The following is a 576,716-nucleotide window of genomic DNA, read 5'->3' as shown; positions in this document are numbered from 1 at the left end:
AGGAGTAAAGCTCACAGTCCCCTTTCCTCTGTGACTCCTTCACCTCTCTTTCTACCTGCTGAACACCTGCAGTGCTCTGTGCCATCGCTCGGTGTTGGCTTATTCAGTTTAGTTCAGTTCAGTTGCTCATTCATGTCTGACTCTTTGTGACACCATGGACTTCAGAATACCAAGCTTCCCTGTCCATCACCAACTCCCTGAGTTCACTCAAACTCATGTCCATTGAGTCAGTGATACCATCAACCATCTTATCCTCTGTAATCCCCTTCTCCTCCTGCCTTCCATCTTTTGCAGCATCAGGGTCTTTTCCAATGAGTCAGGTCTTCACATCAGGTGGCCAAAGTACTAGAGTTTCAGCTTAACCATCAGTTAGGCCAATGAATATTCAGGACTGATTTCCTTTAGGATGAACTGGTTGGATCTCCTTGCAGGCCAAGGGATTCTCAAGAGTCTTCTCCAACACCACAGTTCACAAGCATAACAGTTCACAGTTCATCAGTTCTTTGGTGCTCAGCTTCCTTTACAGTCCAACTCTCACATCCATACATGACTACTGGAAATACCAAGGCTTTGACTAGACAGACCTTTGTTGGCAAAGTAATGTCTCTGATTGTTAATATACTGTCTAGGTTGGTCATAACTTTTATTCCAAAAAGCAAGCCTCTTTCAATTTCATGGCTGCAGTCACCCTCTGCAGTGACTTTGGAGCACAAGAAAATAAAGTCTCTCACTGTTTCCACTGCTTCCCCATCTATTTGTCATGAAGTTGGGGACTGGATGCCATGATCTTAGTTCTCTGAATGTTGAATTTTGAGCCAACTTTTTCACTCTCCTCTTTCACTTTCATCAAGAGGCTCTTTAGTTCTTCTTCGCTTTCTGCCATAAGGGTGGTATCATCTGCATATCTGAGGTTATTGATATATCTCCCGGCAATCTTGTTTCCAGCTTGTGCTTCATCCAGTCCAGCGTTTCTCATGATGTAGTCTGCATATAAGTTAAATGATAACAATATACAGCCTTGACATGCTCCTTTCCCGATTTGGAACCAGTCTGTAAGTTGACTTATAGTCACAGCCTTTTCAATAGATTTTGTGCTGTTTGCAATTACTTTACTGTTGCATGTATATCTATTTAAGAAACACATAGTGCCTACTTACCAGGCAATGTTCTAAGAACTTTATAACATTAATTCACTTAATGACCATAACAGGCCTACTACTTTCCCCATTGTACAGAGAAGAAAACTGAAGCAGAGCCCAAGTTCCCATGGCCAGTAACTGGAGGTCATGTGTTTCAAGCCCAAGCAGGTTGACTCCAAAGCACATGCTCCTAACTACCGCTCTCTCTCAATAGCTGGAATATTTCATGAGCTTAGTGACTGTATCAGCTCCTTTAATAAAAGCCCCTATGTGAACTAGTAGAGGGAGGATGTAATAAATGATTGATCAGTAAGTATTATACTGAAGGCTTCCTCATGTTTCTTTATCAGGGGTTAGTTCTTCCTTGGGACCAGGCAGCTTTGGGAGGGGCTGAGCTTAGAGGGACGAGGCAGGGAGGTGACTGTGATGGAATGAGACAAGACAGCTGACTGAGCCACGGACGGGCATCAGAGGCCCCCGCTGAACCACCTTTCATACCTTGTGGACCAGAGCTACCCACCAAGTCCAGTGTGAAAGGGAATGGAAGGAACTAAGAGGAAATATGTGTGCGTGGCCAGTCACTAAGTCCTGTCCAACTCTTTTGAGACCCATGCACTATAGCCCATCAGGCTCCTCTGTCCATGGGATTTCCCGGGCAAGAACACTGGAGTGGGTTGCCATGCCCTCCTCCAGGAGATCTTCCCGACCCAGGGATCGAACTTGTTTCTCTTGCACTGGCAGGCAGATTCTTTACCACTGAGCCATCAGGAAGCCCAGTAGGAAATATACACATATATTTAAGAACAATACTTCAATCATTCTGTGAGCAAAGGAAATAAAACTTGAAGTTGGAAAGTCAAATAGAGTCCTCAAAGAGGACCAGTCTCTAGATGATGTCACACGGCCAGGATCTCAGCACGCTGTTGGAGCTTCGCCCTCTGCCTGGAACCCCAGCCCACCCCCACGCACGTCTGCCTCTTCACACAAGCTCAGCACCATCAGTCATGACCTCCACGCCCAAGCCCATGCAAGTGACTCAGCTACTCCTATCTCCCTCCCATCCATCTTCCCCCATCAGACATAACTGATCTTGTATTCTCTCCTCTCTGGGCAATTTCCCTAACAGCAGTGTCACTGATGAGTTAACTGATCGCAAAACTATTCTCCTTGACCTCTGCCAAATGGGAGGTCTAGATTTTCCTAGGGCTTCCCCAGGTGGTGCCAGAGGTAAAGAACCATCCTGCCGACGCAGGAGACACAAGAGACTTGGGTTCAGTCCCTGGGTCAGAAAGATGCCCTGGAGAGGGACATGGCAACCCACTCAAATATTCTTGCTTGGAGAATCCTATGGACAGAGGAACCTGAGTGAAAGTGAATGTGTTAGCCATTCAATCATGTCCGACTCTTTGTGATCCCATAGACTGAGGTCCACCAGGCTCCTCTGTCCATGGGATTCTCCAGGCAAGAATACTGAAGTAGTTGCCATTTCCTTCTCCAGAGGATCTTCCCAACCCAGGGATTGAACCTGGGTCTCCCACATTGCAGGTAGATTTTTCATCATCTGAGTCACCAGGGAAGTAGATATTTCTAACAAGAGTTCAAAACCCAGCTAACATGCCTACCCCGTTAAGAATAAAGACACCCTGAAAGTGAAAGTCACTCAGTCATGTGTGACTCTTTGAGACCCCATGGACTATACAGTCCATGGAATTCTCTAGGCCAGAATACTGGAGTGGGTAACTTTTCCCTTCTCCAGGGGATCTTCCCAACCCAGCAATTGAACTGGGGTCTCCTGCATTGCAGGCGGATTCTTTACCAGCTGAGCTACCAGGGAGTCCTGCCTTCCACGATTTGGGTCAGAACTGCAGGGAAGAGATTCTTCTGTTGTCAAGTGACGAATTCTCTGAGCCACTGATGTTTACGGAGAATGCTCAGTGCTGAAGAAGCTGTGCTCTGGAGTGTACAGCAACGAGAAGGATTCATCCCCTGCTTGTTTTATCTGTTTCTGCATGTAACGTTGACCCCGACGGTGTTTAGTCCTTTGTCTTAACAGGCAACTGGAGATAAAAATCATGTGCAATTTTTTAAAATGCTCAGTCTCCTTTCAGAATCACAGATGCCCAGAGTCCATTTTCATCATGCAAGCCTTTCATCTTCCTGGTGCCAAGGATGACCTGCTGAAATAGCCCAATGAGTCTCAATATTTGGCCTGTCAGCTGGCCTTTAGCACCAGACTTATTGGACGCAGCAGAGGAGCCAGCAGGACGAGTGCCCAGCTAGCCTGCTAGGTCAGCTAGGAATTCCAGATCTGTGTCCACTTCCTGTTAGTCAGGGGCTGGCTTATTGTTTACACAGCTATGGTCACTTCCACAGCTATGGTATCACTTTATACAGTTATGATCAAACGTGGGTTTGGCTCTTTTCTGAGGGTGTTTTGTTTTTTCAGTTATAGCAAAATAACACCAAGCTGAGGGATATGCATGTATAAGCAGTTTCCTGCAAACTCTGGATTTTGATTTCTACTGTTTTGTACCCCTACATAATAAGGAAATATAAATTTTTAAATCATATTAAGTGAATCAGAATTTAATGACTATGGAAATCATGAAAGAAATGGTTGTAGAATAATTTTATTGCTGTTCAGTCACTAAGTCGTGTCTGACTCTTTGTGACCCCATGAACTACAGCATGCCAGGCTTCTTTGTCCTTCACTATCTCCCAGAGTTTGCTCAGACCCACATCAACTGAGTCAGTGATGCTATCCAACCATCTCATCCTCTGCCACCCCCTTCTAGAATAATTTTTCAAAGATAAATAGGACTCCCAGTACTTCCCCGGTGGTCCGGTAGCTCAGACTGAGCTCCCAGTGCAGGGGGCCTGGGTTCCGTATCTGGTCAGGGAACAAGATCCCGCATGCTGCAACTAAGACCCAGCCACTCCTTGTCGGCTTTTTCTCCCTTTCAAACAGAAAAATATTAAACGAAGAAAATATCTCAGAAAGATTAACCTAGGAATAGTTCTAAGGTGGTGCTAGCAAAGGCACCAGGGCAGAAAGCCTGCCTGTGAGGAGGAGCCGAGCTGAGAGCGGAGGCATTTCAGAGGAAAGAAACCTTGGGCTGACGCTCGTGGGGCAGAAGCAGCCAGAAAGAGGAGGGCCACACCGCAGGCTGTACGTCTGCCAAACAGGCGTCTGAGGAAGGGAAAGAGTTTCGTTTTAAAGATGTTGACTTTGAGAGAATGGTGGTCAAAGTCAACAGGACTCCAGGAGAATCCTGGAGGTAGGACGCCGATGTTCAGGGCCGTGGGCCACAATGGATGCTGTAGCTTAGGAATCAACCAGGAAACGGTGGTTGGTCCATGAGAATTCACCATTCCCAGGAAGTGATTCTGAAGTCAATAAAAGGGCAGACACGTGACTGGGGCATGTGTAGCAATGAAGACCACCAGGGGCAGACACCTGCCAGGGAAGGAGGAAGCCTCATTACCGGGTCCCCTGGTAAAAAGAGAGGCAGTGCTCATAAATATGCAATGTGGGGCTTCCTTGGTAGCTCAGCTGGTAAAGAATCCGCCTGCAGTGCAGGAGACCTGGGTTCGATCCCTGAGTTGGGAAGATCCCCTGGAGAAGGAAATGGCAACCCACACCAGTGTTCTTGCCTGGAGAATCCCCTGGACAGAGGAGCCTGGTGGGCTACAGTCCATAGGGTCACAGAGAGTTGGACGCGCCTGAGCACATGAACTCTAACTCGTCACACCTCAAAGTACTTAATCGGATCTGAATAAACTTCAGGCATGTTTCCTGTACAAAGCTGAGAGAAGGAACGTCTGGACAACCAGATGCTGGTTCCAGAGCAAGCCTGTGCTCTCTGCGGGTCTGTCAGAATTTCATGTTTTCGAAACAGATGGGTCAGGAGGGAGTAATCGTAGTTCAGCTCTCCTGAACCACCAGCACGTGTGGGTGTGGAAATCCTCGGGGCATGGGGTGCTGGCTGTGTCCCTGGTCCAGAGCGGGGCCCCCAGAATCAGGAGGAAGGCCCGCCTGCCAGCCTCTTCCAGACCCAGCCCGCTGACCCCATCACGTTGCACAGAGAGTGAATGTATCATCTAGGGGGAAAAAATCACGTCTGATTTTTTTGTAGTTGTTGTCGGGGAGGGCGGGTATCTTTGTGCTTTTGGCTGACTGGGGGTTCATTCCACAGGTCGCTTCAGTAGTTCTCTCTGGGGAGCCCCTGGTCCCCGCCCGCACCCCGTTAGAGGTGATCCTGGTGTGTGCTGGGCTTCGCCTGCTGGCAGAGCCCTGTAGGAACCAAGCAGCTCAGCCTTGTTTCCTACAAACATTAAAAAGTGGACCCTAGGCAGCACTTTTTAAAAAGACTGATTTCTTTACCGACTGTGGTGGGTTTCATTGCCCTGCAGGCTTTTCTCTAGTTGCAGCAATCGGGGGCTCATCTCAGCCGTGTCGGCGTCTCACTGCGGTGGCGTCTCTTGTTGCAGAGCACAGGCTCTAGAGTTGTGGTGCATGGACTTAGCTGCTCCAAGGCACGCGGGATCTTCCCCACCCAGGAATTGAACCCATGTCTCCTGCATCGGCAGGCGAATTCTCTACCAGTGGGCCACCAGGGATGACCGAGGCATCGTTTTTTGTTAGGTCTGCCCATTAAGCACCCAATAAGCTCCCTGGCAGCCAGATGTGGTGCTGGGTCTGCACAGGTCCATCAGCAAACCCAAGTGCCCTTGGTCTGTGGAGACACTGAGCCCCTCCTGCTGTGGGAGTGTGAGGGACCTTTGGGTTGCAGAGAAGTGGGTGGAGGAGGGGGAGTTGGCATGGAGAGGCTCCTGCTGGGGGCACAGCAGCAGCTGGAGCTCAGGGGCCTGGGCGAGGATCCTGCTGGGGGCACAGCAGCAGCTGGAGCTCAGGGGCCTGGGCCGTGAGTAGGAGGAGAGGGTCAAAAGCCAGCAAAGATGGAACCTTGCATCTTAAAGAAGGCAGCTGAACTTGAACCTGAAAGCTACAGGGATTTGTGAAAGGACTAAGCGAGGGGGCAGCAAGTTGGGTGGTTGGATGGGGCGAGGCTGGAGCACAGCAGAGACCTCTAGGACTGGCTCATGAGCCCAGGGCTGCCGCTGACAAGGAGCCCCCGACATTCCAGCTCGCCTCTTCCGGGAAGTGCAAAGCTTCATTTTCCCAATGGAAAGGCCGATTTCAGAGCTGCCGGGTTCAGAGCACGTGGTTCTCTGCAGCACGATCTGTGTATATTTAGGTTTTAGTCCCACGGCAAACAATGTTGCTGTTTAGTCGCTCAGTCGTGTCCGACTCTTTGTGACCCCATGGACTGTAGGCCACCAGGCTCCTCTGTCCATGGATTTTCCAGGGAAGAATCCTGGAGTGGATAGCCGTTCCCTTCTCCAGGCCATCATCCCAACTCCAGGATTGAATCTGTGTCTCCTGCATTGGCAAGTGGGCTCTTTACCACTGAGCCACCTGGGTAAGTAAGCAAGTGTTAATTGCTCAGGTGCGCCTGACTCTTTGTGACCCCATGGACTGCAGCTCACCAGTCTCCTCTGTCCATAGGATTTTCCAGGCAAGGATACTGGAGTGGGTACCCATTTCCTTCTCCAGGGGATCTTCCCAACCCAGGGATCAAACCCGGGTCTCCTGAACTGCAGGCAGATCCTTGACAGACTGAGTCACCTGGGAAGCTCCAGCAAATAATACTCAGGGCGAAGTAATTTGTTTCAAAAGTCTGAAGTGTGCTAAAAAGGAGGATGATTTGCTGCCAGGAGTGATTTACCTTCCTAACTGTGCCCAGTGTTGGCAAAAGGTCTGATGTAGCACACTCTAATTATATTTAATGTCCACATTGCCAGTATTATGTCAAAGAATATTAGCAAGCAAGGATGCTTTTTACTTCACATGAAAGAAAATTGCAGCCTGTCATTTTAATACACAACCTCTATCATTTTAAATAGACAAGAGTGCTTTCAACACAACTGGATTTAAAGGACACTTTGCACGTTGACCCGTGCAAAGGCCACAATATAAGTCAATTGGCATAAGTGATGGTTGCAGGTTTTGATTGTTCTCGGCGAGTAAGTATGAACGGGAACTCTGCTTGGCCAGGAAACGTGAACACCTGTATTCCTCTAGTGTTTTAGTCGCTCAGCCTTATCTGACTCTTTGCAACCCCATAGCCTGTAGCCCACCAGGCTCCTCTGTCCATGGAGTTCTCCAGGCAAGAATACTGGAGTGGGTTGCCATTCCCTTCTCCAGGGGATCTTCCCCATTCAGGGGTAAAACCCAGGTCTCCCTCATTGCAGGCAGATTCTTTACAGTCTGAGCCACCTGGGAAGCCCCTAGTATTTCCCTCTAGACTTGCACATAACGGCAAGAACAGCAAAGGAGGTGAGCTGGGAGCAGTAACAGAGGTGATCACCTCCAGGCAGTGAGCTGGGAAGGGAACCTGGAACCACTGGGCCACACAACTGGAAAGCAGGCGGCAAGAAAGAAACAAAGGCAGTGAAGATGAGGCGGCGGAAGCTCGGCTGTGCACAGAGCAGCTCCTCTGTCTTCCTTGAAAGGCTTTCGAAATACGCATCCATTTCTTTATGTCGTGACCTTCCCCTCTCCACCCTGCAGAATTTCTCAGTTCTTCACATACTGGCGCATTGGCGTCAGCAGCAGGAAAGGCTGTGACAGTGGCTTCACAGACACGTGTGTAACCAGCACTAGGCACACCTAGGTCCAGAAACAATGAACCCAGGCCAGACGAAAACGTGAGCGCCGCTAACTCCCACGGCCCAGAGGGACACCACCCGTGCCGTGGACCATCCGCCACGCACGCAATCGCTTCTGTGTCTTCAGCTTGAATCTGAATTTCTCAGAGGTTTTGGGGGAGTTAAGGCATGATCTTTTCAAATATTTTAAAGCCCTGAATAACTAGCAGTTGGCATTGAGTTTGCCCTTTGCTTCCTTCCAATGGATGGTAGACGTTTCCGTGACCACAGCACTCACCTGACCTCATGCCATCCCAGCCTTCAGGCCTGGCCCGGCAGCTGTGCTCCAGACGTCCCTTTCCGCTGCACACCCGATCCGCTTTGTCACAGCTCTTCTGTTCTTCTGGTTGGAATCCAGGCCTGCTGTGGGCGGGGCAGAAGGGAACAAAATACAGAGACCACGTGGAAACCACGATGGAGACCACCTTGTGCAGACGGCGGAAGCTCAGACAGAGACAGAAGGGATTTCCTGGTGACTCAGTGAAGATCCCAAGGATGATTCAACTTCCTGCCCTGTCGTCACACATCCTGTGCGTGCCTGCTAACTCGCTTCAGTCCTGTCCAACTCTTTGTGACCCATGGACTGCAGCCCGCCAAGCTCCTCTGTCCGTGGGAGTGGGTTTACCCTGCCCTCCTCCAGGGGATCTTCCTGACCCAGGGATCCAACCCCTATCCCTTACATCTCCTGCACTGGCAACAGGTTCTTCACCTCTAGCACTACCTGAGAAGGCCATACGCATCCTGCCGGTCGTCAGAAGAGGCGTTACGATGGCTCAGCTGTGAAGAACCCTGTGCAGGAGACGTAAGAGAGGCGGGTTCAGTCCCTGGGTCAGGAAGATGCCCTGGAGAAGGCATCTTCAGTATTCTTACTTGGAGAATCCCATGGACAGAAGAGCCTGGTGGGTTACAGTCCACAGGTTGGCAAGAGTGGGACATGACTAAAACGACTTAGAACGCATATATACACACATCTGTATATTTACTTTATGGGTGCCAGGGAATCTTCTTTCTTAGAGAGATTGAAATGGACATGCTTAAAAAATTAATAGCCGACTGAAGAGCTGTCATTTCCATTCCTCATCTCAAGTTTTCTCTTACCTTTGGTCAGGGATTCAATTTAAACTGCAAGAGAGGCTGGTCCGAAAGAACTCACTGTGACTGAAGGACTAGAATTTAGCAAAATATATTGGAAAATGGTAGTATATGGTAGACCATGTGGGTATACTTATTAAGTGCAAAGAAATACGATTATAAGGGGACATTTTAAGGACTTTAATTATAAGGATTCCTATTGTTTAATAACAAATATGCCTTTTAAATTTACTAAATAAAACCCAGTATGTAAAGCAATTCACTCTGGTTTTGAAGGAGCATTTGACATCAGTGTAAGAGGTCCTCACAGGCAGGGGTTTGCGGTGTCTAAGGGGAAGGCCCTGTGGACTGGGAAGAATCCCCATGGAGGGATTCTTCCCCACCGAGAAGAATCCCCATGGAGTTCTGGGAAGGTCCTGGGAACTCAGTGAGCCACACGCCACACACAAGGGGACGAAGAAATGTTAGCAGCAGAGTCTGGGCCGAGTCAGGGAGCACCCAGAAGAGTAATTTCAGGGCGGAGGCACTCAGGGCGGAGTCAAGTCTGTAAACAGGAATCGAGCCACTGGGTGAGCGAAGACCCCCCCTGAGCTGCAGGAAGACCTGGGGCAGGCTGGATGGCAGGGTGTGGGCGCTGCAACCTGCACTCAGCCACAGGAAGGGCGGGCCCTCCACCAGTATAAAGGGACCCCTGGATCCCCATCCACGCAGGCATCCCTCATCCTCTGTGGTTTTGCCATAGTTACGCACCCAAGACTAGAAACTCACCTCACACAGAAGAACACATGTACTGCTCCCCACTCCAGTAGACAGCGGGGGTATCTATGAGGGGCTTCTCCAGTGGCTCGGTGGTAAAGACTTCACCTGCAATGCAGGACCCTCAGGAGACACGGGTTCAATCCTCGGGTTGGAAAGATCCTCTGGAGGAGGAAAGGGCAACCCACTCCAGTTTTCTAGCCTGGGAAATCCTGTGGACAGAGGAGCCTGGCGGGCTATAGTCCATGGGGTCACAAAGAGTCAGACATGAATGAGGCAATTTAGCAGACACACCCATCTATGAGGTCGTTTAAAGAATTGCCAATTGAAACTCTGGCGCCGGAATATATAGATAGAAGGCGAGCCCAGAAAAAGATGTTCTTATTCATTTGATCCTTTTCAGAAGGCCAAGCAGTTACACCATCGTTTTGACAAGCAATTAATTCTTTAACAGGGGATCAAGAAAATGCTCAAAACATTACATTTCAATACAACAGTGGCTGAATCAAATGCAGTCTGTTTAGTATCCAATTTGGGAGGAAAGTCAGCCTCAATCAGAGCATCTCAGCTGCATTTCAGGAGAAAGATTACTTCCTGGGGTCAGTTTTAATCACTGAAAAATCTGTTTTATTCTGAAAATGCGATTTGCTTTTCATGAAAATATCCTTGATGCTATTTTTATTATCTTTATCTGACCTGTTGTTTTCTGACTCTCTGTGCTCAGTGCCTGGGTTTTGCCAATCTTGGAACATTTTGAGAAGTAACCCCTGGGGCAGCCATCTGCAGATGAAGCATAAAATCCGTAATCTGGCAGAAAACACCTAATTAATTAGGCCTACACTGACGTTTATGTTCCAAAACCCAAAGTGGTTATTTTAGCAACGTTTGCTGATCACTTAAGAGATTTGAAGACCTAAAAAAAAAAAAATCTTAAAATTTATTTTCAGATTTAGAGAATGAGGACAAATAGGCTGCCCAAATTTCCAAGTTAAACGAGCACGGTTCCCAGATCCAGAGGTGCTAGATGAGGAGGATCATCAGGCCGCTGGATCGACGGAGGCCGCGACATCAGTGCGTGCTGATTTCCCAGCTTGCGAACACAGTGAAAGGCGACACCCTCGACCAAGTGTGGGCGCAGAGCAACAGAAGAGCCTCCGTGTGGGCGTCGGCAAGAGCAGGTGTCTGGGGAGATGGCCCACAACTCTGCTAATACATTGCTGTCCACTTTCTGTCCCTGTGACCCTAGGAAGGGATCAGACCACCCCAGGAGGCGAGGACAGACCAGCTTGTCCTCTCATAGACCTTGGGACAGGTTAATGCAGTGGCCCCATCAGACAAACAAAACCAAAAATGAGCAGAGACGACTCAGGGCTTCCCCGCCGGACAGACCAAAGCGGTCAGGGCTTCGCTCCGGAGAGGGGACCAGCAGATGGGGGAACTGCAACATTGCAAAGCAACTGAGGCTCCCAGAGGGGACTGCGGGTTTTCTTTTCCCCTCACATCCCTGCATTCTCGAAGTGGGCTGACACCTGTTAAGTCAGAAACAATTTCCTTCATTTTTCGGAGGGTACATGTCTGGGGCCAGGTGCTGGATGGATTCTAGGAGGATTCAAGGAATGCCAATGTTTGAGATTTCTTGCTGTTTAAGGGGCTCTTGAAAGCTGCGATCCATCTTTGTCTCTCTGTCAACCAGGGCCCCACAGAAGGTTGCGGTTAGAGGGAAGAGCTAACTCTACTGATGAAACGTATTAGATTCTGTAGTGACCACTGGAAACATGCCTTTCCATTGGAAGCCTCGGCTGTACAAGACCTCTTTTTGGATAATGGATTAGGCTAAGGGAGGTTAAGTCACTCGAGCAGTCTCTGCAGACCTCCGGAACTGGGTTCTGACCCACTGGGGTGACTGTGAGCCCAACCTCTGCTCTGACTGGTCCCTACAGAAAACCAGGTCCCAGTGCCTCACTTTCATGAGTTGCTTCAGAGACCCTCCCAAGTTTCATTCAATTCTGTAAACGTTGAAGTAGGATAAAGATGGCCTGCTCCAAAAAGGAAAACAGTACCTTCGCCGGATAACACCTAACTCAGTAGGATGAATAGGAAGACACGGTTCACCGGCCGGGAGAATTCACTTGGGTAAACCAGGAATTAGAAGTCAGGGCACAGCCAGCAGGAGAGGCCCTGATGCAGTCTGTTTCGGGTCTTTTGGGACCCCTTCTCTTCCCTCCTGTCACCATAAAAAGTATTTACATATACTTGCAAATAGAGTTAAAAAGAAATTGAGAGCTGGGGAGAGAAAGACTGGGGAGGAAGGGGGCGGGGTTTGGAAATTTCCCGGGAGGGGTGGCGCCGGGCGGGGACCCAAGGATGGTGGCTCCGCCTCCAGCCGTCCGTGGAGGGGCGCCTGCCTCCTTCACCTCTCACTGGGGGTTTTTCTACTTTCAAACATTCGTTGACTTTCATCTGTCTTTTAGTCCCTGCACTTTGAGCCTCTCCACCTCCTGGCGCCCGCGGGGGAGCACAGGCGAGCCTGCTAAAGCTTCCGAGGGGCCAAGGAGGTGACCGCGGGGCGGGTGGCTCGGGCTGGCCCCCTGGATCCCTGGGGACCCTGGCGCCCCCGCACCAGGCCCTCTTAGTCGCTGTGCCACACGCTTCCCCTTGCAACTTTGTGCTCCGGGACAGATGGGTCGTCTTCGCCCTGGGTGCACTGGAGATGCTCTGCGGCTCAAAGCTCTCTCCTGGCTTTAAAGGCAGGAAGGGTCCCCCCCTGGCGCTCAACACTTGGCTTTCTTCAAAGGTTTCTCTCGAAAGCGCTCCTCGGTGCATCGGCCCCCCTCCCTCCCCTCCTGCCCCTCCCAAGGCGCCCCACCTGCCAGTACCCCGTCCCATGCCGCCATCTGTGCACCCCGGAGTTCTCAATAGCTTCTTGGCCGCATGGCCAAGAGCGCCATCTTCCCGGGCAAGCTTCCGGTATCCCGCTACCTCATTTGATTCCCTTTCTGGAGGGCGCATCCATCACCCACCACTCACCCCCACCACCCAGCCTTTGATAAAACAACGTGAACATCCCTTTCATCTTTGTCAGCCTAGGGACCAAAAACCAAAACAAAATAACTGAAAGCAAAGGAGTGATTGAGAGTGAGAAAATTATAATATCAGGATGGAACTTGAAGCACATTCCTGGAGCAGCTGTCAACGTGTTAGCCTGGATTTAGAAGAAAATGTTAGTGTGAGGACCTCTGAGTATAGGATGAGTCATTGTTTTGATAAAATATTTCCCACTGAATCTTCCCTATAGATCTGCCCCATCCACCCACCCTCCAAAACATCTATTTGCTGGTTTTTTAGCATTTAGCTTTGTAAACCCATGTTTTGACTCATTAAGTAAAATTCAGTTGAAGAATACTTCAATTGGTTAAACACAGGCTTGCTTCCATACTTCAGTTGTTGTATTTTTATTGAAGTATAGTGGATGTACTGGAGTTCTGTTCAGTTCAGTCACTCAGTTATGTCCATCTCTTTGTGACCTCATGTGACTTTCACAAAGAGTACTGGAGTAGGAAATAGCAAAACACTCCAGTATTCTTACCTGGAAAATTCCATGGGACAGAAGAGCCCAGTGGGCTATAGTCCGTGGGCTCGCAAGGAGTCAGACACAACTGAGCAACTGAGCACACACACAGGCTGATGAACAATGTTGTGTTAATTTCAGGTGTACAGCAAAGCTGTGTGTGTGTGTGCATATACATATATAGAAACGTAGTGATCACGTATGGATGTGAGAGTTGGACTATAAAGAAAGCTGAGCACCGAAGAATTGATGCTTTTCAACTGTGGTGTTGGAGGAGACTCTTGAGAGTCCCTTGGACTGCATGGCCAGTCCTGGGTGTCCATTGGTAGGACTGATGTTGAAGCTGAAACTCCAGTACTTTGGCCACCTGATGTGAGGAGCTGACTCATTGGAAAAGACCCTGATGCTGGGAAAGATTGAAGGCAGGAGGAGAAGGGGACGACAGAGGATGAGATGGTTGGATGGCATCACCGACTCAATGGACATGGGTTTAGGTGGACTCTGGGAGTTGCTGATGGACAGGGAGGCCTGGTGTGCTGTGGTTCATGGGGTCGCAAAGAGTCAGACACGACTGAGCGACTGAACTGAACTGAGTTATTCTTTCTCAGATTCTTTTTCTTTATGGGTTATCACAAAATATTGCATGTGGTTCCCTGTGCTATAAGTAGGTCCTTATTGGTTACCTGCTTTATGTAGAGCAGTGTGTATATGTTGACCCCAAACCCTAATTTATCCCTTCCCGACAACCTTTCCCCATTTATAACAGTAAGTTTGTTCCCTGTTTCATTTCCTAAGTTCCTTTTTTGAAAGTATCTACTTTTCCATTCTTGTTGTCAAAACTAATAGTTCTTTCATTTAGAAGAGTAGAGTTGGGGCCATAAGGGGTCACGTGTGAGGCAGGTGGGGTGCGCTGAGGCCCCCAGTCATTACTGGGCCAGCGTAGGGGGATGGGGGAGACAAGTTCAGCTGTGCGTCTCCCTGCCTAGGAAGGTGAATCTGCTCAGCCTACGTACGGAACAGTAGTGTAGGGGCAGGGATATGATAAACGTCCCGTCCAAAGGCGCCTTGTGGATGGAGCGTGTAGGGCATAGAACCCAGGAAGATATTTCATGAACATTTTATATAAAATGTCCACTTTTAGCAATTCACTGCAAGACATATATCATTTGTTTGTGGCTTATTTGTTAAATTCCTACTTGATTTCAGCTTAGATTAGGTGCTGAGGATTTAAAGGTGAATTTGATTCATTTCTACCTTCACGGAGCTTCCTGTCTAGTGTAGGAACACAGGCAAACAAATGGCTTTAAATGTACTTTAAGTTCTTTTCTTTTCCACAGCTGCCCTCCTATATATAGTTGTAGATGCAATTAGTACAGGTTCTGTAAGGGCACAGGTCTTCCTGGTGGCTCAGTGGTAAAGAACCTGCCTGCCAATGCAGGAGACATGAGTTTGATCCCTGGGTTGGGAAGATCCCGTGGAGAAGGGCACAGCAACCCACTCCAGTATTTCTGCCTGGGAAATCCCATGGACAGAGGTTCTTGATTGGCTACAGTCCATGCTGTTTCAAAGAGTTGGACACAACTGAGCTGAACAACTTAGCAAGCAAAAGCAAGCTGTAGGCACACAGGAATATAATGGTGAAGTTAGATATATGACATTGGAGCTGGGTCAGAAAGATATGTTTGAAGGTCCCTACACATAAGAAAAAGTTGAAATTATGGGAGGAATCAAGATGATGCAGGAAGAATATGTATCATGACAGGAGAACAGAGCAAGTATGTAAGTTCAGAGATTTTAAATGTCTGAAAGAAATTTTGGACTGAAGCCAGTTAGCAGCGGCAGCAGCAATGGTTTATATTTAGAGGTGATTCATCTGATAAAAGGGCCACACTATAAAAAAAATATACCCCTTGGTGCCACTAAACGTTGGTTTCAAAACGTGGAATAATTAAGTTCAATCATTTCTTCCATCTATGACTCAACCAGGTTGTAAGCATACATCACATCTTCAATATTATGTCAGACATCATGGTTATCTGTACCATAAAACAAAGCCCTGCCTTCTTGAGACTTAGAATTTATTTGCCAAAATAAATCTAACCTGAGACAACTGAAAAACGCTATGAAATGTCCTAATAAGGATCAGCATAAGCAGTAGGATAATAAATACACTGAACAGAGTTAAGTTGAAAGCATGCAATCTGGAATGTCTTTATGGAGAAACTGGGACGAATGCGGTCAGGTCATGTAGGTAGAATGTGGATACATAGAGGGGATTCCAGGTAGAACATACTGGATCAAACCCTTTTTAAAATGTTTTGAGCTGACATTGATTTGTAGTGTTAAAGGAGTGTCATGTGTATGACACTCGATTTCCACTTCTGTATACAACACAGCCTGGTCACACCAGAAGTTTCCCCTATCACTGCACAGTTAATCTCCTTTACCTATTTCACCCTGCCCTCCACTTTGCCTCTCTGGTAACCACTACTCTCTTATTTCTATCTACATGTCTGTCTGGTTTGTTCATTTATTTTGTTTCTATTTGTTGGTTGGTTTTTATATTCCAAATTCAAGTGAACTCTTAGGGTATTTGTCTTTCTCCATCTGACTCAAATAACTCAGCGCAATATTCTCAAGGTCCGTCCATGTTGTCACAAGTGGCAAGATTTTATCCTCGTTGTGTTCGTATGTACCACACCTTTATCCGTCCGTATGCTGATGGGCACTTAGGCTGCTTCCACACCTTGGTTGTTGGAAATAATGCCTCAGTGAGCATGGGGGTGCAGATATCTTCTCGGATTAGCAATTTTGTATTCTAAAGAGCCAGACACGACTTATTGACTGAACAACAACAAATTCTTTCCGTAAATACCGAAAAGTAAGATACTTGGATCATGCGGTAGTTCTATTCTTTATTTTTTGAGCAATCTCCATATGTGGATTGAACTCTTTTGAGCCAAAGCAGGACCTTCCTGAGTCCACCTGCCATGGCAGGGATTCCAATCTGCCAGGCACCATTTCCCAGTCCCACCTTTCCAGCAGACGGGCTGCAGGCTCCTGAGACAATATAGTCCATTTTCAGAAGACAGAGCCTGTTTATACCATCAGCCCCTGATGGCAGAAAAGACAAGCTAAGCTTTCTGTCTTCTACTCTTGTTCAACGGCTCCCAGGACAATACCATCCTGCTTTGGGAATCATGTGAGTAACTTGCTTTTAAAAACGTTCCTTAGCCTAGTTTTACCGAACTATTAATCCTGAATTCTGAGCATATCTGCTCAGAAAGGATGCCCCGGGGATCTCGCTGTCAAACCTGCATCTTTGTCTTTCGGCTGAGCTCACAAGACCTCACAGGAGGGTTCCCACAGACAGCCAACCAGTGACCTGGTTAAGGATGTGAGGAGTGGGCGGTAGGCCAGGAGCCAACATGCATGCTTTGACGGGTTCAGTGCCAACACCACCCCCCTACCAATCACAGCCCACTTAGGATCTGTTTAGTCAGGACAGTGTTACCTGCGAAAGAGGGGAAGAGGCGTCCAGGTTAGGCCAGTGCTAATCTCATCGGGTGCAAGTCAGTCTAAAGATGACTTAGAGTGTGGGAAGGTGGTTACCGATGAAGTGGGAAGTCTCCCAGTTAAGAGGACCGCAGGGGAAAATTGCAATCTGGTGTGAACTGCACACACAGATGCTCAGTGCACACTCACCGAATGGAGGGACTCATTAACGGGTGAAATGCTGCTCAGTGGCTGAGATCCAAACCAGAAAACGCTTTCCCAAGCCTCTTCTAGGAAGGTTCCTCAGCAGTGAGAGAACGTAACTGCTGTCTGCCTTCCTGGAGAGAAGGGGAAAGTGAGGTGAAGTAGGCTGTCACCAAGAAGCAGGACAGAATTTCCCCGTGAGGATACTCTTTTAAAAGCCTTAAAGTAAAGGGGAGGGGGCGGATAAACCAGGAGTTCAGGATTAACGTGTTCCTTAAAGTAAAGGGGAGGGGGCAGATAAATCAGGAGTTCAGGGTTAACGTGTTCACACCATGCTGCTCTGCGCTTAGTCGCTCCGTCGTGTGCGCCCCCGTGGACTGCAGCCCACCAGGCTCCTCCGTCCATGGGATTCTCCAGGCGAGGATACTGGAGTGGGTTGCCATGCCCTCCTCTAGGGGGTCTTCCTGACTGAGGGACTGAACCAGGTCTCCCACATCGCAGGCAGATTCTCTACTGTCTGAGCCACCAGGGAAGCCCGACGTGCACACACTGCTGTACATAAAACAGATAACCAACGAGGACCTACTGCACAGCACGGGGGACTGCGGTCAATATCTTGTAATAACCTGTAATAAAGATTCGTATACAACTCGTATAAAACCGAATCAGGGCCTCCCCGGTCCAGAGGCTGGGGCCCTGCTTCCACTGCAGGAAAGGAGGGCGGTCGGGGAACTAATATTCCACGTGCCGGGTGGCGAGGCCCAAAAAATCTGATTCACTTTGCTTTACATCAGAAACGAAAATAACATTGTAGATTAACAATGTTAAAAAATGGTTAAAAAGCTTTAAAAAGGAACAGTTACCTCTAGAAATTCTACCCAGGTAGTCCTTAGTTTTGTAAGATTTTAAACCAGCCACCGAAACAAACTCAAAGACCTGGCAGCTGGCAGAAGGCAGGGCAGCTTAGGCGGGAGCAGGGATTTGCCCTCTTTCTCTGGTTTCCTGTTCACGGCAGCTTTTCTCTCACAGATTTTCATTCACTGCCGAAGCTAGAGAGTGATAGTCACTGGGTCGTGTCCAACTCTTTGTGACCCCATGGACTGTAGCCCACCAGCCTGTCCATGGGATCCTGTCCATGGGATCCTGTCCATGGGATTCTCCGAGCAAGATACTGGAGTGGGTAGCCATTCCCTCCTCCAGGGGATCTTCACCACCTGGGTGTCGAACCCGTGTCTCCTGCATTGTAGGCAGACTCTTCACCATCTTGAGCCTCCAGGGCAGCCCGTACAGAAACTAGGAATGAGCTCTAAATCAGAGACAGGCTTTGCAGGCTGCCAAGGGAATTCCAGCTTTAGAGTCTTTGTTTTTGTGGCCAAAATTTAAATTGGAGCCATTAATGTTCCCATGGAGTCTGTTGTCACTAATTTTTATCATTAATAATCATGTCCTCACTGAATTTAATTAAGCACCTCTTAAATGCTACTGGTTTAAATTTAACTGATGATTAATATCATTAAAATATTTTATTTCCATGTGAAGAGTTTCAGCTTTTTGCATGAATGATGAAGCAGCTTCACATTTGGTGTGGATCCCAGGCTCTTCTTTCTCTCCCAACTGCAGGTCCCCTCTGAGCCACCACTTAAAGAAATGACCGCTGTTTCAAACTTGGACAGTGGTGTGGGCTTTGCAGCGCACGAGTGGAGCCTGTCTTTTTGTGAGGCCTGAAAGTAACCAAAACGGCCAAGTTCTGACACATGCGGGACAGAATGACAACTCTGGGACCCGCGGGGTCAAACGTCAAACATCCAAAGGCTCTCCTCACCTTGCACCTTGTCTCCCCATAATTCCTCTGTTATCATTTTTATCCTGATTTTTCTGTTACAAGGACCTGATTTCACAAAATCCACCATATTCACTTTTCATTAACAGATAGGCAGAACACAACCAGGAACTTTACTGAGTGTGTGTAATTGGTCACGAAGGTGATATTTTTGAGAAATACAATGTTAACAAAATCTTAAACTTCAAAGTTACCTGGTTTTCCAGCTAAGCATGGACATTTTAAAATTACGTGCATTCTAGGATGTACGAAGGAGCAGCGTGATGCCTCCCCCACCGCTTCAAGAACTATTTCTTCAACAGGATGGAAGCAAAAGCCAAAATTACTAAATCCAAAACACTTTAACTTCAGGCTTTGCTCAATAATAGAACGTGACCTGAATTTACTGACACTTTCACCTGCCTCGTTGCTGTATTTTCGGCTAACACACTATCGCACAAGTTAGAGAAGGCAAAGCGCAGGAAAACGGTAATGAACGAGCACATGGCTCTGCCCTGCTTGAAACAAGAAGTGTTTGGTGTGTAAATGTTGCGCTTGTCTTTCATTGTTTCAAGATCAAAGATTTAAAATATCTTCCAAATATACATATTTTCATTTTTAAAATGACTACTATGCTTTGGTCACTTGCTAAATCTTCAGACTGTAGTTCTCCTAAACTTATGGTCATGTTAATAATGTGCTTACCATAAAAAAGAATAATTACTGTAAATGATTGTAAAATATTGAATAAATAAAGTATCTTCAAGCAATGGTAATGCTTAAAGGAAGGGAGAAAAGACACTACTCCTTCTGTGGCAGTGACTCCCCTAGGTCCTCATTCTGAACGTTGTAAAGTAAAGGGAAGGAATTTATCCTGTCTTTCTAGGAGGGACTGTAGTTTACCCTGGATAATGAGGAAAAGCTCTCCATTATGAAAAATGCAAGCTCTGATAAGTGTAGGACAAATGATAGGTTTAGGAAACAATCATTTTTCAACTCCCAAAGAAATAACAGATTTGACAAGAATCACCCATGGGTTCAAAACAGTTCAATGAAAGCTGCTGATGAATAGTGACTTAGTAATTGCAAATCGTAAAACCAAACCCATACAGTGGGGATCCCATGATCACACTTAACCGAGTCATGAGACCGAGCATGGTGACAATGTGAAATAGACAGAGCACCCAGGAGGTGTCCTCGCCTGAATCATTCACCCAAACTCCATCAAGCCTGCAGACCAAGGTGATCACTCACCTGTTTGCACCTGTATCCTAGTTCCTGCCTGGTATGCAGGTGTAGTTATGAACAAGGGCCCTTTTTACTCTCATAAATATTCCAATTTGGACAAAAAATTATATGGTTACCTCATCTAAATCTAACTTCTAATAATCAGGAAATAGAAGTTATAGAAGAAGCGGGAAGAGGCAGACACTTTAACCTCTGAGCCACCAGGGAAGCCCTTGGAAACAATAAGGAAACAGTAAATACAGAAAGTGGAATATTCTACCAAAGAATTGGCTTGGTTTCTTCACAGCTTCATTGATGTGAAAATGTTGGGAAGACAGGGAACCAGGGCATGAAGATTTTGATGAAAGCAACTCAAGGCACATAACAACCAAAAGGCAATGCCTGAACCTCGATTGGAGGTTGGTTTGGAATAACAAAAATGAAAGTTGTTATAGAAGACACTGAGGAATAATTGGGAAGATCTGATTCTAGATATTAGAGAATAAATTCTATTATTTGTGAAATTTATGTGAAAGGGAGAGACTACTGACTACAGATTTGGAAACTTGGGCTTTCCTGATAGCTCAGTTGGTAAAGAATCTGCCTGCAGTGCAGGAGACCCCGGTTTAATTCCTGGATTGGGAAGATCTGCTGGAGAAGGGATAGGCTACCCACTCCAGTATTCTTGGGCTTCCCTTGTGGCTCAGCTGGTAAGAATCTGCCTGCAATGGGGGAGACCTGGGCTTGATCCCTGGGTTGGGAAGATCCCCTGGAGAAGGGAAAGGCTGCCCACTCCAGTATTCTTGCCTGGAGAATTCCACGGACTGTATAGTCCACGGAGTCACAAAGAGTCAGACACAACTGAGCAAGTTTCATTTCACTTTTGCAAACTCACTCACTTTTCATGCATAATCATTGTTGTTATTTAGTGGCTCAGTCATGGCTGACTCTTTGCTACCCCATGGACTGCAGCACGCCAGGCCTCCCAGTCTTTCACCATCTCCTGGAGTTTGCTTGAACTCATGTTCATTGAGTTGGTGATGCCATCCAACCATCTCATCCTCTGTCGTCCCCTTCTCCTCCTGCCCTCAAACTTTCCCAGCATCAGGGTCTTTTCCAGGGAGTCAGTTCTTCCAATCAGGTGGCCAAACTATTAGAGCTTCCACTTCAGCATCAGTCCTTTCAATGAATATTCATGACTGATTTCCTTTAGGATGGACTGGTTTGATCTCCTTGCAGTCCAAGGGACTCTCAAGAGTCTTCTCCAGCACTATAGTTCACAAGCGTCAATTCTTTGGCACGCAGCTTTCTTTATGGTCCAACTCTCACATCTGTACATGACTCCTCCATGTAATCATACGGATCTATATCTATCACTCGGGCATTACACAGCCTGAGCAGGACTACGGGACACCCTACGACTTGGTCCTACCATTGTGGGGAGGTGCCCCTTTGGCCCAGATGGGTAAGCAGATGGCTAATGAGACTGAAGAAATCTCTTCTCCAATTTTTGGATGAGTTGAGAGGTGTTGAAATGCAATCTAGTTGTAGAATCCTCCTGGGCAAGGGTTTTCTTTTGACTGTGTTGAATTCAGCAACTTTTTTAAAAACTGAGGTTTCAGATGAATATTGAGAAAATAAAGGCTAAGGAACATCAATCCCTCCAAGCTCCAATGCATAATGTAGCTGTCGGGTTCATCCAAAGGACAATCTGAGTGAGTGTGGAGGTGGAGGACCACAAGTCAATATTCCTTTTGACCTCACTTGTGTACCCAGGTCTCCGTCAGTAAGGACGTTTTCAGGGCAGGAGAGGGGTGAAGGTCAGAGACACAGCCGCTCAGCTCAGCCAAGGGCATTGGTCCATTCTTACCCCTGATGTCCCATGAAGACCCCACTGGCCAGCGCAGCCCACACCGGACACCACAGTATGGCGGCCAGTGAGGGTCATGAGCAGTGAAATCACTGCCGGAGATGCATTTATTCAGACAACTTGATGGCTGGGTACTGTGCAAAGGACAGGAGAGGCGTTAGAGCATTTCCAGAAGAAAGAGCAAGAGGGAAGTAAAGAGGAGCGATCAGAGAGACGAAGGCGTCGGCAGCCACCCTCCAGAGGGGGTGCCTTGCATCAGGCTGTTCAGAACCACCCCCAGGAAAGTCAGTTCAGGTGCCGCTGGATGACAGGAACAATAGCTGGGAGAGTGGGGGTACAGAGATGCAGAAAAATTAACTCCTTTTCTGACATTGAAATGACAGTTCTGTTTTGACAGAGCTCTAAAATAAGCCCGTGTCGCATAAGGTTTTCTTTTATGATAGAGTATCTATATAATTTTAATCTTTTCTATTATAGGATTGTGTGCTGCTCAAAAACAACAGGCACATTCATGTTTATTCATTAATAATTTTGGAGATTGCTTTCATCAGCACTTTAAGTTCCTCATTCCAGAAAGTTTCACTTACTCTGGACGATTTGTGCAATTCCATGATCAAATCTTTACTTCACTTTATGCCCTTTAAAGACCCATGATATCTGGCAGAGATCAGTTCTCAGAGGATCTAATTGTTCCAGTGTTAAGGTGCCTTTCTGTTATATGAGGAATTCATTCCTGTGAGTTTCAAGTGTGTGAGTGTGCACGAATGTGTGTGTATGTGCATGCGAGTGTGTGAAAGTGAGAGTGAGTTGAGGGTGTGAGTGTGTGCAAGTGTAAATGCATGGGTGTGTGAGTGTGCAGAGTGGAATTGCATTAGAGACGTGACACCAGGATGTGGAGGCAGCTTTTGGATCCTAGCTCTCTGCCCCTTACTAGCTGTGAGTTGTTGGGAGGTTTAGATTTTTGTGACTCTATAAAACAAAAATTCTACCTATTTTACACTACTTTTTGAAAGCAAAATGAGATGATGTAAGATGTCAGTTCCGATACCTGACCCATAATAAACACAATAAATTCAAATTACTGTTATTTTGTGAATGTTTCTTTTTCATTAGATGTATTTCAGTGTGGAAATCTGTCAAACAGCTATTTATTCCCTTTTAACATTGGAGAGCTATCTACAGAAGTTAAAACACAAAATGCTAGCCTTTGAGCTGCGTATCAAAACACCTATCCTTAACCCTCTTTGCAAGCTGGTGGAGCCACTGGCTAGTTCAGAAGTAGCTGCCCACTTTCTTACAATCATGGGTAACAGGGTGTGTGCCCCTGATGTGGCAGAATGGGCAGGGACCACCCAGGAGGAGCTCCCCCAGCCGGCCTGCTGAGAGCAGCTTCCGCTGGGTACCAGTGATCTGCAGCTGCTTGGGCAGCGGTGGGGCTCAGACTCCTCACTGGTAAACCGTCAGGAGGAGGCTGTGGGAGCCACGCAGCCAGAGCAGAGCACTGCCAGGTGGCATGATCTGCTGAAGCCAGAGGGAAAGCTGGCCTCTTGTCAAAAGACCTTGAGTCACGTCTTTATTTCTGATGACGGGATTTTTGAAACTGTGAAATGGAGGTTTTTCTTCTTCGTAGTGAATCATTCCTTTTCTTTTTATAAGGCCTGTGCCTTCTTACAATTAAGACAGAGAAACAAAGACTGGGAACGGGTGGAGTGGAGTGGCATGATGGTTCTCGGTCACTAAACCACTGTAGAAAAACGGCAGTGATATTTTGAACTATCAGCCATAAGTGTCCAAGCCTAAAATTGATTATTCTTGTCAGTGCCCCTGACAAGATTTTGTGTTTTAGAGTAATTATAGGCTTACAGAAAAGTTGAGCAGAAAGAACAATGTTCCTTATATTCCTTTTTCATCTTCCCTTCACATCCCTTCCTGCAATAGTTCCCTTATTACTGACATGTTATGTGAGTGCAGCACATGTGTTACGATTGATGAACCGACATTGATACATTATTACTAACTGAAGTCTGTAGTTTATCCTAGGGATCGCTCTTGGTACATTCTGTGGGTTTTGCCAAATTCGAGTGGCAGGTAATGTCATGTATCTACCATTATAATATCACAGGGAACAGGTTAAGAGCCCTAAAAATCTTCTGTGGCCCGTGTACTCACCCCTTCCTCATCCCAACCCTTGGCGACCATGATCTTTGCATCATCTCCAGTTTTCCCTTTTCCAGAATGTCTTATAGTTGGAATGATACAGCATGAAGCTCTTTCAGCTTCTCTCACTTAGTAACATGCATTTGAAGTTCCTCCATGTTGTTTTATGGTTGATAGCTCATTTCTTTTTAGGACCGAATGTACTAGTTTACATCTTGGTTGGTTCCAAGTTTTAGCAATTAGTAATAAAGCTGCGGTAATATCTATATGTAGGTATTTGTGTGAACATAAGTTTTCAACTCATTTCAACTCAATTTTTTTTTGAAAATAACTACCTGAAGTTTCATCAGACCTCAGTTTCGTTTTGTTTTTCCTTCCCTGAAGAGCTTTAAAACTTTCTTTCTTTTTCTAGAGGTGGTAAATAAGAGGTATTTATTGGAAATGAAAAAAAATCTGGACTACTGCATTTAATCGTGTATTGTAATTGTGTTACTCCACCTTTTACACCAGAGACAGATATACAAAGAACATTCAGTTATAACAGATGGCACACTAAGGTGGTAATTCTTCAGGCCTTTTACATAATGACCCAAAACCAGAGACTGGATTCCACATAATCCAGTCTTGGCCAGAATCTTTAATTTACTTCTGTTGCTGTACATGTACTCGGCCATGACTAGGGCTTGCAAGTCAACAACAGGACAAAGAAATGTGCAGTATGCTGACGCGGAAAGTCAGCTGTGTTAACGGCCTGCAACACGTGACCAAACTTGCTGAAATTAAAAAGCTTTCTGAAAACAGTGTTAACGGCCTAAATATTTTATACTCAGTTCATTTACCAAAACAAAATGCATTTAAATAATACAAAGCAACAATAAGTTTCTACCAACTTTATACGTAAGAGAGTACAAAATAACTTAGAGTATTTTGCTATTAATATAATCCAGACAGATGGCTGCTATGGGCAGTTATTTGCCTCTTTAAAAGCATGACATCACAGTGCCCCAAATGTTAGAAGACGTAGATGGATGCATGGATGGATGGCTGGACGGATGCATGAACTACCACAAAGGTCAGGCAGAAGCCCTGGGAGGGGCCCTCCGCTCGTGAACGATAAAGAGCTGGGTTGCTGGACCATCTGGTGGGATTATGCTTTTGTTTCGTTTTCAACATTTATTCATTTGCTGCGCCAGGTCTTAGCTGCAGCCTGAGGGATCCTTCACTGCCTCTCGTGAACACTTTGTCGCGGTGTGTGGGGTCTAGTTCCCTAACCAGGGCTTGAACCTGGGCCCCCTCATTGGGAAGGCAGAGCCTCAGTCCCTGGACCACCAGGGAGGTCCCCCAAGATTGTGTCTGACTTTGTAAGAAACTGTCAAACTGTCTATAAAATAGCTCTACCATGTTGGATTCCCATCAGCAATGAATGAGAGTTCCTGTGGCTCCACATTCTTTTTTGAGGTTCACGAGCAACATCTTCTCCAGGTCTTCCCACAGGTACCAATCCACCAGGATTGAACCTTCCCTGGCACTGAAAAGTCCCAGCCCCAACTCTTCCTGACCTTGTTTGATCTTCTTCAAATGGAACTCAAGCAGTTCTATCCCCATGGTCACCTTTCCTTGTCTTGACCCCACCTCAGCCGTACAGTTCCCACCTGAATCCTGTTTGCAGCTATCGCCTCACGGACTCAGTCTACCTTGTCCAGTCCAGTGTCCATCACTTTCCCACCCTCTGAGCAGCTAACTTGGTCTGCATGGAAAACAAATAAAAGCAAAATCATTGGGGACATTTGAACCTATTATGAGGTTGCGAAGTGGATGGTGATTTTCAAGTGCACATTAAGGTTTTTTCCAAGCTTTAAACTTTTTTTTTGTATTGGGGGTATAGCTGATTAATGGGCTTTCCTAGTAGCTCAGCAGTAAAGAATCCGTCTGCAACTCAGGAGCCTCAGGAGATGCAGGTTCAATCCCTAGGTGGGGAAGCTCCCCTGGAGGAAGGCGAGGCAACCCACTCCTGTATTCTCATCTAGAGAATCCCCATGGACAGAGGAGCCTGGGCGGCTACAGTCCATAGGGTTGCAAAGAATTGGACATGACTAAAGCAACTTGGCAGGCACACACACATAGCTGATTAACAATGTTGTGATAGTTTCAGGAGAACAGCAAAGGGACTCAGTCATACATACACATGTATCCATAATCCCCCAAACTCCCCTCCCATCCAGGCTGGCACATAACATTGAGCAGAGTTCCGTGTTCTATACAGTAGGCAATTGTTGATTATCCATTTTAAATATGGCAATGAGTATATGACCTTCCCAAACTCCCTAACTATCCCTTCCCCCCAGCAAACATAATGTCATTTTCTAAGTCTGAATCTCTTTGTTTTGTCAGTAAGTTCATTTGTATCACTTTCAAGAGCACATTTAAGTAAGTGATTTGGCATCACTTGCTGCTTTTCAAGAGCACATTTAAGTAAGTGATTTGGCATCACTTGCTGCTTTTTGGATTTAGCTCCTATTAAAGGTAGTGACAATACCTCTTGTGTATTATTCAGTATTCTACCATACTGGAAGCTTGAAGTTTGAATTATTTAATTTTATTCAACTGTATTAATTTCCTTACCTTTGTTAAAAAAAAAAGGGGGCCTAAAAAGTAAAAAGATGAGAAAGGATTTGCTTGTCGATGGAACTAGTGGAGTGAGCACACAGCAGGACGTTAATGTGGAAAAGTGGAAAGGAGAAGATAAAGGGTGAGAAGGTGGACATGGGGTGGGTTATTTGATCAACAGCCCCAGGGCCAGGGAAGTGAGTCTTCAGTTCAGTTCAGTTCAGTTCAGTTGCTCAGTCGTGTCCGACTTTTTGTGACCCCATGAATCGCAGCATGCCAGGCCTCCCTGTCCATCACCAACTCCTGGAGTTCACTCAAACTCATGTCCATCGAGTCAGTGATGCCATCCAGCTATCTCATCCTCTGACTTCTCCTTCTCCTCCTGCCCCCAATCCCTCCCAGCATCAGGGTCTTTTCCAGTGAGTCAACTCTCCACATCAGGTGGCCAAAGTATTGGAGTTTCAGCTTCAGCATCAGTCCTTCCAATGAATACCCAGGACTGATCTCCTTTAGGATGGAGTGGTTGGATCTCCTTGCAGTCCAAGGGACTCTCAAGAGTCTTCTCCAACGCCACAGTTCAAAAGCATCAATTCTTCAGTGCTCAGCTTTCTTTATGGTCCAACTCTCACATCCATACATGACTACTGCAAAAACCATAGCCTTGACTAGACAGAAGTGAGTCCTACACAACTCTGAAGTGTGCTGTTACCAGTCACATGAATTAAAGACACATTTCCCCTCCTCCGTTGCCTTCTCTCAATTTCTCCAGACACCAGTTAATTCATTTCTCACCATCAACCTGGGTTGTTCCCAGCTTTTAAGTTAACTAGTAGTTGGAACTTACTCTTCTGTTCTGATTTCCTCTTCTCTAAAATGAAGGTGGTTGAATTAGATGGACTCTTTCATCACTCCTGGTTCTTAAAGAGTGTTATTTTTCAGAGTTTTTAAACTGGCCCATCAACACTCAGCTCAAGATTTGTAGAGCACTGAGCCTATGATACTCCAGTTCTGAGCGTGAGATTTCTCTAAACCAACAGTCTCACTGTGCCCCAGGGCTCTCCTTGTGCTTCTGGGAAAGAAATCTTCCTTCCTGAGAAGAATCTTCTCTTCTATGATCAATGCCCACCACTGCTTTAGAAATCAGGCTTTAAACAGAATTATCACACTCCTAAAAACCCTTGGTAGGAGAGATGACCCCTTTTTTAGTGCACACAGCTGTTTCTTGATGTTATTCATTCCTTCTGTAGGAATGGTATGAATGAGTAAAACTGTGCCACATTACATGCTCGGGTAGAGGATAAAAATCTAAACCATCTGTTCCTGACCTTCAAAGAGAATATATCCTGTAGGACTGATAGAACGCACTTTAAAAACCATGAGTAAAGTTACAACTGTAATAGTAACTCACGACATGTTCTGTAATAGTCCCTGGGGTCTGTGTAGCTGGACGGTCATGATAAGATGCTCTCCTCTAGGGTTTTTTTTTTTAATCTCTAGGAAAGCAGCTACTCACCAAGCCCTTGCCTACGGAATACACTATTTCGGATTGCCAGGTAGCCATAAAGTGGTCACTGCCTTCAAGGATTGCATGATTTTATAGAGTAGGCAAGTTATTTACTCGTTAATTTATGAGCAAGAAAGTGGATGTGAAACATCAGAGTGTGACAAAGTAAGTGTTAAAAACCTGCAGCAGCATGAAAGCTGCACACTAAAATCTGTGTTTGGGTCGTTTTGTTCTCTTTGTATTCAGCGGCATTTTAAAACTGTGCATAATTCACCTAAAAAATTGAACTTGGCTTTTGAAATCTGGCTGTACTATTTCCTACTCCACATGATGGATATTAGCTAGGTCGAGAGGCACCGTAGAGCCGATGCACTGAAGCAGAATGTGCGTCACTGGGCATGCAGTAAGATGTGGTTCTTGTCCTGAGTAACGTCGCGGCTTCAGAGTTAGTTTATGACGCATGCTGCGTTGTGTGTGGACGAGGGGGAAACACGGTGAACTGAGTTAGCAGAGTTCCAAGTCCCACAGGAAATGTTAGGGGAGGGTTGGGTAATTGAGTCCAGTGTTCATCTCTGAAGGTCAAGTGAAAACCAATGAAACCGTATTGATCTTTAACTCTGCCTGTGACGCTTGTACACGTCTGAACTGCCTTAGGGATCAATAGGGCTCAATCTATTTTTAGGCAGTTTGTAACAGGCTTGATCGGACTTCCCACACCTTGGCCCCGCTCCGGACCCTCTGACTAGGTTACAGAGTGATTTTCAATTAAGATGATCAAATACATTTCTGTGCATTGAAGTAAGGGGGTGTGTCTGTGGCAAGGCCTGTAAGGCAGGCTTAAATTAGCAATATAATTTTTCTGAAGCAATAAATCAAATTCATGAAGAGGCTGACAGGAAAATCCCAGAAGACAATTAACTTGTCAGTGATTCACATGACTTAGTCCTTTTACAGAGCTATATGCTAACTTCGTGATTAAATTTTGAATTATTAAGAAACTTTTGATTTAAGAGTTCAAGGTGAACATACTTTAATTACAACTTTCGGATTATACTTAGCTTAGACAGCAAATTAACTACCAATTACGGAAGCTAAGTTTCCATATTTTTGAGTATTTCTCCCTTCTATGGCCTTTTTTTTTCCCCCCTTGATTTGGGGCATTGTGTTATTTTCTATGGCTAGTGTAACAAATAACCAAAGACGTAGTGGACTAAGATGACATAAAAGCATTATCTTGCAGCTTTATGAATTACACGTTCAGCACAGGTCCTGCTGTGTTGGGTAAATCAAGGTGTTAGTAGAAGGCATTTCTTTTGGAGCCTTTTCCTTCTTGAATTTTCCAGTTTCTACAAATTGTCCACATTCATTGGCTTGTGGCCTCTTCCTCCATCTTCAAAGCCAGCAGCATCTGTCCAAGTCTTTCTCATGTAATATCACCTCCTCTTCTACAGTCAAATCTTTCTCTGCTTCTCCTTCTATTTTTGCCTCCCACTTTTAAGGTCCCCTGTGATTACATTAGAGCTTCCCTGGTGGCTCAGTGGCAAAGAATCTGCCTGCCAATGCAGGAGATGTGGGATGGATTCCTGGGCTGGGATGATCCCCTGCAGAAGGAAATGGTAACCGACCCTAGTAGTCTTCACTGGAAATCCCATGGATAGAAGAGCCCTGCAGGGCTACAGTCCATGGGGTCACAGAGAGTCAGACACAACTCAGTAACTAAATAGCAACAGCGATTTATCAACAGCGATTTATCAAGTGGGCTCACTTGATAAATCCAGGATGATAGCCCCATCTTAAGATCTGCAAGTTAATTACATCTTCACAGACCCTTTTGCACATAAGATAACATTCTCAGTTTCCAGAAATTAGGACTTGAGCATCTTTTAGGAGGGGGACCTTATTCTGCTGACTACAGGCTCTCACCAAAATAGGATGGTTAGTGTTCGTGTATATCATGTTCTCCAACACACAAAGTCCTGAAAGGATAATGCTATTATTGTCTTTGCATCTCTCTTAATTCTTTTTTGCTCCTTTTGCACAGATACCCAGTCTTAGGGCTGAATGCACCAGATAAGAAACAGCAAGACATCAACCAGAGTTGAACCTGCCTATGGTCAGACACTGGAGAAGGCAACGGCACCCCACTCCAGTACTCTTGCCTGGAAAATTCCATGGATGGAGGAGCCTGGTGGGCTGCAGTCCATGGGGTTGCTAAGATCGGACACGACTGAGCAACTTCACTTTCACTTTTCAGTTTCATGCTTTGGAGAAGGAAATGGCAACACACTCCAGTGTTCTTGCCTGGAGAATCCCAGGGACCAGAGCCTGGTGGGCTGCCGTCTATGGGGTCGCACAGGGTCGAACATGACTGAAGTGATTTAGCAGCAGTAGCAGCAGCAGCATGGTCAGACACCAGATACAGGAAGTTAAAACACCAAGCAGATGCTGAGTAGAGAGACAGTCAGTGTCAGGCATTATATTAAATATGCAGGAGGGTTGATCATCAGATACCTCTGTCAAGGTCCAATCAGCCCCTGACGCCGGCGCAGGCAGGTGAAGCTCGGTGCTGTGCCTCCTGTGCACAAAATCTCAGCGGTTATTTATCACGAGGATTTGGTGACTACAGAGAGCACAGATATGGTCTCATAAATTCTCAGAGATGATGCTTTCCTCTTGCGTGGACTTCGTTAAACACCAGGGACCTGGCTTTCCAAGCTTGTCACTTTGCTCTCCATCTTCCTGAGAACCCAGTGTCGGATGGCATTTGTTGGGCACCTGCAGAACTGTGCTATTTTACTTCACCATTTTCCATTTATAACTTTCATAGGGATTCTTTTTTCCCCCACTGTAACACAGGCTCTAATGTATTATCTGGAAAACACAGCAGTTCAAATTAATCACATGAGGGGGTTATTAACTCTTCTCTTATGATATATTCATTTTTTTGGTGTAAAGATAATTGTTACAAACACATTTTTGTCACTTTACTAGATTCAACATCTCTATTAATTACTTTCCATACTGGGATTCATTAAGCATGAAAATTTCAATTACATTTTGAAAGAAAATGACTGGCCTTTCTGAATATTAAAGACTATTCTATTTTATTGCACTTTCACGCTGAATGCTTAGGCAAAAAAATTACTAGGAATTATTATTTTTAATATTTGTTAAATTTCATTGTCCTTAGACAAACTCAAGGCACTTTACAATTGGATTCAAACCTGTACCACTTAAAGATATAAATGTGAATAATCTGAGAAGGGAAAAAATTGAATATATGGAGAGGGCATGGCAACGCACTCCAATATTCTTGCCTGGAATCCTGTGGACTGAGGAGTCTAGAGGGCTACAGTCCATAGAATCACAAGGAGTTGGTCATGACAGAAGTGACTTAGCATGCAGCAGAGGATGTAAAAGGCAATAAGACATTCAGACTTGAGGCAAAAACAGGCCTCTGTCCTCAGAAAGAGAACTTATTCCAAGTAGCACAGAGTCTCGCATACCAGGTAAACGCAAAACTCCAAATCCTTTCTGTGTAATAGCTGTTTTGATGTATCTGAATAGCAACACCTGTGTCATCTTTGCTTTGGCCTTGGTTGATCGTCTTTCCCATGCAAGTGGAGATTTTCCCGGTTTTTGAGTGCTGAGCAGTTTTGGATTGGGTCCCGCTACCGTGTCTTGCTCCAAGCAATGGGAGGACAGGAAGAGAAGAGGCAGCAGGGCAGTCTGCCTCACTCTTGGATCCCAGTTCTGTGGTGGGTAGGCTGGCGAGCACCTGTCGAGGACCTGCCCCTGAGCTGACGGCAGGGCTGAGGGAGGGTCATCAGAATAAGGGAGACTTGGACAAGTCTTGTAGATGGAAAAGAATGAGCCAGAGGAAGACAGGCACAGACATGGGAGGGAGAGGATTATGGAAGGAGCCGTGTCAGAGGAGGTGGTAGAGAAGTTCTGGAATAATTTGAAGTTCCCTACATTCACCACGATACGCTTCCCTGATTTCCTTTGCTCGTGTTTTACCTTCTCGATGGAATAGATGCTTCCTCTTGGCTCTGCAATGGCAACCCACTCCAGTGTTCTTGCCTGGAGAATCCCAGGGACGGCAGAGCCTGGTGGGCTGCCGTCTATTGGGTTGCACAGAGTCGGACATGACTGAAGTGACTTAGCAGCAGCAGCAGCAGCAGCTTTGCTCTGCCAGATCCCACTCACCTCCAGGAAATTGTCACTGAACACCTCCTCCTCCAGCCCTGAAGAAGCTAGATGTCCCCACCAGGCATGCCCTTTAAAAGAGTGTTTCTCTACCTTCAAACTCACCAGGGCTGCTTACAGTTGTCTGTCTGTGTTCTTACCTGTGAGCTCCCTGTGGGCAAGAACCCTGTCCTATTCAGTTCTCCGTCAACATCACTATATATTAATGTATATGCATGTGTGCTCAGTAGTTCAGTCGTGTCCAACCCTATGCCCCACGGAGTATAGCCCACCAGGCTTCTAAGTCCATGGGACTTTTCAGGCAAGAATACTGGAATACTTTTCCTTCTCTAGTGGCTTGAACCTGCATCTCCTGCATTGGCAGGCAGATTCTTTACCAATGAGTCATGTATATATATACATGTTTGTTGACTGAATACAAGAGCAACTTTGGTAGGGCTGAGATTGTATCAAGTAGCAGGTGAGATGGTTGTGGTGAACTGAGAATGTGCTGAGTTCTGGAGGCTGGGGCTGAAGTTTCCTCATGTGCTTATAAGGTCTTCCAATGCAGTAGACTTGGCAGGTCAAGATGAAGGTCATATGAGTTCTTAAAAATCATTTATTCAAAGTTAGAACATTTGATGACTCATTACTGGGTAAGTGAAATGATGCTGAGGGCCAGAAAGAAGTCAGCAAGGGTGGAGTGGAACACTGGGAAGAAGGCTCTGACCTCATCCTGGAGGGAGGCGGGAGCAGGGCAGGACATCGTGGGGAACGTCACAGGTGATGATGAGGACAGAAGCAGTGGGTGAGAATCAAGGATCGGAATTCTACATGGCAGGTTACCTGGAGTGAGGGTGGTGGGAAATGGCCTGGTTAGGTTCTGCATACCTCAGGAGACCAGCAGGGCATGACACATGCTCTGTGACTGTGCCTGGGCCTTTCGGGGCATGGGCACCCGTGAGTTCAGCTCAGTCGCTCAGTCATGTCCGACTCTCTGCGACCCCATGGACTGCAGCACGCCAGGCCTCCCTGTCCATCACCAACTCCCAGAGCCACTCAAAGTCATGTCCATCGAGTCGGTGATGCCATCCAACCATCTCATCCTCTGTCGTCCCCTTCTCCTCCCACCTTCAATCTTTCCCAGCATCAGGGTCTTTTCCAATGAGTCAGTTCTTCACATCAGGTGGCCAAAGTATTGGAGCTTCAGCTTCAGCAGTGCATTGGAGGGTAGGGTCCTTTCTAGGCCAGTCAGAACTGTGTCCATGTGGGAAGGTGGGAGGTGAAAGAAACCCGCAGGATGGAACCCACCCTGCGTCGTGACAGTGGAAGGTGGGTTCAGATCTACTAGGGGTACAGGGAGGTGCACAGTGGCTTTGGAGACAACCCAGAAATCCGTCAACAGGAGGAATAAAAGTTGTTTATTCACAAAATGGAACATTAGGCACAAGTGAAAATGGCTATGTCATCTACATGCTACCAAGTGGGTGAATTTAGAAACAAAATGCTAAATGAAAGCTGGCATATTGTAAACATGGTGACACGGTTTGCTGAAATCCCAAACCAAGCAAAGCTAAAAAATAGACACGAGAAATACGGGCCCTCTAGGGAGAAGGTGGAAATGGGGAGGGGAGAGAGCAGGCCAGAGCTGAAGTGCCGGTGGAGGCCTGTTCCCATTCTGTGTTTGATGACTGACTCACAGTGGTCAGTTTATTCTCAAGCTTCATAACTTAGCACTGTGCTTTATACAGATAGTCTTTTGGAAGCATTAAACATTGAACAACAATACAGGAAAATGCCCTGGGGGAATGAACCTTCTCTGTCTTAATCCATCTTTCAAGTCCTTTTGCACAGCCGGCCATTTCCCTAGGCTAGAACTTGATCATAACAGGAGAGCACCCACCTGCTTTTCACAGAAAGTTCACCAGATTTATCTTCTTGCTTAAGATAATTCAGAATAATCCGTTATCCTTCCTAGAGGCGGAGTGCTGTTGGTGGCAAAGATGAGGCTCTGGCTCTCTTCTCATGGGTTAAATGACCAGTGTCCTGTCTTAACCATTCCTTAGAAAAGGGTCATTCGTGAAAACTGCAACAATACACAGAGAAAGCAATCAACTCATTCCTCGGGAGGAAAGGCAGTCCCCTGCCTCCCTGGAAACCGCACAGTCTTTGTCTGTTCTCGCTCTCTGCCCCCACGGATACACGCACACGGCAGGAGACACGCACATGGCAGGAGACACGCACATGGCAGGAGACACGCACACGGCAGGAGACACGCACATGGCAGGAGACACGCACACGGCAGGAGACACGCACATGGCAGGAGACACGCACATGGCAGGAGACACGCACATGGCAGGAGAGCAGCTCTCCTGCCACTCGAACGCGCCATCCTCCACCCACCGCCACGCGTCAGGCCCATGGAGGGAAGCGGGCTCTGGGCCCAACACTGGTCTTCAGGAAACTGCAGGACACCAGCCACTAATGTGTGCTTTAAAGATGCCAGGGGCAGGACCCAGATTCTCCTTCCCCTGCCTCCCTGCTTCACACCTGCTGCTCCTTATTTTTAAAATGGAGAGAATGGGAGGATCAAACCCACACGTACGTATGGTTCATCTTGCTACATACATCTGAATATGGAGAGAAAAATCTTAGTTGGAAAAAACATCCAGGAGACTTAGGACCTGGTGCTGATTTGATTAAACCTTGGGTAGCTTTTCACCCTCCATGAACCTCAGTTCCCGAGTCTTAAAACAAAAGGACCCCTGCCCTGCTCTCCACCTCTCCACTTTGATGACTCGCCTGTGACTTTCTCAGGGATCAGTCACGTGGCCTCCTCGATGCTTTCAGAGCAGAATACAAGGTCCTTGTGCATGGAAAGGAGGGAGGGAGGAAGGGATGAAGAGGGAGTGGTGAAGACGGAGGCTGGAGGAGGGAAGAGGGTAGTTAACCGCAGACCGTGGAGAAAAGGCAGTTCGTGGAAAGGCTTTGGGAAGTCCAGAGAGCTCATGAAGTTAAAGTGAGTAATGCCATTGCAAAGGGCAACGACTGGTAATAATGACTGCTGCTGCTGCTGCTAAGTTGCTTCAGTCGTGTCCGACTCTGTGTGACCCCACAGACGGCAGCCCACCAGGCTCCCCCGTCCCTGGGATTCTCCAGGCAGGAACACTGGAGTGGGTTGCCATTTCCTTCTCCAACGCATGAAAGTGAAAGTGAATACGCTCAGTTGTGTCCAACTCTTAGCGACCCCATGGACCACAGCCTACCAGGCTCCTCCGTCCATGGGATTTTCCAGGCAAGAGTACTGGACTGGGTTGCCATTGCCTTCTCCCAACAATTACTATATGTACATAAAGAATAACCTGCTGTTTGTAAGGAGTTAGAGTGAAAGCAAGTATTTTATTTCTGAACCAATCATTCACCTTGTGTATTTACTGCAGTTGTTTCAATTCACAGAAATGAGCAAAAACAGCCAACAACTGTACCAGCTTTTGAACTTGTTGGACACATTTGGACATCACTGTGATTCACCAGGAGAAAACGGAAGCAGAAACCTCCTCAAATTTTCTTACATTTTAGCCTTTTTATACTTTAGATTTAAATATGTGCTACACATATGCATAATCAGTAAAAAAAAACACAACTACTTGGTTTATAAAATTAACAAGAATCATTCTAAAAATAAGTTTATTCTAATTAGTGTGAATCTCACAGCTACTTCTATTCAATACTATATTAGAGGTTCTAGCCGGAGCAAGTAAAACGAGCCATAAAGCTTTGAGAAACAGTTTGAGTATTTTATTCTCATCAAGTAGGGTATTTTGAAAATAGTTAATAAATGAAAGCACCTCAATAGTATTGGAAAATTCTCTGATTTCTTCTCAGACATACCCAGCTGGTAAAATTATTTGAAGACATTCCCAATGTAGAAGCTGATTAAATGCATTATTCAAATGAATTTTATAACAATATGAAACTATGCTTTTCTGGAAGTAGTATAAACATTGGCCACTTTTTCTTTCCTGTTGAAAATTAAGTTCAAGTCTTAATAATATTGGTTAAAATTTGAAAGTCAACTAATTTTGCATTTTTGCTAACTGTATGAACTTTACAGGCTTATTTACTTTATTTTTTTACACTATGACCAAGTAGAATTTATTCCTGGAATTTGAGAATCGGGTCAACAAAAATTAATCAATGTGATAAGTTACCTTAATAGAATGAGGGAAAAAAATCATTTCGGTTGATGCAATATAAGAATTTGACAAACTTCCACATCCTTTCATAATAAAAACACTTAATGAAGTAGAAATAGAAGGAAACTTACTATGATAAAAGTCCATATACGAAAAACTCATGGCTAGCAACATATTCAGCAGCAAAAGACTAAAGCTTTCCCCCTGGAATCAGGAACAGAGCCCACTTTTGCCACTTCTAGTCAATATCATATTAGATATTCTGCAAGAAAAAGGCATTCAAATTAGAAAGGAAGAAATGAAATTATCTGTATTCACAAACAACATGATCTTTCATCTAGAAAATGCTAGAGATTATACACGTGAAGTTAGAGCTAATAAATGAATTCAGCAAAGTTCCAAAATACAAATTCAACACACAAAAATCAGTTGCATTTCTATACTAGCAATGAACAACCCAAAAAGATAATTAACAAAATAATTCCATTTACAGTCTTACTTTGTTGTTCAGTTTCTAAGTCACATCCAACTCTTTGTGACCCCAAGGACTGCAGCATGCCAGGCTTCCCTGTCCTCCACTACCTCCTGGAGTTTGCTCAAACTCACGTCAATTGAATTGGTAATGCCATCCTACCGTCTCATCCTGTCACCCCCTTCTCCTCCTGCCCTCAATCTTTCCCAGCATCAGCGTCTTTTCCAATGAGTTGGCTTTTCATGTCAGGTGGCCAAATTATTGGAGCTTCAGCTTCAGCACTGGTTCTTCCAGTGAACATTCAGGGGTGATTTCCTGTAGGACTGACTTGTTTGGTCTCCTGGCTTACAAGGGACTCTCAAAAGTCTTTTCCAACACCACAGTTCAAAATCATCAATTCTTTAGTGCTCAACCTTCTTTATGGTCCAACTCTCACATCCCTACTTGACAACAGGAAAAACCATAGCTTTGACTAGATGGGACCTTTGTCAGCAAAGTGATGTCTCTGCTGTTTAGTTTTGTCAGAGCTTTCCTTCCAAGGAGCAAGTGTCTTTTAATTTCATGGCTGCAGTCACTGTCTGCAGTGATTTTGGAGCCCAAGAAAAGAGTCTCTCACTGTTTCCAATCTTTCCCCTTCTATTTGCCATGAAGTGATGGGACCAGATGCTGTGATCTTAGTTCTCTGAATGTTGAGTTTTAAATCAGCTTCTTCACTTTCCTCTTTCACCCTCGTTAAGAGGCTCTTTAGTTCCTCTTCACTTTCTGCCTTTAGAGTGGTATCATCTGCACATTTGAGGCTGTTAATAGTTCTCCTGGCAATTTTTAATAGGCTTTAATAAGCCTATTAAAGTCTTACTCTAATAACTGACTTTAAAGGATAAACCAAAATGCTTAAAACTGCTTCCACAAAATGATTCATTTTTGATAATTTTTATTCTTTCTATTAATCAGTAGCAGTTAATAAAATGCGGGCATTGACATTAGGATTTTTTTTTCTAATGTACCCAAAATAAGATTTTATTTTCCCATTAAAGGTGCAAAAAGTATTTTTTCCTCAACAAATTAGGTTTTACATCTGCAGAGTGGTTTGTACATTTCATGAATGGGGAGGGGCTGAATCACAGGAAGCGGTTTTGTTTTCAGCTGATGACCTTTGAAAGTTCATGAACAGCAAATATTCTTCCTGTCGCCAAAATAATGGATGATTTCAAAGTCAGGGTGTTAAATGGTTGCTAAGGAAGTGTTACGGTGGAAGGCATTGTGCTGCCCACGTGGTTGTTATGGCCACTCCACGCGTTAGGAAGACGTCAGCTCTTCTGCAGGGGTGGGAATTCTACCTGGTATCCGCTCCGCGCCAGTGATTACCATTCTTATTGTAGCAACGAGCCAGTCCTGAAAATGGCTTTCAATGCTTCTCTTTTGTTTCCCACTAACTATATTCTCGATAATACTGTTGAGATAAACCAGAAAAAAGTCTCCACTTGGCCGGCTGGAAGCATTCACATTTGTGTTTAGTGGAATGTGGATTGTTTCCAGAGACGGGCAGGTCACTCAGCCTGACTCTGTTTCACAGGCTGCTGGTGGTCTTCTTGATTTTTCTCTTCTAAATAATGAGATGGAGAGAAGCCAGAAGTCAAGTTCCTAGCCTCTCACTGTCCTCAGAATCATGGCCACAATGGGTCATGACCAAAGTGAGAAGTATTAAAGAAACAAAAAAATTAAAAACAGAAAATTAAAGCAAGTAATAAAGCATAGAGCTGTATTCCAGCCATCCAGAATTGTGAGTTGTCATTTTGTCACATTAGCTTTTAAGTAACAATCTTTTCCTTTCAAGTGAAGGAAAAAGTAGCTTTTTCTTTCAAGTAAAGGAAGGATTATCAGTAAGACAGGAAGTTCTTTCTGCCAGCTCTTTCCCATACTCTCCAGAGCAATGACTATAGGGAGTTTGGTGTATGATTTTCCAGGCCATTCTACTAAACGGTTGCATATTCACAGGATATAATACGTAGTCAATCTATGTGTGTTTTTAAAATATACCAAAAAACCACATATTTATTTCTGTATGTCCCTACAATTCGCTTTCTCCCCTCAACATTCTCTTAAAGATAGATAATTCTAATTTCTATGGTTGCAAATCTCTTCCTAAGAATCTTGCTATTTAATAGTTATTTTTAGAGTGAAATTAAGATGAAAAGAAAGCACAAAATTTAAAGATAATCTCACCCATGTCACATCCATCTACCTTCACCTTGTAGAAGTTCTTTCACTTTACATTGACTTTTTACTTCACTTTTTCTTTCTATCCCACTTTCAGAAAGAGAGAATGTTAAATTTAAAAGGTCTCCGTTTATTGGAGGTTTTTGAAGAGATTGGTTACAAGTGACTTTCCCAGTCAATTGAAATGCCAGATCTTCTTTGGATGGTAGTCTTTCTGAAATAATGTCTTAAACACATCTTAGCCTTAAAAATACAAACAGAAAACAAACAAGCCCTGTATGATGTTGAATATGCTTGCTGAATCATATGATTTAAGATTCTCCAAGGTTGAGGGCTGTTTCCCCTGTTGCACTGATGGCCCCACGTGATTTTTTTTTCTCTTATATCTAGATTTTATGGTATTTCTGTCCATTGACTTAGTGTCACATTGACAGACACTTTTGCTCTCATCCTTGGTTAAGACTCTGGAAACCCTCTCCTTCCTGATTCTTAATAAACCATTCTTAACAACTTGGAAAGTTTAACCATAAATTAATAAACCCAAACTAGCCTTCTATCTGTGGGGAACTCATTAAGAGCATAAATTTGTGTCACGGGCCTCTTTCTTATTTTTGGTTCTTGGGTGTGTCCTGGTCAAAATAACTAAAGTTGAAGATCTGAATTTTTCTTTGTGGGAAGAAAAAAGAAATATTTTAAAATGAGAAATGCTTTCTGTTTTTTTTAGTTAATGCTTTTGAGTATATGAAAAAAGTGATGAAGCAATAGGGAACAAGTTGTCATCACAAATGATAAGGCCAGCTTTTCAAAGGCTGCCTCTCATAGCAACATGGGGCAGACTTTCTGCTGAACATTCCTTCAGATGTGGAAACTTCTGAGAGGACCCAGAGCATCAACATTCATTTCTCAAATTAAAAAAAAAGAAATATTTTCAAGAAGAAAAAATGATTATTTCTTCTGCCAATGATGGAAGAGACCAGTTACGCATGTGCATATTTTAATATAATGATTTGTGCTGTTTTAGATATAAGTAAAAGCTCATTAATTTGAATCTGAAGTAATAAAACATGAAAATTCAGAGAGATACGTGCTTTCACAGATCATTTTGCCTGTTAAAAAAATGATTTGGCCCAGGGAAAAATGATAGAGATGACTTTTGCTGAAAGATCTGTTTTCTAAGGATGAAGAACTCACTTAACTTATTTCCATGAAAATGATGGTTGGTGCACAGGCTAGTCCAGGAATGTGTGTGCTTTGCTGGGCTGGGGGCCACGGCCCAGGTCACAGGGCGAGCTGTTGCTTTTTTATATATATATATAATTTTAATATTTTTTAAAATTTTTAATTGAAAGATAATTGCTTTACAAAATGTTGTGTTTCTTTGAATAGTCTTTCAGACTTTTCACTCTGTCCAAGTCTTTGTTCCCCATCAAAATCAACCAGCACCATCTTTCTTCAATTATTAAATGAAAAAGTAGTCAGAGCCCTTGCGTCCTCCCCTCCCCCACCCCCGTTTGTTTTCCCAGCTTGATTCATTTGGAAAGTAAAGTGCTAATTAAAATACACAACAAAAAAATGGTCATAATTGTTAGATCATAAAGTTAGAAAGGGACCCTAGAGGTCACCCAGCCGACCATATTTAGATGAGGTGAGGAGCCCCCTGATGAAGGAGAACCGCCCCGGGAGGTCCTACTGCTCCTCGGAAAAGCGGGCCCCCCACCACGGGAAGGACCAGGGCTTAAGAAGGAGCGAGTGGAAACCAGCAGAGGAGGGGCTCCAAGGCCGGACGTGATGCGATGTTAAAACAGACACCAGGGAAGCAGCAGGGTTTTGAAAGAGGAGTTAAAGGTTAAAGGGTTGGGTTTCTTCCTCCTCTTTGTTAGGGCTTTACTGTAGGCAGAAGATGGATATGAAAATGTTGAAGAACATTAAAAGTGTATTTAGCCTAATTACGTTGCACAATAACTAAAGTGCATCCTATTTAAACACGAAAAAAAATCCCTATAAGATAGCAGTTTCCTCTTCAGACTTTTTTCAAAATGCTCAGTGCTTTATTCTTTATTCTTGCCAATGGGACTAAAAGCAGTTTGTATTATTTTAAAAGATATTATCAGAGTTAAACATCATTCCAGTTTCACAGAAATATGAATATTTAAGGTAGATGTTTTAAAGAGGTATTTTCAAACACAGCTAAATACATACACCGGTGTGAAGGTTCAGCTTTAGGAGAAGGATCAAGGGAACTTCTGAAGGCAAACCCAGCAGCGCTACAAGACTTCGGCTCGGATCCCACCAGTTAGGAGCCCAGGCCCACCGCCGGTTACGTGGACACAGCCCTGCGGGCACTGGAATCGACCACCTGTGGCCGTGGTTAGAGCCTTCGTGCTGTTCTAGTGCAGGCAGAGGTTGCACAGTCCACAAACTTCCCAGAATGGCCACCAGCTCACAAGCTAGAGCCTAATGAGGTAGGAGAGATAAGCAGGGCTTCCAAGTTCTTTTGTTCCTGTCTTCAAAAAAAAAAAAAAAACTGGAAATTTGATAGCAGTGAAATCAGGATCTTAAAGTTACATGACTTGTCATCGTCACAAGTGCATTATTTGTTTTATATGGAGCATTGTTGAGGAACATAAGCTTTGAGGGAGGAAGTTTTATTCCTTTATTTCATTGGAGTAAATGGAAGTCTCCTGCAGGTCGCTTCACATGTATGAGAACCTACTTGTCGGACCTGTGGAATCAGGGCTGTGCGGATAAACCTAGAGGCATTCGCTGACGAGTCTGTGGGGCTAACAGGGAAATGGGGCTGGGGGCTGGGAGAGGCTTCACGCGAGGTTTAGCGGTCCTGTCCTGTGATGCGATGCAACCCAGCCATACCTGGTTCCCGGGGCTCTGCAGCCACAACAGAATGAAGTCAGTTCAGCTTCCGTGGGTGTTGATACTCACACTCCACAGTGACCACTATGGACTCTCTGGGTCTCCTTATTGTTTAATCAATACAGATATTTGGTGCTTCCCTGGTGACTCAGATGCTAAAGAATCTGCCTGCAACATGGGAGACCCACGTTTGGTCACTGGCGTTGAGAAGATTCCCTGGAGAAGGGCACGGCAACCCACTCCTGTATTCTTGCCTGGAGCATCCCATGGACACAGGAACCTGGCAGACTACAGTCCATAGGGTTGCAAAGAGTCGGACACAGCTCAGCAACTAACACATTCAGCCACAGACTGTACTGGGCAGGACAGATAAAGATACTAGCAAAACAGGAGCCCTGCCCTGGGAACCTCAATCAAAGTCCACTGACTGTGGTGAGTCTCCCCAGGAGCGTGGTCTTTGGGCAGAGAGTGTGGGTGTCCTAGCACGGAATGGTGACCATCAGCAGGATGTCTGGGTAGGAAATTCTAGAGAGAAGCAAGGACTGGCAGGTTGGCAGCAGCAATGGGTGCCGGGGGAAGGGGCAGCAATGGGCGCGGGGGAAGGGGCAGCAGGGTCCCAGTGCTCTGCTCCTGGACTTTGCATTTTCTCCTGTAGGTGATGCCATGACGTCACATGGTCAGAGGAGCCTGGGCCAGTACTGTGTGAACAGGAGGGGAAGTGCGAGTCCAGAGGGATTCCATTGTTTCTAGGGTGGAAATCCAGAGCTCGTCTTCAGGCTCATGAAACTTACATGATTTCTTGAAATAAAAGACTGCCTGTTATGTGTGAATATCTGCACAGACAACATTTTGGGAGGATGCAGGGGAAATGTTTCTTCAGCCCGGCGGTGGAGGTGCAGACTGGGGATTGGTGGGGAGACTTGCACTTGCCACGGGACATCTTTCTGCACGTTTGTTTTCTACGCTGCGGAGCACACCGTTGGACAATTCCTAAGTCCCTGAGCACTGCCAGTGGGCCCTCACAGGACCCTGTTCTAGCCCCAGGAGAAAGGATCTACCTTTTTTTTAAATCATACCTCTGCTAACAGATGGATTTTGTTTGTTTTCATTTGGTAATATTTCTATTGCAATGTTTGCTCCTCTGTGTGTTATTCAGGAATAGATATGGAGAGTAGGATCTTGTCAAGACTCCCCTTAAAAAAATTAACATAATTGACATATAATAGCTTTATATGTACAACATAATAGTTCAATAGCCAGGACTCCTTTTTTATTTTATTTTTAAACTTTACAATATTGTATTGGTTTTGCCAAATATCGAAATGAATCCACCACAGGTATACATGTGTTCCCCATCCTGAACCCTCCTCCCTTCTCCCTCCCCATACCATCCCTCTAGGTCGTCCCAGTTCACCAGCCCCAAGCATCCAGTATCGTGCATCGAACCTGGACTGGCGACTCGTTTCATATATGATATTATACGTATTTCAATGCCATTCTCCAAATCATCCCACCCTCTCCCTCTCCCACAGAGTCCAAAAGACTGTTCTATACATCAGTGTCTCTTTTGCAGGACTCCTTTTTGAGTAAAAAAGGGAGTTTCTTTAGAAAATATCAGTATCTGTTGATATTTTCTGGAATTACATTAAAAGAAAAAATAAAAATCATATAGTAGACTAAGGATGATCTTTTTATCTGCAAGGAATTTGTGTGTATAGAGTTCCTTCCAATTCCCAAGATAGCGTGTTGCATAAATAATTTATTACATTTGTGTTATACATACAAACTCTTGAAGACGAAAGCATTAAGTGAGCAAGATAGTTTTTAACGCAGCGCTGAGGCTGGCTTCTCTTCTCTGGTCCGTGTCATAAAGTGCTGTGTGTTCTCTGTTGAGATACGAGGCTCTACACTGTGCCTCTGCTCACAGACAAGCTTGCTCATGTTTTACGTTTCCATATGAATGTGATTGCTCTGATTATGTGCTTTCCAGGATTTTCACAGCATGTAAAAAAAGAAAAACTATTAGCAATTAACTTTTGCTTAATTTTAGTTACATACTTGGCAGAGTCCAAGATACATTCAGCCAGAAGTCTGCATATGTTCTTTTCTTTGGCAGAGAGAGAGGAAGTGAGTCTCAACATATACATCACTGTTTAAATTAACCAATACAGATTGCCACAGGAGCTACATCTCAACTTTCCCCCAGTGCCCCCACCCCCGCCACCTTTTTTCAAATAGGTCAGTTTCAGCAGGCAGTCTCACCGATTCTAAAATTCATATATTTTAATTGTTGTTCGGTTGCTAAGTCATGTCTGACTCTTTGCAACCCCGTGGACTGTAGCATGCCAGCCTCCTCTGTCCTCCACTGCCTCCTGAAGTTTGCTTAAATTCATGTCCACTGAGTCAGTGATGCCATCCAACCATCTCATCCTCTGTCGACCCCTTCTCCTCTTGCCTTCGATTTTTCTCAGCATCAGTGTCTTTTCCAATGAGTAGGTTCTTCATGTCAGGTGGCCAAAGTGTTGGAGCTTCAGCATCAGTCCTTCCAATGAATATTCAGGGATGATTTCCTATAAGATTGACTCATTTGATCTCCTTGCAGTCCAAGGGACTCTCAAACGTCTTCTCCAGTACTGCAGTTCGAAAGCATCTATTCTTCAGCACTCAGCTTTCTTTATAGTCCACCTCTCACATCCCTACGTGACTGCTGGAAAAGCCATAGCTTTGACTAGATGGACTTTTATCAGCAAAGTGATGTGTCTTTTTTTTTTTTTAACATGCTGTCTAGTTTTGTCATAGCTTTTCTTCCAAGGGGCAAGCGTCTTTTAATTTCCTTGCCGCAGTCACCTTCTGCAGTGATTTTGGAGCCAAGAAAATAAAATCTGTCACTGCTTCCCCTAGATGATAAAGGTGTGGCATCAGCACGGTAGCCACCTGTGGTTATTTTGACTCACTTACAAGAGACAATGTTAAGCACTGAACTCCTTAGCCAGCCTGGCCAAACTTCAAGCACCGAATAGCCACAGGTTGTTATGGCCCTGTATGGGATAGCACAGGTACAGAATATGCCGTCACCTCAGAAAGTTCCATTGGATTGCACTAGTCTAGAATGAACATAGGTCATAAACAGAGTCCAGGAGGAAAACTTTCTGTAGTGCTTTGTGAAGTGTAGTGAAGGCGGAGATGCAGCTCCCTGTATATTTCTCACAGACCAGAACACCAAGCACTCGTCGGGGCTGCAGTTGCCTCTGTCCTGTCCTCACGTGGCATGTAACACGTTTGAGTTTGTGGAGCTCCGTGCTTGCTGTGCTTTGTTTGCTGTTTTAGACAAAGGGAGGAAAGTGTGGGAACAGTCACGTGGATGATGGTCACTGTGTTTCTCTGGTTTAACGCGGCAGGAGCTGGCTCGAGTTCGCACACAGTGTGCTGCTTTGGGTGGAGTTGCAAAGAATCCCATGGACAGAGGAGCCTGGCAGCCTGCAGTCCACGGGGTCCCAAAGGATCGGACACGACTGAAAGGACGTAGCACAGACCACTGACATTTACTGCCCTTCACTGACATCTGAGGAAAAATGATTTAAAGGCCAATCTTGATTTCCTATCTTTTCTTCCTAGTATTCCTAGATTATCATACTTTATATACATACATATATATTATATACATATATGAATGGAATATATGTATAAAATATACACATATATACATATTAAATATACATATATTTGACCCCTTTGAATAACACGTTTGAACTGGGTGGTTCTGCTTATGTGTGAATTTTTTGCAGTATCCACAAATTTTTTGCATCACTGTGTGATATGAAGTTGGTTGAATCCATGGATGCAGAACCGTGCATCCAGAGGAACCACATATTGGGAGGGGCAACTACAGAGGATGAGATGGTTGGATGGCATCACTGATTCAATGGACATGAGTGTGAGCAAGCTCTGCAAGTCGGTGATGGACAGGGAAGCCTGGCGTGCTGCAGTGCATGGGGTTGCAGAGAACTGGACACGACTGAGCAACTGACTGACTGAACTGAACTGACTATAAGTTACGCTCAAATTGTCAACTACGTAGTAGGTCAGTACCCCTAAGGCCAGCATTGTTCTGGCGTTAACTTTCTCTCTATATGTATATGATACATTGAGCTTCAAAAGTGCTTAGGCATTCTTTATATAGGTGATCTAATATGATCAGTGATGTTGGGTAATTTTCTGTTTCCCTATAGAAGGACTTCGTATAATCTTTTTTAGGACTTGCCTGGTGGCTCAGATGGTAAAGTGTCTGCCTATGATGTGGGAGACCTGAGTTCGATCCCTGAGTTGTTGGCAAGATCCCCTGGAGAAGGAAATGGCACCCACTCCAGTACTCTTGCCTGGAAAATCCCATGGATGGAAGAGCCTGGTAGACTTCAGTCCACGGGGTTGCAAAGAGTCAGACACGACTGAGCGACTTCACTTTCACTTTCTATAGACATGGAAAAGTTTGAGAGCTAAGTGAAGGACATTTAAAAGAAATCACTACCTTACACCATGTGGGCTTCCTTGATAGCTCAGTTAGTAAAGAATCCACCTGCAATTCAGGAGATGCCAGTTCAGTTCCTGGGTCAGAAAGATCAGCTGGAGAAGGGATAAGCTACCTATACTAGTATTCTTGGACTTCCCTTGTGGCTCAGCTGGTAAAGAGTAGAATGCGTCCATTGCAGTCTAAAGTTCTGCAATACGGAAGACCTGGGTTTAATCCCTGGATTGGGAAGTTCCCCTGGAGGGAAGGGAAAGGCTACCTACTCCAGTATTCTGGCCTGGAAAAATTCATGGACTACAGTCCATGGGGTCACAAAGAGTCGGGCATGACTGAGCAACTTTCACCTTACACCATATAGAAAAATTAACTCAAAATAGATCAAAAACCTAAATGTAAAAGTTAAAATTATGAAACTCTTAGAAGAAAGTGAAAGTGTTAGTCGCTCATTTGTGTCCAACTCTTTGCAATCCCATGGACTGTAGCCTGCCAGGCTCCTTTGTCCACTGGATTCTCCAGACAAGAATACTGGAGTGATTAGTCATTCCCTTTTCCAGGGGATCTTCCCAACCCAGGAATTTAATTTGTGTCTCCCACATTGCAGGCAGATTCTTTACCATCTGAGCCTCCAGGGAAGCCCTAAAAGGCAGTTGTTGCTTATATGTGATAACTTAAAGCACACTCAACAAAAGAAAAAAAATGTACTTCATCAAAAAGAAAAACTTGTTTCTCAAAGAACACTATTGATAAAGTGAAAAGACCAACCCACAGGACGGGAGAATGTATTTGCAGAGTGTATCTGATAAGGATCTAGTTGATAAAGAACTTTTGCAACTCAACAATAAAAACACAATCCAATTTTAAAAGAAGGAAAGGATTTAAATAGCTGTGTCTCTAAAGAAGATATGCATTGCACTGTGCAGTTGCTAAGTCTTGTCAGACTCCCCGGGACCCCATGGACTGCAGCATGCCAGCCTCCTCTGTCCTCTGTCTCCTAGAGTTTGTTCAGATTCATGTCCATTGAGTCGGTCCAAAGAAGATATACAAATGGTCAACTAGCCATGCAAACACACTCGACATCATTAGTGAGCAGGGAAATGCAAATCAGAGTAACAGTGAGATACCTTCACACCCACTTTGTCCTCGTTCAGTCGCTCAGTCGTGTCCCGCTCTTTGCGACACCAAGGACTGCAGGCTTCCCTGTCCTGCACCACCTCCTGGAGCTTGCTCAAGCTCATGTGATGGAATTGCACCGACTAGGATGGCTAAAATTAAAAAAAAAAAAAAAAAAGTGTTGACAAAAACATGTGAAATTAAAACCCTGTACCTTTCGGTGGGAATGTTAAAATGGTGCAGCCATGGTGGAAAGGAAATTGCCAGCTCCTCAAAAAGTGAAACATAGAGATATCATAAGACTCAGCAATTCCACTACTAAATATATACCCAAGATAATTGGAAGTATATAGTCACATGAAAACTTGAATTTGAATGTTCACAGGAGTAAACTCTGGGAGTTGGTGATGGACAGGGAGGTCTGGCGTGCTGCAGTTCATGGGGTCGCAAAGACTTGGACACGACTGAGCGACTGAACTGAACTGAACTGAACTGAGGAATAACATAGTTATAACCCCAGCGCGGAAACAACTCAAATGTCCATCAGCTGATGGACAGAAAATCAGAATAAGGCATATCTCTACCACAGAATAGCATTCAGCCATAAAAAGCATGAAGTACTAATAGATGCTAAAACATCTAAGCATCATTCATCTATGGATGAATTTTGGAAACATGCTAAGTGAAGGAAGCCGGTCACAGAGGATCTCATGTTGTAAGATTCTGTGTATACGAAACAGAGTAAGCAAATGCACAGAGACGGAAATGAAGCTAGTGGTTGCCAGGAGCTGGGGGATGGAAGGAATGGGGGTGACCTCTAACGGGGATGGGGTTTCCCTTGGGGATTAGGAAATGTTCAGCTGGGGGTTGTGCAGCTTTGTGACTATTCTACAGTCAAACTATGTGCTTTTATTAAAGGATGAATTTTATGGTATATTATTATATTGCAATAAAATATTTTAAAATAAATATATAATTCTTGGTTTTTCTTTTTAACACTTTATCTATCGTATGTAAGTTTCTTGAGTGTTGTCTGATCCAATGTTTTAGGGAACCTGAGGGGGGAAAAGTTCAAGTGTCAGAGTGAAATGATAACCGCGAAATCGAGTCCCTGTTGTCATGTAGAAATGTAAGAAAGCGGCTCTTTTCACTTTAGCTAAAAGTATAAATTATAAGCGGAGTGTGTTATTTGTGAGCCAGAAAATTCAATTATAAAACAATGAAAAGTTTGAAAGACTCAAGTAGTAAGCATCTTTTTTTAAAGTCAAGACTGCATGTTCTATAATCTTTTAACGGCTGTATAAATAGAGCTCTGCACCACACAGGATGTTCATATGTCTCTAAAGTTTGCAGTAAATGGAATGATTCTGAGTGCACTGGCAAACTACTAAGCACATTTATTTCCACTTGTTTGTCGCTCTCTGCATTTGTATTTAAATCTCTGAAGTCCCTTGGCAGGATCACCGCAGAGCTGCGGGTCTGGGGGCTTCATCTGCTGGGCTGTGAAAAAAATCCAGCCTGGACAAGTTGCCGGCAGGAAGTGTTTGCCACATGACCAATAAACAATAAAAGTATGGGTGTAATATTTTTTTAAATTCAGCTAGCTTGCAGAACAAAACAATTGCATGGTGATTTGATCTTAATTTGCAAAAGCCTTCAGACTGTCTGCTAGGGTTTCCAGTTCATTGTCTAAACTTTATACAGAGCTTTTCAGCCAGGCACTCAATCATGGTCTCCATGCCAAATTGAATGGGGACAAGATAAATCAAACTTTAAAATAAAATTCTTGCTAAGGCCTTATAATTGTTGTGCTAGAGAAGACTTCTGAGAGTCTCTTGGACAGCAAGGAGAGCAGACTAGGAAATCAACCTTGAATATTCATTGGAAGGACGGATGCTGTAGCTGAAGCTCCAGTACTTTGGCCACCTGATGTGAAGAGCCAACTGATTTGACCCTTGATGCTGGAAAAGATTGAGCTCAGAAGGAGAAGGGGGTGACAGAGAATGAGATGGTTGGATGGTATTACCGACTCCATGGACATGAATTTGAGCAAGCTCTGGGAGATGGTGAAGGACAGGGAAGCCTGGAGCTGCAGTCCACGGGGTGGCAAAGAGTTGGACAGGACTTAGCAACTGAGCGACAACAGCAAGACCTTATAAGCCATGTGTAACTAAATAATATAATCATATGCAAGAATGAATCTTTCTGAGTCAATATAAGCTAGCTCTTTCTAGGCTAAAAGTTTTATTTCAAGTAAGTACTGGCATATGTCCTACCATACACTGGATGTGCAAAAGCAGTCAGAAATAAACACCTTTCTCCTGAGTCCAGTTGTCATAATCTTCAAGGACTACTACTCAGTGCTTCTATGCACACATGGCCCTATATTTCACCTGCTATTCTTGTGGAGACAATAGCCCAAGGACAATGGAGTAAGTTTGTTGAGGCAAAGGTGGCAGCCTCTGTGTGACATAGGAAAACACTGTAGCTAAATTTCTATAAGAACCATGGCTATTTGATTTGTAATCATTATGTTTTTGTGTTCTAATTCACTTAATTTGTAATGATCCCTTGTATAACTGTAAGATATAATTACAGAATAGGTCTACAAAATTAGTAATTTCCCCCTTTTTGTCTTCCTTACTCTTAAACCATCATTTTTTTTAATGTTTCTGAAATCTAAAGATCTGGTGACCATTCACAGGATAAGTTGCAATGAACCTTTTAAAAAGCATTATGTTTAAAGACCATTCAGTGGATTTCCATTAAAAATAACAAGAGAGAGGATCATTTACTAGGCATCCAGTTACTTCTTACTGTAGAAGGTTGTTCCAACCACCTGACCGGGTGTGCTTTAAAAGATTTATCTTATAATTTACAATTCAGTTTCCTTTGAAAGGGATATTTCTGTGTCTTCTATATATTCATTGTATTGACAGCAGATATAATATTCATTTAAAACATTGTAATATATTTTAGACAGCATATTAAAGAACAGAGACATTACTTTGCCAACAAAGGGTCCATATAGCCAAAGCTATGGTTTTTTCAGTAGCCATGTATGGATGTGAGAGTTGGACCATAAAGAAGGCTGAGGGCAGAAGAATTGATACTTTTGAACTGTGGTGTTGGAGAAGACTCTTGAGAGTCCCTTGGACTTTAAGGTGATCAAACCAGTCAATCTTAAAGGAAACTAACCCTGATTATTCATTGACACTGAAACTTAAGCTCCAACAATTTGGCCACCTGATTCAAAGAGCTGACTCATTAGAAAAGACCCTGATGCTGGGAAAGACTGAGGGCAGGAGGAGAAGGGGATGACAGAGGATGAGATGGTTGGATGGCATCACTGACTCAATGGACATGAGTTTGAGCAAGCTCTGGGAGATGGTGGAGGACGGGTAAGCCTGGAGTGCTTCGGTCCATGGGGTCCCAAAGAGTTGGGCATGACTGAGCAAATGAACAACAACAATATGTTTTAATTATTTGCATCAAAACACTAAGTGTTTTGTATTTATAATAACTGAGATTGCTCTTTTAATCTGCTGTTTTAAGTATCTACTGTGACCTGGTGTCTTAACTTTATGTAGAACATTTTATTTTTTATTTTTTTTTAATTTTATTTTATTTAACTTTACAATATTGTATTGGTTTGCCATATATCAAAATGAATCTGCCACAGGTATACATGTGTTCCCCATCCTGAACCCTCCTCCCGCCTCCCTCCCCAACATTTTAAATTTAAAGTCATGCTTGTATATTAAGCAAAACTGAAGGGAATGGGGTGGGTGGTGCCAGGGAGGTTCAAGGGGGAGGGAACATGCATATACCCAGAATGATTCATGTTGATGTATGGCAGAAACCAACACAATACTGTAAAGCAATTTTTCTTCAATTAAAAATAAATGAGTTTTAAAAAACTGAGGGGAAATGTAAAGGGTCTTGGCAAAGTTGTGATGGACCCAGCAGAGATACTACAGATGACCAGCTGATAGAACTTTCAAATGACACTGAGATGTAAATTATAAAATAAATGTTTTGAAGTACATCATCTTACGTGGCTAAAACTACCTTCTACAGTAAGAAGTAACTGAAAACCAGTAACTGATCCTTTCTCTGGTTATTTTTAATAGAAATCCACTGAATGGTCTTTTTAGCTAATGCCTTTTTAAAGGTTGTCTACAACTCATTCTGTCAGTGGTCACCAGGTCTTCAGATTTTAGAAACATTTAAAAGATACAGAAAGTTAAGTGAGAGGTGATCCTTAACTAAACATCAGCACAGTCATCTGCATTTCCCAAGGTCCGCACCTGATTTATTTCATGCATGTGAACCTCTGTAGCGTTTACGTTTCCTATCAATCGTAGGAAAGGTGCTGTCATTTCATACTGCCTTCTTGCATGTCCATCCTCTCCATCAGCGTGAGTGTAAACTCTTCAGGGGGCAGACCAGGAGGAGGCCCCGGAGCCAGCTCGAGCTGTGTTAACCGAAACCCATGCCTCAAACTGGGGCTTCCCGGCCACTTACCAGCCGTGGGGCCTGGGACTAGTTGGTAAATTGGTATGAACTCAGTGGTCTCACCTTTGAAACGAGAGTGATCATGCTTCCGTTAGAAGACTAAGATGACACCTGTGAAACATCAAGTGGGGCGTGGGAGAGTAAGTTTCAGCCAGCAGCCACCCTCGCTCTAGGAGGCAGGGTCTCACTCCTTTATTCTTATGGGTGCGCCCGTGAAATGCTTAGCACACATACTTCATGCGCTGTCAACAAATATTTATTAAAACCTAGTAGCTGACATGATGGAAAAAGCAGAGGGGGAGGAAATCAGCAAATCTGGTCCAAGCCACTGAACAGCCATGTGACCTGGGAAATCCCAAGAACTTGCTCAGACTTCAGTTTTCTCATCTGTAAAGTGGGTTATTAGAAATGAATAATGTTCGTTTGAAGAGGATGGGGAGGGATTCGTTTGGGGAGGGATGCAGAAAGGGAATAAGATAGAGGAGGATGGAAGGAAACAGTGACAAGGTTGAAATAACTGCTTTAGGTAAACTCTGAGTCCAGGAAAGATGAAAACCACATGGTCTTCTTATCCACTATGTGACCAAGCAGTAAAAGAGATCATCCATACAAAACCGCATGTCCAAGTTAAGTTTTGCCTTTGGAAATAAAGGACAGAAAAATGAGAGTTCATCTTTTCTGAAGGGAGTGGCACACAACAGAGCCAACAAGCGCCCTTGGGTATTCCAGGGTCAGCATCCAGGACAAGAGAGAAGGATGGGCGCAGCTGACCACGCTCGTCTCAGGCCTTGGCTTGGAGAAGCACCTGGCAGAGAGCAAGTGCTCACACGTGCCAATTGCGACGGAAGCAGCAGTAATTAGATATCAGTTACTATTAGTACCATTAGTGTTCCTGCATACTGGCTGGCGTACACAAACACTATTATTCTGCTGTTAAGTAAATACACACAAAGAAGCGGAAAATACATTGTACTGTACGTTTTCCCTTTATATAGGCAATAAGACTCCTCCTGGAAATGAAGTTTGAAGTAGAAGAAGCTTAGAACTTGACAGCAAAGAATTGGATGAAAGATGGTTATCAAAAAAACAAAGAAATAAGTTACAATTTTGTAAAGTGAGTAGCAGATCTAGTGAAGTAATCAGAAGAATGGTGATAAACATCTGGGGCGTAAATGTAATAATCAAGGTTTTTTTTTTTTTCTAATGCTGCAATTAGCTGAGCAGCCAATTTCATGTTTAGGAAAAAATAGCTGGAAATGAGTTGTCAGTAATCCCCAACGTGTGGAGATGCATTGTTGTTCAGTCGCTCAGTCGTATCCAACTCTGCAAGCCCCTGGGCTATAGTCTACCAGGTTCCTCTGCCCATGGGATTTCCCAGGCAGGAATTCTGCGCTGGGGTGCCATGGAGACACACGTGTGTAGTGTTTTAGCGGCTACTGTGAGTGGCCCAGGGACCCGGTGGGCGATTGGCCAGCCTTCAGATTAATCTCAACTCTAGGCTTTGAGACAGTGTAGGAAGATGAAATTAAATCCCAGTTTCACTCCCTTTATACGAACGATGAAAAACCTCTGCAACAGGGCTCTCTTGCTGTACTAACTGTACATGGGAAGAGAAGACCGTGAGATAACTTACATGTCTTCACCTTTTTGAAAAAGATTCATTTCTGAAAAGTATCATGGGATTAAACTCGGTACATTTTATTCTAGGATCAAATTATTCTAGGATGTGCACTTTATGTGCAAAATTATAGCAGTAATGTTCAGTACATTGCTTTTAACCAATATATGCAATTAAGTACAAAATAATTCTACAAGGATGAAGTAGACGTGAAACAAAAATAATACCACTTATGAGACAGTTTTAGAACTCACTTTTCAGCCCACTGCAAGTATAGTTTAATCTGACTCTTTGCGACTCTGTGGGCTGTAGTTCACCAGGTTCCTCTGGCAGTGGCATTCTCCAGGCGAGAACACTGGAGCAGGTAGTCATTCCCTTCTCCAGGAGATCTTCCCAACCCAGGGGTCGAACCTGGGTCTCCTGCATTGCAGGTGGATTCTTTACTGTCTGAGCCACTAGGGAAGCCCATAGTTAATCAAAGTGAGCAGCTACAGAGGAGGGATAAGGAAGGCACAACAGAGAGGCCGGGAGAGCTGGATGATCTGCCGGCTCTGTAATCCACTTTGAATTGGATTTTCCACGTGTTTTCAATGAGAAGACAGAACTTGCTGATCTTTAGGAAAAGGCCTGTCGGGTGATGTATTTCATGATCTATCCTATAGATAAATATATATATAAATATATATATATCATTAGTTGAAACTGTGCTCAGAAACCTATAAACAAGGTTATTCGTGTGGCCTGCTCTCCGTATTCTTTCCTTCACATTGTTTACATCTTTGGAGCAAATTTCTTCAGTGGAAGGAGACAAACTAGGGGAGAGAGGGCCCATCCTTTCCCGGAGCATTTCAATCCCAAAGAAAGGCAATGCCAAAGAATGCTCAAACTACCGCAAATTGCACTCATCTCACATGCTTGTAAAGTAATGCTCAAAATTCTCCAAGCCAGGCTTCAGCAATACGTGAACTGTGAACTTCCTGATGTTCAAGCTGGTTTTAGAAAAGGCAGAGGAACCAGAGATCAAATTGCCAACATCCTGCTGGATCATGGAAAAAGCAAAAGAGTTCCAGAAAAACATCTATTTCTGCTTTATTGACTATGCCAAAGCCTTTGACTGTGTGGATCACAATCAACTGTGGAAAATTCTTCAAGAGATGGAAATACCAGACCACCTGATCTGCCTCTTGAGAAATTTGTATGCAGGTCAGGAAGCAACAGTTAGAACTGGACATGGAACAACAGACTGGTTCCAAATAGGAAAAGGAGTTCATCAAGGCTGTATATTGTCACCCTGTTTATTTAACTTATATGCAGAGTACCTCATGAGAAACGCTGGACTGGAAGAAACACAAGCTGGAATCAAGATTGCCAGGAGAAATATCAATAACCTCAGATATGCAGATGACACCACCCTTATGGCAGAAAGTGAAGAGGAACTCAAAAGCCTTTTGATGAAAGTGAAAGTGGAGAGTGAAAAAGTTGGCTTTAAGCTCAACATTCAGAAAACAAAGATCATGGCATCCGGTCCCATCACTTCATGGGAAATAGATGGGGAAACAGTAGAAACAGTGTCAGACTTTATTTTGGGGGGCTCCAAAATCACTACAGACAGTGACTGCAGCCATGAAATTAAAAGACGCTTTCTCCTTGGAAGGAAAGTTATGACCAACCTGGATAGCATATCAAAAGCAGAGACATTACTTTGCCAACAAAGGTTCATCTAGTCAAGGCTATGGTTTTTCCTGTGGTCATGTATGGATGTGAGAGTTGGACTGTGAAGAAGGCTGAGCGCCAAAGAATTGATGCTTTTGAACTGTGGTGTTGGAGAAGACTCTTGAGAGTCCCTTGGACTGCAAGGAGATCCAACCAGTCCATTCTGAAGGAGATCAGCCCTGGGATTTCTTTGGAAGGAATGATGCTAAAGCTGAAACTCCAGTACTTTGGCCACCTCATGCGAAGAGTTGACTTATTGGAAAAGACTCTGATGCTGGGAGGAATTGGGGGCAAGAGGAGAAGGGGACGACAGAGGATGAGATGGCTGGATGGCATCACTGACTCGATGGACGTGAGTCTCAGTGAACTCCGGGAGTTGGTGATGGACAGGGAGGCCTGGCCTGCTCCGATTCATGGGGTCGCAAAGAGTCGGACACGACTGAGTGACTGATTTGATCTCATCTGATCTGAGAGAAAAGCAGAGCTCCAAGTCCTGGGGGTCACAGAGTAGGGATTTGGCTCCCAGAATGGGCAGGTCCCGGCTTCCCCATCGGTCCCATGGCGGGGGTTCCTCTGGACCTGCGCTTGGACGCTGGGAAAATCAGCCTCCTGTGTCCATGTGGAGAGAGGAAGCTGCAGAAGGACCGCTGTTGGAAACATACCCCAGGCACGTCGGCGCCCGCCCTGGTTTCTGCTGCTTCCCCAGGCGTGGCCAGACCCGCTGAACCCGCGGCCCTGAGTCCTGTGCTGAGGCGGATGATGGCTGGACTGCCCGTGATCCCCGGAGCCGGTCGCGCCCCTGGGCGGGGCTGAGGGCGGCCCTCCAGCCTCTTCAACGCTCTGTGTTTCCCTCTCTCCCGTCTCTTCTTCCACAAACCCCCTCCACCCGGGTTCTTTCCCTTTACTGCCTTTCGAAACATGAAACCCTATCGTTCCCTGGTTTAAATCACTGTTTATCAGCCATTCTTCCAAATTACTAGGTGAAGAACAGCTTTGAAGCTTATTTGATAATGAAGACTAGACACCCTGCTTTTTGTGCTGTATTTTAAGGAAAAGAGTGATTCTAATAGCAGCGTTTCTGAGTGACGGTAGAATGATATTTAGAGAGAGAAGTCTGCTGACAAAGACTTGTTTAAACACAGGGAGCTTTTTCTTCAGATGCCCAGCTATGGGATCATTTCAAAGACCTTATTTCCCCAGGGTGACTGTTTATTTTATTGTCTTATAATTAAGTGTCGTAAGTACTTTAAAGTTGATAACTTGTAGTTATCATTCTGTAACATGGTCAGAGTCAGGACCCTATTAGCACGAAATAATAATTGCTACTCAGCGATCTCATTAAGAGTGCTGTTTCTCATGAGGATGCCGGCCGCTTGTAGCAAAGCACAGAAAGACGCAGACTTGACTCTCCTGCTATCCCCAGGTCCGGGTCAGGCCAATGCCTCCTGATTTCCTCTGAACGGAGGACACGAGCACCTCTTCAGAGAAGTTCAATAGCAAAAGAAAAATGTTTTTAGGAATTCATTTCTGCTTTGCCCTATCCTCAACGGAGTCACCTCCAGAGGGGAGGGTGGAGGAGGTAGGGGGTGGCTGTCTCTCTTTGCTTGTTGTTTAATATCTAAGATAGATGCAGAACAGTGCCGAGACATGGATTTGGACTTTTTCCCTAACACTCCTAACTTACGGGTAAACAGTAAAAACCAAAACCACACAAGTGTTTGCAATGAGATTTCCCCCCCCCCCGCCCCCACGGAGGGATATTTATTTTTTAATTTTAGCTTTGAAAAAAGTGAAAGTGTTGGTTTCTCAGTAGTGTCTGACTCTCTGTGACCCCATGGACTGTAGCCCGCCAGGCTCCTCTGTCCATGGGATTTCCCGAGCAGCAATGCTGCATTGGGTTGCCACTTTTTCCTCCAGGGGCTCTTCCCAACCCAGGGATCAAACCCCAGTCTCTCCCACTGTAGGCAGGTTCTTTACTGTCTGAGCCACCAGGGAAGCCCCAGTTTAAACTTTATTGTAATATAATTAACGAGTAAATTTGTAAAATATTCATAGTATACATTGTGATGATTTCATATTAAAATTATCTGTAAGAAAATAAAGAGAATTTTTTTAAAGCTTACTGACCACAGATACATACTGTTTTATTGAAAACAAAGCACAGCTCCAGCATCCTTTACTGACTTAGAAACAGAAATACCAACACTGATTATCATATGCTCACTGTTCTCAGAGACCAAAGACACTCACAGCCATGGCTTTCTGCCACAGTGCAGCTGTGTGTATAATTGACAGCGCTTTCAAACTTTATTTCCCCCACTTGAAGCTGATTCTCAATAATGGCTTTAAGGAAACAAGCCTTCTAAGATGGCTGTGAATGGCCATTGCCTATTATACTCATCACAAACTGCCCAATACTTTTGTTTGAACACCGTTAGCCTTTATAGGACTTCAGATATTATTCAAATATTCAAAGAACTAAGCATGTCTGTCTATATAAACTCTATTTTACTGCTTGGGGGTTTTGTTCAATTTTAAACACAAACATTATTGAAATAAAAATCTACTTTTTGTAATATTTCTAGATAATATTCAAGATAGAAGCTCTTTGTGAGAAGCTTATTTATTGTGTCCCAGAAATTCTAATTCTAGATTGATTAAATGATTTGCGGTAAGATAGGTGTTCAGATGGGAGTGACATATTTCTATTCTTGACTCCAAAAGGGTGACCAGCTAAGTGTTTTACATGTTTTATCTAATTAATTCCTAAAACAACACAATGAATAGGATATCCTTGTTACTGCCATTCTGAAGGTGAGGAAACTGAAGCTTTAAAAGGTTAAATGACCTGTCCAAGTCCACATTGTAAGTGAAGTGGAGTTGCAGCTCTCTGAATTCAAAATCCATGTGCTTAGCCACCAAAAATAATAATAAAAAGATACACACACGTATGTATATAAAGTATGTTTTGATTGTCCATACCTATAAGAACTGTTATGTTAAAATTTAAACATATATTTTCAAAAAACTACCTTTAAAGCAGTTTTCTCCAACAGCACACTGGTTAGTATTAACATCAGCAGTAGTAGGTCTTCATTGCTCTGTAGGAAGCAAATGATTGTTCTAGTTCATTCTCTGGGGAGATGTTTCCAATCTGTGCTTCAGAAACATTGGAGGTTCAGTTCTACTGTCACTTATGCCATCTTCCTGGCACCAGGTTACAACCTGACTAGACTCTAGTGCCCTTGGCAACCTTGGTATGTACATCACATTACGTATCTCACTAGCTGCATGTGTTTGGGGTATGCTAAATCATGAAAGTGAAGCAAATGATTGTTGAGGAATTATTGTCTGTGTTTTCTTATTTCTAGTCAATTATAACCACGCTTATATCAATATGGAAAGCATGTATAGACATTAGTATTTCTGCACTTCTAAGTACAGCAGCATTGTAAACTCTCAGGAATACTTTACTATGATGAATTATATGAGATTCTGTCACTGAAAGGAAGTTACCCAAAACTTTAAGCCCATAATTAGTTATTGAAATTCATTTAGCTTAAATTTAAGCAAATTAGCATCATATGTGTATGATCACTTATGTCTGACTCTCTGAGACGCTATGGACTGTAACCCACCAGGCTCCTCTGCCTATGGGAGTGGCTTGCCATTTCCTTCTCAAATTAGCATCTATGGTGGGGAAAAAAGAAAACTAAACACTAAATCAAAATTGTGATTATCCTTTAAGAAATAAAACCTGTGAGTTCTCACATTTTTATTTAAAACAAAAACAAAGTGTATTCTTAGCTTAGGTAAAGGAAAGCTGTTCATGGGGGCCTTCCGTGTGTGAAATAAAGTTCCTCCTTTAGAATTTGTCTGATGAGACACCATCAGGTGCCCTTCCTATCGAGAGTTTGGTTCCCCCCCCGCCCCTTAGAGGTTAAGCTATCTGAATAGAGTCCAAAGGTGGACCCTGCCAGTCTATCTACCCAAGACTGTGTGAAATGCATTCCTTCAACCTAACCTACAAACTCCCTGGGAATGAAGGTCTAAAGTACATTATTTGATTTGTTAAAGATGCAATAGGCTTCCCTGGTGATTCAGTGGTAAAGAATCCACCTGCAATGCAGAAGACGTGGGTTTGATCCCTGGGTCAGGAAGATCCCCTTGAGTAGGAAATGGAAACCTACTCTAGTATTCTAGCCTGGATAATCCCATAGACAGAAGAGCCTGTTGGGTTACAGTCCACAGGGTCACAAAAAGAGTCAGACATGGCTTAGGGACTAAACAATAAAGATGCAAGACAACATAACATTGATACTAGATATATTTCTAACAACTCTGACTTGTCTTGGTTATCTAAAATTCAAGTAATATAGTTTCACATATTGTTCACAGAAACATTTAATTGATAATCAACTTAAAGACTATTCATATTTCTCTCAAATTATAACAATAGGTCTTTTTCTTTAGTAAAATGATTTGCATATTAAAAGTAGTTGTTATTCATGGATACATACATTTAATACATATATAAGAAATGAATGGACATTTCCTAATGTGATTTAATTTTGGTAACTTTCCCACAAGAATAAAAGAAAATCATCAGAGGATACATAACTCTGTGTAGTATAGTTCATATGTCAAATAGCATCTCTTCAAAGGTTGTTTCCTTACAGATGCTGGCAGTAGAAATGAAATGCTCAGAGTCCCTTACTGTTCTAACCTGAAGGAAAGAGCATTTGAGAATTTTTAGTACTCCTGCCAAGTTGATGTATTAATTAAGACTCTTTGGGGCACAGATGACAGAACCAGTTCTACTGATTACCCATGGCTGTGTAACAAAAGACTCCACATCCTGGCACTTTGAAGGGGCACACACTTCCTGTCTCTGGGTTCCTGTGGGTGAGGAGTTGGGGTGCAGCTCTTCAGGGTCCTCTGGCTCTGGGCCTCTCACAACCTCTCCTGACCTTCCTTCACTCCCTGGGCACACTGCCAGGCTGGCCTCTCATCCCTTCTGCAGCATTCCATCCATCAGAGCAAATCACCCTCGAGGGGAGGGGGCAACACAGGTGTGACCCTCCCCACCCCCCAGAAGGCGGGAGCCACTGGAGTCACCATAGAAGCACTTGCCACACTGACTCTGGAAAGCATAAAAGCAGGAAAGGTGAATGTGTTAAGAAGACTTAGGGCCCCTCATGAAACGTGGGCTTGAAGACAGCACTGCCATCCCCGGGTGAACTGTCGAGGGAGAGTGGTCTCCTGTGAGCGAGCACCCAGGGCTCTGTGCACAGAAATGGTACCCACCAATTATGGCTGTGGATCTGCCCGTTTTCCCCAGGGGGGCACTCCCGGCTGTGTGACACTTGCAGGAGGTCAGCCCACAGCCTCAGAGACAACTGTGAACTAAAGCTCAAATTTGCGCCTCAGACAGGAGGCGAAAGATGGCGTCTGAAAAGGAACCAAAGGCAGTCGTAAGCTGTAACCCAAGGCCCTCCAGGGCCAACCGGAAGCCGAAGGCTAAGTGCTTCCGGTCCATCCGCTCTGTTCGCCACGGCCCAGGGGTGGACGTGGATGTGGGGCCTCACAAGGCCACCAGCAACTCCTCGGAGGTCCCTGCACCGTCTCTGCCGTCCTTGTTTCCCTCAACTGCAGTCTTCCGAATCCTTGAAAAGTTCTCAGGACTCCAGTCCTTTCTTGCTTTTCAGTTGGCCATTTTGACCACTTCAATTTCAGAACTTAAATTCGGATAATTCCTCCTAATCGTTCCAATGCGCTCGAGGTCTCTACACGAACTGCAGCTCTCATCCTCCACCGACTCAGGCAGCGTCTTTCCCTTCACTGAACAAAAGCCTGTTTCCGCGGCTTCCAACTCTGCACAGTGCCCACACGCCTGCCACCCACCCGTGCCTTCTTTCTGTCAAGTCGACTCCCTCTTCAGATGGCTCCCGCAGAAGCCTGTCAGTCAAGGAGGACCAGGAAGCCAGATCCCAGCAACCCCACGTCTCACACACTCCCGCTAAACACCACACAGAAAACTTCAGGAAATGTGAGTAGCTGATGAATGCTAAGGAAAGAGTAAGTCTCAGGGTTTGAGCTGGAAACGCGAGGCATTTCTGAATCAACAGGTGGTGTTTCTCTTTGCCCATTTAGTGTCAGGGTAAATACTAAAAAGCAGAAATTTGAAAGAGAAATATTTCTCATACACCAATAAAAGTGTAAAGAAATTACATTTGAGAGGAGGTCAGAATCAGTTTCTAAGTGTGCCAGTAGGAAAGTGAGTAAAAAGGTGCCTTCAACTGGGAATATTTGAAGTCCTTTTAATATTTTAGGAGTTTTTAGTTGCCTGTTTTGGATTTGTTTTTCTTGCTTCCCTTGTGACTCAGACGTTAAAGCATCTGCCTACAGTGTGGGAGACCAGGGTTCGATCCCTGGGTGGGGAAGATCCCCTGGAGAAGGAAATGGCAATCCACTCTAGTACTCTTGCCTGGAAAATCCCATGGATGGAGGAGCCTGGTAGGCTACAGTCTATGGGGTTGCAGAGAGTCGGACACGACTGAGTGACTTCACTTCACTTCAATGACTTTATAATTTAATAATTTCTTCACTGGAAGAATAGTCCATGAATGATGATGGTGATATGGTTGATACAGATTATGGTGATGAGAATCGTGGTACGTGGTGGTGAGGTGATAATGATGAGATGGTGGTGGTGGTGGTGGTGGTGGTGATGAGGGTGGTGGTGTTTGGTGACGGTGACAATGATAGCTGTGTCTTAACTGAGAACTTTGTGCCAAATTCAGTTCTCATGTGTATTACCTCTAATGTGCATTAACTCACTTGATTCTCATAGCAGCTTTACCAGATTGGTACTATTATTATCCTCACTTTACCTATGAGGACACTGGGGTAGAGGGGGCTAGGAACTTCTCAAAGCACTCAGTGGCAATGGCATACATTAGAAGTCCTAACCTGCATTGAGCTACACTCTTTTGCCGGCTCTATGCTAAAGAACCTGCCCACCAATGTGGGAGATGTGTGAGAGAGATGCTGGTTTGATCCCTGGGTGGGGAAGATCCCCTGGAATAGGAAATAGAAACCCACTCCAGTATACTTGGCTGGAGAATCCCATGGACAGAAGAGACTGGTGGGCTACAGCCCACGGGGTCTCAAAGAGTCGGACACGACTGAGCGACTGAGCACTCACACACTTCTGCCTCTCCAGCTGGTCCCTCAGGGTAATGTAATTCTATTTCCCAATTATGGTGGCTCTTCACAGGTGGGTCAAACCACACACACACACACCCTTCCCAAAAGTGAAGTGGGCACTCAGATTTCGACACTGGATTTCTCGAGCCTCTGTGTAGTGTCCCTCCTCTGCATCCGTTTTCTCCTGTGGGATTTGCTCCTTCCCGGGTAACTGCCCCTCGTCCCTGCCTTGGGAGAGCTGTTGGTAGTAGTTACTGTGAACAGTTTGCTTCCACAACCCACATATTTCCTTTGGCACAGACGAGAAAACATAAGTATTTCTATTATGTCCTTGACTTTGAAACAACAGTGGTGGTGGTAGCAGAACCAGAGACTCTGAAGTTCATTGGAAGAAAAATATTTGAAAGGGGAAAAAGAATACAACCCTTGCAGTTCCAGCAAGGACGAAGTACACGTTCATGCTACGATGTTAGAAACCGCATGACAAAGTAGGAGTACAGAACCCAAACCACTTTCCTCAAGGCTTAGGTAGCTTAGCACTTAATCTTTTCCAATGGTTTGTGTATCCATTTTCAGGGCAAGAAACTTCTATGTTCTAAGTACCTAACCAGTATAAATAATAAAAGGAGAACTGGCAATTAAATGCTAGTGGGCCTTTTTGGAGCAAAAGATTCACATTTAAGTAGGAGGAGCTAGGGTATTTTCTGTGGCTGTCTGGCATTTCTTTTACTCATTTTCTATTGGGTTTTTGATGTCTTCCATAGCAGATTTGGGAGAAGGCAGTGGCACCCCACTCCAGTACTCTTGCCTGGAAAATCCCGTGGATGGAGGAGCCTCGTAGGCTGTAGTCCATGGGGTCACCAGGAGTCGAACACAACTGAGTGACTTTACTTTCACTTTTCACTTTCATGCATTGGAGAAGGCAGTGGCACCGCACTTCAGTGTTCTTGCCTGGAGAATCCCAGGGACAGCGGTGCCTGATAGACTGCTGTCTATGGGGTCGCACAGAGTCGGACACGACTGAAGTGAGTTAGCAGCAGCAGCAGCATAGCAGATTTGTGGTTTTTTAATATTCTAGATACTTGTTATTTCCTATTTATATTTATATTCATAAGTATCTTCTTGCTACTCTGAGTTGTTTCATTTTAATTATTTATTATTCCTGTTGATGAACAGAATTTTTTAATTTTAAAGGTCTCACTTCTGTAACCATTATTTTTATGATTTGTTTTTACAGATCTTAAAGGTATACTCTCCCAAATTTTCTGCTAAGCATTTTAAAGCTGTCTTTTTGTGTTAAAGGCTTTCCCTATCTGAACTGATTTTTGTATGTGGCATAAGTCAGGGGGGCTAATTCTATTCGTTGTGAAAAGTCGGTTGTACATGCACTTACAAGGCCCTTAGTGTGGTATTTCTGATATTAAAGGAAATGCCAGGAAATGACATCGGGAAAAATCGTAAGCCAGTCCCACCTATAAATACATAAACAATAATTATTTAAAGAATAGCTTATTGGACTGACTGAATTTTTAAAAAATTAAGACCAAGTTGCGTGGACATTTGAACATTATTCAGCTGACAAATGTTGATGTAATTTACAATATCCTCTAGCGAAGGAGAAAGGCCCAGTGATCATCATAATGGATGTGAGAAAGTATTCAGTAAATTTTGTTTACTGTTTATTTTTTTAAAAACTTTGAAAAGTCTAATTTTTAACAACCACTTCAAGCAGTCATGATCATATCTTAGTTCTTATGCATATTTTCAACATATTAACTATTTTAATACTATCCTGAAATCAAGTTAAATGATCCGAAACTTGGCTTTCTGGCCCCCATGTGGCTTTGTTTCCTTTATGAATTGCACTCTTGAGAAGTATGATTGTTTTGCTTTGAGAGGATGCTTGTTATCCTATGTGCTTTAGGGATGTTATTGAGGGTAAGTTTGAGTTTTGAACACAGCTGTCCAGGCCTATCCATTTTCTTCTAGCGAATGGTCTTTTTTCAGTCATGTGCACACTTACGTGCACAAATCACGTGCACAAATCATGTGAGCTTAGTGTACATTTTCCTCATGACTTCACTTGCCTGGGAGCTCAAACATAGGTTGATCCCATAGCCACTTTCTTTCAAAGTAAAGCAGAGCAGATAATTTGATGTTGTGGGCCCCAGCTTTAATTTAATGTTCCCGAATTTACTTCCTAAGGTCCCAGTTTCTTCTCTATTAATTTATGATGGGCTGTTTTACTGGGTCTGCCTAAAAACTCATGTTTATAAAACAGCATTTAGAGAATAAATCTGAGGCGAGTCACCTAACTAATATACTCACCCTGTTCTTGTTTCTCTCAACCAGATATTTAATGTCTAGATTATTTCTTTTTTTGCTTCCCTGGTGGCTCAGTCAGTAAAGAATCTGCCCGAAATGGGGGAGACCTGGGTTTGATCCCTGGACTGGGAAGATCCCCTGGAGATTCCTTTTGTGCTTACGATTTTCTGCCTTGATTTTCGATGTTTCCTGGCCTTCTAAACAAACTGCAAAAAGTTGAGTGCAAGAATCAGTTCTGATGTGTCTTTCTTACCCCTTGGAGCTGAGAGGCATGTACCAAGTCACTAAGTTAGAAGCACTGAATGAGTGCATGCCCCTAGTCTTATGCTGGACTGTGTTGAAACAGTTGCAAAGAGATTTTCATGTAATAAACAATAACCTCAAAGTTGTAAAAATGTTTATAAACAGCTAGAAAGAGGTAAAGATCAATGTTGTTTTAACCAATAAGCCAAGCATGAGTTTTAACGTTATTTGACTGAATTCTATATTGTGAATTAAATACATTTATGGGGAAGTAGGGAGAAGAAATGGAGAAGGCAATGGCACCCCACTCCAGTACTCTTGCCTGGAAAATCCCGTGGATGGAGGAGCCTGGTAGGCTGTAGTCCATGGGGTCGTTGGGAGTCGGACATGACTGAGCGACTTCCCTTTCACTTTTCACTTTCCTGCATTGGAGAAGGAAATGGCAATCCACTCCAGTGTTCTTGCCTGGAGAATCCCAGGGATGGGGGAGCCTGGTGGGCTGCCGTCTATGGGGTCACACAGAGTCGGACACGACTGAAGCGACTTAGCAGCAGCAGCATCAGCAGCAGCAGCAGGGAGAAGGAAATGGCAACCCACTCCAGAATTCTTGCTTGGAGAATCCTGTGGACAGAGGAGTCCAGAGGGCTGCTGCCCATAGGGTTGCACAGAGTCGGGCACGACTGAATCGACTTAGCATGCATGCATGCATTGGGGAAGGAAATGGCAACCTACTCCAGTATTCTTGCCTGGAGAGTCCCAGGGACAGAGGAGCCTGGTGGGTTGCCGTCTACGGGGTTTCACAGAGTCAGACACAACTAAAGCGACTTAGCAGCAGCAGCAGCATGGGGAAGTAGTGGTTTACTGGGAATGAAGTAAGTTTTCTAATCATATCTATAGCAGGCATTTATTAAGTCAATAAAAGTATAAAAATACTATTAGCTTTGAAAGGATATGAGTTAGCTATTCAGAACTGACAGTTTTCTACTAAAGGAAGCATTTTAAGGAATTACAAATTAAAAGTGTAAAGACCTGAATTTTGTGCAGTGAAAATCAATACAACTAAAGTACAGCTAAAAGTGGAAAAAAAGCATGGAAAAACAGCTGTGATAAATGTGATAGTCAAGGGTTAATATATGCAACACATTATACAAGTAATTAAAAATAAAGAATGTGTGTAAAGAAAATTCAAAGACACTTTACGTAAAGAAGCCATGACGTGAACTTTCCCACAACTTTAAGTGCCTCATCAAGAGATTATTCTTATTGAGCTCATCATTTGGGAAAAATTATTAAATTGGCTCGTGTATAAATAAAAGATAATTAAAATACCAATGAACTACTATTTGCATCCTGTAAAACTAAAAAAAGCTATTCTAAAATGAAATTGAATACAGAAGAGGTTGAAGGGAATAGTTATCCTGAAAAATTCCAATAATATTGTAAATCAGAATAATATTTTTAAATAAAAACATTTGTACCCTTTAGATCAGGAGTCTCACTTCTAGAAACTTACCAAAAATAAGTGACTCAAAGTATGATAAAGGGAAAACTGGTCCACAATCCCTTGTCCAAACTCTGGGCAGAATGTGCTTCAGAATTCAGACTTTATTTTTTTTTAAGATGTTATATGCATCTGCTGTATGTCCTGTAACACCCAAAGGATATGAAGTGACATCTTACATTGAAATACATTGATATCTTTATGTGGAACATGTTAGCAAGATAATGACTCACAATGAATTTTGAGTGTAAACTTAAGGGGAAAAAAATAGATTTTGCTTTCAAGCATGAAAAAAAAAATCTTAGGTTTGTGCTTTTTTATTTCATAAATATGTGTAAGACCTCATATCAAAACAATATTATTAATATCAGTATTCTTTCTGACACAAATAATGTAAACTATGAAACCATTTAAAGTGAGATATCATGGGAAAATTGATAGAGTAACTTGGTGAAGCACTAAGAAGACTAAAATTAAAATTAAGGAAACTATGTACCAGTATGCAAAACTGTTTTTAAAATGTTTAAAAACCGGCTCAGTCTTTACTATGAGATCTTTAATTATAGTTGATGTGAAAATGCAAGCTTGCCTGCCTCATCTGTTCCAGTGAGTTTGCTCTATAAGAATTGGATGAATTTGGGATGCTTTTTTCTGTAGACATTACTATTTATAAACATGGATTATGTCAGAAATTTGTAATGAATGTAGAGTCTTATATTATTTCTGCCATTTTCCTGAGAGACTGTAAAACAATTTTTTGAAAATACTCGTTTCAAATAGATTACCCTTAACTCTCTGTTTTACCCTATAGACAATAATGCATGCAAGCATGCTAAATCACTTCAGTCGTGTCCAACTGTTTGTCACCTTATGGACTGTAACCCGCCAGGCTCCTCTGTCCATGGATTCTCCAGGCAAGAGTGCTGGAGTGGGTTGCCATATCTTCCTCCAGGGATCTTCCCAACCCAGTGATGGAACCTGCTTCTCTTAAGTCTCCTGCAGATTCTTTACCACTAGCGCCACCTGCCAGTATTCAGTTCAGTTCAGTCCCTCAGTCGTGTCCAACTCTTGGCCACCCCATGGACTGCAGCACGCCAGGCCTCCCTGTCCATCACCAACTCCTGGAGCTTGCTCAAACTCATGTCCATTGAGTCAGTGATACCATCCAACCATCTCATCCTCTGTCGTCCCCTTTGCCTTCAGTCTTTCTCAGCATCAGGGTCTTTTCCAATGAGTCAGTTCTTCACGTCAGGTGGCCGAAGTATTGGAGTTTCAACTTCAGCATCAGTCCTTCCAATGACTATTCAGGACCGATCTCCTTTAGGATGGACCAGTTGGATATCCTTGCTGTTCAGGGGATTCTCAAGAGTCTTCTCTAACACCGCAGTTCAAAAGCATCAATTCTTCAGTGCTCAGCTTTCCTTACGGTCCAGCTCTCACATCCATGCATGACTACTGGAAAAACCATAGCTTTGACTAGACGGACCTTTGTTGGCAAAGTAATGTCTCTGCTTTTTTAATATGCTGTCTAGCTTGGTCATAGCTTTTCTTTCAAGGAGCAGTGTCTTTTAATTTCATCACTGCAGTCACCATCTATAGCGATTTTGGAGCCCAAGAAAATAAATTCTGTCACTGTTTCCATTATTTCCCCATGTATTTGCCATGGATTGATGGGACCAGATGCCATGATCTTAGTTTTTTGAATGTTGAGTTTTAAGCCACCTTTTTCACTCTCTCTTTCACCTTCATCAAGAGGCTCTTCAGTTCCTCTTTGCTTTCTACCATAAGAGTGGTGTCATCTTCATATCTGAGGTTATTGATATTTCTCCCGGCAATCTTGATTCCAGCTTGTGCTTCATCCAGCCCAGCATTTCATATGATGTACTCTGCGTATAAGTTAAATAAACAGAGTGACAATATACGGCCTTTATGTACTCCTTTTGCAGTTTGAAACCAATCCATTGTTCCATGTCTGGTTCTATTGCTTCTTGACCTACATACAGATTTCTCAGGAAATTCTTCCCATCTCTTGAAGAAATTTCCACAGTTTGTTGTGATCCACACAGTCAATGGCTTTCGCATAGTCAATAAAGCAGAAGTAGATGTTTTTCTGGAACTCTCTTGCTTTTTCTGTGATCCAACGGATGTTGACAGTTTGATCTCTGGTTCCTCTGCCTTTTCTGAATACAGCTTGAACCTCTGAAATTTCTCAGTTCACATACTGTTGAACCCTAGCTTGGAGAACTTTGAGCATTACTTTGCTAGTGTGTGAGATAAGTGCAATTGTGTGGTAGTTTGAACATTCTTTGGTATTGCCTATCTCTGGGATTGGGATGAAAACTGACCTTTTCCAGTTCTGTGGAAACTGCTGAATTAAGGAACCTGGAGGTATAGGGAAGTGATAAGTCACCATCCAAAAGTCATTAGAATAAAAATAACTTGATCTAATCACATGGAACCTCTATTTTCTCATCTATAAATAAAGATAATGAGTAATGTTCTTGTTGAAGATAAACTAGGGAGTCAGAGCATCTCCATTTGAATCGCAGCTTTTCACTTCCTTGGCTCTGCGATTGATGCTGATTTAGTAAGTGGCCTCTGCTGTGTTGTTTGCTGTGTTAAAACCATATAATAACCTGGAGAGCCTGCCATGTGGCAGTGTCTACACTACTTGCAAGAGCACATTGCTCCCACTTATGAGATCAGAAGCTGAGGCTCCTGCACACAGACTGGCCTGATAAGTTGGATCTCTTATAGCTCTCCCCACTTGACACTGCAGGCAGAGGGTTGACGTGGGGACAGCCTCGGGTGGAAACCAAAGACGAGCAGGAGAGGTGCTTTCTGAACAGTCCTCAGGGTAGAAGGTGAGGAACGGGATCTGGTTAGTATGGTACCAAGGCAACTTCTTTAAGAAGCTGTGAAGTGTTAGCAGTGGAGCAAACAGGTGGCGGTGTGTGGGAGCCCCGGCGCCTCATTTCTGTAGTTCTGTACAACTAGAAAGACTGCAAAATAGAAACGTTTTTAAAAGTGCCATATCCAGGAGCGTTTATAAAACAGGTGAACTAGAGTATCATGGACTTTATTCCTAGTGCCCAGGGTAGAAATCAGCGCTTTGTCGGTACACAGTTACTAGTGAATGAATGAATGATTCACTCACCTCAGTAATAATGAATGACAGCTAAGACACAGGCTCATCACTGGTACCAAAATAGCTCACTAGGAAGTGTTTTCCTCTATAAAAGGTAAGGTGACGTCAGAGCAGGCATTAATTGAACACCTCTTGGCAAGTGTTGGACACTTCAGGGCGCTGTATCTGATTTGTTCTCAGTTAGTCAAGCAGGCAGTACTGAGTTTCAGCTTTCTGTTGGTGAACTGGGATGGTGAGCCTGCACTTCTGCTGTGCTGCGCGGTGTGTGTGCTGGGATCTGGGCTGGCACAGAGGGGAGAGACAAGCGGTGCTGGAAGCAGGGTGTGTAGGAGCCAGTTGTCCACGCAGGGGGCCTGTTCAAGGAACCGTCTTGCTGAACTGAAGGCAGGCCAGTGGCCAGAGATCTAAGTCTAATCTGCCTTGGTCATCATTGTGAGACACGCTGATCCATTTGCTCGTAAGCTTGTCTTAAAATACACAGAAGCTAGAGGCCAGGCGCAGCGGTCTTGTGCCCGTGTGAGGACTGCTTGACTTACCCGATGGACATAGTTAGTTCTGGAGTCAGACGGGTTGGGTTTGAGTCAAGGTGCATCTCACAGGCAGGTTGCTTCACTTTGCGCTTCGTTCTTTTCTAGTGAAAGGGGGTTACTACCAGTGCCCCCTTTGAGTGATTGCCATCATAATGATTAGGAGAATTTGGAGATGGAAAGAACTGGAATGAAGTCCTTAGGCATCAGTAGGTGCCCCTTACTATGATGATTATCCTGATCTGCACCAAACACATGTGGCTTTGTTTAAATCCCACTGCTCTTTCATACCTTGCTGCCAGCATTTCATCACAGTACGGATTTTACAGTCTCAATATGTCATCTTTGCAAATGAAGTATCAGAAAAATGGAAATAAAATCTCTAGAGAAAACCTTTTTGCCTATAATTTGTGGTCTTGTAAATTTAGAAGTCATATTCTGCAGAATTTTTTTTAAAAAGTTAATCATAAAAGATATAAATAGGTCTTCCTGTGTCCCCATCATCAATCCCACTTCCTTCCTGCCCACACCATAAGAATCCACTCACCTAAATTTAGCAGCTTTTGTTCACATTCACATTTTAAAATTTCTACTGTATGTATATATATTTTTCTGTATAATACATAGCATTGTTGTGTTTACTTTTAAATGTTATAAGATGATATCCTTTTTTAAAAAAAAGTTATTGTTCATGAAGTAAAGTTGCTGGGTAGTAGTAAGGTACACCTGTACTCTACTACCGTCAAATCCCTCTGGAACTGTGTCAGCATCAAACTGCCATTAACGGTTTTGGATGATGTAGATCTTTGTCAACAACATTTTAGTTACCCATCTAGTAAATTCCTGGAAAAGGGCATGGCAGCCCACTCCAGTATTCTTGCCTGGAGAATCCCATGGACAGAAGAGCCTGGCGGACTCTCCAGTTCATAGGGTCGCAAAAAGTCGGACACGACTGACTGAGTAACACTACATCTAGTAAATGTGTGTGTTTTAACCACCACCAATAATAATACCAGTGACAGCAATGAAGCTGGAGGAATAACCACGTTCGGGATTCTTCCTCAGAAGTACCTGTGTGTGTGCCGCCTTCGGTTTGCTCGTGTTTTGCTACTGTTACTCTGGTGACCACTTCTCTCTGAGTGCAGTTTCCGTCTCCTGAGAAACATTCTGAGTTAGGCGTCGAAAACTCTCTTAGTCCTTGAGTTCCTATAATAGTCTTTATTTTTCCCATACTCTTGAATAATAGATTGAGTAAAAAAAAAATTCTGTTAACATTTATTTTTCCTCAACACTTTGAAGATACTATAAATATTTTCTGATCAGTGAAGAAGTTCCCGCAGGCCCATTTTGTTCCTTCTCAGATCAAATATCTTCCTTCTCTGGTTATTTAACTTTTTTCTTTTTGTCTTTTGGCATTCTGTAATTTCACTTAAAGTCTGCGATGGTTCATTTCATTATTATGTGTTGACCGGACTGGACCGTTTGGTCAAAGATTATTCTGGGTGTTTCTGTGAGGGTATTTTTGGATGGGATTCCTCTGTAAATTGGCAGACTGAGTAAATCATATTGCCCTTCATGGGTTTCCCTGATAGCTCAGTTGGTAAAGAATCCACCTGCAATGCGGGAGACCCTGGTTCCATTCCTGGGTCAGGAAGATCTGCTGGAGAAGGGATAGAGTACCCACTCCAGTATTCTGGCCTGGGGAATTCCATGGACTGTATAGTCCATGGGTTCGCAAAGAGTCGGACACGACTGAGCAACATTCACTTTCAGGGTGTGGCTGGGGCTCATCATCCGATTGGCTGAAGGCCTGATGGGAACGAAGGACTGACCCTCCCTAAGTGAATCCTGCCTGTGGCCTCGGCTAGAGCGTCAGCTCCACCTGTGTCTACAGCAGCCTCCAACCCTCACACCCAAACTGGGACAGATGATGATTTCATGAGGCACTTCCTTATAAGAATCCTCTTTGTATATATATTATTAATTCTGTTTCTCTGGAGCCCCCTGATGAATGCAGAGTTAATATCAGGTGTGTGGATATTTATCCTGCCGGGAACTGGTGCGCTCCTCTGATGTGAGAGGTCTTGACGTTCCACAGTCCTGAGCAGTCTGCCCTTGCGTCCGTCTCGGCCATGCTCTCTGTCTCCTCCTCTGGTGCTCAGACTGGGCACGTGCTGGTGGCCCGTCTGCGCGCCTTGTCTCCTAACAGTTCCTTTCCATGTCCTGACTCTTTGGTCCAGGTGTGTTCTAGGTAATCTTCCATTCCACCTTCTGGTCTACCAGTTCTCTCTCGTCTCCGTCATCCAATATGCTGCTTATTTCTTTTTCTATTTTCAGTGACTATATGTCCATTTCCAGAAGCTATTATTTGGTTCTTTTTCAAATCTGCCTGCCTCTTTCTTCATAACATTTTTGCTTTGTGGTTCTCAGTCCTTTCCTATCTAAGAATTCCAAGTAGACCTGCCATTTTTCTCTCTTGTCCTAGTTTTTGAAGTGGGGGGTGGTGCTAGTCTTGGTTTGCTGTATGTCCATAGCCTCTGTGTATGCTTGCCTCCCATTTGGTCATTTTTCATGTTGATACCTTTACGCTGGGAAGCATATGTGGCTTAGGTGGTGGCCACGTTGCTCCAGATGGGTGTTATTTTGCTTTTGGCAGGTGGTCCAGGAGCAGCACCTCCCTGTGAACCATCCTTAGGCTTTTTTTTTGCCCCAGGGGGTGGGTTCCCACACCGCACAGACAGTGTAAGTTAGACCCCAAATCCACGCAGTCATCGTGTTTTACTCCTCAGAGATCTTTTCCCCTAGAGACCAGGGAAGCATGTGCTGCCTGCAGTCTCTCTTTCCAGTGAATAGATCCTTCTAGCTTCCTTTTCCGTGGGGATGCAGCCCGTGTAGAGTCCCAGGTCTAAGCTGATGTCTCAGCTTCGTTTCCCCAACTTGCATGGACCCAAAGCCTCATGCCATATCCACGAACAAGAGGTGAATGTTGCCTGGGGACCTGGGTGTTGCATTTGGGTCCTACAGGTAACCCATCACTAGAGGTGCTATTTTTGGCAAAAGAGCATTGTTCCTTTCCCCCCTCATGATCAGATTGTCATTTTATGCTGCATCTGTACAGCAGTTTTTCACATATTGCGCTTTCTTGGCTTCTCTGAAAGCTCGGTGCAGGAAGAAGAGACTGAGGTACAGTAAGTAATGAGAAAGTGGCATTATATCTTTTGAGACAGGAGAACAGTTTAATTTTCTCCTGTCAAACAACTGGGTGTTTTAATAATCTTAGCCTTTTAAAGTCTCAGACTTTCAAGTTTCCTTACATCTTTGACATGATTTCTCTTTGCACATTCCACCCACACTTTATGAGCATAATAACGTGCTAACACTCTTTCTTCTACTGCGCTTTTTGTTCAGAGAATTCTAAGTGCTTTGTAGACCTTGCCATTTATCCTGACAACACCTTTGCACACTGTGGAAGCTAGTTGGTTAGTGGGAGAGTTGGTTTAATTGAACATGAGGACCAGGGAGCCCAACACTGAAAACAGATTATCCCGTGAATAAGTTCACACACGTGCAGCCAGAAACATAGGAAGAGTCTTTCCCCCTTGCCCAGCTCAAGGAAGGGGTTTTAACCTAAAACAATATAGAAGAAAGTAAATCACCATCCTGCATGGTCTTCAGAGAAGAGACTTAATAGGCTAGCTTCTTGCTCGCTTTTGCTTTGTATCTCTGACTTTATGGGGCATGGCTGGTGAAGTTTTCAGCAAGACGAGAACAGGGCTTACTAGGATAATTGCAGCGGGAAAGAAAGCATGTCTGTAGCCCTGATCAACAACGTAGGAAGTGGAGGGCCTGCCGTTTCTGGAACAGCGCAGCTTTCCTTGGCACAGAGAACCTGTGGGCTTGAGAGCAGGTGGTGGTCAGTCATCCAGACAGATGACTGGCATCCCAGAGAACTGTCACGGGGAACCAGGGACCTGAGGGCGAAAATGCCAACAGGCTCCTGTAAGAGAGCTGTCAAAAGGTGAAGGGCTGCCGGGACATCGTGTGGAGTTGGCTTAACCCCAGGAAAACCCTGGGTGGTAAAGCAGGAAGGGAGAGCATGAACTAACAGAAGGGCTAAGGCTACGACAGAGGATGAGATGGCTGGATGGCATCACTGACTTGATGGACGTGAGTCTGGGTGAACTCTGGGAGTTGGTGATGGACAGGGAGGCCTGGCGTGCTGCGATTCATGAGGTCGCAAAGAGTCGGACACGACTGAGTGACTGAACTGAACTGAACTGAACTGAACTGAAGGCTACGTTACCGTCAGAAAGCTGGTCGAGTTTCTTCAGGTGAGGACACGCTTACCTTCATGTTTCCTGAAAGCCATAGCAAAACAGACAACAGGGTGAGCTAACTCAGAATGAGAGGCTTCTCACTGTGTGGTCCATGCCGTGCCAGGAGTAACTTTCTCATAAAAGAACATTTATTTCCCTGTCATAACTATATCCAGAAAAGTTCATTTTGTGAGTTTCACATAAAGGATCTGAAAACCATGGGCATGTCTTTAGTTTTACCAAAAACGTAGAGGCATTTGCCTAAATGAGAGGATGAGATGGCTGGATGGCATCACTGACTAGATGGACGTGAGTCTGAGTGAACTCCAGGAGTTGGTGATGGACAGGGAGGCCTGGTGTGCTGCGATTCATGAGGTTGCAAAGAGTCGGACACGACTGAGCGACTGGAGCGACTGAACTGAAATGAACTGAAAGGCGTTTACCAAAAACGCCTTTATTGTCTCCTTCTTACCTTGGCCCTTGATACCAGGTGAAAAGAAAATACTGAGTCTCCTGCAGGTCTAGCTCATCATACAGATAATAACTCTTTCTGATCCCTACTGCCTCCTAGGCATAGTGCTAAGTGCCCTAATGCCTGAATGCACACAGCCCTCGGAGTAACACGATGCAGTGTGTCCATCCTGTGGGTAAGGAAACTGAGGCCCGGGAAGGTTAAATGACTCGCTGTTGCTACAGTATTCAGAGTGGCAGTGTTAGGGTTTAAACCGAAGTCTGGGCTTTAGAGGGGAGGCATTTTACTGCTCTGCAGTATTTCCTGGATCAGTAGCACTTGGACAGGGCTTGGAGAATTATCCTTGAGACGCACTCAGACTTTGATCTCACATGACATTTTTATTGGTTTGCTCTTACTGTGTTAAAGTAACTATTAGGTTTTCTCTTTAGAAAATTAGTACGTATTGATGGCAGCAGTTCATTTTTCCGCTCTTCCAGTTACTAATGCAAAACCCTGGAGTCATCCTTTGCTGACTCTCCTCCAGCCACGCTGGTCTTTGCCGTTCCTCCAGCCCCGCAGGCGCACTCTGCACGCTGTACTTGATGTTGCTGTCCAGTCGCTCAGGTGTGTCTGGCTCTTTGCGACCACATGGACGGCAGACTTGGTGCTTCTGCCCTGACGCCCCTTCCCCAGATAGTCTCAGGGCTCCCTCCTTCAATCCCTTCCTGTCTCTGCTCAAATGCCTGCTTGGCACAGGAGAGTCCAGACCCCTCTCCTGACACCACAAGCCCCTTCCCTGCGTGACTCCTCCACAGCACTCACCACCTGCCTGCCTGCTTGACAGCGGTATTTCTCTCCTGTCTGTCTCTCCCAGGGGCTAGGTTTGCCTGTCACATTCTCTGCTACGTCTCCGGGACCCACAGGATGATGGTTCCCTCTGGAGGTGTGGGGTGTAAGGAGGGGAAACCCCAGAGCTTCTGGATTGGGGTAGTATTCTATCACTGGCCTGGATACCTGAATCCTGAACTACTTGCTCACATTTTTGTATGCATGCTGTAGAGAGGATAGTGCAGAAAGCCTTCCGGGATCAGAGGGAGTGATGCCTTTGACAAGGGGACCTCAAATAGAGAAAGACTTCCGAGCAAATGTGGCTTTTGGCTTTCAGTTCAGTTCAGTTGCTCAGTCGTGTCTGATTCTTTGTGACCCTATGAACCACAGCACGCCAGGCCTCCCTGTCCATCACTAACTCTCAGAGTTCAGCCAAACCCATGTCCATCGAGTTGGTGATGCCATCCAGCCATCTCATCCTCTGTCATCCCCTTCTCCTCCTGCCCTCAATCTTTCCCAGCATCAGGGTCTTTTCAAATGAGTCAGCTCTTCGCATGAGGTGGCCAAAGTATTGGAGTTTCAGCTTCAGCATCTGTCCTTCCAGTGAACACTCGGGACTGATCTCCTTTAGGATGGACTGGTTGGATTTCCTTGCAGTCCAAGGGACTCTCAAGAGTCTTCTCCAACACTACAGTTCAAGAGCATCAATTCTTCGGCGCTCAGTTTTCTTCACAGTCCCAACTCTCACATCCATACACGACCACTGGAAAAACCATAGCCTTGACTAGACGGACCTTTGTTGGCAAAGTAATGTCTCCGCTTTTTAATATACTGTCTAGGTTGGTCATAACTTTCCTTCCAAGGAGTAAGCGTCTTTTAATTTCATGGCTGCAGTCACCATCTGCAGTGATTTTGGAGTCCAGAAAAATAAAGTCATGGAACACATCGGTAGAAATAGAGGAGGGGTGTGGAAATGCTGGGAAGGAGTGATTTTCCTTCAGCTTTACCTTTGCTTGTTCTCAGGGTCCCCTACTGTTTTTTTTTTTAACCCATTCTTGAGTTTTGCGTGGTCTTGGGTTTTTTTTTCCCTTGTCTTTTAATTGGAGTGCAACTTCTAGTAATTTTTTCAGAAAACATGTACAGGTGGCATATTATATATAGGTGTGTGTGTGTGTGTGTATATATATATATATATATATATATATATATGAAAGTCTATCAGCTGCCTTCAAAACACAGCTTGACTGCTCAGGTCATTCGATCACAAACAACAGAAATTTGCTGCACTGTCTCCAGCTTCTGGTGGTACCTAGAAGCCTGCACCTCATCTGGTTTACCCTTAAAATAACCTGAGACTTTTTTCTGCCTAATAATCCATGGCAGGCATGGTTATCTGAGAACAGATATGAACACTTTCAATATTTGCTCTCCCCTTTGCAGTTTTTTTTTTAAATGCTCACCTTTGAAGTTATCACCCCTGTAGACCTAATCAAGCTAATGGTTTTAACATACTTAAGTCAGAGATTTACCAAGACTGATCCCATTAGTACAGTGACCCCCACAAACTTTGGATCCATGTGGCTGGGCCCCAAGGTTACCCACTGAGCGCCCCAGTTAGGTGAGTATTGGGTTACTGCCTCCTAGTGGTAGTAGCAGGTGGTGGTTATTTATTCTTGGGCTTCCCTGGTGGCTCAGCTGGTAAAGAATCGGCCTTTAATGCAGGAGACGTGGGTTCGATCCCTGGGTCGAGAAGATCCCCTGGAGAAGGGAATGGCAATCTACTCCACTATTCTTGCCTGTGGAATCCCATGGACAGAGGAGCCTGGCGGGCTATAGTCCAGGGGTCGCAAAGAGTCAGACATGACTGAGCGACTAACTTTTCCACTTTTCACTTGTGTCTCTTCACGCAATCTTTTTTTTAAAAAAGGTTTCTAACTCTCCATGTTTGAAACAATTGCTTTAAATAATTTATCCAAATATTCTTTTGTTTTACTTTATCTCTTTATGTCTTTAAGTTCGAAAATGAAATCAGGATAAAAAAAAATCTATTGTATTTTGAGTGTTTTGCTTCTGAAGAAGGCTGATATTCAATTTCACTGAAATTGAATTTTCACTGGAAAGCTTTAAATACATGCATTTTCCCTGACCTCTGTTTAATTCACGTCATTCAAAGACAGTTCTTCTTTTATGAAAAATGTTTATAATTATTCCATCATATAAATTAGTCAACACAGAAAGCAGAGTCCCAAAAACTAAGGACTTTGAGATCAACTTGGGCCCTAAAAATCAGAGCTGTTTGGCCCAGGAGGTGGTTTAAGTTTCACTGGGGATGTGAGTGTCTTTGGATGTGGCACAGTCTCTCCCAGGCTGTTCTCTGTTCTTATTCCAGGGTATTTTACATTTTCATGTATCTTCAGTTCAGTTCAGTCTCTCAGTCATGTCCGACTCTTTGTGATCCCATGGACTGCAGCACGCCAGGCTTCCCTGTCCATCACCAACTCCCGAAGCTTGCTCATGTATCTTACCTACACTTCAAATGGCTTAAAAATGCATTTTGCCTAAATATGTTATCGTTGCAATATCCTTGTTCTTTTTTCTTTTTTAACTGTTGCAACCCTTCTAGTATTGTCATAGTCATTATCATATCAGCATCGTGGGGGGGTCAATTTTTTGCATGGTGAAAACTGGCGTGTTGGAATTGTAAATGGATTCTTTGTCTTCAGACGTTTCTCAGAACGTGTATTGTTTTGGAGAAACTCTGCGTGGAAGCAGGAGAGCTAATCTTTGTGCTGGGTCAGTGCCAGCACCCATGTCACTCCTGAAGGAGGGGTGAAGCCAGCTCTGAGCTGGCTGACGTTTGTGCCCTCCTCTCCTGGCGTGTGGTGAAACCCATGAGTTTCTTCTTGTGCCCCAGAAGCTGCTCCGTAGGTGCTTAGAAGAGTAGCTGGGCAAAATGAGAGCAACGGTGTTGACTCTGAGACTCCATGAAAGGGTCAGCTGCTCTAATGAGCTTTCAGAGATTCTGCCAGTAGATAACTTCTACTTCAGGGTGCAGGGCCTCAGAAGAAATCCCGCACAAGCAGAGTTCCTGCAAACTGCCGTAGATCTCACTGTCTTATCTTCTCGAAAGTGTGTGTGCTGGGGGTGCATGGGATTCCTTGAATGGTTGGATTTTTGCCTAGTTTTCTGCTAAAGACTAAGGCCCAGTTGTCTGAGAAGAAAACAATTTAAATCCCTTTTGCTTCTTTCTCCCTGCCCCCCATCTCATTTTTGCAAATGTACAAAGCAGCTTTGAATTTTGGTCTTTTCAGCAGCATAAGATGAAAAGCAGCTGGACAAAATAAAATGTCTTCATTTTTCTTTGGAAACATGGGTTATTGAACTTATGTTTCATTAAATAAACAAACAGGCTAAGATTTTTCCTTGCAGTGAATCAAGTGATTGGACAAGAAAGCAAATGATTTATTCATTTCTTTTATAGTTTTTGGTCTCCTGGCCCTCTTCCTCCTATCTGTTCCCTCCAAATTTCCATAAACATTTTGAATTCTTGAGTAGACCACTGTGGCTTCAGCCTTAGGAAAATAACCAATGAGCTGGCTCAGGAGACACTTGCAGGCCATCTGTCAATTTGGGGCCGGCTTTTTTGCAGTAATTCCTTCCCGGACCCTGAACTCTCTTCAGGGAAAGGAAGGAAGAGGAAGAGACATGTAGAATTAACTTTTTAAAAATCCCTGGACTCCTGGGAAGGCTCCTTGGCTTCAGTAGGCATGAGTCCCTCCCGATTCACTGGAGGGTGGCTTTTCTCTGACAGGCTCTACATGCTGACCTCTGACGTAAGCTCCTGAGCAAGAATCATGACAAAAAGTTAAGTAAAATTTGGCTGCAACATTAGGATGTGATTCTGAAGAGGAAACGGGTGTCAGTTCTCAAGAACTCTCCTCCGTGTTAGTCACGGCGCTCCTGCGGTCAGCGCTTCTGCGTGAAGTCAGCCTTCAGCTCATCCGGGGGGCCCGGTGCGCGGTCATCGCAGCTGGGAAACCGTGTCCTGTCCGGTGCTGGGCCCACAGCACGGACTCCGGCCCGGAGGCAGGGCGGCTGGAAGGGCAGAGACGCCTCAGCGCGCGCTCCCCTCCGGGGCCACGGAAGGATCCTTTCCCCTGGACTGTCTGTTGACACGATGGCACATTCACCTTTTCTTCTCCCTATGCCCATCTGCCCTTGGGGTTGCTTTCTGTTTTGCTGGTTTGGAGCACATTTGGGCTTCTCTGTAATCTCTAGTTGGGTCACAAATGAAGTGGAGAACTTTTCCCAGAGCGGAGTTTCGGCTTGTTTTCCTTGAGTAGGCATCTGTTCTTATAAAATACGGTGCTGTGTGTTCAACTCAGCAGGGGAAGTCCTGTGTTATTCTGTGCCCTGATGTCGGGAGGGATGGGTCTGCCCAGAGAAGCTGCTTCTCAGGCCGGGTGGGATCCACCGGACACCCCCACCCTGCCTTTTACAGACAAGCCAGCAAGGACGACTGGTCCAGCAGCATTCTGACTTGCAGCCACTGAGCTTTTGCAGGCCTCCTCCCACCAGCTTTCTCCTCATTTTTTTTAGCCCCGTGGTCATCTCTTCAGGTTTTTGCTGACATTATTTGAATTATGTCATCTGGGTTTATTTTGCTTATTTATAAGACTAGCTGTGTTTGTCACTAAATGTAGAATTTTGAAGATTTTCATCTAACTGTTGAGGATAATTCTTTTCCCCAGGGGAAAACATTTTTTCTGATGTTTCCTCATTCTGTTTTTCCCAACATGATAATGCTTTCCAGTTCTGTAGAGTGTTTCTCAGTTTATGTGTCTGATCGCTTGCGAGGGTAGTGAACCCCTGGCGTTCGGTATGCTTCCTCCCTTGCTTCTTCCAAGAGCCGGAGCACCGCAGGACGTGAGCCTTCTCCTGGCATGCGTTGTCTTCGCTCTGTGAGACCCTGGAAGTGTATCCTGTGAACCGTGTGGCTCCTTGGTTCTTCCTCCCCCTGCCTTGCACGTGCACAGTAGTACAATATATTATATACTTGTCTGTGTTAAATCAAGTAGAAATAGACCTGTTATTTCCAAGACCATATTCTCAACAGTGGGAGTGAGCCTCTGAAGAAGACAGTTCAGTTCAATTCAGTTCAGTCGCTCAGTCGTGTCCGACTCTTTGCGACCCCACGAATCACAGCACACCAGGCCTCCCTGTCCATCACCAACTCACGGAGTTCACTCAGACTCACGTCCATCAAGTTGGTGATGCCACCCAGCCATCTCATCCTCTGTCGTCCCCTTCTCCTCCTGCCCCCAATCCCTCCTAGCATCAGAGTCTTTTCCAGTTAGTCAACTCTTCGAAGGAGGTGGCCAAACTACTGGAGTTTCAGCTTCAGCATCATTGCTTCCAAAGAAGTCCCAGGGCTGATCTCCTTCAGAATGGACTGGTTGGATCTCCTTGCAGTCCAAGCGACTCTCAAGAGTCTTCTCCAACACCACAGTTCAAAAGCATCAATTCTTCGGCACTCAGTTTTCTTCACAGTCCAACTCTCACATCCATACATGACCACTGGAAAAACCATACCCTTGACTAGACGAACCTTTGTTGGCAAAGTAATGTCTCTGCTTTTGATATGCTGTCTAGGTTGGTCATAACTTTCCTTCCAAGGAGCAAGCGTCTTTTAATTTCATTGCTGCAGTCACCATCTGCAATCATTTTGGAGCCCCCCAAAATAAAGTCTGACACTGTTTCCACTGTTTCCCCATCTATTTCCCATGAAGTGATGGGACCAGATGCCATGATCTTAGTTTCCTGAATGTTGAGCTTTAAGCCAACCTTTTCACTCTCCACTTTCACTTTCATCAAGAGGCTTTTGAGTTCCTCTTTACTTTCTGCCATAAGGGTGGTGTCATCTGCATATCTGAGGTTATTGATATTTCTCCTGGCAATCTTGATTCCAGCTTGTGTTTCTTCCAGTCCAGCATTTCTCATGATGTACTCTGCACATAAGTTAAATAAACAGGGTGACAATATACAGCCTTGACATACTCCTTTTCCTATTTGGAACCAGTCTGTTGTTCCATGTCCAGTTCTAACTGTTGCTTCCTGACCTGCATACAAATTTCTCAAGAGTCAGGTCAGGTGGCCTGGTATTCCCATCTCTTTCAGAATTTTCCACAGTTTATTGTGATCCACACAGTCAAAGGCTTTGGCATAGTCAATAAAGCAGAAATAGAGAAATGGAACTCTCTTGCTTTTTCCATGATCCATCAGATGACAGCGCTGATTTCACTCGACTTCTGTATCTTGAACCAGATGGACAGGGCCCTTCAAAACCCCTGCACTCACAGCTGTCTCATTCACCGGAGAGGTGGATGAGCTGCCACGTCAGATTTTGTAGATAATGGCATGGAGCTGGAGGTCCAGCTGGACAATGGTGAAGGTCAGTAGTGGCAGAGAGAGTACATCTTTATGGGAAGCAACAGAAGAAGAACCGGGAGGCAAAAAGGTGGTGGCAGGGGAGGCCTTCAGTCAGACTCTAAGGAGAGATCAGTACAAATGGCTGGCCTTCCCCATAAGTGTCACAGAGCAGAGAAGGGCATCTTTAGGAAGAGGGAGTGAAGAAGCAACCCCGAGCCTTAGCGGTCACCATAACCCGGTCCTCGCGCCTGACTGCACAAGTCTCGTGGATTCTCGTGGATTTGGAGCAGGAAAGGACCTGAAATGAACAAGCTGCAGTGTCTCGGTCTTCTGCGTCCCCGGAGAGGGAGCCTGCCTCTGTGGCAGTGAGAAAAACGACCCTGGAATCCCATGTCGTCTCCACGGATGATCAACAGTCTCCAGCTTTCGAGTGTTTGACCTGCTTGACTGCACCCTGCAGTTTTCACTCTGCATTTCCTTCTACCCAGTTATTGGTAATAGAAGTAAACCTCAATTGATGAGAGCCATTTTTCAGTCAATGTGGAAATTTGGACAAACTTCTGTTAATGACACCTGTAAGTATAGCTTAGAGAAATTACAAGGACCTGGTAGGCATGATAAAAGAAACTTTGAAATTATCCTTAAGTGTCTAGATGGATCTCATGAAGACATATTTATATATAAATTACTATTAATATTTCAGGTTAGTAAAGACAAGTTACAAGCCTCAATTCTAGGTAGTCTTTTTCCAACAGTCTTAACAGCCTACCTGTTGCTCAGTCAGAATGATAGTTATGGGAATAATAATTTTTCTGATGTTCTTACCACATTTTCACACCTGTAACACTCTTGGTCTCAAAATGGCCCTGAGGAGAACAGTAAAGAATTTAACCTCATTTGATAGATGAAAAACCTATAGAGAAGGAGATTAGACTTCTAGTGTCTTTTCCAAATCCAACATCACCATGCTATGAATCTAAATAAAATCTCCAGTTTTGTATAATGTGTACATGGCAGAGTCTCCCAGCATTAAATCTTCCTCTCGTGACCCTGTATATGCACACAGATTAAGGCCATTTTAAATGGAGTGTTTTGCTAACTAATCTTCAGACTTTTAATTTTGATGAACTATATGCTACAAACATTAAACCTGTAGCATACACCAAAAGCCTGACTAGTCTTGATAGCTTATATAATTCATGGCATGCATTTCTCCGTGAAATAAAATTCTTTTTTTTTCAGTTTCTCTCAGAGGAATTTTATTATTTGAATGAAATTCACAGACTTACCTCCAAGGGAAAATTAAAAAATCAAACTGTTACTTTCTTCCTTGTTTGTTCGTACACCTTCAGCATTGGCTTGAAAGTGAAAGTGTTACTGTCAGTCGTCCGACTCTTTGTGACCCCATGCACTGTAGCCCGCCAGGCTCCTCTGTCCATGGGATTCTCCAGGCAAGAATACTGGAATGGGTTGCCATTTCCTTCTCCAGGGCATCTTCCCAACCCAGGGATGGAACCCAGGTCTCCTGCATTGGCAGGCAGACGCTTTACCATCTGAGCCATCAAGGAAGGCCTATGTGTTTTGATCACTGGGAGATTCAGGATGCACACGGCCCTCTGGGGACTTCTGAGCGTGACAGACGTGGCTTGGATCTCCAGCTCTGCTGCTCCCTGCCTGTGCCCCGGTGAGCACATCCCTCCGCTGAGTGTGAGCAAGTGAAATTTCGTGTGAAAGAGGACAATGAAGGCTCATTGTTTTCACTGGATATGTCATGTTGTAAGCAGAAGGACTCAGAGATCATTGTATACGAGATAGAAAGCGCTCACCCCTACCTCCTGAGAAAGTGAAGAAGAGAGAACGCATGTGGAGAAGTGGATGAAGGAGAAACTGAGATGTGTCTGGAGTGAATTTGAAGACTTGTCACTGCCGTCCAGGTGAGAGGTCCACAGCCTCCCCCCGTGGGCACTCTGAACTGCCACGGCTGGTGTGACTGTGGCTCTGGTCAGGTCCGCTTTACAGTCATAGCTGTGTGTTTATCTCCTCGGCTGGACTGTACGTATCCAGAGAGAGGGGGATGAGGGCCTGATCATTCACTCTATTGTCTAAAGCAGAGGGTGATGTGCCTGGGTTCATGTTTTGTTTATATCAAATCAAGAGGAGTTATTATATATTAATTCAAGTAAAAAGACTGTCCAAACTAAGCTTCTGGGTGCAAAATATAGATTTATTTATTTTGGAACAAATTTTATGAAAGGGTTCATAAGATCAATGGGCTTTGTTGTTTTACCTGCAAAGGTGTGACATAATGTTAACTGATTATCAGCGTGCTCAGCAAGAGGAAAGGCCCTGAACTATATACCTGACTTCGCAAGTGTCTTGCCTCACCTGGTGGTGTTCTGGCATGAATATGAATAAAAACAAACACTTTAACACTTGTGTCATAGTTATAAACCAGTTTTGCAGAATTAGGTCAAAGGAATCGACCTTCCGTTTTTCACAGATAATGGTAAAGGTAGTAGGAAATTCATCGTATTTGCTTTGTATCACACAGCATTGGGCATGTTTGGAAATAGATTTCCATAAAGTTCATCCAACCTCAACATGAGGTTAATCTGGTACAATTATCTGACATAACCCTGTAATTAATTCTTTACCATTCAAAAAATTGGAGGGCAGTATATTTGATTAAATTTATAAATTTGTTCTCTAACACCCACATAAGAAATCAACTTGGAATCCTTAGGTTTAGAAAAGAGTGTAATGCCCTGAGAACTGTAATTTCAGCACCAAAAATTGGTTGCTAAATGTGACAAGATTGTAATCAACAGTCCTCAGAGGAAATTTTTAACAGCTTTAAGAGTTTCATTAGAGCCTCAGCTTCTCTTAATTTATATATCAGCATCTTTTTGTCTAGACCATACTCACTTTATGTCATTTAACATTACAATCAATGAATTAAAAGAAGTGCAGAAATGTGTACGGTGGGTGATATTTATGGGCCAGTGAGTTTACAGATGGGCTGGCGTGCCTACTGGGTACAGAGATCCCGCTCCTGTGTGACTGAGTGTGGTAGGGAGGGCAGTGAATGTCCTTCCTCTTCTGTTTACTACAAAGAAACTGTTTACCAGAAAAAGCATCTGGATTCTATTGCTTTTTAATTCGCTGTAGATCATGGATGAAGTCTGGAACCACTTACGATGTAAGTGGCATTACAATATGGACAGGAAATAAGGGTGACAAAAAAGCCTCCCCAGAGTTGAGAGGTTCACATTCAACATCCTTCCTAGAAAATTCTCTTGGGTCTTAATTCACATCCCAAAGTATCAGTAACCTTGAAGCAAATAAAAAGCAATACAGTGTTTTCAAGTTCAGAAGTCACGAATCGGGATTGGGGATGACATCATTTCTTACCAAACACTTACATATTTTTGAAGCTTAGTTTCCTAGCTCAAGGTTCAGAGGAAGTGATAGAACACATGAAATCATCAACCCTTCATACTAGAAGTCGGTCTCAGCCAGGGCAAGAAAGCCCTTGTATCTTTGTCCTCCTGTCCTGCCCAACAGGGGCCCAGTTCTCGTCCCTACAGTGCAAGGCAACACATTTTATTTTTGAGTAGCTCAATAGAAAGTTCTTTATAATGAGTCAGTCTCTCTCTCCATATAATTCTTTCAATCTTCTACATTTAAAGATGTCTAATTGCTGGTTTGTATGGCATTCTTAATTTCTAAGACTACAGATGTTGTGCTTAGTTGCTCAGTCGTGTCCAACTCTTTTGTGACACCATGGACTGTAGCCCGCCAGGCTCCTCTGTCCATGAGATTCTCCAGGCAAGAATACTGGAGTGGGTTGCCACGCCCCCTCCAGGGGATCTTCCCAACCTAGGGATTGGACCCAGGTCTCCCGCATTGCAAGTGGATTCTTTATCGTCTGAGCCACCAGGGAAGCCCACGACTACAGATGGTCCCCAGTTTATCATGGTTTGGCTTTCAGTTTTCAGCTTTACAGTCGTGTGGAAGTGATGTGTGTCCAGTAGAAACGGTACTCCCAATTTTGAATCTTGATCTTTTCTAGGCAAGGGACGCGTGGTTTGCTCCTCTTCCCTGCTGCCGGGCAGTGAGCTACAGCTCCCAGTCAGCCACGAGATCACGAGGCTGAAAGGCCAATACACTTCCAACTATTCTGTTTTTCACTTTCAATACTGTATTCAATAAACTTCATGAGCTATTCAACACTTATTATAAAACAGGCTTTGTGTTAGATGATTGTGCCCAACTGTAGGCTAATGCACGTGTTCTGAGTATGTTTAAAGCCAGCTAGGCTAAGCCGTGGTGTTCAGTAGGCTAGGTGTACTAAATATATTTTAGACTTAATAGTATTGTCCACTGATGATGGGTTTATGGGGAAAGCCCCATTGTAAGTTGAGGAAGATCTGTAGTTCCAGGAGACGGTACATGCTCTCCCTGTGATTTCTCTTTGCCAATTTCAAGACTGCATGAACACAGCCAGTGGCCTCCTTAATCCCTGGGACTGAGAACAGTAGTGCTTAAGTGGCCAGGCCAGAGCAGGGGATTGGTTGGTGTGGTCTTCCATTTCTTGAGAATGGACTTGCTTTTATTCATCCTAGAATTGTGTCACAACTCCCTAGCTCTTACCAGTCACATCAGGTCATCTGCTGAAATTCCGTGATGGAGCCAAGGACTGCCTCTCCTGAGGACACTCACTTTCACCATACACTCTCGTGAGGTCAGTGTGTTGAGATCTCAGTTGTTAGTTAAGGCGATGGCATTTGTGTTATTTGGTCCATGTAAATATTCCTCATAGCTGAGCTAAATAGGGTACCTGAATTCCATTTTTTTTTTATCTTGTATAACTTATTTTCCCTTTGCTTAGAATTAACCTTGTTTTTTGTGTGCTTTATTTTTTAGCTATATCTTAGTTTGATTTTTTTCCCCAAATGCTCTAACAGATTTGTCACAGCTAACAAGCCAGTTTCCAAATTTATTTCAAACATGTTTAGAGCTCTCCACCAGCCCCGTGGTCTGTTGGCTTGGAGCACTCTCCCGGCACCTTCGGCTCTGGCTCACTGGAAGGGCCACACCTGTTGCACACTGTGGCCCTGGGAGCTGCTTTCATCAGCAACCTGGGACGCGCCCGGGAACCCCCTCTACCTCGTGTTTCTCTTTTTGTTGGTCCGTGCCCTCACTTTGTCAGAACCCATTATGTAGTACCTTTCTGACAAAGGGTACCTGGAGTAAACATTTTGAGACTGTGTATGTGTGAAGATTCTTTTTTCCTCCCTCCATTATATTTCCAATGGAAACAGAATTCGAGGTTGAAAACCTGTTTTTGTCTGAGTTCTGGACACTTTGCTTCACTATCTTCTGGTGTCCAGTGAGGTTCTTGAGAAAGAGAACACCATTCTTCCTCCCTTCCCTTTGTCTGCGGCCTCTTCTTCTCTGGGAGCTCTTGGACGCTGTTCTGGATCTCCGCTGATGATAGACTTTAAAATGTTACCCTTGTTTCCTGTCCATACTGTAACGCCACTTACACACTGACATCGTAAGTGGTTCCAGACTCCATCCGTAAAAGCAATAGGGTTGCTTTTTAATTCACTGTGGACCATGGATGGTGTCTGGAACTCTGGGGAGGCATTTTTGGACTCTTTCTCTTGTCCCAGGCATGTGATATGTCAGACAGTTCAGAGACTTACTGGAGAAGGAAATGGAAACCCACTCCAGTCTTCTTGCCAGGAGAATCCCAGGGACAGAGGAGTCTGGTGGGCTACAGTCCACAGGGTCGCACAGAGTCGGTGTCTTTGTGACTGAACAACAATAGCAGAGACTTATATGCTTCAGTCCTGGGTTATTTTCCTTATTATTTCTTCTGTTTTTTTTTTTTTCCTGTGTTGAATTAATATTTATATTTTTTATCTTTTCTCTTCTTTAGTTATTTTTGTTCTACTTTTGAGAGTTTTTCAATTTTTTCCCTGAAATTCTCCACTCATTTTTACAGTTTTTAATGTTCTATTTTTCCAAGAATTCTTTACTGTTCTCCAGTTGTTCATTTTATAGCATTCATTTTACCATGAATGTAATATATTTTCTTCTCTCTCTGAGAATATTATAGTGTTAAGAGCTTTTTTTCCTCCTTGTGGTCTCTTTCCAAGGTTCTTTTAACTGCTCGTGATTTTAGCCTCAGTCTTCCATGTTGGAAACTTTCCTTGACTATTGCATTATCCTTCATAATCCTTTCCTACTTAAGAATGACACCTGAAAAGCAAATTGGCAGCTCCAGTGAAGTGAGAGGGATGTCAGAGATTGTGGTCTGGTGAGCTCTCTGTAGAATGACTGTATGGGGCGATCTCGGGTGTCAGTACCGGCAGGTCTTGTTTCTGGCACGGTCTGTTCTGGGGAAGAGGCCTCCTGTCTCCTGTCAGGGCAGAGTGGGTGCAGGAGTAGACACTGGAAGCGCACATTCCAGCAGCTGCGTGGGAAGAGGCAGCTGGGGCAGTGTCGGGGCGCCCTGCATTCAGAAATGCTGCTTCTTAACTGTGTTCCTGTCGGTCTAGAGCCTCAGCTCTGCCCTCCTCTGTGTGCAGTGTTCTCCATTCTCTCCCCAGTGTGTCTGATTTCAGAGTCTCTCTGCTTTAGTTTGTCCCAAGAATAAATCCTTTGCTTCTTCTAGGGATGGGGGAAAGTGTCTGCAGGTCTGGACTCTTGATGTAAGGCTTTCAAACCAACCCCCTTGTATGAATCAATATCTAATTTCTTTGAAATGTCTTCATCATGGCTTCCATCTGTAAATTATGGAAAATTGATAAGAGGACCTAAAAATCTTGCTATGTTCCTATTGGTTTGTCACTGAGAGTGGGAAAGACATTGGCATAAGCCTGGAGAATAATTATAGAACATGTGCGAGTCAGGGTCAGAACCTTAAGGAAACGCTTCACTGCGAGTGGAGGAGGCAAAGTTGGGCTTCAACAGTGACAGTTAAAGCATCTGGTGGAGCCAGGATAAATACGTTGAATCCTCAAGTTAGTGAGAGCGTTTATTACTATAAGTGTATCATAAACAGTCTTATTTTCGTATACTTATGTTAATACACTTCTTCCAAGGATTTTGTTTCAGTGCTTGGTTTGGCAGGACGTGTACTAAAATTGGAACCTAGAGAAGAATAGCATGGCTTATGTGCAAGGATGACAAGTAAATTTCTACTATATTTCACATTTCCAAAAAATTAACTCAACATTTACCAAGGGCCTAACCATATAGGTTAAAACTATAGAACTCTTAAGAGAAAATAAAAAGAAAACTTTATGACCCTGGATTTACAATGATTTCCTGGGTCTGATTCCAAAAGTGTAGGTGACAGTGAAAAGGGGATAATTGGCCTTCGTCAAAATTTGAAAGTTTTAATTTTAGTTTTGGGCACAATAGACAGAGTGAAAAGGCAGCCCACAGAATGGGACAGAATGTTTGCAAATCATGTATCTGATGGTGGATTGCCATCCAGACTGTATAAAGCACACCTGCAACTCAACAACAACAAAGATCAATCCGATTAAAAAATGGACAAAAGACTTGAATAAACATTTCTCTGAGGAAGGCATACTAATGTTCAGTAAGCACATGAAAAGATGCTTAACATTAGGAAGCATTAGAGGAATACAGATCAAGACCAAAATGAGATACCACTTCACATCCCTCAGAATGATTGGTTGTTTTTTTTTAATATATAAAAAGGAAAATAAGAAAAGAACAAGAGCTGCTGAGGATATAGAAATGTTGGACCCTCGTGAAATGTGGATGGGAATGTGAAAATTATCCAGCAGCAGTGGAAAATAGTGTGATGACTCTTCAAAAATATATGATCCAACAATTTCACTTCTGGAAGTACACCCAAGAGACATGAAGGCAGAGTTCAAAGAGATAGTTGTACGTGCCTATCTATGTTCACAGTGGCCAAAAGGTAGAGGCAGCCCAGGTGTCCATCAGGGATGAATGGATGAAAGAATGTGGCTGTATCCACTCAGTGGGATATTCTTCACCTTCAAGAGGCCGGGAATTCTGACACATACAACAACACAGATGAAGCTTGGGCAATATGTTAAATGAGATAAACTTAAGTTGCAAAAGGACAAATACTGCATGATTCCACTCAAAGTTCCTAGAGTAGTCAGGTTGACAGAGATGGAAAGCAGATTGGTGGTTCCCAGGGCTCGAAGTGGAAAGCCTGGGGGGTAGCTTTCAGTGGGCCCAGAGCTTCAGTTTGGGAAGATGAAAAGACTTTTGGAGACAGCCTGTGATCACGTCTGTATAGCAAGGTGAGTGCGCTTAACACTTTGAAGAGATCTGCCTTAGGCTCATGGAGTCTGGAGCTCGGCTTCAATAACAGAAGAAGCAGCTGGTGACGACAGGGACTTTTACACTTTGGACAGTGAACCAAACACTTTTAAAAGGTAAAAATGGTAAAGTTTTATGGTAAAAGTTTGTGTGCGTATGCACCGAGATTTAAAAAAATTTCAAGTCAGGAATAGCCATTAAAAAGAAAACATTTGCATTCCCAGGTATTTCATCTTGCTCAGATGTTCAAAACCGTCTTGAGTGCCTCCTCTCTCTTAGTTTTCTTCATGACAGAGTTCTTTCTGTCTTCACCCATCGCTTCCTTTTTCCTAAATGCACAAAGATCTGTCTTCCCTCCTTCCCTGAGGCATAATAACATCTTCCTCCTCATTCAGTTGCTCACACAGCAGCTAGGCTCTGCACCCTGACTGCTCGTCCATAAACGTGAATCCCTGTCGTCACCAGCTTCTCCTTCCCTTATTAAAGCCGAGCTCCAGGCTCCATCAGCCGAAGGCAGATCTCTTCCAGCACATTCTCCACACAGGCCTCATCCTGTCCGCTCTGCTTCGCATCTCCAAGCATCCGCTCTTCTCAGAATGCCTCCCACCTCACCTCCACGCCCTGCCCCGAGCGCTCCTGAAACTGCTTCCTGAGGCCTGGCCCTCTGAAAGCCGCTGATGGCCAGGGACAGCGCTGCTTCCACTGTCCTCACGGGGCACCGGGTCCTGCACAGCGGGACTCGCCTCTCAGCGTGCCTGCGGCTCGTGTTCCATCCTGAAACACCCCGTCTTGTGCCTTGCCCTGCTGGGTGCCTGAGCTCATTCAGAAAATAAAGGAAAACGGAGGAGCTGCTTTTGTAAAGCAGCCATGCTGTGAATTTCACAAACTGAATCGACTGTAAATAAATTGTGCATTTTACAGTTGTGGAAATTTACCACCCCGGCCTCGGTGCCCTGTTGTCGGAAAGACTCCCTGACTGTTGGTGGGTGCAGAGTGCAGGCCTGGCACCTGGGCACCTGGTTTCTGCAGTCTGGATGAGAGCATGCTCCATGGTCTTCCTGTTAGAACTCGGCTCTTCCGAGCTTTGTCCTCCGCGGGTGAAGTTACTTACTCTGTGGCTTCGTCCCTAAGCAGACGGCCTGCCATAGTCAAGGAGCCTGCGTTTCCTCAACTCCCAGGAATGGTGTAGAGAAGGGAGGGAAACCTGAGTGCTCTGGTGGAAGAGGCTAAGGCTTTTGTGCTAGTCACTCAGTCGTGTCTGACTCTTTGTGACCCCATGGACTGTAGCCCACCAGGCTCCTCTGTCCCTGGGATTCTCCAGGCACGAGTACTGGAGTGGGTTGCCATTTCCTTCTCCAGGATAAGGCTGGGTAGAAAGCAATTTGTAAGAGTAACCTGAGTTAGTACAGAGTGAAGGATACAGGTGCTGGGAAATCAGGCTGGACTCCCACAATTTCAGAATGCAGAGAGCGGCTGCCCCCAGAAGCAGCCCCCACTGTTCTAGAGCCATTGGATCATCCCTGCTTTCTGTTAGGCAGCTTTGTCTTGTCTTCTTTCTGGGCCCTGATCCATCTGGCTGGCCTTCCATGCGGCCAGGCTCTCACTCTCTGAAAGAGGCTTGGCGTGTTTACGTGTGTGTGCATGTGTGTGCACGTGTGTGTATGTGTGAATGTGTGTGTCCTCGCTTGTCATGTCTCCCCCTTCTCCTCTTGGAATCCGATACTCCTCTGCATGTCTTTTCTCCTTTAGGAAAACGTGGTCTTTTCAGTGGCTCCAAAACACAGCCTTCCTGGAATCCACTGAATGGTTTATTTGGAGGGAAATGCCTAAATTCGAGATTGGCTTAAATTTAGACGATCTTTATCAATGCATGTGCAGCTTCTGCTGGCTGATTGTCAAGTCTGTGTGCGGCATGTTGTTTAGGACTAATGTTTTTCATCTTATATTAAAAAACTTTAAACGCTGGTTTTCATCCATATAAAAATGGGGCTGCTTATCTCAGAAATGTTTGTCATCTGCGTCCCTCAGCCTCTCCAGGTTTGAGCACTCGGGTGCCGTTTTACGCCCTCTCAGTCTCTCTCCACTGCCCCCTGTCCTCAGGACTACCAGCCTCTGCCGCTTCAAGCCCATCCCCACCTCCGCCCTGTGCCCACAGCCCATGTGTGGGCCTGGGCCCCTGCCAAGGGCGGATCACCCTGCTGGTCTGGCCCCAGAGCTCCCAGTCTCTGCTCATCCGAGCTTTGCAGGGAAGAGCAGTTGCCCCTAGGTGCTCTGCTGACCTACCTGCTGGGCTTGGCATCACTGGAGCCCAGCGCAGCACCCTCTGTGTTCACACACACACCTTCTTATGTGCCCATCGCTTGTGTGCAGAACAGTGACTCTCTGCAGCCCCCAGCCCTGGACTGAATCCAGATGGTCACAGCAGACTCCTGAACATGTCAATCAGTGGATTGCTCTCAAGGGCCCCAGAGGCCCCCTCTGTGATCCAGTTCCTGTTTCCCCTAGTCTGACAACCAGCTTGTCTGTGCCTATAGCGCAGTCCTGGAAACTGTCCTAGCTGCAGGCAGGGAGAGTCCTGGTCAGGACAGGGAGGTGTCGCCTGCCCCCCCTGTCTCAGCTTTTCAGGAGAAGGGCACCTCCTGCTGACCCGTGATGTCCTGGGTCTTAGCCACTGTCTATTCCTCTTATTTTAGAAAGAAACTTTGGCTCTGCTCTTTTAGACACATATATCATTAGAATATCCTGAAATTTTAAAGGAACATATGTGATCTATTATGGGCTTCCCAGGTGCTGCCTACCAACGCAGGAGGCATAAGAGACGTGGGTTCAATCCCTGGGTCAGGAAGATCCCCCCAAAGAAGGGCACGGCAACCCACTCCAGGATTCTTGCTTGGAGGATCTCATGGACAGAGGAGCCTGGCAGGCTGCAGTCCATGGGGTTGCAAAGAGTCGGACATGACTGACGTGACTTAGCACACACGCAAGTACGCGTGATCTATTACACCACGCAAGCCTGGAGACTGGAGGGGTCAGGAAGGCAAAGCTGGGGATGCCCCACGCCTGGCCCTGCCCTGCCTGCCGGTTCACATCGCTGCCGCCTGGTGGGCTCTCCGCATGAAAGAGGCAGTGCTCATGACCCTGCGTCGAGCCCGTAGCGTGACTCTGGTGTGAGGCATGTGATGTTACCTGTCTGTGCTGCGTGGGGATACTGAAGCTCAGACTAGGATGCTAGTCGTCCGACTCCAGCATTTGCTCCATTCTGTGTTTTCGTTTCCACACTACTCTAATTACTCAAAATGTTATGCTGGTGGTTTCACGGGTGCATACATGTATCCCGATTTATTCAAGTGCTGTGTTTAAATATGGGCAGTTTAGGTGTCAGCTATGCCTTCGTGAAGCTGTCTTAAAATAATTCACATGTATAAATGTCTATTACATATCAGAAGTCCTCCTTTCACCAATAAAACATTCTAGAATCTGTACGTAGGACTTAAAAATTCCTTACAGTCGAGTGTTGATGATTTTTCACTTCAGACATCTGTGACCTTGGCTTTCCTGTTAGTTATTTATATGTGAAAGGTGAGAATAGCAAGCCAGAGACCCACGGACGCCGCACACACGTCTTAATGCCTGAAGTCCTGGCTCTCCCCTGGCTCCCCTCCCTGCTGCGAACGGCACGGAGAGGGCCGGGCTGATGGCTGAAGAGGACGCCTTTGCCGTGCTCCTGGGCTTGTTTGCTCCCGTGTCTCTTCGTCTTCGGCCCCCTTTGCTCCTCTCCTCAGTCCTTGCCTTTTCCCAGCGCGCAGTGCCCAGGTCTTCTGCTCGTGCTGCTCAGTGGTCCCCGCTCCTTCGTGGTCCTACGGAAGCGCTGGGCCCTGAGGTCTGGCTCCAGAAAAGTGCTCTCCAGCCTTGTTGACTACGACGGCGGTCACTGGCTCAGCTCTGGCCTGTGGAAATGCCAGGGCCGTGGGCAGCTCCCACTGGATAACTGGACCTCTGTCCCATCCCTACCACTCTGGAAAGCCATTCCGATTGCAAATGAGAGATGAACCTGCCTCTTCTAATTGATTTTCAAGAAAAGGCCAAACTGTTATTGCTAAAAATCATATTTACTGTAACAAGTTTCTTTCAACAGAAGAAGAGCTGAAGTTGCAAACTCCCCCAAGCCACTTGGTATTTTTCAAAGCCAGCAGGTTCTTAATAGAGGATGCCATTGGGACCCAGTGGTTAAAGCTGGGTGAAGGGTGAAGGGAAAGTGAAACTGTTAAGTCTCTCAGCCTCATCCAACTCTTTGTGACCCCGTGGACTGCAGCCCTCCAGGCTCCTCTGTCCATAGAATTCTCTGGGCAAGAATGCTGGAGTGGATAGCCATGCCCTTCTCCAGGGGATCTTCCCAACCTAGGGACTGAACCCACATCTCCTGCACTGCAGGCAGATTCTTTACTGTCTGAGCCACCAGGGAGTGAAAGGTACAGGGCACCTTTCCTGTCTCCCTCTCCCCAGGTACCTTATAGATGAAGTAATTCTCAGGCCAAATCCTGCAGCTGAGACAGACCTTTGTCAGGGAGTGGGCACAAAGGCACACAGAGAGTCATCTGCCTGCGGTTAGAGACTTTCAGGGAGGCCCATTCCTGGTTGTAGTGGCATGTTTCACTGGGGGGGAGGGTGTGTGTGCGTGTGCTCAGTCTCTCAGTTGTGGTTGACTCTTTGCGACCCCCTGGACCATAGCCACAGGCCCCTCTGTCCTTGAAATTTTCCGGGCAAGAATACTGGAGCAGGTCGCCACGCCCTCCTCCAGGGGCTCTTCCCCACCCAGGGACAGAACCCACCTCTCTCGGGTCTCCTGTACCGGCAGGCAGACTGTATACCACTGCACACCTGGGAAGTCCCACGCCTCGCTGTTCATCGACATTAACACCGTCTCCTCTTGTTCTCTCCAGCCAGCTGCCTCCCTTTCACACTGAAGAGCGGGAGCAGAGGACCCGCTTTGCTGACCCTGAGAAGCAGGACAGACCCCCAGGAGCAGATGAGCCATGAGCCAGCGGAAGGCGGCCTGGACGCCTGCGATGCCTCAGGTACGAAGGAAGGCCTGCTGTGACGCGCCCCCTCCCCTCAGCCTGTCTCCCCCTTCTCTGAGAACCCCTCTTCATCCGAGCGGGGGCTTCGTGGACAGTGGCCAAAAAAGCTGTGCACAATTGGAAGAGAGATGGGCACGGTTGATGTTAGTGTGGTTCCCAGGAATGCAGGCAGCCTGACATGAATTTTCTAGAAAACCTGCGTGGCTTTTGGCTCTTTCACTTCCTTTTCCCGTGTTTGAAGGTCTGTTTGACCAGTATGCTTGCTCTTTATCTCTTTGATTTTAAGGTTAGGTCAGGCATGCTCTTCACTGAGTAGATAGCGTGGGTGCTGGTGCCGCAGGGACTGACAGGCGCTGAGAAGCCGTGTGGTGGGCGAGCTCGTGGCTGGGGTCTCCTAGGGAAGTGCCGGGTCCCACTGAGGAGTGAGCCCTGCGGCCTCTGGAACCCGGTGCGCCTGCGGGGGCTACGGGGGCGGGAGGCCAGGCGAGGGGGACTAGAGGCCGAGAAAGGGGAGCCTTTCCAGGAGAAAGCGAGCAGGTGACAAAGGGCCTGGAGAGTGGAGGGCAGGGCTGGGCAGCGTGGGCCCCGCGCGGACCTGTGGGAGAGCTGTTCCCAGCGGGGCCGGGCCGGGGGCTGTTGGGGCGGGCCCAGGCAGAACGTGGGTCTGTCGGGGGGCCCAGGCAGAACGTAGGGCTGATGGGGGGCCCAGGCAGAACGTGGGGCTGTTGGGGGCGGGCCCAGGCAGAACGTGGGTCTGTCGGGGGGGCCCAGGCAGAACGTGGGGCTGACGGGGGGGCCCAGGCAGAACGTGGGGCTGACGGGGGGGCCCAGGCAGAACGTGGGGCTGACGGGGGGGCCCAGGCAGAACGTGGGGCTGACGGGGGAGCCCAGGCAGAACGTGGGGCTGATGGGGTGGGCCAAGGGCTGACAGAGTTGGGGGGGTGCCCAGGCAGAACGGTGGGCACGGAAGGCAGCAGGCGTGGAGCACTCTTGCCGTGGGGTTTGGTTCATAGAACAAGGAGGTAGGATGATAAGCTGTCAGGGAGGTGGGGTCAGAAGGGTTTGTTTACTCTTAATTTATTTTAATATGGGGCCAGGCAGAGTGACTGAACCTCTCCGTCTCCGTAGCAAACTCTGTCATCCTCTAGCCGGGTGGAGATCGCCTCCGATCTATAGAAGTCTCCAGAGCAAGATCTATAGTTTCCCTTCAGCCTTAATCATAGGAAAAAAGCTGCTTATCCCACCAGTCAAGATGCCTCGAAGAAAAAGCAGTGCCAGCCAGCTGCAGACAGTTAGACACACACACACACACACACACACACGTGCAAAGTCAAGTCTAACGTCAAATACAAGTCCAGTGTGGAAACCAGTCACAGCGTCTTTACATTATTGGGTAGCCACTTGCCCTCTGTGGCTACTGTAATTTAAATTCATCAAAGGTCAATGGAATTAAAAATTCAGTTTCTCAATCATACCACCGCATTAGCAGTGCTCAGTGGCTGCACGTGGTGAGTGGCTACTCAGAGAAGAGTGCAGAAGCAGTCTGTTTACACAGCACATTCTGGGGGCCAGGCTGCTGAGAGTTCTCCCACAAAGGCCTGTGTGAAACAGTGAAAGTGTTAGTCGCTCAGTCAAATCCAACTCTTTGTGACCCCATGGACTGTAGCCTGCCAGGCTCCTCTATCCATGGAATTCTCTAGGCAAGAATACTGGAGTGAGTGGGTTGCCATTTCCTTTTCCAGGGGTTCTTCCCGACGCAGAGACTGAACCCAGGTCTCCTGAATTGCAGGCAGATTCTTTATCGTCTGAGCCACCAGGGAAGCCTAAGGAAAAATTAGCCTGGAAGAAGAGGAAATATTCACTGGAAAAGGGAGCAAAGCAAGCTGAAAAGGGATTTGTCAATCCTGAATGAGAAACATAGCGAAAGCCATACCATACACTGGAAGATTTGGGAGACAGGAAATCTTAGGTTGCCTGTGTGGATTGCAGAGGCGAACCCCAAATCAACAGCTACTAATACTAACCAGTTTATTGTAAGAGAAGAAAATTGAACACAAAAAGTCAGTAAAAATATAATAAAGGCAACTCCAACAATAATACTTCAACTTTTTGCTTGTAATTCAATTATTTGAAACTCAGTACAGGATGCCCTAGAAGCTGAGACTGTGTGGTGATCCACAGAGAAGCTTCCTGTCCTCCACCCTGGGGCGTCCTGAAGCACAAGGCTCATTAACACATTCCATGTGACCCGGAGGCTCAGGGAGGCTAGCTTCCTCAAAGGACGAGTGGAACGGGGGCCTCTGAGTCCGGGCTCCACGCTGTCTCTGGGACGTTGGTGGGCAGGGCCCTGGCCAGGGTCTGGGCGCCCTGAAACTTGGTTCTGAGCAGAGAGGAATGGTCTGTACAACCCTTTTTGGAGAGAATCAGCAGGGCTGGGGAGCCACTGTGCAGCCTGGGGCAACCTGGCTCAGGGGCCAGCGATCCAGCCATGGTATTTGCTCATGACATCTATAAGCACCATTTCAGCTACATTTGGGGTCAAATAGGATTTTCTGGGCTTCTGCCCCAGCAATTCCCATAATTTTAAGGCTGCTATTTCCATGGAGATATATTTCGTGTTTTAAACAATTGACTTGAAATAAACTTTAGAATTTCAGCTTTTATATGTTAGCATTCCTAGTTAGGATTACAGTGTTAGCATTTGTCAAAGGCTTAAGCAAATTCTGAACTACTTACCGTAATAGGGATAGCCCTGGGGTTAAGTCTAAGAATAGTCTCTCAACATTTTAAAACTCTTGAAAAATTTGCTTTTCTGGAATGAAATCATGTAAATTGTCATACATGAGTCTTTATTTCTCTAATGTCTTCATGGTGAATGAAAATCAGATTTTAATATTGTTTCCAAAGAATCCTTTCATCAGGTAATGAGAACTAATTCTCTACCACAGTTTCTCTCCTTTTTTTGTCATGGCTACCATGAAGCTTCTAGAAGGATGGATTGATTTAATCATAGTCTTTGAAGTTTTAACAGGAGGAAAGTTTAACACTGAGGCTAAAGAGAGTTATTGGGATCAAGTGAGAGAACAGGATGGAGGTTGGGGGGGACAGGGCCTCTGGATCTGACTCTGGTTCAAGCCCTGTTCTCAGCCAAGAAGGATGAGACACTGATCTTTGTCAGTTACCCTACATAAATAAGTATTCAGTTCAATTGTTCAACTGTGTCTGACTCTGTGTGACCCCATGGACTGCAGCACGCCAGGCTTCCCTGCCCATCACCAACTCCCAGAGCCAATTCAAACTCATGTCCATTGCGTCAGTGATGCCATCCAACAATCTCATCCTCTTTTGTCCCCTTTTCCTCCTGCCTTCAATCTTTCCCAGCATCAGGGTCTTTTCCAGTGAGTCGGTTCTTCACATCAGATGGCCAAAGTATTGGAATTTCAGCTTCAACATCAGTCCTTCCAATGAATATTCAGGACTGATTTCCTTTAGGATTGACAGGTTGGATCTCCTTGCAGTCCAAGGGACCCTCAAGAGTCTTCTCCAACACCACAGTTCAAAAGCATCAAATAAGTATTCATGTTGGGTAATTGACTGCCATCTCAAGTAGTTATCAGAGGACCAGTTGACTTGTAACAATGACAGTCTCTTTCTAGTAACCAGAATCTTCCTGTCTGTAATCCATGGAAACCTCTTTCCTGATACTGAGATGTCTAGGAAGCCAGAATAGCAGTGAGGATTTGCTTAGGGATGCAGAGTGAAGGTACAGGGCGATCGCATCCTGAAGGACGCTTCCCTAGACCATGGTAACATCACCCGGTGCACCTGCTGCCCCACTGAGAACATTGTCTGGTGACGGGGATGCTCTTGTTCTCAGACTTTTATTTTTCCCCTCCCTACTAAGCTGAGCACCACTCAAGTGGGCTTTTCTGAAACTACTGCACCATGTCAGCTGTCCATCCATCCACATCTTTCTGGATGTGTCTCTGTCACCAGTGTTAGAATGCTGTATGAGGAGGAGGATGGCCATCCCCCTGGGAGGACAGGCATCCCATTACCTCCGCGTTCCAGGGGGACCACAGCTTGCCTGACTCTTTCTTGGGTCACCTGTGTTACTGTTCTAGTCAATCTTAACTCTTTTTGGAGGTGGGGAACTCACATGGTAAATTGAAACTCCTGAGCTTGTCAATGTTTAAATGAAGGGTTCCTCTTAGCAAATGATTAAAAAAATTTTTTTTTATTTTACAGTATTGGTTTTGCTGTACATCAACATGAATCTGCCACGGCTGTACACGTGTTCCCCATCCTGAATCCCACTCCCACCTCCCTCCCCATGCCATCTCCCAGAGGAATGGTACGGGGAGGGAGGGGGGACCCCATACAAGCCCCTTGTATGTATGACCCCATACAAGCCCCAAGCATCTTGCATCCTGCATCAAACCTGGACTGGCGATTCATTTCTTATATGATATTATACATGTTTCAATGCCATTCTCCCAAAACATCCCACCCTCTCCCTCTCCCACAGACTCCAAAGACTGTTCTGTACATCTGTGTCTCTTTTGCTGTCTCACATACAGGGTTATCATTACCATCTTTCTAAATTCCATATATATGCATTAGTATACTGTATTGGTGTTTTTATTTCTGGCTTACTTCACTCTGTATAATAGGCTCCAGTTTCATCCACCTCATTAGAACTGATTCAAATGTATTCTTTTTAATGGCTGAGTAATACTCCATTGTGTATATGTACCACAGCTTTGTTATCCATTCGTCTGCTGATGGACATCTAGGTTGCTTCCATGTCCTGGCTATTATAAACAGTGCTGCGATGAAAATTGGGGTACATGTATCTCTTTCAATTCTGGTTTCCTCAGTGTGTATGCCCAGCAGTGGGATTGCTGGGTCGTATGGCAGTTCTGTTTCCAGTTTTTAAAGGAATCTCCACACTGTTCTCCATAGTGGCTGTACTAGTTTGCATTCCCACCAGCAGTGATTTTTAGTTATCATCTTAGTAATCCACAGGCAGTTGTGATATTTTTAAAGTCATGAGGCATCTTTTCTAAAAACACACCCCATATTTTACCTTTTATCAAAATTGTCTAGTATGTAAATTTTAATAGCCATCTTTTATATCAAAAGATCAAAAACCAAAAACTGTGTATGAATATTTTCCAGCTGAAGGTCTACTTACTGTCAATTGTATTTGATATCACTCAATTCTATAAAACAGATTATTTGAATAAGTTCTTGAGTTCATGGACTCTGCCTCAGCACCCCAAAAAGCATTTTTTAGAAGACTACTCTGCTTTTGGCATCATGCGAGGTGCTCCGGGAACATGGTGAAGCCTAAAGCCATCTCTGTGCTTTGAAAAGTTTTCTGTTTGAAATGTTGCAAGAATTCCTGAGAAGCCACCTGCTGCAGCGTCACGATTGCACTTGCCCATGAGGACAGTAGGGTCCACAGGGAAAAGAGGACGATTGCTGAAAGGAGGTGATCTGAAAGGCAGAGTCAGAAATGAGGAGGAGAGGAAGTCCCAGACGTACGCTGTAATTGTACACTTGGTTGTGGACTGCTATCAACTGATGATGCAGTTAATTTGTTCTATTTTTCTACAGTATGACTTTTTTCCCCTTGACCAAAAATGTATGAGGGCTTCCCTAGTAGCTCAGCTGGTAAAGAATCTGCCTTCAATGCAGGAGACTCCAATTTAATTCCTGGGTTGGGAAGATCTGCTGGAGAAGGGATAGGCTGCCCACTCCAGTATTCTTAGGCTTCCCTGGTGGCTCAGCTGGTAAAGAATCTGCCTGCAATGTGGGAGACCTGGGTTCGATCCCTAGGTTGGGAAGATTCTCTGAAGAGGGAAAGGCTACCTACTCCAGTATTCTGGCCAGGAGAAGTCCGTGAACAACCCAGTCGTGTTTGACTCTTTTCCACCCCATGAATAGAGTCAAACACGACTGGGTGACTTTCACTCAATCAGTCAAAACCATAAGATGATCAGGTGTATTATGTTCTTTTGTTCAGCCACAGTCAGATCTGACTTTTTGCGACCCCAGGGCCTACAGCACGCCAGGCCTCCCTGTCCATCACCATCTCCTGGAGTTTGCTCAAACTCATGTCCATTGAGCCAGTGATGCTATCTAACTATCTCATCCTCTGTTGCCCTCATCTCCTGTTGCCCTTAATCTTTCCCAGCATCAGTCTTTTTGAATGAGTCAGCTCTTCGCATCAGATGGCCAAAGTATTAGAGCTTCAGCTTCAGCATCAGTCCTTCCAGTGAATATTCAGGGTTGCACTTCATGGCAAATAGATGGGGAAAAAGTGGAAACAGTGACAAATTTTACTTTCTTGGGCTCCAAAAATCATTGAAGACCATGACTGCAGCACAAAATTAAAATGCTGCTCCTTGCCTGAACATCTGTGACAAAACTAGACAGCATATTAAAAAGCAGAGACATTACTTTGCCAACAAAGGTCCATCTAGTCAAAGCTATGGTTTTTCCAGTGGTCATGTATGGATGTGAGAGTTGGACCATAAAGATGATGAGGTATATGACAGGAATGGTATTTTGTCTGTCTGTGTGGGTTTGTAGCTTTTTTTGTGTTTATGTCATTAATCTCTCACACTTCTCCAGATCTACGAAAAGGTACATTTCCTGTTCAGTGAAACCTGTCCTCAAAACCTAATTGTCAGGAATTTTTGCTGTTGATCAAATCTCATTGATTTCTGTCCCCTCTTAATGTCGGCACACTGGTGAATTCGGAGGTGTGATGGTAAGGACAGAAGCGCCTCTGAGGGGTCTGAGTGGTGACAGGATAACGTATGTCACCTCTGTGTGAACTCGTCTGGGAGGGAGCACTGGACAGGGAAGCCTTCCTGCCGCCAGCTCTCCCTGGAGCGCTCTCAGCCAGGCCCCCAGCAGACAGGCTGTGGGGATGGTGGCTGACTCATAGTTTACGCGGGTTCTCCTGGGTCTTTGCTCGCTCTCTTTCCTGACCCCACGCTACTCTCCCTTTCTTTAAAGGAGCACATGCGGGTTCCTCCAGAGCTGTTGGCATTGTGTGCCCCTGTTCAGCTGGCAGTGGGTATCGCTCAAGGACCACAGCCAACAACGCCCACAGTGTTTGCTGGCCCAGAGCCTGAGAACTTGAGCCCGTTCCCAAACGTATACAGAATTTCTCTGTTAGGGACAACTCACCGTCGTGTGTGATGCTGCCGCAGCTGGGTTTACCCCCTCCTTGGTGAACACGTGTGAATACGTTTGGGGGTGTGTGCAGCTGCCTGGGAAGATGTGTGGAGAAAGGAAATGCTTAGAGGCTGTGTTCCCCATGGTTTGACAACTCCAGTGGCTGACTGTTGCTTCCATTCTTCCTGGCAAGCTGACTCTCTGACTTGCGAAGTCACATCCTTACTGCTGAGGGACTGGCCACCTCCACTTCTTCTCAGGGAATCTCAGGGGGTGTGAAAAGAAGCAGAGACAGGCTGGCTGTCCCTGGTCAGCTTCTCAGCCCCACGCTGTCCACGGGCCTATGGTGAGGGTTGCTGTTGGGAAGGACTGGTGATTAGGAGGTGCTGAAGAGGCAGGATGGAGGTGGAAGATGGGAAGCCCCGGAGAAGGTCAGGTCACGTTTTCTTGCCTCTGGCCTAAGACCAAGATTTACAGAATGAACAGCAAGGTACAGCATGGTCTTTGGAGTAATTTAGCAAATTGGACAGAGTTTCTGAGCTCTCAGATGAGTAATATTTTTTATCGTTATTCTTGGAAGATAGCCTCAGCTGCATTTCCACGTTCCTTAACTTCAGATCTATGACTTTTGAACTTACTGTTGAAGGCCCTGAGCTGGCAGACAGTCTCTGCCATGTGTTGCTTCCTTGAAACTCACGGCGGGGGCAGAGAGCTCACAGGGAGTGAGCACAGAAGGAGCCCAGCTGCGTCTTTATCTTTGTATGGTGTTGCCCCCAAAACCTCTTACAGCTCTAAACCTGGCAAAGCGAGGCCATGTTTTTGCTCCCCCTCGCCATCCCTGGAGGAGGCTAACGTGACAGTTGCATCAACCTCCCCTCCTGACGGCAGAGCCCTTCTTAGGAAAGGCTGGACCACTCGCCGGTGTGACACGGTGTGAGACTGTGACATGGTGTGAGATGGTGTGACACAGTGTGAGACTGTGACATGGTGTAAGATGGTGTGACACTGTGTGTGTGAGATGGTGTGACAAAGTGTGTGTGAGATGGTGTGACACTGTGTACTGTGTGTGTAATATGGTGTGACACGGTGTGAGATGGTGTGACACGGTGTGAGACTGTGACATGGTGTGAGATGGTGTGACACTTTGTGAGATAGTGTGACACTGCGTACTGTGTGTGTAATATGGTGTGAGACAGTGTGAGATGGTGTGACACAGTGTGTGTGAGACAGTGTGACATGGTGTAAGATGGTGTGACACTATGAGATGGTGTGACACAGTGTGAGTGTGAGATGGTGTGACACTGTGTATGTGAGATGGTGTGAGACAGTGTGACATTGTGTGTGAGATGTTGTGAGATGGTGTAACATTGTGTGTGAGACAGTGTGACACTGTGTGTGTGAGACGGTGTGACACTGTGTGTGTGAGATGGTGTGACATGGTGTGAGACTGTGACATGGTGTAAGATGGTGTGGCACTGTGTGTGTGAGATGGTGTGGCACTGTACTGTGTAATATGGTGTGAGACAGTGTGAGATGGTGTGACATGGTGTGAGACAGTGTGACATTGTGTGAGATCGTATGACACTGTGTGTGAGATGGTGTGACACAATGTGCAATGGTGTGACACTGTGTACTGTGTGTGTAGTATGGTGTGACAGTGCGAGATGGTGTGACACAGTGATCCCAGAGTCTGCACTACTGGAACCGGCGTGGGGAGTGGCTGCAGTCCTGCCTTACTGAAATAATTATTCACAGGTTTATACAGCCCCGGGACCCGAGGTGTGCAACACGACACGCCCTTCCCTTCCCCACCCGTGCTGTCCTGCGTGAGCGGCGTGCGTGCCTTTGCCTCTGAGAGGCGCTGTCCAACTCTTTTGCTCAGGCGGTCTCGGGGTGGCGGGCTGGGTGGCGAGCGCCGGGCCTCCGCGCGCCTTCTGGAGGCCATGGGTTCTCCCTGGCCTGCTCCTCGTCAGCAGTGGCCTTTCCCAGGGCAAATCCTGCTTCTGCGCGCCGTCGTCTTGTGTAATACGAGTATCAGAGCCCCTGTGTTCCTCTGGTTCTAGCAGATTAGATAGAGAGCGTGAGTGACTGTAACGAGCCGTGCTTGCTGCTCGGATGACGTGGGAGGCCCGAGCCGGCTGCCAGCCCGGCTTCCTGCGCCCACAGCGGGCCGCCTTTGTCCAGCCCCGCTCCCCGCCCCCTTGAGTCGTGCACTGCTTCTTTGCTTAGCACACGCCTGAGTGTGCCACGTGCTGCCACTCCCGCCTCGAGCTTGTTGATCCTGACGGTCTGCTTCTTGGCGCTCAGGTGTCTGCCGTGCTGCGGAGCATCCCTGTGCGGGCCTGTATCTGCACGTGTCCCAACGGCAGTGCCGCCCCAGCTGTCGCTGTGGAAGGATGCTGCCGGCCTGTCCCGAGATTAGACTCAAGCCCTTCGGGGCGGCTCTGAGGTCCTTCCTCAGGCAGAAAGCTCATTGACGTCAGCTCCCGGGGAGCATGGTCTGGCCTTTTTGTCAGTTAAAAGTGCTTGCTTTCAGAAGGAGACAAAGGGCTGGGTGTTTTTAGAAAATTCGGTCTAACAAGTGCACCTGTTCTCTGCCTTGCGGGGTTTTCCCTTTGCCCTTTATCTCTCACGGAGTTTACCCTTAAGCCGACTCTGTGTCTCAGGGTCTGTCCTGACCCTCACCCTGAGGAAGCTCCATCCTTCGGGGGCTCAGACAGTGTTCGCCTCCTGAAGGAAGGATCGATGCCCTCCAGCAGGTGGTTCCACCTTCTGCAGGCCCTCCTGTCTTGCCCCTGAGGCTGCAGCACCCAGAGCCACAGCGCCCAGGGTCCCCCGGCAGCCCCTTTGTAGCACGTGAGGGTCCCTCCACTGCCGTAACTCTCTTCCCTTAGTTCATCAAGCAAGTCATTCTTTGAAGACACATCTCAAGCCTGTATAGTCTTCCCCATGCTGCTGCTAAGTCGCTTCAGTCGTGTCCGACTCTGTGCGACCCCATAGACGGCAGCCCACCAGGCTCCCCCGTCCCTGGGATTCTCCAGGCAAGAACACTGGAGTGGGTTGCCATTTCCTTCTCCAGTGCATGAAAGTGAAAAGTGAAAGTGAAGTCGCTTAGTCATGTCCGATTCTTCACGACCCCTTGGACTGTAGCCCACCAGGCTCCTCCATCCATGGGATGGGATTTTCCAGGCAAGAGTACTGGAGTGGGGTGCCATTGCCTTCTCCAGTCTTCCCCATACCTCACTCCAAACACGCACATTCTCCAGGAAGAGTTGATGGTCCTCCCTTCCAGGTACCAGCGTATCTTGTCCTCTCACCTCGTGGTATTCTGAGACTATTTACGTCTGCCTCCTCTCCAGACCGACTCTCCTGAGGGCAGAAGCCACCTTATGTACTCGCACACTCCAGCGTTCTCGCCTGGAGAATCCCACTGACAGAGGAGCCCGGCGGGCTACAGTCCATGGGGTCGCAAGAGTCAGACACTGCTAAGCAACTGCACCGCCACCACCGTATGGGAACATGTTAGGAAGTCAACAGAACGGTTTTTGTGGAATCGCGGAAGATGGCACGCTCTCAGCTGGGACTGGAGTGGAGCTGCCAGGGTCAGCATTCACGGAGCCCTCCTCTCACAGTTGAGAGCCCAGCGAGAATGGCCTGCTGTGTGGCTGGGGTTCTGGTTCTGCACACAAGCCGAGGACAGAGGGCGCTCACCTGTGGACAGCACGGAGACCCCCGAGACCGAGCGGGTGGTGGGCCTCAGCAGAGCTGAGGGCGGCCCTTCTGCAGGCGCTCTGGTTTTCTCAGGAATTCGCACCCAGGCATCTGAAGCCAGGGCCTTTTGTGCCAACAAAATATCATCCTTCGGTCTATCTATAGAGCTGGAGCATGCTTCATAACTGATGTTTATTCTGTATGTGCAAGGCATTTAACTGAGGTACCGTTATCTGTGAGACGCAAGAGAATCTGATATTACAAGTAGGACCTCTGACTTTGTTCTCCCAATTGTAATACTGACAGAATGCAGATATCAGACACTGAATATCTTAGTTTCCCAGCCAGGGCTGCTGACGACCCTGCATAGATAAACCCTTCAGATGTCTCACTTTCTCTCATTGGTACTACCTGTAAAATCATCTGCATGATAACTTTATCTTCTGTTTAAGAAAAAAAAAAGTCATGTAAACGTTAAATTGTACCTTTTTCCTTAGAGTTTGTCCTAAGGGGACAAGAAACCTAGTAAGTTGCGGAATGTATGTGTTGCTCTGACACCAGAGATAAGCTGCTGCTGAAATACTTCCAGCGGTGGTACACTCAGCAAAAACTCTTATGGCTGGCACTTGGAAGATGAAATTTCATTCCAATCACAATGATCCTGCAGCATTATCTTTAGAAAAGTAGGTATAAAGCTGCATAGGATGACCCATGTAACCTGCAGCAAAAGTTACTTTAAATTCAAATCTGATCTTCCAAATTCTCTTCTGTCCCCATTTGACACAATATAATGAATAGCATTTTAATCCCCGCCCAGTTCTCTAATATTCTGTGTGATGTTACCTGCAAAAGGTAAAGAAGGACACGCTGTGTCTGTGCTCATGCTGGGAGACACTAAGAGAAGTGATATTTAAACAACAGCAGCAGCAGCAGCTTTCCTGAGGTATCATTTGCTCATTTGAAGCCTGCAATTAGATGGTTTGGGGTATATTCATAGATCCGTGCAGCCGTCACCGCAGTCAGTTTTGGAACATCTTTGTTACTTCAGGATGGAACTGCACGCCCTTTAGCTCCCAGCCCCTGCCCGTGGCTCCGCCGCCCTCGCGTGTCCCTAAGCAGCCCAGCTCTCTGTCCCTACTGCTCTGACTTCTGTAGGAGGGGCTCGCGTGGTGCACGGTCTTTTGTGGCTGGCTTCTTTCACGCAGCGTAATGTCCTCAAGCTTTGTCCATGTTGTACCGTGTGTAGAAAGTGCCTCGCTCATTTCTGTGGACAAATACTATTCCATTTGATGGACATACCACATTTTGTCTCTCCACTCTCTGGTCGGTGGACATTCGGATTATTTTCACCTTTTGGCTATTGCTGGTAATGCTGTTTTAAACATGTGTGCTTTGTTGATCTTCTCTGTTGTTTTTGTGTCCTTATCATTAATTTCTGCTCTTATAATCTGTATAATTTCCTTCCTTCTGCTTGCTTTGTTTAGTTTGCAGTGTCTTTTTCAGTGTCGTAAAGTGGAAGGATAGGTTATTGATTTGTGATCTTTCTGCTTTATTAACAAAGGCGTTTGCAGCTCTGTGTTCCCACCCAAGCACTGCTTTAGCTGCATTCTGTAAATTCTGTTATGCTGTCTTCATTTTCATTCATCTAAAAGTATTTTCTGGTGCCCTTTTTAGTTCTTCTTTGACCCACTGGTTGTTGAGTGTTGCTTAATTTTCATTTATTTTTGACTTTTCCAGATCTCCATGTTGTTGATTCTTAATTTTATTGCACTGTGACCAGAGAACATACTTCCTATTACTTTTATCTTTGTTAACTCGTTAAGGTCGTTTTATGCTCTAGCATCTGGTCTGTCCTGGAGAATCTGCTGTGTGCTCTCGAGAAGAACGTGTCCCGCTGCTGGTACGTGGAGTGTCCCATGTTGCACGTGTCTTCTCGTTCCTTCTTGATCGTCTGCCTCATTGTAAATCGGGGTATTGAAACCTCTCTTACTGTTGAATTGTCCTTTTCCCTCTTAAATTATGTCAGTTTTTGCTTCATATATTTCAGTGCTATGATGTTAAGTGCATGTATCTTTGTTATATCTTCCAGATGGATTCACCTTTTTATCATTATGCAATAGCCCTATTTATCTCTAGTAACATATATTTTGTTTTAAATTCTGTTTTGCCTGATACTAGTTACTCCAGCTTTCCTGTGGGTACTATTTTCCTGATAATATCTTTTTCATCTTTTTACTTTAAACCTATTTATATCTTTCAATTTAAAGTACATCTTCAGTAGATAATGAAGAGTTTTTAATCGTCTGACAATTTCTGCCTTTTAGTTGGATTGTTCAACCTATTTACATTTAATGTTATTATTAATATAGTTGAATTTTTAAATTTTTTATTTTATATTGGAGTATAGTTGATGAACAATGTTGTGTTAGTTGTAGTTGGATTTAAGTCTGCTGTTTTACTTTTGTCCCTGTGTATCTCGTTTAGAGATATATCTCATTTTTGTTTCTGTGTTTTTCCTTCACTGATTTCTTTGGCCTTGCATAATATTTTCTAAGGTAACATTTTAATCTCACGGTAACATTTTAATCTCATTAATGACTTTTTCATTCTATTTTTTCTTTCTGATTGCAAACCGCTCTCACCTTCTATTGTATCAGGCCGCTTCTTACATTTGTGATTATAGATAGTTTTCTCTCCATAGGGCCCCAGTTCAGGTTCCTTGCTTTTTCCTTAGGTAGTAGCCCTTATTAGGGTTATTTATCCCAATTTTAATGTTTTTATAACACTGGGGAAGGGACTAGAATTTAGGGCTTAACCTAAGTGTTTCACTAGAGACAGAAGAGATTGCTAGCTGAGCCAAGGAGTCCCTGCTTTACCTGCCTGTTCAAATAGCGGTTCCTTGAACAACTAGTATTATTGCTGAATAATCTCCCTGGTGTTCATTCATAGCTCTTAAAATTCAGTTGGGAAGAATTCCCTGGCAGTCTTGTGGTTAGGATTCCATGCTTCCACTGCAGGGGACATAGGTTTCATCTTTGATGGCAAACAGATCCCACAAGCCAAAAAAATAAAGTTGTAGTTAAGCACTAAGGAAATATGTTTCTGTTTGTTTGTTTTATTTAATAATAGGAAGTCGGTATGTTGAAGGAAAAGGAAGGATTCGCTTCATGAGGTTAATTCTACAAAGCCAAGCCTGAGGCATAAAATAATTCTCTGAGGTGCTATTATTAGGACGATGGATAGGAACCAGTACTCACTACTCCTAGGAATGGTGATTGAGTTCAGTTCAGTTCAGTTTAGTCGCTTAATCATGTCTGACTCTTTGTGACCCCATGAATCTCAGCACGCCAGGCCTCCCAGTCCATCACCAACTCCCGGAGTTCACTTTAACTCATGTCCATTGAGTCGGTGATGCCATCCAGCCATCTCATCCTCTGTCGTCCCCTTCTCCTCCTGCCCCCAATCCCTCCCAGCATCAGAGTCTTTTCCAGTGAGTCAACTCTGCACATGAGGTGGACAAAGTACTGGAGTTTCAGCTTTAGCATCATTCCTTCCAATGAACACCCAGGACTGGTCTCCTTTAGGATGGACTGGTTGGATCTCCTTGCAGTCCAAGGGACTCTCAAGAGTCTTCTCCAACACCACAGTTCAAAAGCATCAATTCTTCGGTGCTCAGCTTTCTTGACAGTCCAACTCTCACATCCATACATGACCACTGGAAAAACCATAGCCTTGACTAGACGGACCTTTGTTGGCAAAGTAATGTCTCTGCTCTTTAATAGACTGTCTAGGTTGGTCATAACTTGCCTTCCAAGGAGTAAGTGTCTTTTAATTTCATGGCTGCAGTCACTATCTGCAGTGATTTTGGAGCCCAGAAAAAAGTCTGCCACTATTTCCACTGTTTCTCCATCTATTTGCCATGAAGTGATGGGACCAGATGCCATGATCTTCGTTTTCTGAATGTTGAGCTTTAAGCCAACTTTTTTACTCTCCTCTTTCACTTTCATCAAGAGGGTCTTTAGTTCCTCTTCACTTTCTGCCATAAGGGTGGTGTCATCTGCATATCTGAGGTTATTGATATTTCTCCCAACAATCTTGATTCCAGCTTGTGCTTCTTCCAGCCCAGCGTTTCTCATGATGTACTCTGCATATAAGTTAAATAAGCAGGGTGACAATATACAGCCTTGACATACTCCTTTTCCTATTTGGAACCAGTCTGTTGTTCCATGTCCAGTTCTAACTGTTGCTTCCTGACCTGCATATAGGTTTCTCAAGAGGCAGCTCAGGTGGCCTGGTATTCCCATCTCTTTCAGAATTTTCCACAGTTTATTGTGATCCACACAGTCAAAGGCTTTGGCATAGTCAACAAAACAGAAATAGATGTTTTTCTGGAACTCTCTTGCTTTTTCCGTGATCCAGCAGATGTTGGCAATTTGATCTCTGTTTCCTCTGCCTTTTCTAGAACCAGCATGAACATCTGGAAGTTCACGGTTCCCATATTGCTGAAGTCTGGCTTGGAGAATTTTGAGCATTACTTTACTAATGTGTGAGATGAGTGCAATTGTGTGGTAGTTTGAGCATTGTTTGGCATTGCCTTTCTTTGGGATTGGAATGAAAACTGACCTTTTCCAGTCCTGTGGCCACTGCTGAGTTTTCCAAATTTGCTGGCATAATGAGTGCAGCACTTTCACAGCATCATCTTTCAGGATTTGAAATAGCTCCACTGGAATTCCATCACCTCCACTAGCTTTGTTCCTAGTAATGCTTTCTAAGGCCCACTTGACTTCACATTCCAGAATGTTTGGCTCTGGGTGAGTGATCACACCATCGTGATTATCTCCGTCGTGAAGATCTCTTTTGTACAGTTCTTCTGTGTATTCTTGCCACATTCTTAATATCTTCTGCTTCTGTTAGGTCCATACCATTTCTGTCCTTTCTCGAGCCCATCTTTGCATGAAATGTTCCCCTGGTATCTCTAATTTTCTTGAAGAGATCTCTAGTCTTTCCCATTCTGTTGTTTTCCTCTATTTCTTTACATTGATTGCTGAGGAAGGCTTTCTTATCTCTCCTTGCTATTCTTTGGAACTCTGCATTCAGATGCTTATATCTTTCCTTTTCTCCTTTGCTTTGCGCTTTGCTTCTTTTCACAGCTATTTGTAAGGCCTCCCCAGACAGCCATTTTGCTTTTTTGCATTTCTTTTCCATGGGGATGGTCATGATCCCTGTCTCCTGTACAATGTCATGAACCTCCATCCATAGTTCATCAGGCACTCTATCAGATCTAGTCCCTTAAATCTATTTCTCACTTCCACTGTATAATCATAAGGGATTGATTTAGGTCATACCTGAATGGTCTAGTGGTTTTCCGTACTTTCTTCAATTTAAGTCTGAATTTGGCAATAAGGAGCTCATGATCTGAGCCACAGTCAGCTGCCGGTCTTGTTTTTGCTGATTGTATAGAGCTTCTCCATCTTTGGCTGCAAAGAATATAATCAGTCTGATTTCAGTGTTGACCGTCTAGTGATGTCCATGTGTAGAGTCTTCTCTTGTGTTGTTGGAAGAGGGTGTTTGCTATGACCAGTGTGTTCTCTTGGCAAAACTGTGTTAGCTTTTGCCCTGCTTCATTCCGTATTCCAAGGCCAAAGTTGCCTGTTACCCCAGGTGTTTCTTGACTTCCTACTTTTGCATTCCAGTCCCCCATAATGAAAAGGACATCTTTTTTGGGTGTTAGTTCTAAAAGGTCTTGTAGGTCTTCATAGAACCATTCAACTTCAGCTTCTTCAGCATTACTGGTTGGGGCATAGACTTGGATTATGGTGATATTGAATGGTTTGCCTTGGAAACGGATAGAGATCATTCTGTCGTAAGACTGGAAAAATTTCATCTTTACCCTGTAGTTACAATTAATTTTTTTTATTATGGGTAAAATACCCATAGCATAAAAGTTACCATCTAAATCATTTAAACTAATATTCTGTTTTATGTATGTACCATAATTTGTTGATCCATTCATCCACCGGCAAACACTTGGGTCGTTTCCACCTTTTGTCCATTGTGAATAAAGTTGCTGAGAATATCAGAGCATAAGTATGTTTCAGTCCCTGCTTTCACTTCTTTTGGGTATAAACACAGAGGTAGAACTGCTTAAAGTTTGAGAAGTTGCCATTGCGCTTTTTCATAATGGCTGCATCATTTTACATTTCCATCAGCCACCAACTAACAAAGGTTCCAGTTTCTCCACATCCTTGTTATTTTCGTTTGTTGTGTTTTATTTTGGTTTTTTGATAAGAGTCATCCAATTTGTGAATTGGCCACTGTATTTTTGAGTTATTTTTTAGTGGTTGCTCTAAGGCCTGCCATATATATCTTGACATATTAGAAGCAGCTTCAGATTTATACTAGCTCAAGTCCAGTGATGGGGTCTTTGTTGTTCAGCCCCTCAGTCATGTCTGACTCTTTCACGACCCCATGGACCGTAGCCCACCAGGTTTCTCTGTCCATGGAATCCTCCAGGCCGGAATACTGGAGTGGGTTACCATTCCCTTCTCCAGAGGATCTTCACAACTCAGAGACTGAACTCTCATCTCCTGCTTGGCAGGCAAATTCTTTATCACTGAGCTGTGTAGACGAAGGTCCATATAGTCAAAGCTATGATTTTTCCAGTAGTCACATGTGATGTGAGAGTTGGTTTGTAATGAAGGCTGAGCACTGAAGAACTGATGCTTGCAAACTGTGGTGCTAGAGAAGACTCTTGAGAGTCCCTTGGACTGCAAGGAGATCAAATTAGGCAATCCTAAAAGGAATCAACCCTGAATATTCACTAGAAGGACTGATGCTGAAACTCTAATACTTTGGCCACCTGATCCAAAGAGCCAACTCATTGGAAAAGACCTTGATGCTGGGAAAGATTGAAGGTGGGAGGAGAAAGGGGTGACAGAGGATGAGATGCTTGGATGGCATCACCGACTCAATGGACATGAATTAGAGCAAACTTGGGGAGAAAGTGGAGGACAGAGAGCCTGGTGAGCTACAGTCTATGGAATCTCAAAGAGTCAGACACGACTGAGCAGCTGAACCAGTCCAGTGAGATATAGAAGTGCTGCTAGTATTACTATACAGCCCTATTGCTTTCCCCCTTCTGATGGTATTACTGTTTTACACATTAAGTTTATTATAATACAAATCCAACAGTATATTTTCTTACAATATATTTTCGTAATTATTCCTTTACCATCTGCCACCATTTCCGTAGCAATTACAGCCTTGTCCCCACCCACTTCCCTTGTGCTGTTATTGGCAGATACACTATAGTTCTATCACATTTCTTATGTTATAGGACCAAAAAATATAATACAGCCATTACTTTATATAGTTATTTTTATATAGTAGCTTTTTTAGTGAGTTATGAATCAGAAAAAAACATGCAGTTAGAGTGTTTTTTGTAACTATTTCTGCTAGTGGTCTTTACTCATGTGTATTAGAATTATAATCTTGAGGCTAAAAAACTCCGTTAATATTTTTTAGTAAAACAAGTTTTCTAGCAGCAAGTTATTTCAGTTTTTGCTTTGGGAAGTTCTTTATTTCCCCTTCATTTTTGAGGTGTATCTTTGCTGTGTACAGACTTCTTTGCTGACAGGGTTTTTTTCCTTTGAGCACTTCAGATGTGTTTTTGGCTGCCTTCTGACTTGTTGTTTCTCCTGAGAAGTGAGCTTTTAACTTTGTTGTGGTTGCTTTTAATGCACATTCATTTTCTCTTGCTTTTTCAAGGTTTTCTCCTGTCTTCACCATTCAGTATTTTTACAATGATGTGTCTATTTGTGGGTCTTTCTTTCGAGTTGATCACGTTTGAAGTTCATTCAGCTTCCTAGGTGTGTAGGCTATCGGTCATAGTTTTTCAGTGAATTGGAGAAGTTTGAGGCATTATTTATTTGAAGACTTCTTTTTTCTCTGTCCTTTTGGTACTTATATTATGTGTAGGTTAGTACATTTAATGGTACTCCACTTTTCTGTAAAGTTCTGTTCCTTTTTTTTTCTCTCTCTCTTTTCAAACTCTGTCAAACTTTCTTCAAGTCTGCTAATTCTTTCTTCTGCCAGTCTGCATCTACTGTTGAGCTCCCCTAGTTTTTTTTGGCTGGGCCACACAGCATGCCTTAGTTCCCCGACCAGGGATGGAACCCACATCCCCTACGTTGGAAGCACAGTGTCTTAATGACTGGACTGCCAGGGAAGTACCTAGTCAATTTTTCATTGCACTTTTGAACTTGACAATTTCCATCTGGTTCTTTTTTTATACATTTCTCTTTATTTCCTGATATTGTCTATTTGATGTGACATTGTCATTACGCCTTCTTTTACTTCTTTAATCATGGTTTCTTTTAGTTCTGTGAACATATTTATAATGACTACTTTGGTATCTCCTATTAACTCTGACATCTGGTTGCTCTCATAGTCAGTTTCTATTTTTTACTTTCCCTCCCTCCCCCAGCCGTTTCCCCAGTGTTCGGGTCATACTTCCCAGTTTATTTACATGTATCATAACTTTTTTTAGGAAACTGGACATTTCAGATAATATATTGTAGCCACTCTGGTTCTGGTCCTCCTTCTGACCAGGGCTTGTTGTATTTGCTTGCTTATTTGTTTAGTTATTGCCGGATTGTTTTAGTGTGTGCACGGGTGAGCACACACACACACACAATACACACAGCATAAGCTTCTGACTGCAAGGAGGTCAAACCAGTCACCCCTAAAGGAAGTCAGTGCTGAATATTCATTGGAAGGACTGATGCTGAAGCTGAAGCTCCAATACTTTGGCCACCTGATGGGAAGATTATTTGATTACTTTCAACAATGCCCTGGGGATAGATTGATTGACAAACGAATCCAATCAAATTCTGGCTCCTTTGAAGGAAAGGTTTCTTAGGTCATGTTTGATATTTTAACCCTAAGAGGGCACCCACTGAGGGTGATCTGATTCCTTAGTTCTCTCCAGCAAGCTAGCTGAGACTGTCATTTCCTTAAAATCATCAATCTCTTCCCAGTTGCCTTTCATCTCAACCTCTGCTGTTCTTGAAGTTGCCCTCAGACTTAAACTTCTCTGGAAGTGAAGTCAGTTCCTTCCGCTTCCTAAGAGATAGACCATAAAGAAAGCTGAGCACCGAACAATTGATATTTTTGAACTGTGATATTGGAGAAGACTCTTGAGAGTCCCTTGGACTACAAGGAGATCCAACCAGTCCACCCTAAAGGAAATCAATCCTGAATATTCACTGAAGGAACTGATGCTGAAACTGAAGCTCCAGTACTGTGGCCACGTGATGCAAAGAACTGACTCATTAGAAAAGACCCTGATGCTGGGAAGGGTTGAAGGCGGGAGGAGAAGGGGATGACAGAGGATGAGATGGTTGGATGGCATCACCGACTCGATGGGCATGAGTTTGAGCAAGCTCTGGGAGATGGTGATGGACAGGGAGGCCTGGCGTGCTGTGGTCCATGGGGTTGCAAAGAGTCAGACACGACTGAGTGACTGAACAACTGCAAAGACATAGGAGCTACCTGTTTTACAGTATGCTTCCCTCCCTAGACAAAAGTGCTGAGCCGAGGCTCTGCGGCTGGGAGTGGGGACAGTGGCCAACTTCTTTCTGAGTGACACTTCTGCTCTGGAGGCTGAGTGCTTGTGGGAGCAGAGAGGTAGACAGCAGTCTGGGGTCCCCTTAGCTCTCCTCTCCTGGCATGGAACTACCGCCTTGCAGCTGGAGGAGTGGTGCCTGGGGCATAGACTTCTGAACATGCCACAGCCACGGTAGAGCCTCCTCTCCATGAATTGAGCCTGAGCTGAGAAGGAAGCTCTGCACCGCGCTCACCTGGGACTCGGGTCAGCCGCGGGGAGCTGGGCCGGGTGAGAAACGCTGCAGCCACTGCTTCTCCTGCCCGGGGCCTGGCGCCAGGGAGAGGAGCCCCGCCGTCTTGGCTGCAGCTGTCTGAGGTGCAGCTGGCTGGAGGAAGGGAAGATGCCATCTCGGTGCAATTATCACAGACTGTCTCGTTAACAAATGACTGTAGATGCTCTTGCATGGAGGTGTCTCCATTTGTTGTGTGCTTTTGCAGTCACTTCGGAGACTTCAGGTATATGGGTTTCCCCCCACAGTTTTCACCAGTTTCATTGGTAAGGAGCCCACAGAGCTCTTCACATTGTGGTGGAACATTGATCTCTAAATGATAGTATTCTGATTATTACCCATTAGAGAAAAAATACCTTCATTTATATCTCTTATGGAAACATTGTTCACTTCAGGGGATAAAGTGTTACGGGAATGAGGCTGAGAAACAAACATGGCTTTCCATTGCCTTCAATTTCAAGTAAGAGAGATTTATTCCTGGGAGGAAAAGTCCCGTAACCGATTGCATGGAAAGCCATGGCAAATACAGGGGAAACTGCTGACTGGTTAAAACTGTGTTTTCAGGGAGTCAACACTCTCCATGAGGAGCCTTTTGTTTCATTTAGGAGCCAGATTTTGTTCTGATTTTGTGTCTTGTCTTAAATACACACTGTCAGTGTTCCCTTCTCATCCACCCTGTGTCCCAGATAGTTAAAAACAAACAGAACAAAGCCTTACTGGGTGATGCATTTATCCAGAGAAGCTTCTAGCTGAGCAGGCATTTAGAGACCTTGGACTGAACTCTTCTCATTTTTTGTAAGCGAGGGAATACAGTCCTGGGGGTATGAGGCTTCTTGCCATCATCAGCCCCATGTGGCAAAGCCCTGATCTCCTGCCCCATGGTGGCTCCATGCTCTAGCTGCTGCTGTTACAGGACACTTTCGGAGTGGAGTTGAAGAGCAGTGAACCCCAGCCTCTAGCACTAGGAGATTCAACAGTTTAGCTTATAGACCAGACTTCCACTCATGCAGTGGCGGGTCATGCATGACTTCCTGCTGCCGCCCCAACCACTTGGTTCCCAGCATGCTGATGGAGGGGGCTCCGTATCTTTGCCTGTAGCTTCTACAGTGAAACATGGTGCACAGCGTCCTTAAAATGGATTGATTACAAGGCTGAGGGTAATGACAAAAACCAGATAGCCACAATGGTGTGATCACCCATCTAGAGCCAGACATTCTGGGATGCGAAGTCAAGTGTGCATTAGGAAGCTTCACTATGAGCAAAGCTAGTGGAGGTGATGGAATTCCAGCTGAACTCTTTCAAATCCTAAAAGATGATGCTGTGAAAGTGCTGGACTCAGTATGCCAGCAAAGTTGGAAAACTCAGCAGTGGCCACAGGACTGGAAAAGGTCAGTTTTCATTTCAATCTCAAAGAAGGAAGTGCCAAAGAATGTTCAAACTACCGCACAATTGCACTCATCTCACATGCTAGTAAAGTAATGCTCAAAATTCTCCAAGCCAGGCTTCAGCAATACGTGAACCATGAACTTCCAGATGTTGAAGCTGGTTTTAGAAAAGGCAGAGGAACAAGGGATCAAATTGCCAACATCAATTGGATCATAGAAAAAGCAAGGGAATTCCAGAAAAACATCTGCTTCATTGACTCTGCTAAAGCCTTTGACTCTGGATCACAACAAACTGGAAGATTCTTAACGAGATGGGAATATTGGACCACCTGACCTGCTTCCTGAGAAAGCTGTATGCAGGTCAAGAAGCAACAGTTAGAACCGGACATGGAACAACAGATTAGTTCCAAATAGGAAAAGGAGTACGTCAAGGCTGTATATTGTCACCCTGCTTATTTAACTTATATGCAGAGTACATCATGAGAAACGCTGGGTTGGATGAAGCACAAGCTGGAATCAAGATTACAGGGGAAATATCAATAACCTCAGATATGCAGATGACACCACCCTTATGGCAGAAAGTGAAGAGGGACTAAAAAGCCTCTTGATGAAAGTGAAAGAGGAGAGTGAACAAGCTGGCTTAAAACTCAACATTCAGGAAACTAAGATCATGGCATTTGGTCCCATCACTTCATGGCAAATAGATGGGGAAACAATGGAAACAGTGAAAGATTATTATTATTATTATTTTTGGCTCCAAAACCACTACAGATGGTGACTGCAGCCATGAAATTAAAAGATACCTGCTCGTTGGAAGAAAAGCTGTGATAAACCTAGAAAGTGTATTAAAAAGTATATTAAAAAGCAGAGACATTACTTTAAACTCCAAAGTACTGGAGTTTCAGTTTCAACATCAGTTCCTTCCAGTGAATTTTCAGGAGTGATTTCCTGATGCTGAAACTGAAACTCCAGTACTTTAGGCACCTGATGTGAAGAGCTGACTCATTGGAAAAGACCCTGATGCTGGGAAAGATTGAAGGCAGGAGGAGAAGCGGACGACAGAGGATGAAATGGTTGGATGGCATCACCAACTCAGTGGACATGAGTCTGAGCAAGCTCTGGGAGTTGGTGATGGACAAGGAAGCCTGGCGTGCTGCAGTTCATGGGGTCACAAAGAGTCGGATACGGCTGAGCAACTGAACAACAATGTCAAAAAATTATAGAATTCCCTGCTTATCTGATTTTGTAAGTCTGTCTCTGATAGTTGTAGTGAGATATACTTATGCCTTTCCCCCAACAGCATGAAGCCTGTTATATAGTGAGCCACCTTTCCTTTTGGTTTATGTTACATTCAGAGGGCCTTGAGTTATATACACAGTATCTAACGGTGGAGAAGGAAATGGCATCCCGCTCCAGTATCCTTGCCTGGAAAATCCCATGGACAGAGCAGCCTGGTGGGCTACAGTCCATGGGGTCACAAATAGTTGGACACGACTGACCACAATGTTCCATTTCCTTTATCTAACACCACTGTGCACCCATGTTGTGTGGGTTTGTGCAGTGTTTTGACCTGTATCCATTAAAATATTTCTTTCAAACCGAATTCATGAAATTCAGAATATATTTTGGAAAAACAATAAGATGATTCATATAACTATATTGCGTAGTGGAAAAACAAACTTTTTAAAACTTTTATGAGTATATGGGAAGAGCCGTCACTATCTGAAATCTGAAAATTGCTTAACAACGCTCTGTGAATGAATTATTTTGTCTTCTTGCCTGAAGTCAATTGGCCCCGCCAAAGAATTAATTCCTGAGATGAATTTGGTTGGTGCCAAGATTGGGAAATACAAGGTTGTCCTTTTAGGTTGGTGAAAATTATTCAGACAAGTCAGGTCCTTAAAACCAACATTGTGAGACTTGGAGTACTTACAGGTTTTAAAATAATAGTAAAAAGAGAAGCCATGATGGTGAGGTAGAATATTGTACTTGACTGATATTCATTTTCTAAAACAGTCACGCAGTGTTAAATGTTTCACTTCACTCATGATTTCACCCAGTATTCTCCCAAATGAGAATCTGAACTGACCATTGTATAGATACCCAGTGTGAAACGCAAATCACTCAAGCCAGTGTTTCTAAATCCCTCCCTCAGAGATTCAACACTCAGCACAAACTAGAAGACATAATGATTTTTTGTTATTAAAATGTGACACCTAGAACAGATGCATCTGTCAGGCTGCTGCTGGTTACCCAGGCCTGTTCTGTCTTCTCTGTGGCATGAACAAAATAAGAGAGGACCCCATTTCCTGCACCCCAGAAATGCACTGCAGACACGTCTCTGCAGCACAGCCACTGTGGGTTTAGTTGGAACTTAGAAATAAAATGCAGCACTCCACTTCTCTGGTTGTATGAGGCAGTACTTTTTATTTTGCTAGAAAGGTTGCAAATATGTAATCAAAAATGCTCTGGTAATTTCTAAATATGAATTTTCCCCTAAACACAAAATCTGTTTAGAATTTACAAGGCTGGTGTGTGCTGTTTGTGTTACTGCCAAGAAAATGCTTTCCAGACTAAGGTTTTAAAGAGAAGCACTCCTCCACATCAGCGTAGCTGTGGGACGTTTCAGCCGAAAGGCACTTGGAAGGACGAGCAGAAGGCTGTGGGGTCCTGTTGATGGTGGTCAGGAAGTGGGCCCGGTGCGGACAGACAGGACTCCTGGGCCGGTGAAAGAGAAGCCCTAGCTCGTCACTGCCTGTGAGAGCAGAAGTCTTTGTAGTGCCCACTCACCACCAAAGGTTCAGTTCAGTCACTCAGTTGTATCTGACTCTTTTCGAGCCCATGGACTGCAGCATACCAGGCCTCCCTGTCCATCGCCAATTCCTGGAGTGTACTCAAACTCACATCCATTGAGTCAGTGATGCCATCCAACCATCTCATCCTCTGTCGTCCCCTTCTCTTCCTGTTTTCAGTCTTTCCAAGCATCAGGGTCTTTTCCAGTGAGTCAGTTCTTTGCATCAGCTGGCCAAAGTGTTGGAGCTTCAGCTTCAACATCATTCCTTCCAATGAATATTCAGGACTGATCTCCTTTAGGATGGACTGATTGGATCTCCTTGCAGTCCAAGGGACTCTCAAAAGTCTTCTCCAACACCACAGTTCAAAAGCATCAATTCTTTAGTGGTCAGCTTTCTTTATAGTCCAACTCTCAAATCCATACATGAGTACTGGAAAAACCATAGCCTTGACTAGACGGACCTTTGTTGGCAAAGTAATGTCTCTGCCTTTTAATATGTCTGCCATCAAAGAGGGCACGCCAAAGGCTTAAGCACAGTACTGTCCTCATTCACAGGTGCCCTGAAGAAGAGGGAATGCCTTCACCTCTTCAGAGCACAGCAGTCTGCTATGAAGTTATACCCTGAAATACAAGCTAAACCCTTTGCCACACCCCTTTCACCAGAACTGTGGATCTGAATATAAGGAGAGCTTGGCAAGTGCCCTCCCATCCTCAGGCACCTTTACAGTCTCACAGAACTCTGTGAGGCCTGGCCTTATGACCGTCACTCTGGAGGGGCTGGCAGATATAGGCCTGGAGCTGGATACGAGCCTCCATCTTCCTGCGTCAAAGCCCTCTGTCGCAGCTCATCCCCTTCCTTCCCCCTTGCATTAGTGGAGTCTAGTGAGCAGAGCAGTATGCTGGTCTAGACTATGCTGGTCTGTGTTTGAGAGTTAGTCCTGTCACTAATTAGATACATTTTAGAATCGTGTCTTTTAATGTAAAGTTACTGATGGAAGGGGACCCTGTTCCAGGGGTGACTCACTGTATGGACTAAAAGGGATGACTGCTTATCAGTTTCATCCGATGTATGTTCAATAAGTGTAAAAGATATAATGAAAATTCACTAATTCAGGAAGTGCTTAGCAAGTGCTTGTTTTAAAAGTGTCAGATGAATGGTAAACAGGACCAGCTCAGAGTTTATAGCCCATGGGAGGCAGGATGAATAGCTGGGAGCTCTGGGGCTCCTTGGGAAGTTCAGGCAGGAAAGACATCCCTGCTGGAGCTCTGGTTGGACACTTGGAGGCTTGGGAGAGGCTCCTGAGGGCACCTCAGGAGTTGCTCAGGTAGGAATGGGGTGAAGGAGAGGAGGAGACGAGTAGGAGCTTGTGCTCAGCCCAGGAGGTGAAGCAGGTGGGCACCCAGGGAGCCCGAGGCTGTGCTGTGGCTTCAGGCGTCTGTAGGTGGTGGGAGATGTAACCCCATGAAGACCCTACGAGGCTCGCCAGCAGCTCGGACTTGTCCCTGAGAACCAAGAGGGTGGCTGGATCAGATTCCAGGTTTCTGGAGCTCACTCTGGCTTCGTAAGGAAACGGATGGAGGTGGGCACAGCCAGGAAGACCAGAAAGTGGGCGGGCTGGAACAGTTGCGGTTGTACCAATGTTGGATGTGAGGACTTGTGGAGAAAGGTGCCAGAAGAACAGCGCCCAAGCAGCCAGAGACTGTTTGTTTCTGTTGGGAGGAGACCACGTACCAGATCGGAAACTGTCAACCGCAGAAAACGCGCAGCCCGAAAGCTGAGAACTACGTGCTGTTTGGCAAACAAAACTGAGGGCCTAAGCCTGGAAGACAGCCTCTCAGATAGGTCTGAGGGACTGCTCCGAATAGGCAAGGGAGGGGCCAGCACACACAGGGATTCTGCAACAAAAACCAGGTGGGTGGAATATTAAAAGTACTGTTAAAGAAAACTGGACATCTCAAGTTAATGACTTTGGACTTCCCAGGTGGCTCAGTGATAAAGAATCTGCCTGCCAAGCAGGAGAAAAGGTTCGATGCCTGGGTCAGGAAGATCCCCTGGAGAAGGAAATGGCAACCCACTCCAGTGTTCTTGCCTGGAGGATCCCATGGACAGAGGAGCCTGGTGGGCGACAGTCCATGGAGTTGCAGAGTCAGACACGACTGAAGTGACTTAGCACGCATGTGTGTTTTCAGTCTTGGGTGAGCCACACCAACTGGCTACATTTGTGGGGCCCACCCGCTGGCCTGGGGTGGTGCCTGAGGGCAGGGGCTTTGGAGTCCGGCCAGTCTCAGCTCAGATCTCAGCTCTGCCACTTAAAGCTGTGACCACGGCGAGCTCCTTGCTTCTGTCCCGCTCAGCCTCCTAGTTCTCACACCCTGAGGCTGCTGGGTTATTAAAGGAGTGAATATTTGGGAAACAATGTCTGGCAAAGAGTGAACACCGCATAGTATTTGTTTAAAAATAATCAGGTTCCTCGCTGGGAACCTCAGCCTCTGTGTCTAAGACTGCCTGTCTGGAATGTGGAGCCAGTAACAATATTTCATGGAAGCGCTGTGAGATAAAGTATAAAGAAGTGACTTAGACAGGCAAAGCCTGATACATGATACAAATGTTGGTGGGTCTCTGCAGTTTATACTTGAAGAAAGGATCATTTTAAAGTTGACCCCTCACCACTACCAAACCAATGCACATCTCTGAAAACCCGCATCCTGCTAGTGGAACTAGTGGGAAAGAAGCTGGTCGATGATGGTTCAGGGTGTCCCACTCGGTGACGTCTTTTACTTACGAACTTCTTGATTTTACAGTTCTTCTGTTCTTGTTGTTGTTGGTCAGTGGCTAAGTCGTGCCTGACTCTGTGGCCCCATACTCTGCAGCACGCCAGGCTTCCCTGTCCTTTACCACCCCTGGAGTTTGCTCAAACTCAGGTCCGTTGAGAGTTAAATACAAGGTAGTGACGCTCAAGTTTATGCTAAAGAACCACCTCAGATTCCCTCTGCTTGGCGATTCTGTAGTTAAGACATCTTCATGAGTGATTGATGTGGAAATACAGTCTCCCTGCAAAAAGCGTGCTTGACTCGGGCAGCGGCCTGCCCATGGGCATCGTGGGAGCTGGCAGGGCGGGCGGGTGCCTTAAAGCCACTGGAGGACGGGTGTGGGTGCATGGGGGCAGACTGAAAGGAGAGTGGGTGGTGGGGAACAGCCACGCTCTGCGTTGCTTTTTGCTAAAACTTTGAATAGACAGAAATTTAGAAGTCATTTAAGCAGCTATTGTTTCTGTTCGAGTGTTGTTCCTGTATTGTGCGGTTTCCAAAGCGTTCCCACGGTGCAGCTAATAGCATCTAATGGAGAGGGTGGTCTCCAGAGCATCTAGGCAGGAGCTCGTGTCCTGCCCTGCGAGCAGGCTCAGGCCCGCGAGAGCCAACAAACGCTGTGACGACGCTTCTGCTCGTATTTGTGCCCACGTCTGAATGACCAGCGTCCACAGCGTCTCTCAGGGCTTTCTAAAAAGCACTTACTTACCAGGACATGACAAAACGAAAGAACCGGTACAAACACAACTTATGATTTGATTGGAAAAAGGCTGTTTTTCTTCCTACTACGAACATATATTAGAGACCTTTGTCTTAGACGTTGTACTCTGTCTTCTTTATGTGTTGTTTTATTTATTTTTTACAAAAACCAGTATTTATTTATTTGGCTGCACCTGGTTTTAGTTGCAGCATATGGGATCTGGGTCCCCGACCAGGATGGAACCTGGGCCCCTGCGCTGGGAGCGCAGAGTCCTAGCCACTGGGCCACCAGGGAAGGCCCTATGTGTTATTTTAAATGCTGACACTGCAGGAATTCCAGTCTCACTCTGGTGTTTAAAACAGAACCAGTAAGCCTGACGCTGGGAGGGTGGCTGTGGCTCCTCCCCGAGCAACAGCACACGTGGTCGCCCAAAGATAAGAGGTCTCCTGAAGCCAGCATGGCGGCAAAGACAGGAGGCGGCAGACTTTCAAGAAGAGTCAGACTCCTGGAGGCGTTTCCTGTCCTCAGTCATGAGGCACCGAGCCCGACAGGAAAGACCCAAGAGTCTTGCAAGCAGAGGCTCCAAACGCATCCCATCTCAGGACCGGCAGGGCTCCTCCTGGGATGGTAGGAGTGTGCCCCATCAGACAAGTGCGGCTGCAGAGCCGCTTCAGAAGGGTCTTAGTAGGTGCTGTGTGCGCGTGTGTTTACTTACACACTTTTTGTTGTTTTTCGGTGCTTGTCTGACTTTTCCTTCGGGATGCCTGTTGGCTGTGCCGTTTCCTGAAGGTCTGTGTTGGTGGTGCCCCCAGGGAGGTCTTCAGTGCGTCCTAAACCACATTCTTTCTGCTCACGCTGCATCCGTCCCCCGGTCCCCCAAGGTCTGCGTCGGTAGTCTGATTCTTGTTCAGTCCCTCAGTCGCGTCCTGCTCTGTGACCCCGTGGACGGCAGCACGCCAGGCACCCCTGTCCTTCACCATCTCCTGGCGTCTGCTCTGCGCTGTCCTCCCGGAGCACAGATAATCAGTCTCCTTGAGAAAACTCCCCACGCTGAGTTATCATCTGCATCTCCGGTCTTCCTTGCTTCCTGTCAGCCATCCGTTCAGCAGCTGTTTTAGTGAATATGTACTAAGTGCCAGGAGCTGGGCTAAGTGTCAGAGACAGTGATGCACACAGAGCTGGTCTCTGCCCAAGTTGTTCGTTGTTGGTGGAGGGAGATGGGGAGTGGGGAGCTGAGGAGTGAGGAGGGACCAGAGGGGCGAGCAGCTGACTTTACCACGAGTGCTGACATGGGGAAAACATAGGGAAAACGTAGGTGTCCACAGGGTGGATCGGAGGACACCAGCCCAGACCTGCAGGGTGGCGTGCGGCCCTCCAGAAGCGGTGACGTGGCAGCTGCCACCACCAGGTTCCGGACTGTAGCTGTTGACCATGTTCCCACGGGATGGTAAATGCCATGTTGAGATCAGTTTGTCTGGTTTCATAAATTGGTGGAAAATCAGCACGTCAAAAACTAGATCAAGGACAGCTTAGAGCCAGTTCATCGTGGCCGTGGGAAATAGATTTTCCAGAACGATACCCACTGTTCTCTGAGTGATTGTACACTCTTTCAATGACAATAAATGCTTTCAGAAAAGTGAGACTCCTTATCATTAGCACAAATGGAGGTATCACCAAGTTAGTTTAAGATGTCGATGCACTTCTCTAAGCGTCTCACTTTCTCTACGGGCTCTGTTAGGGCAAAGCAAGTGGCGGTGGCCAGTGCCCTTGTGAAACCAGACCGTTCGGCTTAGTCACCGAGACCCTGCAAAGACCACGCCATGTTATAAGGTGATTCAGCTCAGAGCCGATTCTGAGTAAACAACACGTGAATTTCAAAACACTGATATGGTGACTGTTTCCTGTTTACAGTTTCTTCTTTTTAGATGAAAGAGAGAAGGATCTGAAATAACCATAGGCTCCTTTATCATTTTAAGGAAATAGTAGTCTTGTGTTGGCCCAGCTGGGGACTTGCTAGAAACACGCGTGCTCAGCCCAGGCTTGGTCTGAACCAGGAGCTCTGGGGCGAGCAGACTACTCCTTAGAGATCCTCCAGACAGTCAACCACCACTTTATGGGAAACCATACACACACACGCACACACACATGCACACACATATACATGCATTATCACACATACACACATGCATGAGCACAAACATGTGCCCACATACACAGTACACACAGACATACACACATATGCACACACACACATGCATACACACTTGGGCTACATCCAGCCCGGCATTTCGCATAATGTACTCTGCATATGAGTTAAATAAACAGGGTGATAACATACAGCCTTGACCTACTCCTTTCCCAGTTTGGAAAAAATCTCTTGTTCCATGTCTGGTTCTAACTGTTGCTTCTTGACCTGCATACAGGTTTCTCAGGAGGCAGATAAGGTGATCTGGTATTCCCATCTCTTGAGGAATTTTCCACAGTTTGTTGTGATCCACATAGTCAAAGGCTTTAGCAGAGTCAATGAAGCAGAAGTAGATGTTTTTCTGGAATTCTCTTGCTTTTTCTCTGATCCAACAGAGGTTGGCAATTTGATCTCTGGTTCCTGTACTTTTTCTAAATCCAACTTGTCCATTTGGAAGTTCTCAGTTCATGCCCTGTTGAAGCCTAGCATGGAGAATTTTCAGCATTACTTCTCTAGCATGTGAAATAAGTGCAATTGTGTGGTAGTTTGAGCATTCTTTGGCATTGCCTTTCTTTGGGATTGTAATGAAAACTGACCTTTTCCAGTCCTGTGGCCACTGCTGAGTTTTCCAACTTTGCTGGCATACTGAGTGCAGCACTTTCACAGCATCATCTTTTAGGATTTGAAATAGCGCAACTGGAATTCCATCACCTCCACTAGCTTTGTTCATAGTGATGCTTCCTAAGGCCCACTTGACTTCACAGTCCAAAATGTCTGACTCTAGATGAGTGATCACACCATCCTGGTTATCTGGGTATTAAGATCTTTTTTGTGTAGTTCTTCTATGTATTCTTGCCACCTCTTCTTAATATTTTCTGCTTCTGTTAGGTCCATACCATTTCTGTCCTTTATGGTGCCCATCTTTGCATGAAATATTCCCTTGGTATCTCTGATTTTCTTGAAGAGATCTCTAGTCTTGCCCATTCTATCGTTTTCCTCAATTTCTTTGCATTGTTCGCTTAGAAAGGCTTTGTTATCTCTCTTTGCTATTCTTTGGCATTCTTCATTCAGATGGGTGTGTATTTCCTTTTCTCCTTTGCCTTTTGCTTCTCTTCTTTTCTCAGCTATTTGTGAGGCTTCCTCAGGCAGCCGTTTTGCTTCTTTGCATTTCTTTTTCTTCGGGATGGTCTTAATTACTGCCTCTTGTAACAATGTCACGAACCTTCGTCCATAGTTCTTCAGGCATTCTGTTTTTCAGATCTAATCCCTTGAATCTGTTTATCGTGTCCACTGTATGATTGTAAGAAATTTGATTTAGGTCATACCCAAACAATCTAGTAGTTTTTCTCTACTTTCATCAATTTAAGTCTGAATTTGGCAATAAGGAGTTCATGATCTGAGCCGTAGTCAGCTCCTAATCTTGTTTTTGCTGACTGTATAGAGCTTCTCCATCTTTGGCTACAAAGAATATAATCCATCTGATTTTGGTTTGGGCCATCTGGTGATGTCCCTTTGTAGAATCCTCTTGTGTTGTTGGAAGAGGGTGTTTGCTATGATCAGTGCACTCTTTTGGCAAAACTCTATTAGCCTTTGCCCTGCTTCATTTTGTACTCAAGGCCAAACTTGCCTGTTACTCCAGGTATCTCTTGACTTCCTGCTTTTGTATTGCAGTCCCTGATGATGAAAAGGACATCTTTTCCAGTGTTAGTTCTAGAAGTTCTAGTAGGTCTTCATAGAACTAGTCAACTTCAGCTTTTTTGGTGTTAGTCATTGGGGCATAGACTTGGATTACTGTGATATTGAATGGTTTGCCTTGGAAGTGAACAGAGATCATTCTGCTGTTTTTGAGATTGCACCCAAGTATTGCATTTCAGACTTTTTTGTTGACTATGAGGGCAGCTGCATTTCTTCTAAGGGATTCTTGCCCACAGTAGTAGATATAATGGTCATCTGAATTAACGTATTACTCCCTATACCTTAAAGAAGAAATTTCATGGTAGAGTTTTTTCATTTCTCCCAGTTAGGTGTTATACTCCTTAGGAGAAAAACCAAAGAACAAGATCCAAAATTATTTGTTTCCATCCCACTACCCAATGGAGAAGGCACTGGCAACCCACTCCAGTACTCTTGCCTGGAAACTCCCATGGACGGAGGAGCCTGGTGGGCTGCAGTCCATGGGATCGCTAAGAGTCGGACACGACTGAGCGACTTCACTTTCACTTTTCACTTTCATGCATTGGAGAAGAAATGGCAACCCACTCCAGTGTTCTTGCCTGGAGAATCCCGGGGACGGGGGAGCCTGGTGGGCTGCTGTCTATGGGTCGCACAGAGTCGGACATGACTGATGTGACTTAGCACCCAATGGGGTAGCTAACACTTAACACTACCCACAGTAGGTACCCAGCCATATCTAACATATCCATGGTGACTGTGGATGAAGACCATTTCAGAAGTGCCACTTCCCAAACTTTTCTTTTTGTATCTTGAAACTAGACTCAAGAAATCCTGTTACCCTGTGTCTTTAAAGTGAAAGAGGGTTGAACTCAACCATGTGAAATACCATTTCTACAGGGCAAAACCGGTTGAGTACCAGCAATTTCATAGGTCCAACTGTATTACATATATTTTTCCAAAGTGAAGCAGAATAGCCTGTACCTAAGGAGACTGTGAAGTATTTCCTTGGCATTCCTGTACTGAGACAGCTTCCAGAGGCCAGCTTCACGTGGACAGCATCTCTGGAGGGTTTTTGTCAGAAGGAGGAGGAGGCAGCCCCTCCAGCCTGGGAGAGGTAAGGGCTGCATCAAAATCCAGACTGCCCCTGCCAGGCAGCCTTCCTGACCCTGTACCTGCCTCCAGGTTTGTTAGGACTCAAGGAGGCTCTGCACCTCTTTTCCTTATCAACTTTGAAGCTTCCTCCTTCCCTCCCCCTTTTGTTAAAGATCAGGTTATTTGGGCTGAGATTTATCTGCCTAAATTAGTTTTTAAGTAGAGCTACATTATCTCACCCAGCTCTCTTTTCTTATCCCTTCACATTTTGTTCTCCCTTCCGGATGAGGTTGTTCAAAGTACAGCTGCGCTGACGGATACAGGCTGTTGTGTCTGAACGCCCAGACCACAGCTACCTGAAGAGACCACATGCTCCACACTTCAAATGTTTTTCATACAGAATGTTATCAAAATACGCTTGGAAAAAGTCAGAAGTTCAAACAGATCATTTCAGTGGGATTTGTTTCCCTGCTTTTATCTCCTAATGAACTCCTTAACATAAAAGAATCTGGAAAAGTCTGGCTAATGGTTTTAAATCTCCTTCTAGAAGAAAACAGACCCAATCCTTGTGGATGACAATTAATTTGGTGACTGTTGCTAGGATAGAATTACCACCACGTGTGAATAGGAATGTGCCTGCTAATTTATCATTCAAAGAGAATTTTATTTTTTGGTAAGAGCTTATGTGCAAAACCTGTTAGCACAAAGGGAGGAAGAAAGAAGGAGAAGCTGGTGTGGGTGGATGAGGGCCGTGATCCAATACAGCGGAGAGAGGGTTTGAGACTCATTTGGCAAAGGACATGGCTGGGGCTGGGGCCTGGCGAGGAGTGAGTAGCATAAGACAAACTGTCTCTGCAAGGCAAGCAGAATAGGGGATGGAGGCCATTTTTACCAACTGTATTTTGGAATACAAGTAAAATTGCTATGAGGATTTGTGCTTTCACCCTTGCAGTTTAAATTAAAAAAAAAAAAAGAAATCCCAAAAGGTTGTTGCTTAGTAAGAGATAATACAGAAACATTTTCTGGAAATACTGAAGAGCAAGGTCTAAATACAAGGTTTAACAACAAGGAAGGGATCCTGGGGAAGTGTTCTACATAGAAGCAGAACCAAAAGCATTGGGGTTACTTGAGGGGGAGAAAGAGACAGACAGGAAGAGGAGCACCAGCGTCTGTGAGCGTCAGTGTTCATCTCGTCCAAAGGACACCTTCCCTGCACCGTGCGGACCACACATGTGGGCACCATGGGGAGGCAAACGGATGTACAAAGTGAACCACTGCAGGAAGGAAGAATGCGGATAACTTAAGAAAGATCTTGTAATTTTGTTTTGAAAGTCGTTATCAGAACAGTTTCATTTCTTGGGAATAAGATAGTACCTCTCCTGCAGGAGGAGATGGCTCTTGAGGCCCCTCCCCCATTCACCTTCAGGGCTCTTTGAAGGTCAGCTTCCGTCCACTCAGCTGGTAAAGAATCCACCTGCAATGCAGGAGACCCCAATTTGATCCCTGGGTTGGGAAGATCCGCTGGAGAGGGGATGGGCTACCCACTCCAGTATTCTTGGGCTTCCCTGGTGGCTCAGCTGGTAAAGAATCTGCTTGCAATGTCGGAGACCTGGGTTTGATCCCTGGGTTGGGAAGATCCCCTGGAGAAGGGAAAGGCTACCCACTCTACCCACCCCAGTATTCTGGCCTGGAGAATTCCATGGACTGAAGTCCCTGGGGTCACAGAGAGTCGGACACGACTGAGTGATTTTCACTTTCACTTTTCCACCCACTCCTGAGCTTACAGACCTGTCCTTACACAGGAAAGGGGGCACAGCTGTGGATTGCCACTTTGCCAGCCTCCTGGTACCTCCATCCTTCCAGAGCAATTCAGGAGAAAAAAATATACATGAAATGTAGATAATATTTTTTAAAAACAAAAGTCAGATCATATAAGTCCACCAAAGTTTCCCCATTTCATGAAGAAGGGAGACCAAGGCTGCTGGGGTCCAGCCCCGGCTGATCCAGGGAGTTCAAAGCGGGGACAGCATCGGCGAGGATCAGGATACAATAGCTTCAATTAGATATTAATTAGAGATGTAAAGAGTAATAGAATGAGGATATCTCAGTAGGAAAATTCAGTGGAGAAAAGAGGCTGAGTAGCTTGGTTGACACGGGAGACCAATAAAACTTCAAGACAAGAAGTTTGCACCACTTATGTAGGCCGCAGGCGTCCTTCCGTTCTCCTGAAGGAGAGGAGACACTGAGGCCTCCCCGGTCGGATCTTAGAAGCCCAGGCATAATTAGTAAGCGTGGTGGGTTCCGTGCTCCAGATGGAGAGTCAGCTAGAGTTTGAGAGAGAGAACAACATGGGGAGACCAGGATTTCGAGGAACTGATCCCAATTCTTTATTTTCCATGGTCTACTTTTATACACTGAGATGTTATGCAAAAGTCCCGCGGGGTCAGCAGTCCTGACTTTTATCAAAGTCAGGTGCTTCATACAAATGTATACAGAGGTCTTAGGGGTGTTACATCATCTTCTGGCCAGGGGGCCTGCTGACAATTTATGACCCTCTCCTTGTGACAGCGGTCAGTCAACCAGGACACTTATTTCTCCAGGGGTGATTATTCTTAAAACAGACGCCACCCAAGTAAAGTTACATTTCTATAGGGTGAGGGTGTAGTGGGTTTTAGTTAAGGAAAGAATTTACTTAGCCTAAGGTCTAATGTGATTAATATCAAAGGTTAATACTTATTTCTTCTATATATTCATTAATGTGTGTAAGGGTAGGGGATGTGGAGACTTAGCAACAAACATTGGCTCAACAAATGAAAAACCCTTCACCAATACAATTTCTAATCAGCCCACTATACTTATACTAATGGTTTTCTGACTTTTCTAAGGAACCTGTTTTTAGAAGGTTTAAAGCATCTCGTGCCTCTCACGGTTAGGAGGCTGTGAGCAATCACATGTGGCCGGAGGAGCCTGTCAGGCAGGCTAGAGAACCTTCAGAGGAGTTTGTAGGTTGAAACACTCCTATCACGCCCAGGAATTTTTATTAACTGGAGCTCTAAGTTAGCTCCTTCTCCGAAAGAGGTGGTGGGGGACAGCCCCCCGTAAAGTCAGAGGTGTAGGTGAGAGCACAAAGTAGTAAAGTAGGCAGGCTCTGGTTATGGGGGTAGATGCTCGAGGATTTCCAGGGGGACTCCTGAGGCTCTATCCCGCCTTTGTGTATGTCGAGCCTCCTTCCTCATGACCTTTGCCACGGGCGGAGCGCCTCACGCCGACCCCCAACACAAGGCCAATGGCCTAAACAGCTTGTAGGAACTGGTGGCCATGCCCTTGCTACCTCCTGGCCACTCCCGCCCCCGCCCACCTCAAGTCTTCTCCTGGCACACTGACCGCCTGGCTCCTTTGGAGAAGCCACACACGCTGTCTTCGTGGGGCCCGTGAAGTATTTCCCCCTGGAGTAGTATTCTCCCCACGCCCACGGGCTCACCCTCGCCTCTGCCAAGTCTTGACTCACATCTCAGCTTCTCAGTGAGCCCCGCCCACCTGCTGCTGAAAGGCTGCCAGTGCCCAACCCCCTAGTACCCACCACGGCTGCCACTGTCCAGCCTACTTACTCATGACATTTATGGCTTTCTATTCTCCATCCTGGAGTATGGGCTTTGTAAGGGCAGGGGTTTCTGTCTGCTTGGTTCACTCATGTATCCCAAGCGTCTAGAATAATGCCTGGTGCGGCGGACACCCAGCTAGTGTCTGTTGACGGAGCACATGAGTGATTTCCTAGTGTGGTGCAAGAGCTGGTGGTCAGCCGCCCCCAGGCCCCTCGGCCAGCGTTGCCAGGTTTCCTCCTTGGCCCGAGGCCACCTGGGGAGAGATGGCAGTGCTTTTCCATTTGCGTGTCTCCTCTGGGGCATCCACACACATGAGCGCCCTGAGTGCATTCGTTCATTTGATTTTAAAAATGATCTTATTTTAACTAAATATAGAATGTAAATCATTCAAGAAAAAATTTGAACTAAAAAATATTGAAAGACTTCTTTTCCCTTCTCAATATGCAGAAAATACTTACAGAATAATATACTTTAGCCTTATCAAATAAAAATAAACCCCGACTTTAGATCCAGGCATGGATGGCACTGCTAATGACTAGCCAGCATGTAGTCTAATTTTATTTACACTTTGCAGTGATGAGATGCAAAGTTCTGGGGTTTGCACCTTTTGCTTAATACATATCTTTCCAAACAAAAACAAGCAAACAAAGCAGATATTTAAATCGTAGGGTTTCAAAAGCATATAAAAAGAGTTGCTTATTTTCAGAATAGCAAATTCATATTAAAAATATAGCCATAGTTTTAGGGCAGACAGAAGTACAGAAAACCGTTGATTTTTCTAATATCAAATTATCTTGATATCTTCACCTCTCTTTTTATCACCGAGATGACTTACTCTAAAAACTCAAGCTTGACAATTTTGCTCAGTTTTCGCAGAAGAAAAGGCCCTGGCTGCGGTGGGCGGGTGTGGACTGTGGGCACCTGGATGGAGAATATGCCAAGGCTCAGGGAGGAGGCTGAGAGGTGAGGGAATAAGGAAGAGACAGAATGGAACCACATGTCCCCGAGCTTTGAGAACTGAGCTGGGGAGAAGCCCACAAAACACACGAAAAATCCCGATTGGTGTTGGAAGTTGGTGTGACAGTGCTCACAGAGCAGCTGCACTTTTCTGCGGCAAACGCTTTGAGGCCTGGTGGCTTCTGTCCTTTCGCAACAAGATCACTGGTTTTCTTTGGCCTGGGAAGGCCTTCAAGAATCATCAGTTAGGCTAAAAGCTTGTTCGCTAAAAGCACGGTTCAGCCTGAGTTGTCTCATTTTATGACCCTAAGAAAAATAGTAGGTCCCAGTCGTGGGGCACTGGCCCTGTGCCAGGCATGCATTTTCTCTCTGAATCCTCACAGTTAATCCTCACAGTTACGTCTAAAATGACTTGGAAGAGCTGCCAGGGTGTGGCAGATCCAGGCTTCAAAATCAGGCTCTTCTGACTCCAGAGAGCAGTTTCTTTCTTTTCCTTTTTTCTTAATAGTATTCCTGTCTATTGCCTGCATACGACATGCCAGGCACCACGTGAGACATTCTACACACGTTGTCCTCCATAATTCTCACCGTAACATTAGGACATGAATACTATTATTGTTCCCACTTTGACGATGAAAAATGAAGCTCAAAGCAGTTCTGTATTTTGTTCAGAGACACACGCTTGGAAGGAGGTATAAGCAGTTTAAACTTGGCCAGTTTGTCTCTCCAACAAAGACACAAGTCTGCCCAGCTCAGATTCTTCTTCCCCACCAGATCTTTATAAAAGTTGAACTTACACTTGGATGCAAAGAACACTTTAAATGTAAAACCAGAGATTTTACAGGGCATATTCTTTTACTATAGTCAAAAAATTTTAAAAAACAATAATAATGTGGCTGAAAACATTCTTTGCTACTTGGAAATTGACAAGCACACTTCTGTATAACCCGTCTATCAGAGAGGATGTTAAAACTGAAATTAGAAATTTAGAAACATGTGGAAGGGGGAATATTTTATTTCGAAGACCATGGGATCCCTGAAAGCACAACTCGGGGAAAATGCATGGAAGGAAATGACTTCAGCATGAGAGAAGAAAGCCTGAAAATAAAGGAGCTGAGTACACATCACAAAAAGCTGAGAGAAGACGGTCTGGTAAGTGCAAGTGCAAAGAGAGAATTCAGAGCAGCTGAAACCAAGAGCGTATAAGATAAGAGAAACTACGATATTGAAACTGACTCTCTGAAACAGGAAGTGGCGGAAGAGGCTTGAGTTGTGGGTGGGATCTCGGGATCTCTGGGGGGCCTCTCGCTGCCACAGTATAGTAACTCCTACTCTCTGAGGACCTGAGTATTAGCTGTTGTCTTTTAAACTTGAGAAAGAAGCCATTCAATACGTTGGTCTAAAGAAGCCAAACCTGCTGTGGTCTGGAAAGAAAACAATGAAAAACGTTTACCTGCTCTGAGTTTCTCATTTTGGAATAGCGTGCTTCAAAGTAGGGTTATAGGTTCGGCTTTTGTAAACTGAATTCCATGGAAATGCACTCTGGGGAGTCTGCCCACAGTATGGAATCTTGAGTTATGTTCACTTGTATGGGTGCATGTCCTAGTCCCTTCCTTCATCTCCTTCATCTACTGATAAAGTTATATTTTCGTCAGAGCTGAGCTGTGCCTGGTGACTACTTATTCAACAGATAGACCGTGATTTTTAGACCCTCTTTAAATTCTTTGCCACTCAGAGCTCGTGTATTGCCACTGATTTGGGCTTTTTAGAGGCAGGGTTTTGGGTTTTTCTGTTACTACAGAACTTTCCATCTGTATTTTGTGATTGTGAATCTGCACGTTTCCTTTCCAATTAAGACTTGCCCTACCAAGTAGACTTCACAAACCGTGCCCGTCCGGCCTGTACTAGCACAGCAACACCGTCATGGCGCCAAGAAATTGTGATGGTGAGTCTTCTACCTTTTAATGTTTTAAAGTGAAATGTGATTTTATAAGCCAAATGAAAGATTTGAAAAATTAGATTTTTTCCCCCACTAATTATAGTTTCTTCAGAGTTATACTGTGCTCAGTAACTGTATCCTAGATAAATCCACCCAGAAATGACAGTTCTGGGACATGCTAAATGTGTTTAGTTCCAAGTTTCACTGTCTTGATCAGTGTCAGCCCACCGCTCTCACCTTATTTTAATCCTCTGTAAAGGGAACGGGAAAGGAGGCTCTGACATCCAGTACAGACTGGAGACTCCAGTGGCTGCAGTGAATTGCTGGAGTTTTGTTAAAAGGCTTTGGTCAAGTTAAAAGCCCTTGCTTTGGACAGTGACCCAGGAGATATAGATGGGTAATGGATACCTTTATGCAATTAATGATTTTCTGATAAACTTTGTAGAAATCTTCTTTTTTATAATTTGAATCAGGTTCTAAATGCAGGATTCAAATGGATATTCTAGGGAATTCTCTGGCAGTCAAGTAGTTAGGACAGTTTCACTGCCCAGGGCCAGAGCTGATGCCGAGTCAGGGAACTCTGATTCCAAAAGCTGAGATCTGGCCAAAAAGAGACAAGCAAACAGATGAATAAAGGGATATTTTAAGTTAGATTGTAGATCCAACCCTAGCCCTAACCCTAACCCTAACCTCCTTGCATTGATCTCCTGAATATTTACAGTGAACTTCTTTAAATCAGAGTCCAAAACATTAAATCAGACTTCACCTGTATTTTATGGTTACTTAAGAAATAAGATTTGACTGAAAACAAATGGATAGATTTTCATAGCATGTATACTTAAAAACCCAGCTATAGAAAACTGGGCTATTTCATGCTTAAGCTTGCTTTTATATCAGAGGAGCATATTAACTGAGCCCTTTTTAAAGTGATCTAACTATAATAAACACAAAAATTTGGAAATACCAAATGCAGACATGCTGCTTTGGAGAGTAAAGCACACATTATATATTTAAAGGGAAATCAAAGGCCCTAATTTGCCTTCTGTAGCTGCCTTTCATCAGGTTTATAATCCACATGCAAAATCTACAAAATGGGCCTAATTCCTAGCCCATAAAAGTCACCTCGAGAGCTGTTATGAGCAGTTACGGGAGTAAATTAACTTGAGTGTTTGAGAGCAGCCGTAATAACACATTCATGGAGAGACACAGGAAATGGTCGGCATGAAGGGGGCAGAACCAGCAATTTGTTCTCTCCTCCTGGCCTGACGTGGCTCTCAGGGGCTGTGTGAATGGTGCATGCTCAGTCCTCGAGTTCAGGGGGCACCAGTAGCTATTGCCAATCTATGCTTTTCAGGGGTTACCTGTCCTCTGTGGTCACCCCGGGGTGTCAGGCTCATTGGATCCTGAAACCATAACTACCAAATCTACCAGTCTTGGGAAAAGAGAGTTAGGAAAATTTAATCAAAATAGTTTAAAAAGATCAAAACAGTGTTTCACTGCAGCCTCTCATGGGCTGATATTCAGAAAAACAGAGACCCTGGGAATTTATAAGCAGAGAGCATTTACTTTTTCTTTTTATCTTTGGTTGCCGTGGGTCTGCGTTGCTGTGCACGGGCTTTCTCTAGTTGCAGGAGGCTCCTCACCTTGGTGGCTCTCTTGTTGCGGAGCCTGGCTCTAGGCGAGTGGGCTCTGGAAGCTGCAGCCCACGGGCTCTGGAGCACCGGTTCAGTAGTTGTGGCGCACAGGCTTTCTTGCTTCAGGGCGTGTGGGATCTTCCCCGACAGGGAATGGAACCCATGTCCCCTGCATTGGCAAGTTGGATTCTTATCCACTGTGCCACCAGGGGAGTCCTCATTTACTTTTTGTTCTTCAAAAACCGTGATCTTCTTCTTCAGGGTGATTTAACAGTGATACATTGAACACTTGTGAAATCCATCTGTTTACCAGAGTAGGGTAATGTGAAAGTGACACATTGTCTTTTGTTGGGCTCCAAAATCACCGACGATGCTGGCTGCAGCCATGAAATTAAGACGCTTGTTCCTTGAAAGAAAAGCTGTGACAAGCCTAAACAGCATATTAAAAAGCAGAGACATCACTTTGCCAACAAAGGTCCATATAGTCAGAGCTATGGTTTTTCTGATATTCATGCATGTTGGACCATAAAGAAGGCTGAGCACAGAAGGATTGATGCTTTTGAACTGTGGTGTTGGGGAAGACTCTTGGAGGGTCCCTTGGACAGCAAGGAGATCAAACTAGTTAAGCCTAAAGGAAATCAACTCTGAATATTCGTTGGAAGGACTGATGCTGAAGCTGAAGCTCCAATACTCTGGCCACCTGATGTGAAGAGCTGACTCACTGGAAAAGACCCTGATGCTGAGAAAGGTTGAGGGCAGGAGGGGAGGAGGGTGACAGAGGATGAGGTGGTTGGATGGCATCACTGACTCTATGGACATGAGTTGGAGCAAGCTCTGGGAGATGGTGAAGGACAGGGAAGCCTGGCGTGCTGCAGTCCATGGAGTTGAAAAGAGTTGGACATGAGTTAGTGACTTAACAACAACAGTGTGAAAGGCAAGCCATGGGCGTACAGTGTCCACCTGTTAAGACTCCAGCAGTTAGCAAGAAGGTGGAGGAACACGGTCAACAGAGACACCGGGAAGGTCTCCTTCATCCAGTGTGACCCCAATTCAACTAGTGGGGCCCCTCCCACTGTAACTTCTCAGTTTGTTTTACATTTATCCCCATATTTGTTCCTCACCTAAAGTGTGTAATGTGCTGGAGATTGGGGTATTTTAGGAGCCCAGGGATTGTAAGTCCTCTCTACCAGGTCTGACCTCGACAGCTTCCCTAGAAATATCACCACTGCTTCTAGTTAAACTCCAGAGCCGAGGTATAAGGCTCCCACGGGGAACACACAGGTTTACATCAAGGTGACTGTATCTCAACTTATTTGCAATTATGTAAGATTATCAGATAAAAGTCACAGTCATTTTAAACTTGGTTTTAATGTTCAATTCCACCCCACTCCAGTACTCTTGCCTGGAGGATCCCATGGGCGGAGTAGCCTGGTGGGCTGCAGTCCATGGAGTCTCGAAGTGTCGGACATGACTGAGCGACTTCACTTTCACTTTTCACTTTCATGCATTGGAGAAGGAAATGGCAACCCACTCCAGTGTTCTTGCCTGGAGAATCCCAGGGACGGGGGAGCCTCATGGGCTGCTGTCTATGGGGTCGCACAGAGTCGGACACGACTGAAGCGACTTAGCAGCAGCAGCAACAGGAGAATTTTTCAGGATGCACATTAACATTTCTAAACTTTTGTTGTCAATGAGTTGAATCTGAGTTAATGATGTTCTGTTATTTTTCTCGGTGGCCCTGTGGTAAGGGAAAGTGCCCCTTTATGGTAAGTGGTAAGTGCCCCTTTATGCTGTGGATGGGAAATCAGCCCCTGAGTGGTAACTGTGGTGTGACTGCCTTGAAGCCACCCTTTGTTTTCTGTATTTCACTCAAATGCATTTCCTAGTGACTCAGGTTAAGGGGTGTACTAGGTCTGGGCACCATATATGCCCACCTCTACTCCGTCTTCAGATTAAGAGGCCCATGTTGGGGCCAGAGGCCCACCCTCACTCCCTTTGGAAGGAGAAGACGGGCAGAGTTGACACAGAGAGTGCCCAGGGCTTGCCCATCCGAAGCTGTCCGTGGCTGAGGCCCCATGAGCCATGCAGTGTGGCAGAGCAGCATCCTGGCCCCCTGCCGGGTGGCACGGTTTTAACGGACGTTCCCTTTCTCCCCGTCAATGACAGGTGCACTGTCTTGGACTTTCTTGGGGCCAGCTGGGCCTCTAGAAAGGACCAGTGTGACGTGGAAAGCAAAGCCAACAGATTACTTAAGGCCACTTAGCCTTGGTGTGGTCTTCTGCAAAGATGGCGTCTGCCTGGTTGGCCACAGTCATGTCCCTCAGCCAGAAGCTCTCAGGGCACAGCAAGCTGAAGAAAAGAAAACTGTATATTTATTATGGGGAATTCCAGTTAGGAACATATGTGGCTTTTTGTTCTATTTTTTCAGCTAGGCTTGATATGCTGCATAGTTGGGTTTGGTTAGTGATAGAAGTGATGATGGGTTATTTGCAGCACGTGTTCTTACGTAGGATTACTTTGAACACCAGTAGGCAGAGTGTGGGGCTTCCCTGGTAGCTTAGCTGGTAAAGAATCCTCCTGCAATGCAGGAGCTCCTGGTTGGATTCTTGGGTTGGGGAGATCCCCTGGAGAAGGGAATGGCAACCCACTCCAGTGTTCTTGCCTGGAGATTCCCATGGACAGACGAGCCTGGCGGGCTACAGTCCGTGGGGTCTCAAAGCATCGGACACGACTAAGCAACTAGCACCGCATAGCACACAGGCAGAGTGTGGAATACTGCACCAGGGGCTCAACACTCCTGGTGGAGATTTCTGGAAACATCCTGTGAAAATCTCTGCCAGAGTGGAGTCCTAGAGGGAGGAGGAGAAGGGAATTTTCACATACACCATACGTGTGTGCTGTCGTTTCAGTCATGTCCAGCTCTTTGCAACCCCATGGGCTGTAGCCTGCCAGGCTCCTCTGTCCATGGGATTCTCCAGACTAGAATACTGGAGTGGGCTGCCATTTCCTTCTCCAGGGATCTTTCCCACCCAGGAACTGAACCTGCGTCTCTTGCAGCTCCTGCACAGCACATGGATTCTTTACCCCTGAGCCACTGGAGAAGCCCTTCACACACACCAGCAGATGGCAAAAATCTAACCAGACACCAAGGATCCTCAAAGGGGCGGATTTGAACTTGGGGCCTCCAGGCTCTGGCTCGTAGTATTTTCCTCTCCTCTGTCTGAAACAAAGGACGTCCTGCCAAAGAGCTCCTTGGGGAGGGAAGGAGACTGTACCATTGCTCTTGTTGATGACCACAGTGTGAATTAGTACAGACGATAAAGCAAAGTTATTAAACCCCTGCATCTCAACCACACAAAGTGGAAGTGTCCAGAGGTTTCGGAGGACACACTGTCTCAGCTTTCTCTTCCTTCAAGCACAGCTCTCTGGCTCCTGTGGTCACACAGACAACTGTGGCTGAAAAAACAAGGCTGCTTACTTTCTGGCTTCTGTGAGTCCTTTTTGTGTGTGTGTGTGTGTGTGTGTGTGATAAGGGTCCTTTCAAAAGATTTAATACGCAAAGTCGGTGGCTCAGATGGTAAAGCATCTGCCTACCATGCGGGAGACCTGGGTTCAGTCCCTGGGTCGGAAAGATCCTGTGGAGAAGGAAATGGAAACCCACTCCAGTATTTGGAAAATCCCATGGACAGAGGAGCCTGGTGGGGTACAGTCCATGGGGTTGCAAAGAGTCGGACACGACTGAGCGACTTCACTTCACTTCAGTAATAGTTCACAACGTGTAGCTCTTCCAGACCCGAGATGGCGTGTGTGTGAGGAGGGCTGCCGTCGTCTGGAAAATGGAAAACGGCCGTCTGTATCATGAAACCCAGACCCGGAAAAAACTGTGTCTGATGTGCGCAGAGCCCTCGGCGGCTGCACCAGCCTTTCTCTCCGTCTCCTTTTCCCTTTGGGTGCTCTTCTGAGAGGAGCTCAGGAGAACGCAGTCTTGGTCAGTCACGGCCCGAGCCGCCCGCCCGTGGGAACGGCCACGGCCTCCGCTGGCCGCCCGTAGAGGCCCGCCAGCCCTGCTCCAGATCCGCGCACGAGTCTGGAGCCACCGGTTTTTGTGTTCTGCTGGGGTTTTGTTTTGAGATGAACAGAAAGGAATACATTCTCTGGATTAAATGAGCCATTTTGTTTCTTATTTTTGAGACAAATCTTGGAATCAACAATTTTACTTTTTCTCACAACGGCACCATGTCCCCTCGTATAAAGGTCAAGTCTCATTGCGAAATGTGGCTATTAAAATAATGTTTGCAAGGAAAGGATTCCCAGGCCACAGATGAAGACCTGCTTATTTCAAATGACCTTAACAACACAGTCATTTGTGTGGACACAAGGCGAGCCTCCCTGGGGAACACACTCATTAGGAACTTTAACAGCTGTTTATGAAACGTTCTGCTTGTCTATATGTAAGGTGGTCTCAGGGGTCAGGAAATTTAGGCCATTCCCAACTTGTCTTATTTCGGAGAAGGCGATGGCACCCCACTCCAGTACTCTTGCCTGGAGAATCCCATGGACGGAGGAGCCTGATGGGCTGCTTTCACTTCTCACTTTCATGCATTAGAGAAGGAAATGGCAACCCACTCCAGTGTTCTTGCCTGGAGAATCCCAGGGACGGGGGAGCCTCATGGGCTGCTGTCTATGGGGTCGCACAGAGTCGGACACGACTGAAGCGACTTAGCAGCAGCAGCTTGTCTTATTTATCCCCAGTGCCTCCATGGTCACTTTCTACTTAAATGCTTTGAATTGACTTTGGCTCTCTTTGAGGAGTATTTCTTTTGTTTAAGTCTTTTATTTATATAATTATATAAAAATGTATATAATTCTCTTATTCAGTTTTCTGTTTGACTCTTAAGATAGCCTCAAAGGAAACTGATACATGTGACCTCTGAAAGCTGATTGAAAGTGTTGATCATTTAACACTTTAATAGTGTTGATCGTTTAACAGGGTTGTATTCTAATTTGGGTGCTTTTGAGAAGCGAAGACTGCCTCAGCATCCTGTGAATCTCAGTGGGTTTCTGAAGTGACTCGATATTTTCAAAATGGCAGTATCTTCAAAATGTAATTATGCTCATAGGGATTATCACAGAAACTTAGTATTGATTGTTTAATCTCAGCAGGCCTCTTAGCACCAGTCTCCTGGGGGCTAGATGAAAGCAGCGAAGGTGTTAGTCTCAGTCATGTCCAGCTCTTTGTGACCCCGTGGACGGTAGCCCACCAGGCTCCTCTGTCCATGGAATTCTCCAGGCGAGAATACTGGAGTGGGTTGGCATTCCCTGACCCAGGGATTGAACCCAGGTCTCTCCAACTGCAGGCAGATTCTTTCCTGTCTGAGCCACCAGGGAAGCCCCAGGGGCTGGATACTCACAGCCATTAAGCAGAGCTTATTTGCATGAGGAATTAATGTTTTGCTTTTGATTAATGAAAATTTCTACTTGGATCTTATTATTCAGCAAGGAATATGCTGAATCCCCCTTTCATACTTAAGGAGATTTATTTGGAATATTAATGTTTTAACAACTGGCCAGTTCTCAAAAACATTCCCTAATTGAAAATTAAGCACCATTTTGGCATTGTTCTGGTGAAGAATAACAACTGGTTTTTAGTTGTTTTATAACACAAAGCAATACTAAAATTTAATTTGTTTTATAGTTAATTTATTTGAGTTCATAAAATAATTTAATCAAAACTGCAGTTTTAGGAATATTAGGGCTGAAGGAGTTGGTTTTCTCAACTCCAGTCTATTTTCAAGGCTGTCCCATTCAGTGTATTGACTGTATAACAACATTGTTCTTGTTGGAATTGTAATGCCCTTTTAAGAAACAGGCCTGACTATAATAACACTGTAAGAATGCCTGCTTCTCTTCAGTCAGGATTTGCTAACATCAGTGCTGACAGCAGTTTGTACTCAGGTGGCGTGAGGTGGCAGGTAGGGAGCAAACGCTGAGTGCCTCTTGTGTGCTGGCCTCTGCTGAAGACTACGGAGGAAGAGACGCATAACTTCACATATCACCTGTTTAAAGTAAAATTGTCAATGCAAATTTTATGTGCATTAAAACTTGGAAGAGGTTTAGTGTAACAGGTTCATATATGCAGATAAAATACCTTAGTTCCAGGAGACAACAAAGCTGTGATGGATTGGAGAAAAATGAAGGCAGGCTTTGAGAAAGAAGTGCTTAAAACTCCAATGAGAACTTGGTGGGCTTGGGAGGCATGAATTAGTGCCTGGCGGCTGGACTCCAGGTTAACATGCCAGACAAGGAATAAATTATCTTCTTAGAGTGCAGAGATCTTGTGTGATATGATACATGTTGATAACTTAGCAGCAATTAAATGGAAAAGTCTGACATATAAACCCACATGTTTTTACTGTGTTTGGGAGCAATAGACACTTGCTTATAAATTATTTTGCTCAAATAACTTATAAGTGTCAGAGAAATTAAAATCAAGATAGAATGTCCTTTTATAAACTGTATAAATAGACAAGTTTAATATTTAATCAACCTGTGTCTTATATCTTTATAAAGAAAGGTTACTAGCATTTAAAAAGAAAAAACAGGTTATTCAAGAATTAGCACTGTGAATTTTTATAGCTGTAAGCACTAATATTAAAAGTTGTAAAATAAAATCAATGAGACACAGGCCCACATGTTGATCAAAGCATTCATAAAATATTAATTGTATTTATTGTACCTAACTCTTAAGCTCTTTTGTAAAAGGGGTGCATGGTTAACTTATAAAGAAATTTTATGAGAAAAACCAACATTTTACCATTTCTTAGTCTCTTCCTTGAGCCATGCTTTAAAATATTTTTATGAACATATCTTTCAAATTAGATAATAATCAGGCAGATATTCTTTCCTCTATGTATGGATTATTATGCATAAAATACTAAAATTAATATAAAATTAATATGCAATTAAGCTAATTTTAAAATAACATATAGAAGAATTCTTAGAGAATTTAAGTATGCTTGTGGTTGCACAGGTCCACTAATATAAGGCTTCATTACCAATATAAATTTCTTTCTTGATCGTTTTCCTTCATAGAGGGCAGAGGCGAATGTTTTATATTCTAAAACGTTGAACTGCTAGTGATGAGCATCATGATCTTGGCACCCTTCCTGGTGTTAGCTGCCCTGCTGATATTCTCTTAGTTTCCAAATCTTTGCAGTGTGGACGGGCATGTCTTCACCTGAGAACGAAGGAAATTGTTCATTTCATAGAGAGTACCTAGTAGTGGGGTGAATTTTGGCAGTGGTTCTTCCTCTGCTTTTGGAATTACAGCTCCTAATTTCGGTTTGCTTAAATTGTATTGTGATCTGATAACATTTTGACATGTAACTAAGTTTCAAGTTTTATGAGGGCTATCAGAATGCAGAGCTCACTTAATTATGAGCCAACCTGTTTATTCCTGAAAGGTTTGGAGTAACAAGTGTTCAGTCCCAGTCTTCTCCTCCTTCTGAGACATCACTAAGGAAACTCAAAGCGAAGGAAAAGAATCGGCAAGAAACAGCATTCGACAGGTGTTGCAGCACCTGCACACGGGGGTGAGTGACAGCGCCCGCTGAGGCTGTGTGTCTGTGATTTAAATCTTTGACTAAATATTTCATGAAGAAGAAACAGTGGCTGGGCGCCTATTGGATTCACATGAACAGAAGTGCCCTCTAGTATTAAGTAAGGAGGACACTTAACAGATATGATCAATAATCAGTAGGCTCCTCCTCAACCTGTTCCTTTTCCGTTGTCAGGCTCTGGCATTTTTCATTGGCACGGGAAGTGTGTGCTGTCCAGCCATCGGCTGGAGAAAAGAAGGAAGTAAACTAGAAAGAAGTTGATTTCAGAAGAGGGCTAGTGACCATCCTGAAGCTTGTGTCCTGATTTAACGAAGACCCAAAAGAACAAATATCTGATGCTTTCCTCCCTGCGCCCTGTGCCCGGCGCTCCGATGGCTTCTCTTCAAACTAAAGACACATTTTCTTGTAACAGGAAAGTCACTTTAATGACTCCAAAAGGCAACCGAAGAAACCTAAAGGACATTGAGAAGCATTCTGCCTGTAGAAGAATAAACAGTGAACACTTCCAGAAGAAACGCATCCTCCCCAAACCGCCGGGCAGCCAGGCAGACCCTTCCCGCGGGGCCGAGGGCGCCGCGCGCGCGGATCCCCGACTTCCGGGAGAGTAACAGGTGTTAGCGAAGCCAGCCGCGTCGGCCTGGAGGCTTCGGAAGACCGGGCTATGCGGCTCGGCCGTTTCGGTTCTTTCTTCGCCAAAAAAAAAAAAACAAAACCCAGCAGGCAAATTCCACCCCCTTCCACCCCCCGTAAGGTAAGAGCCACCGCAATCTTTTGCTGGTTCTGCAAAGTGAAGAATTCCGATCCAGCGAGTGCCAGGGCTGGCGCGCGCTAGGAGCGACGCTCAGAGTTCACCGGGCAGTCGCGGAAACGCCCGGGGACCTGGCTGGGGAACCGGGGCCGCGCCGCCGTCCCGGCGCCCCGTCTGCTCAGTCTGGTGCAAATACATGCATGCCCTTTTCCACTGTGGCCGTTTGGATGAGAGTGGGGAAAAGCAGACTAGGGAAGAAATTATATTTCAAGATAAAAAACCCCTCCGAACTGGACGGAGAGAAGAAAAAAAAAGTGGAAGGCTAGAAGAGACCCCGGGACCAAGCGCACACTGGGGTCCCCGGCCCTGCGTCCGCCGAGCGACTGCACCGCCGCACATGCCTCTCGCTCAGGTGACCGTCTTGACCTTCGCGGAAGCAGGGCTTCGGCGCGCCGGCCCCAGTCCTGGGAAGGTGACCTAGGCCAGGGAGTCTGGGTAGCCCGTCCCGCCGTGGGGCAGCCGGCCCACCGCCCCAACCCCCGCTCCGCAGCGCTGCGATGGCCCGGCTGCCTGCGATGGGCGGGTACCGACACCTGCGCGCCCGGCGCTGGGCTCTCCAACTTGGCAAACTTCTGGCGGCCGCTCCGTGCTCAGAGCGCCCGTTGGGCGACATAGTTCCCTTTTGTAGTAATTGTCTGGATTGGGGCTGGGGGCCGAGGGAGGGGGGCATGGTCCGAGAAAGCCGAGACTGAGGACTCAGTCTCAGAACTTGTTTGCCTTTTCTATTCTCTGGCCTCACCTGGGCGAACTGGGTTGTGCACACAAAGTTCGTTGTAAAGTGAGTATCAGAGAGGGAGTCCTGGGGAAGAGCTGGCTTGCTAAACCCTAGTTTACTGGGAACAGTAAGCCTTGATAGAAATTCCAACCCAGCGTCTGAGTTGGCACTCTCCTGGGAGTTGTGAGCACATTTCGGTTGGAGCTGCGGGCCGGCTGGCGGGAGGGTGCCCGGGCCCGGGCAGGGGACAAGGCTCGCCCGGCGGTGCACAGCTGGAGCAGCTGCAGGGCGGCAGGTATCAAGAATCTAACACCAGGCCCAGATGTGAGGACGCCTCGCAAGACCCAGGCGTCGCTCGGTCCTCCGGCCCGGGCCCGGGGCGCACCCTGGACGCCGGGAGCCGCTGGGGTGTGGGGCCTGGCGCCGGGGGGCCAAGTAGCTGCGGGGCGCGCTGCGTGGGCGCGGGCGGCTGCGGCGTGGGGCGCCTTGGCTCCGCCAGTGGGCGTCTTCTGCAGCCGCCGCCGCCGCCTCCACGGGCAGCGGCACTGCGGCGCTTTTCTCCGCTGCTTTCGAGCAGTCGCTGAGGCTTAGCCACCACCGGAGCGCGCACAGACCACGCCACGCTTGCAGGCAGCGTCTCCGCCGCCCCTCGCCCGCCGGGAGCACGCCGATTGTGCGCGCCGGCCGGGAGCCAGGCGCCGCCGCGGGGGACTCGCCCGCCCGGCCCCGGGTCCTCCCGGCCCCCCATGCGGAATACGATGTGAAGACTGGGCCGAGCGGGCGCGGAAGACCGGAGAGGAGGACTAGACTGACGAACGGGCTGATCGGCCCGGGAGGGCTGGCCCTGCGGGGGCGGAGCCCGCGGAGTCCCGGCCTGTCGCGCGCCCCTCCCGCCCGCGGCCGGCCCCCACCGGCGGCCCGAGGAGGAGGAGGGGGGCTATGGCCAGCCCCGAAGAGCCACTTGCTCCCCGCCCCCAGGCCCCCCTGCCCGCGGCGGGGGACGAGCCCGGCTCCGGCAAACTCCGCCCGGAGCCCGGGCGCAGCGCCGCCGGCGGGAGGAGCGCAGCGGGCCCGGGCCCGGCCCCCGAGCCGCCTGGTCGCGGCCGGGCCGAGCGCGCCTGGTCCCCGCGCCCGCCCCCCTCTTCCGCTGGCCGCGCCAGCCCCCCGGGGGGCCCCGGCGCCCTGTCTGCGTGCGGCGGCGGGGGCGGCTGGGTCGCAGCGCGCGCTCCCTTCGCGCTCGCCTTCTCCTCCCCGGTCCGCGCCTCCGCTCCATCTTCCTTTTACTTCTGGCCGCCGCCCCCCCAACCCCCGCCTTCTCTTCTCCCCTCCTCATCTGCTTTTCACCTCCCCGCGCGTCTCCCAGGAAGGGAGGGCGCAGCGGCGGCGGCGGCGGCGGCCCGAGGAGGCGGCGGCGATGCTGGCGGCGGCGGCGGACAAGAGGCGGCTCCCCTGAGCGTCCCCCCCAGCAGGAGTCACCGCGGCGGCGGCGGCGGGCGGCGGCGGCTCTTCCTCTCCCCCGCGCTCCGAGGCTTGCTGCTCTCGGCCCGCGCCGGGCCCCGGCCGCCGCCGCCGCCCCGGCTCCCGCTCGGCCCGGCCGCCCCCCGCGCGGGTTCCCGCGGCTTCCCGGGCGCCGGCGGGGGCTGCCCCGCTCCGGGTCCCGGTCCCGGTCCCAGCCCGGGCGGCGGCGGCCGAACGGCGCGGCGGCCTCGAGGCGCCGGCGCCGCGCTCGCCGCCGCGTTCCCGCTGCTCTTCGCCTCCGACATGGAAGATGGACCTTCTAATAACGCGAGCTGCTTCCGAAGGCTGACGGAGTGTTTCCTGAGCCCCAGTAAGTGCCAGGTTCCGCGTTCCCCTCGGCGGGCGGCGGGCCGGGTGTGTGGGGCCGGCCGGGGGGCGTTGGGCGGCCGGCGACGGGCTTCTCTGGAGGGTCGGGGGCTCGGCCAGCCCGGGACCCCGGGCTTCCCAGGCTCCTCGTGTCGCGGGGAAGGGTAAGCCGGGAGGGCGGCGGGAGCCGCGCGCTTGGGACGGGACCTGCTGCTGCCCGCCTCGGCCCCCGGGGCTGTTTCTGGCCACGCTCGCCCTGCACGTCTTTTGCTATGATCTCCCACACCACGGACGCCGCCTTCTCTCTATTTAGCCTGGGGCCACTTGGCTGGAGCAGAGGCGCTTCCTTCCTCCGGGGGGGTCCCGCCTGCTGTCTGCCTCGGCTGGAGGAGGGCAGGCCAGGGCCCCGGGACCCCGCGCTCCCCAAGGTGGAGGCACGGGCTGTTCCCCGGGCTCGGTGTCGCGGCCCGGCCTGGCTACCCCGGGCCCCACCGGGACCCGTTTCCAGAGCGTGGACTGACCGCGTGGAGATGGGTGCGCCTCCGCCCAGAGTCCACTTTCTCTCGGATCTCGAGTCTAGATCCTGGGGCTTAGCCGGTGCTCGGGTTGGTAAGGGGCAAGACAATGGGCTGTTAGGGCGAAGGAGAACGGCGCCGCCGGTCCGGACCCCTGGGGCCGCGCCCCACCCGGGACCCCGGGCACTCCCCGCGAGCGGGGCTCGGAGCGCGCCGGAGCAGGGGTGGCGAAAGGCGTGTCACGGGGGAGGGGGGCAAAACCGAGCAGAAGCATCGAGGCAGATATTTGCTAGGAGGCAGGAGGCAGGAGATGTTCAGGGAAGAGGCGCCGGGTGCGCGGAGGAGGGGGCCGCCGTTGTCTTGGATGGAGGGCGAGCGAGGTGAGGACCGGAGACCGGGGCGGGGCGGGAGGTCGCGCCCGCGGGAACCCCGGGCGATTCCGGCGCCAGCCGGGTCGGGCGCGGCTCCTCACGGCCCTCGGCGCGGGCTCCGGCGCCACCGTCCACCGCGTGCGCACCCGAGCCTTTGTCTGCTTCTCGCCCGGGACCCGCGTTTCCGCGGCGCCTTCTCCCGGCCGGCGGTTCCAGGGTGGCCGTTTTCGGCTTCCCGCTCCCATCTGCCGCTCACTCCGCAGCCCTGGCCGGCCTGCACCTCCCGGGCACCTGGGGTCCGACCCCTCCTCGCGGCCGGAACCCGTCCGGGCTCACCGCCCGCCCGGGAGCCTCTGGGGTGCCGTTCCCGGGCGTGTGAGCGTGTCTGGTGGGGCCTGGCCGCCGCCCCCCATCCTGCCGCGAGCTCCCGCCTCCCTGGCCAGGTTCAGCCCGCTCGGGCCGCGGGACCCAGCGGCCTCGCGGACGCTTGTTGGCGGTCTGGAGCCGCTGGCGGCAGTCTCTGCTCGTGTTTGCCATTGACCTGGAAGGACAGCGGGGTGTGGGCCCTGGACGCCCAGCGGACACTCCTATCCTGTAGCCTCCCCCTAGTCCGACCCGCAGGGCAGCTCTCAGGTGTCTGCCTCCTTCGGGCCCCCACCTTGCGGGTGTTGCTTGACTCCTAGTTGCTGCGGTTCAGGAAGGACACGGTCTGCGGGGAGCGGCCTCGCCTGCTGCCCTTAGACGTGTTAGGTATGGACATCTGTACTTGTTGAAACGGACCCCGCTTGGCAGTGAACTGAATGAAGGCTGGTGGAGAGTGTGGAGCTCCTCACTCACTCTGACTTGAGTTGGGTTAGTCCGGTGCCTAGGACTGGGGTTCCAGTCTGCCCCTTTCCTCTTGAACTAGGGATTTCTTTCACTAAAAAATAAAACAGCAGTTTTTCACAATTTGCAGATGGTGGAAGGGAGGGAGATGGGGGTGGAGGCTCCCATACATTGCATATGAAAGTTTTGGGTGGATGACTGTGCTAGGGAGACTGGGTGTGTAGGGATTTCCCTAAAATGATGAAGTTTCTGTTCCTGTTGTTACTGCTGTTTGGGGTGGGGCAGGTTGGGAGGGATGTTGGGGAGAAGAATAAAGATGAACATCTCAGGTAAGATGGAGGTGTCCTGGGAGAGTCCTTAGCAAACTGTCTTTTTGGAAAGACAGAGGACCCCGGGGGAGAGGGCCATCTGCCCCCCTTCCCACCCGCTGCCCTGCAGGGAGTTTCCACAGGGAGAGGCCCAGTGATAATAGACTCAGGAGTTGTTGAAGGTTTTTGTTTGTTTCATGGTTTTTTTTTTTTTTTTTCCTCCCCCTTAATCAAGTCAGTGAGAAGTAGCTTGGGATTTGAATAGAAACCAATGTTTATAAAAATCTTTGGAACATTACTAAGGTAGTAAATGCTAAAGGTCCCTGGGTTGGGAAGATCCCGTGGAAAAGGGAATGGCTACCCACTCCAGTATTCTGGCCTGGAGAATTCCATGGACTGTGTAGTCCATGGGGTTCAAAGAGTCGGACACAACTGAGCGACTTTCACACACACACGCACACACACTTTTGAGAAAAATCTATTATTGGACCCAGCTCACTGCAAAAATGGCAAGAGGCTAGATGGTGGCTTTAAGAACCGCATCAGTTTCTGCTCGGACACTGTGTCCTTCACGTTAGGGACTCTCTTTCTGTCTGTTGCTGCGTGACAAGCCACATTTGTGGGAATTGCTGAAGTACCTGAACCTTGGCAGACTTTTTTGATATTTGTCAATGAAAATGAGTCTTTTTGAGAAAAATCTGGGTTTCTGTAAGAATGCAAAAGTGCCCACATGTGTAAGGATGTGTCATAGCTGGTGGCCGTTTATTCCCTTTTTTCCTTTCTGTCTGATCTCTTCTGGGTCTAACAAGCAAGTTGTCACATAAAGGCTGCTATGTCTGATTGTTGTTTGTAGAAATGCCTGTTTTACCATTATCGGAAAGCAAATCGTGTTTTGAGAGTATAATATCCTGTTTTCACTCCTGTCCATTTTGGCTCTGCATTTTGGTTCACACAGATTCACTGATTCGCTCCGTAATGCATGGAACAAACACTTATTAAGAGCTCCTGCCACTTGCCAGGCGCTGCCCTACCAGGCTGTAGTCCAAGAGTTCACCAACTTGAGAAGAGAGCCTCCGAGAAGCAAGTGCGGCAATGACGCCCAGTGCCAGGGGGCTCGGCGGTCGTTCTCTGACCCTGGCAGGCTGGTGCCGACTGAGCTTCATCAGCCATCTGCCTTTAAGTGCTGACCTCTGAGCTTGTCCTCCGGCACTGGGCTTCGGGACTTCACTGCTCGCAGAGGTGTTGCTGTGAAGTCCGCTCTGCAGTGCCGTGTGTGTGTGTGTGTGTGTGTGTGTGTGCACGTGTGTGCGTGTGTGTATGTGTGCGTGTGTGCGTGTGTGTGTGCGCGCACACAGACAGGAAAGGAACACCAAGAGGCCATGCTTTGACAGGCCAGTAGGAGCTGCATTGTCTTTTGGAGGAAACAGCTCACTTTGTCTACACGTGGAGCGTGGCAGGGCGTGCAGGAGGTATGTACACCGGTGGGGCAAGGACTTGGAGTTGAGTTGGGAATCCTGCCCTAAGAACACACGAAAGTTAAAGGAAGGTCCTTGTCTCTCTCTTCCTCTCACAAATGCTCCTGCCTCTCTCCTCATGGGTGTTTCCCCGGTAGGCTGCTGTGAATAATGCATAGAGCTGTAGAAAAGAAAAATACTGCTCAGAGACAGCAGAGATAGCGAGGAAAATGAGATAGGAGAGAGAGATGAGATAGGATGAGAAAGTGTTGGTGCAGGCGGCAAACACGTCTTCACGCTACAATTTGTTGTATATTTCTTAAATATTCTGAACAGAAAATGTGTATGTGTTTAGGAAAGGTGGATTTTTAATATACTCTCCATCCATGACTAACCACTCCTTGCTCTGTTTCTTGAGACTTAAGATACTGTGTGGCCAACACTTGAGCAAACTGAGATAAATATGGTCCCTTTTAAGAGCAAGTGCGTATAACACACAGACTCTACTCTAGACTTCACATTTAACTTGTTCCTGTGGACCTGATGATTCTGGGATTGCAGTGGGATGCAAGGCTGACCACGCAGCAGCGAAACTGGGTGGAAATCAGTTAACAGCAACTGACAGGGAGATGCAAACAGCGGAAACCAGTCCTTCGGAGGAGCTGCAGTGCCGATGGGATACCCACCAAGATAACCAGCAGAGGAACACTGTGAGGACTTGCCGCCAGGCCCGGGTGAGATCAGGAAAGAGCCCAGCGAAGTGGAGGTGCCAGTGTCTGTCCTGACTGGTGGAATCAGGGTTTAATCAAAGGAGAAGCTGTTTGAACTGGGAGGAGTTATTCATATTCGTCAATTTTTAGTTTCACAAAATTCTTCTTTTAATTTCAAGCAACTTCCACGAACAAAGATAATCCCTAAACATTTAAATGAGAAACAGTGGAAACCATAGAAGATGGTGTCTTCTGCAATGTCAGCCTGACCCATTAGCTTGAGGTAATTTTGCATCTAAAACTTTTTCTGTCCCATTAACAAAATTAAGTGAGGTCAATAAATAAATAAGTGATGGGGATACAGCATGGTGACTGTAATTATTAATACTGTATTACATATTTGAAAGTTACCAAGGGAGTAGATCTTAAAAGTACTTATCACACACACACAAATACAGTATATGAGGTAGTAGATTCTGTTTATTGTACAGAAGGTTAAGCTTGATGTGATGAACATTTTACCAGTTAATACACTGTTAGCTATTGTTTGTTAAAATCAGCTCACAAATTCTGAGAAGGAAAGAAAAAATAATTTTAATGAAAAAGGAATATTTCCCTCTTAAAAGAAGAACTTAGTTTTAATTAAAAAACATTTTAATTTCCTTTTAAAATGTAGATTGAGCTCCTCCAGCTGATATAAATCTGACTAAGGGGAAACTCCACTAATTTGTTACACCATCGCTCAGTCTTGTCCCACTCTTTGTGACCCGTGGACTGCAGCAAGCCAGGCTTCCCTGTCCTTCACTGTCTTCCAGAGTTTGCTCAAACTCACATGCATTGAGTCACTGATGCTATCCAACCTTCTCAGCCTCTGTCTTCCCCTTCTCTTTTTGCTTTCAGTCTTTCCCAGCATCAGGGTCTCTTCCAGTAAGTTGACTCTTCATATCAGGTGGCCAAAGTATTGGAGCTTCAGTTTAAGCATCAGTCCTTCCAATGAATATTCAAGACTGATTTCTTTTAGGGTGGACTGGTTTGACCTCCTTATAGTCCAAGAGACTCTCAAGAGTCTTCTCCAGCACCATAGTTCAAAAGCATCAGTTTTCCAGCACTCAACCTTATGGTCCAAACTCTCACATCCATACATGTCTACTGGAAAAACCATAGCTTTGACTATACAGACCTTTGTTGGCAAAGTGATGGGTCTGCTTTAATATGCTGTCCAGGTTTGTCAGAGCTTTTCTTCCAAGGAGCAAGTGTCTTTCAATTGTATGGCTTCAGTCACCATCCCCAGTGATTTTGGAGCCCAAGAAAAGAAAATCTGTTACTATTTTCACCTTTTCCCCATCTATTTGCCATGAAGTCATGGGACTGGATGCCATGATCCTAGTTTTTTATGTTGGGTTTAAACCAGCTTTTTCACTCTCTTTCACCTTCATCAAGAGGCTCTTTAGTTCTTCTTTGCTTTCTGCCATTAGAGGGCTGCATATCTGAGGTTACTGATATTTCTCCTGGAAATCTTGATTCCAGCTTGTGCTTCATCCAGCCCAGCATTTCAAATGATGTATTCTGCATACAAGTTAAATAAGCAGGATGGCGGTATGCAGCCTTGATGTAGTCCTTTCCCAATTGGACAGCCCATTGTTCTGTGTCCAATTCCAACTGTTGCTTCTCGATCTGAATACAGGTTTCTCAGGTGACAGGTCAGGTGGTCTGGTTTTCCCATGTCTTTAAGAATTTTCCATAGTTTGTTGTGATCCCCACAGTCAGATCTGAAGTCATGTATGATGTGAAAGTTGGACCATAAAGAAGGCTGAGCACCAAAGAAATGACGCTTTCAAACTGTGGTGCTGGAGAGACTCTTGAGAGTCCCTTGGACTGCAAGGAGATCCAGCCAGTTCATCCTAAAAGAAATCAACCCTGAATATTCATTGGAAGGACTGATGTGGAAGCTGAGGCTCCAGTACTTTGGCCACCTGATGGGAAGAGCTGACTCACTGGAAAAGACGCTGATGCTGGGAAAGACTGAGGGCAAGAGGAGAAGGGGATGACAGAGGATGAGATGGTTGGATGGCATCACCGGCTCAATGGACATGAGTTTGAACAAACTCCCGGAGATAGTGAAGGACAGGGAAGCCTGACGTATTACAGTCCACAGGGTTGCAAAGGATTGCACATGACTTAGTGACTGAACAACAACAGCTCAGTCAAAGGCTTTAGCTAGTCAGTCAAAGCAGAAGTAGATGTTTATTTTTCTGAAATTCCCTTGCTTTCTCTATAATCCAACAAATGCTGGTGATTTGATCTCTGGTTCCTGTGCCTTTTCTAAATCCAGCTTGAACATCTGAAAGATTTTGGCTCACATACTGCTGAAGCCTACCTTGAAGGCTTTTGAGCATTCTTTGTTAGCCTGTGAACTGAGCACAACTGTGTGATAGTTTGAAAGTTCTTTGGTGTTGCCCTTCTTTGAGATTGGAATGAAAACTGACCTTTTGCAGTCCTGGGGCCATTGCTGAGTTTTCCAAATTTGCTGACATATTGAGTGCAACACTTTCACAGCATCATCTTTTAGGATTTGAAATAGCTCAGCTGGAATTCCATCACCTCTATTAGCTTCGTTAGTAGTAATAGTTCCTAAGGCCCACTTGACCTCACAGTCTAGGATGTCTGGCTTTATGTGAGTGACCACACCATCCTGGTTATCCAGGTCATTAAGACCTTCTTTGTACAGTTCTTCTATGTATTCTTGACACCTCTTCTTCTTGTCTTCTGCTTCTGTTAGGTCCACACCATTTCTGTCCTTCACTGAGCCCATCTTTGGATGAAATGTTTCCTTGGTATCTCCAATTCTCTGGACTCGATCTCTAGTCTTTCCCATTCTATTGTTTTCCTCAATTTCCTTACATTGTTCACTTATGAAGGTTTTCTTATCTCTCCTAGCTATTCTCTGGAACTCTGCATTCAGTTGGGTTTATCTTTTCCTTTCTCCTAGCCTTTCACTTCTCTTCTTTCCTCCGCTATGTGTAAGGCCCTGTGAGAGAATCGCTTTGCCTTCTTGCAGTTCTTTTCTTTGGGATCGTTCTGGTCACCGCCTGCCGTACAGCGCTACAAAGCACTGTGCATAGTCTCCAGGCACTCTGTCCACCGGATCTAATCCCTTGAGTCTATTCTTCACGTCCACTGTATAATCACAAGGGATTTGATTTAGGTCATACCTGAGTGAAAGAACGTGAAAGTGAAGTCGCTCAGTCGTGTTCGACTCTTTGCGACCCCATGGACTGTAGCCCGATAGGATTCCCCAGGCAAGAATACTGGAGTGGGTTGCCATTTCCTTCTCCAAAGTGTGGTTTTCCCTCCTTTCTTCAATTTGAGTCTGAATTTTGCAACAAGAAGCTGATGATTGGAGCCATACTCAGCTTGGTGGTGGAGCTGCTCAGATCTTACAAAGGAAGTAGAGGGTGCCTGCACTGGGATTTTACTTGCTGCATTCTGCACCTCTGCAGTTCTCTCACTCAGGGACTGGCCTGCTTGCTCCTGCCTGTCTCCCTGTGCAGAAGGAGAGCCTGGTGGGAACCTGAGGGCAGGGGCTCGTCTTCCTGGGTTACAGTCCTGAGCCTGGAGAGACGGTGACACATCCGTGGAAGGAGCCAGATCCTTGTGTTGAAAATTCAGAGGCGAAAGGAAGCCAAACAGCAACATGATGTCTGCCTTCTAGGAGCTTAGACGCTGAAGGCCACTCATCAGAAGTGCCCTTGGCCTTGGCCCTGTCCTGAGGAGCCAGGAGTCGGCCCACCGTGTGTTAGGGATCACAGAGACGGGCCAGCGGACAGGAGGTTAGGGCTGTTAGGGCCAGCAGACAGCAGGTTCCTTGGCGAAGCCAGTGCAGCAGCTCTGGGGCCCAAGCTGAGGCCCCTCTCCTCGGAGGGCCCAGAAAACATTCCACAGCAGCTGGGCCAGGTCTTGCAGTGGAGGGTTCTTCCAGGCAGGGCCGGGGGAAGAGGGCTGGGGAAGGGCACATCGGAGCTTACTCTCTGTGTTCCTGAGTCCAGGGGTGGTCTGCTCACTGCAGGACGAGCCAGTAATCAGAAGACGAGGTGTGGATGCAAGGAGCAGCAAGTTTGTTCCAAAGTCCGGCATCCAGGACGATTGTGGACTCGCCCTGGAGTACCCTCTCTGGGAGTCTGGAGGCTGGTCTCTTACAGAACGGGGAGGGCGAGGACCTAAAGGAGCCAAGTGAGAGGCCGGCCTGGGGAGGGGATGTGTTAGTTTCTTGGTTCCTGCAGCCATTAACCCGGGGGCAGGGTCAGGGTGTTCCCCGGAGCTGAACAAAGGCTCTTTAGTTTCACATTCTGGCCGTGGGGCAGGTTCTCCGAGGCAGACCATTAAGGAAGTGAAGTTGCTCAGTCCTGTGCAGCTCTTGGCGATCCCATGGACTGTAGCCTACCAGGCTCCTCCATCCGTGGAATTTTCCAGGCAAGAGTACTGGAGCGGGTGGGTTGCCATTTCCTTCTCCAGGGGATCTTCCCGACCCGGCGATCGAACCCAGGTCTCCCGCATGGCAGGCAGACGCTATACCTCTGAGCCACCAGGGAAGCCTAGAGATGGCATCCTTTTAGTGATTGTTGTGACAGAGGCAGTGGAAGCAGAGGTTGACGGGCAAGACAGAGACCTGCAGGCAGTCAGAGCTGGTGCTTCCCTGTTCCTTCAGGAGGTGGCTGAGGGGCGTCCTGGGGAGGGGGCTGTAAGACTGACGGAGCTCCTCCAGGCCGCTGCCGCGGGTCTCATGGTTGTCCTTTGAGGGGCTGTACAGAGACGTAAGGGGGAAGGTGAGAAGACCGCCTTCTGAGGTAGAGCTGGGCAGAGGCGGAGGCGAGGGCGGGGGGCTCCTCTGTGGCAGGCACTCTACCAGGTGAGGGGAGGCCGGGCCAGGCCGAGATGGGCTGGGTGACCGTGTGAGGTCGGGACGGTGGAGGTGTATTTTGGGGGCGGGGCATGGTCCTGTGACCCGGAGAGAAGAAAGATCAGCATGGAAAGACGCTGCGCCTGCCCTGTGGCGAGCCCTGCTGGTGGTGCCTATCCACTGTGCTGTAGGCCCCGAGCCGTCAGACGCAGGGACCCCAGATAGCAGAAGTGTCAAGCATCTTCAGAGTTTGCAGTGAGTTAAACTGGAGAGTTGGCCGCTCTAGTCTGGGTGATCCATGAGAGTCTCTCTAGGAAGAGGAAGTTACATTGGAATGTCAGCGACCGAGGGCTGCCAGCTCGGTGGGCATGAGAAAGAGGTCACCCCAGACAGAGGTCACCCCGAGGAGCAGAGTGAGGCCTGACCCCTGGGAGCACCTCGCTGAGGTGCCCACGGGTGGTTAGGGTCCTGTCCAGTTTGCCTTTTGCTCCCTCGTGGGGGACGGTCTCCGAAGGTTCTAGGCAGGTGTGTGATGGGTGATCCGTGAGGTCAGTCCATTCTGCCTGCCGTCAGGCCAGTGAGTCTGAGGGGCTGCGGTGGATATGGTGGCCCAAAGGCCACCTCGCTGTAGTTGGGACCAGAGACAGTGGTCGTTTGGATCAGGGTGGTGATGATGGCAAAGGAAGCTGTCGAATTCCGTGGCTTCGGGGCCGTGTTTGGGGGCAGAATGTATAAGACGTGCAAGTGGATCAGCTACGTGGAGGGGCGGGGGGGGTGGGGCAAGGCGTCCAGAACAAGGCCCAGGCTTTGGCTGGAGCGCCGGGCACCAAGCGAAACTGCTGTGACGGGAGGGACTCAGGCGTCCTGCGTGGCCGTGTCAAGTCTAAGATGCCCGCGGCGCAGTTCAGTGGAGCTGATGAGAAGGCAGTTGGAAAAGTTAAGTCTGGAAATTGGAGGGGTCGATGGACCAAGACCGGAGGATTTAGATTATAATCATGGTGTTTAAAGCCGTGGGATTGTATGTTCCCTGCTGTGAGTCTGTGGGTACTTCAGGTGAAGTCAAGGGTCTTGGTGGCGGTCACTCAAGAATCAGCCCTGTGCTGTGGGGTGAGGCTCCCCCCGGCTCTGATGAGTGACGGGGGGCTCTGGACAGGGAACTGAGGAGATCTGTGACTCCGCAGGGAGCAGGTGGAGCCCTGTTCTGAATGGGAACCCGAAATAACCGTGGGAGTGAAGGGCCAGAGGCAAAGCCAGCGGGAGAGAAAGGGCCGTGGAGGCCCTGAGGAGGGGCCGTCTGAGAGCCAGGAGGCGAAGCAGAGCAGAGCAAGCCGCAGAGTCTGGAAGAAGGACCTGGAGGCGGAGGCGGCCAGTGCCCCGGTTTCCCGAGAGTCAGTGGAGCCAGGAGCTGCAGGCGGCCTCCGCGGGGCTTCCGGGGAGCAGTGGAGGCGGAGCTGTCTTCAGGGGCTGGGGGGCAGTGGAGATGAGACGCGGGGTGTTCAGTCCTCACAGAAGGAAGGGGAGACGTCGCCCCGAGACCCAGGGGTCGCCCCATGACCCAGGGGATACCCCGTGACCTGGGGGTCACCCCATGGCCCGGGGAGGGACGTGCTGGCTTTTCCCATCTAGGACTGGCCGGAGAGTTATTCGTTGAGGAAAAGGAGTTTGAAGACTAAGCAAAAAGAGAGCGGGACAGAACCTCGGAGCCTCTGGGGACCTTGTCCTCAGAGAGGGGGCAGGGTGAGCGGCCTAGGGGCTGAGGGCCTGACAGCCCCTCGCGGGCCCTCCTGCCCGGCTCCCTGACTGGGCAGCGCCCTGGGCTCTGAGAGGGATGGGAGTGGGAGGCTAGGAGGGCGAGTGCCCCGAGCCGAGCTGCCCGGGGCCACACCAGAGTCAGGGGCGCGATCGGAAGGTCCTGCCCTGGTCAGAGGGGGTGGACGGGAGACTGGACAGTTAGCGGAGTGACGGGAACAGCGGAGAGCCTTGCAGGAGGGAAGGTATATGGTGAAAGGAGCATGGAGGGCTGACCCTTCACAGTGCGTCGGGGGGCGTGGGTGAGGGTGAGCTGGCACAGAGCATGGGCACGCGCGTCTGTGTTGAACCAGGAAGCGTGGACACTTGTGAGCTCTGAGGACACATCTTGGTGACAATGGTCCGGCGGGATGAGACTTGAGAAGTGTCTCGAGGGGGCAGAGCGTTAGGCGTGTGGAGCTGAGCCTGGAGGGGAGTCTGCCGTCAGAATCCCAGACGCAGAAGTGGGGTGATCTGGTGGGGGCTTCCTGCAGCGGAGGGAAGATAAAGCTGGTGGGAGGGAGCCAGGAGAGACTACCAGGTCCGGCCCCGCCCCACACCCCCCCCCACACCCCAGGTCATTCCAGTGTTTGGTTGGGGAAGGGGCGTCATCAGATGATCTAACGTGCGCGTGTCCACTGAGCACCAGCTGCCTTTGTCCCCACTGCTCATGCGTCGGTCCAGACCCATCCTTGCCTTCGACAAGCTGCTGCGTGATGAGGGATGTGGACAAGATCAAAGGCAATCACTGGTGACTGGTGGAGGGTTTCACAGTGGGAAGCATGTGCTTTAATGGCATCTACCGCCCCCAGGAAGACCTCTGTGTCTCCCTCCATCTGCCTTTAAAGCTCTCCGTGCGGTGACCCCCCGGCGCCTCCCGCCTCACCTCCCCTCCAGTGCCCACGGTGCCAACCGCTTGGGACCCTGAGCTTCTGGCTGGGTCAGGAGGTCTCCTCCTACACCCAGCCCTTCCCCCCAACCAGGGCAGCTTCGGGTCCTCTGGAGTCCAGCCCTGCTCCTAGCCTGCTCACGGGCCCATCTGTGTCTCCCAGTGCCTGGAGCTTGTACTGGGCCACACGCGTGTGCTCCCCGAGGGCAGGAAGCACCTTCTATTCCTTGTCTTAACCTCAGTGCCTCGTGCAAATGTCGGTGACAGAAGTCTAAGGAATAAGCAGGAGAAGGTGTGAGAGTGGGAGAGACCGAGCAAGATGGTCCTGTAAAAACATGAGTTTCCACAGAGGAACAATGAGATAGGTAATGTGGCCAATAAATTCTGCCCGTGTAAGCCAGAACTTCTTTGATTCTTTTTTCTTTTCCACGGGATCTGAGTACGCTCTGGCCCCGGTGACAGGGCCTCGGAGTCGCTGAGAGCGTGGCATCTTCCTGTGTCTGAGCCATGGGCTCGGGGAGCTCCAGGGCTGAGGGCGGAGGGGCGATCAGCGTTAAGAGCGTTCTGGCCGCCTCAGCTTTAGTTCCCGAGGCAGTGATAAAAAGCTTTTTACTTTGACGAAAACATTTTCTAGACTAGGAAAGAGAAAGCGTTGCTTATGAAGTGCTGAAACAGTGCCATGTGTTTGGACGTGCTGAATTATTTATAAGCATGCAAGCGTATCTGGACTTTTAGAAGTCGGTGAGTGCTGTGTAAGAAGCAGTTTTGCAGGAAGAGCGTGTCCCTGCCTGGGCGGAGCACCCCGAGCGGGGGGCAGTCAGGCTGCGCCGCTCTGCCCACGACCTGGGTGTGCCGCCCTGCCCCGGGGTTCTAGCAGCTTCTCAAATAAACCTCTGCAGTGATACCCACAGGAGCTTGATCACTGTGCTGCCTCCATTTGGGTCAGTGTACACTTTATCTTTGCTATTAAGACTGCATGCTTTTTTTCCAATTTTCTTTTGTCCCAGGACCAGAAGTTTACTGTGGAAACATTCTCGGGTCCTCAGTCCTTGTGCCTTTTTAGGATAATGTTCTTTGCATCTCATGGTTAATTATCTTAAGGCAGGTTAAATACCTACTCACAGAACTGCAGAGATTCAAACAGTGTGGTGCTGGCATGTGAACAGATAAACCAGTACAACAGAATGGAAAGGCCTTAAAAGCAGCGCCAGACACGTAGAGGAATTTAGTATACTTCGAAAGTGTCATCTCATGTAGGAGAAGTAGAGATGGACTATTGAATAAATGATTTGGGGACGACTGAGTACTCATCTGGAAACAAAATAAAATTAGAGCTTATCTTTTACTCCAGGATAAATTCCATATGGATCATATGTTTAAAGATACCATAGAAACAAGGAAGTTCCTTTCTAGCCTTGGAGTTCAGTTCAGTTCAGTTGTCCGACTTTGCCTTGGAGGAGGGAGAGCCATTACATGTGACTCAAAATCTGGAATTAATCAAAGGAGAGATTGAGGAGTTAGTCTACATTTGCAAAAACACCTTTTGATGGTCCTAAATAACATCAAATCACAGTTTATTCTGACACCCTCTGCCTGTCTGCACTCTCTCTCTCCTGCTTCTAACAGGGCAGTCAAGGCTCTTCTTTACCATCAGCCTTGTAAGAAAACTCTAATAGTCCGTATCACAGCAGAGCTCTGCCTGACATACAGGGAGCTCCCAGAATGATGAAGAAAAAGAACAACCCAATAAAAATAGTCAAAGGATATGAACAAAGAGATGCTCAGCCTCTTTCAGGATAAGATAGTGAAGTCGCTTAGTCATGTCTGACTCTTTGCAACCCCATGGACTGTAACCTATCAGGCTCCTCCGACCATGGGATTTTCCAGGCAAGAATGCTGGAGTGGGTTGCCATTTCCTTCTCCAGGGGATCTTCCTGACCCAGGGATTGAACCCAGGTCTCCTGCATTTCAGGCAGACGCTTTACCATTTAAGCCACCAGGGAAGCCCCTTTCATGATTAGATAAACGCCATTTAAAAGCACACCAAGGTACCATTTTCTCCTGTTGGATTTGCAAAAATTAGTAGATTGTTTAACACACCATTGGTAATTTTATGAGGAGGCAGGTATTGGTGTGCATTCCTGGTAGGAGCACCCATTGGTAGAGCCCGGGAAGAGAGCAATTTGGCAGTGCCGATCAGAATTAACAGTGCATGTACTCTTTGAATCAGTTGGGCTCCCCTGGTGGTTCAGACGGTAAAGAATCTGCCTGCAGTGCGGAAGACCTAGGTTCAGTCCCTGGGTTGGGAATATTCCTTGTAGAAGGAAATGGCAACCCACTCCAGTGCTCTGGTCTGGAGAGTTCCATGGACAGAGGAACCTGGTGGGCTACAGTCCACGGGGTTGCAGAGTCAGACACAACTGAGCGACTTTCACTTCACGTTGAATCAGTTGTTTTACTTCTGGGAGTTTATCATTCAGATGTACTCACACACAGGCAAGATGACTTCACCGGGTATTAGCATGCATGCTAAGCTGCTTCAGTCATAGCTAACTCTTTGCGACCCTGTGGAATGTAGCCCACTGGGCTCCTCTGTCCATGGGGATTCTCCAGGCAGGAATCCTGGAGTGGGTTGTCCTGCTCTCCTCCAGTGGATCTATCTTCCTGACCCAGGGATTGAACCCGCATCTCCTGCGTCTCTGGCATTGGCAGGCGGGTTCTTTACCACTAGTGCCACCTGAGAAGCCCAGTGTTAACTGATTGCAGCGCTGGTTGAAGAGAACAGTCGAAGAAACCACCGGAAGTTGGCCTGTAGGGACCAGGCTAAAGAAAATCTGTAGCAGTGAAATGAATGCACTAAAGCTCTTCATATACATCGTCATGTGGAGAAAGCAAAGTGTAAAGCCGTGCACACACCCACACTTTTGTGTTGGAAAAGACAGTGAAAGCGTATGCCTGTGTGCATCTGTGTTGCATGAAGAAACATGGCGGAAACTCAGAAAGCGCGCCCAGTGCTTTGTTGGCAGTTCCGTGGGAGCAGTGGATACCCGGGGGCAGGGGCAGCAGGAGATGTAGGGAGACTTCACTCCATAGCTTTTTATGTTTTTTTTTTTGATTTTTGAATAATTTATTACCTATTCAAAATTAAATTGAAAAGGAAGTAAGATTTTACCGAAATGCCATTTAACTAACTGTTGTCGTTCAGTCGCTCAGTCGCATCCGACTCTTTGCGACCCCATGGACTGCAGCACGCCAGGCTTCCCTGTCCATCAGCATCTCCCAGAGCTTGCTCAAACTCACATCCGTTGAGTCAGCGATGCCATTCAACCATCTCATCCTCTGTAGTCCCCTTCTCCTCCTGCCCTCAGTCTTTCCCAGCATCAGGGTCTTTTCCAATGAGTCGGCTCTTCGCTTCAGATGGCCAAAGTGTAGTTGCCCTAGTTTGTGGTTGATGTAATCTTTTCTTTTTCATTGTCCTCCTGTTGAGATCATAGTTGATTTTTCAGCCCCTGAAGTTTGTTCACTTGATTCTGCCTTCCTCTAGCCTCCCACTTACTTCTCCTACACAAGATCTCGAAATGTCAAACTATGCATATTAAAAAAAAAAATCTCATGCATCAATTACCTCTCATACTTATCAGCTCCTTTCTACGTCATGCGCAGATTTGAAAATGGAAACAAAGCCACTTCTATTTTAATGTACTTTCTGACTCCGATAGAGTCTATGGTTTCACATTTGAGAGATGAACTATTGTTTACACTGTTGGAGAGCTGCCCAGCCAGCTTCATCTGGTGGAAATCACTACATTTTGGCAAGAAACTGAGTGTCTTCCCTGTGAAAATGTGGGCTTTGCATTTTAGAGCTTCTTAAGGGAGTGCAAATGTAACCTTGAGTGGTCTTGCGACTGAATAATGCCCCTCGGCAGGAGACGGTGGTGGCTTGTAATTTATTCCCTCGTGGCAGTGATCGGGGTTTTTCCTTTCAAGCCGGGAAGGTGTGAGCTCATGCATCCATTCATCCTTCTCGGCCGCTGTGGGCACCGTCTGGGCAGACCCGGTGGAAACCTGCCCTGACCTCAGAGACCTCACTGTCCACTAAGGACAGTGCCCGCCTTCTGGCTGTGCTTTTGTGGTGGAACCGAATTCTTTAGATCCTCACATTTCTGGTCTCTTCTCTGACTTTATTTTAGGTTTACAGTTGCTCTTCCCTGTTGCTCTGAGTGTCTGAGTGGGTTTCTTTCCTATCCCCTTAGTTTGAACTTCACCCCTGCTGATTTTTCCTGTGTTCTGCTTATACCATTGACGTTTTTCTTTGTCTTATCACTTAATATTATTTCCTCCTAGTCCACCCATTGGTTTTATTTTAGCTGCTGCTTCCTTCCTAGTTACTGGATTTTGTGCAGACCCTTTCCTAACCTTAGGCATCAGCCTGTCACTACCTTCACCGATTTCTTTGACCCGTGTGTCCTTGCTTCTGGGATCTTCAGTTAATCCTTGTTACACACCCTAGCCTTGGGGACGAGACGTTGTCAGCTTGCACATACTTGGGCCTCTTGCTTGAAGGCACGACTTCCCCATAGTAGCCAGGGTTTCAGGGACACCCCTGATGCTCCCTCTTCTCTTTCCCTGGATGGGACGTGTGGATCCGGGGGAGGGGGTTGGAATCCCTCCTTTCACTGTGTTGAGCACCGCAGATGCTGTCAAGGCTTTCCGAGTCACTGGGAATGCCTTCGTGTTAAAGGTTATTCTTTATTAATGTTACTGCTCTCGTTGAATTGCATTTCTCCTGAGAGCCTGTCATAGCTGGGGGTTCTGGCGCCTTCTGTGCATTGTAACCGTTCTATTTTTTTTTTTTTCTTTTGTCAAATGGGCCATCATTAGGAAATCTGTCACTTTTTTTTCCTAAGTTATTTTCAATTCTTTTTGTTTCGTATTGGTACACTTTTTGAAATTATCCTGGCCAGATTCTTGAAATTCAAAATTATTATGACTTCTTGTGGGTTGCAGTCTGGTGAAAAGTACCCCAGACTATTAAGACAGCAAGTTTTTGGGTACCAGGTTTCAGGTGGGATGACCTGATCTTTTTGCAAATGTGATGATGAGACGTGAACAGAGACCCCTGGGGAGGGGTGGGGGTGTGTGTGTGGAGAGAGATACAAACAGTTCATACTCTTGTTCGTCTTTTCTTTCTCTGTTGATACACTGCCGACCCTGGCCAGTGTTCCGTAGTGCTTTGGGGCTGGTGACTTCTCAGGAAGGAAAAGCAGGTAGTCCGAGTCCCTGGAAGTGAGTCTGTGTCCCTCATCTGTTAAGCAGATGCCCAGGAATCGGCCTAAGGTGGTGCTTGTGGGGTTAGACAAGACCACGTTGGAGCGAAGGTGAGATGAAATGATGTGTGTCCAGTGTTGGCAGCGATGCCTTGAACAGAGGAAGTGCCGGAGCATGTTGCGTCCACGAATCCCTGGGCCCTGAGGAGCCCTGAGGGACCGTCTTTCCCGGGAGGGAGGCAGGGCAGCCCCACGAGGGCACTGGGAGGCAGGAGATGATGGCGGGCAGGAGGCGGTCAGGGGCAGAGGGACGCAAGGGAAAGGCTGCCCGGCGCATCCACTGGGCACAGAAGGTGTTTTCTTTGTAGTTACAGGAAGCGTAGCTTCTAGAAACACTGATAGCAGGAAATGGCTGGAGCCTTAGAGTAATTCCACTTTCTTGGCAAGGAATTAAAGGAAAACGTGTTGAAAATAAAAGGGAAGGATTTTTGCAAAGAGAAAAGAACTGAAGAAAAAAAAAGTGACGATCACCAGCATTCTTCCATTTAGGGGATCTATTGTTTGAATGGCTGTCATGTCCCCCATTTGGGGGCCTCCGCGCTTCCAAGGCCTTCGACCTCTATTTTCTTGTGTCTCTGAACTGTTCGCCTGCACTTGGCCTGACTCAGGAGGGACGTTTCTGGTTTCCTCGGGGCCTTCCCGCTCTCGGGTCCAGTGGGGAAGCTCTGCAGCTGGCTGTGCTGGGTGCCGGGTGTCCTCAGGGGGGCCGGGCGCAGACCCGGGGCATCACTTCCCTCTGGGCTCCATCCAGAGGGCAGCATGGGTTAGATTTGGTTCCTAGGTATGATATTTTCTTTGCAGCTGGCTCTTTAGTCACGTCAAAATTTTGTAGATTGTTGGTCTACATTTTGAATTAGCTCTGTGAATGGTCTGAGTCCTATATATGTGTGTTACACTTCTCTTTTGTGATTTAATGAACTCTCACTTGGAGAGAGGTGAGAATGTACCCATGAACAGTTAACCTCCTTAAGGGTGAATTTCGAGGCTACACTTTAAACCATTAAAAAAAAAATAACACTCTGTATCTGGTTTGCATTTATCTGAAACAAAACTATCAATGACATATTATTTTCATTAAAAACTTGACAAATAATTTGAAGAATTGCGCTTTTATCTGTTATGATCTTTTGGAATTCTCTCATACTGTATAGTGGACATGTGTATTTTTTAAAAAAATACTGAATTGCTTCCTTTTTTCAGTAGTGTGGGGCTTTCTTGTGGCTCAGACAGTAAAGAATTCGCCTGCAATGCCGGAGACATGGGTTCGATCCTTGGGTTGGGAAGATCCCCTGGAGAAGGGAATAGCACCCCACTCTGGGATTCTTGCCTGGGGAATCCCATGGACAGAGGATCCTGGTGGGCTGCAGTCCATAGGCTCACAAAGAGTCGGACAAGACTGAGCAACTGTCACTCACTTCCAGTGGAGAATAGTTCACAAAAATCAAAAGCAGCTCCAGGGCTTTCATTCATCCCTTCAGCCTTAGCAAGCACTTCCTGCCCGCCCCTCTGCTCTTTGTACGGAGACCTGAGCTGGGTGGTTAGTCTGTCCTGATGCCAAACTGCTCACTGTTCATCTGTCTTTCCTTAACTGTGGGGTCGAGATGGGCTCTCTCTGGACCTCAGATCACCCGCAGAGTCTTCAGCAGGAATCACTCATGAAGTGTGCAGCGAATGAAGGCTTCCCAAGAGCAACTGGTGCCCTGGAAAGGTGTTTTGGCACAAGATGTGGGTTCATGCCTCAGCTCTGCCTGATTTCTGAGCTAAGCTCTGCTCACCTGTGAAACAGGTGCTCAGTATATGCTCGCTTCCCCAAAGAAGAAATAACAGATCTGAGTCAGAGCACTTTGGACTTTGTTGAACTGTAACAACTTTAGATCTGTGAAGTTTTCATTCTGATTTTATGTTACGCATGAGAGGCTCAGCTGATTTTTTTTTTTTAATATTAAAGTTCAGTTCAGTTCAGTTGCTCAGTTGTGTCTGACTCTTTGCGACCCCAGGGACTGCAGCTCGCCAGGCCTCCCTGTCCATCACCAACTCCCGGAGTTTACTCAAACTCATGTCTATTGAGTCGGTGATGCCATCCAACCATCTCATCCTCTGTTGTCCCCTTCTGCTCCTGCCCCCAATCTTTCCCAGCATCAGGGTCTTTTCAAATGAGTCAGTTCTTCGCATCAGGTGGCCAGAGTATTCGAGCTTCAGCTTCAGCATTAGTCCTTCCAATGAATATTCAGGACTGATCTCCTTTAGGATGGACTGGTTGGACCTCCTTGCAGTCCAAGGGACTCTCAAGAGTCTTCTCCAACACCACAGTTCAACAGCATCAATTCTTCGGCACTCAGCTTTCTTTATGGTCCAGCTCTCACATCCATACACGACTACTGGAAAAACCATACTCAAAGAAAATACACAAGTCTTCAGAAATCCTTAAAATACTGCCTCTGATTTTTAGAAGGATCTCTGGCTTCCCGGAGGGTTCTATAATGGAGCGTGGCTGGGGAAGTCGCGGGCCCTCCCGCTGCAGAGCTGGTGCTGGCGGCGCGGGTGGCCCGTCTTCCTGGCTCCGGTGTCGGGGGCTGACCTGCTGTGTGCGTCGCCTGCTGGGTGTCGTTGCCTTGTTTGTCCTGCTCTCTTCTTTTGTGTGAGGAGCCCGTCCTCAAGCCCAGGAGTCTGTGAACCATCTGCGGGTGGCCTAGTAGCTGCTCCCGGTGGCGTCAAGTGCCCGGCTGAAGCTTGTGAGAGGTTGGGGGGACGTCTCATCTGAGCGCTCCTGCAGGTCCCCTGGAGCTGAGTGTGGATGCGTGTCTGTGAAGTCACCCGGGGCTCACACCTCTGGCTCCAGTGGTTCTCTTAATACTCAGTTTCCCTTGAGGAAAGATTTCAAGGAACTCTAGTTTTTTAGTTCGACCTTCCCTGAAAACAGAGGTAGTTGATTTGGGAGGTGATTCCAGGCCTCATAGCTCAGTTGGTAAAGAGTCCACCTGCAATGCAGGAGACCCTGGTTTGATTCCTGGGTCGAGAAGATCTGCTGGAGAAGGGATAGGCTACCCACTCCAGTATTCTTGGGCTTCCCTAGTGGCTCAGCTGGTAAAGAATCCACGTGCAATGTGGGATACCTGGGTTCAATCCCTGGTTTGGAAAGATCCCCTGGAGAAGGGAAAGGCTACCCACTCCAGTATTCTGGCCTGGAGAATTCCATGAACTGTACAGTCCATGGGGTCACAAAGAGTCAGACACGACTGAGCAACTTTCACTTTCATGCTCTGCTGGCCCCCACCCCCCTGGAGCAGAGGGACCTCTCTCCACAAGGGTTGCCCCCTCCCCCTCAAGGCTCGGGGTGGGAGCCAGCCAGCAGTGGTCACCCACCTCCCCACTGGGGATGATCCTCCTTGGTGCTCACCCTGCACTTCCAGACACTCCTGCACTTCCCGGAGGGCCTTGTCTCTCCTTCCGGGCTCAGGGTGTGCACCCACATAGGATGCAGACCACCCTGGGTCTGGAGGGGGGGGTCTCACCTTGCTAGGAACAGGCCCCCATTGCTGGGCCAGAAACCAGAAGTTTCATGTTGCTGTTCCTCGTCCTCAGCTTTCACAAGTGATTCTTCTGGATAATATATTAAAACTGCAGAGGGAATGTAGCTTTATTTATACATTTGGCACAGATGGAATTTAGGTTAGCAAGTCAATTCCAGAGGAAATCAACCTTGAATATTCATTGGAAGGGCTGATGCTGAAGCTGAAGCTCCTATACTTTGGCTACCTGATGGGAAGAGCCAACTCACTGGAAAAGACCCTGATGCTGGGAAAGATTGAAGGCGAAAGGAGAAGTGGGCGACAGAGGATGAGATGGTTCGACAGCATCACTGACTCAGTGGATAGGAATCTGAGCAAACTCTGGGAAGAGCCTGGTACACTGCAGTCCATGGGGTCCCATAAAGTGAGACACGACTTAGTGACAGAACAACAACAGAAGATAGTTTTCCTGTCGGATGTTTGCAAATCAGAAGATCGTGTAAATAATCGATTCAATCAATACAGTGGTTACCTAAGACTACTGAGAAACAGACTATTTCAAAGTAAATGCTAAAACTATATGAAAGCATCGATATGAATTTGTTGTCTGAGAACAGGGTGGACTGTTTCTGTGAAGGGCTTGATAGTTCCTGTTTTAGACTTGGTGGGACACAGGTTCTGTCATCCCGTCTCAGCTCTGCTGCCGTAGCGGGAAGACATGGGCAGAGCAGGGATGAATGACCTTATTTACAAAACCTGGCATGGGCTGGAGTTTGCTGACCCCTCATGTTAGAAGAATATATTATTTTGATGAACACAAATGCCTTGCTTCAGGCGTTTGGAAAGCACTAAGCCCTCTTTCAATGGAAAGAGTATCTGAGGTCATGTTCCTTGTTTGGGCATGCGGACGCCCACCCCGCAGTGTGGCTGGCTGGCTCCCTGCTCCAGTGGCCCAGTTTGTTTAAGGCAGGGCGCCTGCTCCAGTAATTCAGCTTCTGTGGGGAGTCGAAAGGGCAGCGGTTTCATAAAACAAGAGCTGTTTTGGTGCTCCATGTAGAATTGGTATCGATGATTTTTTTTTTTTTCCTTTAAACGTCTTGTAGTCCTAAATCACTTCGCAGAGAAGAAGACAGAAATCAGCAGACACATGTATAAATACGCACTTATCTCTGGGAACCATATGATGCATGTGTTATTTCTCTTGGCAGAGTGCTTTGCATTTTTTTTGTACAGTTGAATTTGCCTGGAAAGACGTTATTGCCATACCCTTTTCTGTGGGTAACCAGGTTGATGCACACAGAGGTCAGTGACTTAGTGCCCAGAATGGCCAGTTTGTCAAGGAATCCCTGTTATCATATACATATGTGCATATCTTTCTTTCTTAATACATTGATCACTGATCCTGGGGAAGATTTGAGTAATGCAGCCTGGACTTATTATTTAGATATATTAGGAACATTTTAGCACGGTTTGCATACTGAATGTATGCTGAGTACGTAATGCATAGTGACATATACATTAGATATGATCATGTGTCATTATTACAATGCATGTGTAATAGTAATGCATGAATAATGGAATGGCTACATTAAAGAAGCCCGAGTGAAATTGCTGGGCCTGTCTTCCTCCATGTGGTGCCCAGGGTGAAGGGAGGGAGATGCCCCCACTCAGCGGAGATGACGGGTGGACCCCAGGGCTCTCTTGAAATGGTGAAAGTGAAAGCCGCTCAGTCCTGTCTGACTCTCTGCGACCCCATGGACTATACATTCTCCAGGCCAGAATACTGGAGTGGGCAGCCTTTCCCTTCTCCAGGGGATCTTCCCAACCCAGGGATGGAACCCAGGTCTCCTTCATTGCAGGCTGATTCTTTACCAGCTGACTCACAAAGGAAGCCCAAGAATACTGAAGTGGGTAACCTATTCCTTCTCCAGAGGATCTTCCGGACCCAGGAATCTAACTGGGGTCTCTTGCCTTGCAGGCAGATTCTTTACCAACTGAGCTATCAGCGAAGCCCTAAAAGCCTTGAAATGGCGGAAATTCCTTATCCAGTGTCTTCAAACTGGTGTTCCCACTTTCAAGAGGCGTACATACTTGCCTGCTCAGTCGGTTCGGTCCTGTCCAACCCTTTGCAGCCCTGTGGGCTATAGCCCACCAGGCTGCTCTGTCCATGGGATTTTCCAAGAACACTGGAGTGGGTAGCCATGCCTTCCTCCAGGAGATCTTCCTGACCCAGGGATCGAGTCCACGCTCTTAGGTCTCTTGCGGTGGCAGGCGGGTTCTTTACCACCAGTGCCTCCTGGTAAGCCCCTTTTCAAGAAGGGGGCTTGGCAAAGATGTTAAGAAATGGATTTAAAGAAATCAACTTCTGTGTTCTCACTGTTCACACAGACTCTGGAAGAAATGAGTCTGCATCCCTTTCAGGACTGTGCTACTCCCCATAGCAGCAGAAGGGCTCACCCCGGCTCCTGCGCAGTCTCAGCGCCTTGCTGGCCCGGAGTGTAGACACGGTGCCGACTCGGACCCCCTGAGGAGACCCTGCTCCCATGGAGGGTCCGGTGGGGAGGGGCGAGGCCCGCGGAGGGTAGACTCAGACCCCCTGAGGAGACCCTGCTCCCACGGAGGGTCCGGGGTGAGGGAGGGCCGACTCCGACCCCGCTGAGGAGACCCTGCTCCCACGGAGGGTCCGGGGCGAGGCCCGCGGAGGGTAGACTCAGACCCCCTGAGGAGACCCTGCTCCCACGGAGGGTCCGGGGTGAGGGAGGGCCGACTCCGACCCCCTGAGGAGACCCTGCTCCGACGATGGAGGGTCCGGTGGGGAGGGGCGAGGCCCGCGGAGGCGCAGACTGAGACCCCACTGAGGAGACCCTGCTCCCACGGAGGGTCTGGGGCGAGGGAGGGCCGACTCCGACCCCGCTGAGGAGACCCTGCTCTGACGGAGGGTCGGGGGCGAGGCCCGCGGAGCTGCTGCGGACGCCGAGCCTCTGCTTCTCAAGCTCGCGGCTGCCCCTGCCCCTGTCCTTCCTCCGTCTTCAGATTCTCTCCCGGAAGTGAGGCGCAGCTTTGGATATGTCTGCCTTTTAAAGTAACCTTTTCAAACAGGAACCGGGCCTGACTTAGTCGTCCAAGGCTGTGGAAGACTGGCTTTCCAGTCAGGCACCTCACAGGACAGACTCCATAGTCTGAATGAACGATGCCTCGGTGCTAAGGTTTTGACGGAAATACGCGTAAGACGTATTTGCTGTAAAAAACATGTGGAAACGTACATCTATTTAAACTTGTGACAGAAATTCTTCTATGCCAACCTAAGAACGTGAGAGAGGGTTCCCTTTCTTCCGGAAGTGAAAGTATGCCGCGGAAGAGGGAGCGGGTGTGAAAGGCGGTCACTACCCACCCGGGCCGCGGGGTCCCCCACCCAAGAACTGAAAGCCCTGCGAGTGGGGGACAGCCAAGGAGGTCGAGGTTACCGACGGGGACTGCGCCCGCGGTTTGGCTGGCCGGCGTCTTCCACGAGGCCAGAGAGGACCCGCGATTGCCTTCCTGCTGTGCACCAGGTCTCTCCCCTCCTGACATCAGACCGCGGGCACTGGGACTGCACACGCCTCCTTGTGTCGGCTTCCACAATGGCTCAGATGGTAAAGAAGCCGCCTGCAATGCAGGAGACCCGAGTTCGACCCCTGGGTCAGGAAGATCCCCTGGAGGAGGGCATGGCCACCCACTCCGGTATTCTTGCCTGGAGACTCCCATGGACAGAGGAGCCTGGCGTGCTCCGGTCACAGAGTTGAACACGACCGTAGGGACTTAGCATGCACACAGCTCTTTGTGTAGCAGAGCACGCCCCCTGGGTATCTCTGTGGTGGATTATGTTTATTTAATTTTTAAAAATTGATCAGTTATTTTTTTTTGGCTGTGCTGGGTCTCTCCCTTGCTGCACGTGGGCTTCTCTCTGCGGTGGCTTCTCCTGCTGCAGAGTTCGGGCTCTCGGGCTCAGGAGCTCCGCACTTGTGGTGCCAGGGCTTAGTAGCTCTCAGGTTTGTGGGATCTTCCTAAACCAGCGATTGAACCCACGCATTGGCGGGTGGGTTTTTAACCACTGGATCATCAGGGAAGTCCCTGTTTGATTATTTCAAATTTCATGCGTATGCACTTTGATCCAGTGAGTGTTTTTTTGAGGGCTTCGTGGCGTTGGTACAGAGGTGAACAAAGCTGGGAGTGTCCACAGCTCTGAGGCCTGTGTCCAGCAGTCCAGGCAGACCTCAGCCAGCCAGCTGGACCCGTGTGCCCAGGGGTGGAGCTAGGCTGGGCACTCGTCCCCTTGAGGAAGAGACAGGGAGGAGGAGGAGGCTGGCTGATCGGTGGGTGTGGATGCTCTAAAGAGGAGCGAGGGGAGGGCTGGGTGGACGGGAGGTGTTCTGTTGGAGGAGCAGAGGCCTGGGAAGGGGTGCTTCTCTCCCAGGCGTGCGTGTGGGATCTGGTGCCTCGTCAGGGTCCAAGAGATACGCTGCCCTCCCCGCAAGGCGGACCGATTGATCACAGGCAAGCACCTCCCTGATGGATGATGGAAGAAACCAGATTCCGGCGCGGGTACGCCCTTCACATGGGCTTGACGTCCCCGAGGCACACGCCGCTGGTGCTGCCGTGGGGGCCGGCGGAGACACCCAGTGACCGGGACAGTAACCTGAATGGCAGCACCTTGCAGACCTGGAAAGGTTTTCAGTCTGTAAATTTATTTATATTCATGATTTCCCATGGTTCCTTTTTATTGAAGGATAATTGACTTACAGTGTTACTTGAGTTTCAGGTGTATAACAGTGATTCAGTATTTTTATGCATTATGAAATGATCAGCTCAGTAAGTCCAGTTACCACCTGTCACACAAAGTTACTACAGTGTTAGTGACTGTATTTCCTATGCTGTACCTTTCATCCCAGTGACTGACTTTGTAACTGGAAGTTTGCTCCTGTGGTTCTTAAAAACCGTGCGGAGAGGACAGACTGTAAGCAACGAGAGCCCCGGGGTGCAGGCCTGGGCCCAGGGCTGTGGACGCCTCGAGCCTCAGTCCAGGCCGCTGCGGTCCAGAGGCGCCTGCGAGGTGGCCTCCTGCCGCGTCGCCCTGGGCTGGACCGCCTTTGCCCCTGTGGTCCAGACTGTCTGGAGGGAAACCTTTCCCAGATTACTGAAGTGTAATTTTTAAAGCATCTACTTTTTAAAATATATGTTGTTTTTTAAAAATTATTTATTTTTAGTTGGGGGATAATTCCTTTACAATATGGTGTTGGTTTCTGCCATACATCAACACGGATCAGCCATAGGTGAACATATGTTCCCGCCCTCTTGAACCTCCCTCCCACCTCTTCCCCCCGCCTTGCCCCACTGCGCCCCTCTAGGTTGTCCTAGAGCACCAGGTTTTAGCTTCCTGCCTCATACAGTGGGCTTCCCTAGTGGCTCAGAGTCTGCCTGCAATGCAGGAGACCCAGGTTCGACTCCTGGGTCAGGAGGCTACCCTAGAGAAGGGAAGGGCAGCCCACTCCAGTATTCTTGCCTGGAAAAGTGCACGTACGGAGAAACCAGTTCATGGGATCGAAGAGTCGGACACGACTGAGTGACTAACACTTAGACTTGATCATACAGCCAATTCCCGCGGGCTATCTGTTTTACTCATGGTAATGTATGTGTTTCCATGCTCTTCTCTCAATTCGTCCCATCCTCCCCTTCCCCAGCTGTGTCCACAAGTCTGTGTAAAGCATCTGCTTTTATTAAGTTATTTTACATAGAAATCTTCCAAAAATGTGTGATGCCATTCGTATCCTATTAGATGTGTATTGTGAATCTAATTATTCTCCCTTTTATCCTTACAAGCATCAATTATTATTCTTTTGTAAAATAGAAATGCCTTAAAGAATTTTTAAGGTTTATGGTTCAATAGACTGCTCTAATGAATAACCTCAGACAGCTGTGCATTCTTATTTCTCTTTCTTGAAGCCGTTTTCTATAGAGAAGTGCAAACATTCTGTTGGTAGATATATTTTTTAGAAAATACTTCTCTGTTTGGCTGTGCTGGGTCTTAGTTGCAGCACGTGGAGTCTTCTGTCTTCGTTGCATCCTGCAGGGCCTTCTAGCTGCGGCATTTGGGATTTAGTGCCTGGACCAGGGACCGGACCGGGGCCCGCTGCATTGGGATCACGGAGTCTTACCTACTGGACCCCTAGGGAGTCCTTGTTGCAACTTTTAAGGTTGTTCCCTCCGCCCCCCTTTTTCCCTCTGCAGATCCGTGGGCATCAGCCTCAAAGGCTTGCCTGTCCTCCCTTCCCGCCCTAGGCAGCTTGCTGCTTCTGTCGCCTCTCAGGAGAGGCGGACACACATCTGTGGGAGGTCACTAGCCTTGATTATGGGAACTGTGGGCCTGCATGTGGGTGGAGCACACCCCCTGCGGTGGTGACTTCACTCCTGACCACAGGGAGAGTGGTTCCTGGGGTGGTGACCAGGGTGAGTGATAGTGACTCCGTGTGTGCATTTTCTGTCTTTCCCGATAAGGTGCTGGGCAAAGCAAGGATCAATAAAGTTGTATTTACCAGGTGAATTATATTACTCTCTGCCAAACTTATAAACTATTTCTAGTAAGTACGTTTTGTTCAAAATGTGTAGACTATTATTTACACAATCCAGGTTTGATCTAAATTTGTTACATCAACAACATCGCATGGTTTACCAAAACTTTATTTTATACATCTGATCTGCAGATGAGCGTCTGGCATGTTTTCAGTGCTTGTAACAGGAAGGTTGGGGGGAGAGGAAGCGGACAAGCACCCCAGCAGTGACTGATAGTTCCTAGTGACTTGTAGGTTCTTACATGGAAATGCTCCTTAGGTTTTCATGTTCTTTAGCTTTTCTTTGTGCTAAAGTAACTTAACTGCTTCTCTTGCTGTTTTGGAGTCACATGAGTAGGCTTGTGTAAATTTCACAATACAATCTGTTGATAGAACAATGTGAAATTTTTACTTTGAAACCTTTACAGATCAAGAATAGTATAGTTGTACTTGTTTAATATGTGGTTACTGAGTAAATGATGTATTGTGGTCAGAGACTGGAAAGTGGTGTAAAATCTTAATATTACATCTAAAATAATACAGAAACAGAAAGGCATGCGACTTTTGAAAGATTTAAAAGATAATTGTTAAAAGCCATCAGAACTGTTACAATTTGAAAACCTTTTAGCAGTTTAAAAGCATTTTCGACATCTAAAAATTCCACATTGTCTGCATTTCTTACATCCTAATGGAAAAGAGTGACATGCGTGCAATTTAAAGGCCTTTGCTGCATTTGATGTTACATAGGTTATTTTTTTATGTCTGCCTTCAATTTTTATCCTTTATCAATTGCAGTTGAGAATTATCATAGATATGACTTCCTATCAAAATCAGATTAGCTTCTGAATTTTCAGCTGTACAAATTAAAGTAATGAAGGAAAAGTCATAATAGCAGCAAGGTGATAAAATATAGGTATCAGAGGGTAATGGAGAGAATGTTACGCCTTGGATCTGACGAGCAGGGTTTGGATGCGGGGCAGTGTGAATGCTGGCGCCTCCGACCTGTTGGTCACGGCGCCTGGACACGCCACTGCGTCACTGAGCGCTTTGTAACACGGTGGCCGTCTCACTCTCTGCCCGTCCCCCCCTCTCTCCCTTTATGGTCAGGATAAGGATGAGACAGTGAATGTGAACGCTCTCTGTAACCTGTAAAATTCAGTGCAAGTGTGATGTGTCCCCAGGGCATTTTATAAAATGCGGGGGACAGGGAGCATAAACCTTAATGGCTCTCATTGTTGCGCGGTGTCTGAGTGGCAGCTCTGTGCTACAGGCTCTCAGGGCCTGGCTCCCCCTCAGGCGCTCATCTGCCGGTGTTGTTCACAGGCTCTCTTTTAGAGTGCTAGGTGGGCAGCCAAGTACATAGCTTCTTATCCAGTGTGGGGGTCTTAACCTTGGGATGATGAACTTAACTTTCACCACGTTGACTAGTGTACATTTAAATGATCGAGCTTTCAGATTTCATAGTATACGCTTTGTAAACATTTCATTTTCCTTGCCTGGATCTGTGTAGTTCCGTCGACAGCACAGCCTCTGCGGTGTGAGTGTTCTTTTCCAAACAACAGTGCAGGTGAGCTGGCCTGAGCGGAGGGAGAGGATTACAACCGTCCTTTCAGAATGAGCACAATGCTGCAGGCATACGAAAATTACGTTGTTTTGCTTTTAATGATGGATTTTCTTTGATATAAAAATATCTGAGCCCTCCCTCTCTCTGCTTCCTTCCTTATTAAAATTTCTTTGCATTTACTTTTGACTACTACTGTGTTTAAAGTAATCTGAATTGTAAAGTGGAAATATAAGGAAAGGGTAGATGTGCTGCATATTAGAATCACTTCCAAATGGAAGAGGTTAAAATTGTTGCCTTCCTTCCTTCTTTCTTGCTTTTTTTTTGGCAGAAAGCAGGAGGCTTTACTCTGAGGCACTTCACAAAAGGCATAATCTTAGAATCTGATTAGATACCCATTTTGAGTCGGACCTTTTCTCAAAGCATAAGAAGAGATCCTGACTCATTTTCAGAAGAGATGTTATTGACAGCATGTACTCACAGCAAGTAGTGAATGGAGATGAGGGGAGATGGGATCTGGAATAAAAACTGATGGGAAAATCGGAATACGGAGAATAATTGCTAAAAAGCATTTTCTTACTTCCAAGAGGTAGACGAGGCACATTTTTAGAAAATATTTTTTGGCTGGAGGGAAACTCAAGCCAGATTTTGCCTTCTGCTTTGGCATCCCGCCTTTATTGGAAATACCGTCCAGGGAATTCAGTGGGAACTCTGGAAGGGCTTTACTGCAAACCTGGGAGGCTCTCCCGCCTGCCCCCACCCCCACCCCAGGAACCACACACTCAGGTCTGGGTGGGGGAGGTGGCCTGGTCCTTGCTGTTCTTTTCCTCCTGTTTGGATGGCACTGGGACAGAGCCTTGTACACACCATTAAAAACGAGGCCCTTATCTTTGTGATCCTGTGATGTTGCCTGACACACAGCCAGTGCTCCCAAGAGAATTACTGAGTGGGTTGCCGTGCCCTCTTCCCAGGGATCCTCCCAACCCAGGGGTCCAGCCCAGGTTTCCCTCATTTTAGGCAGAGTCTTTACTGTCTGAGCCACCAGGGAAGCCCATTGGCTGGATGTAGTATCTGCTTTCTCAGGGCAGATGTGAGTAATTTTCCAAAACCTGTGTGTGTGTGTGTGTGTGTGTGTGACCACCATCCACCATACAGCTCAGTTCTGGGGACGAAACAGATTGCACCCAGCCTTTTGTGGTTAGGTACAGTCAGTGCCTGTCACAGGTAGGTTGATCCGGTCGTAAATGCACCTCTCGGCCCAGGCCAGCCAGGCTGGGTGGGAGATGTGGGCAGGGACTAGAGGGACGGCAGCCTGGGGAGGCCGGTGATGGGTCTGTGTAGGCTGTGTTCCTGTGTCTGGTTCAGGTGGGGAAGTGCCTCAGCTTACTGTCTGTGAGCAGTTAGTGGTGTGACTGCTTTTTGCCTCAGTTATCTCATCTATGCCAACAAAGGTCCATCTAGTCAAGGCAGTGGTTTTTCCAGTGGTCATGTATAGATGTGAGAGTTGGACTATAAAGAAAACTGAGCACTGAAGAATTGATGCTTTTGAACTGTGATGTTGGAGAAGACTCTTGAGAGTCCCTTGGACTGCAAGGAGATCCAACCAGTCAATCCTAAAGGAGATCAGTCCTGAATATTCATTGGAAGGACTGATGGTGAAGCTGAAGCTCCAATATTTTGGCCACCTGATGTGAAGAACTGACTCATTTGAAAAGACCCTGATGCTGGGAAAGACTGAAAGCAGGAACAGAAGGGGACTACAGAGGATGAGATGGTTGGATGGCATCACCGACTTAATGGACATAAGTTTGAGCAAGCTCTGGGAGTTGATGATGGACAGGGAGGCCTGGCATGCTGCAGTCCATGGGGTTGCAAAGAGTCAGACACGACTGAGCGATTGGACTGTATTGATCGCATCTATAAAACAGAATGAAAAGAATGGTACCTTGTCATAGATTGACCTAGTTAAATAATAGGCGTGAGGGCAATGCACTGAACACATCTCAGCTCTTGTTTCCTTTACTGAGGATTTTTAGGTTAATCATCTCAGGTGTGGTCACAGCCCTCTTACTAGAGAGGCAGGCTGTTGTTTTGCAGATTATAAATTGGTTTTGAGGCATCCAGTGACTTAGGGCTCCCCTGATGTCTCAGATGGTAAAGAGTCTGCCTGCTATGTGGGTGACCCAGTTCAGATCCTTGGGTCAGGAAGATCCCCTGAAGAAGGGAATGGCAACTCACTCCAGAATTCTTGCCTGGAGAATCCCATGGACAGAGGAGCCTGGCGGGCTACAGTCTATGGAGTCACAGAGTCGGACACGATGGAGCTACTGACGAATTCACTTCACTTTTCAGTGACCCGGTGACAGTCCCTCGGCCAAGAGCAAAGGCTCTGACTTGTCCCTGTGCCCAGAGCCTGCCCTGGTCGGGGTGGAGGGTGTCTGGTTTGGGAATTGGGCGTTTGTACCATGCACAGAGTCACGCTGGCTTGAAGCAGCGGGTGCATGGCGTGGAGGCTCACTGCTGCAGCTCTAGCTAATTGTTCACGCCTGTGTCCATGTGAGTGTGTAAACAGCCTGCCTAGTTTCTGCAGAATGACTGCTTGTGTAGCGATTCCTCTGCTGGAATGGTGAGCGCGGTTGCGTTCTCTGTGGGAATGACTGGACAGATGGCCGCTGTTCCTGGATTCTCTTGAGCCTTCACCCCGGAACGTCTGGAATGTGAGGTTTCCTGTCGGGGCTGCCTTTGCCTGCGCTCTTCCTGTGAAGATTCTCCAAAAAGCTGTAAATTGCAATTAGATCACAGTGCTCCTTCTTGACAATTGATTTTAGTCCTCACAATCCTATATCAGTGGAAAGACGATATCAAGTTATGTTTCCATATTTTCACCCTCAATTTTACTCCTCAGAAGAATTGTTAGAACTTTGTTTCGAGGGATGTGTGTGCGGGGTTTGTGTGTGTGTGTGTGTGTTTCTGTGTCAGAATCAAACCAGTGAACTGATTTGTTCATTTGCTGATATGATAAAGTGCATGGGGTAAGCGTATGAGATTCATTTCCCACGATTCACCGTAACCCGAGGGTAGAATATGAGGTTCTTTTGGTAACGTGCACCACGTGTTATCCCAGGTGAATGAGAGATTTTGAATTTACCACATGAACGTAAGTGTCTACCTATAGATAGAATATAGAGAGAATTATGCATCTGAAATTTGTAGAAAAAGTAAAGAATAAACACTGAGGGACTTCTAGAGGTCATGGGAATGGCTCGAATTATGCTGAGATGCTTACAATAATGATAACCCTTAGCTTGAGATATTTGCAGTTATTTTGAATGTTACTGTTTGAAACACTGCCTCCAGGCAGATTACTGTATTTATGTGGCATTTAATATTTTTCTGTTAAGAAAGTAGAATCTTTGGTTTTTATTAAATTAAAAAATAATATTCCTTTCTCTTGGTTTTTTGTTCATGATTACTCCTCAGGTGGTTATTAAAGCCATCTTCTTTATTGAATTCCTCAAATTATGTATTTCAGCAAAGACAATGGTCTTTAACATTTTTTATTTAAATAGACCTATTCATTTATTTGAATATAATTTAAACTGTTCTAAGAAGCAGTTCCAAATTTCTGAAAAAGTTTTACTAAATGCATAGCTAGGAAAATGTTTAGACTTGTCACAAATCCCTTTTAAAGTAAAGTAAAATGGATATAACTACACTCTAACTAGCGTATCCACTTGTTCTATTGTACAGCACGATTCCAAGTCTGGTTTGTTGCTTGTCATGCACAGAGGCTTCCTAAGTTAATTGTCTACAAATGCAGACCTAAGAGGTTTTGCAAGTTTCCTTCCTCACTCACTGATTTAATGGGCCGACTGCAACTGTACACTCAGAAAGAAGTTGTATGTGGTTGAACTCCCCCTGCCTCCCAGCGACACCGAACACATATGCACATGCACACATGTATGTACACACACACAGAGACCCTCTTTGACTGTGCCCCGAAGCCAAATCCCATCTGTGATGGGGTGCTTATGCCAAGACTAAATTGGCACCTCCATTCAGCCTGGTAACGGGATAAGCAATAACCATGGAGCCTTACAAGTGATCACAAGTGAGATCTCTCTGCAGAGACCACCTGTGCTGCTGCTTTTTAAAAACCCATTCCCTGTGCTGGGCACGCGCCCACAGCGCTCATTCCCTTTGGGGTCTGACTTGCCCGTTTGTCTCTGCCAGAGTGAAATCCAAAGCTTTCTCTGAGGACAGCTCCAGCCCGCAACCAGGGGAGTCCACAGCCCAGCAGCTGTGAGGGCGTGGTCTCTGCCTGGAGGGGGATGTGGCTGCTCCATTGTAGTGAAAATACCCGGTCACCCTCTGTCTCAAATGAGTCCTTGTCTAACTGACAACCTGGAGGAACTGCTTTTCAGGAAGTCCAGCGGCTCTTTAGGAAGTCTCATAGGTCAGTGATTGCCACCTGGAAGGTAGAGGCTAGAGTTAGGACGGGCCGGAGACCTGGACTGCACCCGTCCGTGTGAATGGGGCTCCGTACGGGGGACGTTAGAGTGAGGCTGCGTCTACAGAAAGTCTGCTCTGAAAGCCCAGCAGTATCTGTCACTTTCTGTCGTACATGTTTTGTCTTATCCATGTTTCTGCTATTTTATTTCCTTATTCTTTTTTGTTTTCTTTTTAATTTTGTTTGATTTTACATTGTTTTTTTCATCGTGCTTGATGTATGCTTGCAGTACATACTCTCTGGAACAAGGCAGAATGAATGATCTTCATATATTCATTATTTAGTATGATCTTGAGACAGTCGAATGTATTATCTTTGTTTTAACTGAAAGGAACCAGTGATTTTTATGGCCATGGGGCTACCAACTTGAGCGGCAGGATTCAGTTCAGCCGTAAGTCATGTTCCTGGAAAACCCAAGCTCATTCCACCAACTGTGCCACCTCCTCCTTCAGGAAGACCAACCACAAGGAGATAACAGCTCTGACACTCCACCAACACAGATGAGCTTCGCCGGGGGAGCTGCCAACGCAACCATTGTTGTTGTTTAGTTGCTAAATCGTGTCCTACTTTTTTGTGACCCTGTGGACTGTAGCCCCCCAGGCTCCTCTGTCCATGGGATTTTCCAGGCAAGAATACACGAGTGGGTTGCCGTTTGCTTTTCCAGGGGATTGTCCCTACTCAGGGATTGAACCATGCCTCCTACATCGCAGACAGATTCTTTACCGCTGAGCCCCCTGGGAAGGCCCTGAACACAACCATGCCGCAAGCCAAGCACACGCATCCAGAGTGTCAGAGCTGACCCAGCAGGATTCTCAGGGTGCCTCAGCCCCTCCCCTCACCTCCTGCAACCGGAACTCAGGGCATCAGCTGATGTACTCTTCACTTTGAGAACCCCTCAGAGACTTTTTGTTTCTTTTCTTTTTTTCTAGGAAGAAAATAATTGTTTCACAGATAGGATTTCCTTAAATAACAGAAGCTTCATGTCTGCACATTTCAATTCAATTTTTAAGGATTCAGTTTTTAGACATCACTTCTATAAAATACCTATCATGGGAAAAAAGGAATTTTTAGAAATAAAAATGAATCTGTACTGTCCCTACTGTCCAGCTCCTCCAAACTGCCCATCCCTGTTTCCTTTGGAGAAATTAAGGCAGGGTTTTAAAAATGTTTGCTTTTTGGTTTCTTTTCTTAGTTATTCCACCCTTTCTTTCTTCCAAGGGGAGTTCGAATCCTGTCTTCGTTTTTTCCCTTTTTTAATATACAGAATGCAGTCTGTGACTCTGTAACTATGAAGATAAAAGTTAGGCTGTCAGTGAAGATTGTATAGTATCTTCATTAAGAAAATCCCACTGGAGTGGGTAGCCTTTCCCTTCTCCAGGGGATCTTCCCAACCCAGGTGTCAAACCCAGGTCTTCCACATTGCAGGCGGATTCTTTACAAGCTGAGCCACAAGGGAAGCCCAAGAATACCGGAATGGGTAGCCGGTAGCCTATCCCTTCTCCAGCGGACCTTCCCAGCCCAGGAATTGAACCAGGGTCTCTTGCATTTCAGGCGGATTCTTTACCAACTGAGCTATCAGAGAAGCCCGAAGATTGTATAATATCTTCATTAAGGAAATCCCACCTCCTGAAGATGTTGAGGTGAACCGTTTGCACTTAGCCCTTCAGTTGCCGGGCTGACTGGCCTCAGTCCCTGATCTTGTGGGCTCTCTCCTGCCCTGCCCCGGGGGACCCCACAGCTTTAATCTTACACTGAACTCTGATACACTTCTGCACAGAGGAGACCTGGTCCCATGTTGCTGAAGCGTCTGCTCCTCTGTGAGCTCCCGGGCCCTCCGTGTGCAGAGGCCCTTCAGAGCTGGATTTCAGGGCCGTGAAGTTAATGGAGGGTGCCTTCCTAATCGTTATTATTTATGCTCCTTAGTATTCATTTCTCCCTGTGCTTTGTTTGGAGGTAGAAGAGTAAGGCTGTGTGCTTAGTCACTCAGTCATGTCTGACTCTTTTCCAACCCTATAAACTGTAGCCCACCAGGCTCCTCTGTCCATGGGATTCTCCAGGCAAGAATGCTGGAGTGGGTTTCCATGCCCGGGGGATCTTCCCGACCCAGGGATCAAACGTGGGTCTCCTGCATTGCAGGCAGATTCTTTACTGTCTCAGCCACCAAGGAAACCCTAGAAGAGCAAGCCTACATCTCACAAATGCATAAAGCACAGACATGGACTTCCCTGTGCAGTGTTCACATCAGAGCAAGATAAAAAGCTGGGTTTTTCTACAGAGTGACTTTGTTCTCAGACATCAGTATGGTACGCTCTTCACAGAAATTGTGAAATAGTCTCTTCCGACGGATGGAAAAATACCCAAGGTGATGGCAATGTTTTATCATGACACCTTGGATCTCAGGTGGGAGGAAGCCCTGTGTCTTCAGGCAGAGCTAGGATCCTGCCGATTCCTGGGCGTGTGGCGCTAAAGAACGAGGTGATGTTACCGAAGCTCGTTAGTCGGGGTGTCCTGGAGCTAGAGTCCTGTGAACCTCCAGTACTTTCTCCAGTTGGAGTTTAGGTGCTTGAAGGAGCCCTCGTTCCCACATCTGTGACTACAGTTGCTGCACACCAGCAGCCTGTTTGGCTCGAGTGTGTCTGACACGTGCAAGGACAGCCTTCCCATGGCCACGTCATCCCCCAGGGCTGTAGCATCAGGACAGAGGTTCTCCTACCGAGACGTACCGAGGTCCTGGGACCCACGGCATTGGAAGTCCATCTTTTTTTGTCCTTAATTTGAAATCCCAAGTTATGGTGGTTGTGATGAACCCTTATCTCACAGCTTCTTGGAAGCTGCTGAGATTGAGCACGGAGTTCAATTTTCTTCAAAACAGTACATTTCCTGATGGTTCTCTAAAGTGATAGAAGTTTGTTAAAATTGCAGTGTGAAGGAATTTCTCAGGAGAGAGAGCCAGCCCACTGTTCTCTGTCCTCAAGAGCTTTCTGTGTAGCTGTTATTTGACATTTGCCGTCATGGTCTCCTATCTGAGCTTATGTGCTTTAAACTCAAACTAGAATTCCATTTCCTTTGATTCTAAAGCAGCATAGCTTCTGTGGCTTCCTGCTTCGAGAGGAATGGCATTCACCTCCCGCAGCCTCTGTGATCTCAGCGTCTTGATACCCCCATTTTTTCTTTAATCTTCTTTTATATCACTGCCCCCTGTGTATCTGCCTACAATGTGGGAGACCCAGGTTTGATCCCTGGGTTGGAAAGAGCCCCTGGAGAAAGAAATGACAACCCATTCCAGTATTCTTGCCTGGAGAATCCCATGGACAGAGGAGCCTGGTGGTCTACAGTCCAGGGGGTCGCAAAGAGTGGGACAGGACTGAGCTACCAACACTTTCACTTCACTTTCCTCTTGAGTATTAGGCACCATCTTTTGGTGATGTCTGCTTATAGTCTAAGTGTATAAGGACATTTTTGTTAAATTTAGGTTTTATATGAGACATAATATCCGATAGACATTTGTAAGACAGTTGTAACCCCTGTAGGCTGTACACACAGCTTTGGGAGCTAGTGCTTCTTTATCCCCTCTGCACTCACAGGAATTATTAACAGTTCTTCCTTATAGGTGTAATGTTCTGTTTATTAATGGTTTTATAGCAGTAAATTTAAATTTTGTAATAAAAATGTAGAAAGGTATTTAATTCAGACACATAACTAATGGTGTCCTATAATTAATAAATGTGATATAGGTAATACAGCCTGCATTTTTGGAAGGGACTTGTTGATGGTAGTTTACTTTTGTCCAAATTGTCTCAAGCAGCCCTGAAAGAATTGATATTTTCCCCCATCCTTACTCCCAGGTGAATGCTAGGGCCAGTGTGTACATGGACGACACGTCAGATGGCTGAGTTGACACTGACCCTCCCTGTAATCAGTCAAAAGACAGTGGTTAGGCGACCTCATGCACAGTGCAGAGGAAGAGTAACTTCAGTTCTTTCGATACTTACATTTTATTTTATCATTAAACTTTGTTGCTCTGGGCCATTTGCGGGAGAGCTAGACAGAGCTTTGCACTTGGAGCAGCGAGAGGTCCACCCAGCAGGCTGTGGAGGAGCTGACCCTTGGGTTCTGTCTCTCCAAGATCTCCTTTATTCTTCACATTTTCTACTCAGAAGACTTAACGCATGTAGAGTCTCCAGTCGTTGTTTAGACTATCAGCATCATGCCTTTTGTGAGATTGCGTCATCCTTTCTCTATCTGTATCTAAAACATCAGTATTGTCAAGTGTACATTTCTCTGATAATTTATAGTAGAAATATTTTTTCATTTCCAAACATGCTCTGTAAATGTGTCCTACCAGTGTTAGCTATGGTGGGCAGAATACATATGTTCTAAATGTGAAATGCACAATAAGAAATAGAACAAAGAATGAAAAAGGTAAAGCTTCCTTCAGAAAGAGTCTGTATGGGAAACAGATTCTGGATATAATCTGTTGATTATAAAAGCACAACATAATAAAAAAGCACAACATAATAAAAAAATAGATAAATTGGACTTCATAAGAATTAAAAACTTTGGGGTGTCAAGGGACACTATCAAGAAAGTGAAAAAAAAAGTGTATGGAGTGAGAGAGAATATTTGGAAATCATATTTGATAGGGGTTTAATAACCAGAATATGTAAAGAACTCCTACAACTCATGGGAAAAAAGACAATTAAACATGGTCAAAGGATTCGAATGACATTTCTCCAGAGAACACATGCAGGTGGCCAATAAGCATATGAAAGGACGCTCTGCCTCATTAACCATTAGGGAAATGAAATCAAAACCAGAATGAGATACCATCTCATGCCCAATACAATAGCAATAATTTAAAAAATGTAAAGTTATTGTTGGTGAGAGTGCTGAGAAATTTGGAACCTCCTGCGCTGCTGAAGGGAATGTAAACTGGTGCGGCCCTAAGGGGAAACAACCCGTGGTTCCTTAAGAACCTAGACATAGAATCACCAGGGACCCAGCAGGTCCACTCTTAGGCATATATGTCCAGAGGAGCTGTAATCAGGGACACAAATTAATACTTGTACGATAAAGTTGATTGCGGCGTTATTCACAACAGCCAAAGGGTGGGAACATTCCAGATGTCCACTGACAGATGAATGGATGCACAAAATGTGGTCCGTCCGTAGTATGCAATATCATTCAGTCTTAAGAAGAAAGGAAAGTCTGACATATGCTGCAGCATGGTTAAATCTTGAAGACATGTCAGATGAAAAAGGATTAAAGACTGTGTAGTTCCACTTACACGAACTGTCTAGCAGAGGCCAACTTTTAGAGACAGAAAGGAAAATGGAGGTTACCCAGGGCTCCAGGAGCAGAGAATGGGGGTACGCTGCTTAATGGTTACAGAGTTTCTGTCCGGGGTGATTAAGAAGCTTTGGAACTAGAGAATGGTGCTGGTTGTATAACATTGTGAATGAGATTCCTGCCATTGAATTGTACACTTAAAAACAGTTACGATATAAGGTCGTAATTCCTTCACATCACTATACATGAAATTGTATGGGATAATTACGATCCATTTTCCACATAATCACAGTCTTTACGTACATTTAAATCAGTGTTGTAAGAGCTATGCTTGGATTCTCTGATTTTGTATTGAAGTTATGAAGCTTTCAAGAAGCTTGAAGTATTGTTTCAGATGATAAGTGCTTTGCATTTGATTTTTACTAACTGTGGATAAGTTCTTTATATTGACAGTGGTGTTTAGTTGGAGCCAAAATGAAACCAGTACAGTAAAAATGGTTTAATGCGATCGTAACAATTTGTTCTTGTTTACTTTTACATTGAAAGCAATTGCTAATCCCGAGCTGGTTAAAATTCTCTAGTGCACTTTTAATGAAAAAAAAATTCTCATAACTCAAACTAGGCCAATTGAAAGTAATTTTTGCTATTAAAATGTATACACTACTATATATAAAATAGATAATTAACAAGGACCTATTGTATAGCACAGGGAACCAATACTCAGCATTTTGTAATAATCTATGAGAGAATAGAACTTGAAAGAATATATATATGTATAACTGAGTCACTTTCCCGTACACCTGGAACTAACACAACAGTGTAAACCAACTTGACATCAATAAAAAAAATTATTAAGTTTACTTGGAAAGTTTGTAACTAATTTATATCTTCTTGTTGTTGTTGTTTAGTCTTGTGTCCAACTCTTTGTGACTCCGTGAACTGCAGTGCTCCAGACTTCCCTGTCCTTCTCTGCCTCCCAGAGTTTGCTAAGATTCATGTCCATTGAGTTGGTGATGCTAGCTAACCCTCTCAATCTCTGCCACCTCTTTCTCCTTTTTGTATCTACTTAAGGTGATAAAAAGTTTGGATTTTATTTTATTTTTTTTTTATTTTATTTTTTTAAAAGTTTGGATTTTAAAATGTCATTCAAATGACCCGTTGTTTGACTTCGTGAATCTGGCATTGTGATATTTTAAAGCTCCAGGTCAGGGGAGACTGTTTTCCATGGCACCTTAGCTGTGTGCTGTTAGAATCATGCCTCCTTCTCGAGCCTGGCCTGCTGGAATCCTCCTTTCTGTGCTGTGTCCTCAGGCGCGTGAGGAGTGCGTAGAGCACACACTGTCATTGCTTTCTCCGGAGTTTGGTAGGCGAGGCTCTCTACCTTCGAGTTTGCTGCTGCCTGTGACGTTGGAGAAGACTCTTGAGAGTCCCTTGGGCTGCAAGGAGATCCAGCCAGTTCATTCTAAAGGAGATCAGTCCTGGGTGTTCACTGGAAGGACTGATACTGAAGCTGAAACTCCAATACTTTGGCCACTTCATGTGAAGAGTTGACTCTTTGGAAAAGACTCTGATGCTGGAAGGGATTGGGGGCAGGAGGAGAAGGGGACGACAGAGGGTGAGATGGCTGGATGGCATCACCGACTTGATGGACATGAGTTTGGGTGAACTCCGGGAGTTGGTGATGGACAGGGAGGCCTGGCGTGCTGCGGTTCATGGGGTTGCAAACAGTCGGACACGACTGAGCAACTGAAATGAACTGAACTGACTCCATCTTATCTGCTCACAGGCTCACTGCAGAGCTTAACTTCTGCGACTCCCAGGAACCCTTCAAAAGTTGTTCACCACTTAGTCATCACATCCTCCCACACCATCTACCCACTTGCACATCAGAAATACTGAAATTGTGTCAAGTCATTTATCTCTGTGTTAAAAAAAAAAAAAAACCAAAAAACTGACACCATGAACATCCTGAAATCAGGGATGCTGATTTCAACTCTGACAAAAGTCTGGGCCTTTGAAACACACAGGTCAGCTGCCCTCAGTGAAGTCAGGGCTCATTTCATGATCTGGATATTTTTTTCAATCCTGCACATGGATTATTCGGACCATTACAGTGCTTTTCACTGTGACAAAAGATGCGGTAGTGAATCCAGTTATTTATCATTCTTGAGGTTTAGACCAGCTTAGTGAATTAACCAGTTTCACCACCCCTTGAAGCAGTCACACTTGAAAAAGTTACCATTTTGGGTGGAAATCTTCTAAATTTTGCTTGAAAGTTATGCGTGCTCTTCTGACTTCCGAATCAGAGCAAACTAATATCACTTGGTCTTTTCTTGATAGAAATAACGAAAATCCGTGCCTCCGCAGCCTGTGTCAGGCACTGTGCTTAGCGTCTCGCCTGGCTTGTTTTATGTGAGCCTTGGTCTGACCTGTGAGGTAGTGGACATTTTCTTCGTTGAATATATATAAGGAAAAGAAACGTCAGAGAGATTAGATAACTTGGCCTGTGAGCACAGAGAGTTCCAAAACCCAGGCAAGCTGATCTCAGAGTGGTGCTATTTTATTTTCTGATGCTTGAAGATTGTCACACCACACTAGTCTCTTAAATTCTGACGGTTTTAAGATTTTTATCGTTTACAGCTATTTTTGTTTGTTCTGCTGTTGCACTGTGGCATTGGTTTATAATCCAGATAAACAAGGTATAAAATCATGTATAAAGCAAGAATAAACCACTTTCAAATAAAATATTGAGAGGAAACCTCATTGAAATCTGGAGAGCTTGTCTTCTGTGACATATTCCCAAATTACCATTCCTTTTTCATTTAAGTAAGTGTAAGGTTTATAAATAATTTTGTACCCTGAGAAAGTTGCTGTTTCAAAGGTGCTTCCCTTGATGACCTTTCTGGCAGTGCTCTTTGAGAGTGTTTCGGTTTCTCTGATTTCTTTTCTCTCCCTCTCCCCCATTCCCTGCTTCCTTCCCTCCCTCTGGGTCTCTCTGCAATTCTTGTGTCACAGGTTAAAGGGTGTACGATGTGATCATGTGATCGAGTCCCTTGGCATCTAGGTTGATTGTTGAGTGTGCTCTGAGGTGGGTGAGAACCCCTTGGGTCTGGTTCTCAGGATGATACCCTGGGTCATTACACTGCACGTCCTTCCCACGCTGACCAGGGCATGGGCCCACTGCCAGGCCACATGCTTAGGGCTCTTTGGTTACCTACCAACACTGCTTTTTTTTTTTTTAATGCTTACCCGACACTGTTCCTCTTTCACATCTCATCGGAGGGTTTGAGCCTTTCACTGTGAACTGTGAGGTGAACAAGTTTATTACAGGAGGAGGGGGAGCTGGTACAGTTCATCAGGGTCTGGCCCAGGAGGGTTGGGGTAGGGGCCGAGGGGTGGAGCTGGCACTGTTGTATTTCTGCACAAATTTCCCTGGCTGGAGACGTGGAAAATACTGGAGGGGGGCCTGAACCCCCTCTTCGTGAGTCTCCATGGGCAGAAGGACCATGCCATTCTTGGAGTCTCTGGCTCAGACGACTGTTATTCCCTCCGTGTCTTTGGTCCTTTCTTCACATAGCCCACTTTCTCCTCCAGGAGATGGGCTCCATGCATGTGAATCACAGCCGGTTCTGTGCTGGACGCTGAGATGTGCCCGTGGTGGTGTGAGGAGACATGGGCTGACATAGACGGCCAGCGCAGGCCGCCTCTGGATAGTCCTCACATTGCCTTTTCTGTGTTTGCAAAGTGGGTGGACTTCACACCCATCTAAAGCAGCATCCAGGCTTTAGACCCAGGAATTACTCGCAAAGCAAATTCTGCTCCCCATGTCTCTTTCACCTGGCTAACCTGCAAGTTGAAGTTTTGCTACACTAACATAATGTAAAAATCCAAATTACTAGACAATTATGTTAGTCCAAGTGATTTTCTTATGCACCAGTTGTGCCAATGTAGCAAACACATATTTAACCAATACATATTATATATGTATATTTATACACCTGTGTCTATATACAAGCTATTTTTGCTATCAAAATATTAGGGTCACTGTATTCTTCTCTGAATATTTCACTGATCAGTTTTCAGAAAAGTAGTCACAGCCTAAAAGTTGAGTTATTTTTTATTTGGTGGGAATTTTCAGGACTTTAAGCCTGAGAGACAGCATCTCAAGTGAACTTGGCGAGAACTGCTCTGAGGAAGCGAGGGGAGAAGCCAGGTTATATAGAGGTTTTACAACAAAGGGCAGGGAATCAGAACATCAGAAGATTACTTTTAATGAAAATAAACCTGATATGCAATACAAAGAGCTAACTCATTGGAAAAGAGCCTGATGCTGGGAAAGATCGAAGGCAAGAGGAGATGGGGGAAAGACAGAGGAGGAGATGGTTGGATGGCATCACTGACTCATTGGACATGAGTTTAAGCAAACTCCAGGAGAGAGTGAAAGACAGGGAATCCTGGTGTGCTGCAGTCCAAGGGGTCACCAAGAGTCGAACATGACTGAGCGATGGAACAACAACAAGGATATCCCAAGTTAAGGAATTCAGAGCTTTTCTATACATGGGAAGATGCAAGCGTCTAGGCTCGCTGGAAGAATCATCCCTTTCACATGCATCTCAGCCCTCCTGGCCCAGCATCCTGTGTTTTCACATCCCGAGCTGCCTTGGGGCTCACCGTCAGGAGTGGGTGCAGCCTGATGGCTGGTATTCTTTTCCTTCCCGAGTGCCCTCAGGGCTCACGTTGGAGGGCTGGGCTCCCTGATGATTGTGACATCCTTGTTTACTGATAAGGCAGGAAACGCTCCATTTCTCAACATGTAATTTTTTTAGAGAAAAAGCAGCCTTTGTTGCTGTGGGTTTCTTCCACTGTTGATGCTGTGCTCCACTCCTGAGAGTTTTGTGAATAAGCGTGGATCCTTGAGGCTGAAGGCCAGAGGGATTTAATCTGCTCATAAGGTTGATTCTGTGTTTAGTTGACCTCTATTTTGGCTAAATCTCATGCGGCAGTCACATCTATAGGGTAGGCTGACCTCCTGACTGGTCCTGCGTGGCTGGGACTTTCCTGACTTTAGGACAGAATGTCTCACGTCCTGGGAAGCCCCTCAGTCCCTCTCAGGCAAGCCAAGAGAGCCGCTTATCCTGGAGCCAGACTTTCCGAGGGGCTCACCTCCGCAAGGTCCTAGCCACCACCTCCCCTACTGCGGTACTGGCAGTTGGCAGCTGATGAGATGAAACAGCTCGTTTGAAGTTGTCCATGCAGAGTTGAAAGGTGTGGTCCTGCAGGAGGTACCAAAGTCCTAAAACTGACCCCGTCCTGATTCTGGGCACTGCTTCCTCGGGTAGTTGGTTGTGGCAGGAGGTCAGCTTGCCTGACGGAGTCAGAGGACAGGACTGACCTCTGCTCTCTGGAGAAATGGGCTTCACCCTTTTGGGATTGCTCAGCTTGTCATCCCAGAGTTTCTCCTGGCTTTTCAGGACCTAAGGATGTAAGCGTTACCACACTCAAGAAAGCATCTTGCGCTTGAGAAAACATCAGTCTCTTTTCATTGCAAATATCTCTTCTACGAACATGTATTTTCTTGAAGTTGTGCCCTTGGTTTTGACTCTAGGCATCTAGTACAGAAATAGCATTGCCTAATTCTGCAGAGATTCAGGAGATGCCTGCCAGTGTAACTGAAGATATTTATCTAAAATAAATTGTATCGAAAAAGCGATCTGTTCCTTATCTGTATCGCTTTCAGTGTTTCGCGGTGAAGATGCTGGTGGTGTACAGTATATGTGCCTTTCCCTCGGTTGTTGAGAAATCCACTCTTTGATTTGCATAGGAAACTGCAGTGCACTTTAACTGGCTGGGTTCAGGAGAAACTGAGAAGTTGTCTATTAACAAAATCCTTCACTGGGCTAGGAGGTAGCTCGCCTTTGAAGTTCAGTGGCTGTGTAATAATCTGGTCGAATATTGACTGGACACCCAAGCCGAGTGCCTGTAGTAGCAGTGCTCTTGGCGTCACCTGTGCAAGGTGTGTGTGCGCAAAGTCGCTTGAGTCATGTCTGACTCCTGCTGACCCCATGAGCTGCAGCCTGCCCGGCTCCTCTGTCCATGGGATTCTCCGGGCAAGAATACTGGAGTGGGTTGCCATGCCCTCCTCCAGGGGATCTTCCTGACTCAGGGATGGAACCCTCATCTCTTACGTCTTCTGCATTTACAGGCGAGTTCTTTCTTTACCACTAGTGCCACCTGGGAAGCCCTTTGTACATGGTCACATCTTATTATAATATCTTGTTGTGGATTTTGTGTTTTTATATATATATATATATATATATATATATTCACATTATGATAATATGTCAAAGAAACTTTAGAAAAGGCCACAAAAGATCTATCCCCTTTAGGCTGTCTGCCTAAAGAAAATGTTTCTCAAGGGGCATGAAAGCTACCTGAGGAAAAACTGGAATGATATTTTTTTAAGAGTTTACTGTGGCTACCAAGGAGCCGTTATTTCATGAACTCAACTCCCGGCACCTTGTGCTATCTCCTTGCTAAATACAGTTTAGGCTGTTTAAAGCTAGGCTCTGTGCTAGAGCGAGCGCTGACTTTCAGAGTAACTTTGGAGATTGGTTCCTGCGAGTTTCCTGCCTAAGGAAAGTAGAGGAGATGGCAGTCGCTGCCCGCTGAGCTCTGCTCTCTGGCATCCCTGTCTTGTGGGCAGCGCCGCGTGGCACTGAACCACGGCCCGCCTGGAGGATGCCTTCTGTTCCTTGGGAAGAGCAGCAGGGGAACTGAAGTTCAGGCAACTTCCTGGAAAGCCAGTGTTTTCCAACTGCAAATCTGGCGTAAAACTAAAGGAGGAAAACTGCGGCTTGTGGGCAGAAGTCAGGGTTCTAGGTTATCACGTGTGAATCAATGAAAATAGATGTTGCTGTGCTTCCTCCTTTCGGGGGTTTCGGGTGCTCTTCCTGCAGCGCTGCAAACACAGGGACGCAGCCTTGGGTCACAGGAGCCAGCAAATGAGAGTGACCGTAAGTGGTCCTGATGGAGGTGCCGAGAGGGAGCAATGCAAGTGTGAGAAGACATTGAGCTTTAGTAAGAGAAGTGAGTAGTAGCCCCATAAAATGAATCTAAGCTGAGCGAGTACACCTTATTATGCATAAAGTATTCTTTGCAGAAAAGTGTTTTAAGATAAAATTTTCTTGAAACATTTTGGTACCCATCACACTTGAAAGAACCTCGGGCTCACACATCTAATATTTTAACAATTGTTAAAAAAAAGGATGCCCACAAAGCGATCGTGTCTCATTGCCTTCATCCTCACCTCATGAGCGTCTTGCCTCTTGCTTCTGTTTGTCACTCATGGGAGCAGTCCAGACTTAATCTTCATCACTTTGGTATCCGTAACATTCCAAAGTTTTGTTGAGAGTATCTGAATAAACAGCTTCTTTGGAAGACTGACATTTAAAATGATGGTTTTACATAGTTATAATGACTTAATTAGCTACCTTACAGATTTGTTTTATCTTAATATAATGAGTGGGGTTTAATTATTTTGTATGTATTTGTGTAAACTGGGTCTGGTGAGTCTACCACTGTGCTCATTAGACTCTTATTTTATCACGCTCCTTAACAGCGAGCAGGCCCCTGGCCCAGCCCTTACTTCCGTGCGACCAGGAGACGCTCTGGAGCTGCACAGGGAGTATTTTCTCAACTTTCATGCACTTCATCAGTTATTCAGATGTTTCTTGGATGCCTCCAGTGTGCCAGGAACTCTGCTAACTGCCGAAATATAACAGTGAACAAGATAAAAATAGTCCCTGTTCTGAAAAAGGCTCCGGGGGAGCAGCTAGGGCAGGCTCCGTGCACTGGGGGAGCTGTATTGGGGTCAGGCAGATTCCAGGGACGCTTGGGAGACACCTGGGCCTTGGGGGCGGTGTGAGTGGGGGCTGGGGGGTATGGGGTAGGCGCCAGGGAGGGGAAGAGGTGGGGTGGGAGGCAGGGACGCTGGGCACCCGGAAGGCGGATTCGGAAGCCTACGTGTGTGTGGCCAGGCCTGAGGCAGGCGTGTGTGGTCTGTCCCAGCGTCCAGGGGCTGGTCACTGTCCTTGCACTTAGAGTCGGGAGGTGTTGAGCTGGGGAAGGGAGGCAGAGGGGTGGCTTGGGATGGGATGTTGGGAGGCTTTCTGAGTAGCATCCACAGTTTTGATGTTACCTTTGAGGGATGAGATGGCTGGATGGCAGCACTGACTCGATAGATGTGAGTCTGAGTGAACTCCGGGAGTTGGTGATGGACAGGGAGGCCTGGCGTGCTGCGATTCATGGGGTTGCAAAGAGTTGGACACGACTGAGTGCCTGATCTGATCTGATCTGATTGAGGGATGAGGACCAGCTGCAAACTCTTAAGGAATAAGGGATAAGGTTAAATGAACACTGACGAAGAAGACTTTAGCATTTTTGGAGGCTGGTTTGGGAGGGCTTGAATAAAAGCAGAAAGGAGCTAGTGGAGTGTTTAGGACCCAGTCCCTGACAAAAGGGGTGAAAAGGGAATCTCTGAGAGATGTCTGCAGGACATCATCAGCACAGCTGGGGGCTGTGGGTCCTGGAGAGGGGGGCAGGGAGGACAGGTGGACGGGACGACCCAACGGGGAAGGGTGTGGGCCCAGGAGGAGGGCCCGCTCAGAGCAGAGGAAGAACTTGGTTTGGGCCAGCCGGGTCTGATGAGTCCAGACCACGGGCGTATAGTCGCAGGTCCTGTGGGGACCTGAGTCTGGAGAGAGACTGTCAGGGCTGGCGTCTCGTTGTTGATTAAAGTATCGCTGCGTCTTCAATGTTTCTGCTGCCATTGGAAGAGGAGCTCTGCAGTGCGTTGACTCGGGTGATTTCACACTTCATTGTGACTAGTAATGTTTGATTGCCTCTACTTTAGAGTTCTGTGGGCTTCCTCAGTGTCCACAAATTTGCGATTTCTCAACTGAAATCAAATATTTGGTTCATTGTCTGCTGGGTTACGGGGTGAAGTATGTTCAAGGAAATACATCCAAACACGTGCAAAGAATGTGTTTTATTACTCTTCCAAAGACAGCACCTATTGGGGAAGTCACATTACCTTCTATGACACCATGCGATGCAAGGAACAGGAACAAAACGAGACGTTTGTTTTTCAATTTAAAGTGTGAATATGTGAAAGGAAACCAGGGAATGTAAAAGAGGAACTATTGCCTAATTAAAAATACTCTTTTCTGTTGGAGTTTTAGGACATTTTATGTGTCAGATTGGAATGAATTTTCATCTTTGAACACTGCTTCTGATTACAGATTACAAAGGATTTTGCTGGTAGTTCTCATGTCATTCTGTTTGAATTTATGCCCTATTGATTAAAATGGTAATGTTTTGGGTTTTGCTGTGTGGAAGCTGAGATATTTTTATAGTTATTCGTGAAAGAAGTGCAGCGAAGGGAGAGTCTTTCTCTAGAGAAGATGTTTCAGTGCCGTTTCTTATGGTGTGCTTCAGTCCGTGTTCTTGGCATGAAGTGAACCAAAGAGGTTTATTTCTCACCTCATTTTCTGATGCGAAGACTTCTTCAAAAGTGTGTGCGGATGCAGAGAGTGTTCCTGATGTTTGCGTGCAGCTGTTGGGTTTCAGACAGGAGTGAGAAGACCCTCCCATAGGGTTGCCGTAGTTGGGAGGAATACGAGAAGGAAAAATGCTCCCGTCAGAAAACTGCTTTCTGTTCTCTGAGCAGTAGACATCTCATTTGGGCTACCTTTAGATTTGTAATGGGTAATTTAACCTGGATATTTCTGTGCAGATCGTTTCTCCCAGTTATATTGTTCAGTATGTGGCGATGTTTGAAACCCTGTGCGAGATGAGTTGTCTTCTGCACGTGGATGGTGTGTTTTTTCAGTCCCTGGGAGAAGCCGGCACGGGGGTGTGTAAGGCACAGGGGAAGGGGCGTCCCGTCTCTGTTGCCAGCTGAAGCTGTCTGCAGTAGTTACTCATGACCGTGTGACTTTCAGCTGGAACTTGGCAGGTCCTCAGAGGCTGGGAAAGAGAGCTGATTTTTGAATGAAGGAGCTAAAATAACATAAACAGTACATGATCTTTGTTTCACTTATGGTTTTATTAAACAAACACAGCTCGTTTAACCCAAACACTGTGGCAGGTTTTCTTAGAGGAAATTGTATTAATATTTATGGAGAATGTTCTGCATGTTGCTTTCAAGAGAATGAAAACATGTATGGCCACTACCCCACTAATGTGACAGGCTAGCAGGTAATTGTGCAGAGATTAGGTTAGTTTTGGGCTTCCCTGGTGGCTCAGCTGGTAGAGAATCCACCTGCAATGTGGGAGACCTGGATTCGATCCCTGGGTTGGGAATATCCCCTGGAGAAGGGAAAGGCTACCCACTCCAGTATTCTGGCCTGGAGAATTCCATGGACTGTATAGTCCATGGGGTCACAAAGAGTCAGACACGACGGAGGGACTTTCACTAGGTTAGTTTTAGAGAGAGAGAATTCCGTGGCCAGTGGTACTTGTCCCTCATCTGGTCATCCCTCAGCTCCTGGTCACAGGCCCTGCATACCTGCTTTACTAGAAGGCCTGTGGCTTGGGCTGGACCTCACAGTGTCCATCATCAGGACAGGGCCTCGGCCACGGCTCATCCGGGCCCTTGTGCATGGCTGGGAGGGGACCCGGGGTGGGGTCCTCTCATTTTGCTGAGGTTGGTAGGCAGGGGTGGCGTGTGCCTTGTCTGTTGTGTGTGGAAGCCTGTGCTACAGTCAGGACGGGCCAGGTTACAGCACCGTAACGAGCAGCCCCGGAGTGTCCCAGCTCCGTGTGATAGTCACGTCTTTCCTTTTCCCACACAGGTCACCTCAGGACCAGATGAGAGCATCATAACGCCACACTAAATGCTTGCTTGCTTGGTTGTTTGTTTGCTGGGCTAAGTATGAATTGGGATTTTTGTCTCTTGCAGTTGAAAGGGTCTTTTGACAAACATGTTGGGATTCGGTTCGGTGGAAAGGAACACCACCGTAGGAGAGAGACTGAGGCAGCTCCGGGGTCAGGTGGCCTCAGGGTTTACTGTAACGTGGATTTGGGCTCTCGGCTGCTTCCAGGGCAAGACTCTCAAAGTTACACAAGTCCTTTCCCTTACTTTATGAAGAGAAGGCTGAGGTGATGAGTGACCTGAACCTTCTGTTAAAGGTCAGATGAGAATTTAAGGACCAGGACTCAAGCCAGGAAGGGCTTTCCTGACTCTACACGCAGGGATTTTTTCAGGGTTTTCCAGTCTCTTTCTCTCTCACACAAATGAAGGTAGAAAAGTTTTCAGGGCTGGACTCAAATCGTCACAAGAAAAGGCGGATGGATATGAGGTAGCAAGCATGGTGGGCGCTTTACCCACGAGGTGGGAGTTGTATTTGAAAATCCTGTAAGTTATCATGTATGGCAGCAGAAGCACTACTTGAATCAGAACTCTTTCTAGAATAATCAACGGAAGGTGGCTGTTTGTGGGGACGGGCATTTTGACCCAATCTCATGACACAGCGGTGGTGTTAAGGCCCCTGCCCTTGCTGCTCTGTGAGCTCAGCTGACGCCAGAGACCCGGGGTCTCATGTGGAGACAGCACCATGTGCCTGAAGCACTGGTCCTGGAATAATAATCTCAGAACTTCACCAGCCACATGTCGAGGACTGCGCTTTGCGGTGCAGATGTGGCCTCGTCCTTCCAGAGGAGAAGCTACCCTTTGTAAGAGATGCGTGTGCATTTGAGCTCTTACAATTTCTACAGTTAATGCATTCCCAAAAGTTAACATTTTTCTCCATCGAAGTGGGAAAAGTATTTTGGAAAATATCAGTCTGCTATTTCCAAGCTAATGAAGCAAGGAACTAGAGAAACTTGGGTTTTTCTTTGATAAGTTTAACAACAGAATAAACATGCTTCCTATTAGACTATAAAGAGCCTTAGGTTGATCGTCTTCAATTATAAGTAGCACCACACCAGTCTCCTGGGTTGCCACCACGGTGTGACCAGGTACATCGCCTCAGAGCCCTTAGCAACCTGACTCAACGCCCTTCCTCAGCCCAGGCTCCCACACGACCTGCACACTCTCCGTGCTGCAGCCACACCACGCCACAGGGGCTTCTCCTCCCACCTGACTTGCTGTTTGCTCTCTGCCGACCTCTGCACATTCTTCCCTGAGCCTCCTCTGAGCCTTTCTCCCACTTGCTGTTCCCAGTACACCTGCTGCGCTAAGAAATGCTCTTCTGTTCCCACTGTAATCCCCGGCGATATTTCTGGTTTTCTCTCCTGGGTGTGAGGTTAGACTACATCTCCCTGTCCCCTTCAAGCTCGACGCTTTGGCCGGTAAAATGCAGAAGGAAGTCGGGTGTGTTACTCCACAGTGGGCTTCTCTGACGGTCAGTGCGCAGTTTACCGTGTTGCCTTCCCCAGGCTGGGCAGTGATGCTCTGGACTGGCACTGCGAGTGGCTAAGTGAGAGCAAAGTGAAGGTGTGTCCCGAGAACGTCAGTGGGCAGGTTTAGTGAGTGAAAAGAAATCTTTGATGTTTTAAGTCACTAAGATTTTGGAAGAGTTTGTTGCTGTTGTTTTTCAGTCGCTAAGTCATGTCCGATTCTTTGCAACCCCATGAGCTGCAGCATGCCAGACTTCCCTGTCTTTCACCATCTCCCAGAGTTTGCTCAAACTCATCCATTGAGTCAGTGATGCCATCCAACCATCTCATCCTCTGTCATCCCCTTCTCCTCCTGCCCTCAATCTTTCCCAGCATCAGGGTCTTTTCCAGTAAGTCATCTCTTCACATCAGGTAGCCAAAGTATTGGAGCTTCAGCTTCAGCATTAGTCGTTCCAATGAACATTCAGGGTTGATTTCCTTTAGGATTCTCCGAAAGCACAATTCAAAAGCATTAATTCTTTGGTGCTCAGCCTTCTTTATGGTTCACCTCTCACATCCATACATGACTGCTGGAGAAACCATAGCTTTGACTATATAGACCTTTGTTAGCAAAGTGATGTCTCTGCTTTTTAATACACTGTCAAGATTTGTCATAGCTTTTCTTCCAAGGAGCAAGCAGCTTTTAATTTCATGGCTGCAGTCACTGTCTGCAGTGATTTTGGAGCTGAAGAAAATAAAATCTGTCATTGTTTCCATTGTTTCCCCATCTATTTGCCATGAAGTGATGTGACTGGATGTGATGATCTTTATTTTTTTAATGTTGAGTTTTAAGCCAGCTTTTTCAACTCTTCTCTTTCACTTTCATCAAGAAGCTCTTTAGTTCCTTTTCACTTTCTGCCATAAAGGTGGTGTCATCTGTATATCTGAGGTTATTTCTCCTGGCAATCTTTATCTTCATCAAGATTGATGATGAAGCTTGATCTTCATCCAGCCCGGCATTTCGCATGATGTACTCTGCATATAAATTAAATAAGCAGGGTGACAATATACAGCCTTGACATACTCCTTTCCCAACCTGGAACCAGTCTGTTGTTCCATGTCCAGTTCTAACTGTTGCTTCTTGACCTGCATACAGATTTCTTAGGAGGCAGGTCAGGTGGTCTGGTATTCTCATCTCTAAGAAGTTTCCACAGTTTTTTTGTGATCCACACAAAGACTTTAGTGTAGTCAATGGATTAGAAGTAGATGTTTTTCTGGAATTCTTTTGTTTTTTTCTAGGATCCAGCGGATGTTGGTGATTTGATCTCTGGTTCCTCTGCCTTTGCTAAATCCAGCTTATACATCTGGCAGTTCTTGGTTCAGGTTCTTAATGTAAAAATGGCAGGGCTAGGGCATTAAGAGACTAGGACATTTTGAAAGCAGTTTCTCTTGTGAAGTGAATTTGAAGGACAGGGAAGCTGGCTGTAAGTCCTGGAGTGTATCAACTCTTGTGTGACAGCGTCTGCATCTCTACCTCCTCCTCCTCCTCCTACTACTAAGTCGCTTCAGTTGTGTCCGACTCTGTGTGACCCCACAGATGGCAGCCCACCAGGCTCCGCCGTCCCTGGGATTCTCCAGGCAAAACACTGGAGTGGGTTGCTGTTTCCTTCTCCAGTGCATGAAAGTGAAAAGTGAAAGTGAAGTCGCTCAGTCATGTCTGACTCTCACGACCCCATGGACTGCAGCCTACCAAGCTCATGTCAGCTGTAAACCTGACATGCTGTAGTGCTCCTTGTGTGTGTGTGTGTGTGTGTGCATGCGTGCGCGCGCACGCTCAGTCTTTGGGACCTCATGGACTATAGCCCGCCAGGCTCCTCTGTCCATGGGATTTTCCAGGCAAGAATGCTGGAGTGGGTTGCCATTTCTGCCTCCAGGGGATCTTCCCCAGCCCAGGGGTCGAAGCCGTGTGTCCTGCGTCTTCCCGCACTGGCAGTCAGATTCTTTACCACTGAGCCCCCTGGGAAGCCCAGTAATGCTACTAAGTCACAAGAAACCTTGCCAAGTACATAGCAGCCACTCAACAAATGTTACCAAATCATGTGTAATAAATTATGTGTGATAAGAGCTCTTTGAAAAACAGAATGCTAGGGGAAGGATAATTTGGGAGACTGGAATTGACGTATACATAACACTGTGTATAAACAGATAACTGATAGAGACCTACTGTAAGGACAGGAAATTCCACCTACCGCTCTACAACGGCCTGTGTGGGAAGAACACTGTTAGACGCGGACACGTGTGGTGACTGATGCACTGTGCTGTACACCTGAAGCTAACAGGACACCGTAAATCAACTGTGTTCCAATGAAAATTACAAAAAGAAACCAAAATGCTAGTATGATTGAATTTGAGTAGCTAAAGAAAAAATATTGAAATCATAGTTAATCTAAATGTTTGGGTACTAGATTTGGCTAACACTGCTTTCAGCAGCAAGTCTGTTTTAAGAATTAATTCCTTATCTGAGAGGCACGGGTGAAGGGGATTGAGTAGGAGCAATATTTGAAAATACCAAGTTGTGATTGCACTGGGTATAACCCTGGCAGAGACGTTAAAGGCAGCTAAGTGGGCCCTGCAGGTACCTCTGTGGGCAGATACTTTACTGTGTCCTTGATTAAACAGCCTCAAGACCTTGATGGAACGCACAGTGTGGGAGTGAAAGGTTTGATGAGGAAATAATGTGGATGTAAATCTGCCAGCAGGAAGGGGAGCGGATATCAAAGAATCCACTGAGGAAGTTCATGCAAGGGGAGGGTACCCGCTCTGCTGGAGTGCAGGAGAGGGTAGTGGGAGGGCCCGGGGTCTGTGATGGGGGCCTGGGCTCTGTGATGGGGGTGGGGTCTGTGATGGGGGCCGGGGGTCTGTGATGGGGCCTGGGCTCTGTGATGGGGGCCGGGATCTGTGATGGGGGTGGGGTCTGTGATGGGGCTGGGGGGGTCTGTGATGGAGGCGGGGTCTGTGATGGGGGCGGGGGTCTGTGATGGGATCGGGGGTCTGTGATGGAGGCAGGGGTCTGTGATGGGGGCCTGGGCTCTATGATGGGGGCCTGGGCTCTGTGATGGGGGCAGGGTCTGTGATGGGGGCGGGGGTCTCTGATGGGGGCCGGGGTCTGTGATGGGGCCCAGGAAGAAGCCCTTGCTATACCGTCCACTGAAGGGCACATCCGAGCAGTTACATATACCTGTGTGTGTCCACACACATGCGTGTGCACATGCACACACACACACACACACACACGAGAATACAGTTTTATTTCTTGAATGGAAACACAGACCCTCAAAAGGCAACCAATTCACTTTCTCATTGGCTTAAGTGTTTACCCTGATGTTAAAACTGTCAAGGACCAGGGTTCTTGGCCTCCTTGATCAATAGGAATCAATCAGAGGCCAGACATCAAATCCAGGCAAGGCTTAATTGGGGTCCCTGCTGCACCAGGGGGGAGCGAGGAGAACAGACAGTAGGTCCCCTTGCCCGCTCTCTTGCTGGGGGAGGGGGACAAGCTGGTTCCTTAGATGGGGTGAGGGCAGGGAGTGTGCCCGGGGAGAGGCTGGCAGCATGGCTTGGGGGTCTGTCTCCCCTTTGGTGGTGCTGTGTGCAGGGGTCATGGGCAGTACCCCGCTTTGCCCCAGACACCCTGCTTTTGTTTGCTGCTCTTCAGAATGGCAGTTGGAAGTTTTTGGTCTCTTTGTTTGTAATTTGCCCCAACTGTACATGCACACGCTTTCCAGGTTATTCTAGTGGTAAAGAACCTGCCTGCCAATGCAAGAGACATAAGAGACTCGGGTTTGATCCCTGGGTCAGGAAGATCCCTGGAGGAGGGCATGGTAACCCACTCCAGTATTCTTGCCTGGAGAATCCCATGGACAGAGGAGCCTGGAGGGCTGCAGTCCATGGGGTCGCAAAGAGTCGGACACGACTGAAGTGACATAGCAGGCACACAGGCACATCCACAGAGTTATTTTTCATCCCTTACGGTTTCTTTGTATTTAGTCGTTGAAGATGTTTGTCCGGGGGCAGGCACTGCAGCAAAGGTCCAGGTGCCAGCCTGTCTCACGCCCACACTTTCCAGAGAACTCGTTCCCTGCCATTTCCTAGCAATTGTCCTTTAGAACCATGGGCTTCCTCCCCTCACTCTCTCTACCGAGGGGTGAGTGTCTTGGGAAGGCTCAGCCCTCTTGACCATCGGTCCCCAGCCTGGAGCCCTGAAAATGCAGCGCGGCTTCCCTGGAACCCTGGAGGAGTGAGGGAGAGGGACTCTGCAGTGTCACCTTCCCACGGAGCTGGGACATGCTGGTGGACAGAGACTCAAACCTCTGGCTGGGGAGGGGTGAGGGAGGTGCGGGGACGTGAAGGTTCCAGGCTGGGACTGTGATGTCAGCAGCCCGGGGGGCAGAAGCTTGTCCCCAGCCCATGGCAGTTGGAATCTGTTGGAGGGCGGTTGGTCAGTCCTCGGCCTGAGAGAGCTGGGCAGCGGGAGACTCTGCCGGTGTGTCTGCTTGGACTCCGGGTGGAGAGGAGGCCGTCTGAGGACTCGTGAGCAAGCCCTTGTCCCCAGGAAAGCCCGCAGGCCGGATGTCAGCCCCGGGAGTCAGGCTGCCCGAGAGGCCGGGCGGGCCGGAGGGGCCAGCTTAGCAGCGCTGTGCGGTCGACCAGAGAAGCCCTCCTTCTTCCTTCTGCCTGCGAGCCCCGGCAGCTAATGACTTTCTGTGGGATGGCAAGATGGTATGGTGAGGAGGGGGCTTGTTCCAGTGGTACAGCCTCAGATGCTTATCAGCCCTTACTGTGTCCCAGGGTGCCCAGCCTGTTTAAAGACCCCTGGGTCCTCTAAGTCACTGTTTTACGGTATCATCACGTAACGGGGACACCTGGGATTTTCCTCGTTGATGTCGGTGAAAGGATAAAAGCCATGGCTTCAAGGGTTTCTCTGCCTTTTCATTCTTCTCAAAGGGTAGGAGAGAGACGGATGAGAAAACTAAAACAGAAATTGATTGTGATGCAATTTATCAGAGAGAAGCTGGGAAAGAGATAGAGGAAAAAGAGAACTGTAGAGACACTGTGCCTTCGTGGAACAGAGAAAACTTCATCCCCATTGCAAGGGGGTGCGTTAAGCTGAGCTGGGGCTGCCCAGGACTGTGTTTTCCTTACGGAGGTGCGGGTGTACACTTTGCTTGGCTTGTTTTCGTATGCTTTTGTTTCCAGCAGAGCATTTATTACTCACCAGAAACACAGGCAGTCACGGTAAGGGGGGAGCTGGCGTATACAATTCATCGTGATGGCTTACATTCTTTATAAATTTCGTCCTATACTGTGGCATTTCCAAGGTTACTAGCGTGAAATAGATATTAGAATGTCTGGATTAGAGTTCAGGCTAATCTAGAAGAACCTTGTGGTGGGACTGTTGCTTGTCTCTGTGAAGGATTGCAGAGACCCATCTGGGTAGGGTAGAAAATAAGGATGGAGAACATGCCATAAGAGACAGCTAGAGATCTCTTCCAGAGACAGCGGATGAAGTGATGCAAAGGTTGTCAGGATGCATGGATCTGGCCATGTCATTTTACATAAATTCAAGTCCAAAGCTATGCTCCTAGCTGACAGCAAAAGCGAATTTCTAACTCTTGGTCTAAAGCACATGGAGTCTTCTAATTTATGTGGAAAAGGACAGGGAGAGGGATTTTTTTTTTTCCTTTGAAAATTAATCAGTAATTCCACCCATTATCCCGGGAGAAGGAAATGGCAAACCGCTTCAGGATCCTTGCCTGGAAAATCCCATGGACAGAGGAGCCTAGTGGGCTGCAGTCCATGGGGTCGCAAAGACTCAGACACGACTGAGCAACTAACACTACCCATTGTATACGCTTAATAGAAAATAGAAGAGCCTCAGGAACCATTTACTGAGGAGTTAGGTGTTCTAGATGGCACGTTGAGGACTTTACCTGCATTACCTTTATTAGCCGTCACAGAGATTCTTACAAGACTGGTACTGTTATTACCACCATTCTACAGATCTGAACCTTAGCACAAGTCCATTGCCCAGGTCACACAGTAGGGACCGTACCATTTGTTCAATTACAAGTGAAGGGATGAACTGCCTTTTATGTGATGTGTACCAGCTTCTGTACCAGTGACTGAACGTGGAGAGTTTTAAACAGTTTTGCTGAGAAGTGTTTGCTTCATTTATTTTACCCGCTTTACATGGTGACTTGACAGGGCTGCCACTGCATTTGCATGTAACGCTTAGAAGCGATATTTTTAAGGTCGCTCTCATCGTGTTCGTCTTTGGGGGCTCTCTCCAAGCTCTGGAAATAGGAGAATAGAAATTAAATATGAGTAGTAGAGTTTGCTTTCAAACTTTTATGACAATAAATTTTACCATTCTCAGATGCAATTAGATATTTGCTAAAATGTATGTTGGTATTTTCAGAGAAGGCAATGGCACCCCACTCCAGCACTCTTGCCTGGAGAATCCCATGGATGGAGGAGCCTGGTAGGCTGCAGTCCATGGGGTCGCTAAGAGTCAGACATGACTGAGCGACTTCCCTTTCACTTTTCACTTTCATGCATTGGAGAGGGAAATGGCAACCCACTCCAGTGTTCTTGCTTGGAGAGTCCCAGGGATGGAGGAGCCTGGTGGGCTGCCGCCTATGGGATCTCACAGAGTCGGACACGACTGAAGCGACTTAGCACCAGCATGTTGGTGTTTTAAGATCTAACCAGCAAATTGACAGGTTTGGGGGTTTTCCTCCACAAAAAATAAGTGGGGGAAAATGTCTTTTTATATTAAGACTATAAGTAGTTTGGTAGTCTGATTTGTGGCCTTGAGTAAGCCAAGAGGCCACGGGCCAAAATGTTACTTATCTGGGTGAGGTTCTTGTTGTCATAGCGCCTGGTTCCCAGGAGACATCTGTTTGACTCTTCCAGTTCTTTTCCATTATATTAGGCTTGCAGTCTTCTTTCTGTTAGCTTCTAAGGGCATTCCATGGTATGTAAAAATAAGATTTAAAGGCATGTGAAGGACTCAACCAGAACTGTAAGTAAATCTGGTATCATTCATGGTTTCCCTTGTCTGGGGCTTCCCAGGGGGCTCAGTGGTAAAGAATCTACCTGCCAATGCAGGAGACACGGAGTTCAGTCCCTGGTCTGGGAAGATCCTTTGGAGAAGGAAATGGCAACCCACTCCAGTATTCTTCCTGGAAAAACCTCATGGACAGAGGAGCCTGGCGGGCTACAGTGCGTGGGGTCGAGAAGAGTCGGACACGACTGAGCGACCGAACAACAGATTTCTCTTGTCTGCTTTAGTTTGACATTGCTAAGATCCGTCCGCAGTCACTAAGCTCTCCGGAAAAGGATTAACTAGAACGTGTAATAGAGACGTGCCGTTTCTGAAGTGGATTTGTTTCTGTCCTATTTCCCAAGTCTTTGTCTATGTGCCACATTTGGACTTGAGGGGCTTCTTCCTGTTAATCATAGTAGTCACATTTAATGTCACACGCAAGTTACCTTAACACGATTTTGTAGTCAACACAGATTACCTAAAGGGAGAAAACATTTCTGTGGCTAAAACTTGAGTTCTGTGTAGGAAAATGCTTGGGTACAACTGCAGCTGAAAGCTCTCTGACTGACTGTTCTCCGTACAGTTTAAGAGCCGAGGCAACGTACGACTAGTTGATCGTTAAAGCCTGAGTTGGAAGAAAGCGGCCTAAAAACACAACCCAGAAGGGTGATTTTCTTAATCATGGTTATAGCTGTAGGTCTGTCGTATATTTATCCATCTGACACTCACATGTTGCTGTTATTGTTAGTCAGTAAGTCGTGCCTAACTCTTTACGACCCATGGACTGCAGCACACCAGGCTCCTCTGTCCTCCACTGTCTCCTGGAGTTTTCACAAATTCATGTCCATTGACTCAGTGATGCCATCCAGCCATCTCATCCTCTGTCATCCCTTCTCCTTTTGCCTTCTGTCTTTCCTGGCATCAGGGTCTTTTCCAAGGAGCTGGCTCTTTGCATCAGGTGGCCAAAGTATTGGAGCTTCAGCAGATATTCGTTTACACGACAGATATTAGGTACCTACTATTTTAGGAAGTGGGAATAGAGCAATGAACAGATAAAACAAAAATCAAACCCTGTCCTCCTGGATACTACCTGGACGTCTACCTCGCAGGTAGACAGAACAAGTGACATGTAAGAGTGTCAGGCTGGCAGTAAGTGGTATGGGGAAGAACAGAGCAGTGAGGGTGGACAGAGTGTAGTTGTAATTTTAGTTGATAGATGCAGAATAGGCTACATTAAGAGGCAGAATCTCAGCAGAGATTCTGAGCAAGTGAGCTGCGTGATCTCTGGTGACAACGTTTCAAGCAGAGGGAGCAACCAGCAAGTGCAGACACCAGGTCTGAGAGCACAGCTGACGTGTTTGAGAGCACTGATTGCAGCGAGACCGTGGAAGTAGAGGAGCAAAAAAAGAGACTGTAGAAACCCTCCAATAAGGGTTAAGTCTCTTCTCTGTGTAAGACAGGGAGCCATAAAGGGTTTAAGGAGAGGAGTGATTTATCTGACTTAGTAACAATGCCCTGACTGCTGCTTTGAGAACAGACTATAAGGAGAAGAAGGGTGGAAACAGGGAGACAGGATAGGAAGCCAATGGCTAATCCAGGCAAAGGACGATGGTGGCCAGGCCACAGCAGAGGCGGTGGACTGATGAAAAATGGCGGGTTGTGGACATACTTTAAAGATACAGCTAACAGGACTGAGTTCCAGTGGATCTGGACATGGAGTGGGAGAGAAAGACATGAATGATGGTGTCAAAGTTTTGGCCAAGTTTCCTGGCCAGCGTTTTGGAAAAATGAAGGATCGGGTTGGTGAGAAAATCAGATGTTTATTTGGTTTTGGACATGTTAACTAGAGCTACCGAGTAGGCTTTTGGCGAAGTTATGAAAGAAGTCTGGGTGTTAAAACTAGATTAAAACAGGCTTTGATTTTCATTTGTAATGGATTGCAGGCAAGCATTTCATGGCTATGTCTCATGGTTGATTTTACTTAGTTATTTAAATTGACTAGAATGATGAAATAGTAATAATCTTTTACTTTTGGTTGTACTACGAGCTCATCTTTATTGACTTTGCAGCCATCCTTCCTTATGACAACTGGATCATTTTTCTTGACTATAATAGAGCCAAAGACATCTAGGTGTCTTCACTTAGTGGTGCTGTGTCACTGCTTTGGTGGCAGTGGGGAATTCCAGTTTGTGTTTCGTAAGAACTGATGCAAGGACGAGTAGGTTGGGCAAGGGGAGGACTGAGGCTGAGGCAGATAAGGCTGGCCCTGGAGGAACTGGCCAATGCTGAAGGCAGCAAGCTACACCTAGACTTTAGAACCAGTGGGGGTTGAGGTTACCTGGCTCACATAGTCAGATGAATCTGTGTTTTAGGATCAGGGGGGCTTGGTTTAAATTTCAGCTTTGCCAGTCACAAGATACTGGACTTTGAGAAAGTCTCTGACTTGGCCAAATCTCAGTTTCTTCATCAGTAGATCAGAGATTACCCGACCTCTTGCATCTCGTTTAGCATACCAGCTTTATCACCTGCCTCTTCTGTATGTGTTAATTCTCTCTCATGTTATGCAGGAGAGTATACGGTTCTCTGGCTTCGTGCAGATTCTTGCTGCATCCCATAATGTCAGTTCTATTTCTGGTGCTGCTGAATTTGCTCACTAGGCTCAGATGGTGTCCGCCAGATGTCTGTACTGTAAAGGTGTCTTTTCCCCTTTGTTATGAGTGGTCTTTGGAATGATACTTGGAGGTGGTGTGAATATCATGCTTCTAATACCCTTTCATTCAGTGGTTTTACATTCATTGACTATCTTTGCCTGAATTATTATTTTGAGATTTTTACAGAATGATGATATTTGAAAATTCTGTTTGTTGTACGTTTAAACCTTGACTTATCCTACAGAGAGCTCTCGTCGCAGCCCCCTCCTGACATGACACCTCCTGCTTCTGGCCTTACTGCTTTCAGTTTTTGTTGTTTTGCCTTGTTTTGCATAGCATTATGCATTCATGGGTTCCTTTTATATTCAATGCTGTAATGATACATTAAAATATGTGTTCTTTTTGTCTTATGTTTAATGTCACCATCTATTGCTGTTTTTATTATTTTTGATCATCAAACTGCCCCATGTGTGGCCAGTATCAATTCTTTTCGAAACACTTCCTAACTCCATTTCATGTCTCCATCACCTTGTACAAACTTTTCCTTCCTTACTTCATACTTTCCTATCTCAGACCTGGCGTCAACCATTCTCCAAGGACCCCTGGCCCTGTCTAGTGGGCAACAGTGTGGAGTCAACCATTCTCCAAGGACCCCTGGCCCTGTCTAGTGGGCGACAGTGCTGAGCAGCCGAGACCACTGCAGCTTGGGTTACTCCTTCTGGTCCCTGTCAGTGGCGAGAGCTGGGGCTCTATCTACTCCATCTGCCTATCATGCTAGTTCCAATTCACATCCCATACTATAGGGCTTTCTTTACCAGGAAAGGCAATTAAAAATGATTATACAAAGTAATGGGCATAGAAAGCAATTATGCGCAAGCTGACGTATTATAGGCTAGTATGATTCAGTAAGAATCTTATGGTACAACTATTAATATTAATGATTTAGCTCACTTAGAATAGTTTCTTCTGTGGCCTATGATAGAACAGGAAATCTGAGGAAAATTTTTGTCTTTGGAATCTCCATTTGATACTGTTTGCATCCTTAACTTCTTCAGGGTGATTCTACATGCTTAATACTATTAGTATCTTTATTTACAAGCTGAATAGGAGTACATTTACTATTTTAACATGTCTTGTTTTAATAAAAATATCTTTACTAAAACATAAATGTTTACTAATAAGACTGAAGGAATTGACTAATGTCTGAATAGTAGCTGCAGATGTTGCTGATGTGATAGTCAACATATGAATTTTGATCTTTAAATTTTTGTATCCCATATTTGTTCTGCTTTTGCCCAGTTTAGGATATAGAATTGTATCAACTCCCCTAATTAGAATACTTTGAAACATTAATTTAAAAAAATGGAGGTATCTTTGGCTTAATACATGCTATGTCTCACATGTGTGACATTATATTTGTGCTTCCACACACCCTCCAGTGTGCCTGCCACCACAAGGTTAGTTTTCATCCATCATCATGCAGTTGACCCCCTTTACAAGACCTTTTAGAACTAACACCCAAAAAAGATGTCCTTTTCATTATAGGGGACTGGAATGCAAAAGTAGGAAGTCAAAAACACCTGGAGTAACAGGCAAATTTGACCTTGGAATACAGAATAAAGCAGGGCAAAGACTAATAGAGTTTTGCCAAGAAAATGCACTGGTCATAACAAACACCCTCTTCCAACAACACAAGAGAAGACTCTATACTTGGACATCACCAGATGGTCAACACTGAAATCAGACTGATTATAGGCTTTGCAGCCAAAGATGGAGAAGCTCTATACAGTCAGCAAAAAAAAGACCAGGAGCTGACTGTGGCTCAGACCATGAACTCTTTATTGCCAAATTCAGACTGAAATTGAAGAAAGTAGGGAAAACCACTAGACCATTCAGGTATGACCTCAATCAAATCCCTTATGATTATACAGTGGAAGTGAGAAATAGATTTAAGGGCCTAGATCTGATAGATAGAGTGTCTGATGAACTATGGAATGAAGTTCTTGACATTGTACAGGAGACAGGGATCAAGACCATTCCCATAGAAAAGAAATGCAGAAAAGCAAAATGGCTGTCTGGGGAGGCCTTACAAATAGCTGTGAAAAGAAGAGAAGTGAAAAACAAAGGAGAAAAAGAAAGATATAAGCATCTGAATGCAGAGTTACAAAGAACAGCAAGAAGAGATAAGAAGGGCTTCTTCAGCAATCAATGCAAAGAAATAGAGGAAAACAACAGAATGGGAAAGACTAGGGATCTGTTCAAGAAAATCAGAGATACCAAAGGAACATTTCATGCAAAGATGAGCTCGATAAAGGACAGAAATGGTATGGACCTAACAGAAGCAGAAGATATTAAGAAGAGATGGCAGGAATACACAGAAGAACTGTACAAAAAAGATCTTCACGACCCAGATAATCACAATGGTGTGATCACTGACCTAGAGCTAGACATCCTGGAATGTGGAGTCAAGTGGGCCTCAGAAAGCATCACTATGAGCAAAGCTAGTGGAGGTCATGGAATTCCAGTTGAGCTGTTCCAAATCCTGAAAGATGATGCTGTGAAAGTGCTGCACTCAATATGCCAGCAAATTTGGAAAACTCAGCAGTGGCCACAGGACTGGAAAAGGGCAGTTTTCATTCCAATCCCAAAGAAAGGCAATGCCAAAGAATGCTCAAACTACCACACAATTGCATTCATCTCACACACTAGTAAAGTAATGCTCAAAATTCTCCAAGCCAGGCTTCAGCAATATGTGAACTGTGAACTTCCAGATGTTCAAGCTGGTTTTAGAAAAGGTAGAGGAACCAGAGATCAAATTGCCAATATCCACTGGATCATAGAAAAAGCAAGAGAGTTCCAGAAAAACATCTCTTTCTGCTTTATTGACTATGCCAAAGCCTTTGACTGTGTGGGTCACAATCAACTGTGGAAAATTCTGAAAGAGATGGGAATACCAGACCACCTGAGCTGCCTCTTGAGAAACCTTTATGCAGGTCAGGAAACAACAGTTAGAACTGGACATGAAACAACAGACTGGTTCCAAATAGTAATAGGAGTACGTCAAGGCTGTATATCGGCACCCTGCTTATTTAACTTATATGCAGAGTACATCATGAGAAACACTGGACTGGAAGAAACACAAACCGGAATCAAGATTGCCAGGAGAAATATCAATAACCTCAGATATGCAGATGACACCACCCTTATGGAAGAAAGTGAAGAGGAACTAAAAAGCCTCTTGATGAAAGTGAAAGTGGAGAGCAGAAAACTTGGCTTAAAGCTTAACATTCAGAAAACGAAGATCATGGCATCCAGTCCCACCACTTCATGGGAACTAGATGGGGAAACAGTGGAAACAGTGTCAGACTTTATTTTGGGGCGCTCCAAAATCACTACAGACAGTGACTGCAGCCATGAAATTAAAAGACGCTTACTCCTTGGAAGGAAAGTTATGACCAACCTAGATAGCATATTCAAAAGCAGAGACATTACTTTGCCAACAAAGGTTCGTCTAGTCAAGGCTATGGTTTTTCCTGTGGTCATGTATGAATGTGAGAGTTGGACTGTGAAGAAGGCTGAGCGCCGAAGAATTGATGCTTTTGAACTGTGATGTTGGAGAAGACTCCTGAGAGTCCCTTGGACTGCAAGGAGATCCAACCAGTCCATTCTGAAGAAGATCAGCCCTGGGATTTCTTTGGAAGGAATGATGCTAAAGCTGAAACTCCAGTACTTTGGCCACCTCATGCAAAGAGTTGACTCATTGGAAAAGACCCTGATGCTGGGAGGGATTGGGGGCAGGAGGAGAAGGGGACGACAGAGGATGAGATGGCTGGATGGCATCACTGACTCGATGGACGTGAGTCTGAGTGAACTCCGGGAGTTGGTGATGGACAGGGAGGCCTGGCGTGCTGCGATTCATGGGATCGCAAAGAGTCGGACACGACTGACTGACTGACTGATCTGATCTGATCTGATGTACTTTTTTTATGTTCTCTTCCATTAAAGGTTATTACAGGACATTAGATGTAGTTCCCTGTGCTATACATTTAGGTCCCTTTTGTTTATCTATGTGACATATAGTAGTTTGTATATTTTAATCCCAAACTCTTAGTCTATCCCCCCCACCCCTGCCTTTGGTAACCATAAGTTTGTTTTATATGTGAGTCTGTTTCATTTTGTAAGTATAATTCATTTGTCTCATTTTTTGATTCCACATATGAACAACGTAATGTGATATTTGTCCTCTTTCAGGCTTACTTAGCATGATAATCTCTAGGTTCATCCATGTTGCCATAAAGAGCATTATTTCCTTCCTCTTTATGGCTGAGTAATATTCCATAGTGTGTGTGTGTGAATGAATCTTTATCCAATCATCTGTTGATGGACACTTAGGTTACTTCCATGTCTTAGCTACTGTAAATAACTGTGCTCTGAACATTGGAGTGCATGTATCTTTTGCAGTTACATGCTCAGAGGTGGGACTGCAGGATCATGGTAATGCTATTTTTAGTTTTTTAAGAAACCACACTGTTTTCCATAGTTGTTGTCCAGTTGCTAAGTTCTCTCTGACTCTGTGACCCCATGAACTGCAGCATGTCAGGCCTCTCTGTCCATCATTATCTCCTTGAGTTTGCTCAAATTCAAGTCCTTTGAGTAAGTGATGCCATCCAACCATCTCATCCTTTGTCACCCCCTTCTCCTCCTGCCCTCAATCTTTCCCAGCATCAGGGGCTTTTCCAATGAGTCAGCTTTTCTTGTCAGGTGGCCAAAGTAGTGAAGCTTCAGCTTCAGCTTCAGCATCAGTCCTTCCAATGAATATTCAGGACTGATTTCCTTTAGGATGGACTGGTTTGATCTCCTTGCAGTCCAAGGGACTATCAAGAGTCTTCTCCAACACCAGAGTTCCAAAGCATCAATTCTTTGGTACTCAGCCTTCTTTATGGTCCAACTCTCATATCCATACATGACTACTGGAAAAACCATAGTTTGACTAGATGGACCTTTGTTGGCAAAGTGATGTCTCTGCTTTTTAAAACACTGTCCAGGTTTGACATAGCTATTCTTCCAAGGAGCAAGTGTACCTTAATTTTGTGGCTGCAGTCACCATCTGTATTGATTTTGGAGCCCAAGAAAGTGAAATCTGACAGTGTTTCCACATTTCCCCCATCTGTTTGCCATGAAGCAATAGGGCCGGATGCCATGATCTCAGTTTTTTGAATGTTGAGTTTTAAGCCAACTTTTTCACTGTCCTCTTTAACCTTTATCAACAGGCTCTTTAGTTTCTTTTTTGCTTTCTGCCATAAAGGCGGTGTCATCTGCATATTTGAGGCTATTTATATTTCTCCCAGCAATCTTGCTTCCAGTTTGTGATTCATTCAGCCCGGCCTTTTGCATGATTACTCTGCATAGAAGTTAAATAAACAGGCTGACAATATACAGCCTTGACATACTCATTTCTCAGTTTAGAACCAGTCCATTGTTCCTTGTCCTGTTTTAACTGTTGCTTCGTGTCCTGTGTACAGGTTTCTCAGGAGGCAAGTAAGGTGGTCTGATATTCTCCTTTCTTTAAGAATTTTCCATAGTCTTGTTGTAATTCACATAGTCAAAGGCTTTTAGCATAGTCAATGAAGCAGAAGTAGATGTTTCTCTCCTTAGTCTCACCATAACAGAAACAACACTTATTTTCATCACCTATTTTTTTTAACTTAGTATAGTAAAAATGATGTGGGACTCTTCATTCTCATTCACCACTGACCTACCAATCATTCAGCCAATTAATAACTCCTGCTGACTGCCTCTCTTAAATATATCTCAGATGCTTTCCTACTCCCTGTACAAACATTGCTGTTTTTTTCTTGAAGTTAATATTTTTCACTAAAGTGAGGTGGATGCTTCAAAAATGTATGGTAGACTTGAGCTGGAAGATAAGGCCTCAAATACACGAGCATCGGCTTCATTTATGCCTTTCTGCCTTTTATTTATTCTCCATCAACGTCGGAGTACTTGTGGTATACATGTAGTACACATGTAGTGCTTGCAGTATACATTAGTATACTGTAGTGCTTGCAGTATATATGCCTCATGCACTTCTAGTATCTGTGTCTTGTCATGCTCTGAGCCTTGTCTGGAAATTCAGAAACCACCTCTTTGCTGCATAATTCCTTCCCATTAAGACTCAGTTCAGGCATTGTTTCCAGAAGACCTACCTGACCCATTCCTTCCCATGGGTTCATTTGTTCAAATGTTTATGATTTAAATATTTATTGAGCATCTATTATGGGGCAGGCATGTTTCTAGGTGTTTGAGATACTTCTGTGAACAATAACAATAAAAAAGATTCTTGCTCTTGTCTCTCATATATCCCAGTAGGGGAGACGGCCAAAAAGGTAAATTCAAAATAAATTGCACGATATTAGAGAGCGGTAGAGTGTCATGGGGGAAGTGTATAAATAGAGCAGAGTGAGGAGAGAGCTTGGGTCAGTGGGCACTGAAAGACAGCAATTTTCCACACAGTGGTCAACCACAGCCCCAAATGAAATGGTGACATTTTAAACTGACTTTAAGTCAGTTTAAAGGAGGTGAACAACTAGTCTATGTAGATACCTGAGAAATGAGCATTACAGGCAGAGGCAACAACCAGGGCCAAGGTTCCCATGTGCAGGTGTATCTCGTTTGTTCTAGAAGGTCAGAGGGGTTGTGCAGGTCAGATCGTGTACGACCTTGTAAATCCCTCTAAGGACTTTGACTTTTAATCTGTGTGAGCTTGGGAGATATCGGAAGGTTCTGAGCAGAGGATAGATATGGTCTCACATTTTGACAGTTGCTATATTGAGACCAGAGGCTAGACAGATGCAGGATGACCAGTTAGGAAGCTATTATTGTCCCATCCAGATGAAAGAGATGAAGCTTGAACAAGAGTGCTGACTGATAGGGGCATGAAACAGGGTCAGATTTCAAATGTATTTTGAAGTATTGGACAACAGGATTGCCTAACAGTTTGGACATGAGACATGAGAGAAAGAGCGTCAAGACTGAGCGGAATTATCAGTGTCCTCTTTCACAACATGCCTCTTAACTGGTCATCTAGTCCCGTCAGTCCTACCAGTTAATTATATTCTTTTTTCCCCCTTGTTGTTTGTCAACTGCACTGCTGCAGTGATTTCTTAATAGGCCTTTCTGGATTTGGTTACTCATCTCTGTGGAAATAAAGATTATTCCGAAATGCAAATCTGAGTATACCATTCTTGAGGCTATATTCTCAGGTGTCCCCAGTCACCGGCAGTGTTTCAAGTCCTTAGCATGGCATGGAAGAGCCTCTGCTTACTTTGGGAGCATCTTCCATCTCCCCATGAGATGCACCTACAGTTTCCCAACTCCCTAGGACGTTGGGCCTTCACGCTTCCCTGCCAATGTCTGTGCCATTCCTCCTGTCTGGGATACCCTTCCGTCTCGTGTGCTCAGGAAGTGACAAGACCAGCTTGCATGTCCTCCGTCTTGGAGCGCCTTTTCTGACCTTGCCTTGGCACCAGTGTGGTACTTGCGCTCAGCTGTTTACTGGCCCGCTCTTGGAGGTCTCCGACACCACCAACACCCTAGGGCGGGAGTGGTACTGCATCCAGCACAGTCCAGCACGCCCATGGCTGACTTTTAGGCACTTAGAGCTTCAAGGCAGAAAGGGCGACAGTGAGTTAAATTAGGCCTGAAATAACATAAGTAGAAAAAAGCCTGGTGGCCAAGAAAGGTCAAGGCATTTTGTAGGAGAGCTTTGAGGTTCTCTATCCTGGAGACTTTTCTCCAGCCAGGGCGAGCGGAGAGGCCGACCAGGTGCACAAAGCCATGGGGATTGCATATTTAAATACTCCTTTAAGGGTTCTTGGCGCATTCTCTAGCTGTGGGTTCTGGATCTGAGGTCACAGCGCCTCGTCGGATGAAGGAAGATTCCGGTCTTCTCGTGCTGGCGGAAACGGAAGTTCCTGGGCAGGCAGCTAGGCTGCATTTCCGGTATACACTGTGATGTCCCCGGAAGTGCCCCTGCCGTCCCACCCTTGAGTGCAACCCCCGTAGGGAACCAGGGGAGCGTAGGGCAGTGTGACTGTTTCTCTGGCCATCTGGAGAAAGCTTGGGTTAGGGAGACCGGAGTGAGGGATCCCCGGCTGATTCTGGCCTCAAGGTGGCCCCACAGGTTGTCTCACCCTGCTCTCAGAGCAGGGGAGTAAAAGCCTGTGGGTAGACCCGTTGGCTCCACCCGGGATGCCAGGGACAGGGTGGTCTGAGGAAGTGTGGGGTCTTCACAGGCCTCTGAGCTGTGCGGTCACGGACATTCGGGGCTAAGGGTTTTTCACCTTCCAGAAAAGTAGTTCTCAGGCTGGTATGGGAAGAGATTAACCTGGAGGCCTGAAAAGAGGAGGAGGCGGTTTCACTGATTGGTAGGACTGTAAGTTGGGGTCCCTTTGAGTTGCAATTTGTAATAGAAGCTCAACTCCAAATTGCTTAAATGGTTGGGAAACCTATGTCATAAAATAAGCAGCCCTGAGGTAGGGCAGCTCCAGGATTGATTAATTCAGTGCCTCCCTGAGGTTCTTAAGGATACAGTTTTTATTCTTCCGGTCTGTTAATTACTTTTGTTCTGATGGTGACAAGATAGGTGCTTTAGCCACAGATCTGGTGTGAAGATGGAAGGAGAGAGGTTTTCCCATGTGATGACTCTACAGGGGATGAATTATTTTCGTATTTCAGAGGAATGAAGTTATTTTCATGCTTAATTTATCTGTCCACTATAGTTGCCTTCCCAGACATAAAGAAAATATTGACTGACAGTGTCCTGAACAAAGGCAGTACCACTGAGAAAAGAAAAAGCTAAAAGGATGAGAAATATTATGGAGCTAGCATGGACAGGACTCAGCAATTATGTGTGTTTGAGGACTGATGGAGAGAGTGATTTAGAAGATATTTAGGTGATTGGGTGGAAGAGAATCGCTACCCTACGGAATCAAAGAGAGAGATGCAGAAAAGAGAGGAGTAAAGTTTCAAGAAAGGAAGGTGGCGACTATCTTATAGTTATGTGATTTTTTTTTTAAGTTGGTTTAGAAGCTACAGGTAAAGATACAGAAGTCATTCACAGAGATGTTGTGGTTTAAGACACAGGGGGTTGAGAAGACTTTAGAAAACAGTGTTGAATGACGATAGAACAGAAGAAATGTCTACATTGTAACAGGTGAGTAGAGTCTCTAAGTCAGCAAAAAAAACTTGCAAGGGCCATTTAGATAGCAAACTAGTACTTTGTAGCTAGCTCCAAGTTTTAAAATGTGTCAGTTCATGAAAATTGTCAATCAACTAAAACTTGTTTCATTTACATGTTGAATTTTTTTTTTTTTTCATGTTGAATTTTTTGATATCAGCTCTCAGTCAGTCTCCCACAGCATCCTTGGCTGGGGTTTATTGTGTAAAAAGCTTGTAGCATTTTATACTGGATGGACTTTTAACAGTTTTTTTTTTTCCCCCTATGCAATTGACTGTTTTTCATTTTACTTTTCATAGAGTGGTTCATCTGTTTAATAATATATTTGCTTTAGAAAAATTGGTTGTTGGCTGATGGACCTTCTTTGCTGTGTCATATAGGAGAAATTCTCAGGACAAAAAGGAATTGGTTAACAATATCTGATATTGCTGAGACTGAGGAAGATGAAGACTGAGATAATCATAATAAGCTGTTCAGAGAAGTTTGGTTTCATTGTAGTGCTGGGAGGTGATCTCATAGTGTGATGATTAAGGCATGAATCGGAATTGAGTACATCAAGTAAGCACTGGACTGCTAATTTGACTTTGATGGTGAAAAAAAAAAAGAAAAGAAAAATAGAGCGTGTGTTGAATTCACTGGGCTTAAGGAAATTTTTGTTGTTTCAGGGTGAGCGGAAACCTGAGCTTATTAGAAATCTGATAGAAGGGGATAAAAAGTTTGAAGACTTGAGATGTAGAGGTAAATACTTGAGTGAGCAAGGCACAGACTTACTGAAGAACCAAGAGAAAAGCACTAGCTCAGTTCTAGGAGAAGATAGAAAGAGAAATGTTGAATAGGAGAAGTGAAGGATCCTCTCGGGGGTGGGGGGGAGGTCAAGTCACATGTCAGGGAGACAGGTATGTGTCTGGATGTTGAGAACAATGCAACAGTCTTGGTTCAGCTACTTTGGGACCAACATAGGAAGTCATCCAGGGAGAAATAAGAAGTATTGGCATGACTGTATCTTTCCTCTTTAAACAGAAATACCAATGAAGGGAATTGGATGGTGGGTTTATCTACTGTTGGGGATATGCATGGCATTCTGTGGTGGTAGCTAAGCCATCCTTGCAGTAATTGGCAAAGATTTTCAGGCTCAGTAATGAGAAAAAATTAATTCTAAAAGTGGGGAAACCAGGTGGACAGGGGCCAAAGTGTGCACTTGGGGGCGGAGACCAGGCCCAACAGGAATGAAAGAGTAGGGTGTGAGGACGGAAGGTGTTCAGTCCCTAGGCTTGCTGAGACAGACTGTTAATGACTGTGTGGCTTAAGTCACAGGCACCGCCCGCTCTTCTGAAATCTGGGGAGTCCACGATCCAGGCATTAGCTGGGTCGCTTCCTGATGAGGGCTCTTTTCTGGGTTTGCACATGGTCCTTTTCTTCCTGGGTGCTCAGGGGCAGAGAGACAGGCAGACATCTCTTAAGGGCACTAATGCCAGCAGGAGGGATCCACTCCCATGACCTAATTACCTCCCAAGGACCCCATCTCCAAATACCATTGCACTGAGGGTTTGAGCTTCAGTGTAGAATTTTGTGGGGACACAGTTCAGTCCATAACAGAAGGTGTGGTCAGGGGAATTTTGTCCTGGGAGAGAAAGGATGATTTTGCAGTCCATGATTTATGACCTCCAAACCATATAGAAGGGTGCTGTGCTTAGTCACTCAGTCCTGTCTGACTCTTTGTGACCCTATGGACTGCAGCCTGCCAGGCGCCTCTGTCCATGGGATTCTCCAGGCAAGAATACTGGAGTGGGTTGCCATGCCCTCCTCCTTCCCAACCCAGGTCTTCTGCATTGCAGGGGGATTCTTTACTGTCTGAGCCACCAGGGAAGCCCATATAGAGGGGTGTTTGGGTGCAAATTAATTACATGTATTCTAATTTAACAGGTAAGCTCGAAGGAATAATAAGCAGTGGGTTTGGTGTAATTTTATACCTGTAGTTTTATTAGATATATAACCCAGATGACAATGTAGTTTGTGGTGTATAGTATTTTGAGATATATCATTTTTTAACAGAGAACCATTCAACGTACAAGCCAAGTTGTGGGCTTTCCTGGTGGCGCTAGTGGTGAAGAATCTGCTTGCCAATGCAAGAAATAGAAGAGACCTGGGTTCAACCCTGGTCAGGAAGATCCCCTAGAGGAGGGCATGGCAAACCGCTCCAGTGTTTTTTCCCATGGACAAAGGAGCCTGGTGGGCTACTGTCCCTGAGGTTGCAAAGAGTTGGACACTACCCAAGCAACTTAGCATGCAGAAGTTGAGAATAGTAAATAAAAATTAGTTTTGGATATTTAAAACATAAGTGTTTATTACATTTACAATGACTTTGAAGTTCAGCAATTTAAAAAAAATAGTTTTTAGGTAGTTTTTATGGACAGTTTTTCTCTGCAGGAAACTCAGTCCTGGTTTGAGTGATGTGATTCAGGGTTAAGGGTACCTCTCCCTGCCTTTCGGATCTTGTGTTTAGAATTGTGAACATTGGCAGAGTCTCGAAAGCAGTTTGTCTCATTACCAGCCACCAGACACCAGTTTTAATAGAGCTAATATAAGAGTTACATGTACATTTTCTACCAGATTCCTTTTTAAAACTCTCCTATGTGGAATATAACAGTCATTCTTCTGGAACTGTAACTTTGACATACATTTGCATAAGTAGAAGTAGTTGTCATATAGTTTAGAAAGCCTTTAAAAAAAACAATAAAAAAAACTCCTCTTTCGCTTAAGATTGGGTTTAAGGGCAGAAACTTTCGTTATAATTAACGTAACACATTGAACTGTTTTCTTTTTTTTGTTGTTGTTAATAAGTGGCTAGAACCTGCTTAGCTCACAGCTCTAACCTCCACCCTCACAGTTACACACCTCCCTTCCTCGCGGGTTCACACAGTAATGGGTGAAGTGCCACGCAGTGTAAACCGATAAGATAAGCAGCCATGGCGCATTGCCACGAGCCGGGGTCCCTGCTGGGCTGGCTGACGCACACAGCGCTCCCCTGATGTCAGACAGCTGATAAGTAGCGAGAAAAGGCTCTTTGTCTGAAAAATCAGCTCTATTGAAGTATTTTTTTTTAAACATATTATTGCTTTGCTTGACTGAAGGCCAGATTCCCGTCTGTTTAAACCATTTAGTATTATTTCTGTATTGTTCGTCAGAAATGTTGGTCAGCAAAAATATGTTTAACTCATTATGCATGATTTCTGTGATATTTTTGTTACCACTCCCAAAGCCCAGCATTTATTTTTGTGCTTTTGTGTGAAAAAAACAAGGGTGGCAAATTTGAGGATACCTGTGTATCATCCCTTTCTTAATAAACCTGTGAGGAGGAGGAAAAAAGTATGGACTGGAATCAATTCAGTACACTTAACATCTGACAGGCTATTCACTTCAGAAATACTTATTGGCATTTATACTGAAACATGGAGGAATATTAGTTTCATGGGATTGAACTGTTCAAACCAGTGATAATCTACTGGTATAAATGCCAAACACATTCCCTCTGCTGATTAAAAAAAAAAAACAACACATCAATCAGATCATACTCTAGAGCCAAATTATCATTGCATTGATAAAGTCTGAGCATTTTATCACCTGGTGTATTGTCTGCTTAACTATATGAATGCTTAACATTATGAAATCTTTGAGAATAAAGAGAACTTCAAACCTGTAATTTTATGACTTTTGGTAAAAAGGGAAGCTCAGGTTTCCTGTAGCAAAATGAACAAACTGTCTGAAAACCTAAACATCCCAGCATATTATACATGAAAATTGTTGTTTTTCTTCAGTCCCTCAGTTGTGTCTGACTCTTTGTCATCCGTGGACTGCAGCGTGCCAGGCTTCCCTCTCCTTCACTGTCTCCCACAGTTTGCTCAAACTCATTGTCCATTGAGTCGGTGATGCCATCCAACCATCTCATCCTCTGTCGTCCCCCCCTCCTCCTGCCTTCAGTCTTTCCCGGCATAAGGGTCTTTTCCAATAAGTCGGTTCTTCCTGTCAGGCCAAAGTATTGGAGCTTCAGCTTCAGCATCTGTCCTTCCAATGTACATTCAGGGTTGATTTCCTTTAGGATTCTCCAAGCACCAAAGAAAGCATTAATTCTTTAGTGCTCAGCCTTCTTTATGGTCCAACTCTCACGTCCATACAAGACTACTGGAAAAACCATAGGTTGGACTATGCAGACCTTTGTTGGCAAAGTGATGTCTCTGCTTTTTAATACACTGTTGAGGTTTGTCATAGCTTTTCTTCCAAGGAGTAAGCATCTTTTAATATCATGGCTGCAGTCACCATCTGCAGTGATTTTGGAGCCGAAGAAAATAAAATCTGTCACTGTTTCCATTTTTTCCCAATCTGTTTGCCATGAAATGATGGGACCGGATGCCATGACCTTCGGTTCTTGAATGTTGAGTTTTAAGCTAGCTTTTCTACTCTCCTCTTTCACCTTTATCAAGAGGCTCTTTAGTTCCTCTTCTCTTTCTGATATAAAGGTGGTGTCATCTGCATATCTGAGGTTATTGATTTTCTCCCTGCAATCTTGCCAGCTTGAGCTTCATCCAGCCCAGCATTTCGCATGATGTATTCTGCATATAAGTTAAATAAGCAGGGTGACAATATACCACCTTGATGTACTTCTTTCCTGATTTTAAACCAGTCCATTGTTCCATGTCTAGTTCTAATTGTTGCTTCTTGACCTGCATACAGGTTTCTCAGGAGCCAGATAAGGTGGTCTGGTATTCCCGTTTCTTTAAGAATTTCCCACAGTTTGGATTTCTTGGTAGCTCAGACAGTAAAGAGTCTGCCTGCAATGCAAGAGACCCGGGTTCAATCCCTGGGTTGGGAAGATCCTCTGGAGAAGGAAATGGCAATCCACTCCAGTATTCTTGCCTAGAAAATCCCATGGATAGAGGACCCTGGTGTGCTACAGTCCATGGGGTTGCAAAAATTATTAGGTATTAATTCAGAGTTCAACTCAGGTTAGTGAAGTTCAGGTTTTTCATTATCATCTAGATTTCCTATTTCAAAATACACACTTTTGAATTACGTTGGCAATGAGAACTCTAGATTACAGTAATAAGCATGTAAATCCAATTAGAATAATAAAGAATGGTAAAGTATGTTGAAAATGAAAACCTGCAGAGAATAATCTTCGTATTTTTTTCAGGAAGCTGAAAAGTGTTTTGGGAATTTATAAATGCCATTTAATTCCCAAAGCTGTAGTATTCTACTTAGTCCTCGTTTCTGACAACATAGTATTGTGTCTTTTGTTAATATGTTGACTAGTGTCTCATATGTATGTGGGAGCAGTTGCTAGCAATTACTGAGCACAATTTTAAACAGTTTTCATCTAATATCTCACTTAATTCTTAAAACAATCCTATAAGGTATAAATACTGTTTTTGTCTCTGTTTCACAGATGGGGAAATTGAGGTTCAAAAAGTCTGAATAACTTATTCAATAACTCAGCTAGTGGTAGAGCTCAGAGAAGGACCCTGGCAGTCTTTCTCTAACCAACAGGTTAAATGGTGTCATGCCGCTGCTACTGTTGCTAAGTCACTTCAGTCGTGTCCGACTTTTTGACCCCGTAGACGGCAGCCCACCAGGCTCCCCCATCCCTAGGATTCTCCAGGCAAGAACGCTGGTGTGGGTTGCCATTTCCTTCTCCAGTGCATGAAAGTGAAAAGTGAAAGTGAAGTCGCTCAGTCGTAGTGACCAGAAAAATAACGGACCTTTTCTTTGGCTGCCAACTTAGCTATCATCATTAGTGACTAAGTATTGAGGAAGGGAACTGGGGCTTTGGAGCTACTAGGTGACATTTCATGAAACTGTTAAGAAAACGGACGTGTCTGTATTTAAATTTTTCTCCAGTATAAATGAACACAGTTCTCCTGTGCAGCAGGTTTAAATAGTGTGTAGTGTAGATGCTTGTATTCCTAATTGTGGCATTTCTTACTCACTAGGGACAAAGTGGGTCCTTAATCATTATTATTCTTCTTTAATTTGGTAAATCATTTTGTACCAATGTATTAATTGAAATAAGTTAATTTACAGTGTTGTGTTCATTTCAGGCATATAGCAAAGTGAGTTATATCTATATTATACAATGGAATATATATACACACACACACATATATATATGTATTCTTTTTCAGATTCTTTTCCACTAGGTTATTACAAGACATTGAGTGTAGTTCCCTGTGATACACAGTAGGTTTTTGTTGTTTATCTGTTTCATATATAATAGCGTGTATATGTCAGTCCCAAACTCCTACTTTATCTCTTCTGCCTTCCCTCTATCCCCTTTGATAACCGTAAGTTTGTTTTCTGTCTATGAGTCTATTTGTTTTGTAAATATATTCGTTTATATTCATATTTTGAAGATTCTGTGTGTAAGTGATATCATAATGGCGTTTGTCTTTCTGTGTCTGACCGACTTCGCTCAGTCATTTTGAAGATTCTATGTGTAAGTGATATCATATGGCGTTTGTCTTTCTATGTCTGACTGACTTCGCTCAGTCATTTTGAAGATTCTGTGTGTAAGTGATATCATAATGGCGTTTGTCTTTCTGTGTCTGACCGACTTCGCTCAGTCATTTTGAAGATTCTATGTGTAAGTGATATCATATGGCGTTTGTCTGTCTGTGTCTGACCAACTTCGCTCAGTGTGACTGTCTCTTGGTCCAGCCATGTCGCTGCAAGTGGCATTATTTCCTTCTTTTTTATGGCCGAGTAACGTTCCGCCGTGCGTGTACATACCACATCTTCTTTATCTGTTCATCTGTCAGTAGACACTTTAGGATTCCTCCATGTCTTTGCTATTGTAAATAGCACTTCTATGACTTTGGGATACATGTGTCTTTTCACATTAAAGTTTTCTTCAGATATATGCCTAGACGTGGGATTGCAGAATCGTATGGTAACTCTAGTTTTAGTTTTTAAAGAAATCTCCAAACTGTTCTCCACAATGGCTGCACCAATTTACATTCCCATCAACTATGTATGAATGTTCATTTTTTTGCCACAGCTTCTTCAGCACTTATGATTTGTAGACTTTTTAATAATGGTCATTCTTACTGGTGTGAGGTGATACCTTATTGTCCTTTTGATTTGCATTTCTTTAATAATTAGAAATATTGAGCATCTTTCCATGTGCCTCTTGGCCATCTGTTTGTCTTCTTTGGAAAAATGTCTGCTTAGATCTTCTGCCCATTTTTTGATTGGGTTTATTTATTTATTAGATATTAAGCTGTATGAGCTGTTTGTATATTTTGGAAGTTAATCCCTTGTCAGTAGCATCATTTACAGATATTTTCTCCCAGTCCATAGATTATCTTTTCATTTTGTCAATGGTTTCTTTTGCTGTATGAAAGTGTTTGTGTTTAATTAGGCCACATTAAAATTTTTTTCTTTTTATTTTCATTACTTTAGGAGACAAATAAAAAAAACTATTGCTGCGATTTATGTAAAAGAGTGTTCTGCCTGTTTCCCTCTAGGAGTTTTATAGTATCTGGTCTTACATTTAGATTTATATATTGATCCTTTTTGAGTTAATTTTTGTATGTGGTGTTAGAAAATGTTCTGATTACATTCTTTTACATGTAGCTGTCCAGTTTTCCTAGCATCACTTATTGAAGAGACTTTTTTCCTCCATTGTATAGTCTTGCCTCCTTTGTCTTGAATTAGTTGACCATAGGTATGTGGGTTTACCTTTGGGCAGTCTATCTTATTCCACTGATGTGTATGTTTTTATGCCAGTACCAGACTGTTTTGATTACTGTAGCTTTGCTGTATAGTCTGAGATCAGGGAGCACAATTCCCTCAGCTCCATTCTGACCTTACTTCCCCTCTGAGCGAACTATCCGCAGCAGTGGTACTGACTCTTAAACAGAGGAAGTTTTTAATATCTCAGTGCCAGTTGTAAATGGTGTGTAATTTCTTGTTCCAGTCTGTTGTTAGGACTTGACTCCTTAGGTTTCCCAATATAATTTCACTGCATGTGCTATTTCATTATATTTATATTTATCAGCCAAAAAAAGCTAGTAGGATAAACAAGATAGGTGAGCCAGAAGGCTTATTCCCCACAGACTCAAGTTGTTTGGTTGACTGCTAGCAGTTTGGTAGATTCAGTGTCATATGGATGTGTCTTAAACGGGATCAAAATAATGAAATTACTGGAAGGAAGAGGAATGTCTCATTATGATAGTGATTTCTTTCATTTATTCATTCAGTTCTAAGACATTTATCAAATGACTGCTATGTGAAAATGAGTCAAATCTCATTATTTGTGGATTCTGCATTTGCAAATTTGTCTGCTCACTAAAATTTATTTGTAACTTCAGAATCAACACTCACAGTGGTTTCATGTTATTCGTGGGCATGTGTATACACAGAGCAGTGGATAACATGAGCAGTGGTAACATCTGCACACGCATTCCCAGCTGAGGTCGAACAATGCCATACACTACCTTATTTTTTCAGTTCTCATACTGTAAACAAAACTCATTTTTGTGGTATATTTGTGTCACATTTTGCTCATTTTTGTGCTTTTTATTACTAACTTTGCTGCTGAAATGGCTTCCAAGTGTAGTGTGCAAGTGTTGTTTAGGCTGTGATGTGCCTTTTTATGGAGAAAATGCATGTATCAGATAAGCTTCCTTCAAGAATGAGTTACAGTGCTGTGAGCCAAGAGTTCAATGTTATCAAATCATCAATATTTGTTAAATTAGGTATATTTATTATATATTTAATGCTTCCCTGGTGGCTCAGATGGTAAAGAATCTGCCTGCAATGCAGGAAAGCTGGGTTTGATTCCTGGGTTGGGGAGAGCCCCTGGAGAAGGGAATGGCTACCCACTCCAGTATTCTTGCCTGGAGGTTTTCACGGACATAGGAACATGGCAGGCTACAGTCCATGAGGTTTCAAAGAGCTGGATGCGACTGAGCAACTAACACACACTATGTATTTAAGGTGCCTTTAAATAGAAACATACATAAAGCAAGGCTCTATATTGATCTATTGGTGAGAACATTGTGACGGAAGTTTATGGGAATCTAAGCCTGTATCTTGGTCTTCCCTGATGGCTCAGATGGCGAAGAATCGGCCTCCGATGCAAGAGGCCTGTGTTCTATCGCTGTTGAGAAGATCCCCTGGAGAAGGAAACGGTGACCCACTCCAGCGTTCTCGCCTGGAGAAATCCCACGCACAGAAGAGCCTGGTGGGCTGTAGCCCAATGGATTGCAAAGAGTTGGACACACCTGACCAACGGACACTTTGACGCTTCCACCCTGTATTTATTTTCCCATGAGAAGTGTTTCAGTAGTCACTACTTCATGTTTGCTTTGGCTTCATAGAACATGACTGCTGCTGCTGACACAGATCAGCAGTAATTACAGGCACTGGGAATGAGAAGATGAATAAGATACAGTTCTGTCTTTAAAGATCGTGCTAATGGTGGAGACAGTTTTAAGTCAAAGTTTAGAAAGTTGATACATTGAAGATCCTGTATAGCACAGGTCTTTTCAGAAAAGACTTTGAAGTCTTTTGGGGAATGAGATAGCAGTTTATTAACTTTGTTAGAGAAAATTGAGTTATTCCGGTTTTAAAATTAAGTAATGCTTGAGAATATTGGTTTTGATTTAGAAAACATTTATCTTAAAATATCCTGTTTTTTATATTAATATGGTAAAACAATGATTTTTTGTAACTTCAAATATGCATTTTTTAGGTATATGGTAAATCACATTACTATATGCATTCATTAATTCTTAGTCACAGCTCCTCCATTTATCTTGATTGTTCTCCTGGTGAGTGCAACTAAATCTAAGCACTAGGAACAGTGTAGTTATATATTTGCATGTCTCAGATATCAGATCAGATTAATAGTCTCTTTTTGCATGCTTACTATTGGATGCAGTTAACATTTATACATTTATTAGAAAGAGTCATTCTGGCTTTTAAAGCAATTTTAGAAATAAAGTTGTCTGAAAGGAGTATGCATTGGTTTTCAAGGGCTGCCATAAGGCCATCCGTCACACGGGATTATAATGTCCTTTTGCATTTTGTTACTTTCCATTGCTTTTCAGCATGTAAAATGCAGTCCTCAGTTAGTGCATGTCCATTTTATTTCTGGTGCCCAACTTCCTCTGAGAATGTGCCTTCCTGATGGCATTTCTCTCTGCTCTAGTTAACGTTGATTCTTTAAGGAAATGTGGGCCAACAGATATGTTAAGACAGATAGAATCTCCAAGGACTAGTCAGCATCAGCAGTAGAGATCACGCAATAGCAGCGAGCATGGTATAGTCCAGCTTTTTTTTTTTCTTAAAATAAAGTACTTGTTTATTCACGGCTGTGCTGGGTCCTCATTGCCGTGCAGGCTCTTCTCTACTGTGGAAAGCGGGGGCCGCTGCCCAGTGCTGCCACCTGGGCTTCACTGCGGCGGCTTCTCCTGTTGGCGAGCTCTTGCTCTAGGGCGCATGGGCTTCGGTCGTCGAGGTTTCCGGGCCCCAGAGTACAGGGTCCACAGTCGAGGTGCACGGGTTTGGTTGCTCTTCGGCATGTGGGATCTTCCCTGATCGGGGCCTAAACCTGTGTCTCTTGCCTTGGCAGGGGGATTCTTTACCACTGAGCCACCAGGGAAGCCCCTGCCACTGATGAGTCAGTTTTCTGTTCTTGGGCAGGTGACTCATGCTTGGTTTGGGTTTTTCATCATAAAAGGGGAGAACAAGCAGCCTTCACTCCCTCAAGGCTGTTGGTATAGTCACATGAGGCAATGGACTAGGTGAGCTGTAAAGGGTTAAAGAAATTTTGTTGATACACATCAATTTATATAAATCAGAACTGTTATTTGTTTCACATATTTATCACTTAAAATAGTTAAGTCCAAATCAGTGTTTATAAGTAGGTTGAGAAGGCTGGAGCATGTCTTTTGAGTCTAATAACACTCTGACGAGAGAAGGAAACATTAAGTTTACCTCTCGATGTGGAACCCAAGACTCAGGATGGCAGCTGAGTGGCTGGCAGTTGGTTTCTGCGGTGTGCTTTAATGGCCTCAATTAAGGGACAGAGATCTGGCATAAGCTGGAAAACAAAGGCCTTGGAGCAGTGCTCTCCAACATAAACGTGGTGCCAACCACATATATAAGTTACTAAACGTTTCCTGCTGCTGCTGCTAAGTCACTTCAGTCGTGTCCGACTCTGTGCGACCCCAGAGACGGTAGCCCACCAGGCTCCCCTGTCCCTGGGATTCTCCAGGCAAGAACACTGGAGTGGGTTGCCATTTCCTTCTCCAGTGCATGAAAGTGAAAAGTGAAAGTGAAGTCACTCAGTCGTGTCCGACTCTTAGCAACCCCATAGACTGCAGCCTACCAGGCTCCTCCATCCATGGGATTTTCCAGGCAAGAATACTGGAGTGGGGTGCCATTGCTTAGTAGACACTAAAAAAGTAAACAGCCAAAATTAACTGTAATAATGCATCTAATTTACTCCAGTAAGTAATCGGTTTTTTTAATCTTACACTCTTATACTCATACTGTTGTCTTTGAAATCCATGTACATTTTATACTTAAATCACCTCTCCCTTTGAAGCAGCAGCTTTTCAAGTGCTCAATGGCCACACGTGGCTAATCGCTACTGTGTTGAACAAGCACAGCCTTATAGACTTTGTGACCGTGTGTTTCTAGTTCTTTGCTAGAAAATGTTGCTTCTGTCGTTCCAGGAGACACTTGGTAAATGTTTGTTGACAGATTTGATAAGCCTTGTCTAACTTAATGAAATAATGAGCCATGCCATGTAGGGCCACCCAAGACGGATGGGTCACAGTCAAGAGTTCTGACAAAATGTGGTCCACTGGAGAAGGGAATGGCAAACCACTTCAGTTCTTGCCATGAGAACCCCATGAACAGTATGAAAAGGCAAAAAGATGACACTGAAAGATGAACTCTCCAGGTGGGTAGGTGCCCAGTATGCTACTGGAGATCAGTGGAGAAATAACTCCAGAAAGAATGAAGGGATGGAGCCAAAGCAAAAACAATACCCAGCTGTGGATGTGACTGTGGATAGAAGCAGGGTCTGATGCTGTAAAGAGCAATATTGCATAGGGACCTGGAAAGTTAGGGCCATGAATCTAGGCAAATTGGAAGTGGTCAAGCAGGAGATGGCAAGAGTGAACACTGACATGTTAAAAATCAGTGAACCAAAAGAGACTGAACGAGTGAATTTAACTCAGATGACCATTACATCTACTACTGTGGGCAGGAATCCCTCAGAAGAAATGGAGTAGCCCTCACAGTCAACAAAAGAGTCTGAAATGCAGTACTTGGGTGCAATTTCAGAAATGACAGAATACCTGTCACTCATCTCACGTGCTAGCAAAGTGATGCTCAAAATCCTTCAAGCTAGGCTTCAACAGTATGTGAACTGAGAACTTCCAGATGTTCAAGCTGGATTTAGAAAAGGCAGAGGAACCAGAGATCAAATTACCAACATCCGTTGGATCATCAAAAAAGCAAGAGAGTGCCAGAAAAACATATACTTCTGCTTTATTGATTATGCTAAAGCCTTTGACTGTGTGGATCACAACAAACTGTGGAAAATTCTTAAAGAGATGGAAATAGCAGTCCACCTTACCAGCTTCCTGATAAATCTGCATATAGATCAACAAACAATGATCAGAACCAGACATAGAACAGCAGACTGGTTCCAAATAGGAAAAGGAGTACGTCAAGGCTGTATATTGTCACCCTGCTTATTTAACTTCTATGCAGAGTACATCGTGAGAAACGCCGGGCTGGAAGAAGCACAAGCTGGAATCAAGATTGCTGGGAGAAATATCAATAACCTCAGATATGCAGATGATACCACCCTTCTTATGGCAGAAAGTGAAGAGGAACTAAAAAGCCTCTTGATGAAAGTGAAAGAGGAGAGTGAAAAAGTTGGCTTAAAGCTCAACATTCAGAAAACGAAGATCATGGCATCCGGTCCCATCACTTCATGGGAAATAGATGGGGAAACAGTGAAAACAGTGTCAGACTTTATTTTTTTGGGCTCCAAAATCACTGCAAATGGTGATTGCAGCCATGAAATTAAAAGACAATTTGCTCCTTGGAAGAAAAGTTTTGACCAACCTAGACAGAATATTCAAAAGCAGAGACATTACTTTGCCAACAAAGGTTCATCTAGTCAAGGCTGTGGTTTTTCCAGTGGTCATGTATGGATGTGAGATTTGGACTGTGAAGAAAGCTGAGCACCGAAGAATTGATGCTTTTGAACTGTGGTGTTGGAGAAGACTCTGAGAGTCCCTTGGACTGCAAGGAGATCCAACCAGTTCGTTCTAAAGGAGATCAGTCCTGGGTGTTCATTGGAAGGACTAATTATAAAGCTGAAACTCCAATACTCTGGCCACCTCATGTGACGAGTTGACTCATTGGAAAAGACTCTGATGCTGGGAGGGATTGGGGGCAGGAAGAGAAGGGGACGACAGAGGATGAGATGGCTGGATGGCATCACCGACTCGATCGACATGAGTTTGGGTGAACTCCGGGAGTTGGTGATGGACAGGGAGGCCTGGCGTGCTGCGATTCATGGGGTCACAAAGAGTCGGACACGACTGAGCAACTGAACTGAACTGAATGTGAAGTAAGTAGATCATTGAACTCCAGTCCTTTGGCCACCTGATGCGAAGATCTGAGTCATTGGAAAAGACCCTGATGCTGGGATTGAAGATCGGAGAAGAAGGAGACAACAGAGGATGAGATGGTTGGATGGCATCACCGACTTGATGGACATGAGTTTGAGCAGGCTCTGGGGGTTGGTGATGGACAGGGAGGCCTGGCATGCTGCAGTCCATGGGGTCACCAAGAGTCAGGGCTTAATATTGACTGTGGACTTCAGGTGATTATGACATGTCAGTGGAGGTTTATGGATTGTAACAAATGAACCACTCTGGTGGGAAATATTGATAATGGAGGAGGCTACACATGTAGTGGTAGGTGATATATAGGAAATCCTTGTACCTTCCTCTCAATTTCTCTGTGAAACTTAAAACTATTCTAAGAAGTTGTCTTTAAAAACCTAGTTGTGTTTTGGGCTTATGCTGTTAGACTTAAATGTGTTACAGTAAGAATCACTATAATTATTTTCTCCCTAGCACTCATAGGAATGAAATTCATTATTCATAGGGATGTGACAATTCATTATTTTAAAAGATACCCTTGACCTGTTAAAAATATTTCCTGTGCATTTTTTTTGGACTAAAAGTTTGTAAGAGCCTAGCGCTGTGTTGTGGCGTCAGAGACAGGAGATGTCTTTATCACCAGTGACAGTTTGGAACTCAGCATGCTGCTTGAAAGACGCTTGCTCCTTGTAAGAAAAGCTGTGACCAACCTGGACAGCATATTAAAATGCAGAGACATTACTTTGCCAACAAAGGTCCATCTAGTCAAAGTTTTGTTTTTTTCCAGTAGTCATGTACAAGTGTGAGAGTTGGACTATAAAGAAAGCTGAGCACCGAAGAATTGATGCTTTTGAACTGTGGTTGTTGGAGAAGACTCTTGAGAGTCCCTTGGACTGCAAGGAGATCCAACCAGTCCACCCTAGAGGAAATAAGTCCTGAATATTCAATGGAAGGACTGATGCCAAAGCTGAAGCTCCAATACTTTGGCCACTTGATACGAAGAACTGACTCATTTGAAAAGACCCTGATGCTGGGAAAGATTGAAGGCGGGAGGAGAAGCGGACGGCAGAGGGTGAGATGGGTGGACGGCATCCCTGATTCGGTGGATGTGAGTTTGAGCAAGCTTTGGGAGTTGGTGATGGACAGGGAAGCCTGGCATGCTGCAGTCCACGGAGTCGCAAAGAGTCAGATGTGACTGAGTGACTGAACGAAAGATTTAGAAGACTGAAGGGAATTTTTTCTTTTTATAAAAAAATCAGAGACTTTAGAGTTCTTTGTTAAATGTTGTACTAGTGAGATGTGGGTCATCCAGCTTTCACTAGTCCAGCACACCTGCTCAGTCTGTTAGCTTGACGTGGGCTTTGATTTGATGATCTCCCAAATTCCTTCTGGTTCTAAGACTTCACTTTTATATTCTATATTGATTCTTAGCAATGATACTTTTAAGTGTTGTTGAGGAGTGAAATTATGCTGGTAAAATATATTATATTTTATATATAATTTTATATAAAATTATATCTATATATAATTCTAAATTATATATATATGTATATCTTGCTTCTTAAAAATTGGAAATAGGTTTAGTTCAATAAAATGATTCTTTTCACTAAGATTTTTATCTATATTCTTGTATGTCTTTAGTATGTGTTTTGTATAATTCCCCTGGTATTTTGTTATAGATTTTATTTCTTGAAGGAAATCCCTGTCTTCTCAATGTATGTCACAGTGTAAACTCTCCTCCTGTTTTAATGTGCCATGATGATAATGTCATAGTTTTTTACACACTTTGTGAAAATTTCTGTTGCCATCCTAACCGTAGCTGTTTCTGCTCAGTGTTTTCCTTTACTTTTTAAGTTAGGGCTGCTGGAGAGGAATGGTTTGTTTTTCTCTCCCATGAAGAAGCCTGGATCTACGCACTGAACTTGTATCTGACAAGTGGAAGGCACGTGTTTCCACTAAAGTGAGGTGTATTAGCTGCTACCCTGTCAGCTGTGTAAGAGCTCCTGAAGAGTGTATGAGGACACACCAGAAAATGAGAGGGACCCTGCATGAAACTTAATGTTACGTGCATTTAAAAAAAAAAAAATGATCAGCTGACAGATTAGAAGTGCAGTACACCAAGGTGAAGGGTAGAATGCTTTCGGTGGGCGGCAGGGTCTCACTGCAGAGTGCCTGGACCCAGTGCCAGCTTGGTGTGTGTGTGTGCGTGTGCGTGTGTGTGTAGGCTTCCCCACCCCAACAAGCTGTTAGTTCCCTGACACCAAGTGTGTGTCTGAGAATTCACCTCGATTTTGACACTTACCTACCCAGAACTAGGATCAGATTCCACCGGTAAAGGGGCTTATTGCCCCCAAGGGCCCTCTCCACTTCACACACCAGTTGCAAGCCCAGGCTGTTACCTGTGCTCTGAAAACCAGAGGTTCCAAGGACTGTCTCCAGCTCAGAATGACAGTCACAAAGTCCAGGTTGTTACCTGTCCTGCTGACCAACTGACTATAAATCAGAGAGTCCCAGAGCCCCTTCTTCAGGCTTGATTAATTTGCTAGGAAGGCTCAGAGAACCCAGGAAGACCATTTGCTCCTTAGATTGCTGATTTATTATATTAATAAAAGGATACAGATCTGTAGCCAGATGGAGACACACAGGCAAGGTTTTGGACCAAAGAGCTATGTCCCTGTGGGTGTGGGGCTTGGCACGGCGGCCCATGGAAGGACATTCACCATCCCTGGGCTCTTGGAAGCAGGACCTCAGCCCTCCCTTTTGGGTTTTTAATGGAAGCTTTGTTCCATGACTAATCATTGGCCAATGGCCACTGATTCAGCCTCCAGCTCCTCTCCCTTCCCTGGAAGTCCATGGAGGACTGAGAATTCCCGCCCTCTCATCACAGGGCTGGTTCTCCTGGCCCCCAGCCCTCACCCTTGGATGGCACCCAGAGCCACCTTCCCTGAAGTGCCTCAGGAACTGAGGACAAGGGGCTGAACCTTATCCCATGGCTCTTATCACTCAGGAAATTCCAAGGGTTCGGGAGCTGTGAGCCAGGAACTGCGAATGAAGACCAAACGTATATTTTTTTTCCAATAAATTTGAGGTATCATATCACCGATTTGCTGGACTAGGCAAGGAGAAGAATGTGGCTATAGCAGGTGTTTCTAGCTCTCTTGCACGTGGAATATGCCAGGGCAGGTGGCCATGGGTGACATTTTTAGTGATTACCTCTGAATTAGTTTGAGGAAAGATTTTTAAAATTTATTTCTGAGTAATCTCTCTTTTCTCAGGAAGATGTTCCTAGTCAAAACATTTTGTTGTTGTCTAGTCAGGAGTGTCGCGGGTCCTGTCCGTGTGTGTTTGCAGTCTTGCACGCCCACGTGCTCACGGGTGAGGAGGAGGACCAGAGCGCCTGGCCCGCCGCACCCCACTGCCCGCCCTCCGCGTGCTCAGGCACGAACCGCAGCTCCCCTCAACAGCCCGGCTCCGGAGAGCAGCCGCGGACTGCTCAGGAAGCCCTGGCTTCAAAACCCACTCTGTGACTGTCTCCACTGAAAATGCTTGTTCCGAAGGGTCAGGGGTTGTGAGTTGAAGGTTTTTGTTCCAGGCTTTTAGGGGAGAAAAAAATGTCAGACCGAGGGTTTGTGGCTGAGATTTTGAAATTTCTTTTGCAAAATCACAAAGAATCATCCCTTCCCTTTGAATGCTGTGGATTTCCAGGAGAGAGAGAAAGATGGGGCCAGCCTGTGTGGCTGGGGAGGGCGAGGGTCAGAGCACGGTATGTGAGCGCACCCGCCTTCGTCTGTCTCACCCCCGTTCCTGCCATTTCTTGAGCCAAGTTTTACATCTTTTACATATACATGTGCAAGCATGTCCAGTCGGGTCCGACTCTTTGTGACCCCATGGACTGTAGCCCCGCCAGGCTCCTTTGTCCATGGGATTTTCCAGGCAAGAATACTTTTAATTCCCGTCAGAGCCATGAAACAGATATATAATTATCAGTTACAGATCAGGAAACAGGTCAGAAAGACTCCCTAACTTGCTAAGTCCTTCTGCTTGTTAGTGGCAGAACCAAGATTTTGAAATGATTTTTGTTTGATGGACACGCACGCTTAGTTGCTCGGCCATATCCGACTCTTTGCGACCCCCGTGGACTGTAGCCCGCCAGGCTCCTCTGTCCATGGGATTTTTTCAGGGAAGAATACTGGAGTGGGTTGCCATTTCCTCTTCCAGGGGATCTTCCTGACCCAGGGATCGAACCCATAGTCTCCTAATATCTCTTGTACTGCAGGCAGATTCTTTACCATCTGAACCATCAGGGAAGATGGACACGTGCATAAATATGTTAAAAATATTTGTGTATATATGTGTTTATTTGTGTGAGTATAGATATAAAATTAATACATTAGATATAAAATTAATATACACTACTGGCAAAATCATTTGACTATTTTGGAATAAGAAAAGTACTTATGGCAACCCCCTCTTCTTCTGCCCCACTCCCCAAAGTAAGGCATATTACTCTTTGTAAGAAACAGTGTCATATTTTTACTGATGTGTTTCACTTATTGGCCGTGAAATGTGTTTTTACGATTATATTTCTTGTAATAATGGACTTGCCCTTATCTGTAAACAGTAGCATTTATTTGCAAGGTGGCTTACAAATTTGGAATATCTCCTGGGTTAGACTGAAGATAAACTGGTCACTTAGGTAAGACAGTATGATCTGTTGTACTGTGGTGCCGCTGAGAAATAAGAACTCCATGATGATAATGCAGTTTACTTAAGACATAAAGGAACATTCATTGTTTTATTATTATGTCTTCAATGTGGTCTGAATCGCTGTGTGTCTCTTACAAGCTCTCCCGACGTCAGAGGAAATGTAAACGCTCACTCCTCGGGTTCCGTGTCCATGGCTGGGTTAATGCTGTGCTTCCCCAGCTCCCAACCCAAATGGATGTTAGCCCTCTGAATTCCTTGTCTTTCCCTTTTGCCTTCTGTTTCCCCAGCCAGAACATCTTCTTGTGCTCCCCGGAGAGTCTTGTGCCCTATTTTGAGAATCGTGAACTTCTCTAGTTTCTAAATGTGAACCAAAATCAATTTGCCTGTTATAGATTGGGTTGGGTTCTTTAGTCTTAAGGCTGCTTTTTATTATGAGTTACAAGCAGTGAAGTATAATCGGTTTGTAAGGTATTTGAGCTGAAACATGGGGAAGTTCATTCATTCAGGAAATATTCGATCATCTCTTTCATACACCACATACCCTCCCAGGTGTTTTATGGAAGTGAGTCAAACCCACAAAATGTCTGCTCGCCTGAAGCGTGGGTTGCTGTTGGGGTTGACAGAAAGCAGATCATCATATAAATAGTTCAGACACTTTCCAGTAGTGTCAAGGGCTATAAAGGATGTAAAACCAGCCAGAGGATCGAGAATGACCGTAGCGTGTGGCAGGACCTGCTTCAGTGGCTGGCAGGTCAGACAGCTCTGGGAAGCCACTCTTGAGCTGAGCCCTGAGAAATGGAGAGGAGGCTGTTAAATCTAGAGAAAGAGCGCAGGGAGGAAAGACAGCGGGCAGCTCCCAGGCCCTTAGCGGGGAATTCCCTCTGTGCACTCGGGACTGAAGAGCAGGGAGAGCTGACCAACTCAGCAGAGCTTGTGTGAACACACCAGAATGGATAGGTAATAAAAACACTTTTTTTACGCACTTTTTAGCCTCTTCACACTTTAAAGGAAATGTTCAGTTCAGTTCGGTTCAGTCGCTCAGTCATGTCTGACTCTTTGTGACCCCATAGACTGCAGCACACCAGGCCTCCCTGTCCTTCACTCCCGGAGCTTGCTCAAACTCATGTTCATAGAGTCGGTGCCATCCAGCCATCTCATCTTCTGTCATCCCCTTCTTCTTCCACCTTCAAACTTTCCCAGCATCAGGGTCTTTTCCAGTGAGCCAGTTTTTTGCATCAGGTGGCCAAAGTATTAGGGTTTCAGCTTCAGCATCTATCCTTCCAATGAATATTCAGGACTGATTTCTTTTAGGATGAACTGGTTGGATCTCCTTGCAGTCCAAGGGACTCTCAAGAGTCTTCTCCAGCACCACAGTTCAAAAGCATCAATTCTTCAGTGCTCAGCTTTCTTTATAGTCTAACTCTCACATCCATACATGACTACTAGAAAAACCATAGCTTTGACTAGACGGACCTTTGTTGGCAAAGTAATGTCTCTACTTTTTAATATGCTTTCTAGATTGGTCATAACTTGTCTTCCAAGGAACATGCATCTTTACAAGACCCTGGTGGAGAGTTCTAACAAAGCAGGGTCCACTGGAGAAGGGAATGGCAAACCACTTCGGTATTCTTGTCTTGAGAACCCCATGAACAGTATGAAAACGCCAAAAGATAGGACACTGAAAGATGAACTCCCCAGGTCCGTAGGTGCCCAATATGCTACTGGAGATGAGTGGAGAAATAACTGCAGAAAGAATGAAGCTGCTGCTGCTGCTAAGTCCCTTCAGTTGTGTCCGACTCTGTGTGACCCCATAGACGGCAGCCCACCAGGCTCCCCCGTCCCTGGGATTCTCCAGGCAAGAACACTGGAGTGGGTTGCCATTTCCTTCTCCAATGCATGAAAGCGAAAAGTGAAAGTGAAGTCGCTCAGTCATGTCCGACCCTCAGCGACCCCATGGACTGCAGCCTTCCAGGCTCCTCCATCCATGGGATTTTCTAGGCAAGAGTACTGGAGTGGGGTGCCATTGCCTTCTCCGAAAGAATGAAGAGACGGAGCCAAAGCAAAAACAGCACCCAGATGTGACTGGTGATGGAAGTAAAATCTGATGCTGTAAAGAGCAATATTGCATAGGAACCTGGAATGCTGGGTCCATGAATCAGGGTAAATTGGAAGTGGTCAAGCAGGAGATGGCAAGGGTGAACATGGACATTTTAGGAATCGGTGAACTAAAACGGACTGGAATAGGTGAATTTAACTCAGACGGCCATTATATCTACTACTGTGGGCAGGAATCCCTTAGAAGAAAGGAAATGTTAGGTGATCGCAAATAAAGGTTGTAATCTAAAAGCCGTCTGGATAGTAAGAATTTGTACATGAGTATATTATTAGTCCTTTGCCACACATGTCCTGTTTAATAATTCCCCCTAAGTACTGAACCTTTAATTAATTATGATATTTGGAACGAAAAATACACATTTTCCTTTAGAAGATATGCTTTTTCAGGTTCCTACACAGTACCCAAAGATCTACAGTATTACAGTGCAGTGACTGAGCACTGAACACTGGCCTTGGGATAAACCACCTAGTAGCTTTGGAACTTGGAGAAGGCAATGGCACCCCACTCCAGTGCTCTTGCCTGGAAAATCCCATGGACGGAGGAGCCTCATAGGTTGCAGTCCACGGGGTCACTAAGAGTTGGGCACGACTGAGCGACTTCACTTTCACTTTTCACTTTCATGCACTGGAGAAGGAAATGGCAACCCACTCCAGTGTTCTTGCCTGGAGAATCCCAGGGACGGGGGAGCCCGGTGGGCTGCCGTCTATGGGGTCGCACAGAGTCGGACACGACTGAAGCGACTTAGCAGCAGCAGCAGCAGCTGTGGGACTTAGCCCCTCTCTCTTCAGCTTTCCCATCTGTAAAATGGGAATAAGTAGCAGTAGTTATGTGTGTAAGGGCTGCATGAAGTGCCGAGTACCATGCCTGTCACATTGGAGCAGTCAATGAAAGTTTGTGATTATAATTTTACTGGGCAATCTAGTTGACACTAGTTGAGTTGTCTTGCTTACTTGTCTCTCCAGCTCTTTAGATTTTTATCCTGCTCCTTATTTACCTCCATTTTAATTTTGTTCCTTCCTGCCCCTCTTCTTCCTTTTTTTTTAAAACTTCACTTTGGATTAAACTAACTTTGCTCAGAGTTGTTTAATTTAGGGTCCTAGTAATTCATGTGTACCGTCTAACTCAGTGTCACCATTTCCTTGTCCGTCGTGCACCCTGGGTTAGAGCTGGGGTGGCAAGGGCACGCTTTCTCTCATTCAGTTTCTCTTTGTCTCTGATGTGGTGGCCGGGCCCTTCTCATATGGAGGGGGGTGGCCCCTCTGGGGTGAGCTGATGCTTCAAGGGACTGTGGGGGTTTTGTTGAGGAGGAACGGATCCTGCAGTGGTCGTAGCCGGCATTTACTGCTCAGGAGATGAGAGTGGATGTCTCTACACACGCCTCCTCGTGGATGCTGACGTGGATGCTCTTCTGGTGGCTTTTGTTCCCTTATAGACTTGGGGATGCTTAGGTTTATTTATCTACGAGGCTGCAGGAAATTAGCATCTAGATCTCATTACTAAATACACGTGTATCTTACGAATAAACTTCCCTTATGCTTTGTTTTGGGATAGCTAATTTCTGTATGTCGTGCTTTTATAATAAGTACTGAAATCATTCAGACTGGAGTATTTTATACACTTGCGTTGCGTGCGTGCATGCTCAGTCACTTCAGTCGTGTCCGACTCTTTGTGACCCTTTGAACTGTAGCCCGCCAGTCTCCTCTGTCCGTGGAACCCTCCAGGCAAGAATATTGGAGTGGGTGGCCATGTCCTCCTCTAGGGGAACTTCCCAACCCAGGGATCAAACTGGTGTCTCCTGTGTCTCCTGCATTGCAGGTGGATTCTTTACCCAGTGAGCCACCTGGGAAGCCCCATGCACTTGTCTTAATAAAGTCTAAATTACATGAGAAGAAACACTGTATTTTGATGAATTCAAAGTAAAGTCTTAGATTTCTGAAACGTACTTTAACACGCATTTAAAATTTACCTTTTTTCCCCAATGTGTGGTTTACAGATGTAGAGAGATGGAGATAACATCATGCAATGAAGAAAATAGACATCATTCAAAAAGCTTTCAGATAATTACATGTTCAAATGTTTAAAAAGTTAAAAAGACAGCTTAGTCTTCTGTGAGAATGTGCTTTAATTGACTTTTTCTGGTTTGGTGACCACATTGCATCGAAAGTGTTTTCCTGGTTAATCTCAAAAGTCTCCGCTCCGTGGAGCAACCAAATCTGGTGTAGAATTTCAGGACATTATTGGAGCAGAAGGATTATATTCTAGTTTAGTTGATGGGACCACAGAAAGCCTTGAGAATCTGATGAGAGCATGTTGACCTTTTTCAGGAAAATGCACAGATTGCTGAGGAATGCAAGATGCCACAGGCGCCTCTAGGGTTTCTGGATTCCCTGGACCCCAGGTGTGGGGGTTGATGGACCCCTGGTTGAGAAGCTTCTCCAGGTTCTAGGAGACGTTTGGGAGCATCTCTCAATCTAGACCACTTCTGTGACTCTGTTTCCTTTTAAATATAAAATACCAATAGTAGTTTGTCTACCTGAAGTGGAAAATTATAATTCGAACTGGGATGGTTCATATTTCTGTCTTAGACAAGTATTCATGAATTCATTACCAGATCATTAAACTTATTAGTTGAGAAAGAAGCATGTCCACGTGAGGCAGTGATGTCCGAGAGGACCGTTAAAGGTAAACCCCTGGACTGATAACCCAAGTGAAGATTACTTAGGTCTTGAGGCCTTTCTTTGGGCTCCAAAATCACTGCAGATGGTGACTATAGCCATGAAATTAAAAGATGCTTACTCCTTGGAAGGAAAGTTATGATCAACCTAAACAGCATATTAAAAAGCAGAGACATTATTTTGCCAACAAAGGTCCATCTAGTCAAGGATATGGTTTTTCCAGTGGTCATGTATGGATGTGAGAGTTGGACTGTGAAGAAAGCTGAGCGCCGAAGAATTGATGCTTTTGAACTGTGGTGTTGGAGAAGACTCTTGAGAGTCCCTTGGATGGCAAGGAGATCCAACCACTCCATCCTAAAGGAGATCAGTCCTGGATATTCATTGGAAGGACTGATGTTGAAGCTGAAACTCCAATAGTTTGGCCACCTGATGCGAAGAGCTGACTCATTGGAAAAGACCGTGATGCTGTGAAAGATTGAGGGCAGGAGGAGAAGGGGCCAACAGAAGATGAGATGGTTGGATGGCATCACCAACGCGATGGACATGAGTTTGAGCATGCTCTGGGAGTTGGTGATGGACAGGGAAGCCTGGAGTGCTGCAGTCCATGGGGTGACAGAGTTTGACATGACTGAGTGACTGAACTGAACTGAAGTGACTGAGCCCTTTCTGTAGAGAACGTCTCTAGCAGCAGTTCTCCAGGGCTGTCCTCAAAGCTTGCACACACTGTGCAGCTTGGATGATAGAGATTCATGCTCTCCGGGTTCTGAGGGTCAGGAGTGCAGGATCAGGGTGTCGGCAGAGGTGGTTCTGGGGAGGCTGTGAGGGAACCTGCCCCGGACCTCTCTCCCAGCTTCTGGCGATTTGCTGGGAATCTTGGGCCTCCCTTGGCTTTGGCACCATCCCCCTGACCCCTGCTTCCACTTTTACCTGCTGTTCCCCTCTGTGTGCGTCCGTGTCTTCACACGGCAGTATTTTATAAGGACACCGGTCCTGTTGGATCGGGAGCCATCTTAGTCCAGTGGGACCCCTTCTCAACTACTGACATCTCCCGCGACCCTCTTTCCAAATAAGGTCATATCCTGAGGTAGCTAGGACTTGAATACGTGAATTTGGGGGATGCCATTCAAGGTACAGCCTTTCTTAAGTGATTTTTAATTGCCATAATGTCACAGGCCTTCTGTTTGAGACAGTTCCTAGAAGTCCTAAGGGTCGGATGCCGAGACATTTAGACCAGCGCTGTGTCAACATCCCCAGTTACGTGTCTCAGCACATGGCCATCAGTGTAACCTGCCTGCACTTTTAAGAATCTCAGTGTTCTCCGTTTTCTTAAGTTCTCCCCTCTCTTCCTTCCTTTCTCTGATTTACGTTCCTCTTGAGCTCCCACATGTGGGAAAGCTCATAGCATCAGTTCTTTCAGGAGACACTTGTTGGCAGCCTCAGAACTACTGACGCTTTGTGGGGGTGGGTCTTAGTTGTGGGGCTGTTCAGAGCACCGTAAGATGTTTAGTGGCATCCCTGGCTTATACCCACCAGATGCTGGTACAGCCCCTCCCCTGCACCGTGGCGAAGCAAACGTCTCGACACACTGCTGAATATCCTCCCGGGGACGAGTTTGCCGCCTGCTGAGAACCACTGACTTAAACTGTATGCCAAGTGTTGGGCCAGGTACTGGGTACAAAGATAACCAAATCCTGTGCTCCAACTCCTGGAGCTTGCTCAAACTCATGTCCATCAAGTGGGTGATGCCATCCAGCCATCTCATCCAGTGTCATTCCCTTCTCCTCCTGCCTTCAATCTTTCCCAGCATCAGGGTCTTTTCCAGTGAGTCAGTTCTTCGCATCAGGTGGCCAAAGGATTGGAGTTTCGGCGTCAGCCTGAGTCTTTCCAGTGAATAGTCAGAACCGATTTCTTTTAGGATTGACTGGTTTGATTTCCTTGCAGTCCAAGGGATTCTCAGTCTTCTCCAACACCACAATTCAAAAGCATCAATTCTTCGGTGCTCAGCTTTCTTTATAGTCCAACTCTCACATCCATACATGACCACTGAAAGAACCATAGCTTTGACTAGGCAGACCTTTGTTGGCTAGAAGAAATGTTAGCCATAGTTCTTAATAGTTAGACATTTTCTTCGGTATTCTCTAGGTTTTTTTCATCTTTGTCTTAAATTGTAGTTTAAAAAATGTTTATCTGAAAGCTATTTTGAAGAAGAGCTAATACCAGTGCTCTTATGTTCTAGTGTAAAATATCAGTAGTTGGAAAATTGAGACCTTTCATTGATGTAAGAAGATCAGATTCATTCTTTTTCTTCATGGGTATAAATTTAATAACTGACTGTATTTTATTTCTTCCTGATACTACACCTTACATTTGAATGCAAATGTACACATTTGGTTTCTATCTTTTGAAATATCTTAAGCTTTGTAATTGTTTTTATTATTAAATAAGGAGCAGCTATAGTGCATGACTCTGATGCTGGGAAAGATTAGAGGAAGGAGGAGAAGGGGACGACAGAGATTGAGATGGTTGGATGGCATCACTGACTTGACGGACATGAGTTTGAGCAAGCTTCGGGAGTTGGTGATGGACAGGGAGGCCTGATGTGCTGCAGTCCATGGGGTTGCAAAGAGTCGGACAGGACTGAGCGACTGCACTGAACTGATAGTGTGTGTAGTAAAATAATGGCTGCTGTGCTGACTCAGTCATTTCTACCGGCAAGGAACAGCTTTGAGAGAGAACAGTCACTTTTCCTGACAGTCTCAAAGAGGGGGATTATGTCACTGCTGTTCCGTTGTATTTTTTAGTGCAGTTTCACTAGGAAATAGATTTTCATTTTGGAAATCTTTTAATCTGATATTATTAAATTTCATTATAATATTTAAATCATTTAATTTTAACAGTGGCACTAAAATGTAACAAAAATGACTTCATACATGATTCATGAAAACTAATATTAATACTTCATAAAGCTTTGTATGGAGGGACTTTCTGGGCTTACACATAGAATTGAAGTTAATACGATTAATCTTTTATGCATTCATGTTGGTGATTATTGGCCTAATTTCGATTATCATGGTCAGCACAATGTTTTAGAGGAATTAAGACCTTGATATTCATAGGTATTAAAAGCTCAGCGCTGCAAGTCAGGCATTTTGAGCTTAATTGCCCTAAATGGACCTACTGATTTTTGTTTTGATTTTGTACTGAATTTGCAGATATAGTGTTAGAGCTCACAGGCTGCTTGCTCCGTTCTTGCAAACAGGGAAGGTATTGAAATATATGAGCATCCTATAGAACAGAGCAGAGGAATATGGTGTCATATGTGTTTGTAAGATACAGGCTCAAAATTTTGTATTTAGATAAAGTCTTGTTGAGCAACAAAACCAAAATTTGTAGACATAGGATAAAGAAATAATCTTTTCAAAGTTGAACCTCGGGTGACTCCTTTGATATATAATATCTCTTATATTTTTAAAAAATGAGCCTTCTGGAAGACAAAAACGGAGAATTTTTATTTCTTACAGTTTTTTTTTCTTTTTCCTTCTTGAAAGAATGCTTGTGATTTCTCCTTCCATGGAGGATGTGAACCTTTTTCTCTGTCACCCTATTTTAAGAAATACTATAAAGACCATATTGTACAGCAAGATTAAGTGTACTTTTAGTATTTTCTTTTCTCCAAATGCATTTCTCTCATTTGTCAAAGAGAAACTTGTAAACTTTTAAGACTTCATATTTGTCGCCAGAAATAGTCATTGGAGGTCAAATTTATTTCTCAAATAAAAATTCAACGACTTTAAAAGTGCTTCATTATTTATAGAATTTGGTAAATAATGGTTATAATTTGGCAATTATAAAAATATAATGCTAAAATTCTGTGACTCCATAGTTCTTTAGATTATGCAAAAATATGTATTCTCTTATGAATAAAATAAGTTAAATGAGTTTTTGACAGTCTGCAGCAAATGCAGTTATTTCCATTTGTAAATAAAGTTTTGTGTCATAATTCACAGAGATTTACTTCCAAAATGCCGGGAAACAATTTGTTATGCCTGGAAAAAAATGTAGCGCTTCTCTCTGGCAGTAACAAATGATATGCTTTTGTTATTTCCTTTTTCAGACGTTTTCTTTCAGACTCTTCTATCCAAATTCCAGAGTCTTGTGTGATTTTAAACCAAGGCCTATTTTGAACTTATTTAAAAATCAGCTTATTATTTTTTTTAATTAGGAGTTGTTGAAAGACATACACTCATCTTTCAACAGATAATCTGTTGGGTATTTATCATATGTCAGGCACTAAAGAACTGAAAGTAGTGAAGAAAAGAAAACTGGTATATTGACTATCGGTGCCAAAGGGAAAAATAGAGAAGAGACTTGTGTGTGTGTTTTGAGTGGCAGAATTGGCAATTTCAGCAAAGGTGCCAGGGCGACCTCCCTGAGCGTAGAACACCTGTGGATTAAAATCTGAGGGAAATGAAGGAGTGGCCCCTTAGAGCGGCTGGGTAAGGGCTTCCCAGGCAGGGCCACCAGCACACTGCTGATGAGGCAGCATCCTCGGCGTGTCTGACCACACGCCCGGAGTGAAGTGGACAAGGTGGAAACCAGACAAGTGAGGGGACAGGGTTATCTGGGGAAGGGGCGCCTACTCTGACGATTCGGGGAGGCCTTTGAGCCCAGTGACGGGGTCGCGTCTGGCTCACAGTTGCACAGCGTCGGTCTGTTGCCGGGCACAGACCAGCATGAAGGCAGGCATGGGTAGCGGCAGGGAAGCCGTGCGGGCCGGCCGCTGAGAAGTGGAGGTGCCTCGGGCCGTGTCTAGAGTCTGGACGGCCGGAGGCAGGCCACTGAGCGTGTGGGCTCCAGGCTGAGGGCCGACTGCGCTTAGCGACCGAGGAGGAGCTTGGGCTGACTAGCGAGATTTTGGCCTGAGAAGAGAATGGCGTTTCACGTACAGAGATGATGGAAACCCTTAAGGAGGAGGTTTTGGAAAAGTCTTATTTTGGAAATGGCATGGATTAAACAATTTTAGGTAGAATGTCACAACGTGAGTGTATTGATTAATTTACTTGCTTGTAAGATACACGGCTTTATTGTCAGTGTCAAACTCGGGTGTGCAAGTCTTCTCTTTTTTTCATTTTCAAGATTGTTCTTGAAGTGTGTTCCCAAGACTCTAGGTCTTGAGTCTGTATAAATTTCTGTATTAGTTTAGTGATTTCTTATAACAAAACTATAAATCAATTTGGAGAGAATAAATGCCTTAATTGTACTGGGTCTTCTAGTCCATATGTACATCATATATCATTTATTTGTATCCTGTACTTATTTGTACAAAAACTACTTAGTTTTTGTAGGTTCTTTAGGATTTTTACCTGCAAGGTTATGTATGTTTGTGAATAAAGACGACTTTACATCTTTCTTCCTAATCTGTTTGCTTTTACTTTTTTTCTTGCGTTACTGCATTTTTCTTTGTTTTGCACTGTTATACGGACTAGAACCTTCAGTACACGTTTGAACAAAAGTGGTGAGAGCAGACGTCTTTGTCTTATTCTGTGTCTTAGGAAAGGATTCAGTTTTTCACCATGAACTATGGTTTATCGCTGTCGATTTTTTATAGATGCCTTTTATGTGGTTCAGAAGGTCGCCTTCTGTTTGCTTCGTGGGGAGTTTACATCGTGAGTGGTGGTTGTATTTTGTCATGTAATTTGACCTGTATTGATTTAGGTAATTGTATTTTTTTTTGGTACTTTATTCACTTGGCGTATTATGTTAATTTATTTTTGGATGTTATACAAACCTTATATTCCTAGGATAAGGCCCTCTTGATTGGGATGCATATGACCTTTTACATGTTATTGGATTTAATTTGCTAATATTTTATTAAGGATTTTTGCTCTACACTCATGAGGCACACTCATTTCTGTCTGGTATCAGGGTAGAATGCCTCATAACATGGTGGGTAAATCTTCCCTCTTGACTTTGTATGGGATTGGTATTATTTTCTTCTTAAATATTTTAGACAATTCGCTAGTGAAGCCATGCTTTTTTACCAGTGATGTTGCTGACTGGCTAATGGTTCACAGGCTCTTCCTCCCTCAGGCACTTCCCTATGTACCCGCTGTGTCTGCTGACTGAACCTCGTAACCACTTGTATCCTTACTCAATTAGGTATTTAACCCCCTTTCAGACTTAAATTTATGATATTGGCGCACTTTTTCATGTTCATTGTTATATTAAAATTCGAGTAAATTTAAAATACTTTTTGGATAATATTATCCTACCAAGTGAAGGAATTTAAGATATTTGGATTGGGACTCTCTGCCGCTGTGGACTGAATTATGTTTCCCAAAAATCTGTATGTTGAAACCCTAATCGTGAATGTGACTGTATTTGGAGTAAGGAGGAAGTTAAGGTTAAATGAGGTTGTAAGAGTGTGCTCCTAATCCCATGGGATTGGTGTCCTGCAAGAGGGGATGCCAGGGAACTAACGTTCTCTCTCCATCGTGTGAGGACAGCTGGACGGGAGGCCTCTCCAGGAACCAAACCCTGAGAGGACCTTGACCTTGGGTTGCCCAGTCCCCAGAACTGTGGGCAAATAAAATCCTGTTGCTTCAGATGCCCAGTCTATGTGTTCATATTTTGTTATAACAGCCCGAGCTGACTAATGCATCTTCTTTATGCTACCGCTTTTGGAGCGAGTCTTCCTGATTGCGGTGCCATGTAACTGAATGGCTAATAGAGTCTTCTGTGTAGGCTCTTCAGGGAATCCTGGGTTGGATGCCTGTTCTGGCCTCTGTAGCTGGGAGAGCTACAGTAGCTAGGAAAATGAACGCGCGCTTCCACAAACTGTGGCCTCTCAGGAACTTCCTGCTACCAGATGGTGTGTTTCCTCAGAAACATGCACATATTCCCCAGAACTGTTAGTGTCTTTTGGAGTTAATTTGAGATTGGGAAAGTAGTGATATACTTTTCTGAGTTTGTACTTCTGTTAAACAAACAAAATAAATCTTTCAACTTTAACAACAGTTGACAGGTATGCTTTTTGCTAAACTGGTTATGGGTCACATAATTTGGGAACTCATACTCCTCTGGGGGAGAAGGCAATGGCACCCCACTCCAGTACTGTTGCCTGGAAAATCCCATGGATGGAGGAGCCTGGTAGGCTGCAGTCCATGGGGTCGCACAGAGTCAGACACGAGTAAAGTGACTTAGCAGCAGCAGCAGCATACTCCTCTGGGCTTCTCTGGTGGCTCAGACGGTAAAGTGTCTGCCTGCAATGTGGGAGACTGGGGTTTGATCCCTGAGTCAGGAAGATCCCCTGGAGAAGCAAATGGCAACCCACTCCAGTACTCTTGCCTGGAAAATCCCATGGACGGAGGAGGCTGGTAGGCTACAGTCCATGGGGCGGCAAAGAGTCGGACATGACTGAGCGACTTCACTATACTCCTCTACTTTTAAGGAGATTAATGTGAAAAACAATCCAACCTTCAAAGGTGAATTTACTATTTTTGCATAAGAAATTGCCACAAATTTAATGATTTGAAACGATGCTCGTTTATTGGCTCACAGTGCTGTGGACCACTAGTCTGGTGTTGCACTCATCTCACACGCTAGCAAAATGGTGTTCAAAATTCTCCAAGCCAGACTTCAATAATATATGAACCGTGAACTTCCAGATGTTCAAGCTGGATTTAGAAAAGGCAGAGGAACCAGAGATCACATTGCCAACATCCATTGGATCATCAAAAAAGTGAGAGAGTTCAAGAAAAACATCTACTTGTGCTTTACTGACCATGCCAAAGCCTTTGACTGTGTGGATCACAAGAAACTAAAGAAATTCTTAAAGAGATGGGAATACCAGACCACCTGACCTGCCTCCTGAGAAATCTGTATGCAGGTCAAGAAACAGTAGTTAGAACTAGACATGGAACAGACTGGTTTCAAATAGGAAAAGGAGTACGTCAAGGCTGTATATTGTCACCTTGCTTGTTTAACTTAAATGCAGACTACATCATGAGAAATGTTGGACTGGATGAAGCACAAGCTGGAATCAAGATTGCCAGGAGAAATATCAATAACCTCAGGTATTCAGATGACACCACACTTATGGCAGAAAGTGAAGAAGAACTAAAGAGCCTCTTGGTGAAAAAGGAGAGTGAAAAAGTTGGCTTAAAACTCAACATTCAGAAAACTAAGATCATGGCATCTGGTCTCATCACTTCATGGCAAATAGATGGGGAAACAGTGGAAACAGTGTCAAACTTTATTTTTTTGGGCGCCAAAATCACTGCAGATGGTGATTGCAACAATGAAATTAAAAAAACCCTTGCTCCTTGGAAGAAAAGTTATGACCAACCTACACAACACATTAAAAAGCAGAGACATTACTTTGCCAACAAAGGTCCATCTAGTCAAAGCTGTGGTTTCTCCAGTAGTCATGTATGGATATGACAGTTGGAGTATAAGGAAAGCTGAGTGCTGAAGAATTGATGCTTTTGAACTGTGGTGTTGGAGAAGACTCTTGAGAGTCCCTTGGACTGCAAGGAGATTCAACCAATCCATCCTAAAGGAGATCAGTCATGAATATTCATTGAAAGGACTGATGGTGAAGCTGAAGCTCCAATACTCTGGCCACCTGATGCTAAGAACTGGCTCATTTGAAAAGACCCTGATGCTGGGAAAGATTGAAGGTGGGAAGAGAAGGGGACGACAGGGGATGAGGTGGTTGGATGGCATCACCAACTCAATGGACATGACTTTAAGTAAACTCCAGGAGTTGCTGATGGACAGGGAAGTCCATGGGGTTGCAAAGAGTTGGACTTGACTGAGTGACTGAACTGAACTGAACAATGTAACATAACTTAATCATGAGAGTAAAATTCCATTATATTCACAGTCTGCAAATTATGCAGGGTGTGTACACCAGAGAAAAGTCTTGGGGGCATCTTAGAGTTATGCCTATCACTTAAGTGAATATGTCTGTGGTTTTGAATCTTGATATAAAGAAGGATTGATCCAAGTAATTACTATGCAATCCAGTTGACAGAAGCCTATACATACATGTTTTACATTTTTCTAGAATGACTCAGTCTTTCTAAGGAGACAGTGTATAACACAGTTTCCTTCCATGATTTAAAAAATAGTATGGGGATGGGAATGAGCATTTCTGGTGGAATGAAGTATTCCTGGAAACTCTTGTCCATTTGTAAATCTGTTATCAGTATGAATGACTTCCAAGTGTCCACCTCTTAGCTTCTACAGAACTTCCTTCTTCTGAGCTGCAGATTTATATTTCCTGCTTTTTCCTGGAAATTACCATGTAGATACTCTGATAGGCAGCTGCAATTTAGCAGACCCCAAACCATTTTCTTTTCCACAAATCTTCCACTAACTTCTGTATTTCATATGAGTGTCCATTACCTAAGCCAGAAACAGTGGAGCCACCTGTGACAAATCCTGTTGTTTCACTGTTGTTTAAATGTTCCTAGTTTCTGTTGGCTGACATTACCTGACATTAGACAGCATTTTAAAACTCCGTAAGGTTAAGGATGTTGTTTGTTTATTGTGTGTATCAACCATAGTTACGCCTGGTTCATAATAGTCACTCAATAAACATTTATTGGGTGAATAAACGAATCTCAGTGTTTAGAATTCATCTGAGCCAAACTCTGTGCTCAGTCAGTGGGCCGTCTCATCCATGAAGCATGGTTATCCGTCTGACTGTGCATCTTCCTACTTGTTTTTGAATTTCCAGATTCAGCCTAAAACACAGTAGAATGCCTGGCAGAGTAAGACTTTAATAATATTTTTAAATGAATTACATTGAATGCTGCTGCTAAGTCACTTCAGTCGTGTCCGACTCTGTGCGACCCCATAGACGGCAGCCCACCAGGCTCCCCCGTCCCTGGGATTCTCCAGGCAAGAACACTGGAGTGGGTTGCCATTTCCTTCTCCAATGCATAGAGCTGTATAAATAGTGATTTACTTTGTAGAGAACATGTAGAAAATACCATTTCTGGATCGAGTTGTTATAAAAATAATTAAGAAGCTTAAGTTTTTTAGGAAAGAAGGGAAACGTATGTCTTTAAGTCATTTTAAGAAAGATTTTATATTCTTGGATTTTTTTGTTTCAATTATGTAGGTGAATACTTGATTTAAAAAAAATCTCCTTTGACAAGTAAAAAGGGATGGTTTATAGAAACGCCTGCGCGATGGGCTTCTGTGCGCTTTCTCTTTTATAACATGATTGTTTTAGACTGAGATAAGTGAAAGTGCAGATGTGAATACTGAAAAGTGTATTTCACCAGAGTTTAAAGTGACCGTAGGAAATTACAGTTGTTACTCTGCTAGTCCTATATAAAGAGTGAACAGTGAAGTTATTAATTAAAAGTCTACCTGTATATTTATTATATCAGTCTCTTTTTTGTATTTCTCTTTTCTCCTTTATTCTTTTTTATTACACCAGATTAAATTGCATCACAGGAAATCTACTTTCATTCCTTTCCATATATTTTAAAGTTTTTTTAAAACATCATATGCTACTATTAATATAAGGTTTATTTCTGTGGGAGCATTTATTAGTTTTTTCACATTTTTAATCAAATACTTTACTGAAAATCCCAGTATATAGTGGTAAATTTTGCTTTTCTCTTGTTATTGCTGCTTTAAATGTGTAGGTTGTACTTGCCCTTTGGCCGCTAAAGTGTTTGTCCGGAGTCGTCATATGTATTGTGGGAAAGAGCAGAATGTGTTCACTTAGTATTAGGTTTATCTCTTGCCTGACATTTGAGAAGCCACTTTCCCTTTCTGGTGACAGGATTTGATCTTAGCCATTTGGTTAATGCTATTAATACCTTGTGAATCATATTAGTGACATATTGATTCTCCCTGCCACTTTCCAAAGTCATGACTACTCAGCCTACTCAGTCCTTGGGCCTTTAATCCAAATCAGCTTCCCCAACTCTTGAGCCATTTGAGCTGTGTCAGCATCATTCAGAAACAGAGCTTTGCCCATCTGAGCTGTCTTCAAAGCCAAAGCAGTGAACGCTCTTGGGTTACTTCTGTTTATATCTCTAGGCTGCTTACTCCTTTCCTATTTTTTTGCCCACCTTCTGGCTCATCGACCACTTCCTTCAAGACAGGTCTCGAGTTCACTCACAGATGTATCTTCAGCTGACTTTTTAACCCTTTGCACACTGCGCGGTGTCCTGTATGCTTGCCCATGGCCTCCCTGTTCCTCTGACTCTCCGCTGCTTAATCGGCGTGATCCAGCCTCTGCTAGCCATTCCTACGTGATCCTGCCTGAAAACTCTCAGATTAGACCTGCTCGGTTCCTTTGAGATCAGTGTTCAAACGCACTTTCTAGTTAACATGGTGGCAGCTAGACATTTTATCGATTTGATTTAAGAGCTCATGGGTAGGTGTAAAATGTGTTACTGTTCTGAAACACACCTAGATGAAATGTTCCTTAAATATAGGTAAATACAGGTTTTGTGAAGTCGAACAACACTTCAACAGTAGCATTATTAGATATCTGTAAAAATCTTAAATCTCTTAATGCTTCCCGATGGAAAGGTGCCCACTGTTTCGATGAAGGTGGACGTTACTAAATGATTTTCCATTAGTAACATACTATATGTGCAGCTCTTTCTGCGCGTCGTGTCCCCGTGGGGTCGGGCAGCTATTGCCGCCGTCTTTGTCAGTGAGCACAGTGAGGCCTAGGGGTTGTAGCGACTTGCTTGTGCTTGAGCTTATGGTGACTCAGAACCTGGAGGGCCAAGATGCCCCACCAGGTTACTCTGAATTTCTAGCTGGACTTGAGTTAAAGAGGTGAGAGTCCTAAACCCTCCACACTGCATAGCCTGTGGCTGGGGGTCTGCTTCCGTGTTAGGCTTCGCCGTGGTGCTGGCGTTTCCTGAATCATGAGAAGGGTAAAGGTTTGCATCGTGAAGCTTACTCGTGTAATTGTACTCCAGAATCGTTGTTTTCATCTTTATCTTATCACTTTGAGCAACTTAATAAAAATTTGGCTTTCTCAATTCAAGAAACTCTCATAGATAACCCTCGGCTAAGGGAAAACATGTAATTTCACTTTGGTTTAGAAATACAACAGTGTGGGATTTGCCTTCTGATAAATGCAGATTACAAACGATGGAAACAGTGTCTTCTTTGCAGCCAGGTCACCCTCCCCAGGCTGTGAATGCGCTTGGAATGAGTAATCAGTTATGTAGGTCAAAATCCTAGTGGTATATTCAATTAAGTTTCATTAAATGACTCCTTTTTAGGTCATAGACGAATCTTCTTTCAGTAAGAATGTACCTGGGTGGAAGAAATTATTTAGGTTATACAAATAGATAATTAACATGCAAGAATAATTATTATAAGACATTTAAAACTTTCCTCAGCTTTATGGAAGTATTGTAGATGTATATGTATCCTTGAGGTATACAACATGGTGACTTCAGATACTTATATATTAAGAAGATATTACCACAATCAGGTTAGTTAACACCTCCATCCCCTCACTTAATTACCTTTGTGTGTGTGTGTTGATAACTTTTAAGATCTACTCTCAACAACTTTTAAGTATATAATACAGTACTGTTAATTACAGTCACAACACTGTATATTAGATCCCCAGGCTTTATTCACTGTTTCATCTTATAGTTGGAAGTTTGTAACCATTGACCAAAGGGCTCCCCTGGTGGCTCAGATGGAAGAATCGGCCTGCAGTGCTGGAGACCCAGGTTCTATCCCCAGAAGATCTGGAGAGGGGACTAGCAACCCACTCCAGTATTCTTGCCTGGAGAATCCCATGGAAAGAAGAGCCTTGCAGGCTACAGTCCCTGGGGTTGCAAAGAGTGGGATGTGACTGAGTGAGTAACACACAGACAACCATTGACCAACATCTCCCATACCCCCAGCTACAAGCCCCTGGCAATCACCAATACTTTCTCTTTGAGTCTGATTTATTTAGATTCCATGTACAAATGAAATCATGTAGTATGTAATGCAGCATAATGCCTTCAAGTTCCATCCATGTTGTCACAAAGGCAGGCTCTCTTTCCTTTTTATGGCTGAATAATATTCCATTGTGTGTATATGTGTGTGTGTGTGATGCTTTTTATCCACTCATCTGAAATGGACCCTAAGGTTGTTCCCATGATTTGGTAATTATGAGTAGCACTGCAAAGAAGACGATGAGCTAGGAATAAAATCATATGACCCAGCAGTCCTGTTGTGGACGCGTAGCGCTGTTTGTAACAGTCAGGACATAGAAACAACCTAGACGCCCGTCGACAGGTGAGTGGTTGAAGAAGCTGTGGTACATACATGGAATGGAACGCCACTCAGCCATAAAAATGGACTTGAGTCAGTTCTAGTGAGGTGGGTGAATCTAGAGCCTATTATACAGTGAAAGAAGTTAGAAAGAAGGAGAAAAACAAATATCATGCATTAATGCATATATATGGAATCTAGAAAATAGCACTGATGAACCTGTTTGCAGGGGAGGAGTAGAGACACAGACGGAGAGGACAGACTTGTGGACCCAGAGGGGGAAGACGGGATGCACTCAGAGAGTGATGCTGGAACGTGCACGTGGACCCAGAGGGGGAAGACGGGATGCACTCAGAGAGTGACGCTGGAACGTGCACGTGGCCGTGTGTGAGCGAGGAAGCTCTAAGAAGTTGCTGTAAGCACAGGCAGTTCACCTGGTGCTCTCTGACAGCTTAGAGGTGTGGGGTAGGGCGGGTTGGGAGGTAGGCTCAGAAGCCGGGGGACACATGTATACTTATGGCTGATTCACACTGTCGTACGGTAGAAACCAGTACAACACTGTAAAGCAATTATCCTGCAATTAGAAAAAAGTGTTCTGATGAATCTGTGTAAAAAAAGGCAGCACAGATATATCTCTTCTTCTTCTTCTTTTATGTAGTACCCTGTGGCTTTCAGGGTATTAGTTCCCTGACCTGAGCTCCAACCTGTGCCCCTGGATAGAAGCGGGGAGTCCTAACCACTGGACTGCCAGGGCTCCCCAGATGCATCCCTTAAAGGGAGCGGTTTTATCTCCTTCACGTATATACCCAGGAGTACGACTGCTGGATCGCATGAGTTCTATTTTTAACTTTTCGAGGGACCTTCATACCATTTTCCATGCCGGCTGCACCAGTTTGCATTCCCACCAACAGTGTACAGGTATAATCACGTTCCCTCTTGTCATTTTGATGACAGCCAGACTAACAGGTGTGAGGTGAAGCTTCACTGCACTTTTGATTTTCATTTACCTGATTATTAGTGATGTTTGGTACCTTTGTGTATATTCATCTATTCGCCCTGTATGTCTTCTCTGGAAAAATGTCTGTTTGAGTCCCACACTCATTTTTAATTGGATTTTTTTTTTGCCACTGAGGTGGATGAATTGCTCTTATGTTGTGGATATCAACCATTTATCAGATGGATGTTTTTCTCCAGTTCTGCAGGTTGCCTTTTTGTTTGGCTGATTGTTTCTGACATGCAGAAGCTTTCTAGTTGGGTGCAGTCCCCCTTTTTTATTTTTGCTCTTGTTGCTTGTGTCGTCCAGAACAACTTTGCCAACATCACGTCAAGGAGCTTTCACCTGTGTGTTCCTCTAGGAGTTTTGTTGTTTCCCATCTCCTGTTTAAGTCTTAACTCCAATCTTGAGTTAATTCATGAGTGGTGTGAGGTAAGGTTCCCTTCAGTTCTCATGCATGTGGTCATCCAGCTTTCCCAACATTGTTTATCTAAGAGATTATCTTTTCCCCACTGAGTCTTCTTGACTCTCTCATCAAATATTAGTTGACTCCGTATTTGAAGGTTTAACTCTGGGCTCTTGATTCTGTCTCCTTGGTTTGTTTGTCTGTTTGTCAGCGGGTGAGTGTTCAGTCATGTCTGACTCTTTGCAACACCATGGACCGTAGACCCCAGGCTCCTCTGTCCATGGGATTTTCCAGGCAAGAGTACTGGAGGGGCTTGCCATTTCCTTCTCCAGAGGATCTTCCTGACCCAGGGATCAAACTTGCATCTCCTGCATTGCAGGTGGATACTTTACTGCTGAGCTGCCTGGGAAGCCTTTTAAGTCAGTACCATACTGTTTTTATTACTATAACTTTGTAATAACATTTGTAATCAGGGATTGTGGTGTCTCCAGCTTTATTGTTCTCTATCAACTTTGCTTGGGCTCATTGGGAATGGGTCCCATGAATTTTAGGGCTTTCTGTGAAAAATGACACTCTGCTCCCTGTTTTTCCTCTTTGGTTAAAAAGAATGGTATCATTCCTATGGGGTTTGACAGAAATCCAAAAAGCATCTCATCTGTTCATTTTTGTTGTAATTTTTGGGTCATTTTATTGATAACTGAAAACCCATTGCATCTCTTACCAGGTAATCTCTATGCATTGCGTATGAGGGACTCTGCCTTTTTAAATAAAGAAGCCCAAAGGAAATGAATGTTAGAACCCACTGCCCGCTTCCCTTATTTGATGAATGGAAGGAGGAACTGCTCTGTAAATCCTTACATTTATAAGCTCATGTACACCAGTGCACTGTGGGGAAGAGCTTTGACTTAAAGGGTTCATATTATAGTATATACAGGGATCTAATTCCAGACTTGGAGCTTCATTAGAGGTGGATTGAAGGGTGTCTAAATTAGAAAAGCATGTTTGGATAATAAAAAAAAATTCTCATTTTACAGAAAACAGTATATTTAAACTGTTTCAGTGGGAAAAGAAACAGGAAAGTAGTGTGAAGAAAGAAACGAACCTCATCTGGTGTCAGGGAGGAGGAGTGGGGGGCACGGGCCGCTGAGAGGCGGGGCCCCTTGTTGGGACACTTGCTTTCTGACCTGGCTGCCTCTGTGATCTTGCAGGACTGGGCAGTTTGCAGCCGCATGCCTGCACGTCTGTGGTGTCACGTAAGACAAACGATGTCTATGGATTCATGTATTATTGTTGATGGTCCCTGTGCCGGGGATTCCCAAGACTGCTTCTAAGCTCAGTGATTTTCTGGGGCTCCGGGACACATAGTCATGCTTACGGTCAGCACTTCTTACGGCAGGAGAGGGTGCAGTGCGAACCAGCCAAGGGGGCGGTGCACAGGGTGAAGACTGGGGGATCTGGCAGGAGTCCTCCCCGAGAGAGTCACACAGGACTCGTCTGATCACCCCCAGCAATGACTGTGATGGCGTGTGTGCAATACTGCTGACTAGGGAAACTCACTAGAGACTCAGCACCGGCATTCTTGCTGGGGGCTCCTCACATAGGCAGGCTCTGCCTGCGGCTGTCCAGAATACAGACTCCCAGAATGAAAGCAGGTGTTTGGCATAAATCACACTGTTTGCGCAAGCATTCTGGGCCCAGCACCTCACTGGCATCATGCTCCAAGCCAAGTTCTCTGGTGCCAGCCAAAGGCCAGGCCTGCAGGCAGACCCTCAGAACAGTCTCAGGCGTGCGTGTCAAGCCTGTCCTGCTTGGAGCCAGGACCATGCTCCGCGGATGGTGGAGAGTGACACAGGCCAGCTACTGCCGTCGTGGAGCTCGTTGTCTGCCCAGAGGCTGGAGTCCAGTAAGAGAACAATAGGAGAATAGAGTTCAACTTGGGATGGGTGATGTGGAGCGAGAGAGAACTGTAGAGCAGCGGAGTGAATGGAGAGCATGTGCTCAGGGAAGTTATCTCTACTTGGGATGGGTGATGTGGAGTGAGAGAGAACTGTAGAGCAGCGGAGTGAATGGAGAGCATGTGCTCAGGGAAGTTATCTCTGAGGAAATTGCTCTTCCATCAGCTAAATGTCTCACTTAGACAAGTGGTGAAGCGTGGAGAAGACTCAGGCAGACTCCAGAGGAGACGGCAGATGGGGAAGGACTGGGCAGGTTTGAGGAAATGAAGGAAGCGTGGGGAAAAATGGGGTCTCAAGTTAGACTTACTCTCAGGTCTAATGGGTGGTTCCAAGTGGTTCCTGCTCTAGAGATTTCTTCCTGCCTTGTTGTCAAAGTCCAGGGTTTAGCAGTCAGGTTTCTCAGTCTACAGTCTGATGTGAAATGTGTTCTGTAGTTCCGATTTGGGAGACAGCAGTGGTCAGGAGCAATCCCACTAAAGCATAATAAGCTCAGGGCAAGTGTCAAGAACAAGAGGCAGTTGGGCTCTAGGAGGTGGGCTCCCGGGCTTGTAGCTCTGTCCAGCCCTAACAAGGGCTTCCGCATGCTCACTGTGGCCTTCACGCTGCTCTGTGTTTTTTTTCCTTTCTTATGGTTCTGGTGCTAGGATTCATTTATTCAACCAACTTTTGTTGAGCGTTTACTCTGTGCCAGGCACATGATGCCCTGGATTATTAGTCCTCAGTTCAGTTCAGTTCAGTCGCTCAGTCATGTCCAACTCTTTGTGACCCCATGGACTGCAGCACGCCAGGCCTCCCCATCCATTACCAGCTCCCGGAGTTTACTCAAACTCATATCCATTGAGTTGGTGATGCCATCCAGCCATCTCATCGTCCATCGTCCCCTTCTCCTCCTGCCTTCAATCTTTCCCAGCATCAGGGTCTTTTCAAATGAGTCAGTGCTTCGAATCAGGGGGCCAAACTATTGGAGATTCAACTTCAGCATCAGTCCTTCCAATGAATACTTAGGGTTGATTTCCTTTAGGACGGACTGGTTGGATCTCCTTTCAGTCCAAGGGACTTTCAAGAATCTTCTCCAATACCACAGTTCAAAAGCATCAGTTCTTTGGTGCTCAACTTTCTTTATAGTCCAACTCACATCCACACATGACTGCTGGAAAAACCATAGCTTTGACTAGATGGACCTTTGTTGGCAAAGTAATGTTTCTGCTTTTTAATATGCTGTCTAGGTAGGTTATAACTTTTCTTCCAAGGAGTAAGTGTGTTTTAATTTCATGGCTGCAGTCACCATCTGCAGTGATTTTAGAGCCCAAAAAAGTAAAATCTGCCACTCTTTCCCATCTATTTGCCATGAAGTGATGGGACCAGATGCCATGATCTTAGTTTTCTGAATGTTGAGTTTTAAGCCAACTTTTATAATACCTTGTATAATACCCTGGAATCATATACTGAGAAGTGTTGTGGGGAGGGGCAGACAGTGACTAACTGATGGTCTAGCTGTTGTATCTTTGTATTAAGGAAGGAGATCACGTGATTGGAGTAGAGATGGGAGAGAGAGAGAGAGAGATACTCAGGAGTGGGAAGGTGTACAAAGCTGAGTGTGGGACAAGAAGGCACATTTGCCTGACTTTAAGCTCATTCCCTTGCTAAACTGCGCTTGATTTTGGCTGAGTAAAGAAGGCTGTGCATAGGAACATATATGCAACCCAGGAGAATGATCACCTGCAGCTTGCGTGTACACGCACGCACACACGACGTTTAGCACAGCCTTGCCGTTGAGCAGTGTAACCACCCACCGCTGCTTAGCATGACATGAGAACCTTGTTTTCTTTTAACTTGACAGATGTTGTTCCCCTGCACTTAGAAAGTTTACTTCTTAAAACATATGTTTTCAATGGTCATTTTAGAAACGCACATGTTTATTGATTTGGCCGTGCTCGATCTTAGCAGCGCGCGGACTCTCTTGCGGCGTGGGCCCTGCAGCGCGCCCAAGTAGTTACGGCCCGCAGGGTTGGTCGCTCTGCGGCGCGTGGCGTCTTCTCAGACCGGGATCCACCCCGTGTCCTGTGCGCTGCAAGCTGGGTTCTCAACCCCCGGACCACCAGGGAAGCCCACGCATTGTCTTTTGAAGAGTTAATCATGTCCACCAAGAATCGTGTGTTCTCTCAGCTAATCATTTGTTGTCGTTCGCGACTCTTCATGGTGACGCGCGTTTCAGCCCCCTCTCAGCTCAGGTTGTTCTTTGACAATTGAACGATTACAGCGCAGTGTTTAATAGCATGTGAGGGTTTTTTTTTTTTAATTTCTGGTTGCTTATTTTTAATCCAAAGCTATCTAACAGTTGAATGAAGACTTTAAGAAGCTGAAAATTATTTACTTGTTCTTTACATCTGGAGTAAGCATATGGGAAAATATGAAGTTGAGACAATTATTGTGATGAGCCAGAGAAAAGATTATTAGTAAAATATACCGTAGAATTTTGAAATATATGGTTTCTTCTAATCCAGTTGAGGTTAGCTACTCAACTCTATTGAGTTGGATAATGGGGCAGGAGAGGACTTAATGGTAAGACACCTTCCCTCAGAAAAAAGAGTTCTTTTAAGACAGAGCAGAGCTGAGTTAGGGTAGCATAAGGGCGCCATGGAATGGGGGCTCGGGAGCAGGGGCGGGCGGGGGAGGGTGCTGGGCTCCTGCCATGCGGTTTCCACTGCTTTTGCAAAAAGAGTACAGACAGATAATAGAGATTTTATTTGCCAATTAAGATAGCAGAGTTAATATTTGAAAAATTGTGTTTTTTTTTCCTATTTCTAGCAATAGATCCTTCAGTACTTGTAATTAATTTAAAAGTATCCCTCTGAGAAAAACAATAGTCCTTCAGCCTCTGATTTGAAGGTGATTTTGTAATTTTAATGAATCTGAAAGTGGCAAGATTCCAGAATTAAAAAAATAAAATTCTTCAGCATGTAGATACCCATTTTTAGAATAACAGTTTGTCATAAAGACACATTTACAGATACCATCTGAGGTAAACCTAAATGTGTATTGAGTCAGTGACATAATCAGAGAAGAACATTCCAAGAGACTTTAAAATGCAGTAGCTTGTACATTTCTCGTGAGATATCTGGGCTTCCCTGGTGGCTCAGTGGCAAAGCGTCCGCCTGCAATGCAGGAGATGCAAGAGACACAGGTTTGATCCCTGGGTTGAAAAGATCCCCTGGAGGAGGGCATGGCAACCCACTCAAGTACTCTTGCCTGGAGATTCCATGGACAGAGGAGCCTAGTGGGCTGCAGTCCATGGGGTCGCAAAGAGTCAGACATGACTGAGCGACTGGGTTCAAAGTAGTAAAATGTTTAGTTTTTCACCTACAGGAGAATGCTACTGAACCAACTCATTGTAAAAACTGGTCAGTAAAGGGGAACACATTCAGCATGTATCCTGTCTTGTGGCAATGAACTAGCCACACAGTTGATGAGGTGAAGTTTCTTTCCGTGTTATTTGTATTAGTCAGTGTTTTGGATTGTAACTACTCTAATAGATAGGGGAATCTCATTTTTGTTTAACTCACTAGTGACAGATGATCATCGTTTCATATTCTTATTTGCCATATCTGTATCTTCCTGTGACAAAGTGTCAGCTCTTTGACTCATTTATAATTGTGTTTTTTTTCTTTTTGAGGTTTAAGCATTCTTTGTATATCTCAGATAGAGTTCCTTTATCTGATACGTAATTTGGCAAATAGGACTTGTGGCTTCTCTGGTGGCTTGCAGGAGACCTGGGTTCGATCCCTGGGTTAGGAAGATCCCCTGGAGAAGGAAACGGCAACCCACTCCAGTATTTTTGCCTGGTGAGCCCCATGGACAGAGGAGCCTGGTGGGCTGCAGTCCACTGGGTCGCAAAAAGTCAGACACGACTGAGTGACTACACACACACACACACACACACAATATGCACTAAGATGAAATGAGGTGACAGTGAGTCAATTATGACTTTACGTTTTCAGCCTGGGTTTCTGGAAGAATGGAGAATAATAGTAACAGGAAAAAGAGTTAAAATCACTTTGGGAATAAGTGGGAAGGAGATGACTCACATAGTTTTGAGTCAAGATGGAGCTTGGGGTGATGGAAGAATTTCCAAACTAGAGATGAAAAATATACAAAAATTCTTGATTCAGATTTTGCTGTCATCATTGTAGATTATTGTAGAGAAAGCAGAGGTGAAGAGCAAATAGAAAGTTAGGAACCATATTATGTCACAAAAGTGATACAAGGAAGCTTTAAGAAGGAATCAAGTGTTGAATTTGCTCCACCATCATGGGCATGATCTGAGTGTGAACATTACTTTGTTTTCTTAAAGTCAGATCAGTTCTCAGATTACTTCTGTTCTGTGCCTTTTGTATCTGGAGACTCGAACTTGCTTTGTCAAGAGAGCTCTCTCTTACTTTAATGAGTCTCATATCTTTCAGTACCTTATAGAATTTCTCAAATTGGATTTTACATCCCTGAGGCTCTTTGCAGGGTGAACATGGACTGGGTCTTGTTTCTTTAATAATCTAATTCAACTACATAATTATGTATAAGAGATCTATATCATTTAAATCAAGTGCTTAGCTAATAATTGAATTGAATTAATTGAAATAAATCATTTGCTTTCTCAGTAATACCATTCTGTTGTGGAATCATGCAACTGTGACTTTAGTCCCCAGCAGAATTAATTAATACGTCTAAGTTCTGTGCCTTGTCTGGTGCTGCAGGCATGCAGCCTGTTCTCTGAAGTCATAATGGTATGCTTGGTTTTGTCTTTTCTGCATCTAAAAGTAAGAATTTCCATTGCCTTTCCCACCTAACCGTCCCTAAAGATGGTAATTTATTGAATAATTCACAGAGTATTCAGTAGTACTCTGAATAATTATTTTAAATAATTAAAATCACTGAGTAATGACTACCGATAGCCTGTGATTTTGAGTGCTTTAGTGAAATGGCATACCAACCTGAAGCAACAGTTTGATAATGTATGATTTTATATTTTTTAAGTGAAGATCTGCGAAAGTTCTTTGAAAATTCTATGTCTGTTCAACAGTTATTATTAGACTTGGAAGATTATTTTTTTGAAATGGACTACATATATGAATATCAATGAAAAAATGTTGAGATTATTTTGGACTGAAGTCAGTTGTATTATTGGATTTAGTGGCCCTGAGAAAAAGGAGAATTTGTGCTGTAAACAGTAAAAGAGAAGAACTTATTCACTAACCATATTTTTAGCACCCGAAGTCTGTTAGTCCTTTATGCTCCTGTTTGATACTCTTACTAGAGCGTCACTTCTGTTAAGTGTTAAATGTGTGATAATCACGTAAAGTAGAAGTACTTTGTAGGCTTAACCGCAGGCGCTAGAATACAGCACTGATTCAACTGCGACACTGAAGTTCATCGTTGGAAAACGGCTGTGTAACACGATGACATATCTATAGGTTAAAATTTCTGAAGTTTTTTCTTTTTTCTCTACTTTTTCAAAGTGGTGAAACGTAAATAACACAGAATTTGCTGTTTTAAGCATATCAAGTCTATAATCCAGTGGCATTAATGATACTCACAATGTGGGCCACCATCACCCCTATCTACTTCCCAAACCAGAAACTCTGTATCCGCAAAGTAGAGAATTCCTCCTTCGCCTTTTCCTCAGCTCCTGGAAGCCACTAATCTGCTTTGTCTCTATGAATTTACCCGGTCCAGAGGTTTCCCATAGGTGGAATCATATAATACTCGCCCTTTGTGTCTAGCTGATTTTATTTACCATACTATTCTTAAGGCTTCTCCACGTTGTAACTGAACTTCATCCCTCCTTATGGTTGAATCATAGTCCACTGTGTGTGTGTATATCGTTAAAAATATTTATGTGCTACATCTATTTGCACAACATGTCGTTTTTCCATATCTTTGATGTAGATGAAGATGTCACATTGGTTAATTTTATTCTGTTCGATTCTTTTACAGATTTGACAGATGAAAAAGTGAAGGCCTATCTTTCTCTCCACCCTCAGGTTTTAGATGAATTTGTGTCTGAAAGCGTTAGTGCAGAGACTGTAGAAAAATGGCTGAAGCGGAAAAACAAGAAGTCAGAAGGTAAGACCTCATTCAGATTGAGTGTTGGATTTTTTTCTATCTCATAGTGACAAAAAAGGTGTTTGTCACTTAACAAAAAATGCTAAAAGTAAAATATAGACAAATATTAGTACATTAATTCTGTAAGAATTCTATTCTGCTTAAAAAGATAAAATAAGTTAGAATGAGAGGAAATAAATACAAAAGAATGATCTTTAAAAAAATGATCTTTAGTCAAAAAATTGAAAATTTATTTAGATATGACCACATTGAAAAATCTGGAAGTTAGTATTAGACTTGATTTTATGCAAGTATTATTATCGATGATAAAAACATTCCGTATATATTTCAAAAATATATTATATTATTACATTATTACATTTTGCAAAATGTATTATTGAAACAATTTTTATATGTGTGCAGTAGGAAAAGTGAGTTGCATTAGATGTTTCATCTATACTCATAAACTTAGGATATGGTTATATTAATGAAAAACAGAAGGTGGACTCAAAAGAAAAACATGTGAAGTCAAATGAATTTCCCCCTGAGTTGAATCTATATTAATATATTGACTTTGGATATTGTAGTGTTTTAATTTTGGATTTAGATGAATTTATCTTTGGCTGATTATGACTTCTCATTTCTGTGAATGTTGTTTTCAGCGTAGAAATTAACGTTTGTACATAATTTTAATTTACGGAAAACTTTTATATAAGCAAACGTGTATACTACTTTTCTGGAAGTTTTTTAGTGTGACAGAAATGCTACACTTAAAGTTCAGAAGTGATCGTCATTTAAATATCACACTGTTAGAGCTATGCTACTGAGTATTGTGCTGGAGGCCAACTTTCCTTACTCTACATAGGAAAGCTTCTGTAACTTGCTAACATAATTTTTACAAGACGAAAGAGGTTAATTTTTTAAAAAGAGAGCTTTGGATATTGAAGCACAAAATGGTCTTTAAAGTACATGTCCACAGCTGTGTATGAATGTGTGTGCGTGTATGTGTGGATTGGAAGGGAGGGGAAAAAGGAGAAAGAAAGAAACATACGTACATCAGAGACAGGCGTGTTTTTTTCAAAAGGTTCATAGCACTGATAGTAAGAATAAAGCTTGACATGGCATATTTCATTTGTTACAAACCTTACACATTTGAAAATAATTTGAGATGTTTGAAACTTTTAAGTGTGACTGAGTTGTGCTCAAGACAAGATGCAAATTTCAACTTGCTATATAATGATGGGTAATAACATGATCTCAAATTACATGATGTCAACATTGTTAATCGGTTACACTCCAATATAAAATAAAAAGTTAAAAATATATATATGATGTCTGTTAAATACAAAATTGAGCATACTTAGAAAATGAAAGGAATTGTAGACTGTTTTAGCGGTGCCTCAGCTGGTAAAGAATCCGCCTGCAATGCGGGAAACCCTGGTTTGATTCCTGGATCGCGAAGATCCTCTGGAGAAGGGATAGGCTACCCATTCCAGTATTCTTGGGCTTCCCTTGTGGCTTAGCTGGTAAAGAATCCTCCTGCAATGTGGGAGACCTGGGTTTGATCCCTGGGTTGGGAAGATCCCCTGGAGAAGGGAAAGGCTGCCCACTCCAGTATTCTGGCCTGGAGAATTCCATGGATACAGTCCATGGGTCGCAAAGACTCGGACACGACTGAGCGACTTTTCACTTTCACTTTAGTTTGACAAGGATAGTTTTCTTTTAAATTTTATAAATATTTGAATGTATCGCTCCATATCTCCCAAATCTGTTCTCTATACTAGTTAACCAAATAATCCTTTAAAGTACTGGATACATATACTCAGGAGTTAAACAATTATTAAGAATAGCAACGTGTGATTGCAACAGTAGTCAGTTATGCTGGAAGAAAACCTTGTTCTTATAGGAAGATGATTTTGAAAGTGACCCTGTGCAGGGCTAGACTGCTGCTGCAACTGAGACTGTGAGTGAAGCGTCCCCTGGGGCTCACCGTCCAGCGATGAGAACAGGCCAAGAAGTGAGCGCATTGCAGGGTGCATTGGTAGGAACCAGGGTGAGGCGGTTGGCAGTGAAAGGGCGTGAAAAAAACCTTTAATTGTGCCGCCAGGGGTGGGGTCTGGTAAGACCCTTTCTACCTCCTTTTCCAGAGAGTTCATCGCAAGAGTGTATCTGATTACACCCCCTTCGTATTCAGTGAGATTCTGTAGTCTGGCCCCTGCAGACTGTTTAAAGACAAAATGTAGTGCTGAGCTTGCGTGAGTGGCATGAGAAAGCACTGCCCAATCTTCTTTGAGATGTAGAAAGCCAGTTAAATCTCTTGATTTCATTTATGTGGTTACAGATTAAAGTAGTGGCGGTTCTCTGGAACATCCTGTGTCTTTTCCCTCACCGTCTTACTACTTTTTAAAAAAAAAATTCTGTGTTTTTCTCAAGTAGACCTTATTCTGCTTCCACCCCCTTTCATTGAAAATGTCTTGAGGAGGACAGTTTTTGTGGGGAGGATGTTATAGGGAGTGTTTGCATTTCCATGTGTGAACCCAGAAAGAGGAAGTGTGATAGCTAGAAAGATCTTGGAGGATAGTTTGTTGGAAATGAGACGAGCCTGCCCGAATTATTTCACTTTGTGTGTCAGTTTAGTAAAAGAAGATGAAGTAAGGAAAGCTGTGCTGTAATAAATAATCTGCACAATACCTTGCACATTGTAAGTACTCAATAAATATTTATTTTTTAAACACTGCAAAACCAGCCTCATATGGAAATGATCTACGCTATGGGGCAGAAAATTGTGGAAAGGCATATTGTGCCTAGAGAAAGATATATGAAAATGCAAATTTTTAAACAAAAGGGTTATTTAAATTACAAAATCATATTTGCCTTTTAAATGGCCAGCTTTTATACTGCTTGGATGTGTTTATTGTTTTAATGATGACTCTATGCTATTAGAAAAGCTAGTTTTTCTCTCATTTAGTATTTTACTCAGCATCTACTGTTTGCTTGGTGCTTAGAAGGCAAAGCGCTTAAAAAATAGAGACTGCATGACACATTTTATTTCAACTATGATAATATTTATAATGGATGAATATCATGACCATAGTGCAGCTGTAACTTTCAAGGCACTTCACGTACATGCACCCTTTACATCTGGGTACATTAATGGGGATTAAACTTGGGTTCATTTGGTAGGTGTTGAAACTGTGCCAGGAGAAGCGTAAGGATCCCTGAAGGCTCAGTGTCTAGTTCTTGATACAGTTACTACTGGGCAGCAGCTCCACGAGCAGGTTGGGGGCGTAGACTAAGTACTGTGGTTACTTTGGTTTTTCTCACCTAACGGTGCGCTTGGTGCCTACTGGGCGGTTCTGTCAACACCGCTGTGGTGGTTTTATTTAATAAATGATGACATCACGGAAGGTTTCGTTAAGGGATCCACTCTGGTCCTTTCATTACACTCGGTGATCATGTTACACTGACACCAGAAGGCTTTTGTCTTCTTCTTATCTCCCCCATAGTTATTTAAAAGCTTCCTGAAGAAAGGAGGTGCATAATACATGTTTTTAAATCCTTGAGAGACCTTGTCTTTCTGTTTACTCAGCAAACTATATGTGAACACTTTTTAGGTCCTGGAATTATCAAGTTTCTAAGGAATTCACAGTCCATCAAATAGAAGAAGACAGAGAAGTTTCTGCTTTATCCTAGTTAGTCTGACAGTGAGCCAGAGTGGCCTTGTGAGGGGACCGGGACAACCGGTCTTGCGGAGTAGACGGTGGTCGCTGTCTACGCTGATGGAAGAGAAGAGGGTTTGGGGAAGGTGAACCGCCGCGCGGCCTCAGGGATTAAACTTCAGAAGTCTTCACTCTGACTGTTTTCAGTTTAATTTTATTGCTTTCATACTGTTTTCATTTTAAACGCATCAAGTTCTGTCTGTACTTTTGAGGCCAATTGTCTTTTGAAGGTTGACCTCTGATCCTAAATCCTAAACAGTTGATTTTCAGTAATGTTTGGAAATTGGAGATAGCCTTTATTTCCCTTATAAGCTCTTGTACTCTTCTAGAGAATATATAAACATTTCCTCAGAAAGCACTGAGGCCTGTACACTCTTACAGCTCTGCTTCCATTTGGGAAAAACTTAGGGAAGAAAGAAAATTATCCAGGTCATGAATTGTTTCACTAACTGTTATATTTTATGCTGATTTTTATGCAAAGTAAATTTGACGGGCCCAGCTGGTACTCTTCAAGACTCAGCCTGCTGAACTATTCAGCATCTACACAAATCTCAAAGTATAAATATAAAATTAATAAACAAACATTAGGATATGATGCAGATCCAACCAGTTGCACATTTTGAAAGAGCAGTCCGAGACGGAGCACAGCTCACCCCCTGGATCTCAGCAGGCGAGGGAAGACCTGTCACCTCCACTGTGCTCCTTTACCCACAATTATTAGTTGATAGTATTGGTGGTATTAGAAGGGGTGTGTGAAGAAGTCGGCATGACTCTATTTGGAATCTTCTGGTAGCAGAATAAAACTTAAAATATGTGGACTTTGTTTAAAACCCCCCAGATGTGACTGTGATAATTCGTTTTGTAAAGGGAAACTGCGTATGCAAGAGCGTGATTGACTGAACCCAAATTGTTTAAGAATGGTAAGTAGCAGTGCCGTCTTTTCTGGCTGACATTTTTTATTCTTATTATATTTCTATGTCCAAAATATAGTAGCAGACCATCTCACTGTCATATGTATCTGTAAATGTCAGGTAATTAGGAATGAAAACATCGGTGCTGTTAGCTACCTTCAATGTTTACATGAATGGTTTCTTTTTTTTTTTACTCAAAGAATGTAGTTACTATATTTTTTTCACCTCTCCATGATTCTTGAGATAGAATTTAATTTTCATTCAAATAAAACTGTTAGATATTTCATACTTAGAACTAGTGAGATTTATATTATGTCCCCTAAACCTACTATATGCAACCTAAAATTTGGATTAGGTAGCATCAGCCCTGCATACAGTTTCTTTGCTGCTGCTGCTAAGTCGCTTCAGTCGTGTCCAACTCTGTGTGACCTCATAGACGGCAGCCCACCAGGCTCCCCCATCCCTGGGATTTGCCAGGCAAGAATACTGGTATGGGTTGCCATTTCCTTCTCCAATGCATGAAAGTGAAGTTGCTCAGTTGTGTCTGACTCTTAGGGACCCCATGGACTGCAGCCTACCAGGCTCCTCTGTCCATGGGATTTTCCAGGCAAGAGTACTGGAGTGGGATGCCATGGCCTTCTCCAAGTTTCTATGCTAGTATATGTAATGTAGCAGGATCTTAAGTTAACAAAGCATGAATTACAGTGTTAAAAAATTTCAGTAAATAAGACACTGATCAGTGATGTATTAGCTATTAAGAGGTGTGTGTGTGTTAGTTGCTCAGTTGTGTCTGACTCTTTGTGACCTCATGGACTGTAGCCTGCCAGGCTCCTCTGTCTATGGGATTTCCCAGGAAAGAATACTGGAGTGGTTGCCATTCCCTTCTCCAGGGGATCTTCCTCATCCAAGGATCACACTTGGGTCTCCTGCACTGCAGGCAGATTCTTTACCATCTGAGCCACTAGGGTGGACCCATTAAGACATACCATGAGTAAGAATAAACATAATTGAAATGGGTTACTGGGAACTTCACTTTGGGCACTTTATCTCTTTTCCTTGAACTTGCTCTCTCAAAAATTGAAGTTACATTTTCACATAGAGCTTTCATATTTTTTTCATAATAGAAAACAGAAAATGTGTTGAATGTTACATGCCTTGATATGAATTATAATAAACATGAATCCACCATCTGGTAAGTAGAAGGGAGATAAAGTTGATATTAATTCATTTGTAAAGGGTTATTTGATATATTTCATTAATTCTGTTAATTTTAAATATTGCTGTTAAAAATGTATCTTTCATATATTCTTTTTAGAGAGTGTTTGAGCTCCTCAGCAATCCAGTCAAGTTGATGGGGATTTTGATAATTTCAAATATTAAATCAGATCATCACAAATTTGTTAGTGATCATGAAATTAATTCAAATAAATTTAGTAGCTTTGTTACAGACTAGATTGAAGCAGTTTTTATATATTATCTGTAAAATTCCTATTGGTGGCAGCTAATGTCTGTGCATTCAATACTGTTACTGCATTTCCTAAGCAAAACTTTTGTTTGCAAGGGATTCTAACTAATGAAAATGTTATGAGCTGACAGAGTGTTGAAAAGACCTTGTTTTGGTCAGTGCTTCTCTTTATAAAAATTTTGTTTGTTAACTGTACATATAGAAAAAATATGTAATAGAAATCATTGCATCTATTTATTTAATAGACTTTTTTCAGAATTTAAAATTTTGTTTCATATAACAGAATTTTTAAAATGAAAAACCTGTGAAAGATAAGCGATCTAACTGCGTCTGTGTGTGTGTGTGTGTTTTAATCTACTCCTTAAAACATCCTAAAGATGTAACATTAATCTGGATGATTTGACCAAAAGTTGAATAATCTTTTCTAGAAACGTTGATTTCAGTGGTGAGTTGTAGCTGGAATGTGGCCAGGTACGAGTCGTTTCTCTAGCTGTTTATTCAGCGTGTGTACGTGTTACAGAAGTGTAGTTGGGGAACAAGGACTATATGCTTGATTCCCTCAAGGTCACTTTCTGATAGAGGAAGACAGATGATAAACACATACTCTAAGAATTAAACTTTTGTTAGTATTTGTTGACAGTGTGTATTTGAAAACATCTAACATAATGTCTGCTGCTGCTTCAGCCGCTCAGTCATGTCTGACCCTTGCGACCCTAGGGACTGTAGCCCGCCAGGCTCCTCTGTCCATGCGATTTCCCAGGGGAGAATACTAGAGTGGGTTGCCATGCCCTCCTCCAGGGGATCTTCCCGACCCAGGGATGGAACCCAGGTCTTCCTGCAGTACAAGTGGTCTCTTGCATTTCAGGCAGATCCTTTACCAACTGAGCCCCCAGGGAAGCCCAACCTAGCATAATGTCTAACAAATAGAACATTTTAGTACAATTAAATTTGCTTGAAATTTTAAAATTCACATTTTTTGCTTGTGAACTCAGAGCCCGTATATTGTAAGCATGTCTCCGTATCTGACTGCCCGTCCTGGGATGACTGTAAGTCACAAGAGCGCTGTTTCTTGTGTTTACTGCCCTTGACGGACTCACAGTCTTATGGTGTGAAAAGAAGATGTGAGACCAGGAGAGTACAGCCATGAGGGTGTATAGTATAAGCCTGTTAAGTTGTGTGGTATAGTTTATCAAGACAACACTTGTGAGAACTGAGGTCATTGAGAGGTATGAAAATTGAGAAGGCTTTTTTCAAGAGTTGGTGCTGTGTTGGCTATTGGTTCCTCAGAGCAGCATCAGCATCCCTTGGGAACTAGTTAGAAATACCACAGGTTGAAACTCACCCTAGACCTCCTGAATCAGAAACGTCTGTGGTTGGACCAGCAGTCTGTGTTCTCACAAGCCCCCGCTCCCCTGTAACTCTAATGCAAGCTAACATCTGAGAACCCCAGTCTTGGCCATCGAGGAGCCCAGAGACGAGGCAGTGTGGTTCCACTGTTGGCTGGGGGAGCTGGGGGACAGAGGCAGGGCTTCAGGACTTGCTCTGCTTTACTTCTGGAAGACCCGGGAGAGCAGGGTTCGGCACAGGAAATTCTGGGTAGGAGCAATTTGACAGGAAGCAGGAGGCGCTTAAAGGCCGGCCGGCTAACACAGCCGCTCAGGCAGGAGTTTAGAAATGAGCAAGTGCAGTGCCTCTTCTCTTCATTTTTTAAAGTTTAATTTCTTTTGTTTGCTTTTGCAGTGCTGGAAGTTTTCGTATGTGTGAAGTCATTTTGCTATAGATTGTGCCTCATAAATATTTTTTCTTATTTTAAGAACAAGAGAAGATGCTGTTTAAATTTTGGTCTTTCTACTCTAATTTTACTTTAGCTATTTTTTTCATGTTCTTCATTGGCTGTAATAGGAAACGTGGAAACAGTGTAAAAATCCAAAATAGATGTCTAACTGATAGCTTTGCTAGAGTTTGGTGAGTTATAGGACCATGCATATTATCACTGTTAGCAAGACAGCGACCATATAAAAATACACAGACTGAAAAACAAACAAAACCACACGGGCAAAGCTAGTGAAGCGTACGTCACTGTGGTGGTTTTTGGATTCTGAGGATTTATAGATGTGTTTATAGTCTTCTTATATGAGTTGCTTTTGAAATAAGAAATAAATAAAAGAAATATTGACAGAAAGCTTTTAGTTTTCTTGTATGCAAGTTTTGCCCCAACTTTCTTTGATTCTAATTCAGTTTAAGCCAATTATCCTCTGCTTGTTTGGCCGCTTTTCTGTTGCAGGGAGGAATAGACATTTATTCTATTTTTACTATTCCCCTTTATTATTGGCTTTTCCTCCCCTCCCGCAATATATTATCTTTGGTCACGTAGATTATCACAGAAGAAATTGGTAGCTGAAATGGGGTCTAGCAACGCACTCAGCTCAGTTTTTTTCTTAGAGTCATCATTTTAAGTTTACCAATTATTTTACTCAAATTTACAACTTATCTTTTATAAGCTTAGCATTTGCTATAATAAGCATGGAATATGAATTCACTTGTAATGGAATTTGCTGTCTAAAGGGGGCAAAAAATAGTAGTTTGGCCATAATTATTTAAATCAATTGTATAAACTTTTTTCTTGTGATGAGAACTTTTAGGATTTACTCTTGTAGCAACTTCCGAATGCCGTGCAGCGGTGGTAACTACACTCCTCGTGCTGTGCGTCGAGGCCTCAGTGTCTACTTATCCTGTAACTTGGCATTTGTACCTTTTGACCACTTTCACTCAATGTCCTCATCCCAAATCAGTTTACAAAGTGTTAAGGCTGAAAACTTTTTCTCTAAGGTCGGGGACAACACAAGCTTGCCAACTCTCACCACTTCTATTCAGCGTGGCACTGGGAAGTCCCAGACAAAACAAGCAACAGAAAGCATCAGAATTGAAAAGGAAGACGTAAAACTGTTTCTGCAGATGACAGGATTTTATATAGAGAAAAGTACTAAAGACACCACCAGAAAATTGTTAGATCTAATCAGTTAATTCAGGAAAATTAAAGAATATGATAAAGTATTGCTGAAAAATCAGTAGTATTTCTGCATACTAACAATGTACTATTTGAAAAAGAAAGAAAGCAATTCCATTTACAATAGCATCAAAAGCAATAGGAATAAATTTAACCAAGGAGGTGAAATACCTCTACTCTGAAAACTATAAGACACTGATGAAAGAAATTGAAGAAGACACAAATAAATTGAAAGGTGTACTGTGTTCATGTACTGGAAGAATTAATATTGTTGTAATGTCCATACTACGCCAAACTATCTATAGATTTAACACAGTCCCTATTAAGCTTCCAGTGGCAGTTTTTTTTTTAATAGAAGTAGCTGCTGCTGCTGCTAAGTCGCTTCAGTCATGTCCGACTCTGTGTGACCCCATAGATGGCAGCCCACCAGGCTCCCCCGTCCCTGAGATTCTCCAGGCAAGAACACTAGAGTGGGTTGCCATTTCCTTCTACAATGCGTGAAAGTGAAAAGTGAAAGTGAAGACGCTCAGTCGTGTCCGACCCTCAGCGACCCCATGGACTGCAGCCTACCAGGCTCCTCCAACCATGGGATTTTCCAGGCAAGAATACTGGAGTGGGGTGCCATTGCCTTCTCCGAATAGAAGTAGAAAAAGGTATTATAACTTATATGAAACCAAAAGAGACCTGAAAAGCCAAAGCAATCTTGAGAAAGAAGAAAGTGTGAAGTGTCACATTTTCTGATTTCAAGCTACAGTACTTAAAACAGCATGGTACTGGCATGAAAAAAGACAAATAAATTAATGAAACAGAATCAAGAACTCAGAAATAAGCCCAAACATATGTCAACTAATATTTGACAATGGAGTTAGGAATACTAAAAAGACAAGAGACAGTCTTCAACAAGTGGTGCTGGGAAGACTGAACTTTCACATGTGAAAGAACAAACTTAGATCGTTTCCACAAGGATTAACTTGAAAGGATTAAAGACATAAATGTGAGACCTGAGACCGTAAGACTCGTAGGAGAAAACAAAGGAAAGTAGCCCCTTGGCCTGGCACTGCCAGCGATGTTTCAGATGTGATAAAGCACAAGCAGCAGAGACAAAAGTAGACGAGACTACATCAAGCTAAAAGCTCCCACAGCAACGAGACTAGAAAGTACTTGCAAATAGTCTATCTGATAAGGGATTAGTTCATCAAAACGTGTAAGGAACTCACACACAGCAACAAGAAACAGTGAGCAAAATGAGAAGACAGAACAGAGAACAGAGCTGATAAGGGATTAGTTCATCAAAACGTGTAAGAGAACGAGAAACAGTGAGCAAAATGAGAAGACACAGAAATAGTCTATCTGATAAGGGATTAGTTCATCAAAACGTGTAAGGAACTCACACACAGCAACGAGAAACAGTGAGCAAAATGAGAAGACACAGAACAGAGCGGGAGGAAGTACTTGCAAATAGTCTATCTGATAAGGGATTAGTTCAAAAACGTGAGAAGACACAGAAACAGAGCAAAATGAGAAGACACAGAACAGAGCGGGAGGAAGTACTTGCAAATAGTCTATCTGATAAGGGATTAGTTCATCAAAACGTGTAAGGAACTCATACAATTCAGTAGCAACAACAGTAAAACAAAAGCAAGGCTTTCGATGTAAAAATGGGCAAAGGACCCGCATGGATACTTTTCCAAAAGAGATATGGGAATAGCCAACAGGTACATGTAAAGATGTTCAACCTCCAGAATCATTACAGTGAAAGTGAAGTCGCTCAGTCGTGTCTGACTCTTTGCGACTCCATGGACTGTAGCCTACCAGGCTCCTCAGTCCATGGGATTTTCAAGGCAAGAATACTGGAGTGGGTTGCCATTTCCTTCTCCAGGGGATCTTCCCGACCCAGGGATTGAACCTAGGTCTTCCGCATCACAAGCAGATGCTTTATCCTCTGAGCCTCCAGGGAAGCCCAGAATCATTGCTGCTGCTGCTAAGTCGCTTCAGTCATGTCCGACTCTGTGTGGCCCCATAGACGGCAGCCCACCAGGCTCCCCCGTCCCTGGGATTCTCCAGGCAAGAACACTGGAGTGGGTTGCCATTTCCTTCTCCAATGCATGAAAGTGAAAAGTGAAAGTGAAGTTGCTCAGTTGTGTCCGTGAATTTGGTATATACTGAAGAAATCCAGGTGAAAATTATTCTGGCCTGGACTAAAGCATGAAGTTGGAAATTGTGAGAACTGGTCAAATTCCTAATACATGAATATACTGTAAAGAAAGTTTTGATGGGATTTTTTTGGTAAACTTGAAATAGAGGTATGTGGTATGTGTGGGTGTGTGGTGGGGGCAGGTCGGGAAGCAGATGATCCAAGATGACTTATGTGGGCCTGTACATCTGTGTGGACAGTCAGCATTTACAGACAGATGATTATGAGGGATATAAACTGTAGATTGTGGCTGGAAGTGAAGAATTCAGTTTGGACACTAAAATTTTAGATGTCTTTTGAATATTCCAGTGGCAATGTCAAGAGGCATATATGAACCACGTATGGACTTCAGGAGACAGGTTTGAAACAGACATACAAATCTGGGAGTTATCAATGTTTAAATAATGGTGAAGTCACAGGAACAGAATAAGATCACCTAGAGAGTACTTACAGACATCCACAGAAATTGATTTGAATAAAATGCTAAAAGATGATGCTGTTAAAGTGCTGCACTCAATGTGGCAGCAAATCTGGAAAACACAGCAATGGCTACAGGACTGGAAAAGGTTAGTTTTCATTCCAGTCCCAAAGAAGGCAATGCCAAACAATGTTCAAACTACTGCACAACTGCACTCATTTCACGTGTTAGCAAGGTAATGCTCAAAATCCTTCAACAGTATATGAAACTGACTTCAACAGTATATGAAACAAGAACTTCCAGATATATAAGTTGGGTGTAGAAAAGGCAGAGGAACCAGAGATCAAATTGCCAACATCCACTGGATCATAGAAAAAGCAAGGGAATTCCATAAAAACATATACCTCTGTTTCATTGACTATGTTAAAGCTTTTAATTATGTGGATCACAACAAAAATGCAAATTGAAACCACGTCACCTGTAGAATGGCCATCGACAAAGACTAGAGATAACAAATGCTGGCAAGAGTGTGGAGAAAAAGAGCATCCTTGTGCACTATTGGTGCAAAATCCAAATTGATAGTCACTGTAGAAAACAGTACGGAAGTTCCTCAGAAAAATAAAAGTACAGTTTTCATATGACTCAGCAGTTTCACTCCTGGGAATGAATATACCCAAAGGAAATGAAAACACCATGTCAAAGAGGCATCTGCACCGCGAGGTTCACCGCAGTAGCAGTCACCACGGCCGAGGCTGCAGAGCAGCCTAAGTTTCCACTGACGAACAAACAGATAAAGAAACTGTGGTGTGTATATACACGGTGAAACATTATTCAGTTATTAAAGAAAGCGGAAATCCCGCCACTTGTTACAACCTGGATGGACTTTGAGGGCATTTTGCTAACTCAGAGAAAGACAAATGCTGTACGACCTTACTCTTACGTGAAATAAAACAGTTGTAGAAGAGACCAGGTTTGTGGTCACCATCATCAGGGGCGGTGCGACAGCAGGGGGAAAGTGCGTGAAGGTGGTCACAAGGCACAGACTTCCAGTTGTCAGTCAGTGCAGTCACAGTGCAGTCGTGTCTGACTCTTGGCGACCCCATGGACTGCAGCACGCCAGGCCTCCCTGTCCATCACCAGCTCCTGGAGTTCACTCAGACTCACATCCATTGAGTCGGTGATGCCATTCAGCCATCTCATCCTCTGTCGTCCCCTTGTCCTCCTGCCCCCAATCCCTCCCAGCATCAGGGTCTTTTCCAATGAGTCAGCTGTCCACATCAGGTGGCCAAAGGATTGGAGTTTCAGCTTCAACATCAATCCCTCCAATGAATGCCCAGGACTGATCTCTTTTAGGATGGACTGGTTGGATCTCCTTGCAGTCCAAGGGACTCTCAAGAGTCTTCTCCAACACCACAGTTCAAAAGCATCAATTCTTCGGTGCTCAACTTTCTTCACAGTCCAACTCTCACATCCATACATGACCACTGGAAAAACCATAGCCTTGACTAGATGGACCTTTGTTGGCAAAGTAATGTCTCTGCTTTTGAATATGGTATCTAGGTTGGTCATAACTTTCCTTCCAAGGAGCAAGTGTCTTTTAATTTCATGGCTGCAAACTCACCACCATCTGCAGTGATTTTGGAGCCCCCCCAAAATAAGTCTGTCACTGTTTCCATTGTTTCCCCATCTATTTCCCATGAAGCGATGGGGCCAGATGCCATGATCTTCCTTTTCTGAATGTTGAGTTTTAAGCCAACTTTTTCACTCTCCTGTTTCACTTCCATCAAGAGGTTCTAGGAATGTAATGTGAAACATGACAAGTGTAGGTAACAGCAGTGTGTACGCACATTGTTAAGAGAGTACACTGTAAGAGTTCTCATCACAAGGAGATTTTTTTCCCTTTGTTAGAATTCATATCTATATAAGACAAGGGGTATTCACTAAACTTATTGTCATAATCATTTCACAATGTATATAAGTCAAATCTTTATGCTGTATGCCCTAATCTTATATAGTGCTGCATGTCAATTATATCCCAATAAAACTAGAAAAACATTTTTAAAAAGTATTAAAAAGGAAGGTTTGTGTTTAAGCTCAGGCCTGATGGATGGGTTTGCTAAAGAGCAGAGAGAGGGAAAGAGCTGGAGGACTCGAAAAGGAAGGGGCTCTGTTAGAGCTTCATGGGGGATATGGGTGTGAGCTGAGAAGCTGGCCCAAGGCCTTTCAGGGCTTTGGTTTGACCTTTGTTTTGTCAATGTCAAATGATAACTTATTTGTTGGTATCTTAATGCAATAGCTCAGTATTTTGAAATAGAAGCAAAAAGGGTATATTTCTCTAATGTCAAGGAATTAGATAATTATGAAATATTTAGGAATAATGTTTTGCTGGAAAGTTTATTTTCAAGTTGGGTAAATAAGCATTCATTTTGCTTTGGGCACAATTTAAAACCTAATGGTAAAACACTGACTGTATCTGAGGAAAAGGGAACACCCAGTGAAGAAGATTCGGGAAGAGAGAAAGCGCTGATTTCTTTAATCTGTGTAAATCATGAAGCACTATCAAGAGTGACTCATAAAGCGTAGAACATTGACTAGAGACACAACAAAACAAGGATGGTTCTCAGACTTCCAAAACAGCTGAACAGGAAATGATAAAAGTGATAAAGGGAATGATTTACCTTGAAATAACTGTAAACATGAAAAACTTATAATCAACAAAGCAACCATTAATTCTAGGGATGTTTTAGAAATTAACCTCAGTCTAAGAATTTCAAAAATCAAGGGTCCTTAGACCAATCATAGTCGAAACTCCTTATTTTGGAATTTGTATGATGTTTTTCACTTAAGAGTTTATCTAAAATATATAGAAATAACCGTATTTATTTTCCTAATTGTATATGTATGAGAATTATTTGAGATGGACTTATTAATAGTATTTCTCTCAGCCTTGAACATTTTTTTTTTAGATATCAGTGGAGGCACTCAGTTTTCAGTTTGACCTATAATTATCCTCATACCATAGTGTCTATTCAGGTTTCTATACATTTCATTTTCTGTGGGGCTGAGAAAATTAATTTCTAGACAAAGTCCTATTAGAGTTTTCTACATAAATTGTTTATATGAAAGCATGATACAAAGAAAGGAAACTTAAAATATGTTAAAGTACTGGCAGTTTCTAAAATATGCACTTCAGTTCTTTTTTTGTGTTTGATACTCTAAGAAGGAAATTAGAAAAATAAGTGATTTTTAGAAGCAAAATATTTTTTCTTAAATTTTTAACATAAGACTTGTATGTTCCCAATACACATTTAAGCTATTAAAATTATTTTTGTTTTAAGAATTGCAGCTCTATATCCTAGAACAGTATCCTGTTATACTTGCTCTAAATTCTTGCTCTAAATATTCACTGAATGAATATACTGAAGTTAAATATGGACATGCAAAATTTCAGTAAAGCTGGGGATTACTAATATAAATCAATTAAAGCTTATGAAATGAAATTAATGCCTGACTGTTAAACAGTTATAGAAAGAATGAATGCATATGGTGAGGTCTATATGATTGCAGAAAATCCCCATATTGTTTTATAAAACAAACAAAAAAAAATGAAAACTGATTTTTATACTATTAAGAAAAAGCAACAATAATAATTTATCAGGAAAGAGCAAATATACAAAATGCTCCTGTGTGTGTGTGTGTGTGTGTGTGTGTGTGTATAAACTTAAATAGTGAAAAGAAGCAAAGATCTCAATAAAGATTTATAAATTTGAGTAAAATAATAATAACAAATAATAATGTAGTACTTATTTGCCAACTACTGTTCTTTTTTTTTTTTTTTTCCTGCTGGGAAATGAACCCTGACCCTGAGAGTGAAAGTACCAAGCCCTAACCACTAAACCACCAGGGAATTCCGTCAGCTACTATTTTAAGTGCTTTATGTATATTAATTCATCTAATCCTTACAGTAATATTGTGAGAAGGATATTATTATCATCCGCGATTTACAGAGGAGCAAACCAAAATAGAGTTCTTAAGTATCAGAGCTCGGATGTGAGCACACGTGTTGAAAGCAGGGACTGGAAGGTATCTTTACACGCACCTACGTGGTCATGATGTTACTTGCAGTGGCAAAACGACGGAAGCAACCCAAGCGTCCACGGACGGATGAGAGAATAAGCTGAATGTGGTGGGGACCTTCGGTGATGGTCTTCAGCCGTGAAAAGGAAGGGGATTCTGACACACGCTGCAATAATGGATGCACCTCGAGGACATTATCCCATCACAAAAGGACAGCTACTATGTGTTCCAGCTAATACGAGCTACCTCGGACAGGTCCCTGTCTCTAAGAAAGAAAGGGTGGTGCTAGGGCGGAGAAGGCGATGGCACCCCACTCCAGTGCTCTTGCCTGGAGGGTCCCATGGGCAGAGGAGCCTGGTGGGCTGCAGTCCATGGGGTCCCTGGGAGTCGGACACGACTGAGAGACTTCCCTTTCACTTTTCACTTTCATGCACTGGAGAAGGAAATGGCAAACCCACTCCAGTGTTCTTGCCTGGAGGATCCCAGGGATGGGGAGCCTGGTGGGCTTCCGTCTATGGGTCACACAGAGTCGGACATGACTGAAGCGACTTAGCAGCAGCAGCAGCAGCAGGGCTGGAGGGGAGGCAGGGGGAACTAAGGGTTTAGTGGGTGCAAAGTTTCAGTTTTGCAAGATGAAAAAGGTCTGGAGAGTGAGTGCAGGATAATGTGAATATACTCAACGCCGCTGAACTGTACACTTAGAATCAGTTAAGACAGTCTGTTTTACGTGTGCGTCTTATCAAAATGTTTAATTAAAGTGTTGACTTAGATGGCCTGGTGCTTCCCACAGTGCCAGCTTGCTTTTGTGGTGCTGGGACACTGGTGTGTAGGAGGAGGTCTGGGGCTTGTGAGGCTTGAGAGAGACCTTTTTGAAGTGAATTGGGTGTAAAAGTGAATATTTCTCTTTTTTAAAATTTTTATTTTATTGGAGTATAATTGATTTACAATGTTGTGTTAGTTTCAGGGGTACAGGTGATTCAGTTAAGCATATGCATGTATATTCATTCTTTTTCAATTATTTTCTCATATGGAAGAATATTGAGTAGAGTTCCCTTTGCTGTAAAGCAGGTCCTTGTTGGCCGTATCTTAGATATAGTGGTGTGTGTATGTTCACCTCAAGCTCCTAACCTATCCGCGTCCCTCCATGTTTCCCCTTTGCTAACCATAAGTTTGCTTTTGAAATCTCTAAGTCTGTTTCTGTTTTGTAAATAAGTGCATTTTGGTCATTTTTAAAAAAGAAATTAAACGTATAAATGATAGATGACATTTGCCTTTCTTTGTCTGACTTATTTCATTTAAAAGTATAATAATCTCTATGTGCGTCCAAAAGTGAATATTTCTTTGGATTGGGAAAATAAATGACGTGAAATTAAGAATTTTTAAAAGCTGAGCAACCTGCAAACGTCACAGAAATCTAGAAAATTAACATAGTACTGTATTGACCAGCTTCCTGGGACATCTCTTTGCTACAGATTTTTGCGTGTATTTTGGCCCTATACTCCTGCATCTCTGTGTCATGGTTTTGTAATATCATTTTCCATAGAGAGGACAAAAGAGTAATTCAGTCTTCTGCCAGGATGATTGAGACAATTTTTTTCATTTTGGTAAGTTAGACAGTTTTCTTTTAGCTTTAAAATTCATTATTGGTAATGCCATGAAGTATTTTAGGACTGTTGCCAAATCTGGGAAAACCCGCCTCAACGTGTTTCATATGTAAGCTATAATATTTAGAGATCTTCCAAATTTCTTTCTGTTTGTTTCTTCTTTGGGATCGACAGCACGTTTCCGGTCTGTCACTGACCCCATGTCTCTGCACCAGGTGAGTTGGTGCAGGCTATGTCAGAGGCATTCTGGGTTTAAATGTCCGTGGAAGAGATTGGGAAACTCAAAAATATACCCTGATAAATCTGGATTAAATCCGTCTCCAGGTTGACTTCCCTTTTGTTGTGCCCTAAAAATACCGTGGCCTTGCGAGCGCTGCTCGAAATGACACAGTGACAGAGGGGAGGTCACAGTGAGATGAGACAGTGGTGTTCATCACCTGCAGTTTAAATGCCTGGCTTTTTCAAATTTCATAAACAGTTAACCACAAACACACACGACTCGCTCAAGAGGTTTGGGGTCCGCTCACTCGCCTCCTGGACGCCCCTCTGGTGACGACGCCGGTGACCCCTTCATCACCCGCGGCCACGGGCCTTGGGGCAGAGCCTATACTGCTGACACCCATGACGCTGGTGACCCCTTCATCACCCGTGACCACGGGCCTTGGGGCAGAGCCTATGCCGCTGACACCCATGACGCTGGTGACCCCTTCATCACCTGTGACCACGGGCCTTGGGGCAGAGCCTATGCCGCTGACACCCTTGTTCTTGCTGCCTCGCCCCTCCAGTAAATGCTTGCTAAATGAGGACTTCAGAAGAACAACTCCAGTTTTAAACTTGGATTCTACCACTTAACATTTAGCCCAAAGACCTCATTTAATTTCTGTACTTTAACCTTATGGAGTCTGTTTCCTCATATCTAACATGGGGATTAAAAAAAAATTTCTGTAATTATGTGTGGTGATGAATGTTAATTAACTGTATTATGTCGATCATTTTGCAGTATAAACAAACATTGAATCATCATGTTGTACATCTGAAGCTAATGTTATGTTGTATGTCAATTATTCCCCAGTAAAAATAAAGTGAGTAAGTAAATAAAATGGGGATAAAACCTACTTCACAGGGCTCATGTAGAGATTAGCTCCTGATCCATACAAATCACTGACAAAATGACAGCCGTACACATTAATGCTTTTAAAGAAGAGTGTGCAGTTTCTGAGTGTACTGCTCTGAGTTTTAAAACTTGTATAGATTCATGTAACCACTACCATTCAGAACAGTTGCATCAACCTGAAACACTTTCTTCCGCTATCCTCATAATCAGACTCTCTGTGAACTCACTCCCTTGCAGAAAGTTCTCTGTTCTTCATCAGTACAGTTTTCTCTTCTCCAGAGTGTCTGTAATGAAATCTTGCGATGTCTTTCATCACTCGATACGATGCCTTGAGACTCATCCGAGCATGTTGCCTGTGTCACTTGTTCATCTCATTCCCTGGTGGCTCAGAGGTTGAAGCGTCTGCCTCCAATGCAGGAGACCTGGGTTTGATCCCTGGGTGGGGAAGATGCCCTGGAGAAAGTGAAAGTGAAGTTGCTCAGTAGTATCCGACTCTTTTCGACCCCATGGACTGTAGCCTACCAGGTTCCACCGTCTATGGGACTTTCCAGGCAATGGCACCCCACTCCAGTATTCTTGCCTGGAGAATCCCATGGACGGAGAAGCCTGGTGGGCTGCAGTCCATGGGGTCGCAAAGAGTCGGACACGACTTCACTTTCACTTTCTCATTGCTGAGTAATACTCTGTTGTGTGGGCTCACCACCATCTGTTTACTCATTTGGCTGCTAAAGCACATTCAGTTATCCCAGTTTTGTGGAATTTTGAGTAATAGTAGTGCAACTTTAAATAACTCCCTAGAGTTTAAATTGCTCCCTAGAGCAATTTCATGGGAAATTCTGGGTCATGTTGCTTTTACCAGAGTGTTTCTATGTATTGACTTATGTTTTGGTCTTTTTCATTAGATTTTATTCTTACCACTTTGATAGGGATCTTTGAGTCTTCTGAGTCCACTTAAGACATCAATATGATGTGTTAGATGTGGGAAATGCCATCTGTTTAATGTTTTTCCTACTTACGTTCAATTTCTTAGAGATTTAAAAGAAGTTGTTTGGCTGCACCACTCAGCTTGTGGGATCTTAGTACCCTGACCAGGGACTGAACCCTGGCCTCAGCAGCGAGAGCCCAAAGTCCTCACTGCTGGACCACCAGGCAATTCCCCATCTCAGATTTACTGTATTTACTAATTTTCAAACTGTAAGAAGGAATCATTTGATGACAAGAGTTCTCCATGCATTGGCTAAGCCTCTAATCTCTTATGCAGTGTTTGACATAATGGGCTATATTAAATGTTCACTTAATGAATACAAGATTGAAAAGTGAATGAATAATTCAAAAGCACTCTAATGTATATAATGAAGTTAGTTTTGATTTATGGTCTGATAGGGACACTGAAAGCTTACGGTGAACGGCGTCAGTTTCGTGATCTCTAAAGAAGAGAATTTAGTCTTCAGGACTAGAGATGAGGCTTCAGGCACTCAGAGCTTCAGGTGGCGAAAGTTTTATTATAGTGCAAAAGGGATAGAAAAAGCTTCTGACATAGATGTCAGAAGAGGGCAAAGAGTGCCCTGACTAGTTTAGGTGGGGCTTTATATACTTATTTTTTGGTTACTAAGAGTAGATTAAAAGAATATCTCAAGTTTGAAAGGTCTTACCAGACCCACTCCCACAATCTATGTCTTAAGATAACAGGATTAGTCAGAAGCTTCCTATTAAGAAGGAAAAAACCTGTCCTCGAACAAGATACATTGTTTTTATATAGTCATTAGTACTGAGTTTAAGGAATAACATAACCTCCAGCAGGATGAGTTGTTTTGTTGGGTAATCATTAGCTCTGGGCTTAAAGGAAGTCTTAGAAGAAATAGACTGTTGCCATAACAACTCAAAGCTTAAGGAAAAGAAGTCTTATGCGATTAAGATGAAGGAATGTAGACAAAAAATGTCTGTCCCCTTTCTCCTCTTTGAGGGCCCCAGGCCCCTTTTTCCTCCTCAAAAGCCCTGGACTCCTTATCAACCTACCTAAGAATTAACTCTCTCAATACAAGGTTGTTATCTTAATTCATTATGTTAAAAATATAGCTCTTCATATTAATTAGAGACGAACTTTTAGAGTAATTTACATGTTGCTCATAGCAGAAAGAAGGTGTGTGGTCTGTTAGTGCCCAAGGACAACTTCTTAAAGGCAGCTGTTATTTTATTCTTTGATGGCCTTGTAGTTGTTGAGTATGGTAAAGGGAATAATTATATATGTAATTCAAAGTGAAATGTGATATTTATGATTATTAAAAAGTTTTTTCAATGACTAGATTTTTCCTCTAATGATTATATATGGATAAATGACAGAGGAGAAGCACAGTACCCCAGAAGCTCTCTTAGTTCTCATGTTAACCTCATTCTTCCATCCATTAATGAAAAATTACTTTTGGAAGTATCACAGTTGCTTGTCATTTGTCCTTGCACTGCACTTTTAGTTTTATTACTATTATTTTAGCTTTGGCTGTGCCACACAGCTTGTAGGATTTTAGGTCCCCGACCAGAGGTTGAACTCAGGACCTCGGCAGTGAGAGTGCCAAGTCCTACGCGTTGGAAAGCCAGGGAACCCCCTGTTCTTGCGTTCTTCACACGTGAAGTGGCGTCAGGCTACCAAATGCTTTTATATTGTCATCAGAAGCGGTGCCACCGAGTAAGGCTTCATGTGTGATGGTACGAGAGGTTTCTTTAATCTAGATCTATAAGAAGAGTGCGCAGAGAGCCTCTTTTTGACATATATAGATCTTTGGGAATAATGTAACTCGAAATGAAGCAATTTTGAAGGATAATTGCTTTACACAATTTTGTTGTTTTCTGTCAAAGCTCAAAATGAATCAGCCATAGGTGTACATATGTCCTCTCCCACGCCATCCCACTCCCCCCGACCCCTGCTTTGGTACAGAGCCCCTGTTTGTGTTCCCTGGGACATACAGCAAATTCCCATTGGTTGTCTATTTTACATGTGGTAATGTAAGTTTCCACGTTACTCTCTCCATACATCTCAGCCTTTCGTCCCCTCTCTCTATGTCCATAAGTCTGTTTTCTATGTCTGTTTCTCCATTGCTGCCCTGCAAATTAATTCTTTGGTACCATCTTTCTAGATTCCATATCTATTCCTTAGTATATGATATTTTTCTTTCTCTTTCTGACTTACTTCACTCTGTATAATAGGGTCTGGATTCATCCACCTCATTAGAACTGAGTCAAATGTGTTCCTTTTTATGGTTGAGTAATATTCCATTTGGAGAAGGCAATGGCAACCCACTCCAGTACTCTTGCCTGGAAAATCCCATGGATGGAGGAGCCTGTGCAGTCCATGGGGTCGCTAGGAGTCGGACACGACTGAGCGACTTCACTTTCATGTTTCACTTTCATGCATTGGAGAAGGAAATGGCAACCCACTCCAGTGTTCTTGCCTGGAGAATCCCAGGGACGGGGGAGCCTGGTGGGCTGCCGTCTATGGGGTCGCACAGGGTCGGACACGACTGAAGCAACTTAGCAGTAGTATTCCATTGCTCACTATGGGAGAAACGCAAGTCAAAACTACAGTGAGATATCGCCTCACACCAGTCAGAATGGCCATCGACAAAATGTCCACAAACTACAATGAGATATTGCCTCACACCAGTCAGAATGGCCATCAGCAAAATGTCCACAAACTACAATGAGATATCACCTCACACCAGTCAGAATGGCCATCAGCAAAATGTCCACAAACAGTACACGCTGGAGAGGGTGTGGAGAAAAGGGAATGCTCTTGTACTGTTGGTAGGAATGTAAATTGATGCAGCCACTTTGGAAGATGGTATGGAGATTCCTTCAAAAACTAGGAATAAAACCACCGTATGACCCAGCAATCCCACTCCTAGGTATATACCCAGAGGAAGCCAAATTGAAAAAGACACATGTACCCCGATGTTCATTGCAGCACTATTTACGATAGCTAGAACATGGAAGCAACCTAGATGTCCATCAATAGCTGAATGGATAAAGAAGCTGTGGTACATATACACAATGGAATATTACTCAGCCAAGCAATTATTAATTTGACAGTTTAGAAGTTTTATATAATATATTTGAATATCAGGGTTAGCATAGGGAAGCAGTATGGTGGTTATAGGTAATTACAGTCAGAGAACACAGTTAAAATTGCAGTATTCTGACAGCTTGCTATAATTCTGCTGTTTTTAAGGACTGTTTATAACATTGGAATGATCATATATTTACCTTCTTGGGGCTTCCCTGATGGCTCAACAGTTAAAAATCTGCCTGCCAGTGCAGTAGCTACGGGTTCGATCCCTGAGTTGGGAAGATCCCATGGAGAAGGAAATGGCAACCCTCTCCAGTATTCTTGCCTAGGAAATCCCATGGACAGAGGAGCCTGGTGGGCCACAGTCCATATGGTCACAAAGAGTCAGACAGGACTTAGCAACTAACAACAACAAAATTAACTTTGCCCAAGAACAATTCCAATTTCTACTAATAGATAATTAAAAAAAAAATGTTAGCAGAATAGTTTCCATATATTTAGAAGGGTGGCTTAAAGTGATGTTGAAGATTCCCGTTTCTCCACGTTTAATTTATGCACACAAATACTTCTCAATTTAAGGGACATGTAATTGCTGCTGCTGCTAAGTCTCTTCAGTCGTGTCTGACTCTGTGTGACCCCATAGACGGCAGCCCACCAGGCTCCGCCATCCCTGGGATTCTCTAGGCAAGAACACTGGAGTAGGTTGCCATTTCCTTCTCCAATGCAGGAAAGTGAAAAGTGAAAGTGAAGTCGCTCAGTCGTGTCCGACTCTTGGAGACCCCATGGACTGCAGCCCACCAGGCTCCTCCATCCATGGGATTTTCCAGGCAAGAGTACTGGAGTGGGGTGCCATTGCCTTCTCCGAAGGGACATGTAATTACTTCATAGCAAATTTAATGAACATACAATTACTTTATAGCAACAGATATGTTAGGTCTATTTTAATAGCAATTTTTAACTTGAAAGCATCTCTTTAATCCTGATTTTAGAAATATAGAGAAATTTGAAGATGAGAAAATTAATCTTAAGCACAGTTCTTTGGGGGAGTAATGGATATCAGGAGTTCAATCATAGACATGTTAAGTTTGAGACGTTTATTAGACATAGAAATGTAGTCAGATGTGCAGCTGGATATTTGAGTCTGAAATTCAGAGTATGCTTAGGGCTGGAGAAATGAATTTGGAAATCATGAGCATATAGATGACATTTAGAGCTGTGAGACTGTGCGTGAGTATACACAGAGGCTCTAGGACTGTGTACAGTTTCAACACAGGACACTGGAGAAAAGGACCTAGCAACAGAAACAGAAGGGAATGTCCAGTGAGTTAGGAAGATAACCAAAGGGATAACCGAAGGTGCGTGGCGTCCTGGGAGCCAAGGGCAGGAGGCCTGTGGGATAGAGTGAACAACTGTGTCAGATGCCACTGGCAGATAAAGTGAGGTGAGGATGAAGAAGTGATCGTTTACTCTGGCAGTGTGGAAGGGTTAGTGATTTTGCTAAGCATGGTTTTGGCAGAGTGGCAGAGTTGATTGGGATGGGATTAAGAGAGTAGGAGGAGAGGGCCTGGAGATGAAGTGTAAACACGAGTCTTAAGAGTTTGTTGGGAAGGAGAGGACAGGACATGGTATCTGGAAGGGTGATAGCTTATGTTTTTGTTTGTGTTTTTCTTAACATGTGTGCGTGGATTTTGTACCAAGAGTATTCCCAGGGGCAGTTAGTTCATCATTCAATAAATTTGGATGATTCATCCCAGCATCAACCACACAAACTAAGTCCAAAAAAATCAGAATGGTTCAGAATTCACATTTCAACCAACTTTTAAGAAACTGTTACATGGCAAATGGTGGTTTCACTTCAAAGAAGAATATATGCGGTTATTAATACCTGAAAAGTCTATGAAGTCTTCCTCCATTCCCTAACTACATATCTTATGAGATCAGATTTTCTTTGTATGCTTCAACCATAATAACTTGCCACAAAAAATTAAGTGCATCAGCTATTTAAAAAAGAATCTAGATTTTTAAATTAGCTAGACTTTACAAAGATTTATAAAAATATAAAAATAAGCCTGTCTTCCCAGTAATTATTTTTTTTGTTTTGGAAAATATTATTTTTTGTAAAAATATGTATGTGTGTTATATATAATAGGATTATAATTATTATTTTAAAATATAAATATACATTTTAATCACCTTAGTTTTTATTTCTATTAAAGCAAATATTAGTACTTATAACAGGCATAAATCAAAAGCATGGGCTCCTCGTTAATTTTTAAGAGTGTAAAAGGAGTATGACAGTAAAAAAATTGAGGATTACTTCAATCTAAGAATATCCTAGATTTCTAATGCCTGGCTTTTAATGAAAGGCTAAACTCTTTTAAGAAATTATGGTCTAAAAAGAGAATTCTAAAAACTCTGTGTAAGTAAGTATTGTACTTTATGCAATAGAGTTGTTCATAATGTATACATTCATTTAACTTCTTCAATTCTATAATATATTAGCATTTTCTGATATTGTTGAGCACATAAAACATGATGTTTGTCTCACTAATAGGTAGGACTTTTTGTTAATTAAAAGCCAATTCAGTGCATTATGACATTGTTTATTTGCTCAAGTTCATTAAATTCCCATCTTAACTAAAGTGTTTAGCTCTGACATATTAATAGAAGCAAATCTAAAGAGTGTGTGAGTAAGGAACGTGAGAAGGAACTTTTGAGACAAGCATTGTACTTCAAAAAAGCATATAAATTCTAGCATTTGTTTTCATAAAACATGAAAAATTCACTCTGAGCCGCTCTGCAACTGTATCGATTGTATGAGGGAAGTGTTGTATATGTACCACCTTTATGAGAATATTCTACTTCATATGCTTCTGGAAAGTCGTGCTCAAATACGTGACCTGCCTCTCATGTAATCATTTTTATTTTCCAGTATTTAGAATGGTGGTAAAATACACATAAAATTTGCCCTTGGAACCATTTTTAGATACACGTTTCGTTGGTATGTTATGCGACCCTCACCACCGTCCATGTCCATCACTCTTTTCTAGACCCCTTAAACAATAATTCCCATCCCCCCTCTCCATTGCTCTTAGAAATCACCATTCCACTTTCTGTTATTTTGACTACACGTCTCATATTCACTTTCACTTTCATCTCATATAAGTGGAATCATATAGTATTCTCTTTATGACTGGCTTTTTAATTTAGCGTAATCTTCTCAAGGTTCGTCCGTGTTTTGACATGTATCAGAATTTCCTCCCTCTTTAAGGCTGAGAACTGCTCCGCCGTATGTTGACACCACGTTTTGCTTACCCATTTATCTGTCGAGCTTCCGTGGTTAGCTGTTTTGAGTGAGGAGGCTCTGAACGTGGTTTTGCAGATCTCTCTTCTGTCTCTGCCTTCAGTTCTTTGGGGAACATACTCAGAAGTGGAATTCCTGGACAGCAAGTCTGTTTTCAATTGAGGAGCCACCCTGTGGTTTTCCATAACGAAACACCATTTAGTATCGTCACCAGCAGCGCCCAGGGGTGCCAGTTTTTCCACAACCGCACTAACTCGTTTTCTACTTTTTTGATAATCGCTATTCTAGTGGGTGTGAGGTGGCGCCTTGTAACTCTGATTTGCGTTTCGCTGATGATTGGTGGTGTTGAGCATGTTTTTATGTGCTCAGCCACCACTTTCCTATCTTCTTTGCTGATGTGTCTATTCAAGTCCTTTGCTCATTTTTAATTTGGGTTGTTTATTAGTTCTAGAAGTTCTTTATATATTCTGGATGTTAATCCCTTATCAGATATATTATTTAAAAATATTTTCTCCAGCTCTGTGGGTTGCCTTTATAACTTGTTGGTAGTATCTTTTGATGCCCCAATTTTTATGCAGCCCAGTTTTTCAGTTTTTTCTTTTACTATGTATGCCTTTGGTGTTGTGTCCAAGAAATCATTGATAAATCTATTATCATGAAGATTTTCCCCATTATTTTAAGTTTCATAGTTTTAGGTCTTATATTTAGGTCTTTGATCCATTTTGAGTTAATTTTTCTATATGATGAAAAGACTCCATCTTCAGTATTTCACATGTGGATATTCAGTTTTTCCCAGCGCTATTTGTCAAAAAGATTTTCCTTTCATCAAGGGTATCCTTAGCACTCTTGTCAAATTATGTGACTACATATGTGAACGTTTATTTCTGAACTCTCTATTTTATTCCACTGACCTACATGTCTGTCTTTAAGCCAGTACCACACTGGTTTGATTACTGTAGTTTTAAAATCAGAAAATGTGAGTCCTCCAGCTTTGGTTTTGTTTTTGTTTTTTTAATTGTTTTGGCTTTTTGCGGTCCCTTGAGATTTTATGTGAACTTTAGGATAGGTTCTCCTACTTGCTCACAAGTCATCTTTGGGATTTTGGTGTGGATTGTATTGAATCCATAGGCTGCTTTGGTTAGTATTGACATGGCAGCAATGTTAAGTCTTCCCATCATAAACATGGGATGTATTTCCATTTATATTTGCTTTGTTTCATCAATGTTTTGTAGCTTTTATTGTACAAATCTTTCACCTCCTTGGTTAAATTATCAATACTTCCTAAGTATTTTATTCTTTTTGAGACTAGTGTAAATGGAATTGTTTTCTTAGTTTCATGTTTGCATTACCCATTGTTAGTATGTAGAGATGCAGCTGACTTCTCTGTGTCGACTTTGTATCCTGCTACTTTGCATTTATTGATTTGAATGTGTGTGTGTGTGTGTGTGTGTGTGTGTGATCTTTAGAGTTTGTTACATATGAGGTCATGTACAAACAGAGGTCTTTTTGCTACTTCTTTCCAAGTTGGATGCCTTTTATTTATTTTTATTGCCTAATTATACAGTCTAGAACTTCTGTATTGTGTTGAATAAAAGCGTTGAAAGTGGGCATCCTTGGCTTATTCCTGATATTAAGGGAAAGGCTGCTCTTACATTGAGTGTGATGTTTGCTGTGGGTTTTTCATTTATGTGCTTTCATTTTGTTGACATAGCTTCTGTTCTAGTTTGTTGAGCATTTTATCATGAAAGATGCTAAATTTTGTTAAATGCGTATTTAGATTCAATTGAGATGTTGTGTTTTTTCCCCTTCTTTCTGTTAATTTGGCATATTGATCATTTTTTGTAGGTTGATTCATTCTTGCGTTCCAGGAATAAATCTCACTTGATCGTGGTATATAATCCTTTTAATATGGTGATAACTTGAGTTTGCTAGTATTTTATTGGGGATTTTTGCATCAATATTCACAGGAGACATTTTTCTGCAGTTTTCTTTTCTTGTAGTTAATCTTTGTAATGCTGGCTTCAAGCAAAAAAGTTTAAAATGTTTTCTTCAACTTTTTGGAAAAGTATGAAAACGCATGGTGTTAGCTCTTCTTTAAATGTTGGCGGCCCACTGGAGAAGGGAGCGGCAGACCGCTTCAGCATTCTCGCCTTCAGAAGCCCATGGACAGCCCATGGACAGAAGCCATGGTCAGCGCAAAGATATGATGCCACAAAATTAAAAGATATTTGCTCCTTAGAAGAAAAGCTATGACAAACCTAGACGGTGTATTAAAAAGCAAAGACATCACTTTGTCAATAAAGGTCCGTCTAGTCAAAACTATGGTTTTTCCGGTAGTCATGTACATATGTTAAAGTTGTACCATAAAGAAAGCTGAGCGCTGAAGAATTGATACTTTTGAACTGTGGTGTTGGAGAAGACTCTTGAGAGTCCCTTGGACAGCAAGGAGATCCAACCAGTCCATCTTAAAGGAGATCAGTCCTGAATATTCATTGGAAGGACTGAAGCTGAAACTCCAAAACTTTGGCCACCTGATGCTAAGAGCTGACTCTTTTGAAAAGTCCCTGATGCTGGGAAAGATTGAAGGCAGGAGGAGAAGGGGACGACGGAGGATGAGATGGCTGGATGGCATCACTGACACGATGGACATGAGTTTGAGTAAACTCTGGGAGATGGTGAAGGACAGCGAGGCCAGGCGTGCTGTAGTCCATGGGGTCGCAAAGAATAAGACACAGTTTAGCAACTGAACAACAAACAACAAAATGTTGGGTAGAATTCACTAGTGAAGCTATCAGGTCCAGGGCTTTTCTTGGTCAAGTTTTTTTCTTTTTTTTAATTCAATCTCCTACTAGTTATGGGTCTCTTCAGATTTTCTTTTTCTTCACCGTTTAATCTTGGTTTATATTTTATAATTTTTAGGAATTTGTCCTAAATTCCTTTATATTTCTAGGAATTTGACCATCTCATCCAGTTAATTCCGTTTGTTGATGGGCAGTTGTTCCTACTACTCTCTTATAATCCTTATTTCTGTGGAATCAGTAGTAATAGCTCCACTTTTTATTTTAATAATTAGAGTTTTGTTTTCTTAATCCATCTATCAAGATTTTATCAAATTTTTGACCCTTTCAAAGAATCAGCTTTTGGTTTCACTGATTTTCTATTTTGTTTTTCTGTTTGTTTCATTTATCTCTGCTCTCATCTTTTTTATAGTCTTCCTTCTGCTGGTTTGGGGCTAATTTTTTTCTAGTTGCCTTAGTTGTAAAGTTAGGTTGTGGTTTTGAGATCTTTGTTATTTTTTAATGTGAGCGTTTCTAGTTATAAATTTTCTCCTTAACACTACTGTTACTGTGTCCCGTACACAAGTTTGGTACTTTGTCAGTTTTTCTTTCCTGTTTTACATCTTTGTGTGTTTTCTAATTTCTGTTGTGATCTCTTTTTTGAGCCACTGGTTGTTTAAGAATGTGTTGTTTATTTTCACAAATTCGTGACTTGTCCAGCTTTTCTTTGGCTGTTGATTCCTAACTTCGTCTCACTGTGGTTGAAGAAGCTGCTTGCGTCTATCTTTGTAGGAATTTTGAGACTTAATTTATGGGCTGGACACATGGTCTGTCCTGTGGTGTGTCCCATGCACATTTGGGAGGAATGTATATATTGTTATTGTTGGGGAGAGTGTTCTGTATATATATTTGTTTGATTTATTTGGTTTATTATGCTGTTCAGATCCGATGTGTCCTTGCTTATCTTCTGTCTGATTGGTATGTCCATTACTGGGACTAGGGTATTAAAGTTTTGAACTATTATGTGGAACTGACTGTTTCTATTTTCATTCCATTCATTTGTGTTCATGTATTTTCATGGCCTTTCATCAGGTGTGTAAATGTTTTTAACTTTTTAACTTGTTGCTATTTTGAGCATTTTATTTACAATGTCCTTTGTTTATTGTAACTTCTTTAGGTTAAAAAATGTGGAGTTGCAAAATTACAGTAATATCAGTACTAGCTTTTAAAATATGTATTAGCCTCAAATCATGTAAAAGACAAAATTTCAAACAGTTGTTAATTTTTGTTGTTTAGACGCTCAGTTGTGTCCGACTGTTTTGCAGCCCCATGGACTGTATGTAGCCTGCCAGACTCCTTTGTGCATTGGATTTCCCAGGCAAGAATACTGGAGTGGGTTGCCATTTCCTGCTTCAGGGGATCTTCCTGGCCCAGTGACTGAATCCAGGTCTCCTACATTGCAGGCAGATTCTTTACCACTGAGCCACCTGGTAATACCAGCTTTAATCATTCTACACCTGTTTACTTTTACTGAGACATTCATTTTTTTTTCATATGACTTTGAGTTACTATCTGATGTCTTTTTATTTCATCTTGCAGAACGGCATCTGGCATTTCTTGTAAAGCAGGACTAAAGGTTATAAACACCATTTTGTACCTGAAAATGACTTGCTTGTTCTTTTGCTTGTGAAAGATAGTTTTACTGATATAGGATACTTAGTTGATAAACTTTGTTCTTTCAGAACTTTAAATATGTTGGCCCGCTGCCTTCTGGCCTCCAAATTTTCTGATGAGAAATCTGTGGAGAATCTTATTGAAGGCCTTTGTGTGTGAAGAATCACTTTCTCCTTTTCTACTTTCAAATCTCTCTTTCTGTTTTTGTAAAGTTTGATCATAATATATCCTGTATCGGTCCCTTTGAGTGCACCTTACTTGGAATCTAACCTTCTTGGATGTTTATATTCATGTCTTTCATTAAACCTGGGACGCTTTCTGAGAAATATTCTCTACACTTTGTTTTCCTCTTCTGAGACCCCCACAGCATGCGTGTCTGTTCACGTGGTGGTCTTCCACAAGTCCTCTGTGCTCTGTTCAACTTGAGCAAGTTTAAAGTCTTTTAAAATCTTTGTCTATTGACGTGCCGTCAGTTCTTTCTCAGGGAGAGTCTGTGTTGCTCTATTTTTTTCCTTTGACTGGGCCATACTGCACTGTTTCTTTGTGTGCCTTGATTTTTTTTTTTAATTGTGTATTTGCATGTAATACATAACTCTTAAAGCCAGATTCTTTCCTTTCTCCAGGATTTGTAATTTTTCGTTTGTTTTTCCATTGCTGTAGGCTCTGTGCAGAGGATCAGCTTAAAAGTGTAAGCTCCAAACGTTCTTAGGTCTTTTCTAAGCTTGTGTCTTTACCTGAACATACATGGTATATGCAGATGCTTTGGAATGTCTTTAATGCCTGGCTCCCAGAGGGGAAAAGAGAGAAATGGAGGATGGGGAAAAAGAGGAGTACCCTTTTAAATCCCTTGACAGTCTCTTTAGCCAGAAGAGAGGAACAGGTGGGGGAAGTGCAGCAACAGTGGTGACCCACCTCCTCGTTTACACCTCTGAAATCAGAAACAGCAGTCAGTGACCGGATCCCAGGCTCTTGATATTTGGAGGCAGAGGTCCTTTTCACCGACCTTGACTCCCACAAGCTCTGTGCAGGCTGCTGCAAGAATGCTGCACAGCTGCCTGCCATGGAGTGGGGAGCGGAGAGCTGGCACTGTGCTAGGAGCTGAAACTGACCAAAATTAACTGTAATTTACCATCCAGATGTTCCCTGGAAGTTTCAGTCCTTCAGTAGGCTCCAGACTTTCAAATAATTACATCCAACAGATTCTGGCAGTGCAATTTTGTCTAGTGAAAGTGAAAGTGGCTCAGTCACATTCAACTCTTTGTGACCCCATGGACTATAGAGTCCATGGAATTCTCCAGGCCAGAATACTGGAGTGGGTAGCCATTCCCTTCTCCAGGGGATCTTCCCAACCCAGGGATCAAACCCAGGTCTCCCACATTGTGGGCAGATTGTTTACCAGCTGAGCTACCAGGGGAGCCCAAGAATACTGGAGTGGGTAGCCTTTCCCTTCTCCAGCAGATCTTCCCGACCCTGGAATCAAACTGGGGTCTCCTGCATAGCAGGTGGATTCTTTACCAGCTAAGCTACCAGGGAACCCCTTTGTTGTCTAGAGGGGAGACTAATTTTTAAGATTCTCTTCCCCCCTCAGGCATCTTATAATGTATTTCCCCCATTAGTTTGTATTTCCTTATTTTACAATATATAATTTTTTACTCAGACTCTATTCATTAAACATCCTTTGATGTAATAAAGTGAAGTAGCATCAGTTGTTTATTCTAAATTTCAAAATTTTATCCATAGTGCTAATTTTTATTGCTTTGAAATGCAACAAAACTAGATCTTTAATATTTTGCTCCCTCCTCTGATTTTATATGTATAAGTAGTGCTTCCTTTCCTTTTAAGTGAGCTTTACCCTCATTTAAAGTTCTGATGGTTTGATCCTTACATACTGCACCACCACTTCTGGAACTTTGTCAAAGTAAATCCGTGGAACAGATCTTTTAAAAATAATTGTGAAGTGTTTCATACATGTAACTGTAGGTCCATACAAACTGCTTAAATAGCTTATTGGACTTGCATGTAATGTGTTGAAAAGTCAAAGTTTTACCTGACAACAAAATGAATGACGAATATAAAGGAAGGAAGTAGCCATCTAGGGGAGTGGCTTACGTTGGCTCAGCCAGTTGATAAATTTCCAGGAATGTTATGATCCAGTTGACATCAAAGTTGGTAGCTTGAAATCAGCCATGGGTTAAGTGTTTACACCACAGAAACCAGCAAAAGCTACAAATCAGAGTTTTATGTATTTTCCTTCAGAGCTGATCAACAGTTACTTACGGAGCACTGAACTCCGTATCCGTCTACCAATGTGAGGTCACCAAGCTTGGAATTAAGAAGAGATACGCAGTAGCGCACCGTTACATAGCATTTCTGTCATAGATGCAGTAGACATGGCCTCAAGGGGGCAGATCACAGTAAAATGTCATAAAATGATTAGAGAATGGTGAGTTTTCAATATTTATTACCTTTAAAATGTTTGTTTATATAATTAGGTTTTTAATAATGACTATTTTAACAACCAGCTTGCAAAATTCTTGAAAATTTAATAATTGGTTCTTTCAAGCCTGTACAAGCTGATTTTAATACATCATAGGAATATTTATACCACAGAGATTGGAATGAACAAATTAGAGCGTACTTTCCCACAGGAGTCATTTGTTAAACTTTCACCAGCTTACCACTGGAGATAAGTCCTACAGTGATTCCGAGGTCCTCCGAAAATCAGTGAAAATTTTAGAGGTTCAGTTATCCTGGGTCATTGCTTGCAAAGTAATATGAAAATTACTACCTCATGCACCTCCCACTACAAAAGAGTTAGCATACAGCTGGTGGTCTGTTCAGGTTGGGAAGAAGCGTGTTCCAGCCCTGAGAATGTTCTCTGTCCTGTGTACTGGGCGATACAAGAGGCTGGGCTTTGGACTTAGAACCAGCGCAGTCTGCCTGTAACAGACCTGGGCCGTGAGGCGAGTGACTTCGCTTCTGGTGCCATGTGACCCGGCGTGTCCTGTGATGCAGATGTGTCAGCGATGAGAAAGACAGCTACCCGAGGGAGTGGGGAGGACATGCCTGGGCCTGAGGTCACTCATCTGGCTGTCTGTTGGTGACCTTTGCTTTCTGCTGATGGTAAATATGCAAGTTTCCCGGCAGTGGCCCACTACATTAAGGACATCCTTAAACTAAAGTGACTTTTTTTTTTCTATGAGTCTGTGAGAGCTTTAAAAATGTTATTCAACACTTAGAGTATTTCCTTACCATTTGTGCCTGTTACCTACCATTACACACAGATATCTATGTATTTTGCTAGTGTATGGCACACACCACAGTGACAGTGACCGCTGGTGCCGCCTGGAGTTGTTGTGTGATCTGGGCGGCCGTAGGCGGCTTTACAAAACAGGTGTCAATCCAGATGTTCCCGGATAAAAGGTGATACTTTGAAAAAGTGATTCAGCTCTTGGAATAGCTCAGCATCACTTGCATTTGTTATCCCATATTCAAATGAAAGGTCTTTGATGACTCTTATGTGTGGATTTCAGACAAACACCACGAAAATAATGACATCAGCCACATCTATAGGCTCATTCACCGTAAAACAGAATTTCAGTTTTGAAGATGTTTGTGACTGTCTTTAATGGTTACTTTATCCCTGCAGACAGGACTGCACTCTGAGCCCTCGGGCTGACGTCTCATGCAGCAGGCATCCGGCAGCACCCCCTGAACGTTTTATCACTTTCTCAGCCACTGTGGGTGCTTCTCTGGTCAATACAATAACATTAACTTACCCTCAAGTCAGTGGCTGTGACATTTCTAGTATGAAAAGCTCTTACAAGCAATTTGGGGCTTTTAAAGGGGGCACCATGTCTACGTTTAAAATATTCAATTCTTTTCTCTATAAAGAGAATGATTGGTCTCAAAATAACCTTGCAGCTTAACTGGTGCCACAGTACTGTTGGCAAATGTTCTGTTGCGTAAGGAGGGTCAGTTCAGTTCAGTCGCTCAGTCGTGTCCGGCTCTTTGCAACCCCATGAATCGCAGCACGCCAGGCCTCCCTGTCCATCACCATCTCCCGGAGTTCACTCAAATTCAGGTCCATTGAGTTGGTAATGCCATCCAGCCATCTCATCCTCTGTCGTCCCCTTCTCCTCCTGCCCCTAATCCCTCCCAGCATCAGAGTCTTTTCCAATGAGTCAACTCTTCGCATGAGGTGGCCAAAGTACTGGAGTTTCAGCTTTAGCATCCTTCCAAAGAAATCCCAGGGCTGATCTCCTTCAGAATGGACTGGTTGGATCTCCTTGCAGTCCAAGGGACTCTCAAGAGTCTTCTCCAACACCACAGTTCAAAAGCATCAATTCTTCGGCACTCAGCTTTCTTCATAGTCCAACTCTCAACATCCATTCATGACCACTGGAAAAACCATAGCCTTGACTAAACGGACCTTTGTTGGCAAAGTAATGTCTCTGCTTTTGAATATGCTATCTAGGTTGGTCATAACTTTTCTTCCAAGGAGTAAGCGTCTTTTAATTTCATGGCTGCAGTCACCATCTGCAGTGATTTTGGAGCCCCCAAAAATAAAGTCTGACACTGTTTCCACTGTTTCCCCATCTATTTCCCATGAAGTGATGGGACCAGATGCCATGATCTTAGTTTTCTGAACGTTGAGCTTTAAGCCAACTTTTTCACTCTCCTCTTTCACTTTCATCAGAGGCTTTTTAGTTCCTCTTCACTTTCTGCCATAAGGGTGGTGTCATCTGCATATGTGAGGTTATTGATATTTCTCCCGGCAGTCTTGATTCCAGCTTGTGCTTCTTCCAACCCAGCATTTCTCATGATGTACTCTGCATATAAGTTAAATAAGCAGGGTGACAATATACAGCCTTGACGTACTCCTTTTCCTATTTGGAACCAGTCTGTTTTTCCATGTCCAGTTCTAACTGTTGCTTCCTGACCTGCTGCTACTGCTGCTAAGTCACTTCAGTCGTGTCCAACTCAGTGCGACCCCATAGATGGCAGCCCACCAGGCTCCCCATCCCTGGGATTCTCCAGGCAAGAACACTGGAGTGGGTTGCCATTTCCTTCTCCTTCCTGACCTGCAGGATAAGGTAAATTATTAAAGCCAAAAGAGTGATCTTTTATCCTATTTTTTTTTTTATTTACAGTTTCACCCTGTTCCTTTGGAGTAGATTCCTCCCTCCCATGAGTCGGAGAATCTTCTCATAAGTCAGTTTCATCTTTTTCAGTGTCTTTAGACATAAACGGTGCAGCTGTAGGTTGAGAAAATGAGTCAACTAAGCTCCCCTTTTTAAAGGCAATGACCTATCCTTAAATATAAGAAAATATACTATGTATGAATTTTGTTTTTAGGATAAAATAATTAAAATATTAAATTCTAAATAATAATAGTTTGGGGTGAAGTGTACATTTTTCTGTGTCTGTGTAGGTGCAAAGAACTTGGGAATCCAAAGTAGCTAATTATCAGATGTTATTGAAGTTGCAGAGGCTGGATCAGGGGTGTCCAAAGGCCGCAGATGCAAGTGCTGCAGAGCACTGAGAACGTGAAGAGCCTCTGAAGGCTCACATACTGATATCTTAAAGCAGTGATCTTAAAACATTTTAGAAAATATTAGGATACAGTGGATGCATTCCATGTACTGTAGGAGCATTATGTAGCCTCTGAAAAATACAATGTATATTTGTGAAAAATAAGAAATAAGTGAGTTGTATTTTAGTGTTATTATGAAAATAGTCTACTCGTGAGCCCTCTGAATGGTCTCTGGGATGCCAGAGGCCTCTGGACCACATGTTGATAATTGCTGTTACTCAGTGAAAATGATGACATTTATCCAAAGCTGGACTTCCACCTATGACAGTGAAGAAGGAGCAAAGTCTTTCCCCAAGAAGCAGTCATCAATTGGACAGTAATGGACAAAACCAGCCACTTTAGTCTCTCAATGTCAACCAAAGGCATACAGCAATTCGAGAGACATTCATAATTTGAAAACTGACCTGCAGTTTTCAGATAAATTCAGGTAAGAACCGTGGCTATTCATCATGTTATGGCCTGGAGCTTCTTCCGTTGCGCCCTGTCCCCTTGGTTGGAGCAGAGGCTCTGACAGCTTCTCTACAAGTTGAAAGCGTTCATTCAACTTGGAGGCGCCACCATCTTTGGAGCTTTGGAGGCCAGTGAGTGGGGGAGGGCTGGCAAATCTCAGGCTGCGCCAGCCTGAGATCTCGGTGAGACTGAGACAGACACGCTCCTGACTGAGGACATGCACACGTTCCTGGAGAAGCTTCCGCGGTCCCCCTTGGAAAGGGCCCAGACAGCACAGAACTCGAGCAGACCTGAAGAAGGTTGGGATTCTGGGCATTGTCCCCTTCTGCTGGACAGATCCATCAGCAGTTGATGGAGAATGCAAAGCTTCCTGTTAGAAATTAGACATCTTGAATAAAGCAGACTCCTGGAAAGATAAAATCACCAAAACTGACATAACAAGAAATAGAAAATCTAACAGGCCTTAGTAATTAACATATTTCCACAACCCAGAGCTTGTTCTCCCATGGCTGTACTGATGAATCATATCAGGTGTTGTAAATGGAGTTACTACCAATCCTTCTCCAACTCTTTTCGGAAAGAGAGGAGGAAGAAAAACTTCCCAGCTCCTTCTTTGAGTCATGTATTAACCTGATAAGAAAACCAGACTAAAACATCACAAGACAAGCCTCCCTTGAACATACATGCAATAACCCCTAAATAAAATCAGGAAACCAAATCTAGTAACATATTAAAAATATGGTATGACCCTGTATGAATACCAGTTCGTTTAATAGCAGTAAATCAATTATTTAAACTTATTAGAGTTAACACAATTATCTTAATACAGACAAAGGTTTTGATAGAATTCAATATCCATTCATGATGAAAACTGTCAGAGAATTAGGAGACGTGAACTGTTAACCTGAGCAGTAAAAAACAGGACGTATCCAGGTTTTAAGTGGAAGAACTAAATCCTTTTCCCACAGATACATGATCCTGGATGTGGAAAAATTTCAAATATTCCACAAAAAACTGCTAAACTAATGAACGTGTGAGCAAGGTCTCAGGAGACAAGGACTGATATAGGAAAAAAATCAAGACACAAAAATCAATCTGTTTCCATCTACTAGAAAGGAACAGTCAGAAATTAAGAAAATACTTTTATTCATAATAGCCTCAAAAAATTAAAAAGCTTAGGAATAAATTTAGCAAAGAAACACAAATTTCATACACTGAAATCTATAAATCTTGCTGAGAGGGAGGAAAGAAAAGTCTGAATAAATGGAGACAGATGTCATGTTCATGGGTTGGGAGAATCAGTATTGCCAGGATGACAGTTCTCCCCAAATTAATCTATATATTCAACTCATTACCTCTCAAAATCCAGGAGGGATTTTTTTATACAAATTGAGAGGTTGATTGTAAAAGGTAAAGGACCTAAAAGATCCATAATAATTACAAAAGTAAAGTTCAGTTTTGAGGAGTTACATTACTTGGTTTCAGAACTTACTGTACTAATGGTATTTCAGCTCTGTTGTCCTGCCTTACAGATAGGTCAATGCAGCAGAATTCAGAGTCCAGGTAAAACCCTCACGTGGTCAAATGATTTTCAACAAAGATGTTGAAACAATTCCTTAGAAGGAAGCATAGTTGTTATAGAACAATTGGATATCCAGATGCAATATTTAAAAATACCCTTTCCTCACATTATAAACTAATATTAATTTAATATAGATCATATATCTAATTGAAAGAGCTAAAATTTTGAAATTTGTAGACAAAATAGGAAAAAAAATTCATGATCTTGGGTGGGCCAAAGAGTTATTTTATACAATACCTTAAGGAGGATCCTTAAAATAAAAAAAATTCTTTTGGAAAAATAGACTTCATTAAAAACATATCTAGAATATATAAAGATTTGTTAAATTCAATAAGAAGATAGACAACCCAATGTATAAACAGACAACAGATTTGGATATGCATTATCCCAGAGAAGTATGCAAATGGCTGGTAAGTCTTCTCAACATCATTAACTATTAGGGGAACGCAGCGAGATGTTGTACAGTCACCCAGTATGAAAGAAAAAGGACAGACACTGTCTAGTATTGATGACGATGAAGATAAACGGATGTCTGTGCAATTCACTTTTGGAAAAGTAAAATGGTAATGGTGCTTTGGAAAACAGTTGATCGGTTTCTAAGAAGGTTAAACTTACTTTATTAATATTCATCAAATCTACTCCTAAGTGTCTATCCAGGAGAAAGGAAAGTGTGTCCATACAAAAGATATGTATCCAGTAGTTCCTAGGGGGCATTGTTCAGAATAGCTCCAAATCAAAAACAATTAAAATGTCTATTAGCTGGCAAATGGCTAAAATGTGATACACCCATATAATAGGAATACTATTTGATAATAAGAAATACTGATACATGTTCTAACATGGATGAACCTCAAAATATTGTGCTATGTGGAGGAAGCCAGATACAGCTAGTTTTGTATTGTGTGATTCCACTTACTTGAAATGCCCGGAAAAGGTGAGTGTGTGAGAACAGAGACGGCCCTGATGTGACTGGCTGTGGTGGGAACAGGGATTGAAAGTAAAGGGACATAAGGGGACTGGGGGGTGGAGGGTCTAAACTGGATTGGTGAGAGCCCGTCACACCTCTGTAAATCGACTGGAATCACCGAGTTGTATACTTATCATGGGTTAATTTTATGGCATGTAAATTGGGCTTTAGTAAAGCTGCTAATGAAAAATCAGTATCACTGCATATGTCTCAAAGTAGCTACTTTTAAACACACTGACCATATTTCTACAAACATTTCTTAGAGAAAATGTGACCTCAATTTTTTCACAGATCTACATTTTAAGATGCAGATTTACAGATGACCAGTAGGCCTGTTGAGGGGAAAGGTGAGGTTCTTTTGTTAAAAGCATTGTTTAGTCTACTGATCTATGTTTAGTTTCTCCTTATTTGCCTAAAGATTTAATGACGGAAGATGGCTAGAAGATTTAGAGAAATGATTGTCCTGCTAACCATTCATTCACTCATGGGGGATAATAATGGAATAAAAAAGAATAGTAATCTAACAGGAAATAAAATTTTTCATTTCCTCCTAAAATACTGGGGACATGTTGTTTTTTATATATTTAATGGACTTGTCTACAAATATCAGGATTTAGTATTTTATCATCTCACAGAATTAAAACCACCTATCAAAATCTTTTTTCATTTTTTCTTCTTCCTGTAACATCAGTGAACATTACATTTTCCTTCTAAGTTGATGATAAGCAAATTATCATGATATTAGTTGCCATTTTGGCTTCAAACCTCCAGGTTATTTTTATATTAATATCTGTGTTTCCATTTCTACAGCCTTGAAGGTATGGTTGTGAGGGTTTATATTTTGAAATGTTCATTTGATTTTGTTTACTGATTTTTAACTACTGTCAACATTTTATGAAAATATTTTCTGGTAAATTAGAAGAGCTCGTGATGTCACATATGGATGGATTCTTTGGCCTATCTTAGACAGTTGTTCACACTTTATATTCAGTGTAGCTGTGGCTTCAGTCTGTTACACAGATACTGATTTCATTTGTTCTGTACTTTTGGTGCTATTGTTCAGTTGCTAAGTCACGTCCGACTCCCTGTGACCCCGTGGACTACCGCATGCCAGCTTCCCTGTCCTCCTCTCTCTCCCACGTTTGCTCACACTCCCGTGCATCGAGTTGGTGGTGCCATCCAAGCATCTCATCCACTGTTGTCCCCTTCTCCTGCGCTCAATCAGCATGAGGGTCTTTTCCAATGAGTACTTAACTCAAAAATAAGTACTTGCTGGAAGGTGTACTTGGATGTTCTCCAGGAAAATTTTTGCTGCATGGGCTGTTTTTCCTAAGGCTTTAAAAAATCATTAAAATGATGTTTAGATTGAAGATGGTTTCTTCTTGTCTTTAAAAAAAATTTCTCTTTAACAAGCATCAATATTCCCGTTCTGAAATTGCTTAAATTTTTTTCTTGTTTGTTCATCCTATTAGAAAGTAAGCTCCTTAAGAACAAGGATAAATGCCCGGCACATACTGGGTCCGTAGTGCACATTTGTCGAGTAAAGAAACGTTTACAGGACCACAGTGCCGCGTAAGAAGTGCCTGCTGTTGTGAACGTTTTGGTTGCTCACTTGATGGTCACGAAGGACTCAAAATCTGGCCTCCATGTCCGTTTCCTCTTTGCCGTGACTCCTTATCCTTTCACGTGTAAGTGAGCGCCCTGGCCGCTCGGTCCTGAGTGTGCACCGGGAGTGCAGACTCATCCCGGAGTTGTGGGTTCATAGGACGGTCTAGGTCGGGGCCGGGTCCTCCACTGGCTGCCGGCCTATTTGGGACTTGGTCGCCGAGTGGGAGCCAGCCGTGGGCTGAGAGAGAAGCTTCGCCTGCCATTTGCCACGGCTCCCATCGTCGCCTGGCCCACCGTCACTCCCTCCCGTCCACGGAAGGACAGACACCTTGGGGACCACCGCTCTCCTGTTCCTGTTTTATTTTTGCTTGTTTGGCGGCATTGGGCCTTCGCTGTGGGTCTCGTTCCCCAACCAGGGGCCACGGAGTCAGCCTCCAGGGGCCACCGGGGAAGTCCCCAAGTCAGGGGCTTTGTTACTTTGTGATTGTTCTTGTGGAAAGAAAACTATTTTTCAGTGTCAAATTATGTGGACTGGATGTTGCTTCACTTCAGACTTCAGATCAGTTCAGTTCAGTCGCTTAGTCGTGTCCGACTCTTCACGACCCCATGAATCACAGCACGCCAGACCTCCCTGTCCATCACCAGCTCCTGGAGTTCACTCAGACTCACGTCCATCGAGTCGGTGATGCCATCCAGCCATCTCATCCTCTGTCGTCCCCTTTTCCTCCTGCCCCAAATCCCTCCCAGCATCAGAGTCTTTTCCAATGAGTCAACTCTTCACATGAGGTGGCCAAAGTACTGGAGTTTCAGCCTTAGCATCATTCCTTCCAAAGAACACCCAGGACTGATCTCCTTTAGGATGGACTGGTTGGATCTCCTTGCAGTCCAAGGGACTCTCAAGAGTCTTCTCCAACACCACAGTTCAAAAGCATCAATTCTTCGGCACTCAGCTTTCTTCACAGTCCAATTCTCACATCCACACATGACCACTGGAAAAACCATACCCTTGACTAAACAGACCTTTGTTGGCAAAGTAATGTCTCTGCTTTTCAATATGCTATCTAGGTTGGTCATAACTTTTCTTCCAAGGAGTAAGCGTCTTTTAATTTCATGGCTGCAGTCACCATCTGCAGTGATTTTGGAGCCCAAAAAATAAAGTCTGACACTGTTTCCACTGTTTCCCCATCTATTTCCCATGAAGGATGGGACCAGATGCCATGATCTTAGTTTTCTGAGTGTTGAGCTTTAAGCCAACTTTTTCCCTCTCCTCTTTCACTTTCATCAGAGGCTTTTTAGTTCCTCTTCACTTTCTTCCATAAGGGTGGTGTCATCTGCATATCTGAGGTTATTGATATTTCTCCCAGCAATCTTGATTCCAGCTTGTGTTTCTTCCAGTCCAGCGTTTCTTATGATGTACTCTGCATATAAGTTAAATAAGCAGGGTGACAATATACAGCCTTGACGTACTCCTTTTCCTATTTGGAACCAGTCTGTTGTTCCATGTCCAGTTCTAACTGTTGCTTCCTGACCTGCATATAGGTTTCTCAAGAGGCAGGTCAGGTGGTCTGGTATTCCCATCTCTTTCAGAATTTTCCACAGTTTATTGTGATCCACACAATCAAAGGCTTTGGCATAGTTAATAAAGCCAAATAGATGTTTTTCTGGAACTCTCTTGCTTTTTCCATGATCCAGCGGATGTTGGCAATTTGATCTCTGGTTCCTCTGCCTTTTCTAAAACCAGCTTGAACATCTGGAAGTTCACAGTTCACGTATTGCTGCACTTCAGACTTAGAGGCCGTCAAAGGCAGTCAGACTTTTTGCCCAGAGTTACGACAGCAAGTGAGCCGCGGCCGGGCTCCCGAGCCCTGCGGGCACTGAGCCTCCTGCCGAGCTGCCTCTGGGGCGCCCTGCTCCGGCCGCTCCACCGTGCAGCACTCACCCAGGCCGTGTCTTCAGGGTGCTGGCCGTTTCCTTGGGCAAGAGAGCTCGATGGAACTTCCAAATGCAGGAAGCAGGAAGCCAGGTTCCCTTATCCTAACCAGTTCACTGCGCTCATTAGTCCCCTCAGCTGAATTGCTGAATTCCCTAAATGTAATGGACTTGACATTCAGTTAGCAGAAACTGTTTGGCTTCCGAGTCTGAAGAAGACGTAGAAGATAGAGTCTTAAGTCTGTGCACAAGGTGAAAAAGCCAGATGTTAGGCTGTAGATAGCACTTTCCTTTCACATACCTTAAACTGGCCATCAAACAAAAGAGGAGTTGGTCTGTATAAATACTAGCAGCAGAGCATCCTTTGCACGCTCGAGTTGGAGAAGCACTCGGCAGAACCGACGGAAAAAGCGAAGCGGACGTGTATATGCAGACGTCCGAATGTCTGGACATTCGAGCTCTTCTTCCCTTGAACCAACTTCCGGGTCGTGGTGGCGATTGGACAGTGCAGGGCGGACGTGTATATGCAGACGTTCGAATGTCTGGACATTCGAGCTCTTCTTCCCTTGAACCAACTTCCGGGTCGTGGTGGTGATTGGACAGTGCAGGGCCCCGGAGGGTCGCAGCCTGGACGCTCCGCTTAGTGCCGCAGTCAGCGTGTGCGCATGAGCGCTACCTGCCGGCGCCCGTGCGTTAATCACCCTTCACTTTTGACCCCCGTTTACTGAACTTCTTCGATAAAAATCTAAAAGAGTTAGAAACGTATCTGTCTCTGCAACTTTATAATCTGTTAATTTGTTGTGATGATTAAATCAAATAGTTTCATCTTCAGAGAGCTTTAGAAAAGAATAAGAGGTTAGGAGTTAAGGAATAAGTGAAATTTTTTTAATCAAGTGACTTCAGTATATAACATAAAGTCTATGTTTTCCCTATAACATGGTTACATTCTCACGGAAATCAGATGTAATATTCAAATCATTATGGAACAAATATAACAAAAATGTATAAGAAATATGTGTTAACAGGTAATACAAGAATAGCTACTGTTTACTGAACACATACTATCTGATAGTTCCAAGCTTGCTAATTCTGAAAAAGTCCCCAGGTAGAGGCAGTGTGCGTGCATGCTAAGCCGCTTCAGCTGTGTCTGACTCTTTGCGACCCTATGGACTGCATGCCAGGCTCTTCTGTTCGTGGGATTCTTCAAGCAAGAATACTAGAATGGGCTGCCATGCCCTCCTCCAGGGAATCTTCCCAACCCAGGGATCTAACCCGAGTGTCTTGTGTCTCTTGCATTAGCAGGTGGGTTCTTTACCTCTAGCACCACCTGGGAAGCCCTTTGATGTCTAATTTACTATAAATTCTGAAGCATCCAAGGGGCATGATCAGTTCAGTTCAGTTCAGTCACTCAGTCATGTGTGACTTTTTGCGACCCCATGAACTGCAGCATGCCAGGCTTCCCTGTCCATCACCAACTCCCGGAGCTTGCTCAAACTTATGTCCATTGAATTGGTGATGCCATCCAACCATCTCATCCTCTGTTGTCCCCTTTTCCTCCCACCTTCAATCTTTCCCAGCATCAGGGTATTTTCCAGTGAGTCAGTTCTTTGCATCAGGTGGTCAAAGTATTGAAGTTTCAGCTTCAGTATCAGTCCTTCCAATGAATATTCAGGACTGATCTCCTTTAGGATGGACTGGTTGGATCTCCTTGCAGTCCAAGGGACTCTCAAGAGTCTTCTCCAACACCACAGTTCAAAAGCATCAATTCTTTGGTGCTCAGCTTTCTTTATAGTCCAGCTCTCACATCCATACCTGACCACTAGAATGATAGATGGGGATGGATGGAATATTTTTGAAAGATAAACTGGGTGGGTCAGTGTGTGTGTGTGTGTGTGTGTGTGTGTGTACATGATTTCCAGGGCAGATACGGAATTCAGGGATCAGCTTAGAGGCTACTGGTTGATATGTGCTTTGGGACTATACTTAATATTATTTGTGGAAATGGGTGGTAAGCCGTAAATCTAAAAAAGATTAGAAAAAAAGAGGAAATGCCAGGACTCAGTGGTTTAGTTAATAAGAATGTTGAAGGAGAAAGAAGAATCAGTGCCCTGTCTGGACCTGTGGGACACGCCTTTGTCGGTGTTAAGGTAGATGAGGCTGTGCTCTGGTGTGGTATAGAACACGTTAGAAACTTGGTGTGTGAAGTGTGTACTGATGGGGGTAGTAAGACAGGTTTCCTTGCTACAAGGCCCAAGAAGGCAGCAGCGGTAAAGGCTGCCTCCCAATGAGGGGTCTGGAGAGGGGTCTCCAGCCCCCACCCGCATCCTCTGGAAGGGCCACATCAACACATTTTCTCTGGGTCAGAACTAGTTCCCGGGCACGGGTGCTCACAGCTGGCGGACCCAAAGTGGCGCCTTGGCCGGTTTGTTTCTCATACCCTGTTGGTTACACAGGCATAGTCTGGCCATGTAGCCAGCCGCGCAGGGAGAGCCCGTCAGAGGGCCTCACCTAGACCAGGGCAACCCGTCAGTCTTATTACCAGAAAGCAGTGCTGCCCTGCTGGTGGAGACAAGCCCGCCGCCTCCCGGGTCCGTGGTGCAGAGCAGCCTGTTGGCGGGAGTGGTCTGTGCCTTCACCAGGCCGTGCAGACACAGCTGTCATGTCAGCAAACGCGGAATGCTGGCACCTGCCCGACAGCACAAGTGCGAATGGCCTTTTGAGACATTCGTGCGGATTGTGTCATTTAGAATATTGCAAATACTACAGTCTCATTTTTAGGCATATGTATTGGATAAGATACAGTGTAGCCATATTTTCAGGCATTACTATTTGAAAATCTCTAAAAAGGTAATCATGAAAATGATTAACAAGCTGTGGTGTTATTTCATTTCCCTCCAAAATTGCTACATACATACATTTAACTCTAAATATATTATGTTTTTTTACCTTACAGAGGTTTAAAACCAAATTTTTAGACATTGCAAGAGGAAGCATTGCAAAATCCTTCTGGTTTCCAGAGACTGAATGACATGTTCTATGTTTTTCAGAAACTACCCAGAGCTTCTAACATTATTTTTTTTTCTCCCTCCCTTCTTCATCCCCCAGATGAATCAGCTCCTAAGGAAGTCAGCAGGGTAAGTAATGTGAATATAATTTTTTTTACCACAATATAGAAAGTACATTCTTTTGCATATTTTTTCAGTGCTCTAACACGCTAAAGTGTTAGAAAAATAATTACAAAACTGAGTGCCCTCTCCAAAGCGTCACTCGTGAGCGTGGAGTGAAGCCAGTGGGGAGAGAGGTGTCAAAGCAGAGGGCTCAAACTGATCACAGCGAGCAGATGCGCCCCGCGTGGCCTGCACGTGCTCAAGAGCTTTCTGCTGCCAACAGTCAGAGGCTGAGCGAGTGCATGTTAAGACGGGATTTCTGGCTTCTGTTGAAACACCGGAAGGTGAGGCTGCGCCTCTGCGGCGTTCCCAGGTGGGGACAGGTGCTCCGGCCGCTGCCTCATGGCCCCTGCCCAGTGGCTTCATGCTGCCTGGCCGGCCCTGCCTGCGAGTTCATGCACCTTCACTCTGCGAGAGCAAAAGGTGACTCTGCCTGGATCGAGGGCGTGACTTTCGTCAGTACTTTCACAAATGTTAAATACACTGTTTTCACACCCAAGAGAAATGCTTTAAGAGACTTAGCAAATTTAAGAGCTTGTGGGGTGTGGTATCAAAAGCTGTTACAAAATGATAATTCTGTGATTACACATAAAATGGATCTTATAATTCTGTATCCTGTTGACAGATAAAGATCTTAATAGGTGGAATCAGTGTTGAAAATAATCAGTCAGAATTATACCTGATACAGCTTTGTGTAAGTGATCACTCTATCATATGATAGAAACTGAAGTACTGTTAATCAGAGTCACATATTCAGATACATTCCTTTATTCTGTATTATCTGAAGAAATGAATCTTTAAAATGACCAGGGCTATTGCTGGAGACCCGGCAGGGTTCCCCCTGCCCATCGCAACCTAACAGACTTAAGATTCTGGAAGTCTCAGGGTTTTCCTGGGTTTGGCACTATTAGCTTCGCGTCTTTTGGGCTCACAGTTGGAACGTTCCCAAGTCTGAGTGTTTCAGCATATATCAGGGGCAGAGAGATCAGCCTGGAATTTTTACAGCTACTGAGAGCAGCAGAAACGGCTGAAAGCAATGTGTGAGGATAACAGAGGATCCTCACGAGTGGACCTGGACTGTCATGAGATACTGAGGTGTTGGTATTGGTAAAGCCACTATCTCAGAGCTCTGAGGTGGTACCACCTGTTTATACATCAAGGACAGTACGGAAAAAGCTGCAATACAACTTAGCCATCACATTCTTGTTGTAGAATAGCTTTCATTCATAGTGAATCCCTAACCTCAACTTAGCCTTTAGAAGCCTGGAAAGGTTTTAGATATTGCTGTTCTGAAGGGAAGTGGGAAAGAGATGCCCCAGGAGGTGGTTCCAACCCGCCCGCATGCCTTCCTTCCGTCCTGTTCTGTTGGCAGCGGAGTGGACAGCAGTCCTCCTGCTCCCTGCTGATGTCACTGCCCTGACTCTGCTCGCCCATTTAGTGGGCTACCTTCCAGTGTCCCCCCGTTTAAAGCTTTTATACCACAGTGTCTGTCATCAGTGAGTTTGTTGCTGCAGTCCACGCTTTCAGTTATTCTTGCCAGGCTCTATTTGGGGAAAATAGCTGTGTGAACAAAGAAGAGTCCTTTTGGTTGAATGCATCTTTGCATAGTTTAATTTTGCAAAATATCGCCACCAGGCATTGTGGGTGCAGATGGCGGCGTACGTCATATAACAGTGCCTCCTGCTGGGTGAGCAGAGAGGAGACGCAGACGACATGGCGTGCCGTCTTTAAGGCCATGAGAAGTGAGGAGCGGCTATACACAGTGCTTTTCTTCTTTGCTATTGTTTTATAAGATTCTCCTATTTTATGCCGGATTTAGAGAAATGCATCTCCAGCTGAGAAGTGCTAAATACATGAGCTGATGATCTAGAAGAGTATCGGTTGCCAGGATCTTTACGTGTTTTTTTTTTTTTTTTTCCTGAATGTACTCCAGATCTCGGTCAGTTCTGATATTCAGAATTTGCTTTATAAAATGGCATACCAATGTTTTAAGTTAAAGTGAGACTTAGAAATACCTTGTGCAACCTTGGGGATCAAACTAGTCAGTCCATCCTAAAGGAAACCAGTCCTGAATATTCATTGGAAGAACTGATGCTAAAGCTGAAACTCCAAAGCTTTAGCTACCTGATGTGGAGAACTGACTCGTTGGAAAAGACCCTGATGCTGGGAAAGACTGAAGGCAAGAGGAGAAGGGGATGACAGAGGATGAGATGGTTGGATGGCATCACTGACTTGATGGACATGAGTTTGAGCAAACTCTGGGAGAGAGTGAAGGACAGGGAAGCCTGGTGTGCTGCAGTCCATGGCATTGCAAAGAGCTGGATATGACTTAGTGACTGAACAATGAACAACAAAGTGTTTGGTAGAATTTACTAGTAAAACCATCAGGTCCAGAGCTTTTCTTGGTCAAGTTATTTTTCTTTTGATTCAGTCTCCTCCTAGTTATGAGTCTCTTCAGATTTTCTTTTTCTTCACTGTTTAATCTTGGTGTGCTTTATATATCTCAGTTCAGTTCAGTCGCTCAGTCGTGTCCTGCTCTTTGCGACCCCATGGACTGCAGCACTGCAGGCTTCCCTGTCCATCACCAACTCCCACAGCTTACTCAGACTCATGCCCATCAAATCAATGATGCTATCCAATCAATATCAAAACTTACCAAGTTCTGGAGTATATTTAGAACAACAACAAAAAAAACTTACAGATTGTGGCAACTGACACTTGTCTAGGTCATCAGCTCATGTATTTAGCGTTTCTCAACTTACATTTCTAGGAGATAGTGAAGGACAGGAAAGGCTGGAGCGCTGCAGTCCATGGAGTTGCAAAGAGTCAGACGTGACTTAGCGACTGAACAACAACAAGTGCAACCTTTAGGTGGATGGTGACTGGTCACAGGGCACATCCACTGTCGAGAGCTTGCTCTCCAGGGAGGCAGATTCTTACTCTCCAGGCAGTTCTGATTGTTGTGAGATACGTTGCACTGGGAGCCAAACAGACTCTCCTTAACTGCTATCTGCTAGCATTGTTTTGACTTTTGTAGCAACTCAAAAAAGGCTGGTATGTACAGGCTGCTCCACATGCTGCTGCTGCTGCTAAGTCGCTTCAGTCGTGTCCAACTCTGTACGACCCCATGGACGGCAGCCCACTAGGCTGCCCCGTCCCTGGGATTCTCCAGGCAAGAACACTGGAGTGGGTTGCCATTTCCTTCTCCAATGCATGCAAGTGAAAAGTGAAAGTGAAGTCACTCAGTCATGTCTGATTCAGCGACCCCATGGACTGCAGCCTACCAGGCTCCTCCGTCCATGGGATTTTCCAAGCAATAGTACTGGAGTGGGTCACCATTGCCTTCTCCGATCCACATGAGAACTCCTCAAATAGAGGGACTGCATTCTGTCTTTCCAAGGGAAACACACTCACTCAGGTTTTTCCCATACATCTCCTTAGGGTTGGGTTGACATTCTGACAAAGCCTACTGTGTTGTCAGTATATTTTTAGAAGGTGGCAGCTCTGGCACGACATTGTAGACCAACTGTGGCTTGACTCCTGATAAGACAGGGTAGGCCAGGTAGTTCTTGTCAGCTCTGTGTCTGTAATAGGATTTAGGGAGAATCAGCTTTTCAAAGAAACTCCAGGACATTTATGGTTATTGATCTTTTGGTACACTAAGATATTTTTGACATGTAGTCAAGTCAGATCAGTAAGACTTGGGTCCTTTCTCCTCCTCTTTCTTCCTCTCTTGGTCCTTCCCTCCCCGCCTCTCTCCTCCTCCCTACTTCTATTCCATAGACAAATACTTAGTGAGCATTTGTGTGCCAGGCATTGCTCTAGGTTCTAGGAATACAGTGCAAAATGGCACCCCAGTTCTCATAGTATGGGAGGCGGTGGTGGAGACAGTTGAAAATTTTTTTAAATGACAAATGCATAGAATAAATAAATGCATAGAAAGCAGAATGATCCAATAGAGAGTGATGGTGGGTTAGGGATGGGGCTACTGTAGAGACAAGGCCAGGGAAGAAGACAGGCTGCGGGTTTGAGTGTGTAGCCAGTGATGCCTTCCAGGTAACCGGGAAGACATTACAGGGGGTGGAGGAAGGAGACCTGCTGAAAGCTGGGGGACGTGCACTGTGGCAGAGGCGCAGCCAGCACAGGCCCTGGGCAGGGAGGCCACGTCGCAGGATGCAGGCATGCGGGCCAGGACTGGGAGGCCACGTCGCAGGATGCAGGCACTCGGGCCAGGACTGAGAGTGGGGGACAGAGCCTTGGCCACAGCCGTCGGGACGGGGCCTCTAAGGATGCGTGTCAGTCAGAGCCTCTAGTCAGTACAATTGGTCTTTTCTTTTACTATTATTGTTCTTGATGTAAGTGGCTCCAGCTTATAAATCAGAAAGATTTCTGACAAGAAAAAGAGAGAAAACATCAAGAGAAAAAAAATTTGGGTGCTGAGTACTCGAATATGACAAATTTAACCAGCTCTAGAATTCTTGGGGGCTTCCCTGGTGGCTCAGTGGTAAAGAATCTGCCTGCAGTGCAGGAGATGCAGGCTCGATTCTGGGTCGGCAAGATCCCTTGGAGAAGGAAATGGCAACCCACTCCAGTGTTCTTGCCTGGAAAATTCTATGGAGAGAGGAGAATCCTTGGGTACTGTCTTGGCCCCTCAGAATGTTATCAATATGTTTCAGTATAGTCTTAATTTTCATTTAGCAGTCTTAGTCTTATGAAATATGTGCTGAAGAAGAACGCTAAGATCTGAGATTACTTGGTGAAAAGACGTAAGTATTTTATAATACATACTACAGGTTGATAAGTTGGTTTATCAAATTATTGTTCCAGTTAAGATTTCATTCTAACCCAATTTAATTAGCAGTCACATCTCTTCTCATGTGTCAATGGCATGATGTTGTTTTACTGTTTTCATTTAAAGGAAATAAACACATTGCCACTTGTTAGCTTTGTTTCCTTTTGTGTGAACTGCATCTAAGTTTCACGTGTGATACATTCAAAAGAACTTCTCTGGAACAGTGTAGATCACACAGATCTGAATTTGTGCTTTGCCAGTGTTTATCTTGGTGACCTTTTAAAATGACCTTTAAAAACCTCAAATGTGAAATGGGAATAAAATGTACCAAACCTGAGGTATGCAGTCAAAAGAAGATGAAAATGCATAGTCTTTTATTCAGTTTTGGAATACCAAAAATAAAATTTTTAAAAGCAGAGGGAATTAATGAGAAGAAATTAATGGCCCACAATTTAAAATATAGGTTTAATTAATAATGCAAAAGATATTTTCTTAAACAGATCAATAAAGTAGACGGTTTTGGCAATCTATTCAAGAAATAAGAAAATAGCAAACATTAGGGGATGAGAAAGGGAAGATAACTATAGGCAAAAAGGAGATTATTAATAATTTAATAAGGAATCATATTAATATATACTAATGCATTTGAAAATTTAGACATAATGGCCAATATTAAGGAAACTATAAATTATTAAAGTTTATTGAAGGAAAGTTAAGAAAACTAAATATCTTGTTAACCAGTGAAAAAAACTGAAAAGTTGGTAAAAGTCCCCTTACAATGCATGATGCTTAAAAGTTTTTACTGGATGAGTCCTCCAGACATGAAAAAGGAGAAAATTTCTACATAATATAAAGTATGTATTTCAAAAGCTAAGAAGATAATTTATCTCAGGAGGGAAGTTTATTCCTAAAACAAAAATTAAAGCATTCTACAAGATAGAACACATATTGACCAGTGTGCAGACGTAGGTGTGGGAATCTTAAGTACATAAATACAGCAGCACTCCCAGTGCCAAGGGTGGTGACAAGTGGGGGACAGTGCAGTGATCCTGGGAAGAGATGCAGCTGGTGGTGATGGCGGTGCGGAGGTTTGGCAGACTGAATTCTATGCATATTTGGAAAGTAGAGTGAACAAGAACTGCCGATTAATTGGATGCTTGGTATAGAAAGAAAGACAAAAAGCGAAATGATAGCTTTGGGTTTTTGCTTGAGCAGAAGGAACGTCAAGGTTGCCAGCACTTAGATGGGGGTGTTTGCCAGAGCAAGGAGAGGGGTCACCGCTGGCTGCGGAGTCTGAGACCTTTAGTCGATTTCTAAGCTGAGATGTTGAGCAGTTAGTTGACTATTGAGTCTGGAGTTCAGGGGAATGATCTGAGTTAGATATACAAATTTGAGAAGCCTTAGTAACAATATGGATGATTAAGAACCCCAGCGTATGGGATGGTATGTGAAGTGCTGAGACTGCGTGAGCTCACCTAGGAGGTGAGTGTGGTTTGAGGAGAGAGGATGAGGCCACAGTCCTGGCACAGGGCGTTCACAAGTCTTCGACGGGAGAAAGGCCTGTGCAGACTGGATGGAGGGGTCCTTGGGCAGGAGGCGAACCCAGGGCCTGTGCCTCCTAGAGTGGAGGAGAAACTGTCCAGGAGAGCAGTCACTGGTGTGTTAAACGCTGCCAGCATTTCAGGGAAATAAAGCCCGAGAGCTGGCATTTGGATCTGACGGCGTGGAGGCCACGGGCGACTTCAATTAGAGCTGTTCCACTGAGCGATTAAGAGTTGGGGCGGGGAGGAGAAATTGCAGGCGGTAAATACATACAATTGTCTTTTGGAGTTTTGCCTTAAAAGAGAGACAAGAAAGTGTGTGGTAGCTAGACAGGGAGTCAGGTGTAATTGACACGTGACCTTGATTAGTTTCAGGAGCAGAGCAGAATGATTCAGTTATGCACACACTGTGAAATGATCATCGCTACAGGCCTAGGTATCATCCGTCGCCGCATGGTTATGAGCTGCCTCTTCCTGGCGATGAGAACTTTAAGATCTACTCCCTCAGCAGCTTTCAAATATCCAGTACAGTCCTATTAATCGTAGTCGCTGTGCTGTATCTTACAGCCCTGAGACTTATTTTGTGACTGAAAGTTTGTGTCTTTTGTCCACTTTCACCCATTTTGCTCACTCCTCAGCCCTGAGATACTGTTTTTAAAATGTTTCATTTTTATTTTAAAAAAATGGAATAAACAGCAACAAATGCATACAAAGGGAAATAATCCAGTGGAGAGAAAATGTGATGATTTGGGTCAGAGGGGTCACTTGGTTGCGGCCACAGTTCTTGAGTCTCAGAGGCCTCCCCCACCTTCTGCAGCCTCCCCAGCGAACTTCAGTCTTTTCCTTCACAGAAGACTCACTTTTATTCACTTTCAGTTTCTTTTCACAGCGTATTGTTTTTTAAAATAATTTTTAATTGGTTATAAGAAAAATATAACCAAAGATACAAATAGAGGAAGAAACAGAGGAGGAGAAATAAAAATTGGGATCGTCAGTACTTTTCTATGAATAAGCAGACTAGCTGGCTGTTAAGCTTCCGGTTATGTGAACCTGAACCTGAGTCAGTCTTCATTTGTGTAAAGCTGACCTTAGAAATAAAACAGTTGTTTTACCAGCAAAGTCCTTGGTGGGTTTTGTTTTTTCAGGAATAACCGAGATTTGTAATTTGGGATAAGCATGCTATAGCAGAAGCTATACGCAAACCTAGACAAAGAAGAGAATGCTCTTTTATAAAGGAAAGAGGGGAAGCTTGGAAGGGCTGTTGACAAGCACGAAGTCTGTTGTAGGAAACTGGGAGTGTAGTGGCTTTTCATTGGCTGAGCTGTTGCTGGGTGGGGAGAAGATCTTGCGTCCTTTCCTGGGTAGTTGGGTGGTAAGGAACCTTCTTCCAGTTGGAGATGCAGGGTAGTCTCTTCCTGTTTGGGGTCTGCATGAGTGCTCCCTCTTCTGGTCTTGCCCACTCATTTAATAAGGTATCCTAAAAATAAATAAATACGGTATCCTTTATTCATTTCTGCGTCTCTTAGGGAAGGATACCTGTCAGTTTTTATTATGGTTATTAAATTTCATGATAATGCAAACCTATTTATCTGATTTTATGTCAATCTTTAGGAAGTTTCAAAGACTTAATAGTATGTTAATACTATTAAAATGTGGTTCAGTGTCAGTAAGTGAAGGTGATACACACATGACTAGAACAGGCAGTGAAATAGCGGAAGTCTCTCAGTCGCGTCCGACTGTTCGTGACCCGTGAATCGCAGCTCGCCAGGCCTCCCTGTCCATCACCTCCCGGAGTTCACTCAGACTCACGTCCATCAAGTCGGTGATGCCATCCAGCCGTCTCATCCTCTGTCGTCCCCTTCTCCTCCTGCCCCCAATCCCTCCCAGCATCAGAGTCTTTTCCAGTGAATCAACTCTTCGCATGAGGTGGCCAAAGTACTGGAGTTTCAGCTTTAGCATCATTCCTTCCAAAGAACATCCAGGGCTGATCTCCTTTAGAACGGACTGGTTGGATCTCCTTGCAGTCCAAGGGACTCCCAAGAGTCTTCTCCAACACCACAGTTCAAAAGCATCAATTCTTCGGTGCTCAGCCTTCTTCACAGTCCAACTCTCACATCCATACATGACCACTGGAAAAACCATAGCCTTGACTAGATGGACCTTTGGGATACTCCAGGCCAGAATACTGGAGTGGGTAGCCATTCCCTTTTCCAGGGGATCTTCCCAACCCAGGGACTGAAGCCAGGTCTCCCACGTTGTAGGCAGATTCTTTACCAGCTGAGTCACAAGGGAAACCCAAGAGTACTGGAGTGGGTGATCTGCCCCTTCTCCAGGGGATCTTCCTGATCCAGGAATCGAACCGGGGTCTCCTGCACTGCAGGCAGATTCTTTACCAATGGAGCTATCAGGGAAGCCCAAGAGTAGGCAGACTCTTGTAGAAATACCTGGAGTAGTTTTTCACGTTCCCTATGCCCTGCCTCCAGCTGACAGTCCTGGGACTCAGGTGCTGTGACCCAGTGGAGAAGCAGACAGAAATCATGTCCTCTAAAGTCTCCCTAAGTGCAGTTCCTTTAATCAGGCTTTGGCTAAGAGGGTCTTTGGACACCTGGATATGACACTTGCAAACGAGGACCTGGAGGACAGGCAGGTCACCACCCCATTGATTATCAACCTAACTGTAGGACTGAGAAGCCAGAGGAACGGCAGACATGGAATGTTCCAGTCAGGTAATGTGAAATTCTGGCATTTTGAATTTGAAATAGCAAACAGCCTAACAAGGATTTAGCCCTGAAGCTGGGAAAGATTGAGGGCAGGAGGAGAAGGGGACAACAGAGGATGAGATGGTTGGATGGCATCACTGACTCGATGGACATGGGTTTGGGTGGACTCCAGGAGTCAGTGATGGACAGGGAGGCCTGGTGTGCTGCGGGTTCATGGGGTCGCAAAGAGTCGGACACGACTGAGCGACTGAACTGAACTGAACAAGGATTTCTCACCCTGATGGAAGAATCACCCGCTTTCCCAAGGAATACTGGCTGGAAGCTTGCCAGCAGAGGCTGTGTTTTCCATATGGCAAAAGGAAAAAAGCTTCAGGCACTCCAGCGTGAGTTTTGTGGAACTCAAAGCAAAATTTCTTACAAAGCACAGTATTCATTTTAGCTAAATTCCATTTCGCAGCTTTTGCGGCTAGTTACTAACTATAGCCATAGAAACCTTGGAAGTCTATGTGGAGGACCAGTTCTCAGCACCTTGGCTTCTGCAGAGACTGAGTGGCAGAATATCTCCTGTATAGCTGAATGCATCAATCTGCTATAAGAACATGTTTCAAGCTATTTACATACTGGAAAATGGTGGCTAAAGACTGATTTTTGTTTGCTTGTGCTAAGAATGAACCCCATAATCTTAACGATAGACACACAAACCATCTGTCTGTTACAGTTTGTTCCTGATCGGTGATAATAAAATGATATTGGTGATATATAGAAGAACACAGATCCTATTAATCACGATGATAGTGATTAAACACACTATCAAGCCATTATGATATTTTTAAAATGGGAACCGAACACATTCTTCTTTCACAAGATTCTAAATTGTTACCTGTTGTTTAAGACCATTCTTGGCAACCACAGCTCTGTTTTAGAGAGTGTAGATGCTGAAAAATATTAACAGCAGAGAAACTGTATGAAGCTGCTGATCTTAGTGTCGTTTGTTCTTGGCAACAGAAGCGAAGGACAAGAAAGGAGTGCTCAGTCGCTCAGTCGTGTCTGACTCTCTGTGACCCCCTGGACTGTAAGCCGCCAGGCTCCTCTGTCCATGGGATTCTCCAGGCAAGAATACTGGAGTGGGGTGCCGTTCCCTTCTCCAGGGGGATCTTCCTGACCCAGGGATTGAATCTGCGTCTCTTTAGTCTCCTGCACTGGCAGGCAGATTGTTCACCACAGGTGATGCCTGGGAAGCCCTGTCGCAGAATCAGAGGTGAATTAAAGTCCATTGTTTTGGGCACATTTCTTTTTTGTATGAAGCAAGAATATAGTAATGATCTAGTCAAAGAACAGTTGTGCGTAAAGTCCAGTTTCTCCTAGATCGTAGTTTATTACATTAAAGATGGCAACAGAATCATAGTGTGTTTTATTTGGGCTTCCCAGGTAGGGGTTCTCTGGTGGCTCAGATGGTAAAGAATCTGCTTGCAATGCAGGAGACTTGTGTTCCATCTCTGGGTTGGAAAGATCCCCTGGAGAAGGGTATGGCGATCTACTCCAGTATTCTTGACTGGAGAGTTCCAAGGACACAGGAGCCTGGCAGGGCTATAGTCCGTGGGGTCACACAGAGTTGGACATGACTGAGCACGCGTTTTTGCCATAGACATTATCACTGTTTTCTTGTATATTGCTTTCTCCCCACTGGGATTTCAGTTCCATGAGTGACAGAGCCTGGTCGGATACTTACACAGTAGTAGTGCTTGACACCTTGCTGAGGAAATATTTGTTTAAAAAGACTTATTTACATAATGACATTCAGAAATCCATCTACTGGGTAAAGCACTTGGATACATCTTTTGTTTCTTTAACCTTCTCTTTATTCATCTGCTCGGGATGGCTTAATTTTTTTCTGTTAACAGTCTTAGACATATCAGAAATGTTTACTACAAGAGTGATTTGAAGACATCTTATCTCATGGAGTCATTTTCCTAAATTAATTTATCATCATGAAAAGCCCTTTCATCTCTTGGACTTTTTTGCCCTAAATTACATTAGTTAAAATAATCCTTTGAAAACTTAAGTATTCTTTAGGAAAGTTAGTTTTTAAAAGGTCCTTCTAGTCAAGGCTGTGGTTTTTCCAGTAGTCATGTATGGATGTGAGAGTTGGACTATAAAGAAAGCTGAGCGCTGAAGAATTGATGCTTTCGAAGTGTGGTGTTGGAGAAGACTCTTGAGAGTCCCTTGGACTGCAAGGAGATCCACCCAGTCCATCCTAAAGGAGATCAGTCCTGGGTGTTCATTGGAAGGACTGATGTTGAAGCTGAAACTCCAGTACTCTGGCCACCTGATGGGAAGAGCTGACTCATTGGAAAAGACCCTGATGCTGGAAAAGATTGAAGGCAGGGAGGGGGCGACAGAGGATGAGATGGCTGGACGGCATCACTGACTCGATGGACATGAGTTTGAGGAGCTCCACGAGTTGGTGACGGACAGGGAGGCCTGGCGCGCTGCAGGCCATGGGGTCGCAGAGTCAGACACGACGGAGTGACTGAGCTGAACTGAACTGTCCTCGTGTTGAACTGGTGATATGTTTTCAAAAGAATGTCTCCCTCATTTGTAGCATGCTCACTTTCACCACTTTTAACATGAACTTCCTGCCTTGCCCGAGTGTAACCTGCAGTCGTTCTGTCCTCTCGTCCTGGTTGCTGCTCTTCGGCCTCCAGGTTTCTCCATCCTTTGTGGCTTTTTGTAAGATGCTTCCTCTGAGCTCCTGAAGGCTGCTGTGGAGGACTCTGAACCAGCTTCTCGTGCAGCCTTCCCTGTGCACTCAGTTAAGTGCAGGACAAGCTAGGCAGCTTCCCCTTGGTGTCAGGATGAATATCTGCTAATCCCTTGCTTGCTGTTAAGGACTTTTAAACTTTATTTGCAAAGAGTCAGTGGCACCTTCTTTCCCAGCTCTTCTTATCCTGCAGTGCCTCTGAGGCCCACAGGTTTCCTTAACTGTTCATTGTGACTGCCCATGCTTAGTTAGAATTTTCCTGCCTGTGGTGTTTGTATGAAATAAATGACCTTTATTTATAACTTATTTTCCCCTAAAATACCCAAATCATTTTGATAACTTTATTCTTAATATGTAACATTGAAAAAGGTTTGCCACTTTCTTGTAAAGTTAAACATACATGTACTTTTTGACCCAGGAATAGCCCTCTTAAGTATTTGCCTAGTATAATTTTGTTTCTATATTTTTCTGAGAACTATGCTTTAAGTTTTAAAAATCTTATTTTTTATTGAAGTATAGTTGCTACACAATATAAGTTACAGGTATACAATTTAGTGATTAACATTTTTTAAAGTGGGAGAAGGCAACGGCACCCCACTCCAGTACTCTTGCCTGGAAAATCCCATGGATAGAGGAGCCTGGTGGGCTGCAGTCCATGGGGTCGCTGAGGGTCGGACACGGCTGAGCGACTTCCCTTTCACTTTTCACTTTCATGCATTGGAGAAGGAAATGGCAACCCACTCCAGTGTTCTTGCCTGGAGAATCCCAGGGCCCAGGGAGCCTGGTGGGCTGCCGTCTATGGGGTTGCACAGAGTCGGACACGACTGAGGCGACTTAGCAGCAGCAGCAGCAGCTTTTAAAGATGATGCTCCATGTAGAGGTATTATAAATGTTGGCTCTGTTCTCCATGCTGTGCAGCGCATTCTGTAGCTTACTTTATGTGTGATGGTCTGTACCTCTTAACCGTCCAGCCCAGTGCTGCCCTTTCTTGTTCCCATCTCCGGACTGGTGACCACTGGTTTTTTCTCTGTTCTTGCGAGCCTGCTTCTCTTTTGCTTTATTCACTGGTGAGTTGTAGTTTTTTTGATTCCACATATAAGTGGTGTCACACAGGATTTGTCTTTCTGACTCATTTCACTCAGCATAATGTCCTCCAGGGCCATCCTTGTTGATGCAGGTGGCAATTTTTCCTCTTTTATGGCTGAGTAGTATCCCATTACATCTCACATCTTTACCCGTTCATCTGGTGATGGGCACCTAGGTTGCTTCCATATCTTGGCAATTGTAAATAAAGCTGCTGTGAACTTTGGGGTGCACGTGTCTGTTAATTCGTGTTTCTGGATTTTTTGGATATATACTCAGGAATGGAATTGCTGGGTCATAACATAGTTCTATTTTTAGGTTGATTTTTTATTTTTTGTTTTTGAGAAACCTCTTATTTTCCACAGTGGCTGTACCAATTTACATTCCCACCAGCAGTGCACAAGAGTTCCCTTTTAACCAACATTTATTATTTGTGTTCTTTTTGATGGTAGCCATTCTGACAAGTATGAGGTGATATCTCATCGTGGTTTTGATTTTCATTTCCCTAATGATTAGTGATGTTGAGTATTGTTGGACAAATGTCTACTTCATTCTTCTGCTCATTTTTAAATCAGTTTCTTTGTTTTTTTCGATGTTGAATTGGTGAGCTCTTTATATATGTTGGATGTTAGCTCCTTGTCAATCATTATTTGCAGCTATCTTTTCCCGCTCAGTAGGTTGTCTTTTCGTTTTGTTAATGATTTCCTTTGCTGTGTGAAAGCTTTTAAGTTTAATTAGGTCCTTTAAAAAAATTTTTTTGCTCTTATTTTCTTTACTCTAGGAGACAGATCTAAAAATCATTGCTGCAATTTGTGTAAGAGTGTTCTCCCGACGTTTTCCTCCAGGAGTTTTCTGGTATCTGGTCTTACATGTAGGCCTGTCATCCATCCTGAGTGTATGTTTGCATGTGGTGCTGGACAGTGTTCTGGTTTCACCTTTTACACGTGGCTGTCCAGTGTCCACAGCACCACTCATTGGAGAGACTGTCTTTTCTCTATTGGATATTCTTGCCTCCTTTGTCATAGATTTATTGCCATGTAAATATATATATATATATATGTATTATATTTGTGTTGATGAGAAGCTTAGAATCAATGAGAGTAGTGGGCACATATAGCTCCAGCTCTTGGATTTTAAATATCATTTGCCACAAAAGAAACTAGGGCTTCTTTGAGAAGCAGAAATAGCTGGATCAAGGGCTAGCAAAATGTTTGATGAGAAAGTAAGAAAGTATTAAAAGAGTCAAGAAGATTTGTGAAAAGAGCATAGGAGCTATCTTGAGGGGGTTTCCATTGGTCAAGTTTGGGACAATTTGAGCATTAAAATGCATGTATAACAGTATTAATATTAATTAGTTACACGGGTTGAATAAAATTAGCATCTGTGAGTCCATACTCATGTAAATGAATGAATGAGGGAGAACAGAGAGCTCTTCTCCCCAGCAGAAAGCCAAAGAGCAAATACAGGATAGACTACAGGATAGACGATGGTGTTCTAGCTCCATCACCTCACTGTACTCTTGCCCAAAATACAAAACCTCTAAATCTGATCTTGAGAAAATACCAGGCAAATAAAATTTGCCTTCAAATATTCTTCATATTCTTCAAAAACATTGAGTTCAAGAATGCAAAGAAAGGCTGTGGAGTTGTTCCACATTAAGTATACAAAAGAGACATGACAATTAACTGGCATATACGATTTGGAATTTGAACCTCAACCAGTGAGGAAGGGATAATTATAAAGACAATATTGGGACAAGCTATGAAATTTGAATATGAATTTATCTATTTTTCTGATTATGATAACTATATTGACCTATGTCTCTCACACTCTGTACAAATTCAGTGTTTGCTCTCTTATTGTTCTTTTTCTTAGGAAATATATACTAAAGGTTTCGGTTAAAGGAACATAACAACTTCTTCTCAAATATTCATAAAAATATGTATTTCTAGTTTATGTGTATATATGTGTGTGTGTATAGATGGATAGATAGATAAGACACACATGGAGAGAGATGGAAGGAGATAGAGAGAGAGGGAAGTGGGGAAGGAAGGGAAAGAATTTACCACGAGGATAAGGCAAATATGGTGGTGGTAATGTCTGACTCTTGCAGCCCCATGGACTGTAGCCTGCCAGGCTTCTCTGACCATGGGATTCCCCAGGCAAGAATACTGGAGTGGGTTGCCATTTCCTTCTCCATGGGATCTTCCTGACCCAGCAATCTAACCCAGGTCTCCCGCATTGCAGGCAGATGCTTTACCGACTGAGCTAAGGCAAATATGATCAAATGTAAATAATTGATGGTATACAGGACATTCTTGTACTATTAAAGTTGAAATTATGCCAGCAAATATGGACAACTCAGCAGTGGCGACAGGACTGGAAAAGGTCAGTTTTTATTCCAATCCCAAAGAAAGGCAATGCCAAACAATGCTCAAACTACCGCACAATTGCACTCATCCCACACGCTAGTCAAGTAACGCTTAAAATTCTCCAAGCCAGGCTTCAGCAATACGTGAACCGTGAACTTCCAGATGTTCACGCTGGTTTTAGAAAAGGCAGAGGAACCAGAGATCAAATTGCCAACATCTGATGGATCATGGAAAAAGCAAGAGAGTTCCAGAAAAACATCTATTTCTGCTTTATTGACTATGCCAAAGCCTTTGACTGTGTGGATCACAATAAACTGTGGAAAATTCTGAAAGAGATGGGAATACCAGACCACCTGAGCTGCCTCTTGTGAAACCTATATGCAGGTCAAGAAGCAACAGTTAGAACTGGACATGGAACAACAGACTGGTTCCAAATAGGAAAAGGAGTACGTCAAGGCTGTATATTGTCACCCTGTTTATTTAACTTATATGCAGAGTACATCATGAGAAACGCTGGACTGGAAGAAGCACAAGCTGGAATCAAGATTGCTGGGAGAAATATCAATAACCTCAGATATGCAGATGACACCACCCTTATGGCAGAAAGTGAAGAAGAACTAAAGAGCCTCTTGATAAAAGTGAAAGAGGAGAGTGAAAAAGTTGGCTTAAAGGTCAACATTTAGAAAACTTAGATCATGGTATTTGGTCCCATCACTTCATGGGAAATAGGGAAACAGTGGAAACAGTGTCAGACCTTATTTTTGGGGGCTCCAAAACCACTGCAGATGGTGATTGCAGCCACGAAATTAAAAGACTCTTGCTCCTTGGAAGGAAAGTTATGACCAACCTAGGCAGCATATTAAAAAGCAGAGACATTGCTTTGCCAACAAAGGTCTGTCTAGTCAAGGCTATGGTTTTCCCAGTGGTCATGTATGGATGTGAGAGTTGGACTATAAAGAAAGCTGAGCACCGAAGAATTGATGCTTTTGAACTGTGGTGTTGGAGAAGAATCTTGAGAGTCCCTTGGACTGCAAGGAGATCCAACCAGTCCATCCTAAAGGAGATCAGTCCTGGGTGTTCATTGGAAGGACTGATGCTGAAGCTGAAACTCCAATATTTGGCCACCTGATGCAAAGAGCTGACTCATCAAGGAAAAGACCTTGATGCTGGGAAAGACTGAAGGCAAGAGGAGAAGGGGACAACAGGATGAGATGGTTGGATGGCATCATCGAGTCAATGCACATGAGTCTGGGTGGACTCCGGGAGTTGGTGATGGACAGGGAGGCCTGGTGTGCTGCGGTTCATGGGTTCGCAAAGAGTCGGACACGACTCAGCGACTGAACTGAACTGAACTGATTCAGTCAGTACTATTATTGTTGCTCAGTCATGTTCAACTTTTGCGACCCCATGGACTGCAGCACGCCAGTCTTCCCTGTCCATCACCAACTCCTGGAGCTTGCTCAAACTCATGTCCATCGAGTCGGTGATGCCATCCAACTATCTCATCCTCTGTTGCCCCCTTCTCCCCCTGCCTTCAATCTTTCCCTGCATCAGGTCTTTTCCAATGACTTGGCTCTTCGCATCAGGTGGCTAAAGTATTGTAGCTTCAGCATCAGTCCTTCAGTGAATGTTCAGGGTTGATTTCGTTTAGGACTGATGGGTCTGATCTCCTTGCAGTCCAGGACACTCTCAAGAATCTTCTCCAGAATCCTTGTGTCATGTAAAATTTTATTTCTCTCTGGGTGACAGAGTGGCTATTCCCTGGTCCCCAAGTTGTGTTCCAGATGCCCTCAGGCACCACAGCAAACTCACAGGGATGATTCAGGACATGGTGCAGTTTCACGGGAAGCAACACCATCTGTCAGAGCTTGATGGAGTTCACAATTTCAGTGCCTGGCTGACATAGTTCCCCGTTTTAATGTTAGATCACCACAGTCCTGTCAATGGAGTCATATCTCTGCAAATCCTTTGTGTGTGTGTGTGGTTTCTCTAATGAAAAGCAAGTACTGCTTGAAAACCAACGTGGAACAGACAATGAGGGTGACTGTGTCCAGTTTGATTCTAAGGTTTCCACTGCCCAGTTCATTGTAGCTTCGAGTTCTGACTCCTCTTGATTGAGAAATGTCTGTGATACTCAGTGCATGCTTTATATGGGTTCTTTTAATAAAGGCAGTGGTGAAAGGACTTGGCGGAGTTGAAATGCTGTGCAAATACAAGTTCTTAACAACTTCACTAATATACTGTTGTAGTTTCCTATTAGTCAAGACATAGAACTGAAAGTTTATTCAACTGAATTGAATTGATCCCTGGGTAAACTTTCTTCATCATGTTTCTGTAAGAGAAGTGCCTTAGCTGACTTTCATCCCCACTTGCTTCCTCTGCTTTTCCTCTAGTAATAGTACTAATGACTAGCAAAATGGCCATAAGCCTGAGGCCAAATAATTGTTATTATTATTCATATTTATATATATTTTAACATTTTTAGTATATTGTGACTTGAATGATCCACTAACTGTTAAGGTGTGTGTATTAGTCGTTCAGTCATGTCCAAGTCTTTGCGACCCCATGGACTGTAGCCCACCAGGCTCCTCTGGCCATGGGATTCTCCAGGCAAGAATACTGGAGTGGGTTGCCATTCCCTTCTCCAAGGGATCTTCCCAAACCAGGGATTGAACCCAGGTCTCCTGCATTGCAGGCAGATTCTTTACCATCTGAACCTTTGATATTTGAGAGGTAATATTATGTTAGCATAAATTAGTAATCGTAGTTAAATATTTTGCTTTTATGGTATTTATGCAATTATTGCTAATCAAAGGAAACAGGGTCTGCTAAAAGTAACCCATGTATTATTTTCAAGATTAGAATTTGAAGTTTAATATAAACAGCAACAAAATTTGAGGTCATAGATTGCCACAGAAGGTTACTGTTGAAAGATATCTTAAATACAGTCTATTTCAACGTTCTTATTACGCAAATGATAAAAATGAAAGCTCGGAGACTTGAAAGGAAACCTCATAATAAAGTGTCCATAACCCCAAGTATCTCCTTGTTCTCGCTTGTGTGTGACGACCCATTTCCTGTCCCAAAGAGATGGAGAGCAGCTGGCCACTGATCTCAGCACTGCATTCCGGTCACGTTGAAGGGCCTGTTCTCAGAATTACATCGTCAGGGAAAAGTCAGTCTGCTATCATTTTTACAGGGACTCCTCTACTGAGTCACTAAAAACCCTCCTTGAGGCAGGAGGTCGCCCTGTCTCTTTCAGTTGCAGGGACACTGTGGTCAGGTGCTTGGTGCGGGTTGAAGCCCTCTGCTGGCCGGCTCATTCTGATCTCAGCTTCAGTTCTGTCCACTATGCTAACAGCACCCGCCTTGTCTCTGGTTAGTATGTGTGGCCTCCTGTCCCCTGTGAGGCCAGGATCCCATATACTCAGTGAATCAGTAAAACCCTATGAACCGCAGTGGTTCCCAGAGTCACCCGTGGCCCACAGCCCCGAGCTCTGCACACAGGCCGCGGCCTGGGAATGCACTTGTCATGGCCTTGAGGAAGGGAGCGTCCATCGGATATAGCTAAGGGGCGGGTCACTGGGTCTGACAGGAAGAATCCCCGCTAGCCTTCCAGTCTCACCGAGATTAGAATATATACAGGGGAGGTTCTGATTTTCAGCTGCATTAAATATCATCCATCGAGGGGGAGGAGGTGGTGCCGATTCCAGCTGTCCCGAGTGCAAGCCCACTGAGCCCGGTGCTTCTGTTTACTGCACCCCTCCTCCATCTGCCTTATCCAGGGTTATCTGTATTCTACCCGACCCTAGCCCCCGTGAGGTCCATCTTCATTTGTTTCCCAGGTTTCTACGTGTGAATGAAGTTGCTGAGTCGTGTCCAACTCTTTGCAACCCCATGGGCTGTAGCCTACCATGCTCCTCCGTCCATGGGATTCCCCAGGCAAGAATACTGGAGTAGGGTGCCATTTTCTTCTCCAGGGGGTCTTCGTGACCCAGGGATTGAACCCGGCTCTCCTGCATTGCAGGCAGACGCTTTACCCTCTGAGCCACCAAGGAAGCCCAGGTTTGTATGGGTTAGCTGAATCTCATCTGTCTCATCTCTTGACAGTTTATCCTTGAACTTCATTTTCTGGGGTCTGCCTGGACTTAAGTCTGTTAATGGGTCAGTAGCAGAGAGAGGTGGTGGGCGACCAGCATCCTTCTACAAGGCAGCCAGCGGCGCTAGGCAGCCCCACCCTTCACGGTTCTAGGCTTCACCGGAGCCTGTCCGTGTCTCTCGTGTCCCTGGATCCTTCCGTCCCTGACCATCCCGTTTAAAAAGCCGTCCTTTCCTCCAAAGCTGATTACCGTCAGCCTTCCCGGATCTCCTGTCTGCGTCGTGCCCATCACCTTCCATCACACTGTATAGCTTGCTTACTTATTCTCTTCCGGCTAGAGTGTAAGTTCCTTGAGGACTGGAATTCTATCTTGTCCAGGCTCTAGCGTTTCTCGTGTTGGGAAGAGCGCCTGTGTAGGTAGTGGATCGCCGGCTCTGGCAGTGCGTGTTTGTGGAGCGACTGACTGATCTCCTCATCCGTTCTTTTGTGTATTCATCCTGCAGAGGGATGGGTGCAGGGCTCAGCAGTAACAACCAGCGGTAGGGCTTTCGGAGTGAAAGATGGCCGAGTGGCCTAGTGAGTGCGTGAAAGAGAGAGACGGCCTGATATGGTTTCCGCAGCAGACAATCACCATGTTTTGCAGAGCTCAGAGACCACCCTGGGAGAAGCCTTTAGGCTAAGTGCACTGGGGAGCCCCAGGAGTCTGTTGAGCCTCAGAGTGTGACAATTTTATTTTAAAGTTCACCATGTCCGTGGTTTGGAGAGGAGGCTTGGGAAGGATGCTCGGTGGCACGAAGCTCACCAGAAGATGGGTTTTCAGTCCTTTGAAGAAGACACTCCACCGTCTTCCCAGACCTTTGTCCACCGGCTCCTGCCCTGGCGCCCCAGTGCGGCCAGCACCACGGGCCTGCTGTGGAGCTGCTGCTCTCGCAGGGGTGGCTCCTGAGAGAGCCTCCCCTTCCTGTTCTCGTGGCAGAGTTGAGATCAGACTTGGGTCCAGGGGTCACTCCATGGGCCCCAGTGAGTGGAGAGTAATAAACAAGCACCATTTCACCCAGCGCAGGGCATCTTAGGACGTTTCAGTCAGTTAACACATTTCCAAACTGTCTTTACTGATCCAGCTTGCCTGACCACGTTGTATTTAAAACTTCAGAAACTTGTAACGTTCTATATTTTAAAATAAATATTCATTCATGGAGTCTACAGATATCCTAAGTTGTAGCAGTTTTAACTTTCAATCTATTTTTATGGTATGTTATAATTAAGTCATGCTCTATAAAAACATCATGAACAGCTAATATATAATATAAAGCCATGTGTATTAATTGCATATGTGACAAACTAAGGAATTTTTATTTTTTATATTTAATTATGCCTTTCTTTTTTTATTCAAAGTATCAAGATACAAATATGCAAGGAGTTGTGTATGAACTAAATAGCTATATAGAACAACGGTTGGATACAGGAGGAGACAACCAGCTACTCCTCTATGAACTGAGCAGCATCATCAAAATCGGTAAGGAATGTTTTATGTTCCTCCTAGTAGAAAGATTATACCAAAGTAAATTAAATTATGCTCTCTTCAGTGATGTCATGCAGGCATATACATCATTCTTTCTGGTTGATGCTTATATTATATTGGTTATTCAGTATTATGTCATTTGTCTATTTTTAAATGCTTTAAAATTAAATGTCTCAAATTTTAAAAAATATTTTCTAATAATTCTAATATTTAAACTTTGACCAATATATTATTACATAGTACATTGCTGTGTACCTTTGAGAATGTCACATCTTAAAAACAGAAATAGCTAATGAAAAGAAATGAAAATACTCTAAGTATGTAATTCAGTAAAGCCATAAATTATTTAGTTCAGTTTACTGTATGAGAATTATGCTAACAAATGCATTCGAAAGACTCATATTTGAAGTCTCACCTTAGAGAATTCATGCATGTTGTATCCTCCCATTGAGATTAGTTTCTTCCTTTTTTATTACTTTGGCAGCCACAAAAGCTGACGGATTTGCACTGTATTTCCTTGGAGAGTGCAATAACGTAAGTATGTAAATTTAGACTTAGGTGTTCTAGATGAGAGGGTGTTACAAGCTTTAACTTGTGTTGCAGACGGCAAATGCGTCGTCATTAATAAATGCATCGTCATTAAGTGCTTCCACCAGCGTTTCCTGTTTTGTTTGTGTGCGTGGTGGTTACCCGTTGAGTTTACCAACATGGTGACGTTTAGTCGTGAAAATCTTAACTTTTTTTTTTATTGTTTTGGTTTGGTTTGTGGTGTGCTATTTCATGAATGGCGTTTCTAGACTCACTGTTCTGTGCAGGAGTTATTTCATCACTGTGGGCTGGGGTGTCGGGGGCAGTCTGTGCCCTTTTTCTACACGCAATCTGCAGCAGAAGCAAATGAGAGCAGAAGTTTTATGTGATGTTTGTAGACTTTGTAAAGCTAACTCTGAAAAGTGCCGGACGGAGCTGCTGCGTATAGATTCCTGAGCTGTGGGGTGGTGCCTCGGGCTGCTCTGTGGTTGGAGCTGCTTAGGGGTGCCCGGTCCACCCGTCAGCAGAACAGGCTGGACCCTGTGTTTCTGGACTGACTCACTTACAGCACCGTCTGCCGTCAAGTGCAGCTCGCTTAGGCACTTTCAAAACTATTTCAGGACTTTCAGTTATTGGCATCTGATTTTTTGTTATGGTATTAACACATATGTAACATTTTAGAAAAATACTCTGAACCAGCAACACTTATCTTCATAGGTTAAGCGAATAAAACTCAGTTATAGCATTATTTTGCAAACTTTTACTCTGTATTTCTTGTGTGTTAGGCATTGTTATTTGAGATTTGGTATGTATTTTTGCAGTGTGATACTTGTTTTGTGAGTAAGCAAAATGTATGCTATTTATATTATATAAAATGTTAATAGGAATAGAGACACAGTATTCTGATATTTTTAGCAGTATTCATGAATAGTAGAGTAGTCCAAACCATGAAAGTCATTGCACAAAAAGTCCTTATTGGCTGGGTGCCCCTACTCATAACTGACCTCTTCACTTGCACAACCGTTGCTCCCCTTATGTTGTGATGATCCGTGTTACAAGATTAAAAGCTCTTTAGGATAAGGACCGCTTCTTATTCATTTATGTATTCACCTGTATTCTCTCTTGTTTTCTTTCATATGAGCAGTCAGCAAGAGGGTTTATTAAGTAGAATTATTCAGATATTACTCCTACTTGTGAATGCTTTCTATTTTACATACTGGTAGTATTTTAAAATGAGGAAGCTACTGAAATAACGAATAGATTTCTGTCCTAGTCATTCTAAAATTTTTTTTTCTAAAATTTGAAATTTTAGAACATTTTAAAAATCAAGACTTCCTTTTAAAAAAGTTAGTATATAATTTACAGTATATTTTTAACATTTTTTAAATTGAAGGATAATTGCTTTACAGAATTTTGAGATTTTCTGTCTAAATCATCAACAAGAATCAGCCATAGGCACACCCATGTCCCTCTGTCCCGGACCTCCCTCCCATCTGCCTCCCCTCCTCATCCTTCATCGGCTGCAGAGCCCCTGTTGGAGTCCCTGAGTCATACAGAAAATTCCCAATGGCTGTCTGTTTAACAAACGGTGTTGTAAGTTTCTGTTTCTCTCTCCATACCGCTCCCTTCTGCCCTCCTCCCACCTTGCCCAGAGGTCTGTTCTCTGTGTCTATTTCTCCACTGCTGCCCTGAAGATAGACCCATCAGTGCCGTCTCTCCAGATTCCACACATGTGTGTCAGTATACAATATTTTTCTTTCTCTTTCTGACTTACTTCACTCTGTATAATGGGCTATAGTTTCATCCAGCTCATTAGAACAGATTCACATGTGTTCCTCTTTACGGCTGAGTAATATTCCGTTGTGTATATGTACCCCAGTTTCTTTATCCATCCGTCAATGGACATCTAGGTTGTAAATGTAAATGTAGCTGTAGTTGTAAATGCAGATGTAGAAAATAATTTACAATAATTTTCATGGTTTCTGGTATGCATATTATCGTGTAACTACAGTAGTCCATGTCTTATCACTCTTTCCCTGATGTCTCCACACAAGCCTCAGGGATGGTCCACAGCAGCTGTGTTTGTATTGTGACCCTTGACCTTCAGTCACAGATGTTTATGACCCAAACTGAGACCAGTAGATTCCCTGCTGATACCTGGGTTGTGGACTCAGCGTTTTGGCTGTTCTACCTGGAAAGAAATGATATGAACCCTAGGCCGAGGCGAGGCTGCCCCGTGGTCTGGCCCTCCTCTGCTCTGTGTGGAGGAGAATGGGAAGGTGGGGAGAGCTTGTCTGCGGAGGTGGAAAGGGCAGACGACTGGGAGACTGGTCTGCTGTGCAGGAGCCTCTAACAGGGCCTGGCTCGGAGCTGGGGTTTAGGTTCCCAGACCGCCTGCTCTTAACCACTTGGCTATACTTCTGTACTCTGTTGTTGCAGACTTCTGCCTGATTATGATTTAGAAAAAGCTTTTGCAGCTCGAATATCCCAAATGTAATTCTGTTTTGGTTTAGTTGCTAAGCTGTGTCCGACTCTTTGCAACCCCGTGGACTGCAGCCCCCCAGGCTCCTCCGTCCATGGGATTCTCCAGGCAAAAGTGCTGGAGTGGGCTGCCCTTTCTTTCTCCAGAGGATCTTCCCGACCCAGGGATGGAACCTGGGTCTCCTGTGCTGGAAGTGATCTGCACTGCTGACTGAGCCCCAAGGAAGCCCCTAAAATATGATCTGCATGTATCTAATCCTTTCACTTTTACTTATTCACTTTGTAACTTAACTGAGGGATTGGTGATGTCTTCTCAGGCTTCGGCTGGTGCCTCCTTCTAACCCCTGAGGTCAGTTGACTGACTCTCCGTGGTTCTCTCCAGGCTGATGGAGTCTTTCCCCCTTTCTTCCCCACATCTCAGGGACAAGTGTATCCTGTTAGCGCAGCCCTAGGAGCAGCAGGGTACAGAGCGAAACGGTAGCCTTTCCTGACCTTCCTAAGTCAGCTTCTGCTCTGCTATGCTTTCTTAATGTCAGATCCTTCTCCTTCGAGGCACTGAGCTGAACCTGTAATTTCGTGTTTATCTGTGCCTCGTTTGATTATTTGCGTATCCAGTTTTCTCTCCAGCATATAAGCCTCACAAAGAGGCCTTTCTCCCTGGGAGGATAATTTTAGGGGATAATGACTGGGTTCTACTCCTGTAAGTCATATTATTCCTTTGGCCCCTTTCAGTCGATATTCTTGAGGTTGTTCCTTCCCCGTTCTGTTTCTCGAGATCAGATATGTACTTGTTTTTGCCATTCACTGAAGGTACCACCAATTGAAATCTATTCTGATTAACTCGTATAGTTGAGATTTTCTTCCCGACCACTGAGTGGTATGGATTCAAGCCTCACGTCCACACGATGCACAGTTATCACTTCTCAGATGAGATTTTTATTTTCTCTGCAGCAATAAATTCAAGGTACTCTGGTTTCCTTGTCATCCCCTTGCAGCTGTGGTGTCTTCACCCTTCAGACTGAGATGAGCCCATAGCCCTGGGCTGGTCCTGACCTGCCTGGGGGTCTCCTATTAGACTTCCCAGTAGAGAGGTCTCAAGCTTTACCTCTGATCTCCTGTTAGCCACGCGACTCTGCTGAGGTCAATACAGTTGACCCTCGAACAAATCCATGGGTCACTTGACTGCCGGCCCTCAGAATCCCCGAGTCCACTTCTGCACATTCAATCCCTCGTGGATGTACGTGCTGCTGTGGCCCCTGTTGAAAGAGATCCGCGTGTAAGTGGATCCGCACAGATCAAACCCATGTGCTTCAAGGGTCAACTCTGTATCTAGGCTTTAGCTGATGCTGTCAAGGAAAAAAAAAAAAAACTGGAATTTGCTCACCTCCCAGAGTCCCTTTGTTTACTTCCTTTTAGATTTCTTTGGATCCTTCCAATCTTCTCAGCCCAGCAATGCCTTATAAAATACTTGTGAAATATTCTTTATCCAGCCTTTAAATAATTTTACAATTGTTTTTTTCAGGAGTGTCAAATTATCTAATCTGCCATATTGCTTGCAACAGATGTTGACATACTTCTAAAATGTAAGCTAACTGTATGAAATAAAGTAAAGCATTATTTTTGCATAGATGAGGAGATACATGTATATTTTCTTATATTTCTTCCTTTGTACATGAAAGACAACATATTATAGATATTTATCAATATTTTTAAAATTTGTCTCTGGATTTTGAATCATAGTTAGAAAGTATTTCTTCGTGACTCACTTTCAAAACAAAATGTATATACTTTAGTGACAAAATTATAATAATGCAACCCGAATAGACTACAATAAAAACTTTAGTCTTGATATCAATAAATATTAATACAAGGATTAAGACAGACATGGCATGGACTAAATCATTCTTACAAAAGTATTAATTTCTTTTTTCACCAATGAGAATCAGTAGAAATAATTTAATTTCTGAAATTGCTACATTGAAAAATATAGCTTAAATAATATTTAAATACATCAAAAGTTATACAGGTAGAATTTAAAACCAACATTCATATTACCAGAGAGAAAAAAAATTAAAACACAGAAAATTTAGGAGACGGTAGAAGACAACTTCAATGGTATTAAAGCGCTAAAAACGATACATTAAATGTGATTATTGAACTCATCTTGAAGCTAATTTAAAAGACAATAAAACAATAGAGTGGAAAATAGCAAATTATGAAAGCATACTTAGAAATGTGAGAATGTAGGTGAAATGGACAGTTTTTGAGGAAAATAGAAATTGTTCCATTTGATGATAGAAAACTATGTATCCAAATGATGATAGAAAACCAACAGACCAGTAAGCGGAAGAAATTGAAGGCAGTGTTGAAATGATGTGTGTTTGTTTGTTTTTTAAGCCGATAGGACATTGGCAGTGGTTTTGAGCACCAGCGTTGTTCAGGCTGTCGCTCGCTCTGGGACATGGCGGGTGACGAACCAGAGCTGGTTCCTTACTCTGAGCTCGCACTCAACTGGGGTCAGCCCTTCAGAAGAGGGAATGCCTGGCTGGCCACACTGTTCCAGAGCTTGGGAAGAGAAGGAAAGCTCCCCAGTTAGTTGTTCAGTTTTCCAGAGTAAAGATTCTGGAGTTGGATTGTGTGAGTTCCAATTCACTACTTTGGGATTTTTACAAGAGTCTCAAACTTTTGAATCTTAGTTTGACCTCCATTGGTTAAGCGTTATGTCTATGCATGTCATTTAATAAGCCATTTTAGACGCCAGCCATGTACCAAAATCTGTGTTGAATTTACTGAGCCTACAAATAAATAAAAACCATTCCTGTCCTCAAAGAACGTACAGTCAGTAGGAGAAATGAAGAAATCCACCATTAATTATACTGCATGATGACACGTGAGCAGAGAGGAGCCGAGGTGCTCTCGGGACCCTACCTTTGATTGGCTGGTGGGGTCTGGGCTTGGTAACACTGAAATGAGCTTGGATGCTGAGCTCTATTTGAATAGAGCGTAGGAGACTTCTCCCTTAGTAGACAAGAAGGGAAAAGGAAGGAGAAAGCAGTCTGTGAGAAATCTAGCAAAGGAAGCTTTTTGTGTTCTGAACCAATGCCAGTGTCCGGCACATAGCGTATACAGGGCGCTCTTGAAATAGTTGTTGGGCAAAACTGATTTTTTCACGATTGAGATTTTTTGCTTAATACCTAGTCACATACTTCAGTTACTATGTAGCATACTTTATAATGTTCTAATATAGTTTTTATATATATATTATCTATAAGAGTAGTTTGTGAAAGCTGAAAACTTTGTGATCTCTAATTATTCATCAGACTTTATAATTCATAAAGTAAGTTCATAGATAGCTCTTTATGTATTAGTTTAGAGTAGCCATGTGACTTTGTCAATGCACAGTGAACTTTAGTAAGAATTGTGCAAACAAAGTTAGGGATCTGGCTCACGTTCCAGGGAACTTGGGGCTAGTTGCTCCTGCCCTCTGCACGGAGTGAAATTCATTTACTCTCCAGTGCCATCTAGTGTCTCCAAGAAAAATAACTTAATGGTAAGCCTCAGTAATTTGTTTTCTTCTTAAAAAGTGTTTCCGAACTTTAACTGGTTGTGAGTTGAAACCGTAACATAAAAGAGAAGTTTCATGAATAAACTGAACTTTGAATTGTGTGTGGGAAGAAAGATGAGAGCAGATGTTTACCACATAAAGCAGACATCTCTGTGGTTGATGTCAATGAATCATTTTCCCAATTCATCAGAAACTCCTGTTATTTTTAACAAATAATGTGCAGTAGTCTAGTCTATGGTTCTTTTTCCACTGAACCTATTTCTAAAAATTTGATTTTTTTAAAATAACTTGAACGCTTTTTTATTTCTTCCTTGAGTCAGCTTAGTCATTATGACTACTGTTACCAATCTCCTTTACTTTAAATGGTTTAACTTTAGAAATATTTTTGGAAATGTACTGTTACCACAAAAATATTGGATAGGTCATCATGAGTTTGTTTGAAATAATGAAAAAACTAACTTACGCCCTGCCACTGCCTGGCATCTGGACTGATTTCCAGCCCTGTGGCCAGTCTCTTTGCTGGTGTTGGGAGGTGAAGGGCCTTATCCAGGCCACCTGCAGCGCTCTCAGCTGCAGTGACCAGCAGCTCGGGGGTCAGGTGCACGCCCCGATGCATGAAGCTCTTCTTGAAAAGGTAGGGTCGGCTGAGATGTCAAACTTTGAACCTTTTCTTTGTTTTCGGTTTTCATGTAGTTTTTCATCTCTAGCCTCTAAAAAATTTGTGCTAATAAAAGTTTTCATAGATTTATACAACATTAGAGCAGAAATTAATTTTAGAGACTCATCTCAACACTGGATGTTATAGATTATAAATGTATGTATAATCACCTTAATATATTTAATATGTTATACAGTGATATTTGATGAAAGTTTTCATTCATCTTCCTGTGAAAATAAATAATGAGTATAATCTTTTTTCATCTTATTAATTTGAACATCCCAGTCAAATTCTTATGTCAAAATTCGTAAGAATTGACATGGGGGCATGGGAGGTACAAACCTTGGAGTATAAGATAGCCTTCTAAGGATGTGTTTTATTACAATATGGAAAATACAACCAACATTTTATAATAACTTTGAATTGAAAGTAAATCTTAAGTATTGTATTAAAGTTCTTTAAAAATACTTCTTTAAAAAACTCCTAATGATTGATTTTGAAAAATAAAGTCTTTGCTTCATTTTTCCATTTCTTTATGAAAACTTTTCTCCACCCATCAGTCATTAATGCGTTAGTGCAGGACCTTCATCAATGCAAAATGCAAAATGTGTCTTATAAATTATGATTATTTTGAAACATGAAGAACCAAAGCAAGACTTGGCTTACCAGGTCACAGAATGTACTATAAATTATAGTAATTAAAACAGTGTGGTGAAAAATAAACCAAGTGATACAGAATTGAGAGTTCAGAGACAGACCCAGGTGTGCTTGAGGATTTATGTGATGAGTTCAGCCAGTGGGAAAAGGAAGGCTATTCAATCCGTAACTATCTTTTTGAAAATTATTTCTGTGGAGTGAGTTAAGGTAGATTTAACAAACTTTTCTCTATTCCCGAATACCTGCAATATTCAGTCTCTAACTTGGAGGTTTGTTATTGACATAGTCTGTTTGCAGTAATAACTGCCCACTAGCCGGATCAACCTCAGAGATCACGTGCAACATGCTGTTACCGAACACACACTCCAAATGAATCCGAGGATGATGATTTAATCAGGAACGATGCCAGGAAGGGAGCTGCTGCACAGGGGAACCATGTGGAGTTAAAAAAAAATGCCACCCAAAAAGAGGAGGAAGCTTCTAGTACAGAGGACAGACACTGAAGCTGTGAGAACATCAAAACAGGTGTCTGACTGGCTCAGCCCTCACGTTGCCTTCACGTGACCAGCACCTTCAGCCTTCACAGGACAACTTACTTTTTTGTTAGCACTTGCTCTCAATTCTCATTTGTAGGCCTTTCTATTTGATAAATGTGAACAAAAATCATAATCAAATTAGTAAAACAAGTACAAAGTCCCCATTGTAAAGAATAATTTTTTTTGATAATTATTTTGCACGAGAAGCTTACCACATTCAGTCAGGTTATTGAAGGATTTCTAAATCATTTATTTTCAGCAAGTCTAGTATGCAGCGTAGCTTGCCACGTACCCACAGTGCATTATTTGCTTGTCTGTTTCTTGTACATCATCTAGAAAGTCTGCATAGAGGCAGTCAATGTTTATATTAAATAAATGATCCAGGACCATATAAGCTATTTCGTCGTTACTGAATTATGAAGCAAAATGTAACTTGAAGATATTAGTAAATTCAGCCTTAATGGTCTTACAGAAAAGTCAGCCTAAAGAAGTGTCTGTGGTATATCTTCAAACAACAAACACAGGCAGTCAACAAGTGTTAAAAAATATCCAGAGCTTCTGCTGGGAGCTTGCTTCAGCGTTTGTTTTCTGGTGGTGTTGCGGGAAGTTCTTTTAAAGTTATCCAAACGACTCGGGTCAATTTAAGTTCATTTCCTGCAGTTCTGACTTTGAGAAGAGAAATGTTACTCAGCATCCTTGGTAATTAACTTTCTCATAATTTGAAAAAATCATTGTCAATTCTGACTCTTATTCAGCCTACATATACTGTATTTTTTATATTTTTATTGTAGTCATCTCTCTTCCTGTTCTTGGATCATTTTGCTACTCTCCTGTCAATCATAAGAAATGGTAACACACTGAATGATGTTTTGCAAGATAGATACTAAATCTAATGAAATTCTAAACTTGTTTATGTCACATGTGTGTTGGTGCATAATAGAGTACAGTAACTATTGTAAAAACACTGATTTCTAGCCACTTTAAAAATGTGTATGGTCCAATTGTCAATTATCATCGCATATGTAGTTAAATTTAAAAACATCTTTTTAAAGCATGTAACTTGTATTTAAATATTTTAAGCTTAATACTTTTTAAAAGAAGCAATTTAAAACTGATTTTCACAGACATTGTACTTAATAGCAAATTACTGCTTAAACCTAGTCCTAGCTAATATAGATATACTAATGAATGAAACTATCTTGAATGTATAATCTTTAGATAATGGTGACTTAAAGCACACAGAATGAGCCGAGGCTCTGTTTTCCTCCTCTCTGTTCCCAGTGATTGAAGTCGCTCAGGTTTATAGTGCTCAATCCCTTGTAAGATTTTATTTGAAGAAAGAGTTCTTTGACAGTGTGTGTGTGTACGCGCGCGTGTGTGCTCGCACGTGGGCTTAGTCGTGTTTGACTCTTTGTGACACTATGGACTTAGCCCGCCAGGCTCCTCTGTCTGTGGGATTTCCCAGGTAAGGATACTGGAGTGGGTTGCCATTTTCTCCTCCAGGGGATCTTTCCTACCCAGGGATTGAACCCTCATTTTCTGCGTCTTCGACATTCCAAAGTTGGAAAACCACATTATCTAAAAAGCAACACATCAGAGGATTGCCTAATACTTACTAGTTCAAAAGGCCCTCATCCTTAAGTTACAGCAGTTCCAGTTAAGATAAAAGTAAAGTGTTGGGAGAATTTACCAGAACTTTAGTATTTTTTAGATCGTGTAGATAATCACAGTGTGGTTCTGTCAAAATGTTGCTCCCCCTGCCCAGATGATTTCATTAACAATTCTTGTTTAGTAGAAATTTATTTTAAAATGTGGTTGGGTTTAGTCAAAATAATTGATCGTGTTTAAAAAAATAAATTTAAGATACTTTCTAATGCTCTCCATCTGCCACGTCTTCTGAGGGGGAGAGGTACACCCAGGTTTGTCCAGTCATTTATTTACTTAATTTTTGGTGTGTATGTGCAGAGAAAAGCAAAGATTTTACCAAGAGTATTCTAAATCTGTAATATTATGGGCAGGCCAGTTTCAGGAATGGAGTGGTTGATTATTTAAAAAAAAAAAAAAAGAAGTAGTAACATTCTGAGAAAGATTTTTAATGAACGTGAAAAAGTATAGTCATCTCACATTGACTTTGTAGTTACAGATCCATGTGCCACGTCTGTAGGAAGCGGGGCGTGTCGTGTCTGCTTCTTGATTGGTAGTTTCTAGAGCCCAAGGACAGCTTACATTTCTGTCTTCATGTTAGTATTTCCTGTGGATAAAAATTGGAGGCTGCTGTAAGAGTTTTCACACGTGGACATTCGTGCGAGTCCTGTGTCGAGCGTGTGTCTTGTGTTCGTGGGAATTCCACCTCAGATGCTTAGTGTGGTCATCGCAAAGCACCTCCCTTGTTTTGGGGCTCCTCTTTCCCTTGGCTCACAGATTTCTTGTCATCGTTAAGTAATGTCTAGGAGTCTTTGTGTCCCGTGCCAAAAAGCACAGGCCAGTTTCTAGAACGTGTTCTTTTCCTCTTCGCAGAGCCTTTGTGTGTTTATCCCGCCTGGAATCAAGGAAGGAAAACCCAAGCTCATCCCCGCTGGTCCCATCGCCCAGGGCACCACCACCTCTGCCTATGTGGCCAAGTCCAGGAAAACGTTGCTGGTGGAAGACATCCTCGGCGTGAGTGGCTTTTCACCCTTTGTGACATGCCGAGGTCCAGCCCGGCTGATCCAGGGTATTCGAAGGGGAGACGGCATCGGCAACTTAATTAAATATTCATCAAAGATATAAACAGTAATAGAATGAGGATAGCTCAGTAGGAAAATTCAGTGGAGAAAAGAGGCTGAGTAGCTTGGTTTACGTGGAAAATCAATATAACCTGTGACACCAGATTAGCTCTGACCACGGAGGCTGCAGGCGCCCTCTCAAATAGCGGAAGGTGCCCCACCTTAGACACCTTCTCGAGTGGGTCTTAGAAGCCCAGGCAAATAAATGGTCGCAGAGGACCTCCGCGCTCCAGATGGAGACTCAGCCGGAATGTGAAAAGAAAGAATGACATGGGGAGACCAAGCTTTGGTGAGCAAGGCCCGTAGCTTTATTTTCAACAGGGGCTTTTATACCCTAAGTTACACATAGAGGATAATAGGGGATGTGAAATCATGCAAATTCAGCAGTCTTTGATCCTTATCAAAAACCAGGGTTTCTTTCCTGCAAATTTATCATATACAAATGGTTTAGGTGATTTACATCATCTTCTGGCCAGAAGGCCTATTAACATTTTATGACTCTTGACAAAGGTTTGTCAACCATAAGACTTATTTTCTCTAAGAGTAATTATTTTAAGGTTTGGCGCCATCTTCCGAAGGTGTTAGATAAAGTTGCATTCCTATAGGACAGAGGTGTAATGGGTTTACAACAAAGGAAAGAATTTATTACCTTAAGGGTCTAAAGTTGCTAACACCAAGGCCACTACTTATTTTTTCTACATACCGACTATATTAATTAATACACATTCAAGGATGCAACACAGGGGATGTGGAAACTTGGCAGCAAGAATTGGCTCATCAATGGAATCTTTTACTAGTTTATTCTGACAGTTTCTAATTCTCTGAGAGGCTCTAAGCTATTTGAATATCTTAAGCTTCCCGTGCCTCTCCAGGCTGGGAGACTGTAAACAATCGTATGCATAGCTGTAGGAGTCCGGGTAAACTTGTCAGGCAAGTTAGAGAGCTATCTGAGGGGTTTGGATTTAAACACTCCTAATGCCCAGGAACTTTATTAATTGGAGCTGTAAGTTAACTCTTTGTCAGAGAGAGCGAGATGGTGGTAGGGGACAGCCCCCCAGTAAAGTCAGAGGTGAGAGCACAAAGCAATAAAGTAGGCAGACTCTGGTTTTTTGGGGGTAGATGCTTGAGAATATCCAGGGGGACTCCTGAGGCTCGATCCCGCCTTTGCGTATGCCGAGCCTCCTTCCTCATGACCTTTGCCACAAGTGGAGTGCCTCTCGCCGGCTCCCGGCAGTGACATTTGTAACCCAAAGTATTTAATTAAGAAAGACAACATATACTCTTGATGTTGTAACTTAAGCCATGTTATAGCAGCATAAAAGCAAGATAGCGATCAATAAAAAGGGTTTGTGTGTAAATGAATTCTTTGTACTCCAAGAAATAATCTGATAACCTCCTAAGAGCTAGGTTTGAGTAGTTCTTCTTTCCATATTTGCCTGTGTGCTGATATACATACAAACTGAGTGATTACTCTTTGCTGGTTCGTATCCCAGCAGGACAGATCTGAATGAGTTAGCTGTGGGACTGACTGCCTCAGATTTTAGTGGTGTCATGCAGCAACCACTCACTGACTCTGGATTGGCCGTTCTGCTGACCCGAGCTTTCTCTCACGTCTGAGGCCGTCTGGGCGTCCCTTGGGAGCCGGCCAGGCTGAGGTGGCCTTTGTTCTCTGTATGTGTCCCCTTCCCTTCCACTGAGGCTAGCCTGGCGTCTTATGGTGCTGGCAGGGGTCAGAGAGAAGTGGACACATGCAGGTGAGTTTTCAAGCCTCTGCTTGCATCAGCTTCATGACCTTCGGTTTAGCCAACCAAATCACATAGGGGGCCAGACTCAGTGTAGTCTGACCAAGCCCAGGGGTACAGAGAACAGGACCAGATGGAGCCCTCAGACCAGTCTCCCCCAGTATATGTATGCGTCGTGATGAAATGTCACTGTGTGAGCTCAGACTTTGAAACTGAAAAGCATACAAACAAGTGCATTGGTGCCAGGAATTTGCTCTGAAAAAGTGCTAAATTGGAGTTGCAAAATCTAGATTTTAATTTTATTTTTGCCACTAATTATCTGTGTGACCTTGAACAAATCAGGTTACTAGTTACTGTTATCAAAAAGAAAAAAGTTTTATCAAAAAGAAAAAAAGTGCTTAAAATACATGTTTCACAGTATAATTACATAGACAAGAATATTATAATTGTCAAACTTTCTAAGAGACTAGATCTTCACCATTCTCACCACGGAAAAGAAAAGATGAAGACGCTGCTGGTGGAGGCCCCAGCAGCGCTGCTGATCCTACTGCAGTGTCCAGACGCAGCAGATCAGCTCACCGTGCGCCTCAAAGCCCCATGACGGTGTATACCGAGCCCATCTCATTTTTAGGAAGTACATGTTAAAAGTAGATATGGTATACATTATCACTTAAAATGTTATGTTGTATGCATGTACAAGCTTTCCAAAGATCTGTAAATTACAAAGGACAGATCTGTGCTAGTCTTGATTCATGAAAAGCTTCCTGTAGACTGCAGAAAGTGAGTAAATAGAATTGATGTTTTGATATTAATTCATTCCGTTTTCTTGTATTCCTTTGAGTGGTTTTGCTAAGTTAGGAAATGAAGTAGAAGAACCAGTTTCATTTCTTAGGTAATGGGTGATTATTGGTTGATTCGAGTGCCTAATATGGGTCTTTGGGGTTCAGTTGCAATGACTCTCATTAACCTGTGGTTTTGTGTTATTCTGACCTTAAAAATAAGAGAAACAATTATATAAATAGAATTTGCTATGGCATTTGGGGTAATTTTCACATGTGACTTTATATCTCTAAAACTCTTAATTCTGACACTAGAAGGTGAGGAATAAAAAAGTGTTGCTTAGAATTGCTTGTGTGCTCAGTCATGTCCGACTCTTTGCGACCCCATGGCCTGTAAGCCCACCCGGCTTCTCTGTCCATGGATTTCCCAGGCAAGAATACTGGAATGGGTTGCCATTTCCTCCTCCAGGGGGTCTTCCAGGCTCAGAGGTCGAACCCGTGTCTCCTGCGGCTCCAGCATTAACAGGTGGATTCCTTACCACTTGAGCCACCTGGGAAGCCGTCATAATTACTTTTATTATTGCATGAAGCTATATGTATTCATTCATTAATTGAATTCCCCTGTACAATGAAAAAGAAACGTGAGGCACTATCTGGGTTTGTGTCCCATGTTGCTAAAGTTATCTTAAACAGCTCAGTGGGTAAATAATCCGCCTGCAGTGCTGGAGTCAGAGGAGACAAGGGTTGGGAAGATCCCTTGGAGGAGGAAATGGAAACCCACTCCAATATTCCTGTCTGGGAAATCCATGGACAGAGGGGCCTGGTGGGCTGCAGTCCAAAGGATCGCAAAGGGTCAGACACGACTGAGTGACTCAGCACAGCCCATGTTGTCAGGTCTTCTTAAGCAAGGTTTACAGTGACCATCGTCGTTTGGTTTTCCTTTGAAAAGAACGGCTGATCATGGCTTACAAGTACTAAGGAATTTCTGATAGAATCCTAAATTAATGATTCCATTTCTTTCGAAGAATTTATGTCTTCTCACCCTCCTACGTTTTCAGGATGAACGGTTTCCAAGAGGTACTGGGCTGGAATCGGGGACGCGAATCCAGTCTGTGCTGTGTTTGCCGATCGTCACTGCGATTGGGGACTTGATTGGCATCCTGGAGCTCTACCGGCACTGGGGCAAAGAAGCCTTCCGTCTGAGTCACCAGGAGGTGAGCAGGGCTCCAGCGTTAGAAACATTTGGGAAACATCCCTAGTGGCTCAGGGGTAAAGAACGTGCCTGCCAAGGCAGGAGACACTGGTTCCATCCCTGGGTCGGGAAGATCCCCTGGAAGAGGAAATGGCAGCCCACTCCAGTATTCTTGCCTGGGAAATCCCATGGACAGAGGAGCCTGGCGGCTACAGCTCCTTAGGATTGCAAAGAGTTGGACACAACCTAGCAACTAAACAACAGCAACAACAACACCAGCATCTGTTCACTGTTCCTTGAATGGGAACGGCTCAGTGACGCTAAAACCGAAGAGTACCGTGACCTCTCTGTCACCTGCAACGCTCGTCCAGGCCCCGGGGTGGCCGGCTCCCTGTCCTCTCACCTAGGTGACCGTTCGCCACTCCAGCCCCTTCTCTCCCTGCTGCCACGCTGGGCCCTTGCGCACAGCTGGCCCCTCTCCAGCAGATCCCGCACCTCGGTTCCCCCTCTGCTTCGACTTCTCTGTCATCACCCGGCCGCCTCCAGGAGCACGCTCTGAGGTCACCTGCTCAGGGTGGCATCTTCCCTGAGCCCTGCACACAGACTCGAGTGGCACCTGCTCTCTAACAACAGCGCTAGGCCCCAGCTACTGCTGCTAAGTCGCTTCAGTCGTGTCTGACTCTGTGCGACCCCATAGACAGCAGCCCACCAGGCTCCCCTGTCCCTGGGATTCTCCAGGCAAGAACACTGGAGTGGGTTGCCATTTCCTTCTCCAATCTGGGCCCCAGCAGGCACCCAGGAATACTCGTTAGATGAACAGAAAAAAAAACAAAAGAAATAGGATAGCTAGTAGTTTAAGCACTTGTCAGCAAAGTTTGGGAAACAGTTCGTCATTTTTAAAGTGGTCACAAGCAACTGATTTGAGTCAGTCCCAATGAGGTGGATGAACCTGGAGCCTGTTATACAGAGAGAAGTAAGCCAGAAAGAGAGAGACAGGTACTGTCTAGTAACACATGTTCGTGGAATTTAGAAAGATGGTAACGACGAGCCTGCATGCTGGGCAGCGCGGGAGACACAGATGTGAAGAACAGACCTTTGGGCTCAGTGGGAGAAGGCGAGGGGGGGGTGATTTGAGAGGATAGCACTGAAACAGGGACATTCCCATGTGTGAAGTAGATGAGCGGTGCAAGGTTGATGCATGATGCCGGGCACCCAAAGGTGCTCTGGGACAACCCAGAGGGGTGGGGTGGGGAGGGAGGTGGGAGAGGGGTTTGGGTTGTACACAGGTACCCCAGTGGCTGATTCATGTTGCTGTCTGGCAGAAACCATCACAAAATTGTAAAGTAATTATCCTCCAATTAAAATAAATTAATTAATTTTTAAAAAAAGAAGGAAAGAAAATTGTCACTAGAAGCCTTTTTTATTAGTGATTTGAAGTGAAAAATAATTATCATAAGCTCAAGAGATGACAGTGCTCTTAATCAATTCATCTTCCTTTTTATCCCAAATTAAGAGGAACAAAAGAGCATTACACTCAATCATAAAGAAGTGGGAAATAGAAAAGAGAAATTTTGCATGCATTTGACAGTTCGGGTTTTTGGAATGTTCACGGATGTGGTGACCACACCAGACTTAAGCTGGTGGCCTCTGTGGGGCTGCGTGCGTGTGGCCGAGGAAAGCTGGCGTCATGCTCTTCCTTTTCTTGTTTTTAGGTTGCGACGGCGAATCTCGCCTGGGCTTCAGTAGCCATACACCAGGTGCAGGTGCGTCCAGGGCTGCTTTCACAGGCCGTCCCAGAGAACGGGCTTGTGTAGCCCGCCCCCAGCAGGCAGAGGGCGGGCCAGCCGCCACGCACGGCTTGCTTTGTGCATAGTAAATGTTTTCCTGTTTCTGAAATGTGTGATCTGGTCACTTATATTTACTGACTGCTTGCCTTAACTGTCTTCCAACCAATTCTTTTATATAGTTAAACAGGATGTTAAATCATTTGCATTTCTTATCGTGGTTTTTGTTTTCCACCGAAAGCCCAGGAATGATATCCTACTGGCAGTAATGTTGATATTTCTATGATCCATTTCCTAAATTAAAGCATCCACTAAACTCAGTGGCATATGAAAACAATAATCGTAAATTCAAGTTCCTTGATTCTCTTGAAAATGTGATCTAATTTAAAAGGTCACAAACTGCATAGAGTTTCCCTGATAACCAGGCTCTTAAGTTCAGGAACATGGCAGAAATAGAATTCTGTTTTGTATCTTCCACTGCTGCTTGTTTTGTTTAAGTCCATTTCAGCAAACTCAGATTGCTGAGGAACTGTCTGATAGGGAGAAAATGTGTGTGTTTGTGTGTGTGTGTGTGTGTGTGTGTATACATCAGTTCAGTCACTCAGTCATGTCTGACTCTTTGCGATCCCATGGACTGCAGCATGCCAGGCCTCCCTGTCTATCACCAACTCCCCAGGCTTGCTCAAACTCATGTCCATTGAGTTGGTGATGCCATCCAACCATCTCATCCTCTGCTGTCCCCTTCTCCTCCTGCCTTCAATCTTTCCCAGCATCAGGGTCTTTTCCAATGAGTCAGTTCTTCACATCAGGTGGCCAAAGTATAGGAGTTTCAGCTTCAGCGTCAGTCCTTCCAATAAATATTCAGGACTGATTTCCTTTAGAATGAACTGGTTTGATCTTCTTGCAATCCAAGGGACTCTCAAGAGTCTTCTCCAACACCACAGTTCAAAAGCATCAATTCTTCAATGCTCAGCTTTCTTTATAGTCCAACTCTCACATCCATATATGACCACTGGAAAAGCCATAGCTTTGACTAGATGGACCTTTGTTGGCAAAGTAATGTCTCTGTGCTTATATATATATATATACACATAAAAAATAAAGCATATATATATATATTTCAAGATAATGATATGAGAATCAAGGACTTCCTGGATCTGACAGTACTGAGCGGTGATATATGCTCAAGTACAATTTTTTAAAAATCCTTGAAGTAGTGATTGTGTTATGCCTTTTTAAATAAATAAGGTAAATAAAATTCTGGAATTTTCATTCCTAAAATAAACAAAAGTCCCTCAAAATTAATAGCCACTGTTTTGTATGGCAGGTATGCAGAGGTCTTGCCAAACAGACTGAACTGAATGACTTTCTACTCGACGTATCAAAGTAAGTGTTCATCTCTAGGGATGTGGTAAGCTCTAACAGGTCAACGGTTTAGATCAGGCGCCGGCCCTGACCGTGACAGACTGCTGTCCACTGCGGTCAATAGCAGCAGATCAGTCCTTACCCGGCACGTGATCTGGTAAGTGTGGGCCATCATGTTTGTGCTTAGAGAGTTTCATTCTCACCCACATTCACGTCACAAGTAAAGGATCAAAGACGAATATGTGACCAGCTTAATTTGCAGTTGGGCATGTTTGTAAATGACTCACTAGAAGGTGTTAGAGACTATGCAGAAAGATGCCGTAGTGTTGCTGTTTGCATAGGAGAGAACTGACAGCAGTGGAAGGAGGGGAAACGTTGATCATTTTCCCGAAGTCCTCTCTGGCCCTTGTTTTCCCTTCCCCGGAGTTTAACCTGGGAAGACTCTTGGGCTGGCAGTGGAGGAAGTACAGATGTTCGTTAAGCGTCAGGCCCACATCAGGTTTGCTTGCTATGGGGACGGCCATGTATTGATATCTCTCTGACCGTCTGCTCAGTGGTTGAGATCTGAAAACGCCCCGGGATGTGCTAGCTTCAGGGCCCCACCCCACGGCAGGTTACTAACTCAAGGAGCACTCCGCAGCAGCTCTGATGCTGTTCCCGCTGACATGTCCCTGGCTTACTCATCACCAAGTCCCGTAACCCCCTCACTTGTGATTCTGAAACTGCATCTTCGTGTTTTGAAATATTAGGGAAGTTTGAGTTGGAGGGCGTGCTCTTTTGATCTCCTTGGCCAACTATCCATATCTTCTCTGAGACAGAATGAAACAGCATGTCTGGACAGCAGATGTGACTGATTCAGAGCCACCCGGGAAGGGAAGCCGTGTTCGGCCTCTTGCTAGCCTGTCTGAACACTTTGCAAGCCTCCCAAAGCCCAGTTAAAACCCTCATGTGACACCTGAAATCTCTTCCCCAGTGGGAAACTGATTTTCTTCAACCTGTTCCTTGCAGGATATTCCTCAGTGGATGTTGTAACTAAGCATATTAACAGCTTCAAGTCAGATGATTTCTCTTCTTGAAAAGGGCATTGTTAATTGCTATAAGTTACCTTAATCCTGAATACAGGGCTAAATTCTCACAGACCTAAACTGAGAGCGGCACCTTGCCAACAGTCTGTGTTAAGAGTATTTGCCACATATTCCCTATAACACGTGCCTGCGGATTTATCTGTTTCTCCGGTCTACATTTTAATGTATGTGCCATATGCCCTACAAATACTTACTTGCAGTTCATAATGATGAATATGTATTTACTTGTGTAGAGTTGTCAGCTCCTATCATTACCTGTATTCTGATATTTCTTCTCAAATGAATTTCCCTGCTTTTTTTTAAAAAAATACAGTTAAACTACATTCTAGCTTTTGGGGTTTTCAGTGATTTTTTTATATTTTTATCTTATTAATGAGATTTAGCAAATTTAAATATGTTTGTTTTATATCAAAGTTATTAATGAGATGTTAAATTTGATGTACCAGTTTTATTTCTTCATCGTTTTAGTTAAATGCTACAAACTTTTTCTCTACCTTGAATAATTACTGAAGGCGATCTCTGGAATTAGAGCCCTTATACTAAAGTCAGTGATAAACTTTCATTTACCTCTTTAAAATAATATTATTGGTGGTTTCCACGAAAGGACAACAGTCAAACAGCATATATCTTTCTGTTTTTTTATTTAAATGTAGCCAAAATTGGGAAATGTATTCAAAGTTTCATATGTTCTGTGTTCTAATAACATTACTTAAAGATTTTACCTTTCTTTTTTTTCAGAACCTATTTTGATAACATAGTTGCAATAGATTCTCTACTTGAACACATAATGGTAGGTTGCCTTCTGCACGATACTGGGTGCTTGGGGCTAGTGCACTGGGACGACCCAGAGGGATGGTATGGGGAGGGAGGAGGGAGGAGGGTTCAGAATGGGGAACACATGTATACCTGTGGTGGATTCATTTTGATATTTGGCAAAACTAATACAATTATGTAAAGTTTAAAAATAAAATTAAATTTAAAAAAAAAAATAAAATAAAAAAAAAAAAAAAAAAAAAAAAAAAAAAATGATTTTGTTTAAGCCTTAATTATGTCCTAATATGGGCTTCCCTGGTGCTCAGATGGTAAGGAATCTGCCTGAAATGCAGAAGACCCAGGTTCTATACCTAGGTTGGGAAGATCCTCTGGAGAAAGAAATGGCTACCCACTCCAGTATTCTTGCCTGGAGAATCCTGTGGATAGAGGAGCCTGGAGGGATACAGTCCATAGAGTTGCAAAGAGTCAGACACGACTGCGTGACTAACACCACTCCTAGGTGTCTTAATATATGATGGAGCGTTTTAATGTACAATCATATGTGCTGTTTTAAGAACGATGAAAGTGATCTGGAGGCATCACCTTGATTGATCTGTCACTTCCGTTAATTTTGGAGGGGTTTTGAATAATGTTTTGAAAAATACCACAGAGTTTTCCATTATTTAACGGAGAGCTAATTTGAAAAAGCATTTAATCTCTTTTTCTTTCCTCAGAATACCTTTTGCATGTAGGTCTTATTAGGAATTTCCAATGATTCTTTCTAACCCTGAGTTTCATTCTACTTAGTCTAAGTTATTTCCCTCTTCCAGAAGACTCACAGGCTAGAACTGAAGGCTCCAGGAAGTAGAGTTTGCTTTCCCCACGTGTAGTGTTGCTGCTTTAGTGCTCAGGAGAGGGTCCACTGAGGGAGGGGCTCGGGTGGTGGAGGTGGTGTGTGTGTGGACCCGTGCGTGCCAGGCCGGCTTGCTGGGACCACCCATGCCTTGTTGTGTGTTTTGATAGGTGTTCTTTCTCCTTTCCGTTTTCCTGGTCTTTCTCAAGACGTAGTGACCCTGTACAACAAGGCTTCCTTTCATCTCCAGGCTTAATGGTGTGCAGTGATCTGTTTCCCTGATGTCCTGGCAGGTCAGGTGTGAGTGTGCATGCGCAGTGTCAGAGCATTTCCTGAGGGTCACACAGGGGTCACTGCTTTCAGCACGTTCTCCCTGTAAGTAGTTACACTGATGATTTTACAGTTGACCCTTGAGCTGCATGAGTTTGAACAGGCCCACTTACACATGGACTTTTTTCAGTAGTAAATACTGCAGTGAGACACCATCCGGAGTTGTGGAGTCTGTAGATGTGGAACTGTGAATACGGAGGAGCCACATATGTGGAGGGCAATAGAGGTTATATGTGGATTTTTTATTGTGTGGGCAGTGTTGAAGGGTCAGCTTTGTTTAGACAGAAAAAGAAAGAAACTGCACAGTAAAAAGAAAAATAGCCTCTTTGGTTATGACAAAATTTGAGGAATTTATAAAGCAATGAAAAGTATTTAAGAAGACATAAAAATATATAATATGGACTGACATATAGCTTGTACCAGGAGTATAAGAAATGCCATTGACCAGTTCTTGTATTCTTAATGTTATGTTAGAAAACAGTTTTACTGAGATATAATTCATGTACAGTACAATTAATCCATTTAAAGTGCTTAATTCAGTGGTCTTTAGCATCTTCTCAGATAGCTGCAGCCATCACCAGAGAATTTTAGAGCATTTCGTTACTTCAGAAAGAAACTGCCAAGCATTTTAGCTGTCGCCCATCTGCTCCCCATCCCCTGAGCCCCCAGCCACAGCAACTACTGATTTACTGTCTCGTCTGTGGATCTCACCTGAATCCCACGTAAGGGGAATCCTGACACTGTGGCCTTTCCTGCCTGGCTTCTGTCACTTAGCACAGTGTTTTCAAAGTTCATGCGTGTTGTAGTATGTGCCACTACTTCATTCCTTTTTGTAGGCAACCAATATTCTGTTGTATGAATATGCATATCACAGTTTTTTAATCCATTCATCAGCTGGTAGACATTTGAATTTGTTTCCACATTTTGGCTAATGCAAATGCTACTGTTTTGAAGATTTGGGTACATTTTTCTTGTTTTAACGCCTGTTTTCAGTTGTTTTAGGTAAGAGTGGAACTGCTAAGTGCTATGATTGCTCTGTGCTTACCTTTTTGAGGAGCAGTCAAGCTGTTTCCATGGCGCTTAACACGATTTTACCTTCCTGCCAGCGGTGCACACGGGTTCCAATTTCCCCACACTCTCACCAACCTTGCTCATTATCTTAATTTTTGATTATTGCCACTGTAGTAGATGTGAAGTACTATCTCACTGTGACTGATTAGCGTCTCCCTGGTGACTAATGATATTGACTGTCTATCCATGTGATGAAAGATTCAGCTCCATGGGCTGCTTTTTACTTTAGTTTTCAGTGTTGAGTTCTAAGACTTCTTGCGTTTTAGATATCACTCCCTTAATTGACGTATAGTTGGAAAATATTTTTCCCATCTGTGTATTAATATCTTTTCACTTTCCCGATAGCGTGAAGTACTAAAGTTTTTAACTTTCGTGAAGTCTAATTTATCTTTTTACTTTTGTTGCTCATACTTGTGTCATATCTAACAATCCACTGCCAAATCAGATACCATGAAAACGTACTCCAATATTTTCTTCTAAGAGTTCTGTAGCGTTAGCTTTGACATTTAGTTAGGGTATTCACTCATGTTAGTTCATTTATGTTCATGGTGTAAGAGTCCAGTTTCATTCTTTTGCAGGTAGCTGTCCAATTTTACCAGCAGCATTTGTTGAAAAGACTTTTATTTCCCCTTTTAAACGCGGCTTTCCTGGAATCAGTTGAGCACGCACACATTGTTTTCTTCTTAGGGTCCCCGCTCTGTTCAGCTGACCTGTCTGTCCAGCTTAATGACAGTACCGTCTCATCTTGATTACTGTTGCTTTATGGCAGGTTTGGAAGTCAGCAAGTGTGAATCCTCCAAATGTGTTCTTCATATTCATTTCTCTTTTGGCTATTTTGAGTCCCTTGCAATTCATATGAATTTTAGAAACCAGCTTGTCAATTTCTACAAGTGGCTCATATGGGTTTCTGATAGGGATTTTGTTGACTGAACATCAATTTGGGGGATATTGCCTCCTTAATAATATGAAGTCTTCCAGTACAGCAACATGGGCGTTTTCCATTTATTTAAATTTTCTTAATTTTTTCAACACTATTCTGTAATTTTCAGAGTATAAGCATTGCCGTTATTTTGGTAAAGTTATTTCTAGATGTTTTATCTTCTAATACTGTTAGGCAGGAGACCTGGGTTCAATCCCTGGGTCGGGAAGATCCCCTGGAAAAGGGAACGCTACCCACTCCAGTAGGCTTGCCTGGAGAATCCCATGTACAGAGTAGCCTATCAAGCTATAGTCCACGGGGTCACAAAGAATCAGACATGACTGAGTAGCTAACACTTTCACATGAAGTTACTCCTAGATGTTTTATCTTTTAATGCTATTTAACGCTATTATTAATGTGTTCTTAATTTTATTTTCAGACCTTTCATTGAAAATGTATAGAAGTAAACTTGCTTTTTCTATCTTGATCCCCTATCCTACAGTCCTGATGAACTCATTATTTCTGGTAGTTTCCTGGTGGATTCTTCAGTGTCTTTACATGTCATCCACAATCACTGATGGTTGTAGTTCCTCCGTCCTAATCCATATACCTTTTTTCCCCTCCGTTGCATAATCGTCCTGGCTAGGTCCCCCAGGGCAGTACTGAATTAGGGATGGTGAGTGTGGATATCCTGCATCCATTCTGCAGTCTTTCACGGTTAAGTACATGGATTAGTTGCGGACTTCTCTTAGGTAGTCTTTATCAGGGTGACGACATCCCCTTCTAGTCCTAGTTTTTTAATGTTTTAAATTATGATTGGATGTTGGACATTATCCTCATTTATTTTCTCTGCATTTATTAAGATGACCATGTGTTTATTTCAGTTTTTGTCTTATTGATCTATAATGTATTATCCAGAGTGATTTTTGGATGTTATATGAACCTAGCATTCCTATGATATATCCCTCTTCACCATGGAGTGTGATTTACATCAGAATTACCTTGAATTTGATAAAATCTTAAGTAGAGTTGATACGTTTAGCGTATGGAGTCTTCTTGTACAACAGCATTGTCTTATTTTCAATTAAAAAAATCTCTCTTGATTGTATGTACTGACTTTGATCTCCCATATTTGGTATGTTGTTTTTTCAGTTTACAGTCTTGGATTTTCAAGAAAGATCATTTATAGTGATAAGTGAGAGCGGTGGTTCTACTTCCGCAGTGTTTACACTATGTCTTTTTTCTTTTTTACTGAGTTTGCTAGGACCTGAGAACACTGTGGAATGGGCCAGTGAGAGTGAATATATTATAGTTTCTTTAACGTGCATGCTTCTCTTGTTTCCTTGCTGTGTATAATTGTTGAAGGTCCCCCAGTAGATACTGTTGATTAACTTAAAAATGTTTCTTTCTGTTCCTTTCTTTGAGTTTATACCAGATTGGGTGTCAAACATTATCAAATTTTGTAAGTCATTATTAAAATTATGTATTTTTTCTTCCTTTAGTCAATTAGAATAGGGAACTATATTAATTTATCACTTGATGTTAAATGACTGTGTAGTTGGGGCTTCCCTGGTGACTCAGACGATAAAGCGTCTGCCTGCAGTGTGGCAGACCTGGGTTCCATCCCTGGATCGGGAAGATCCCTTGGAGAAGGCAATGGCAACCCACTCCAGTGCTCTTGCCTGGGAAATCCCACGGACAGAGGAGCCTGGTGGGCTACAGTCCATGGGGTCGCAAAGAGTCAGACACGACTGAGCGGCTTCACTTTCACTTTCACTTTTCATGTAGTTGTAGTCTGTACTCCTGAATTGGTCGCTATTATTTTTCTGACTTTTTCATCTACATTCATATGTAAGATTGCTCAATGGCCGTCTTTTTTGCCTGTACTTAAATTCTCTTCCTCATCTGTAATTCAATTAATGGATATTTTCTCCCTCTCTCCCCTCTCTCATATCAGACTTGCCTTGAGCTTGTTTGTCAGTCTGGACTCTCTGGTGTAAGGCAAAAGGCATCACTACCTAACTCACATTAGCCTGAGAGAATCAAGGGGAAGTTTCTTAGCTTGTATCACACTGGAGAGACCTGAATGTTCAGAATCCTATGATTGCTGGGCCTGGGGGCCCATTCATCTTCAGGAATGCGTTGTTCTGGCCCTGTGCAGGGCACCTCTGTATGGGCCTTGTCCTCTGGAGACTTCACAACCACAAGAACAGCAAACTTCTCCTCCTTCCTTTTTGGCCTTCTAATCTTACATATTTTTTTGACACAACCAGATATTTTCAGTCTTTTTAATTAACTTTTTTATATGACAGCTGTAATTTCATAGGTATCATTTACTAATGAAATGTACAGTTTAATTATAGCTTTAGTAGTTTCTTTGCTCATCAATTTTGCTTACACTCCAGGTCGTCCTATGCTTTCTTGAATTTATCTATTAATTTTTTCTTGAGCTCATCTCCTTTTCCAAAATAGTTCAAAAGTAGTAATTTTCTGAGTGCTTTGTACTTCTGAAGTATCTTTATTTTGCCTCATGTCTGAATGTTAGCTTGATCTGGTAAAGAATTTTAAGTTTAAAATGTTTTCTTCAGAAATTTGAAGATATATTTCCACTGAATTTGAAATCCTCTATTGCTGTCAAGAATTATTTCCACTTATAAGTAAACCTGTGTTTATATGTAGGAGAGAGAGAGAAGGTGTGTAGGAGACAGGTTGGCTTTTATAATGACCTTGTGGCTCAGTTGGTAAAGAATCCACCCGCAATGCAGGAGACCATGGTTTGATTCCTGGGTTGGGAAGCTCTGCTGGAGAAGGGATAGGCTGCCCACTCCGGTATTCTTCAGTCTCCCTGGTGGCTCAGCTGGTAAAGAGTCTGCCCGCAATGTGGGAGACCTGGGTTCAATCCCTGGGTTGGGAAGATCCCCTGGAGAGGGGAAAGGCTGCCCACTCCAGTATTCTGGCCTGGAGAATTCCATGGACTGTGTAGTCCTTGGGGTCTCAAAGAGTTGGACACAACTGAGCGACTTTCACTTTTCACTTTCCAAGGCTTGGAGTTCATAACTGTTACCAAAATATGCCTAGGATTTCTTTATTAATTCTTTTCCAGCTTCTGAGTATCATTTCAAACTGAAAGTTTAATATTCAGGGAGAATTTAAAAATAAATATATATTTAGAGTCACTTATCTTAAAGCAGAAGTTTTTCCTACTACTTGTAATTGTTTTCAGTTGATTTTCTTGATTTCTCAACATATTCAATAATATCGCCTAACATTAGAACTGTGGTCTTTTACCTGCTGCTGGTTTACTCGCCAGTCGTGTCCGACTCTTGAGACCCCAGGGACTGTAGTCCGCCAGGCTCTTCTGTCCATGGGATTCTCCAGGCAAGAATACTGGAGTGGGGTGCCATTTCCTTTTTCTGTCTTTTATCTAATTGTGTATTAATAATTATGATAACGTATCTTTGTCTTGTGCATAACTTTAATATCTTAACTTTAATAGGATGATTCTGATATTTTATCATTTTTTATGATGTAGACTATAATTTTCACATATTATTAGGGTGTCTGTGTATACTGATATATGTATGCATACATATATGTTTTTCTTCCACAAAATTTCTATTTAAAAAATTTTTATCATAAGTACTGAATTTTGTTACATGTATTTTTTGGCAGCCATGGTAATAGCCATGTGATTTTTCTCCTTTTTTTCATTGCTTTATGAGGTATAATAATAGACTTTCCAATACTGGAAGTTGTGAGTAAAGTGTAATTTTAAATTATTGAAAATTTTAAAATATTATCCTCAAGTTTGACTTGCTGATATTTTTATTATAATTTTTCTTCTTTTTCCAAGGTAAATTGGTCTATGATTTTCTTTTCTATAGTATCTTTGTCAGTTTTCAGTATCAATGACATAGCAAGGGTTGTAAAAGTAACTAGAGAAGTTTTGTTTTGTCTGAACTTGGGTGTGTGTGTTGCTTGCTTAGCCGTGTCTGACTCTTTGCAACTCCATGGACTATAGTCCACCAGGCTCCTCAGTCCATGGGATTTCCCAGACAAGAGTACTGGAGTGGGTTGCCATTTCCTTCTCCAGGGGTCTTCCTGACCCAGGCATCTGCCTGAACTTACACTAGTTTAAATTAGATGAGACTTTATTTTTGAAAATTCTTAAATGATTTGTATTTGAAATTATTTGGGCCTGATGCCTTTTATGAGGATAATTTTTTTTACAGTATTTCAGTTGTCTGTTTATTCTGATTTCATTCAGATATTTCTCTTCCAAATTCATTTTCTTTTTCTAGAAAAGTGTCCATTTCATCCAGATGTTTACAACTATTGACATAAATATGTGCCAGAGTGTTAGGCAACCAACATGGCCACTAAGGGTGCGGATTTCACTGTATGATCCAGCAGTTCAGGGCATTGTTGTCATTTAATAGTTCAAGATCTCCTGAGCCTTCCTTCCTGTATGTTGTTCCTCCTCCTCAAGTGTTTATTGAGAGTTGCTAGGTTATAGAGGTATCTGGTATGTTCTAACCTGAGGGCTGGCAAACTTATTATGAAGGGCCAATAGTAAAGCTTTTGCCTCGTGGGCCATCGTCGCCTACAGCTATTCCAGGCGGCCGATACAGCAGCCGTGAGCCATTCATAAAGTGTGGTTCCGTCCCAGTGAACCTTGTTAGCAAGCGGGGTGGGTTTACATGACCTGTGGACGTTAGCTGACCTTTCTCTAAGCCTGGTTCTGGGCATTTGGGATACTGTGGAGGAAAGGAAGCAGTTTCTACTGCCCTGGAACTCATGAGTCAGCTAGTGGAGGAGAGAAGTCCCCTGGGAGTTGACATTCACGATGCCCAGGGTACTTGGTCACGGTACATAAGGCACATCCAGTGTTTGTTGGGTGAGTGCGTACAGCTTCTAACAGCAGGGAAGACAAAGACAGAAGATGAGGAAGAACAGGTCCCTAAACCACTCTGATTTCTTTCTGTGAAATTTCCAAGGTGTTTTTACATGAGATGATATATTTTTCCTCTGGCCACAAGGTGGCCTAGCAACCTTTAGCATAGACTTTGTGATGGTTCTTCTCGAGCAGTCATTTCATGTCCGTCATCGAAAGGGTTGATGTTGCCAGAATTCTGAATATATGTAAATACAATTTTTGTGACATCGCTGTAATCCCAGCCAAGTGGGGACAGTGAGAAGTGTTAGGCATTAGAGAAATACTCGTTGAAGGGAACTGATGGACAAATGAATGGCTATATTAATACAGTTTTCCATTCAGAAAGAGTAAAGCATACTTGTTTCAAGAGCTTAGGCCATGGAAGCAGCTCGTGTGAGTTCACGTGCCAGATCCACCATCTGCGAGCCGTGTGGTAGTAGGCAGGTTGCCTTTCCGTGCCTTGGTCTTCTGGCGTGCAAAATGTTAGTGAGGGTTAAGTGAATTAGTGCACATAAGTACCGAAAAACTGGCACATAGTAAACACTTACTAATTGTTGCACATTATTGTTAGTGTAAAAAATAAAGTGTAGCTAATGTAAATATGAATACTCAGAGTCTCGTTAGAGGTTATATTTCGTATTTTTTTTACAACTGGTGTTTCATAAACACCCACCATTGGAATAGATGCTGGCCTTTGAGCTGATTTGAGACTCGGACGAGGGCACCAGGGAGGCCTGGGAGGTTCCGGAAGAGGAGCCAGGGTGGCGGGTTCTCAGGGAGTGAGGCCGGTACCTGCTCCCGCCCCTGGCACCACAGCCAGGATGCAGAGCAGCTTGCTGGTGTGCGCACATGGCCAGTGCCATAGAATTAGTTTCGTCCTTATATGCCTGTATTTATCTAATCATAATGCTCATTTCCCACCCTGTTCCAGTCTAGAACAGCCGCAATTCATATTTATTTCTGATAACATTTACCTGCAACCTCTTTGCATCTCTCACCGGCTGACTCTCGTTTTCTCGTTTGTCTGTAGATATATGCAAAAAACCTGGTGAATGCCGACCGTTGTGCCCTTTTCCAGGTAGACCATAAGAACAAGGAGTTATATTCAGACCTTTTTGATATTGGAGAGGAAAAGGAAGGAAAGCCCGTCTTCAAGAAGACCAAGGAGATCAGGTACAGCGCGCAGTAGCGTGTGGTCGCTGTGGCGGCAGCCGGGCAGGTGCTCCGCCGCCCACTTGTCTGTGCCTCTTCACAGGCGTGCGGACAGCACTTGTCATACTGTGATATCATTCCCACCAGGACCCGCCTCCTGAAGGTAGTGCTTGTGGGCATGACATTGCAGTGCCAGCGAAACCGCGCCTAGGAAGCTTTAGCGCCACTCCTGGAAATGCCGTCTTCCGGAGGCGGTCCTTTTGGAAATCATGTTGGAAAAAGTTACTAGTGCTCCCAGGTAGGTAAAGGTGCGCCCCACCTGGAGTCTGCAGGGCCTCCTGTGTCTAGGAGCAGGTGTACTCAGACAATTTCGTCCCCTCCCCCCCGCAACCTACAGAGCTGCCTGCAAGTCCGGATCGCAGTGAAAACTGACCCGGTATATTCCCTAACTTCAACACATTATCCTGCAGCCCAGCAGCCGGTTTAACCGATCGCAGAGCACTTGTGCTGCGTCCTGAAGCTAAAGAGTCCTTGGATCTGTCAGTGGCCACTGCTGTCACTTACGCGAGCAGCACGGCCTTTGGCTGGTGGCTGAGTCCTCCCACCATTGGGGCACCTACGTGGAGCACTGTCACGGAACTAGTACTGCGTCAAGCTGAGCACTCAGAAGCTGTCTTTTTTAGACATTCGCATTTCTTCTGTTTTATACATATGTATGATGCTTAACTACTTTTCCACAAGGTACTCTAACGTACCGTGTCCCTTATTAACAGGACTGGCTCTTCATCTGGGCCGTCTGTCTGCACACAGGGAGCCTGGCATGTGCGCACACTGCCGCCCACCACGGGGTGCTTCCCCTTCTGTGGTCCCGGGATGCTAAGATTCCATACTCACAGGACACTGACTGCAGGCGCTGTCTAGGTTTTTGAAAAAAAAAAAAGTTCGTTTGTTTGTTTAGAGCTCAGTAGATTCGTCTCGATATAGTCATTTAGGTAAAGTCACTTCTCCTGCTGAAGGTCTGAGAGCTCCTCGCAGGGCCGGCATTGGCCTCATTTTGAAGACTTTAACTGGGAGCCTGCGCTTACAAGCCCTGGCAGAACAGGCAGCGGGTGTGGTGGGCTGTAACTCTGGGCTGAGCAGTCAATGCCAGCCACTTACCTAAGGGCATGCCCCTCAGTTATGTTTCCACTGATCCGAGATAGAGACCACCCTGAGCTACCCTCAGACCAAGAAAATCAAGAATAAACCGTGGAACGGGCTCTGGTACTCTGCTCACGGCCGCCCGACGTGTCGTGCTCACGTTGGTCAAAGCACAAGAAAATGGGGCAGAGACAACCTCCGTTTTACGTAGTACAGTGCTGGGTTCACTTGTTGGTGTTTTAAGAAAAGTTAATTCTCTTTGGTGTCAATTCTCTTTTGAATTTTCCTTAGGGAAATCCATAGGGTGGAGCTTTATTTCAAGAATGATAATTTTCTATAATGTTGAAAATGTAATATTGTGAAAGCTATTTTTCAGCTACTGAAACATGCAGCTATTGTGATTATAGATACCTTAACTATGTTTTGAATGAGAGCATGTATTATTATAATATTATAATGAGAAAACTATTTGTAAATATGAGAATATATTTATATATAAAAGAAATGACTGATATTAGATATCAAAATATATCCAAGTGTAATCAGATAATGCCTGTATTTTGGCTGTTTTTAAATTTAACGAATTAGAGAAGTGAAGATACCGGAAGTTGTAAAGTGTTTTACCTTGGTATAGTGCTTACATTGCAGAGGCCTTAAAGTTGAGGTCCTGCATCTCAGGACCGTATAACCTGTGGGTCTGGTTACATGTGTGGTGGAAAGTGTACTGGTGTTGACCTGCATTCTTGTTTTTGCTGTGCCACTCATATTTTAAATATATTGGCAAGTTACTGAACCCATATGGGTCTCAGCTCACAGGAAGAATTATTTTAAAAAACTCATGTTGAAACATCTTGTAAATTATAAGGTATTTTGCAAATCTAAAGGATTATTATTGATCAATGAAGGAGAAGGCTAGTTAATTTTTCAATTTCAGTTTGTGATTCAGCATAATTTAATACATTATGAATTAAGTCTTGTAAGGTCTTCAAGTGATTACCATGCAGTGTTTTTCTGCTTCACCTTTATACATTTTATAGCAATACAAGCATTTACAATAGAAATCTTTTTTATTCAGTGTTTGTTGGCAGTGACGTGTCTCAAGTTCTTCTGCAACATCTGCGTGCTCCTCTCTTCTGTGTGTGCAGGTTTTCAATCGAGAAGGGGATCGCTGGCCAGGTAGCAAGGACCGGGGAAGTTCTGAACATCCCAGATGCCTACGCAGACCCGCGCTTCAACAGGTGAGGCGGCCTCCTGTGCTCCAGTGCTCCTCCTTTCCCGTCCAGCTCAGCCGAAGCCTCTGCGGTAGGGCCCCAGCTCTCCACGTCCCAGCTCAGTCAGTTTTTCCTCTTTGCTGCTGTTACACTTTCTTTGAACCAACTTATTATCAGTAGTCAGTGTTTTCAGATCTTTATAAAAAATGATGGATTCTAAACCATTGATTGTCTCTAGCTGTGCATGCTGCTGCTACTGCTGCTAAGTCACTTCAGTCGTGTCCGACTCTGTGTGACCCCACAGACGGCAGCCCACCAGGCTCCCTCGTCCCTGGGATTCTCCAGGCAAGAACACTGGAGTGGGTCCAGCTGTGCATACGAGTGTGCAAAGTCGCTTCACTCGTGTCTGACTTTGTGACCCCATGGACTATAGCCTGCCAGGCTCCTCTGTCCATGGGATTCTCCAGACAAGAGTACTGGAATGGGCTGCCATGTTCTCCCCCAGGGGAACTTCCCTACCCAGGGATCAAAGTGACATCTCCTGCGCTGGCAGGCGGATTCTTTACCACTAGTGCCGCCTGGGAAGCCCCTGTCTCCAGCTACAGGAGTTTAAAGTGTTTTAAGGAAAACTAAAAAGCAAGAGTTAAATTTATAAAATTTTTTTCATTATAGTGTCATCATTTTGTCCTAAGCATATTCTTTAGCAAACTGTATCTTAAAGGCTGTAACACGTAGTGATGAAAGTATTTTGAATCCTGGTTCTGTCCTTCGTCACCTTTACAGTGACCCGAAGCGAGTGACTGAATCTGTCACAGCCTCAGTTGTTTTCTCATCTTTAAAATGGGCACAGTAATACCTATTTTGTAGGTTTTTCTTTTTTTATTTTATAATTAGAGAAAATATTCAGAAAAGGCCTGGCAACTTCACATGACACAAAGTAGGAGCTCAGTCAGTTGCAGACTTTATTGGATGTTAGGATTGCTAATAAAGTTTTGTTTTGAGTTACTTTGGAGAACTAGAAACCAATTTATGTAATTTGATTTAAAAAACTTTCGAAGTTGAAAGTCTCAAGGTTGACACCCTGAAAGTTGAAGGTAATGGTTCACCTATTTTGGCAGCAGTGTTCTGTGCGTTCACAATCGGGTTTCCTTTAGGGGACAGTTAAACAGCATAAGCAGTGGGAAGTTTTTCAGGTGTTTGATTAATGTCATATTTGCGTAACTTTTATATAAACAGACCTGCATCCTGGTAACATATTTTTTCAATGAATTGAGTGTGCTGAAAATCTCAATTTTTGTCTTAAAAAAGCCAACTTGTCATTTTAGTACTTAAATATTGAAAATATTTATATATCCTTATATAAAAGCTTTTTAAATAACATGAAAAAGCAAGCAACAGATTGTGAGAACAATTTGCAAAATATATATCTGGCAAAATATTTGTATCTAGCATATATATTAAAAAAACTTCCAAGATAACCCAATTTAATAAGTAGGACACAAGATTTTAACAGATGCTTCACAAAATAAGATCGATGAATGGCCATTAAACAGATGAAAGATATTTGATCTAAGGGAAATGTAAATTTAGTTGACTATGAAATCCTGTTACATACAAGCTTGAATGGTTAAAATTTTTAAAAAGTGATGCTAGCAAGCGTTGGCAAGAATATGGAGAAACGTGGATGCTCATACCTTGCAAGTGGGAGTGTATGTTTGCGCAACCACCTTGGAGAGTAGATTCACAGTGTCTTATAAAGTTCAGCACACACAGCCCTCGTTCAGCTCCACTTCTGGGTAACACTCCAAGAAAAATAGCACCTGTCCACACAAAGACTTGTAAACAAATCTTGAGGGCAGCATTATTCATAATTGCCCCAAACTGGCAGTTAACAAATAATGTCCATCAACTGGTGAAGGGGTCAAGAACGTGTGATGTGTCCATACTCTGAGCTTCTGCAGCGGCTTAGTGGTGAGAACCCGCCTGCCGGCGCAGGAGGCACACGTTAGATCCTTGGGTCGGAAAGATTCCCTGGAGAAGTGAATGGGTGTCCACTCCAGTATTCTTGCCTGGGAAATCCCACCGACAGAGGAGCCTGGAGGGTTACAATCCATGAGGTCACAAAGAGTCAGACATGACTGAACAACTGAACACACACACACACACACACACACACACACACACACATATCCACACCATAGAATACACTCAGCAAACAAAAGGGCTGAGCTGCTGATAGTGCAACATGGGTGAATCTCAAAACCGTCGCTGTAGGTGAGAGAGAGGAGAAGGCGATGGCACCCCACTCCAGTACTCTTGCCTGGCAAATCCCATGGACGGAGGAGCCTGGTGGGCTGCAGTCCATGGGGTCGCTAACAGTTGGGCCCGACTGAGCGACTTCACTTTCCCTTTTCACTTTCATGCATTGGAGAAGGAAATGGCAACCCACTGCAGTGTTCTTGCCTGGAGAATCCCAGGGACGGGGGAGCCTGGTGGGCTGCTGTCTCTGGGGTCGCACAAAGTCAGACACGACTGAAGCGACTTAGCAGCAGCGGCAGCAGGTGAGAGAGACCCATCAGAGAAGGCTACCGTCTAACTCATTGCCTGTAGTTGTAAAATTGCTCCTATGGAATGACTCCTATTTTCAAAAACCGTTTTGAAACTATTTCCCCTAAATCAGGAGTCAGCAAATCTCTTCTTTGAAGAATCAGACAATAGGTATTTTTGGCTTTGTCGGCCACAGCATCTGCGTCACAGCTCTGTTGTGGGGCAGTGGGACTCCGTCAAGGAATGGTGTGGTTGTGTCCCATTTACACTGTTTACAAAACTGGAGGGCGCCGGTGTGTACACAGTCTGTGGATGGCTGACCCTGCTCTAAATTGTTACAGTGAGGAGTCCCATTTAAGTTTGTTCAGGAAATTTACGGCTCTCATAAACCCGGCCAAGTGCAAACAAACAGATCATTTTTACCAAATGTATTAGACTTTTCCTCCAATTCCACAGTTTGCATGTACTTTATGATGTGGGATGTGGGATGTAGTTTGTGATACGGGATGCTTCTCATTAGAACCAAATGAGAAGCTGAACACCTCCTGGAGATGGTTCTGAAAAACTCTCTTGAAAGCAGAACTGGGTTAGAATATTTTCAAAAAGGTTTTATTAAAAACCACTTGCATGTGTCCCCGCTGTCTTTGAGTTTAGAAGCTAGCAGTTCCGTTGCGGTTAACTGTGGGAGAAGCGGAACTGGGCCGAGTGTGTGATGGTTCGTGGTTTGCTCTCTCCTGCCTGTGCTGTCTCTTGTGCTGCCGTCTGGCCCCCGCCGCGGGTGCAGAGAGGTGGACTTGTACACGGGCTACACGACCCGAAACATCCTGTGCATGCCGATCGTCAGCCGCGGCAGCGTCATCGGCGTGGTGCAGATGGTCAACAAGCTCAGCGGCAGCGCCTTCTCCAAGACGGACGAGAACAACTTCAAGATGTTTGCTGTCTTCTGTGCTTTAGCCTTACACTGTGCCAACGTAAGTCATGACGTTTTTACTACTTGGTGTTAAATTTTATAAACTTGGAAAGTGTTCCCCCCCATTTCCTTTATAAACCCAAAAGAGTGATTCCTGGTTATGCATATCTTAGGAAATACCTTAAAATTCCTTGGAAGGAAACAAAGAAAAGAAAACTGATTTTTTCATTTATTTCAAGGTGTGAATTTGATAAAAAGAAAAATGAGGTGAATGTATACGGTTTCCCTTTCCTGATAACTACCGATGTAGTTTTGGGTGTAATCTACCGACGTAGAGGAGGTTATCCAAACCCTTAGAGGTTGCCATTCGTACCACGCTTGAGACTCTTGTGCAAAAAAAAAAAAAGAGAGAGAGTAATAACTCGAGTCTTAACACCAAGCAGAACAGTTTCCTCTGCGAGGAAAAGGGAGGCAGCCACTCCACATATTTGTCTGGTGCTGTGTGCAGGCGTCCTAAGTTGCTCAGTTGTGTCTGACTCTTTGAGACCTCACGGACTGCAGCCCGCCAGCTCCTCTGTCCATGGGATTCTCCAGGCAAGAATACTGGAGTGAGTTGCCATGCCCTCCTCCCGGGGATCTTCTCCACCCAGGATTTGAACCTGCGTCTCCTGCACTGGCAGGCAGATTCTTTATCAAGGAGCCCCCCGATGCCGTGTATTCATTTAATCTTCACAACAGCTCAGCTCTGTGTACTGAACAGTAAGATCAGGCTCCATTTATTTTATGAAGTCTCGCTTTAAAAGAGCTGAACGTATCATCTTTCTTTTACATTTTAAATGAGTTAAACATTTAGTATTCTATGAACTTTAGTAAGCCCTGGGATTTCTTTGGAAGGAATGATGCTAAAGCTGAAACTCCAGTACTTTGGTCACCTCATGCGAAGAGTTGACTCATTGGAAAAGACTATGATGCTGGGAGGGATTGGGGGCAGGAGGAGAAGGGGGGCGACAGAGGATGAGATGGCTGGATGGCATCACTGACTCGATGGATGTGAGTCTGGGTGAACTCCGGGAGTTGGTGATGGACAAAGAGGCCTGGCGTGCTGCGATTCATGGGGTCGAGAAGAGTCAGACACGACTGAGTGACTGAACTGAACTGAACGGAACGGAACTCTAGTAATCCTTCAGTGACATGACTGGAATTCTGAACTTGGAGAAGATTTTATTAACCTTTTGTAAAGCCAAATCAACATGCATGGGAATTCTCACCTTAGTAATTTAGAGAAATTTGTCTTTTTGGAAATCATAGGAGCAGCCATGTGAGTAATGAAAATAGCAGAGAAGACTCGGAACAAAATGGCAAAACGATAATAGTCTGGCGATGAGGGGTGACTGTGCGCAGTGCACCTCGTTCTTCCTGCGGCCCCATGCGGTCTCATGGGGGCTGTACTGTCGCCTGGCCCGTCGGAGACAAGCCAGCGCAGCTGTCAAACACTTCTGACTTCAGACCTTTTTTATACCAGCATATCTCCTCATCAGTAAACATATGGACAGAATGCATCTGTTTAGTTTAAAAGTTGCAGGAAATATAATTTCCACTATATGCTAAATATTGACTTTTATAATTTTTAAATATATTCAATGGAATCCAGGTATTAGAATAATTTGACATCTATTAATAGTCCACTTCCCTGGAAGAGGGCATGGCAACCCACTCCAGAATTCTTGCCTGGAGAATCCCATAGACAGAAGAGCCTGGGAGGTGACAGTTCATGGGATTGCAAAGAGTTGTACACAGCTGAAGCAACTTAGCACAGTCCACTTAAAAATAGAATAAGAAGCTCTTACCACTGAAAAACTTAGTATCATTCTTTTCTCTCTTTGGACTTGTGTTTCTGTTACCCCACAAAAGTTTATTCTAATATATGTTATACTTTAAAGTGTTTTTTAAAAAATTATAATAGTCTAAAACAAACGTGTGTAAGGAGTGTTAAAAATTGATTTTGACCTGTGATGTTATGTCATGGACCTCCCAGATGGCACAGGAGTAAAGAACCCGCCTGCCCATGCAGGAGATGCAAGAGACAAGGGTTTGATTGCTGGGTGGGGAAGATCCTCTGGACTAGGAAGTAGCAACCTGCTCCAGTATTCTTGCCTGAAAATTTGCATGGACAGAGGAGCCGGGAGGGCTATCGTCCATGGGGTTGCAGAGTCAGACTTGACTGAGCAACTGAGCACACACTATTCAGTTCAGTTCAGTCGCTCATTCGTGTCCGACTCTTTGTGACCCCTTGGACTGCAGCGCGCCAGGCCTCCCTGTCCATCACCAACTCCCAGAGTTTACCCAAACACACGCCCATCGAGTCCGTGACGCCATCCAACCACCTCATCCTCTGTCGTCCCCTTCTCCTCCTGCCCTCAATCTTTCCCAGCGTCAGGGTCTTTTCCAGTGAGTCAGTTTGTGACAGATACCACAGACTGGGTGACTTAAACAACAGAAGGTTATGTTTCTGTGGTTTTGACAGCTGGAATTTAAAGATCTGACTACTGGCAGTTTGGTTTCTTCTAGGCCTGTGGCCTCCTGCCTTCGTGTGTCTCCAGTGGTCTTTTCTCTGTAATCGTCTGTGTTCTAATCGCCTCTTCTTATAAGGGCATAGCTCATTGGATTAGGGCCCGCCCTACTGAAGTCTGTAGACCTCTATAGTCTCCTTCCTTAGGGGCTTCCCAAGTGGCTCAGTTGGTAAAGGATCTGCTTGCAATTCAGGAGACCCAGGTTGGAGCCCTGGGTAGGGAAGATCCCCTGGAGAAAGAAATGGCCACTCACTCCAACATCTTGCCTGGAGAATTCCATGGACAGAGGAGCCAGGCAGACTACAGTCCATGGTATCGCAAAGAGTTGGACACAACTGAGTGATTAACTTTTTTTTTAGCATTCAACCTAGAATCATTCCTTATTCTGTCTTCTTTGTCTTAGGCATTTTGAAGTGTGTAGTGAAAGTGAAAGTCGCTTAGTCATGTCCGACTCTTTGCAACCCCACGGACTATACAGTCCATGGAATTCTCCAGGCCAGAATACTGGAGTGGGTGGCTTTTCCCTTCTCCAGGTGATCTTCTTAACCTAGGGGTTGAATCCAGGTCTCCCATATTTCTAGCGGATTCTTTACCAGCTGAGCCACAAGGGAAGCCTAAGAATACTGGAGTGGGTAGCCTATCCCTTTTCCAGTGGATCTTCCCAACCCAGGAATCGAACCAGGGTCTCCTGCACCTCAGGCAGATTCTTTACCAACTGAGCTATCAGGGAAGCCCTTTTGAAGTGTACGGACGGGTTATTTTGTAGGGTGTTTCTATTTTGGTTTCGTCTGGTATTTCCTCATGGCTCTCTCGAGGTTATCATTTCGGCAGGAAGATCTCAGCAGGCTGTGTGTTCACGGTGCCAGCTGTGGGCAGGCTCTGGGAAGGAGGCGTCTGCCTGGTTTCTCCACTGAAACGTCCTTTCCCCCTGTTGTCACTATTTCAGAAGAGTTTACACATAAGCCTGAATATTCTTTGCTTTCTCTCTCTCTGTCTCTCTCTGCATATCAGAACTTCCTCCTAACTCCAGAGAATTCCTTCCAGCTATTTCACCTCCGTCTTCGGGATACTGCTGTCTGGGAATGTGGCTCCCCTATTTCAGCATCAAGTTTATTTCTGCTCATCACCTTTACTTTTTGGGAAGCCGTGAGAGTTGCTTTCATCTTGAGTCAATGAGTGGAACAGGAAGAGCTTTATTATAGCAATTGCTCTGAATCTGAACTCCACATGAGCCAAGATGCCAAAGAATATGGCAACCCTATCATCAAAAATTGTTTTTAATGATCTGTCAGCTGAAAATTTATTTAGGTCCACGTTCAAGTACCTTATGAAAGCTTTAGAAACCACTTTTAGACCTTATTAACACCAGTATTTGATTTAAGAGATTTTCGTACTAATGAAACTTGAGAAAGGGGTGATTTGAAATGAGTGGTGGGAAAAGAGCATTTTTAGGTAGAGTCCATGTAAAAATGAAGGCGGTGGAACTTGATCTTCTTAAAATCTGTCCGTGTTTCTGTGCAGCCCTGGAGGACTTACTGTGTCCATCCCAGGGTAGGCACTGTGAGGCCGGCTCAGCAGTGCTGTTGCAGAGCTCGCCCAGGGCGCTCAAAGCTCTCCTGAACAGTGATTGTTGCATCAGAAACCTGGACTCAACCACGGTCAAACGATTACGCCAACCCGAATACTAAAGCTGAAACAAGAAAAATAACACTCCTTCTGAAAAGTCATGAGTAAGTTGACAGGCGTTCTGTTTTTGTGTTGGGGCAAAGCTAGTGGAGTTGTTTATAGTGAAACTGACTTGTCACTTTTTATAAACACTGAAACTCACCGAACTGTTTCTGCTCTCCTGCCATGACAGATAGGGTATGTGCCACAGTTTCATAGAGTGTCAGCGCTGGTGGCGGGCTCTAAACCTCTCCTCAATCGAGCAGACCCAGGCCTGGTTGTAACCTGAAGGTGCGTGTTGAAGCCCAGGTGGCGCAGCGTCAGCTCTCTGTGGAGTTAATCGCCACTTTTTAAACTGCAGTATATCTTCTCCCCATGAGAGCTTATAAAAACTGCATTGTTTCTGACAGTGCCTCCAAACTCAGAAAGCATGATAGCCTCTGACCCCGCAGCTCAGGGGCGCCCCCCCGCCCTGCCCTCTCCACACGCCTTCCCGTCTGGGGAGCAGCTGGTATTGGAGTTGTTTCTGTTCAATGCAGAGGGAAGACCAACGTACTGCCTTTCTTTACAGTAACACTGGCTTTGTTGAGGCAAGCATCCTCCTCAAAAAAAAAGAAAATGCAGAGAGCTCCCACTGTGTGTCAGTGTCTGTAAGCCAGTGATTGGTTTCTTTGCAAGAGAGTTTCCTGTCAGCCTTCTTCAGGGGAGGATGTCAGATCATAGACCTCTAGAGTAAAGACCAAGACCTGGATCCCGGTTCCTTCGTTAGTCCCACAGCTATCCCGAGGGAGGCTGTGATTAGCTCCACTTGATGTGAGAGAGACAGATACATGGATGAAGTAACCCAGGGAAGGTCCCGCAGCACGTGTGTGGCCGGCCAGCTTTGGATGCGGCCCTGGAGTCCTCGGCGCACTGCCCTTCACCCGCCCGCGAGAAAGACAGCTTTGTAAACACTTACGTCTCAGAGCTAGTCAAGGAAAAAAAGTCATTTCTCTGCATCTTGGTACCGTGGTCTCCATAAACTGGAATAGACGTGCAGGCAGAGGAAGCCACACATCAGATGCTGTATTTTTTTGACGGTGTATTTTTAGTCGCTCGATTCTTTTTTATCAGCTCAGTTCTTAGCAGGGACGTCAATCTGTTGATTTTTCCTCGTGTTGGTCTCTTCTTTCCTGGATTTCCTCATTCCTCCATTCCTTTACTTACTTGATTTTTACTTACTTACTCAGATCCGTCTGGAATTGCTTCCCCTGCGGGAGACCCAGGTAACCTTGTCTCTCTGCAGGGTCCTCAGCCCAGGAACTCCTCCCTGCAGCCACAGGCGGGCCTTTGGTCCCACACAGGGCACGGGGCACAGCCTCCGCTGGGCCTGGCATTGCCCTCGCCGCTGTAGCCCTATTTCATGCTACTGCATACAGAGCACAAGGCTTCCTGTCCATACCTGTGTGGACCGTGTTTTTCGTTTTAGGTTTATTTAGGGGGCCACACTGACTTCATTACTGACATCATTTAATGCTATTGACATCACATTGAAAATCTGCATTTTAGCAGATATTCCGGCAGTTAGGTTGGGCATGTGACTTGAGTGAAGGGGAAGGAGCACCCAGTTTGTTTCAGCAGGGGTTGAGCCCCTTGCATCTATGGATTGCCTGCAGCCAGTGGCGAGCTGGTAAAGCCAGCTCTCTAACCAAGAAGGGGCTTTACATGTAGCACTTCCCAGTTTGTGTGGAGTGCAGACTCCCACTCAGACAGGCGCACGCCCGAGGAGCATCCTGAGTGCAGACCTGGGAGCCAGGGTACATCCTCAGCAGGTGGGACGCAGCGTCACGCACCGTCACAGCCCTGACACTCAAGAGTTCTTCAGCAGACTGAGCCCTCAGGAGCCCAGCGGCGTGGCCGCGGTGCTGGAGGAGGTGGTCATTGCCGGCCACTTGCCCAAGTTTGTGCTCTTCCTTACATGTGAGACCCCATGGACACCGCGTGTCCTTCCCGACTCGGGCACTGCGTGTCCACCGTCCGTACCTGGGAGACCTGGGCGCAGAGCACTCGAGTAACTTTTGCCTAAAGACGCACAGCAGCTCAGCGCAGGAGAGGAGGGTCCACCCAGAAAGGTGAGCTGGAGCCTGGTTCTTAGCTGGTGTACCTTTAAGTGAGTCCAGGCCTCCTGTGAATGTGAGTAACGTCAGCGCATCCTCCGCACGCCCCCATGTCTGTGCAAAAAGCCAGTAGGTAGGGGTGCTGCTTCGTAAGATTGCGCGGTTGTGTTCTCGCCACGTGGTGGGCGCGAGCTAGGTTACGCTCCTGTTTCCAGGCCGCCGTCCTGCTGCCTTTGTGCCTGTCCCATAGCCTCGTGTCTGAGATTAATCCCCCATCCAAATGGACGGCGGCCCCCTCTGCTAGCTGTCCCTTGGGCTGGACAGTGAGCCCAGCTTAACTCCTCACTGTCACAGACAAATAGTCTGTAGAAAGTCAGCACACAGCGTGGTGGTCCATCTTCATTAACAGTCCGCAGTGGGGAGAAGAGAGCAGAATCATTTATTAGTAATATGTTATTTTCGACTATTCATATTGAAGGTCATTTAGAAAACGGGGACTCAAGTAGCTATAAAATTTGCCGAAACTAATTCTTTTTTTGCTGTAAAGTTAAAGTTCGTGTTACTGCCTTACATTGAGTACAAAATTTTAAAAAAATTAAAATTAACAGTTTATATGTTTACGAACAATATAAACTTATTAAAATTATACATAGTGATAAATAAAAATGTAGTTTATTCTCAGCGGAGGTCATAAGCTTGTAAAATGCTGAAAATGAGTATTTTGTGAGGATTGCAAAAGTGGTGTATACGGGCCCTGAAAGGCTGCCTGCCGCCGAGCAGGCACTCACTGGTGGTAACGACTGTAGTGGCAGTGCTGTTCTGCTGCCTAATATGGTTACTTTTACTAGCACCTCCCCCAGAACGGCCCTGAAGAGCAGGCGGTACTGACTCACAGTGACTGCCAAGTAAACCCCGTTGATTGTTCGCCCTCCTGCCGGAACCTGCGGTACCGTCTCGAGTGGGAGGGATGTGACGGTCCATTGAGGGTTGGGGGGCGCATCTGAGAACTTCTTTTAAGGAATGCTGTGAGGGAAAGTCCATTTTCTCGATTGTGTGTACACGGATGGAGCTTTCACCCGGCTCGTCCGTCAGGTGGCTGTGTCATGTCCAGGTGCGGTCTCCTGTGACAGGGGCCTTCTATTCTACAGGGAAGAAGAGCGGACAGGGGTGTCCAGCCTGCACTTCTAAGCCTGACCCAGCTTTTCCTCAACCATGTTAGACGACAGCTTTGCAATGTCCACTCATTTCCCTTGTGCTACAAAGGCTTTGCTACTTGCGGCAAAGCACTTGGAATAGTTGTTGAATTCATTGTTTATTTACACATATTTCTTTCACAAAAAGAAATTCCAAATTGCTGATGTTTTTCTGATGACAAATGACAGTGTTTTGTTACTTACAAGACGTATTCAAAGAAATAAACATTTAATCTGAACTTTCAAATTGCAAGAAACATTAACACGGAATAAGAAGATAATTGCTTTTCCAGATAAATTCATACCATGAAGAGAGTACTTTGAAAACAGTTATTTTCCATCATCATCATGTGACTTTTTGCTGAAATTTATGTGTCAAATACACAAATTCCCACGTACCTTTACAAAGACTAGGAGCAAGCATTTTTTAAAAAGAAGTTTACTGAGGCTTATAAATATACAATGAACTACATGTGTTTAGAGTGTGCAGTCTGACAAGTGTACACACACACCCCTGCTGACTGGTGTGTCCATCATCCCCACGAGTCTCTGTGACCCGTTCCCACACAGTCCTCCCCGTCTTCATCCCCCGTTTCAGGCAACCACTCTTGTACTTTCCATGACTTACTTTGAATTTTCCCGTTTATATGACTGGAATCATAAAATCTGTGTTCCTTGCTGTCTGACTTCTTTCCCTTAGCACAATTATTTTTTAGACTCATCCATGACACTGCGTGTGTAAATAATTCACTCTTTATCACTGAGTATTCTGCTGTATAGATATATTATGAGGTGTTTGTTTAGTCACCTGTTGATGGAAATTTGAGTTATTTCGCTTTTGGCTGTTACAAATAAAGCCGCCCAAGTCCGTGTGTGGGCGTGTGCTTCCATTCCTCCTGAGTGATGCCTAGACTGGTGGGCTTTTGTGGCGGGGGGACGTTTAAGAAACCGCCAGGCTGACCGACGTCCAGTATCCCCAGCATCACTGGCAGCGTTCCAGTCTCTCCACATTTGCATCTCTGGGTCTTCTTTGGTGAAGTGTCTGCTCCAATCATTCGCCTGTTGTTTGTAATTTCTGGGTTTTGTTACTGAGTTTTGATAGTCCTTTTATATATTCTAGATGTAAGTCATCTGCCAGATTATTTGCAAATATTTGCTCCCAGTGTTTGGCTCCTCATTCTCTTAACATTTTCTTCTTAAGAGCGTTCTTAATTTCGAAGAAGTCTAGCATGATTTTTTTCTTTTTGTGATCATGCTGTCTGCATTGTATCAAAGAAAGATTTGTCTAACCAAAGATGACAATGATTTTCTCCTGTGTTGTCTTGTAGAAGTTCTACGGGTTTCACATCTAAGTCTGTGGCTGACTTGAGTAAGCTGTTGCATGTGGTATAAGATGAGGATCAGCACTTACTTGTTTGTCTGCATCCAGGTGCCCGGTTGGTCAGCCCCCTGAGTGGTGCAGACTCTTCTTTCCCTGAGGTCTTGCCTTGTACTTTTGCTGAAAACCAGCTGACCCTATGTATTCATTCTCCTCATGGCCTGACCCCTTTATCACTGAAATGATCTCCTCGGTAATAATCTTTACTCTGAAATCTACTTTGTTAAGTATCTGGAATTTTCAGCTGTTCCCGTTTTCTCTAGACTGGTGGTAAATGTTAAACACCTTTTCCAACCTGTTGTTCTTGTTGTTGAGTCCCTAAGTCGTGTCCAGCTCTTTGCGATCCCACGGACTGCAGCACGCCAGGCTTCCCTGTCCTTTACTATCTCCCAGAATTTGCCCAGACTCATGTCCATTGAGTCAGTGATGCCATCCAACCATCTCATCCTCCTCTTGCCCTCAATCTTTCCAAGCATGAGGGTCTTTTCCAGTGAGTCAGCTCTTCGCATCAGGTGGCCAAAATATTGAAGCTTCAGCTTAAGCCTCAGTCCTTTCAATGAATATTCAGGGTCGATTTACTTTAGGATTGACTGGTTTGATGTCGTTGCTGTCCAAAGGACTCTCAAAAGTTTTCTCTAGCACATTTCGAAAGCGTCAGTCCTTCGGTGTTCAGCCATTTTGTGGTCCAACTCTCACATCCATACATGACTCCTGGGAAAACCATAGCTTTGACTATACAGGCCTTTGTCAGCAGAGTAATGTCTCTGCTTTTTAATATGCTGCCTAGGTTTGTCGTGGCTTTTCTTCTAAGGAGCAATCGTCTTTTAATTTCATGGCCACAGTCACTGTCCACAGTGACTTTTGGAGCCCAAGAAAAATAAAGTCTGTCACTGTTTCCACTTTTTCCCCATCCATTTGCCATGAAGTGATGGGACCAGATGCCATGATCTTTGTTTTTTGAATGCTGAGTTGTAACCCAGCTTTTTCACTCTCCTCTTTTGCCTTCATCAAGAGGCTCTTTAGTTCCTCTTCACTTTCTGCCGTTAAAGTGGTGTTATCTGTATATATGAGGTTGTTGATATTTCTCTCTGTAGTCTTGATTCCAGCTTGTGATTCATCCAGCTGAGCATTTTGCATGATGTACTCTGCATATAAGTTAAATAAACAAGGTGACAATATACAGCCTTGATGTACTCCTTTCCCAATTTGGAACCAGTCCATAGTTCCGTCCAGTTCTAACTGTTGCTTCTTGTCCTGAATACAAGATTTTCAGCAGACAGGTAAGGTGGCCTGGTGTTCTTATCTCTTTAAGAGTTTTCCAGTTGTGATCTACACAGTTAAAGTACTTAGGGTAGTTAATGAACCAGAATATGAAGTCAAGTGGGCCTTAGGAAGCATCACTACGAACAAAGCTAGTGGAGATGATGGAATTCCAGTTGAGCTATTTCAAATCCTGAAAGATGATGCTGTGAAAGTGCTGCACTCAATGTGCCAGCAAATTTGGAAAACTCAGCAGTGGCCACAGGACTGGAAAAGGGCAGTTTTCATGCCAATCGCAAAGAAAGGCAATGCCAAAGAATGCTCAGACTAACACACAATTGCACTCATCACACACTAGTAAAGTAATGCTTAAAATTCTCCAAGCCTGGCTTCAACAGTACTTGAATCAAGAACTTCCAGATGTTCAAGCTGGTTTTAGAAAAGGCAGAGGAAGGAACCAGAGATCAAATTGCCAGCATCCACTGGATCTTCGAAAAAGCAAGAGAGTTCCAGAAAAACATCTATTTCTGCTTTATTGACTATGCCAAAGCCTTTGACTGTGTGGATCACAATACACTGTGGAAAATTCTGAAAGAGATGGGAATAACTGACCACCTGACCTGCCTTTTGAGAAACCTGTATGCAGGTCAGGAAGCAACAGTTAGAAGTGGACATGGAACAGCAGACTGGTTCCAAATAGCGAAGGAGTACATTGAGGTTGTATATTGTCACCCTGCTTATTTAACTTATATGCAGAGTACATCATGAAAATGCTGGGCTGGATGAAGCACAAGCTGGAATCAAGATGACTGGGAGAAATATCAATAACCTCAGATATGCAGATGACACCACCCTTATGGCAGAAAGTGAAGAAGAACTAAAGAGCCTCTTGATGAAAGTGAAAAAGGAGAGTGAAGAAGTTGGCTTAAAGCTCAACATTCAGAAAACTAAGATCATGGCATCCAGTCTCATCACTTCATGGGAAATAGATGGGGAAACAGTGGCTGACTTTATTTTTCTGGGCTCCAAAATCACTGCTGATGGTGATTGCAGCCATGAAATTAAAAGATGCTTACTCCTTGGAAGAAAAGCTATGACTAACCTAGACAGCATATTAGAAAGTAGAGACATTACTTTGCCAACAAAGGTCCATCTAGTCAAAGCTATGGTTTTCCCAGTGGTCATGTATGGATGTGAGAATTGGACTATAAAGAAAGCTGAGCACCGAAGAATTGATGCTTTTGAACTGTGGTGTTGAAGAAGACTCTTGAGAGTTCCCTTGGATTGCAAGGAGATCCAAGCAGTCCATCCTAAAGGAGATCAGTCCTGGGTGTTCATTGGAAGGACTGATGCTAAAGCTGAAACTCCAGTACTGTGGCCACCTGATGTGAAGAACTGACTCATTTGAAAAGACCCTGATGCTGGGAAAGATTGCAGGCAGAGGAGAAGGGGATGACAGAGGATGAGATGGTCGGATGGCATCACCGACTCAATGGACATGAATTTGGGTGGACTCTGGGAGTTGATGACGGACAGGGAGGTCGTAGCGTACTGCAGTTCATGGGGTCGCAAAGAGACGGACACGACTGAGTGACTGAACTGAACTGAACTGAATGAACCAGAAGTACATATTTTTCTGGAATTCTCTTCCTTTTTCTATGATCCAGTGGATGTTGGCAATTTGATCTCTGGTTCCTCTGCATTTTATAAATCTAGATTGAACATCTGGAAGTTCTCAGTTCACGTGATGCTGAAGTCTAGTTTGAAGAATTTTAAGCATAATCTTGCTAGCATGTGGAATTAGTGCAATTATACGGTAATTTGAACGTGCTTTGGCATTGTCTTTTTGGAGTTGGGATGAAAACTGACCTTCTCCAGTCCTGTGGCCACTGCTGAGTTTGACGAATCCCCAGCCTTTTACTTTTACCCTGTCAAGTGTGAAATTTGCTCAGTTGTGTCCGACTCTTTGCAACCCCATGAACTATGCAGTCCATGGAATTCTCTAGACCAGAATACTGCAGTGGGTAGCCTTTTCCTTCTCTAGGGACCTTCCCAGCCCAGGGATGGAACCCAGGTCTTCTGCATTGCAGGTGGATTCTTTACCAGCTGAGCCACAAGGGAAGACCCTATCTGAGTCTTTGTTATATTTAAAGTAGGATTCTTTCTTGTAGACAGTGTGAGTTGGGGTTTTGCTTCCTGCTTAGATAACCTTTTCTTTTAATGAGGCTCTTTAGACCAGGCATGTCTTATGTTTAGGTGTACATCCATAATCTTGTTACTTGTTTTGTTTGTTCCATCTGTTTTTTATTTCCGTTTCCCTCTCTGTCTTCAAAAGTTGAATTTTTAAAAAAATCTGTTTTATCACACAGCTTTCAACTTATTAATATCTGCTGTGTGACGAATTTCACTGATTGTCACTGGTTTTGAACATGATTGACAGTATATAAAGATGCAGCTGATTGTTTGCAAAAGTAATTGATTTACATCAGGGAAAATAGAAATTTATCTGAATTCCAGTCAAAGACATTAGTGCTTAGAGAGCAGAACTGTGAGTGTGATAAGAACAGGCAGTCCTGCCTTTGTTCTGTTTGACTCACATACTGTTTGGCCTCACCGGCTCGATGGACACGAGCTTGAACAAGCTCTGGGAGTTGGTGATGGATGGGGAAGCCTGGCGTGCTGCTGTGGGGTCACAAAGAGTCGGACAGGACTGAGCGACTGAACTGAACTTTTTGGCATATTTTTCTCCAGTAGGTGGTGCTACTGGTAAAGAACCTGCCTGCCTGCCAAGGCAGGAAATGGAAGGGAAGCGGGTTCGATTCCTGGGTAGGGACGATCCCCTATAGCAGGGCATGGCCACCCACTCCAGTGTTCTTGGCTGGAGAGTAGCATGAACAGAGGAGCCTGGAGAGCTGTGGTCCAAAGAGTGTCACAGAGTCGGACACGACTGAAACCACTTAGCACACACTCACGCACTTTTGGCATATTTTTCTCCACTAGTACCACTGTTTTCAAGTGTTAAATCAAACACCACCATCTCACCAAGTAATAAAGAAAAAAACTTGACAACAGATAACATATAGTGCTTCATTTCGAAATATATCATTGTTTAGTGTGACCAAGAGTCATGCTAAGTCAATATTTTTAAAACATGTACTTTTTATCTTTAAAATTTTCTATTATATTTTAATTTATAATACAAACAATATATTAGCACAGTGTGTAATTTCTCATGGGGCATACATTTATTACACGTGCATCTATAAACTTATTTTGCCAATAAAGAACTTTACAATCAACAAATTTTCAAACTCCCTGGACTAGAGGACTCTGAGATCACCAAGAGTTAAGCTAAATATTTTTAAAAGGAGACACAGAAAAAAAGTCAACTGATGTCTCAATTTAGTTGTTTTGCATCTTAGTCTATTTGTGCTGCTATAACAAAATACCATGGACTAGGTGGCTTATGAACATCAGATGTTTATTTCCCAGCAAGGCTGGGAGTCCAAGAATAACATACCAGGTAATCTCTCCACCTAGATAGAATGGCTGGCCGTCTGACAAAAAAAAAAATACTTGTTACAAAATTTAAGAAGTCTTTTAAAATGGATATATAATTTCTTAAAAAGCCATTTGTGTCTTCAGTGTCACATGTGGGGTTTTTCAGTAAATATGAAAATATATAGTGATGGTGAGAAAAATCGGGAAAGATTGAAGGCTGGAGGAGAAGGGGACAACAGAGGATGAGATGGTTGGATGGCATCATTGACTCAATGGACGTGAGTTTGAGCAAGCTCCAGGAGTTGGTGATGGACAGGGAGGCCTGGCGTGCTCCAGTCCACGGGGTCGCCAAGAGTCGGACACGACTGAGCGACTGAACGGAACTGAACTAATGGTGATGGTAGTTAACGGATGGTAACACGCAGTAACAGTAGTTAAGGACGAGTAATAGTGAAGCCGGCTGCAGCTGTGGCTTTGTTTTTAAAGCAGCCTCTGCACTTTAATGCCGACCACGCACGCGCTAGTTTACCTTTTCTGTGTTGGCGCAGATGTACCACAGGATCCGGCACTCGGAGTGCATCTACAGGGTCACGATGGAGAAGCTGTCCTACCACAGCATCTGCACCGCGGAAGAGTGGCAAGGCCTCATGCACTTCAACCTGCCCGGCCGCCTGTGCAGAGAGATCGAGCTGTGAGCGCCCTGCCCCGCCCGCGTCCTCAGCCACGGTTCTCAGCCCACTGAACTCAGAGTGAAGTGGCTTCCAAAAGCAGAATCATAAATACTGCGTTCCACGTGCGGTCTCTGACCTGACCGTTTCCCCCTTCCAAGGAAGGAAAGGCCGGATATCTTTATCTTTAGAAAAACTAGTCTGAATGCCATTTTGAAATGAACCAACCTAAATGTTAGCTTTCCTTGTTTACATACTTTATGAAATATTTACTATTCAAAATGGCATTTAATCTCAGATAACTGAAAGCTTTCATTTCCATATAGTTTTAAGTTTGCCAGTTACATTTGAGACTTTATAATACACAGTTTAACATCCACACTTCGCTTCTAATCCCAGGCTAATACATTTGTTACTGGTGGTCAGACTGCCCATCAAAAGTGTAAGCCAACTCTGTGTGTTAATAACAACATAGAAAAATCTTCAAAAGTGATCCAGAGCTGACAGTTATTTAAAATAAGAAAAACCGTATTGTTAAATTATTTAAATAAGGAGGTCATTAGATTGCTGTGCGTTAAATGCCCTGCTGGCCTAGTAAACAAATGGGAATCTGTGCCTGTAAATGCCTCAGGGTCACCAGACGGAAATGCTAAGGACAACAGTTCTGAACAGCCAGCTAGGCTTTAGCTGGAGCCAATCAGATGGTTCATTTTCTTGGCACGGTCTCTATAGAGGTGTTCCCATGACTTCTGACCACTCTAAGTAGGTGCTGCCCTTTTCAAGTGGGTTTTGCTCAAATAATATGCCTCAGTTTATGTGTTGACAGTGTATGTGTTACATAGTGTGTGTGTGTATATATATGGTATGTGTTGTGATACCCAGGACGGAGGAGCCTGGTGGGCCACGGTCCGCGGGTTGCAGAGTCGGACACGACTGCACAAGTAATACACACATATATTTTGATACAATAAGAAACACGCCTGTGGGCTGCGTAGCTAGTTCCCGGCACAGAGCTCCTTTGACCCTTAAAATTTCCTGAGTGATTTGGGTGAGAGAGGTATCTTTTGTTATTCATATTAAGCCTCTTTCAACCACTCAAGAGTTTTTGCTAATGAAAGACTCTGGGCGGATGAGGGCCTGCCCTTGGACTCCTTTCCAGGGAGAGAGACGGGGTGGGGGTGGGGGCTACCAGTGAGCAAGGATTTCATCACCTGTACCCTGTGTGCTGGAAGCTCCAGAAAACCCTAACTGAGGGGTTCTGAGAGTTTCCAGACTGTGGAGCACGTCAGGTGCTGGAAAGGGGGTGCCCCCAGAGAGAGGCCGGCGCTGCACGGCCCGCCCCACTGCCTGGCCCTGGGCACCTCTTCCTCTTGGCCGCTCTCAAGTTGTGTCCCAATAATAAGCCAGACGTCTAGCTGAAGTGTTCCTCTGAGTTCTGGAGCTCTTCTAGCGCATTATCTCCCCCGAGGAGGGGCTTGTGGGAATGGCTGACGGATTAGAAGGGCGGGTGGCCTTGACTTGTGATTGGCGTATAAAGTAGAGCAGTCTGTGGGCCCCAGCCCTTGAGCTGTGAGGTCTGCCTCAACTCCAGGTAGTGTGAGAATGGGGTTGAATCCTAGGAAATCAGTGGGTGTCTGCAGAGAACTGGAGAACTGCTTGGCGTGGAAAACTCACACATTTGGTGTCAGAAGTGTTGCACCTAAAGGAAAATGGTCTAATACTTGAGCATTCTGCTTATTGGGGTTAAATATCCACAACTAAATTAGCATATGAAAATAGGTAATAGCTTTGAATGCTAATATTTATAAAAGTTTTCTCTGGATAAAAATGGGAAATAGACGGATTTTCAGCACTAAAAGAATTTCAAATGAGATCCCCCTTTTTCTATGGATTGTGTCGGGCCCGTGTCATGTACGTGTTGTGTGTGTCCTGATGAGTGTGTGGTATTAAGAGCATCATTATGTTGTCCTTTATCATTGCTCTGATGATAATGACCACAGTATTCCTTTGTAACAGAGACTTAAGCAGTGGCTTAAATCTTGGACTAAGTTCCTGAGGGGGTGGGTGGAATGTCCTCCTGGAAGCATTTGATTACAACAGAGATGTGACTGAGGAGGGGAGAAGGCAGGGGGCCGAACTCCCAGTATTCTTTTAGTTTCTTCATAGACATAAAATTTACTTGCTTTATTTGCACGTTTATCCCAGCTCGCTGCGTTTCCTCCTGAGTTGTGCTTTCTGTTTATTCCAGGTTCCACTTTGACGTTGGCCCCTTTGAAAACATGTGGCCTGGAATTTTCGTGTACATGATCCACCGATCCTGTGGGACAGCCTGGTATGCAGGACCACCTTGATGCCTCACCGTATTCTCGGTTAATAATTAAAACATGCCACAAATTGTTTTCTCTAAGCACTTGAATTTTTAAAAAAAGGCTAAGATTATTAGACAGCGTGCAGCCTTCTTAGATTCCCTTGGTTCATAACCACGTCTGACCAGGTGATGCTGAGAATGTAGGTGTAGCTGGGATAAATAATCGCATACTGATCCTGCGGGTGTCTTGGAACAAGCGCACACGTTCAGCGTCGCCTTTCACCTTTGACTTTAACGTGCCGGTTAGAGCAGGAGTGGAGGAGCCAGGCCTCCTGACTCAGTGGTGTCCTTTGCTCGGCGGCGTTACCTTGTGCGTTCCTCCCACGTCCCCCTTCTTCTGTGGCCTGTCCCTGAGGAACTGCGAGCCCTTTCGTTCGTTCGTTTGTTTTTAATGTAGCTTAAACACATAGTTAAAATGCAAGAAATGTTTCTTTCTTTTTTCCACTAGTCATTAAGTGGCTTATCGAGGCTCTTGGCTTCTCTAGAGCTAAATTGTCACTCCTGTCCCACTGAATTCTGTTTTCTCTTATTCCCATCAGCGGCTTTTATAAATCACTGTTTCAAAAGAATGAGCGCAAGATACCTAACTTATTTCTTAGATAGCAGTTGAGAGTTTGACCAGATGAAACTCTTGTAATGACACACCTTATACTTCAGGTACTATTCGGAAATTTTCAGTAGAGAAACATAAAGGTTATGCGTATTAATATTTAGAGGTTTTCTGAACTCTCATCTCTGGTATTTCCAGAGCCCTGTTTCATATTGATACGCTTTTGTCTTAAGTTGCCTCATATCCATTGAGAGAGTTAGTGGGGCTCTAAAGAAGTCTATTTTAAAAAAATACAAAATCTATTACCACACTGTAGAATAAGAGCATGCGTCATAGTCTTTCATGTACTGTTAAGTATTTGAGTGTGACCATCTGCCACTGCCAGTTGATAATTTGAGTGTACCACAGTAATTTGGATTCCTTTTCAAAGGATAGCCTCTCATCTAGAAAATTCTTATGGTGTGCACGTTTGCAGTTTGTGAACGTGAATGCGCTTTTTTTAGAAGAAACTCTCAGAACACTCTTGAGCAGGGTGATGGTATGTTGCTGTCTGTTGACCCTGTGGGCTGCAGGAGATGGTTGACTGTTCAGGAAGCGGTGATGGGAGTCGATGGTAGGGAAGGCAAGCAGATTCTGGGGTCTGCTCGCTGGTGGGCCTGTTACAGTGTCTGAGAGGAAGCCGGTAAAGAGTCCTCCTTCCTTGCTGGCTGGAGGAATGCCAGGGAGCTGGTGAACGAGGCTCACTCGGCACCCGGAAGTCTCCCCGGGGCAGGTGTGCGTGGGCACAGACCCACGTGTCTAGACCAGAGCTGCCTCCTGGAGCCCGTTGTTTCTTCACCAGTTCCTGTCGTGACGGTGTCTCTTCCGCACAGCTTCGAGCTGGAGAAGCTGTGCCGTTTCATCATGTCTGTGAAGAAGAACTACCGCCGGGTTCCTTATCACAACTGGAAGCACGCGGTGACGGTGGCCCACTGCATGTACGCCATCCTGCAGAGCAGCCGCGGGCTCTTCACCGACCTCGAGGTGCGCGCGCCCTTCCTTGCCCCGTTTGCAGGTGGCTGAGTGGGTTTGAACACTCTGTGTCTGCAGCCCATTCACGATATAATTAGGTGCCGTGTTATTCCAGGACAAACTTTGGTTCAGTAGATTCATGAGCAGCAGAGTTTTAAATGGCAGTATCCAAGCATTTTTTCCTATTGTTTTGTATAAGAAATATAGAAACGGACATTCCAGTGTCGCCAAAACGTCCCTCAACGAAGCACTGGTTTTTGTGGTCTCTCTTCCCTGGTAAAGCCGAACTGTACTGAAGGGCGCAGATGAGGCCAGCTGCTGTCGTTGCCCTCACGCCCTAGATAGTGGACACTTATCCTGTCCCCCGAGAGCCCAGAACATGAAATGCAGTTAAAACATAAACGCTGATCTGACCTTTTCCCTCACAAGAAGACAGGGGCACTGTGAGGCTCCACTGATTTACAGACGTGGAGCTGGTGACACACTCAGAGAGGACGCGGGCACCCCTGTCCGTTCATGCCCTGCTGTCTAGCCCTTCCTTGGCCACCCAGCCTCGAGCTCGGGGACCGGAGTGCCTTCACCCCAGCTGTGCCACTCCCAGGCAGACCTTCCCAGTGGCCACGCTGTCCTCTCTGCATCGGCCCCAGCGGCCGCTGTGAAGGCCCCAACTCAACCCCCTTCTCTCCTCCTGCTCCAGGACTCGTGACCCTGCAGAGAAAAGGAGCTGCCTGCCCCATGCTTTATGATTTCCTTGTTACAGTCCTCATTCACGATAACCATACCATCGCTAGAATTTAGTGTCCAATAGATTTTTGAAAGAAGAATGGAAACTGCCTTCTCCTTTTGCAGATTCACTTTATCTGTCCTTCTTTGGAACCCTTGCTTTAATTTGCCCCCACTTAAACACTTTTTCCCAGAGCTCAGCAGGAAACCTCAATAGTAATCTGGTTGTCAGAGTCAGCCGCAGAAAGCAACGTGGTTAAAAAGGAGGCTGGATTATCCGGCATTGCTGCTGTTCCTGAGGACGGGGGCTGCATCCGTGACAGAAGTCAGCGTGAGAGCCCCGTTTCTTTGTTTTGAATGTCTGTGCTGTGTTGTCTCTTAAGCGCAAAGGGCTGCTCATCGCGTGTCTGTGCCACGACCTGGACCACCGGGGATTCAGCAACAGCTACCTGCAGAAGTTTGACCACCCGCTGGCCGCGCTCTACTCCACGTCCACCATGGAGCAGCACCACTTCTCGCAGACCGTGTCCATCCTGCAGGTGAGCCGCCAGGCCCGTCGCCTTCTGAGAGACTCCTGGCTTCGGTAGTTGGGGCCCTCTTTAAAAACAGCAGCCACGTTTTACTGTAGAACCGTTCCTTAGAGTTGTTCTCAGATAATCGTGTTGGTTTTTTTTTTTTGAAAAAAGGCTCTTTTTTGAAGATTTATATATATATATTTTGTAACCACATTCGGTTTTTAAGTACCTTATACCCTGAGGCAAATGAACTATTTCACATAGTTCATTTAATCTATGTGGATTGTCATATTCTACAACTAGAATGTGCTGACCAACAAATCTCTAAAGTTAGGCAGGTAAGATTTTAAGTGCATTGAAGTTCTTTTTTTCCTTTTGTGTGTTTGTAATTCTGTTGCTTTTACGATGTTCTTAGTGACCGCTCTGGACGCTGCCAGTTCTCACATCACAGTGAGATGCATTTGCTTCTTCACTTAAAGCTTTTCCTCAAACTCATCTTAAAGTAGCTATTACCTCGTAGATTTGATTTCCATCACAATTTTTAAAATACGCTCTGTGTTTGATTCAGAATAGTGGACCCCGTTTCCTCCTCTCAGTGTTAGCACCTTGAAGGAGGAAGAGATATCTCATTAGGTCCCCTGATTATGGGTCTGGTTACCGGAAGGATTCTGAATTTGCAAGAATGTGAGGCACCCCCGGCAGGACCTCAGCAGCGACCGCTGTGGTCACCTGCGAAGCAAAGGGTGTTTACCGCTCAGGGCAGCCTTCCTTCCTGGAGTAGCCGAGGCCCCCGCCCACCCAGGGCTGGTTTCCTCCCGCCAGCTTCTCCAGGGGGCTCCTCAGTGTCCCCCTGCCCCCGTGCCTGGTGGTACCGCACACCGGATCTTCCTGAGCCCAGCAGACTGTGCCTGTCCACGCTCCTTTTCCTCGGGGCTGCCAAGGTGAACGTGAGCCTGCTGGAATGCAGGTGCTCCTCTGACTCCCTGCCGGGGAAGGGGAGAGGTCTGCCCGGCCGGAGCCGCGTCCGACAGGGGCCGAACGTCCCACCTGTCCCCAGGCCGGTTCTGTCCCCGAAAGCAACAGGGAGTCACCATTCCTGATGGTCCCTGTCCTTCATTTTGTTAAGTGATGTACGTACGGATGGATGGATGGTTTGGATGGACAGGTAGGTAGATCCATATATACCTGGAAATTTAAGCAAGATGAAAGATGTGTATGGATATGTGTGGGTGTGTATGTGTTTGCATATATGCATAAAATATAGGTATGTGTGTACCTATATATGTGTGTGTATAATAAATGTGTGTTATAGGTATGCACATATATATATTAAAACACACACATACTAAAATGAGCTTTCTGTAGGCAGATATTATAAAACTTTATGACAGTTTATACCTTCTTTGCCCTTACTCATCCTGTGAGACCATTTACTTGTACAGAAAGAAAGGCAAATGCCAGAGATGACGTCAGCATGCTTTCGCTTAGAGATATTTAGGCCTCCTCAACCCCGTGTGCTTCCTGAGTCCTAAGTGAGTTCATGCATTCGGCTGTGATGACATCTCTGCTATTTAAATCTGCCAGTGAATTTTGATAACCTTCATAAAGTTTCTTCAGAAAACCTTTTCTAAACATAATAGAATTAGCTTTTAAAAAGGCCAGGGTTGCGATGGACTGAAACCTGACCTGAGTGGTAATAGCAGTGATACCAGCGGGGCGGGATGGGGAGGGTGTGACCCAGGCAAGGAAGACTGCCTCTGTTTTTTGCCGTTGAAGGTGAAGGTGGTGTCAACGGTTTATCTCATTTTCAGCAAATCCTCAGCAATGTGGGGACTGCATATTACATAATGCAGTGTTCCCAGAATGGTCAGAACATGGTCACTGAAACTCAAGGCAGTGAATTAGTTTCAGTCAAGCTGTTGAGATCCACAGACTTGTTGGGGGGCATTAGATTCCAAGTATTAGAGAAGGGATTTCGGTCACTGGTTAGGTATGTTTGTGCATTTGCTCTCGTGCCGGGGTCCAGCCCCGGTGGATCCAGGGAATTCGAAGCGGGGACGGCGTCGGCAAGGATCAGGAAACAACTGCTTAATTAAACGTTAATTAAGGATATAAAGAGTAATAGAATGAGGATAGCTCAGTAGGAAAATTCAGTGAAGAAAAGAGGCTGAAATAAGGATAGCTCAGTGAGGAAATTCAGTGGAGAAAAGAGGCTGAATAATTCAGCCAGAAGGTGAGAGAAAGAATGACATGGGGAGACCAAGTTTCGGTGAACAAGGCCCGCACTTTATTTTCCAAAGTAGTTTTTATACCTTAAGTTATGCATAGAGGATAATGGGGGAAGGGGTAGAGTCATGCAGCAAGCCAGGCTTTCTTCCTGCAAACTTATCATATGCAAAAGCTTAGGTGATTTGCATCATCTTCTGGCCCGGAGGCCTGTTAACATTTTAAGAAACTTATTTTTCTCTAAAGGTGATTATTCCAAAGTCAGGCACCAGCCTCCCTCCAAAAGCATTAGATAAAGTTGCATTCCTATAGGGCAAAGTTGTGGTGGGCTCAATCAAGAAAAGAATTAACTCAAGGGTCCAAGGTTACAAACATTAAAGCTACTACTTACACCAATTATATTAATCAATACACTGCCAGGGACACAGCAGGTAAGGGATATGGAGACTTAGCAGCAAACATTGGCCCAACAAGTGAAAATCCCTTCACCAACACAATTTCTAATCAATCTTTTAACTGCTCAAAAGAATCTGTGTTTAGACAGTTTAGAACATCTCCTGCCTCTCACAGTTGGGAGGCTCTGAACAATCACATGTGGCCGGAAAAACCTATTCAGGCAGGCTAGAGGACTTCCAAAGGAATTTATAGGTTAAACACTGTCACACCCAGGAATTATTAACTGGAGCTGTAAACTAACTCTTTTTTCAGAGAGAGGTAGTGGGGGACAGCCCGTGAGAACACAAAGCAGAAAGTAGGCAGACTCTGGTTTGGGGGGTAGATGCTCGAGAATTTCCAGGGGAACTCCTGAGGCTCGATCCAGCCTTTGCGTATGCCAAGCCTCCTTCCTCATGACCTTTGCCATGGGCGGAGCTCGCTCCCAGCACTCTCGTGTCTTTAGAGAAGGTGCGGTCCTCAGTAGAGGACTGGGGTCGCTGGCTAGAGGAACCAGGTGTGGCCACAGGCTCAGGCATATCCTGGACTGACCAGCACCTCCTATGCAGCTGTGACTGGGGAAACGGCCGGGAATAGACTCATGGCCCCACCCCCATGGGCAGGAGTATTTCGGAGGGTTTTTCTTCGTGTTCTGGAGATGTCTACCCTGCTGATTTTACATGCTCCTGAGTTTTCCTTCTCACATCCATCCAACTGCCTCTGAGAATTCCTGCCAACAGCAGACGTGCCTCCTAGCACAGGATTTAGGCCCGGGGTACCGTGAGAAGGGCACCAGCCCCTCCCCAGCAGCACGAGAGGGAGGCAGGACCCCTGCCCTCTGCCCACCTCCTGCGGCCCCACCGCCCTCCCAGGCTTGCCTCTTGGCGCGTCCACCCGGGGGCACTGAGGTTCTGCCTCCAGACGCTGAACTCGGCGTCCGCGCGGCCGGCCGGTGTGCTTCTTCCGCAGCTCCTGCAGTGGTGCCTTGCTCACCCATCGCGGCAGTGACCCTGGCAGGGTCGCCCTCCCCGCCTCCAGTCACCAAGTCCCGCCAAGTGTGAGTGTGGTCAGGAGGCTTTCCAGGCTAAACAGTTAAGGTGACATCCTCGGGTAATGGTAAAAATGCCACCGTCCCGTCACTGAAGCATCAGACGGTGCTTCCTTAGCAGACACGGACCGCTCTGGGAGCTCTGTCCGCCAGCAACCCCTGTAAGGAGCGGCTCTCCCCGCGGCCTCTCGGAGCGCCGCGCAGGCTTCTTCTTCTTCCCCATCACCGTGCAGACCTCAGCGGTCCTGCGACGGTGCCCTCCGGCCACGTGGCTGGAGAGAAAGCGTTCACTCTGACGGATAGGGGAGCTGCCCACAGGCCTTCTCCAAGCCAGGTCTGTGCGTGTGCGTGTGTGTGTATCAGTCGTATTCACCCCAAGGCTGACTTTTAGTGGGCTGCCGCACTTCCTTAGTGGACAGTCTGGACAACGGGGGGTGGGGGGACACGGGGAAGAGGACCCCATGTGACCACAGCAGCGCTGATGCACAGAGAGACTGAGCCAGTGGCCTTGACAGCTGACCTCAGTCCAACCCCCCACACACAGTATTATTCGTGGTACAGGTCGGGTATCCGTCGCAGAACGGGGGGCCGGCTGGTGTCTGCCGTTCACCCTTGTCGGTATCTGTCCTGGTACAGGGGGCCGGGCAGGTGTCTGTCCGTCACCCGGGCCCGCACGTTCATCCGTGAGGAGGGTGCAGGGAAGCTCCCTCCCCGATGGGTGGTGTAGGCAGGAGATCGCGTCAGGAATGAAGGAGGAAGTCTCAGCGCACCAGGAGAGAAGAGAGGCTCCCGTTCTCAGCGGGGCTGAGCCACCCTGTCTCAGTGGCCCCGGGTCTGCCCTCCAGTGATGGAGCCGGGCCGTGTGCAGGCCATGGGCGGCTGGACAGAAGCGCCCGCTGGCATCCGCGGTGGACGCCGCACGGGCCCCTCTGGGCACCACAGCCTCCTGCCTGGCCGGCAGGGACCTTCTGCGGGGATGTCCCAGAGTTCACCGTCATTGGACGCTGTCGGTCTGACTGCCTTTTTCCCCTGGTGACCGCCGTTTCCCCAGGCTTGTGGGTCTCAGGTCTGCCTTCCATGTATATGTCTGAACATGTTATTCTCCTGTTTTAAAATTGACCAGTGGGTGCCAGGACGTCAAGAATAAAGCTCCTTTCTTAACTGATAGGCAGTCCTTGATGAACAGCCCCTGCCCGTTCCAGAACTGTTGTATCTACCATGCTTCTGTGGCCCCAAACTCTTCCTGACTCTCTGCCCTGTCCAGTTCCCACTTTCTTTCTTTCAAGCGTCTCCTTGTCTTCAAGGGTCAGCTCAGGCATTTCCTCCTCCAGTGAAATCATTGTACAACGTCTCCACACAGCTGGGGCACAGGTGTGTGCCCCTTCCCTCGGCCCTGAGCCCCCCAGATGCCCGCAGACACCTCACATGTCCCGGAATCTTCTGTCTGTGAGTTCAGCGCGCCTCTCCCCTGCGTGGCAAGCCCTGTTCATTGCCGCCGCTGCGGGCCTCTCCCGCGTCTGCTGACACGGGCGCTGTGGGCAACCTGACGACTGTGGACTCGGAGTCGGAGAGGGCAGAGCAGTGTGGGCGCAGTGTGGAGACTGGAAGCTGCCAGCTTTCATTTAGGGGGAAGCGAGTACATACGTGTCCTCAGGACAGAGCGTGTAGGTGGCTCAGTCATGGAGTCAAGTGGAATGACTTCAGGCATGGAGTCTAGTCTGTGTGCAGAGTGACTGAATAAGCTCCGTTTTCTTATCTAAAACGCACCCATGTGTTTTTAGTGTTAGAATACTAAAGCCATTTTAATGCTCATTCACTATTCCTTTATTTAATATTCATAATAATGTTCATTTTAATATTAAAAATTATTTCATAAGAAGATGTTAATGATTGTTTTGAATACTGAAGCTGCCCTTTTTCTGTCTTTCTCCTTCTGTGAATACCTCGTGGTGGGTACCCAAAAGCCAGCATTTTAGAAACCAGACCAATTAGGGAGGATTATTCTTATCACTCAGAAACCTGTCTCACTATTCCATTAATCTTAAATTGCCTAGTGCTTGTGAAACATGTTTAGGTTTTTAAAACATCACCTTTATCCCAGCATTTTGGGATCCTGTGAGATTTTCATGAGTTTTTCTAGCAGTAGCATTTCTGTGACACAGTCCATCTGCAGCAGGTAGAATTTATTGTTGTCTGTTGCAACTGTAGCAAAATTGTTGTACTTATACTCAACACTGTCCCGACTTACAGGCTACAGTGTGTTAGTTTATTACAGAGGTTAGCTGAAATCCATCCTTTTCTACATATGAATCCTAAGTAGAGAGGAGGTCTCTGGCCGTCCCATTCGCTTCTGGACATGTAGGTTTGTTTGCTTGTCTCTCCTCTCTCTCCCTGAAGTCTGCCTGCAGAAGTTACACTGCTAGATGTTACCATCATCCCTGTCAGCACAGGCACTGTCTCATCAGCTCTGTGCTGTGCTTAGTCGCTCAGTAGTGTCCAGCTTTTTGTGATGCCCTGGATTGTAGCCCACCAGGCTCCTCTGTCCATGGGATTCTCCAGGCAAGAATACTGGAGTGGGTTGCCATGCCCTCCTCCAGGAGATCTTCCCAACCCAGGAATTGAACCCAGGTCTCTCCCACATTGCAGGCGGATTCTTTACCGTCTGAGCCACCAGGGAAGCCCTCATCATTTTTAGGTACTTCCAATAAACAAGAATTTTGCACTTATCAATACATTTGCTTTTTGTGGAATCCGGAGAGACAGGTATTATTGTTCATGTCCATTTTCCACATAAGAGTAATGCACATCCAAGAGGTTAAGGTGCTTGTTCATTGTCACACAGCTTGTGAGGAGCAGGAGGGTATTAACAATCAGAGGTGTTTGACTCCAAAATCTGTGTTCTTAATTACAGTGCTCTTACGTTTCTTAGTGTATGGTTGATGCAGTTGGCAATTAAACATCAAAATAAATATTGTATATTTTTCAAAGCATCGTTGTTTTGAATGCTGGATGCAATTAGTTGCATCACTGACTTTTTTCCTTCCAAAGTCCCAGAATGCACCAGCCTCTGCCTACTGTTCCCACAGTAGTGATTCATAATGTGGGGAGAGGGGTCAGGACTGCTGGAGAGTGAGGTCTGGGCTGGCTTTCTTTAGTCAAATAAAAATGTCATTAGTGTTTCAGCAAACACTTCATTTTAGCTATATATCAAAGATTTATTGAAATTTTATCATTTGAAAGTGAAATCGTGAGTTTGAAAGGGGTTTATAATTTTAGACCGTTCTACAGATACCATCGTCAGAACAAGAGCTGATTATAAGTAACTCCGTTGTTGGGTCGTACCATTGTACCATACGATATTTAAATATAAATGTAATACCTTAACAGTAAATAATTCAGAAAGATTCTGATAACTGAAAATAAATGGAGAACACACAGCCTTATTTCAGAGTAATAGGAAGCAGATGATGTCTTACTGAGGTATCTGATTTTGTAAAGAAATGTACTTTAATAATTTCAAGTTTGTAACATGTTTTATCAGTGAGTAAATATAGTTTAAGACAACAGGAAACAAAAGTCAATTTATAGTACAATTATGAAAGCGTTTGTTGCTCAGTCGTGTCCAACTCTTTGAGACCCCATGGACTATCCAGTGGAATAGACTATACAGAGAATTCTAGTGGAATTCTCCAGGCTAGAATACTGGACGGGGTAGCTGTTCCCTTCTCCATGGGATCTTCCCAACGGAGAGATCAAACCCAGGTCTCCTACATTGCAGGCAGATTCTTTACCAACTCAGTAGTAGCTCAGTATAATTATGTTGACTAATAAATCATTAAAAAATAATTGATGAACCCACAAGTTGAATCTCAACCTTTTTTGTTTGAACAGAAATGCCACATTTTAGTCTCAATTACAAATCAAAACTTAAAATTCTGAGGGAAATTATTGGAAAAAGGTTGAAGAGATTCGCATATAGAAGAATAATTCTGAGGAAATGGAATCCGAATGACAGGTGTTTGGTCTTGTTCAGGGTGGTGATCTGCTGTGTCCATGTACCGTGAGGACAAAAAGCGGATGGCCTTCCAGTTTTTGTGCCTCAAGGATGTGTGTTTTATGTAGAAGCATTCCTGTCTATAGGGAGAGTTTTTAATATGCCTATGAATTTTCCAGTACTGGGACATTTTCTTCTATGGTACAGAGTACCATTTAAAACCTAGTAATATTCACTAGGCTTGCAGAAATGGACAAGGGTGTAGATGATTTTTTAAGCCCATTAATTTCTTCTACAATATGAAAATTACCAAAATTTTTAATTAGTGTAAAAGGAAAATTCTTTCACTTAAGTATTTTATATATTCCAATCCTTTAATTACTTACTGGAAATATCTCCAAACTAGGTATATATTTAAATTGCTGGAATTCTGTGGTGGGAAATGTTATGTGGTTTAAATAGTTCATTTAAGTGGTAGCTTCATTGTTGTATCATAAGGAGAAACCAAAACACTGATTTCATTGGTCATTTCAAACTGTCCTTTTATTCCACCCAAATGTGTCCTGAAAGTGTTAGTCGCTCAGTCGTATCTGACTCTTTGTGACCCCATGGACTGTAGCCCATCAGGCTTCTCTGTCCATGGAATTCTCCAGGCAAGTTTACTGGGGTGAGTTGCCATTTCCTTGTCCAGAGGATCAAACCCGGGTCTGCATTGCAGGCAGATTCTGTTCGTGACCTAAACGACAACCAACTGTTGTTTCCTGGCACCGCCTGTGTCGCGAGATGGGAGCCGGTGCTTGCTGTCGGCGTGTGGGTGTTTGTGCTTATGTGTGTTTGCTTGTGTCTTCCCCTAGTTGGAAGGGCACAACATCTTCTCCACCCTGAGCTCCAGCGAATATGAGCAGGTGCTTGAGATCATCCGCAAAGCCATCATCGCCACGGACCTCGCTCTGTACTTCGGGAACCGGAAGCAGCTGGAAGAGATGTACCAGACCGGGTCGCTGAACCTTAATAACCAATCACATAGGTAAAAAGCGCTTCTGAAAGTTCAGTAGCCCAGGCAGTGCTATTTGGAATAAATGTATATTATAAAACAAAAGCGTAATTTCAAATTTATATTTGAAAACAGAAATGTAAATGGAATTTTTGTGTTTTTTTTTTTTTTATGTGCATTTTATATTTACTTTGGATATTTCATTGCTTGACAAGATCGCTGACAGTGTGTTGTGAAGATAACTAAACTACCAATTGGAATTTACACTGGTCGCATAGGAGTGGGTACTGTCAAAGGGAACTCATTTTGCAAGATGCCTCTCCTCAGATTTATCACAATCCAGCATTTGGTCATTGACCTCTCAGACTCAGAAGCAAACAGAAATGGATTCATCAGAATCCAAATCCTATTCGCCAAGCCAGTGTGACTGATGTGTAAGACTTGCGTTCCATGTTACTAATCTGCAAACGTGTGTTGTAGCTGCACACGTCAGAACATTGGTACTCAGTGTGGTCACAATCTTAGGAAGCTGAGTGGCCATCCAGAGTCTGTTTGAACGTGGAGTCAAAACAGAGAGAATGAGGGTCCTTAAATGCTCCAGTGGCATCAGGCTGAGGTGGCTTGATTCCTTTTTTTCTGAGAAGGTGTGACTTGCCTGCTGGATTCAGGAATGCATCAGGTCTTTTCTTTGTGAGTCTGTCCACCCGTCTGTCCGTTAGGTCTCAGTCCGTTGGCTAAAACGCCTCTTGCCCTGGCCAGCTTCTCTTTCTAGGACTTTGCTGTTGCAGGGTGCATATCTGACCAAGTCCATCTCAAGTGATACATCTTTAGACCTGGGAACACTTGCTTATCAGTTCATTCCAGTCTTGCTGAACTTGAATCCACTCTTTATTCAGGTGCTTTGTGTGCCCTACTCTGTGATCCATTAAGGTACTGGTCCTAACGTTTCTTTCCAGAGGAATCTACTTTTAGTTTTTAGAAGCAATTTGCTCAGGGGTCCCAAACACAAAACTTTATGTTTACAAATAACTACAGACAGATGCATAATAAACCTAATCTCCTCAAGAATATGATCATCAAACGTTTTACGGGGAGTCACTTTGAGGAAAAGAAATGCTTAATTTCTTAGAGAGTCTTAGTTTCACAGAGTCGTCTGGGCGTGTTGCCGGGAGCCTCTCAGGATGGTGGGAGCGTCCGTGTCACACAGATGCCCACTCCTCCGCCTGCAGCCTGAGGGGTGCCAAGCAATTTGCAGTTCTTCATATGTCTCTGCCTCTGGCAGATTTCATGTGTAGTTCTTGTGCCAAGACCTGTAGGAACAGGTGTTTATTCACAGTTCTCTCTCTTATGGCAATTATAAGATTGGAGAAATATGCCCGACATTACGGCATCCTTCAAGTTGCTGAAAACTCTGTGTCTTCATTGTCTTTAGGTTACAAAGAAGAGCTGTGTAAGTAGGATCAAGTTTCTTGCACATGTTTTTAGCAAAATGATTATGATAATAATATTATTATGAAATAGAAAATTTTAAAAACGTAATTGCAAATGATACTATGCTTGGTGCATCATGCATGTATCCACGTTAGTGGTGTTTACTGTACAGTTATGATGACTGAATAATTTCGGAGTGATTAGTAACTTTAAAGATAATGCATATTTGTTTTAACAGTTTAAAGAGTGCAGCCATATACAAGAAAAGCAATAATAGAGCCGTCCGTCAGTGCGTCGGTGGGGGAGGCATTCGTTCCCTGACCCCTGCAGATACCAGAACACTCCTGCTCAAGCCCTGATACAGAATGGCCCTGTAGAACTGATAGCGTTACTGCCGTATCCGCACAGCATGGATGAGAAGCCCTGCTTCTGTCTGCGGTCCACAGCTAATAGCGGGCTTGGTGTGGTACCAGCCCATGCCTTCCCCTGTGTGTATTCACGGCTGTGTGTTTGTGCACGAGCCTATATTTTTAAACAAAAACGTGATCGTAAAGCTTCCTCAGTCTCTGGGGTTGGCTCATTAAACCTTCTTTCTATTAATCAAATGTTTCTGGAATTTTGCACTGTTATTAATTCTGTAACCAACTCTCTTATCTGCTGTCCTTTATAAATATATATGTCATATCACATATGGTATTAGAAAAGTTTCTAAAAGAAAATTAAATTTTCTAAAAGAACTGTAGAAATTTACACTTCTTCTAACATAGGCTAAAAGCCGTTTCTCTTTGAATACGCCATTCTCTGATAGATGCCTGCATTCCAGACCTTTCCATGTTTGTTGACTGTTGTTCCTACCTCTGTTTGTTCACAATTTGTGTATTTTCTTTGTTGGATTCTTTACAATTTTTCACAAATCAGTTCGCATTCTAATTTTTGTTAAGGATGTTAAGATTTTCTCTGTCATGTTACATTTTCTTTTAAGTGTCTTTCAAAAATTTTATTCGTATTTTAACTGCAAAGAAATTAAATTTCTTGAGTCCAAATCTGTCATTTGTTTTTTTCAAATCCGGCTTCCTGTCTTGCTTACGAAGGCCTCCCCTATCCTCAAAGGAGTGTAAACTGTGCTTGAATTTTTCTTTGCATATTTTTGTAATTAGATCTTAATGCTTCTGAAATTACATTTTTATGAACAAAACTTTATTTCTTTCTGATGAGTTGAATCAATATCATTCAATTAACAATCTGTTCTTTTCCATTGAATTGAAGTTTTCACATAGACTAGAATACTTCTTTTGACTCCTTAAGCCATTTAAATGTTAATCCTCAACTGTGGTCATACTATTTTGACTGTTGTAACTATGTTAAAATTTATCATACATACCTGGCAAGATAATTTTCATCTTTCATTTGCTTTCCAAAAATTTCATGGAAATTGGTACTTAATAAATTAATTTTTATATTTTTATAAGAAAAATTTCAAACTTAAGAATGGTAGAAATTATGCTGAAATATATACTAATACCCACATTCAAGAATTATTAACATTTTAAAATACTTTTTGCCTATTTTTCACTGTGCCATTTCCGTATAAATTACACACATATTGACCCTTTATCCTCTTCATAGTGAATACTTATAAACAAAAAGAACATTCCATCAATCAGGTTTGTTTTCAATTAAAAATATCCACCTTGGGATTTTAATTGCAGCTCTATTGCATTTATCTCTTCACTTGTAAATGAGAGTATATTGGCTTCTTATCCAAGAGCATTGCTGTGACTTTTTAGTCTTGAATAATATTTTATATGGTTTGTTTGCACAGATCCTATCACTTTTTGTTAGTAAAATTATTCTGGTCATATCATAGATTTTATCACTTGTGAATGTATTTTTCCCATTTTTAATGGAAATACAGTTTCCAGTATTTAAAAAGTTATGAATTTGATATATTTCTCAGTTTTGCTTCATGTGTTTAGAAACTTCATTAGGTGCCTAGACATCTGTGTATTTCTTTTGTCTTCTCCACGACTGAGCCTTGTGTCACTATGAAGGTCTCTTTCATCCTGATGGTACCTCTCGCCTTAAAGTTTTCTGTGTCTCGTAGCCACACCAGCCTTCCCGTGCTTGCTTCAGTTCAGTTCAGTGGCTCAGTCGTGTCCGACTCTTTGCGACCCCGTGGTTTCATGGGGTTCTCAAGGCAGGAATACTGAAGTGGTTTGCCATTCCCTTCTCCCGTGGACCCCGTTTTGTCAGAACTCTCCGCCGTGACCCGTCTGTCTCAGGTGGCCCTACAGGCCATGGCTCATAGCTTCGCTGAGTGAGACGAGGCTGTGGCCCATGTGGTGAGAGGGGCTGGTTTCCTGTGACTGTGGTCGCTTAACGGCAGTGTTTTTTCCAGCCCTTTTCTGCCACACTGCCTGCATCTTTGTGTTTAAAGTGTGTCTTGTCATCAGCGTAGTTGAGACTTTCAATCGCTGCTTCCTTTAGGACTCTCTGTTCCTTGGCTTTTAAAAAAAGATTTTTTTTAAATTTTATTGCCATGTAGTTGATTTAAAATGTGTTAGTTTCTGCTGCACTGTTGGTGGAAATGTAAATCACTACAACCATGATAGACAACACTATAGAGTTTCCTCAAAATTGGAGTAGGAAATGGCAGCCCACTCCAGTGTTCTTGACTGGAAAATTCCACGGATACAGGAGTCTGGCGGCTGCAGTCCGTGGGGCACAGAGAGTCGGACACGACTGAATACTCATGCACTGCCTCTAACGTTCCTCCTACTTTCTTTGTCTCCACTTGTAGTTCAGTCGCTAAGTCGTGTCCAACCCCATGGACTGTAGCACGTCAGGCTTCCCTGTCCTTCACCTTCTCCCTGAGCTTACTCAAACTCTTGTTGGTTGAGTCAGTGATGCCATCCAGCCATCTCATCCTCTGTCGTCCCCTTCTCCTCCTGCCTTCAGTCTTCCCCAGCATCAGGGTCTTTTCCAATAAGTTGGCTCTTTGCATCAGGTGGCCAAAGGATTGGAGCTTCAGCTTCAGCATCAGTTCTTCCAGCGGATATTCGGGGCTGATCTCCTCTAGGATGCACTGGTTGGGTCTCTGCAGTCCAGGGGCCTCTGCCGTCGCCTCTGTTCACACCGCTGTGCCCGCCCCTCTGGATGCCGGTGTTCTCCTGCAGGCTTTCTCAGCAGCCTCCCCCACACAGGTCTTCAGCCCGTCCTCCGCTGAGCACTTCTGAGGGGCCTCTCTGAAAACGTGGCAGGTCACGCTTGTACCCTCAGCCTCCAGGTGCTTGCGGTCAGAATGTTCCCGTCTGTCTCCAGACTCAGCAGCAAGCAGCCCACGCCCCACCTCCCTGCTGCGTTTCTGCGGACTGGCTTTCCTGCTGCTCCGCAACCACTCAGCGCTTATTCCCGAGTTAGGACTTGCACATTGTCAGCGCCACTGGACTCTCACTCATCTTCATATGTTTGCCTCCTTTGAAGTATTTTTCTATAGACTCATTGAATGAAAATTTTCTCTTACCTTCTGCTTTTCCCCACTAGAAGATTACTCCTACAAGTTCAGTTCAGTTCAGTCACTCAGTTGTGTCCGACTCTTTGCAACCCCAAGAACCGCAGCATGCCAGGCCTCCCTGTCCATCACCAACTCCCGGAGTTTACCCAAACTCATGTCCCTTGAGTCAGTGGTGGCATCTAACCATCTCATCCTCTGTCGTCCCCTTCTCCTCCTGCCTTCAGTCTTTCCCAACATCAGGGTCTTTTCAAATGAGTCAGCTCTTCGCATCAGGTGGCCAAAATATTGGAGTTTCAGCTTTCAGTGAACACCCAGGACTGATTTCCTCTAGGATGGACCGGTTGGATCTCCTTGCAGTCCAAGGGACTCTCGAGAGTCTTCTCCAACACCACAATTCAAAAGCATCAATTCTTCTGAGCAGGGCTTATTTTACTCATTTCTAGAACCGTGTCTGACACATACAGGCCTTCAGAACTTTTTGGAATAAATGAATGTGGTGAACTGCACCACCCCCCCACCCCCCGAAGCTACCCTCCTGAGAACCGTCAGTAGTAGAGGCGTCACGTACCGGGCTCTCACTGCAGTGTTCTTAGTGAGGAGGACAGGCAAGGTCATGCCAAGAGCACAGTTGGCATAAACTCCATCCCTTTCAGAGTTGGCTATCAGAATGCAGTATGAATTAGGTCTCCATGCTGCAGTCCATGGGGTCACAAAGAGTCAGACACGACTGAGCAACTGAAGTGAGTGAGTCACCAGTTAGGCCTATATCCCATTCATAGACAGAAATAACACAATTCCGATTCAGGTTAATATTTCCAGGAAACCATCACTATCCAATTAATTTGTCATTAACAGTAAAAAAAAAAAAAAATTTTTTTTTAAAGGCATTTAATACAGATCTTATCTGTCTTGTTTTTATTTGTTTGGTTAACAGTAAAATACTGGTAAATTTTTTTTTCTAAGTACTTTTGACAGTGAAGTCTGAATGATAAGTAGGTTATTATCCTTTCAACCCTAATGGTAAGGATGCTGCCTATGGAGTCATATCCAGGGAGAGAACTGGTTCACATGCTTTCTAGTGCCCATTTATGTTAACATTTTTTCCTTAGATTTATGAGATAAGAAATCTTTCTTGAGATGAAGCTTATTGCAATATTTATCCAAAAGAAATGAGTGCTGATTCTTTTGTGTGAATGTAGATTGAATGAGACTGAATTATTTAAGTCTCATGAAATAATTATTATTATTTTTATTATTATTATTGTTAACAAAATAATAATAGTATTTTTCATGTTCTGTTTCTGTTTAAATGAACTGGCCTGTTATGCAAACAGAAAATACAGTCATTGCTTTAGAAGCCCAAATCCAGAAATAAATATTCTTCCTGTAAACCGCAAAGTGCTTAGGAAACCACCTCAGCAAGAAAACGTGGGCTTTCTGATCATTTTAAGGGGTTTATATCTTCACATGACATCCATTTTGGGGTCACAGGGTGAGTACACGTTTTAAGTCTCAGTGACATTTTTAAAGTCATCTAGACTGCCTGTTAGATACACGGTACCCACTTGTCCTTATGAAAAGTAAGGTTGTAGAAGAGATTACTAATGCTGTGCTCAGTCGCTCAGTCATGTCCAACTCTTTGCAACCCTTTGGACTGTAGCCCGACAGACTCCGCTGTCCATGGGATTTCTCAGGCAAGAATACTGGAGTGGGCTGCCATTTCCTTCTCCAGAGATCTTCCCCACCCAGGGATCGAACCCATGTCTCTCGTATCCCCTGCATTGGCAGGTGGATTCATTACCACTGAGCCACCTGGCTAATGGGCTGAAAGAAATTGGCTGATGGAAAGTATTAATGCAAAACCTCACAAGTGCTTGGCACCAAAACATGGGTAATAGACAAAGCAGGGTCTCCCAGAGATCCAGGAATCTTTGCTTGAGGGAGCACCCCTAAATCAGAAGCTCCAGCCAAGCCTCTTGCTCTGCTGCGAGCCTTGGTCGACAGGCTCAGGCCCCAGGGCAGCCCTTGCCCACAGATGGGGTCTGTCTGCACCCCTCCAGGAAGACCGACGCCCTTGAGCAGCAGCGGAGCCCTCAGACTCTGGAGTTTAGGTGGGAGGGGCAATGGCAACATCTTCTCGCTTGTTACGAAGTTTTGTGTCTTTCTCCATAATTTGCCTTCTATCATTATGCAGTTTGCTTTGTAAAAGTTTAAGTCAGTATATTAAAAGCTCTTAATAGCTAGCGTGTAGTGCCACACTTAAGTGTAGTCTTCATATAGGGTGACCCCATGTCATTAGACCAAATCCATTACAATTATACAGGGGGTGGGTATGTTTAAATACTTTTAGGCAATTTTTACTTGTCCTCTAGAGGAAGGACTGAATGAACCATATTTGGGGGGTGGGACCTAGAACACATGGTGGTGAGTGCAAAGCAATTGAGGAAAAACAACCTCCTTTCCTTGGGGATGTAGAGTCTGTACAGCAGTGGGCGACCCTGCCCTTCTCTGCAGGTGAGGCAGTGAGAGAGCCTCTGGGAATCTGAGTCCTCTGGCCGGCCCTGGGCTGTCTACACCTCGAAGACATCGTTGCACTCATTTGTGTCTCACATTCTCCTTCTGTAAAGTGAAAGGATTGGATAGGCTCCCCACCCCCCACCCCCCACAAGGTTTCTTTCCACTCTAAAGTTTCACAATTCCATGAAATTCAAAATCTGGTTTGTGGCAGTCAGGTATACCAGGGATTTAGAAGGTGTCAGGGCCAGGCCAGCATGACATATTTCAGCAGGAAGCAGGAGCAGAGTATGCACTCTTCATGGAACTAGGGAGAGCAGTGACCGGTGTTCTCACGATTAAAGCGACACCATCCCTTAACTGTGTCCTTTCTCTCCTTTCAGCTGCATCTGCTCTGAAAAGCTATCTTTCCTCCCCGCTGCATGCAGCAGTGCCAGCCTGAAGCCGAGCTTGGTCCTGAAACTGCGGAAGTCTTCCTAGCTGTTCTCATACCTGTGCAAACGCTGCGGTGACCAGTCTTGTCTCGTTGTGTTCTAGAGACCGTGTCATCGGTTTGATGATGACCGCCTGTGATCTTTGTTCTGTGACAAAGCTGTGGCCAGTGACGAGACTGACGGCCAACGACATATATGCAGAATTCTGGGCGGAGGTACGTCCTGGGGTTTCATATGAACGCAGACGATGTCAAGAAGTGAGGAAAAATTGAGGGGATATTAAATACAGGGATAATGTAGTAACAGTAGCTGCTCACGTTGCTGCTGCTGCTGCTAAGTCGCTTCAGTCGTGTCCGACTCTGTGCGACCCCATAGACGGCAGCCCACCAGGCTCCCCCGTCCCTGGGATTCTCCAGGCAAGAACACTGGAGTGGGTTGCCATTTCCTTCTCCAGTGCAGGAAAGTGAAAAGTGAAAGTGAAGTCGCTCAGTCGTGTCCGACTCTTAGCGACCCCATGGACTGCAGCCTATCAGGCTCCTCTGTCCATGGGATTTTTAGGCAAGAGTACTGGAGTGGGGTGCCATTGCCTAGTAGTACCTTAAAAAACCCTATTGTTTAGCCTTCATACAGGTATAAAGTCAGAGCGTCCGACTTGGATATGTGTGTAAATCCTGATCTCCACTGAAACGGTTCAGGAACTGATTCCCTGAACAGCAGTGCAGCAGTTTTCTTTATTTAATAGCCAATCCTTGTCATCCCTTCAGTAATGATCAGTGGTCATCCCTTTTATGGCCACTAGAGAAAGTATTAAGAGGGACCCACACAGGCTGTATTTGCCTGCAGCAGAAAATTTGAGGGACTAATGATGTACCATAGACACCTGCGATTAAATTGTGAATATGCCAAACAGTCAATTAAGCTGCAAATCATGAGTTCCACAGGAATTAATTCATGAAGTCATGAATTCCTGACATATGAAAAGCTATGTAGATTGCTTTTATGAATACCTTTTCTTGACTGAATTATCTAAATTATCAGAAATGTGTCTTTGCTCCTCAGTTTGCTCTCTGAGTTGGTCATGAATAAGTAGGATATAATTCTCTTGTTCAAATGAACCCACAGATACTTAGATCCCTGCATATTAAAAATAAGTTTATGGAAAAATAAACTATAAAATGTTTGTGCACCTCATTTGGGTAGAAGAAGTCAAGGTAAATTTGGAGGACAAAGAGTTTGGTAAAAACCATAAACCTCATAGTTTAAATCTCATCCAATAGAAGAACAGATATAAAAAGTAAAAAAAAAAACAAAAAAAAAACAGTAAACCATCCAGGTAATGATGAATAGAAATGGTCTATGATGTTGGTTTTGTCTCATAATAGTAATACCAAAGAAGTTTTTATTGAGTGAGGACCACAGGCCTTGGGTTGATTATACTGAAGGTATTGTTTCTATACCAGCTTCCCTGGTAGCTCAGCTATACACCTTGTATATGCATCCTCTTGAATGTTTCTTTTTAAAAAAAATTTTATTGTGTGTGTGTGTGTGTGTGTGTGTCAAAATCTAGTTACTCTCAGACTCAAGATTGTTTTTAAATGTACATGTCTGAGCTGTAATATTTGACTTTATTATCACAATCAGCTTAATTTGCGTGTGTGTCTATACTAGGATCATAGTTAATGCTATACGTACCACATAAGAAAGCTTGTCTGACGCTTCCTTACTGTTTTGCAGACACTTTGATTCATTTAGCAGTGATATACTTCATACCTTAACAACTATATTTGTATTCTAAAACATGAAGCAAAAGGGGACAAACGTGTCGATTTATTTCCCCTTTCTATTCCTCGTTGGTTAAGCGGTGCAGGGGTTAGGCACAGCATTGGTTAAGGGGTGCAGTGGTTAGGCACAGCATTGGTTAAGGGGTGCACAGAGATTGACTGAGCTCCCGTTAGGCTCACAGATGCCATCTGCAAGGACCTCACCGTCCCAGAGAGGAAGCAGAGCTGTAGTGCCCAAGCCTTGCCATGGTTTCATAGATGTTCATGGAAGTCCACGCTGCCCTCCTCCCCGCCCCACCCTCTCCCTTCTGTCAGACCCTCACCAGCTCTCGCCTGGATTACTGCAGCATGTAGCTGGGCTCCTTGCCTGTCTTCTAGAATCAGTGTAACAGTAGCTAAGAGTGTGGGGTCTTTGGTGTCACGCTGTCTGAGATGAACATCCCACCGTAGTGCTGATGCTGACACCTCGGGCCAGCTTTCTGACCCATCTCAGCCCCAGCTGCCACTCTTGCTGCTTCGGGACAAGTTCTGTTTCCCGGCAACCGCCTGTCTCCTCTTGCTGTGGTGAAGACAGAAGTGGCGAGCTTGATGCGCCAAGCCCACGGCCCCTCTGCGGCCTGGGTCCCTGACTGTGCTGTGCAGTTCCATCCGCCTGGAGCCCCCCGCCCCATACCCCCACAGCCCTCCCCCCTCAGCCCCGACACCCCAGACCACACGCACGCACGGGCCATCCGTCCCGTGAGGTGTTCTCCTCGTCGCATCAGTGTTTGTTGCTAGGTGCCTATACGAATCACTGCTTATTTAAAATCTTTGTATGTCTCAGGGCTTGTGAAATCCTTGAGGGGGCCTGGTCATTTTCATTCCCTTAGGGCAGAGAAGAAGAAAGTATGAGAACTAGCGCAGTTCATGTTTAAACCAGTAACCTCAGAGCAGACCGCTTCCAGTGACTTTACGTAGTTAAGACAGTGTTCTGGTCCTGTGCTCACACATCATCCTTAACGAGGGCTATGGTCATTCGTCCCAGGACCCTGTCTTAGCAAACTCAGGATGCTTTATGCTTCAGATTTCTGAAAACAAACACAACAAAATAGTCAAAAATATTAATAATTAAGAAATGCTAAGGACTGAATAATCTTTAACCTTAAAAAAGAAATAAAAAGAGTAAGGTAATTTTTAAATCTATAAAATGGGGATAATAATATCTAACTCATAGTATTTCATGAAGATCAAGTGACGTAATATTTATAGTGGCCCTGATACTATACATCTTCAGTAAACATCTATGATTTTAACCTTCATGCTGATCTCTAGCCAGTTATATTGTGTCTTTACTGACATGTTTTAGCAGACTGCTCTTTATTCTTGATGGGTCAGTATTCCTCTTTAAACTCTGGCTTCATCTGTCTCGGTGCGTGTGAGAAAATCATCTGAAAGAGTGAGGTGAAGGCCGTGAGGTTATTTCATCCTTGCTCTTGTGTTCCTCCTCACACACACGTGTGTTCCTCCTCACACACGTGTTCCTCCTCAAACACACGTGTGTTCCTCCTCACACACGCATGTGTTCCTCCTCACACGTGTTCCTCCTCACACACACACGTGTTCCTCCTCACACATGTGTGTTCCTCCTCACACACACATGTGTTCCTCCTCATACACGCGTGTGTTCCTCCTCACACACGCGTGTGTTCCTCCTCACACACGCGTGTGTTCCTCCTCACACACGCATGTGTTCCTCCTCACACGTGTTCCTCCTCACACACGCGTGTGTTCCTCCTCACACATGTGTTCCTCCTCACACGTGTGTGTTCCTCCTCACACACACGTGTTCCTCCTCACACACGCGTGTGTTCCTCCTCACACACGTGTTCCTCCTCACACATGTGTTCCTCCTCACACACGCGTGTGTTCCTCCTCACACATGTGTGTTCCTCCTCACACACACGTGTTCCTCCTCACACATGTGTGTTCCTCCTCACACATCTGTGTGTTCCTCCTCACACACATGTTCCTCCTCATACACACGTGTGTTCCTCCTCACACATGTGTGTTCCTCCTCACACACACGTGTTCCTCCTCACACACGTGTGTTCCTCCTCACACACGTGTGTTCCTCCTCACACACACGTGTTCTTCCTCACACACGCGTGTTCCTCCTCACACACGCTTGTGTTCCTCCTCACACATGTGTGTTCCTCCTCACACACACATGTGTTCCTCCTCACACATGTGTGTTCCTCCTCACACACACGTGTGTTCCTCCTCTCACAAGTGTTCCTCCTCACACACACGTGTTCCTCCTCACACACATGTGTTCCTCCTCACACACGCGTGTTCCTCCTCACACACGCGTGTGTTCCTCCTCACACGTGTTCCTCCTCACACACACACGTGTTCCTCCTCACACGTGTTCCTCCTCACACACACGTGTTCCTCCTCACACATGCGTGTGTTCCTCCTCACACACGTGTGTTCCTCCTCACACACGCGTGTGTTCCTCCTCACACGTGTTCCTCCTCACACACACATGTGTTCCTCCTCACACATGTGTGTTCCTCCTCTCACACACACGTGTTCCTCCTCTCACACACAAGTGTTCCTCCTCACACACACACACGTGTGTTCCTCCTCACAGACACGTGTCCTTCTGGTATAACTTTCACCAACTTCTACAAAATGAAGCAGAAGTGATAGCTGGGTTTCTGGTAATTCAGCACAGGAGAGGAACGTGAGGATAAAAAACCACAGTAGTACATTACATTTTTATTATTCTGACATTTGTGTGGTCGTTAGCCAGAAATATTATTCATTTTGAAAAACTTAATGAACAGAGGGAACAGCACGTTAATGCCAACGTTTTATAACTCTGCGTGAAACTGAGAGAGCCTGGTTTCCCCCCGTTTCTCCCAGGGCGATGAAATGAAGAAACTGGGGATACAGCCCATTCCCATGATGGACAGAGACAAGAAGGATGAGGTCCCGCAAGGCCAGGTATGGGCTGTGTGGTCAAGTGGTCGTTCACAGTGGTCGACAGCGGATGGGGGTAAGAAGCACATGCCAGCTGACGGTAGCTGGAACCCGCTGAAGTCTGCTCCATTTAGATGCCCCTTGATTGGGAAGTCCTAGCTAGATTTAAAGACTTCATAACTAGCCTTGTCATCGCTTCTTTCTACAGATAAAATTGCAGTAAATTACAGGCTTTCTTTTCTTACTTGAAATAGAGGAGATGGATGAAGTTGAAATGTTAATATATTTTAGCAAACAAAAAATACTTTTTCATCAAATGTACAAAGATATTTTTTGGAGAATAACATTATAGAGTTTGGTTAGGTCTGCGTTTCCTAACAAATAATGAATCATGTTTCAGTACATTTTGAGTTTTGTCTTACTATAAACTGGCACTCATTATTTTCTTTTCAGGTCTTACAACATACTTTGCATTAATTTTTGATGCTTTGAGAGCTCTAGGGCCTTCTTAACTTTGCATGTATGCGCCTGTGGTGTGATACATTCCTTTGATGATGGTCTTTTAAAACTATCAATCTTCTGACGTCACGATAAGGATGTTAATTACGTCTCTTGGCGGGCACCAGCGCAGCATGGGAAGGTGTGATTTGCTCATCCTTCTCGCTCAGGGGCACTTTTCTCGACTCCTTAGCCAGCTCCTCCACAGGAGGCTCACTTTCCTTCCCTGTCTGGCTTGCACCGACGCACGTGCCATGCCTGTTGAGAGTGTATTTTGTGGTTTAGTCCTGCTTTGACATTGTAAGAGTCCTGTCCCATGCTGAGAGAATATCTTTACCTTTATTTTCTTCCACTTATTTTTAATTTCATCATTTTATATTTGATTTGTTCAATTTTCGGAATTCATCTTGTAACGTAGTTAAGAGAGGAAGCTGACAGTATTAGCTTTTCCTTGGAGGCAGTTGAGCAGTGACCCCAATGGGATTCTTGATAAGAGAACTGAAAATGCCGTCAGAAAGTGGACTTTGTTCTCGTGTGATTCCATTAAGAGCAGTGCATTTTTTTTGCCAAAATTCCAGATCCATTTATAGTATTAGTGAATTTTAAATAAGATATTTCTGCGATCAGCTAGTATTTTACCAAATACATTGCTTCTGACTTGTGGTTATTGTGCAATTATTCTTTGCCATTTAGTAAAAGACTCCTAAGAATAGGTCATGAATTACAACTGATCTATAATAAGAATCCCACTGAATACCGTACTTGGGCTTTAAAGTAGCTTCTTTTTATGATTTAAATTTTTTATATTTTATATTGTGAACGTATTTTAATGAATTTTAAACGGTCACCTGCAGGAGTGTTCACTGAGGTAAATGTTACTTAGCAAAACCAGAGTGCTTAGATTTTCAGGTAGGCTTGAGAAGTAGAAAATTCACTTGGTGAATTTTGACAGCGCTGCTAGAATTGCTAACGTGCCGTCGTGTTTCTTGTCTGCGTTTCTGTGCTGGGCCAGCTGGGGTTCTACAATGCCGTGGCCATTCCCTGCTACACCACCCTCACCCAGATCTTCCCTGCCACGGAACCGCTCCTGAAGGCCTGCAGGTATGTACACCAGCTTCACCTCGATGCTTTTCCGTCAAGAATAAGAATCTGGGCAGCGTTTTTTGCCCCATCTAGACATGATGTCTTCACTGCAGTTTAGAGTAACTGGGCTGTGTGTTTGCCTACGTAACAAGTATAAGTCAAGAGTATTTGTTCACAAAGTTGTTCATTCACCAAAAAGGAGCAGGAAGTGTTCTTTTTTTATGACTCACAGACCCCTGGCTGATGCTGTTTTTAAAAAGACGATAATGTCTTTTCTGAGCTGCTGGTTTGGAAGGGGACTCGGTTTAAATCACACAGTTTACTGTTTGAAGGGTAGAGATGGGATCTTGAATGCGATCTTAAGTTTCATTTTCTTCCCGAAAGAAAGGCAGGCCTCCAGCTGACCTGTTCTAGTTCAGATTTCTCTGTGTGCTCTCATTATCCTTTTTAAGGGCTAAACTCAGCTCAGAACGTTGGGAATTTTCTAAGATTTCATTTCACCTGAAAAGGAAATTCCCCTGGGGAGGGTGACAGGCAATGAGCAAACAGCTGTGTGTTGGCTTTCTGCAGGAGAGTGGGTATGGGGACTGTTTTTGTAACCGCTCAGCCGGAACCACACTGGGGGCTGGAGTGGGTGCACCAGACCTGTGGCCGGAAGGTTGCAGACACAATCAGAGGCTTTAGGGCTCCCCTGTCCTCTGCTGTTGAAACTCACGAACGGGCTTTTTTTAAGGAAAACAAATAAAACTAACATGCAAGAAGATTTAACAAAGACACTGCTGTCTCCTATTTAAGTGGTCCTCTTTCTTCTCTGCGCCTGTGGCAATGAACAGAACACCCCAGCATGTTTTGTTGAGCCAAGGAAACACAGCAAAGTTAATGTGTGTCTTTTTTCCAATATACCAAGAAGTCTCTTTAGGTTTGGGGGAAATGACACCTGATGATATGGTACAGAAGCTAAAGCGTTATATTTTTCAGGTTATATTTTAGGGGTTTCTTTGTACAAAGATCTCTTAGCATTCTGTGCTTGCCGACACTAAGGTTCCCTTCTGATTTTGACATCCCATCAAGGCGGAGATGTGGATGGGGTCTCTGCGGGGTTGGACGGGGCGGGCCAGGGGCAGTCAGGCAGCAGGAGTGCTCCACCGTTGAAGGAGACCAAGATGCCCTCATGTTTGAGCTGCAGATCCTGAGAGAGACTGGGGGGCTGGGGGAGCTGAGGGTGCATTTGAGACCAGAGGCCAGGGGAGCACAAATCAACCACCTAACAAGGAAATCTCAAAGGTCCGTAGCAGGTGTAACTTGAGGTGACTTTTTAGTGCCTGACGTGGTGTTCAGCGTGCGGTGTGTGACGGGCGGGACTCCTGACATGGTGTTCAGCGTGCGGTGTGTGACGGGCGGGACTCCTGACATGGTGTTCAGCATGCGGTGTGTGACGGGCGGAGCTGACCTGCACAGGGCACACACTTCCGCCCCGCGGGACGCAAAGGCCCGGCTGGGGGTCGTCATGGATGCCCCCTTCCTTCCTCTCCACCTGTGTGTGACCTGATGGTCCCGTCCGCTCTCCCAGTGAATCCTGACTGAGTCAGAAACTCTGAGCATGGGCTGCGTGTTCGCCTCCACAGCCTGAAGCTGGTGGGATGGGGCCTCGGCTCCAGCGGGTATGGCTCCCCTGAGGACCCCGAACTGAAGTGCAGGGTCAAGGGGACAGTCCTTATCAGCCAGTCAGTTGGTTCAGTTGCTCAGTCATGTCCGACTCTGTGACAGCATGGACTGCGGCACACCAGGCCTTCCTGTCCATCACCGACTCCGAGTTCACTCAAACCCGTGTCCCTTGAGTTGGTGATGCCATCCAACCATCTCATCCTCTGCCGTCCCCTTCTCCTCCTGCCCCCAATCCCTCCCAGCATCAGGGTCTTTTCCAGTGAGTCAACTCTTCGCATGAGGTGGCCAAAGTACTGGAGTTTCAGCTTCAGCATCATTCCTTCCAAAGAAATCCCAGGGCTGATCTCCTTTAGAATGGACTGGTTGGATCTCCTTGCAGTCCAAGGGACTCTCAAGAGTCTTCTCCAACACCACAGTTCAAAAGCATCCATTCTTCGGTGCTCAGCTTTCTTTATAGTCCAACTCTCACATCCATACATGACTACTGGAAAAACCATAGCGTTGACTAGACAGACCTTTGTTGGCAAAGTAACATCTGCTTTTTAATATGCCGTCTAAAATATATTACAGTGTTTTAAATGAATATTATATATGATCAGGGTGACACCCAGAAGCCAGCAGGCTAAGTTATGCCCAAGTTACACTGTGGGTGGTGTGGGGCAGAGTCCAGAAGCCTTTTCTGAAATGGCCCCTGTCTCTGCCTTCCTCGTTCCAGGAATAACCTGAGCCAGTGGGAGAAGGTGATCCGGGGCGAGGAGAGCGCCCTGGGGATCCCGGACCTGCCAGAGGCTGAGGGGTCCCCAGAGAGGCTGCCCGTGAAGACCGATGACTGACGGCCCCCATTGGGCCGTCCCACCTGAAAATGCTCATCCTGCTTCTTTGACTTTTCTTCCTTTTATTTTCGGGGGGAACCTACACCTGTTAAACTGGGATGCAGACCTCTTCAAGAAGGACCATCGAGTGAGCACGTCCAGCAGATAGGTGGCTGCCTGCCGGCCTCCTGCCGCATCCTCGATGGTGATTGGCCAGGCCCCGAGATGCGCCGCCCGGAGACGCCGCCCAGAGACGCCTCCTGACTCGGGACCCGGCCTTTCTGATGGGCTTCCAGGCGGAGGCCTTGATGGAGACGGACGCTGAGAAGGGGGTACTTTCCCGCTGTATCTTTCTAGTGAGGGTGGAAACGGTGCTAAGGCGGCACTGCACTTTGGCTTCCACGCCGGTGCTGCTCTGACGTTGTTGGCTATAAATAGGAGCTTTGACACGTTGCGCTTGTGGATGTTCGTGTGTGACCTGGTTGTTGTTAGTGTGGATCGTGGCAGACAGCCTCAGCCCGTGGCATCGAGCTGACAGAGCAAGAAGTGTCTTTCTGCAATCATTGATGGAAATAGTCAGACTTGGGGTCAGAGCCTCGTGAATTGAAAAAAGTTAGGTGGACTAAAGTGTACTCTTTAAATTTATATAAAGGGCTTAGATGCATAAATTTAACACTAAAGAAAGTAGATTTTCTATCCTCTCGAGAAGAGATGCAGATATACATCATAATAAATCTAAGAACTCCAATATCAGTTCTAAAGATGTTAAGAGAATTTTTTAAAATTTTTTTCCTTTATTGTAGTCTTGGCAAATTTCCTAAACCCTTTACACAAAAAACAAAATAAAAGCAAGGCATACAAATGTTTTTCAACGGACAAGTCTTATGGATGTAAAGTGTGAATTTTTAATAATGATGCTTTTATGTTTTCACTTGATGTCATTGCAAAATCTTAAACTCACATTCAAAAATGAAAGATTTATTCTACAGGTTATTTAAGAGACCATACATTTCTCTTAAAATCAATTAAACCATAAAACCTAAGCCTTCTGGGATCTTTACTCTGGCCTGCTGCGTTCCTCTCCCACATCCTTCCCTCTCCTCCCGATGGTCTTTCAGAAGCTCTGTGCCCGCAGCAGGGAGGCCAGAGGACACAGCTGTGTCCGGGCCCACCTCTGCCCTTTCTGCTCCACTCAAGGTCAGACATCCACAGAAAACCCTGTGTCTGCAGAGTTGCTTCTGTATCAGTTTGGTAAGCTCATATTACTCTACAGTGTGAATGTTTGGAAAGAAGTATACGAAATTTAGTCAGCCCCCTTTCTGCAAGGATTCAAAGCCAGTCACTCCTGGTGCCTGTTACGCTTAACCTCTTTAGCTGCTGGTCCTGACCTGAAGGAATTAGAGTCTCAGAAGTCCTGAGTTGTCCCTAACAAGTGGCTTATCCACCATCCTCGTAGCAGGAAACTGGAACATTCCTCTTAATTAAATAAATTTTTTAAAAGATTATTTCACATATCCAATACTGTATACATTGTTGTTCATATGAGCTTGGTTTTTGCAAAAATTATTAAATCGGATGTTTCTAAGATATGGTTGGTCTGTAGCAGAGTTAGCTATAGATAAACATCATTCTTATTTTAAAATTAACGCTGTGTTCAGTTTCCTTATGGGCTTCTAAAAGTGGCCCTCTTCCTGACTTGGAGCTCCATTTGCTGTTATAATTTTACAATATGATATAAAATGAAATAACAGAATGCCACTGTGGCTAGTTTCACACACACACATGGATGTGTGCGGCTGTGCACACATGTACATGCATATAGACATACACATGTGTGTAGATATGCACACACATATATAAGTGAGAGAGATGCAAACACATCTTTGAAAAGTACAAATCAGCCCCATTCTTCAAAAACTGATTTTTCATGTGGAAAAATGTATATTGTTTAATATAAAGCTGACTAGAAAAAGCCCTCTTTCACGTTAGTGTATTCATAGAATTGAATTCTAAAATGTTGCATACATCCAAACTTTCTACATCCAAATGTTTGAAACTGGGCCCAAGAGATTTAACGTGAATCAGGAGAGTGCCTTAGGCCATCTCACTGAACCTGGAGACTGAATTGCTAGGGGGAAGGGACTATTATTTAAGGCTGCTGTGTTATTAAAAAGATTTTAAAAGAATGTGTGAATTCTGCTCCTGGAAAGAGCAGTCCTGGGGAGGGAAGCCTCTGGCTATTTTTGCATTTAAGGTTGCTGTTCTGACCCGATTATTAGAGAAAAGTGTCTTATTTTGACATAGCCAAGTGTGTTACATGATGTGACATGTGCTTTGAACAATAGTTTCCCAAAGAAGTGTATGTGGATTTATTGGTTGGTTAATTTCTTGTGAATCGTCATAATAGAAGCAAAGTTTGAACAAAGGACTGTATTCTAAGGTAAACTGTTAATACTGCTTCCATCATGTGTAAGAGCGACTTGGGAATCATAGACTCACCTAAGATGAAAGGGGCCTCGGTGTTTAGTTAACAATCTGTTGTGGAAAACACGCCGTTGGGAGTATCTTGTATCTCAGCAGATTTATTTAGCAGACACGCTTTTAGAGTTCCATCTTGTCTTTTCCCCAATCTTTTCTTTAAAGGACAGATGGTTGTCATTGAGAAGTGTTTTGATGAGTTTCTCATTAAGGTGGTATTTTATATTGGGCCCAAGTTCCCTGTTCAGTATAAATTTGGTAACCAGTTGTGAGTATATGTTGAATATTTAATTTTCAAAAATTTTTATTGGTTTTCATTTATAATAGAGAACAGTTTTTATCATCAAATGCAATTATTCCATTATCTTTCCAGAGATAGTGAATATATTTTTTACCTAGAAATTTTCTTGGAAATGCATGCTAACGACGACATGAAATACTGAACTTGGACAGTGGAATAAAATTCTAAAAAATGCAAGTATCTGGTTAATTACTAGTTGGCTGTGATTTAATTAAATGGAGAGTCTTAAATGCAATTAATGTGGAAAGGAATCCTCAAATACAGCCCTTTCACTAGGGCAGGAATTGTGTGATCCGTTTCCCAGCTTTAGTTATTTTCAAGAAGCACGTGAGAAGCCAGCCTTGGAGGAGAGACCAAGTTTTAAATTATTCACACACAGTTGTCCTTCATCCCAACTCTTCTCTCAGTGGAAAAGCATCTGTACAGACGACCCCAGAGCCGCTGACTTGTTACCACAGCGACAAAAGCAGAGCTACTTCAGAACAAGGCTTGTTCAGTGTAGGTTTCCTCTCCTTAGCATGCTTTTCACATATTACGTTTATTTTATAGAATCAACCTCAGTAAATTTTGCTTTTTTGGTATATTCAAGCACACTAGTTATGCTTGTACACAATACACATAGATGCATAAATCCTCAGCCTCTTGGATTATTTAGCAGATTTAGTTTCTAGTATTATGTCGCTGGTCTTTTAATCCAAAGAAAGGGTTGAGTCTTAGTAAGACTAAATGATTCACCATGCCTTGGTCTGTGCCTTTATTTTTAATACTGCAGTTTTACTTCTTCTTTCATATATTTGTCGTTTTGCTTTCTTGCTTGACTATACTTAAAAGCATTTCAAGGGATACATCCATGGTTAATTTTATCAAGTTGAATTAATTAAGATCATTCTCTCCTTATGAGACTTCTATACTCTATTTCATTTTATTCAGGTATCCTCCTGACCATAACCAACGAACTGTTCAGACTCAGTTTTTTTTTTTTTACTTCCAAGAACTGTGACACTGATTGTGATGTGATTTTGTTGGGGTTTTCAGGTACATATGCATGATTTAGATTTTGAAATTCACTTCTATCTTTATGTATTTCAAATGTGTTTGCCTTTTACACTTCACTGGTTTTCTTCAGGGTTTCATTCTTTAAAAACTTTTCGTTTATTTGCTTTAAAGTATCCCTTCAATTGCGAGTGTTAATATGATTTAAAATCACTGTTAAATGTAAACTAACCAGGTCTGCTGCCGTGGCGCTTTCCCCAGGCTTGTCTATAGCGCGTGGCTGGTGTCTTTTTACTTTTGCATAAGTATTTATGCTGATACACACTTTGCCAGTTTCTTTAAACACTTAGGTTTAAACTGTGATACTCCATGCACTGCTTACTCTGTTTTCTCTTTTTTTACTGCGTATTTTGATTGAAGCATTAGATACATTTATGCGATGATAAAAATAGCAAAAAAAAAAAAGGAAGAAAACAGTTTCTATGCTGCTCTCGTTCTAAATTTAAAAGGTGGGACAAAGTTAAAGATGTCCATGTTTTCCAAGGAACACGTTTGAAATCCAAATAAGCATCACTGCCTTTGCCCAAACTCTCAGCGTTTTCTTCTCTGACCACTCTAAGAGCACGCAGACCCTCATGCGTCTGCCGGGCAAGGTCAGTGTTACCCCAGGACCCAGGCGGAAACTTCCAGCCAGTCCAAGCCACCAAGTAGAGAAGTAGGTCTACACACGCCAAGTTTCAGCTAATATTACCGAGGAACTGTCCATTTTCTGACACTTAAGTGGAAAGATTTCATTCCTAGGGCAAGTTAAGTTTTAAAAGTGTGTTATCTCGTACCCTAGCCCACCTAAAAATATCATCCTCTCTTGGGCATTGCAGCCTTTGTTTTCTCTTTAGCTCCCAGTCCTGTGTCATGTCTCAAATATCCTAGGCAAATGATGTACGGGAACGTTCTCTTCCGTACGATCCGTTGTATGGTGTATATTCTATATATTCACTCAGCGTGAACATCGGACATAGACTTCATCACAGAAGTGGTTTCCACACAGTGCCCCCACATTTTACCATGCCCACCCCAGTGACCCATGGGAAAAAATGTGCGTGCCCAAAACACTGTGAAACAGTTACCAAATTTATAGAAATGCAGTATCCTGACTGTTTCTGAAAAGGTGACTTTTGTTTTTAACAAGTCCTTATGAACAAAAGATTCTCTATCTCTACTTAGCCAAGGCATCTGTAATCTCCTTGCTGACAGGAAGCTGCTGGAGTGACATATGGGTTACAGGCTATCAAAAATACAATGAATCTCGTAATAATGCTGATTTTTAGACTCAATGGATCTGTATCCACAGTTTTAGTGGGCTCTCTTTTGGAAGGAGAAAGAATTTTGAGTTAATATCCAATTTCATTACAGTTAATGAGTTATAAATTTACAAACATTTTATACATCTGACATATAAAAACTTTGTAAAATGCACAAGTGCAATAACTTAAAGAGATCTTAACTTTGCATTTATAAATTATAAATATTGTACATGTGTGTAATTTTTTCATGTATTCATTTGCAGTCTTTGTATTTAAAAGAAATCTTTTCTGTTTGTATAATATAACAATAATCATTTATGATAAACTAGGCAAGTTGTAAATAAATTCATAATTCAAACAGCCAATGTATATGCATATACAGGTGTTACATTACAAAATCTTTGTTTTACCTGCAAGCTTAGAGCGGCTAGAAACTTTTGTCGATATGTAACTATACATTTAAAGTATATTTATATCTGTACGATACATGAAACATATGTAGAGATGTTCATAATTTTAATGGCTCTCCTTCGTTGTGAATAATTGAATACAGAATTTTTAAAATATCACCTTTCACGTTCACTGTCTGTTGTCACTTACGGGGAAGGTCAGAGACGTTTTGTGCATTGAGGAGGACGTGCAGGGCTTCCTAAAGTCCATGTGCAAACAGCCCAGGCCTTGTCTGCAGAGGAGACAAGTTCACATTGGAGCGACGTGGTGCGTTTGCTTCAAGCATTTTCTGGCAGAAAGGATGAGGCAACATAAAACATCACATTTTTGCAAGACGATTTATTAACCCCATTGTATAATTGTAAATGTTGGAAGACTGTTCGGGGAAAGTGTAGTCTTTCAGAAAGACAGTTTCAGGTTCCAGAACTCCTGATCCTGAGTGCCGGGCTGGCTCTTGAATCTGCCCCCCTGCCGGCGGAGTTTCCAGGACCAGTCCAAGTTCGCCTGGCTACTAGTGGGAAGGACTCCACGGGGCGGGCATGTTTACAAGTTAAGTGATGGGATTCTTTCTGCTGGTAAAGAAAATGTTCTTGGCTAAATTCACATAATCTTTAAACACTGATGAATACCCTCCTGGCTTTAAACTCTGCTTAAAGAAATTGTGTTTATTTGGCTCTTTCTGCTTGCCATCAGGTGAGCAGGCAAATGATAAATATTTAAGACCAGAAAGTTAAAGTTGAATTGTATCCCAAGACCCTCTTTAACTAAAATTATACTAATATACTAACTAAAGATATACCTTTGGGAGCAAATGAAATAAATGTTTTGTGGAATAAAGGCCTGTTGCATTGTTGACCATGTGTGTTCACAGCCTTGTTAATTAGGTGAACACAGAAAGACCTCAGAATGAGGCGAGCCCTTCTGCACACCAGATTCCTGTGGATACGGTGCTGTCTGCGTGCACGGCACTGTGCATGTTGTAGACAGGATTTTTGTTCAATATCCATTTCCTGTGAAATTGTATCAAATGTTTGCTGTGTTAAAAATAAATCTCGTGTGCTAATACATCCATCAACTCATCTAGTGACTGAGCTTGCTGATTCGTTCTCTGTAAAACTGATCTGAACGTGAGTCCGTATCTTCCTTACTCAGATTTGACTTCTCCATTGACCTAACCCTAACCAAGAGCTATTTCCCAACACCAAAGGAAACCCTAGAAAAGCAACGCTATTAAACACTTACTCAACAAGTGGGATTGGGCCCCTGATACGAGGTGGAGTGTGGGGTGGGGGGTGCGGCACTGGGGCCAGTGCAGGGAAGGGAGCTGAGAGTTGGCTGCACACTTGTCTTCCCACCCTAAGGCCTCTGTCACCGTGCACAACTCTCTGCCCTTGTTCCTTCCTGTGGGGACTGTCCTCAGAGGCCCAGTTCTGGAAGAGACCAAAGGGAAATTGCATAGTTACTGACCTGAGAATCTCACGTATTAACAGGACATTTACTTTTTTTTTTTTTTTTTTTTTACTAATTTTTATTGGAGTTTAGTTGCTTTACGACATTGCGTTAGTTTCTGTCGTACAGCAAATGAATCAGTTCCATGTGTATGTGTAGCGTCTCTTTTTTAGATTATTTTTCCATATAGGTCATTACAGAGCGCTGAACAGAGTTCCCTGTGCTGTGTTCTCAGTAGTCGTCTATTTTATATATGAGATCAATAATGTTTGTATGTCAGTCGCAGTCTCCCCATCTGTCCCACCTCCTCCTTGGTGTCCGCACGTTTGCTCTCTACATCTGTGTCTCTATTTCTGTTTTGCAAATGAGATCATCTATACTGTGTTTCTAGATTCCACACACGAGTTAACACACGATACTTGTATTTCTCAGTCTGACTTTCTTCACTGTATGACAGTCTCTAGAGTCATCCACGTCTCTGCAAATGACTCAGTCACGTTTCTGGTTATGGCTGGGTAATAACAAGACAGTTTTTTTTAAAAACTCTTCCAAACAATATATAAATAAGGTGGTTCTCCCATGAGAAAACTGAGCCTGATGAAACAGAAGCTGTCAGAAACCTGTTCTGACCCATCGCCCCCACAATGCCTCTCTCCCACCATCACAAAATTAGGAGCCCCCCCACCTACTGCACCACGGGTTGAGATTTTTCCTTGATTTTGAGGGGAAAAGGGAAAGTGACTAGGAAATAAAAGCAGGCATTGATTTGAAACATCAACTTCCAAATGCTTATTTGGTAATTGTATACATTCAGATAAGTCCTTGCTGACATGTCATTTCAGTCATGTCCGACTCTTTGCAACCCCGTGGACTGTAGCCCACCAGGCTCCTCTGTCCATGGGATTCTCCAGGCAAGAATACTGGAGTGGATTGCCATTTCCTTCTCCAGAGGATCTTCCCAACCCAGGGATCGAACCTGGGTTGCCCGCATTGCATGCAGATTCTTTACCAGCTGAGCCACAAGGGAAGCCCTCCTTGTTGACATCTGTATTATTAAATAGGTAGAATTGACATTAAATAGGTAGAATTCTTGCTCAGAATGATATTTATAGAATATAGTAAATGTTCAGTCATCAAAAACAAGTCAAACATTTTAACATACAGAATGACCGAGATGCATGAATATATTAAGAAAAAAACATTTACCTGATAAACCTTGCATTAACTAGAAGCCAAGCCTCAAAACACCTGTTTCCTAAGTCTTCCTGGTAACTGAATTTTGTCTGTGTGACACCTTGACTTGTTGAAGTTTGGCCTTAACGGTCTTTGGTTCGACCTTCCATAGCAACTCAACAGCACTGACTTCCCATGTCTGAAAGATGGTCATCCAAGTTCACATTGCTCCAGGAAGGAAGGCATGTTCCCATGACACAAATAAGAACATTGACTGACTGCTCTGATGGCCAGAGAGTTTAATCTAAAGTTGTCCTGGAACCTGGAACTTTTTATTAATAGTTTCTATTTCAAGAAATTACTTCTGTAGTTGCAGCCCAGGGATAAACCCACTTCCTCTTTTATTGGACCACCTTTCAATTATTTTAAGAAAGCTATCCCGCTTCTTTGGGCTTCTCGGGTGGTGTTAATGCTAAAGAACTTGTCTGCCAATGTAAGAGATGCCGGCTTGATCCCTAGGTCAGGAAGATCCACTGGAGGAGGGCACGTCAACCTACACCAGTATTCTTGCCTGGAGAATCCCATGGACAGAGAGCCTGGCAGGCTACAGTCCATACGGCTGCAAAGAGTTGGACAGAAGTGTAGCGATTTAGCATGCACACATCTTGCCTCTTTGTGCTTAACCTGCTAAGTCGCTTCAGTTGTGTCTGACTCTCTGTGACCCCATAGACAGCAGCCCATAATGCTGCCCCGTCCCTGGGATTCTCCAGGCAAGAACGCTGGAGTGGGTTGCCATTTCCTTCTCCAATGCATGAAAGTGAAAAGTGAAAGTGAAGTCGCTCAGTCGTGTCCGACTCTTGGCGACCCCATGGACTGTGGCCCACCAGGCTCCTCCATCCATGGGATTTTCCAGGCAAGAGTGCTGGAGTGGGCTGCCATTGCCTTCTGATGTATTTGAAAAGCTTAGCTTGACTTAGGAGCCCATGCAATTCTCAACATCCCAGTAGAAGTTTGCCAGCGGCCTCCTGCTGGGCCCTTACTTTCCAGAGAATAAATTGTCAGGTTCATGAGTTGGCTCTCTGGGCTCACCTCGTAGACCTCCTGTCTCCGTGGCTCAGTCACGTGCGACACACACCTGTTCTAGGAGACCCTCCCCCACATCCTTTCTCTACCGGAACAACCTTCTGTCTCCTGCTTAGCGTGTCCTTAGAGGCTCCGAGGTTCTTTTCTCTGTTCAAGAACCTCTATTCTCCCCGCCTGGTGACCCGCCCCCTTCCAACCCCCCCCCCCCGCCCGCCCGGGGACCTGTCCCCTCCCAGTCCCCTCGCCTGGTGACCCTCCTGCTCGGGGACCCACCCCCTCCTGGTCCCCTCTCCCTCCCGGTCCCCTCTCCCGCCCGGGGACTCGCCCCCTCCCCATCCTTCCGCCTGGTGACCGGATCCCTACTGATCCCCCCGCCTGGTGACCGGCTCCCTCCTGACTGTGCTCCTTCTGGACAGAAGTAACAGAATTGACATATGCTGGGTGCTTGCTATCTGCCTGGCCCCCCAGGTACTACTTGTATTAACTCAGCACTTGATAATTCTATAAATTATTCATGTTATTACACCCTATTTAAATATGGGGAAAATGAAACCCAAAGAATTTGAAACAGCTAGTCAGAGAGAAAGCAGCTGGTCTAGACAAGGTACAGAGACCCACCACCCCCACCACCCCCGCCCCCGCCGGTGCCCCAGAGGCACCTGATGCCCTGGGTGAGCCTGGCTTCACTTCCTGTGGGGGAAGGGCGCCTGTTGACTAACACAGACACAGGAACCTTTGAGATGTCAGGGACGATCCAGCCCCTGAGCACGTGGTGCTTAAGTGACCTCCCTTCCCACCTTTTCCTGGCGAGGGCTGGGAACCAGGATTCAAGGGAGGAAACAGCAACAACTGCTCAGTTTCACAGTCACGTTTGGAAACTCTGATGACATCTTCAAGAGAAAGGCTTTTACCAGTGCTTATAACCTGACAATCTGGCTGCAATGAGAGGCTTTCAGGTTGTTCTGCCCCAGTCCTGAGGGTCGCCTGGACAGGGCAGGAAGGACTGTGGAGAAGAAAGTACCCTGGGTGTCAGCCTGCTGTCTCCAAGCAGGTCCCTGCCTGCCCTCCGCCAGGTGAGGACCCTGCAGGTGGGAGTCACCCCACATCGGGTCTGTGCAACCTAATCAACAGGGTCCTGGAGCCCACTTTTCTCCTGGAGCTCGGAGAGTGTAGTGCGTGATACAGTGGAAGCCTTGGATCAGGCTGCGGGGAAGGGAGGTGGGGCGCTGGGGTGCACACAGCCCCCACCACCGCTGCGGGGGTCACAGCCCTGCGGGGCTCCTGCTGTGACAGCAGCCTACACTGTGTGGTGGGGGTGGGCAGAGGGGGGACACGGCCTCCGTGAAACCAGCCAGAGGAGCACTGAGCTGCTTTCCTTTCAGAATAAAATGCTACTTTTCTTCAATATCTTTTAACATTCATGGTCCATCTGAGTCAACCCGGGCACCTTAGTCAGGGTTCCCCAGAGAGACACAACCCACGGGACACACACGAGCACAGTACATATACACGCATGTATGTATGTGTGTGTTATGAATATATCCCACTGGCTCTGTTTCTGCATAGAACCGTAACACACACACACACACACACACACACGCATTTATTACAAGGAATTGGCTCATGCGATCCGGGAGGCTAAGTCTCACCATCCACAGGGGGAGCCAGGAAAGCTGGTGGTTTCACTTCTAAATTCTAGTCTGAGTCCTACGATCTCAGAACCAGGAGCAGCAACAGTGTCAGTCTCAGCCCAGGGCCAGGAGGAGACGAGCGTCCCAGCCCACCGTCAGGCCGAGAGAGCACGCCCCCTCCTCTCCTGCCTTCTGTCTAGGGCACCTGCAGCAGCTTGCCTGGGGCCATCCCCACCGGGAGGGTGTTCCGCTTGGCCCTGCACTGTTTCAAAGGCTTATCTGACCGAGTGAGGGCCACCCAGGTGAGAGCCAAGACTACAGCTGAGCCAGATATCGGGTCCCTGCAGCTCCGTCATTGACAGTAACACAGACCATCACAGCAAGACAGACTTTCTTCTATCAGAGCACTTCCTGTTCTCCAGCTAACCGAGTCCTCCGGTTTATGTGTGGGCTGTCTTTCGTTTTGGCTCTTTTGCCTCCAGCAGGCTCTGCGGGACCCAGCCAGCCAGCGCCCCTGCTCCAGAGGCTCTGCTCAGCGGTGCTGCCGCTTGGGCCCCGGGCCAGCTTCACCGTCACTTTCTCGGCTGCGGTGAATTCTGACCACAAATCTGGCTCCGCTCCAGGCACTGGGCGTCCAGCCATGAATGGAAGCGAGAGAAACACTGCTTTCCAGGAGCGTACTGTACATCCAAGTGTGGAAAGAAAGCCAGTCAGGACCTGACCTGTCAGCTGGGCACAGCAGTGATAGAGACGAGCAGGGGAGGGGGTTGAGAAAAGGGGTGTAATCTCTAATGAGACGGCCTTTCAGCAGATCTCTGATCCCTGGTGGCTCAGATGGTAAAGAGCCTGCCTGCAATGTGGGAGACCCAGGTTCGATCCCTGGGTTCGGAAGATGCCCTGGAGAAGGAATGGCAACCCACTCCAGTATTCTTGCCTGGACAATTCCGTGGACTTCATGGAGGAGCCTGGTGGGTTATGGTCCATGGGGACACACAGAGTCGGACACAAGTGAGTGACTAACACTTATACTGATCCAATGACCCAGGGGTAGGGAACAGCTTCTTAGATATGACACAAAAGCAATTGGTGACAAAAACAGATATATCAAACTTCACTAACACCACAAACATTTGTGCTTCAAAGGGCATTGTTAAGAAAGTGAAAAAAAAAAAAACAATAGCCCAAAATAGACAACGGTTGCAAATCATAGATGTGATAAGGGACTTGTGTCCAAAATATAAAAAGAACTCTTTCAGTAACAAAATAACAATCTGATTTTTAAATGGACAAAGGATATGAATGGTCCTTTCTCCAAGGAAGATATCCCAATGGCCGATAAGCAAATGTGGAGGTGTCCCACATCATTTGTTATCAGGGAAATACAAGCCACAACCATAACAGCTCACCATGTCACCTCCCCCCGCCCGCCATGGCTGAAACAAAAGAGATGGACAATGAAAAGTAGTTTTTGGCAAAGACGGGGGAAACTGCAAGCCTCACACGCTGCTTCTGGGATGTAAGATGGTGCTACCACTTTGGAGAACAGTTGGGTCGTTCCTCAAGATGTTAGAGTTTCTATGTAACTCAGCTCTTCCTTCCCTAGCTACATATTCGGGAAGAATAAACACATGTTCATACAATACCTAGTTCACAGCTGTTCACAGCTGCATTTTTCAAGAAGTGGAAACAAACCCGATGTATGTTGACTGGTGCGTGGATACTCAACGGTGCTTCATCCATAACGGAATGTCATTCAATCAGGAAAGGGAATGGTATGCTGATACCTGTACAACATGGATGAAACCCTGAAAACAATGCTAAGTGAAAGGAGCCAGTCATGAGAGGCCACATGCAATATGATTCCACTCATATAAAATGTTCAGGGGAGGCGAATTCATAGAGACAGAAAAACAGATCAGTAGTTGCCAGGGGCTGGGGGTGAAGATGGAGAGTGATGCTAGAAAGTAGGGGGTTCCTTCCAGTGATGACGAAAAACTGTCCTCAAAGCAGACAATGTTGATGTCCACACCATTCCATGAACCTAACCACCAGACTGAATATACATAGACACTTCAAGGGAGGAAAACTTGGGACGTGTTAATTATATTTCAGTAAGACTTATGAAAGAGAATGCATATTGATTCTGTCACATTGGATAAAGAAAAATCCTTGAGTCCATAGCGATCCTCAAAACAAAAAGAAGGAATAAATCCCCCAGGCAGCTTTGGAGGTGACTACTGCCTCAAGTCATTTCTTCAGAAGAGGCCATTAGAGGTAACGAATCAAGTATTCACCTCTTTAGGCGATCAGATTCCAGCTTAGGGCTTCCCTGGTGGTGCTAGTGGTAAAGAACCTGCCTGCCAACGTAGGAGACACAAGAGATGTGGGTTTGATCCCTGGGTCGGGAAGATCCCCTGGAGGAGGGCGTGGCAAACCACCCTACTATCCTTGCCTGGAGAAGCCCATGGACAGAGGAGCCCGGCAGGCTGCAGTCCATGGGGTCACAGAGTCGGACACGACTGAGTCACTAAACTTCCCTGTTTGATGAGGGAAAGCCCTGGTTTCCAGAACAATGTCACATCACCGTGGACGGCACGATGGTGGAAATAAGCACCCCCAGCCCAGAGCTGATTGATTCAGGCAGGCATATCCCTGGAGGAGAAGTGTTCATAGAAACTGGGCGTCCTCACGACCTCCAAGTGCCACCTTGAAGCATCCTTCCTGACCACAAAATGAAGAGCTACCACCATAGCGACAAGGTATTGCGGTTGCCCCCTCCATGCAGAGATCAAATTTTACCTTACTAACCGTGGGAGGCAGTGATCAGCACCTGCCGGGAGCCAGCGTGAGGAACTCCGCCCATGGCAAAGGTCATGAGGAAGGAGGCTCAGCATACGCAAAGGCGGGATCGAGCCTCAGGAGTCCCCCTGGAAATTCTCGAGCACCTACCCCCAAAACCAGAGTCTGCCTACTTTACTGCTTTGTGCTCTCACCTACATCTCTGACTTTGCGGGGGGCTGTCCCCCACCACCTCTCTCTGAAAAAGAGTTAACTTACAGCTCCAGTTAATAAAGTTCCTGGGCATGACAAGAGTGTTTCAACCTACAAACTCCTTTGGAAGTCCTCTAGCCTGCCTGAACAGGTTCTTCTGGCCACATGTGATTGTTCAGAGCCTCCCAACCGTGAGAGGCATGAGATGTTCTAAACTGTCTAAATACAGATTCCTTTGAGCAGTTAAACGATTGATTAGAAATTGTATTGGTGAAGGGTTTTTCACTTTTTGGGCCAATGTTTGCTGCTAAGTTTCCATATCCCTTACCTACTGTGTCCCTGGCAGTGTATTGATTAATATAATTGGTGTATAGGAATGTAAGTAGTAGCTTTAATGTTTGTAACCTTGGACCCTTGAGTTAATTCTTTTCTTGTTGTAGCCCACCACACCTTTGCCCTATAGGAATGCAACTTTATCTAATGCTTTCGGTGGGTGGCACCTGACTTTAGAATAATCACCTTTAGAGAAAAATAAGTTTTCTGAAAAAAGGATCTTAAAATATTGACAGGCCTCCGGGCCAGAAGATGATGTAATTCACCTAAACTTTTGCATATGATAAGTTTGCAGGAAGAAAGCCTGGCTTACTGCTGACTCTACCCCTTCCCCCATTATCCTCTATGCACAACTTAAGGTATAAAAACTACTTTGGAAAATAAAGTGCGGGCCTTGTTCACCAAAACTTGGTCTCCCGATGTCATTCTTTCTCTCACCTTCTGGCTGAATTCACATCTGGAGCGTGGAGGTTCGTCAAGCCTACAAATTATGCCTGGGCTTCTAAGATACGACCGGGGAGGCCTTAGTGTCTCCTCTCCTTCCGGAGAACGGGAGGACGCCTGCAGCCTACATAGGTGACGTAAATTCCTTGCCTTGGAATTTTACTAGTTTTCCACGTAAACCAAGTTATTCAGCCTCTTTTCTCCACTGAATTTTCCTGCTGAGCTATCCTCATTCTATTACTCTTTATATCTCTAATTAATACTTAATTAAAGCTATTGTATCCAGTTCGCCGACGCCGTCCCTGCTTCGAATTCCCTGGATCCACCAGGGCTGGACCCCGGCAAGCATCTGTGAAGGACTCTCAGCAAGCTGTCTTCACTGCACACAGGCCTTCGATCCCCTCCACTTTATAGATGATCTGAGGCAGACAGGCTGGTGCCACTGCAGCACAACAGATGTAACAGGGCAAGACCCCAAAGTGACGGTGCGTCAGACAACTGGCCTGGTCTTCTCAAAATGTCACTGTCACGAGAAAAATGGAAAGGTGCGACTATTTTAGTGAAAAATGCACAACTCTGTGTCTAAACTAGACATCATCAAATTGTACATGTTAAATGGGTGACCAGTACACTATGAAAATTATGCATCAAAGCTTTTTAAAGAAAAGGGTAGCAGATAAAAATGTATGGATTCTTGTTTGAAAATACTCCTATGAATGAGATTTTGTGGATTATTAGGAAAACCTGAACATCGGGCTAGGTATCAGCAGGTAGTAAGAAGGACTGACTTTTCTTTGGTGTAAAAGAGTGGTCTGGGTTATGGACGATTCTCCTTTATATCAGGAGACCCAAGCCCAGGTATTCAGGGCTAAAGACTCATGATGTCTAATACTGATTCTCAAAAGTTTCAGCGAAAAGGATGGAGAGACAAAATGAATGAGCCAAAATGTTAATGTTTGAATCTGTGTAGTTCGGAGAAGGCGATGGCACCCCACTCCAGTACTCTTGCCTGGAAACTCCCATGGATGGTAGGCTGCTCCCTGGTAGGCTGCAGTCCATGGGGTCGCTAAGAGTCGGACACGACTGAGCGGCTTCACTTTCACTTTTTACTTTCATGCATTGGAGAAGGAAATGGCAACCCACTCCAGTGTTCTTGCCTGGAGAATCCCAGGGACAGAGGAGCCTTGTAGGAGGCTGTCTATGGGGTTGCACAGAGTTGGACACGACTGAAGCGACTTAGCAGCTTAGCAGCAGTTGTTCATTCTACTGTTCTTTACTTTTTTTGTTTTAAAGAAGTATTACATGGTACATTTAGTGGGCATGAATTGACCCAACAGTACAGGTGTAGAAAAATGATAATTTGCAAAACTCAGGTCAGACTTATCACTCTTCCTGCCAGCTGGTGGGCACTTCTCCCCATTTATCATGGTGACCTCCTCAAGGTCACGTGAGAGCCCCCAGGTCTGGGTGCAGGGGGCCTCTCTGCAGGCCCCATTCCGGGTCCTGATGCTGTGACCTTGTCCAGGGCAGCTCGAGTGAACACAGGATTGGTGCCACATCCTGAGATGGGGTCCACCCTGGACATCTGAGGGTTCTCCCTGCTGACTGATCTCTGGATGCTATGATGGCTGAGGTGCCCCTGGAGAAACCCCACCCACGTCTTCAAGCTGTGGACCCTCTTTTTCTTCCTGTTCCACTCTCCACACCCCAAAAAAGTTCTTTGCTTTTCTTCTCCCCTGAGCACACTTCCTCCAATGAAATGAGTTTCCAAAACAAACAAGAAAGGAGAGTCACTCCAAACAAGGTCAGCTCTCTGCCGGCATCACAAACCTCCCCCAGAACTGGAGAATGCAGAGCACAGATTCTAGACTGTAAATCACTCTGCAATACCCCCCACCCCTGGCACCGAAAACAAAGAAGCAGCTGTGGGTGCCAGGCCACTTAATGATAAAGACGCTTTGCAAAAGAAGTTCATATAGCATTACTCAAAGCACGCTGCATAGTCAGAGTGGTGCCTTAAGGAAAAGAAAGTCTGTGATGAACTAACTGTAGGGGCTGCTGGAAGGAAAGAATGGGTGGAGACACCCCCGCTCCTCCAGGCGTGAGCCTCAATTCTCCTCAGCATCGTCTCAGACTGTCTGTGCCTCTTGCGCAGGGCAGAGAAGGCAGCGAACAGGGGTGGGGGGTGGTCCAGGGCCCATCACGGCCAGGAGCCCAGGGCTCTGCATCCTACAGGCAGGCAGGTGACAAGCTGGGTCCCTGGATGCACGGGTGTACCTGGAGCCAGACTCCATCTCATCTTTAAAATATCACTTAGACATAATTTTCCCTCTATTGCCGTAAACCCTGGCTTGATTTCTTATGAGATTAACAGTGTCCCCCCACGTCCCTCTGCTGCCTCGCTGGGAAAATGCCCACTGGAGAGACAGAAGGCAGAGCTATCCCTTCTGCACACTGATGCCCGATCGCCTTGCTGAGTGGGAGGCCTTCCCGCTCTGAAACACGGAGACCACCCTGCAGGTTCACAGGCTCATCAAACGGGAAAGAGCTGCTGGTTCCCAGAGGGGCAACAACCCCCCGCTCTGGGTTTGTGTTCGGGGACTCTCAGGCTGGCCATGACTGTTTTTCAAGGTGGGCAACTCTTTACCCCAATGAAACACCAGCGAGGCAAAGGGTGAGTAAGGAACAGGCTGTGTAGGGAAACGTCCAATGCCTTGCTTCCTGCAGCGACAGGGACTGTCTTTCCCTAGCCTGCGTCCCTTTGGAGGGTCCATGGACCTTTCAGACATCTACAGTATCATGGAGTCAAATGAACCCCAATCAGTAGGTTTTCAATCTTCCCTTCTGCTTGGGCTGTTCCTTAACCACGCTCCCATCTCTCCCATCCTACAAAATCAAACAAAGTTGTCACACCCCCAGAGAAGCAACCTTCCCCAGCCCCTGCTCTGACTCCTGCCTTACTGTTGGATTCGGGAGCCAGGCTCCACGTCTGCCTGGAGGGAGCCTCATCCTGCCCCAACTCTGTTCTGCTCCTGAAACCAGAAGCCTCTTCCTCTGGCTCTGGGGGCCACACATGGGGTCTCAGGCCAAGCATTACCTCCCTCTGGGACAGATTCCCAGGAAGTGATGCTGCGGGCAGAAGGAAGCTTCTGGGCTGCTGACCTTAGCAGGACGGTGTGGTCTTTGCTGGCTGGGGACCCAGAATGTGGGGGTGGGTGGAGGGGGTCCTTCTAAGTTGGAGAGGGAGGTAGGGATCTGTGATGTGAGGTGAGGAGGACTGCACCAGCCTTTGTTCATCACTCACTTCTAAAAATAAATTTCTCAGTCCAGGTTCAATGCACGATACTGGATGCTTGGGGCTAGTGCACTGGGACGACCCAGAGGGATGGTATGGGGAGGGAGGAGGGAGGAGGGTTCAGGATGGGGAACACATGTATACCTGTGGTGGATTCATTTTGATGTTTGGCAAAGCTAATACAATTATGTGGAGTTTGAAAATAAAATAAAATTAATTAAAATTAAAAAAAAAAAAGAATAGAAAAAAAAATAATAAATTTCTTTCAGTTATACTGGGATATGATGGACATTTAGCACCATGTAGGTTTAAGGTTGGAGAAGGCAATGGCACCCCACTCCAGTACTCCTGCCTGGAAAATACCATGGATGGAGGAGCCTGGAAGGCTGCAGTCCATGGGGTTGCTGAGGGTCGGACACAACTGAGCGACTTCCCTTTCACTTTTCACTTTCATGCACTGGAGAAGGAAATGGCAACCCACTCCAGTGTTCTTGCCTGGAGAATCCCAGGGACGGGGGAGTCTGGTGGGCTGCCGTCTATGGGGTCGTACAGAGTCGGACACGACTGAGGTGACTTAGCAGTAGCAGGTTTAAGGTGGTCAAAGTATTGGAATTTCAGCTTCAACATCAGTCCTTCCAATGAACACCCAGGACTGATTTCCTTTAGGATGAACTGGTTGGATCTCCTTGCAGTCCAAGGGACTCTCAAGAGTCTTCTCCAACACCACAGTTCAAAAGCATCAATTCTTCAGCAGTCTGCTTTCTTCACAGTCCAACTCTCACATCTATACATGACCACTGGAAAAACCATACCCTTGATGAGAAGGACCTTTGTTGGCAAAGTGATGTCTTTGCTTTTTAATATGCTATCCTGATACGAAGAGCTGACTCATTTGAAAAGACCCTGATGCTGGGAAAGATTGAAGGCAGGAGGAGAAGGGGACGAAAGAGGATGAGATGGTTGGATGGCAACACTGACTCAATGGACATGAGTTTGGGTAAACTTTGGGAGTTGCAGATGGACAGGGAGGCCTGATGTGCTGCAGTCCATGGGGTCACAAAGAGTCAGACACGACTGAGCGACTGAACTGAACTGAACTGAGGTTTAAGGTGCACAGCACACCCATCTTCTAACCTTTTGGGGTCTTGTGGTTACTTTGTCCTCAAGTACCACTTAAAAATAAAGTGATACTGTGGAAAAGCACCCTTAGGGCAGAGATGGGCCTTCATGTGAGGAGGTGTGAGGTGCATGGGACATGGAGATGGGACTGGGCCTCAGCTCCTGGTTACAGGAGACCTCGGCTGGCAGCTGGCTGTGTTAGTCTGCCCTGGGCAAGAGGATACACTGTCCCACACCCAGCGATGCTCTCTGGCCACAACCTGTTCCCTTAATACACGTGGGGGTGTCTCTGCCTCAGAGAGGTGAGGAGTCACAGCAAAACTTTGCTTTAATATACTTTTAAGATTGGAAAATAAGAGTATGTGTGTTTCCTTATGGAAATATTCCATAGGGGGGGGGGAAGAAGGGGAAGAAGAGACGGGTGGGGGTGGAGGAGAAGACCCACCAGAGGTGTGGGATGGACACCCCAGAAAGGCACGGGGTCTTGATTGAATTCATGAATGTTTAAAAGAACACATTCAAAAATGCATATGAAATATGCTTATGGAATTCAGTTCACTGGAATATGTCAATATTAGATTCAACACAGACTGAAAGAGAAATCCTTATAGTGTGATGCATTAATTGCATAGCTAAAAATATTATAAAATAAGTCTATTTTTAAAAGCCATTTTGTGTTAGTATTTAGCCAGAATGTTAATTGAGAGTGTGCAATCTCTTATTTGGGATTCCCTTGTGGCTCAGCTGGTATAAAGAAAGCTGAGAGCCGAAGAATTGATGCTTTTGAACTGTGGTATTGGAGAAGACTCTTGAGAGTCCCTTGGACTGCAAGGAGATCCAACTAGTCCATCCTAAAGGAGATCAGCCCTGAATATTCATTGGAAGGACTGATGCTGAAGCTGAATCTCCAGTCCTTTGGCCACCTGATGCAAAGAACTGACTCATTGGAAAAGACCCTGATGCTGGGAAAGATTGAGGGCAGGAGGAGAAGGGGACGACAGAGGATGAGATGGTTGGATGGCATCACCAAGTCAATGGGTGTGAGTCTGAGTAAACTCCGGGAGTTGGCGATGGACAGGGAGGCCTGATGTGCTGCAGTCCATGGAGTCGCAAAGAGTCGGACACGACTGAGCGACTGAACTGACTGAACTAATCTCTTATTCAAAGCTGCAGGGTGCTCAAGATGCGCAGGGCAGCGCACAGCCAGCCGCTCTGAGCATTCAGTGGAGGAAGCCTTCCTTCCCCGTGTCAGGAGCTGGCGACACGGGGGTGAGAGCCTGGCCCCCTTTCAGTGTGTGGACTGGAGAGGCCCGTCCTGACTCTTATTCTACCGGGTCATGGTCTCCAAAACGCCGCAGAGCTGTCCTCCTCCAACGGAACCCCGCGATCGCCTCTGAACTCTTCCAACAGCCCTCTGCGGGCTGAAGGGCCGAACCAAACGCCGGCGCGACGCCGCCCCGCGCTCCCGGAGCTCCCGGCACCCTCAAGTGTCTGCATCTCCCGGTCGGGCTGGGGGGTAGTCTCCATTTACCCCCCGGGTTCCCAAACGCATCTCTGTTTCTCGCCTGCAGGGCGGCGAGGCCCCAAAGATGTTTTAAAAGTCGGCTCAACTTTGTTCATCTTGGTGCCATAAATTCTAATAGCTGAAAACGCGGTAACGGAAAATGTTCTTTCCGCGCAGTTTGCCTTTCCCAGCCCGTCCGTCCTGACCGCCCGAGGCTCTCCCCCCGCAGCCGCGCACCCCGCCGCTGCAGGCATTTCTGCAGGGTCCTCCGGCCCCTCCCTCCTCTCCGCTTCTCCTTGGATCTCCGCGCCCGAGCGCTGCGTTGTCTGACTCCTCTGCACGCAGCACCTTCGGGGGGACGTCGTGTGTCTCTGCAGTCCTGGCAAAGTGACAGGAGCGGACGGTGCGCTTTCCGGACGCAGGGTCGCTGGAGGACGCGCGGACGGAGCTGGGTTAACAGGAGTCCCAGGCCGGCCTTTCGAGCCGTAGGGTGTGCTCCGGCCCCACCTAGAGCCGAAACGCAGAACAGCACCCCGCCAAGAACACCTGCCGGCGCGGTTTCAGGCCAGTAGCTCAGTCGTGTCCGACTCTGTGCGACCCCATGGACTGCAGCACTCCAGGCCTCCCTGTCCATCACCAACTCCTGGAGCTTGCTCACATTCATGTCTGTCGAGTCGGTGATGCCATCCAACCATCTCGTCCTCTGTCATCCCCTTCTCCTCCAGCCTTCAATCTTTCCCAGCATCAGGGTCTTTTCCCATGAATAGGTTCTCCGCATCAGGTGGCCAAAGTATTGGAGCTTCAGCTTCACCGTCAGTCCTTCCAATGAATATTAAGGGTTGATTTCCTTTAAGATGGACTGGTTGGATCTACATGCAGTTCAAGGGACTCTGAAGAGTCTTCTCCAACACCACAGCTCAAAAGCATCGATTCTTCGGTGCTCAGCTTTCTTTATACTCCAACTCTCATATCCATACATGACTACTGGAAAAACCATAGCTTTGACTATGCAGAGATTTGTTGGCAAATTAATGTCTCTGCTTTTTAATATGCTGTCACGGTTAGCACGGGGTGATTACAGAGGGCTGGCCTCCAGAGAAACCAGAGGATTTCCTCTGTGGTTTCAGAGAATTCATTGACTGCGTTCATAATGTAATACTTAAATATGTTTCTGCCTCGGATGCTTTGTTGAAACGTTTAGCAGTCAGAGAGCCGCAAGTGGGCTTTTAAGGCTGGATGTTGATTTGATCAATGACTTCTGTTCTTTACTGTGTAAGTGAAGTGAAGTTGCTCAGTCGAGTCCGACTCTTTGCGACACCATGGACTGTAGCACACCAGGCTCCTCCATCCATGGGATTTTCCAGGCAACAGTACTGGAGTGGGTTGCCATTTCCTTCTCCAGGGGATCTTCCTGACCCAGGGATCGAACCTGGGTGTCCTGCATTACAGGCAGACTCTTTACATCTGAGCCACCAGGGAAGCCCAAGTTGCTCAGTCATATCTGACATTTTGTGATCCCATGGACTGTAGCCCACGAGGCTCCTCTGTCCATGGCATTCTCCAGGCTAGAATACTGGAGTGGGCAGCCTTTCCCTTCTCCAGGGGATCTTCCCAACCCAGGAATCGAACCCAGGTCTCCCACATTGCAGGCAGATTCTTTACCAACTGAGCCACAAGGAAAGCCCTTACTCTGTAAGGGGTGGGTTAATTCATGGTATAAATGTCCACAGAACTAACCTGGGAGAAGCTGAGGTCTTGGGAACAAATGCATTCTTTCCTTCGGATATAGGAAGACTGCATTTCCAGGAAGAATGAGCCCAGACCACCCTTGAGTGAGGGCGGCCCTGACTGAACTCTGAAGGCCACGGAACCTCCCCCATCGCCTGACCCCTTCAGGCTACGGGTGGCTTCTGATCCCTGTCCCTTCAACTTGCCTGTGGGGGACAGGGGATCCTCTGTCACCCATCTGCCTGCCTGCAATGGTAGAAACGATGGGATAGTCTGTCTATAAAAGCAATCAGCCGTTTTACTAAACCAGTAAGCAGTTCTGAGCAGAAGGGATCACTGTTTCATCTCCAGTAGTTGGTAATAAAGCATCCTGGATCACCACATGTTAGCTCTTAATCTATAATTAACTGGTGGCGGGGGCCTTCCTCTCCCGGGTCAATGCTTCGCTGTCTGTGTGTGATGTGGGTATTTCCTGCCAGCACTTCTCATTATGGTCAGATGCTTACATGCTGTGAACGTTGGAGAGAGAAGATCAGTAAACCATTTTGATTATCTGTCTCCAGGTTAAAATTCAATCACACCTGACCAGGGAGCCCTCTGAGCCTGCTCGGATCGTGACCTTCCACGGTTTCTGAAAGGTTCACATTTAAACTGTCTGGTCAGCAACTGTGGAAAGAAAAGGAAAATAGGGTATGTCTTCCTAACCGGGAAGGGTTAATTTTGAATTCACACCGATCAGCACTGTGACTTTAACCCTTACCTTGCTGCTTTCATTTTTTTCCTATCATTACATAATGGCTTGCCTCAGGGAGATAAGGTGACCCACCCACCTGAGGAGGACTGTGGCATTTCTTGAATTCTTTGTGTGGCAAATGGCTCAGCGCCCCACTTCTGTCTGCTGCTTACCTGCATGGCCCAGAAATACACATTTGGGGAGGCCAGTCACAGACAGATGTGGCATCTGTTTGTTGACATGACAGGAGATGTTCCCTTTCACAGTGCAGTTCAGTAGCTCTGTCACATCTCTTTGCAACCCCAGGAACCGAACGCCAGGCCTCCCTGTCCATCACCAACTCCCGGAGTTTACCCAAACCCATGTCCATTGAGTCCGTGACGCCATCCAACCATCTCATCCTCTGTCGTCCCCTTCTCCTCCTGCCTTCAATCTTTCCCAGCATCAGGGTCTTTTCAAATCAGTCAACTCTTCGCATGAGATGGCCAAAGTATTGGAGTTTCAGCTTCAGCATCAGTCCTTCCAATGAACACCCAGGACTGATCTCCTTTAGGATGGACTAGTTGGATCTCCTTGCAGTCCAAGGGACTTTCAAGAGTCTTCTCCAACACCACAGTTCAAAAGCATCAATTCTTCGGCTCTCAGCTTTCTTCACAGTCCAACTTTCACATCCATACATGACCACTGGAAAAACCATAGCCTTGACTAGATGGACCTTTGCTGGCAAAGTAATATCTCTGGTTTTTAATATGCTGTCTGGCTTGGTCATGACTTTCCTTCCAAGGACCAAGTATCTTTTAATTTCATGGCTGCAATCACCATATGCAGTGATTTCCAAGCCCAGAAAAATAAAGTCTGACACTGTTTCCACTGTTTCCCCATCTATTTCCCATGAAATGATGGGACCAGATGCCATGATCTTAGTTTTCTGAATGTTGAGCTTTAAGCCAACTTTTTCACTCTCCTCTTTTACTTTCATCAAGAGGCTCTTTAGTTCTTCTTCACTTTCTGCCATAAGGGTGGTGTCATCTGCCTATCTGAGGTTATTGATATTTCTCCCAGCAATCTTGATTCCAGCCTGTGCTTCCTCCAGCCCAGAGTTTCTCATGATGTACTCTGCATATAAGTTAAATAAGCAGGGTGACAATATACAGCCTTGACGTACTCCTTTTCCTACTTAGAACCAGTCTGTTGTTCCATGTCCAGTTCTGTTACTTCCTGACCTGCATACAGGTTTCTCAAGAGGCAGGTCAGGTGGTCTGGTATTCCCATCTTTTTCAGAATTTCCCACAGTTTATTGTGATCCATACAGTCAAAGGCTTTGGCATAGTCAATAAAGCAGAAATAGATGTTTTTCTGGAACTCTCTTACTTTTTTGATGATCCATCGGATGTTGGCAATTTGATCTCTGGTTCATCTGCCTTTTCTTGAAGCTAACACATCCCCTTGCCTGAGGCTTGCCATTCTAGGGCACATTTGCAAGGGTTGAAGTGAAGTGAAGTCACTCAGTTGTGTCTGACTCTTTGCGACGCCATGGACTGTAGCCTACCAGGCTCCTCTGTCCGTGGGATTCTCCAGGCAAGAATACTGGAGTGGGTAGCCATTTCCTTCTCCAGATCGTCCCGACCCAGGGATCGAACCCGGGTCTCCCATTTGTAGGCAGATGCTTTGCTGTCTGAGCCAGCAGCGAAGTCTTGCCAGGGTTAAATGGTCTTTTTACTTTGCTTCCTCACCTCCTCCCATTTCTAATCTGTAAAAGCACCTGGCGTCCAGGCCCCAGCAAGATGGTTATTTTGAGACTCCAGATTGCAGTCTTCTTAGTTAGTCAACCCATTCCTGAAAAAAGTCCCTTCCTTGTCTTCACACCTCGTCTCGGATTTATTGACCTGTCTTGCTGGGAGCAGAGAGAGTTTGGATTTGGTAACACCCTGAGTCTTTCACAAGCACTAACTTCATCCTCACTTCATCCTGTGAGGTTGGTATTGTCACCTTTCTCGTCTGGAGCCTGAGAGTAGTGAGTTCTGCTCAGTCACCTTCCCCTGAGCCTGGGAGCTAGTATTCCACGGCACTGAATTCTCTCTGGTGCAAGACAGTAAAATACAACACAGTTTTCAAAGATACAAATCTTAGTGGTTTTAAGCTTTTCCTCTCTTGCCTTTGGGATCGCCCGAGGAAAAAGCACAGACTCTGTGCAAAACTTGAATTTACAGGCTTCTCCTCCACACTACTGTTCTCAGGCAGTTCACTTTACCTCCCCTGATCTCAATTCCCCACGAAGAATTTCGTGGATAAAACAGTAAAATGACTAAATGATCATTTAGAGACTGGCACCTACTCTGCACTAGAACTCCAAGCACAGTTGAATGGGTCGTGCACTAAACAATCTGGGCATCTCCGTCGAAGATGCCCAACCCAAGGCCGCTTAGCTTTGGCTCCCTTGGCTTTGGAAAGGAATTAGAGCGCGCAAAGGTATTTTGAATTTTTTCAAATCACATAAGGGTTTTTCTTTTAAAAGTGAAAACAGGCAAGCAAATCTAGTACTCCCTGTTCAAGAAGGCCAGAGGCATAAGAGAGGTTCAGAGGAAAGATCCCTTGGCTGGGACTGTGCCCCGGTTGCCTGGCAACAGAGGAGCCCCGGAGGAGGGCCTTGGAATGTTTGTCTGTTTCCAGAGCAACTCCCAGCCTCAGCAGCTGCAGGTGGAAGGTGGCGATGGCTGAGGATATGGAGCCTGAATGTAAGTAGATGCTGAGCGTTTTGTGTTTGGTGTTTGATGTTTGCTGGATGTTTGCCTAGGAACCAACTTCTCTAACCCAGTGTGGAAAATGAAAAGCTTTCTGGTGGTGCAACTCAGCTCCCGGGGTCACTGGGATTTAGGACTGGATTTAGGAATCAGAGCCTTTTCAGAAAATCCAGTAATAAAAGGCAGAAAATGAGGTCGGACATGTGTGTGTGTGTGTATGTGTCCTCTGGGAGGAGGAGAAATAGGAGGAAATTTCTAGACACTGTTTCTGTGTTCTTTTTTTTTTTTTTTTTTTAAAGATGACACATTTAGAGACAGTTTCTTTGGTACACGGCCCTTCTATAGTCCTCAATAAACAACCACACACCAGAGAACATGTCCACCACTGTGTACAAAGCGCTTCCCTGTCTCTGATTTAGTTTCACGTCTCTGGAGCCTGGGTTATTGTGATTTTGCAAATGGGGCAGCAGAGTCTCACCTGGGTCTTTGAACTCTGAAGCTCTTGCTTTCTCACCACACAGAGTGCATGAAAGCATTGATGATTCAGATAAACTGGGGTCAGAGAGAAAACTCTGGTTGAAATATTTGTTAGTTTAAATCTAGTCCAAAAAACCTATTTCTGTGTCTTCCTTATCAGCGTCTATTCAGAAGTTGGTTTGGTTTTACTTAAAGCAAATTTATGCTCTGATCATTTTGTAAAGAACCGAATATTCCATGAATCCTTTCAGCTTTTTTCTTTTCCTGCTTGTCACGCTGACATGGCAGGATATGCAAATCACAGTGTCTACAGTTGAAAACTCTTCAGAGTTTTTCATGGCTGACTTGGGAACCCTGGTCCTTATCACAGGATCTTGGCAGAGAGAAATGGAATCTGGATTCTCCAGGTCTAGTGAGGCAAGTCTTTCTGCAAACTAAGGAAAACAAATTCTAAGTCTGGAATGACTTGCCAATTAATTTGCTGGTGACTCCAAATCCTTTTTTGGAATAGAATCAACAAAGAAAATCGCAATTAAGTCACCTCCTCTCCTTTTCCACAGAGAGCTGGTCTAACACATGATGGTGCATTTTATGTGTCAGTTTATATGGGCTACTGTGTTGTGTATTTGGTCAAGCCTTCTGGATGTTCCTGTTGAGGTGTTTTTGGATGAGATGAACATTTAAATAAGAAGCCTTTGAGTAAGACAGATTCCCCTCCATTGTGTGGGTGGGTCACATCTAACCAGTTGAAGATCGTAAAGGAAAAAGACTGACTTCCCACTAGCAGGAGAAAATCCTCCAGCAGAAGGCATTTGGATGAACTCTGTCTTCAGCCTGCTATCCATCTTGCAGATTTTGGACTCTGCTTTTTTTTTTTTGCATAATTGTGTGAGTCAATTCCTTATAATAAACCTCTATCCTAGACTACCTTACCTGTCTTCTTAGAAATCTGCATGCAGGTCAAGAAGCAACAGTTAGAACTGGACATGGAATAACTGACTGGTTCCAAATTGGGAAAGGAGTACATTAAGGCCGCATATTGTCACCTTGTTTATTTAACTTATCTGAAAAGTACGTCATGTGAATTGCCAGGCTGGATGAATGACAATCTGGAATCAAGACTGCTGGGAGAAATATCAACAACCTCAGATATACAGATGATACCACTCTAATGACAGAAAGTGAAGAGGAACTAAAGAGTCTCTTGATAAAGGTGAAAAAGGAGAGTGAAAAGCTGGCTTGAAACATTCAAAGAACAAAGATCATGGCATCTGGTCCCATCACTTCATGGAAAATAGATGGGGGAAAAAGTGGAAACCGTGACAGACTTTATTTTCTTGGGCTCCAGAATCACTGCAGATGGTGACTGCAGCCATGAAATTAAAAGATGTTGCTCCTTGGAAGGAAACCTATGACAAACCTAGACAGCATATTAAAAAGCAGAGACATCATTTTGCTGACAAAGGTCTGTACAATCAAAGTGATGGTTTTTCCATAGTCATGTATGGATGTGAGAGTTGGACGATAAAGAAGAAATGATACTTTGAATTGTGATGTTGGAGCAGACTCTTGAGAGCCCCTTGGACTGCAAGGAGATCCAACCAATCAATCCTAAAGGAAATCAACCTTGAATATTCATTGGAAGGACTAATGCTGAAGTTGGAGCCCCAATACTTTGGCCACCTGATGAGAAGAGCTGACTCATTGGAAAAGGCCCTGATGCTGGGGGAATTGAAGATAGGAGAAGGGGATGACAGAGGGTGAGATGGTTGGATGGCATCACCAACTCAATGGACAACAGTTTGAGCAAACTGGGAGACACTGAAGGCTGTGGAAGCCTGGCGTGCTGCAGTCCATGAGATTGCAATGAGTTGGACACAACTGAGTGATTGAACAACAACATATTCATCCTTCTGGGTCTGTTTCCCTGGAGAAACCCAACTAATGTGATGTTTTTTTAGTGTTTTCTTTATGTGTTGGTGCCTTTGATGAATTAGAATGATTATCAATTAAGATATATCTTAATTGGAAACTTGTTTCATTAATATTTTAACATTTCTTAACTGCTTTCTTTGAAGTACTAATCTATTTAATAGGGAAATTCTCAATGATCCCATTGCTCCAAGATCCAGCTACACAGGAGGGACAGGCTGATTCCTTTCCACCCAGGGCCCTGCTGCCCCCTGCCCAGCATGGACCCTGGGACTGAACATGGGGAGAGCGCTCCTTGGTTGCACTGTGTCCCCTGGTACTGGTGACCTCATGGCAGGGAGCGTGTCAGGTGGGCCTGACCTAATCACATGAAGTCAGGCACGGGGCAGGGTCAGAGGTCAAGGGCATGGGAAATATGTGGAGTGCTCTTGCTGGCTGGCTCAGGGATGGAGGCCATGTGACCCTGAAGATGGGCAGACCCAGGAGCCAGGAAAGACCCTCACCAGCAGCCACCAAGGGGGTGGGGACCTCTGTCCTACAGCTGCAAGGAGCTGGATCCTGTCCCAACAGGACAGGGCCCAGGACAGATTTCCCCAAGGAGTCCAGGAGCCAGCCAGGCCCAACCCTGACGTGCCAGTTGTGATCCCAGAGAGTTGTGATCCCAGAGAGTTGTGATCACCACTCTCCCAGGGTGGAGAGCCAGCCCACAGCCTGAGGTGCCACCATGGGGCAGGGGACCCACGCGGGTGTGAGGCCTCTGGATGCAGGGCTTTTCGGACAGCGGAGTCGCTGTCACCCCTCACCCCTTGGTGCTCTCAGCCCTTCCCTCTAAGGTGACAATGCGGGGGTCAGGGACACGTCCTGAACTCGTCTCGGCCAGAGGAGGGGGCGTGGGTCCTGGGACGCCTTGCCCTGGCCCCCTTGGCTCGGGAGGAGGGAAGAGCGACAGGTGGGGTGGAAAGGCTGAATTCAGAAGTCACGCTGGCACTCACTGGGTGGGGGGACCCGTGCTGGTCACCCCACTGCCCTCACCCTCCCTGGAACTGAAAGGGCCTCCTTCCGGATGGGCCTCCTCCTTCGGGCCGTGCGGACCGAGGGCGGCAGTGGGTGTGGACGTGGGGAAAGCCTCGGCCTCCGGGAGCTCACGATGGAGCCTTGAGGGTCCAGATGGGCCTGGTCCGATGCCCTGCGTCGGGGCCCCTCCAGCTCGGGGGACAAGGCAGGCCGCAGACAGCGTGGCGTGCTCTCGTGGGCGCCTGCAGGCGTCTCCGGGCAGGGTGCCTCGGGTCTCGCCGGCCGGGAGTGGGCCCTCCCGCTCCTCTGCGGCGTCTGCGTGCTCACGTCCTCCCGGAAGCCCTTAGGCGGTGCTCCCTGCGCCGCAGTCCTTGGATGACGCAGGCAGCATTTAGGGAACGGCCCCTCCTTGCCAGGTGCCTCTCTGCCAAAAGCGATTGTATCTGGTTGTCAATTAGCCTCGTCCTGAGTAGGACGAGTCTCCTAATTTTGCTGAAGAAACTGCTTCAGAGAGATGATGTAAGATCTCTGAACTCGCGTAGTAGGAAACGGACTCCAAAAGCTCGCTTTTTCCGTCGTCTTCTGTCCTGGGCCAAGTGTCCAAATGGACCCTTACTTCTGGGACCCTTTGTGGAGGGAGCTGGGGTCCACATCAACATGCCCCGGGTTCACTCTGTGGGTCACTGTCTTCCTCTGAGTGGGGAAGGGAGGGGCCAAGTGACCGACTCTTTTTTTTTTTTTTTACCATGCAACAAAACCTTCATCAACATTTTGGACAGGTTCAGCTGTTGCTGAGAATGGTGATTTCTAAACTTCAGTTGGGGTAAATGGCTAGAGGGCAGAACGATGCCATCACTGGGCGTCATGAATAGAAGACTGAAGAACGAACAGCCGCCCCTCAGACGGAGGACAAGCTGCCGGTCGACTCCCCCTGGATGCTGTAATCAGAAGAGTGTGGCCGTCTTCCGGCTGCTTGCCGGCAAAGATGAGCCTCTGCTGGCCGAGGGGAATGCCTTCCTTATCCAGGATCTTGACAGAAAACCACATAATTCTGTAAAGCAATTATCCTTCAATTTAAAAATAAATAAATTAAAATTAAAAATTAATTCCCTGTTGGAGCCAAGTCCCTGCTTCCTCCTTCTCGGCTCTGCGGGTCCCGGCTTGCTGATGGGAATTGCCCGTCACGTGCCCCTACCCCAGCCCTCCTCTGCAGCCGGGCTGGCCTGCCCTCTTGCCTCTCCGTAGTCTCCAGCTCAGCAGGTGCACAGGCCCTTTTATGGCCTTGGTGGGGAACTAGAGTGGCACTTACTGGTCTTCTTGTCTTTCCTGACCAGTTTACCTGAGGTGGAAGCACTGTGAGACACCAGGTGTTAAGACTCTGTGCAATCTGCGGACGCTTCTGAACCAACTGCAGAAAAACCACAGAGATGACGTCCACATGTACACTTCCGGACACCTGAACCCCAACAAGCTCTACAGGCCCCCGGAGACCATCCTGTATCACTGGCCCAATGCCAACAGGCCCCGGGAGTCAAAAGTCTTTGGACCGGAAAGGCTATCTGATAAGGTCAAGAAGATGAAAGATGCTTTGGCTCATTTTACCATCAACACAGCGGTGGGCCCGAGTGATGCTGAGAACACACCGCTCTTCAGGTATCTAAACCCTCCCTCACAGGCCTCCCACGCTTCGCAGGAGGACGTGAGTCCTAAGGCGGGGTTGAGAGAGGTGGGTTCTCCTGCACGGCCAAAGCGAGAGGAGCTGAGATTGCCGGACATGAAGGTTCTGAAGTACAAGGAGGTGAGGTCCAGCCGTGAGTGTGTGATGTCCCCTCCGGGCAGGGACGAGTTCCAGTACGTCAGCTCGCACTTGGCTGCCATAACGAAAGCAGACAGCTACAGGAAGTTCTTGAGCTTCCAGAAACAAGTGCTGGCCAAGCAAGACCTCTTGATGAGGGACTTCACTGGGAGCCAGGCAGCGAGGTGCCATGAGAAGAAGCTGGAGCAGGTAAGGAGGGCAGTTCTGTGATGCTATGGAGACCCCCGCCGGGTCTCAAGACTGTTGGCAGAGACTCAGCCTCCGAGGCTGCTCTGACTCTTGCAGGTGGAACAGCAAAGGGCTGCCAGTGGCTGGGAATATCCCACGTGATGTAGGTGAGACAGCTGTTGTTTAGTCAGAGTCCCACCTGACTCTTGCGACCCTAGGGACTATAGCCCACCTGGCTCCTCTGTCCATGGGATTCTCCAGGCCAGAAGACTGGAGTGCATTGCCATTTCTTTCTCTATGGGGGTTTTCCCAACTCAGGGATCAAACCCCAGTCTCCTGAATTGCAGGTGGAAATGCTGAGCCACCTGGGAAGCCCAGATGGTAACACTTAGGGTGCAAGAAAAGAAGCTTGGAAACGTGCCTTGGAGGTGCTTTCACAATGGAAAGCAGTGGCTGCTACACTGAGGGAAATGCCCCTGGGGCAGCAGAAATAGCTGAGACAAGGTTTGCCCGAGTCATTACGAAAGAATGCGAACCGAGGGTGAGGAGAGAGTTGAGGATGCAGGTAAAGTCTGCATAGGAGTCTCTCCATCTGTAGAAGGTTAGGCGTCATGGGATGCGCTACGGAGAGCTGAGTGTGATACTTAGTTGGGGACCAGGTGTTGGAAGGGTGAAGATGCAGGAAAGAGTCAACATATGGAATAACCAAACCTTGATGAGAGCTTTCGGAGAAGGCAATGGCACCCCACTCCAGTACTCTTGCCTGGAAAATCCCATGGATGGAGGAGCCTGGTAGGCTGTAGTCCATGGGGTCGCTAAGAGTCGGACACGACTGAGCGACTTCCCTTTCACTTTTCACTTTCATGCATTGGAGAAGTAAATGGCAACCCACTCCAGTGTTCTTGCCTGGAGAATCCCAGGGACGGGGGAGCCTGGTGGGCTTCTGTCTCTGGGGTCACACAGAGTCGGACACGACTGAAGCGACTTAGCAGCAGCAGCAGATGAGAGCTTTGGCTGAGAGGACTGGTGGAAAGAGAAGGACCTTGGAAACACTGTGGAGGCAGAGAGGCACTGTTTGTTCCCTTGACTTACAGGATGCAAGGGAATAAATGAAGTCAGGCGATCATAGAGCCTCAGCACCAAGTGGTTTGCTACCCAGCTGACAGAATGCCCCGCCCGAGAAACTAAACCAGAAAGGAAAATGAAGTCATCCTGAAGCAGGGTGGTTCTCTTTTCCTCCAGGAGCTCCAGAAAATATGTGTCTGTGACCCTGAAGAGTTCAACAGACTCCAGGTCTTTGGAGAAGTCTTTGAAGATATTTGCAAAAGTTCTTTGGTATTTGGTGATATCTTGAAAGAAATTAAGGTAATAGAAACACGTATCTCCCAGGTAACAGTTGAGAGCCATGCATGAGTTTTGCACACATGAGCTCAGGCCACACAGAAATTCTGCCAAGTTTCATGGTGTCCATTCTACACAGGAGGAAAATCATTCATGGAGAGTCAAAGGAATATGTGTGCAGCCACATGAGTCTTAAGTGGGCCATGTGAGAAAAACACCCAGCTAGCTCACTTCTGAAGCCCATATTTTTCTACTAAAGCTTCCTAATTATAATATAAACTCTTATCCACTGAGCATAAATGTACACAGACACTTCTAAAGCTATCCATATGTAATTTTAAATGCATCTTGATGGAGTTTTAAGTTTGTTGTCATTTCCTGCTGAAAGTGAGCATCATATCAGAGCTGAGTTGGAATCAGGCTGCTTGAAGGGTCTGTTACTGTCCATTCCCAAATATAAGGCTTAAAAGCAGGATATGGTGACCAGTCTCCATCCCTGGAGCATTCATCTCTAGGAAGTTTGTTGTTCTTGTTCTGTTGCTCAGTCGTGTCCAATTCGTTGCGACCCCATGGACCCCATGCCAGGCTTCCCGTCCTTCACCAGCTCCTGGAGCTTGCTCAAACTTATGTCCATTGAGTTGGTGATTCCATCCAACCATCTCATCCTCTGTCATCCCCTTCCCCTCCTGCATTCAATCTTTCCCATCATCAGGGTCTTTTCCAATCAGTCAGCCCTTCCCATCAGGTGACCAAAGTATTGGAGTTCCAGTTCCAGCATCAGCCCTTCCAGTGAATATTCAGGACTGATTTCCTTTAGAATTGACTTGTTTGATCTCCTTGCTGTTCAAGGGTAGCTCAAGAATCTTCACCAGCATCACAGTTCAAAAGCATCAATTCTTTGGTGCTCAGCTTTCTTTATGGTCCAACTCTCACATGCGCACATGGTTACTGGTAAAACCATAGCTTTGATTATATGGATCTTTGTCAGCAAAGTAATGTCTCTGCTTTTTAATACACTGTCTAGGTTTGTTGCAGCTTTTCTTCCAAGGAGCAAGCGTCTTTTAATTTCATGGCTGCCGTCACCATCTGCAGTGATTTGGGAGCCCAAGAAAATAAAGTCTGTCACGGTTTCCATTGTTTTCCATCCATTTGCTGTAAAGTGATGGGACCAGATGCCCTGATTTTTGTTTTCTTGAATGTTCAGTTTTAAGCTAGCTTTTTTGCTCTCCTCTTTCACCTTCATCAAGAGGCTCTTTAGTTCCTCTTTGCTTTCTGCCATAAGGGTGGTGTCATCTGCATATCTGAGGTTATTGATAATTCTTGCAGCAATCTTGATTCCAGCTTGTGCTTCATCCACTGCAGCGTTTCACATGATGTACTCTGCATATAAGTTAAACAAGCAGGGTGACAATATACAGCCTTGATGTACTCCTTTTTCAACTTGGAAAAAGTCTGTTATTCCATGTATGGTTCTAACTGTTGCTTCTTGACCTGCATACAGGTTTCTCAGGAGGCAGCTAAGGTGGTCTGGCATTCCCATTTCTTTAAGAATTTTCTACACTTTGTTGTGATCCACACATTCAAAGGCTTTAGCATATTCAGTAAAGCAGAAGTAGATGTTTTTCTGGAATTCCTTTGCTTTTTCTATGATCCAACAGATGTTGGCAAGTTGATCTCTGGTTCCTCTGCCTTTTCTAAGTCCAGCTAGAACATCTGAAATTTCTTGATTCACATACTGTTGAAGCCTGGCTTGGAGAATTTTGAGCATTACTTTACTAGTATGTGAGATGAGTGCAATTGTGCAGTAGTTTGAGCATTCTGTGGCATTGCCTTTCTTTGGGATTGGAATGAAAACTGATCTTTTCCAGTCCTGTGGCCACTGCTGAGTTTTCCAAATTTGCTGGCATATTGAGTGCAGCATTTTCACAGCATCATCTTTTAGGATTTGAGATAGCTCAGCTGGAATTTCATCACCTCCACTAGCTTTGTTCATAGTGATGCTTCCTAAGGTCCACTTGACTTCACATTCCAAGATGTCTGGCTCTAGGTGAGTGTGAGTGATCATACCATCGAGGTTATCTGGGTCATGAAGCTCTTTTTTGTATAGTTGTTCTGTGTATTCTTTCCACCTCCTTAATATCTTCTGCTTCTCGAAGGTTCAGTTCAGTTCAGTTGCTCAGTCATGTCCGACTCTTTGCAACCCCATGAACTGCAGCATGTCAGGCTTCCCATCCTTCACCATCTCCTGGAGCTTGCTCAAACTCATGTCCATTGAGTCAGTGATGCCATCCAACCATCTCATCCTCTGTCGTCCCCTTCTCCTCCTGCCTTCAATCTTTCCCAACATCAGGGTCTTTTCCAATGAGTGGGTTCTTCGCATCAGGTGGTAAAAAGATTGGAGTTTCAGCTTCAACATCAGTCCTTCCAATGAACATTCAGGACTGATTTCCTTTAGGATGGACTGGTTGAATCTCTTTGCAGTCCCAGGGACTCTCAAGAGTCTTCAACACCACAGTTCAAAAGCATTGGTTCTTTGACACTCAAGCTTTCTGCAGGTTAAAGTGAAGTGAAAGTTGCTCAGTCGTGTCTGACTCTTTGTACCCCATGGACTATACAATCCATGGAATTCTCCAGGCCAGAATACTGGAGTGGGTAGCCTTTCCCTTCTCCAGGGGACCTTCCCAACCCAGGAATCGAACCAGGGTCTCCTGCATTGCAGGTGGTTTCTCTACCAGCTGAGCCACCAGGGCAGCCCAGATCCGCATCTCCCCCTAGTGGCAGAAGGTCACATGTTGCACGTTCTTTACCAGCTGAGCTACCAGGGCAGCCCAGATCCACATCACCCCCTAGTGGCAGAAGGTCACATGTTGCACGTGTGTCCAGGTGTTTTGTGAGTCCTAATAGTCAATACTCTATTGTGCTTTAAAAATGGTGAGATTTTTGCACATTTCCGTGTGTATGTTATTTAATATATTTCAGGAGCATTGTTATATTTTAAAAATATTCTGAACTGACACTCCTTAGCCTCTTTACATATGCAAAGAAAGTTACATTGTACAGTAATCTCATAACATTTCCAATGGATCTTTTTCTACTTTCTTTTTCCTTCTTTCTCCCTCCCTCCCACCTTCCTTTCTTACTCATTTCCTTTTTTTCTTTCTTTTTTCTTCTCTCTTTTTTTTTCTGTAGGAAGAATATGAACTCTACATGCTATTACTTCTGAAGAACCATCCCACAGAACAGTATAAGGTAACAGTCGGTCATGCATGTCTTAAACAGAGCCTGTTTCTTCTTTAATATTTCCTGAGCACAGGGAAACAGCCTGAATCTTGGAAGCCCCGTTTGTGCCTGCATGATTTAGATCAGTGGGTACTTTTAATAGGCGTGGGCCTTATGTCCATGAGGACATCGTGACGGACTGGCCCTCTGCTCCTGGCGACAGCGAGGGGTGGCCAGGGAGGCGCGCACGTTTCTTGATTTGGTCGCCACCTCTGGCCGCCAGTTCTCGGTGACCTGCACAGGCTTGTCCTCCGTGACCTGCTCTCCTGGGCTTGCTTTGCTCAGACATGGCTTTGCCTCTCTGCTCGTTGAGGTCCCCCCTACTGATGGTGACCCGCTTTGTAGGTGGCACCTAGGTCTTTCTAGTGAGTTCCAGATTACAGCGTATCCAGCCAGCGTCCCACTGAAGGCCGACACTTCGGTGTCTGAGCAGGAAGGTTACTGATCTTAAAAGACGTGGGGTGACCTTGGATTCTCTGTGACACCTTCCAGGGCTTCTCTCCGGGCGTAGGTCACACGTGTGGATGCTCGGGAAGGAAAATGGACGGCAGCGATGACATTATCACGCACACAGCTCAGAGAATACGGCACTGTCACTAAGGCGACTTCTGACATTTTCAATAAAGTTTAAAAATCGTGTCTCTTGGGAAGGAGAGAGTCTCATTGTGTCTATTAAACAAAGAAACAAAGATCATGGCCTGATGAGGAGGGCAGTTCTGACTCAATAGGGAATCACACTCGGGCATTGTTTCCTTGCCTTGAGCGATTCGTGCTTCAGAAAGAAGCCTCTGTTCGGCAGGAGTAAGCAAAGGCTCCAGCTGGGGTCTGCCTTGCTCTTTGCTTTCTGAGGCTGAGTCACTGAGGACCACGTCTGCCCACATCCCCGCCAAACACCAGGATGAAAGCGTCCGCAGGCCGGCGGGGCTCTAGATCCTTCTTCCTGGAAACTTGGCCCCCGTCACCCAAATGAGCCAGAGAGTTTTGTTTCACCACATTTGAGAATCATTACTTTGCAGCCATTGGATTAATACTGTTTTTAATACATTTAGAAAAATAATCACAGTGCTGCTGATAATACTCATGAAGTGTTTTATTCAGCATTTTCTTTCCCCACACAAACGAGCAATGAAATCCCCCACCACTTTTTAATTTCTTAGGGAAATAAAGACTCCAAGTTAAAATTTTATATATATATATATACACCTTACCCAGACCTTCACCTGACAACTTATCCCTTCTCCAATATTCCTCCTTCAGGCCCATCCCTTCTGTTTACTATTTTACTTAGCATTTGACCCCGGACATCTTGGACACACCATATTAACAGAGAAAATTCTCACCCTTGTTTTCTGTCTGTCTCACCCATTCTGGCCTTGTCCTGCCCAGTCGTTGCTGACTCAGGTCCAGAGTCTGCAGAAGGGGAAGGTGAAGACGGCGGATGTGGAGCGGGCCAGGGAGGAGCTGAGGGTGCTCGTGACTGCCATCAGAGCGGCCCTGGACCACAATGACAGGTGGGGAGGGTGATCGCGCTTGGTCTGTGCTGGGATTACACTAGTATTATTGGCCTCATTATTATTTCATTATTGGTCTCAGAGGGTAAAATGCTCCTTGGAAGAAAAGTTATGACCAACCTAGACAGCATATTAAAAAGCAGAGACATTACTTTGCCAACAAAGGTCCATCTAGTCAAGGCTATGGTTTTTCCTGTGGTCATGTATGGATGTGAGAGTTGGACTATAAAGAAAGCTGAGCGCCAAAGAATTGATTCTCTTGACCTGTGGTGTTGGAGAAGACTCTGAGAGTCCCTTGGACTGCAAGGAAATCCAACCAGTCCATCCTAAAGGAGATCAGTCCTGGGTGTTCATTGAAAGGACTGATGTTGAGGCTGAAACTCCAATACTTTGGCCACCTGATGCTAAGAGCTGACTCTTTTGAAAAGTCCCTGATAATGGGAAAGATTGAAGGCAGGAGGAGAAGGGGACGACAGAGGATGAGATGGTTGGATGGCATCACCGACTTGATGGACATGAGTTTGAGTAAACTCTGGGAGTTGGTGATGGACAGGGAGGCCTGGCGCACTGCAGTCCATGGGGTCACAAAGAGTCGGACACGACTGAGCGACTGAACTGAACTGAGTGTAAAATGGCTAGTTTCTTTTCGTCCTTGCTTCTTAAAAATTCAAGTCACAAAGGAACATCAATAGACACTAAAAGACCAGCTCCTTTAACTAGTGGCTTGGGTGCTCTTGATAAGAAAGGATACTTTAGTTTATTGAACTTGACTAATTCAGTCTCATTCTATCTACATCTTCAAGTCATCTTTTTATTGTTAGAAACTCAGAGGATCAGTTCTTATTTCTCAGTTTTTAAGTCTGTGATATAAGAGAGAGAAAAGGAGGACGGTATGAACAGGGTGCTAATGTATCATGATGTATTTTTACCGAACCGCAGGCTCAGAAATGAACTGGAGCAGGAGCGTGTACTGCTGGAGGCCGCGAGGAACCGGGCAGGCAAGTAACCCTGTGATTGGTCTTCTGACGTGAGGTTTGCCGTGACCTCCGCATGAGGAATCTTCAAGACTAGTTCCCTGTTCATGGCTTCTGCTGCTAGTTTGAAAAGGTTTTTCAGAGAGGTTATTATCTTCCCCCTGCCCCCATCAAGCTCCTTAGAAATTCAGTAAGTTTTCATTTTTATCTGAAGTGGTTTAAAGTACTTTAAAGACACAGGAAGTAGTTGATCTCTTGGAGAGATTTGTCTGGGTGAAGATGTTTATCGCAGTTTCTATTGCTTTGGGCACGTTTGCTTGTCGAGTTGCTGTAATCACAGACAGCTCGTGTGCGTGTCATCTTCCTGTAAGATCTCTTCGGTTTTAGTGAAACTTTGAATGAATTCCGGACCTTATGTTGAGAGAATAACCAAAGTACTTGAAATAGATTTTAAGAACCTTGACGCAATGGTGTGAATATGAGAATCAACTCCGCTGAGGAAGTGTTGAAGAACTAAATGAGTTTATTTTAGAGAAAGTGTCTTGAAATACGTAGTGGGTTTTAGGGGGGAGCTGTGAATACTCCAGGGCATCCCTGGGGGATGGAAATAGAGGAAGTGTCGCAGTGGCCTGTGGTTTCCAGCGTAACAGCAAGGAGGATGGTCCAGTCTGGTTTCCAGACACTTTGTGTCTTTATTCTTGCATCAGAGGAGTCAGCTTTTCTGGACAACAAGGTTCTGTCCAGGTGTGGGGCACCCTCTCTTGCAAATGGGCCTCAACATGCACACCTCAGCACCCCACTCACATGGCTGTTACGTGAACCGCTTTCGTGATACTGCTGCCTGTTCAGTGGAGGCAAGGATAGCGCTTCCCTCGTCATTAAGAGGATCTGATAGGATGCAAGAACACAGGGCTTGGCACGGCGGAGTCACTCTGCCTGTGGGTTCCTCCTCATGCCATCATCACTCATGAAGAGGGCCACACGGTTTGTGGGAAATTAATGACATTTTGTGAATATTCACACACTCAATGAAATAATAGAAATGATCTCAAAATTGGGCACACCATTCACAGCTGGATTAAATGACCCAAACAGGCTCAGGTGACTGTCTGTCTCACTGACCTCTGCAGTTAACCCTGTGGCTCAGTCAGGTGCCGCTCCCACTCCAGGCTTGTTACGCACTAACTCACGTGGAATCGCGCTTTCATCTCAGCATCTTTGAGGATGTTCTCACAAGTCTAATGGTCTTGGGTTCTTCGGCAAACTTGGCCTCAAAGGTTGTGACCCCAGAGGATTTCGTTTTCCCTCCTCTGGTTCTTTCTGCCCTCCCATGAGCCAGGCCTGTGTGGTTTACCTGGTGGGCATCTTTCAAGGGTTTCTTGTGGCCTGAGTCTCCAGGCGGCCTGGTCTTGTGATTCTTCCAGACCTCAGAGGTTGGTGGATTCCTTCTCTATCTGCAGTCCTGCTCACTCTTGTTTAATGTTTTTAAAAAATGTATTGAAAATAAGAATCCACCTGCAATGCAGGAGATGTAGCTTTGATCCCTGGGTTGGGTAGATCCCCTGGAGGAGGGCGTGGCAACCCACTCCAGTATTCTTGCCTGGAGAGTTCCATGGACAGAGGAGCCTGGCGGGCTACAGTCCATGGGGTCGCAGAGAGTCGGACACGACTGAAGTGACGTAGCACACACCCATGGGATATTCTGTTGCATGTACTGCATCTTCTTCGTCTCTGCTGATGCACACCGAGTTTGCTGCATGCCTTCTGTTGTGAACAATGCTGCAAGGGACGTGTGTTGGCTCCTCTCCAGACAGGTCGCAAGATGAGACTGGAGCTCCCTGGTTTTCTGTCTCCTGCTATTTCTTAAAACTTGCCACCATTTTAAAAAATGTAACACTTTATTGCTAAACGCTAACAGAATAACATGGCAAAGGCTCATAAAAATAATAAGCAAAAAGAAGTTACCAACTTTCTAGGCCTGTAGTAATCTTTTCTTAATATTTGGTCCTAGCTGTTTCTGACACGGATTCAAACACTTAAAGAAACCCAGGACCCTACCTGCATCCTCCTGGATTCTCTTTCTGAAGATTTCTCATTCCTGAGCCTCCTCCAGACAAACGCATTTTCTGTGGACTCCCCCTGTTTTGATGCCACGGTCTTCCTCTTTAGGTAGAAAGACAAGGCACAGTCGGGCCATGTGAGTGGCTCTCTGCACCTTCTGTCTTCCTTGCTGCCAGTTACTTATTTCGGGTGAAACCTTCAGCTTGGATTGAGATGGGAATCAGAGACGTTTTCGTTGGCTCTCCCAGAACTCACGGCAGAAGCTTAAGCATGACTGCCTCTGCTCCGGCAAGTCTGCTTCTCCAGCGTCTGCTGGACTTAGTCACCCAGGTTTCAGAACGCACCTTCACACTTTTCCCTTCTTCCAAATTGGGCAAGTTTGAATGACAGCAGTGACTTGGTGTGTATCAGCAGGTAAGATCACTCTTGCTCATGGCATTTTTCCATTAAAAAAAAAAGAAGCTGTTCTTTCTCAAAGAATTAAGTCTTTCGACTCATCAGAGCCTACCTGTGCTGACTGAGAACAGTGCATCCTTACCCTTGAGTTATTTTCTGCCTCCATCTCTCGGCTCCTTAAATACCGATCTTTGTTGGAGCTCAGCATGTTTTTGGCTCAATGCACACGTCTTTGAGTCTAGATCTCTTTCCTGCTGTAACACCTTTTCAGGCTTACGGTCGGTATATGCCACGGCCTACTGCACATGGCACCTGAGTGCCAGCTCAGCAAGTCCAAGGTGAAGCTTTCCTCTCTACATTTGCCTGTCCTTGGAAGTTTCAATGAATGGCATCTCCAGACACATGGAGGCTTGAGTCGGGGTACCAGCGGCGGCGTCTTCACTCTCTGCCCCTCAGCCACAACACGGCTGGTCGTAAGTGGCCAGGCTGGCTTCAGACCTCTTCAAACAGCTTTGACTGGTTTCCTCCCATGGGCTAGAAGACCTTTCTGATCTGCCACCTGCTCCTTGTAGTGTTCTGATTTCCTGCTTCTCCCCTGGCCCTCGGTGCCCCCACCGTACCGTGCAAATTCCCCCTTCCGGAAGGCGTCAGCTCTGCCCCTCTGCCTGCTCCCCACGCCTCCCACTCACCTGACTCCTGTGCGTCTTCCTGCTCTCACCTTAGTCCCATGCCTGCAGCAGAGTCATCCTTGCGCCTTGCCCATGCTGTGCTAGGTACTTGATAAAGACTCATCAAGTACATAAATGAATTAAAGGAGGGACACCCCATTCTCGGGTCTGATCATTTTTTCCCCTTTTATTTCAGTTGCTATCCTTGCCTTTACTGTTTATATTTTTAATAGGAAAAGATAGGAAATATATATATCTACACTAAGGCAGTGAAACCTATATACTTAATTTGGCTCTCATAATCTTTATTGACGTGCTTGAAGTTTGAATTACATTATATTTTATAACTATATACAATGTACTTAGTATTGTTAATACATAATGTTACTAATAAGAATTAAGGCATTAAACACAGAATATGTTGTTTTTAAAAAATTATTCCAGAATCACCTGAGAAAAAGGTCGTGAAGGAGGAGAACCTTACTCTTATTGAGAAGGTTGAAAAAAAGAGGTGTGAAGTACTTCATAAATGGGATGAGATTCAAGCTCTTGAAAGACTAATTAAAACAAGCTTTGTTCATACTGGAATTTTGCAAATCACTGAAAGTAAGATCAAAAGCTTAGAGGTATGCAAATTGTTTTTTTTTCAATGTCTACATTGTTATTTTGCTGGAAGACCTTGGCAAACATATGAAGTGATTTGACATTCAATGGCGGCAAAATATAACATTTGGTCTAAACATTTTTCATTTCAACCACTTTGTAGCAAATGAATAGAATAATTAAGAGATGTAGCTAAACTAGGTCTTCCCAGGTGGCGCTAGCTGTAGAGAACCTGCCTGCCAAAGCAGGAGACATAAGAGACATAGGTTCCATCCTTGGGTCGACAAGATCCCCTGGAAGAAGGCATGGCAACCCCCTCCAGTTTTCTTGCCTAGAGAATCCCATGGACAGAGGAGCCTGGAGGGCTACAGTCCATGGGGGTCTCAAAGAGTCGGACACGACTGAGCAACTTAGCCTGCATGTAAGCACAGCTGAAACAACGACAGTGAAGGTGATAAAAATTCTGTAGAACTCTATTAAGGGTCAGACCGAATCTCTTCCAGCCCAAGTGACATCTCTTAGAAATTAGCAATTTTATATGGAAAATGCTTGTCGTAAAGATAATGACGGGCATCATTTAGGGTCCAGTGTTTGCTAAGTAGTTTAATCTGAAGCCTAGAGAAGCTAAGCGACCCACCCAATATGGCACGAGACACAGGGGGCAAAGCTGGGATTCAGCTTAAATCTTCTGGGCCCCAAAGTCCTTATAATTTCTGTCGAGCCACATTGACCCCAAGGTTACGTGTACAGTTTCACATTATGCTGGAAGATAGGATTAATTACTGCCATTGAGAACCTGCTGTATTAGACCTGAACAACTGTTGCTAACCATTTTCTGGATAACAATAAAATTATGATCTTGATACACATAAATTATTATGTGTATTATGTATGATCTAATGTTTTGAAATGCTATGATGGCCTACTTCTTAAGTTAAAATTTACACAATTTTAAATTGTGTAAAATCTTATTAAATATAACTTCTACTTATAGAGTTTGTAAGTCATATGTGATTATCCTTTTTTCTCCTGGTTACAGACTTTCATATATTTTCCCAACCCTACTTTATTTTTAAAGCCTAATTATAGGAAGGTGGTGGTGGTCCAAACTTGCTTTGGATTCTCTTGTGTCTCTTTGAAAATAATCTGGTCGGATTTCTTTCTGTGTTTTCACTGAGAGTCTACCCCCACTTTTTAAACTTAATAATGTCCTAAAAAGAAACACTATTTTATAACTGAATGCTTAAACAGCAGAAACCAGTTACAACTTTATGTGTTCTGAGCATGCTATAATGCAAAATCATGTAAACTTTGCTTTCAATATTGAAACCTCTTTTAAACCTGGGAAATAGAAGATTCTATATGATTCCATATCAATAATTTATATTACTTTAAATATTTGTTATTTACATTTGGCTCCTTAATTCAAATACTGGAGGATATAATAGAGCTGCATTTATTATCCTGTTAGATAACTGATTCCTAGGTCTGGATTTGAAATGTTATTTCTAACCAGAAGAAAAAATAACTAAATGTATCACAGGTTTATGATGCACAGATATTGCTGTAAATAGTACAAAAATACTATTTCATTTAATTCCAAACAACCCAAAAAGATAGATGTTTTTATTAACCCCCTTTTTCATACGGGGAAACCAAGGCATACATACGCTCAGTAACTTGATCAAGCTTACAGTGAGCAAGTATTAGGATGTAAAGTCAGCCCAACTCCCTAATTGTATATTATCCAGCCTCACGATATGCTGATACTCGCGAATGATTTCCATTATGGTGCATCTCTGGAGGAGCAAACCTTTTCATCCCTTCTTCATCATCATTTTGTTCACAATTATCTTGAGTATTCTCATTTACAGTATTAACTAATTTTTCAGTTTCAGTAGTATACACTCTTGGTTGCTCATTTGGGGAGAGATGACAGCTTTTTAATATTAACACTCCATCTAGGGTCATTTTATATTTATTTTAACGCATTGGTCTTAAAGATTTTTTGTCACTTTCATTTCATGACTTTTTGGTATCTGTTGCTATTGTGAACGGAAACTCAAAAAATTCTTTTTCTTAACTTTGCAGTTTATAATCAGTGATGTCTATATATGCATGACTTATTGACATTTGTATTTTTATATTGTATCCAGCCATCTTAAAAATTCCATTATTAGTTCCAAAAATATGTGGAATGCGCCTACTCTGGAACTCCCCTAAAATCCCCTAGTGTTTTGCAACATCAAGCTCCACCTCCTCTGCTTTCTGACCCGAGGGCCAGGATTTTCCTCTCTCTCTGAACAGCCTTCATGTCATGCTTTGTAAATCCATTGTTTCTAAGGGGTGTGATATTGAATACTTTCAAAATTAAGATAATGGCATTCACAGAATACTTTTTGTTCCATAAATGGTGAAAAATACTTAACAAATATTGTTAACTGCTTGTCTTTCTTTTAAAACCGTTTTTCCTTTAGACTGAAACTATAAAGTTGGAAACAGCAAATAAAATTTTAATGAAGAAAATTCAGGTAAGTGTTTAGAGCCTGCTTTTCAATAGAAATGTTTCTGCTGGCTCCTTCCTGTGCTATGTGATGAATCAAGTATGGCGGTGTGTGCACAGTCTTTATAAACCATGATGTTCTGTCACGGCAGGAGTATCTCGCTATGCTGACCTTAGCTTAAAACTGGACAGGTGTAAGCTAATACATTAATGAAAATATTCTCCCTTTAATAGTTGAATGTGTCCATCAGAACTGACCATTTCTCTAACCCACCGCTCATAACAAAGAATTATCATGAGTTTATGAATGCCATGGCTCGCTTAATGACGTCTCACGACAGCCTTCCACAATGCATGGTAACAATCTGCTGCTTAATGGGTCGCAGTGCTACCTTGACTACCCACGTGCACCTCTCTGCATTATATTTGGCATTAATCAGCATGTTATGCCTGATGCTAGAGGTGGTAATGCATTTGGATGCGATTGGCAACATTACTGATGTTGCCCACGACCAGTACCGTGCCGTTGTATGTGACCAAGTGGTTTTTAATTCTTGGTAGTTTATTGTGAACTTCGTGAAGCAGATCATGGGGAGGAACAAGCTGAGAGAGGAGGAGCAGCAGTGAGTATTGAAGCTCTGATGGAGCAACTGTCATACCCTGACGCTGGAGCCCTTAAAGCCGTCCATTCACAAGAGATGACCTGGACGATGCTTCTGAAGTCTGTGGGTTCCTGAGTGTTAACTTCACGTACATTACACATGTGACATCTTTTCCTTTGCTTAAGAATGCTTGGTCCAAGGTTTAAATCTCCATCATATGTATTATTTAGCAATATAGAAATATATATTTTGGGGGGAAAAAACTGAAGAGTTGAAGGATATTCCTCAAGGGGAAGGATCAGGAAAGGGGGAAGGCGTGTGGCTGTGGGTGGCTTTCTTTTCTCAAATTGCATACCTTCAGATCAGATCAGATCAGTCGCTCAGTCATGTCCGACTCTGCGACCCCATGAATTGCAGCACGCCAGGCCTTCCTGTCCATCACCAACTCCTGGAGTTCACTCAGACTCATGTCCATCGAGTCAGTGATGTCATCCTGCCATCTCATCCTCTGTCGTCCCCTTCTCCTCCTGCCCCCAATCCCTCCCAGCATCAGAGTCTTTTCCAATGAGTCAGCTCTTCGCATGAGGTGGCCAAAGTACTGGAGTTTCAGCTTCAGCATCATTCCCTCCAAAGAAATCCCAGGGCTGATCTCCTTCAGAATGGACTGGTTGGATCTCCTTGCAGTCCAAGGGACTCTCAAGAGTCTTCTCCAACACCACAGTTCAAAAGCATCAATTCTTCGGTGCTCAGCCTTCTTCACAGTCCAACTCTCACATCCATACATGACCACAGGAAAAACCATAGCCTTGACTAGACGAACCTTTGTTGGCAAAGTAATGTCTCTGCTTTTGAATATGCTATCTAGGTTGGTCATAACTTTCCTTCCAAGGAGTAAGCATCTTTTAATTTCATGGCTGCAGTCACCATCTGTAGTGATTTTGGAGCCCAAGAAAATAAAGTCTGACACTGTTTCCACTGTTTCTCCATCTATTTGCCATGAAGTGATGGGACCAGATGCCATGATCTTCGTTTTCTGAATGTTGAGCTTTAAGCCAACTTTTTCACTCTCCACTTTCACTTTCATCAAGAGGCTTTTGAGTTCCTCTTCACTTTCTGTCATAAGGGTGGTGTCATCTGCATATCTGAGGTTATTGATATTTCTCCCGGCAATCTTGATTCCAGCTTGTGTTTCTTCCAGTCCAGCATTTCTCATGATGTACTCTGCATATAAGTTAAATAAACAAGGTGACAATATATAGCCTTGACGAACTCCTTTTCCTATTTGGAAGCAGTTTGTTGTTCCATGTCCAGTTCTAACTGTTTCTTCCTGACCTGCATACAGATTTCTCAAGAGGCAGATCAGGTGGTCTGGTATTCCCATCTCTTTCAGAATTTTCCACAGTTTGTTGTGATCCACACAGTCAACGGCTTTGGCATAGTCAATAAAGCAGAAATAGATGTTTTTCTGGAACTCTCTTGCTTTTTCCATGATCCATCAGATGTTGGCAATTTGATCTCTGGTTCCTCTGCCTTTTCTAAAAGCAGCTTGAACATCAGGAAGTTCATGGTTCACACATTGCTGAAGCCTGGCTTGGAGAATCGTGATACTAAATACATGATAAATTTTTGTGTATTGGTAGTGATACATGGAAAAACCTATACATGTATTAGTCTGAAAGATTTAACTTAAAAATCAAATGCCGACTATTATTATCTCTTACCTAAGTTTAGATTTTACAGAGTTAACTTTCTTTGAGTTGGTACCATTGTTCAACCCTCAGGATTTGAGACGGCTGGAAAAACCACTGACAGTTTAAATATGGGAAAAGCTTGTTGTATCAACAGGTAAAAAGACATTTAGTTGGTGGTGGTACAGGTTCAGTGGAATCAAGGAGTCGGAGCTCTTTTCCCTCCCTGCTGCCCTCGGGTGGTGGCCTGAGGGTGGCCGCCTGGCTGTCTTTAGGCATGGGTCCCTGTCCCAGGGGGAAGGAAGAGGGGGGAATCGCAGGACAGCTGGCATCCCACGGTGAGTCTGTTCTGTTGGATTTAGGTAGGAAAGCCCGCCCCAGGGACTTCCACTGTATCTCATTGGGCACCAAGGCGACCCTTAGCTGCAAAAGAGTCAGAAAATGGACCATCAGACTTGCCAGCTTACGTGTTAGAGAAAGGAGAAACGGTGTTAGGCTGGGTGCTGGTTGAACCACGCAGGGAGATCCGGGTTCTGGGAGGCCTTGCATTATGTCGGGTGTTCTCGATGGAAAAGAACACGGAAATGCAAACACAGCATTTGGAAGAGCCCTCCAGAGCGTTGTGAATGAGAATGAACTCAGGTGATATCATGGCTCCGACGGTAAAGAATCCACCTGCAATGCGGGAGACCTGGGTTTGATCACTGAGTTGGGAAGTTCCCATGGAGGAGGGCATGGCAACCCACTCCAGTATTCTTGCCTGGAGAATCCCCGTGGACAGAGGAGCCTGGAGGGCTATAGTCCATGGGGTCGCAAAGAGTCAGACATGACTGAGTGGCTAAGCACACATACAAACATCATTAAGGTAAGGGCTTCCTGGGTAACTCTACTGGTAAAGACTCCACCTGCAGTGCAGGAGACCCCAGTTCGATTCCTGGGTCAGGATGATCCCCTGGAGAAGGGATAGGCTACACACTCCAGTGTTCTTGGGTTTTCCTGGTGGCTCAGATGGTAAAGAATCCGCCTATGATGCGGGAGACCTGGGTTCGATCTCTGCGTTGGGAAGATCCCCTGGAGAAGGGAACAGCTGCCCGCTCCAGTATTCTGGCCTGGAGAATCCCATGGACAGAGAAGCCTGGTGGGCTACACGCCATTGGGTCATAAAGAGTCAGACACGACTGAGCGACTAAGCTCAGCAGCGTCATTAAGGTAAACCCACCTCTGCGGCACAAACTCCTTGGCCTGGAAAGTGTTGCAGAGGCCTGGGCACATATGCAGAGAAGCTTCGCCGCATCCAAGGCCAAGCATCTGTGACAAATGCCCTTTAAAATGGAAGGGGAGGGGTGCAAGTCTCACTATGCGTGTGTGAGTGAATGTGTTTTAATAGACGTTTGTTTTGAAATTTTCTTTTATGATTCATGTACTTTTTCTCTAACCCATTGTACTCATCTGTTTTCTATTTTAAGGAACCTTTGGGGATTTATTAAAGAATTTGCAAAATTGAAAGAGACTGATATCTCTTAAGTGGCTGGAAGAATGGCCTATGAAAATTCACAACCACCATGTATGTGCGATGTGGGTTTGTGGAGGTAAACATTGAAGAAGATACATTTCACTTCGTCATTTTAATCTCCAATAAGGTCAATGTGGTCTTTGTGTTCTTCTCAAGATATTGAATTAAATACATGTATTCATGTGATTCATTTTACTTTGTAAATACATGTTCATAACAATAGTCGTTCCTAGAGTAATTTCTGCTTTCAATCAATAACTTTCTTCAGGAAAAAAAATACTTTCAATTATTTGATAGGAATAGGAAATTCAGCACTGCTACAACATAGATTAAACTCATTTCTTACTTGCCAGTGCAAGTTTAAGTATAAACATTTAACAAAATGCAGTTGTGTAATAAATCTCCATTTAATTAAATCGTCTTTACTGATTGTGAATGATACAGTGTTTCACAGAGTTACAAACCTGGCCTGGTTCTTTACACTGCACCTGTTACCTGATTTTGACCTTCATGACAACTGCCTGAGTTGGAATTTGTTTTTATCCTTGCCTTGCCTGTAATATGGTCTGAGCACTTAAAGTCAGTGCAAGTCTGGTTTCTTTGTTCTTTGGCTGTTGTGAAGGTCAAAGATAAGTGGAATATAAACATGAGGGTTTCAATCTTAAGTTAGACGTATTGGGTGACATAGATTTGTTTACATAAACCTTTAATGTCCAAGTCCCACATGTTAGGCTAGAGGAAGCACAGAGGTTGCCTCAAGTTCAAGGTCTCCAGGGACCAGGTGATGCCAGGAGGGTCCATCCGAGATGCTTTGGGAATGCTGGGCTTTGAAAGAGAAAGAGGCTCAGAGAGAAGCAGGAGTACCAACACAGAGGATATACACTTGGCATAAGTTTGAGGTGAGGGAGGAGCAGGTGAATCAATTGTTTTCTGAAAGTGGCCACTGGGGTCCAGGAGCAGATGGCGGGGTAGTGCCAGGGTGAGCCAGGTGTGCTGGTGTTCGTGAATAGAGACAGTGGTCGCACTCTGCTTTTAACACGCGTAAACCACAGTCCCCAGGCCCCTCACACCTACAGGTCACCCAGCAGTTAAGCTTCAAGTTCCTGTGCGTTGCTGTAGAAAGAGCATCTCAGCCCGTCATATGCCCTACATGTTCCCAGGAGCAGAAGGCGTCTCACACGTGTCCCTGAGTGGGTTCCCTCCTGGCGGGCACTCTGCCAGGCATGTGTCTCCCGGGCTGTCCCGTCCTCTGCAGCCCACCTGCCACAGTCCTCAGGAACATGTGCTTGCATGGCCGGGGGCAGCTGGGAGGCGCATCTCCACAACACTTCAAGCTCCGTGCAGCAGAGGCGTCCACACTGGCTGGCTTCCGTGGATCACCATGCAAAGGGGTAAAGCCTTGCAGGCAGAACGTATTCACTATTTATACTGTCATGAAAGGCAATATTCTAGACCACTGTCTGCATGTGGGTCTACCTTGCATGTTGGAAGGGACCAGAATCCTGGTTTTGTCTGTGTGGTTTTAACCCTTTATCTTGACTATAAATACTTATACTGTGCATGCTATCATCCCAAGAAAGTCTATCTCCCCAAGATACTCACAATGCTGACTCAAGGGATGGCCTTCGGAGCTCTCTCTGTGTATCTTGTGTTTGATGCATATGTCCATCCATATAGCAAGCTTGTGCACGGGCCTCCCTGGTGGCTCTGTGGTAAAGAATCCACCTGCCAATGCAAGAGACCCAGGTTGGATCCCTGGGTCAGGAAGATCCCTTGGAGAAGGGAATGGCTGCCCACTCCAGTATTCTTGCCTGGGAACTCCCACAGACAGAGAAGCCTGGCAGGCTACAGTCCCTGGGGTTGCCAAGTGTGGGACACGACCTAGCGACTAAACAAAAACAATGCTTGTGCACTTATATTACTAATTAATGATAAATTATAACTATAAATTAATAGGTGCCTATATAGTTTAACTGGGAGAAGGAAATGGCAACCCACTCCAGTATTCTTGCCTAGAGAATTCTGTGGACAGAGGAGCCTGGTGGGCTGCTTTCCATGGGGTTGCACAGAGTCGGACACGACTGAAGTGCCTTAGCATGCATGCATGCACTGGAGAAGGAAATGGCAACCCACTCCAGTGTTCTTGCCTGGAGAATCCCAGGGCCGGGGAACCTGGTGGGCTGCCGTCTATGGGGTCGCACAGAGTCAGAAATAACTGAAGCGACTTAGCAGCAGCAGCAGCAGCATGTAGTTTAACTAAATTAGATCAACTTATAATAGCTTTGCAACTTGTCATTATTTGACATTATATTAGAATCATCATTTTAAGTAAGAAAATGACAATCTGCTTTATTTTTGAATGGCTACATCATATTCTATGGTGTGGCTATATCTTAATTGATATAACTATTTCCTCATGTGAAAAGTTGACTCATTGGAAGAGACTCTGATGCTGGGAGGGATTGGGGGCAGGAGGAGAAGGGAATGACAGAGGATGAGATGGCTGGATGGCATCACCGACTCAATGGACATGAGTTTGCGTGAACTCCGGGAGTTGGTGATGGACAGGGAGGCCTGGCGTGCTGCAATTCATGGAGTCACAAAGAGTTGGACATGACTGAGCGACTGAAGTGAACTGATTTCCTTGTGGATTATTGACTATTTAATTTGTTCTCAAAATTTTCTTTTCAATGAAATGGACGTTTGCAACTTCAATGAACAAACTTTATTTGAGACCGTAATTTCTGAAACTATGCAAAGTCAATTTCCGTGTAAGTAGGTTTCTGTGTAAAATGGCACATGCATGAATTTTCTTCTAGATTTGTCACAATGTCCAGATTGTGAAATTGCACGGTGGTTGTAACAAATTAAACTCTCGTCAGCCATAGACAAGGACACCCATTTCACCTCTTTGTAACTAGCCCATTACTGGAGTTACTATTGTTGATTCATTCATTACTCACATTTGTTGAGGACATATTGCTTGCTGGGCGTTGTCCTCAATGGTGGAGACTCAGCTGTAGCCAAATGCCAGGTCCCTGGAGTCCTGGAGCTTGCATTGCAGAGGGGGCAGACAAACCAACCAGCAAACTGGGGACTATGTCAGACGGCGCTTACTGCTGTGAGTGAAAGTAAAGCCGGGGAAGGAGAGGGTGGGCAGGGTGGTGAGGAGGATGCCATTTCACAACTGCTGAGGGGAGTTCTGCCTCCTAAGATGCTGGAGAGATGCCCGAAAGAAGAGGGGGAATCATATCCATGTCTGGGGGCTTCCAGACAGCAGGAGGGCATGTGCAAAGGCCCTGAGGGCAGAAGGCTGTGGGACCTCAGGATGCAGCGGGATGTACCTTCAGTACTGCTCATGGTACCGTCCCGGGAACAGGCACATTGAGGACGACACACAGCAGAAATGAGGGGGCAGGGAGAGATGCTGGGGTCGGGGCAGCGCTTCTCCTGGGGGGGCGACGGGCAGTCACGGGGGGTGAGAGCAGAGGAGTCAGGACCAGTCTGCCTCCTGTGTAAGGGGCTTGGATGGTGAGTCTTATGGGTCAGTCTAGTCGAGACAGAGTGCCCAGGGATTTAATCGAATACCACCGAGGTGCTGGTGTAAAGGTATGAGGCAGGTGGGGTGAACATCTACAGCTGGTTGTTGTTGTTCAGTCACCAAGTCGTGTCTAACTCTTTGCAACCCCATGGACTGCAGCACACCAGGCTCCTCTGTCCTCCACTGTCTCCCGGAGTTTTCTTGAATGAAAGTGCATTGAGTTGGTGATGCCATCCAACCATCTCATCCGCTGTCGTCCCCTTCTCCTCCTGCCCTTAATCTTTCCCAGCGTCGGGGTATTTTCCAAGGAGTCGGCTCTTTGCATCAGGTGGCAAAAATGTTGGAGCTGCAGCGTCAGCGTCCGTCCTTCCAATGAATAGTCTGGCTTGATTTCCTTTAGGATGGACTGGGTGGACCTCTCTGAAGTCCAAGGAAGTCTGAAGTCTCTCTGAAGTTAGTTGACTTTAATTAATGGTGATCACCTTCCCTAATGTGGGTGGACCTTGTCCAATCAATTGAAGTCCCGAAGAGCAAAAAACTGAGGTTTCCCTTGCAAACAAGTTCTGTCTCTAGATGGCAGGATCTCCTCCCACGTGTTTCTAGCCTGCTGGCCGGTCCTAGAGATTTCAAGCTTGTCAGCCCCGACATCCCATGAGCCCATTCCTTTAAAGATGTATTTTAACCTGCATATCCTCCTGGGGCTTTCCCCTGGAGAATGGAGATTCATACAGGCCCTGGTGCAGAAAACTCCTATGCAGAGAGCCCAGGAGGAGCGTTTTCCAGGAATATGGGCTGGAGGTGATGCGGAGCCAGACAGGAACCTTGGGGATGGTGAGAAGTGCTCAGAGGTGCTGGAAACGGGGGTAGAGAAAGGCAGATTTGAAGTGGAAATGGCAGGATTTGCTGATAGGATGTGAGGCTGGAGAAAGGGCAGGAAACCAAAGGGCCCCTGAAGGCTTTCTGTCTGAGCACGAGCAGGCGCTGCCGGGGGGCTCTGGTTGGAGGACAGTGGGGGTGGGAGGGAATTACGAGTTTTTAATTTAAAAAATTCTTACTCGGGCTTTTAAAAATACATTTTATCTCACCATTTAAATGTCTTCTTATTAACAGGATGAAGCCTCTTAAAATATGTGTGTTAGCTGTATTTCTTTTTTCCCTTCTGTGTATTTTCTGGCACATAGCTGATACTCAATAACTACTTTTAATTGCTCGTTGGCTACCCATTATGTCATGCCTGTTTGTTTTATGGGCTTTTCATCTGAATTCTGTGTAATTTGGCACATGGCATCTTGGGTAGCTTTCAGCAAGTATAAAGCACTGATTTCTGTTTGGAATAAACAATTTAGACAACTGGGCTACAGTTTTTAGGTAATCATGAATCTATTCACCTCTCAATGGTATACAAGATGTATACTATTAACCACTTTAAATAGTAAGAAAGTTGAAATTATAAGGCATGTGCCTGCCTGAGTGGTTTATGAGTTGTCTGGATATGTGTGGTAAGTGATCAGGCTGGTTGTCTCACATGGTTGGCTGGAGCATAATCAGCTCCATCTGAAATTTTGGAGGATCAGCTTGTAAACAGGTGCCAACATTCTGAAGGCGGATCAGGAAGCATGCAAACTTCTCATGGTTCTCAGAGCCAATTCAGTTCAGTTCAGTTCAGTTCAGTTGCTCAGTCGTGTCCGACTCTTTGTGACCCCATGAATCGCAGCACGCCAGGCCTCCCTGTCCATCACCAACTCCCGGAGTTCACTCAGACTCACGTCCATCGAGTCAGTGATGCCATCCAGCCATCTCATCCTCTGGCGTCCCCTTCTCCTCCTGCCCCCAATCCCTCCCAGCATCAGAGTCTTTTCCAATGAGTCAACTCTTGCCATGAGGTGGCCAAAGTACTGGAGTTTCAGCTTTAGCATCATTCCTTCCAAAGAAATCCCCGGGGCTGATCTCCTTCAGAATGGACTGGTTGGATCTCCTTGCAGTCCAAGGGGCTCTCAAGAGTCTTCTCCAACACCACAGTTTAAAAACATCAATTCTTCAGGGCTCAGCTTTCTTTACAGTCCACCTCTCACATCCATACATGACCACAGGAAAAACCATAGCCTTGACTAGATGGACCTTTGTTGGCAAAGTAATGTCTCTGCTTTTCAATGTGCTATCTAGGTTGGTCATAACTTTTCTTCCAAGGAGTAAGCATCTTTTAATTTCATGGCTGCAATCACCATCTGCAGTGATTTTGGAGCCCCCAAAAATAAAGTCTGACACTGTTTCCACTGTTTCCCCATCTATTTGCCATGAAGTGATGGGACCAGATGCCATGATCTTCATTTTCTGAGTGTTGAGCTTTAAGCTCACTTTTTCACTCTCCTCTTTCACCTTCATCAAGAGGCTTTTTAGTTCCTCTCCACTTTCTGTCATAAGGGTGGTGTCATCTGCATATCTGAGGTTATTGATATTTCTCCCGGCAATCTTGATTCCAGCCTGTGCTTCTTCCAGCCCAGCATTTCTCATGATGTACTCTGCATAGAAGTTAAATAAGCAGGGTGACAATATACAGCCAACTGGAACCTCTCAAAAGCAGATGAGAATACCAAGTCTCAGCTGCAGGTGGCTGGGGACCCAGGCATCAGGTGGTCCATCTGGGTGAATCCACATCCTTACCTGCTTGTGGAAATCAGGTCACCTGTATCACCTGAAGACCCACGCTGTGCCTTTTGTGGACAGTGGACCTCGGCTTGGGTCAGTGACTCAAAGACTTTCCCTTGTCACTCGCTGCAGTGCATCTGTGTAGCCCACCCTTCTTCCCTGTGGCCTCACTCTCTGCCACTGACCTTCATTCCTGCCTGGCAGCAGACAATCTAATTGTAAAAAATGATACAAATGAACTTGTTTACAAGAACAGAAACTGACTCATGGATTTTGGAAACAAACTTCTGATTACCAAAGGGGAAATGTTAGGGGAGGGATAAACAGGAGGTTGGGATTAACACATTAACACATTACTATATATAAAATAGATGACCGACAAGGACCTACTGCGTAGCACAGGGAACTCCCCTCAATATTCCTAATAAGCTATATGGGAAAAGAATCTGAAGAAGAATAGATGTATATGTATATACGGGCTTCCCAGGTGGCTCAGCGGTAAAGAATCTGCCGGCCAATGCAGGAGATGTAGGAGACCCGAGCTCCAACCCTGGGTCGGGTAGGTCCCCTGGAGAGGGGCCTGGCAGCCCACTGGTATTCTTGCCTGGGAAATCCCATGGACAGAGGAGCCTGGAGAGCTACAGTCCATGGGGTCACAAAGAGGTGGACGCGACTGAAGCGACTTAGCATTCACGCCAGGGGCAAGTGCTGTCTCAAGTCCTACTTCACACCACCAAGAAAATCAGTTAGAGACGGGCTTGCACTTGGCAGGAACCCTGACCAATCAGCCACCAGAGGGGACACGGAGACCGTCTCCATGAGCTGGGCAGCAAAGACATGATTTAGTCTGAGGCCACAGAAAGCATGAAACAAACAAAAAAAACAACGTGGAATTCTGGATGGGGCCCTAGAGCAAGACAAGGATGCGGTGGAGAGCCTGGCGAGGCCCAATCAGAGCCGGTGGTTGGACTGGGTCCTAGAACAAGACAAGGACGGTGGTGGGGAGCCTGGCAATGCCCAATCAGAGCCGGCGGTTGGATTGGGTCCTAGAATAAGACAAGGACGGTGGTGGAGAGCCTGGCGAGGCCCAGTCAGAGCCGGCGGCTTAGATACCAGTGGGGGACAGAGTTCATTTCCTGGCTTTCACAGATGCACCGTCGTCACGAAGGATGCTAACATTAGGGGAATCTGGGTGAGGACCTAACCCTTAGGAGCTCTCTGCACATCCTTTACAATTTTTAAGTGAACCTGAAGCTATTCCAAAATAAAAAGTTAATAAGCACCAATGAATAGATTATTTCAAATGTCAGGAAGTCCAGAAGCAGGCAGTTTGGATCTGATCCAGTGGCTTTACAGTGTCCTCGGGAATCCAAGTTCTGTCCATGGTTCTGTTGCCCTAGTGTTTTGGCTTAATATTTAGATTTCTTCCCTCATGGTAAATTGGCCAAAGAAGAGAGGCATTTTTTGTTATTCCTCGCTGGCTTTTGTATCAGGGAGGAAAATCTTCCCCAGGAACTATCAGCAGACTTCCCACCAGAAATCACGGGATGCAGTTGGGTGGATGCTGGAACTCTGGTTGCAAGAGTGCCTGAGGTTACAGGAGCGAGGCCGGGGCAGGACAGGATAACCTGGGAACAGAGGTGCTGGGGTTGGGGACCCGCAAGGCTGGGACAGTCACTCCAGACTGGCACTTTCAAGGTGTTAGCACCCTGGGCCAAGAGATGAGGGGAGGGAGCCATCGCTGGATCCCCAAAGGAGGGCATCTTGTAGGGAGACCACCATGAAAGGAGCCCGAGGTGACCTCCAAGGAAAGGATCTGGCACGTCTGGCTGGAATCGAGGGGCCTGGGGAGTCTAATCGAACTCCTGGCTCTGCAGGCGGTCGGCAGGGGTGGCCACACTTCCCAATGTGGCCAGAACCAGGGGCTGCACATTTCAGAGTTTCTGCCTCTGTGAAACGGCAGCAGTGACAGTCCTTCCTTCATATCATTGTTTGGGGAGATACAGGTTGTGCACTAACGTGCTGCTTGGGCTAAAGTAAATAAATGCTTAGTAAGCCTTAGTATTGGAGAAGGAAATGGCAACCCACTCCAGTGTTCTTGCCTGGAGAATCCCAGGGACGGGGGAGCCTCGTGGGCTGACGTCTATGGGGTCACACAGAGTCGGACACGACTGAAGTGACTTAGCAGCAGCAGCAGCAAGCCTTAGTATCAGCCTCCATTTACGCACACAGCCCTTTCTCCTCTCCACCCGCAGGGCAGACCCGACGCAGGCACTGAGCTGATGCAAGAAGTGACTGTGCATCTGCTCGAGATCTTGGTTCCACTGATGCTTTACTTGGATTTTATGAGAATTTGTGTTTGTGAGAATAATCTGTTAGGACTCTGGAAAAAATAGAACTCTTTTCAAGGGGTAGAAGACGATGTAAATTAGTATTGCAAAATAAGAGGATCTTTTATTCACTTCAGTTCAGTCGCTCAGTCATGTCTGACTCTTTGTGACCCCAATGGACTGCAGCCCTCCAGGCCTCCCTGTCCATCACCAACTCCTGGAGCTTGCTCAAACCCATGGCCATTGAGTCAGTGATGCCATCCAGCCATCTCATCCTCTGTGCTTCACTTCTTCTCCCGCCTTCAATCTTTCCCAACATCAGGGTCTTTTCCAATGAGTTAGTTCTTCCCATCAGGTGGCCAAAGTATTGGAGCTTCAGCTTCAGCATCAGTCCTTCCAAAGAAGATTCAGGACTGATCTGCTTTAGGACGGACTGGTTGGATCTCCTTGCAGTCCAAGGGACTTTCAAGAATCTTCTCCAACACTACAGTTCAAAAGCATCAGTTCTTCAGTGCTCAGCTTTCTTTACAGTCCAACTCTCACATCCATACATAACTACTGGAAAAACCATAGCTTTGACTTGATGGACCTTTGTTGGCCCAGTGATGTCTCTGCTTTTTAACATGCTGCCTAGGTTGGTCAATTTTTCTTTCAAGCAGAAAGTATCTTTTAATTCCATGGCTGCAATCACCATCCACAGTGATTTTGGAGCCCAGAAAAATAAAGTCAGCCACTGTTTCCACTGTTTCCCCTTCTATTTGCAGGAAGTGATGGGACTGGAAGCCATGATCTTAGTTTTTGGAATGTTGACTTTTAAGCCAGGTTTTTCACTCTCCTCTTTCACTTTCATCAGTCATTACTGATGTGAGTGAAAGTCACTCAGTCGTATCTGACTCTTTGTGACCCTGTGGACTGTACAGTCCTTGGAATTCTCCAGGCCAGAATACTGGAGTGGGTAGCCTTTCCCTTCTCCAGGGGATCTTCCCAACCCAGGGATTGAACCCAGGTCTCTCGCATTGCAGGAGGATTCTTTACCAGCTGAATCACAAGGGAAGCCCTTTCATCACTTTTATCAAAAGGCTCTTTAGTTCCTCTTCACCTTCTGCCATGAGGGCTGTGTCATCTGCATATCTGAGGTCATTGATATTTCTCCCTGAAATCTTGATTCAAGTTTGTGCTTCATCCAGTCCAGCATTTTGGATGATGTACTCTGCATATAAGTTAAATGAGCAAGGTGACAAAATACAGCCTTGAAGTACTCCTTTCCTAATTTGGAACCAGCCTGTTCCATGTCTGGTTCTAACTATTGCTTCTTGACCTGAATACAGGTTTCTCAGGAGGCAGGTCAGGTGGTCTGGTATTCCCATCTCTTGAAGAATTTTCCACAGTTTGTTGTCATCCACACAGTCCAAGGCTTTAGCGTGGTCAATGAAACAGAAGTAGGGGTTCTTCTGAAATTCTCTTTTTCTATGACCCAACAAATGTTGGCAACTTGATCTCTGGTTCCTTTGCCTTTTCTAAATACAGCTTAAACATCTGGAAGTTCTCAGCTTGTCTAGAAAAAATATGCAAGTCTGGGGCTTCCCAGGTGACACTAGAGGTAAAGAACCCGCCTGCTAAAGTTGGGACATAAGAGACGTGGGTTCGATCCCTGGGTCAGGAGGATCCTGGAGAAGGGCATGGCAACCCACTCCAGTATTCTTGCCTGGAGAACCTCACGGTCAGAGGAGCCTGGCGGGCTGCAGTGCGTAGGGTCCTAAAGAGCTGGACTCCATGGAAGCGACTCAGCACAAGGCGCCTCTGCCAGTCCCGGTGTGTGTTCTGCCTCCCACTGGTGGCGGAGTGGTGGTGGGGGGAGGACTGGCTGGGACCCAAGCGCTCCAGTAGCGTTCTGTCTGTAGGCCCTCAGGGCTCTTCTCCAGGCGCCTCTGCCTCAACGGTAGTTCTTGCATTAAAGCCAGTGATTCAGGGACTTGCCTGGTGGGCCAGTGGTTAAGAATTTGTCTTCCGACGTGGGGACGTGGGTTCTATGCCTGGTGCGGGTGGAGCGAAGAACCACCTGCTGCAGGGCAATCACAAGGAAGGCCTGATGCAGCCAGAAATAAAAATAAATCAATTAAAATGCAGAAACCCCAATTATTTAAAATCCCAAGGGCAAGGAGGTTTTACCTGTATCGTTTTACCTGTATTTATAAATACAGTTACGTTTGGGACTTTCCTGGTGGCTCAGATGATAAAGAATCTGCCTGCAATGTGGGAGACCTGGATTCGACCCCTGGGGCTGGAAGATTCCCCTGGAGAATGCCATGACCACCCACTTCGGTATTCTTGCCTGGAGAATTCCAAGGGCAGAGGAGTCCATGGGGTCGCAAAGAGTTGGACACAACTGAGTGACTAAGCACAGCACATAAATGTAGGTGTGCAGTTTTTCAATGGGGTTTATTTCCTAGAGCAATTTTAGGTTCACAGCAAAATTGAGCAGATGATCCAGAGGTTTCCCATATGGCCCCTGCCCCAACACGTGCATGTCCTCCCACATTATCAACATCCCCCACCAGAGGGATGTACTATTAGCAGGATAATCGATGGGCCTGTGTTGAGACCTCATCACCCAGAGTCCACAGTCCATGTTAGGGCTTCACTCTCGATGGTGTTCCTTTCATGGGTATGAGTTGTATCCACCGTTACAGTATCACACAGAACTGTTTCACTCACTGTCCCTCAAATCCTCTGTGTTCTGCCTGCTCATTCTATTCATTCATTCCCTAACCCCTGGCAACCGCTGATCTTTATAATGCTCCCAAAGCTTTGCCTTCTCCAAAATGTCCTTTAGCTGGAATCATACAGTGTGTTGGAGAAGGGAATGGCAACCCACTCCAGTGCTCTTGCCCAGAGAATGCCATGGACAGAGAAACCTGCTGGTTACAGTCCATGGGGTCGTAAGGAGTCGGACATGACTGAGTGACTAACACATATACACATACAGACACACACACACACACACACACACTGTATGTAGCTTTTTCAGATTGGCCTCTTTCCCTTAGGAAAATGCATTTAAGATTCTTCTGTCTCTTTTCGTAGTTTGATACCTCATTTCTTTTTAGTGCTGAATGTTGCTGTTGTTCAGTCGCTCAGTTGTGTCCAACTCTTTTAGACCCCATCAACTGCAGCATGCCGAACTTCCCTGCCTTTCACCATCTCCTGGAGCTTGCTCAAACTCATTAGTCGGTGACGCCATCCAACCATCTCATCCTCTGTTGTCCCCTTCTCCTCCTGTCTTCAATCTTTCCTAGCATCAGGGTCTTTTCAAATGGGTCAGTTCTTCACATCAGGTGGCCAAAGTATTGAAGCTTCAGCTTCAACATCAGTCCTTCCAATGAACATTCAGGATTGATATCCTTTAGAGTTGACTGGTTTGATCTCCGTGTAGTCCAAGGGACTCTCAAGAGTCTTTTCCAACACCACAGTTTGAGAGCATCAATTCTTTGGGACTCAGCTTTCTTAATAGTCCCAACTCTCACATCCATAAGTGACTACTGGAAAAACCATAGCTTTGACTAGATGGACCTTTGTCAGCAAAGTAATGTCTCTGCTTTTTAATATGCTGTCTAGGTTGGTCATAACTTTTAGGAGCAAGCATCTTTTAATTTCACGGCTGCAGTCACTGTCCGTAGTGATTTGGAGCCCAAGAAAATAAAATCTGTCAATGTTTCCATTGTTTCCCCATCTATTTGCCACGAAGTGATGGGACTGAATGTCATGATCTTAGTTTTTTGAATTTTGAGTTTTAAGCCAGCTTTTTCACTCTCCTTTTCCACCTTCATTAAGAAGCTATTTAATTCCTCTTCGCTTTCTGTCATCAGGGTGGTGTCATCTGCATATCTGAGGTTATTAATATTTCTCCCAGCAATCAACAATATCTATTATCTGGAGGTATCACAGATTATTTATCCATCACCCCCTGAAGAACTGCTTGGTTGCTTCCAATTGTTTGGCAATTGTGAATAAAGCTTTCATAAACATTCATATGCACACTTAGATCACTGAGAAGAGTGTACTTAGTTTTGTAAGAATCTGCAAGGCTCCTTGCCAAGTGGTCACATGATTTTGCATTCCTTCCCACCAGCAGGAAACGAGAGTTTCTGTCCTTCACTCTCTCACCCGCATTCGGTGTCGCCAGTGTTCTGGGTCTGGGGCCTTCTCATAGATGTGTGGCAGGACCTCATTGCTGTGTGAATTCACAGTCCCCTGATGACCGGTGATGTGCAGCATCTGGTCATCTGTATACCTTCTTTGATGAGTTGTCTCTTCAGTTTTTTGCCCATGTTTAATCTGGATTATTTATTTTTTTATTGTTGAGTTTTTAAAGTTCTTTACATATAACAGTCCTTTACCAGATGTGTTTTTTGTAAATATTTTCTCTTCATTTGTGGCTTGTCTTCTCATTCTCTTGACAATAATTTACCTTTAACATAAAATTAAAACATCTTGAAAATCTTTGAAAGTGCATTAAGCAATGAACAATTCCGCAATTTCACCTACTTTTACATTCCCCTACTTTGGAAATTAGTACACTGAAGTTTTCTGTGGCAAAAAGATAAAACCTCAGAATACATACTTTATTTTTTGAGAGTATGTGCTCTCAAGAGTTTCATTATTATACAAGTCATACTTCTTTCGGAAATTTTGGAAAATACTTGACAATGTAAAAAAGCAGGAAAATGACCATCGTTATGCACACTCAGTGGCTATCAGTGTTCATATTTTGGCAGGTTTGCTTAACGCTGCCAATCTTTTTTCTCCTAATATTTTTAAGACATTCTTTAACAGAAATAAATCATCTGTCCCCTTTCCTGTAAATTACTTAATGTGTTTTCCCATGTTGCCTCTTTTCAATAATAAGCAACAAATTAGCACCACTTATTGGGTAATCCTTTCATAAGAGTGGAAAGTAACTATTCACAGCATTACACCCACACGCAAAATAGAAATATTTTGCTCAGACCAGTTGACTGTACACGTCTATTCCATTCTACACATCTGTGGATTCTACCTCAAGGCCTTCAATTTAAAGATCAAGAACAAAAAAGCAATTAATTAGATGAAGGGGTTTGTCCAAGATTCCACAGAAAATCTAGGGAATAGTTAGGACTAAGACTGAGATTGTCTGTGCTTTCAGACTATTCCATCAGCACTTTGCCAATTGCTGAGAAGGAGGTGGGACAGGCAGCACTTTCCAAAAATAGCTCACTTACTTCTCTGAGCGTCTGCTGGGACTCTGCAAATACAGACACAGTGAAGCCTTGACCTGAATCCTGCAGCGTCCCTCCTGCCTCTGCGATGTGGGAAACAGAAGCAGAAAGGAAAAAGGAGACAGGAGAACAAACTGGGGAAGTGTTCAAGGAAAAGGCATCAAAGAGGCAGAAATGCCTTAGCATCGGTGATTTCTAGATGATGTTTAAAGGTGCATGGAATCTGAGAAGATTACTGTGCACTTAATAATGTTTTATCACAAATCATAATTCACTACTAGGTCAAATATACTTATTCATTATTTGAAATACGTTCATGGACATCAGATCAGATCAGATCAGTCGCTCAGTTGTGTCCGACTCTTTGCGACCCCATGAATCGCAGTACATCCCGATATATATATATAATCTCATACATAATATGCATGAAAAACATTGACCAATATAGCAGAAATAGCTATAACTTTAATCAAACATTATTGTCTCTTTTTGCAAACTATTTTTGTGCATGCATGCATGCTAAGTTGCTTCGGTCTTTGCGACCCCATGGACCATAGCCCACCAGGCTCCTTTGTCCACGGTATTCTCCAGGCAAGAATACTGGAGTGGGCTACTATGCCCTCCTCCAGGGGACCTTCCCGCCCCAGGGATCACACCTGTGTCTCTTATGTCTCCTGCATTGGCAGGCGACTTCTTTACCACTAGTGCCACCTGGGAAGTCCAACTATTTTTATGAACTTAATTAATTTGGACTTGCAGTTAGTAAACTCATTTAAACTTATTTACAATATGTCATTTTCTTTAGAATGCTCAATAGAGCATTCTACTCAGAACGATGATCATCTTAACTTGAACTTGGTCCCTTATTCTAATTTTATCTAGATCCATTCAAAAATACAAAAGTAAACTGTAAACAGGAATATTTTTGCAAGAATAAAATATGATTTTCAGTCTCAATTGATTGTTATTATGGAGACTTGATCTAAAATTATAACTTGTTATCGTCTGAATTGCCTTAGCTTTGACTGTCAGCTTAGCCTTCTAGATATCATATTTAAGTGGATACTATGCTTTATGTTCAAACATAAACAAAATCCCTTGGATCTATTCGTTCAAAATTCATTACATCAAGAACTAATTTGGTCCATGGATGTCCCATGTTTTATTCTTGCAACATTTAACAAAATTTTAATTCCAAGATAAGTTGTTAAATTCTGCCATCAGTGCATTTTGTAGATTTTTTCTTCTACCTTCATTGTCTGGAATAGTAGGAGGCAGGGCACTCTGAAGGGTTCTCCTGCATCTCAGGATGCAAAAGGGCTGAGCCCGTGGGTCAGTTCAGTCCAGTCACTCAGTCGTGTCCGACTCTTTGCAACTTCCTGGACTACAGTATGCCAGGCTTCCCTGTCCATCACCAACTCCCAGGGCTTGCTCAAACTCATGTCCATTAAGTCAGTGATGCCATCCAATCATCTCATCCTCTGTTGCCCCCTTCTCCTCCTGCCTTCAATCTTTCCAAGCATCAGGGATTTTTCCAATGAGTCAGTTCTTTGCATCAGGTGGCCAAAGTATTGGAGCTTCAGCTTCAGAATAAGTCCTTCCAATGAACACCCAGGACTGATTTCCTGTAGGATTGACTGGTTGGATCTCTTTGCAGTCCAAGGGACTCTCAAGAGTCTTCTCCAACACCACAGTTCAAAAGCATCAATTATTTGTCACTTAGCTTTCTTTATAGTCCAAGTCTCACATCCATACATGACTACTGGAAAAACGATAGCCTTGACGAGATGGACCTTTGTTGACAAAGTAATGTTGCTGCTTTTTAATATGTTGTCTAGGTTGGTCATAGCTTTTCCCCAAGGGGCAAGCGTCTTTTGACTTCATGGCTGCAGTCACCGTCTGCAGTGACTTTGGAGCCTAAAAAAATAGTTCCTCACTGTTTCTACTGTTTCCCCATCTGTTTACATGCAGTGATGGGACCAGATGCCATGGTCTTCATTTTTTGAATGTTGAGTTTTAAGCCAGTTTTTTCACTCTCCTTTTTCACTTTCTTCAAGAGGCTCTTTAGTTCTTCACTTTCTGCCGTAAGGGTGGTGTCATCTGCATATCTGAGGTTATTGGTATTTCTCCCAGCCATTATGATTCCAGCTTGTGGTTCATTGAGCCCTGCACTTTGCATGAAGTACTCTGCATATAAGTTAAATAAGCAGGGTGACAATACACAGTCTTAACATACTCTTTTCCCAATTTTTAACCAGTCTGTTGTTCTATGTGCCATTCTAACTCTTGCTTCTTGAGCTGCATGCAGATTTCTCAGGAGGCAGGTAAGGGGGTCTGGTATTCCCATTTCTTTCAGAATTTCCTGCAGTTTATTGTGATCCACACAGTCAAAGGCTTTCACCTAGCTAATAAAGCAGAAGTAGATTTTTTCTGGAACTCTCTTGCTTTGTCTATGATCCAACAGATGTTGGCAATTTGATCTCTGGTTCCTCTGCCTTTTCTAAATCCAACTTGAACATCTGGAAGTTCTCAATTCACGTACTGTTGAAGCCTGGCTTGGAGAATTTTGAACATTACTTTACTAGTGTGTGAGATGAGTGCAATTGTGTGGTACTTCGAGCATTCTTTGGCATTGTTTTTCTTTGGGATTGGAATGAAAATCAACCTTTTCCAGTCCTGTGGCCACTGCTGAGTTTTCCAAATATACTGGCATATTGAGTGCAGCACTTTCACAGCATCATCTTTTAGGATTTGAAATAGCTCAACTGGAATTCCATCGCCTCCACTAGCTTGTTCATAGTGATGCTTCCTAAGGCCCCATGACTTCACATTCCAGGGTGTCTGGCTCTAGGTGAGTGTCACACCATCGTGGTTATCTGGGTCTTGAAGTTGTCTTTTGTATAGTTCTTCTGTGGCTCAGTGGTAAAGAATCCACCTGCAATGCAGGAGACAAGGGAGACCCAGGTTCCATCCCTGGGTCAGGAAGATCCCCTGAAGTAGGAAATGGCAACCCACCCCAGTATTCTTGCTTGGAGAATCCCATGGACAGTGGAGCCTGGTGGGCTACATACAGTCTATGGGTCCCAAAGAGTCAAACACAACTGAGGGACTAAGCATGAAGGATGCAAAATTGTTCTGAGCTGAAAACAGAGTAAAAGAGGAGAGAAAATAACTATTGATTTTATGGGTGTCCTCATATAAAATGCTGTAAGAATCATGGCCTCTTTACTTAGAGCTTCTAGGTGCTAAGCAGCGGCTCTTGCTGGATGTCTGCGTCTACTCTTATTTGTAAGGGACTCAGTGTGTGTCCACAGCGCTTCTATGAGCATTTAACTTGTGTGCATTCCAAGCCTCTGGCGGTACCCATTGCTGACTCCTCCATAACATTGCCCTGCCAGTCAGACTCTGTATCTTTAATTGCTCTTTTCCTGTGTCTTTCCCCTTAACTGGTAAACATACCCAAGTTATCCATGTTACAAACAATATACGACAAGGAAAAGTAACAAACTTTGCTTGATTTCAGCTGCTGTAGTGCGGGCTGTCTACCCAGCCTCATTACCCACTTCTGCCTTACTGAAAGAATTTGTGTTACTATTGTTTTACATTATTTTTTTTCACAGTACCCACCTCTCCTCTACTGCAGCCTCTGTAACGCAGCAGACTTGACCTTCCTTCAGCATGTAAGAGTGGGTCCCAGATTCCACCAAGTCAAGGGATGTCAATTTTATCCGCACACTAGACTCATCTGAGGGAAATAAAAAAAAATATGCCTGAGCTTCCACCTGGACTCATTAAATTGAGAGATTGATGAGACTTGGGCATCAGAAATTTTTGTCAGTTCCCCTGGCTCTTCTAATGGACCAGCTGGGGATTTTGACTTCATTGCTCCCCAGTATTTGGTCAGGAACTCAGGCTGCAGCCGGGTACAAGTGACTCTTCCTGTCCAGGAATGGGAATTAGACCTATGGGGGCCCAATCAGGGGAAGGGAAGGATGCTCCTCTGTGGTTGGGAGTGCTCCTCTGGCCCCTGACAGTCACCAAGGGGGTCAGTTGCCTAAGTAACTGTCAGTGCTGGCTACTGTCTGTGATGACGAACAAGGACGTGCAGAGAGTGGTGTGGACAGACAGGCACCAGGAGGAGGGTGCGAGACTGTGACCCGACCTGACGTTCACTCCCGGAGGCCCCCCACCCCGGCCCCTCTGTGTTTTCTGATCTGAGCCACACTGAGTCAGGCTATACGGCTTGGGGTGTTCATCACCTCCCCGTTCTCCTCTCCAGGGTGTTCAGGCCATGGTCTTCTGACAGCCTCGCGTCCAGTTGAAGGGCTGCCATCTGGTGTCTGCCCAGGATGCTGGGCACTGTTCTCACTAACGCAGGTAACTGTGTCCTTCTCATTGGTTCCCGTTCATCCGGCTTCACTCCCTCCATCCAAGCACCTGCTCACGGCCCTAAGTAGAGGCCGGCATCTCCACTTTGACTTCACAGGGGAGCGTTCTCAGCCTAGAGCAGCCGTCCTTCCTTCCTGCCTCCTTAAAGTAGAGCCCATCCTTCAGAATCAGATGTTCACCTTGTCTAGGAGGCTGTCCTCCACTCTCGCAGGGTGAGCATGAAGCTCCTACTGTGTGCACGTTGTCACAGATGCGACGTCTTTCTGTTAACATGGGATGTCTGTCGGGGGCCAGTGTCCACAGTGAACGGGGTTGAGCGGTAAGTCACATCACACCTGTGTCTCAACGTCTTCAGGTGCATGACGTGTTGTGACTCTTGTGGGCTGAACAGTGTCCCCTCAAAAGACACTGAGTTCCTAACCCCCATCCTCCCCTGTCCTCCAGGATGGGGTTGTGTTTGGAATGAGGGTCTTCGCAGGTTACTAGGTTTGGAGAGGTCCCTAGGGTTGGCCCTGCGCCAGTATGTCTGTGCCCTCATGAGAAGGAGTTCTGGACACAGACGTGGCCACGGGGAGACACCGTGGGAAGATCCACCTTCTTTGCTTCTGGACCGCAGATCAGTGAGGGATGCGTTTCTGTCGTCTCAGCTGCGTACACAGTGTCAGAGTCTGTGGTGCTCTGTGACCGCAGCCGCGGGAAGCAAAGAGGGGGACCCCTGCATGGTTACCAGAGGCCTGAGCGAAGACGTGAGCAAAGGGGCTAAGCCTGACCCCAGGAATGAAGGCCCAGCCCCAGTACAGGTAGTTCAGTTCAGTTCAGTAGTTCAGTCGTGTCCAACTCTTTTCAGCCCCATGAACCGCAGCACGCCAGGCCTCCCTGTCCATCACCAACTCCTGGAGCTTACTCAAACTCATGTCCGTTGAGTCAGTGATGCCATCCAGCCACCTCATCCTCTGTCGTCCCCTTCTCCTCCTGACTTCAATCTTTGCCAGCATCAGGGTCTTTTCCAATGAGTCAGTTCTTCGCATCAGGTGGCTAAAGTATTGGAATTTCAGCTTCAACATCAGTCCTTCCAATGAATATTCAGGACTTATTTCCTTTAGGATGGACTGGTTGGATCTCCTTGCAGTCCAAGGGCCTCTCAAAAGTCTTCTCCAACACTACAATTCAAAAGCATCAATTCTTTGGTGCTCAGCTTTCTTCACAGTCCAACTCTCACATCCATACATGACACTGGAAGAACCATAGCCTTGACTAGACGGACCTTTGTTGAAAAAGTAATGTCTCTGCTTTTTTAGTATGCTGTCTAGGTTGGTCATAACTTTCCTTCCAAGGAGTAAGCGTCTTTTAATTCCATGGCTGCAGTCACCATCTGCAGGTAGAGCTGTTACTGAATGCAAGTTCACATACCTGACCCACCGTGAGGTCAGTCAGCAGCAAAATGGACTTTGGAGCAGAGACAGGTTTATTGCAGGGCTGCGCAAGGAGAACTGGGGGCTGATGCCTCCCCCAAATCCTGAACTCTTCAAAGAATTTCAGCAAAATAGTTTTTTTTTTTTCTGCCAGGAGGCTTGCTGGATCCTAGTTCCCCAACCAGGGATGGAACCTGGCTGGCAACAGTGAAAGCTTGGAGTCCCAGTTAGTGGAACATGGGGGATTCCCTCAGCAAAGCATTTTTTAAAGATGCGGCGAGGTCAGAGCCTGGCAGTTTGTTGTAAACTTCTTGGTGTAGGAATCCTTTGTTCTTGCAGGTCAGGTCACCTGTTCCTGTAAACCTTTAACAAGACAAATGCTGTCCTCTGCTCTGCAACTTTTTATCTCTGTATGAATGAGGTATTAACCTTAAAGGTCAGATCCTGAGAACTGGCTCTCCTGTATATTTCAGGCTATATGAGACTTTTTTTTTTTTTTAATGTCTGTTTCATTAGTTTCTTGCCATTGCACAGTCATGTGGGGTCTTAGTTCCCCAACCAGGGACCAGACCTGTGCCTCCTGGTTTGGGAGCACAAAGCCTTAACCACCAACCCCTAGGGAAGTCCTTAACATTCTTAAAGCAAAGCAAAAGCAATAGAATGCAAAGGTTAAAGTAGAAGAGAAATCTCACATGGAAGCAGATTTCTTCTTCCCTACTGCAGAGCTGAAGGATGAGGAAGGTATTTTTACCGCAGGGCTGGGTTCTGGGGCTCAAACCTTGACCACTCTGTTCAAAATGAGGTACCCGGCGGATGTGACTTTTAGCTTGTGAATTCACACCCTTCATTTCTAGCTAAGAAAATTATTTTTTAACCTACATTTTATCTAGATTTCTTTCCCCCTGCTCTTTTAAGAATTTATGTTAGACTTTTCTGAAATTCAAGCACTCATATAAGCAATTGCATATTTAAAATCTATTTCAAGGTAATTATCTGCTTCACTGTATTCTTCATTTCAAATCCTCTCGGTTCATTGAAAGTAATTCAGGTTTTCCCTCTCTCCAGACAATGCTTTGCTAGACATTTTCCTACACTTTCAAAACATACTGAACTCAGAGTTCTTGGCAGAAATGAGAAAATAGTGGTGACATTCTCTTCAGGTAGTAAAGTGAAACTGACCTATTTAATTTTTCAAATCTCAAGGAATTTACACACAAATAAAACTGGTTCACACCCCTGTAAAATGGCTGGACATTTATTATCTAATTGTTTCAGAAATGTAACCATTAGCTTATTCTTTCTGAGAAGGTTGCCCTTCACATTGGAAATATGCCTATTTGGCTACTGTATTTCCTTTTAAACTGTGAAGTTTAGGGCACAATTTTTTCATTTTCCCTTGTCTAAATCACGTACTCTTAAGTTTCCTTGGCTTGTTCAGAACCGTGACTTCTGGAGCTCAGTTAACTTTCTCTGGCAGCTTATCCAGAATATTACATAGGGGAGCCCCGAGGACTTGATGGGACCCTCCTACCCCCAAACAGTGGCTATTCCAGGTAACGGGCCATCTCTGCCCTGGCGAGGCCAGGGAGGCCAAGTGGAAGGGCACCCTGTGTCAGCGTCTTCACATCCTCCAGTTCCCCTCTCTCAATACAGGAGGTGATGATAATAACTCATGATGACTGTTGTGAAGGTCAAGTCCCAGAAGACAGTGGCTTTGGGGATGTCAGCAGTAACAGTGACGTCCCCCTTTGGAGGGAATCCCACACTCGCCCCGTGAGTGGGGAGCAGGGTGCTGGGCAGCAGCCCGCAGTGTCACAGGATGGGCAGCCGACCCTCAGGACTGCCCAACTCAAAGCACACTGTCCGCCTGCTGGGTGCGGGTGTGGTTCTCCGGGAGCCTGTGCCCAGCCCTGGATGGGCTCACCCAGGAGGGCAGATGCTGGGGCAGTTTCTACCAGCTTCCGTCTTGCGTTGGTCGAGGGTTGGTTGCTGCTGGGGGGGATGGGGGGTAGGGGGGCTCATGATCCTGGTGCCCCCTGCAGAAGCCAGCTGACCTCTGGGGCTAGAGAGGGGGCTCAGGACAGGGCTTGGCCAGTGCGTGGGACCCTCCTGCCACGCTGCAGGTGACATCCAGGGTGGGGCGAGGGCTTCTAGGAGGACAGGGACGGTATGTGCTGCTACAGGGAAGAGAGACAGGCCAGAGGAAGCTGACCGAGAGGGCAAGTGTGTGCCTGCAGACGGCTGAGCTGAGACGTGCCAGGGCCCCTGGGGCTGAGCATCACTTCCTGCCTCCTCCATGTACACCGGCCTCATGCATCTCAGTTCTTCCGGCCAGTAGGGTTCTGCTGGTGGCTTAAAGATTAACGTTCACAGGGAAGGAGTCCTCTCGTCTTGGGCCTTTTCTGTACCAGCAAACCATCCAGTTCTCAGGCTGCAGCGGAGCCCGTGGCATTTTCCGCCCCGTCTTTTTGGGAGCAGCCAGCCACAGGGTGTGACCTCCTCTGGTGTCTCTGGCTTCCAGACATTCTGTGCTCTCTGGCTTGCCCAGACAGGCCTTTAGGAATTCTTTACAATATTTTGCTCAGTTCTCAGTGTCTATTGTCTCTTCCTGCTCTGCTGCAGGTGAGCCAGGGTCCACCGCCTCTTTCCTTGGATGGTTCTATCTTTCTCTATATTTAAGGTTACTTATTTGCTCTGTGCTCCCTGGAAGCTCAGCTGGTAAAGAGTCTGCTGCAATTCAGGAGATCCTGGTTTGATTTTGGGGTCGGGAAGTTCCCCTGGAGAAGGGATAGTCTATCCACTCCAGTATTCTTGGGCTTCTCTGGTGGCTCAGACAGTAAAGAATCCACCTGAAATGCGGGAGACCTGGGTTGAACCCTGGGTTGGGAGGATCCCCTGGAGGAGGCCTTTGTAACCCACTCCAGTATACTTGCCTGGAGAAGCCCATGGACAGAGGAGTCTGGCGGGCCCACAAGGTGTGGGACACGACTGAGCGACTAGAGCACAGCACACATTTGCTCTGTGACCCTCGGGCGTCCCTGGCGGCTCAGATGGTAAAGAATCTGCCTGTAACACAGGAGACCTGGGTTTGATCCCTGGGTCAGCACCTTAGCTCTCTCTTGGGATTCAATTATCATGGTTTTGAAGTTATCTCAATGGCAACCCACTCCAGTACTCTTGCCTGGAGAATCCCATGGACGGAGGAGCCTGGTGGGCTGCAGTCCTTGGGGTCGCTAAGAGTTGGACACGACTGAGTGACTTCCCTTTCACTTTTCACTTTCATGCATTGGAGAAGGAAATGGCAACCCACTCCAGTGTTCTTGCCTGGAGAATCCCAGGGACGGGGGAGCCTGGTGGGCTGCCGTCTATGGGGTCACACAGAGGTGGACACGACTGAAACGACTTAGCAGCAGCAGCAGTTTTTTCTTGTGACCGGAGTAGGAGAGATGTTTCTTCTGGCTTTCTGCCTCCCAAATACAAGGGGAACGCCTCCCTTCATTCATGTTTCCAGTTGTAAATCTCTGCTAATAGCTTCTGACATATTCTGTCAATAGGGTAATTCGTTTTTACAAACATAATCCTCAGGTGTTGGGAAATCTTGACAGGTCTCTTGACTCAAGTGTTATTTAACACTGCTTTGTAATTTTGTTTAGGTAAAGAATCTTCACAGAATGTGGGAGACTTGGGTTCAATCCCCAGGTTGGGAAAATCCCCCGGAGAAGGGAATACCCATTCCAGTATTGTCAGGGCTTCCTTGGTGGCTCAGATGGTGAAGAATTTGCCTACAGTGTGGGAGACCTGGGTTTGATCCTTGGACCAGGAAGAGCCCATGGAGAAGGAAATGGCAACTCATTCCAGTATTCTTGCCTGGAGAATTCCATGGATAGAGGAGCCTGCTGAGCTACATCCATGGGGTCACAAAGAGTCGGACTCGACTGAACAACTAACACTTTTACTTTCAGCACTGCTTTCAATTTCTGTCTACTTAGAAATCTGATTTGTTGGAACTCGGTTGTACTTGCAACGTGCAGCCTCAGTGAATATCAAGCTTCCAGACCCACTTGTCAGCTTTGTGTAACAGCCCCTGGGAGTTGAAAGGGAGGGGGGATTCTACCCATGGAAGCAGTCAGGCTAGTGAAGTGAAGTGAAAGTCACTCAGTCGTGTCCGACTCTTTGCGACCCCATGGACTGTAGTCCATGGAATTCTCCAGGCCAGAACACTGGAGTGGGTAGTCTTTCCCTTCTCCAGGGGATCTTCCCAACCGAGGTATGGAACCGGGCCTGCAGGCAGATTCTCTACCAACTGAGTCACAAGGGAAGCCCAAGAATACTGGAGTGGGTAGCCTATCCCTTCTCTAGTAGATCTTCCCGACCCAGGAATCAAACTGGGGTCTCTCACATTGCGGGCAGATTCTTTACCAACTGAGCTACCAGGGAAGCCAGGCAAGGATCCCAGATAATAGGCTGGACCTATCTGCTCCTGGAAATTGTCGCTGTTGAGAACTATAGCTTGGAGGGAATGGCTTTCCTGGGCTCCTTCTGTGATCATTATCACACCCACCCCACGCTCACTCTGCTCCCTGCAGCCTGACCCCTGCTGCCAGTCTGATGTTTTTATTCTCATTTAAAATCCATTTTGCATTTCATTTACACTTATCATTTCTACCCAAGACTTTCTAAGGAGACACCTGAAGACATAGAGAAATCTGTACAGTGAAAGGGTGAAATATTCATTGCAGATCTCGTTTCCTATTCAGGAGTGTACAGGGAACATTTGTGATTACCGACTGGCATTCCGCCTATGGACTGAATGGGTAATAGGAGGAACCATGAAGGATGGAATAGAATAGAGGATTTCTAAAAAATTGAGTATCTAGAGGTGTTATTGAAATGTTTTTGAGTTACATGAAATATTTTATCCAAGTTTTCCCTGAAGTAATTGCTTACTTTTGGAAAGCAATGCTATTTTATTTAAATTACTTGAGTCTCATGGGTAAATGAAATCTAGTGTGTAGACACATGAAGGAATAAGGAAATTTATTGCTATTTAATTTTTTTCAGGTTAAGAGTTAGAGAATTCAGCAGAAAGAAATAATAAATTTCACTCAGCAACTCATTTCAAAATTTATGGGATTTTTTACATTATTTATTTTGTAATAATAATAAAACACTTTTATTAAAAGCTCAAGATCTTTCTATTCTATTCCAGAAAAGCCTAAGTCTATTCCTATGGAGTTATTCAAATATTTATTCAACCCTTCTACATGCTGCACACGGTGATGAATAAAGCTTAGCCCTTGTCATCAGGAGTTTATATTTCTAATGGAACTGACAAGGGTCCAAGCTCGATTTTTCCCATATTTTTTCATTTCCTTCAATGGATAAAAGAAAGAGCTCTTATGGCATTGCATGGTAAGTCCTGTAGCATAAATGTCTTTGTGTTTTTGTAATATTTTGCCTATTCAAGTGGAAACTTTATGAGTCACGAGGGGTTTTCTTCTAACCAGTTTGACTTTTGAATTCATTTGAATTGATTGAATTTACTGGTAGCTTTTCTCTGAGAACACAGACAAAAATCATTTTCCAGCTGATCTTTAGCTAAAAATGTCAGTCATGCAAACGTTCGTGTAGTTATTATTCTCTAGCCTTTTAAAATATCATTACAGACCACTTAATAAGTGTTCCTCTATTTCCAGTTGATCCATGGGAGATTGAAATGGTTTCAAGTTACTAAATTAAGTATATTGTGCATTTCGTTTATGTCCTTTTTTTAAAGTATTAGAAAAAAAATATGAAAGGGTTTGCTGTAAAATCTTGAGCAGGGCATGTTTGGGGGGCAATTTTAGAATATCATTAGTAGGGAAGGTACGCCCATGTTCATCTTTAGGAAAAACTTTTAGTTTAAAAATGGAAACTTACATTAGGAGAGTCCAAGAGAACTTTGATTCTAGGACTTCCGTATTCCCTGCTGAATTCACAGGTTCAGAGAGCCTCAGACGTTATCAGTGACTTTCCATTATGATTAGCTTGCTAGAGATCAAGCTTTAGAGAAGAGGATCCATCTTACAAAAACATCTGGTGATAATGTTGCAAGGGTCCTGGCTGTTTGAGCCTAACAAATGTAGCAGAAACTAGGAAAACTGGAGCTGAGGTTCCAGGGTTAGTCCAGTGTCCACTCTGATATTGCTTTTGGCTTACAGATGTTTGTATGTATCTTACTACTCCGGTGAGGGCCCTTGGAATGCCCTTTCTCAGTGCGGTCCACGGGTCGTCTGCATCAGAACCATCTTGGATTTTGGAAAATTCAGATCCCCTGCTCGTAGTCCACCTCAGAGTCTGGGGCTCTACATATTTCATCTGGTTCCTGAGCAGAGACGTCTCGTTCAGTTTTCGTTTTTGTTCAGTTGCTGAGTTGTGTTTGACTCTTTGTGATCTCACAGACTGCAGCATGCCAGGCTTCCCTGTCCTTCACTATCTCCTGGAGTTTTCTCAAACTCATGTCCATTGAGTCAGTGATGCCATCCAACCATCTCATCCTCTGTCGTCCCCTTCTCCTCCCACCTTCCATCTTTCCCAGCATCGGTCTTTACCAATGAATCAGTTCTTTGCATCAGGTGGCCAAAGTATTGGAGCTTCAGCTTCAGCATCAGTCCTTCCAATGAGTATTCAGGGTTGACTTCCTTTATGATTGACTGGTTTTATCTCCTTGCTGCCAAGGGACTCTCAAGAGTCTTCTCTAGCACCACATTAGAAAGCATCCACTCTTCAGCACTCAGCCTCCTTCATTTTTTGTTTTTTGTTTTTTTTTTTGTTGTTGTTGTTGGAGGAGGGGGAAAGGGGCACCAGTTTCCACAGTTTTAAATCAGAGGATTAGACTGGAATTTGGTTTTCAAGGCTTTCCCCGTGGGATGCAGGTACAAGTCTGGGGAGGGTTGGCACCCCCTTGAAGCTGGGAGGGAAAATAAAGGATTTTCTCCTCAGGCCTCTGGGGAATGTGGCCCTACTAATTCCTTGGCTGCCAGAACTGTGAGAGGGTGGCTTCCCGTCATTTGAAACCACACACTGTGGCAACTTGTCCCAGCAGCTGCAGGGCAGTGATATACCATGGTTTTCACTGAACACCGAAGATTCACTGGGGATGTTTACTTTTATCACCTGATGGATTGTCTGAGAATAGGTATGCCTTCTACTCTCAAAAACTAGAAAACTGGGCAAAACAATGAAAGAACTGCTTTCAGACTTTGGCCAACAGGCGGCATGGTTCTGTGTTCCCTGGGAGAGGAAAACACGCGAGATGGTCTTAGAGCAGGAGGAGGGTCCCCGGCAGTGCCGGTGGGTGCAGACACCGAGGGGCTGGAATTTGGAGAACAGAGGAAACCAGAGGCAGGAGCTGCGCCTGGAACATACTCCGGAAGTCCGCTCAACAGATGCTTTGAATCTTTGCCAGGCATTTATCTGCGCATCTGTACCTGCCCATGCGCACTGTGCTTTTGTAGCGCGTCATCAAAAATTAATCAGTCGATCTAAGAAAGAATTGGAAAACTTTATTCGAGGCGAATTTGAGAATTGTAACCTGGGAAGAGCATCTCAGAAAGCTCTGAGAACCGTTCTACCTGTTAGAAGTCAAGACACAAGTTTATACACTTTTTTTTTTTTTTTTTTTTTTTTTGAGACAGAGGGCTGTACATCAAATGATGTATTATTGACAGTTAGCACAACCCAGATCTAAGCGCCTTTGTGGTGGGTCATGGGACCCCTTACGAGATCAGGAAGGGATACTGTGTCAAGGAGTTGTCTTGTTGATGCTGGGAGAATGCTGCTCTTTGTGTCTGAGCAGGTGTTTCTGCTGGCGGTGGGCGGTCCGGTCTATGCAAAGCACAGATAAGCAATGACAGGACAGGGACCGAGGAGTCAACAGGCAGAGAAGAATGTTCATGTTTAAATTCTTCTTGTCTTGAAATATGAAGAATTCTCATATTCAAATTTTATTTATTGAAAAATAAAATATGAATTTTATTTCATAGGAGTGATGCTTATCATTAGCAACCAGGACAACACACTATTGAAGCCTCATAAGACATCCAGCTCACCTGCTCCATCAGCTAAAATGAGACGCCTGTTGTTTGCATGGATGACCCTGGCTAAAGAGGATCCCCTGGAGAACGAAATGACAAGCCACTCCAGTATTCTTGCCTGGAGAATCCCAGGGACAGAGGAGCCCATCAGGCTACAGTCCATAGGGTTGCAGAGTCAGACAGGACTAAAGTGACTTAGCCTGCGTGCATGACGCAACAGATGTGGTCATACCTTGTGGGTTGGGGTATAAGATGATATTAATCAGCTGGAGCGAGATTGGGCAGCTTCTCATTTTTTATATACTCACAGCAATATAACCCGTTGAATTTACTCCTAGGCGTTTCAAGAGAAGCAAAAAACTTATATCCACACAAAGACGTGCGTGCAGACGTTAAGACCAACTTACTTACAACTGCCCCAAACTGACACCGCTCAGAAGTCCACCTGGTTAAGGATGAATGAACACAGTGCGGAATGTCCATACAGTGTAGCACCACTCAGCGAGGAAAGCGGTCAGGCCACTGGTCCATGCCACCTGGGCGCATCTCAGAATCACGATGACGAGAGAGAGAAGTCAGAAGGCACAGCGTATGCTGCATGATTCAGTTTATCAGAAACTCTAGACCTGGCAATCTAGAAAAGAGCGGATCTGTGGTTAGAGCTGGTGTGAGGGGGGTTTGGCAAAGAGGCGTGAGGGAAACTTTGGGGGTGAGACAGAGTTTTATCGTGGTGGTGGCAGCGGTAGTTCTGTTTGCATTTGTCAAAAGACACTGAACTGTACACTCACAGTGTGTGAGTCAATACATTTCATTAGTGAAGTATTTCTCACGAATTTTAATTGAGAGTTCCAGTGTTCAGCGAGAATCATGGGGATGGTGGAAGTGGTGGTGGGCGTTTAGTCTCTAAGTTGCGTCCAGCTCTTGTGACCCCATGGACTGTAGCCCGCCGGGCTCCTCTGTCCACGGATTCTCCAGGCAAGAATACTGAAGTGGGTTGCCATTTCCTTCTCCAGGGGATCTTCCTGACCCCGGAATCAAACCCGGTCTCCTGCATTGCAGGCAGATTTCTTACCGACTGAGCTATGAGGGAGGTAGGGTCGAGACCCCTGCCCCCGCTCTTAGTTCAGTTCTCTGGAACATTCCATTGTGAGGTTTGGATACCACCCTCTCAAACGATAAAGACCCAGTTCCCCGTGTCCGTGTTGAACAGGAGGCTTTCTTTGTATCCACCACAAGGTGGCAGGGCAGCCTTCTTCACAGGATTTTAAACTGCTCCACCCAAAGCCAGCTCTGTTTACGATGCTTTTAGGATCCTAGCAAGGGGTATTGGGACGGCAAATGTCCCTCCGAGGCTGCAGGCTAAGGGAGAGGGCTGTCTCTCAACCTGAGATTCCCAGCCACACCCGGCCCATTGGAAGAGCTGTGCACAGAGACCCCGCCATGTCTGTGCCCCTCAGATGTTCAGGGAGTGTCAGCATTGAGACAGGCAGAACTTACTGAGGCTGGGCAGCACTGAGCAGACACTTCTGCTTCTTTCATAAAGCCAGAAGTTCCAAGATGCGTGTGAGAATAGTGTGATTCAATGCGTGCTGTGATGACAAGGTCTTCAGCAGCCGGGTCAGGAGGCTGCATTAGAATGGAAACTCTAGGTTGGGAGGCTTTGGTCGCTGGCTTGCTGTTCCAGGAGCTCTTCCTTTCACACCGGCTGCCCCTGGGGAGGAGGGGGAGGAAGGGCGGGAAGAGGGAAGATGACCACAGGAGCACAGCGTTCCTCCGAGGGCACAGGAACAGAGCCTTCTTCTTGGTTTTAAAAGTTTCATTGAAGTTCAGTTAATTTACAATGTTGTGTCAATTTCTGCTGTACCGCAAAGTGATTCAGTGACGCATATACACCTGTTCTTTGTCAAATTCTTTTCCATTATGGGTTATCAAGGCTGCTGAATACAGTTCCCTATGCTGTATAGTAGGAGCTGGTTGGGAATCCGTTCCATATGTAAGTTTTCATCCGCTCACCCCACACTCCCACTTCCCTCCCGCTTGGCAGCCACAAGTCTGTTCTGTATGTCCATGCAGACTCTGCCTTCTCTTTCGTCCGCTCCTGTGGCCCCAACACCAGGAATTACTTTACGTGTTAGGAGGTCAGTCGCCTCCAAAATGAATGTGAGAAGGAATGAAAGGTTTAAAGAGAAAGCAACAGCGAGAACTATTAACACATAGCAAGGAACACAGAAAAAGTAACTGCAGCTCCTGCAGCCAGAAAGCAGGTAGGTGTTTGATGGTGTTGTGGCTTCAGGAAACAACCAGTAAGAAAACTGCAATATTCAACTAAGAAGTTATTTTCCATGTCATCTTGAGCCTAAGAGGTTAAAAAAACAACAACACAATAACAACATTTTCCAAAAGAGCACCGCAGTGATGTGCAGAAATAACTCTTCAGGTGTGCTTGCTGTAGAGATCTTTGTAGTCCTGTTTAATTTCCAGGTGGTGCTGGGGTAAAGAATCGCCTGCAATGCAGGAGACACAAGAGATGCAGTTCCATCCCTGGGTCGGGAAGATCCCCTGGAGAAGGAAATGGCAACCCACTCCTGTACTCTTGCCTGGAGAATCCCACGGACAGAGGAGCTTGGCAGGCTACAGTCCATGGAGTCGCAAAAGAGCCGGACACAATTGATTGAGCACAAACACATTAATGTGCCATAATTTACACACTTTTGAATAACAAGTGGGGAGCGAATTTGCTAAAATAATAGAAAATAAAAATAGTTGCGTTTGTATCTGAAGGACTAAATTTGAATACTGCAGTGGGTGCCTGACTCAGGGGGTGTTTTCCAAAAGTTCAATTTGTATTTTTCTCTTCTTTACTGCAACTACGTTATGTAACCTGGATGCAAACACCTGTAAATTGCAAGGGCAGAATTTTCTTAGAAGGGTAGAAGTTTTGATTGTCTGTGAAAAGGTGTGCAGGCAAATTCTTTGTTTTTTGAGAATTTCAAAGAAATGATGTTCTAGCTCTTGGGGTGTTGGGGGCCAGAGTGAGGTACTCCGCCCATGGCAAAGGTCATGAGGAAGGAGGCTCAACATACGCAAAGGCGGGATCGAGCCTCAGGAGTCCCCCTGGAAATCCTCGAGCGTCTACCCCCATAACCAGAGCCTGCCTACTTTACTACTTTGTGCTCTTTCCTACATCTCTGACTTTACAGGGGGCTGTCCCCCACCACCTCTTTCGGAGAAGGAGTTAACCTAGAGCTCCAGTCAATAAAAACTCTTGGGTGTGACAAGAGTGTTTTAACCTACAAACTCCTCTGAAGGTTCTCTAGCCTGCCTGACAGGCTCCTCCGGCCACATGTGATTGCTCACAGCCTCCCAACCGTGAGAGGCACAAGATGCTTTAAACCCTCTAAAAACAGGTGCTTTAGAGAAGTTAGAAAACTATAAGTATAAGTATAGTGGGCTAATTAGAAATTGTGTTGGTGAAGGGTTTTTCATTTGTTGAGCCAATGTTTGTTGCTAAGTCTCCACATCCCCTGCCCTTACACACATTAATGAATATATAGAAGGAATAAGTATTAACCTTTGATATTAATCACGTTAGACCTTAGGCTAAGTAAATTCTTTCCTTAACTAAAACCCACTACACCCTCACCCTGTAGGAATGTAACTTTATTTGGGTGGCGTCTGTTTTGAGAATAATCAGCCCTGGAGAAATAAGTGTCCTGATTGACTGACCGCTGTCACAAGGAGAGGGTCAGAATTGTCAGCAGGCCCCCTGGCCAGAAGATGATGTAACACCCTAAGACCTCCGTATACATTTGTGTGAAGCACCTGACTTTAATAAAAGTCAGGACTGCTGTCCCCACGTGACTCTTGTATAACATCTCAGTGTATAAAAACAGACTCTGGAAAATAAAGAATTGGGATCAGTTTCTCGAAATACTGGTCTCCCCATGTCGCTCTCTCTCTCACTCTGGCTGAGTCTCCATCTGGGCCTTGGAACCCACCATGCTTACTAATTATACCTGGGCTTCTAAGATCCGACCGGGGAGGCCTCAGTGTCTCCTCTCCTTCGGGAGAACGGAAGGACGCCTGCGGCCTACGTAAGTGGTGCAAACTTCTTGTCTTGAAGTTTTATTGGTCTCCCGCGTAAACCAAGCTACTCAGCCTCTTTTCTCCACTGAATTTTCCTACTGAGCTATCCTTATTCTATTACTCTTTATATCTTTAATTAATATCTAATTGAAGCTATTGTATCCTGATCCTCGCCTATGCCGTCTCTCCTTCGAATACCCTGGATCAGCCGGGGCAGGTCCCCGGCATTGGGGGATGGTGTCTGGAGAGGAAAGGCAAGCTGGCTTTGACCCTGGAGTGGTGGACATCCAGTTCTGACGCAGTCCCCCCCAGGGCTGGCATTCCCCCTGAGAATTTCTCTGTGTGTTTCCAGAGAAACCTGAGGCCAGGGCCATGATCTTGGGCTCAGATGGTGAGATCTTAATGTCAGAGTCTCTAAGGATGGGACCTTCATCCTTGAGAAACTGCATGGCCCAGCAGGATCTTCCCAGACTGGAGGATCTTGTGGATCATGCCAGATCTGACTTCAGGTCTCTAAGCCTTGTGTGAGAAGAATCTGTACCTCCCCTCTCTGTGCACCCTTCTCCACAGCCTATTGGACCAAAGAAATTCCTGGGGCCCTGGGCAATTTAGAGACATGCAACTGAAGTTGAACTTCCCGCAATCAGGAAAGACAGAGTTCTGAGAAACACAGTGAAAAGAGACACACTCCTGTATGTATACTCCAAATCGCAGAGTGACTCATGTTGATCACACAGTGATCGGACACTTTCTAGAATTATATTCCCATCAGCAAAATAAAGTCACTCCCCACCAACTGGTGTGAATCAGCAAAGGGCATCGCTCAGCATTAGAAGCCTACGTGTGTGTGTGTGTGTGTGTGCGCTAGTTGCTCAGTCATGTCCGACTCTTTTCGACTGCGTGGATTGCAGCCCATAGGCTCCTCTGTCCATGGAATTCTGCAGGCAGGAATACTGGAGTGGGTTATCATTTCCTTCTCCGTGGAATCATAGCTATTGGGAAGCCAGATGAAGGTGCAGAACCAGCAGCATCAACTACAAAGAGAACCTGGACTGTAATTCTTACGATGTCTGAGTTATAGTTTTCCTTTTTAGTTCCTGTATGAAAAAAATTAGTAGCTAATATCAGTATATTCGTCCGGATTTGTCATAATGGAGTCCTTATGCATGCATGTGTACTGATCTTATGAATGAATGAACCAGTAGATACATCAGTCAGTTCAGTTCAGTTCAGTTCAGTCACTCAGTCGTGTCCGATTCTTTGCGACCCCATGAATCGCAGCACGCCAGGCCTCCCTGTCCATCACCAACTCCCGGACTTCACTCAGACTCACGTCCATCGAGTCGGTGATGCCATCCTGCCATCTCATCCTCTGTCGTCCCCTTCTCCTCCTGCCCCCAATCCCTCCCAGCATCAGAGTCTTTTCCAATGAGTCAACTCTTCGCATGAGGTGGCCAAAGTACTGGAGTTTCAGTTTTAGCATCATTCCTTCCAAAGAAATCCCAGGGCCGATCTCCTTTAGAATGGACTGGTTGGATCTCCTTGCAGTCCAAGGGGCTCTCAAGAGTCTTCTCCAACACCACAGTTCAAAAGCATCAATTCTTCGGTGCTCAGCCTTCTTCACAGTCCAACTCTCACATCCATACATGACCACAGGAAAAACCATAGCCTTGACTAGATGGGCCTTTGTTGGCAAAGTAATGTCTCTGCTTTTGAATATGCTATCTAGGTTGGACATAACTTTCCTTCCAAGGAGTAAGTGTCTTTTAATTTCATGGCTTCAGTCATCATCTGCAGTGATTTTGGAGCCCCCCAAAATAAAGTCTGACACTGTTTCCACTGTTTCCCCATCTATTTCCCATGAAGTGATGGGACCAGATGCCATGATATTCGTTTTCTGAATGTTGAGATTTTCATATAAGTTAAATAAGCAGGGTGACAATATACAGCCTTGACGTCCTCCTTTTCCTATTTGGAACCAGTCTGTTGTTCCATGTCCAGTTCTAACTGTTGCTTTCTGACCTGCATACAGATTTCTCAAGAGGGATTTCTCTGCCTCTTGAGTAGATACATATATGAGTATAATACATATAATACAGTAATATATGTATGAAAAGTGAAAGTGAAGTCGCTCAGTCATGTCCGACTCTTTTCCACCCCATGGACTGTAGCCCACCAGGCTCCTCTGTCCATGGGATTCTCCAGGCAAGAAGACTGGAGTGGGTTGCCATTTCTTTCTCCAGGAGATCTTCCTGACCCAGGGATCGAACCCGGGTCTCCCGCATTCCAGGCAGATGCTTTAACCTCTGAGCTACCAGGGAATATATTTATGTGCAAATAGTAGAGTCTATCTATCTGTCTCTCTACCAGGAGAGAGGAGTAATTGCTACGGGTAAACACAAGTAGCTGCAGTGACAGGAACCAGGTCAGAGGAGTTTTGTCATTTAAACAAACACATCTGAAGCATGAAGCCCCTACCAAGGAGGCCGGGTCCACAGGGGTGCCATGACGGAAGCCTGGAATCACAGGGAGGTCCAGGGTTTCAGGTGGATGAGAGGTGACTCACTGGGGAGAGTGTGTTCAGAGGCAAAACGAAGGCAGCTTAAGTCATGCTCCCCAGGAGGAGGGACGCTCGGAGAACCACGTCCCGGGGGGACTCCTAGTTCCGTCTGGAACATCAACGCCTATCCTGTGGGCGTGGCTGTCTGGAGACCTGTCTTGAGAGGGATTTGGTAGGTGAGTCAGACTTCTGTGCTTCAGTAGAAATGTCTCCCTTAGTGCAGGAGTGGGTGGTGAGTTCACATCTGTGTGCATTTGCCATCCCAAGGCTGGAAATAAATAAGTTTAGCTTGGAGAGACAGAAGATATATATACATTCATATGTATATATATACATATATATATATATATATATATATATATATAAAAACTAGTAGGATGCATAAAGAGAGCATGCCCAAATGTTGCTGGTAACCATGTAAATTAGTACAGATATTCTGGAGAGCAATTTGCAATGCATATCAAAGCTTAAACAGTGTGCAATATTTGACTCTGAAAGTTTGCTTCTAGGAATTTCTCTTATGAAAGTGATCAGAGATGGGAATACTTACATCGTAAGGATAATGTTCAAAAAACCGTGTATGTTTTTCAAAAAGAGATGTATCAAATAAACTTTGTTTTTATACAGTAGAATCTGAGAAGCAATTAAAAGTCACGTTTCAGAAGGATATGTAATAATTGGAAGTGTAAGACTCATCTCTGGATGATGGCTTATCCCTGACTTACACTTTCCGTAGTGTATCAATTATTACGTTTCCACACATGCAGCGGGTCCACATCTAGAACCTGGGAGGAAGCACTTCGGCATCTTTTCTGTAGAACTAAAAAAATTGGGAATTCTCTGGTGGTCCAGAAGTTACGACTCCTTGCTTTCACTATAAAAAGTCCTGGTCTGGGAACTAAGACCCCATAAGCTGTGTGTCGAGGCACCAATGTAAGAGTTGTTCCAGTCTTTTTCCAAATGATTTCAAACTAATGCTTGTTGTACTTAGATGGACTTTAAATGAGAAAATACATTTCTTAAGAGAAAGCACATTTTTTCCCCTGACAAATCAATATGTATGGAACATTTGTTTCTCAAATAGATTTGAATATAAAACTCTAAAATTTTTATTTTGGCTCATGTTTACCTAGAAGAGTTGTCTTGCAATTGATTGACTATTGATGTCATGCTGTGTAAATAACAATAGAGATTGGAAGAAAACTATACCCTGGGCATCTGTGCAAAATAAATGACAAATTGTGAGAGCAGAGCCAAAAAGTGACTGCTGCTGCTGCTGCTGCTAAGTCGCTTCGGTCGTGTCCGACTCTGTGCGACCCCATAGACGGCAGCCTACCAGGCTCCCCTGTCCCTGGGATTCTCCAGGCAAGAACACTGGAGTGGGTTGCCATTTCCTTCTCCAATGCAGGAAAGTGAAAAGTGAAAGTGAAGTCGTTCAGTCGTGTCCAACTCCTAGCAACCCCATGGACTGCAGCCCACCATGATGAGATCGACCAATAAAAAGGTCAATGAAACTATAGGAAGAGATGTTTACTACTGCTACAGTTCAGGTATTGAATACTTAGTGCACTTAGTAATTTAGTATATTGCTAAAATTCAAATCGCCTTGAGACATACCTTATAAAAACATCTTGCATTTAAAAGAATGACTGTGCAAGTGTTGAGGACCTGAAACTCTCATACAATCCTATTGTGATTGTAAAATGGTACAATTGTTTTGGAAAAGAGTTTGGACTTTTCTCAGAAACTTGAATGTACACCATCCACATGACCCAGGCATCCGACCCCTCAGTATTTACTTTAGAGTAATTAATGCACACTTCCATGCAAATATTTGTACATATGTTCATAGCAGCTTTATTTGCAAGAGCCCCAGACTGAGAAAGAAAAGGCGGAAAACCTAAATGTCTGGGACTCACTTGGTGGTCCAGTGGTTAAGAATCTACCTTGCAGTGCAGGGGACGTGGGTTCAATCCTTGGTGGGGGAACTAAGATGCCGCAAGCTTTGGAGCAACTAAGCCTGTTTGACTCAACTACCAAGCCTGCTCGCCGCAGCTAGAGAATCCTCGTGCTCTGAGGAAAGATGCTTCATGATGCAATTAAGAGCCATCCATAGGATCACAAAGAGTCGGACACGACTGAAGTGACTTAGCACACACGCATGGACTGTAGCCTGCCAGGCTCCTCTGACCACGGGATTCTCCAGGCAAGAATACTGGAGTGGGTTGCCATTTCCCTCTCCAATATATGTTGTATATATAAAGTTGTATATGTATAACTGAATCAATTTGCTGTATGCCTGAAACGCAACATTGTAAATCAACATATAGTTGATTTAAAAATATTAGTTATCTCAAAAACAGATAGTTAATCTCAAAAATAAAAACAATACTTGCCGTATGACCAGGCAATCAGCATGGGAATGAGTGTTTCGTGCTCTGTCCCTCTTAGGGGGTGGTGGGAGGGGTCCTGTCTCCTCGGTCAGTCCCCTGCAGCAGGTCTAATGGTGACGAGGGTCTGGGTCTGTGCCCCGTGTGCTCTGAGAAGCCTCGGGGATGAAGTGTGCCGCTGGCACCTGTCGGGTGTCCCTCTGCTCATCTCCTCCCCACCCTCAACCTGCTGCAACTCCAGGGCGGGGGCTGCCCGGGGATCAGCATCCTTGCGGGACCCTCTGCCTCCTGGTGTCCCCTGTAGGGAGCGGCGGCCTGGCGATGCCCGAAGCAGCCCTGGAGCCTCGTGTCGGGTGAAATTGCGGGGGAACGCAAGACATCATCCCGGAAGTGCAGGGGCTCCCTGGTTCTACCTGGGGCGGCCCAATGAGCCTGCAAACCTGGCTGCCTGCCGACCCAGAGCCAGGCATCCCAGAGACTTAGGGGCCCTGTCTGTAGTGCTGGGGGAGACATCTGGGCGGAGGAAGCACATTTATGTCCTCTCGGGAATTAAAATAAAATAGCCAAGCTTGTCCTGTTAGCTTGCTGACTTCTGTTCAGATTCTATATGCAGACACTAGTGTTCAATTTGCCTCGGTGGCTACTGGTTGGACCCATGACGGGGGCAGCCCAGCCCTGCCAGAGACAGATGCAGGCACCTGCAGGCACCTGAAGGGCAGAGCCAGCGGGAGAAGCTGCCCCGGGCCCCCCAGTGGCCTCCAGGGGTCCGCCAGAAGCTGTACCCTGTGGCCACGCTGGAAGGCCAGCTGACCTCTCTCGTGGGCAGGAGGAGGCCAGCTCTTCCAAAGCCCCCTTTTAGGCCAGAAAGGCAGGAGGGGCAGAAAGGTTGAAAGGCCAGGGAGAGGAAAGGGCACAATGGGCTTCGTTCTGCTTTTAAACCCGGATCTCAGTACTGCAGACTCTTCAGCGGTGTGAAATGTGATCCTTGGATATTCGGCGTGTGTTCTCTTAGGTGCCAGGAGGGAGGGGGCTGGGGCCCCTGGACGGCAGGTGTGGTGGGCAATTCTGCAGCAGCTCGGCCGGACCGTGATGCTGACACTCACCATCACTCTGCACCAAGTGAAACCCTTACCTTCATTATGTGGGTGGGCCTCATCTGATCAGTTGAAGGCCTGAAGCATGAAACTCAGGTTTCCTGGAGAAGAAGGAATTTGGCCTCAGGGCCGCAAGCTCAGCCCCTGCCTGTCCTACCTGTGTGTCTGGCTGACCCGGCTGCCCTGTGGATTGTGGACGCGCACCCTGCCCCCAAACCCCCCACCTCACAAGCCAGTTCCTTAAAATAAGTGTCTTTCTCTGCCTCTCCTATTGATTCTTCTCCTCTAGAGAAACCTGACTAGTACAGCATACGGGGAGAAGTCTTTACAGATAAAAGAGGAAGCTTTCACGATTTTCTGGTAGACAGTGGACTTTTTGAGCAGGTGAAGCCCTTGCGTCCTTTACGCTGACTCCAAGCACAGAGGCTGAGGCCTGTGCTGGGTCTCTACAGCCCCTCTTGCGGATCCCCAGCCTTCTGGAACCCGTGGACTCAGCTGCCCTGCTCCGGAGGCTGGTGGACAGTGTCACCTAACTCTGCACCACGTGTGTCTTAGGGGCACATTCTCCCTGAATTTAAAGAGCTCTCTTCACAATCCTTGGGATTAGAACCTGCAGGAACCCCAGCTCTCCTGGCAGGAGTGGCTTTGCTTCTTCAGGGAAACACCCCCACTCCTGTCGGTTGGGTGGGTCTGTTCCAGGCGTTTGTGTGTGCTGCAGCTTATCTCTAAAGCATCCTACGTCATCCTCACCCTTGCTGAAGGCAGGGCATGGCACCAAAGGGACCCTCCTTCCAATTCTGCATTAAACAGACTCGTTTCTGTTTTCTTACCACCTGGGAAGCGCTGAGTCCTGGTAGTCCCGAAGCCTTCAGAAGTGGTGGTGTTTAGCCATGCTGGGTCAATATTCCCCAAGCTTTGATCTTTCCAGTTTCAATGAGAATTTTACATCTTTCTTTCCAGCAGACTTTGTTTTTCTCACAAAAGGCTAGGATTCAGCCTTTGATAAATTCTCATTTGCAGAAGGGATGGTAAAAGGAGAAAGAAAAGCATCTGGGTTCTTATTTAAAAAAAAAATATTAAGATTTTACCCTGACGCTTCACCATGCGATCGTTCTGAAGTCTGAAGGGTAACACACACACGCACACACACACACCCCTCTTCAAGCATGAAAAGAACTGGAATTAAATCCGGCCCCATGCAAGGGGATGGTGCTCGGAGGAGAGATGCTGCAAAGGCCCTGACAAGCCTTCTCTTTATTCTCTTGAGCTAATTGTGTCACTTGACACACCAGCATCAGGAACAGTGAGGCTCTGACAGGCTAATTTGAGCTTGCCATTCCAATGACATGTACATAAGGCACTTGTTACATTTAGTGACAATCAGTGTCGTTTTGTTTAAAAGCAGTCCATTCATTTGCTTGCCTGTGAGTGCAGGGAGCCCCTTGGAGGGAGTTAGAGGTTTAGACACGGTGGGATGATGGGGAGACAGAGACCAGAGGGCCTAGGGAAGGTCCTGGCTGTTGGCTGCCTGGGGTCACCCTGAGGGCAGGCCCTGAAAAACTCGCCTGCCTTTGACACTGAAAATCAGCTCCCGCTTTGCCTGGGTGATCTCAACCCCTATTTGGCAAGATCTCACAGATGTCGACTAGCAGAGGTTCAGATGGTGATTTTATTTGGTTCGAAGTCCTCCTGCTGCCTTTCAGTAGAAAGTTGAAAGCGAATTCCATGTGGATTCCAGGAAATGCCTATAAGGGGTTCCAACAGAAAAAAAAAAAAATCTATAAAATGAGAAGGGGAGCAGAATATCTTTTGCCAGTAGGTGGCAGTGTCGAGCCAGGCAGAGCGGGGCTTCCCGGCACTGGTGGAACTGGGCGGTTAGAGCTGTATAAAATTTCCCGTTGGCACAGAAGGTGAAGTCAAGGGTTGCAATAAAGACCACTTGGAGTCTTTGAAAATGCCTCGTGTCAGCAGCAACCAAGACTGATCCTTTGGGGAAAAAAAATAAATAAATAAAGCTCAGGACCTGGGTCACTACAGAGGGTACAGAAACGAGGTCTGAACAATGTGTGATGGCACGGGTGAGGATAGACCTCGCCGTGTATCCTGGTCATAAAGTGGCCACATTTCCCAGGCGGCTGGAAGTTGCATCTCATTGTGAGAGAGTCATATTACATTTTTTATACAGCTTATTTATCTCAGAGAGATAACGAAGATGTTCTAAATAACATCTATCTCCTAAACCTGTGTGCTTCCCCACCCCCCGAGGAATCTTAGTGCTAGAACAGCAAGGTCAAGGTAGTATGTAATTGCCGTGCCAGATGGAAATCTGTTTCTGCCAACGAGGATTCTAATTTCGTCCTTTCCTTTAGCTAGTACTAAATTGACTCTGCTTAATAGAACCACACGCTGCCGAAACCACCGCTCCCTGAGCAACCTGATTTGTGCCTAGCTTGTAATATTTCAGAAAAGCCACCTTTCTAGATTGAATGGACATGAAATAGCAATGCTATAAGAACAACTAAGTTCCAAAGAGGCTGCGCAAGATTCAAGCACAGTATAAACTAGGCTGGGACAGTTCTGTGACCCTGCAAAGCCTTACCTGGGGGATGGGAGCTGAGGTCCCAAGCTGCCATCATCCCAAGCCGCTGCTGCTGCTGCTGCTAAGTCACTTCAGTCGTGTCCGACTCTGTGCAACCCCATAGACGGCAGCCCACCAGGCTCCCCTGTCCCTGGGATTCTCCAGGCAAGAACACTGGAGTGGGTTGCCATTTCCTTCTCCAATGCAGGAAAGTGAAAAGTGAAAGTGAAGTCACTTAGTCATGTCTGACTCTTAGCGACCCCATGGACTGCAGCCTACCAGGCTCCTCCGCCCCAGCAAAATTTTTGTTGTTGTTAAAAATTCTTTTTTGAGCCAATTTATTTCCCACTTAACTGAGAGTGATCATCAGCTAAAGCTGTAGTAAAGCCCCTCACCACCCAAAATCTCTGTTGTTTCTAGGCGGTGAAATGTAATCAAGTCAGAGGTGTGTTCTCTTCTCAGACAGGGGTCCAGCCCTGAGGACCTGGAGACCTGGCTTCCTTCCAGAAAGATGCATTAGTCACCTTTTTTTAGGGGGCAGTGGAGTTGTAGACAGAAGTGTAGGAAATAGGGCTTCACAAATTGTTGAGAGAGAAAGAGAGAGAGCTCTGAAGACTCTAAGTGCGGTCAAGATAAACAGCTCTGCCCTGTGCAGTCCGATTGTGGGAGCCCTTTGTTTTCTTTGGCTTATTTTTTTCTTGCCAGGGTGACCAACTCTGAATACCAACCAAGTCAGAGTGCTGTAGAGGCAGTTATGGTTATTTTCCAGAGGAAGTCTGGGCTTGGTCAATTTTGTAGACGTCAGAGATAAATTCTTACTTTATTACCCGTTTGGCTTTTCAGGTTGATGCTTGTTGCCGTTGTTCAGTCGACTGTCCGTATCCGACTCTTCGCGACCCCACGGACTGCAGCGTGCCCGGCCTCCCTGCCCCTCACCATCTCCCGGAGTTGGCTCAAGTTTATGTCCACTGCATCAGTGATGCCATCCAGCCATCTCAATCTCTGATGCCCTCTTCTCCTTCTGCCTTCAGTCCTTCCCAGCATCAGGGTCTTTCCAATGAATTGGCTGTTCGCATCAGGTGACCAAAATACTGGAGCTTCAGCTTCAGCATCAGTCTTTCCAATAAGTATTCAGGGTTGATTTCCTTTAGGATGGACTGGTTGGACCTCCTAAGTTAATGCTGCTGCTGTTGCTAAGTCACGTCAGTCATGTCCGACTCTGTGCGACCCCAGAGACAGCAGCCCACCAGGCCCCGCCGTCCCTGGGATTCTCCAGGCAAGAACACTGGAGTGGGTTGCCATTTCCTTCTCCAATGCATGAAAGTGAAAAGTGAAAGTGAAGTCGCTCAGTTATCTGACTCTAGCGACCCCATGGACTGCAGCCTACCAGGCTCCTCCATCCATGGGATTTTCCAGGCAACTGCAAATCTCCAAGTTCACTCCATCTCAATGCATACAAGTACTGCTCCGGGCAAAACCTCTCGCCCTCACGTTCTCTGTGTGAAGAGCCTGGGCTTGGAGTGAGAAGCTCTGATTTCGTCTCAGGTCTCTGCTTTTCTAGTGCTGGGCTCCCCTCCTCATCCAGACCTGGCCAGGGCACACTGACTCGCTTCTGGAGCATCATTTCCGTGTGTCTGGGCACAGTAGGAGGAAGAGGGGTTGTCAGGCTTTCTGCTCCCCTCAGTGCTTCTTGAGGGTTATCCGACCACGATTCCTCAACAACGCCATCCCTTTTTGATTGTCACCACCTGATTACATCGCCCTCTTCAAGGGCCTGGTCCTGGCTCACTGGCCGCTAGCCTATCAGACACCTTCTTCACAGGAAGCAGGGATCCTCTCCACCACGTCACAGGGCCAGTCAAGCATCAGCGGGAAGATGGGCGGGTGTCCCCCAGCATGGCAGCCACGACTTTCTGCTTCTGGATGCATCCTCCTTCTCGACCATCCTAGAGGGAGAAGGATCCTCACTGTCAAGGCTGACCCTTCCAGTGGACGTCTGTGTCCTTCAGGATTGCATTCTTTCAATTTTTCCTTCTGTCCTGCTCTCACTTCAACATTCTCCCTTCCCACTGCCCCTCCTTTGCCTTTATACATATTTCCCAAAAGAATAAAAAATGGGTAAACCTTTCCTAGGGCTTCCCAGGTGGCTCATGGTAAAGAACCTGCCTGCCAACCAATACAGGAGACGTAAGAGAGGTGGGTTTGATCCCTGGGTCGGGAAGATCCCTGGAGGAGGGCATGGCAACCCACTCCAGTATTCTTGCCTGGAGCATCCCATGGACAGAGGAGCCTGGTGGGCTACAGTCAATGGGGTCACGAAGAGTCAGACAGGACTGCAGCGACTTAGCACGCACGCATGCAGGGATCCTCTCTAATATCAGAATGCTGGCCCTCTCTTTCCCTGGAAACCAGCTTCAGGAGTGTGCATGCTTCCTCTGGATGCTGGCCACAGTCGCGCAGTCGGTTTCTTGGTTTCTGCCCATGCGACCTCCTTTCTGCTCCCCACACATCAGCATTAGTGACTCCCTTTGAACATAAATTCATTATGCCAGTTTCTAGTGTAAAACACTCCAGTGTGTTCCAGTTACTCAGATTGAAAGCGAAGCTCCTTACCACGTTGCACTGGACCCGTTCCCCATGGAAGGCCTGGGCTGTGCTGAGGGCTGCCAGCTCACTCTGTGCTGCTTTGGTCTTGTTTGTCCCCCCCCGGGGTCACCCCAGTCTGCTCTTGCTGTCACAACACCCTGAGCTCTTCACACTGCAGGGGCCTCTTCGTCAAAGTCTTCTTGGGGTGCTTCCCCCCAGTCTTGTAGAAACCTGCTTCTTTCTTTTATGCTTCACATAATATGTGATTAGTACAGTTGTTTAGCTTCTGTCTCTTCCAATAAAATGTAAGCTCTGTGAGAGCAGGAATTATTTATTTGGTTTATTCTTGTATTGGGCTTTACCTGGTGGCTCAGTGGTAAAGAATCCGCCTGCCAATGCAGGAGACACAGGTTCGATCCCTCAGGGGTCAGGAAGGTCCCCTGGAGAAGGAAATGGCAACCCACTCCAGTATTCTTGCCTGGAGAATCCCATGGACAGAGGAGCCTGGCGGGCTACAGTGCATGGGGTCACAAAAGAGTCGGACAGGACTTTGCAACTACACAACAAGTCTTGCATCCCCTGCACCTGCTCAGCAGGGTCTCTGGTTTATTAAACACTTTCCTTGGATCCTGCATTGTGGACGTCTCAGCCAGCTGTGCCAATGGCCAAGGATGAGAGAGATTATTCTACAAGGCAAGTCTCCCCACACCAAGCTGTTCTCTGCGATATTAGCTAGGAGTCCTACAATTTTACTCAATTCTGACACTACTTGCCTGGACAGAGCATGAGATCCCCCAGGTTAAGGGCTCAGTCCCACAAAACTGCCCTCTGCTACTCTAGGTTATCACCTGCGCTTCTGACCAATTGGCTGTAGACCAGAGGTTCCGACGAGTCCCCTCCCTGGGTTTGGTTAATTTGTTACAGCAGCTCCCAGAACTCAGGGAAACACTTATTTACATTTTTCCATTTATTATGGGATGCAGTGATGCAGGTCACTCTTTGTGACCCCATGGACTATAGTCCGCCAGGCTCATTGGTTCATGGGATTTTTCAGGCAAGAATCCTGGAATGGGTTGCCATTTTCTTCTCCAGGGAATCTTCCTGACATAGGGATCAAACTTGTGTCTCCTGCACTGCAGGTGGGTTCTTTACTGCTGAGCCACCAGGGAAGCCCAGGGATGTAACAAAGGATACAAATGAACAGCCAGATGAGGAGAGCTGCAGGGTGAGGTCTGGGCAGCTCCCGGCACCAGAGCCTCTGTTACCCTCTCCACGCTTGGGTGTGTTTGCCAGCCTGGAGCCTCATCAAAGCCCATACTCTTGGGATTCTCTGCAGGCTTTCTCGTGTAAGCATGATCAAGTATTAACTTCACTTCCAGTTCCTTCTCCTTCTATGGAGGGTGGAAGAGAGGTTGGAGCTGAGAATTCCAAGCTTCTAATCCTGGCTTGGTCTTTCTGGTGACCAATGCCCATTTAGGAGCCCACTCAGAGTTACTTCATCAGTGAAAATGATGCCCCTGTTTCTCTTATCATTTAGGAACTTACAAGGATTTTATAAACCCTGTGTCAGAGACTGGGGGGCGGAGGCTATCAAACCTATTTTCAATAGTCTCATGACCTGAAACATGGGATTTCCCGGGTGTCAAGTCTGCTGGTCTCTGGACTAGAACCACATCATAATTACCAGGAACTTCCTAGTGACAAGCTTTTCATGGTTCACCTGACTATTTAGCTTTATCTGATGCAACTGACAACTCTTCCCCACTCCCCATCCCATGAGAGGTTCTCAGCTGGGGGTGATTTTTCTCCCTGAGTTGTTAGCTGGTAACGTCTAGGGATACTAGAGACACTGCTGCTTTCCTAAATAGGGAGGGATCACTGGAGTCTAGTGGGAGAGATCAGGGACCCCACCACACACAGAGAATTATCCAGCCCAGCATGTCAGTGGTGTGCCAAGGTGCTGAGTCTATCTTTTGTTTGCAACTGCCTCATGGTTCCAAAGGATGCTCTTGCGTCATTTGCTGTCTCATCTTCTTCCAGGTAACCCCTAAATAATATATTTTTTCAAGATTTGGTCCTGTACTTCATTCTCTACTTATATTCTCTCCATTGGCAATCAAATACACTTCCATGTTTTAAAATACTGTTAATATGACGATTGTCATAGCTTTAAACACCGGATGGCCTCCAGACTCACATATCTAATTACTTACCTGACATTGACACTTGAATAAAAAACAGGATCACAAACTTCATATGTACAAAACATAATTTAAATTGCTTCAAACCTGTTTCTTGCACCAAACCAACTTTGAATTGCACCAAACCTGTTTCTTCTTTATTTTTCCACTTCTCTATAAAGAACCCCGTGACTTACTCAGTACACAAAGCTCTAGCCATTGTGCTTGCTTCCTCTCATTCTACAGCCACCTACAGTTTATTCATTAGCAAGTTGTATCAGCTTTAATTATAAGATATTTCCTGATTTAACTGAATTTTTTTCTAGCTTCCCAGCTGCTCATATAAGACATCATTAAATACTGCTTCTTTTTCTGTTTCATTAAATGTTACTTCTAAATGATCACTCTGCTTCTGCTCTTCGCAACCTATAACCTATATAGAATCTCTAAGGATTATTTCAAAAACAAATCACATGAGCTTCCAGTGACTTATTCTGCATTTAGTAAAAAGACTCCATCTCTTTACCCTGGCACATATATCCTGAATCACGGGGCTACTGCCCATCCCTCTCATTGCATTCACTGCATCAGTAATTGTTGGACAGATGGCAAGAATAGCTCCAAGTATTATCCTTCCCAATTTATGACTATTTTGCAAAGTGACTTTTAAGCTTCTCCTGTTGAAACATGGAGTCTATTTCTCTCCCTCATGAATCTGTGTTTGATTAAAATGAAAGTGATGGTGCATCATCCAGTCCAGGCACCAGCAGGCCTGCTGTGCTTCTGCTAGCGTCTCGAGTCACTGTCCAGACCCCACGAGAGCCACCTGCTGGAGGACGAGAGAGCCCGTGGAACAGAGACTTGCTATCGCAGTTGAGGCAGTCTAGGATCAAGAAGCTCCCAACAGACTCAGCAGTAGACCGCTGATGCGTTTGTGCGTCCAACTGAGGCTAGAAATAAAGCCAATAAAGTCCGAAGTTGCTGACTCATTAATAGTGACCCACGTTAATAGTTACGGGTTTAAAGGATTAACATTTTGGGGTGGCTTGATATACAGCAACAGCAGCTTTCTTTCTGTTCTTCTAATCAGCAAAACTGATTCCCACATTTGGATGGTTGTAGTTGCTGTTTCCTTTGCTTGGAATATGTTAAATGAAAAAAAAAAAGTGTAAGTGAATGCAGGAGGCAAATGTGTGGCAGAAATACAAGAGTAACAACCTTCTTTTGGAGACTGTGCTAGGGGACAAAATTTTTCCTAAGAACTTTTCCAAACTTTCATCTTAACATTTAAACATCAAAGGAGGGAAAATATATTAAGGAACCATTGAATTTTAATAATCATATGTGCTTAGTCATTCAGTCTTGTCCAACTGTTTGCAACCTCATGGACTGTAGCCCGCCAGGCTCCTCTGTCCATGGGGATTCTCTAGGCAAGAATATTGGAGCGGGTTGCCATGCCCTCCTCTAGAGAATCTTTCTAATACAGGGATCAAACCCAGGTCTCCCACATTGCAGGTGGATTCTTTGCCATCTGAGCCATCAGGGAAGCTCCTAATAATCATAGCAAGTTTACTGAATGATCTGAGCTCTGAGTAGTGAATAAGGAAGAAACTTTTTTTTTCTTTCTTTCTGACTGTGCCCATGGCTTGCAGGTTCTCAGGGGTTGAGCCTCGGCCACAGAAGTGAAAGCCTGGGATCCCAACCACTAGGCAACCAGGGAACTCCCCAGAAGCAACTTTTTCTGATTCATGCTGAATGACCCTCCCCCTAAGAACAAAGACTCTGGCCAACAGTCAGTTTCAGATGCTGATAGAATTTCATGCACAGAAAAGATGTGGGGTCTAGATCAAAACTTCAGTTTGTCATTCAATATTTTAATTTTATTTATTTTATTTTTCAAATTAATTTTTATCAGAGTATAGTTGCTTTACAATGTTGTGTTACACTCTACTGTGCAGCTAAGTGTATCAGCTGTGTGAATACATATCCCCCCTTTCCTGGGTTTCCTTCTTATTGAGATCACCAAAGTGCATTAAGTAGAGTTCCCTATACAGTCGGTTCTCATTGGTTATCTATTTACATAGTAGTGTATCCATGTCAATCCCAGTCTCCCAGTTCTTCCCAATCCCTCTTCCCCCCGTTGGTGTCCACACTTTTTTTCTCTGCGTCTGTGTCTCTCTTTCTGCTTTGCAGATAGTTTCATCTATGTCATTTTTGTAGATTCCACAGATATGCATTATTATCTGATACTTGGTTTTCTCTTTCTGACTCCCTTCACTCTGTATGACCGTCTAACTCTTTTTGCCACAGGTCTTGCAGCCTGGCCCCAAAGCCTATGTGAGGAAGAAGGTGTGGTTTGCTTTCTCCGCTTTGGTCCTTTTCTTCTCTTAGCCCTGGTTCTTCTGGCACCTCCAGGGTGAGCAGAGAGAGGAGTTGCAGGAATGTGAAGGTCTTGCTTGACAGGTGTCTTTGCAACTGGTACTAATGTTTCTGTTGTGAAAATACAGACACTTGGGCTTCCCTGATGGCTCAGTTGGTAAAGAATACACCTACAAGGCAGGAGACGCTCGTTCAATTCCTGGGTGGGGAAGATCCCCTGGAGAAGGGAAAGGCTGCCCACTCCAGTGTTCTGGCCTGGAGAATTCCATGGACTGTGGAGTCCATGGGGTTGCAAAGAGTCAGACATGACAGAGTGACTTTCACTTTGACTTTACACTTTCAGTCTGGGCGTAAACCTCACGCAGCCTCTTACCATTGATGTCACTTCCCCCTGATGAGCTGTTTCTTGGGATGGGCTACTTTCCATGGTGACCACTCTGGCCCATGCGGAGCACTAGGCAGGCCCCTTCTCAATGTGGCTATCATTTCTCACTCGTCTATCAAAGATAATTACAGCCAGGCTCTTGCCCTTGAACTTTTTCTCAGATAAAAGTCAGTTACTGAGCCTCTATGTCTCTAGCCCATTGGGCTCCTCCTTCATGGAATTCTCCAGACAAGAATATTGGAGTGGGTTGCCTTTCCTTTCTCCAGGGGATCTTCCCAACTCAGGGATCAGACTTACGTCTCCTGAGTTGCAGGAAGATTCTTTACCATCTGAGCTACCAACAGCCTAAATGTTAGGCTTCCCTTTACCTGGCTTGAATTAGAGGACTTCCCTTGTGGCTCAGATGGCAAAGCGTCTGCCTACAATGCAAGAGACCCGGGTTCGACCCCTGGGTCGGGAAGATCCTCTGGAGAAGGAAATGGCAATCCACTCCAGTACTCTTGCCTGGAAAATCCAATGGATGGAGAAGCATGGTAGGCTACAGTCCATGGGAGTACTAATCTCCCTTGCTGATTAGTCTCCTGGACGTCCCTGGGGGAGAGCCTCAAGGAGCTTTTGTAGCCTTCTGCATGATTGGTTTGTATCTGCTAGTGTATCTCTTTAGAACATGGAGGTCGTTGACACATAGAAAACTCAGCAGAAACCCTGACTGGAAAAGCCTAATTTAACATGTCCAATAATTTAATTCCTTAAAAGATAGCTTAGATCTGATTACTGAGCAAATCAGTGTGACCAGAATGTGGCTGACTCAGGCAGGGTCTTAATGTGAAGTTCCCAGAAGGTGGGAAAGACACCGTCCGCTGGTGCGAACAAGGCAAAGAACGCTTGTAATAGGGCACCACGTGTACGCAGAGAAAATATCACCAGTGTAGCTTTCACAGCAATGATCTGTGATGCTGTTGTTCTTGTTTTATAGATGAAGAAATTTACACTTGTTATATTACTGTTACTGTTTTCTAGGCAAAGGAGAAGACAAATATTTAGGCTGGAAACTGATGAAAATGTTATCACCTCGTCAATAGGTATTTTATTTTCTGTGTTCAATTTGATAGATAATTTTAATTCCGCTGCTTTGTTCATTATCTGCATGCTAATGAGTAAAACAATACTTAACTTTAATGTCCTGTGCTACTTAAACTTCCATGTTTAATTTCACACTGAATTCTCATTCTCATCTACCAGTTGACAGATAAAATTTTTCATTACTGATAGGAACTGACCACTCTAGTGGATTTCCATCCTGATGTCGTTAAAATTTTACTAGCCTGGGTCATTAAAAATAAGAATTCATAGGACTATCCAAATCTGCTCTGTCTCTCCCAAACCTCAGCCAGATTCTTCTAGAATGACCCTGCTCTTGTCAAGTCTACAGTCTTCTGTGTTCATCTGTTTCTACAATGTTAAACTGTGATATCTAGACTCTGTGAACGAATATTCATTCTGAAAGAGGCAAAACCACTCTGTGTGAGATTCCGGGGGAAGCCAGCCATGCACTCTATCTGCATGCGTACAGAGAATGTAAGAATAGCTGTCAAGTACTTTTTTGTCTGTGTAAGAGATAAGACACTTTTTTCTCACCCTCCAATTTGTCACTGCCCATTGGAATGTTTATCCAGCGTCAGGGAAACAACCCGAGCATCTATTTTCTGCTTTAATAGCCTGCCAGACACAGACGCCCGAGTAGCTTTTGTTCTGAAAGATGTCCCCACGTTTATTACCTTTACTGTTTGTTGATCATATATTACTCAACATAGCAAACTTGACTGGGTTCTTAAAATATATGACACGACACGATAAGGGTTTAGGTTTCAGATAATTTTGACTGAATGGCATTGGATTCTGGCGCTGCTGAACCAGATTGCAGCTTTTCCTGATGGGAGAAACGTGAATACATTAGAGTCACGCAATCAGCCTTTCGTATCCAAGCTAATGGGATGCAGAATTTAGACAGAAAATAATCACAGCAGCCCTGTCAGCATTCCTATCAGAGACGCAGCTGTGCTAACATGCTGCCGCCCCTCTCTTCCAAAACCTGTCTACATGTAAGGTGTCAAAGGGTCACGTTTGCTTACAGCTGTGATTTCCTGAGATCCTTCATCAGGATAACCAGCTTCTGGGTGATGCCATCTGTCTTCATTTATCTCTGCAGAATGTCCAGTTCAGAAAAACGAAATGTCTGTATGAGTTAAGGTCTTAGAATACTGGAAACCAAGCTGAAATCTCTATCAACTGGTTAATTTTTCCCATACCACTGTCTCATCTGCTGTAATACATTAAGCATTGAATGTATACTAATACAGCAACACTGGAAGATAAAGGTGCTGGACACTTTTTAGGTTTAGGAATAAGACAGAAATGAATTTTTATGGGCCAGTTATTAATATTTCTCACCCGTGAATGCATGTTCAGCTGCTCAGTTGTGTCCGACTCTTTGCAACCCTCTGGACTGCAGCCCGACAGGCTCCTCTGTCCATGGGATTTTTCAAGCAAGAACACTGGAGGGGGCTGCCATTTCCTCCCACAGTGGGTCTTCCCGACTCAGGGTCCGAGTCCAGTGTCTTCTGTGCCTCTAGCATTGCAAGCGGATTCTTTACTGTTGAGCCCTCCGGGAAGCCCATTTCCCATGTGTACTATGTGCAAGGGGAAAAAAAAAAAAAGCAAATGCATGTTGACTAAAGCATCACTGTTTGCCAGCTGTGGATGCAAAGGTCAGGATGTCAAGGGAAGGCATGGAAGCCAGTTGGTGTCAGCTGCGTGACACAGCTGTCACGATTTTTCCTAAAGGGGATGACGCCAAGGGTGAATGCTAAAATTGAAATGGCATCAAGCATATCAGGTCCCCGAAATAGAACTACTTGAACTAAAAAGTGACCTGGTCACATAACAAATGCTCCCTCTCTTGTGAGTGTTTCAGGTGACCTCTAGAAGAATTTCCTATTGCGTATACTGACTCAAGCAGTTGCGACGTTCACCAGCTAAAAGCCTCCCTCACCCTGAACTCTTGCCACTGCACGGAATAATTTTGACTCAGTGTTTTCATATCCTATTTGCTTAACCCCACAGTCTCCATTATTTTCAAGAGCACATTTGGGATTGAATTTCCCCACATTTTGTTCCAGATGAGGTTAGGTCAGGTGGGGAGATCTTTGAACCATGTGATTTTATGTATTTCCTCTTGCTGCTGTTGTTCAGCCGCTCAGCTGTGTCCGACTCTTTGCAACTGCGTGGACTGCAGCACGCCAGGCTCCTCTGTCCTCCACTATCTCCCAGAGTTTGCTCAAACTCATATCCACTGAGTTGGTGATGCCATCCAACCATCTTATCCTCTGTCGTCCCCTTCTCCTCCTGCCTTCAATATTTCCCAGCATCAGGGTCTCTTCGAACAATGCCCTGGCTCTTCCCATCAGGTGGCCAAAGTATTGGAGCTTCAGCTTCAGTATCAGTTCTTTCAATGAATAATCAGGGTTGATTTCCTTTAGGATTGACTGGTTAACATCTCCTTGCAGTCCAAGGGACTCTTAAAAGTCTTCTCCAACACCACAGTTCAAAAGCATCAATTCTTCAGTGCTCACCTTCTTTAAGGTCCAACTCTCACATCCATACATGACTACTGGAAAAACCATAGCAAAGTAATGGCTCTGCTTTTTAATCTGCTGTCTTTGTCATAGCTTTTCCAAGGAGCACACATCTTTAAATTTCATGGCAGCAATCACCATCCTCAGTGATTTTGGAGCCCAAGAAAATCAAGTCTGTCACTGCATTTCTTCATCCTCTGGGTGAAATCTCTGTACAACTGCTCTTGAGCTGGGCACGCACATGGCCCTGCTTCTCTGAAACACCCTGCATCACAGACGTGGGGCTGGGCTGGGCTGAGAGCAAACGGAGCCCTGATTCTCTCTGTCTGCTGGGCATGAGGCTGAGCATCTGCCCTGGGAGTGACAATCAGGTAAAGAAGAGAGTCCCAGATCCCTCTGCTGCTACTGCCTAGAAAAAGTCCTCCACAACAGACCTGGGCTTTGGTGAAGAAATGCTGGTGGCGTTCCCTTCCTGGGGGACACCTTAGCCATTCCCCGGGAGCTGGCAGGGATCGGGAAGTGGGGGTGGAAGCCTTTTCTGTCTCCAGATGCTGTGGTGCTTCTGTCGCTCTGGGGGAAGAAAGGAGCGGGGGAGAGGGCATCATGGTTCAAATGCTAAGGACTGTTCCTGTCCTTATTTAGATTTCATAGCTTTTTTTTTTTTTTTTTGACCGAATGTGTGTTTGCTATATAGACTTAGGACAATTCACAGAGATTTAAAGTTTTTTTTAAGAAAAATTTCACGGTTTATGCTCATTCCACAGGAGAGTGGGTCCTTGTCTATGCTACCGAGTTAGCCTCGTGTATAGTTTATATTTTACTTTTTTAAATGATTTTTTCAAGTGGTTATTGAATTTGTTACAGTATTGCTTCTGTTGTTTATGTTCTAGTTTTTTGGCCGTGAGGCATGTGGGATCTCAACTCCCGACCAGGGATCGAACCCACACTCTCTGCATCAGGAGGTGAATGGGCTGTCAGGGAAGTCCTCTCAAGTATGATTTTAAAATAAATGTTATTAACACATAATTTTCTCACAATAAAAGTGCCTACTTTCAGTGCACCATTTGATGGCTTTGACAAGTTGATACACCTGCCTATCTACCAATACCATCAATAAGTAAAGCATTTCTGTCTCAACGAAACATTCCCTTCACCTCTTCCCAGGCAACCCCCTAGCCTTCATCTGCTTCCTGCCATGACAGATTTTTCTTTTCTAGAGTTTTCAGTATACAGAGTTATACAATATTTACACTTTTACATCTGGATTCTTTTATTCATCACTGTAAGTTTGAGGTTTATTCACTATATACCTTGCATTAATAGTTCCTTCCTTTTTATTGCTAGAGTGTATTCCATCGTATCAATGCACCAAAACTTGTTTCTCCATTCATCTGATGGACATTTGAGTTGTTCTGAGTCTTGGTGAATTTGAATAAAGATACTGTAAGCATTCTTCGTGCAGACACACGTTTCCATGTCTCCTAGGTAAATGCCGAGAGTGGTTTGCCTCCCAGGTGACTGTTCCAAACTGCACTTGGGAAGAAATGCATCGCTTTTCCTGTTGCTCCGCATCCTCAGGAACCCTTGGTGTTGTTTTCAGGTCTGAGTCATTCTTGCAGGTCTACAGCAGTATTGAACTGCAGCTTTAAGTTAGATTCACATAATAGCTGATGATGTTGAGCATCTTTCCATGTGCTTGTTTGCCTTCTTTACATATCAATAGCTCTTCTTTGGTGAAGTGACCTAAATGGGAAGGAAATCCAAGAAAGAGAGGATGCGTGTATGCGTATAACCGATTCACTTTGCTGTACAGCAGAAACTAACCAACATTATGAAGCAACTCTACTCCAATAAGGTGAAGGAAAGTCTGAAAGTGTTAGTCACTCAGTCGTGTCTGACTCTTGGCGACCCTGTAGACTGTAGCCTGCCAGACTCTTCTGTCTATGGAATTCTCCAGGCAAGAACACTGGAGTAGATTGCATTCCCTTTTCCAGAGTGTTTTCTGGACCCAGGAGTTAAACTTGGGTCTCCTGCATTGTAGGCAGATTATTTACCATCTGAGCCACCATGGAAGTCAGTCCAATAGAGATGAATTAAAAAAAAAAACAATGGAACTGCTCTAGGGCTAATGTCAGGTGAGAATTCAGAGATTCTAATAATTAGGCTTCCCTGGTGGCTCAGTGGTAAACAATCTGTCTGCCAGTGCTGGAGATGCAGATTTGATCCCCGGGTTGGGAAGATCCCTTGGAGGAGGGCAACCCACTCCAGTACTCTTGCCTGGAGAATCCCATGGGCAGGCTATGGTCTATGGGGTCACAAAGAGTTGGACACGACTGAACGAATAAACCACCGCCAATAAAGAATTACACTCTATGCAGGGCAACGTTCAAAGTCCTCAGTGCTATCTTTAGAGGAGTTACTATTATTCTGCCTCTGGTCCTCCAAGTGGAGGGTGCTTCGTTACAGAAACACTGCCTCTCTCCACCCCATCCTTCTCTCTGTGAGTTGGTGCAAAGTGAACCTGGCCTGAGTAGCACAGCTGCTGCTCCCTCGAGAGGGAGGCGTCTGCAGGGATGCAGACTTCTCTTCATTCTGAATTGTCACCTGTCACAGGGGAAGCCCTGCCGCGGTCAGAAATAATGGGAAATGATGCCCGCTATGATGCCCACTATGCCTGTGGCTGCTTCTGTGATTAAGTCCAAGATATCCTACTGCCTGAAAACTCTTTAATGATCGTGATCAGTCGAGAAGTAGCGTGTTGGATTTCCACCTTATTTGCTATTTCTTAATTGACTCAGCTCTCCCACAGGGAAGAGATGTTTGTTTACTTACTGAAACTCCTAGAAATGCAATAATTTTCACAGTTATTTATTTTAAAGATAATCAATGTAAGCTGACATAAAAAAGTACCACTTAGTAAGTGGTTCTATGGTGCGTAAATTTGATGTTGTTACCATATTTTGCTGGATGTTCTAGATCTAGAAATGCATTTTAGAATATCTAGAAGAGAGTAGATGGTCTGCACGACCTTGAGTTTGCTTTGTTTGCTGGAAAATAGTCACCAGAGCTGCTTGTTGGGAACCAGGATATCATTTTTGCAGTTTTCTTTCTGCCTCTTGATTACGATTTTGGCAAGTCTAATAAAATCTTGGGAACTCATGCCTCTGAGTCTCAAAGGTTCTGCTTCCCAAACCTGCAGCTCATCACACTTACCCAAGAGCTTGTCCTGTGTCATGACCCCAGGATTCTGGGCCAGAGAGTCCTGTGTGCACTACTGGAGTCTGGGTTTGGTCAGCAGCTCAGGGAGTGAAGGTCTTTTCCGCTCTGAGCGTCCATGACTCTCTGGACTCTGCAACTGCTGGGTGATGTTTTCTGTCATCCTTAGCGCGTCACCAGTCACACCACTCTCAACATCACGTGTATGTTTTTATGTAAAATGTTTTCTCGCTTAAGTGGTGATACAGTGCCTGTAGCAGGCTGCACACAGTGGAGCGTGGCGTCGTTTCTCATCATCGCCGGAATCTGAAGACTCCAGAGGCAGCAGAGCCAGCAGGCTGGCCCCTTTTGCGTAGTGCTGGAGGCGACACGCAACCCAGAGTTGCAGCGGCTAGTTGACAGGTCGAGGTTGCTGTGAACATGGCCTCACCCGATTCACTTCAGATCAGTTGTTACTCATCTGTGCCTGGTGCTTCATGAAGGAACAAAAGCTGCCCTCAGCTCGGAGCCTGGGGCCACCCGGTGAAGCTCCAACAAGGCGTCCTGTCAGCCGGGTGCTCGTAGGCACGAATAAGGAATCTTTTAGACAAAGTATCTTGTCAATCTGCAGCTCACGAATTTGCATAAATAGGATTTTTGATGTGATGCCTCGGAGCAGCCCCACATTCGCCTTGTCAGTGCGCCTTGCGAATCCACAGAGAACGCTCAGGATATTAATAATGGCACAGTGGGCAAGCTTATTTCTAAACCAACGAGGCAGAGCTTACGGAAATGGCACAGTACAGGGCGGGGAGTATGGAAAAGAGGAGAAAAGGGATTCACTGCTTTTTTTTTTTTTTTTGTCCATAAAAGGATCAGAGATAGGTTATTAATCATTTGTTGTCAGCTTCCAGACCCACGCACAAGGTTACGGTTTGAACCACACATGATTTAGAGGGAAAATGGACTGGGACGTTGATCTAGTCAAATCTCTTCACTGCAAAAATGAGGAATGTGCTCTTCAGAGATGTGAAGTGATTTTTCCAAAATAACACAGCTAGCAGATAATAGACCCAAAAATACAGGATCATTTACATCGTGAAAATAGTAACAGGATACATTTCTCCTGTCAATTTCCAACTCTCTCTGTGAAAGGACTAGTTTTTTTCGTTTCTCAGCTGTCATAAGTGTATATTATCTGATGGTTTTCTAATTTAAGCATCAAATGCATTACCTTCTTGTAAATCATTTCCTCGGCAACTTAGCAAAAGTGATACTCATGCCAGTGACTCAGTGGGTTTCTGAGACAGAGTAAAGATTGGTGACATGAAACCGCAAGCGGCTGAAAGACAATGAAAGCTGTGATATGAAGAAGCCCAGAGTTCTTCCAAATATGCACTTCTGGAAGGACACTGGGATTATCCATTGTTCAACAGGGAACATTAGGAGAAAAAGACTCTGTGCAATGCTAAGTTTGAACTCTGGAATACTCACTTTGTGCAATGAACAGCACAATCTTTAGTTGGTTTAAAATAGGTAATCAGTTCAGTTCAGTTCAGTTGCTCAGTCGTATCCGACTCTTTGCAACCCCATGAACCACAGCATGCCAGGCCTCCCTGTCCATCACCGACTCCCGGAGTTTAATACATGCTGAGGTTTCAACATATTATAGTGCATACATGCTCAGTTGCTAAGTAGTGTTGGACTCTGCGACCCCATGGACTGTAGTCTGTCAGGCTCCTCTGTCCATGGGATTTCCCAGGCAAGAATACTGGAGTGGGTTGCCATTTCCTTCTCCAATGCAGGAAAGTGAAAAGTGAAAGGGAAGTCATTTAGTCGTGTCCGACTCCTAGCAACCCCATGGACTGCAGCCTACTAGGCTCCTCCGTCCATGGGATTTTCCAGGCAAGAGTACTGGAGTGGGGTGCCATTGCCTTCTCCGACCTGTTATACAGACACTGCTAATTAAAGATAGAATCTCTGGAGACCAGATTAGTCATTACAGAAAATAGCAGGGCTCAGAGATACATGTTCTTGTTGTCTGTTTTTTTTTTTGTTTTTCTCTTAAAGAGGGTGAAAGGGTTGAAACAGGCTGCGCTGAAACAGATCATGTTGCTATCTTGCGATTCACATTTTAGGGTTTCTGCTCAGGGAAGAAGAAGCAAGGTATTGAGTGTTGGGGTTTCTGCTCAGGGAATAAGAAGCAGGGTATCGAGTGTGGGAGAGAATCTGAATAAAGCTTGTGGCCCTCAAGCATTCAGTGTTAGCTCTTCGTTACAGGTTAGTGGGGAAGGGGTGCTCACGGAGCACTGTTAGAGCAGCTGCTCATTGGTGCTGCCTCCGAGATGAAGCAGGACAGCGACCTCTCCAGGTGGCGACTGGGATGACGCCCCGTCTGTGACATTTTTGAAGGGAGAGTATATCTTCCTTCACAAACTCTTTGTCCTGACCTGTTGAGGCCTGTGTTAGATCATCAGTTTCATGGTAGTCCTGAGAGTAACAGAGCAGGACTTCCACAAGGAAAAGACTTCATAGCCCTCAAGTGCACGGGCTCGTTTACCCGTTCATCATGCGTCCCTGTGGACTAAAAGGCGAAGACATCACTTTGATGACGAAGGTCCGTATAGTCAAAGCTGTGGTTTTTCCAGTAGTCTTGTACGGATGTGAGAGTTGGACCATAAAGAAGGCTGAATGCTGAAGAATTGATGCTTTTGAATTACGGTGCTGGAGAAGACACTTGAGAGTCCCTTGGACTGTGCATAGAGCCAACCAGTCAATCCTGAAGGAAATCAGTCCTGAATATTTACTGGAAGGACTGATGCTGAAGCTGAAGCTCCAATACTTTGGCCACCTGATATGAACAGCCGACTCATTGGAAAAGACCCTGATGCTGGGAAAGATGGAGGGCAGGAGGAGAAGGGGACGACAGGGGATGAGATGGTTGGATGGCATCACTGACTCAGTGGACATGGACTCGGGCAGACTCTGGGAGACACGGAGGGACAGGGACACCTGGCCTACTGCAGTTCACGAGGTCGCAAAGAGTCGGGCACGACTTAGTGACTAAACAACAGAAGCAGATGGGAAGGGACTGAGTAACGTTGAAGATCCTTCTAGCCCTCTGACTATTTGATCTACGAATTTATTTAGGAAATGAGAGCCATTCATATGTGGCCCCATTAAGTGAAATAAGAAAAGTTCTAATAATGCTTCTCCTTTCTAATAAATAGTGAAGTGAAAGTCGCTTAGTCGTGTCCAAGTCTTTGCGACCCCATGGACTATATAGTCCATGGAATTCTCTAGGCCAGAATCCTGGAGTGGGTAGCCTTTCCCTTCTCCAGGGGATCTTCCCAACCCAGGGCTTGAATCCAGGTCCCCCACATTGCAGGCAGATTCTTTACCAGCTGAACCACAAGGGAAGCCCCAAAATACTGGAGTGGGTAGCCTATCCCTTCTCCAGCGGATCTTCCCGACCCAGGAATTGAACCAGGGTCTCCTGCATTGCAGGTGGATTCTTTACCAACTGAGCTATGAGGGAAACCCTCTTCTAATAAATGATGGATGCCCAAAGTGCCTTGTATTATTAATACTCATGATGAAATAGAACATACTTTTATAGACCGTGGTCTCTTTGTCTATGGCGATGATAGCCCACTGAATATGCTGGAGCTTTGGCAGAACTCGAGTGGGATTCCTCTGAGCCAGAGGCTAGGACCAGGACACCCGTGCAGAGATGTGGGACACAGAATCCTAGGATGAGCAGACAATAGTCGCTGTATGGTGCTGAGTCCTGGACAGAACAGATGGTGGGGCAGAGCAAGTGGGAAGTCCAACAGCTGGGCACAGAAGGAATCCTGGACAGAGAGATCTAGAGGATCTGCAAGTGGGTCAGGGAGCAAGGGGTCCAAATTATGCTCCTCAGAAAACAGGCTTGGACTTGTGAGCTGAATCTGGGTGAGAGTCATGGGAGTCATTCTCTCTGTTGGTCTCTCAGAGCACCTTTTCACCCTGTTCAAATAATTCCAGCCCAGTTGGCATCCTGGCAGGATGCAAGATTCTCCCACATCACCGATACAGGGCACTTACATCTAATGAGATGGAGGCCCATTGTAGGATAAGATTAGTGATTATGTAAGATTATATCCCATCCTCAGGCTGTAAGAGGCTTACGCAGTGGTGGAGATCTGTGTAAATGTTATTAACTTCAGCTAATTAGGACCCCTCTAAAATGAGAAATCTGGATTCCAGAAGCAGAGATGAGAACACTTGGACCAGTTTACTGAATTACTAAGCGGCTTACGTTTGCCTATGGCTGGTGCTTGCTTAAATCCTTAAGTAGGAAAGGCTTTAGCTGAGGATGCTCTGTCTAGCCTAAATGGAGCAGCTGTTGACAAAAACCTTGGATTTGTCCACTGGGGTTGCTGGGATTTTGACTGTTGGACCATAACTGTTCAGATGCAGGCCACTCCATCCAGACCACTTAAAAAAGGCAAGAAGGCCCACTTTCTCTTAGAACATTGGAGAAAGTAGAACATAAATTAAACACGATGCACCTAGCCATCTGAATTAAGGATGGCAGAAGTGTTTCTTTTTGGATGTTGAAAGTGTTAGTCACTCAGTCGTGTCTAACTCTTTGTGAGCCCATGGGATGTAGCCCATGAGGCTCCTGTGTCCATGGGATTTTCCAGGCAAGAGTACTGGAGTGGGTAGCCATTTCATTGTCCAGGGGATCTTCCTGACTCAGGGATCAAACCTGGGTCTCCTGCATCCATTCATCTCCTGGTGAATTTTTTTTACCACCTGAGCCACCAGGGAAGCTAGATAGATTCTCTGTAAGTTAGATGCTAGATGTGCCTAAATCCCTAGCTCCTGATAACAAGGTGGTGGGGGGGCGGTCCTGCTTTTCTTCAGGTTGTACTCGCTTTGAGGGTGATGCTCACCTAGCATCGAGCTGTCGTTTCCTCTCGTCAAGCTCTGTCACCTTCAGGCTCCGAGGGGCCTTTCACCATCCATTGGTTCCACCCGATCAGCTGAAGGGCTGCATTTCGGGCTTGCAGAACATCCTCAGCCTTTGCTGAGGGACATATTCAAAATCCCTCTGATGTGCACGCTCCGTCACTGGTTCCGGTCTCTGTGGGATGGAATACGTTTTGGAAAGGAGAGCTGTGCTGTGCGTCACCCGAGACAGCCCCGTGGGCACGTGTGTCGGAAGGCCCCGCCCTGCGCTGCATTCTTGGCCTCAGGCGGCTGGGGTCAGACAGGGCTCGTGTCCTGACTGGGCTTCTGGTCTGAGGACTGGCCTCTGCTTTGAAGCGCGGTGATGCTGCCTAGGTAACCACACTAAATCCTTCCCGCCAGAAGTCCTGCTCTGCCTCCGGCCAGCGCAGGCACGCGTATATACTGTGAGCACACACTGTAGACTCGGGTTAGCGACATGCACACTGCGGTGTCCTCAGCTTGTTTGCTCAGAAATCTAGACCAGTGGTTCAGAACTCCAGCGCCGGGGTCGCGTTCCTTGTGTCTGAAGCTTGAAGCCCCTCAGTGTTTGACCTGGAGAGAGTTACTAGCGTCTCTGAATGTCCGTTTCCTTATCTTCAGCTACCTGTGTGTCTATGTATCAGGCTACCTAATCTATGCTCTGACTTCCGTCTTTCTCTCTGTCGCTTGCATCTGTCTGTGTTCCTCTCGCCCATCGATCATCTATCCGCCTTTTCTCTCTCTGTCTCGCTCATTTCTGTGCGTCTGTCGTGTCTACCCATCACCAGTCTACCGGTCACCTACGAATCATCTACATCTATCCGTACCTCACAGGTCGTCATCACGATTACACAAGTCATGTTATGCAAAGTGATTCGAACAGTGCCTGGACCATAGGAAATGTTTTTAAAAAGTTAGCTTTTACAGTCCAGCAACACCCTTAGAATCAGCCATCTCATAAGGGCCAGTGTTGCTCTGCTCTAGGTCTTCCCTGCATACAGGCCCTGCTGTGCTCCTTTTATCTTTAACTGCTGTGTGTGGGTTGGTTCATCCGTCTTGTACTGAAGGGCAGGGAAGGAAGTTGGAAATTTGTTACTTTTGACTAATAAATAGATCTATATATTTAGCAAATTTCCAGCCAAAATCTTAAAAGCTTTTTCTTTTAGAACGAGGATAGACTTTTACTGAAGGTCCTCCTAAAGAAGTGCATGACGATAAAGGCAGGTTTATAACTTAATGAGGTCACTTGCCACACAAGTGAGACGTCGCACTAATGACCCAGGGAGGGTAATGGGAAGGACTCACAGACTCCCCGGGGTACACAGGACGCAGAAATGAAGACAAATGATGCGGCACGCAGGAGCGACTGCTCAAGGTCACGCTCACAGCGGCTTTCGGGGCAGCCACTTCCCTCCAGCTGCCCGGCCCTTTCTTACCTTCACGGGGTGTGCTTTATGAACCACTGAGAAACATAACTCAACGCAGAGGAGATCAATGAGGAAGGATAAAGAAGTCAATACATTATAACAGTGCGTTCTAGGTATTTGTTGTTTTCCTGGAGCCGTCATTTCTATTTTATGATAGAAGTGACCTTCAATTTTACTTCCTGGTAGCCCAGGGACTATTCTGACTGTAACACTACAGTTAGATACCAAGAACTCAAATTTCAGGGAAAACAGATTCTGGTTCTCTGTCAAATTTTGAAAACTGTGCTGTCCTTCATGACTCTAGAGGCAGAGATATTGGAGAAGAAGGATGAAAAAAAGGAGAGAAACACCATATTTTCTGTTTTACCTTAATTTGTACTGAAAGTCCATATGATATTTACTAAAGGATCTTTTTATTTGATTTTTAGATATTTTCTATTTTAATACAAGGCAGACATCTGTTTAATTATGAACTTTAACACCAATATTTCTTCCAGCTTCATTTTTTTTACACAGCAATGTTTTGAGAGGTATACTTAAAAATGTCCTTTAGAGATATGCTTTTAAATGTATGAATGTATCATCTTCAAATTGTTTGTTACTTATTATTTGTGCTTCTTGAGTAAGGCACTCAATTTTGTCTTACAAGCCTGTTTCTGGGACAGGAAGTTCCTTGGAGACCAAGCATAGATATGCTGGTCATTGGAAAATTGTCTATTTTCTCTGATTATAAACTAATATAGTGACATTCTGTGTTGCAACCTGCTGACTTGGCTTCTGCAAGCCCAGGTTCATTTAATCAGCTCCTTAGAGCTTTAGTTAAATGCTCTTCATCCTCCAGAATTGAGAATAAAAGTAATATTTCACAGCAGATGTCAAAGACAAGATCCCACTATGCAATGACTCCGGTATCACGTGTGTGAAGGTTGCAACGACCAGCTCTTCACGTCCTTGGTCAGAAAACTCTAAGATTCCACAGCCACTTTGTTTCTAATGCTGTCATTATATTATGATATTGCAGCATAATGCTTTCTCTCTGTTTTATTCTAATAACTAATTCTCAGCCAAACACACTTGTATATTTTAATAGTTAAGATACATTTTGCAAAAAAAAAGAAAGGTACATTTGCAACAGAAAATGTGTTTTCTTTTTTTTTTTTTTGTGGATAAAGGCAAATGAGGACTGGAAAAGATTTTGTCAGCACAAATGCACTCTCTTTCTGCTCTTTATGAATTAGAAAGCTTCGTCAGTGATTGCTTTAAATTATAGCCTCCTAATCTTGCCACCTAGCAGGCGCATAATTACCAAGTCCTTATCGGTTGCCCACTAATTTTCCATTTGTAATGTCTCCTTTTGGAATGAGAGAAGAACTGCAAGAGATTCTAAAATAGGAAGAAGGGCGATGATAAAAACTTCACATGTTCTGCCAAACAAGAATAAAGCCACTCTCATCTCTTTTCCACTTCGTCTTCCTGTCTGCACCACAGTCTGTCCTGAAGAGTCCCACAGCGGCTGGGGTGTTTATTAACACAAACCGAGGCTGATGCTTCAAAGTCAAGTACAAGTTGGCAGCAGCACTGGACTTGATATAATAAAATAAAAGAAAGAAGATGTTCAGTCGCAAATGTTAATGGAAAGGTCTGTGGACCTCCTTCTTTCTTTGATGCTAATTATATGAGTCAACGCTTTAATTTTGCATGTATGTGTAAAGTATTATTCATGTATATTTAATTATATGAATCGAACATTTATAGATGTTTTCTGTGTTAATTTCACAAAGCAAAACAGGATAAGTGAAGAACAAAAGTCATGTGATATTTAAATACAGCAAAGACGGAAAAACCACTTCAGAATATTGAGACTCCAAGAAGAGTTTGTGTTCTAAGCCAGCCTAGTCAGAGGTAATGTAGGGTAATGGAAAAACACTGGGAAGAAATGCAGTTGACTTTGGCTTCTGGAAATTTCTGACAGTTTTTAAACTGTCTCATTTTCTGCATGGGAAAATGACTGTGTTGGGTTATTAGGTCTGATGATGTCAAAACTCTCAGGGTTCAAACATTCAAACATTACCTGATATATGCATGTCCTTTGCTGTCACTAAAGTGCAGGTATTTTAAAAGCTGGATGAACCAGAGTCAAAGAATCACAGAGAACAATTGTTTAATTATGTCTGATGCCATGCTTCGGATAAAAGCATAGTCTGCTCAGGAAACGTGTTAGGCACTTCCCTTAGTTATTCTGTTAAAATAATTCTCCATTTAACAACGAAGAAACCAAGAGAATTTAATTGAGTTTGTGAAGGTCACACAAGCAGAGAAGGTCACACAAGCAGTGAAGGGCAGAGCTGGAATGTAGCCTGAACTGCTGTCTCCCTAATTTCTGATTCTGCATAATATTTATATCTAGATTGTGACAGCATCAATTAATGCTGTACCATTGCTTGTTATGGGCTTTCTTGGTGGCTCAGACAGTAAAGAATCCTCCTGCAATACGGGAGATCTGGGTTCGATCCCTGGGTTGGGAAGATCCCCTGGAGAAGGAAACAGCTACCCACTCCAGTATACTGGCCTGGAGAATTCCAGGGACTGTATAGTCCATGGGGTGACAAAGAGTCAGACATGACTGTCTTTCACACAAATGCTTTTTACACATAAACAGAAAATAATATGTGGTACAATATGAAGAAATGTAGATGGAACAGCTAGTGATAGTGATACTAGAGATTATCTTTTATACAATAATTATTTTGGAAACAAATATTTAAATCTAAGACTGCCTGCATTATTCAGTTCAGTTCAGTTCAGTCGCTCAGTTCATGTCTGACTCTTTGCAACCCTATGAACCCTATGAACTCAATCACTCAGTTCATGTCTGACTCTTTGCAACCCTATGAACTGCAGCACGCCAGGCCTCCCTGTCCATCACCAACTCCCGGAGTTCACCCAAAGCCATGTCCATTGAGTCAGTGATGCCATCCAACCATCTCATCCTCTGTTGTCCCCTTTTCCTCCTGCCCCCAATCCTTCCCAGCATCAGGGTCTTCTCAAATGAGTCAGCTCTTTGCATCAGGTGGCCAAAGTATTGGAGTTTCAGCTTCAACATCAGTCCTTCCAATGAACACCCAGGACTGATCTCCTTTAGGATGGACTGGTTGGATTTTCTTGCAGTCCAAGGGCCTCTCAAGAGTCTTCTCCAACACCACAGTTCAAAAGCATCAATTCTTTGGCACTCAGATTTCTTTATAGTCCAACTCTCATATCCATACATGACCATTGGAAAAGCCATAGACTTGACTAGACGGACATTTGTTGACAAAGTAATGTCTTTGCTTTTTAATATTCTGTCTAAGTAGCTTCTCACAATACATCAGTATGATGGCTCAGTTCAGTTCAGTTCAGTCGCTCAGTCATGTCCAACTCTTTGGGACCCCATGGACTATAGCATGCCAGGCCTCCCTGTCCATCACTAACTCCTGAGTTCACTCAAACTCATGTCTATTGAGTCAGTGATAGAATCCCACCATCTCATCCTCTGTCATCACCTTCTCCTGCTGCCTTCAATCTTTCCCAGCATCAGGGTCTTTTCAAAAGAGTCAGCTCTTCACATCAGGTGGCCAAAGTATTGGAGTTTCAGCTTCAACATCAGTCCTTTCAATGAATATTCAGGATTGATTTCCTTTAGGATGGACTGGTTGGATCTCCTTGCAGTCCAGGGGACTCTCAGGAGTCTTCTCCAACACCACAGTTCAAAAGCATCAATTCTTCTGTGCTCAGCTTTCTTTATGGTCCAACTCTCACATCCATACATGACTACTGAAAAAACCACAGCCTTTACTAGATGGACATTTGTTGGCGAAGTAATGTCTCTATTTTTTAATATGCTGTCTAGGTTGGTCATAACTTTCCTTCCAAGGAGTAAATGTCTTTTAATTTCATGGCTGCAATCACCATCTCCAGTGAGTTTGAAGCCCAAAATAATAAAGTCTGACACTGTTTCCACTGTTTCCCCATCTGTTTGCCATGAAGTGATGGGACCAGATGCCATGATCTTTGTTTTCTGAATGTTGAGCTTTAAGGCAACTTTTTCACTCTCCTCTTTCACTTTCATCAAGAGGCTCTTTAGTTCTTCTTCACTTTCTGCCATAAGGGAGGTGTCATCTGCATATCTGAGGTTATTGTTATGTCTCTCAGAAATCTTGCTTCCAGCTTGTGCTTTATCCAGCCCAGCATTTCTCATGATATACTCTGCATATAAGTTAAATAAGCAGAGTGACAATATACAGCCTTGATGTACTCCTTTTCCTATTTGGAACCAGTTGTTTTTCCATGTCCAATTCTAACTGTTGCTTCCTGACCTGCATACAAATTTCTCAAGAGGCAGGTCATGTGGCCTGGTATTCCCACCTTTTTCGGAATTTTCCACAGTTTCTTGTGATCCACACAGTCAAAGGCTTTGGCATAGTCAATAAAGCAGAAATAGATGTTTTTCTGGAACTCTCTTGCTTTTTCCATGATCCAGCGGATGTTGGCAATTTGATCTCTGGTTCCTCTGCCTTTTTGAAAACCAGCTTGAAGATCTGGAAGTTCACGGTTCATGTATTGCTGAAGCCTGGCTTGGAGAATTTTGAGCATTACTTTACTAGTGTGTGAGATGAGTGCAATTGTGCGGTAATTTGAGCATTCTTTGGCATTGCCTTTCTTTGGGATTTAAATAAAAACTGACCTTTTCCAGTCCTGTGGCCACTGCTGAGTTTTCCAAATGTGCTGGCATATTGCATGCAGCACTTTCACGGCATCATCTTTAAGGATTTGAAATAGCTCAACTGGAATTCCATCACCTCCACTTTTCGTGATGCTTCCTAAGGCCCACTTGACTTCACATTCCAGGATGTCTGGCTCTAGGTGAGTCATCACACCATCATGGTTATCTGGGTCATTAAGATCTCTTTGTATAGTTCTTCTGTGTATTCTTGCCACCTCTTCTTAGTATCTTCTGCCTCTATTAGGTCCATACACTGCATATTTTAAATTTAGAAAACATAAATGAGCCAATTATTAGTGGATATTATTTTTGTCCATTTCTTTGCACTGATTACTGAGAAAGGCTTTCTTATCTCTCTTTTCTATTCTGTGGAACTCTGCATTCAGATGGGTATATCTTTCTTTTTCTCCTTTGCTTTTCGCTTCTCTTCTTTTCACAGCTATTTGTAAGGACTCCTCAGACAGTCATTTTTCATTTTTGCATTTCTTTTTCTTGGGGATGGTCTTGATCCCCGTCATCCTGTACAATGTCATGAGTGGACATTTATCAGTATAATGAATAAAAGAAGTAAAATGGTTTTCCAAGTTCTGTACTCATGGGTCAGTATTTACAGACATGGCCAAGATCCCAGTATAATTAATGGATGGGTTCAGAGATAAGTGACAGTCATAAAAATGAGAAAAGGAAGTTTTATAAGGGAAGCTAGAATAGGGATATCTTCCCATCCGCTGATCACTGATACAGTGGATTTTTTGTGACAAAATAAATATTGTGGCTTTAAAGTGAGAAAAATAAGAGAGACTTTTATTACTAGGAAGAAAGAAAAATAGTCATTGGGGTAGAAATTGAAGTTCCACTGTATATCAAGTAAGGTTCCAGAAAGAGATAAAAAGTCATGGGAAAGGGATTTTTCTGGACTTGAAAAAGAAGACATGAAACTTCATTACACAAAAGGACAGCCTCAATAATCACAAATAAAACCAAGTTTATTTATAGGCACACTATAGGAAAATTGTGGACCATCATATCTGAAAATAAATACCTAAACAGCTATCAAAGATAAAAGACAGAATGTCTACCACAAATGACCATTGAAAAGCTTACTCTTCTGGAGAAATGATCCTCATAGGAGGATGGATTGGGTAGGCTACCATTTTAGGGGGATCATGGTTATGACCTGCATAAAAACCAGGAAAATATGAAAGAAAAAGAAAACATGTTAGAAATGGAAATAAAATATATTGGGTGGCTTACAGTGGATCAAATGAAATATAGTAAGAAACTTTGAAAAAAGAAAAATGATGAAGATGAAAATGAAATAAAAGTAAAAGGTTCAAAGGGAAAGTGGTTGTCATGGAAGGCAGGAAAAATGGCCCCCAGTAGATATAGAGTTATTGAAGAAGTAAAACTAAATAAAGGAAGAGAACCAATATTTAAAATAACAATTCAGGTAAACTTTCGGGAAAAGTGAGGAAAGCCTTAAGTTTGTTTACTTAAAGGGGCCATTGTTTTCCCTGGAAAATTGACCTGAAGTGGTTAAACTTGAAGGTAGCCTATTAAAAGTATTCATTGGACCTTCTGAAAAAAAGAAAAAAGTTGCTTATATGGTTAAATGCATCAGGCAAGCTTGAGACCAAGCGGGTCTCCAAGCACAGGCTTTAGGGCACCAGCGCTGAAGGTGTGGGGCTCCAGGCCGTGAGGGCACACGTGGGCTGCGATACACGGCCGAGGGATGGTCACCATCAGGTGAGGAGCTACAACAAAAGAGAAGAAAGAGAGAAAGAAAAGAAGAAGATCCACTGGCCAGTTTCCCCGAGAAAAAACGGAGAAAGCACAAATACACAAGACATCTAGTGATAGGAATTTGAAAGAAGATAAAACATTTCTTACACGTCTCTGGAAATATTGGAAAGCCTCAGTGAAATGAACAATTTCTTAGGAAAACAAAATGTATCCAAGTTAATCCCACTAGAAATAGAAAGCTTCTATCCATTCCCATAGAAGAAATAGGAAAGTTTTCTAGACTGTAGGAGTCCTAGGCCCAGAGGCTGTCACAGGAGAAGTCCACTGAATCATTAGATGACCAGATAACCTCAAAGCTGAAAAAATATTGTAGAAAATGAATGAAAATTTCTAAAACCATTTAATGACTCAAGATTAACACTGACACAGATATGCCAAAAATAAAATCTAGATCAGTGTTGCTTATGAATATTGTGCAAATACTAATTATGATATTAGAAAGCAGGTTGAAGCTGGCTTAAAAATAAGTATACTGTGACTAAGTGGGATGTGTACTGTGAACACAAATCAGACATAGTAGGAAATCTATTAATGTAACTCCTCATCCTAATGAGTTCAAGAAGAAAAATACAAGTATCTCCAATTGTGATTTAAAATTGTTTGGCAAAATTTAACATCTGCCATTAAAAACATTTAAGAAAAAAGGTATAGGTGGATATTTTCTTAACATCATAATATATTGGGTTGGACAAAAAGTTCGTTTGATTTTTCTGGAGGATGTTATGGACAAAACCAAAAAAACTTTTTGGCCAGCCCAATATAATAACTCAATCTTAGCATCAGACTGTTAATGGGGAGACAAGAGATTTTCCCTTCATGGTCAGAAGCAAGAATATTAAGCAATTTATGTGAAGCCAGTGCAATTAAGAAAGAGAACAATTAGGGACACAAGACTTGGAAGAACAGTAAAACCATTATTAACAGCTGATATGAAAGCTTGCTTGGAAAGCCCTAAAGAAATGATAAGAAAACTAACTCAAATCATAAAAGAATTCATCAGGGTAGTAGAATATAAACTTTACACACAAAAATCAATAGCCTTCATACACTGAAAAAAAATAATTAAGAGTATAATGGAGGAGAAAACCCCATTTATAACAGCAACAAAAAGATGACATACTTAGGAATAAACTTAATAATTTAAATGGATGAAATTCATCTATTAAAAGACAAATATTCTCAGAATGGATTAAAGAAAGTCTAGCTACATGCTGTTTACAAGAGTTATCTATGTACCTAAAATCGCAAGGCTATAGAAGGGTCAAAATGTAGAAAGGTAAAATTATAAAGCAGGGAGTTATTATCTTAAAGAAATCTAGATTAACTATATCTGAAAAAATTATAGAGAAAAGCATTAAGAAGAATAAAGAAGGAGATTGCTTAATAATAAAAGCAGTATTTCCTCAAGAAGATTTAAAAATCATGTCCCTTATTCGCCGAACTCCACAGCTTCAAAATACTTAAATCAATAGAAAGGGGATAGATTATCATACTCACTGACAAATTCACTTTCACAGCAGAGATTTTGATTTTAATAAACTGAGAGAAAAAATGGACAGATTGTTGCCTGTTGTGTATTGTGTCTCATTTAGTCCTCATGATGATCCCATGTGTGTGCTGCGGGCTAAGTCCCTTCAGTGGTGTCCGACTCTGCGAACCTGTGGACTGTAGCCCACCAGGCTCCTCTGTCCATGGGAGTCTCCAGGCAAGAGTACTGGAGTGGGTTGCCGTGCCCTCCTCCAGGGGATCTTCCCCACCCAGGGATCGAACCCACATCTCTTATGTCTTCTGCATTGGCAGGTGGGTTCTTTACCACTGAGCCACCTGGGAAACCCCGATAATCCTATGCGTGTGTGTGTGCATGCGAGCTAAGTCGCTTCAGTCGTGTCCGAGTCTGTGGACCCTATGGACTGCAGCTCACCAGGCTCTTCTGGTCCATGGGGATTCTATGAGGTGGATACAATTATCATTCACAGCTGAGGAAACTGGAAGCACACAATGGCCAAGTGACTTGCTCAGGGGCACACAGCAGGTAACTGATAGACCCAGGAATCAATATTTGGCCACCTGGCCCCAGAACCCGTGTGTTTAAGCCCTGAAGACAGAAAGGGAGACCTCATGAATTAGCCTGAGTTGCCTTACTTGCATCACTGTCACTTAGGTTCTCAGTTTTCCGTCTGAAAAATAAAGGAATGGTTGATGCTGTTGCTTAGTCACTGTCATATTTGACTCTTTGGGACCCCATGGACTGTAGCCCGCCAGGCTCCACTGTCCACGGGATTTTCCAGGCAAGAATACTGGAGTGGGATGCCATTTCCTCCTCCAGGGGATCTTCCTGACCCAGGGATTAAACTCAGGGACGGAACCCAGGTCTATTACATCTTCCACCTTGGCAGGGAGGTCCTTTACGCCTGAGCCACCAGGGAAGCCCATCCATTGTTAATACACAGTGGTCTCAATAAATGGTAGCTTTCGCTGGTCTCAGCCTCTCTCACTGCCAGGAATTATGATTCCACTTTCCCTCCTGAAGATGCTGCTGAAAAAGGGGCTCCTCTTCACCCCAGCTTATGTCTTGCATGGCATTCTAATATGTCATCAACTTTAGAAGGGTTCATTGGAAAACCTCAAGAACCAGAGGACAGGCACACTGAACTCTCAAGAAGAACTACAATTGACTAGTAAACATTTGATAAAAGTAAAGGTCACCCTCACTACTATTAAAAAAGCATGGAAATTTCAAAGAACATTCTCAAATAACAGGCTGGGAGCCATTGAACAGTATAGAATACTTAGTGTTGGCCAGGCTGTATGAGAAGTTGATTCTTTTTTTTTGCTTTAACATCTTTCCCAGCTTTTTTCTTTTTTTTTAATATAAATTTATTTATGTTAACTGTAGGCTAATTACCTTACAATATTGTATTGGTTTTGCCATACATCAACATGAATCCGCCACAGGTGTATACGTGTTCTCCCATCCTGAACCTCCCTCCCACCTCCCTCCCCGTACCATCCCTCTGGGTCATCCCAGTGCACCAGCCCCAAGCATCCTGTATCCTGCATTGAACCTGGATTGGCGATTCATTTCATATATGATATTATGCATGTTTCCATGCCATTCTCACTCTTGTCCCTGCTGTCGGAATTTTACTATGTGCAGTCTCTCTGAGTATGCATCAATCACATTTTAAAAGTTCATACGACTATGACTATAATTCTACTTCAACTACTTATATGATGGTAATACCAAGCATTTATTGAGTTCTTGGGATGCAGCACCTGGAAAGGCTAAGCAGGAAACTCTTCTGGGATGCACAGGCATCGAATCCCTTCCCAAGGTCTCCTCTTCAGATACTCCAGCACGTGAATCAACAATGCAACAGGTTTGACCACGAGACCCTTGAGGGCATAACCTGCCCTACAGACACAGCAGTCTTCATCCCCAGGACAGCGGTTGGCTTATCTGATGGCTTATTTACTGAATTAATAAATAGATTTCAAGCTGATTTGGGAATCTAGGGTCAAAACCCCTGGGTTATGAATTAATGAGATGAATTTTATAGAAGATATACTTGTTTTTAAATACAGCATTGAAATATATTGGATTGGATTCCACAGGACCCTAACTGCTAGTCTCCCTTTTCAGAACATCTATTACAGCCAAGGCCAACCAGCTCCAGGAACAAATGCTCTGGACTCAGGACTGTCAGTTACCTGCCGGTTAGAGAGCAAAACTCCCTCCTAAATAAAAAGCAGAGTCTGCAGAAGCTGGTTTGGGTAGGAAATTGGAGGAAGGAAATGGATGAGGAACCGGAACGTCCCGGGTGGAGGGCAGGGGTGCTCGGTGCTGTGGGCAGAGGGGTCCACAGCCGCCTGCCTGCCTGGTGGCCCGTCTTGCCCAGGGCCTCTCTGGGTCGAATGCACCACGAGTAAGGACCAGAATCAAGCACAGGAGGGTGAGGCCGGAAGTCAAGTGAGGGTGAGGCCGGAAGTCAAGTGAGGTTGAGGCCGGAAGTCAAGTGTGGGTGAGGCCGGAAGTCAAGTGTGGGTGAGGAAACTGCAAGCTGTTCTCAGGAGCTGTGTGGACAGGCCTGCAGAGGAGCCTCGGTGTCTGGGGAAGCCCTCTCCAGAGCCTTGCTCCTCAGAGCCACTTTGTGAGTTCTCTGCTGCAAAACAGGGGATAAATGAGTGAACTGGTAATGTTTCTTGTGGCTGTATCAAATGTAGTGTGTAATATTTCCCAGCAAAAGGCATCAGGTGGATTACAAATACGGACCTTTCAATCCATAGTCCGAATCTAGTCCCCTGGTTTCTGGCTCTGGTGAAAATGTACTTTTGGAAAAAAATGGTACAAGGAAACTGGATCAAGCCTTTCTGATTTCGCTCTTCTTGAATGTCTGACACACATTCCAGCCAGGTTGTCTGGGATGCCCTCGTGGGCTGATCTAAAGGTAACATCTTACTGTGTGAAATATAGGGAATACTCTCTGAAAGGGCATGAATCTCCGAGAGACCTAATGAAAACACTTCCAGTGCCCATCACGGCCAGAGCATCTTCCATCAACTATTATTTGGGGAAGAAAAGTAGCCAGACCAAACTCACACTCATTCTATTGTTCTGAACTTCTTTTGAAAAGCACTTAAAAACACGGAATCAATATCTTCCTCTGATTACAGGATGATAAGTAGGGTACCTATCTTTCTCCCTGTTTCTTTCTCTTTTTCTTTCTCTAACATCATGGAATTGACTGCTGACTTTTTTTTATTACATTTTTTAAAAATGTATATTTCACTGGAGTATAGTTGCTTTATAGTGTTGTGTGGTTTCTGCTATACAGCAAAGTGAATCAGCTTTATGCACATGTATATCCCATCTTTGCTAGACCAAGCATGGAGTGAAGTTCCCTGCACTATAGAGTAGGTTCTCATTAGATATCTACTTTATACACAGGAAAAATATGGAATGCTTCATGAATTTTCATATGATCCTTGCGAAGGGGCCATGCTAATCTTCTCTGTATCCTTCCAATTTTAGTATATGTGCTGACGAAGCAAACACATTGACATTTTAAACTTAGATGGTGATCATTGAAATTCCTTACAATGGAAGGAACAAATATGCCTTAATGGGATTTTGATGATAAAACTGTGTCTAATTGAATATTTGCCTGCAGTACTCATAACTTTAGAATCTAAAGTAATTCAGTAATAATTTATTCAACACATATTCAATCGGCACTTATCAAACTTCTACTTTGGGGGAGATCTCCTCCGTCTGGCCCTGGGGTTAGCAAGATGACCAGGAATCTGCCCCTTTTCTCTAAAATCTTACCATTTGGTCAGAGAGCCAGGTACGTCTGTAAATGATTTTATTCCGATGCAGATATACAGTAAGTGAGGCACACTATAATACTGAGGCTAAAGGAAGGGAGAAGCCAGTTTTATCTGTGAATACTTCAAGAAAAAATTCTGTGGAATAGTTTTTTAAAGAATCTACAACTGGAGAGATCACTTAAAACATGCCGGGAATTGTGAATGACAGTTCATGCAGAAGAAACAACTTGAGTAAAGACAGACAAAGGACAGATTATATTAGTGGGGATAGAGCTTCATCAATCTGGGGCTTTTACATACCAGAGTGAAAAATTTGAAACAGAAGCCACTGACTATAACAGAGGAGTGGCATTTTTCCTCTGAATTTATGGAAGCAAGCCTGCTGCTGGTGGCTGTAAATAGCCCAGATTTCGAAGAAGCAAGATGGTAGGAGGAGGGCCATCAGCTCCAGCTATGAACGTGGGCAGTGGCCGCAATAAGATATGGGTGGATGCAAGGAAGTGAATTTAACGATTGTTCACAGTGGCACTAGAGGGGCATTGATGATATATCGGAATGGGAGTAGTTTGTCATGTGTCTGTGGGGATTATATAGGAAATCCTGTTTAGAAAATGTTGCTTCAAAGGTTTGGGAATGCTGCATCAAGATGTTAACCAGGCAAGTCAAAATGTGGTTTGGAGCTCATAAGACAGATCAAAGCTGCAGGTGGGAGTTGGTATTCCATCAGCTTCAGATTGGTAGTGAAAGCCACCAGAGTAGAACCTATTGCCAAGGAGAATTTGAGGAGTAAAAAGGAAAAACAATGAACATTAAGGTGAATAACAACTATAACAGTGATGACAGCAACTAAACCCCGGTGTCAGCGGCTGCAGCAGTGACCTTCCCAGAGGGTCCTCACCGATTCTCAGCTCCTGGTGTCACGTCTATTACGGTCCAGTAGTGTCTCCACACCACCCTCCCCGCCCCCATCACGTCTACCTAGAATCTCAGGATGCAACTTCGTCTTCTTTTTTTTTTTGGAAATAAGGTTTTTTTTGCAGATGTAATCAAGTTAAGGAGAGGTCATACTGGGTTGGGTGGGTCTGCAAATCCAATGACTTGTCCCTCCCTATAAGAAGAGAGAACTTTCTTAAAATGTATTTTTTAATTGGAGGAAAATTGCTTTACAATGTTGTGATGGTTTCTGCCATACAACAATGCAAATCAGCCATAATTCTACAAGAAACAGGGAGATTTGTAGACCCAAAGACAGAGTGTAGGGCCTCATGGGAAGCTGCAGGCAGAGCCTGGGTGATGCATCTACAAGCCAGTGATGGCTAAGGATTGCCAGCAACCTCTGAGAGCAGCAAGGAAGAGATTCTCCCTTCCAGCAAGAGGCAGCTCTGATGACCCCTGGATTTTGGACGTCTTGCCTGCAGAGCTGTGATAGGATGCTATTTGAAGCCACTTGATTTGTGGTACTTTATTACAGCTGCACTAAGAACTAATACAACTCCTGTGCCACCCTCTCTCACACTGGATGGGGCTGGGCTGCCTGACCAACGGGGTGCTGCAGGAATGACCACGTGCAGCTTCTGCCTTGCTCTCTCTTGGGGTGTCCTCTGTAGGGGGCGCTGGTGGCTGTGTTTAAGGACCCAGAGGCAGCCCAGTGGCCAGGCCCCGGGCTGAGGAACCACAGCCTCTGCCAGCCACCAGCATCGACTCGCTGGGTCTGAGGTCAGGCCTCACCAGGAACAGACATCCCAGTCCCAGATGAGCCTTCAGACTATCGCAGCCCAGGCCAGCACCATGACCGAACCCTCCCAAGAGAGCCTGAGTCAGACCACCTGGCTGAGCTGACTCCAGATTCCTGACCCCCAGAAACTGTGTGAGCTTACAAGTATTTGTTTTTTGAATGGCTCATTTTGGAGGCTGACTTTTATACAACAGAACAAAACGGATTCTCATTTGTAAGGGTTTTCTGTTCCCTTCTGTATGGCTACCCCTCAGGCAGGTTACAGGGGATGTGCCCTCCTTAATGACTGAGGGCTTGCGGTTTGCTTCTGGTTTGTGCAAAGTTTAACCCCTGAAGGATTTTTCAAGGTCACCTAACAATCACAGGATTTTTTTCAGGCCAGAATCACAGTTTCTTGGGTGACACCCTCCCATCATGCTTTTGACTTACCTATTTCTGGTCAGTTGCATGGGGGAAAACCACATCCAGTTTCATTCCTGGACATGTCTTTTCTTCTTCCTCCCATGATCCTTAAATAAAAGGCATCTTAAAGGCTGGAGTCTGGTATTTAAGGCAGCTCGAGGTCACTGTTCAATTGAAGAGTCGTATTAACCTTTGTTGCTCAGAGCTCTAATTGGTCTTATTCTCTTCTATTTGAACCCATAAGCACTTGGCTTTTCTTTATTTTTAGATGTTCTGTATTTTCTTTAATTTCTGCTTGAAAACCACTGATGTTTTGTCTCTCTAGGCCAGAATACTGAAGCGGGTAGTTCCCTTCTCCAGGGGATCTTCCCAACCCAGGGATCAAACCCAGGTCTCCCACATTACGGGCAGATTCTTTACCATTTGAGCCACCAGGGAAGACCAAGAATACTGGAGTGGGTAGCCTATTCCTTCTCCTGCAGATCTTCCTGACTCAGGAATCGAACTGGGGTCTCCTGCATTGCAGGCGGAGTCTTTACCAGGGAAGCCCCCATGCTTAGCCTACATGTATGCGAGCCAAGTTGCTTCAGCTGTGTTCGACTCTGTGACGCTATGGACTGTAGCCCGCCAGGCTGCTCTGTCCATGGGATTCTCCAGGCAAAAATACTGAAGTGGGTGCATTACCCTCCTCTGGGGGATCTTCCCAAGCCAGGGAAGCTTCTTACATCTCCTGCACTGGCAGGCAGATTCTTTACCACTAGGGCCGCCTGGGAAACCTGCCGAGCTCAGCCTAAAGCAGCCCAAACATGCAATGCTCCGACTCTCCATCTGACCCAGCTGCTCTGCTGACCACATCAGCCCCGGAGGCAGTTTCGCCAAGTAGCTCAGCACAGACGGCAAGACTCTGGTGTTCCTGGACCCCTGCTGCCTGCCTGCTACAACAATGCACACATTTTAGGGTTTCATTAGGGCAGCACCCCACTTCAAAACAGCAATTTCTAGATTGGTTTACTGTAGGCTAACTGATACAGAAAACAAATGTGCAAGTTCCATTGCTGTAACAGAGAAAATTTATTTCCTGCTCATCTAACCAGAGCGCATGGGTCCACATCAGCGTTTCTAGCTGTAGGAGATTCTGTTCCTTATATTTTATTCAGGAACTCAGGCCGCCAGAGTGTTACCATCTTCACCTTGCTGGCCAGTGTTCAGCCACGACACCTGTAAAGAGCGTGGGGGGTTACGCCCAGAATATTTGTTTATGGTTCTGACTTGGAACATATACAAGTCATTCCCACTGGCTGTATATGAAGCTAGGAAACACAGCCTGACCGTGGCCTAAAACGCAAGGAAATAGGATTGATGATCAGCAAGCAGTCTCTGACACAGACCTTGAATCTTGAGACGTACTCTTACTTATGGAATAATTGGGCTTCCCAGGTGGCTCAGCAGTTAAGAATCTGCCTGCAATGCAGGAGATGCAGGTTCGACTCCTGGGTCAGGGAAGATCTCTTGGAGGAGGGCATGGCAGCCCACTCTACTATTCCTGCCTGGAGAATCCCATGGACAGAGGAGCCTGGTGGGCTACAATCTGTAGGGTCACAAAGAGTCAGACATGACTGAAGCGACTTAGCATACACACCAATAATAATTATCAGAAGAAAGAAAGAATGGAATTGAAAATGAAGCTATTAGAGTGGGATAAGACCAAGCAGAAGCAGTGACAAATAGGTCAATGAAACAAAACCAAACAAGGAGAGTGATAGTTCTAAGGACCGAGGGACAGGTTTTGTGTTTTAGGTCTGTAAATCTCTCCTGTCACCACTCATATCTTCAGAGAAACACACTGTTCATGTCACATACGTGTGTGCAGTTATATTCAGAAGTGGGCTGAGTTGAAATGTTGGGTTTAGGCAGTAAATTAGAGATCAGGTCACTGTTTCCAGATACCTAGAGCACCTTTAATCTTAAAACAACATTGGGAATATAGAATGGAAGAAAGCATAAGCATATTAAAATCATGTCTTCACTGGTTTCAAAACGAGTTGTTCACTTAAACTGTCCAGGCAATGGGTGATTGTAGCTGGAGCATAACCTCCAGTGGGTTATAAAACTTCCCATCTTCCTTCACCCTTAAGGAAGAGGCATGTAAAGGAATATAGTGGAAAATTTAACCCTACTATGGTAGGACTTTTAAACTTACATAAGTAAACTAAATAGAGCTTTTGGGTGGAAAATCCATGTGGTTAGAAGAGATATTTTTCAAGATTTTTTTTATTTCTCTACCATTTAGAATTTCATCTTTTATTTTATTGTTCTTCCTTGGGGTAGTGATGAAATGTGGTCCAGGACTCCCTCCAACCTGGGAGGAAATACTTGTAAATAATTCTTTCTACTAACTCTGAGTTATAAAGCCAGGTAGTTGCAACCCGCTGGGACCAGGAGATGATAAGCACAGGGAAGGCCTCTCTTACGGGCTTTCCAGGTGGCTTAGTGGTGAAGAATTCTCCTGCCGATGCAGGAGACACAGGAAACATGGATTTGACCCCTGGGTCGGAAAGATCCGATGGAGGAGTAAATGGCAACCCACTGGAGAATCTCATAGACAGGGGAGCGCGCAGGGCTACAGTCCACGGGGTCACAGAAGAGTTGAGCACGACTGATCATGCAGGTCTTTCTTAAACTCATGCTTTGTCTGGGCTTCAGGCTGGAGGGAAAACCAAGATTTCTTCATCTGACTCATGTTATCACACTAGGAATGTTTATAGAGACATGAGGCTGGATTTCCAGTAATCCAGTTAAGTTCTAATTTTTGTGGAGTGCCTTTTGTGATATATGCCCAATAGAAGACCAGCAGAGAATGAAAATTCAGAAATTCTGATTCTTGGTTCTCTTTACAGAATAGAGAAAATAATAGTGATAAGTGAACAAATGTAATAAGTAAATAAGTCTTTCACTTTGAACTGTGTTTTGTTCCTTTTCTTGTGTTATTTAAAAATGTCTACATCCCATATGTCTGTCTATCTCTGTCTATTCACCATCTATGTATCTTTTATTTACTGATTGTTGGGAAACATTAATCATTTCTCACCCACAAACTGGAGACTTCTTGATGAAGTACTTATTTTAGTACTAAAATGGTTCCAGAGTATCTTCTGTAAATTTATCCGTATCACATTGAGTACAGTTAGCTCATGGCAGTTTCTAAATATGATTTTCTCTTGGAGTAAAGTGATTGCCGTATCCCTTTCTTATCATGATTTGGGTTGCCCTTACGTTAATGGGGTAACATGGTTATGTCTAACTGTGTGCTACACACCCAATAATGTTTTGAAGTCTAAGTAATAATTAAAAGTAAGACCCAAAACACCAATTTTTGTATCAGGGCATTAACTCATTAGTTACTTTCTCAGTAATAAAATGTTTTTATGATGCTAATTGTTTCTGTGCCAATTTTAAAAGAAGTTTGTTCTCAGTAGAGTCTATTAGAAATAGAAAAAATAAGGAAAATGTACAAATTGTTACATAAAACAATCAATACATATTATATATACTTCTAATTGTTTTCTCCCATGAAACTACACATTTAAAACTTAGGCTTATAAGGTGGAAAATTTTGCTTATGCAAATGTAAATGTGGAGAGCAAAACTGGAGTAACTGTGCGTGACATACTGTGTGAAACAGGGTTATGAATTCTTTTTTGACTTAGCATGACACAGTGAGCATTCTGCAGTTCAGTTCAGTTCAGAAATCCCAGGGCTGATCTCCTTCAAAATGGACTGGTTGGATCTCCTTGCAGTCCAAGGAACTCTAAAGAGTCTTCTCCAACACCACAGTTCAAAAGCATCAATTCTTCGGCGCTCAGCCTTCTTCACAGTCCAACTCTCACATCCATACGTGACCACAGGAAAAACCATAGCCTTGACTAGACGAACCTTTGTTGGCAAAGTAATGTCTCTGCTTTTGAATATGCTATCTAGGTTGGTCATAACTTTCCTTCCAAGGAGTGTCTCTTAATTTCATGGCTGCAGTCACCATCTGTAGTGATTTTGGAGCCCAGAAAAATAAAGTCTGACACTGTTTCCACTGTTTCCCCATCTATTTCCCATGAAGTGATGGGACCAGATGCATGATCTTCGTTTTCTGAATGTTGAGCTTTAAGCCAACTTTTTCACTCTCCACTTTCACTTTCATCAAGAGGCTTTTGAGTTCCTCTTCACTTTCTGCCATAAGGGTGGTGTCATCTGCACATCTGAGGTTATTGATATTTCTCCTGGCAATCTTGATTCCAGCTTGTGTTTCTTCTAGTCCAGCGTTTCTCATGATGTACTCTGCATATAAGTTAAATAAACAGGGTGACAATATACAGCCTTGACGAACTCCTTTTCCTATTTGGAACCAGTCTGTTGTTCCATGTCCAGTTCTAACTGTTGCTTCCTGACCTGCATACAGATTTCTCAAGAGGCAGGTCAGGTGGTCTGGTATTCCCATCTCTTTCAGAATTTTCCACAGTTTATTGTGATCCACACAGTCAAAGGCTTTGGCATAGTCAATAAAGCAGAAATAGATGTTTTTCTGGAACTCTCTTGCTTTTTCTATGATCCAGCGGATGTTGGCAATTTGATCTCTGGTTCCTCTGCCTTTTCTAAAACCAGCTTGAACATCAGGAAGTTCACGGTTCACATATTGCTGAATATGTGATGCTGGTCCCATCACTTCATGGCAAATAGATGGGGAAACAATGGAAACAGTGGCAGACTTTATTTTGGGGGCTCCAAAATTACTGCAGATGGTGACTGCAGCCATGAAATTAAAAGATGCCTGCTCCATGAAAGAAAGTTATGACCAACCTAGACAGCATATTAGAAAGCAGACATATCACTTTGCTGACAAAGGTCTGTCTAGTCAAGGGTATGGTTTTTCCAGTAGTCATGTGGATGTGAGAGTTGGACCATAAAGAAAGTTGAGCACCAAAGAATTGATGCTTTTGAACTGTGGTGTTGGAGAAGACTCCTGAGAGTCCTTTGGACTGCAAGGAGATCCAACCAGTCCATACTAAAGGAAATTGGTCCTGAATATTCATTGGAAGGACTGATGTTGAAGCTGAAGCTCCAATACTTTGGCCATCTGATGAGAAGAGCTCACTCATTTGAAAAGATCCTTTGCTGGAAAGATTGAGGGCAGGAGGAGAAGGGGACAACAGAGGATGAGATGGTTGGATGGCATCACCGACTCAATGGACATGAGTTTGAGTAAACTCTGGGAGTTGGTGATGAACAAGAAGGCCTGGTGTGCTACAGTCCATGGGGTCCCCAAGAGTGGGACACGACTGAGCAATTAAACTGAACTGAAGTTATGTGGATTGCTTTCAACTGATTCTTCATCCATTTGAATGATAATCAAAATTCCTCTTCAATATTCAGGAGAAGAATAAGTTGATGGACATAACTTCTTTCCCTCTATCCTTGTCTTCAGAAGACATGCATCCAGGTGAGTTCTGCTGGACCAAAGTGGACCTCCCAATACTCTCAACCAATGAGACACAAGGCCCAGCATGCGCTGCTCCGGAGCGTTCCCACCCCCCACTCTGTGCCCCCCAGTTGTGGCCAGTGTTCTCCCAGCAGGTCCCCCTTCACTCCTGCTTTCTACTATTGTCTTCTACGAGTGAGATTTTTTCAAAATAGATGATGGAAATGAAAACACAATAAGGAAGAGAGAAAGGACGCTCTGGTTGCGTCAGTAATCAACACGTGAAAACGATGGAATCGTGCTGCGTTCACGATGCTATTAATCTAGTCTCCTGAGATCCACAACATGCAGTGGGCTAAGGCCAAGAAAGTAAAGAAAATTCATGAAAGAAATACAAAGTCTGATAACAATATGGCGGAAATTCCATCTTATTGGTAATTACAGACATACAACTTGAAACATTGATCCATTATGCTCATCTCTAATCTTAGTAAAGATTTAGAATGGTAATAATTTTGTGAATATGTATTACTGAGAGCAAAAGTCAGTGCAGACTTTTTTTAAAGATTGCACCCTTTAAATCTGTAACACGACTTTCTATCATTTATCATAAAGAAGCTACAAAAATAAATATAATTCACAGCACTATTTATGAGAAAACCAGAGCACCAATAACAGGAAATGATTAAAATGGAGATATAAACTCCAGTTCTTTTCGAAAATGTGTTTTTTAATTATTTAAAAACATGTAACAAGGCTCAGCCTTGGGTGTTCTTTGGAAGGAATAATGCTAAAGTTGAAACTCCAGTACTTTGGCCACCTCATGGGAAGAGTTGATTCATTAGAAAAGACTCTGATGCTGGGAGGTATTGGGGGCAGGAGGAAAAGGGGACGACAGAGGATGAGATGGCTGGATGGCATCACTGACTCGATGGACATGAGTTTGAGTGAACTCCGGGAGTTGGTGATGGACAGGGAGGCCTGGCGTGCTGCGGTTCATGGGGTCGCAAAGAGTTGGACATGACTGAGCGACTGAACTGATCTGATCTGATCTGATGGGATCAGATACCATGATCTTAGTTTTCTGAATGTTGAGTTTTAAGCCAACTTTTTCACTCTTTTCTTTCACTTTCATCAAGAGTCTCTTTAGTTCTTTGCTTCCTGCCATAATGGTGGTATCATCTGCATACCTAAGATTATTGATATTTCTCCTGGCAATCTTGATTCCAGCTTGTGCTTCATCCAGCCCAGAGTTCCTCATGATGTACTCTGCATATGAGTTAAGTAAGCAGGGGGACAATACACAGCCTTGGCGTATTCCTTTTCCTATTTAGAACCAGTCTGTTGTTCCGTGTCCAGTTCTAACTATTGCTTCTTGACCTGCATACAGATTTCTTCAGAGGCAGGTCAGGTGGTCTGGTATTCCCATCTCTTTAAGAATTTTCCACAGTTTATTGTGATCTACACAGTCAAAGGCTTGGCATAGTCAATGAAGCAGAAATAGACGTTTTCCTGGTATTCTCTTGCTTTTTCTATGATCCAACAGATGTTGGCAATTTGATCTCTGCTTCCCGTGCCTTTTCTAAATCCAGCTTGAACATCTGGAAGTTCACGGTTCACGTATTGTTGAAGCCTGGCATTTTTGCAATGGCTTGCATGCTTAAAAGAAAAGAACTGATATTCTGAACTTGTGGTGCAAGATTTTGAGCAAGATATAGATTCAAAAGTATCATAAAGAACATGTTTGCACAAAATTTGTCTACTTTTTAATAGTAAAAAATAGACAAATATTTTGAGTAAATACTTTTAAAATTATATGTTTAATATGTGATGCTTTACATATTTACAATATTTTTAAATTAAAAATCAACAGAATTTAGTTTGAAATGTAGATTAATGTATTAAAAATCAAATTTGGGAAGTTTTGAGACTTTTAGAAATGATTCTATCTGCCCCTTTCTTTCTCTCTCCTCTTTCTGGCACTCATTACATGAACGTCAGTACCTATGATAATCGCATAAGTCTCTGAGACCCTGTTCACTTATCTTATTTATCTTTAATTTCTTTGATTTGGATTGTGTTATTTGCTCAATCCTGTCTGAGTCTTTGAGATCCCATGGCTCCTTTGTCCATGGGATTCTCCAGACAAGAATACTAGAGTGGGTTGGCATTTCCTTCTCTGGGGAATCTTCCCCACCCAGGGACTGAATCCCAGTCTCCCACATTGCAGGCAGATTCTTTACTGTCAGAACCAAGATTAGACGTATTGACTGACATGTATTAGTTTCCTGTCCTTTTCTTCTGGTAACTCAGACGTGCTGTTCAGCTCCTCCAGTGAACTCAGTTATTTCACTCGTCAACTCCTGTTTCTATTTGATAACTTTTTCCAATTTGTATATTTTTTGATATTTTTTTATTTGTTTTAATGTTTCCTCTAATTCCTGTTGGCTCAGTTGGTAAAACATCTGCCTGTCAGTGCAAGAGACCCAGGTTCCATCCGTGGTTTGGGAAGATCCCCTGGAAAGGGAAATGGCAAGCCACTCCAGCATTCTTACACGGGAAATCCCATGGACCAAGGACAAAGCCTGGCAGGCTACAGTCCATGGGGTTTCAAGAGTCAGACCTGACTTAGCAACTGAACACCACTAAATCCTTAGACATGATTCCTTTCATTTTTTTTTCACATATTTTTAATAGTTGATTTAACATCTTTGTCTCATAAGTCCTCCAGAGCTATCAGAGTTTCTATTGACTTAATTTTTCCTGCACAGAAGCCATACCTTACTGCTTCTTTAAATGTCTTGTAATATTTTGTTGAACACTGGGATTTTAAATAACACAGTATGGAAATCAGATTCTCCACCTGCCCCTCTTCAGAGTTTGTGATTGTTGATTTTCTTTAAGTTTTTGTGTTTTTTTTGCTTTGATTACTTTCCTCAACTAATTCTATAAAGTGTGTGTTCTTTCTCACATGGAACCACTGAAGCATCTGCCTTGTTATTTTAGTGGTCAGGTAACAGTTACACAGAGATTTATTTAAATGTCTTGACACAGGAAGTCTCCAGTGTTTGCTAATGAGCTCTGTGTTCATCTTGGGGATCTGTCTTCAGTGTGTTTAGAGTGTACAACTCTGCCTTAGTCTTCACTTCACACTTGCACAGACTTTCAAGTTTCCCTGAAGTCCGTGTTTGGGACCTTTTGAATGCATACAGCTTTGCATAAGCATATTGACTTCTAGTTCCAGGAATATGTTGGGTTTTTCTCATTGCTTCTATGGATATTTCATCCCTGAGATTTTTTTTAAAGAAAACTTTTATTTTTGGTGAGCTTTGTGTTTCATCCAAATATTACTCCCTCCTCAGGCAGCTGTGATATTAAACAGTCACCACTAAAGTATGCATGGAAGAAAATTGCTCAGAGCATGCAACTTCTGAGTGAGGTCCAGTAAGGAATAGCCTTGGAAGTGGGGGTTTCCAGGGAGCTTCAGACAGGCTGGAGAGTGCCAGTTCCCCAAGGGTGAAGCTTTGGGAGCTTTTACCTTGTTCTTCCCCATCCAGACGTGTCTGGCTCACTGCTGCTCAGATCTCCTGTCATCCTGAGGCTGTTGGTTCTCAGGGTCCCACAGAGATGGTGTGAGGAAGAGGCAACTGGGCAAGTTAAAGCACAGAAACATCACTGTTTTTACTGAAGTTCGGTCTTTGTCCTTGAATAAACTGGGACTGTGGCCAGCCTTTGTTTAATTCCAGAGTTCTGCAAAGGTTGACTTGCCATTTTTGCTAGTGTTGTCATTGATGTTGTAGAGGAACATATTTTCATGAAGTGGTCCTGACATGAAGGTCCTCACTCCATTATGCTGGCGTATTGCATCACTGTCTCCTTATTCCTCTCATCAGGAACATGGAAGCTTTTTGTCTAGGGTGAACAAAATCTTCTAACTATGAACACAACAGTCCTACAGTAAGGAGAGCAGAGCCGGACGATAAATGAAGCCTAAATCTTCCATATTTTCAAATCATTGTGTGAATCCAGCTCTGGTGCTCCATTTATGGAAGAGAAAAATTCCCTTACTTAAAAAAAATTAATTTATTTATTTTAATTAGAGGCTAATTACTTTACAGTATTGTAGTGTTTTTTGCCATATGTTGACGTGAATCAGCCATGGGTGTACATGTCCCCTTGTCCCGAACTCCCTCCCACATCCCTCCCCATCCCACCCCTCTGGGTTGTCCCAGAGCACCGGCTTTGAGTGCTCTGTTTCATGCATTGAACTTGGACTGGTGATGTGTTTCACATATGGTAATATACATGCTTCAAAGCTATTCTTTCAAGTCATCCCACCCTCGCCTTCTCCCACAGAGTCCAGATCACTGTTTGACTTTTGCAATTTTTGTTGCCATTACTTGTAACTGAATGCAAGTGCAGCCCAGTGTATGGCGTAGAACACTTGTTAAATAAATCATTTTTGAAAAGCATTAGTTGATTGATAGCCTCTATTGCATGTGACTAAGTATAGATTCACAAGGGAATGCTTCCTTTATGACACTTTATAGTAATTTATTGAATAGATTCATTAGAGATAAATCTGTTGGAGATGTTCCTTGAAGGAATTCAATGAGCAGAGCAGAGCTGGAGGAGGAAAGTGTCAAAGCATGACATGAAGAATGGCAGAGAGGCAGGAAAGTGCAGGATACAAAAGGGGATGTTGAGGAAATGTGGTTCCCTGGTGGGAGTTGAACTGATAAAGTTAGGCTGAAGTCACTCATCCGAGGACCTTCAATGGTATGTTAAGAAGTTTTGGCCCTTCTAACATATGCAAATTAGTGGTAGAGTCTGTCTTTTCCCAGACGGTAAGAAACATTTCCTTACAGATATCTTCAGTCTTTGCTTTAAAAGAGTGAGAGCTGCACAGCACAATTTTTTTCAGCCTGCCAGCTCTTAGCTGGCATGGAGAGATAGGACCGGTCCAATTTCAATTTCACTATCTCTTCTGCAAACACATTAGAGCATGACCAGCAATAAAAATGGAAAACTCATCCCACAGCTTGATAAATACCTCTTCAGAAATGCAAGTCTTCCTAGGGGCAGCTTCATCTCACTAAGGATGGGCGGCCTAGTGATAAGGACCACTCCACACATGTGGGTTGATGGGAACTAAAATGCATCAAATATTCAATTTCAATTCTTTCCAACATCATATTATTGTTTCACAGAATGTCTCCACAATAATAGTCTTAGAAGTCATTTTAAAGTATAACAACTGAAATAAAACTGTTCAGCAATTTTTAGTAAAAATTTTAACATGGAAACAGAAAATATGGGTGTGGCTAGTCTTTTTATCATGAAAACTCTGGTAAAAGATCTTATGGAAAAATAACAATAACATGAAAATATCATTGCATATTAAGTTTGCTTATGCTATATATGGCAGTAGCTGTTAGAAATTCTTCAAAGGGAGATTACTCTTACCTAAGCCTGATTTTTATGTTTAATCCATGGAAGTGAAAGGTTGTTGTTGAACGAAAAAAGATGCTGGGATTCTTGGCCCCCGGAGGAGAAGAATTCAATCTGGGGCCAGGGACGAGGCTTGATTGCTCAGAGCTTTTGTGTAATAAAGTTTTATTAAAGTATAAAGGAGATAGAGAAAGCTTCTGACATAGGCATCAGAAGGGGGCAGAAAGAGTACTCCCCTGCTAGTCTTCAGCTGGATGTTATATAGTCACTAGCAGTCTGTCAATGAAAGAAAGGAATGTCTTAAAACTCAGAATGGCACCAGGCCCCTCACCCATAAGATGCATTTTGGGATAATCTTGGCAGCAAATGGTTCATCCTGGGCCATAAAATGATTTACTTGAATCTTGAAGAAGGGCAGATCACCATACATAGTTTCATTTACATAGATTAGGGGAACAATATCTGAGTATAACATACTGGTTTGTCAAGTAGGTTCTGAGCCATTTGGCAGAACCGACTTGAAGACAAGAGTTCGGGGTAAATGCATAATACATTAGCATAGCTTAAGACAAACATTTCCGTAAGAAAAATGCACTGATTATCTCAAGGTTTGAGAATAGTTAACTTCAGGTGAAACCAGGTGTCATTATGGCAACAGTATTTTAAGAGAAACCTCCTTTTAAATTTGTATAGAGAAGGAAAAAATATCCATAGTTTGTTTCCTCCTGCTGCTTAAGAGAGATAAAATGTCTGACACATGCAGCCTATTTCCTCTGTTTGGAGACCCCAGGCCTACCTGTCTGTTACCCTCTCAGAAGGTCCTTATAAAATATTATTTTCAAGCTGTTAGCATCCATATCCATAGACTTAGTGATAATCAGTTAGGACACATTCTTACTGGTGGGAACATACTGAATCTCTCAGATATTTAAAAAAGAAAAAAAATGATTGAGAAGAAATCATTTTTTGTCTATGTGGACAATAAAGGTTTGGGGTTCCTTCAAAACTTGCTTTCACATCAGCTTTCGCACGTCTCCTTCAATATTTAACCAGCTCACAACTTCACAGACCTTTATTTGCAAGCTCTAGTTGGATTGCACAACAGAAATAGTAATTTCCCATGAAGATCTGCCTTGTGTTCCAACCAAGAACCTTCTGAAATAACCACTTCTTTCACACACACACACAAAATGCTGAAAGCTCTAAGTTTCTGTCACCTAGCCACCATACATGCTAATTCTATTTCTTCTATATCTGAAAGAGATCTGAAAAGAAGGGAGAATTATCTTTTTTTCATTTAAATCTGAAAAAAAAAGTGTCTCAAAAGTAACTTTAGATAATGATGTCCAACAGAACTTTCTGCAGAACTCACGGAACAACTGACATGTGTCTACTGCAACTGAGGGACTTTTACTTTATTTTTTAGTATTAAATAATTGAAATTTAAGTAGACAACAGGAAGGCAGAGCTTCTACGCCTACCTGCTTGCATCTCTTCAGTTCAGTTCAGTTCAGTCGCTCAGTCGTGTCCGACTCTTTGTGACCCCATGAATCGCAGCACGCCAGGCCTCCCTGTCCATCACCAACTCCCGGAGCTCACTCAAACTCACGTCCATTGAGTCAGTGATGCCATCCAGCCATCTCATGCTCTGTCATCCCCTTCTCCTCCTGCCCCCAATCCCTCCCAGCATTAGAGTCTTTTCCAATGAGTCAACTCTTCCCATCAGGTGGCCAAAGTACTGGAGTTTCAGCTTTAGCACCATTCCTTCCAAAGAACACCCAGGACTGATCTCCTTCAGAATGGACTGGTTGGATCTCCTTGCAGTCCATGGGACTCTCAAGAGTCTTCTCCAACACCACAGTTCAAAAGCATCAGTTCTTCGGCGCTCAGCTTTCTTCACAGTCCAACTCTCACATCTATACATGACCACTGGGAAAATCATAGCCTTGAGTAGATGGACCTTTGTTGGCAAAGTAATGTCTCTGCTTTTTAATATGTTATCCAGGTTGGTCATAACTTTCCTTTCAAGGAGTAACTGTCTTTTTGAAGAAGGAATTCATAGGGCCTGGACTCCATCTTAGGCCTGTTCATGTTGATCATGCTCGGTCACCTTTCCAATGGACTCTGAACTCTGTGTTTAGTGCCTATGAAAACAACAACAGAAGGAAGGATAAGACCCCCTCCAGACAGGGGAACCTTGAAGATGGTATCTAGGTTACTAATCGCCTAAGAGAAAACATACACTAATCACTCCTTCCTCCAGAGAGGCCATAAATTTTTCCGTATCTATCGGAGTGTAACCTCGGGTTTATTGATGATTGGCTAATTGTTTGACTGTTTGAGCACATGAGCACATAGCACATGAATGATGGGGTTATTGGGATTGTATTTTCCTTGCTTTATGTAAGTCTCAAGAAATTTGGAGTGGTGGGTTCATACACGTACACATGGGGTATAAAATACTTTCCCAAATGCTGGTCGGGGTCCTTGGTGAAGAGGAGACTCTGCCTTAGGCCTGCTGATGTAATGAACTGCATTCCACTATCTGCATTGTCCTTCTGAGTGAGTTTGTTTCCCAGAACGCGTGGCTACAACATTTTAATTTTATGGCTGCAATCACCATCTGCAGTGATTTTGGAGCCCCGAAAAATAGAGTCTGACACTGTTTCCACTGTTTCCCCGTCTATTTCCCATGAAGTGATAGGACCAGATGCCATGATCTTCGTTTTCTGAATGTTGAGCTTTAAGCCAACTTTTTCACTCTCCTCTTTTACTTTCATCAAGAGGCTTTTGAGTTCCTCTTCACTTTCTGCCATAAGGGTGGTGTCGTCTGCATATCTGAGATTATTGATATTTCTCCTGCCAATCTTGATTCTAGCTTGTGCTTCTTCCAGCCCAGCGTTTCTCATGATGTACTCTGCATAGAAGTTAAATAAGCAGGGTGACAATATACAGCCTTGATGTACTCCTTTTCCTATTTGGAACCAGTCTGCGTCTCTTACATGTCCTATATTAATAAATCTATTTCTTTTCTATCACATAAATAAATAAACAGACCCAAGAACTACTGTCCTGGGGAGTGTGTACTAGATAAACTCAGCGTGCAGGTCAAATCACAATAACCACTCTTAAGCATGCTGAGAAAAGCATCATTTAATCTATGTTTGAATAGAGTTGCTTTTTGAGCTTCAGATAAAGATCTCCAGGAAGATGTCTAGGCACATAGCTTGCAGATCATGGAGTTGACTTTGTGTGTGTGTCTTTGTGTTTTGTTTTTTAAACTAAGCTTTAGTGAGGTCTAAATTATGTATACTAAAATGTCCTAATTTTTAGTTACAACTCAGTGAGTTCTGATTATTTACAATTGTGAACCGCCAGCACTACAATCACCACTCGGGATGTTTCTAGCCCTCCGCAACCTTCCGCGGTACGCCTGGTTTCCTGTCACCGTGCCTTCGCTGTTCTTTCTTGTCTGATCACATCTCATGGTAACAGTTTGAGATTTGTCGGTGGTGTTGTCTGTCTCAGTAATTTATTCTGTTTTATTGTGAATGACACTCCGTTGTATGGATTTGCCACACTTTTTTTCTGTCCTTCACCTGTTGATGTTCATTTTGATGATTTACATTTTTTTTTTGGATGCTATGAATACATTTTGTGCCAAAATAATTTTAAAAATTTATTTTGGGTAGGTTAGAGGGGAATGGTTGGGTTGTATGGCAAATGCATGTTTAATATTTTGAGAAATGGCCAACTGTTTTGCAAAGTGGTGGTGCCATTTTGCATTCCCACTGGCAGTGTATGAGCTTCCTGACTATTCAAAATCTTAATCAATGTGTGGCATAGTCAATTAAGAAAAAATTTTATAGTGTATGTGAGAGGGGGCTTCCCTGAGAGTTCAGTTAGTAAAGAATCTGTCTGCAATGCAGGAAACCCCGGTTCAATCCCTGGGTCAGGAAGATCCCCTGGAGAACGGATGGGCTACCTACTCCAGAATTCTTGGGCTTCCCTGGTGGCTCAGCTGGTAAAGAATCTGCCTGCAATGTGGGAGACCTGGGTTCGATCCCTGGGTTGGGAAGATCCCCTGGAGAAGTGGCAAGCGACCCACTCGAGTATTCTGGCCTGGAGACTTCCGTGGACTGTATATCCATGGGGTCGCAAAGAGTCGGACACGACTGAAGCATGTAGTGCGGCATGCAGTACATGCGAGAGGACTTTCCAGGTGGCTCAAATGATAAAGAACCTGCCTGCCAATGCAGGAGCCACAGGAGACATGGTTCAGTCCCTGGGTCGGAAAGATCCCCTGGAGGAGTAAATGGTAACCCACTCCAATATTCTTGCCTGCGAAATCCCATGGACAGAGGAGCCTGGTTGGCTACAGTCCAAAGGTCACAAAGAATTGGACACAACTGAATCGACTGAGCACACACACAAGTGCATGTGAAGTAGTACCTCACTGTGGTTTTACTCTGCATTTACCTGAAAACTACTGATGTGGAGTATCTTTTTTTGAACTTATTGGCCACTGATATTTCTTCTTTGCTACTATGTCTGTCTGAGTATTTTCCCCATTTTTTTCAGTTAGGGTTTTGACTTCTCATCATTAAGTCATAAGAGTTTTCTATATATTCTGGATGTTTTTAAAATTAAAAACAAATTTAAATTAAAATTTTAAAATCGGATATACTTAAAAATTATCTCTACTATGTTGTTTGACCTTTGAATTTTTAAGTGGCCTCTTAAAAAATTAATTTTGAGGAAGTTCAATTTTTAATTTTTGTTTTATAGTTCATGAATTTTGTGTGCTATCTTAGAAATCTATTTTTAACCCACAGAAATAAATTTTCATGTTTTAATATCAGAATGTTATAGATTTAGCTCTGACATTTAGTTCTATGCTCTGTTTGAATTTTACTTTTGTTTAGAGTATAAGGTGAGAGTTGACGTTTGTTTGTTCCTTCCTTCCCCTCTTCGTTTTTCTGTTTTGCATCTAGGCAGCCCAATGTTTCAACACTGATTGTTGCAGTGTTCTTCTGTTGCCCATTGAGTTAGTTTGGCAACATTGTAAAAATACTTATTGGATGGACTGTTAGCATCTGTTTCTGGGCTCCCTGTTCTGTGTTCTTCAGGAGACGCAAGTTTGATCCAGGGGTCGGGAAGATCTATTGGAGAAGGGAATGACAACCCACTCCAGTATTCTTGCCTGAAAAATTTCATGGACAGAAGAACCTGACAGGCTACTGTCCACGGGGTCGCGAAGAGTCAGACCCGACTGAGTACTGAGGACACATCTGTCCTCTTCTGTGCTGTTAGCCCGCATGGCCCCCTCAGTACTTCTAAAAGCTAAAATCAGCTAGGTGAGTTACATGGTATGCAACTAACAATGATGACTGGAAGGTACACTTTCCATCCAACTTAATTATAAACTGTTGTTCTGAAAAGAGTATTCATTTTGGTTTTCTAGAAAGTCTGTACGTGACTCTGGAGATACTAGAGATGCTAGGTGATAAAACTAGCTTTGGGAGAGGAATTTTCTTATTTCCACACTACGTGGCTTCAGAGTTGCTTATTCAGCAGCAAGCCAGTCTTTGCACTGTCCTTAGTCAAGTGGCTTACTTCCCTGCTGAGTGGTCCTTGTATAAGTCATTATTCAGGTCTGCCAAATGTAAGAGATGAAATACCCTCTTATGAATCAGAGGAAATCGGGCATCTGTCCTCTCCAGTGGCTTTGAAATCCCGAAGCTAGTTAAACCCACATAAAAGCTTGGGGAAAAAAAAAATCTTTAGGTTTTCCCCCACATCCTTAATCACATTTTTATCTTAGAAAAAATTCAGCAATTCTTTTGTGAGAGGTGACATTTTAGGCTAAAGTTAACTAGTTAAAAACAGGTAGGAAATTATGATTTTTTTTTTTTTTTTGCAGAGGACATATACCTCAGACAGCTCTTAATTCCTTCTTTGTTGTCAGAAAACACTATGAAACACCTATCTCTTAGTTTCTGTATCAGTTTGTTCCATATTTCATTTCTTACTCAAATGATTCAAACTTTGCCTCCCCTCTTCTCACTTCAGTGCTTCGTAACACCTAGTAATTTTGGCGTTAGTGTAGGGCAGAATTTACTATCTGGGATTTACTCTATCCTTTGACTGACTTTTACTCAAGGATACACAATGTGCATTTACCTTCCATATCCATCCCAGTAATGTTTGAACATTCATGAGTGAAGAGAAAGGGGTGTGCTTGTTTTAACTTAGATATGGATGTAGGCACACATTCCAGAACTGATTTTCCTCCTATCTTGCATTCATTTTGCAACCACATCAATCTTGTTTTTCCAGCTAAAGCAAAACTATTATTAACAGGTCAGGGCCTGGCTCTTAATCCATTTATCTCCTTTTTACCACTTAAGCATAGTTTTGAGCATTCCCTTGGCACATGAGTAAATGTGAAGGGGGTGACAAGTGGAAGATATTGACGATTGCTGTGGGCTTTTATGGGCTTCCCCTGTAGCTCAGTCAGTAAAGAATCTGCCTGCAGTGCAGGAGACCTGGGTTCGATCCTTGGGTCGGCAAGATCCCCTGGAGAAGGAAATGGCAACCCACTCCATACTCTTGCCCGGAAAATCCCATGGACAGAGGAGCCTGGTGGGCTGCATTCCATGGGGTCGCAAAGAGTTGGGCACGATGGAGAGTGGGGCACGTTCCGAGAAATGATGGAAATGGATTTGACTGGGGAAGACTGAGGAAGTGAGGGTCTGTGACCCCAGCGAGGGGGCGGTGGGCAACAGCTGCCCCTGGCAAGTTTGCAGGGAGAACAGCGGTACCGGGGGGACCGAGATGATTTTTATTGCAATGAGGACTAACTGGAGGTTAATGGAGCTGCTAATGGAACTGTGTTCCAAGGGAAGGTAGGGGAATCTAAAACGATGAGGCTAAATCCTCACACAGATTGTAACAGTGATGTGTCTGGTCCTCTCTCACTTTGCTCCCTCGGAAGGCCTGTGGCTGTGATATTAGCTTGGGAGGGACAAGGCACCTGTTTTCTCTACACCTCAGTGTCATTTCAGCTTCAGTTTCCTCAGTTCTAAAGCCAGGTGGAAGGTCACAGCAGTACAGACATCATGACTATTCTGAGGATTAAAAGGATGATTCATGCTGTCTTTAGCCCATTGTCTGGTACCAGGCTAAGCATTCGAAGTATTTTCGCAATTTTCCTTTCTTGTAACGGTATCCAAACAGCTTCCATACTACTTATGAGCTAAAGTCACTGAAATTGTGCTTCTTTAGAAAGCACACGGGGCTTCCCAGGTGGCACAGTGGTAAGGAACCTGCCTGCTAACGCAGGAGACGTAAGAGACACTGGTTCTATCCCCGGATATAGAAGCTGCCCTGGAGGAGGGCACGGCACCCCACTCCAGTGTTCTTGCCTAGAGAATCCCACGGACAGAGGAGCCTGGTGGCTACAGTCCGTGGGTTCCCGAAGAGTTGCACATGACTGAGCACACATGCACATATGTTTTGCAGAACAAATGGAATAGTTACTTGCATTTCACAACTTATAGAACTGATTACATATTTGGTCATATTTTATGTTCTCATATTTTAGTAAATGCTTATAACTTTCCCTGATGTGTTGGGACTTGAAGTAGTCATGGTGGAAACTTGGGGCTTGGGAATAGTATTACCCTCTTTGTCTCCCTCATTCTATCCTCCATATAGAATCAGGGCCACAGATGACATGCTAAAGGCGATAGCTGATTCTGAGCTTTCTTTTTACTTGGATATTTTAGTGATTCATGTCTAATCTCTTTCCTAGGAAGATTAGATCCTAGTGTATTGAACACCATGGTTTTTATGCACATATTTTTAAAGAAATAAGCTGGAAATTGTACTTGGTTAATCAAGAAAGAGTTGAATGAAGAACTTTATTTTACCACATAACGACTGTAAATAGGATTGTCTCTGTTTTTACTGTTACTTTAGTTTATATCACTGCTCTCTTACACCTTTTATTATTCCATTCTTGAAATTCATTCTCCATGAATATATAGAGTTTTCTGTATTTTATGAAGAATGAATAAGGGGGAGATATCTTTGGGTTTTCCAATTTAATGATTTTTTTAAAAAAATTTGTGTAGTTACTGAAAGTCATTTAACATCGTATTAAACTACTTGACTCTGAAAATTGTGTTTTGGAAGAAATAAAATATTGAAACTGCATATCTTCAAGTGATCTGTAGCTTTAATTCTGCATTAACATTCCTAAAGTAGGGAAAAAATGGCAGATTTTAGTCTGACTCTATTGGGTTTGACACCTGAATCCATTTTTAGAGTACCCTTACCTCCAGAATGAGGAACTTAAATGTTATTTCACACTGAAAGGAATAAGGGTTACTTAAAGAAACGGCTGGCTGTAGTCGGGTGGTGGGGAGCAGTAGAAACTTTGGACAGTTTGTTGTTTCAGAAAGCAAGCAAATCATCAAAGAGGGCTGCTGCTGCTGCTGCTGCGTCGCTTCAGTCGTGTCCGACTCTGTGACCCCATAGTCGGCAGCCCACCAGGCTCCCCGTCCCTGGGATTCTCCAGGCAAGAACACGAGTGGGTTGCTATTTCCTTCTCCAATGCATGAAAGTGAAAAGTGAAAGAGAAGTCGCTCAGTCGTGTCCAACTCTGTGCGACCCCATAGACGGCAGCCCACTAGGCTCCCCCATCCCTGGGATTTTCCAGGCAAGAGTACTGGAGTGGGGTGCCATTGCCTTCTCCCAAAGAGGACTAGAGGAACCTTTTTTGAAGTTTTTGCATAGATTTAGATTCTGGGCTTGATCTTTAGCTATGCTCGCCTCTGGCTGCAGGATACGAGAATCCATTCACACGTTTTCAAGGCAGTTCACTGACCTCCACACCCTGCTCTAAGTTAGGGTAACAGGTCCGAGCCTGCCACTTTCTCTCGTCAAAGAATCTGTGTCACTTAGCAGTGTCCATCCAAGTCTACAGACCTTAAAATTCCCAAGTTCCCCATGGTTTTCAAATGCCAGAGGTATCGCAGGAGTTAGTGCGTTTCTTTCTGTGCTTACCTGGATCCTCTTTTCCTCAGTGGATGCCCTGGCGATCACAAATCTGCTTCCTCGGTGCTAACAATACTCTACCCACCGCCAATCACAGGAACCTCATGGCCTTCAGGTCTACCAGATATCCAGTTGCTGAATCGCTCCCTAAGAGTCTGCTTCTTGGGAATCTGACTGTCACAAACCACCTTAAGCTGAGTTCTCTAGAAGCAGCCCCCAAGCTGTGTGTGTGTTAAATTGCTTCAGCAGTGTTCGACCCCATGGACTGTAACCCGACAAACTCCTCTGTCCGTGGGATTCTCCAAGCAAGGATACTGGAGTGGGTTGCCATTTCGTCCTCCAGGGGATCTTCCCAACCCAGGGATGGAACCCACGTCTCTTAGGTCTTGTACATTGGAAGGTGGGTTCTTTACTACTAGGGCCACCTAGGAAGCCCTAGGTATTTAGCAAGCGGAATTTATTGAGTGAATGCTCCTTGGGGAAAAGCTGTAGACTGTGAAGCAAGACAGGGCAGAGGGGAATGCTGAGCAAGCTGGTCTCAGGTCAAGTCTTATGTTGGCCTGACCCACAAAGGCAAGCCAGTCACTGGCTTTAGGCCATCAGGTATGAGATGGCGGGTGGGGAGGGGACACTTTTTCAGGCAAGGCAACTCTGTTAGTTATGTGTAATTGCCCAGAAAGGGGGAGCAGCTGTGAGCCTTCAGCAGCCTTGCTCACAGTTCCTAGGGGATGTTTGCTGGCCAGTAGAAGGGACCTGGGCAGGCCAATTCAGCGTCATCCACAGCGAGTAAACTGAAGTATGGGGCAGAGAAAAACATGTAAATTCAGAATGTGGATTATTAATTTGCTAGAGCTACATTACAGAATACCACAGGGGGGCTTGTTTGTGTTAGTCAGTCTTGCCCAACCCTCTCCAACCCCATGGACTGTAGCCCTCCAGGCTCCTCTGTCCGTGGAATTTTCCAGGCAAGAATCCTGGAGTGGGTTTCCATTTTCTTCTCTAGGGGATCTTCCCAACCCAGGTATTGAACTCAGGTCTCCTGCTTTGAGGCAGATTCTTTACTTTCTGAGCTGCCGGAGAAGCTTAAACCTATAGAACTTTCTCACTGTTCTGGAACCTGAAAGTCTGAGATGAAGGTGAGGTGTCCACCCACTTGGCTCCATCTCAGGGTCCACAGCTGTCTTCTTCCTGGGTCCGCATATGGTCTTCCTTCTGAGCACCTGTGTCCTAATCGCTTCTTACAAAGACATCAGTCAGATTGGATTAGGGCCCCCTCTTTTTATCTTCATTACTTCTTTAAAAGCCCTCTCTCGAAATGCAGTGACATTCTGAGGCATGGGGATTAGAGCCTCAATACATGTATTTTGGAGGAATGTGGTTCAGTCCAAACAGTGGAAAATTCATCACAACAAATAACCTCATGTCTTCAAATAGCCATCCCCCAAAAAGGGGGAAAGGGAACCTATTACAGATGAAAAGTCATCAACAAACTGTAAGATATGAGTCTTCCTTGATCCTAATTCAAAGAAATCAACAATTAGAAACACATTTTTGAATGAATCAGTAGTAATCACATTCAGATTGTGAAAAGACATCAAGAAATAATTTTTAATTGTGTTAAGTGCACTAATGGTGGTATTGTTTTCATAAAAACATGTTCTTACATGAAGAGAGTACTGGAGATCCAACCAGTCCATCCCAAAGGAGATCAGTCCTGAGTGTTCATTGGAAGGACTGATGCTGAAGCTGAAACTCCAATACTTTGTCTACCTGATGTGAAGAGCTAACTCATTAGAAAAGACCCTGATGCTGGGAAAGATTGAAGGTGGGAGGAGAAGGGGGCGACAGAGGATGAGATGGTTGGATGGCATCACCGACTTGATGGACATGAGTTTGAGTGAACTCCAGGAGTTGGTGATGGACAGAGGAGCCTGGCATGCTGCAGTCCATGGGGCCACAAAGAGTCAGACACGACTGAGAGACTGAACTGAACTGAACTGAGCAAATGTGGCTCAAATAATCTGCAGTCTGGGATTTGCTTTAAAATAGCCTGGATGTGCTTTTTCCACAAAAGAAAGACTGGAGGGGCATTGATGAGAGCATAAAGGTAAACATTTAGGCACCTTTGAAACTGGGTGATTAAGGGCTCGTTATACCATTTCTCTATTTTTTTGCATATAAAAATGTTCATTAAAATGTTAATTAAAAATAAGCTGCAAACTGTTCATTCACATTGTTTCATGAAAAAGCCCTATTCCTTCTGTGTTTAGGTCAGTGAGGCTTTCTGTTACTCAACTGAACAGGAGCCTCATCCGGCTGTGCTCTCAGGACACCCCTGTATACTTGTGGGTTTTTTCTTTTCTTTTCTTTTTTTGCACAATTGGACCCTCTCTCAGGCCTTCCTACAGCCCTTCCAGCCCTGATTTTAAATATTCTTCAGACTCTGTTTCAAGAAAGTTCTTTGTTACTTTATTAAGACTTTTTCCACGTGGACCATTTTAAAAGTCTTTAGTGAATTTGTTACAATATTGCTTCTGTTCCATGTTTTGGATTTTGGCTGCCAGGTCCATGGTATCTTAGCTCCTCAACCAGGTATCAAACCCACACGCCAGCAGTGGAAGGCTAAGTCTCAACCATGGACCACCAGGGATGTCCCCCAGACTCTGTGTTTCTTTCTTTCTTTTTTTTAATCATTTCATTTCTTTCTCTCTTTATTTGGCCTGTGCTGGGTCTTTGGTACTGTGCAGACTTTTCCCTCACTGTGGCGAGCAGGGCTCCCCTCTGCTTGCCGTGAGCAGGTTTCTGGTTGCAGTGACTTCTCCTGTGGCCCAGCGCAGGCTCTAGGGAGTGCGGGCTTCAGACGTGGTCACTCCAGGGCTCCAGAGCACAGGCTCTGCAGTCGTGACACATGGGCTTGGTCACCCCACGGCACGTGGGATCCTCCCAGACCAGGGATCGAACTTCTGTCTCTTTCACTGGCAGGTGGGTGCTTTACCACGGAGCTTCCAGGGAAGCCCCCCAGCCCCCCAGACTTTGTTTCTAACTAAGCTTCCCACTTGAACTTCACCACTTCTCACATCCTCCTTGCTCTCACCATATTCTTCCACATGTTAAGGTTATTAATATATTTGCTTTATCTTCCTACTACAATGTTAGTTCCCTAGGGGCTGGGAGCAGGTTTTGTTTATCTTTTATATGTATAATCCTTTCCATAGGGTCTTGCACAAAGTAAATGTTCAATAAACATGTGAAGCAGCTACAAATGAAATGTTAGGTTCTTCTTCTAGTTCCTGTGAAATGTTATACGTGAAATAGTTTGTTGCATGTACTCGTTTCTCTCTTACTTAATTTGGATAATTTCCCCAGGATTTTTTTGGAATAATTTTCACTTCTAAATTTCTCATATCATATTTGTCAATATAGATATTAAATAGGATTAGATACAGCAATCACATGAATTTAATAGGCCTAGGAAAAAAGATGGCATGACTGACAATGGAAATTCCTTCTGAATACTCTAGAGAACTCTATTCTTATGAAGAGTTGTGATCCTCATATGGGTAGGTGGCCAGTATATGAAGTGCTCATAAATATTTGCAGGCTGAATTAACACCTATTCCAGGCCTGCAGTTTAGAAAGGGTTTTCCCCAGCTGACTCTGTAGGGAAAGAAATTTCTTACAGACTGAAAGTCAGTGGAGTGCTTAGGTCTCTCAGTGTCTCTCTTTATCTCTCTATCTCTGTGGCTCCCACTCTGTAGTTAAATCTAGTCACAGCCTTGGAAAGGTCAGGAGCAGAGGGAGGTGACTGTCACTCAAGTGTTGGCATGGCAGTCTGGCTTTAAATTCAGAAATGTTCTTTTCATCTCCCTCACCTGCCAGATGACCACAAACGCTCAGCCTACGCACATGCAGCCTTCTGGTGAGAGGCTCAGAGCCGTCACCCACCGAGGTTAGTGACGAAAATCTCACCAGTTTAAGGGCAGAATGCATCGTCCTCCTTATCTCATCCCCGCTCCTCCACTCAGAGCAAGCCTGAGGCTGAAGTGCCTTCAAACAGCGTAAGGTTTCACCTTGGAGTTTGGGTTTCTTCCCCTGCAGAGTTGTTTTCTCTCTGATTCCAGAATCTCTCTGTTGGCCGCCTGGATGTTGCTGAGCTTGCTGAGAAAATTCAGTTGCAAATCTGAGTCCCAGCTGCAAAATGGAGCCTTCGGCTTGGGGCGATTCCTTGTTGTCATGCATGTGTTCTTCTTTTCACAGATTCTATACTGACTCTGCTTTCTTGACTCCCGCTTTATGTTTTTGGTGGTAGCTGGAAAGTCTAGCTTGCTCAGAAGTGTCAAGTTCTAGAAATATTAATTCATAAAAGAGCTACTGGAATTTAAAAACTCTTTAGTAAAGAAAGAATCTGGAGGACTGTTTCTGAAGTTTCAGTTGAGGAGCCCAGGATTTATATCAATGTGTTCTTCTTCTTATTTCAATCATTTTTGCCTTTTAATTAAATAGGCAAAAAAAAAAAAAAAAAAAAACAATAATATCAGCTGGGGAAAAGGGCTGATAAATATGTCATCACATAAAACAAATTTCCAATTACCTTTAACTCAGTTTAGTTCAGTTCAGTTGCTCAGTCGTGTCCGACTCTTTGTGATCCCATGAATCGCAGCACAGCAGGCCTCCCTGTCCATCACCAACTCCCAGAGTTCACCCAAACATGTGCATCGAGTCGGTGATGCCATCTAGCCATCTCATCCTCTGTCGTCCCCTTCTCCTCCTGTCCCCAATCCCTCCCAGCATCAGGGTCTTTTCCAATAAGTCAGTTCTTTGCATCAGGTGGCCAAACTATTGGAGTTTCAGCCTCAGCATCAGTCCTTCCAATGAACACCTAGGACTGGTCTCCTTTAGAATGGACTGGTTGGATCTCCTTGCAGTCCAAGGGACTTTCAAGCGTCTTCTCCAACACCACAGTTCAAAAACATCAATTCTTTGGCTCTGAGCTTTCTTCACAGTCCAACTCTCACATCCATACATGACCACTGGAAAAACCATAGCCTTGACTAGATGGACCTTTGCTGGCAAAGTAATATCTTTGGTTTTTAATATGCTGTCTGGCTTGGTCATGACTTTCCTTCCAAGGAGTAACCGTCTTTTAATTTCATGGCTGCAATCACCATCTGCAGTCATTTTGGAGCCCCAAAAATAAAGTCTGACACTGTTTCCCCTGTTTCCCCACCTATTTCCCATAAAGTGATGGGACCAGATGCCATGATCTTAGTTTTCTGAATGTTGAGTTTTAAGCCAACTTTTTCACTCTCCTATTTCACTTTCATCAAGAGGCTTTTGAGTTCCTCTTCACTTTCTGCCATAAGGGTGGTGTCATCTGCATATCTGAGGTTATTGATATTTCTCCTGGCAATCTTGATTCCAGCTTGTACTTCTTCCAGTCCAGCGTTTCTCATGATGTACTCTGCTGCCGGGAGCCGGCGAGAGACATTCCACTCGTGACAAAGGTCATGAAGAAGGAGGCTCGGCTTACGCAAAGGCGGGATCGAGCCTCGGGAGTCCCCCCGGATATTCTCGAGCACCTTCCCCCAAAAACCAGAGTGTCTACTTTATTGCTTTGTGCTCTCACCTCTGACTTTACTGGGGGCTGTCTCCCACCACCATCTCATTCTCTCTGTCAAAGAGTTAACTTACAGCTCCAATTAATAAAGTTCCTGGGCAATTAGGAGTGTTTAAATCCAAACCCCTCAGATGGCTCTCTAACTCGCCTGACAAGTTTACCCGGACTCCTACAGCTTAGCATACGATTGTTTACAGTCTCCCAGCCTCGAGAAGCACGGGAAGCTTAAGATATTCAAATAGCTTAGAGCCTCTCAGAGAGTTAGAAACTGTCAGAATAAAACTAGTAAAAGATTTCATTGATGAGCCAATGCTTACTGCCAAGTTTCCACATCCCCTGTATTGTATCCTTCAATGTGTATTAATTAATAGTTGGTATGTAGAAAAAATAAGTAGTGGCCTTGGTGTTAGTAACTTTAGACCCTTAAGGTAATAAATTCTTTCCTTTGTTGTAAACCCATTACACATCCGCCCTATAGGAATGCAATTTTATCTTCGAAAGATGGCGCCAAACCTTAAAATAATTACTCTTAGAAAAAATAAGTCTTTGTTGATAAGTCCTTGTCAAGAGTTATAAAATGTTAATAGGCCTTCTGGCCAGAAGATGATGTAAATCACCTAAACCATTTGTATACGATAAATTTGCAGGAAAGAAACCCTGGTTTTTGATAAGGATCAAAAACTGCTGACTTTGCATCCCCTATTATCCTCTATGTGTAACTTAGGGTATATAAACCCCTGTTAAAAATAAAGCTACGGGCCTTGCTCACCAGAGCTTGGTCTCCCCATGTCATTCTTCCCTTTAACTTCCAGCTGAGTCTCCATCTGGAGCGCGGAACCCACCATGCTTACTAATTATGCCCGGGCTTCTAAGATCCGACTGGGGAGACCTCAGTGTCTCCTCTCCTTCGGGAGAACGGAAGGACGCCTGCGGCCTACGTAAGTGGTGCAAACTTCTTGTCTTGAAGTTTTATTGGTCTCCCGTGTAAACCAAGCTACTCAGCTTCTTTTCTCCACTGAATTTTCCTACTGAGCTATCCTCATTCTATTACTCTTCATATCTTTGATAAATATGTAAATAGTCGCCAACTCCGTCTCCCCTTCGAATACCCTGGATCAGCCGGGGCTGGACTCCGGCACTCTGCATATAAGTTAAACAAGCAGGGTGAAAATGTACAGCCTTGACGTACTCCTTTTCCTATTTGGAACCAGTCTGTTGTTCTATGTCCAGTTCTAACTATTGCTTCCTGACCTGTATATAGGTTTTTCAAGAGGCAGATCAGGTGTTCTGGTATTCCCATCTCTTTCAGAATTTTCCACAGTTTATTGTGACCCACACAGTCAAAGGCTTTGGCATAGTCAATAAAGCAGAAATAGATGTTTTTCTGGAACTCTCTTGCTTTTTCCATGATCCAGCGGATATTGGCAATTTGATCTCTGGTTCCTCTGCCTTTTCTAAAACCAGCTTGAATATCAGGAAGTTCACAGTTCACATATTGCTGAAGCCTGGCTTGGAGAATTTTGAGCGTTACTTTACTAGCGTGTGAGATGAGTAAAATTGTGTGGTAGTTTGAGCATTCTTTGGCATTGCCTTTCTTTGGGATTGGAATGAAAACTAACCTTTTCCAGTCCTGTGGCCACTGCTGAGTTTTCCACATTTGCTGGCATATTGAGTGCAGCACTTTCACAGCATCATCTTTTAGAATTTGAAATAGCTCAACTGGAATTCCATCACCTCCACTAGCTTTGTTTGTAATGATGCTGTCTAAGGTGCACTTGACTTCACATTCCAGGATGTCTGGCTCTGAGTGATCACACCATCGTGATTATCTAGGTTGTGAAGATCTTTTTTGTACATTTTTTCTGTGTATTCTTGCCGCCTCTTCTTAGTATCTTCTGCTTCTGTTAGGTCCATACCATTTCTGTCCTTTATCGAGCCCATCTTTGCATGAAATGTTCCCTTGGTATCTCTAATTATCTTGAAGAGATCTTTAGTCTTTCCCATTCTTTTGTTTTCCTCTATTTCTTTGCATTGATCGCTGAGGAGGAAGGCTTTCTTATCTTTCCTTGCTATTCTTTGGAACTCTGCATTCAAATGGGAATATCTTTCCTTTTCTCCTTTGCTTTTCACTTCTCTTCTTTTCACAGCTATTTTGTAAGGCCTCCCCAGACAGCCATTTTGCTTTTTTGCATTTCTTTTCTATGGGGATGGTCTTGATCCCTGTCTCCTGTACAATGTCACGAACCTCTGTCCATAGTTCATCAGGCACTCTATCAGATTTATTCCCTTAAATCTATTTCTCACTTCCACTGTATAATCATAAGGGATTTGATTTAGGCCATACCTGAATGGTCTAGTGGTTTTCCCTACTTTCTTCAATTTCAGTCTGAATTTGACAATAAGGAGTTCATGATCTGAGCCACAGTCCCTTTTTGTCCCTATTTCCCTTTTTAGATTTTTTATTTACTTTTAATTAGAATATAATTTCTTTACAATGTTGCATTGTTTCCTGTCATACATCAACATGAATCAGCCACAGGTATACATATGTCCCTTCCCTCATACACCTCCATCCCCCCTCCCTATCTCACCCCTCAAGGTTGTCAAGGAGAACTGGCTTTGGGCTCCCTGTGCCATTACATATGGTAATATACATCACCGTATGTAAAGTTGATAGCCCGTGGGAATTTTTGTTTGCCCCATTTTCCATTTGGATCCCGTTATACTAAAATGGCAATAACACAAACAAAACAAAAGCACCCTCATTATTTCCCAAGCTGGGACGCACCCAAGCCATCTGGACCCCACACTAGGACTCTGGTATTAGGTGTATGGCAGGGCACTCAGTCTTATCTACAGAAGATTAAGCAGACGGAGGAGTCATTTCACATGGATGGGTGACTTGTATTCAGAGCACAGAGAGCTGAAATAAAAACTGAAGAAATTCAGCAAAGAGGCACACCATATTCATGTGCAATTCTTCTTTCCTTTTATTACTTCACCAGTATGAAAATTCACAGAAGCAGAGACACAGCAAAGAGTCAGACACAACTGAGCGACTGAACTACACTGAAAGACACAAGCAGAGAAGAAAAGCAAAAAATATTAAGTTTCTATTGAAATTGGTGGGCAAGCAGCCATGGATCAGTGAGTTGCAGAAATCACGATTCTGCTGTCCTTTTCAGAAAATGCCACCAGAAACATCCTACTCTTCTTGGGACTTCCCTGGTGGTCCAGATGTTAAGAATCCACCATCCAATGCCAAGGCTGTGGGTTTGATCCCTGGTGTGGGAACTAAGAGTCTGTTAGACAGCAAGGAGGTCCAACCAGTCCATCCTAAAGGAAATCAGTCCTGAGTGTTCACTGGAAGGACTGATGCTGAAGCTGAAACTCCAATATTTGGACACCTGATGAGAAGAGCCGACTCATTAGAAAAGACCCTGATGCTGGGAAAGATTGAAGGCGGGAAGAGAAGGGGATGACAGAGGATGAGATGGTTGGATGGCATCACTGATTCAATGGACATGAGTTTGAGCAAGCTCCAGGAGTTGGTGATGGACAGGGAGGCCTGGCATGCTGCAGTCCATGGGGTCGCAAAGAGTTGGACATGACTGAGCGACTGAACTTACTGAACTAACTGGGGGAACTAAGATCCCACAAGCCACATGGTGCTACCAAAAAAAAAAAAAAAAGTGATTTAAAATACCCTACATTTCTTCTCTTTGTTTCCAAAGATAGAACAAAGTATGAAGAATATTAAATATATATATTTGCATCAGTTCAGTTCAGTTCAGTCGCTCAGTCGTGTCCAACTCTTTGCGACCCCATGAACCGTAGCATGCCAGGCCTCCCTATCCATCACCAACTCCCGGAGTTTACTCAAACTCATGTCCATTGAGTCGGTGATGCCATCCAACCATCTCATCCTCTGTTGTCCCTTTCTCCTCCTGCCCTCAATCTTTCCCAGCATCAGGGTCTTTTCCAATGAGTTAGCTCTTTGCATCAGGTGGCCAAAATGTTGGAGTTTCAGCTTCAACATAAGTCCTTCCAATGAACACCCAGGACTGATCTCCTTTAGGATGGACTGGTTGGATCTCCTTGCAGTCCAAGGGACTCTCAAGAGTCTTCTCCAATACCACAGTTCAAAAGCCTCAATTCTTCAGCACTCAGCTTTCTTTGTAGTCCAACTCTCACATTCATACATGACCACTGGAAAATACAGCTTGTTTTTTCCAGATTAAAAGAGGAAAGATTCCTCTTCTCTTCTTCTTCTAAAATATAATTACATGCATACACACATAACATCAGAGACAGGCACAAACAGGCTCACACATTCCCATGAACACACACACGTGTGCACACACACAGATCACCACACAGCAGCAGTCATGACAGCTCTCAAGTGGCAGTAATGGATTGTAGCAGACGGCACAATGTGGGAATAACTCTGCCAGTGAGTGATCTCCGTGTTTTTTTTTTTTTCTGTTTCAGAAACTAGAAAGCATATCAAGCAGAATGTAATTTGTTTCTATAAGAGGAATGGGTAACTTTTGTAAGGTCACTGATGTGTGACAAAAATTGCCATACTTCATTAGACCAGCTTGTCATACACTGTTTAGTGGAAATACCTTTTCAGCTTTTTTGTCAGCTATGCTGACAGACCAGGGAGACCTCAATTTCCCAGGAAATACTCCATTTTATAATGGACAGGAGAGCTGTAAGGCGAGAGGGAATGAGACACACACACGTGGGAAACATAAGTCTGTATGTTTCATTGGAGTGTATTTCAAAATTCTACAAAATGAAATTTATGGCAAAGTTTCCAGGATATCATAATTCAGAAAACCCTCAATCTGTGGGTTCTACATGAAGGCTACTCTGACCCACCAGTGTTAGAACCATATTGTTTTTATCTAACTCCCTGTAATGGCTGATGCTTGGTAGTTCATTGAGGGTGAGAGCAGGGCATATTGTGTGTTAGCTAGTGCGTTAGTTTTCCCATCACATTTTTATTTGGTTGTTTTTGTATTTTAACTCTGGCATAGATAAGAGTAGCCATATCCCCTAGAACTAAAATGCAAACATCTATTTTTATGCAAATTTTCCCATCTAAGAGAAATTTCCCCTTGACAATGCTGGCTCATTATATATGTTACTAATAAATAGCAATTTATGCTTGGCATTATGGAAGTGAAGTCACAGAAAGGTCTTTGATCTCTGTGGACCAAAGTAGATAAAACAAGATGCTGCAATTAGCCACTAATGTAAGCCCTGGAGAGGCATAAAGAATGAAAAGGGGTCTATGCATTTTTCTTCTAGAAGGATTTTAAGAGAACTAAAGCAAAGAAGGATATTAAAGCGGTGAGATAATGATTTCTTTTATATGTCTACCAGGATAACAGTGTCCATTGTTATCTGTGTAAGGAAACATTCATTAACCATCTAATGACACACGAAAGGATAATAATACTAATTCAATATTTTATCCCAGAACATTTACAGAAGTTGCTAGTACCATAAAATCACCTTGGAAAATTTGACTCCATCAATATTTGCTTGAACAAGAATTCCATTCTTTTAAAGCAGTGCATTCCACTGTTCAAGACATGAAATTCAAATTCTTTGTGGAATTTTGTGATAGTCTCATTGTCTCCTAAAACTATAATATTGTATGCTTTTTGAATTTCAAAGAGATGTAATATAATTTAACTTTGAAAATCTTTGAAATACCCTAACATGCTCTTGAAATAACTGGCAAGAGTAGCAATGTCATAAAACCGGGTTTGGAATTGTTTGCCTATGGGAAGATATTGCAATAATAATATATATGATAAGAGCTAATGGGATAAATTTCTAAGACTATAAATTCATACTAACAATGCTATAGTTTACCATTGCCAGATAACCAACCCACAAAATAATGACAAATCATAAACATGCAGAATGTCTCATCACATGGCAACAAGCCTAGGTGTCCTCTGTCCAGGGCTTGAAACTAAACATTATTCATATCAGATCCCTCCATGTTGGGTGGACTCCCACTCCTTTCCTCCCCATTCAGTTCAGTTCACTCTCTCAGTCATGTCCAACTCTTTGCAACCCCATGGACGGTAGCATGCTGGGCTTCCCTGTCCAACACCAACTCCTGGAACTTGCTCAAAATCATGTCCATTGAGTCAGTGATGCCATTCAACCATCTCATCCTCTGTTGTTCCCTTCTCCTCTTGCCTTCAATCTTTCCCAGCATCAGGGTCTTTTCAAATGAGTCAGCTCTTTGCATCAGGTGTCCAAAGTATTGGAGTTTCAGCTTCAGCATCAGTCCTTCCAATGAATAATCAGGAGTGATTTCCTTTAGGATTGACTGGTTGGATCTCCTTGCAGTCCAAGGAACTCTCAAGAGTCTTCTCCAATATCACAGTTCAAAACCATCAATTCTTCAGTGCTCAGCTTTCTTTATAGTCCAACTCTCACATTTGTGACATTGTACAGGAGACAGGGAGCAAGACCATCCCCATGGAAAAGAAATGCAAAAAAGCAAAATTGCTGTCTGAGGAGGAATTACAAATAGCTGTGAAAAGGAGAAAAGTGGAAAGCAAAGGAGAAAAGGAAAGATATACCCATTTGAATGTAGAGCTCCAAAGAATAGCAAGGAGAGATAAGAAAGACTTCCTCCGCGATCAATGCAAAGAAACAGAGGAAAACAACAGAATGGGAAAGACTAGATATCTCTCCAAGAAAATTAGAGATACCAAGGGAACATTTCATGCAAAGATGCGCTCGATAAAACACAGAAATGGTATGGACCTAACAGAAGCAGAAGATATTAAGAAGCGGTGGCAAGAACAGAAGAACTGTACAAGAAAGATCTTCACAACCCAGATAATCATGAAGGTGTGATCACTCCCACTCACCTAGAGCCAGACATCCTGGAATGTGAAGTCATTTGGGCCTTAGGAAGCATCACTACAAGAAAAGCTAATGGAGGCAATGGAATTCCAGTTGAGCTATTTCAAATTCTAAAAGATGATGCTGTGAAAGTGCTGCACTCAATAAGCCAGCAAATTTGGAAAACTCAGCAGTGGCTACAGGACTGGAAAAGGTCAGTTTTCATTCCAATCCCAAAGAAAGGCAATGCCAAAGAATGCTCAAACTACTGCACAATTGTACTGATCTCACACGCTAGTAAAGTAATGCTCAAAATTCTCCAAGCCAGGCTTCAGCAATACATGAACCATGAACTTCTAGATGTTCAAGCTGGTTTTAGAAAAGGCAGAGGAACCAGAAATCAAATTGCCAACATCTGATGAGAGAGAGAGCAAGAGAGTTCCAGAAAAACATCTATTTCTGCTTTATTGACTATGCCAAAGCCTTTGACTGTGTGGATCACAATAAACTGTGGAAAATTCTGAAAGAGATGGGAATACCAGAACACCTGATCTGCCTCTTGAGAAACCTATATACAGTTTAGGAAACATCAGTTAGAACTGGACATGGAACAACAGACTGGTTCCAAATAGGAAAAGGAGTACGCCAAGGTTGTATATTGTCACCCTGCTTGTTTAACTTATATGCAGAGTACATCATGAGAAACGCTGGGCTGGAGGAAGCATAAGCTGGAATCAAGATTGCCAGGAGAAATATCAATAACCTCAGATATGCAGATGACACCACCCTTATGGCAGAAAGTGAAGAGGAACTAAAGAACCTCTTGATGAAAGTGAAAGAGGAGAGTGAAAAAGTTGGTTTAAAGCTCAACATTCAGAAAACGAAGATCATGGCATCCGGTCCCATCACTTCATGGGAAATAGAGGTGGAAACAGTGGAAACAGTGTCAGACTTTATTTTTCTGGGCTCCAGAATCACAGCAGATGGTGATTGCAGCCATGAAATTAAAAGATGCTTACTCCTTGGAAGGAAAGTTATGACCAACCTAGATAGCATATTCAAAAGCAGAGACATTACCTTGCCAACAAAGGTCCGTCTAGTCAAGGCTATAGTTTTTCCAGTAGTCATGTATGGATGTAAGAGTTGGACTATAAAGAAAGTTGAGCACTGAAGAATTGATGCTTTTGAACTGTGGTGTTGGAGAAGACGCTTGAGAGTCCCTTGGACTGCAAGGAGATCCAACCAGTCCATCCTAAATGAGATCAGTCCTGGGTGTTCATTGGAGGGATTGATGTTGAAGCTGAAACTCCAATCCTTTGGCAACCTGATGTGGAGAGCTGACTCATTTGAAAAGACCCTCATGCTGGGAAAGATGAAGGCAGGAGGAGAAGGGGATGACAGAGGATTGATGGTTTGATGGCATCACCGACTCAATGGACATGGGTTTGGGTGAACTCCGGGAGTTGGTGATGGACAGGGAGGCCTGGCATGCTACGGTTCATGGAGTCCCAAAGATTCGGACATGACTGAGTGACTGAACTGAACTCACATCCATACATGACTACTGGAAAATCAATAGCTCTGACTAGATGGACATTTGTTGGCAAAATAATGTTTCTGCTTTTTAAATATGCTGTCTAGTTTGGTCATAGCTTTTCTTCCAAGGAGAATTCATCTTTTAATTTCATGACTGCAGTCACCATCTGCAGTGATTTTGGAGCCCAAGAAAATAAATTCTGTCACTGTTTCCATTTTTCCCTCACCCATTTTCCATGAAGTGAAAGGACCCAATGCCATGGTCTTAGTTTTTTGAATGTTGAGTTTTGAGCCAGCTTTTTCACTCTCTTCTTTCACTTTCATCAAGAGGCTCTTCAGTTTCTCTTCACTTTCTTCCATAAGTGTGGTGTCATCTGCTTATTTGAGGTTATTGATATTTTCTCCAGCAGTCTTGATTACAGTTTGTGCTTCAGCCCGGGATTTCACATGATGTACTCTGCCTATAAGTTAAATAAGCAGGGTGATAATATACAGCCTTGATGTATTCCTTTCTCAATTTGAAACCAGTCTCTTGTTCTGTGTCCAGGTCTAACTGTTGCTTCTTGACCTGCATACAGATTTCACAAGAGGCAGGTAAGGGGTCTGGTGTTCCCATCTCTTTAAGAGTGTTCTACAGTTTGTTGTGAGCTACACAGTCAAAGGCTTTAGCATAGTCAATGAAGCAGAAGTAGATGTTTTTCTGGAATTCTCTTGCTTTTTCTATGATCCAGTGGATTCTGGCAATTTGACCTCTGGTTCCTCTTCTTTTTCTAAATCTAGCTTGAACATCTTGAAATTCATGATTCTCATACTGTTGAAGCCTGGGTTGGAGAATTTTGAAATGAAAAAAGGCAAAATAGTTGTTGAGGAGGCCTTCCTTCCCATGGGTAATCACAAATTGCACTTCTAACATGATGGATTACTACTTCTTGTTTTTAATCTAACACAAAAGGAATCATACATATGTATTTTTTTATATCTTACTTCTTTATCTTACTATGATGCTTGTAGGTTTCACTCTGATTTTTTTATGTTGAGGTAGTTTTCTCATTTTTATTGATTTGTAATACTCCTATGTATTACACAATTTCTTACCACATGTCACAATTTATTTGTCATGAGAAAATGTCACATAAACCCAAATTGAGGGACATTACACATGTCTTTTCTATGACTTTTGGTGCCCATCTACATGTGCTTATGTGGGACAAATCCGTTAGAGTGGAAGAAAATATGAGAGAAAACTCAAGTTACTAAAATTGGGAATAAGAGATCTGCCATCACTACTGACCTCAGAGAAGGAAAAAGGATTTAAGAAGTGCTATGAACAAAAGATGGCAACAAAGTAGGTAACTTAGATGAAATGCACAGAGTCTGATAAAGACAAAGACTAGAGAAAGTGGCTGAAAATAAATGGATAATTGGAAAAGACGGATCACAAACCTAGTGACTGAGTTACTAAATGAAAATCTACAACAAAGAAAACCCCAGCCTAGAGGACTTCATTGCTGGTTTTGCCAAACATTTTAGGACTTAATATCAGCCTCACAAACCTTACCAAAAAAGTAGAAAAAGAGAACACTTCTCTTTTCATTCTGTGAGACTAGTATTATTCTGATGTCAAATCCAGACAGACAACACAATAAAAGAAAACATACCAATATCACTTATGAAAAAAAATTATACAATTTCCTGAACACACAGCATATAACATGATTATATGCGAGCCAAATCAAGAAGCAGATAGGATGATTATACACCCTTCAAGCCAAATCAAGCAACATATAAAATGATTATACTCCATGACTAAGTGGGACTTATCATTGGATAAGAATGTTGTTTCAACGTCTGAAAATCAATCAATGTAATACATCATATTAATAGAACAATGGACAAAACCACATGAACATGTCAATAGATACAATAAAATCATTTGACAAAAACCTAATATGCTTTTATGATAAAGCACTCAACAAACTAGGAATAGAGGAGACTTTCTTAACCTGGGAAAGGACATCTGGGGAAGCCCCAAAGTTAATATACTTAATGGGGAAAATCTGAATGCTTTCCCTCTAAGGTAAAGAACCAAACTACTGTGTCTGCTATCACCTCTTCTACTTAACATTACATTGAATGTTCTAGCCAATGCAATTAGGCAAGAAAAAGAAATATGAGGCATTGAGTTTGAAAGGGAAGATAGGACGATGTGTGACTATTTCTATCAGCTGATTATATAATTTTGTATTTATATATATGGATAGTTCTAAGGATTCCACAATAAAATTATTAGAGCTAATGAGTTCAGCAATATGTAAAGCAGTTTAAAATGAGCAAATGATTTTAACAATTATTTCTTCAAAGGAAATAGGCAAATTATAATAGGTGAAAGTATCATTGGACTATATCATTAGTCATTAGAAGAATACATGTTAAAATCACAATGGGATTGATACCAATTCACACACACTAGGATGGCTACAATAAGAAAACCAGTTGGCTAGGATGGGAAGAAATTCAAACCTCATACTTTGATAGATGGCAGCCCACAAGGCTCCGCCATCCCTGGGATTCTCCAGGCAAGAACACTGGAGTGGGTTGCCATTTCCTTCTCCAATGCATGAAAGTGAAAGGTGAAAGTGAAGTCGCTCAGTTGTGTCCGACTCTTAGCGACCCCATGGACTGCAGCCTACCAGGCTCCTCCATCTATGGGAGTTTCCAGGCAAGAGTACTGGAGTGGGGTACCATTGCCTTCTCCGGTAAAATAGTGTAGCACTTAAAAAATAGCTTTATTTTTCAAAAGGATACACATAGTTACCATATGAGCTTGAAATTCCTCTTGTAGGTGTTGTGAAAGAATCCAGTCACAAAAGACAATATATTGTATGATTCCACTTATGGGCAATGTCTGGAAAAGGCAAATACATAGAGAAAAATAAACTGGTGGTTTCCAGCAGCTGGGGAAGGGGGAGAGTTGGACAGTGACCAATAATAGGGCTAGAGATTTTTAAGGGATGAGATGATGAAAATGCTCTAAAATTAGTTACGGTGGTGGTTGTAAAACTTTGTGAATGTACTGAAAACCCATGAAACTCTATATTTTAAATGGGTGAATTTTATGATATATAAACTGTGTTTCAATAAACTTGCTAAAATTAAAGAAAGAATTATGTGTGGTCTTCCCTCATTTCTTGATAGCATATATAGAGTGTAAGTGGGGCCTCTGAGGTGGCACTAGAGGTAAAGAACCTTCCTGCCAGTGCAAGAGAGGTAAGAGAGATGAGGGTTTGATCTCTGGGTCAGGAAGATTCCTTCGAGGAGGGCACGGTAACCCACTCCAGTATTCTTTCCTGGAGAATCCCATGGACAGAGGAGCTTGATAGGCTACAGTTGATAGGGTCATATGGAGTCAGACATGATGAAGAGACTTAGTACACACTCATGCATAGAGTGTAAGAAATCACTTACATTCTGATGAGGACTGTTTTTAGCTTCATGTATTTCCGTCTTGCTGGTCGACTTCAGTTTTGTCCTTATTCTGAAAAGGTGACCCTTCTGCTGTTTATTAGGACTTTTCTATCTTGGCCTGCATTCCAGCTGCTGGTAGCTGTCTGCTGGCATTCCTATTCCTTTAAGTCAAAAATGGCAAATGTTCTCAGTAAAATGCCAGGGGGCAATGTGAAGCACCCTGCATTGTGCTTCCTTTCTTAGAGGATCAGAGCATCTCAATTCTTGCCTGTGCTACCTACTCTTAAAAGTTTTTAGTGTTTTCTGCAATTTTATGCCTTTTTTTTTCCTGCAGGAGAGATAGTAAAAAACTGATGCTCTATGATAAGAACCAAGTGTCCCTCCAGTGTTGTTGTTGTTTGGTCTCTAAGTCATGTCCAACTCTTTGTGACCCCATGAACTGCAGCACACCATGCTTCCCTGTCCTTCACTATCTCCCGGAGTTTGCTCAACTCATGTTCATTGAATTAGTGATGCCATCCAACCATCTCATCCTCTGTCTCCCCTTTCTTCTTTTGCCCTCAAGCTTTCCCAGCATTTGGGTCCTCCAATGAGTTGACTCTTCGCACCAGGTGTTCAAAGTATTGGAGCTTTCGCTTCAGCATCAGTCCTTCCAATGAACACTCAAGGTTGATTTCCTTTAGGATTGACTGGTTTCATCTCCTTGCTAAATTGATGCTCTATAATAAGACTGGAATATCCACCTATTGTTGTTTCATTGCTAAGTTGTGTCCCGCTCTTTTGTGACCTCATGGACTGTAGCCCACAAGGCTCCTCTGCCCATGGGATTTCCCAGGCAAGAATAATGGAGTGGGTTGCCATTTGCTTCTCCAGAGGATCTTCCTGACCCAGGGATCGAACAGGCATCTCCTGCATTGGCAGGCAGATTCTCTACCCCTGAGCCATCAGGAGACGTTTTTAACACAGAGAATTTCAAGACCCCCCTACGGTAGATGTCCTTTCTTCAGACAGACCAACAGCACCGAATCTCCTCCTCACAGGGGAATGTGTGTTTCAGAAACTACTGGGACCTCCTCTCCAACCAGACGACCTCAGTGGGAGCTGCCAATCAGAGCCCTCCACTCCCCAGGCCAGACAATCAGACTCTTTCCCGAATTGGAAGCCCTGTAACTAGAGAGAAAACTGTTTTCTTCTTTGAGCAACTCTTTTAAAAAAGTGTGAGTCCAGGAGGGAACAGTTGTAACCTTTAGGGAAACGAATCTTATAAAAGGAAAAGATAGAATTGTACAGTGAGAAGAAACCATGCATGAAAGAGTCACAAAAATCTCTGGTTCTTAATCTTCACTAGTTACACTCCTTCCTTTGTAGTTAAACCAATGCATTTATCTTATTGCTGAAGCCAGTTTTTTTTTTTTTTTTTTGTATCCTAGGAAATGAGCCTTTTGATCTGTGGATCACATGGTGACTGCTGGTGCTTCTTTTACACATATGTAATTTAGACATATAGAAACTTATATGTATGTTACTTTGGGGATTCCTGACAGTTTGGGAATCATCACTATAGGTATTAGGGAGAAATAGAATATTATTTATCAAGAGAAACATGCCTGGATTTATGTCTCAGAAAGCTCATTTGATCACAGTGCTGTAGGTGAAACAGAGAAGAATTAAAAGTCAGAAAAAGGAATTGAAAAGGTCAAGGTAAATTAAATGAATAACAAAGCACAGACATTGTAAAAGATATGGAAAATAAAATAAGACTGGCTAGTGAAATTTTTGGAAGGAGAGCTGAAAAGACATGGACATAAGTGAAAAAAGAAAGATGAAAGAAGAATTCAAAATTTTAGAAAATGCTAAGAATTACAGTAGGAAGAATAAGATAAAGGAATAAATCATTTGTATGTACTTTCTTGGGTATCAGTCACTGAATTCACTCCACTTTTTTAAAGATCTAAACATGGACTTAAAACATCAGAAAAATCAGAATTCATTTATCCTTTTTTGTTGTGAGATTTGTCCTGTGCACTGTTTGATGCTTTTCTTTTCTTTCTTTCTTTTTGCCCCACGGTGGCATGTGGGATCTTAGTTCCCTGGCCAGGGATTGGACCTGTGTCCTCTGCAATGAAGGGCAGAGTGCTAACTGCTGGACCACCAGGAAGCCCCCTGTTTATTCTTTGCTCTCTTCCCTTTCTCATTTTTCTATCAGTCCACCCTACTGCTTTGGCTCACTATAGGGTTTGAGATATGGGGGATGTTATACTGCCAAGCTTATCTGTAACCACAAAAATGTAACTTTGGAAGTGATACAGAGATTGCTAGCAAATTGCAAGCACTTCTACAAGGATACCATACATCATGACGTGATTTTTCTTTCTCTATTAGAAAGAGCTAGCAACTTTTATATTTCTGCACATCTCAGAATGAATAAAATTCATTTTCTAATCATGGCTTAGATGATAAAAGAAAAATCAATAGCCTATACCAACAAACAAATTAAACTCTTTCTTGAGTAGCTCAATGCTATAACAATGACAGAGCTTTGACTGAAAAATAACCAGTGTCTTATCTGTAACAGCACCCAACATGTTTTGATCTGATTTTGTTGTTCCTCTGCCATCTTATCTATGTCCTAGGAAATTGTATCCTCATGTTTTATTACGATGAGAAGAAATATTTCCAGGATGCAGAAAGCAGTGATCTCGAACTAGTGACATTTAAAGGGCAATAGAATGCTAATGTGGCTAATAAAAAAGAAAAATGGCTTTATAACAGGCCCTGTGATGATCCTACTTTCTCCTTAACTTATAAACTGTCTAAATTTGACAACTTAGCTTTTAAAGATCGAAATAAAGAAGCACAGTGGATTCAAACTGAAATAACAGTAAAACAAAGACATTTGTACATTTCTTACCCTTCAATAAGTAGCCTGTCACATTCTTCTCCTGTTTTGTAAGGAAAAATCTATTGGGGAAGAGTGTTTTTCTGTGAATGTGGTGGTCTGTAATGATTTTTGAATTACTCTGGAAGGCAAGAGGTTGCAATACAAAAATAATCCTTCTTTGGTAATTGATTTTGGTACTTCCCTTTGAACACACAAAATTGGGTTCAGGGCTGGCATATTACAGTGTGCCAGTGAGCAAGACTATTGATAACTATAGTCCATGAACTCAGCAAGCAATCAATTGCTATTGTTGCCCTTGATGCTTACATATAGCATACTAAAATGGTCTCATTGGCTGCGATGCCTGTATCAGAGCTGAAAAGTCAAGGCACTGCGTCTGTCAAATGTCCATGCACTTACATGGGAGCTTTGATTGAGAATATTTGACATAAGCATGCTTCAGAAGTCCTAGGACATGGAGTTACTTCAACTAAAGCCTATTTTAAGGAGGAAAAACCACATGTTCATTCATTCGCTTGTTTATTAACTCAATAAGCATTTTATGCCATTTAATAGTCACCAAACACTTCTAGTGTTTGGTTCTATGCTATGGGTTTTCCAGTAGTCATGTATGGACGTGAGAGACAAATCATAAAGAAGCCTGAACATCAAAGAATTGATACTTTCAAACTGTGGTCCTGGAGAACTCTTGAGAGTCCTTTGGACAGCAAGAAGATCAAACCAGTGAATCTTAAAGGAAGTCAGCCCTGAATACTCACTGGAAGGACTGAAGCTGAAGCTCCAATACTTTGGCCACCTGATACTAACAGCCAACTCATTGGAAAAGACCCTGATGCTGGGAAAGATTGAGGACAGGAGGAGAAGGGGGTGACAGAGGATGAGATGGCTGGATGGCATCACCGACTAATGGACATGAATTTAAATAAACGCCTGGAGATGGCAAAGGACAGGGAAGCCTGGTGTGCTTCAATCCATGGGGTTACAAAGAGTCAGACACAATTTAATGACTGAACAATGACAAAACACGAGAAAAAGGAGCTGAGGATGAAGCCATGAACAAGAACCAGTTGCTAACTCTAGAGGCTTACAGTGACTCAGGAGCAAGGAGGACCAGGAGACCCCGCTGATCTGGACCTTTTGTCCCCACTGGTTCTTCCATCCGAGAAGGACATCTGAGCATGGTTGTTAAGATACAGAAGCCAGGGTCCATTGTGAGAGGTTATAAGTGAGTGCGGGAGCCTTCCAGCTTGGCGGAGCAGGGCAGGATGCCTCAGAGTTTCACACCATGGCTGTTCTGGCACATGCCTGTGATTTCTGCTTGGTCCTGCCAGGCACAGCTGCTCCTTCCCTCTACCCTGCGTGAGCTTCAGGAGGCTGCGCTGCATGGGCGGAATCAGTGGTGCCCTTGCTGGGCCCTCTGGCTCATGAGACTCACCAGGAGGAGACTGGAGCTCTCTGTCCCCAGTTCCACCCTGGGTAGCTGTGTTTTGTCTGTGTGGGCAGCTATGTCTTACAGCTCCACTGGCTTTCCCCAGGTTTTGATACCACTTCCTAGCTTCAGGTCCAGAGTATAATATAATATAATATAACATAACACAACATAACATAACATAACATAACATAACATAACATAACATAGTGAAGAGGAACTAAAAAGCCTCTTGATGAAAGTGAAAGAGGAGAGTGAAAAAGTTGGCTTAAAGCTCAACATTCAGAAAACGAAGATCATGGCATCTGGTCCCATCACTTCATGGGAAATAGATGGGGAAACAGTGGAAACAGTGTCAGACTTCATTTTTTTGGGCTCCAAAATCACTGCAGATGGTGATTGCAGCTATGAAATTAAAAAATGTCTATACCTTGGAAGGAAAGTTATGACCAACCTAGATAGCATATTCAAAAGCAGAGACATTACTTTGCCAATAAAGGTCCGTCTAGTCAAGGCTATGGTTTTTCCAGTGGTCATGTATGGATGTGAGAGTTGGACTGTGAAGAAAGCTGAGTGCCAAAGAATTGATGCTTTTGAACTGTGGTGTTGGAGAAGACTCTTGAGAGTGCCTTGGAGTGCAAGGAGATCCAACCAGTCCATCCTAAAGGAGATCAGTCCTGGGTGTTCATTGGAGGGACT

At 44.5% G+C, this 576,716-nt stretch overlaps 2 protein-coding genes and 2 non-coding genes across 5 annotated transcripts; 3 read left to right on the top strand and 1 right to left on the bottom strand.

Annotated features, from left to right (window-relative positions):
* Positions 1-89,741: 89,741 nt before the first annotated feature.
* LOC138989300 (U6 spliceosomal RNA) lies at positions 89,742-89,845 on the top strand. Its single transcript, XR_011465533.1, has one exon. It is a non-coding gene; the product is annotated as a U6 spliceosomal RNA (small nuclear RNA).
* Positions 89,846-147,687: 57,842 nt separating this feature from the next.
* Positions 147,688-414,999, top strand: PDE10A (phosphodiesterase 10A). Of its 2 annotated transcripts, none has more exons than XM_070377011.1 (22): positions 147,688-148,576; positions 264,289-264,417; positions 309,955-309,983; positions 330,780-330,900; positions 331,391-331,440; positions 341,849-341,989; positions 345,676-345,831; positions 347,522-347,572; positions 348,921-348,979; positions 350,782-350,833; positions 359,936-360,078; positions 362,343-362,435; positions 365,740-365,926; positions 380,077-380,219; positions 382,445-382,528; positions 383,987-384,137; positions 385,232-385,387; positions 393,918-394,090; positions 402,054-402,165; positions 406,639-406,719; positions 408,206-408,294; positions 410,657-414,999. In XM_070377011.1, the coding sequence occupies exons 1-22, from the start codon at positions 147,688-147,690 to the stop codon at positions 410,772-410,774; spliced, it is 3,207 nt and encodes a 1,068-aa protein (XP_070233112.1). In that variant the 3' UTR covers positions 410,775-414,999. The 2 variants fall into 2 exon arrangements, with proteins under 2 accessions (XP_070233112.1, XP_070233113.1); XM_070377012.1 differs by lacking the exon at positions 147,688-148,576 and adding an exon at positions 258,144-258,248.
* Positions 415,000-436,444: 21,445 nt separating this feature from the next.
* C9H6orf118 (chromosome 9 C6orf118 homolog) lies at positions 436,445-461,927 on the top strand. The gene is made up of 10 exons (XM_005903645.3): positions 436,445-436,497; positions 441,261-441,931; positions 443,153-443,275; positions 446,441-446,500; positions 447,917-448,041; positions 448,981-449,039; positions 452,585-452,766; positions 455,221-455,274; positions 455,808-455,869; positions 459,003-461,927. The coding sequence occupies exons 1-10, from the start codon at positions 436,473-436,475 to the stop codon at positions 459,058-459,060; spliced, it is 1,419 nt and encodes a 472-aa protein (XP_005903707.2). The 5' UTR covers positions 436,445-436,472; the 3' UTR covers positions 459,061-461,927.
* A 69,756-nt stretch (positions 461,928-531,683) lies between these two features.
* Positions 531,684-531,790, bottom strand: LOC138989285 (U6 spliceosomal RNA). The gene has a single exon (XR_011465524.1). It is a non-coding gene; the product is annotated as a U6 spliceosomal RNA (small nuclear RNA).
* Positions 531,791-576,716: the final 44,926 nt, after the last annotated feature.

Source organism: Bos mutus, chromosome 9 (assembly GCF_027580195.1).
Source record: "Bos mutus isolate GX-2022 chromosome 9, NWIPB_WYAK_1.1, whole genome shotgun sequence".
Classification (NCBI taxonomy): Eukaryota; Metazoa; Chordata; class Mammalia; order Artiodactyla; family Bovidae; genus Bos; species Bos mutus.
Note: the sequence above shows the minus strand (reverse complement) of the source record. Positions and strands in the feature narration are given on the sequence as shown.

Coding starts and splice junctions, on each gene's coding strand:
- PDE10A (XM_070377011.1), top strand. CDS start 147,688: ATGGCCAGCCCCGAAGAGCCACTTGCTCCCCGCCCCCAGGCCCCCCTG. Junction 330,901..331,390: donor GAGCAGCATCATCAAAATCG/GTAAGGAATGTT, acceptor TTACTTTGGCAG/CCACAAAAGCTGACGGATTT. Junction 348,980..350,781: donor TTTCTACTCGACGTATCAAA/GTAAGTGTTCAT, acceptor CTTTTTTTTCAG/AACCTATTTTGATAACATAG.
- C9H6orf118 (XM_005903645.3), top strand. CDS start 436,473: ATGGCTGAGGATATGGAGCCTGAAT. Junction 436,498..441,260: donor TGAGGATATGGAGCCTGAAT/GTAAGTAGATGC, acceptor TTTCCTGACCAG/TTTACCTGAGGTGGAAGCAC. Junction 452,767..455,220: donor GTAAGATCAAAAGCTTAGAG/GTATGCAAATTG, acceptor TTTTTCCTTTAG/ACTGAAACTATAAAGTTGGA.